This window comes from Cygnus olor, chromosome 3, assembly GCF_009769625.2.
Source record: "Cygnus olor isolate bCygOlo1 chromosome 3, bCygOlo1.pri.v2, whole genome shotgun sequence".
In the NCBI taxonomy this organism is placed as follows: domain Eukaryota; kingdom Metazoa; phylum Chordata; class Aves; order Anseriformes; family Anatidae; genus Cygnus; species Cygnus olor.
In genome coordinates, this window is record NC_049171.1 from 44,288,293 (window position 1) to 44,865,008 (window position 576,716).

At 37.3% G+C, this 576,716-nt stretch overlaps 3 protein-coding genes and 4 long non-coding RNA genes across 17 annotated transcripts in view; 1 reads left to right on the plus strand and 6 right to left on the minus strand.

Annotated features, from left to right (window-relative positions):
* Positions 1-772: 772 nt before the first annotated feature.
* Positions 773-47,061, minus strand: SIM1 (SIM bHLH transcription factor 1). 2 transcript variants are annotated; one of them, XM_040553250.1, is made up of 13 exons: positions 46,748-47,061; positions 45,974-46,207; positions 45,444-45,892; positions 37,069-37,151; positions 35,947-36,036; positions 35,730-35,838; positions 35,530-35,615; positions 34,307-34,506; positions 34,093-34,199; positions 33,081-33,228; positions 13,086-13,251; positions 5,365-5,770; positions 773-2,598 (listed from the first exon to the last, which is right to left on the minus strand). In XM_040553250.1, exons 3-13 carry the CDS (start codon positions 45,616-45,618, stop codon positions 1,868-1,870), a joined length of 2,301 nt encoding a protein of 766 aa, XP_040409184.1. In that variant the 5' UTR covers positions 45,619-45,892; positions 45,974-46,207; positions 46,748-47,061; the 3' UTR covers positions 773-1,867. The 2 variants fall into 2 exon arrangements, with proteins under 2 accessions (XP_040409184.1, XP_040409183.1); XM_040553249.1 differs by having other exon boundaries at positions 45,444-46,207.
* Positions 47,062-68,910: 21,849 nt separating this feature from the next.
* Positions 68,911-350,336, minus strand: ASCC3 (activating signal cointegrator 1 complex subunit 3). 2 transcript variants are annotated; one of them, XM_040551468.1, is made up of 42 exons: positions 349,951-350,336; positions 334,884-335,027; positions 332,951-333,101; positions 326,107-326,690; positions 303,154-303,274; positions 300,295-300,502; positions 299,402-299,543; positions 298,706-298,831; positions 273,918-274,118; positions 273,326-273,466; positions 245,372-245,536; positions 231,432-231,608; positions 227,400-227,471; positions 204,206-204,340; positions 172,234-172,425; positions 171,682-171,906; positions 162,125-162,244; positions 157,925-158,089; positions 156,953-157,039; positions 154,530-154,706; positions 152,243-152,468; positions 147,964-148,118; positions 144,725-144,823; positions 144,081-144,249; positions 141,973-142,193; positions 140,456-140,541; positions 138,759-138,925; positions 138,422-138,567; positions 138,194-138,314; positions 136,011-136,153; positions 125,760-125,897; positions 125,538-125,658; positions 121,976-122,108; positions 119,175-119,300; positions 109,711-109,822; positions 109,292-109,426; positions 91,058-91,282; positions 77,567-77,718; positions 76,921-77,071; positions 71,062-71,268; positions 69,630-69,805; positions 68,911-69,531 (listed from the first exon to the last, which is right to left on the minus strand). In XM_040551468.1, the coding sequence occupies exons 2-42, from the start codon at positions 334,971-334,973 to the stop codon at positions 69,384-69,386; spliced, it is 6,636 nt and encodes a 2,211-aa protein (XP_040407402.1). In that variant the 5' UTR covers positions 334,974-335,027; positions 349,951-350,336; the 3' UTR covers positions 68,911-69,383. The 2 variants fall into 2 exon arrangements, with proteins under 2 accessions (XP_040407402.1, XP_040407401.1); XM_040551467.1 differs by having other exon boundaries at positions 349,819-350,336.
* Positions 350,337-373,276: 22,940 nt separating this feature from the next.
* LOC121068381 lies at positions 373,277-380,617 on the minus strand. The gene is made up of 3 exons (XR_005818843.1): positions 380,521-380,617; positions 375,925-376,020; positions 373,277-374,015 (listed from the first exon to the last, which is right to left on the minus strand). It is a non-coding gene; the product is annotated as an uncharacterized LOC121068381 (long non-coding RNA).
* Positions 380,618-467,159: 86,542 nt separating this feature from the next.
* LOC121068440 lies at positions 467,160-511,420 on the minus strand. Its single transcript, XR_005818876.1, has 3 exons — positions 511,237-511,420; positions 471,450-471,505; positions 467,160-467,258 (listed from the first exon to the last, which is right to left on the minus strand). It is a non-coding gene; the product is annotated as an uncharacterized LOC121068440 (long non-coding RNA).
* On the minus strand, positions 487,995-489,501 carry LOC121068441. Its single transcript, XR_005818877.1, has 2 exons — positions 489,444-489,501; positions 487,995-488,738 (listed from the first exon to the last, which is right to left on the minus strand). It is a non-coding gene; the product is annotated as an uncharacterized LOC121068441 (long non-coding RNA).
* Positions 489,490-510,971, minus strand: LOC121068438. The gene is made up of 4 exons (XR_005818875.1): positions 510,836-510,971; positions 495,255-495,391; positions 495,006-495,093; positions 489,490-489,548 (listed from the first exon to the last, which is right to left on the minus strand). It is a non-coding gene; the product is annotated as an uncharacterized LOC121068438 (long non-coding RNA).
* An 80-nt stretch (positions 511,421-511,500) lies between the features above and the next one.
* Positions 511,501-576,716, plus strand: part of GRIK2 (glutamate ionotropic receptor kainate type subunit 2) — a 411,568-nt gene continuing 346,352 nt past the window's right edge. For 6 of the 9 annotated variants that reach the window (XM_040551173.1, XM_040551174.1, XM_040551179.1 and 3 more), the window contains exons 1-2: positions 511,615-511,751; positions 516,992-517,396. In XM_040551173.1, the coding sequence (XP_040407107.1) occupies positions 517,282-517,396 (115 nt within the window). In that variant the 5' untranslated portion in view covers positions 511,615-511,751; positions 516,992-517,281. Of the gene's footprint in view, positions 511,752-516,991; positions 517,397-544,156; positions 544,601-576,716 lie in introns of those variants that run through there. The other 3 variants (XM_040551178.1, XM_040551172.1, XM_040551176.1) reach the window with 3 other exon arrangements.

Below are 576,716 nucleotides of genomic sequence, written 5' to 3' on the forward strand. Positions count from 1 at the left end.
ACTCAATTCAAGATTCACAATCTGCCTTGGAGTGATCAGAACTATGCACAATATTCCAAGTTCAGAGAGGTAATTTCCTCTACTTTCAAGTACATCCCTACTTACGTGGTTTATAATGTTATTATTTAGCTTTTGCTTCTGATTAGTTTTATTTGAAAATAGATATTTTTAACCCACCCGTAGCATGCTGGTTTATATTTAGTCCCACTGATGACTCAATCCCATATGTTGAAATTCTTAATGTTACAAATGAAGCTAGACTTATTGCTAATTTCATTTTAGTAACCTCCTCAAGTCCCCTTACCTCCCCTTTGGTATAATAAGGAGTGGTGGTCCTGATCCTGTTGCAGTCAACCTTGAGACATCACATAAATGCCATACAAAGAAGGACAGGTATAGTAACTGTGCCTACAAACACCCTATTTTACTTTTTTAGCATATGTTTTTAACTGAATATTTTCCAAACAATTAGTGACTCTTTTTCATGAGATTATTAAAAATTGCAAAAAGTTTCTCTGCCTCTTTTTATGTCTTCTATGAGTCTAGGACAGGCCACAATAATATCAACTTTTTTAATGCAACTGAATTTCTTGGAACCCTGATTTCCCTCCGTATATTTTACGTACATATTACTGATTTTGATATTCCTAATATGTTCTGATATCCACTAAATTTTCTGCTGCAAGAAAGAAAAGAATGCATATTCCTTTTTCAAAATCATACTGATTACTTCACCGTATGTCAGAGTGCTTACAATCTTCTATGTTTTCTTAATTTACTCCAAAATTTTATCAAAATTAGGATGAACCACCATACAGTTTTTGTCTATCCTTGCCAAATTCTTACACTGACGTGGTTACTTTTTTTTTTAATAGAAAAAAAAATCTGATTCTATTGAGTTTCTTCTGTGTTTCAAAGTAATTCTTAATTATGTGGCCACTTATAACCACTGTTCTTTATATTGTAATTATTAGTAAATGGCATACATAGCCATAGGGTTAAACGTTTTTATCTTGGACCACTCCTAATTCACCCTGTTTCTCCCAGTGATTTTCTTCCATTTCATTCCACTTCCCTCCTTGTGCAACCTTTCTAATATATGAGGACAATCTCTCATGTCTCTATCAAGACAACCAAGACCTATGCATTTCTCAAAACAACACCAAGAAAGGCTCTCCTTCTTTCTTTTAAATACAGTAGAAGTAAATATTTGATCACGCTAATAATAAGGATACTGCTTATTTGACTCCTTTCAGATCAAGTGTATGCAATAGCTGTGCATGCGGGTACACATGGAAATAACACATCTGAGGAGTTCTTTCTTCCCTTTCTGATTTTGTATTTGTTAGCCATAGATGCTTTATACCATGGAGTAGCATAACACACTTGGCCTTTAGAGAATAAAAGGATCACCAGAAGTACACATTTTGATGTGTATTTCAAAGGAACACCTTCCAACTTCCTGTGTTAAGAGTGCATAGCAGTTTTGTTGTCTGGGACCTGTGGGTTCCATGCATTTCACAAGGTCTGCCCTTGGCAGTGTTTCCAAACAACCACCTCTAACAGAGTGTGCATAAATTGCTCTGCTAGCCTGCCCAAGTGCTCCCTACCTAGATGTTTTCCATCCTTTTCACCTCACCAACTTTGAGTTTAGCTCCATTCCCTCTAACCCTGCATGCCAGTGCATTTTTATTTTTTAAAAGTAATGTTTGTTAACTTAACATATCCCCCCCAAACCTTAGGTTATTCTCTAGTGCACTGTGGTATATCAAATGCTGGTAACGACGAGGGCATGAAAACATATAATATCTTCCAATTAGGTCTCAAAGGTTATTTTTTAAAGCACAAAAGTTTTTAGAAAAAAGTGTCAGCTTCCATTGGTTATTATAACAGATGTCCCCTTGTGTCCTTGTGCTGGATCTTGCTGCATCCTTAAGTGAGAAGTCACATCAAAGTGTGATCCATTACAGCCTAATGAATAGTTTCTAATGGTTTCAGTGTCATATAGATGCTCCAGGGCATATCCAGTTAATGTGTAAGCATGTTTATCAAAGTACTGCCTGTGGGAGCTGTAATAATTTGGAGATGCTGCTGGGTGGTCCCCTGGGGTTTGATGAGGGGACATGTCTGAATGCAGGTAGTCTTTAGCTAGTACCAAACTAGATTTTGATATTCGGTCAGAACTGGGGCTGCTTATCCTAGACAGTGTTGTGGGGCTGTTGTCATAGTCATTTTCATGTGGGCTCATAATCTTTCCATCTCGTTGCTGGATGTGTTCACAGGGAGGAGTGTTGGCAACTGCTGGGACACGGCAGACATCTCCTGCCAGCTGCTGCTGAGGGTAGTTTGCAAAACAGATAGCGTGCTTCTTCCCTGTGCCATTAATGGAGACCAGTGGATCAGGGGTCGTTTTCCGTAGCTGTAGTCTATTTTCTTCCTCTTTAATCATTTGCTGTGTGGCTCTTATTAGAGTTTCAATTTTGCTGGGCTCATGTGGGCTGTTCTGATACTGCTCAGTGCGATATCGGTCACCGGATTCACTGGCAGAGCCAGGATCAGGCGAGCTAACAACACTGTCCTCATCCCAGTGTCCTCTCCCTAGGAAAGAGAGAAAGGGGACAAGCATTGAGGTCAAAGGAGGCAAGCAATCTTAAAGAACAAGTACTCTGAACCTCATTTTGCAGACAGAAAACCAAGAAATAGGCAAATGACTCAACAAAGTCACCAGAAATGACTATGGTAGAGCCCTAGCTTTTCAGTGACAGCCTCTAGTTTCCAGTATCTTTCTGCACACAGAACAAGTAACACAGCTGAAAATACACAAAAAAGCGATCTAAGCACCTAAACACAGACATCTAGTGCCATGTGAGATGCTCTAGGGTAACCACACATCTGCATAGGCCCAGCAGGTATGGTATAGACTCTACAGGAGCTCTGTATCTTTCAGAGCAGCTAGTGGCCATGCAGGATACCTTAGGGCATGTTGAAGTGCACTTTACACCAATGTTCAGGCCCCCGATCCCTCACTAGATCTTTGCATCAACATCCTTGCATCGAGTCCTAGGACCACAGTGAAAACTCAAATCTCAAGGAACGTAGTGTAGATCATTTAAATGTGTCTTAGTCCTTTCCAGGAGCTAAATCATAGAGAAAGCACTGTGGCATAGTTTCTGGTCCTGTAGTGACTTTACACAAGCTACATGACAATAAACAAGCAGAAGCAGTAAAACAGTTAACCTTCCTAAGAAGCATAAGAACACCACTGTTAGACAGGTTTGCTGGAAAAATGTGATGTCCTTTCCCAATGCAGAGATATTTGTTGTATAAAACTATGACAACGGGAAAATATGACTGTTCTTACCTCTCTTTAAATAATAAGGCCCATAGATATATCAGAGAAGGTGTTCAGCTTGCATGTAGCTGAAAGGACAGAATCAGACCTGTCAATCCTCACTAGGAAGAAACTGAGCGACCCCACACATGAACAGCTAACTAAGGAGACACTATAATAAAAGGCTTGATAAAGGATTTGCTAAGATACGTGCCCACAGGAGGGCATGTGTTGGACTTGCTTAAATTACTCAGCAATGCCTTTGCCTTAGCACATACAAAGTCCACTCTGGGGACGGTGCCCATGGGATTGGTTGATAAGACTGCTCAAAGGAAAACCATTTTCAGATTCACACAAGTAGCTCCCCTGCTACATGGGGTCATCAGCAGCTCCACACCATGTGCTCTGTATGTCTCACTGCATAAACAATATCCACAGTGCACCAGACTTCCCAAGGGTGACCAGAAACGCATGGACTCATAGGCAACATCCAGGGCCTCCCATAGTGGTCAAACAAGCATCATTGTAAGGTGACCAGAAGCCAGAACTACCAGAAGATACACTAAAAGAACAGAAAAGGAAGAAAAGCACTCTCTACCTAAAGAAACTGCTCTGACAGCAAAGTTCACATACAATTGTCAAAAAGGGTTTCATTTGTTAAAGGTTTGAACTGCATAAAGCAAAATGGAAATGGCACATTTTCAAGGGAAACTCAGGTGTTCCTTTTCTGAATTGAGACTAATGTGTCAGGTTTTACCCAAAGCTACATGCAGTCTGAAGGCCCACTGAAACAACATATAAGACTCGATACAATAAGAAAAAAAAATCACAGCACCTGGAATTACAGCAAAGCCAAGGAACAAACAAAAGTCAAAATTCTATTATCCACTTGCATTGATTAACCTTAATAGAATTATAAAATAAATATTTAACACCATTACATTTTTATCTCTGTATGATATTCCTTTAAAAAAAAATAACAAAATCACTAGATAAACACAAATATGAAAGAACAGAACAGACGGAACAGACACAAGGAAGGCGGTGTGTTTTAACAGGAAAAGTGAGGAACAGTATTGATCAACAAAACTAAGGGCTCCCTCTCTTTCATCGTTTGTCCTCCATTTCCTAGAACTTGATATTCTTGATCTCCAAAAGCCTCGTTCTGTAAACCAATAGAACTGTGCTAATTCAATTATCTCTTATGAGTTCTTTAGATATAACCTACATTTGGCAGATTACTGACAGATTATTTTACTAGAAAAACATTACTTTATGTTACATCTACCCTTATAAACTTTAGCTCTGATTTTGGGGTCAGCTACAGTCTTTCAACTCTCAGCCTACCCTTTAAATCTGAGCATCTTTGGATTTATCCAAACACATGATCAGTTTTTACCAATGCATTTTTGATCAGTTTCAGCCTCTGAATCTGTGCTAATGCACTGAGGGTGCAATGGGCTAGACACCAAGCAAGGCTTCAGGCTTGGTGCTGGATGGAGAGACTCAAATCAACTAAGAATTACAGGTGGGGATATATGTCTGAAAACAAGAGCAAATGTTAATTTGAATTGCCAATTTTGAGTAAGAAGCAGCAAATCTTACTGAATCTAGTAATAAGCAGCGTATACACATGAAGACATAAAAATATAGGTTGGGTGTAGTTATCGCTAATTTTGTGCTAAATATGTTCTATCCAACATAGCTTGATTTTAAGGTGCAAAAGTAATGCTCTTCTATCAAGTGTATCATTTCATTCATATTTTTAAGACTATCCTTTAGATCTCACCAATCAGGCATTCCCACCTAAATTTCACAGATTAAAAAATATGCAGCAAATTATATTTTGCTGTATGTAAACCAGCCTGCTAACTTGAATTGGAACTATTCCTCATTTCCATACACATGATCTCTGAGACATGAACATGCATCTTTTCCTTTGTCTCACATAGAGATGTGTGCTTATGGCATGACTTTGAAACTGTTGCTTTATCTGAGACGGTGCCACTTCTGCAAATCCCGTTATCTCTTACCATGAATCCTGTGCACTGAAGTTATGTGGGGCATACTGTTTTCATACGCTTCTCTGCTTTCGGGGGATGACTTAGTCAGGGGCAAGGCTGACCGAGAGCCCCACCAGCCTTCCCTCCCAGCCTGTGGCGTGCCAAGGAAGTATCTGCCAGCTTCACATCTGCCTCCTTCACAGGCCTGAGTATGGAAATGTCTGTCATCACTCAGCCTGGAGTGGTCAAGTGCAAAACCATAGCAGAGAGCACTGCGGTCCGAATACTGTCTGTAGGCACAGGAGACATCATGGTGCTGGGAGCTCGGTCTGTCCATGGGCTCCAGCAGCTGGGGAGAAGCCGTATCAGTTAGGGGGCTTCCACCCCACTGGCTTTCGTGGTCAGATTCAGATCTCTCGGTGTGAAATCCAGAATACTGCAAAACAAGAGAAGAAGTAGGGAAATTACTAGGCCTGGATGAAATCTGCAAGTAACTGCACTGAAAAGACAGATTATGCATGTGACAGGGCGTTTTCCATGAGCATGCCCACACATCTGCACCTTCTGATTAGACTCCTCATCCTTTCCTGTATAACACCCTGTAATGAGCTCACAGATGACAGGACAGACCTCGTGAAAGTCTAAAACATCCCATGTCAACCCTTAATAGCCGTCTCCTTTATGATGTGTGATATTAGGATCACCAACATAAATGGTGCAATTCAATATTTTTTTAATATGTCCAGGTTTTTCTTATTGCTTTGAAAGCCAGTGCTTATGTTCAGCAATGGTGCTGCAAGGCTCCTCCGCAAAATGCTTTTAAAATAACACCACTCCCAGAGCATTCTCTCATGTCAAATTGAAACTGAATGTGTTTGCAAGTTATTTGTTCAATGGTGCCATCTCTTTTCCACGTTTTTCTTCCTTACCTGGGGTATCTTGGAACTTTTTTCACCTATTGTTAGGGAAAAGAAAGCTTCCCATAGATACTGAGACTCCCAACACTACTACAGAGTAAAGTCCCTACTACTACAGAGTAAAGTGATAGTAGATCAGTAGGAAGCTAAAAATCACAGATCTGTTTCAATGTGGGAACATGAAAAATCAAGCAACTATTTGCCAGAAAAGGAAACTGTTAGCCAAATCAGGCAGAGGGCATTTTGGCACCCTCACTTAAGCAGAGCCCTCCCAACACAGAAGTTAGCAGGCAGTTGGAAAAGTAAACAGAATAGGAGCGTGAACATTTGTTTTGACAGAAGTAAGGGTTAAGTACAATTTCACAAATTTCTAAATATTCTTGATGAATGTTTTAAATTTTTGGATACCTTCTGGAAAAAAAAAAGAGAGAAAAAAAGCAGCTTATTAAACCTCCTAGGATTTAGCTATCTTGGTTTTTAATCTTTTTATTTATTGGAACTGTCAAATTTCATGGAACATCTTTAAATCAATTTCACCCATGATTATGGAGTGGGATGAGACCAAAGCTGTACATGCTCACCTCTTCAGTACCGCATACTCATGTCACAAATCAATGTATTACAGCATGAGACTTTGGAATTCTCCCATTCCATCACTCACCTTCCAGATGCCCACTCTGCTTTCTTTTTAATAGGCATTAGGCCTCTCTCCTAAAAACATAAGTTTACCTTCCTTTTCATTAGATTGAGTTGCTATGAAACTCCTCATTATCAGCCAGGATCAAGGTTTTATGCACTTACCACTCAAAAGTACTGACCAGATGTTTGACTTACAGAAACTTAAACCATCTGTGCAACATCAGTAGTGGAACTACTTCGGTTTTGGCATTTAATTGGGTATTTCTTCAGATTCCAGTTCATATTTGTGAATACTGTTTGTTAACAAGATAGGCTATTTAAAGGCAAGAAAGAAAGGGCTGTGGCTTTGAAGAGCTCAATTATATTTTGTTATTAGTTGACAGAAGAATACCCGTAGGCAGAAAGCCTACTGGTAGATACGGAGGAGGCCAGCAAGCTAGTACCACCATATTGATTGCAAAGTTTTAATAATGAAAGAATAAATCTGATTGTGGATGGAGGTAAGATAGTTACATAGCCATGAAAGAGCTCTTTTAAATGCCAGTAACTCAACATAAGTTAACTAGGAACATTATTCAGCCATCATAATGTTTTCTGACCTATTAGGACATTGAACTCTTTTATTACCCTTTCAGATCCAACGTCTTCAGACTGCTTAGTCACAAAGAAATCTTTATAAATACTGAACTGATTTTTTTGAAAAAATATATAGGTAAAATGAAGTTTAAAATTAAAAAAAAATAGAAATGATTAACAACATTTTAACTCTTAAGTTTTAGTTAACAAGTAAATTCACAAAACAAAAAAAACAATTTTTCTACCTTTTTTATTTTTAGAATTATTTTTAGCAAACTTTTTGGATTTGGAATTGATTTTTATAAACTATATTTTTTTTTATTTAAAAACTTAAACAGAAACATAATGTAATATATGCATAAATCTAAGTATAAAAATGTTCAAAGTTGATTTGTTTTCTTATTAACAGCAAAACTAAGAATATGTACTTCTTTCATGAGGACAAAGAAAATTATTTTTGAATAATTTTATTATGAATATTTAATTTTGTTTATAATTTATGATGGTAATAAATGCCAATGATTCTTTCAAACTGAAAATTCTGAAGTTCATTTGGCTCTTATAAGTATTATTCTACCAGTTCTCTGTTTCTAAGGATACATGAGGGTCCAACTTATCTTCCTTTGAGGGGAATTTCCTCATTTAACTGAAAAACTACACTTTTTTTTTTTAATCTTGAACTTAACCACAAAGGATTCAATTGCACAAGCCTTTCCAAGAATGGGAAAACATTTCAAAGTGTACATGCCCAGTGTGTCAGAAATGCACCATGTAATGTCATATAACCATGTAGTCAAGACCAACAATACTTCATGCATATTCTTTGTACTTGATGTAAATGATGATTATTTGAGATCTGACCCGTAGCAGCTGCTAGGCCATGGACAGAATTAAATTAACACAGTGAATTGTTTGTGGCCCACATTGTCTATCAATGTTTGATATAACTGCTTATTCTTAAGGTAGAACATAAGCAGACATAGGCCAAAAATATGTCTAATTCCCTTTAAAATTAATCACATCTCAATTTGGCACCATCAAGCTGCCTCTACTGCTGCAGTCCTACGACTGTCTCTTCTGGGAATCTGATGTTGACAGGTGGAGACTCCAAATACGGACATGCATGACAAGATGACGGGGGGAGAAATGAAAGGATGATCAAAGATACTACTTTGCTGACATGGGAGTGGAAACACTATCTCTCAAGTCAAAATTAGGCTCCCATATGTCAAGTGATGAAAGACCATAGAAAACAGAATTTGATTTAATGAAAATTCTTGCCAATTAAAATTAATGAAAGGGTTTTTTGGTTTTTGTTTTTTTTAATCCCAATCCTACCTCACCAGAAATGTTTTCCTTCCTGCTAATTTTTGCCTTCAGGTAGAATGTATTGTCTTTGTTTTTGACATAGTTTAACCAGCAGACTGTACTTAAACATGATGATGTTCTTCAGACAGGCAACATCTGAAATCACTTCAGGTGGTTTCTGAATCATCTTCTAGCATAAAGAACAAAAATAAATGAATTAAGTGGTCCTCCAGCTGGTCCTGGAGTCTGAACTAGCACCTCAAGATACTAGAAATATCTTCCAAAGTGTTAATTCATTGTACCATTGCGGTGAGAGCACACTGGCAGGATTAGCACTGACACAGAAAGGAGCTATTAGCCATCAATAATGCTCCTTTTACTCCAAGAAAAACTTCAGAAAGAAAATAGGAAAGTATTAATTCCATGTCTAATAAAAGCTTGCTTTGAGGGAGCCAATGGAAGTGTATTAAGCCAGAAGACAATTGTAGTATTTCTTGGGCGATTTTCTTCTGACTGACCTCTCATTCCTACAGGTGTCTGACTGGCCTGACCACTCATCCTGTCATACACAGCAACAGCAGCCTGCTCCACACACGCTGCCAGATGTTCAAACAATAGACGTTATAGTTATCTAATTTTCTGGCAGCCTACTCAGGTTTTTATCATTAGAAACATTAAATATATAGCGAAACCCTCTCAGAGCTCCCTTTTCCATGAAAAACTTTCACTACAACAGCATTAGCAGCTTTCCTCTTGATTTGTGTCTTAACCATGAGAAAAAACATCACAGATGCAGGCAGCATTGTACTAAGAACATATGCATGCTTTTAAATCACTTTTATCTTACTTTTTACTAATGTAATCCTGAAATGTAAAATATGTTCTTTTTGCATTCACTGTTATAGGCAGAACAGATGGTGAAAGGCTTAGATTAAAGTAATACAGCATGTCCATTAAAATAACCCCCACTGCTGGTGACTCTTCACCAGATCAGGAGTTATGTTTACTATAAAAAGAGGGTTTTGCTTTGCTTTTGAATACACTGGAAGTTGCCAAAGCTTTAGGCTACAGGAAGAAATGATAAACAAAAGAAAGGCTGACTAGAATTCAGTCTGACTGATATCTTTACCCCATTCTTTAAAATAGTAGAGGATATGTCCAAACAGAGGTGGATTGCAAAATTAATCCAGGTTATTTGTTTAAAGTAGCTATATGTTCAATTTACCTCCAGTATCAGTAGTGTGGTAGGTTAGTAATTATACACTACTGGAGAAGGCTATTACTCTCCAAAAATTGTGCATGCTGTAACACACACACCAAAGCCTGGATCCAACAGCAACTGGGTACATCCTTAGTTGTATGTATGCATTCATTATATATATCTATATTAAGTATACACATGTATTAAGTATATGTAAATATATATTCTTTATACAAGAATAGGATGAGAAATGAAACAATAAAAGTTTATCCAGATTGACCATAAAAAATTTTCATTAGAGGCAGACAACAGACAATTTTAAATATTTTCTTCAAACAATCATCATTAATGGGAGATTAAACTCCAAAGCAGTTGGTTCAGATGATCACAATTAAAATGTTTTTCCAATCTTGTTGCTATTTCCTGTGTACAGAATAAATGAGGTCCAGGGCTAGATTTTTGGAACACAAAATAAATGAGGTCCAGGGCTAGATTTTGGGAGCCCCTCGCAATGATTATTATTCTAGGGGAAGACTGCAGACATCTTTCGACCAACTCACAATTTCCTTTTTATGTGTATCTCTATCAAGTTCTCTCTCCTACTTTTTCATCTTCTCTTTCAGCTCTCTTCCTCTCTAGAAGAGGAAGTGCTCTTCTTCCTAGAAGAGCACTGCTCAATGTGCTCTGGTAAATTCTAGAGCTCTGTCATGAATTTTGAGTTGCTTTTCTCTCTGCTCACCCTTTCCCTGCTTGGGACAGGTTTCACAGAACCCACAAGCCCACTGTGCTAAGGTTAGTTGGTGTTAATCAGATGCTGATAAGTGCCTCCAATTTAAGGAACTCAATAAAAGAGTCTACAAGCACCATATTGCATTATGTCTGTTTTTGCATTAGGTTTGAGGACAAAAAAAAATAACATTGTGTTAGGTGACCAAAACACCCCCCTTTTGCCACATCTCATGTAGCTATCCTAGGGGCACACAGCTGGCAAGGGAGTGGATTCTCAGTCATCACCCAATAAAGCATATAATTCCCTTTTCTCATCAAGAGTGGAGAAGCAAAGTAAATGCTAAGAGGAAAAAAATATATATATAAAAAAAAAAACTTAAATCTAAAATCTTTCAGGTGACCTTAAATTTGAGAAATACCTTTGCTCACTGCTGTTATTTTACTAATGAATTTCCTGCTTCCTTCCTCCACCAAAAATCAGGGTCCTTTTTATGACAAAACCCATGCTCTCTCTTTCCAGCCATGCCTTTTGAGTCGCACTTTAATTCTCCACAACTGACTGGCAAATTATGTAGGCTGGAGACTGAGGGACACAGGCCATACCACCTGCTGTATGTTCTTTATAACAGCTTTTCTTAGTCTTTCAACAGTTTATTCAGTGGTTGAGAAGGATGAGAGGGATGCAAAGCCAAGCTGCCAGCGTTGCTTGTGGTGATGTGCTACAATGAACGGTATGACCATTTTTCAAGACACTGGCAACTAGCACTGTTGCTTCTTTATGAATGACAAAATCTGTGACTTTACTACCAGGCAGCTGGTAATGAGGATGCAAAATGAAACTGGAGACTAAACAACCTCAGCTTTCAGACGGCAGTCCCTGATAAACCAACAGTCTCAACACTGCACTGCTCAATATTTTTGTTCATATTTCACTGTTCAATATTTTTTTTCTGGTGGCAGAGAGAATGAAAGGGTACTGATGAAAGTTACACTTTCAGAAAGCTAATCGGATTGGGAGGGTGACAGGTCTTCAGTTGGGATTGTCCTGCTAGCAAAGGAGGACTTCTGAAAGGACCATACAAAGGGAAACAAAGAGCAATTTCAATAAATCAAAGACAGTCATCTTAAAAATATAATTTAGAATTAATTGTAGGTACCTTTCCTGACTCTTTAAAGCAGTTTTATTACAATTGGTTGCTGTAGTGTATTCAAGAAGGGCTATTCTTTAATAACCCATAGAAACATGTGTGAACACATGTTAAAATGACAATAGCTGTAACAATCTCTGGTAAATTTAGATTCTAAAAATTAAGCATCTGAGTTCCTGTCTAGGTGCTCAGTTAAATATTTCCTGTATCAAAAGCAGATGACATTCATCTCAAACTCTTATCCTTGGTACTTTTGAGGAAAGCAAGGAAATGATGTAGACACATGGGCTGACATTGTAAACACAAAGATGTCAGTTTAGAACAGAGAAACTGCTATTCTCGGGGTCATTATTGGATCAATATTGACCTGGATGCTTTTAAAATATATAGCTCCCCAATGTTACATCATGAATGCATACATTTAAACCCATTGTGTAGTGGAATAAGGGCTCTGTAAGACCTATGTTATTTTTTAGCAAGCATAATGGTTAGTTCAACAGATTGGATTTATTTGAGCTAAATAGCTGACAATGTAAGTATGCAAATGCTGTGGCACTGTCTGCAAAAATCACTTGCATAGATGCGTTCGGGAAGCTGCAAGTTAGAGACCCACTTGAATCCGGTCCATTCTACAAGCAGGGGCATGTTCCTAAAACATGAGGCCTTAAAATGAAATCTGGGAAATTAAAGTCTGCTGATACCAATGGCCTACCAGAGCTTTCTCCCTTTCAAAGCTTCGTACACAGAAAAGTTGCCTTGTTCCAATTCAGCTAGCCAGCTTGCTGTTTTCCCTCCTCAAAATTCACTCCTTTGGACTAGCATTCAGTGTTGAACTGCTGTCAAACATCTGGCAACTTTCTAGATATGTTGGAATTATCAAAGAGTAAGTAAGATAAACCAAGTTTTCTCAAATGGCAAAACTCACAGTCCTCACAAACCAAGTATTTCAAAAGCAACATTTTCACTTGTCCTTCTGTCCACTCCTCATTAACTCTGAGCCCTGTGCTGTTACTGTTGTTGATGATGATTTATTATGCATGCTGAAACATAACTGTTTCCAGCTTTTTAGAAACAGTTTAAAGAAACATATTCCTGTCTCAACATCTTATAACTTGTCATCCTTTATTCCCTTTGAGTAACATGTTCTTTGGACCATTCTAATTACTTGGGTAAAATAGCAGTCAAAATCAAGATATGCAAAAAGATTTAATTTTGTTTTCCAAAGACAACTACCTGTGGGTATGGTGATGTCCTTGATTTTGACTTTGTGCTCGAGAGGCGAGATTTGCTTGCCTTTCTATTATCCGTTATGGTCGGAGTTGAATTTGCGTATGAGAATGCCGGCTTGGTGGCTGTGACCTGATCCAAGGAGAGCTGTAGTCCTTTATATTCAGTATCCCTATATAAAAGGCAAAAGTGAAAAACAAACTCACTTCATATCTTAATGGGAAACATACCTTCCTTCTTAGTGGGAGGTGGAAATGAAAGATATTTTTAAGAAAAAAAAATCATCCAGGACAAGCCAGTATACCACCCTAATGCATTTAAGTAGTATAGCTTACTAAACAATAGCACTATTTTTAAACTGAAAAAATACAATTTCTTTTTGCAGCCAACTGTTATCATCCTGATCTACTTTTTTTCAGTAATAAACTAGGATGGGAATTTCTACGATGGAATATTTGAGATTTTTATTACACTTCTGCATTGGTCACACAGCTAAGCTGTAAATAGGACACATTTTCCTTGAAACTCTTAACTGTGTTAGAAACTTACCACATGTTTACATGTGTGTGTGTTAGTGTATGTGTGAGGGTGCACATAACAGCCTGCAAATACAGATGGTTAAATACATTGAACATGTTTTTTAATGGGAAACAATTTATAATTTTATATTTTTCATTATTTACATGGTTTCAGGCAATTGGTGCAAATCTGTGAATCTTTATTCCTCTATGCATCCTGTGAGTTATTATTCCTCTGTTTGAAGAGTCTCTTACACTGAAAGAGCTTTCCAGACAGAGAAAACAGCTAAATAAATAAAAATCTTGTAATTTAAATGGCCTGCCACACACTCACAAAATATCAGAGGTTTTCTATAAGGAGTTAAATATAATGGCAGTTCATGAAGTTCTGTATTAGTTTCTTCAAACCTTCTAACGAATACTTAAAAGTAAGGAAAACTGGCACTATTCATGATGTCTTCCTAACCCATAACGAGGGCATATGTCTTGGACTGCACCCCTCTGCACACATCTGCGTGTCTGCTGGTACCCAGGGGAGTAAGAAATGAGCTCTCCAGCTTTCATGTAGTCATACGGAACCTATTCTGACATTGATTCATTTAAACAGAGCAGAGCAAGAGTTTCTCCCTCACCTACCTACCTGGAAGAAAAGAGGAAGGATTCATGGGTTTTCTCTTCCTTTGTGTTAATCAGGAGAGAAGGAAAGAATAATGCTTGTCTTATGCAGTCAAAGAGGCAGCATATTCATTCACACATTACCCATGCTCTGTTTGAACCTAAAGACTCATTCTCATCCTTAATGAATTATATTAATAGTAAATTATTCACTCAACTTAGCAACAATCTCTTGTTTTATAATCACATGTATATTGATGTAAGCCATGACGGTTTAACATTTTTTTTCAGAAAGGAACTGCACCACAAACTGAATGTATCACAGTTTAGTACACTGAAATTTCAGATAAAAATCAGTGGCAGAAGGATAAATTTGGTAAATTACTGAAATAAATGACATAGGATTAATCATTGGACAACCATAGATAAACCTGCAGAATAGACAAATTAATTACTGACAATTCTACACTAACATTGGTTTGCATCTGATAAACAACAAACTTGTTGGTAGAACAGGCTTAGTTTTTTTGGCAATGCAGACGATTTGTATGTATTCATGTGCATATCACACATGAAAGCGAATCACTGGCATTAGAACTGTGCTGACTACACTGTTCCCAGTCCATAGCGGGTAGAGATTTGCTAAGCATAATTACTGTTTTGTAATGCAAATTTACTTCTTAATGAGGTCATTTCTTCAAATTTTGCCTTTAATTGAGGTAGGTCTCTGCTACAATATTTGCATTTCAAATATCCTCCCTGTAGTGAAAACATCTGAATATATGGATTTCCATTGGCCTGTTCAACAGGTAAGGCTTGTCCACATATTTCGAAACCATTAATCTTTCCCATGCTTACCCCCAGAGTTTTAACCCAGACAGCTTGGCTTGACTTGCAAAAGCATCTGTTTCCATAATGGCACCCTTTCAAATTATCTTCATGTTAAACAAAACATCAGAAACAAAGGATGTCAATTAATCTTCATATTTAACCACTACGGTAGCATAAGGCCTTATCAATAGTCCTAAAAACTGTCAATCACACCATGATATACACATTTCCAGTGACATATTGATTATAAGAAAATATGGAGGAAGGGTCCTGCCATCTCACTGTCAGGTGCAGAAGGTGTTACATCCAGAAATGAAAATGAATCAAAACTGAGGAGATAAATTGTTCACAACTTTAAGCAGATGAGGACATTGTTTTGCTTTTATAACCTACCAACTCTTTTGCCTTCCATTCTGCTGGAGAAGCCATAGCTCTGCACCCCTGCCATTACCCACTCATTTCTGGTGCATTCCACTTGGTAATTGCCTGCTGTTTTCTCCTGTCAGTGAAGTAGTCTTGAAAAATTAGAATAAACACCACCTCAGTATTCAGACCTCAGACTGTTACTCCAGCACAACTTGCCTGCTCTTAAATCCTGTATAAGGGCTGAAATCTTAAAGACTACATTGTACAATGGTTCTAAGCCATGAGAATCTAAAAAACAGGTATGTCGGACCTGTCCAAAACCTTACATACTGTTATGTGTTACCTTTCTAAATTCTTGGTATGTCAAGGGTGAGGAGTCACCTTCCCAGAACACCACACATTAGAGTAAGCACCAAAAGCTAGTATTTGCAGCCAATTGCTGAGGACAAGAAGTTCTTGCTGCTGAATGTGAAGTTTCTGGTTAAAAAACACATCTGCACTCTCCTTTCAGACGAAACACCTGGACTTTTTGCATCACCAAGACATGATTCAATACCATCCCTAACCTAGCACAGCTACCCCTCAGAAGACCCAAGATAGATACCAGAACACCACTAACAACAGGCCAAGATAAATACCAGAAGTTAAAAAAAAAAAAAAAAGAAGAAGAAGCTAAGAAAACATGGAGGAAGGGTCCTGTGTTCTCAATGTCAGATGCAGGAGATGTTCCATCAAGAAATGAAAATGTTTGAGTATATCCATATGTACTATAAGGCAAAGGACTAGAGAAACCAGGACTCCTAGTGGTATACAAACTACAGATGGAAATTCTGACAACTTCCTGGAGGCATTTATAAAACTTCTGCCAACCATGGAACTGTAATCTCCAGACTCCTGTTCTTGGACACCTGAATCCTCTATCACACAGTCCTAGCAACACAGTAGTACGGCATTTCATGTTCTACATGTAATTCAAAAAAAGGTGGTGGGTACGAGCCCCTTCCTCCAAGGTCCTCACCTTCAGGATCCCACAGGGATCCATATAATCTACATCTATCTACATGAGACTGCTGAGAGAGAGAGTGATATGGCATGTGTTCAATTGCTAACAGTATGTTGCTGACAATCTACTATTTATCTCATTTTCTGATGCAACTATCATCACTATAAAACATCAGAATAACTACAGGAAATTAGCTCTTAAATGAAGAACAGATGGATCAAACTGAATCCAGACAAGACCAAAGTGATGCTTCTTTGCAAAGGGAAACACATTGAAGACCTCCACCTTTTCATGATAGGAAACAGCCATTCTTTCCACAGTTGGATGGAAATTTGAGGTCCTCTTTGACTCCTTAGCATATGCTTCCAAAAATGTATTATTTCTTCTCTATCTTGTCCCTTCCCCCCAGATGAGAATTGGGCCAGTATGGTCAATGTATCCAGCACCTACAAACTGGATTACCATGCTTCACTGCAAGTGAAAAGAAATCAAAAAGCGTAAAATCCACTTGCTACAATATACTGCTCCCCATTGTCTTCTCAGATGTAACTCCCAGAAGCATTTCTACTCTGTACCTTGTTGCTGGCTCTTCCACTGCCCTACATATAGCTCGATCCTAATTTTGAAAGTACTTGTTGATGTACTAGAGTTAACATCATGAAAAAATATGGGTCAATGTCTGTACCAACTGCACTTCTCTGCATTAAAGTATCTGAAAGTTGAGTACAAAGCATTCTTTACTAAAGGGCCCTAGCTATATCAAGCTACATAGAAAGAAATGGACAAAGGCTGAAGAAGAAAAGCATTTGGCAAAGGAAACCAATCTCTTTGCCCATGACTTGCGTGCCAGCTGGATCTGCAACACTTATGTGAAGAGTTCTCACAAATCAGCTTTATAAGATGCTTTCTGCCTACTATAACTGCCAAAAAGTACAATGTGAAACATGGTGGCAAGTCTGTCTAACAAAATTTTGAGGAAGAGATAATGGCTGATTAACATGTAGACCAAAAAAAGAACAGTGAAAGAGTATCACAATACCACAGATCCCAAATTCCTGACAAACAAAAAAAAAAGCTTGCAAAAATATGGCAATTGGGCCTGTGAATAGAACTCACCACGAAACTGAAAAAGTGAGACAGGTTTTTTTGTGTGTTTGTTTTTTATGTTGGAGGGGAAAAAAATGAGGAAAGAGTGAGTCAGCTTTGCTAGAAATAGTGTTGGGAAGACTAGAATTAGTGACAAAGGTCCAAGACAAATTAATACTGTAGAGAAAAGCTGGGCTTTTCTGTGGTTGTGTTTGTTGGAGCAGTAGTTTGTTGGCTATTTGGGACTACCATAATCAAAATCTAAAAACTAAAGTGAGTTAAGATTAGAGAGTTATGGGTAAAAATAATTTTGAAGATATTAAGAATCTTGCTTAAAGACGGTATTGACTATGGAACAGAAGAGAACTTAAGCCCTGAAAAATGCTTTCAAATAGCAAAAGCAGCTGAACAGGATGTATCCAGAGGAAGGAGTAAAATAATGACATCCATTAGTGAAGAATAAATATCCAGATTGAACCAAGAGAACCTAAGAAGTAGGACAAAGACTCAAGAATAGAGATCTTATATATGTCCACTCATAAGCAGCATAACCTTCAAAACAAGAAAGAAACCTTCAAAACATGAAGAAAAAATACAAAACCTATGGTAAAATCTGCAAAAGCCATAAGGAAAAGTACCTTTTCACCTTAATGCCACAACATGCCAGAAAGGAAGAATAAGTTATACATGCAGTGATTGAGAATACACAAATAACCAATAAAGAGACAGATATATAGTGTATTTTCTTGTATCAAAAGACATTAAGTTTAGACACCCTAAAGATTTACAGAAATTCAGTCTTCATACACAAAGTTATGGCATTAGATTAGAAATGTCTTTCAGTTCATTCTCTCCAGCAGCAAACAAAACACCAATATACAACTGGAATCAGATCTTACTTTATTCTCTGGTATCTCCCAACTGATAGTCTGAACAATACACAGTGATCATGCTGTCACTGGAAATCATAGCAAATAAAGAATAAAAAGGCACTAAGGGACCATAAAGTCCTGCAAACACTGGATAACCTACACCTATGTCATTCCTTAAACATATTAGTGTAATTAATGAGGTACATGTTGAATGTAAAACGTTGGATGACCTTAACGCAGCAGTTCCTACACCATGAGTACAATTATCCACACTTCTGAAGCAAAGTGGAAAGCATTGTTTATGCAAAAGAAACCAACGTGTAATTTTAATTGGTTGTATTATTATTTCTTATGAACAAATTATATATATTCAAAATTTCTTCTACTGCAAAAAGTTATATATAAAAAGGGACATATTAATGCTCACTGCACTTTTTTGTTGTTGTTGTTAGAAATCAAGAACATTACTTTGGTCAGACTTTCTGCCAGTCTAACAGAATATGGAATAGAAAACATGTAATTAAACTAAAGGTGTTAATGTCGTTAATATTCAGTCTATTTCGCTGAGTTGTTGCAATTCAGTGAAAATCAGCCATGAAGGTGGTAAAAGTCTGGCACTTCCTCATGCATGTCTGACCACAATACTGTAATATATCATTCTTCTACTTTTAAACAATGCCTGCAACTTTTAACATTTCCACACTCCAGCTCATGCAATGCTAACAGCGCCATTCAACAGATGAGTGAAAAGAGAACAGATTCTGGCTGTTTGTCATGTTCATGGCTTTCTAAATCAGCAGATGGTACAACAAAACAGACAATTTCCTCATCTGCTGTGTCCTCTGTTCATGTACAATGTGTCTCAGAAATGTTTACAAAGGCCTAAGTCTGCTTGCGAGACTTGTCAGGAGGAGCAAACACAATCCCCTTAGCATCTTCCCAAACCAGTCACAATAAGGGCACTTCAGTTCACTCACACAGGAAGCCAACTTTCAGGACACTAGCCTGAAGTGGAAAAAAAAAAACTCTTGAACTTCACTGCTTATTATGAAGCTATAATGATGTTCATTTGTCTGACCTCAGAGATACACCATGTCTCAGTTTTTCCATCAGTAATTGGGATGATGACGGTTATCCTCCCTAAATTCTTGAGTGAAAAGCCCCATAAAAGTCTGACCTACTGCTCACCAAAGTAATTGGAAAGACCCTCTAGAAATCTCTCGTGGTTGTTTATCACTAGAACACTTAATGGTTAAATCTCTCTTGTGCTTTTTTATCACTAGAACATTTAATGGCTAAGCATTTCATCTAGTTGGAGAAGTATGAGATCTGAACATTGGATCCCTTCACTGAATGCCAGGCGCCTATTTACCCCATAAATAGTATAAGCAACAGTAGCTGTTTACATCTTGTTGAGTCGAAGTTTACAGCTTCTCCAACCATGAGATTCATGTACATGATATCGTGTTTCTGTATTTGCTCTTAAAGACAGAGCAATCCAAACCAGCAAGTTCAATTAAATGATTTGATACATTCAGGAAAACTGAACTGTGAAGTTTCCTATTCAGACCATTTAACATAAACGCCTGAGGATATCTTCTAGAAGAACTACTGTCAAAGACATTTTATATTTTCCCTTATTGGTTTCTTGTTTCAGAGTGCAGTCATTTAACTGTCAGTTGGAGTTAAATAAAACGTCCTGGCCTCTAGATAATCATGGTGTAGCAGATATTTCAGCAGTCTAAAGGTACAGTTTGTCATTCCCAACCACATGTCTAGCCATCTCTGGCTCCAAAAGGAGCCCTTTGTACACTTTGTACGCCTTTACTTACTAGATTTGCTAGATAAAAATATGCACCAAGGCTTATTATTATTTGTGAATAAAATGCCTAAGATATCCTAGGATAATTATATAAAGAGATAATGAACATCTTTAATTACATATAGCACTGACAATGAGCTTTAAATAAAATAAATAAAATATGATGACCTCAGTTTAATTCTGTAACATTCATTTATACTGGGATTGTTTTCTTTCAAATGTGTCTAGGAGCACAACCATCTAAAAGTCATATATGGTGTATATTCAGTGCCTGTCAAGCTAAATGGAGAAATGTATTTGATAGGAGTTTATAAAGGTTTTTATATGTTAGAATCTGCCTGATAACAAGAAATTGAGATTAAAGGGGATAGTCTGCAATGCTTTCTTTTCTGGATGGCCACAAAACAGTTAAGAACAGTGTCTAGTACAACATTTTATCCGAAGGCATGTTTAACCTTGCAGAACTCCATGATTCACATCCGTAAGTGTCAGCCTTCATTAAATTATTATGGTGATTTCTTTGTAAATATTTGTGGTTTTCCCTTACTTTAAATTCACCTGAACATTCAGATAATATTTTTTCTTCCAACTCCTTTTCAGACATTCCATGAAAAACAATGTCACCTCAGTGCATCCACATGTACACGTACACAGGATCCCTTTAGGAATTAATGCCACACAAACATACACATGTAAGACTGCTTCCATTTCATCGAAAGCCAGTCTAACAACAGTGCATCAGACTGCTGTTGTACAAGGTGGACTTTCCCATCTCAATCTTCTTAATACTTGTATATGTTAAAAAAAAAAAAAAAAAAAAAAAAAAAAAAAACTTGGATACCTCTGACACCTTTAAGACACTGATCTACTAGCCAGTTGATCTGGATTAAACTCTCAACTCTCCCACAAATCACTGGTGTCACATAGAACGAATCATATATCACAGGGTTTTTGAAAGCACTTGGCACCTCCCTGAGCTTACTCTCAAGGCAGCCAATGGGACTCTTAATTCCGGTAGGGTCAAATTTAGCCCAGCACTGATCACTTCTGAGAATCCCCACCTTAATCTTCCTGAATTTCAGCTGTAAAAATGAGGATAACAATATTTTCCTATGGGGAAACACTAATTTTGTGGAGCATCTTTGTCTGTCTCACCTAGTAAACTTCAGCTTTCTGTTGGAAGGAACAATCTCCCACTGTCAATGCATATGGTAGCTTATGTTAGTAAGCTAAATCTCAGCTGTGGCCCCTGGCTGCACATCTACCACACACAAGAAAGAAAAAAATATCCAAGACCAATACTTGTGCCACTATTTATGCAAAGCATGTTTTTATTATTTCAGAATCTCCAGATATTCAACACAAATGTTTTAACTATGTCCTATACCATTTATCCTTGATTAAATCTCTTCTAAATAGTTAATCATTAATGATTTCTTTACAGTTGCTGTGCAAACAGTTCATTCATGCCTATGACATATCAAATTTCACAGACGTGTTCTTTAATTGGATTCATTTATTTCTAATCTGCTTAAGCCCTCACTACTGTAATGCTTGACTAAATATACATTAAACTCACTTATTTAAACTGCTAAAATAAATTTGAGATGTATTCCATGAATAAAAATACTTGATTGAATACATGTAATACCATTGTTATTGTGTACCTAACTGAGCAGAAAATATTAGAAATAGCACCCTAGATAGCTGTATGATAGGCTTGGACAAAAGGATTTGAGACAGGTTGCTGATGATTTTTTTTCAGAAATTATTAAAAAAACAGCTTTCCAAATCCTGAAGTTTCCAATAGCACATTAAGGCATGCTATAAGGAATGCCAAAAAGAGCTTCTCTTGACTTTCATGAAGGGTGTTAACTGTTTTCACTCGAAAATCTGGGTACTGTTTTAGAAATAAGAGCTTCATACTAGCTCTAGGCTAGGAAAATGGTTAAAACAAAAAAAGAAACTTTAAAGAAAATTTGACTATTCAGTGTTTTGCAAGTAACAATGACTAAAAAGATGGTACAAAATTACATAAAAATAGTGTAAACTCTGATGACCCATTTGAGAATGTCAGAGTGGGACAGCATGGATGGTGGGCTTGGAATGGCTTTTCTATGAGCAACAGAGACTCAGGCTGAAAAAGAGATGACAAGGGGAACAAAAAAAAAAGATCTGTAAATTATGAGTGACAGAAAAAGTAAGTAGGAAATAGTTGTTCATTTTTTCTTCTCATACAAGATGTGTGGGTTACTAAAGAATAGGAAAGGTAGAAATTTCATAGTGAAAGGAAGCCTTTCTTACCACATTTACCTAAACTACTCCTTGCTAAAAATTCACATGGTTTCAAAAAGCAATCGGATAAATTTGTGGTGAAAAAAAAAAAAAAAATTTACATTGACCCCTAATACCTTCAAAGATATCACTTCTAGGAAGTTCTTTGAACTTCTTAAGGACGGAAGAAAGTGCTGAAGAAGCATTATTGCATGCTTGTCCTATTTTTAAACTCTTTCCAAAGTATTTGCTATGGTCACTATCAGTATGTCTGATCCTGTATAGCTGTTCTTATGTTACACTGGACACCACAGTAGTTTAGAAATTTCATACTTCAGTTCCTTTAAAACAACATGGTGAAGAGTTTTCCTGACAATTTGTTATTACTTTTAACAGTTTGCTGTAAAAGTTAATTTATTGATATTTCAGATTTGATCAGCTCCTGTGTGTTCCCCATAATTAAAGCTTTTGTTGTGAGAAACTTCCTAAGATCCCAACACAAACAACAAAAAAATAGTTAGCTTTTCTGCTATAATTTTATTTTCTTTGAGAGGATGGGTTATACCTCATTTGATGGACTTTCTGATAGGCTTCTGTGATCTGAGAATAGTTTATCTAAGAAAAAAAATGTGCTTGGGAAAAAAAAAAAGGTTTATTATTCATTCTGTTATTTCCTTGTTGGCAAATTCTCTATCTGTGTGCCTCATGACATACTTGTCCATCATTTTAGCCTGCTTTTTCTGATCAGCTAGGCCCGTAGTACAGACGCACAGTGAGTCCAACAGGGTTCATGACCCCCATCTGGTGAGGAGGTCCCATCTATAGTAGATCATTTTCTCTGTCATCAGATTAGTCCTTTCTCATCGTAAGACTTTCCCCTTCTTCTTCAGAAGCAAGATTTTTTTCAACAAACATGTTTAAAACTCACTTGTCTAGTTCCTCAGCTTTGGCCAAGGGACAGCACTTTGTTCCTCCAGGCCATTACCTGCCATTCTCTGCCCACAAAGCAAGCAACCATGATATGCTACTTAATAAATGCTTTTTAACTGCATCTTGTTTTGGTTGACATTTAGGGAGAGAAGGGAAGGAAAGGAAGAAGGGTGAGGACTGGCAAATGTTTTCTAGCATTTGGGGAGAATGGCTTTTTGTTGCTTTCTAATTTATATATAATATATACTTTTTATTTTCTTTTTTGTTTTTGTTTTTTTTTTTTTTTACATATTAATCTGTTTTCTCATCTCATCATTACACTTCCTGTCATCTCCTTCCCATGCATAGCCATACCTCTCCTGCAGCCAAAGCCCCTTCACATTATTTGCTCACTTGTGTTTAGGGCTCTGTTCATATCACACTCACTCTTGGTGAACCTGAACCATCTTTGATAGGCATATCATGTGTAACAGGTGTTTATGTTAGTAAAACAGGAGACAAATGGCCAGAAAAGCCTATATCATGAGGCTGTAAAGTAACTCACAATACTTCATTTTATTTATTTTCCTCCTAATTACTGATTCAGTCTCCTCAGAGTATGAATTATATGTTTTTAAATTTGCTATGTGCTATTACATTTGTTAAGTCACTGTTAGAGCCCAAAGGAGGGCTACAAAGATGCTGAAGAGTCTGTAAGGAAAGATGTATGAGGAGGGGCTGAGGACCCTTGGTTTGTTCAGCCCAGAGCAGGGCAGGCTGAGGGGAGGCCTCGTGGCGGCCTGCAGCTCCCTCACGAGGGGAGTGGAGGGGCAGGCGCGGAGCTCTGCTCTCTGGGGACGGCGACAGGACCCGAGAGAATGGCATGGAGCTGGGACAGGGGAGGGTCAGGCTGGGTGTTAGGAAAAAGTCCTTCACTGAGAGGGTGGTTGGGCACTGGGACAGGCTCCCCAGGGCAATGGGCACAGCCCTGTGCCTGCTGGAACTCAAGAAGTGTTTGGACAGCACTCTCAGACACATGGCCTGTTTTTCTGGGGGTCCTGTATGGAACCAGGGGTTGGACTTGATGATCCTTGTGGGTCCCTTCCAACTCTGTATATTCTATGATTCTATGGAATGGGTCCATTAATGTTGAAATTGCTACCAGATAACCTGCCTGACCACCTAGACGCTCTGGCAAACAGAGTAAGTTAAACTACCATATATCGCACAGATACTGCTGACCCACACCTTCTATCAAATTCAGAAAAGAGAATTTTTGAATGGATCTTAATGCTAACAACTCATCATTAACGTACACAGTTCCAGAAGTACAGGCCTACCTTAAAGTTCAGTTTATGAAACTGAAGAATAAGTCTCTGGTGGATTGAATGGTTACAGGTACTGACATACTAACTAGGTATATCTAAAATTTCTCCACAAACAAATAAAAATTGTTTAATAAGACACAATAACATCTACCTACAACCTCCTTATGAAACATAAACCTGTCATCTGGCTAGCACCTTTGTCCTCTTGGTTCTTGCTTTGACAAGGACAGGCAGGAACCTTAGCCGGCTTTAGCCCACCTGCTGTCACTGTTTCACAGGCACATCTATCAAGGGTTTCTGGATGCCTGAAAGAGTCTCTGACCAGGCCACTCTATGTTGCTATACAGGTATCCACAGCACACATACATATCAACTCCACTGCCAACCTACAACTGTTAGGACCTTGGACCAACAGTACAGGTAATCAGCTGCTGGGCTAACTGTACTTTTGTTTTGGGTTTGTGCGACAGATCCAGTTTATCATAATACATGAAATTTACTGTGCTTGTGGTGACTACTTCTGTAGCACATACACAGCAACTCGAGCATATCACAAACATGCAAACGGTGCTGTGCACCTTCTCTCTGACTGCTGTCTTGAACTCACTAAATATCATCATGGAAGCCCTAATTGCATATAAGCATGTTAAATGACACAGCTGTAGTCACACAGGTGTGCAGTTTACTTTGGGCTGGTGCTACACATCCACTCCCATTGCTGTTTTTCACAGACTCAAAAGCAACAAGGAAGCTGGTTATCCTTCAGAAGATGACACTTTTTCTTTAACTTTCCTACTCACAGCTTAGGATCAACAGAATTATTTTGGGCAACACTGTTCAGCAGTTTGGCTGCAAATAGGAGGAGACTATCAGGCTATTTATCCCCACATCCAGCCTTTATATGAGCAGATACTCTAGTGGACTATGCCTCGTGAAGCAGTTATTACAGATTATTATTTTGTTCTGTGTACAAAAGTCTTTGGAAACAGCAAGAGAAAAACAACGTCCAATGCTTTTGGGTGGATTTCAGTTAACTATGTCCTAAGTCGGAGTTTTCTGTAGCAACAGCCTGGGCTACCAGCTGCCAACATAGTACAGGGACAACTGAGAGCCACAGGCTACTTGTGACCAGGCTGCCTTCAGGGCAGGCTCTGCATATCCACTTCCTCACCAAACGCATAGTTGTAAGAAGTTTGAATATAGGATGGGTTTAAAGATCTTCTCTCTAGGTGATGTCAAAGTAGCAGCGCAATGCTAGGGGTTATAGCCAAACTTGAGTTAAACAGGCATTTGAGTTTCCATAGTTGCACTGAAACTTCAGCAGATAATAGCTGTTATTTCCAGCATTGCTGCCCCTGAGATTTATACACAGTGGTTTGTAGCTGAAAAACTCCGCGGCTGTTCTTTATTAGGCCCCAATTCAACACAGTAACAAACACGGCCTTCCAGCCATCTCCATTTGGCAAACCCTTGGAATATTTTTATTTTTAAGTGTGCGCCTAAGGGTTTTTTTAATTTCAAAACTGAATTCACTAGGATATAATCATGCACTGAAAGTTATGTCTAAGCACTTTTAGAGCCAGGCATGTGCTCGAGTTCTTTAGTAGATCAGGACCTCTGTGATTTAATTGCACTAAGTGGATGATAGCAAAAGACAACAAGAGGAATAAATCGTGTAAGTGTGTTTAAGATCATGGGATTGACTCCAGACTGCAGCCGTCACAAGCCTTCAGAAGGGTCAGACTCTGTACCCTTGTTCGCACAGAGCGATGCCTGCCTCCATAAATAGTGTCATCAAAGTGAGGGGGGCTGCCTCTGAAGTAACCTACTGAGTACGAACATGTGTGCTGGAGCCTGGCCCACACTGTAAAGTACAAAAGAGAGGTGAGGGAAGGAGAATTAGATTTTAAACAGATACTTGCCACTGTTGAATGGACAAAGGAGATTTATTTGTTAACACTTAATTTAGGCCATGTCTAAATGCCATGTTTGTGCACGTATGAGTAAGAACTAGCAAGAACACCCTAAAGTAGAGCGAAGAGCTTACTTCAGAAGCAGCTTAGTCACTTATCGCACCTGTTGCATCTCATGATTACTACAGTGAAACAACATGGGAAACAGTAATACTGAGGTGCAGCACAGAGCAAACATGCTAACAGAAGCAGAGCTAGTAAAACTATAAACTTGCTGAAGGAACACACTGCTACTTTTAAGAGCAGGAGCCAGTTAGGCATGCAGTTAGTTGTGCACCGAGCACCAAGAGGATGGTAGAATCATAGAATCATCTAGGTTGAAAAAGACCTTGAAGATCATCAAGTCCATTAACCTGAACTACCAAATCCCATCACTAAAACATGTCCTGTGATAATATGAAAGGAAACCCTTTGGTAGCAGCTCAGCTGCTTGGCCTGCCTCTTCTGCCCAGCCACTGATACAGTTCATAGACAAAATGTAAATGTCACATGGCAAAACCAGCAGACACCCTTCTCTGAACTGTCACAGAGTAACGAACGTAGCCCTCAATGCCATGGTCTGTGATCTCCCCCTCTCTGCCATGTAGGAGAACCGCTGGGGCTGACCCCCAAAGAGATGTGAGCACCCAGCTGCCGTAGTGGCATTCTCAAGCCTCATTTGTGCCATTCAAAGTGCTGAGGGGTAGAGTAAGGATAAAGTCCAAACAACCTCTCTAACAGGAACAGCTGTGCTCCAGCATATAGCCTGGTGCTTCCGTGCAAAGTGAAATCTGTGGCAGTTTACCTTGAGCCATAAACTGTGGCATTTTAGGAGTAAGAGTCCCTGCGTGGGCCCTGTAACTTTCATCAGTGGAGTTAAGGCAGACAGCTGGAGATAGTAATTGCTTCAGCCATTGCCGCTAAATCTGCTGTTGAACGTGTCTCGCCCCCAGACAATCATTTTACAAGATCCGTAACTCAGTGTTTGGAAGGAGCGAGTTTCCAAGGGCCTGTAGCAGCCAGCACACTGAATGGGAGAAGGATGAAGTGGAAAGCATTTGAAGTCACATTTCTTTCTTGGAATACAGACACTTATTTGCAATCCTGAATTTCATGTCGCCTGAGACTATCAGTGTGCGTGCATTTAAACTAATAACTCGGTTTTTTTTGTTGTTGTTTTATTTTATTTTTCTGTGGATCTGAGCCACAGTCCTTTAATCCTTACACTAGCAAATAAAACTCTCTTCCTATGAGCCGTGACTGTAGACTCTGGCCCACAGTTTTAGTGCCTTGGCCATTACAGTCACCTGGTTTAAATACAAGCATGGAAATTTGGAGTGAATTAAACAAATGGTAGCTAAGAAAGCCCCTACATGAACAAAGAAGAACTGCAGAAGCGTATTGTGGACACCTGGAAAAGCCTGTCTTCTATTTGCAAGAAATATATAAACAGTGTTCCAGGGAGACAAGCCTGTAATAAAAACTAATGGCGAACAAACAGAATACTGCATAGAATAGTTCAAGAGGAATCCTTTTATGTTTTTTTTTTCTTTGAGGCCTGTGCTTCTCCAGCATTTTGACTGATTAAAACAATTCTATTACATACTCACTTTGCTAATCAAATCACATGAATGATGGAGGGCTTTCCAGTCTAAGGAAAAGTACATTGTAGATTGAACAAATGAGGTGGGACTCAGTTTTATGCACTGTTAAGGCAGTGGCAAAATTCCCATTAATAAAGAGAAATATAAGGGAAAAGTCACAGGTCAGATTTGTTTCTGCTGATTACAATTACTTAAGGAAAAAAAATGTGATACGCAGTTAAAGTCAGTATGCCTTATCTCAAGTATTAAAGTTAGATGGCTAAGCTTACTTGTACAAGTAGTTCATCTAATGATATGAGTAAGGATGTGCAGAATTACTTCTGCAAGTAATAACTTTCCCATCTATTTGCTATCCTACACACTCCATCACCCACTTGAGAGATACAAGCCATGTATCTACCTTTGACAGAGGAGAGGACTACAGCATGTCCAAATAAGTCTATCTGAGAGAAATGCTTAAGAAAGGTGGGAATGTAGGTATGGAAATACAATGTATGGATGCTCCTATTGACTAGGAAAAGAAAGAGATGGGATCTGATGTCCCAGAGACAGGACAAAAAGACAATGTTTATGAAAAGCTATAGAAATCTTTCTTTGTAATTGTCCAAAAATAAGGGAAGAGCTTTGCTTCCACCTGAAACAAACCTTCCGCAAATGCCTGCTTAATATGCTGGGGAAGAGCATTTTCAGTCTGACCCATCACACAGAATGTTATCACATTGCTGACACAAGTATTTTAAATCTGGTAGTATGCAAAGCTATAAATAGTAATAATTTAAAGATGAAGTGTGCAGATACAATTAACGGTTAATTTATTCTAAATTGCATTTACCACATCATTAAGTAAAACATTTGCCAATATGGCATTTATTTGTGAAATAATCTTTCAAACACATTGCATGCTTCAATTCGTGCTTTTAATCAGCCAGCCAGACAAAGCAATGTGAAGAAGACAACTGGAACTTGTATATACTTGTATCATCAGAGCACAGATTAGTCACAATTAAATACCTAATCCATGTCGTCTCTATATGTTACTGCTATTGTTATTCTCTTAAATGCTAAAGAACAAGGAAATGTGTATAGAAAAGCTTCCTTAGCTTTCTCTGGGGACAAATTATTATAATATTTGTTCTTGCTCGAAAAGTCAAAGGATTTGCACTTTGCTTTACCCATTTGTTTAAAGGAAGGTTGTTTGCCATCTAAATATAAACTTAACTTCAGCAGTTGCATTCTCTATTAATTGACTCATCCTTGAGTCCCTTTATGTGATAAACATGCACAGCTAATAATCAATAATATGGCTAGTGTGTGTACAGAACAAACAGGAAAAGAAACAAATATTCTGTGTCTGTACTCGCACATACCAAGCGGAATACAAAGAAGAGCAAATATGTGTGCTTTAAAGCTGAAATCCTTAAAGGTCATTTATATTAATTTTTGACACTCTGATTACACAAAAGGTAACATTTCCTCTTGTTGCTCAAATGCCCTTGCCACCGTACCTATTCAGTTCGGTATATATACTTACCAAAAACATTTGTTCTCAATACTAGAATTCACTTTCTCAAAGCCTGGGATTTATGGAAGATGGATATGGTCCTTCTTTTAGTAGGGGGCGGCAGCTCCTTCTGCACAAACCTTTCTCATCCCTTCTGGTTTCCTCACATATATTGCCCAGGGGAGCCGGGCAGCTCCAAAGCAAGGCACTGTCGCTCTGCCTGCGCTCACACGGGTCCTGCAGACCAGGCAGGCCCTTGTGCCACCCAGAATCCGCTCCTTTCCAAAACATTTCCCGGCTCCTCCCAACAGTGGGAAAGGCTCTTTCTGCCGGGAGCAACCGGACCGCTCGTGTGGCATTGCCTGCAGGAAGGAGGGGACCAGGGAGCCACCTCCTCAGCGCTCTCAACAACCTGCACGGTATCGGCCAAAGCTACTTTGTTATTTTGTTATTTTCAGCCAAGTTCGCTGAAAAATACGGACGTTGCCTGTTTTCAAAGGAACCTCCGGCGGGAGGCATCCCACCTTTTGGGCTCCATCCTGCAATCCCAAACTCCGCTCTTCGCTGTTTCCAAACACTATCTCACACCTCCCTCGCTTTCTCGGCTTCCAAACCCGAGGGACGGTATTCAGAGGGTCGTCTCCCCTTTTCGCACGCACGTTTTTATTTTTATTTTTTTCCTGCAAGGGGCAAGGCCGTGCCCCACCGCAAGCCGCAGCGGGCTGGGGGCTGCTCCTCCCCCGGGTGCCATGTGCACGGCTGGCCCTGGCCCACTGGAACAAGCCAATGGCGACCCCCAGGAATGCCAGTAGCCGGAGGATTGATATGGGAATAACGTGCGTTAAACGCGTGCAAACTTTGCTACAGAACCGCTGCTGGGCCTTCCTGAAGGGGAGCCTACCTCACATCTGATGGAAACGCCAGCTCGCCGTAACCTCTCCTTTTCCCCTGTATTTTCACCACCTACCTGCCTCATCTGATTGACTCCGAAAAGCTCATTAAGCCAATTAACCCGAGCATAGGTTTGCTTTCACCATCCCCCGCCCGCCAGCTCTCCCCAGCCCGGGTCGCCCATTTCAGAGCTCTCACTTCCACGCTGCCAGCATCCCCTGGGCACGGCAGGGCCTATTCTTCTCCCTTATTTTCCGCTGGCCTCGGCTAAAAATAACAGCACAAGAGAGGTGGGGAAGCTAGGTGCATCCCCGGGCCGCAGGAGCAAGCGGGACGCGCCCCCCTCTTCTGCAGCGCCCTGCTGGAGGCGCGGCCAGGCTGGATGCGACCCCGAGGAGCTGCACGACCAAAACGTGGTTTCGACGCCACCAGGGTCTCCCTGCAGCCTGGTTGCAGCAGCCGGTGACCCGGTGAGGACCTCTCCGCGCTCACCGGCTGCCTTTTGGCCCCCGCGCCCGAGGAGCACAAACGGAGCCTTCCGTGGCCGCGTAACGAAGTCGCGCCCCGGCGTCGCATCGTCCTCCGAGGGAAGCCTTGGGAGGGCAAAGGCAGCCCTCCTACGCAGGCTGGCTGGACGCAGGGCTAAATACAGCCTTGGCTTTAAGGCCCGTGTACACGCAGGAAAACACAAAGACGCTGCCACCAGCGAAAACACAGGAATTCGGCTTGGGGAGGAGGATTCGCGTTGTTTCCACGGGGACGCAGGGCTCAACCACTCGCAACGCGCCCCACAAACCTCGGCCCCACAAACCCGAGCCGGTCGGCGGCCACCCCGGTGGGAGCCGTCCCACCGTTGGAAAAGGGTCCCCAAGTTTTGGGAAGAGTGGGGCCAGCGGGAGCAGGGAGCTGGCCCTGCGGAGCTGGTGCCCTGCCGGTCACCCCCGCAAGCGGGGGGGGGCAGATGGGGCTGGATCCCATCAAGCAGATCCGCTGGGATATTTCATTGCCATTCGGGTCATCTGAGGCAGAGGGCCGTGATTTATGTTCCCCCTCTCCGCATAAAAGGGGATGGAAGTGACCGCTAATCTCAGGTGCTCTTAGAAAAACAGGTGGCGCAAAACGGCCCTAGCACATTAGGAACCTTTGGGTTCCTGGCTCCCCAGCGTTACGACACGCAGGCTTCTCCCCCCGCAGTTCCCCGCTCACCTAAAACAAGTGCTCGGCCCTAACTGAGAAAACCAGAGGGGCTGGCACAGGGGGCACGGGCATGCAAGTGTTTGGAGCAGCTGCAGGAAAGGTGCCCGTGCCTCTGCTGACCCGCATCCTTGCTGGGAGGATGCCAGGGTGTTACTCCTCCACGCCCCACAACCCTTTTTAAAGCCAATAAAAGGGATTTACTTGAAACGGGAACCAGAGCTTACTCCCTACACCGGAGAGCTGGCAAACCAGAAGCCCCTGAACGGGAGACCAGGGCCACCGCCTCCGTGCGGAGCCGCTTCCCTGGGGGATGCTCGCCCGCAGCTCAGCCACCGACCCATCGGCACCTGTGCAGGCACTCAGCCCGCCCCAGGAGGGACCGTCCCGCTGCCACGGCCCCGATTTTGGGAGAAGGGGCGGCTCGACAGGTCCTGCCCCCGCAGGGGGGCTGCAGCGGCGATGCAGAATCGATGCTGCCGCCAGCACCCAGAGGAGAGGTGTCAATCGCAAGCATAAAGGCTCCAAATCGGTTCCCTCCCTCACCGGGCCTGGGAGTTTCGGTTTAAGTGGTACAGCCAGAGCCCAACCCAGCAACCCCAAAATACAAGGGGATGCGTTGAGATATACGGCATCTCAGCATTCTCTCCGATTTCCTTTTTTTTTTTCCTTTTTTTTTTTTTTTTTAAGTTTAACTGACCCTTCTGGTCACCAACTTTCTTTGTGGCTCACTGTAAGGATCGCTCTCCAAGAACAAAAAAGAAATCTCGGAGCTTTGATAGAGACTCTGGATGAAATTAAGAACTTCAAACCCCAGATTTTTGAAAAGAAAAACAGATGTCCTGTTTGTTGAGTATAAATAACTCCGTACGTGGAAACCTTTTTTTTTTTTTTTTCTTTTTTTTTTACGCTGCATTAAATTGTATTTAATGCTGGGTGCATTTAAACTTTTAAAAAAAAAAGGGGGAGGGGGGCAGCAAAATATGCGGGTGACAAACCTCTAAATCTTTTCCCCTCCCGAAAGAGAAAGGAAGGGGCAGACGGGAAACCCTTCATCTAGATGAAAGCGTTCAATGTGTTTCCTAGCAGACCTGGCCAGCCTGCTCCGGCCGGGGGGGGGGGGGCGGGGGGCTCAGCTTTTGGAGGCTTTGGGGGAGCTCGCAGGCCGGAGGAGAGAGGCAGGTGCCCGCCGCCGGCCCCCGCGCATCTCTGCGCGCCCCGCGGAGCGCACTTACGTGAGAACATAGTTGACGCTGACGATGCAGTGGGGCCGCGACGAGCGGCTGTTGTGCACGATGGTAGCGTAGCTCTGCACCCACACCCAGCCGCCGTGCTTGGCCAGAAAGCGGTAGTATTTGGTGGTCACCTGCCCCTTCACCAGCACTGCGGAGACAAAGCGGGGAGAGCCTCAGAGGGGGGCCCGCCGGGCGAGGAGAGGGGCTGCGGAAGGCTTAGAATCGTTAGGGGAGGCGGTGTGGGTGGGCAACCCCCGTAGACAAGGGTGGTGGAGACCCCCGCGCACCCCCGATCCCGAGGCTGGTCCCTCTGTGATAGGGGCTCCCCTTCTCCAAGGCTGCGCGGGGAGATCGGTGCAGTAGGGCGAAGGCAGCGGAGGGGTGAGCTCCCTCCCCAAAGTACGGCCGTGGAGATTTAATTCTATAAATCTGGCTTTGGGTTTTATCTCTTCTCTTTACATTCCCGGTAAGGCAACTTACCGGAAATTAATATCCTTTTTATTCATCTATCCATGTATTAATGTCATCATGATATCAAAATAGAATAAAGAACAGCTCTTCGAATCGGGCTCACTACTGCAGTCAAAATTAGATACACAGATAAGATTTGTGAGACTTGATGGAAGTGGAACAAAAGTATTTGAATTTCGCTGGCATGTTTTTTTTGGAGCAAGAAAAAAGGGTTTTTTTTCCTAACCGGAATTTGAAGTGAATTGAATGCCTGAAGTTTGTGCAGGGGAGTTCTTGTTCTACAACTGGGAGCTGAGGAGGGGAAAATCTCCTTCCCAGTTCATCGCCGGTCCCCTCCTTCTCTCTCCTGCCTCCAGCCCTGCGCTCAGTCTCTAGCCACTTGTTTCATTAAAACCTGCTGCAGATTTTGCTTATTCTCCCCTGCAGCTAGCTGGCTTTTCACGTTTCAACCTGGAGGTAAATCCTAACACAACCAAAGCCGTTTTGCAGAGGGAGAAGGCGGGGGGTGAGGGGCAGGGTCTTAACGAGAGCATCTCCTTACGCAAGTGATGTGCGCATCGCAGGTGGAAGGTGTCACAGCCGTGGACGTGGTGGTAAAGGGTCTTCTCTATCAAGTCCTGGGGCTCGTAGCCTGTTAGCTCGGCTACCCTGGAGGAGACACAAGCAGCAAACGTCAGTGGGAGAGAGGACAGGAGAGGCCCGGGGGAGAAGAAGGAGGGGCTGGGGGAATAGCTGTGAAGTAGCCTCAGCTCTACCTGGAATCTAAGAAGATGAGCTTCATGTCTAGGCTGGCCCGGAACATGAACATATTGCTGTGAAGCTTGATTTCCGTCACGGCGCTGGGCGGCAGCGAGTGGCCCACGGCGACCAAGCCAACGTTTTGGTAGCAGCCGTCGAAGGGGGACATGTCCAGGCTGTACTGGCGGATCTTCAGGTACCCGCTGCAGTGAATGACCTGCGGGAACACGCGGCCGCTGAGGCGGGGGGGGCTCGGAGCAAACCAGCCCTGCCTGGGGGCTCCTGCCCTTCTCCTCGGGCTGCCCGGGGATTTTTCATCCGAAAGTTCAGCACTGATCTAAGGCCCGTTCGAGTCAACGAGATTTTTTATTATTTTTTATTTTTTTTCCACTGACTTAAGTGGTTTTTGGACCACCTCCTAACTACGCTTTTATTATTCTTCTAAGAAGGAAAGACGCGGAAGTGCCAAGTCAGTTACAACTTTGTAATGAAGAGTGTATGCGTGTGAGAGAAAGGGTTTACATGTGTGCATGTGTCACATGCCTAAGATATGTCTATTATACAGATAGAGCAGGCACGATCCAGAATGCATCTTTGGATGTAGATTTAGGTATGTCTCCTAAATGCATCCTCGCACATTACTGCTGCGTACTTTCAACCTTACTCCTCTGTTACTAGAGTGTTTCTCCCTGGAGTAATCTCCGCGGATGTTCTTGTTCTACAGTACACCGTGGCCCAACATCTCCTGGCGTTTCGGGTACCCACGGCTCTCAGTCTCTGCGCAGATGGGGCAGAAGCAGGGAGAAGGCAGGAGAGCGGGGGCTGTCCCCAGGCAGGAGCCCTGAGCAGAGCCATGGGAAACACCCGAGCAAAGCCCGCGGCTTGGAGAGCTGCCCCTGGAGCTGACGAGCGAAACCCAATAAAGAAATTAATAAAGCCACGGGTTTCGCGTCGTGTCACCTCACAGCCTTCACAGACAGCTCGGGAACCTCGGTGGTTGTGCGAGGACCATTAAAATAAATAAATAAATAAAAATAATAAATAAATAGATAAAAATAAATTTTAAACAAATCAACACGGGGAGCTCGATCACTTGTTTTTGTGCTTGGAGCTCGTTAACCTGGCACTCGGAGGGACATCCTGGGTGTGAATCCCAGGGCAGAGCACCGGGCTGGGGCAGCCCCCGAGGGCAGGGGGCTCGGCCGGGTCAGGGCCGGGCCGTGGCTCCCCGGACACCCACCTTGTAGCCCCCGCAGGTCAGGCCCGCGTTCCTCTTGGCCAGGACGCACTTCATCCTCAGGAAGAAGGACCTCTCGATCTCGTACTCTGGGAGGGGGAAGGCAGAGGTGCGGTGAGCTGCGAGGGATGCGCGGCCCCGTCCTCAGATACGGGGTACAAGGAGGTCTTGGGGGTGTGTGAAGTGGGGTGGGGGCACTTTACCCTGCACGAAGTGAGAGTGGTAGGGCTGGTGGGCCGTCAGCACGGCGGTCATCTCGTCGTGGTCGGCCGGGTGGATGTACTCGTAAATGCTGTTGCCGGTCAGCTCTACCTGTGAGAGAGGAGGAGGAGGAGGAGGAAGGAGGAGGAAGGGTTCATGGACGGCACCGCTCACCCCCCCCTGCACGCTCCTCCCGTGTCAGCCCCCCCCCCAGCCTACCTGTGACAAGCCCAGGTGCACCGAGGCGGTCTCTGAGATGTACATGATCTTGCCATCCGGAGCCACGACGAATATGAAACCGTCCAGCGTCTGCAGGAGAGGGTCGGGAGCGAGAGGAGCAGAGTTGTGTGCGGATCAACAGGTAGACAGATCCGCCGGTGGGTGGAGAGATGGAGAGAGGGATGGAGGGATGAAGACAGAGAGACAGACACCTGAAGTATCTGTCCTCCGGGTTTATTCTAGAAAACGCGCATTCCTGTTCAGGCTGTGATTATTCGAAAGAGTTGGAAAGAGACGGGCAAGCCCCGGACAGGAATCCCTCCAAAGTCCTGGGGCACAGCCCACCTGGCATCTAAGCGGGGCTCCCACCTACCCGGTGGCGAATATGTCCATCCGACAAATCCTGAACGCTGACACCCGTTTCAAATGCCACGGGGGATTTTAGCCCTTGACTATTTCTTACGGAGACTTTAAACGAGCAAGGAGCACCTAAAACCCTCCCCGGCGCTAATAAGGTCTGTACAGGACAAGAGGATTTGTCAGGCACGTTTCGGCAGATGTAAACGAGGCTTCTGGGTGAGCCGGGAGCAGAACAGACCCGATCTATTAGGGACGCGTCAAAGACCACGCAATCCCACCAAAAATGCGCGGTTACGCTAACTGCTAACACTCCTGCATCCCTCAGACAGCAGCGAGTTTCCAAAAGTGTCCTACCTGAGCCGCGCTTGTGCTCATTTCTGTGCTGAGCCCCCTGCCCAGCCCAGCCTCCTCTAACCTGCCTCTGCCTCCGCACCACCCTCAAGCTCCGCACATTGCCGGGATTTTCACCTTGCTGCTAATTTGGGGAAAAAATGTGCAGTTAACCCCTCGCTGTGGACCCTGTGCAGGACAGAGCCGGGCCAAATGATGCAGAGGGACCAAACCACGTCCTCAAAACACCCACGTTCATCACATTCAGTCTCGGCTGTTCGTATTTTTAGAGGCACCCCTTCCTTTTTTTTTTTTTTTTTAATGAAGCACGTGAACAGTTAAAAATTAGTCAAGGTGGCAATTAAAAGCTCAGAAGAGGGAATGATTTCTTTAATCATTAATACCACATTGCTGCCGTTTCCAGACCAGTACCTGCAAAAGATGGGATCCCAGCTCCCGTCCAACATTATCCAGCGGGCTGGTTCGGCTGGAATGGCCCCAGGCTTCCCCAAGTCCTGTTTATTTGAGACACAAAAACGTAACGTGAGGAGATGCAAAACTGGCTCCTGATGGCCTGCTGGAGAAGGACTTTTCTTTATTTTTTACTTGATTTCGCTTTAAAACATACATGCATACAATCTTTAAAAAAAAAAAAAAAAAGTAGGCATGATTGCATTGCACAGAAAAGTGGATGTTTCTGTGGATGTTTCTCAAGACGTAGCTCCCACGAGAGAAAAATACCTATTTTGAGTTAACGGTGAGGTTCGCTCCTAAGACCCAAGCAAAGCAGCGTGCCAGACAAAACGGCTCATTCAGGGCAGCCTTTGGCTGCTGGCAGCCGGCTCCCTGAGCCGCAGGGTGACCGTTTTTCTTCTCCCATCACCGAAGGAGTCCTGGGCAGCCCCGAGAGCCATTTAAAACGCAAGCAGGGTTTGTGCTGGGGGAAGCCTTCGATGCCGAGAGAAGGATGCGGTTAACGTGGCGCGACAGAGCCGGGGATGAGCGGCTCGGTGGCGGCGACCGGGCCGGGCCGGGTCCCGGGGCGCCGTCCGTGGGGGCTTCCTCCAGGCTGGGTGGGGGGCGCTCATTTTGGGAACTGCGCCTTCCCCCAGCTCTGCCCGAGCCCCGTGGTCAAGCGCTTTCCCTTAGAGCGATCCCCACTCAAGCCCACCCTAATTAAGTCGCCTTCCACTAAATGCAGCGGGGCTCCACGGCTGCGCCCAGAGGCACCTGCGGGGCGGCTCAGGTGAGGGGGCTGCGTCCGGCGAAGGGGGCCGTCCTCCCTCTCCCCCAGCAAGCCCCAATGCTCCCATCCCCTTCCCCCTGCCGGGACGAGCGCTCTGCCCCGCAGCATCCCGGCGCTGCCTCTCCCCAGCCCTGCCCGCTGCTCCAGACGCCGGGAGTTTTCCTGAAGTAATGGGGGGTAAAACCCCCATGGAAATTACTCCTCCAGAGTAAAACTACGCAGGGGCGATACCTTTTAACGGCGTTGTCGCTGAAATATTGTTAAACGGGACGGCTAAAACCTTCCACGCTTGCGCCCTGAAGCAAGGGCGAAGAAGCGCCGACCCTGCCGGAGGACCCAGGGGTCCCCTCCCGCAGGGCCAGCCCTCCCTTTCCCCGGCTGTGTCCCCGCAAACGGGCGAGGCGGCGCCAGCAGGCAGCCCTCGGTATCGAGCGGCCTCACCTCGGCGCTGGCTCTGAGCCGCGCTACCGATTTGCCTCCGAGCCGGGGCATCAGCCCTCGGCCGCCCTGCCCGAGCCGCGCGTCCCTCTCCTGCCCGCCTTTCCCCTCTTCTCTCCCTTTCCTCGGCCACCTCCTGCCGGAGGGACAGCCCTCCTCTCCTTGCCTTCCCAGCCCCCAAAAAGCCGGGAGCATCCCTCTGGCCTGGCCCCCGTCCGCGTGTACCCAGCGCCAAGTGCCAGCGGGGAACGGGATCCTTTCCATTAACTCCTCCGCGACAATTAACGGGGACGCGGCGGCTTCGTCCCGAGCCTCCCAGCTTCCCTCCCAAGTCCCCTGGCCGTGCCTTCCTCCCCAGCGGCTCTGCCGGCCGAGGATGCATTGGGAACCCCGGGGCCGCCTCTTCCCACTCGACCCGAAATCAGCGAGGAGCTGGCAAATGCTCCAGAGGAAGAGAAGAAATAAATAAATAAATAAACACGACCGATTGTTTTTTTTTTTTTTTCCCCAAGTGCTGTGGGGTTTCCCTGCTGGGCAGCCGGGACGCCCCTTGCGAGATTCCCCCCACCCAGAGGGAAATCTGGATGCGAGGTTTCCCTATCCGGGGCTAAATCCTCGCCTCTGATTTTAAGTTGCTTATTAATCTAGGTTTACGGCTCTAATTCTTCTTCTTCTAAAAGGGAAAATAACCCGACCTCTGCGGGTTAATGAACAGCTCATCGACATTACAGGTTAACTTCTTTCGGGAACGCGGTTCTTCACGGAGCACTGAGCTCTTCTTTATGCTTCGGGTGGAAAGCTCACGCTGTTCGGCCGCGGCTGTTAATGTTTTATAATTAAACGTTTTCGCCCATCTACCTGAACCGGCTTTTGGAAATCCTAACGCATGAGACGCTTCTTTGTATTTCCCAGATGTTTCAGCACTTTCAAGCCGGAGACTGTTGCTCTTCATTGCCAAGCCCAGCTCTCCCAAATCTACGGGCTCTCCCGATGTCCTTTAAATGCTGTTTTTAAAGATTACGCGAGAAAACCTCTCTATTAATATTCCTCTTTTATTATTTTTTCCCCGTATTCGCTTTAATATCCAATTTCCTTTTACCGAGGGGGCAAACTGTGATATCTCGCACTTGACCTACCGCAGAAAATTCCGCAAATCCTTTGAATGTCTATTTAAAACAAAACAAGGAAATCAGCTCTCCCTTTTGCTTCAGGATTACGCTGGAAACAAGATCTAAAGATTCTCTTGTAATTTGGAGAGCCAACAGAATAATAGGTTTGGAATAGGAACAAGCAGCTTTGTAAGGGAAAGGATAACTAAATCGTTTTTAGGCAAAGGATTTTCCCAGCTAAAGTGGCCGAAGACAAAGCAAAACATAATCTATTTTGGAAGATTTCCAAGATATGCCACATTAACCTTAGCAGATAAAAATTGCTTTCCCCTCCGTCCCCTCCCCCACCGGGGTCTGGTTTATCATATTTACATAAGTAGCCTTAGAAGGGATGTATCTATTATGGATCTAAGGAGCTAGCGAGCTCACATTTCATTTGGAAACAGAGGCGAAGTTTTACTGTTGCTTAATGCCTGATGCATTGTGGAACCATTTCCATTTAAATACCCCCGACCCACGGATTACCTCAATGGACTGGCTGCATGGGCTTTGTAATTTCCTGAAAATGAGATTTCGATTTATAAAACAAGAAACCAATTAGTAACCAAATGAGGCGAAGTAGATCCACTAAAATTGACCTAATCCCACAGGCACCATTTAGGCCGGTTCTTGGCGAATGAGTGATGAGCGACCGTCTAGCGTAAAGCTCAAGGCATCATCCAGCTGTGTTATTGCAAGCAGCAAAAATAAATGGATCGAGCTTTCTTTTCGGAATGAGCTTTATACTCTTGACAAAATATAGATTGGAGGCTCCTACCTAACAGCCTCCTACACTCGAGGATTTTTTATTTTTTTCCCCTAAGAAGATAAACGATTTGGGACACGAGGTGTCCACCGTCAGGAGGGAAAATTAAAAAAAAAAAAAAAAAAAGAAAAGGAAAAAAAAGGAATGGGGGGGGGGATAAAAGCAAAGCAACACAAAACCCCCGAGGTGTTTCAGCCAGGCTCTAGCTCAGCTCGCTGACACCACTCTCTTCCCGGCCGCGCACCCCCTGCCCAGCGCCACCCACGGCGGCTCCCACGGCCGCGGTCGCGGCTCTGTGCTGGGGAGGCAGCGTCCTCCCCTCGCCGCTGGGCTGCTCCGAGCCTCAGAGGCGGCAGCCAATGGAGGCACTGGGTGGTATCGTCCCTACCCAGCGGCGGGACTGTCGCAAGACGCCCCTCTGTCCCGAGCGAGCGGAGAGAGGCTCCTCCGCCGCTGCTGATTTGGCCGAGGCACAGGCGGAGGAAAAGCTGAGGCTGCGGGAGGCCCGGGAGGCTCCGTGGCCTCGGCTCGCCCCGGGGTTACCGGTCCCTCTCCGAGCATCTGCAGCGCAGGACCAGCCTCGACCCCTTCCTTTGTCTGCTGATAGCGGGGGGGGGGAAGAAAAAGGGGAGTCGTGCTGGGGCGGAGGGGCGGCCAGAAGAGAGCAGCAGTCCCCGGAGGCGGGGGGGCCCCCGGGAGAGGCCCGGGGGAGCCTCCGCTGCCCTTCGCCCCGGAGCCCCTTTCCGCGGCTCCCCGCCGGGGCCGAGGCCCGGGTGGCTCCGGGGGGCTCCGCAGAGCGCTCCCGAAGCGGGGCCGACGGCGCTGGGCTCCCCCCGACCCCAAAGGGAGGCAGCGGGGATGGAGGCCAGGAGCCCCCGGCCCCCAGCGCAAAAAGGCAGCGGGGTGCGGTGCGGTGCGGGGGAATTAGGCTGATTGGATTAAGAGTTTAATTAACCAGCCCGCTACCAGCGCGGCGCGGTGCCATCGCCCAGCGCCTAGCCCGGCTGATTTCTCAGCTAATTTAGCAGGCGGTGGTTAATGATAACTTGAAATCTCGGCCAAATGAGGCTTCCGTGAAGGAGTGGGTCGCCGTCGGAGGGTTCAGATGCCGCGGAATAAGCGACGTTTGAAAAAAAAAAAAAAAAAAAAAAAACGCTGCTCATTTCCAACTGCCTGCGGATGCCATTAGCAAGGTTCTGCGAAGATTTATTATCTCGGTAAATCATGTGTGTTCATTTGAAGCGGAGATAAGTTAGCATCCCGCTTTCTTTATAAAAATAATAATAAGAGGGAGGAAAAGCCCTGTTGACTAAACAAACAACCCTATTAAGAAAACGGCAGTGGAAATAATGCCGGGGCAGATTCGCTTGCTCCAGCAAGAAAGAGCAGCGCTTTGGCACACGCAAGGTAATGGAACGGCACTCTGAAATGCAAACAAACGGGGCCGTGCCCAAACTGGGGGAAAAAAAAAAAAAAAAAAAAAAAAAAAAAAGCAAATTTTCGAGCGCCAAATATTTGCTCGGCTTTACGGAAGATGCAAGTTCGTGTATTCTCTATTCCGAAAAAAATAAAAACAAAAAATGGGGAAAAAAAGGTTTCCACTTGCAAACTCCCGCTATTTATACACAGGCTGAAAAAATCCTCCGATTCTACAGCGGCCGTATGTTTCTAAGAAGGGAGAGGATGTTTCTAAAGAAAATATGGTTTTATCCACTCATAAATCTGCTTTTTTTCAACTATCATGGTAGGAGTTTAGTTCTGCACTTCACTTTTTAAGTTCACATCAAAACTGGAATTAAACACGGGAAGGCAGCGGGGAGAGTAAACTGCAGCTTAAATGAGAAAAACTTCTGTAAGAAAATAAACACTGAAACCTAATGCTCAATCATTTCCCTTAGCAGTAGGAAAAACAGCATTAAATCACCTATCCACGTGGGAAACGATTTTTTTTTCCTGCTCGTCTCTTCCCCCTTTAAAATAAAACAAGATTGAGGGTTTCGATATTGAAATGTTAACCATCACGAGTCGGCGAAAGTTTATGTAAACGCAGCCCCTGCTTTTGTCTGGAAAATCAAAACGCCTCTCTTCGCGGAAACGATCTGTGTCCGATAGGACAGAAATGACAAAGGGTCCTTTTCCCTGCCTGTTCGTGTGAGGGGAATGGGACCATGGAAATATTCCTGAATTTAAAGAAATCTATGCACGTGTATTGCGCCACTTTTTTTTTCCCGTTTTTACTTTTGGATCCAGTAAAGAATTAGCCCGCTAGTCAGAGCGACCGCATCTTATCTGAAAGAAAATTATTTTATCCCCCGGCTCCTTTTCCATCAGTTTTTGAGGCTATGTTAATTTGTTAGCTACTTTAGCTGTTTAATGTTAAATTTATTTTTTGTTTGTTTGTTTTTTATGACCGGTAACTCACGACTGAACTTATTACAAAGTACTCTTTAAGAAACAAAACAAAACTACTCTTCCCTTCCCTATGGTCCTCAGCAATCCGTCAGATCTCCAGCCTTCCCAAAGCTAACTGATAATCCTGAACCACTCCGTGTCTCGCCGGCTCCCTCCTCTTTTAAGGAGTTTTAGCACCAAAACGACGGCAGCTACCTGAGCCCCTGCGCGCTTTTCTCCTTCACCTGGCGGCTCGGCGAGGGGGAGCGCAGCCCCTGGCCCCGCACACCTCCTAACTCCGCATCCCCGCACCAAAGCTGCTCGGGGTCCCGGGGTCGTGCCCGGCTTCCCGACAGTGGGGCGGAAAGCTGGCGGCGGCCGTGGCATCGCGAATCTCCGCTTTCCAAGGTGCCCCCGGCATCTGCCGGGGGAGCCTCCGCACCGCTCCTTTCCCCGGTGCCCAGCCCCGCCTGGGCGCCCCGGTGAGGGGCGTCTGTCCTGCTGGACCTGGGGTACACCCGGCCCCCCTGGGAGGGCGGCTGGAAGCTGGCTGTGCCGCCGGGGAGGCACACCGCGCTCCCCAACCTCCTGCTGTCGGCCTCCAGGCCTTCAGCCGGCCCCCGGGGTCTGTCCCAGCGCCTGCAGCGCTTTTCTCCCCGGGGAAAACCGAGCAAGAGACACCCCCCCGCTTCGTCCCGCTTCCAGCCCCGGCCTCCCTCTTTCTGCATGGCTTTTGCTGCGGGCGGGTGGTTTTCCTTGCTGCCTCCACCTCTCCTCCTTTCCCGAGGAAGGTGCTGGGAAACCACCCCACCCCTCCCGGCCCCTGTCCCACCACGGACGGACACACGGACGGACAGGGGCCGGCCGCGCAGCCCGCTCCGCACCTCCGCGGAGCCCCGGCGGGGCGAGCCCTTCGGTGCCCGCTTGCCGCCGTCGTTTTTAACGCGCAGCTTCCCTTTAATCGGGCTCCGGAGGCTTCGTTGCCTCCAAAACCCCGCCGAGCCTCCTCCTCCTCCGTCTCTTGGCTCAAATTAGCATCTGCTGCGGCCGGCAGCGGCCCCGGCCCCGGCCCACTTCGCCACACGGTTCCCCAGGGCATTGAAGCATCCTGCGCTGCCGCCGAGGGACGGGGCTCGGCTATTCTCCTCTTCCCGTGATTACTCCCAGCCTACAAGCAACACCATATGCTTCTTCTGATCAAACAGCCCGCTACATAGGCGCCAGTAATTGACGAGACCTGCTCGAAATCACGCAGAAAGGTAGCCCACTGAGACTGCAGGAGCTGACAAATCAGTGCTAATAATCCTTTTAGGAACAGCGTGGGCAGCCGAGTTTGTAATGGCTTTATTTTTATAAAGTATGCGTTGACAGTATAAAGGACAACTCGGGTTGCTTTTAGGCAGAGGGCTGCCCTGCATAATGACCTTCAGGGAGGCAGATCACATAGAACAGTAACGTGTTTTGATGAAGGTTTTAGTTTTTAATTTTTAAGTTTCCGGGTGTTACTGCTTTCATTTATCCCCTGCTCTGGGTCTAAGTTACTCGGAGATGTGGAACTATGCTTAAATAAATTACTGCGAGATGCACTCTGTTGGAAATGACTGCTACGGACTCTGGCTCTGCGGGTTCACACGTAGCGGTGGGGGTACCTCCCCTCCCCCCAAGCCCCGATTGAATATTAACCTTTAAAAAGTACAACGAAGACCACTAGTTCACCGACTTCGTCGGGATAAAACCCCAGCCAAACAAACAAATCAAACCCAAGGCAGGCCGTGTACCCACTCCGGGTTTGCACAACACAACCGACAGACAGACCGACACACAGACCCGACGGAAAACGCAGAGCCTGTATTTCCGCGTTTCTCATGTACCCACGCCTCTCAACGCCAGATGTGGCGAATTTTGTTACCAGAAGGGAAAAAAACAAAACAAAACAAACCGAACCAAACCTCTCACTGCTTTGTCTCTCCGGCAGACGATATCCCAACCCAAATAAAAGGTTCGCGAAGCATTTCCCCACTCTTTCTTCCTACACCTCACACAAACTGCAGACCAAGAACGGGGAAGAGCTCCATGCCGACCTCTCCTAGCTTGTCTGCGCCGTTTGCTGTCCCCAGGAGCCACCCGGACGCCCCGAGGGGGCGGCTTTGTCCCTCCACCCTGCCCCACAGACTGGGGCTTTTGGGACTCCCGGGGCTCGGTTCGCTGCTGCTGCCCCAGTGCCCAGCGGCGGCAGGCCCGGGCTCGGCCCCTCTGCTTGCACCGTGAGCGGGGTACAGCAGAAGTTTTGTTCTCGGCCACGAGTTTCCGAGGTCCTCGGACTGGTCACGATGCGACCCGGTGCTCTCGGCTTATTTATTTGGGTTGCGTGCGAGCACGGCCGTGTGCGTGTGCCGTACCTGTAAGGCGTACCTTGCTCGGGACTTGAGCTAAGGCTTTAGGACTTTGCATAGACTTATGTAAATATTTACCCATACATTAACTCCCCCCACGGTATAGCTATAAATAGGGGTGAATCGTCCCCTCTTTTGCCACGCGCTGCTGCGCGGGGGATGCCCATCCACAGGCGGGGAAAAGAAACTCCTCTTTGCTTTAGTAGCACACGCGGCAGAGCTCGGTGCCTCGAAGTGTTGACAAAAGCCCCGTTAAGTCCCCGACCAAACCTGTCACACGAACTGAAGCGAAAGTACTCACGACAGAGAAAAGTGACAGCGGAGAGCACCCTGCCTCCGAGCACACGACCCGATGCAGTTTACTTAAAAGCAAGCGACACCTGGATCGGAGTGGAAATAGAGGCGAATTAGGCATTCCCACCTACCTTCTGGAAAAACCACCCTCATTTTTAAATAGCTGGTGGTGAGCCTGATTATGGATGCTTTGTCCAGCTGAGAGGTGATAGCTGAGGGCAAGGGCAGTAATTTAGCCAGTTCATAAAATTCACTGTTTTCTTTCTCCCGCCTAGTCCGGGCAGCATTTTTGGACTTCTCTTTCATCGTGTTTTTTTCCCCCTTCCTTCCTACAATTTAAGCTCCAGAGATTCATCCAAAGATGGAGGGGAAACTTTCAGCTGCAATTCATCTCCCCGAAGCATCAGGCAGGGATCGCGAGCGCGGCCATCGCTCTGAGAAATCGTTCAGTCGCGTAAAAATGAAAACAAGTATCGAAGACCAGAGAAGTGTTCTTAAAAAAGAACAAATAGTCTCTGAAAAACAGAGTCAATCGGAAGGGAAAGGCATTTATCCAATGCAGCTCAGAGATTCCAAGCAACTGCAGGAGAAAAAAAAAAAAGCTAAAAGCTTGCGGCACCACGCAGCAACCAAATGAGGTATTTCTGGCCTTTTCTCCTACTCGTCGCGGACAGCATAGCTCCTCGGAAGAGGGTCATAATAATCCCGTTTCTCCCCGTGATCCGCCGCCGGTCCGAGGCCGAGATGCGCGGCCGGGGGCTGCCGCCGCGAGCGCTGGGCACCGTCCTGGGAGCCTCTGCGGAGCCCACGGCGGTGCTGGGGTGAGCGCACCCTTACCCGGCGCCGCAGCCTCCGGAAAGAACAACCGACAGCCAGCCGCCGGCGGGTGTAGCACCTTCTCCCACCAGAGGGGAGAGAGAAAGAAAGAAAGAAAGAAAAGGAGAAAAAAAAAAAGTCTGTTTTCACGTCTAGCGCGCCTGCCGAGGACCCTTCCCCGCACTCTCCTCCCACACCCAGCCCAGGTGGGCACCTGGCGGCCGCAGCGGGGACACCCGGGGAGCGCCGGCGGGGGCAGCGGCTGCGGGCGGGGCTGGCCGGGCACCACGGGCTCCCGCTGCCAATCTGACGGTATTTCTCCCCCCTTTATTTCTTTTATTATTGTTATTATTAATATTATTTGAAATCTTCACGCTCCGGCCGGGCTCTGCCCGCTGCCAAAAAGCAGACAGGCTCTGCCCGGCCCCGAGCAATTATTCCCATCACCATCATTATTATTATTATTATTATGGGGTGGCTATTATAATCATTTTTCTCTGTCCTTTCCCTCCATCCGTGCGTGGCGGGGAGCGCCCCAAAGCCTGGTCCCGCAACATCCCTGCGGCTCCTGGCCGGGGGGGGCTGCAGCGTGGCTGGGTCGTGCTCCTCTGTCACCTACCTTGAGTCCCCGAGCTCGGCGGCCCGCGGAGAGCTCTCCCGGGGCGAGGAGCCCAACTCTTTAATTGGCTCATTAAGAGCGGGGGGCGGGGGGGGGGCTAGGGGGAGGGGGGGGGGGGGAAGTTTGCGCCTCTCGGGGCTGCTCACACCGGCGGGCGGACGGGCATGGCCACCGGCCCGTCCCCTTTATCAGCGCTCGGGCTGTCCCTCTCCCGGGCTGGGTGGGGGTGGTGTTAATGAAGGAGCCCTAATTTGCGGCCGAGGAACGCCTAACAACTTCTTTACGCCCAAAAGCCTCGCCGCGCAACTTCGGCTCTCCCCCGGCCGCGGGCCGAGCCCGCCCCTTAATGCCACTCACGGGCCCGCCTCGCCGCCCATTGGCCGCCGCCGCCCCGCGCCCGGACGCCCATTGGTGGAGGGCGCGGTGACGTCACTGCGCCGCGGCCACACCCCCCCGCTCACCCGTGCGCGGGGCCGAGCCGGCCGCGCCCGCCCTCTGACCCCGCGGAGGGGGGGGGGCGCGGGGACGCGCGCGAGGCGCGCTCCCGCACGCAGCCCCTCGCTAACCTCCCTGCGTGTTCCTGCCCGCGCAGCGCCTGGCGGCCGTGAGGGGGAGAAAAGATGAATCTTTGGGATAAAAATAGATGGATTTGGGGTTAAAAAGATGGATTTGGGGGGTAAAAAAGCTGGATTTGGGGGGCTCTGGGGTTTATTTTTGTGGGATTTGGTGTTTTGGGGGATTCTCGCCCACCCCGCCCCGCGGTCGTGCCCGAGGAGATAAGCAGCGGCGCCGTCCCCTGCCCCCTTGAGCACGCACGGGATGCGAGTTCAGCCCGGGGGATGCGCTGAGCCGAGTCCGCTGGTGGGGGGTAATGTGAGGACGCGGGGGGTGTTAGAAGTCCTCCTGATAGACGGGGAAAAAATCCCTGAAACGGGGAAAAAAAAAAAAAAAAAAAAAAAAAAAAACACCCCTCAAACCATCTCAAGCATCAGGAGACGGAAGCTCTTCAAAAGTGGACGCGGAACTCTGGGGTTTCTTTCCCGGGGAGCGAGGCTACTCCTAATCTCGCCGGTCCCCTGAAAAAAGCCAGGCGCGGCTCCGGCTGCCCGCTCCGCTGAAGGAGATAGAGCAGGACGATAGCCCTGGGGGGAGAGAGAGGGGCCGGGGAGCCTTCCCTAAAACCAGAGGGGACGCCTGGAAGCCTGGCGTGCTTGCCAAGACGGTCGGTGCAGGAGTCCGGCTAAGACAGTTGCTCAGAATTAAATCGCGCTGGCAGGCAGCCGTCGAAATGTTTCGAGGAAGAAGAGACGTCCTTGGTTTACGAAAGAAAAATAATGTCAACAAAATCGCCTTTGAAACATCCCCCTCCCTGTGCTTTTCGCCCAACTGGCAGGGGCAGCCTGCCTGTCACCTCGCATCGCCCTTCGGTGGAAAACCTTCCCCGCGGTCACCGGGGGGAACAGGGGCACCACGGGGGGAAGTGTTCAGCAGCTCCTCCGTCATTTAGTCAAGGTGAAAAAAATGAAATGAAAGAAAGAAATAGACAAGAAAAATGGGGAAAATAGCACCCCTCCTCCGCCCCCAAGGCATGTTTTAAAGCGCTCGCTGCTCCGGGGGAAGGTGGCACGGACTTTTCTAAAACTTTGCTGAGTGTCACTGCCGTCAGGTGCAAAGCGGGCTTGGGGGGGAGAAAACCCATCTTGCTTCTGGTTTCCATTTGAGGTAGCTGTCTGGCTGAGCGGCTCTGACGTCTCCTGGAGGGTATTCGGACATATGGGCAACAACTGGGCTGAAGCCGCCAGGTAGCTCACGGCGTGTTTGTCAGCACAAAACGTCTTTTCTGACACCCTTGGCTTGGGGGAAAGGCAAAAAAAAAAAAAAAAAAATGGGGGGGGGTAAACGAGCGGCACGCACTTCTGCCCCTCCGCAGGAGCTCGGCGAGGGCAGCGCCGGGTCCCGCAGCCTTGCGAGGAGCGCGCCAAGGTCGGGGTGCCACAGAGGCTCGGCTCCCGAAGCCAGTCAGGCTGAGCACGGCCCGGGTCACCCCCTTACAGCCCCCTTAGCACCGGGGCAGCCCCCGGCAGCTCTCGGGGGGCAGTTTCGGAGCGGCCGGGGACCCGGGCCGATCCGTAGCCACCGGCTTCGTTGTCCTCCGCTGGGCGTTGGTGATACCGGGGGAGCGAACAAGCCGGCAGCGGAACGCGGTTCGTGTTAAAAAAGCCGGCGTTGTGAGATGGGGTGGCTGAGGGGAAAACGAGGCAAGGAAACGAGCCGGGCTTCCAGCTGCACGCCGTGGAGAGCTTGTGCAACCAGGCGCAACGTGCAGCATGCGTGCGTGTGGGGAGAGAGAGGGAGCGCTCCGCAAATCAAAGCGGGAGGAAAAAAAAAAAAAAAAAAAAAAAAAAAGCCCTACTGGGTCATTTCCCTATAGGACAAATCCGATCCAGTCTCCTCTCCAGCATATTTCTGGCGTGGTTTGATGTATTTATTGGTTTGTGAATTTGGACGCAGTTATTACCCCCCCCCAAGGAATAAGGTGGCCACCACTCCTTAGGCAGAGAGGTCTGTAAAGTGCTAGGACACTGCCTATGCAGTGCTCTCTTGCTAGCCTTTTAAAAAGGTAACTATCAGCGGTCTAACCGTGCAGGTCAACCTCACGATTGCTTAAAAAAAAAGCCGGCCTGGTATTAGGTGCGGGCAGATTTCGATACGTCAAAACCTCCCTCCACTTGGTCTGAGCAAGAAGGCAGGACCCGACCTCGTACGGACCCTCACAGTCAAAGAGAGTACACCAAAACTCGGCTGTCTTTAAACGAGACGAGTTTCCTTTTCCTGAGCTGCACAACCCCGGGGGTGCTTGCGTTTCCGTGCCCGCCTCACGGCTGAGACCCTTTATAAGGGACCGGTAACTTCAGCTGCGAGCCCCAAGGTACCCTGGTGAATTGGTGTGTGAGGTGAATTTTCATCCGTGCCCTAATCGAGGCGATATTGACATAAATATACACGGCACATGCACTTTGAGACCGTTCAGAAGCGATTAATGTGTTTTAACTGATCTAGATCTTAACCTCCCAGATTCACGCCGTGCTCTAGGTGCTTTATTCCTCCCCTTTTGCTAATGTTATTAGGATGTTCGGGGGAGTAGGGTGATGAGAAAGCGGATTCTCCAACAAAACGCAGGAAATAGTTAACAGACCCTTGAATACCACTCCTCGGATATAAGTGATTCCGAATGTATCTCTCACAAATAATCACAGAAATACTGCAGAATTAGAGCAAACGACCACCAGCACGGCTGCTGGTCGCTTTCGGTAACTTTTAGACAGTTTTAGGCTTTGTGTCCGCGGACTTTTTAAGCGATGCTTTCGGGGGGCACTTTCCTTGGCCACGCTCTCGTCTCAATTTTCTTGGCTTTGGCGTAAATGTAACAAGATGATTTATATTCATTTTTCCAGCGGTGTCAAAGATCAGTGCCTTTTAGCCCTTATCTTATTGAATACACTCTTGATAATGATAGGAAGCCGAGATATCTTACTGGGACGTAAGGCAGCGAAAGAAAACATGAAGAAACGGGGGAAGAAATCAGCTTTATGGTAAATAACAATTACGCTCGGGCACATCTTTCTTTTTTCTTTTTCTGTTTTCCCAAAGAAGTCCGGGAACACCAGCATCAAGCTGAAACGCCCGTATAAGGGCTGAGGGGTTCGGGACGGGCACGGGAACGAACTTGGAAGAAACGACAAACTTTAAGAAGCCAAAAAAAATTTTTTTTTTTATTTTTGGTGTACAATGCTCACAGACACAAACCTAACCAGACCCGTAACCACAAACAGGTAGAAGCCCAAAACAAATACAGCTCCTACACTAAGCTCCTCCCGGGCCCCGCCGCCTCTCCCTCACAGCTACCCCTCACGGAGCTACCTCCGTGACACCCCCCCTCCATCTCCCCCCTGCGCGCGACGCCAACGGCCACCCGCCAACGGCCGCCTCGCCCCACGCGCCGGGCCCGCCGCCGGCACGAGCGCGGGAAACGGTGCCTCAGCGCCCGCCCCGCCCCCACCCTTCCCCACAGCGCCACCGCCTCCCGCGCGGGGGTGCGGGCGCGGGCACGGCGGGGGGGGGGCGCGGGCACGCGCTGGGGCGCGCGCAGGCGCCGCTGTGTGGCGCTCGGAGCGCCCCCTGCGGCGTGGGGCTTCTTCCCCTTCTTCTCCCCCTAATTATTCTGGTTGCTAATTAGCCGGCAGCGAAGGGAGGAGGCGAGAGCCGCCCGCTGGGGCTGGTGGAAGGGGAGCCCCTGAGGTGGAGCCACCCAGGTGATGGGTGCTAGAGGGAGAGGCTGCGCCTGGGCTCCTCGCCCTACAGCAAGGGCGAGCCTGTGGTGGTGACCCCAAAAGGAGGTCCAAGAGGAAGCCCACTGCCTCAGGTGGCCACGCAGCCGAGGCTCCTCCAGCCCCTCGCTATCGCCGAGAGCTCCCTCGCCGAGGCCTGGCTTTCATTAGCTGAGAAGTTATTTCATTAGTCGGGGAAAGTCTGTCAGCAGAAGCCTGTTCGAATTTCAGCACCCCAAAGAGTAATGCTCAGAAATAGCGGGGCCCGCTCCACGGTCTGTGCTTACCATCAACCCCGTAATTAAGAGGTCACGGGTAGATGCGTATCGCCGCTTGGGTTTCGAGAAGCAGCTCAGCCCGCCTCGAGGACGCGCCGTGCTCTGGCATAGTGCACGCAGTTCCAGATGAAATCTGTAGCCTGGGGAGCCGCCTGCCTCTGCTGTGCTAAAGCTCTCCCTCCAGCCTCCCTTCACCTTGACTTGGTGAGGCCAAGGCAGAGGGACGCAGGGGAGCAGCTCCCGCGGCTGGTACCACGTGCACTCGGTGTTTTACGAGCACCAGGATGTTGACAGTTTTGTGCTGTGACGGAAGTATTCTCCACGTGGATTTTAATAGGCGCTGTATTTGTTTCAGTCTCATACCTGTTTGTGGTTATGACTGTGATTAAATTTATGTCTGCAACCATTATACACCAAGCCCTGTTGCTAAACATTTTCTGAGTTATTTGGACACTCTACAAGCCTGTCGCTACTTATCTGCCTTGCCCACGTGGTGAATAGATGCCCGATGGCCACTGCAGTATGAACTGAGTCTGCTACTGTTTTCTTTAGCAGTGATACAGAGGAGGTGATGCCTCTCAGGAAAACACTGTGGGATCAATTGCGTATATGGGAAAGGGGCACAGGGGAACAGCGCCAGACTTGTAAGCTTAAATTCCGTTTTAACCTATTTCAGACAAAGCTAAATCTGTTGCTGAGGGTGTTTCCCAAGGCTTGGCCCTTGGCTTTTTTTTTTTTTTTTTTTTTTTCCATTTAGGTTTTGCCTCACTCTTGAAATGTTTTGTCTAAACCCTGAATTCTGACTATTCTTCACTGGTGGCAGGACTCTTATTTACATAATGTGACAACTGGGTGTAACCAGCTGAAGCTAGAGCCAGTTAAAGGACAGTTTCCCCACAGTGCCTCTCCTGAGAAGTTGCTACAAGATCACTACTTGCAGCAGGAGGGAGGAAGTTCCAAGGTTTGCTTGCTCCATGTAAGTCCTCTCAGATATAGCTGGTAGATGAGCAGAGAATCACAATTTCTTAGGTCTGGTGATAGCTCGGTGATGCTAATGCCACATTTTTGAAACATGCCAAAACCTTAGGATCTGCTGGAGTCTGGTTTTAATTTTGGCTTTTGCACAACATGCTGTTGGTACATGACTAAAGCCAGCCACTTGTCAGAGCAGCCATCTGGCCATAGATTTTTTTTGATCAGGACATGGCTTGACCTTGGTCCTGCCTTGCCCCCGTGGACTTTTCTGATGACCTGGGCTCTGACTTGACCCCAGCTGCCATCCCTGCACCAGCCCCAGCTCTTCTTGCTCAGGTAGTGTGGGGTGAGCCCTGCCCTTGCAGCTCGCTGTCCCATCTCCACAGCCCCAGCCCTTGTGGTTTCCGGACACTGGGCTGCTTCTGCTCCTTGCAGGGCAGCAATGAACTTCTGCTTTCCCTCCAGTGCAAAGGGTTCTCTATCCTAGCCTTCTCCTATGTGCTCTTTTGCATTTCAAAAGTAGTGCCTGTCCCAGAAACTGTAGCATGCTGGGGAGCTTCCTGGGAGGTACCCCAGACCTCTGCATGAGTGCAGGAGTTTACTAGCAGTTGTGGGATCTTAGAAAATATTGGGGTGGAGAGGGAAGGGTGGCACATGGCACAGAGCTTGCTCTGATTTCCTGGCAGGAGCAAAACTTTCCAGCTGAAGAGACATAAATAACAGCCAGAAGCTGTTGTTGAAGAAATGTAAATAACAGCCAGAAGCTTGACTCCCGTTCTGCAGTTGAGTAATACCAACAAGTATCTTCTACACATACAAGTAACTTAAGGTAGAATAGAGAAAAGGTAGACTATGGGGGCCTGCTGTGAAATGGGGTGGGTGCCCTGGTGCCAAAGGATACAGAGAAGGCAGTAACCGAATGCCTTCTTTGCTAAGGCCAGCCCTCAGGAAGCCCAGACCCTGGAGACAAGAGAGAAAGTCTGGAGAAAGGAAGACTTTCCCTCAGTTGAGGAGGATCAGGTTAGAGATCATCTATACAAACTTGACACCCACAAGTCCGTGGGCCCCGATGGGATGCACCCATGGGCGCAGAGGGAGCTGGCAGATGTTATTGCGAGGCCACTCCCCACCATCTTTGAACAGTCATAAAGAACAGGAGAGGTGCCTGAGGACTGGAAGAAAGCCAGTGTCACTCCATTCTTCTAAAAGGGCAAGAAGGAGGACCCGGGAACCCACAGGCCTGTCAGCCTCACCTCCATCCCTGGAAAGGTGATGGAACGGCTCATCCTGGAGGTCATCTCTAAGCATGTGGCAGAAAAGAAGGTGATGGGCAGTAGTCAGCATGGGTTCACCAAGGGGAAATCTGATAGCCTCCTGTGGTGGAATGACTGTCTGGGTAGATGAGGGGAGAGTGGTGGACGTTGTCTACCTGGACTTCAGCAAGTCTGTTACTGTCTCCCATAATATCCTCATAGGTAAGCTCAGGAGGTGGGTTAGATGAGTGGTCAGTGAGGTGGACTGAGAGATGGCTGGATGGCAGAGCTCAGAGGGCTGTGCTCAGTGGTGCAGTCTAGTTGGAGGCCTGTAGCTAGTGGTGTCCTCCAGGCATCTGTACTGGGTCCAGTCCTGTTCAACTTCATCATCAATGACCTGGCTGAAGAACAGAGCCCACCTTCAGCAAGTTTGCTGATGTCACAAAACCAGGAGGAGTGGCTGATACCCCAGAGGGCTGTGCTGCCATTCAGAGGGACCTGGACAGGCTGGACAGTTGGGAGGAGAGGAACCTCATGAAGTCCAACAAAGGCAAGTGCAGGATCCTGCACCTAGGGAGGAATAACCCCAAGCACCAGTACAGGCTGCGGCCTGACCTGCTGGAGAGCAGCTCTGTGGAGAGGGATCTGGGAGACCTGGCAGACAACAAATTAACCATGAGTTAGCAATGTGCCCTTGTGGACAAGAAGGCCAATGGTATCCTGGGTGCATTCAGAAGAGTGTTGCCAGCAGGTCAAGGGAGGTGATCCTGCCCCTCTGCTCAGCCCTGGTGAGTATTGTGTCCAGTTCTGGGCTCCCCAGTACAAGAGAGACATGGAGCTCCTGGAGAGAGTCCAGTGGAGGGCTACGAAGATGATTAGGGGACTGGAGCATCTCTCTTATGTGGAAAGGCTGAGAGAGCTGGACCTGTTTAGCCTGGAGAGGAGAAGACTGAGAGGAGATTTTATCAATGTATATAAATATGTTAAGGGAGGGTGTCAAGGTGATGAGGCCAGACTCTTTTCAGTGGTGCCCAGCGACAGGACAAGAGGCAGCGGGCACAAACTGAAACACAGGAAGGTACAGCTGAACATGAGGAAAAACTGCTTTACTGTGATGGTGATAGAGCACTGGAACAGATTGCTCAGAGAGGATGTGGAGATATTCCAGAGAGGCTGTGGAGATATGTCCTTCTCTGGAGATATTCAAAACCCGCCTGGATGCCATCCTGTGCAACGTGCTCGAGGTGACCCTGCTTGGCAGGGCGGTTGGACTAGATGATCTCCAGAGGTCCCCCAACCACTCAGTGACTTTGTGATGTTTATGCCACCACACACTCTAAGGAGTGACTAAGGTGAAAATCCAGTTCAGTAAGATGGTGGATTTGCCAAAACTTCCTTTGGGTGTAGTTCAACTGCGGGAGGGTGGGAGAGAAGCAAACCAGAAAGGCTTGGGCTCCCCACACCTGAAGTTTGCTTGCTACTTCTCCACATGAGGGCTATGTAGGAAGCTCAGGCCACGTTGGAGGGCTGGGGCACTCCGCAGGGGCGCAAGAATCTATCTGCCCAGATCAGTTTACAAGACTGGGTCATACAATACAAGCTCTTGGAGGCGAGGGCTGTGTTTATCTCCATACAGTGCTGATCACAATAGAACCCTATTTCTGTTTAGAGCTTCCAGATGCAATGCTAGTCAATGTCTATAATAAACAATAATATTAATAATAAGTATTAACATGCCAAGCTGCAAATCACTGACATAGTTTTCTAATATTGCTGGTTACTTTCCAGTATTGTCCTTCAGCCTCACCACAGTACATTGTATGCAAAAGAATTGAAACCCAATAATCAGCGTGTCAAGAGTTTGAAGGCGTGATCACATTTTTTTTTTCTTGTAAAATCCATCTATTGAAACTGACATCACAACAAGTGAGTTCATTGGTCTAATAAACCCGGTGTCCAGCATACACACACTGTTCTGCATACAAGGACATTAGTAATTAGGCTGGTAATGAGGCTGCTATTGCATGGAATAACTAGTATGAAAATGTTAAAAGTTAAGCATAATGGGAAAATGTAAACAGCAGACTTCAGATATGACATTTATTTTCACTCATGGGAAGACAGCTGTAAGAGAGACTTAAGCTATAATTTGTTTTCTCTGCTTTACTGAATCTCTATAAACAGCCTGCAATTTTGTTCTTCTGACCACAGTAACGTAGCTTTACATTTGAACAGAAATATAGCTTTAAATTTAGATTTTAATTTCATGTCTGATTGCAGACGTAGTAGAAACTTTACCTTAAAATAGCATTTCTTCTCTAGCCAGCTCCTTTTGTGCTACTGAAAGAAATAATAATGAGAAAGTATTCCAGCAGGAGGAGCTGGTTTAGAAGCAAATGGATTCCATGGCAACTCCTGACTCTACATGACACCTAATAACTAGCATTTATGTTGGAAATTGTCTGTGTTATCTTGCACCCCAGATCTAGTCGTCTTATAGGGTTTTCCCCTAATTTTAAAGAAAAAAAAAACTCTCACTTTTTTTTTTTCTCTTTAGATCCAAGAATTAGCATGAAGTGAGATGATTGTCTGCCTCAAATGTATGCTTAGGCAAGCTGTTTTCAACTGAATGTAATTCAGTTTTTTGAATTATTTCAGAGATGAAATATTTGCTGAGAAATATGTTGATCTGTTAAAGGGCAGAGTTGTATAGGATCAGAACACTAGAACCGTGTATTTTTTAACATCATGAGATATCCATATTCAACAGTTGGAAACACTCATAACACAAGAAGATCTTACCAAATCAGCCCAGTATCTTGGTTCCTTTGGTGCTGAGGGCACCAGGGGAATTTTGTAATGGGTAGCTGGAGAATAACCCAGCCCTATGTCTGCAGTCAGCCATTTGGTTGATTTATCATTTGAAGAACGTGGATTTGTATCCTCCTGTGCCGTGATCCAATCTAGTGTGTGTGTGGGGCTTGACAACTGTTGCTGTCAGTGTGGAATATTTGAACTCAGTATTTTATACCTAAATTAAATGATTGCTCTTAAACTGTCACATGGTAAAAAATCTTTGCCTACATTAGTTTCAGTAACACTACTTGAACAACAGAGCTGAACTGGAGACTTTTTTTGTCTTGTTTTCTCTAGACATTTCATGGCCTGGCTGGTTTCTCAGTCAGCTCTTGCCTAACTGGTTGCTTGAGGGCCTCCGATTGCAGAAGAGCATAGTCTAGGCTTGGGAAAAAAAATAAAATCTCCTGGGGTCAAATGAAAGCTGATTCATCCCTCTGCAGTATGAGTGAACAAATAGAGATAGTATGGCTGAAGAAAACTCCTGGTTTTGTGGTTGTCTAGGTGGAGCACAAGAGCAAATGAAGACAGTGATCTAATCTGCACGTGAAGGGTGGCCAAAATGAAAAATACAGAAAACTCTAGGCTTGCCTGGTCTTACTGCCAGGTGTTACTGGTAGCAAGTTACGTGTTGATACCTCTTGAAGACTGCAACCATCATTTAACTTTTCACCCAAGAGGAGTTCTTTTTCTTCGTGCCCGTACAAAGATATCTTTTGGTTATTATCTGTCACTTAAAATATGAAGTAATCTTGAACAAATAGACTTTACTGATGGGGTAAAAAATGTGAAAATGAGACTTGATTTAGCTAATCTCTTCCTGTAGTTCACAATTAGATGCTGGCATGGAGTTCCTTCCACAAACATAGTTGTGGCTAGTGCTTAGGATCAAAAAACTACTGTAAGAAGAGTTACAACAGATCACATAACAAAGGTGATGGAAAAGAAGGTTAGGTTACAAGCAGACTTTGGAACATAGTATGAAAATAAAGGCATAGAAATGGGATAGCCAATGGAACATACAGAAAGCTCTGGGGTAACAGTAGTAGTAAGAAAATAATTTTTTAAACTTGTTTAGGTGTATGTGTTTATTTTTGTCTAAAAGAGAAGAGAGGATGCACCACAGGAAAGAGAGGAGGGCATAAATGAAATAGAAGCAAAGCTAGACAGATTGGGAAATTGAAATGAAGATGAGTTGAAGGCTGAAACGGAAGAGTGAACATAATTATGGGAAAGGAAGGAGAATAAGGAAAACTAGATTTTTTTAAACAGGGAATTGATTTATCCTTATTCCTATATTTTATTACATTACTGCTTTTCATAGCCTGAAGTTTCATGGTTTGAAGAGGAGATGGCATAACAATGTATTGAGAGAAAGGAGCTGCACAAGGTTTCTTAAATGAAGAGATAAACAGCAGATAAAAGAATGAAATAATGATTGTGGACAAAGTTGTTGTTGTTGTTGCTGTTATTATTATTATTATTTAAGTGTAAGAAAAGGAGTAGTAGGACCTAATTTTCAAGGAGACTGTCTTCTCTAGTTATGCATAAACCTCACACTTATGCAGGGATCAGATTACAATGGGTAACCTCTTGTCTCTTCCAAAACATCAAAGTGACATTTCTCTTCTAATTGTTAGTTTTGGTGGGTTCCTGCCTTCATTCAGTAGTGACGGCACCAGTAACTACTGACTTAAATGGCTTGTTATGTTCAAGTAACCTGCTCATTTTGCTATAATATCTATGTATATTTATATATACATATGATACTGCAATGAATCTATTTATTCTTCTTTTCCTGAGAACTGTTGACATAGCTGACCATAGTTTATTAATGTCACATGGTAGACTTCCAAGTGTAAGGATGTGGAACAGTTTTTAATGTGGAGTACTTATTCTTATCATCCAGTTGGCATGACATAAGGTGAGACCTTCCTTAGAGCTCTTTCAGTGCGAGCTAAGGTAAGGTAAATATAGACGAGTAAAATCAAGAAAGGGGCATGTATAATTTATAAAATGAAGACTACATGCTAATTTAGGGAGACAGAAAAGATTTTTAAATAGCACGGGTCTCAACCCCAAGTGCACCCAGAGTGGACTTCAAGACATGAGTTGCAGGAATTCCCCTATGTGGTGGAAAATTAGATATCTCAAATTGAGACCGGATACCTGCATATGAAGAGGGAAACCTAGCACAAAGATGGAACATGGAAACATAGCTTACATTTGGCACCTTGCCTGAGACACCGGGAGAGGTGCTTGTCTATTTAGGATACATTGCTTGGAATCTTCCCCTGAAATGAGAGGCTCACTGTCTTTCAGAACAAGAGCTAGGACTCACTCTTTCTCTTTCAAAAATTAGTTGCGGTCCACTATCCCATCTGCCCCCACACAAAATTCCCCCCTTTAGGTCTTTCTTCCCCTTTCTGACCATGTTTTCCCCTAATGTGCCCTAATCACTACATAAATGGAGGCATGCTTCTGTTGAAGCTGTGCCATCATACAGAAATAATTTGATGTAATGAAAGCAGATGAGATTGTTTAATAAAAACAAGCAGGACTTTTGCCTCACAGCAGCCATATCTGCATGACTCAAAGCTCTCTCTCCTTGGAGATGGGATTCTTATTCTGTTTTTCCCATTAGAGGTATTTTTTTCATCTAATTTCATCCAATTAGCAATTTTTCATGGTCATGAGTTCTTAGTCTATTCCTGTAAAGTCAATGGTTCCTAAGAATTAAATAACTTTAGGATATGACCTACCCATCCAATTCAAGAAAATAAGATTTATCCCCGAATTAGAATTGTTATAAAATCTGCAGCTGTTAATCTTTGAGCCCTAGGTCTGAGTGAAGGCATAGATAATACTGATGCTACTGTCTGTTCACCAAATCCTTTGAAAGTAATAGCAGAAACTAAATTTGATCTGCTAATAATATACATTGAGAATGCATTTTATCCTCCGATTTTTGAAGCAAAGGGTAATGCATCATCAGAAAAGAAACTTCAGCTTATTTTTCATTTAATGTTGGAATTTTGTTCCAGGTTCTGTTTGTCTCCTTAGCAATACAAATATTTCCCAAATTTCCACTGATTTAAATAAATTAATCTATCTGTTTCCCAAGACTTTTAAACAAATATGTAGGCACTACATATTTTTTAAATGAAAAATAGTGTTGTGCATTCTAGACAGTGTTCTTTTGGTGAAATTGTTCATTTTTTGATTTGCTTTATGTTTACAAAGAACAGAATATTCTAGCAATTCATCTGGACCCTTTTTTTCTTTAAAAAACCTATTTCTTAAAGGTGCACTAAGACCACATTCCTTGAGGACCCTGGTCTTGAGAAAATTTTTGACAAGGTTCAGTGTAGTTGGTGAGGTGCATTTAAGTTTGCAATAGAAATTTAGGCTCCTGTTGCCAAAGCAGTGCATCAGAGCAACTCTCTGGGCAACTTCTCTTGCCATTGCTGATGAGTGATTCCCAATTTTTTTTTTTATTTTTTATTTTTGGTGGGACAAAGATTCCAGTATTAGAAGGTCTGGGCCACGGTGTTCTACAGAAAGCCTTTAATATTTTAAGTTTAGAAAAAATAAAAAATAAAAAAATGCACTGCCTAAATGCAAAGTTACTAGAATTTTGTCCCATTCTTCCAACTTCAAAACAATGAAGGAACAAGTACATATTTGACATATAATGTCTATGTTTGCTGTTGCTGTCTTGAGCAAGATAGAATAACTGGCGGTTTAAGTTCCAACAGCCTGAATCAAAGTCTGTTAAGTCAGCATACCAGGCCTGAACAAAACTCCCATACGCTCAGAGAGTACTTCTGGTCTCAGAGGACAGAGTAACCTTGATGCAGAGATTTTGGTTTCAACTACAAAAGGGAAAAGCTGTCATTGCACTGCCATTCTGTGACAATTTTCCAGGGACGTCCAGATTGTATCCAGGTGCCAAAGATGCTTCACAGATACCTGCTTTTCCATCCCCCCAAAAGATAAACAGAAAAGCACATCACACATCAACAAAATAAAAAATCATTACCTCCTGAGTTATATTGCAACTGTACAATCTTGCTTCATTCAGCTTTATAACCCAGTGTCATTTCTCCTGCTCTTAAGCACCTAAGGAGTTTGAATGTCATTGCTGTATGTCTCATTGCTTTATAAATGGACATATTTAATTCCAGGAGAGCGATAGCATTTCTTGGCTCTGTGGGGCTCGGCAAAGTGAATTCATTGATTAGCTCACTCTCTTTTTTCCATTACAACTACTTTCAGTCATCATTTGATTATGTTTTTCTTTTCTATTTTTTTAATAATTCAGCACAGCCTCTTGCCCAAATATATATTTTTAAAGACAACAAATTCATATATTCATTTAGAGTAATGGAATCTGGATAGCTTAGAGCTTAAATTAATTAACTTGACATATGCTTAGAACAGGTAAAAGCAAAGAATTTCATCCAGGCAGGTGGATGATTTTACTCTGAGCTGCCTTCTCCCCAAAGGTACACATTTGTTATCCTTATATGCAAGGATAAGGCTGGGAGATTTTTGTCAGTGTTTGCCTGCAGGACTCAGGTAAAAATGTTTGAGATGCACAAAGGCAGAACTTGTACTCAACCAGATGTGCATCCCATGTATGGATATGGCCTGAGACTAGTTTACCTTGGTTGGTTCTGAGAATTTCATTACGATGAAGAACTGAAAAATCTCCCCATCCCTCTTTTCCCAGATTAGCTCATTCCCTCTTTGAATCAAGTCTCTCAGAACTGAAATCTAAAATTAAACTGGCATTTGCCTTAATCACACAGCTAACTGTGCTTTAGATTTTGCACCTCTCTTGCTTGATACATTCTTGAGTAACATGGCCTCATATTTTGAGCACAGTGGGGCCTTTTGCAGTTATTTGGAGATCTCAGCATGCAGGAACCTAATCACGGACCAGGACTTCCTCTGTGCTACAGACGTGGCACTTAAGGGCTCCCACTTGGTCCAAGTGCAAAATGAGAGACCACAGCTCCCATAGGATGGGACAGGGCAGAGCCATGCAAAGAAGCAGCAGGACACTGGAGCTGGGGTAAACTCTTAGTCAAGCAAACTCTCTTGGTGGAGTTGAATTCTGTTTTATGTTGTGTTTTAGATAGAGCAAAATAGCCAAAAAACTTTGGGGACAAATCTTGGTTTGGCATGGGTGAGTGAAAGGGCCTGTTAATGGAGATGGCAGAATCCTCTCGGTCTTTCTTCCCAGCTGTCTCTTTAGTCATTGCAATCATTTGAGAAAATAAAATAAAGCTTAATTGCGGGATCTTTACAGCTACAAAGATGACAGTTTATTAGAACCTGATATCACTGTGGTACTACAATGAGTAATTAGTCCCTAATTAGTTGGATTTGCTGACAAATACATTATGGGAACTCACCATGTGTTATTGGCACCTGAAACAATTTAATCCTGTTAGCCAGAAGAAAGTATCACTGTCAAGTACATAAGCTTAATTTTCCTACATTAGCACTACATGTAGAAACTGAGTTATTTCCATTCCAAGGTTCAAACTTGCTCTGGTGTGAAGAATGCTGTTATCACATTCTTGTAGATTTAGAGCATGGTTTGATGGTGGTTTTTGACTCCTTTTCTACTGTTCTTCTTCCCTGTAATTAATATCATTAATATCATAGCCCTACAGCTACATGTACATGTCACGTTATCGGGAGCGTGATTTTTCAGAAATGCCCAATTTCACCATTGCTGTCATAACAGTTAGTGGGAATCTTGTTATTGGGACTGATGATGTTCAGCACAGATCACTTTTTCATCCTTCATTCCCGTTTTTCTAACACATCTTGCCAATGTCTTTCTTTATTGAGTTTCCTTATCCCCCCAAGTTCTCATTTCTATTCTAAAACCTAGATTAATGCTCCCTCCACTCTAAGTCACTCCCATGATATTTTTTCATTTCTATCTTTTTCTCTCACTTATGTGGCCTCTGTCACTGTACAGTGGGATCTCGCCAATTCTGCTCTGTATGGATCTCCTGCAAGGAGAGCTACAGGCCTTGTCTTTTGGGTGGACGTTATTATTCGGAGTCTTGGTAGGACAAGTCTAAGCTGAAGGAAAAAAGAAGCAACAAAGCCTAATGCGTAGTCTTAGGAAATATTTTAATTTATTTTTGAGGAGAGATTTGTAATGAATTAATTAGCATTATGTAGTTAGATAGGTAAATGGGTAATCTAGTCTTGAAATAAAGAAAATATGATTCAGCAAGTAAGACTGCAGGAGAGGATCATAGTTTCAAATGGGCAGATCAGAGAGGGTGATTGTGACTTTGTAGGAATAGAGTTGCAGAAGAAAGGCTTACTGACTTAGAGATAGCTATATTCAGATCACATTGATTCAGTATGGAGCTCATTAGAAGATCTGAGTACAAGACATATTGTAAACGTTTAATTGCAGTACGGTGTAATCACTGCATAGGAGCCTTTTCTACAGAACTTGTTTCTTCTGTCTAGATTGAATCCTCTGTAGGATTATTATTATTATTATTATTATTATTATTATTATTATTATTATTATTATTATTTACCCAGGGATTTATTTTGTGCAAACAGTAGAATTTGTTTCCAAAGTTCCCTTCATACGCCTTATACAAGCAGCTTAACCTCTCAGTGCTACTGGTCTGTGCCATTAATAGCAAATTTGGTTAGCTCGTTCCCCAGCTTTTGCAAAGCACTTCAGCAAAATGTGCGTCGAGATTTCTGCTGATGTAAATCTTGGCACGGTCTGCTGAAATACAGTGTGTGCTGAAAATACATGCCATTTTACAAGGTACTTTTTAAAAAGACAGGTGGGAATTAAATATAGATGACTGATAGACTAGCAACAGCCCTACTCACCTTTTTTTGTAGCTCACGTGTCTCTCTGGGCATTGTATGGCATCCAACCCTTTTTCAGAACATACTTCTTCTCATGAAACAGATTTTCCCCTTCTCATAAAATAGCTTGCACTCTGCTATGGAAGAGAGAATTTTGGACAGAATTTTGAACACGTTTGTTCTGACTTACAAATAGTGTGGGCTTCATTAGCTAACTAAGCTTGAATATGTAGATACCCATTGCCTGATACTGGTGTATCTGCATGGGGATAGCAGAAGTGACACAGCACCTGCAGAAGACTTGCAGTCTTCTGGAGAGGCAACTAGAACATCTGCAGTGGTTTTGAAATGCGTTAAATGCAGTTAAGCAACTGAATTGCTCACCTATAGTTAAACAAGTAATAAAGGCCCAATTTGGTTACCTAAATGTAGTTTCCTAGTGCTATTTCAGATGCTTCAGGTTACCTGAGACATCCGCAGAGAGTGACAGAAGCAGCAGCATCACGTTTCACCTCTGTTAGCCCTCCCCAGATGGCTTGCATGCTTCTGGAGCTGAATGTAGAAGCCAGCTGAGATACTGTATATTAAATGGCACTAGCTCTCTGCGTGTGAGCAGCTAAATCTCAGAATCACAGAATCACAGAATTGAAGGGGTTGGAAGGGACCTTGAAAGATCATTGAGTCCAACCCCCCTGCCAAAGCAGGTTCCTTAGAGCAGGTTGCCCAGGTAGGCGTCCAGACGGGCCTTGAGTATCTCCAGAGAAGGAGACTCCACAACCTCCCTGGGCAGCCTGTTCCAGTACTCCGTCACACTCACCGTGAAGAAATTCTTTCTCATGTTGGTGCGGAACTTCCTGTGCTCCATCTTGTGGCCATTACCCCTTGTCCTGTCCCCACAAACCACTGAAAAGAGGTTGGCCAAATTCTTCTGTCTCCCACACCTCAGGTATTTATACACATTGATGAGAGTCCCCTCTCAGTCTTCTTTTCTCCAGGCTGAACAGACCCAGGTCTCTCAGCCTTTCTTCATAGGGAAGATGCTCCAGGCCCCGTATCATCTTTCTGGCTCTCCGCTGGACTCTTTCCAGGAGATCCCTGTCTTTTTTGTACTGGGGAGCCCAGAACTGGACACAGTACTCCAAGCCCAATCAAGCCGAATGGTGTGCAATTTAGCTGGAAAAGGGGATACCTAAAATTAGGTGATGCTGTTTGAGTATCTATGTAGTTAAATGGACCCAAGGCCCCTAAGCCCCCAGCATAACGAATACGCTTAACAGAGTTCCAATGGAATCATTGGATTTTGGCAGGTTATTCAGCTCACTCTAAGCAGAAAACTCTAATCAGTCACCTGAGCATAAGCATCTAGTGTCATTTAGGACAACAGAGGGTGCCCAAGACATCCTCCTTGGACAAGTAGGATGCGTCTACATTAGCATTTTGGGACAGACTAGAAGCATATTTCTGCGCTGAATCCCTTAACAGCTCTGCTCCCACTGTGTCGATGCACACCATAAAGTGTTCTCAAGCATGGGAACAGGATTTATTTCAGCTGCTACTAATCCAGAAGATGCAATCCAGGAGCGTGGACTACACTGGAGCTGCATAGTTAATTTTCCTGAACAGGCAGATTGGGAACGCTGACCTCAGCACTGTTTCATTCCAGAGCTCTGCTTGCACTGATCTTCACTAATTGCTATGTGTACTTACCCCACGTAAGTAAGACTTAAAGGAACTGGAAGCCTTGTGGGTTTGTGATTTCAAAAGGGTTTAGACAGTGCAGGCAGCTGAATCCACCACATATCTCCTCTAACAGGAGCTTTAACACCTGTGGAGACTGTGCCTGTAGAGACACTTAAATGTAGGTATCTTATCCTGAGGAATCAGAATTGCCCAGCTTACATTTCTTTAAATACAGCCTGTTCAGTGAATGTTCAAGGGTTAGACTAGGCTCCAGGATGGAAGCTGATGACAGACTTCCTGAAGTTCCCTTCATGATGGTGGCCTCTAGGACCAAGCTAATAATGAGGAAGAGGAATTTTGGGTCAGCAGTCTAAAACCTTGAATTCATTGGAGTGAAATGAGGGCATCCAGAGATTCAATTTACAACAGAAGATAGACTGCAGTTTTGAAGATGGTTTCAGGTTTCATTCAGGACCTGGACTAGAACTGAAATCTTAAGTAAGGTTCTAAATAACAGGTTGCATTATAAAAGTTCCTTAAGAAGAGATGGGGAATGGTTGTATGTATCCAGACCTAAGGGCTAAGGGCTGCTGTAATGCCATCAGTACACCAGGTGAAAAGGGTGCAGTTGCATAGGAGGATTTAAAGAAGTAGAAACACAGATGCATGTGTGTTTGTTTTCTGTTGCTTTTTTCAGTTTTTGGAAGATGCATGATACCTAAGCGGCAGGCACTAACTGCAGCTGCTCCCTGAATGGAAAAAAAAAAAAAAAAAAAAAGCTTGCAAGCTCGACTGAGAAATTTAACATTAAAACTTTCTGTATGTGCTTATCTATCCATAATGGATACTTCAGAGGTATTTATCTCTATTTTTATTATTGTCTTTGATTTTCATACTTTTGTTAGACAGCTGTTCTCACTTTTCCCCATTAGATCACTGGATCAAACATTCTAACTGCTCCTTCTAAGCAGCTGTTTCAAATACATCATTTTTTTATTATTATTATTTTTTAAATCTTATTCATGGAAATAGCGATTCTTGGTCATAACAAGCCCAGTATGCATTATAGGCTTGGTGAAGAGTGACTGGAAAATTTCCCAGCAGAAAAGGACCTACAGGGTGCTGGAAGACCATGAGCCAGCAGTGTGTCCAGCTGGCCAAGAAGGCCAATGGCATCCTGGCCTACATTAGAAGTGGTGTGGCCAGCAGGGCTGGGGAAGTAATCGTCCCCGTGTACACAGCACTGGTGAGACCGCACCTCAAATATTGTGTTTGTTTTAGGGCCCCTCACTGCTTGAGCATGTGCAGAGGAGTGGCTGAGGGAACTGGGGTTGTTTAGTCTGCAGAAGAGGAGGCTCAGGGGAAACCTCATTGCTCTCTACAGGTACCTGAAAGGAGGTTGCAGCAAGGAGGCTATCGGTCTCTCTTCTCAAGTAACAAGTGATAGGATGCAAGGAAATGGTCTCAAGTTGTACCAGGGGAGGTTTAGGCTGGGCATTTGGGAGAATTTCTTCATGAAGAGGGTGGTCAAACATTGGAAAGGGATGCCCGGGGAAATGGTGGAGTCCCCATGCCTGGCGGTATTTGAGTGATGTGTGGACGTAGCCCTAAGGGATTTGGTTTAGTGATGGGACTCAGTAGGTCAGGTTGATGGTTGGACTTGGTGATCTTGAAGGGTTTTTCCAATCTAGATAATTCTGTGATTCTATAATTAAAATTTTATTTGCTTAAATTTATTCTATATTTCTTCAGACTTTGTCTTCAGGTGTCCAAGACTTTTGTGGAAAAAAAAAAAAAAAGAGCTTGTAATGTTATTCAGAGATTTCACCAAACTATTTCTAAAACTAATTATCATACCAGGAAATTAAATGCCATATTTCCAAACCAAAGTACAAATGGTACAAATGACATTGCAGAGTTTCTTTAATTGATTAATACAGAATACTGAAGCTATTGTCTGCTACTCTGCAGTTACTATTTTGTGACGTACATTTAGAAAGCAGCAAGAGCTAGTATCATCATGTTGGTATGCTGTGTGAGTGGCATAGCTCCTTTTCCTAATTAATTAAAATTGCTGAGGGACAATATATTGCTTCACCCAAGCATTTTCCCAAAGAAAGGACTTAATTTCTGTGACAATTTACTTGCAGATTAGAGAATACAATTCTCTTAAAAATGGGCGTAGGACCAAGTAAATGTGTGAATAACCAAATTTGTGCCTATAAATTTGAAAAAAATCTATGTGCTGAGTGACGCATATATATTATGTGTCCATATTATATTGGAAATAGTCCAAAAAGCAGAGAAAGCCAGAGTATCACCTATCAAGCTGATGATACAGTGACAACTTTTTCTATTAATGGTATTGTCCCATCTTCTTATGCAATAGTCAGCCTGCAATAATGAAAAAAAAAACATTTTTAACATTACCAGGTGATGTGATGAAGATCTGCGAAAACACTCAATTACCAAATTATTTATAAAACGTTTTTCACAATGTGGAAATACCAGGTGTATATGAACCAAATCAATTATTAACTATTGACCCTTTGAAATCAGCCAGCCTTCTATTTCCTGTAATATAGTGTTGCCAGCAGGTCAAGGTCAAGGGAGGTGATCCTTCCCCTCTCAGCACTGGCGAGGCCATCCCAGTGTGCTGTGTGCAATTCTGGGTTCCTCAGTACGAGATACATGGACATAAAGGAAAGAGTCCAACGTAGGGACATGAAGATGATGAAGAGAGTGGAGCACCTCTCCTATGAGGAAAGGCTGAGAGAGCTGGGGCTGCTTACTTTAGAGAGGAGAAGATTCAAGGGGAGCTTATCAAAGTATACCAATATCTGAAGGGAGGGTGCAAAGAGACGGCTCTTTTCAGTGGTGCCCAGTGCCAGGACAAGAGGCAGTGGGCACAAAAGGAAACACAGGAGACTGTCTTAACATCAGGGAACACTTGTGAGGGTGTTGTAAGCAATGGAAGGAACAGGTTGCTCAGAGAGGTTGTGGAATTTCCATCCCTGGAGATATTCAATAGCTGACTAGACATAGTCCTGGGCAAACAGCTCTAGGTGACCCTGCTATTATTTTCTGGGGGGAAGTTTCCAGGCTACACCTCTGCTGTATTCTTTGATCTGGTGAAATACAATGAGAATGATAGCAAAATGACTCTTCAGTGAGGTAATGTTTATCATCTAAATGCAAAGCTGAACAAGTTCAAATACTAATACTGAGTTTAAGATCTATCCCAATGAAGTTGCATGATGCTTTTGCAATATGTTGCTTTCAAGTACTTGCTCAGCTTCTGGAATCCTCTGAAGGTTGACAAAAAGACTAACCTCATGATGTGTAGGTAAGCAGTCTAATTACTGTACTATGCAAAAAGTAAATGCTGCTAGCTTCTCTCTTCAGACTTACGTCTTGTAGACATAAGCATCCGTGGTATCAACAGAGTTGGGACTCTCTTAGGGACTAGCTGCTGTCTGGCAGAACTCTTTCTTGCTCCCATTCTTTGGAGCCTAGCTCTCCCTTATTCACAGAATGTAGTTACCCACTCTAGCACTTAAACCTAGACCATGACACATGATTTTATTTGCATTACTTCTGCAACACCCAAGAAAAACCACTAAAGAAACTGTTACATATGTAATCTATATGTATGATGTATATGTATTATATGTAGAGAGTAAACTGTATGATCTATATAAATAACATAATTTCTATACTGGAACCATTTTTGACTGTTTAGCATGCCTTTATAACCAGACTTACTGCATACATAATTAGTATACATTTTTGAAAATTTTCTCTTAGATTATCACCTTTAAAATGTAGCATTGAGTAACAGGAGGATTTTGTTACTATATATCTCATATGTTTTACACTGAAAAAAAATTGAATGCAAAACATTTTTATGGACATTTTTATTAAACATGAAATATAACACATCCATCAATATTTTCAGCATTTCTTAGATCAACTTTTGTATTTTTCCCTATAAATTAAAAAAAAAAGTTGACTATTTAAACTACATTAATACATAGGCTACAGAGCGCTTTTCAAAATGAAGACTATAGCCCTAAGTTTGCGCAAATTACAGTATCTTTTATTTTGATGTGTCAAAATTGAATTACAGCAACTCTATCAGGAATAAAAGAGATCAATATGACTTCTGAAAGAAGAAAGATGCACCAAGAAAAAGACAAAACTTTACAAAGGATTAAGGCCACTGTGGCTAACTCTGTGTTACCAGAGTCAATACAGTAGTCACTTTCAATTTCCTAGTTGTCTTGAGGTTAGAAGTTGGTTCCACTAAGGCAAATGCATTTTTTGGATGTCCAGAATGACCAGATATGTTAGCAGAAAGACCAGTTCTTCTAAACTGACTTTTCAGACCACCTTAGCTTAAAGTCAGGTGACTCATAGCATCAGATACCTCTGTTGTGGCTTGTGCTGAGGTACCAGCTGGTATAATATTCAGGTAAATATCGTACTGTTGGTCCATGCCAAGGTAGCTGTCACTCATGAGATACAACGTGTAGATACACCTAAAATGTAAAAAGCAGAATCATTAGTTTGGAAATTAGGTCTCAGCCACTTGGAAGAGAGAATCATTAAGAGAACTTCATTTCTAAATTTGTCATACTTTCCAGGAGTCTCTGGAGTATAAAAAGCAACAGAGACAGTATTTCGATTTCTGACGTATCCAGTTCTCTTCAGGGCGATTAGTTCTTTTTTATCAACTTCTCCCAATATCAAAAACCATCCTTCATCTTTAACTTTGGGGAATCGAGGAGCCACTGCTTTACTGTCTTGCTTTCCCTGTTAGGGAAAAGAAACAGTTTAGTAAAAGTGGAAATCATTGTTCCAAAATACCATTCTTCCTTGAATGAAAAACCACAAAAACACACACATGATTTTTTACATAATACTATAATTTAGCCAGATGCAAATTAAAATATTTTTATTTCTTTCCAGATGAAGACTTATTTTCAAAATAAACAAACAGAGAAAAACAGTTCAAAGGGAAAAAAACACAACAGAATACAAGATATCATTCCATTTATTTTGTAAGCTATTTCAACTTGAATGGAAATACTGTTCCCTTTTTGTAATTTCATCTAATGTATCCCAAATGCTATTCTCAGCAGAAGGGTTAATTGTAAACCTTGTGTCTTTAAATAATACTAAACAATATTGTTTACGATTAATAGAAGGACAAAACAAACAAACAAACAAAAAGCACCTGAAATCTTTATTTCAGGTCGATATAGCAAAAAGAAAGATTATTTCAGTTATTCTTTAAGACAGTGACTTTACTGCTGAAAGCTGAAGATAAAATGATGTATACTCAATCAGCATTCACTCTGTGCTCTGTAGATGGAAAGGTTTTACTGAAGATTTATATGGAAGAAAAAAACACCACCAAAGCAATGAAGCTTCTGAAACAGTTTGATCCAGCTGTTTCATACAAAAGAGGGATCAAATTCGTGGAGATGTTTATAAAACAGTGATCACTGCATGAAATGCTTCTGCTCCCTCCTTCTTTCCAGTTGAAATCGAATGGCTTTTGGAGGAGCTCTGACCTTTTTTTCTTCCTACAGCTTTCCTTGAGGCTGAGGATGTGTTCCAAGTAGAAACATATTTATAGGTATGGGTTCTGGTATACAGTTTGGAGGTGCATGAGAATTTCATAGGGACACTTATAAACTGATTTGGGGAAGCAGGGTATGTAAGAATATGAGTGGTAAGAGTTTGGGTAGTGAAGTGAACATATCTACTGTTATTGCTTTATAGTACCCAAGCAAATTAACTTTATGAATTCCTGTTTTGTACAAAAAATAATGACAGATTTTTTTCATTGACTTTAACTGGTTTAGGATTTTACCTTTAGAGTCTATTTACTGTCCTACTGCACCCTGAAAAACCATCTGCTTCACTACTAACACAGAAAAGGTGTTTAAAGTGTTTACAATTTACATAATTCTTAAACCATAAAAATATTGTTATGCTGTGTAAAGCATAAATGGATTATTGGAAACTTGTGCAGCTGGGAAGGAAATAATAAATTTATCTACCTGATACCCCATCTGGGTTCTCTGCAGATTTATCTGGAGCACATATTCTTGATCAGCATGCAATTTGATCCATCTTTTGTCATCTCGTGTGTCTGCTGTCAGCAGAGGAACAGGCACTTCGTTCTGAGACTGAACTGGGTCATCCCAACAGCCCTTAATGCTCAGGCTAACATTTAGAATTGGCAAACGGGACAAGAAATTCCAAGCCTGTAGAAAAAACAGATCCCTGTGGATTACAAGACAATCTATACAATTCAGATGACTTCATAATAATAATTCAATGTGTGGTTGATATTCTTATTCTATATTAATAATAATTTATTAGGTATCGGAATATCATATTTAATAGTACAACTCTTCAAATCACAAGCATAAAATACTTTTTCTTAACCTCTTACTCTAATTTCTTCTAAGCAAATCAAACAAATGTGAAACTCTCAAGCACATTATACATGCCTCACTAAGATTACTGATGTCTGAACACGGGAAAAAATCCTTACCACTCCCGATTAAAGTATTTTTTTCCTATAAGCCACTTAAAAACTAGTATAATTAAGTTTTAAATTAAACTTCCTTAGCATAATCCATAAAGAACAAGTCACTGCAGTGCTAATTAGCAATGGGCAAACCTCAGAGAGTTCAGAGGATCAGTTCAGATAATTAACCAAAAGTTCAACTGCATATCCAAAGTTATCCTGACTTTTTTTTTAAGGTTTTCTTCCATCGATCTTCATGAACACTTCTTACAATCCTCCAGAGGAATCTTAAGTCTGTCATTTCTTGTGAACTGCAACAGGCCCTCAACTTTTATCTTTGCACAGAGAACCGTTGCTAGAGGCATACAATTTGTGTAGCTGAATGTGTGGCAATTCATGAAGCATCCTGAAAATGCAACCCTATGTATTTCTCGTTTGGGTCTCCATCAGACAAGCAAAAGCACATCTGAGAAGCTGTGACAAAAATGGAGGGAAGTAACACAGGCTTTCATTTAGTAAAAATCAGCATATTCACTTGATGAAATCTTTTAGGAAGAAGGAATAGCAAACTTTGCTGTGGAATGGTGGCTCGCTAGAGGTGAAAAAAATAGATGAGGTTGACACTGGAAGGAAAACGAATGAGAACAACCACCACCACCCTCTGCCCTGTCCTCCTTCCCTTCCATCCCCAAAACAAAGGAGGAATCTGCACTTCACTGATGTTTTCAAAAAACGTATGAAAAGCAAGGTAGAGGGCAGGAAGGAGAACAAGGGAAGAATATTGATCTTGGTAAGGTGCCAGCAGATGGCATCTTCTGGGAATGAAGAGAGTAGGCTTAGTCACATGGGCAATACTGGCATGGAACAGAAATGTTTTGTTTGGAAAAAGGCTAAAGTATTCGTACCTACATATTTTATGTATCGTTTAGACTGTCTTGTGTTTTAACAGAATCAGTTTTCATTTGGATTGTGCTTGATGCATCTTTGATTACTTTTTCAGAGCTGGAAGGTCTAGAGCCCTAGTAAAAGTTAATTTTGCTTTTTGGAGACACCATTACCAAGACTCATCCTTACAACAATGGTGTATGTTAATACACAATTAGGGATACAGCAGCCAGGGTGAGTACACCTAAGATTGCACTGCCATACTGTGGTTGTGCAGCTAGATGGATCAGCTTCCTAATCATTTTGGTGACTGAACTTAGATCAGCTTAAGGCTGATTGTGGAAGCCTATCCCGTAATCCTGTGAGCCCTCTAAATAAGCATGAACCTGAAAGAAGTGCTCCTGCCTCCTCCCCTGCTGGCACACGCATTCACTAGCCACTTGGCCACAGGCCATTTTGACTGTCAGTGAGAGGGCTGATGTGATCCCTCCTCCCCTTGTCCTCAGATGCTCCTTCCCACCTCCTCACTTGAACCATCCACAGCATTTGTGCAGCTGTGCAGCGAGCCAGGTCAGGAGAGGTGAAAATGGCACGGGGAGGGCAGAACTGCCCATTTCGGCTGCAGTGCAGACTTAGGTTGGATTAAAATGGCTGCATTACCATAGCCTGGCTGAAATAAATGAGAAAACTGATTTAGGCTAAAACTAATCTCTTTCTCTCTTCCCTCTTGTGTGTGCTGCATGAACAGCTGTGTCCGTTCAATGGAGAAGGTGAGGAGGGCCAGCTGTGAGCGCTCGCAGAGCTGCAGTGTAAAACAGGACACTGACGAATTGCATTCATGTTTGAATGCTTTAGCTTAGAAAAGATGGGAACACTGTAACAGAAAACAGAATATAACAGCCAGAGCGTTAAGGGAAAAGATAGCTTTCTTTCCGTCACAATTCTGAAAAGAAGGGGAAAAAAGGCAGCGCCTTGAAGGTGAAAAAACACCGAAGGCATTCTTAATGAATTAGTAGTTGCCAAGATTTTGCTACATTTAACACATAAGACCATAAAAAAAATCACCCCCAGCAGATCACACCGGATGAGACAACTTGTGTAGTTGCTGGCCTTAACTGGCAAATATTAGTTGCCTTAACTGGCAAATATTCTGTTTAATGTAAATTTTTTTTTTTTAGGATGAATCTTATTATAGGGACTTTGCAGACTTACTGTGTTAGATTCTCCATGCACCGAAGCAGTGCATTTGTTGCTGTTTTCAGAAGAGGCACTCTGATCTATACCAACCTGGTGACCACCCCTTTTGTTATACTTTGGATATCGTTTATCTAGTAAACTTTTATGCATGCTATCTTGCAGGATAAGGCCTGTTACGATTATGTAAGAACAAAGTTTAATTTCAGAAGTGGTTATTCTGTATTAACTCCTTTTGTGGCGTTACCTGTTGCTCTGTTGAAGACTCTGATTTGGTCCTGTTAATACCGTACAAGGCTACATATTTTATGTGTCAAAGGCTGTCATGTTCTCATGTAGCTTTTACAGTGCAAACAAAGCAAAGTAACTCTGAATAACATCTTAATCAGATAAGAAGGCAGTTGTAATACGTCATTCTCCAGGTCTTATGAAGAGAAAGTTAGTGCAGCTTGATCATTGATGCACCATTGACAACAGGCTGTCTTTTTATCATCCATGCAATTTCAATAAAATATAGTGATGCTTTTCTTATTGAGGGAAAAAATCAAGTAGTAGCAGACAAAAATGAAAAATATTACAGAAACACAGATACTTCCAGAGTAAAAGCAGGTAATACCAGAGCAGGGCTAATATTCTTTAAACGTTGGGATTTCTTTTTTGTCTTTCAATAATACAAATATCAGCTTAGTATTTTAAAAGGTGCCTAATTGCCTTAGAAACTGAAAATCATTGTTAAAAAGATACAGTTCAGAATGAATTACTGGAACAAACTTGAAGCTTAAAGCCAAAGATCAGAGTTACAGTCTAAATAGTTTTTGAATAGCTGTTGAATTTAAAGCCCAGATAACATTCAGTTATGTTTACGCTTGCAATATTTGGAAAATTAAGCTCAGGCTCCCACATTTAGGTATTGATGATTCTACTGTTGTTTCTTTTTTTTTTTTCCCTGTATAGGATGACATAAGCACATATTCACTCCTTTTAAATGTATCAATGCACCTAATGGGTGAATTTACATATACTATATATATATATCTTTATCTTTATATAACTTTATCTTTTATATATATATCTTTATTTCAAACCCATAGATTCAAAATATAATCACATTAGAAATTCTTCATGAACGTTTAATAACATCATTAACAATTTTGCCAATAAACTATCTCCACAGGACTTAGCTTAATATTCCAAATCCATGAGCAGCTTCAAGAGCTGCTATTTAAAAATTAATTACCAATCTGCTTAAAAGATATTTTCTTCTTTTGAAATGTGAAATTTCTTTCCTTTTCCTGTCTTCCCCAAGTTTATAAAGCTTAAACTGTTTTTACCATTTTTGTGCTAGTAACGGGTTTAAGATACAGGTTCAATATACTATGAGTGAGAAGTAAAATGTTTATAAGTAAAAGAATGTTTTAGGCATTTTTGTGGTGTAGTTACCACTTTATTTGACATTGTTCAGGTCTGATTCCAGGATGCTAGGTTTAAAGTCTGTAATTTTATATTTTTTCATTATAGAAACTATATCATAACGTACTTTCCTTTATTGAAGGTATTTTCTCTTGATTGGCCCCTGTTTAAGTGCACATTAAAAGACTTTACTTATGAAGGTACTCAACAGGCAGTCTCAATATAAATTTTAGTTCTATGCAAGCTATTATGACAGTTTTTTACTGGAAAAAAAGCCATAAAAATATAAAATGTTGGTATAAAGGTTTCACTTTTGCAATGACCTGAGTAACACAGTCATGGCTTTGCAATACCCAGTATGGCCATTCCCAACTCACAGAAATGAAATTTTCTCCTTATACAATGCTGAGGCATTATGTTTTTTTCCTCTTATATGCATCTATATTTACAAACATAGACATATAGAGGCATAGAGTCATTCACAGTGTGAATGCACACACCACATACACACAAGCTATTTTTGAGGAAACTGCTAAGACATTTCAATACCAGCCAAACATATTTATCTGAGGATTAATCTTCATCTATTGAATCAGACGAGAACACTGCCATGCATACAATTATTTAATTAGCAGCCAAATCCTCTGCCAGTCAGCAGCCGCTCCAGGCATACTGATGGGGCAGTAGATGCAAATCTCACAGTAGTACTGCTTTTTCTCATTACTACTGCAATTAGCACTTAAATTGATGCTTTAAACATACTAATTTCTGGAATAATTCAGGATTTGTATGTTACCTGGGATCGCCTCACTGCAGAGACGACACCAGATTGCTACGCAAATTGAAGCACTTTTGAGCCAAATAACCATCATCATATCAGACAGAGCCAATTTGCATTTGCTTTTAAAGATAACAGAATGGCAATTTATGCAAATAAATTAAGTAAGTTTACTTCTGAGTTCTCCCTGAACTAATTATAACAATGTTCTAATTTTTTATCACATCTAAAAGTTGGACTGAAATCAATGTGTATTATGTTAGAAATCTGTTGTTAAAGGAAGCCTTGTTTTGATGTCAATACATTTTCTTAATTCAGAATTTTGATGGTAATTTAGTTAGAAATGCAGATGTCTGTTATAGACATTTAAATACTTTTCTTCTTGTTTGCATACCAGTAAAAGGTTTAACTGAAGCTGAACAGTCAAACGCAGGACATATTGCTGTCCTTTTAAATATTCAAATAAAATCATGTGAAATATAGGTTTTGAAGTTTTCCTCTTTCATACATTTATTTGAAATCAATAGGATTATGATGTGATGAATACTATGGGATATAGCTGTCCTTTACTGGAAACTGCTTGAAAAAACAACTGAAAATAAGACTTGAGTGCAGCCTCAATATTTTGAGATAGTATTTTTTCTCTTTGCTGTTAAATGTGAAAATTTCATCTGCTTTTTCTGTTTCAAATAGAAAATGAGTGCTGGATCTTTTACCAAGGGTATTCTCAGAATATAAGGTGTCTGGCAGACCACTTCAGAAACCAGCTATGATGACATTTGCAATGCATGCATTCCTAGTGCATAGCCGGCTATGAAAAGGTGGATAACACTGAGCGGATTGTACAACCTAGACAAGCATCTTTAGAGCAAGGAGATGTGTTAATATCAGCCATAAACCAGACAATGTTACTGGTTAACAGAGAGTAAGAGAAAATAATATTGAGAAAACAAGGTTGAGAAGCACCTCTGTAAAGCCAGCAGTGCCTTTGAAATTAGAGCAATGAATGTGTTGCACTTTATACGAAACATCACATGCTATTGAGAGAGTACTTCTTTTCCCAACTACTCTTCCGTTCCAATCATACTGATAGTGACCATGTATAGAAAGTATTACCTGTGAAATATGTGCCGTTTGCAATTCACTGTCCACAATGGAAGCAAAAACATTCTCTTTTCCTTCACAGGCAGCCATTAGTTCAGGAAGACACTCGATAGGTCCTTGGTAACCTCCATGCACACTCTTCCTTTTTTCTTGGCTCCACTTCCTGATACAGACAGAAAAAACATGTCCAGGAAGGGAAAGCAAACATTTATTTTCAGTTGTTTTGGTGGTAAAACTTGACGCTAGTTTCAGTTATTAAATGCTGATCATTTATTTTTTGGCAGCACTAATTATTGCATCTATAGAGCTCAGCACTATCTATGATATTAAGATGGGCACAATGTATTTTTATAATGGATCAAAATAAAGAGGTAATTAATATACAGAGTTAGATTTGTTAGAACTTGGAACCCTTCCAGTGATCTCTTGTTCATTCGTCTGGTATCATGGCTCTCAAAATAATCTGTGTGGGTTAATTAATCAATGAATATTGAAAACAGAAACAAAACCTCCATTTGGGAAAGCGACACTGTGAAAGAATGAGTTTGCTTCTGTTACATTAATGAACATTCTTGGGCAGAACAATGACATTCAAACACTACCAGCAGCCAGGTGGAATGAAATTGCAAACCTGCAAATACATGGAATAGGTACATACCGAAAAAGGTAAAGGTGTTGTACTTCTATATTGGGCAAAGTAAGCAGGGAAGAGTCATGTATCCATCTACCCTGAACCACCATCTGCACCAAATTGGTTATATTCAAAGCAGTCACCAGCCAGCCATGATGTGCTGCAACATCCAGCATTGCCTAATCAAAGGAGACATATATAAAAAGAGAAAAAGCAAGTATAATTGTGTTCCTGGTTCATACAAGTAAGAACGTTCATTTAATGTTTAACATACGTGAATTTCTAGGCCTTCCATGGAGGAATCTAATGCAACTTCTACTGATGGCAGTAGGCACCTTTTGAATTAACCTTGAAAAAAGATGGATTACATCCTGCATCATCTACTGCTGCCCTTAAAAAGGTGAATAATTTACACCATGTTTTGGGGGTGGGAGCAGAGGTGGATCTTTTCCTTAAAAATAACTTCTTTTTTACATGATACTACTGAGAATGAAAAGAATAAATCTCAAAGTTCACTGGAAAGGAAGATGTTACAATTCACTGCTGTACTAGTTCATGTTTTGGCATAAGAGATTTACCAGATTTGTGTAATTATTCAAAAAATCCTTGGTCAATTTAAGAACGACAACATATTTACATTTGTTCCAAAATTAATACCAACATCACTTACCAGTAGCAGTTATTATTACTCCCATTTCAAACCTAAGGACTTCAAAAAGTATCTCATGAATGGGACTAGACGGAAACCTAAAATTTAGTGGAATGGGCATTTTCAGGTTTTGTTCAACACTGACACCTAACTTTAAATCTTGAAGAAAGATTACAAAACAGCTAATAGTTTACCTGGGTTGAGTAAGACCAGTCAGCAACAACACAGATTTCACTCTGCACTGTATACAGCTGACTGTTTAAATAATGAGGGATGTCTGGCTGTCACTTTGGCATCTCTGTTCTGAATCTGAAAGGCTTTCCCCAAGAACATAAAAAACCCAACAACCAACCAACCAAAAAAACCTGTCCAGATACACGTCATGCTTAAAAGTGTTAATGGTCATCCTGCCTTTCATGTCTTGTGAGTTCCTGTTCCATTTACATGTCTATGTTTTAGACAACACAAGTGAAAGCTATACTCTAAGTATCACTACCATAAAGAGCTACCTCTGCAAAATTTGTTATAGAGCATGCATTGTGAGTAGTCCTATTGACATGAAAAAAAAATCCTTCTTTTTTTTTTTTTTTTTTTCCCCTGAGACTGGAGTTGAATTGTATTTGGTTAGTCTGAAGGAGAATTTAAGAATTTGTCCAAAGGAGAAAGAACCAAGCATGAGCTTTTGGCTTCAATGTAATTTTTTTAATAGTGGATGCAGTTATTTGTATATATACTTTTCAACTTGTCTACAGTACATTAAAGCAATTAATATGATTTATGGGACTATTTCAGCTGGTGAAGAAATTTAAGCTATATGTTTGTTCTCTCTCTAATTTTCTTGTTTAATGCCACTGTAATCACAATAAAGTCTGCGTTTTCATATTACAGCACTCCAACTCAGTACAAAGTCACATATTTAAAAGTGGTTTGCCATGTAGAAAATTTGACTAAAACACTGGAAAATGTTTTTTCAAGAAAGCAAGAAAACAGTCTGGCATATTGAACAGTTCCCATGATTCTTTAAATACTATCTTCTTGATATTAGGAGAACTGTAGTTTGATTTTAGGACTAGGCTTAAGATGTTTCCATGGGTTTTTCTTTTCAAGACAACTTATATTGGTTGATACTTTCATAAACAGCACATAGCCTGCATAATTTTAACGTATTTTCCAGCCACCAGTGTAATGACGGGATGCTGTCTATGTAAGTCCTTACATTTAATCAAATGTTTTACAGACAAACAAAAGGCAGCATTTACTTAAGACAAACTAAACAGTGAAATCTTCTTTAAACAAAGGAGGTGTTTACACACGCAGAGCTATTTCAATTAAATTACACTGATTCTGGAGAAATGCTGAGTTTAAAGACACAAGTTAGTTTCAGTCATAGTCAGTCACACAGTTTATTTTAGCAGTTTACAATGCAATTTCAACAGGTTTTATTTCAGATCAGGGTGAAAAGATCACTGACACTTAGAAAAATATTTAAGGTGTTACCCTGAATTACACAAATGTTGTCTCATTTCTCGTGAGTTGTGGATAAAGTGCCTTTCAGCTAATAATAAACTAGATTTAACATGTCTTTTTTTCTTTTTTTTGAGGAACAGTCAAACAAACAAGTAGTTTGAGAAGTACCTCACAGCCCAATAGCAACTGTTTTCTGTCTTTTCACTTGGCTTGCCGAGGTGATTTCCAGGTATGATTATCTTAATCATTAGGAAATAAGATCATGTTTGAAATAACACTTGAAAGGAACAGCTTTATGGCCTACAGATGTATGCATTGGTTCACATCATTTTTAGTCAGATAAAGACAGAATTGTTCTCAGCATTTATCAGAGCGAATCTTGGCTTTTAAACTTAAGAGGATGGGTTATTCTTTACCTGCTTCCACATCTCGAAAGATACTGGAGCCTACACACACAGTACTGTCAGTGCCTCTCAGCCTGGTGCTCAGACAGTGTTTGCCTCCCTCCTATTTTACACTACTTGATTCTTTCTCTTTCCTTTCTGCTATTCTGGCATAACTCTTGAACCATCATGTTCCTCAATCATGAAACTGCTGTATGTCCGTTAATAATAATGCGTGCATAGTTATCCTGCCTTTTCCATGAACAGCAAGAAGAATATGGTAAGCTGTATTTTCAGTCAGCATAAAGCAGTGGTATTTTCATAAAACGCTTCTGAGGACAGATGTACAACATTGTTTTCATTCTTTTCTTTTCTTTTCTTTTCTTTTCTTTTCTTTTCTTTTCTTTTCTTTTCTTTTCTTTTCTTTTCTTTTCTTTTCTTTTCTTTTCTTTTCTTTTCTTTTCTTTCTTCTAAATCTATTCCCCTACTCTCACCCTTTTAGCAGAGGCTTGAAAAGGGGAAAAGGAAGAGAGAAGACGTAAGAGAAAGATAAATCTAAAACAAGCTATACACTGAAATTAACTGGAGGATCCTTTCACATAGAAAATCTCCTAGAAATTGATAGAGGCCTGCAGATAGATATCCCGTAGGGAGTAAGGAAAGCCTGTGTGTGTGAGACTCTGTGTTCCACATTGTTATAATGAATCCACACGGCAAATCCTCTTTTCCTCCTTATTTTCTGCTTCTTCACCCATACAATTTATTCACAGCATCTCTATCTGGATGTGAAATCCAAGACAGTGACATTGTGAAAAAGTCAGAACAATGGTAAAGTTGGCTTGTTTCATCTGCTGCCTTGGAAACCTTGCTTCATTTTCTCCTAAGTGTAAAACACACAGATGCTTGATACTCAAATTGTTATTGAAATTCCTATAAATACTCATAGTAACAAATTGAGCCATTTTCCTCCAAATTAGCACAACTATAAAAAGAAAAAAATGTAAAAGAAAAATTAATAATTACTTAATATTTGTCATCTGACGAACAATATTTATTCTCTCCAGTTGCTGCTTGTTTTTATTGTTGTTGTTTTTCTAGCAATTTGTTGCTTCTTAACTTTAACTCTTATTTTGCAAAGGTAAGTAATTTCTAAATATTTAGCAGCTGATAGGATTGGAACAGATTAAGAATATCATTCTAAACTGAAAATGGCACAAGTTGTTCATCTACCTATTTAGCCTCAGAATTTCTTGCCAACACAAGATAATTTCATCAGAGAGAAACATTTAAAAGAGGAGAGAGAAGAGGACAGTGAGTGCAAAAGTGAAACACGATAAAACTATAAAGATGCTTTTACTTACAGAAAACAAACAACTATATATTTTAGTAAACTAAAAATTAAAAAAAAAGCCTGATGTCCACTGCTTTTTAACCTAAAGTGGAAATGAGGGGGGTAAATAGATGGAGTCAAGGGAAATATTGTTTGTTATAATGAAAAATGCTTACCATCATCTTATTTGGGCTTCTTCCTACACTCAGGAGAATAAAACCAGAGGCATACAGTGAGATGGGTTTTGATGAAAGAATCAGGTTTTAGCTATTAAGCCTTTCCAGTGTCATGCTCTGACAACCATGAAGTAATAACAGCAATTACTAAATGTGTCCTTTAGCATTTTAGCCATCATTACCAAAAATAATTTGACTTGTACAACAAGTCAACAAGGGAAGCAACTTGCTGTAAACTATGGCAGGGGTAGGGCAGAAACAATGCTTGATAAATGAATGACGTAGCTTATTAGGTATGGCAAAAAATTTCATTTTGATGATATTCAGAACTGAATGTCAAAATGTTTGGATCAAAATCTCTTGCTATTTCTTTCTTCATAGTGGAGGAGTGTTAGTACCAAACCCTCCGTATCTATTACCAATTTTCCATCAACTCATTTTTGGGAGCAATGTTCGGTTAAACTACTGAACTATTTAAAATGATCAAATTGTACCTCTCTGGTCTAGAATGAATCTGAATGTTTTTACTGATGCTTGGAATTTGAATGGTGTTATCTTGAGGAAAAGCAAAGATGGAGGCAGGATGTAGGAGGTGAATGTATGGCATGGAAATGATAGTAAAAAGTGCCTTTTCTCTGTTGTTTTTAAGCGCTCTGAGTATGTGTTCAAGATAACAGATACTAAATTGTACTCACTTAGGACATTTGTCTAGCAACAGAAATATCCTGATTACAAATCTTTTATTTCAGAAGCTTTATGCAAACACTTTTTTTTTTCTTTACAAAAACACTGTTTTTGGTATTACTTTCGCATCCTTCATTTGAAAGACAGACATTCTGGATCACTCTTGTATGACCGGGTGGGTGGCAGGGGACCAGAGACTGTACAACCAGTAGAGCTTCTGATCTACTCAAATGACTTAAATAGCTTTTTCCTTTAAGGTAAGTTATTGAAATGTTAAAATAAAACAATGTGCATCTTAACAGAGATCGTATACTCAGTGAACTATTCTTCTTTATTATTCTGTTTGAACTCACCTGTTTTATATAGCTCGGAATATATTAAGCATTCTATTTAAATATTGTAAATATAAATGTAAACATTGAATATATAAATATTGATATTTTTGGCTACATTATGTTAAGGAAAGTGGCAATGAAGCCAAATGAACAATGAGAACAGCTCTGGATAAAGAGGCTAGCTAAGTAGACTAAGGTAACTTGTGGCTGAGAATCACATCTGTGATTACTCAGCTAAAAGTAAACTGCCTACAGTGATGCCATTGGTGGTATTGCTTTGGTGGGTGGGAGCTGAAACTTCAGGAGTACCTAGGGTGAGTTACATGGCTCAAATTTTCCCACTCTTTAAAGATTCATTTTACTTTTTGTATCAGTGCATCATAGACTACAGTCCTTTCTTCGGTGCCTTCATTTGCGAAATTGAAGGTTTCTACACTACTCTGTACAGTGCTGCAGGCAGAACCACATTCACCTTAGACTTGAAACATTACATTACACACATTACATTAGACTTTATGTAAAATAAATCCAACACATCCTCACACAAACAAATACAAATCTTATTCTGCGCTACAAATCTTATTCTGCAGCGATGCTTTGAGGAAGCAAACAGATATATAAAAGAAATAAATTTTGTGAGACTAAAATACTTCAAATTTATTGCACAATTAAGTTAAAAAAGAGAGTTAAGGCTAGTTGGATTTTATGCTTAGTTTTGTACCCAAATTTTTTGTGTATAGTATTCTAATATCAAATAATGAAAATATCTCCACCCTTGCCTACCGTATATGTCAATATAAGTTCTGTTGTCTAGGACTAGGCTTCACGGGTTTAAATCCATACACTTAAATCATTAAATTTAAATCAAGCATTAGAATTGTGCCTAATTAAAACTGTTCAAGATTACAGTTTATATGACAAATATTTCTACATTTTAATAAATTAAAAGATGTTCCCATTTTACCCATTTTCCTGAAAACTGTTAATATGGAATAATATAAATCTGTTTTTTTGCACACGCTTCAAACCTAAGAAGCCTTCCAATATGTGGTATTATGTTATAATCCCCATGTGACTTGAGATCATACTAATACAAGTAACATTTTTCCAGATGTTAAAGCATGCCATGTATTATAAATTTCATGGTTTTATATAAATCAAGATTACGATGCTTCAGTTATATACCCTAGAAACAACAACTGAAGACTTTAAAAGTTTATTTGAAGAAGTCTTACAGAGTATCTTAAGGTCACTACCTTTTGTATGTTACATATTTGCAGAACAGGTCAGAGTTCTAGTCAAAAATTACCTTTTAGAAATGTATTAAATAGGAGGGGTTCTTTCAAATCAATATCAAAATCATTCAGCTGTACAATTTTAGCTTACAGAAAAAAAAAAAAAGAAGTACACTCTATGAGAGAGATAGTGAATAAGATGTAATTAATCCTAATTGGGCACTCTTTTTATACTGCCCTCTGCATTCTTCCTCCATTTTTTTTAAAGCATATTCAGCTATGTCTTCCTCTGCTACCCACTATGAGAGACTGATTCTTCGTTCTCCCATCAACATAAAGGTCTCACTGATGAATGTAAATTACGACCTTCCTAGCTGCTTTGTAAGATTACTATCCCTGTATTCATCCTTTGGCCTCCATAGTAACATTATTAGTACGATCAGAACCACGAAAAGGACGAATCACTTACTGTCTACATTTAGTGGAGTGCAACCCTTCGTCTCTTACTGATTTTTTTTTTTTATAGTATTACGGAAATAAAAGCAGCTATGGAATGTGATACTAGCAATATAAACTTGGTAGGGCATAACCCAACATGTTCAGAACTTGTTGAATCCCAGTGTACAATTTATTCTCAAATTACTAATTAATAAATTGATATTCTATACTAGGCTAGTGAACTGTAAATACAATAAAATGTTTTTGAGAAAAATCTCTTGGCGAGAAATCCCAGTTTCCTGAACCTAAGCAATGTCTTAAAGATGGCATTTGTTCCACAGCTAACACAAATCTACCAAACCTATTAAAAACATACAGTATGTTTCTGTATAAATTTGCCCTCTTTAACATTTAAAATCAGTTTCAAAATAGTAATGTAATATTTTGTCAATAATTAAAATTTTGTGAGTGCATTCACAAGAATCCTTTTCAACAGCAACAGTTATTCCCCGTAACTTTCTCCTGAACTTTTAGCCCCATAAGGTTAGCATTCAGGAAGCTCAGCTGCTGTCTAACAAACTTAATTAATCAAAAAGTCATTTCCGAGCTGTAACTACGAGTAAAAGTGCTTCAAGTGTGCTAGCAAGCCTACAAGTTAATCAAAATGCTAATGCAGTACAAATTAAAGTTGTGATTAACATTTCACAGTAGCTGCTTAAGTGAATTGATCACACAAATGGGTTAAGCATTACTCATTTCCTCCAGCCCCAACTGGGAAAAGGTTTGTCATGACGGGGGGGGTTATGTATAAGCAGCACCAAATCATCATTAAACTGTCACCAAGATGCTTCCATACAGCAGTTTGCAAATTATCCACAGTGAGCAAAATCCCCAACACCACGGCCACAAAGGTAACAACCCCCCCCCCCCCCCTTTCACCTCCCCAGACATACCTGTAGAATAAAAGCAGGCAGCAAGTGTTTCCACCTCAGCATTTCCTATGTCCAGGTACTATCACTACAATGCTATTTATTGCTGTCTATTACCTATAAATGAGCATTACTTACAGCATATACTCTTTAAGTTTTCTGATTATTCTGTTATTTTCACTCTCCTTATGTGGAGAATAATAGCAATCAACCATACAGGCTGCTAATAAAATTGCAGATATGGTACTATCACATACTACAGACACACAAAGAAAATGTGTAGTGGCTTTAGAGACTCTGGCCTCTGCTTGTAGTGTCCTTCACTTGGTTCTGCACTGTGAAGTTGATTTGATTGTCTTCCCTTCCTTCAGTTAAGCTGCCCATTTATTTATACTTACAAAAGCATCTATTAAACAAAGCAATTATGTCTTTGCCTGGGCACTTCTGGACAAATCTTGCATACGCAACAGCAAAATAGGCCATGCCTGTAACTCCCACCTTTCAGCAAGTAATTGGCATGCCTGTAATAACACAGCACAAGAGCTCAAAACATACCTTAAGATCTTTAAGAACTTCTCCATTTCCTCATAAGCAGGAAAACAAATGACCCAAGCTGTATGGGTCCCAAAGCCAGTAGTTCTTGTGGCTGTAATGAACTGAGGAGGTTCGGGGAGGATGGAAAGTCCAGAGCAGAGGGACATTCTCATTTGCATAGTCTGGGAACTGCAGCTCAGGCACCTGTGCTGTTTGCAGCTGTATGCAAGCTGTATGCATGCAATTATGGGCAGAAGGCAACTTCTGCCTGAGGAACAGTAGACAGAGCTCCCACCAGCAGCCATGAACAGCCTGCAGGTTACTAGCTTAAGCATTTAATCTGTAAACTAGCTCTTAAGACAGCTGAATTGCTCAGCATGTTTGTGCGATATTTGAAGCTTCTAAACATGTACAATGAAGATGATTCTCAGAATTGTAGCAAAAGATGCAATTGAAATGATCAGAAACAAATTTAACTATTTTGGAATGGGAAAAAGGGGTGCTATGCATATCATTGTCCAGCCAATATGGAAATGCAGTGCTTAACCTGAAAAAGCTTTATATTTCATTTCAAAATTAGATTCTTCAGAGGGATAACATGATTGGGAAAGGCAGGCCATCAGCAGCAGAGCCACGAGGGCCTCATTTCAGAGCCGTGCACATTTCCCATGCACACTATGCTTTATTGTGCGGTTCAGAGCCTGACTTCCTGCCCATCTTCTCTCAGTGCACAGGTACCCTACTGAGATGCATTTAACACATCCATGGGTAAACACTTCTTAAAGGTTAAGTCTGGGCTCCATGGCAGTTCTACTCCTGGCAATATTAAAATATTTTATCAACGATTATGCTAGAAGTGGAGGCTTGTGGCCAATCCCAATGCAAAGCCAGCAACTGTCACATTTATTTCATAGAAGAAACTGCCCTGAGTAAACTGAGACTGATGGTATTACTACCTCAATTATCCATTTCAATTAACGCAAATATAGGCGACAGCCTTAGAACACCAGAATAAGAACTGATCGCTGAATACACAGTCACAAAATACAAGGCTTCACAAAAGAAGTAAGAAAGAGATTAGATTTAGTCCATTTCACATACTCCTAAATCAGGTAGAGGAAAAAAGATGGGGTATTGTCTTTGCAGTAATAATTATATCTCTATAAAAATATTGGACAAACCATTTCATTAGATTTTTTTTTTTAAATGTTCTGCAAGAAGTGGAGAAATGTTTGAATTTGCTCAACTGCTGGAGTGCTCAGCACCATCCTACTGACACCTTTTTTTTTTCTGAGTGAAAAACAATGCAGATTGTGTGTGAGGCTTGAAGAGAATATGCAGGCAGCTGTAATTATATTAAAGGTAACAGGCAAATAAAAATTATGTCTTACCCCAAGATCACATACGAATTAATGCAAAGTTTTTGAGACATGGAAACCTTCTGTACTTTATCTATGGCAGCCTGTCAGTGATAACAAAAAAACTTGTTACTTTCTCATTCAAGGTTTTCAGTGTAGAGCAGGGACATTCCTCCCATCTGGTCAATGCCCCAGTGGTCGGACGTTCATTACAAAATTGAGTGTGGGAACAGTTCAGCATTCACCTTCCAGAAGGTTATATATCACTACTCCCGATATTTCTCCAGTAAAAGGAACGGTGAATTTCATCCTGGGTAAGTAGATACTAACCTTTATCTTGCTGTAACAAACTACATTTAAACATAACAAATTCTAACTATGGAAAAACTGTAACAGAATACATTTCTTCCATTTTGTATGGCAACAATTACATTCTTCTTTAGAGTCACCCTCCTGACTCCTCAAATCCTGTTAACGCTGTGGCAAAATCTGGCAAGATGCTCTTTTTGCTCCTAGTTGTGACATCACAGCTTATGGCTTCTCTCTTTCATCATGAGTATAGATCAACAGAATTCTAACATAAAAATAAAACAGAAATCTCAGCAAAAGTAATTTAAGAGTGGTTGCATGCATTTCCTATTAGAAGTGAAATCTTACCACAGCACATTAAAGAAAACTGTGAGAGCGCCTGTTTTGTTGCATTCATAGAAAGATTTTAGTAACATGAACATTATGTTCTTAGAAGGGCAGCAGAACTGACTACACAAAAGCAGCTGATCACTCTGTTGGTTTCTTATGGATTTTACAGTAACAAAAAAAGAGTCAAGAATTGCAATATATATATATAAATTTATATTAAACCAACCCTGCTCAAGAGTCCTACCCTAGAGGGAGAAGAAAGATGGAAGGGATTCCTACACAGGCCACTATAAAATCCTAAAAGTTTGTAATTTAAGAAGTTTATTTCTTTAGGCTATGAATAATTCTGTTTGTGTTATTACAGTGATCTTGTTTCAGTGCTTCATGTGTATACTGAGGAGGAGAGGGGTAAATTATAAAAGACAGTACTTTATGAATATTTAGAATTGCAATAATCCTGACATTTGTCTCACAGTTACGCAGAATATGTATGTGTAGGGCACATATGGATGTATGATATGGAGGCTTTGCCAGCAACTCACCAGTACATGTCATGTTCAGTTTAGCAATTAAATTGGAATGGCAGCTCATTCCTTATGTGGAACATGAAATAGTACAAATATAATTTCTAAATCTGGATGAAATCTCCTCATAGAAAAAGTGAAAGTTCTGAACAACTACTGCAGGCCAAATGACTTCACTGCATTTTGAAAATTTTAGCTGATGCATTTTCCTGATGATTTGAGGCAATCCATCAGCTACTTTTAGTTAGCTGATGCTGTTAACATAGTTTTCTGACTGACCACTAACACCATTCAGCCTAAAGTCACCGGTGAAGAAGGAGGGCCAGAGGATGCCGGTGGAGTTACACAACATGTGGGATGTGAAAAGCACCATTGGAGAGAAAGAAGATGTAGGTGAAGACAGCACAGAAGAGTGGAGACGTTTGTTTGCCTGTGGTGGAAAGAGACTTGCTTACCTGCAGTGGCTAGAGATGATAAATCTGCTCTGCAGAGGACCTGGGATAGAGACCCTCTGTATATACTGAGATACAACCATTTGTAAAAGCTCTTTGAAAGATCTTAGTTTCTTGGAAGAGAAACACAGCGCCTATACGGAAAGTCTATCTGTTGCTCACATACCAGCCAGCACAAACGACAGTTTATGTTTGGTTCACTACTGGAATATTAGCTATACAACCTTAATACCTAAAGTACTTTGTATGTAAATAAACAAAACTTCAACACAACTCAAAAAACAACTCCGTCTCTGCTGAATTTTACTTTTGGGGGCACGCGAGCGCGTGTTCACACACAAACACAGAACATCACCCACTGAATATGTTTATCAATGGATCCCTCTATGGTTCAGTTCCTTTTCTCACAACTAACATCTTTTTTTCCACCTCTGTTGACCCCGAGTTCATCAGCAGGTCAGTGCTAAGGAAAAAGGTAACAACCAGTATTGAAAGTGTAACCCTGTCTATTGCTTAGATTCTGGGAACTTTAACCTCCGTTTGGAAAGCGTGACTAATAAGATGGAACAAATATTCTCCCAAGAGATGTAAACCATGCGCCAACTTCAAAATACAAATGTGCTTGCATGTTTTTCTTTTTCTTTGAAAACAGGAACCTTTTTTTTTTTTTTTTTTTTTTTTTTAAGATGACTTAAGGCACTGTATGGAATGATATTCTGCATTTTACTTCAATTGAAAAGAACTGTTAAACGTTTTATGTTTTCTTCTGAGCGATTATGTTTCTGAAATACATATAAGACAATTAAAAATACATTGCTTAGTACTGCAGGATAAATATTGAGAAAGATAACTATCAAAAAGAATCTTTAATTTACTTTTTTCCCCCAAATTAGCCCCCCAAATGCTAATTTCACAAACATTTAAATGAACTTTAATTATTATCTATGAAACAAAGGTGAATTTTCTTACCTAAGTGACATTCTCTGTTAATAACTGTATATTATGAATAATAGCTGTTCATATATTCAAGCTTTCAGCAACATGATTTTATAGATTTGAAATCTTGGGAGTAGAATTGCATTCAAGCACTGCTGCTTGACAAATTTGAGACTGTAGCAGTAAAGTCTTATTCTGTTGATTTGCTTCTTACTTTTCTTTTTCTTAATTTTAATTTTGCCTGGTTCAATATTAGTATTATAAGCTCATAATTTTTGCTAGCATAAGGTTGAGACCCACCCTAATCATTGGACACCAAATTGTCAGTGGTATTTTTTCTGTCTAGAGCATTGATTAATTATCTCTCAGAGACTAATCTGTAAAACTGGTAGGCTTGACACAATGATGGCAGTTACCACACTGCCAACATCCTTCAAATAAGATGAGACTCATTCTTGTAGATGACATATAGATCACTGAAGATATTAAAATCTGAGCAAACAAAAACGTAGACGGAAAGAATTACTGTCCCTCTTTCACAGATATGGAACTGAGGAAGACCAAAAAGAACAGTTTGTTGAAGGTGTCTGATCTTCAAGAACCTGTGAATGAGTCCTTGTCCAGCTCTGCTATAGAGAATACTATTACTTCTCTCTGGCAGAAACAGAGGGTCAATCTGTTCTCTGTATCAGCTGGAGCTCAGCCTTCTTCCCACTCTTCAGATATTGCAGCATTCTATTGCAAAGTTAAATTGTTGTTTTAAAATTCTTTTGAGGCATGCAGCTATGCATGTGATTGCTTGTTACCAGTACTCTCCATGGTCAGTTTAGTTCCTGTGGGTTGAGATTTCTGTACAACTGTAAAAGTCACAAACCTCCAGATTGTCTTTAAAATCTGTGTTTAAAAACGTGATCTTTGACTCTGTGATAATTGGGAAATAGAAGACATGTCTTTTCACAAGCCAGAGAAAAACCCAGTATCTTGTCCCAAATTACATTTCAAAACGCATTTTACTTATGCTTGGCAGTGACTAGAATGCTTTTGGATGCTAGAAAAATAAATGTACCCATGGAAGACAGGTTCTTGGGGGGTCAGCATAAAAATCTGCAGGGAACAAATCCGTGCAGGAATGACTTATACTCAACATTCCACAATTCGGACGCAGAAAGCCATTGCATATGAAATAAGAGGAGAACCCAGTGGCAACAGATGCCTCCAAACAGCGCCAAAGTTTTTTACCTTAAGTTGGTTTACCTTCAGTTTTGTAAAGTGCGCATCTTCATGGGCATCTAGTTCCTCCCTAAACATAGTGATATTACACTGTGCAGTGCCAGTTCTCCACAAGACAATGAAAGAAATCTTTAGATTTTTATGTATTCAAAATATTGCAACATGCTAACAGTGAATATTAAAACAACAGCACTTAAATACTGAAATGAATTACTATACCTGACATATTCTAATCGCTTGGTCCAGCACTGTCTTTGTATCAGTTGCATAATCTGGACAAGGCAACATGGCATGACTGAAGTGGGCTTGCAGCAGGAGGTGTGTTTTTGTGTGTGAACTGTCAAATGAATGAGGATTCACTTCAATTGGAAGATGTTTTGCCAGTTCACTGTTCATCTGGTCTTCATTGTGTCTCACAGGTAGATCGGTGTACTCCTCAGCATTCTTAAAAAAAAAAGAAAAAAAGGATAAAATATACTTAAACATTGTAATTAGCTTCAAAATAATTGTTTTTCTTTTCTGAGACATTAAAAGTATATGCATTTAATTTACTACATCTAGATTTCATTGCTAAAATAGCATTTTAATATTAAGATAGCTTCTTATCAAAATCACGTTTATGGGAAGACAATAGCTAGTGAAATATTAAAAAATATTCACTCAATTACAGGGTTTTAAAAACTTTTCTATGTTGTTTTTACAACTAGAGAGGAAGAAAATAAAAGCAGTGAAATACACACACTCATTGGATGAACTCAGTATCTGAGATGACCTTCTACAGATATCCTACCCCAGTTGGCTCACAAAAACATAGTAAAGTTAGCTATAAAGAAGTCAAGAACTCACAATTTCATTTTTCAGGGTTTTTACTTAAAAACACTTTTTTTTTTTCCAATCAGAGATTGAAAAAAGATCTGTTTTTTATTTTAAATGAATTTTAAAATGTATTTTCATTATTTTGAGAGTCAATGTCCAAGTAACAGATGACCTGTGATCACAGCAAACAGCCAAATTGTTAAGTAGGTGCTGAAAACTATCCTCTGTGCTCCAGAATGGACTAATACCATTCACGTAAAAATGAAAACTGCCTAAGAACTTTCTCACTGTTGTGTAAAGGAAGTGCACACAAACAGGTAATCGATGTAGTTATTACCAGCAGCATCCTTGGGGCTGAGGGCAACAAGTATGACTGTCCAAGAAGCCAGAACAGAGATGCTCAGTCTCCTAAAGAGTGGAAGTCTCTCTCAGAGACTCAGATTGCCTCTGAAAGTAATATTCAACAGAAGCATCCTAAGAACTAGAACTTGGGCTGCAGAGTCTATTCTATGACATAATTCGTGATGTTTTCCTCCACAAAATCCTCTTGTACATGTATGCATACATATTCTTGATTAGAATGAGAATGATCTTTCTAAAATATAAGATTTGCAAGTAAAGTAAGAGTTTTATAATATGTGATATCTTTTCCATTTGTAATTTAAGAGAATATATTTCTTTTATCACAAAATTTTGGGTAGCCTGACGGGCTTCTGAACTATGGGTTTAGCAAAGAGACCATTAAATTAAAGCATTCAAGGTTTTATATTCCTCTTAACTTATAGATTCAATCTCCAATCAAACTTCCTGCAATGCCATAATAATTAAATATTTACCGAGAAACCAGTGCAGAGTAAGGTAAAGAAAAACTGTAAGTTTAGACCACCTAACAGAACTACCTAAATGAATTGCAAAGTACTGTATCCATTCATTAATGCCCTAACACAGAGAGGTTTTTTGGCACTTTCTAAAAAAAGAAAAGCTACATAGCTGTTTTTCACCCTCCTCCCCCCACCAAACTGACAGCACAAACATTTTCTATTTTGTTTAACTGCACAAAGAAACTACACCTAAAGGGTGATATAAATAGAAAAGAAAAGATAGATATTAGACAATTTACTATTTGGAAAGGAAACCAGAATGTCATTAATTTATTTCATATCTCAACTGCAGATTAGAAGTGAAGACTGTCTAAAGACAACTGCTGCTTAATCCGAGATGTCTCTGCTAGATCTCTTGTGAAAACTGTGGTCATTTATTCTCTGAACCTAAGGTCACAATCTTTTTAAGCCCTATAGAAGGTTGCATGTTTGCTTCACTCTTTTTATTTAACTTGCTTCTCCTTCAAAGATATTTTAAAGAATATTTACCAAGGAGATTTTTTACTTAGTTTTACTTTGCAGTTTAAAGTAGCAGAAAGAAGAAGGATCAGCCAAGTCACTGCAGACCAATTGGTACTCCTCAAAATGTGTTTTCACTAATTCTTTCCCAGCACATGTTTTATTTACCTCCAAAACACTCCCCTTATTTTAAACAACTTGCCTACTTAATTTCCTGTTTGTGATCACTGACTGTAAGTAAGTGAGGTTCATTTTCTTATCTGCATCATGTAGGTAATTAAAGGAAATTGAGAATGGGTAGTGAAGCTTTTATACAACTGAGAATGAAGCTGAATGGAGGGCACCGAGGTCAGCAGAGTCCATTATATTTTTATGTGAGAGGCCAGTATGTCTACCCTGTCCTTGTTTGCTTAGTGTAGGCTGGACAGACTACTAACTGCAAATCTGTTTCTCTGATTTGCCCAGCTGTCCTTGAATAAAGACATCTTCCATTGCAAAATGTTAAATGACAGTGATTGACAACTCTGTGATGAACTCTGCTCGTAACCCCCTGCTACTGTTTTCAGGTTGCACAAGAAAAGACAGAATAAAGAAACATCCTTTGTAATCACCTCAAATGGGACCTGCTGTTCACTCAATATTTTTTCATTTTAGTTTTCCTTTTCATTATGAATCTCAATCTGTTCTGCAAAGGCTGTAGGCTCAACTGTTCTGCACAATATAGACTATATATTACTTTAGTACACTGCCTCTGAATACTGTTCTTACTTCCATGGATGAGGAAACAGATCAAATTACGTATCAATCATTAATCATCATTCTAAAGTCAAGAAACTTACTACAAACTTTATAGTTAAACCACAAAGAGCTGCTGTGCATTTTTCACTTTCCCTTTTTCTTCCATTAATCGGGACTACTGAAGCCCATGTGCTAATAGCGTTTGCAAGCCCCTGCACAGTTAAGCATAACTTGTAGGGGGATACTGGGAGATAATCAGGAATTTTAGCTATGGTTCTGCAATCAAGCATTTGGCCATTGCGTCACATCTCTCTCTTTTCTACGGGAATTTCCCAATAATGTCTTCTTTTGGGCATTAGAGACCACCACATTGTTTTGAGGGTGTCAGAGTCATCTCAAACCTACACTTCATCCTGTATGTGATGCAGGGCCACATAGGAAACAGTGACTTGCTTTGCCAGTGAGAAACATCACACACACCTGCATACACTTGATAGTTTCATTTTACAAGGCCCAGGGGCTATTCTGATAATTGAATTCTGCTTCCTGCATAACCTCAGCCACAGAATCCTTAGAGTCCTGGCTGGATCATGCAACACCATGCTCCAAATATGCACCTTTTCATCACCCTTTATTTGAATTGTTCTAAAAGTAAACAACTAATTTTAAAATAAATGTTTTGCATTTTTGGGGGGCTACATTTTTTTTTTTTTTCAGATATTTGATATTTTTATTCCTTCTTCTTGGAGACTGAAGAGTCTATTCTCAAATTTCTCTTCCTCATGTTTGGGCTGTCATCATACCTTAGCTTTCTGTGACAGCTACATTCAGTTCTGAATTGCTCAGTGTCCCATATTCAGCTGATTATCAACACAATTACCAAAAAAATGAAGCAGAATGTTTATTTCCGATCAGCTTCCTAAGTGATCCAGACCTTAATGTGCTAGTGAGCTGGTGAGGCTTGTTTCAATGTTCATTTATAAAAATGTTTCTCTCTCTCGGCTTCAGATCTGAGTCTGCAAGGATATGCAATCAAATCACACCCTGATCCTCAGAATATATTCAAGTAACTATGAGGTATTTGAGGAGTCAGACTGAACTGAAATGCAAATAAGGTATCCAGTATGCTAAGTACTATGCTCCACAGTGCCCACAGGGCTAAAACCATCAGATTTTCTCTCTACTCACAAAATGTATAAGGTTGGCTGAAATTACTGATTTATAGTAAAAGCTGAACTCTAGACTTATATACCACATGTAAACCTTCTGAAATATTTTATACACCAAGTAACTACCTCTTCTCACCTGTCTATAAGATAGAAGAAGGTACTTGTTGAGAATAGACAGAAATGGGATCAAGGTGAGCAACTAAGCTTGAATATTTTAAGTTCAGTTCAGTCATGGGAACAGTAAAACTTATAAAGTTAATGAGTTCTAGACTTTAAAGAGCAGCTGATTAATTTGTAACAATGAGGGTCTAAACCAAACCAAAAATAGTTTCTCACATTCCAGGGCTGAACCAGTAGTCTTTCCTTTAGCGATGCTGTATTGGAAACTACCTTAGAATTGACCGACTTTATGTTCCTTTTCTTTATATTGATACAGTGAAGTCAAGCACACCATATTTTGAACTTTAAAAACCTGCTACATGTTTTGCTCTCTTTCAAGTTTCTGGTGCAAAGAGAGAAGACCAGTGAAAAATATTCTCAGAAAATTTGATAGCAAAATTAACAGTCACTAAGTGAAAGTGTTTAAAATCGGTGCCTGCAGTAAATTACTACTAGAAGTAATAAACAGAACAATAAAAAAAGAGAAAAGATGAGGACCATTTTTAGTTAATATAGTAAACGTATCATCTTTTTCTAATGGCTGTTCTGCACTTTATGCATTAAATTTTAGTTCTCTGCTATCAGAAGTTCAAAGGTAGGCCAATGTGCAATCATTTTTTTTCAAGTAAAAAAATGCAAACTGACCACATGCTTAAAAACTGTTTTTCAGCTCACCCCAAATCTAAAGTAGATTGACAAACAGAATTGGAGAAGTACTGGCTAGAATTATTGCTCTGAAAATTATATCTTTGTTAGTGATTCCACTATAAACTTCAATTTTAAGGAGTTTATAGGGTAGCCCATAAACATACATGCCTTTGTGTCAGTTTTATGGAACATAATTCAAACTTCCAAAGTTTAATTTTTTGTTTGTTTGCTTGTTATTTTACTCTTGTATTTAAAAGGCCTTGGACAATATCCCAGTTAAAGACAGTTACAAACATATATTACTAGTTATAGGTTTTGAGAACAAATATTATGCACATTTGCAAGATTCATATGATAGACAAACAGGAAAAAAAAATCTACCAGTTTAGAGTTGCTACATTACACAGTGATATTTAGACTGGAAGGCCTCTTTTAGACAGCAGACACTTGCACAAAGAAGTACTCTGAAGACAAACTTTGCAGAAGTGACATGCCAGATTTGCAGGGCAGCCTGGCCTGCTCTTTTAAGAAACAGGCAGGCTGACTTTTGTTGAGATCTTCAACAATGGCAAACATGATGCAAAAGGAGAAAACAAAAATTGGCAGGCAAGATTAGAGAAAATATATTTACTACATGATAGCGTAATTCATCACAGAGGCCACTTCTAAACATGCTACTTGCTTTCATATACCATATAACATCTCTCCCTGTCAGCTCCATGTGTATGTGGCAGTGCAATTGAACAGCGTCCAGCACGTCAGAGCCAACTCTGCAGTGCAGTCCCTTTCCCATGGGGGCCTTCCCACCCCTTCCCACCAGTGTCAGCTGCTGGCGGGGAGGAAAGGCAGACAGCAAACCCTTGTGCCAGCCCCTGTGCTGCAGGGCAGGCAGGAGTCAGGGTGGCCGCCCCTGGGCAGCAGCTGGCCCTGGCTGTGGAGAAGGGGCTCTCTCTCTGGCACTGGTGCCTCCCACTGGGGCTCTGCCTGCCTGAACTCCAGCCTGGGTAATAGCAAAATGCTCTTGCCACTTCTCCAGCACTTCGTTGGAGTACCTTCCACTCCCTACTTTTGGAAAAAAGACAGGAGGAAAACAAACAGATATGCATAGGAGAGCTACGGGATAAGAGTACCTTCTCAGTATCTTTTTGGAACAAATACTAACCTTTAACTATTTTACTTGTTTTTCCATTAATGGTTAATACATTCTTACAGAAAGAGATACGTGTCAACAACAAAAAAAGTATAGTATTCAAATTGTAAAGGTAACTCAATTAACTATGTAGGAGCAAAATACTGAGACTGGGGTATTCTGGACTCTGTCTCTAGTTTTAAGACTCACCAGGGAAGGCATTGGAAATTTCCAGCTAAGCATGAGAAATTGAAGAGATAAAGTTGTAAAACCCATCAAAATGCAATTATGTAAAAAAGCTAATCTAAGATTAAAATAATAATAATTTATAATTATGTTTCAGGATTTAAAATGGGCACATTTCAGTATTGGGATCTACAAACTTAGTTTATAAGAACATACAGGTTAAAAGTACTTACAATTCTTATAAAGTTCTCACATTACCGATCAGAGAAATTATATATAATTGTATCCTCAGATTTCTCACTTTAAACAGACAATTGTTTAATGTTTTCTGAAATAGTTGCATCTGACAAACACCACAAATTTTACAATTACAGAGATCATAAAAAGCACAAGCTAGGGCAATGAAACAGTTGAGTGATCACTTAAAAATACCCCGAACGGTTTAGATTTCACAAGTTTACCTCTTACTTAAAACATCCAAACTACAAACTACTGATGACATTCCTGATGACCAGAGGTCAGGAGTTTGAAAGACCTTTGCCACTGTGCACAGAGCAATAAGAGGTCAGCAATATTAGCTACCAGTAGCATGGAGTGACCTGGCAGACTGGGGAACTTCTAAAGTATGAAGTTAAATTACAGAGCTCTGCTTCAGCATGGAGCTGCTAAAAGAAAATGCAAGAGTGCTAATACATGTGCGAGAGAGGACTGTATGAAATAGCAATAATTTGACATGTAAAAAAGATTCTTAGCAAAGATTCTTAGCACTTCTGTAATAACTTGAAAGTCAATTTGTCTTTTTTTTTTGGTGAAATTTTCTAAGCGTATCAGAGAAGTCACGTTTCACTGTACAAGAAAATAAAGTAATAGATAATAAAATCATTGTAGTTGGTTTACCAAGTACTAAAATATATACTTACAGAATCATTTTGCTTCAGAATTATTTACTTTTTAAATTATGTACTTTACTATACCATATTAAAACAAGGAATGAATTCATGATTTTCAGGAAGCCTTAACTTTCACAATCCATATTTCATAAGTTTATGATCACAATCATAATTCAGTGCTACTTTTTTGGCAAATCCTAATAAAAAACATTCTTACAATACGTTCATTATTCCCCCAAATGTGAAGGTACTTTCATAGTATTAAGCCTGTGCATCGTTCATAAAGATGGCTTTATTTCACTCTCAGGTTTTTAAGTCACTAAGCCTGCAATGCTTGCACAATTCGAGAAAAAATAAATGCAAAAAGAAGAGTAAAGGAAGACAAAAATAAGAGCAAACATCTGAAACTGATATGGCATACACATTATTCACCTAGAATAAGCTACTTTGACCATAGCAAATAAATATAAATTGAATGGTACAAATTCCATTTATAAAGTGAATTATAGTGACGTGAGAGAATTATTACATTTTATCACTGGAAATGGTATATTTGAGATTTTCAGCTCTCCAAGATACCTGACTTTTCCTATTACTTTTCATGAGAATGCTATGAACCTGCACATTCTGAATGCATTATAATCACCATGTTTTTTTTATATCTCAATATCTAGATTGGACAGTGACCCACAATTTTCTTCCCTTGTAATCTCAAGTCATATTATGGGAAATATTTAAAAACCACTGGTTTTGGTCATATTGAAATTTCTGCAATAATACAGAAAAGCTTTTCAGTACATGAACTCAGTAACGTGCTAACAGAAAAATGGGAAAATCTCTCTGACTATACATTCAAAAGTGTGATTGTCATGAGAAATCTATTTCAGTTCCATTTGGACGTTTGTCCACATTTTGAAGCTGAGTTTGGCTCAATTAGCTGGCTCAAATGCTGATTGAGATGATGATAGCAATAAAAATTGTAATAGCAAATCTTGGCATGCAACTTTCCCTGGGAAAGCGTTCAGTCGTTTTCCATCTTCAGTTTTGATCCTCCATTGGGATCTTTCAGTGCAGAGCCCAGATCCAGGGAAGAAGTTAACAGACCTCTGCATTAAGTTAACGCAACTCCACATGGAGACAGGAATAAGCACTATTAATTCTCAATGTGAAATAGGGCCCGTACATACTGTATATGTTGATGGCAAGCTGTAAAAGCTCTGCGTGTTGAAAACCGGATTTCAGATCCGCTGACCTGTGGCAGCTCCCCTAGTGGGGAGCCACAAACACACACTGCTGCATTTTTCTACTGGATTAAATTCCGGATCTAGACTACTATGTGACCAGAGACAAAAGGGAATAAAAAGTTCACAAGCATGAATACCTGTCATCATGTGGTGAACTGACTAGTGGTCTCTGTTCAAGAGAGGCTCAGTCCCAGAATAATAGAAAAACAATGTGAACTGGCAGAAATATATGGGAAACTTGGAAGGTGCCTACATGCACAATGTCTTTTTTTGCAAGCCAGTGCTACTGGTCTCACTCTGAGCAGCAAAACTTTTAAATGAAAATAGTTTAACATAGTAAAAAAACACCCAACAACCAACAACTGTGAGAGGAAGTGACAGCTGCTACAAGTAAATTTTAATAAGGGTAGTTCCCTGCTGATAAAAACTGGCACATCTCCACTCATTTCAGTAGAACTATGTAGATTAACATTGCTTGAAAATCTAACCCAATGTTATGAAGAACTCAAGAGCTACAAGGTAATGCAGAGGTAGAAGAAGATAATTACAATGGTCTGGAAGAAGGGCTATCACTGAGTAAACAATTAGTAAAAGGAAAAATAATTGAAATCTATTAAACATTTAAGACAGTCTGCCATTATTTTGTTGTGCTTAACTTGAAAACATTCTACTAATAATGAATGACAGGAGTTTAGACAAACTGAGTAACATGTTAAAAATGGCCTTTAACCACATATGACATTAATGGAACATCCCTTTACCCGAATGGGACATACCATGCATTACTATGGCAGATGTAACTTATTTTGGATGGCCAGTTACAAATTTTCTGGATGATGTTCACTGCACACAGATTTACGAGAACACCGTAAACTCAGTTTTCTTACATATACCATATCTTTTCTACCTGTAAATACAAACATTCATCTAAACTACATTGTCAAAGCTGTATTTACAAAAAATATATGGAAAGACAACTGATGATTAGGAGAGTTGCACCTATTTTGCCTCTCGTGTAAAGTTTTGAGAACTTCTTTCAAAAGACAAAGAAAACAGAGATTTTCAGTACCAGATGTCTGGGAAGATCCCATTTGGATTTGAGCTACTTAAATTTGCAATCATGTATTTATACATCTAACAGAGCTTCTGTTTCCCCTAGAATCTGAAAATTAACTAGCTTTGTAGCATCTTCCTTGATCTGCCACCCGTGCCCTGAGGATTAGAGACTCCACCTGAGCTTGTTTTACAAGCATAACAGAAAAAATTAATCTCTGCTGGCAGCGATCCCACTGGGATACTGATGAATAATGATATCCCTCTCTTGCTGCCCTCTCAGTCCACTAGAAAAGCCACTCTAACCCAGCAACGTGGAAACCGCTGAAACCATTCCAGCTGTGGATTAGCAGGCAGTCAAGCATCCATCTGTTCTGTGTGAATCAAGAGAAAGCAAACATGCATTCTTATAGCTGAAGAAGTATTCAAATTAGCATCTTATATGACTGCATATAGTAAATACTAAGACAATCATATACAGAAGAAAAAAATAATCTATTATCTACACCTGATGTTTATATTCCCTTGCTGCCTTTAGGAAATGATAAAAGTTCAAATTAATCTCATTAGCCTACAGAATACTGTGCAATCAATAATTTAATATGTTTAAGATAAAATTTCTTAATATTGTATGCATCAGTTGTATTTACAAAATATTTTGTAAGTATACATGCATACATGCACTAAAGAGTGTAAGCAAATATGGTAGGATGCCTTCACCTTGACAGAAAAAAGATTTAAGAGACCTGTTGTGAGATGGATTTTAGCCATTTTATCACCCTCTAAGGTGAGAGGAATAGCTTTTAGATATTTTCTTTTTCTGAAAACTAGTAATCTGAATAATCTCTACTGGCTTGTGAAGTTTTTCCACTCGAAGACTAAAAGGAAAGGGAGTAGGAAGTTGGTGTGTGGGCAACCCAATCAAATTGGTGGCATGTGATTTGACTCTTAGATGAGAAATACAACAATGATCTACAACAATTTAAGAAAAGTTGTATTTAAGCATCATCCTAGGTAAAATTACTTGGAAATGTGCATAAAAAGTCTTCACTTTCAAAGTCTTCACTGCTGACAGGATAATAACTATACACCAGATTGGGAAACAGCAATGCATTTATAATATAACTTTTACTCACCCACAAAAGCATTAATTTTTTTTTTTGAAAGAATAACTGCAAAGGTGAAGAAAATCTGCAGCTGTTTGTTCTCTAAAGCAAGCTGACTATGCAGTACCAAATTTACGAATATGTATATTAACTTTTTGAAATGCTAACAAAAGTTTTGACATTTTAATAGCAAAAATACCTCTGCAATTTATTCTAGCATTGCAGGTAGCAAAAGCTACCCAAGTTACTGTGAAATAAAGTGACCGAAATAATACGAGACTGATTTCTTAAATGGTCATATGTAGTAATGTGTAACAGCAAGATTTAAACCAAAATTCAACCTTCTGAAGATAGCCAGGCTGCATAAAAAAAAAAAAAAAAAAGAAAAAAAAAGAATGAGACAAAGAATCTAAATGTAAATAAGGAAAATACAAGTGTCAGATACTTCATTAAGGACTGCTCAGTAACACTCTTATGTTCTTTTTTAAAGGAAAAAAAAACTACAATACTAAAGGCACAATATATACTGGATACCAATCTTGTATGATGTAATTGTTTCAGCCAAACCAATCCTTATCCCAAAGATTTCAGTTCCAGTGAGAGAACCAGCTACAAACTGACATCCTCTTTCTTAACAGTTTTACAAGTCAGTGCAGTAAGTTCTTTGCTGACAGAGAAAAACACTTGTGAGCCTTTAAACAGCAGTCAGTAAGGCTGAGTTAGTGTCACTAAGTGCACTGAATTTTGTGAAAACAAATGCATTAGCAATATAATTGTAAATAATTTAGAGTACAAGAGTGTAATTCTATCAAAAGCAAAGGCAGTAACTACAGACCAGTGAAGAAAAATGAATTACATGCTGCAACAAACTACATGCTGCAACCTAAATTTGTCTATCTTGCTTAAATTATAAATTGGGAAGGACAAAGTAGGCAGAACTCGTACTGACTGGCTAAAGGCACACTGAACTTGTCAGACTGCCTTTTGGAATACCTGGGACATGAGAACTCTGTCATTTACCAAAGCAGCATTGCATATTTTAAAGATGTTCAGCTTCGCCTCAATGAAGAGTTTTAGAACTTTAGCTTTGTTGCAAAAACCACAGACATTGCTTCTACAAACATACTGTATATTTGAAAATAGAGCCATATGACATGACTGCTTAAAACACAACAGTTTTCAGCTGTTTATATGAGTATTTGCAACGTATTGGCTGCATGTACACAACTATGCATAGGTTGAAATCTCACACAATGATGATGGCTACAATTCTAACCGTAAGTAATGGACTCCAATATTCAGTAGAAGACTCCTGTGCTTTAAAAAAAAAAAAAAGTGCAGTTGAATTGCCTGCAGTTTTAAGCAGTTAGCTAAACCTAGCTTGCTATTACCTCAACTTGTACAGTAGCATATATACATCAATGACAAGCATTTATTTGCCACAGATGGCAACCAATGTTCACATTTATGAGCACGAGACCAGCAGAGGACTACTACCATACGCTGGCAGATAAGCGCAACAACTTCCTGGAACATCAAAATAGTAAATAGGAGTGTTTCACTGCTATAATTGCAACTACAGCTCCTGATAAAGGAGTTTATTTCCCCATTTTTCTGACAAAAATAGTTACTAAAGCAAATGTTTGAAACAGGGTTATAGACTGAGCCTATTGGCTTCCACTACTGTATCTATACATACACTTTTACAAGTTTTTCCCTTCGATGCTGCACGTTTTGCTCAGTCAAATAATGACAGGACAAGGGGGAATGGTTTTAAATGAAAAGAGAGGAGATTTAGATTAGAGGTTAGGAGGAAATTCTTCACTCAAAGGGTGGTGAGGTACTGGCTCAGGTTGCCCAGAGAGGTTGTGGATGACCTGGAACCTGGACCTGGACCTTGAACCTGGAAGTGTTCAAGGCCAGGTTGGCTGGGGCCTTGGGCAACCTGGTCTGGTGGGAGGTATCCCTGCCTATGGCAGGGGGGTTGGAACTAAGTGATCTTTAAGGTCCCTGAGCCATTCCATGATAAGAAATTAAAAATACTACATTATTTCTAAAGTAACAGTTTTTGTCTTGTGGCCTACCTGGTGGGAAATGTATGTCAGAAACCTTTAAGTTCAACTTTAAAATAGGTTTTAATTAGACTGAATATTGATTCAGTTTTTCAAACTGGCAAATAATGACAGAAATCGAGTAAGAAGATTAGAGGAGAAAGAAAGGAGATTTGTTAATCAGAAAGTCATGTGTACTGGAGATAGGGCGGTTTTATATTTCCTGTTTTTTTTTTTTTTTTTTTTTTCTTGTTTTGAACATAATTCTTTCTTATTGATGCCATAAAAATGAAAGACTTATGCCATGTACAGTTGGCTGTTGGCAGTGGGCATTTTCATCCTGATTTACCAAATGATTGTGCTTTTCTGGGAAGGCAGGCAGCATATGATGCTTTCAAACTGAAAATCAAACAATCATTTGAAAAGAGAATAATAAGAAATTGTGGTACAATTCTGGTAAAAAATGACCATATTCAAGTACTACAATGACTATGCTCTAAACTGCTCCATCTACTGGGACAATAAAAAAAATCAAGACAAATTTAATGTGCCTAAGTATTATTTTTACTCTTTCTGCTAAGTATGAAATGTTTTGAATGTAGTAGCTATAGATAATGAAATTTAGATGGCATTAAAATTCACTACAGCATTTTGTTTTATTTTTATGAAAGCAAACACAATTTTCAAATTTAAACTATTTTACTTAATACACTGTGATACTTTCTAGATGTTCCTTGTGGGAACTGGAGCACAAGTGTTTTTAAATATTAAAACAGAGCATGTAAGCTGTATAAAAATTATCTGCATGATCCCATAAATGCCTATGTTTGGGATGAAATTTATGAAATGGAACAGTCCTAGATAGGGTTTTACTGTGAAGAAAAGATTTAATGGCTAGAAACAACTGTTTTCTCCAATTATCAGGGTTCACTAAAAGTACATGCAATGGGTGAAGCCCATTCCTATTTGTACTGTAGCCACAGCAGTCATGTTCATATTGTTGAGAATGCACAATATATGTGAAATCGCATATGTAAATTCTTTAAAAGTCAGAATATAACGTAATTGCCATTCATTTGGTATAAAGTTTGTGATGAAGTATTTCTATTCTTGACGATGAAATGCCGTATTTAAAAAGAATAACACAATGAATATAGTCTTACTGTTCTTTTATGCCTTGAGGAAAATCATAATGGCACCTTTATTTTCTTCTAAATTAAACACATATGTAAACTAGACAATGACTGAATTAGGAAGACTGATCTGATTGATTGTTTTTCCAAAAAGGCTTGTGGAACGGAAAAAGTTTTATATAGTATCTTAAAAAAACTCAAACGCACTGTCTCTGCTGTGGCTTGCAAAGTAAGTATTACACAAAGCAGTTCACATTAGTTTGCTCTTGGATAGTATTTTTGTAAGTGATTAATTTGTCATGGCATCTAACTGGGAACCTGTTGTAAAACATGGTTTATCACTGAGTCAAAAACCTTTGTGGCCCCTTCATGGGACACTGAACCAAGAGCTTAAAGACAGAATCCTATTTAAGAAGTAAAATTGTTTTAGACTGCAAGTGTAAATATTCACAAATATGCACGTTTTCCTGATTAGAAAGCAATACTCCAATGTTGACGAACAGAAGATAAAGCTATAGGTTAGGTGAGTTACCTAGAATCTCGCAGTACAAATACTTAACAGATTATGAAAGACAGATAAGGTGTTAATAACTTTACTCTTTTGTTATTTATGTATGTGGGATAGAAAGTGCCTATTTCATGAACTTCTTTCTTCCACCTTCCAAATCTGATATTTCGGCAATTCCAAATTTTCTGCTGAGTTTCACAATACTAACAGAAGCCACTGTAACAAGGCCATGTCAAACGTCAAATAAAAATATAGGAAAGAGGTATGTGGATACCTGACTATGAAGCTTTATAACATGGAAAAGAGGATACTTATGATACACTACAACACAAATACCATGCTGTTCCATCCCTAAGCAACCAGTTAGAGGGAAGATCACCTCTTATAGCTAGTTACATGAAAGATATAACAGTAGGCACAAGAATACAAACCAGTTCTTTTTTGCAGGTAGAATGCAAGAATAGAAAAAAGGAGCAACATGCAGACAAAATAAGCTCTGAAAGATGCTATCCTCTTCTCTGCGTGGTATGAACAATATGGTATTTGCTCAGTACATAGGAATACTAGTCAGATAATCAGATAAGTGTAGTAGAAAATCACCAAATTTATGAAGCTAGTGGATCTAGCCAACATAGGTCTGATCTATTACCAAGACAGACCTCATTTTCTCAAGATACAGCAAAACCACGTTTGATTTTAAAAAGACTTGTAATGACTGCTGCTTTAGTACAGAAAATGACAAAAATTACTCCAAAGTATCTCTCATTGTTTTTCACCTAGATCTTTGTTTTAATCTCTAAATTTTCAGAATAATAGGAGAGAGTCTTTAGGTACCCCAGGGAAATCCAGACTGCCAGTAATAATTCATTAACACTTTCTCTTCAATAATACTTAATTCAGGAAGCACGATAACTCAGCAATGATTAAGCTTATTTAGATTACTACTGCCTGAAGCACAGCTAGGGAAGTTTTAAAGAAAACTCTATGGAAAAGCATCAAGGATTTTCTCAGAAAAATTACAGGCCTACCAACACAAGTCAGTTACAAAAGTAATTGTATCTGAACTTTGACTGCTAGCTGCAAGCCCAAAACAGGTTAAACATCTCACACACAGATTTATTGAGAAAAGAAGGGAAAGCATGTGGGAATTGTAACCCACCTATTTTTATCACTTATTACTATATAGTTCTAAAATGTCTGTGGGGCTGTTCCCATGTGCCATGTTCCTGCTCATGCTACGGACAGATCAACCCCCAAACCATACTGAAAAAAATAATTGTTCGATCTTGCCAAGTGCTGGCAGATGACCAAATGAAAAGATAAAATAAAGACAGAGAAAAGAATGGATACTGAAGAAGATTATGAATTGTGTTGACTACTAGATGGAACAAATCCTGCTATCAAGTGACTTTTTTGAGACACCCATCAGCACTGCAAAGAGAACAACTTGAAACTACTTTTCCATACGAGTTGCAAAGATTCAGTCATAATTCTGGAAAATGATCCAGAATTCTGAACACTCTCATTAGTATTGCAGAATATCAACCTGAAACTCAAAATACCTTAATCACAGTCAGATTTAAAGCCATTAATATGATCACAAATTTCTGAATTCTTGAATACTATCTTAGTTTTTTCTTGGTTTTGTTTTAAATGAACTTTTGCTCCTTTTCAAGATGCACATTGACAATTCAGCAAAAACTTGTAAATATCATATTCCAAACCTATAACATTAGGATTTTCTTTGTTATGATTGTACACTTCTGCCTTCCTTATATACGTCAGACCAGTTGGTAAACGCCTAAAGGTTTACAAGATTATGAACAATGCCAACAACAAAAAAATAGACCCATATATCATATCTACAAAACCCTGCTGCATTTGAAAAAAGTTTCTGGACAGCTGTTTTTAAATAACATACATAGTCCAAAATTCAAACTTTTAAAACTGAATGATCATCAAAATAACCACAGTTATCATCAGGTTTTGCAATGATAAGAGGCCTTTTCCGCTAAAACTACAGCTTTCAGTTCCAGCATCATTAAGAGATTCTTCAAATTACTTTTTAAATATCCTGTTCCCTCAGGATTTTCACTTATACCTAATTAGACTACTTACCCCATGCCATGTAATTCCCTATTGCCAAAACTGCTAAATGCTTCAGTGAGAAGGAGGAGGGCACCAATGGAGCAAGGCAGATGTAATGTCATTGGTTAACAATAGAGGTGTGAAGCAACTGCCGTAATTATAAAACTCATTAATTCACAGTGTTTAGGGGAAAAAATACTTGGCAATAACTCTGCTGAAATGGCAATTCTTTTCAACACTACATCAGATTGAAAAAAAAAAAACAACTTTCAATTTACACCTTTAACAAGAAAGAATTGTAATTCCAGTAGTAATTATGAAAATCAACATCTGCATAAAAGTAAGGAAAAATGTCAGCTATAATGGCATCCAGCATTCATACATGCTTTTCATCTTTCAGATTGACACATTTGGCACATTTTGACCCCTAACTGATTTTACTTTTAGTCTCATTCCTCTTAAGACTGTAAATGGACAACTCATAAGATTATATGTCCAGCAAAAGAATGTAGAAAAAATTAATGAATGTTAAATTTTGCCATCACTGCCTAACACCTTAGGTTTTGTCTACAATAGAAGTATTTGACATTTTCCTTTGTCCTTCATGGATATAAGCTGTTTAGATAGATGAGGAGCACTGGCATAAGATGGACAGTACTAAGATCTGCTTATATCATTCATTTCCCTATGCTATTCTTTTTCTTAGGTAATGTCATGAAACATCATTCCATATCTGCTAATCCTATTCCCAAGCTTCCCTCTACAAATTTGTTTTATTTTTTTTTCTGAAGTTTCTAAGTGGAGAAAATTTTTAAGAGAGACAGCAGCTGGAGTATAGCTCTCTCACCTTCAGTACTGAATATTACATTATTTAACTTGTGTTCATTGTAGGCATTTCTTTGTTTAAGTTCAGTTATTTTACATACTGAATATTTAGGCCTCTTGATTGATTACCATTCTGAATTCAGCTGAATACACTGCATTTTATTTGTTAGAATTTACAATATTTTCTGAAAACAGAACAACAAATACTGCAGGGTCAGTGACAGCAACTCCTCTATTTAGATTGTCTACCACTTTCCATTATAAAAGATTACAGTGGCCTTTATTTCTGAGCTGTAACACTCTAAATGTTTGCAGCAGGCGATTTAAATTTGTCAGGAAGAAGGTCTTTGTACTAGAGAAGTGGCTTTCCTAGTGTCATAAAATGCTGATTAGGTTTTGTAGAAATGCAAACTATTGAATAACTATTTTTATTTTTCTGCTTGTATTTCTTGTCAGAGAAGTTTTGGCAGCATGTCAAAACAATAAATATACAAGTAACATACATAAATGGGACTCCTGATTTTAAGGTCAACACTTGGAAATTTGGATATTAAAGAATTTGGGCCACTTGTATATTATATATAATACAGCAGAGACTTTAATCATAAATGGGCAGAAATAAGTATTCCTGGATAGTATTTTGACACTTCTTCCTTTGAAATATACATACATAGAAGTGGAATTATACAATTTTGAAAGAGAAGATTTTGTAGACATAAAAGTGTAAACACTTAAAAATATGTAAAACTTGATTCTTTCATGATGACATAATGCTATCATGCTGCATTTTTTACCATATCTCTGGATTTGTACCCTAAAATGTTTTGCTTTGCATCCATTGCACTTCCCTACTAAACAGTCACTAGATGAACTGTATAAGCTGGCTTTGTTGCAGGTTAAGACCTCAGGGATTGTGAGGTGCCTGGGAGAAGGCAAGGAAGGCATTTTAGGAAATGGATCTTGCTTATTATGTCCCCCAACTTGTTAAAGCTGCTGTATCTTGCAGATTGTCCCAGTGCAAAGTGATGGCCCTGGTATAGATCTGGGAAGTTGACATGCAATTATTCCAGGATTTCAGTATTCTACCTAACTTAAAAAAATAGAAAATAAATAATCAGATTTGTGTAAATCCATAAGATTATAAAGGGACTTAAGAGAAACAGGCATACAGAATAATTTTGACATACTGATTCAATGAAGCACTTGAAACATCAAAAATGATTCAGTTGTATTTCCCAAAACAATGACAAAGAAAAAAGAAATTACAGAAGAATGGCTTTTTAAAAATATTTTGGGATTTTTTTCATATACTTATGTCTTTAAGAGTCATGAGTTACATATGTTTAAATTAAGAAAATATCACCACTTACTGTCAGAATTAAGAGCAATTCTTCAATATTACTTTCAGGTTTCAACTGGTCTTTGAACATCCCAATAGTTGGATGCTTCAAATAGTAATAGGAAGCAATGCGGCCGTATGTCAGAGGTTCGATGCTGCGATTATCCTGTTAGAAGGGGAATCAAACATACATGTTTCTTACATGGTTCAATATGCATGGCTCCTACAAAACTGTAAAATATTTTAAGACTACATGATAAAAGAGAAGAGCAAAAATAGTTTAACAACATAACTTAGCTGCCAACCTGATTAAACACAGTTTTCAACGTAAGTCTTACAAATAGCTCCAAAGACAAACTCAAGCACCTCAAATCAAGCATGTATCTTATTGCTCTCAACTTTTAGGAGCATGTATCTTACTGAATCTTGTAAGGCACAAATTGGTCTTACCTCCCCAATTTCAATACAGTAGGAACATTCCAAATCAAAGAGGGATTTCTCAACAAGGCTAGAGAGGTACTTATTCATAGTGTCATGGCTCACATCATCCAAGTTATAGTAACTAGAAGAATTGAAAACAGATGTATTACATGAATGCTTTTGATACACTGAAAATTTTAAACAACAACATCTTGTAGGAAAACTTACAAGGCTGCTATAATACACACACACACACACACTTGGAACAACAAATATCCACATTACAGAACTATTCCCTTACATAATCTAACATAGTTTATATAGTTTAAATAGTTTGTGTGAATAATCAAAACAATAGTAAGGAGCATGTGTATATGGAAATACGGTAATTTACCTGGCTATTAATAGAAAGGTTGATACAGACAGAAGTGGACTGGCTGCATTTTGTTAGCTGGAAAATGTTCCTGATTGCATAGGTATGCTGTCCTGATTACATAAGTATGAAAATGAATAAACAATACTAACATAAATAACAGTACTTTAACTTCATGAGAAAGGAAGAAAACCCACCAAGGACAGCAAATGTTCTTATATCCTGGAACTCTGAAAATTAAAAAACTAGGCGTATACTGACATCTCTTGAAAAAGTAACCTTACGCAAATCCAAATCTTAGTATCTGTTCTTATAATTCTGTCACATTTTATTCTCAAAATTAAAATTACTAGAAAGTATGGAATGGGGCATTTGCCAATGAACACTTCACGTGTTCTTTTTTAGGTGAAAGTGTTTGGGTAAACTGTATGTAGTAACATTGGTTCTTAGTTCTCTGTATTAAATAAAAATGTTTACAAAACTGTACCAAAACACTGTGTTATGCTAGCATACAAAAAATACACAGTGACTGAAGATTGCACTCCTTGATTGTAGAACTTAACCTGTATTATAAGATTCTTACACAAACTAACATAATTTCAGGGATACCTTTAATCTGAAAAACTACAGATAAAAATGTATTAAGATCTTCAGTACTATACTCAACAAAGGCACAAATTCAGAAAGTAACATTTAAGTTCAATGAAAAGTAAAGAAAAACTGAGCATGCTTAGAAAGTTTCAAAATTCTGAATTTATGCAGTGCAGGTAAATCATACAATTTCAATGGAGAATTGAAACAAACAAAAAAACAACCACCATGATTTATTGAATTATTAAAAAGCACAGTAAAAAAGGTTGTCCCCGCTCACTTAATTCTGTAAATTATTGTCACACAAATAGACTACTGAGACTGCTGCAATGATGAAAGATGCTCCTTTGTTCATACTGGCTGCTTTACTAAATGTCGTACTGTTTCAACTGTGTACTCAGCATCCCCACTGGAAACAATACCACGTGCTGCAAGGAAGAGAGATTATGTTCTTTCCGCGTTACTTTGTGCAGGTGTACAACAGGCTGCATCACAGTGTGCTGGGATTCATTTCATTTGATTTTACATAGCTACAGCAACACCTGAGTTAGTCTTTTCAACTCTCTTTACTGCCAATGGAGAGACAGATGCACTTAGATAATGCTATTCACCTCAGGTATTTTAGATTTCTGTTTTAAGATGAGGTGAAATACAATTACTGTCTGAAAAAGGGACTTTAGACAATCAGTTCAGTTGTTGGTGCTATATTTGGGGCAGATGAATCCCACTGTCTGATTTAAACTCTATTTCCTTCACTTTAATGATGCTGTTAGCAAATTTCAGAAGATGGAATTGTGTTAAGTACTGCAAGCACCCTTCTATGACTGTTCTATTAACATTATCTGAGATAAGCAATGCTATTTTCTTTATCTAATTTTTGAATGGCAGTAACATAACTGAAAAAAGCTGCATGCTAAGTAGCCATACAGTCATTTCCATTTTTTCCCTTGTTATTAATTGTAAATTATGGGGTCAGTTCTTTGAATGTTCACTTAAAATTGAGTAAATCATTCTATGATTCTATGAATTCTAGGATGATTCTATGAATTCAATTCTAGAATTGAGTAAATCACAGAATCATAAAGTTGGAGTAGAACACTGGTACCATGAAAAAAAAAAAGATTAAAAATCTGTTTGGATAGGAGGAAACAGACAGCTACATTAGATAACAACAAAGTATTTGGCAGTGGAGTGTTCAGCTCCATAGTATTTTATATTGGTTCACATTGAGATGATCTCAAATACTTAAAACATAACTGGTATCCAAAACAAAACAAAGTGAAGAAGTAATTATCTTGACTAAGAAGTTTTATATAGCAGACAGCCACACGTTGCCAGCCTTATGCAAAGAAAACTTACTTGCAGCGAAAGTACTCACTATTTTCAGCAACTTAATTTTCATTAAAGTCATGTAATTTACTGAAGTAACATAGTAATGACAGAAAATGGTTATCTGCAGCTTTTATCTGCCTGACATTTTAGCACCAAACACATTAGATTCTGTTTATTAGTAGAAATTACTTTGTATCATTTTGTTCACCTTCTGAAAATAATCCAAGCAAATTAACTACGTAAATTGTTTATGGATGTAAAAGGATTTTCTATTTTATACATCTAAACCACTAATGATTCGTTAGTGTTTTTAGTATTTAGTATTCTAAATTGAATGTAAGACTATTGAAATGACTCTAATTAAGGCACTTTGTTGTCACAGTATTCAGACTTCCACCATATCATTTCAGCACTACTATTTGCAGTACCACAATACTGATGATGAATGCTGATAAAACAAAGGAAGAGATATGGGCAATACAATGACATTATTTTGTTGAGGTTGTAGACAGGAATTCAGAAAGATTTTATCTTGTACTCTAATTTGGAGTATTTCACACTGAAGACTTAATCATAAAAGGCATTAAAATGCCTTTTAAAATTGTATGAATTTAACATTTGCTGGGTTTTGGTAAATTATTGTCAGAGGTGTAAATATCTAGCTGCCTAGTACAAATAAAACAATGAAAAAAATATCTTAAATTATTTGTATTCTTGAGTGATGTGGTACCAGTGTGTTTTAACTACTATCTGTAATAGGGTAAATATAATTTTGAGCACACTCACTGGAGCTTCTTGGTCACTCAGCACATTTTGCCCTAATAAAAAGCAGAGCCATTCATCTAGAAAGATGATGTTAAAATCATTAGCAAAAACAGAGGTATTATGACATTAGGCAGTATTTTGACTGTGCAGGCATAAAAACAAGTCGAATTTTGCATGTTGGTATGCTCCAAATATAAAAAACTGCATTGTATGTGAGTTCTACAATGAAGCTTTATTACCTAACTATTTAATTACAGATAAAGAATAAAAACAATGCAGTTTCATGCTCACTGCATTGAATCATCTAGTCATTATTTTCCTTTTGCTATAAACAGACAGCCTACCTTTTTATCAGCACACCATTTCATTTATTTCACAGTGAAGCCCAGTTTCACAATAATTGACTTGTCAGAAGCTCTAATTTATGAGGCTGGTCTCTGTAAGCCTTCTCCTATATTGGACTCAACCTGCACACAAGCAGGGTTGAATATTTACAATGCTGTTAACAGGTGCTGAGTTGTTTAATGATTCTAATAGCCAGAAGCGTACTGAGAAAGCCAGCGGGATCACAATTACAGGCTGTTTGAACACAACAATTACTCGTCCCCTGAGAGGTGTGAAAGTCAAAGGCAGTTTTATCCTAACAGCATCTAGCACATGGGCTAGGCAGGCTAACTTCCATTAGTAGTCCATTGGGAAAAAGCAATAACAAACCCCTAGGTATCATAAAAATTTACAAAGTATGTAAAATTTAAACAATCAAAAACTGAAGGAACTTTTTATTGGCTTTAAAATAATATATTTTAAATCCCAAACCTTGTAAAGCTTAGTAAGAGCAACAAACCCTGAAACATAAACTCATTTCTCTAATCTAAGGAAGTGTGGAATTTCATCAGCTGAGAAAGACAGAGAGACGTGCAGGAACATAAAATGTAGATGAAGTTACACAAAACATTTAGGATTTAATGTGAATGTTAGCAATCATTTCCTGTTTAGCTTATGTAAACCTGACCTGAGATCTCTCTGGGAAATTTTTCATCAGCCTTGAAATGGTCCTGCTATAACTGTCAATGCTGTGAAGTCATTTGTTACAGCACCATGTTTTTTATGTTCAGATTATACGGTAGTAATAGTGACACATAATGAAAATCGGTAGCAGAGTCATCCAAAAATATTAAAAGAAGAAACTTGCTAGCTGGAAGGCCTTTTGAAAACGCATGAAAAACAAATCTACAGTGTTCACTTGATTGCAAGAATGCTTTCGGAGATTTTGCTGTCCTGAAACCTGAATTTTATGAACAAGTACGGGACAAGCACAGATAGTCACCTTCATAAATATCTTTTACTGCAGTTATCAATTGTGTTTGCTTTCATAAACTTGCGGTCTTTGGTGGCTGCGACCTTCAAAATGGTACCATGCAAATGATATTGAGTATATGGCGCAACTGATGGACTTTGAAAGGCAGAGCCATGTGACAATGTACCAACTCACTTCTGTTGATAAGGCATCACTGACTGACTCTGCAGTCTGGGACTGGCTGGCTAAAATGCGCTACAGCATGCACAAATACTACAGCCAGTAATCTCTATCTGTATTTCACCTGTACACATTATTTTCTTGCATTCATATATTTGGTTATACCAGGTATGAGGAATACTTTGACAGATACCCTGATATCTTTAATCAGATTTTAGTATCTCCTTGTGATTAACTCTGGCATCAGGAAGCTATTTGCTACCATGTCAGTGCTTCTAAATAAAATATTTCCAGGAAAGTTTACCTTTTAAGAGGTATTTATAAGATGAGAAACCAGAGCTAACATGCACATGTAAAATTGTTTACATATTGATTGAGCATTTTTTTTTCTAGGATACATCCCAACAGATAATTTGCCCAGTAAAATAGTATCCAAGAGAAAGAAGACAATTGCATGAATTCACTTTCTGAATGGGGAGATGCAGGGTCTTGAGCCTTGTGTTCTACCAGAAGACCACACCAGACTGGGCAATAGGAGGTGGCTCAAATACTTATCAGTGTGCGGCTTCCTAGTCTGAAAGAATCAGTAGAACTTTGTTCCTATGAGTAGTTTGGTAAAAGTATACCATGAACTACATTTCTGTAGTTTTCACATCACTGTGACCCTAATTATATAAAGAACAAGCTCTTGTTATGAAGTCCATAATAATGCCTATAGCTGTGTTATTTATGAAGGGAAGTATACATACATGACAGAGTAAGTGTTACTGTGAAAGGCAGAATCCATCCTGAAAAATGTCAGTTGACCAACACCAAATATGGATGCTGGTAACTACTGCAGTGTAATACACCTCCACTTCTGTTCTTAGTAGCTATTGATAATTTTGCATCTTATCTCTTAGTTAATTTAACTTTCTTCACTAATCCCCTTTCTGACATCCAAACTAGCCCTAAAAGTCTTGTGATTTTGTCATTATACTATTATTCTACCTTGACTGGCTGATACTAGCTGTCACTTTGATTCCAGAAGCTATTATGGTACAGTGGTTATCATCATTTTTATTCTGCTGTCTTATTCATACTATTAGACAAGCTCAGCTAATTATACTGAGAAAAGGAAATTTAAAGTAAAATATAAGTGTATGATTAATGATAAGAGTATCAGTCAGAGAAAATTTCATTTAATTATAATTTATGCTATAACATTCTTTCATTTCATTAATAAAAGACTAAGATAAAGTGAAAAAAACTTTAATAATAATTCTCAGAATTAATAAAGCTTTTTTTCATGTCTTCACAACCAATTCACATGGAAAACTAATTTTACAAGTGCAGATGTATACACGAATATTTACAAATACATAAAAAACACATTTTAACTGTGATGTGATGTGTATTCTCAGAACATCTAAAAATTAACATTCCAAATGAAAGCTGATTCTGCTTAGCTTTACATATGTTGTCAATCTCTATTTCTGCTTTACTGCATATGTATCTGGAAAATATCATAACCTGATTTACAGAAAACATTTCCCATAGCAATTTCTCTCTTGTAGAAAGTTGCAGATTGTAATCTTTTATAAGGGTAAAAGAATGAAACAGTCATAGCATTCCGGCCAAGGAAAGGAGATCTCCTAAGTCTTCAGTCTGCTACCTATGACAGGCGAGCCTCTCAAAATAGCCCCTTTCAAAGAAAAGGGCACTTAGCTGATCTGTCTTTAAACATGATCTTGACTAAGTAGGGAAAATAAAGGCTAAAGTTGTATGTGGAGAAAAGAACACATTGTAGCACTTGACTGAAGTAGTACAGAAACTTTGACTTAAATTGCAAATTCAAAAATCTCTACATTTAGGAATAATTGCTTTGGGGAAGGGGAAAAACTGTGGATATTGGGACTGATATAACTTGGTAAACAGTTTTATTTAGACTAATATTATTTATTATAAAATAATAAATTTTATTTATTTCCTTTGCACATCTTGAACAGCATGCACATGGCTATTCAGTATGCCACTAAACGAAAGTGGCACTCAGCAACCCCAGCTCAACTACTACTCTTAACTATAAAGTTAAAACCCATTTCACAGATTGCTGGGTACAAAGCTTCATCAGATAGGAAAATTATAATAGCTTGATGGAAAACAAAACAAAACAAAAACAAACAAACAAACAAAAAACATTACAGTAAGCAAAGATTTTCACCAACACCATTTAAAAAGCCAGTATTACCAGTCTAATGAATTATCTTATGCCCCAGAAAAAATCTTAATGACAGCATGTTTAGAAGAAACCTGACTACTTAAAGCAAACGGATACTTCGATCTTTATCTCACTATTAAGGTAGATTAATATTACTCAAATAGAATAAATTGCAGGATTCAGTAAGGCATTTTATGGTACCGGTTTGGAATAGAATGATCCTAGATTTGTTTATGCAGCTTTAATATACAAGTAGCTAAAACTGGCAATAAATGAGAATATAAATCTTCTGCGTATTATCTAAGCCCATTATTTTGGGGATTTACAGCATCACATGCAATGTCTTTCATGCCAAAGAATCCCAAGGCAATTTACCAAACATGCATATGGGAATTACTTCTTCACCACTAAGGTACCGTCACCTGCTGGGTAGAAAATAGCTGTTGTTTCATAATGGAGAGAATGTCAAGAAAATTGCTTTGGGGCAGAACATGATAAAGAACACTGTATCAAGTGACACTGGGTGGGTACTGTGCAAGTACTCAAAACAAAATTCAGCCATTACGCTCCTGGTCTTGTGAAAAAATAACCCCCTAAACCTTTGAATTATTAAGGGCCATAAATAATTATTGTCTAGTAATATTAAGCATTTCATATGCTCATTTATGGCACACTAAATGCTACTACTGTATTGCAATTTACTCAAAGTTATCTCAACTACCGCTGACTTCTCTTCATAAAACTCTTCAGTGTTCCTTTGACGTATCTCATTCAAACACTGATTCATTTCAAATAGTATGCATATCCATTCAAATAGTATGCTATTAACCATCAAGTTTAGTAATTTTGGATGAAACTTAGTATAAATTATTATCATGTAAAAGAGGAAAAATGTGCACATCCACTGCATTTGCAGTTAGTATCTAGAAATGACCTCTCTGACAGAGTCAATAACGTCCTTCATTTTTCTCTCTGCATGACTGAGTACACAAGGAATGCCGAGTACCTTTGTGTGGATGAGAGACTGGGGAAAGCAGCAGAACTTGTGAACTGTTCCAACCTGTATGTGTGGTGTTCCAATAAACAACTACGATTACATTAGAAACTTCGATTTGCATTCCTGTCCTGACATTATGGACACGACTAGTCAAAAGCTATTCACATTGTCTGCCACTACAATGGCCCTGCTTCTCACTATGAAATACTGTTTTTTTTTTTTTTTATTTAACTTTCTTCTTAGAATCCTCTCAGAATAGAAGAACTTTTGCTTAGAAATTTATACTGTGATAAATTCACATTTAGCTTTCTATGAAACTGTACATTAAAAAGACTGCTGAGAAAAAAGGATCACCAGTAAACATGCCAAACTCACACTCCAGCGTGAACCTTCTTTTTCACTGGGGAGAGCTTGCCCCTTAAATCAGATGACTATAATTCTGTATTCTACATTTACCTACAGGCTATATGTTTTTGTCTTATAAGATATGTCTGTCTACCAGATACCATGCAATCAAAGCTTGCTGAAGACAAATCAACAGTCACTTTAGCAGAGCAATTGAATAGCAAAACATTTTAAAATAACATCACACATTCTTTATACTGAAAACTAATAGTGATTGCAGTGGCACAGTTTTTAACATCAGTTGTAGTTTGGATCATGTGTACATCTCAAACACAGCTTTACCTTCATCTAACCTAGATGAAAACAGAATTTAGCTGTTTGTCACTCTCCGGGCAGAAGCATCTTCCACATACATTTATTCATTTTGTTAGTTATGAAGTGAGAGAATTGAATACTTTTTTTTTTTTTGTTTTTAAATTTACAGTTCTAACACTGTGCATTTTTGATTTCCCAAGAAGATTAGATGGAAATTTTGTTCTGTGGGAGATTCTCAGCACAGGGCTAGATGCAGAATTGAAAACTAATGAAGATTCAAAAAGAATTAAAGGAAATTATTGTTTCGCCTTTTATCACCTGCAGGCTCCAGCAGCAGTTGCCTGTAAGGAACTCAGCTGAAAATTCACCCAAATGTTACGGACATTAAAATGATTGAAGAAATATGACATGCTGCAGTACATCAAGAAATATTTAGTGCTACAAATGCCTAATTCTTTATTTGCCACATTATTTTGGTGGGTGAATGATCACATGACACACAAAATACCATTTGCGCAAAACAGCATTGTGGCAAAAGCAGCCTATGTTGCTGGAACAGCTCAGTATGGTCTGCATACCAGCTGGAGCTAGGCAGGATGATAACAATCATTGAAAATATTGCACACATGGTTTCACCAGGATCCCCTAATGAAAGTAAACTTTATCATAGAGAAACAGCTGATAGCTATTCTCTTATTTATTAGGAAAATTCAAATCTTCATAGATTTTCTATAGAAGACTGGGCATAACATATCAATGTGGTAGCTAAAAAGAAGTAACACATTATGAATGCAATACCTAAAGGAATGTGATAATCTGGAGTTTTATTTTAGGGATGCTGATGTACCCTTCTCAATAATGCGATTTTATAGTTGTTACTAAATTGTAACGTAAGTTATCTGCCAAGAAATCCATTTATATTTAGAGAAAAATTATTAAAAAAATGTGCACACAAGTTTTATTCCATGTGTGGGCCAGTAATGCTCCTACACTGGAGACTGCTAAGTATTGTAGGCTCCAACAGCAGCAGGATCACCTTTGGATCAACTCTACCCTCAAGCTACCTTTAGGTTAAATTGCTTTTGTATTTTATACTCACGTTGGGTTCATTATAAGTCGACGGAAGAAGTAAGTCCAGGTGATATAATCCATTGCATCCTGCTTAGAAGTAATGGTTCCAGCAGCAATTTCAGCATTCAAGTGGTCAGCCAGCACATCTAACAAGCTGAAGAACAGGAAACAAGAGGACTTTGCTGACTTTACAATCACAAAGACAGGTAATATATTTTGTAGAATTGTGTATTAAATGGTTTATTACTTTTAATCTGAAAATATTATATATTTATTTTCCGGTAAAAGAGAAGAGGGGAAGAAGAGGGGATGTAATTGCAAGGTCAGTCATCTTCTTTACATGGTATTGGTATGAAGCTCAAATTATTTTTTGATTGGACCAAGAATGCACACGTTTAAGTCATTTATGGAATGTATTCAGATGGAGCTACTAAGTGGTAACTTCTGAATACTGTATGTTGACCATATGATCATGCTGGTTTAATCCAATAGAGAATCATATGGAAAGACAAACAGGAAATGAAACAGTGGCAATAGCTTAGCTAATACTTGACAAATACTTGAGGGGCTATTAAAATTACATCAAAACTGCTTCCCCCAGATTTTTCCTCATCTTCATCCAATATAGGGAGAAAAAAAAAAAAAAGCTACTTTTACCCACAAAGGTCTAAACTCTGAAACACAGAAGAACAAAAGCAGTGTAAAATGATTTTTACAGACTAAAATACTGTTTAGTTTCACTAATGGAACAAAGACTTCCACTTGGCTACCTAATGACATCATGCCTAGCTGCAGTTCAGTCAGGGAATGGCAAATATCCTTAAAGATTAGCCTAATTTTTCCTGTATCATAATCCTTTTACTTTTCCTATTTTTCCCTTATTGATAAAAGTAAACAATAATTTGGTATGAGTAACTGTTATACTGCTCTATACCACTGGTTGCAGAGTTCTGAAGGCAAAGAAGCAGCTGTTCTACCTAGACTGTCCAACAGAAATTGGATTGATTATTCAATAGCTATTACTGAATTATTATTATTTATTATTCCATAACAAAAATCGCTTTCTCTTTTGCTTCTAATGTGCCATGTTTCAGACCCATGATCGGTGAGAGCACAAGGCCTGTCTGTCATTTGAGTTGTGCACTCAAGTCTAATGCATAGACAATCCTTTTTTAGAAAAATCTGTAATTAAAAAAATCTGAGGTTTAATTTTAAAAATTGGAAGTACTACACAAAGCTGATAAATCTGCTCTTTGGTAGAACAAGATGAGAAAGCATTCTAAAAATAAAATTCCTACAAAAGAACCCAAATTTCTCTTTGAAGCTATGAAGGCTCTTACTTCAAATATCTTTGATGATCATAAAAGACCACAACAACTCTAAATTAATCAGATCACAACCTACAAAGAACTTATCAAGATCACCATTAACATGTGAATCTTCATGTGAAAGTTCATCAAATATTTTTTGTTTATAGTGAAAGATGGAATATATTAAACTGTTGATATAAATAAATAGATACACAAAATGAGTTACTAGAAACATGCAATATTTATAGTATTAAAAATGGGAACAAGTTGTGATTAGTACTGTGATACTGAAGATATAATTTCTTTATCTAGAAACAATGGATTTCCTAGTTCATGTTTCCTTCCTGGCGTGGCGCACCAGGCACGAACCTACGGACAACACTATCAGTCTAGATATATCACCAGCATTTTAATCATGCTGCCCTTTTGACTTACTAGCTATCATTTCAAAGATGTTCAACACCTTAGACTTTTGTACTAAGTGCAATTATATGTTAAAAAAAAAAGAAAAATAAGAAGCGTGGCTTCCTAAGAAAATGAAATAATGCGTTGCCACAGTCTTTGTAAAAAAAAAAAACAAAAAAAAAAAAAACAAAAAACCTGTATTAGTCTGCCTATGCAGCCCTGAAACTAACCTTCAAATACACCAGTCCATTTCAACTACTTTTCACAGGTGGATAGCACTCTCAAGTTCCTGCAAATTTCCTGACCGCTCAGAGGTCCAATTAGTCTTCATGTAGAGCGACACAGTTTCTATAGGAGAACAATGCTGTGAATTCTTCATTACTCAGAAAAGCTTTCATTAATGCTTATGCTTTATTAGATATCTGAGAATTCCTCCATGCATATATAGTAGACTGAGGTAATTGATTTTGCTTCTTGTTGAACAACTATTATAAATATCAAAAACAAGGCACAAGTTACATTATGCTGGACAGAAAACTCTGTATCAACTAAGTTCAGAGAGAGTGCAGAAAGGTGGTGTTTCTATTTCTTCTGACAACAATCTTGCAGTTTTGAAGTGAAAGATGGTTTGAATGGGTATTAGTAATCACTTATACCAGTCAGATTTCTTTTTGAACTAGTGAGATTTTAAAGAATGTGAAATATCCACAATAGTTCAAGTTTTCTAGCTAAAAAGTGCTAGAAACTCTCATTTTTTTTTCCCTATTAGGAATTTGTCATAGAATTTCAGAGAGGGTTGTGAATATCACATACAGTTGCCCTACACACTTGCCTAGAAGAACAGTTTGTGCTCTCATTCCAGTGTCTGATACAATCAAAAGCAGAGAAGCGTTTGTAAAATTATTTGGCAACGGACTGAAGAGCTCAACAGTGCTTCAAGACTCATGGAAGAAAGAATTTTTCTGGATAGACAACTTTTAAAAAAAATGAATTTCCTCTAGGACTTCAATATTTAGGATATACTCCGCACAGGAATTTTGTTTCACTTTTCTGTATCCCTCATTTGTAGTATTGTTGATAGTTTGATTAGCTTTTCAGATTGCTTTTACTTTACCTGGATTCCACTGGGAAAGGTTCATAAAGGAATTTTTTGTAGAAGTCTTTCTTAATATCGTGAACTAGAATTACAGCTTTGCCTTGGTCATCAAACTGTGGTCTGCCTGCACGTCCCATCATCTGAAGTACATCTGCCAAAGAGACAATAATGCATAAAATAAATGCATTAAAAAAAAAAGTATTTATTTCTATGTAATGTGTAATAGTTTTTTTTTTTTTTTTTAATATTTCTTTGGCCTCATATGCCCTATTGATTTTTGACTTTTTTTTTCCTATCTCAGGAAAATTTATGATGAACTTATTTGTGGCGGAGACTATCATCTGCATACTTGAAGACCACCCACTGCAATAGTAACCAAGCCTACACCTAATATAAATATATAAATTCCCCCTTCTCTCCCTCCATTCGGCATGCATCTCTTGTTTGTTATGAAATTAAAGATGATAGTGAGTAAAAGAACTCACGAAGCCTACAGGGGTAACTGTATATCACTTCCTAATCTTCAGGTACTTGACTTCACAATAATAGGTGTTCCTTGCATAAGACTCTCCTATATATATTTTCCTAGCTTTTTAATAATTTAGAGGGGAAAAAAAAGGTAAAGGTAATTATAATTACTAAGAGCTATGATCTTTGCCATTCAAACTTCAAGACAAGTGCTATTTGCTACTAGCACTGGAGTAGAGAAGGTTTCATATATGTTTTCCTTATATCAGATCATGATATACAAATTTAAAAGCAGATAAAGCTCACATCTACTATACCTATACATTATTACTTGCAAATACAAGTTAGTCAGTGATTTCTAGAAACACTGAAAATACAAGTTTGTACAGAACATGCTCAACTTGCTACCTGACAACCAAGATATGTACACTTATCATCTATCTGTTTGTCTTCTCATAATCTGAGAAGCGCATCAGTATAGGTTGTTCTTTGTCTCTCCCATCTGAGATCTGACTCCTTTTTGGTGCCTCCAGCACCTATTTAAGTTTGAAGAAACAAATGATATTAGTTCAAAAGCAAGTTTTAAATATTTATTTTTGAAACTTTTTATTTATTTGTTTATTTTTGTATTCTCTGAGTTCTATCATACCTACAGAGTATGTGGTTTGCAGTACCTGGCATTTTGAAAAATGGTTTCTTTGGCCTCAGAAGCAAAGAAAGCTTTTTGGCCCAATGGTCAGCAGGGTATTATTGTTAAGGAAGGCCAAGACAGAATGTTTAGAATGTGATACAGCAATGGACAATGATAAGAGAAACAGTTCAGTGACAATAAACAGAAGTTTTCAGTAACATACTTGTGTACACACGAGCTACATAAACACCAGTGTTTTTTATCAGTTTATTCATTTTGCTAATTTAGGATTGACGTGAAATGTAAAATGAAATTAGTTTGAAAATGATAGGTGTGTATACAGGGGGGTGATGAAACATTATCTTGCTATTCTAATATGGTGATTTAAATTGTACATAATAACATATAGGAAAGGGATTTACTATGGATATGATTTTTGCCAAATATTCTGCTAAATAATTATCCAAAACCAGTATTTTCTCTACTGACTATATGCTGCTTGGATGCTTTTAATCACTTAACTAAACTCCTGATATGTTAAATGTGATCCAACTGGATGAGTAAACGTCTGGTCACTGAGAGAAAGGCCTGCCCAGAACCTCCGATTTCACTGAAAGAAGCATTTTTACTTATTTCAAAATTACTGAATGCTCCACAATGATTCATTCTGCCCTCAGCTGCTTACTTGGAGCCAAATGCATCCCTGGCACACAAAAGTAACTTCTGCAGGGAAAAAGCAAGTTATACCATGACGGAATAGTGAAGGCAGCATTAAAGACAGTATTGTGAAAATTTGGAAATATTTCCAAAAGAAACACATTAAATTTTCACTTAATTGCTGCTGAAGAATTGTATTACCTATCCACAGAACTTCCAGAAACATGAATATTCTCTAGAAAGTTAAAAATATTCTAAATAAACCATACTACATTTCTTCATAAAATAAGGAATCTGCATTTTCTGTTGCAGTGCAGAGAACGAAACCTAAATCATAGATGGTAGTATTCCCCTCTATTCACACCCCCAGGAAGTCTTATTTAAAATTCAAGAACCAAACAACCCTTAATATCCAAGACACCTGAATTCAAAAAGGCAATAAAGAGTATAAGCTTCTCCTAACGCCTTTGTGAGTACTTGTACTATGGATTTCTAAAATAGCATAGTAAGGCCTCAATGTTTATTGAGTTTCTGATTTCTTTTGAATATATTATTTACCCTATTACTTCTTTCTGACAGTCCCACAGATTCAACATAAAATCTAAAATATCAGCTGGTTTCTTTCCTCATCACTCTTCCCCGTTCACTAATAAAGTCAGTAGTCACTGTTCTTCCAGTTGGGACGAGCAAAATGCTACTTCTCTGCAGTGACTGTTTATACTAGGTTTATACTAGCCGGTCTGTCACAAAATGCAAGTGTGTATGGCAAAGCTCCCGGGTCATACCAGAATCTTTGAACAAGAGAGCTGGTCTGGAAATTGATCCCAAATTTCCAGCAGAGCACTAACCACTAAATTAACCTCCATGATGGGTTACTTGGAGAAATAACCCCTGTATTATTTTCAGTTTGAGCTTTTCTCAATAGTAAGTTTCTCTTACTATAAAAAGACAGTGCGTGGCTTAAAGGATGCAAGATCTCTATTTACATTACAAATTACATTTATTTGTCCTTAGATGTATACATCTCTGGCATACTGCAGGATCATTTAATAATAAACTTCCTCTTGTGAAAATAGAAAGAGAAAACAGACCAGGAAACCTGGAATAAATTTAGCTTGTCCTCATTCTTCAAGCTTAGTACCCATCCAGACAGATATTCTCCCTGCCTAAACTTTGAAAGAAGTTCTTCCATGGTTCACTTTCTTAAGCTCATTGGAAGAACTACAGAGCAGTTTAAGAAAAGTAGAAATTACTGGAGGTAGGAAGCAATAAAAGTCTATGTCAAACCAGAAATTCAAATATTTTATTAAGCTGATTATTTTTGAAATAACACTTATTTGAAGTCTCTCTTATATCACTAAAGATGCTATACTAGTTCGAGTTTTTGTTTACTGTCAAGTGATGACATATACATTTTATGCTCTCATATATGTGTGATACAACTTTTGCACTTCAAACCACTAAAATCTGTTTCTATTTAAAAAAAGGTTTCAAAAAATTGTGTGAAAGATTCCTTTTGTCCAAATTACTAGGAAGATAAATGACTTCATATTGTACCTTTAATTGCCTAACATCTACTTTGAGCAATGTGCATTAAAGGAACTTAGAAAAAAAAAAGATTTACAAAACTGAAACATTTTTAAATCACGTAAAATCTTAAGAGTTCTCCTACAACTTGCATTAAACAAAGAAACCCTTCTCAGCGATCCTAGCTTCTACCTAATTTAGGTATTCTCATTGGTTAGTTACAAAATAATTCAGATCATTTGCATATGTTTGAAATATATTTCAGCATATGAGTATTTCCATAATTTATTTGAGTACCTGTAATGGGATAATCCACGTAACGCCTTGTTTTTCCATCATAGTATTCTGTTCCTTTAACAATTACTAAATGAGCTGGAAAATTTACACCCCAAGCTAATGTGCTTGTGGCAATAAGAACCTAAAACAGAAAGAAAGATTAATGAGGTACACGTAACAAAAAGCCAACTTTTAAAATTCCATGTAAAACACATTACGGCTGGATTCAAAGAACAAATGTACCTGGATTTTGCAGTTCACAAACAATTCTTCCACAGTTTTCCTGTCTCTCTCATGCAGACCCGCATGGTGCATGCCTATTCCAAAAGCAAGTGTCAGCTTCAGGTTTGAGTCTCTAACTGTCACTATAATGTCATTCATCTGTAACAGAGTAAATAGTTACATATTTTAAAACAGATTACTCAGAATTTTTTAAACTTTTAGGGTTGTTATTTCATTTTTTATATCAAGGATAATTTGCTCAACTGTTCACACAGGAAAACAGGGTCTTCATTCTTTGAAAAGTCTGCTTTCACTCTAAAAAATCAAATACTATATTAAGGGTGGGGGGAATACAAAACTACATGACTATATAGACACACTAAGTAGCATAGATAAGGAAATGAAAATGCTGAAAATATCTTGACAGTGCTGGCAAATGCTGTGTATTCTGCTCTGTGTTAGTTTAATGCAATTCCTCGTATCAAAAGGGTTAGACCTGGTATAAAAATATAGCAAATCCCTGCAACCAGTAACAAAACAGTCATGAAAAATAAATTTGACTCACCAATGCCTATGAAAAGATAGACACAGTTCTACAATCTGATAATTCTGCAATTATTAACTATCAATAAAGTTTTTGATTTACATGCTGTAATCCAAATTCTTTTGATTTTTTTTTTTTGAGTTAGATTGTAATTTATAGACTCAAACCCTGTAGTGAAATCCAACATACAGTAAATGTCTCCATTTGAACTTTTTAGAAGGACTAAAAGTTAATTTTTATTACTATTACTATTCAAATCTATGACTATTTGGAATCCTTTTAACTACCCTCTACATTTCTTGCCTAAGTTTTCATGTAGTAAGTTCCATAATAAGCTCATTTATTTCTGCAGACTACCTCTGTGAAAAAGCCCCTCACTAATAATGAACAAAAGCTTTGCAACTTCTTTATCCTGCTTGGTGATTTGCTCCTCAATATTCTTTCTATCGTTGAATTCCTACGGCCATTTGTTATTATATGTGATTTTATTATAATATAGCCAGAAACTTTCAAACCTCATCTCTTATTAGTGGTTTCCTGGTGCCACCAGCAGTGGCATAATGATATTGCATACTTAAGGGCAGCATCGCTCACAGTTAACCTAGGAGGTATAGCCACGTTTAAAGAACAAAAGAGTAGTGCAAAATGAATTACTCATGATAACTGGAGAACTCAGACTGAATATTTAGTCTCATCCCAGACTGAGTACCTCGAAGTACTGGGAAATGGTATTTGTATGACTGCAATGATAACATCATTCCCACTTCGAACTCTGAGGTGTTGCACTTCTGATGCTCAAAATTGTAACTTTCTCCAAACGTTTCCAGGCTTTTATAATTCTCAGACCTTAATGTTTCTACAATTACTTATGTATCTAAACCCAACTAATATATGTCATCACTATTATCAAAAAATCCTCGGTACAAAAAATCCAGGGAGTATAATAGCCTATATTCGGGATTTTAAAAAATCCAATATAGATTTTGTAAATCAATCAATTTTTGTCAGGAAGAACAAATTATAAAGCAGTTTAAAAACTCTATTTGTTGTAGTAATATTGATTAATTGAACCAGGAATGACAGAAGTAACAGAGAACCCGATTTTCAAAAATATTATTCAAGTTTTGGCTTGGTCCAATCAATTTGAACTACCTAATGGAAGCCCCTAAACTTAATTTTCTCTCATAATGCAGCTGCCTGGATGTTCCTGGCACTATCTTATATTATGGGACATGGTAAGTTTGTTGCATAAACTAAGCTGACTTGTATAAAAGGGACGCATACAGCAGGGAAGAGTGAAAGGGACTATAAAACACTGAAAGGAAAGGAAGCAGGAAGAAAAAAGCAATGAACTGAGAAGTGAAAAGGGGATATCTGTTTAGGAAAGGGAAACAAGAAGAGGGGCAGATAAGCAGAAGAGAGAGAAAAGAACTGAATGAAAGGAGGATATGTTAAAGGATAAAGTTTATCTATCTAGATACAATCAGCAAACCTTTGATTTCTCTAGTCAACATGTAGACATGTGACTGTAGTGTAGACAACATGAATTATGACCCATCTTAAAGATTTCTTCTAAGACAAAAAAAAATAACTGGATAAAATGAGAATCAGTGCACTGCTTTCTCTACAATTATGACCATCAACTATAGTAGTAACTATAGTCATAGTATAGCAAGTAGCATATGTATATATATATGGTAAGTATAGTCGTAATAGCAACCACAGTTTACTGTGGTTTTATGAAGTGGTACTAGCACAGTGCTTAGATAGACACTAAGAAATATTAGTTTTATGTATACATTTGACATACAGGGAAGTCAGATGAAAAAGTGGAAAAAAGCACCAGGAAGCATTAGGAGAAAATAAAAAAATATAAATTCATTTACAATTTACTTAATTTCTCCCTTCAAAAATTGACAAAGGATATTAAATTGTTGAATTAGTTTTTCTTCTCCTCAGCAAGTATCATTACCTTATGATAGTCATGTCTTTCATGTGAGAGAACAAGCCAGTTCCAATGACATTTATTTAATTATTCACATGAGCAGAATTTGATATTGGGAAAATAATGAATCTAAACTCCCTTTTCCTCTAGAAAATACACCCATCAAATTAGCTGATTTGGATTGGTCTATAGCAATTAGACTGCTCCTTCAGCACATGCAGTTTTTACAGTGTTAGTTCTTTTCAGTACAGAACCTGGGCTAAACCTTTTTGTCATGTAGTGTCTAGCATATAACATCCTAAATTCTCACTGCTGGGAATTTATTCAAAGATGTTCTTCTTGCTTTTACAATCGGCAGTGGTTATTTTTTTTTTCCCTCTGACTTGTATTACAGCGGTGGCCTGTGGTGCTGTTAGCCATACCTGCAAAGCAGTGTAATTTACCACAGGAAAACTAAAGAACCCTTAGCAGGAGAGCTGGCGCATGTACTACTATCCTGTCACTTTAGCAGCAGGGAATCCTAGGCATTTTTAGCTGACCCCTTACTTTCACATAAATCAATGTAATAAACACAACTATTTTACCCATAGGCACAACCCAAGGCTTAAAATTCTCGTGAAAATTTATTTAAAAATATAACCTCCTTATGTCAATTTAGTTTTAAGAATATTATCACTTTCTATTAAGAAATGCTGACATAATTAATAGTTTGATTAACCAGAAATAGACACACCATTGCGACTAAAAATCAAGACTACAATTTCTACAGTTTTAACTTTATTACTATTTATCTTTTCTGAAAAAAACTGTGCTGTAAACTCGCAAAAGGTCAAAGATATATTTTAAGTACAGAAAGTATTTAAAAAATAACATATGGAAATATACATGGGACTGACATTAAAACAAAACAAAAGAAATTAAAAGAAAAAAAAACTAAAAAAAAAACTATTAACATTTGATTCAGGGAACCTAGTGCAAGGGGGAATTTTCCCTGGACTCTAAGACTTCCAGGACTGGGTCCACACGGAGCAGCTTTTGCTATTTTTCACATATCTCCTGATGAACAAACAAAAATCCCTCCCATGCTTTCCTCTAACATGAGGTTGATTAGGATTACACCTTTTAATTAAAAACCTATAAAAACAAACAAACGTTTACTGTAAATTATCACAAAATATTTACTATAAAAAATAGTCTATTTTGATCTTGTATATTCTAATCGCTGAACAAGCTAGATTTTTCTCAAACTAGTAAGTAGTCATTTTCTTTGTTCCTGCACATATGTAAACTGTTGAACCATTTACTTTAAGCTAATAGAACTTTTTTATATTTTAAATTTATTATACTTAAAAAGCTTTTGTAGAAAGATAGGATTCCATTTAAGTAGATACATTACCCTGTGCCTGAAATACATTCCAGTCAGAGTATAATTCAGCAAGTTGATGACAATGCTGGCTCCAAAAGAAAGGAGGAGACCAGATTGGACAAGAATGAGCTAACAGATTGTGCAGCCCAATTCTGTCCCTTTGAGTGTGATATATTGTTTCAAGATGCTAAAAACCCATACTTTCTCAAAGCATATCTGTTGTGCTGGTTTTCCCATTTTCACAGAATCCTCATTATTAGTACTCTGTACTCTTTTCAAAGCACGTCAGACTCAGACCATATGCCACTGAATAATGCTTATCAATTGTCTAAAATGCCCAATAGAAGAAAGATGTGCCAAACAAAAGAATCGTGAAAGTTATGAAGTCTTTTACAAAAATAATTACATATTTCACATCTGCTACAGATGTTAAGTGAAATAAAAACATCTCCTTGTTAAAACTAAATGTTAATTTTTTATGACACACTTTTGTGTCATAAAAACAACATCTTGTAGAAGGAAGTTGAACTTCTATAATGAGTGTAACACTTAGAAATCATACTTCAGTACCTTCTTGATCTTTAAAGACAAGAAAAAAAGTCATCTAAAAAAATTAAAATTTGACTTGCCTTCATACTCCAGAACTCTCCCACACAAAATAAAATGCTCAGAACACCTCAGATAAGATTATTTAAAAAATACTTTACAAAATTCTTTAAACAATTGAGATATATTATTAAAGCCTATATACTTGACACTAACAATCTCATTTAAAAGCCAGCAAGATACCTAATCATAACACAGACCAGATTCTTCTATTCCACTTTTATAGCACTGCATTACTTCAGAACAATAACATTGAGATAATAGGTTATTTGATTTAAAGGTTAGAGAAGGAAGACTCATCTTTCATCTTTCCAACAATTCTTTTTTTTCCCTCCAGCAATACAAAACACAACTTTATGGTAAAATTTAAGTCACTTTCAGACATAAGTCTATGCATATTTCCACATACTGTAGAAACATACACACAAACACACACACAATTAATGCACATATGATTATACAAACACTCACATCTCTACAATCTTGAGATCAGTATGAGCCTGATTCATTCTTTCATAGTCAATGAACGCCCTTCATCCAAGTGTCCTTGCATTCAATGGGAGCTGGATATTGCCCGGTATGGATGCTATTGAATATTACAGTAGGTATGTTTGTGCTAAAGGATTTTAGTTATTTCTAGAGGTCTCATAAAGAACAGTCTTAACAAGATGCAGATGGTAAAATGATGCACACAGCAGAATGCAGAAATCACTGTGGTTAAAGTTAAAACTGTATACATGGGTACATTTCTGATATTTGCAGTGTAAGAGAAGAAAAAAAATCCAAGTATCTCGCCAGGAAATAAATTTCTTTAAAAACAAACAAACAAGAAAACACTTTGCTTGTTTGCTGGTGAAAACTGCATTCTATCCTCAAACAATAAACAATAAATACTACTTTGTACTTCTGTTTTAGGTAAAATACAAAAAAAAAAAAGTAAAAACATCAGAGAAAAATAAATACATTGAAAACTTGATTCTAATACATTCTGCTGTACAAAGATTGCAACATCTACCACCACCACAAATATAGATGCCATTTCTTAAAGAGAAGAGCTTGCTCCTCTTTAGTCAGCTCCTAATGCAGAGCAGTGTAGATCTTACACAAACTTACCATCACATACTGGTGGCACTGTCTTTTCTAAAAGGATAATCTAAGCTGTTGTTCCTTTTAACAAGTTAAGTAATGGGTCACGAGCTTGAACATGATAATCTTGGCTGGCAGCTCAAAATTAGAATTTAAGCTAGTAATTGAGTACTTACAAACCATCTCATGATTATACAGAAAAGCAGGGTGAACATAAAGTTTTCTTTTTTTTCATTGGCATCTGCTGGCGCACACATATTGTCGTGGTTGAACAATAAAAGAAATGAAGAATTACTCAATTTACAGGGGCAGTCTTTCTCTTTGAGACATACTGCCTATTCACATTTCTGTCATGATGCACCTGTGCCTCACAAGTAATAACTAGGACAATCTTTAAAGAGTGATGTCTTACTGAAGAGCCCTTGCTCTATCACAGACAGTCAACAAATGGCAAGGAAGGCAGCTTCAACTGCTTCTTCACTCCTTGGTGAAAAACAAACTGTGTTGGGACTGAAAACACTAAGAGGGATAGAAAGCTGGTTTTGGAATGCGTATGGACAATCTACTTTACAAAAAAAAAAAAAGGAGAGAAAAAAAGCAACCAACCTCTAAGGCTCTAAGGTAAACATTCTTTCTTCTTCAAGAGAATGCTCACTCCAGTCCTACTTTGGGCAAACTCTGAAGTAGTCCCGGTTAAATCCCACAGAACTGATTGCTGCAGCAGGACTACCACATGTGCTATGCATAGCAATTGGCAAATGTAGGGATGAGTTTTGAAGAATCAACTACAAACCTCAGCAAGTAGAATATTTCAAAACATTTTTGTAGGTTATCTTGCTCAGACTAAACGAGATATGAGGTATGCAGGTGAACATTTCTTCATGAAAATCATGCACACAGCCTGAAACTTATTTGGATAGAATCTATTAAACAGATCAAACTATTTCTGTGCAACAACAGGTCCAGTAGAACAGGGTAAATAATCAGTACTAGAAACAACAAGCTTCCTCAAGTACTGTCCAGTCTTCTCAAGACCGACTTGTCTCAACCTTCTGAACAGCTTTCCACTTCCTGAATACTGTGGGAACATGGGTATGAGCCGGAAACTGTACATCAGATATGAAATTCAGGGACAGTATCCAGGAAGGATCATCTCCAAAACTAAATGGAGTTGCTGGTAATATATATTTTCAGCAGATGAAAGTAGATCAAAACTACTTTTCAACTATAATTCAATTGCAACTCTTACACCACTGATGAGGGAAAGAAAACCTGTGATTCCCCCACGATGCAGGTATGCTGCTGTCTGCTTTGGTGGCAATGGATGAAAGGTTGTTCCTGTATGTTATTTATACATACAGATAGATATTCCAGAAGCTTCATAGAAGTTCATGTCCTTTGAGATACAACTGATTGTAATATTGTCTGAATTTGATACTTGGAGCTGGGTGGCAGAGGTGGTGCTAGATTTGCCTGTGACCTGAGAGGACTGGGAAGAGAACTAATCTGGAGTTTTGTGAATAGGAGCCTTCACATACTGCAAATAAAAGCCTGGTTTGGAGCTACCACTGCAGGGGGAAACTTGACAAACTACAGGATCTACAAAGATGATGAGGGAAGCTAAGATGATAAACACGTACCGAAGATCTAGTATTGGCTTCTCTCCCCCATTCCAACCCCCCAACAAACCCTGAATCCCTCTGTTACCATGGCAGAAAAGTTGCCATGCTGGGTAACAGAAGAATTGCTTTCAGTGGCTGTAGGGATCTGTGTCTACCACACTACCAGTCTTCCAGATGTTATTATGGATGGCACTGCTTATAGCATTTTAAGTAGTCTTTTGAAGTCTACCCACTGGGAAGCTAACATAAACATAGAATAACATTTGGCCATTTACACGATTAAATGAAACTAACCTATGAGTTCTTGAAAGAATCTTACATCAGTTAAAATTAATATTGTACAAATAAAGATGAATGAAAAAAGTGCCAAGGCCACCCGTAAAGCTTGTAAACTTTGCGAACACCCATTCATGAAAAAAAAATCTTATTTCTCAACATATTTCACAATTAACAATTACTAATATTTTGAAAATTAAGTCATTTGTCCCTAAGTCCCCCTTAAGGAACATTGGTCATAAAGAAATGAATGTGAAAAACCGTTAGGCTTCAAAAATGGTTTAAAGACAACAAAAATTTATTTTTATCTAACTGGTCCATTTTTATCTTATATGGACTTGAGAAACACTGTGAGTATGTGAGCAAGTGTTTAGGTTGGGAACTGCCTACTGTAAAGTAGATAATCATAGTTCGAATATGAGAAAACACTTCTTTATTTTGAGGGTGACAGAGCACTGGAACAGGTTGCCCAGAAAGGCTCTTTTTCTAGAGAGATTCAAAATCTGCCTGGATGCCATCCTGTGCAACGTGCTTCAGGTGACCCTGCTTGGCAGGGAGGTTGGATCAGATGATCTCTGGAGGCTCCTTCCAACCTCGACCATTCTGTGAATTTTGCCTATTTCACCTAATCCAAGCTTGACTTTAATATAAACTGAAGTTAGAATATTTAAATAAAAAATACTATGGATAAAGAAGTAAGCAGTACATGCACTAGGTATGTAGCACTACTGTAACTTTGTCCCTTGCTTTAATGTCAAATGAAACTCAGGTTAATCTTGCTCATTTAAAACACAAATCTACAAACTGGTCCCCTGATTACCTAAAGAAGTGTCCACCTGAACTTGTAGGTACTTCAGACACAATTGTGCTATACATAATAGTGGTCAGATATAACAATTGTGGACGTAATCCTCAGTCTTTTATATTTACACAATCAGAAATGAGTAACTTGGTAAGTATCTTTGTTATGCGCCAAACATTCAGATTACTAATTCAAATATAAATCATATGCTAATGTTATCAGATTAATAAATGCAAAGTCTGTCTGTCCTTGTCATCTTGTCTTTCAAAATCTTCAGAGGTATATTCTGAAACAGACAAAAATACCTAGGCTCTCACAGGGTCAATGATCAGAAGACCCAAATTCAAAGATTCTTAACAGAAAACATTTCTCTAGCAAGTCTCTAATTCTTAAATGAAGAAGCTTCAGCTACTGTTCTTTTCAGGACAGTAAGGGCTCATATGACATGTGCAAGCTATTCAGATTAATGCAAGTCATTTAGAGCAAGCTGCATGTTGCATATTCTAATTGTAGATGAGATTACTACAGTAAACTAGTGTAAGTTACTAGAGAACTCTACTAGGCAATTTTTATATGAATTGTTTCTGTTATGCTCAAGAAAACAAGTTAAATGGAGGTTGCACACTTAGGGAAGCAGCATAAGATTAAGATATGTTTCAGTACTAGCAGTTTGTCAGCCAAGACATCCATTTGCTCTTGTAAAATCCGCCCAAGAGGGAGGATACAAATGTTATGCTATATCTCATAGAAAAATCTCACTTTTTTTTTTTTTCCTCAAAGAGCAAACAAAGTCAAGCATTCTTCTCATCTAGAAATCTATAGTTTTTGGCATGTAATTTTTGGTATACATATATACATTTCATGTAACTGTTAAATACAAGGTTTTGACCTTATGTTTATTAGCCATGCATTTTGCTGTATCTTGGCCCCATATTATCACAAATTCCTGTGCAGAAGGTCTACAACCATTAGAGAAAGCTAATTTCCAAAATCTAGGAAATCTGAACAATAATTAGAATTGTTTTGAAGCAATGATGTACTATAATCAGTACCATTAGTCCAGAAGTAAATAAATAGTTCTGTATTCAGAGCAGGTGCAGAAAAAAGTACAATAAATAAAATCTAGTATACATTTTGCCGAATACAGATAAAACAGAATATTGAATGGTTGTTTATTATTTGATTTGTTTTTTCCAATAAATGAAAGAAGGATTGTTTGGAGAAACAATACAAGAAAATGTAATTAAAGATTATATTGCATAAAAAAGAAAAAGAATTTAAATCCTAGCTCCTGCATTACTTAACATCTGAGTGTTTGAATTTGTAATGTTAACATTCTTATAATAAAGATAATGGCAGAAGCTATCTTACATTTTTATAGCATTAATTTATTTCACTGATACCATTCCTAAGTGGTTGGTTCTACAGCATTTGTACATGTGTGTATGTACATATCTATATATACATGTATACATATATATGAATGTAGATGATAGATATATGTATATATGTACATACATATATACAATATATATATTTATATACAGTAGCACAGACAGAGTTATCTTATGAGAAGGATGATTTTGCTCCTAGAACACTGAAATAGATTTGGTTTAAATTTCAGCTCAACAGCTACACGCCACCGACTTCCGGCTGTAAACTATAGAGAACAGTAGTCTTCTTTCCTTCATTCTTTGTCTTATCTTTTTATCAAAGACTTCTACCATGTGATATATGCTATCTGGGATGATGGAAATACCATTAATAACAGATATGCATGAAAAATAAAAGAAATCGCTTTCTAAAGATTAGATCTTGAAAAGATGCTTATATAGTCTTAATGCTATATAAGCTTACTACTCAATATTTAACACTAGTTTTAATACATTTTTGAAATTTAGCATATGAATAGCTGTTTCAAGATCTACCCCCAAATCACTCTTTGTTTTTTAATGTATTGTATTTTCAAATAGACATAAATAAAATAGAAGCAAATTAAAAATAATTCAGGTAAAATTATTCTACCTCTCTTTCATCCATCTTCAGCCATTGTTTGGGATCATCCTCAGTAGCTAGGAAAGCAATCAGATCTAAGGCAGTAAGCCTTGTCTGACGTCTGGATGACACGAAAATAAGAACAGGCTTGGCTGGAGAATGGCTCCGGATAGCTGTTGAGAAAAACGAAACTTTAGGACTGGGACCTTTAGTGACAAAAAAAACAGAATTTCTCTTTGTAATACCTACACAGCTGATACACTTCTCTGCAGCTGATATACAGCTGAAGGTATCCACTCTGTTCTGACAGACAGATACAAGTGAGATCAGCTCATACCATCTCTGAATCAAAAATCATGTAACTGCTTAGCTGAATCTGAGCTAATTTGCCCTGCTATTTCAGTGATCATTGTAATCTAAAGATTTAAAAGAAGAAAATAGAAAAAAAAAAAAACGGAAAAAAAAAGGAAAAAAGAAAACAAAACAAAAAACAGAAGCTTGACAAACTTCCTAGACTTTAAAGCTTGTGTATTTCTCTATCTCAACCTAATAAGTATGTTATGTTTTCTAACCTATTAGGATATGTTTTCTCAGGCTAAGTGCCATTGAGGCCCGAAACTTGCTTTTTCTGCCTGATCCTGTGCACAGACCGCATAAATTCATGTCTGCATGCAAAATATCACTTCAATCTACCAAAAAAAAGGTGTAAATGGCAGAGAGTGACCTTTGAATAGCTGCTGTGAAAGGTGGGCATAATGGTACAAAGGAACTTTGTTTCCGCTGTTTACTTATCAGTTTGATATATTTGAACCAATTATGTTTTTGAACTTCCTACAAAAACATTTTCTTGCTCTGTCCATGTTTGAAAAATTTCAGGTTGCAGAATTTTTTTTTTTAATGATCTCAGGAATAAGAATTGCAATGGAAATGTTAAAACAATCTTGACTACATCAGGTCAAACAAGTGAGGAAAAAGCCCTCAAATCATGTCTACAGTTTTTTTTTTTTTTAACATCAACAAGCACTAGAACTATAAACAGTACTAGAAGTATGAAAAGTTGTATGTACTTTGGATACACTTTCTCAGTCTGTTATACAAAATCAGTTTCTGTTTTCTCATGTAATCCTTATTCTACCAATTAATTTTATGCATTGTTAATTTCTGAGAACCATTTCATATCCACTATCACATATTATTCCCAGATCATGGATACTACCCTGAATGAGCTCCTGCATATACACACACCATACAGTTGTGAAATTATTGAAATAGGATCATTCATGTGTATTTATACCTTACAACTATATATGCCAATACATCTATATATTTTCAAACCCCAGCATCTAATGAATTTCTGTTGCTTCTGGAACAGGTGTGGCATAACAGCCCAGGACAGATTTATTGTTCATTAGTGTTTTTGTACAATGCTCTTGTGGAGGTGTAAATAATCTGAGCTGTCAAGATTGGTCTCTAGTCCACAATCAATACTTTGCTTCTGTCATAAGGATAATTAAAGCAGCTAAAAAGTCACCTCGCAAATGTCACCTCACAATCAACAGCAGTTCACATCACAAAATTTATACCGGAGGTTATTTTTAATTGATATAATAAATATTCCTTATGTAACCCAAACAAAACATGTTCCAATAAAATATTAGAGTTTTTCTTAAATCTATCCTGCATGCCAGTTTTGTTGAGAATAAAAAATTGAAAACAGAAGCATATCTGGATGCACTACAAATTTTGAATTTTACGGCTATTGCTTTGAAACTAGAATTACGTGAGGTTAGTCTGACTTACAACTTCTGTTCACAATTTTTTAATGCTTACATTCAGCGGTACATATGAAAATACCTCAGCAGATTAATAATATGAATGGTTTTATTACTTTCTAAATTTCAAATATTTTTACACAAATGTTTCTTTATGGTGTCAAACACTAAAAGAAAACACATTTTATTTCCCCTTCATTAGCACTAATTTTATTCTTCTGTTCTAAATACACTACATTCCCCTGGTATATGTTGCATTTGCAGCACACTTTATGTTTCAGACAAATAGCTTTGGGTCATTAGCAGAAGCAGATTCTCCCTATACATGCCAAGAGTACATACAGTAACACATGTTGTAAATGTGCTGCAAATGTTCTGTGTAAAGTGCTCAGAGACTATTTCTGTTACATAAAGAAGTAAAAGGTCTGGGAGCTTGCTTACCCTGGAATGCAGGTTTGTTCATGCTAGCCATGCGAGGACAGTAATGTTGGCCAGGGAAGCCCTGAATGTGTACCTCCAGAGGAACTGGACGTACTGAAGGTCGGAAGTTGAACAGACCCATCTAAAAGAAAACATTTTTACAAGTTTAATCTTGAATTACCTTCTAAATTGCTATTTTGCTTTTCTGCAGCACAAATACATATCCATCTTCTGAAACGTTTTTCATACCTGATTAATATTTAGCCAGTCGGCAAGATCCCTGGCATTTGCTAATGCAGTGGATAAGCCAACTACTCTTACAGGCTTCTCTGTGTGAGATGAGATGAAGTTTGTTCGAGACACAATGACTTCCAGTACTGGGCCTCTCTCATCCCCTGGTAAATGTGAAATCCATTGAAAAACAGAGAAAAATAAAAAGTTCAGGTGTAAAAATAGTATTTTCAGGTCATAAGTACAAGCACAGTTTCAGGTCAAAAGTATTTTCAGATCCTAAGTACAAGCACCGTTCTTCAAATTTAGCTACAATTCTGATTACAAAAAAAAAAAGAAAAAAAACCATGCTCACCTAGCAGATGGATTTCGTCTATGATAAGAATGGAAACTTTCTGAACATAGCTTCTGTTCTGCCAGCTTCTGCTGACACCATCCCACTTTTCTGGGGTAGTAACAATCAGGTCAGCTTGGGCAATAGCTCTCATATCAGGAGTCACATCTCCTGTCAACTCCACAACCCTGTAATCAAGATAGGTGTTTTATCAGACTACATAAAACTGTCTTTTCGATGCTTTAGAACACCTTAATGTTCAAACATTAACTCTTAAACTTAAACTCTTAAACGAGAGAAGAAACAAAATTAAACAAAGTTAGTTTACTGTTTCTGGTCAGGATTCTAACAGGATTTTCAAAGCTGTTTTTAGTTAACAAACCTGTCTCTGTTTTTCTAGCAAATACCACGTTAATACCGAATACCATTCCTTTGCAATACTATATAAAAGGAAGAAGGTGAATATGAGTCCAAAACCATCCATGACTCCTTTTTCAAAATGAAGATCATACAGGAATATTAGTATGATATAATGTGAATGATAACATCCTGTTATAGCCAGCATAAAAGTTTTCTAAGGCAACTAAGTTGCTGCTTGCTGTTCCATATAGGTCTTTGGTTTGAACAAGTCTGGATTATAGCATATCTGCATTTGTTGGTAAAGTTCCATTAAGAGTAGAACTGAAATTATCTTGGAGCCATTTCTGGGAAAGATTAGCCAAGTTTTTCTAACTGTTTACCTTATAATCCTTTCAATTTCCACAAACACTGAGATGATCCATCATTTTAGACTGAATACAATGGATTTTTGACATTTTTACGATACACCTAATAAAAATTCATCAAAGTAATGTGTATCTTCTATTCAACATTTAAGTCACAAATATTGGAGTCAGTCTCAAAAAGAAAATATTACCTGAAAATATTTTAAAATGATGAGGTAAATAATTTATCCTCACACACCATTAAAACAACAACAACAACAATAAAATAAAAAAGAGATATTGCCAGTTAACAAGTCACTGCTATGTTAATAGCAGAAATCTCAATGGTAATTTTGTGTACACAGGGTAGTACACCCTTTTATTAAAATCTCTGGTGTGCTCTAAGCTTTAACTTACAAAAAAGCTATGTATAGGTGAGTGGAAGGTGAGTGCATCCTATGGATACAATTTTTAACTCACAAAACTATAACTTTAGAAAGCATCAACATGACTGATACACATTATATGTCAGAAAGTAATGGCTAAACTCCAGCACCTGAGAAGATCAGCACGAAATTCATGAGGCCAAAGAATACAATTATATTCTGTATTTTATATAAGAAAGACAATACACGAATACTGGTATACAGTTCATGCAACTTCTGTGAGATCTTTCATAGCTGAGACTTCTAATAAATGTTTATTTTGAATTGCAGTTTAAATTTCCAAAGACACTGCAGACAGAAATCTGAGCTTCATATTTGTTATACTGGCAAGTAATGAGAAAGAAAATAGGTGGATATCAAAGTGTATCCCTTTTTTACTTTTGATTTTGCTTTTACTACAATGACTACTGATAGCATTTTTTTTTTTTTTTAACTTTTAGAAATTTGAAGGATAATATACAAGCAAAATCTATTTTGAAATACTCAAAAGTATTCTGTAGATTTTATTCATACTTGATGAGCTGTTCTTTTGCTTCTCATTTCTCTGATTAGGTAAGGAGAAACATACTTTTTACCAAGTTTTTCTTCAATCCTAACTTTCCAGTCCTCAATTCTCTCACGAACGAGTGCTTTTAATGGCGCAATATACACTGCCTGAAAAAAAAAAGTTACAAAATCAGATATTAAACAAGATATTTTTATTCAATTGTATTGATATGAAAAAAATATTTTATACAATATTTTATACTTATGAGATTTAACTTTCTCATTATGTGTAAAATGATTAAGGTACGAGTTCCTTAAATGACATACAACAGGATTATATTTTAAACACCTGAAACAACACCTGAAAATATTGCTTTGTTTCTTGAGTCATTAGCAAGCAAATAAATTAAGAAACAAAAACTAATTTCTAGAAATGGAAGTATTTATTACATCATTTAATATGAAAACCCACTAATATACACATAAGGACATATTTGTCGGGACTATAAAATCAGGAAACCTACGTTCTAGAACAGAAAAAAAATCAGAATTTCCAGCAAGTAATATCTTACCTGATTTTTAGATACATTGTTTAATTATTTAAACATTAAAAGTTAAATTATAAAGCTGATTATTCTGAGTAAATTATCATACTATTTCTCTCAAAGAAGCTCACCCTGCAGGGGGGAATACTCTGACATAAATTTATTTACAGATTTATGGTTAAATATTTTGAACTTTTAAGGTCTGTTGTTTGAACATGAAGAAACTAATATATGAAGAATTTACATACATTAATAAAGCCAGACTTTTGGCTTTATTAAAGCAAACAAACAAACAAATATATATATATATATATATACACTCATTTAACAATTGGCGATGTTGTAAGTCTAATACATAAACTTAAGATGTATCTGAGTCTTGCTTACCACAGCCTGGCATAACAAATTACAAGAAGACACTAAAATTTCAGAGATGAATAAGCGATTTACATACATGATTTTTGTTAATTTCAAAGGTTATTCTTTGGTTAAATCTTACAGTCAGATATAAATATCTTTTCCAAAGACTTTAAGGCTAAAATGTGGGTACCTAAGACAAGATGTCTGACTTAAGGTACAGCCATATGTTCACTTTGAAAACAAAATCCCAAAAGTTGAAATGCTCAGCTTTTAGGCACTTTGTTTTAAGAAATAAAACACAGGGACAAGGTGGAAGAGAAAATTGGCTCGTTGCAATTAATTGCAATTTATTTGTTTAAATAAGGGAGAGACCGGGCTAGTTGTATTGACATGGAGGGGAACTAATAGCTGTAAAACAGTACTACTGCTAGTAGAAGATTAAAGTCTAAGCAAAAAGAACTTAGGAAATGCAAGTATGGAAAAGGAAAACCAATGTCTTTATGGCAAGTTTTCAGATTTAACTCTAGTTGCACACTGATTAATATATAAAGTTGAAATAAAAGCATAAGCATTTTATATCCCGACAGGTATTAATTGGAGAAAGCAAAATTCAGTTTGCCATAGACTTCCTAGGCTTTTGGACTGCTGAAAACATACCTACACTAAATGATTCTTGTAAATCTATTTCACAAACCTTTGATGTGGGATACTTGTTAAAAACTCTAAAGATGGCTAATTCAGCAGCAACAGTCTTTCCAGAACCTGTAGGTGCTCCAAGAAGAACATTACAGTCTGTGTGATAAAGTGTATGAAATATCTGGGTCTGGATAGGATTGAAGTGTGTGAACTTGTAGAGGACTTCATATTCTCGATGTCCTAAGGCTGTGACAGGCAAAGGCTGAAGATCTAGAAGCTCTACAAACACAAGATAATCATGAGTGCACAACAACAGATGCCATCCTATAACATAGTCAGTCTATTATGAAGGTAAAGATATTAACCGATACTTCAGTGGAAAACTTAGACTGGAAATGGCTTTACCTAACATCTCATATGACATAGAATCCCCATTGGGACATTGTTAATTTCAATGAGGAATAATGAAAAATTGATTTTATAGCTCTAAGTATTTCTTGAAGTACTGTAGTTAATATTCCGACAGCTGTGAAACCAGCCACTTAAATAAATTAATCTTTTTCTTAAAACTGCTTGCTTTCTTCCAGTTGTATTAAGTTCTAAACTCACTGTATTAGACTACATGTATATGTCCAGCTTCTTATGATAACAGAATGTAGAGTTGGACTACAGCAGTCTGTATATTTCAAGAAAAAAAATCCATCTAGTTAAGTTTTTAAAATTGATGGAGTAATACAAATCAGAGGAATACAACTAAATTTTGCATCTAATCCTTAAAATATGTAATTAAAGATATAATCTCAATAAATAAACAAACAGCCTTTCAGTATATGATTCTCTGTATAACTTGAGGGCATCTGCTATCCAAACAATTAGAGACTGTGGAATCTGGGAGATGATATATATAACCAGATTGGATTTGGAATTCTACCAAATTAAGGAGACTGCAGTGATTCTGCTATGCAGATGCTTGCTTTGAAGTTGGTCAGTGTTTTTTTTTTTCTTTTTTTTTTTTTTTTTAGTGGCTGGAGGTCTCATTGTCTTTTCAGGGTGCTTCACATTAAGGTATGATATGGGAGTCATAAAATCTACCGAGGCAATGATGCCTAATATTCTTCACGTGCTTTTCCCTGATACCTTATGGCTGTTTTATCATTCCCACTAAAACTGATTTCTTGGGTTCTGCCGAGGAGAAAGAAGGTTTTCTGCCTAGCAGGGCCTCTATGTACTTCACTGTTGAGTGGGAACCAGATGGGAATTGAAATCAATTACCATAAATCCTAGAGGCTCCATAACTGGTGATGTGTAAATATCTTTCTGTTTCTTCTGAATAGTAGTCAGTGATCAGTCAATTAGATAAAAAGGTTACACATGCTTTTCCAGACAGCGTAGGTACAGTATAACAATAGCTAAACACTTCACAAACACATGTGAATTTATGCATGCCAAAGGACAACATCGTATGAGAACTGAGTATTTCTGAAGGCACTCACTTCACAGACTGCTAGATGAGCCAAATGTAATTACAGTGGAAAGGTTTTTCAATGACATCAGGCACAATGAATGTATAAAGCAATTTATGTATCCAGAAAAAAAGAATCAAAACACAAACACATGCTTCTGTGCCAAGTGTTAAAAAGGAGGGGGAGGGGAAGGCCATGGCTTGAATGAGTTGAAATTAGATGTTCAGCACTGTAACAATGCTTGCAACGAGGCATTCATTTTAGAAAAAGTAGTAAAATGTTGCATATCTTCAAAATTTTAACTGTTCTTTTCTTTGCTGAATACCACTTATAACACAACCATCCACTCTAAGATTATTTTGAACCAGTCCAGAAGAAATGCAATGCTAAGATAAGACATATTGTAATGCAGCCCAGTTTTATATAATATTTTCAATTTTCCTATGGTTTATAGTGAGCCTGGAGTAGCAAAAAAAGCCGGTATCACATTGAGCTAAAATAAGCTGCTTTTTATTCAGGATTTTAAAATTTTAGAGAGCTTTAAAGTTAATGAAAAATGGTATCAATAATACAAATATATGAGAAAATGAAATACCATATTCTTTTCTCTTACAAAAAATGCGTTAGAGATTTGTTGCATTATCATAAGGAAAATCAATACAAACAAGATGAATTGAAACAAAATGATCACATTTGAAATTACCTGTGTGGGGTGGATGCCTCTCTGGAAGAATCAAGTGTTGAAAATTTATGATGCACACAGCTTCTGCTCCTAACCATCTATCGGACACAGCTCGAATGTAATATTGAGAAGGCAGAGGTTCAAAAATTGGGATTGTGAACACCAGTAGTTGAGGTTCTTTAGTAATGACCTAATGCAAACATTGTGTAGAGAATAATTACTGGACAGACAAACCAGTAACTTGAAAAATCATACAGTTTGCCTCACTTTCATAATCATTACTAACACAAAGCAATAAAGTACGTGTGCAACTCCAAATGCAAGATATTCACATCCATTAAATATTTCACCATTGGCAGTGGATTTTGCTTCCATTAACTTCAAGGTACAAATAAGACTAATTCTTCATCTTTAACAGACAAAACTGTTACAGTCTTTCCATTTTAATCTGGAAAAAAAAAAGTCCCACCAAACGAGGAAGAGAAAAAGGGACATCTGAGATTAGGAAACATCTTTGTGAAAGTCCAGGCTTAAAACAAACATCTGAAACTAAAAGCTGTGCTGCTGCTTTTCAAATCTGATTAGCTCAAAATTCTGTTTGGCCTTAAAACTTTCCATCTCACTAACTTTACTTTTGTCTTGTTATGAGATTCTGAATCCATTACCTGCTTTTTTTGAATGATGAAGTATTCTGAATGATAAATGTGATCATTAGTAGGGTCTTCTACCCAAATCCACCAGGGCTCTCCCACAGTGCCATGTACCTTTAAGAGTAGAAAAGATAGCTTTATTATAGTTGTAATGAGGTTCCCAAGATTTGACAGGTGTATCAGGTATAGTTCCAAATGATCTAGGCTTACAAAGGAACACAGAAATGAGAGATAAGAGCAATATAACACTTCTAATTAATTTGTCTGCTTAAAGACCATATTGCATTAAGAGTTTGCCTAATGTGTATATAATATAAATGGGCACAATATAAAAGCAACTGAAACTAGTTAGTGCCTCAGCTGTCTATAAATAGACCAAACTGCCAGACTTCCCTTCAGGGCTGTAAAAAAGGATGCCTTCTTTTTCCTCCTTGTACTTCTGTCTGTTGATTCTGTGTACAGAAAAATTGACTTTTGCTGTCAGTCAGAAACATTCTCATAGTAAAAATCGGACTGCATTCTAACATTCCTCTCTCTGCCCTCTCTTCTAGAAAAAGATTCAGAACACTGTAGTTTGATCCACTCACTGCTATAGGTTAAGTGAGAAGAACATAGACAGAGCTGGCTCTTCATGAATTCCATGCCATATGTTAATACTTTATTCCATCCTAGATTTTAGCTTACTTTGTTGTGTACCTGTAGTCTTAATGAGTTATTTTGTAGTGCCAGCCACAAATGGTAGCTATTTGGAATACTCAGTCAAGAATTTTTGTTTCTTTGCCAGAATCAATTACTCATGTTCCAGTGTGCCAATTTTACTTAAATATCTATCTAGGAAAAGGAGAAAAGTGCATAGTAAAGTAATATGGAATTCATACTATTAAATGAGCTTATATTACTGATGTTTCTGATGAGGAAGGTATAAAAACAATGTGAAGGTGAAAAAATGTTGGAAGACGTAAGGAAGGCTATGAAGTTCAAAGCTCAGAATTTTTGTTATCAATGGTAAGAGCACCTTTGAAGAGTCCTGTGGAAAAACTGCATGGGGAAATAGGCTCAAAAGTAATGATTCTCAAGAGCTCTGGAGAGTTCTTAAGAACTGACGTGTACCTGTATTTTGGGCAACCATTGCCTAAAACTGCATGTTTGATATATGACTCGGCTAATTAATACTAGTTACATTATTCTGTATTTCTGCCGGACTCCTCCTGGCTGCAGTAATGTTTATTTGCCCTGTCTACATATATTTAGAGTCCCTTGGCTCTGACAGTACGGTAAGAATTTTCCACTGGGATCTGTCTCAACATTTACCGAAATACATCTTCTTGCCTTTTCCTTGTAAAGCTACGTCCAAATTTCATGAGACTGTTCTAGAATTAAGTATCCAGGTAAAGAAACAGTCTTAAAAACATAAAATGTTAGCTAAGTGAGTCATTTCAGTTAAGCATAGTATTTACATTTTTAATATTCTGATTTTACTTGAGTATTGCCATTTTTTTTAAAATTTATTTATTATTTTTGGACAGCTAGTTTTTGTATCATTTACAGCCGTACCTATAGTTTCTGACAATAGTCTTCTGAACAGCTTGCCAGGAAACTGTGTGATGATGCAGAAGCAATTTTGGACTTTCAGTGGTTGAATTGAAAAGGTAGTTATTCATTTTCAATGACCATTAAATTTTAACAGCTTTGTTTTTCTAAAGAGACAGAAGTTTCATTTACTAAAGAAAAAAAAAAGAAAGAAAGAAAAATCACAAGAAAAAAATAAGAAATAGCTACCTGACCAAAACAAACAAACAAACAAAAAAAAAAAACAGGAAAAAAGTATTGAGGAACTTTCCAAGTTTTGATGAGTATCACTTTACAAATACTACAAGAGCTCTATATGTTGAATAGACAAGATACCCACAATATTTCCAAAGCTAGGAAATACTAGGAATGCTATGTCAAAAGGTCATAACAAAGCTTGGGCGAAAACCTGTTTTCTGAACTTCAGAAGTTCAGAGATGACATATAGGAGTAGAATTCTGTGCAGATCCCTTTTTGATTTGTAAAAATCTGGAAGAATCTAAATTTTGTAGAATGAAAATAGACTGAGAAATTACTTTGTATTAATATGAAGATAGTTTAATATGTCTTTAATAGCATTCAGGTAACATGGATAAAAGATTGAATGATAAAAACCTGTTTCAATCCTACCAAAAAATACTTATAATTTACGTTAGGGATCCATTAAAATATTTTTGTAATAAATGCAGGTAGCAAAAAAAAAAATAATTAGACTTTAACGTCCCATTCACACGCTAGCTTTGTGAAGCTTCCAAAACAAAAGTAAAACCCTTCAGGCAGGGAGAATAAATTCCAATATCATCTAAATGTTTATGGAATAAAACTCTAACTTACTTGTGATTACATTAAATTTGCGAGGGGATTTTAAACTTATTTTTTAATAAAACATACTTAGTAGCCACCTTTCAGAATGATAATTTCTTTTATCTTTTAAGAGTAGAAAAAGACAAATATGCTTGTCCATTGATGTATGTTTGCCTTCTTTCTGTAGAATGTTTCAGAAGTACCAGCAACAATACAATGCCCCCATGTGGACATTTGTATTTCATTTAGATTTGTCTTAAATCTATTTCTAATTAACAAATTCTGAATGAAAGGGTATGGGTACATGTGTCCAATTAATACAATACCTTGTGTTTAAATTTTCACTGTAAAACATAGATGAATATAATTCCAAACATATCTCAGCTTTTCTGTTCAGGCAAGTACAATTCAGAAAAGACACTGATGTGAATATACATTTGTGAAGCCATGGAGAGCAACAGAACTTGGCATACATGAACTGTATTTCAAGGCTTTATTTTCTGAGTTTGACATTCATTCACAGTTCAGAAAGCCATCTGTGTCTCCCTTTTCTTTGCTCTCCTTTTTGGGCATATAACTCTGTGGGCAATAACTCACACCCAGTACAAACTCAAATCTATGTGTGATGCTATTAATATACCAGTATTAGCACTTGCTTCAACATGTTATAAACATGGCAACCTTGTTACAATTAATGGAAATAAAAAGATGATCTTTGGCTGCCTTCTTCCAGAAACGTCTTAAAGGTTGTGCCATTTCTGTTATCAAATTTGCTTTTTAGAGAAAAAAAAAAAAAAAATCTTATCCAAACAGCTATGGTCTCCCTGTGACTGAAGCTAAATGAATGTTTCTAGGCCTCCACATTTTTTTTTTTTTTTTACCTGATCATTCCATGTGAAGTCAGGAGTGATGTTCAGCCGGACTCGGAGCACTGTGCGGGTAATTGGCTGAATTGTTGCTTCCATTGCAATGGAGGGGATTTGATGGACACACTGTTTTACCTTTAACCCAATCTTCACATGATGCAGCATATGACCTGCCAAGAAAACATTAGTGTAACAAATTTGCATTTACGGGAAAAATAATACAATTCTGACTTTCAAATAGGCTTTTAGAGAGGAATATTATTGCTTGCTTGTTTTGCTCTTAGGTGTGTAAATGTCTGACTCTCTTGACCTGGCATGTCTGAGTATTTTGTAATACTTAACTTGAATTAGCAATTTAGAGCCTAGAAAAATCAGTGTTAACCCGCCTGTTGGCTATAACTAAGGGGTTAAAATAACTATTAAGAATTCACTTTGGAAACATATTATGTCAAGCTAGTTCCCTTTCCTTTACTGACTTTTTGACCAGGCTCTTACTAAGCCATATAGCTGTTTTTTAAAGCTTGAATACTGACCTTTTACTTAATGAAGGACACACATTTGAGCTTCTACAATTCCTGTGTAGTGATTCGAAGTACACAGGACACTAGTTTCATAAAATTGAATAAAGGTGGTTAATAGCTTAAAATTCATGCAACTAATAATCATCTCACAGCAGCTCTGATCTTTCGGAATACACCAGTGTGTAACCAAGCCAAAGGAAAAACTAAACACTGCACTGTATTTTATTTTCTATCACAGTCATGGTAACTAAGGCAAGAAAGGAATCATATATATGTATATATACATATACATATATATATATATATATATAATTCCTAGTTGTATTTTACAGATGAAATCTTTGTTCCCTTGCTCTTCATTTCTTCATTTTAAATACAAGCCAATGTATGTAGGAAGCAGTGTTATTCTCCCCCCCCCCCCCCCCCCCCCCCAAAAAATGTTGCAACTGCTAGTTTATTTAGGTAAAGAAGACTGATTAATCATATTTTCACTGAAATCGCTTATCTAATTACTTGGAGCACATTTTAAGTTTTAACTATAATGGTCATAAGTACTCACTGTTGGCAGCTATAAGTGGCTACTGATGTCATTATGTGGCTCCTGTGTACACTCTCTGATTGAAAATAAACAACCACCCCAAAACGAAGAAATCCTATTATTTGCATTATGTGCAAAGTGATAAGGAGATATAAACTTTTTCTTGTTATTGCACAAATTTTAGGAGCATAACAACTTGCAATTAGTATTTCTTTTATTATTTGAACCTTGCCTTTCCCTCTTCAGTTTTTCTTATTTAACAAACTGGCAGATTTTGTCTCTCAAAGTATTTATTTATCTATACTATTTTGTACTGAATGGTGATCTTGCTTAAGAAGCAAAACACTAATGCAGGAATTTTAACAGCTTTAATCAGTTTAATTTGTAGTTGGTACAACAAGTGCACCTATTGCAAGTGGATGGACTACTGAAGAACAAAACAATTACATTGGTACATGTTGGTAATGCAGGCAGTATTATAGCATACTTGCACAATGACTAGCTTTTGCAATTAGAGATAAAACATCAGAAATTTTGCTATTTAAAGGTAGGTGCCAATCTTCAAAGATATGAATTAATTGGTTATGTACACAGGTAGATTTCTTCATGCCAAAAATCCCTTTCTGTAACATAGTGTGTGAGGTGGACTTCCGTGTCTATACAGCACAGTACTGAGGTTTTGTATAGGTATCTGCTAGGGTAAAATAAGGCTCCTCTCCCAAATTCTTCTTGTTAAAATCATTATAAATCTCTCTCTCTCTTCTCTTTTTCATTCTTTTTAATAGTTATGAGAAGCTATCAATGGTGTTTAAGAAATACGAAAACCTTATAAACTAAAAGATGACTGTTTGAGAAAATAGGTATACTTAACAAAAGAAGAATAAATTTTGCTTGTTCCACAAAGACTGTCAACTATATTCTGAAAACTGGGACTGTATATTTCAAATGCCACAGTGATTTCTTGGCATTTCAGAAACTTTATGGTTACATTGCAGTAGCGAGTCAACTGTGTCTAATATATGGCACATTGGAATCCAGGACCTGTGCACACAACACGCTCTTTGACGGGGAGAGTTGTCACCCAGTGGATGCATTTGGCTCTCCCTAGGACATGGTCTGAGCTAGCCAGCCACCTCCTGTCTTTTTTATTCTATCTCCAGGGTGACAATAACATTTGAAAAGGAAGAAGCAGTAACACTGAAACTTGGACTACGGTGTCAGAATCACAGAATCACAGAATTGAAGGGGTTGGAAGGGACCTCGAAAAATCATCGGGTCCAACCCCCCTGCAGGTTCCCTAGAGCAGGTTGCCCAGGTAGGAGTCCAGACGGGCCTTGAGTATCTCCAGAGAAGGAGACTCCACAACCTCCCTGGGCAGCCTCTTCCAGTGCTCCGTCACCCTCACTGTGAAGAAATTCTTTCTCATGTTGGTGCGGAACTTCCTGTGCTCCATCTTGTGGCCATTACCTACCCCCACAGACCACTGAAAAGAGGTTGGCCAAATCCCTCTGTCTCCCACACCTCAAGAATTTATACACTGTGTTATACACTATATTTATACCTAAATATATGTCAGAGAACAAGTCAGCACCTGGAAGCTGTACCTTTTTCATTTCAACATGGCTTTGAATTCCAACAAAATGTACAAGGCAAGCAAAGTCTTAGTGAAAGAAAAAGAGGAAGGACAAGAGGAAGTATGTCAAGAAGCAGTACTTGACAAAGATGCACAGGACGACTTGCTTTGGCATTTATAATGCTGAAGAACATGAAATATCCTTATATGTAGTCACCAATGACTTGTTTTTACTATCAAAACCCAATTCTCACCTACTTTGAAGCTAAGTAAATATAAAACAAACCTACACGTTCTATATGTATATTAAAATGTTTCTATCTTGTGAATATTAGATCCACAAGCTGAAAAAAGCAAAGTAGTTTTGTATTTTAATACAAATTTCTTGCTTCTCCAAGGCTAGGTACAAGGAGAAACTAGCATTAAAAGAAGAGAATAAAAGCACTAACACAACTCATGGAAAAATAAGTTAAGCATTAAAAAAAACTACAAAAATACACAAATTAACAATTTGTGAGATACTTCTGAATGAAAAAAACACTGTAATGCTAGCACTTAAAATATTGTATTTTTAATACATTTAAAATTATTATGTATTATAATATACAGTTTAAGTGAGTTTTAATAGTTTTTTTTTTCCCCTCATAGTCCTTTGTTTTAACCTAGTAAATAAAAATATACTCTCTAATTCTGCGAACTTCTACAGTTTTATCTAACTTTTTCAAAATTAATTTTAGGCACATAATAAAGCGACTTAAGTTAGGAGCGTAGTCCTCTTGTCAAATCAGAAATAACATACCTAAGAAGTAGAGACTATGAAATGTGTTTTCATTGTAAAAATTAAATTAAAAAAAAAAAGGCAGTTTGTTTCCAAAAAAAAAACCTGGCATTACAAGTGCAATGAAAGTCCAAGATCTAAACGATTTGCTCCCAAATCAGAACAAATATACTAAGATAGGAAAAAGAAATACATTACAAACATTTTTTTCCTCAATTTCAACCAGCTGGTGGGTATTTTATCCACAGCAGTTTACATGGACATACCAGAAATTGTCATTATATTTATCAGTAGGCTCGTGGATTTTCTCATTTTCAATATGTCAAAACCCTTAAAAAATTAAGGTTTTTCTGCAATGACACCAATGACAATGAATTCTCCACGTTCAATGAAAATTAATGCTGCGTCTGGGAAGCAGGCCATTTAATGAGAGCACACCTGGACATAATCTGCCTTTTTTTTATTGTTAATGCTATTTCATTAAAAAAATCCAACTTGAAAAAAAAATAAACAGATGACTTTCATAGTACTGTTTTACTTAATTAGAGCAAGAAGGGTAACAAAATGTATATATTGACATAAATACATATATAAATATATGTATCTGTGTATATATATATATGTAAAGACATATCAATATCCATGTCCATTCTAAGTGTGTGCTGGGATTGGCAGGACATGGGCCAGTCTCACCCATATTACAAACACAAGCTGTGGAGACTGAATAAGCCTTCTTTATTGGACAGACCATAATACCATGTTAATGTGTTTCATGGCTTCCAGACCAGAGTGGGTTTGGTTTCCTAATGAATGTCTCAGACTTAGTTCTAACTTGACTATTAACTTCTAATAGTTTAAGCAGATCAGCATTGCTGATTTCTCACCTATTTCATCTTTTCTCATGTCCTTCATCTTGTCTACAGTGAGATTCTTCTCTTCCAACTTTGAGAGGACTGATGGTGGTAACACGGAGAACTGTCTCAGAGGGCTAACCCAGCCCCACAGCCGCTTGTCAATGACTTTGCTGAGATTCAGTAGTCGATATGTCATTGCAGGCCAACGTTTCCTAAGGGCAATCTCAAAAAGAGCTCGAACAATACGAGCTGCATTCTGGAGAGCAAAAAAAAAGGCAAAAATGTTGTAATTCACTCAAGTATTCTTTGTAAAATGAAAAGGAACCCATAGACTCATCTTTGACCAACCATAACAATAGATTTTTCTCTTCAAACTTATTTCAAACACTCTTGAAAACTTTATTTTTTTTCCATTACTGTCTAATGGCAGAACTACCTCATGATTGCCTACAGAAATTATGAAAAGAAACATGTGCAATTAATTACAGTTGTAGTGGCAGGTCTGTCATAGGATTTTGAACGAACATTAGGGAGTTCTACTTAGTATCCTCCTCCTTCTCCCCCCATAAAATACACATCTGCAAGCTTGGTTTAACTGGAAATTCAAGATTTAAGATTTTACCTCTGTTATGCTTCCGTAATACCCACCCATTTCACACTGAATTTCACAACATCTCCACAGACGTTTAATAATTTTTTTTCTAAATATATTACAGTCTCCCAAGCCTATTGCATATGTATAACTAAACTGTATAAATCTGCTTTGGAGTTGGAAAATTAATTATTAACATAAGCTTGAATGAGGTCAGTCTTATCTTGAAAACCTAAGTTATGATATTCATTTCATAAGCTTATCAAGCTGTATTATGAAGTTGTGGGTTTTCTTTTGATTTTTTTTTGGCCTACCATTACTGTGCCTGGATTAGCAATCCTGTTCTTGATTCATGTAGTAGAATACAATCTTTCTCTACTGGCTCTTGAATGCCAACAGGAATAAAAAATAGAAAATTATTTGGCCATGATAGGAAGCATATGTTACTAAAGAAGCTTATTTCTTTTACTTAGAAAGGATGAATGATTTTCCAAATAGTCACTATTCAATTAAAAAAAATTGCAAGTTGTAGCACCGGTTCCGCGTGCACAAGTTATGAAGGTTTGAGAAGATCATGTTTGCCTCACTAAAAATGTTATAATTGAGACAGACAAATAAAAGCAATTGTTTTGAAAGCAAAGATTAAAAGAATCGTACTGAAGATGATCTTGCTGTGCAAGTACCACAATTTTTATGATGTGTGTAATGATTTCAGACTCATTTAAGCCCAAATGTGCTAGGAAATGTAAAGACTTCTGAAGAAAATGTTGCTATGAAAATCTTGCTGGCGAACGTATATACTTTTGAGTATTTAACTCTGACCTTTAGCACTGACTAAATGCAATTTTTCAATTAATTCTGTCCAAAATGTTTTTTTTAAGGATAAGAGATAAAGTATTCAATGCAACACATTCCATATACATTTATTTTTAAATTAAAAAAAAAAAAAAAAGACAGGATGACCTAAAAGGTAAAACTTTGTAATCTATTCCATACACTTATTAATGTTGCATATCTGGTATCGTCTATGATATTTTGTCACTTTCAGTGTGTTCTTCAAGATTCATAGTTCTAAAATTTCAAGCAACACCTTTTGCATTCTAAGATGGTCTCTCTAACTCCGTAAGCAAGCAGTTCTGTGTCACAGACTTGCAGTTCTCTTTCTATTCAATGTTATAACTAAACATGCTGTATAGCTATTGACCAGTCATCTGTCAAATTAAACCAACAAACAAATATATGTTGATATACAAACTTATACAGTAAGTTCTAGCAATAAATTTGTAATAGCCTACCTTTCTTGTGTAAAGCAAAGATGTGAATAAGACACAAATTTATGTTTTACAGAAAGAAATATAAAAGCACACAAAACAAACACAGATTGCAACAGTTTTCCAGATTCAGAAGAAAACCCAGTAAGGTAAGAATAACATTTCTCACCAACTATAATTAGAACTACTAAATATAATAAGACTACAGGGGTAATATCAATGAAAGGAACATTCAAATTTAACAACAATAAAAAAGCAGTAATCTCCTAATGTAGAATTTTGCATTATTTTTCCACTTAGAAGTATACCACACTCATGGAAGGCTTTTATTTTCAAATCGATTTGCATAAAAAACAGTCCAGCTTAAGGTCTACTTACATAATTGTAAACATTTGAGAGAATGAAAACAGTGGAAGGCAGCAACAGATACATAAAAAATACTGACTATTTTTACCTGTGCAACATATGCAGAATCTGAAATAAGAGAGAAGCTGTCCATCTCCCCTCTGCTAATATATGTTTGAAGGAGGATATTTATTTTTCCGTAGTTGTTTTCCACACCTCCAGGAGCAGGAAGTTCACAGAAATCATTCAATAAGGTATCCAGTTCTTCTATTTCTTCTTCTCTTACCTAAAACACAATTATACACTATGAAGAGGCTGGAGGAACTTGATAAAAAAACTTTTATACTAAAATCAAATTTTCCTTATAATATTGTTACATTATTTTTAAATTAAGTCTCTAGTTTTAAGGGGGGGGGGGGGGGTGGGGGAAGAAGCAAAACCACATCTTCCAGAATGTAGCTAATAGGTCATAATTGAAACTATCTTAATAGTGACACAATTACATTTTATTATTCATCACCATCTATTAAAGTTGTCATTGACATACAAAAATTTGATATGCCACAAAAATTGAATCTTCTGACCCCACCATCCTTCATCTGATGAGATTTCATTTTTTATTTGACCAGAGTAAAACCTCTGTCCATCTGGATTAGGGCAATTTTGAATTAACATTAAATGCATTCATTATAGTTACATAGTTTGCATGTGGCATAATACATTTTTAACTCAAAACTGTGAAGTACTATGATTCATGATATTAAAGTTTTCACTGTTAATAAGATTAAGTCTTAATATGAGTAAAGAAATATTCATATCTATGGTTTGAATAATGCATAACATTTTACATTCTCCCTCATGACCCTTACATGGCAAAACCAGCATAAATCTACATATTCTTTGATTTACTGATAGTCTGTTAGTGTAAAACTTATTTAAAGAGGGTAAATGTTTGGTCCCTGCAGGGAACCAGCTGAAAGCAATTTTCATTTGGACCTGGCTACCTGACATACAAAAGACTTTAAGACAGTTGGGTTAAAAGCGCAAACTATCCAGCCACCTATAGAAAAGAAAAAGATGAAGGACGTATCCTTCAGTCACAGATGGCTCCAGTGTCAGGGGAATATTATGCTCTACTTACACCAGCAATTTTGGTAAGTTTTTCTGGTCTTGCATAGCACAGTACAGGTAAAGTCCAGATTGACAATTCAGCTACTACTGACCTACCTATCTCAAGATACAGAATTTTAAAAGGTATTATGGAGACATGTTTCTTATTAGCAAAAGTCACAATTCATATCACAAAGAGGGATAAATTCTGAGTTACTCTTGTGCAAATCAGTTTAATGCTCAGAGCTCCACAGCTAGTGAATCACAATAAACTGGAAATGATGTTGCACTGATGCCATACCATACGAATCTGAGAAAGCAAGCTGGAAAAACTGTTTTAGTCAAGAAGCATCACTACTGACTTTACTACAAATATAGAAACATATCACATCATATTTTCCATATGTTTTCCTTTTAAAAATTCAATTATGCTAAATTTAGATCCAGAAAAGTAATATCACAATCATGAAAAAAAACGAACCATCTTTGAAAATGTTGCATGTATCACTGTGAAACCTCACTGCTTATTATCTTCTCTAATACAAGAGATTACAAAATAAAATTTCTCCATTAGATAAAGAGATGGCAATGCTCAGACAATGTGTGTAAATATGTAGATGTTGAGAGATTTACACTGCCAATTCACAGAGCCAGGTGAATGAGAGCCAACTCTGATCTGAAAGTTGTATAATTGTGCTAAAATGGCAATGAGCCCAAGATAATAAACCCTGTGGAGCCTGGCTTGCACCTCTATGAGATGCAAGCATGGGCAAACAAGTTCATGCCAGCTTGCAATGTATTGTATTGTATCCTATCCTATCCAGAGAGGAGGCAGAAAGGGAGGGTGGAAATGAACTGAATGTGATAGTACAGTAATGTTATAGCCTGCACAACAGAATCTGTTAAAACAACTTTCCAGATTTCAATGTTGAAAATAATTTATCAGAATTCATCATTCTGATAATCTAATATTATCCTCTGCATAAAGTATATCAGAGTTAAATTCACTGAGTCCTGCCTCATTTCTGATACAGCAAATTGCTCTAATATTGATTTAGACTTCAAACAGAAAAACTATCTCATCCATGGGTGCACCATTCCAATGGACACTTATCTTCACCTGTTAATAATTGAGAAGCTGAAAAGTTCTTAAAAGCATTTAAAAGGAATTCTCAAAGATCCATAACTAGTTATTAAATGTGCACTACAGTTCATGCTGAACTACATATAAATTTGAATGAGAGCATATATAGTTCTTGGCAATCATTCCTACCTAGAAAATATGTTTTATCTTAAAAAACAAGACTTTACTATTTAACGAAACTTCAGTCTATAGAATAGGCACTTACTATTTATGGAGTGAGTACTACAGAAGTGTCTAGTTCTAAGACATATACTTTGTATGAAATGATATAACTTTACCTTTATCTGTTCAAATTCTTCGGCTTTTGACACTATAGCAAGAATGTCACCTTCTGTTTTATGAGCATCAAACAATTCATTGAAAGTCTATTAAAATAAAATGAATTGATTTAGTACTGACAAAAAAAAAGTATATATAACACAAAAGAAAGAAACATTAACCAAGATTTTTAAAGGCATTTGACTTTAAAAGGTAAATAAGATGGATGAGCACAGTGATACAATTTAAACTGGAACAATTTCCAGAATGTCTTCTTGCTACTGTGAGAAAATTAGTCACATCTAAACTCAGGAATGCAAAATTGAGAGACATGCAATCTATGGCCATTAAAAAAAAAAAAAGAAAAAAAAGGTATAGGATATATTTGAGACATATCTGTGTGACTAATTATACATAGTGACAGTAAACAGTCAAAAATGGTTAATGCTCTGATTTTTCAGCATTTATGCAAGAAAAAATATCCATTTGTTACAAAGAAAAGGTTTTAAGATGAAATGTGTACTTTAAACCAAGCTTACAATACTACACAGTTTTGTACAAATGCATCTTTGTTACCAATTTACAACACAGTATAATTATGGTAGCAAAATTTGTTTAAGGTTGCACATGGCAACCTGATAAGATTTTCATTCAGGAAAAACCTTTTCATTACCAACCTCTACAGTTGAATGTGCTATCATGTACCAATGGTTGCACATACTGTTGGTATCAAAATGTTTCTTACAATTCACCTAAAAGTAGGCAGAGACTATAGAAATTTCATATCAACTCCTATTTTTCAATGTTGCTTTTTAATTAATTTCTGTCTTTTTGTCTCTATTCTCTCTCTCTTCCTCCCTCTCTCTCCATTTTGGTAAACATGATCTGAAAATATATTTAAGAAATCAACTACATATTCTGTGATATCTTACAACTGGTATAGGTTCAAAAATAAGGTAAAAAACCCACAGAAATAGAACGACATATTTTACCTCTATAGTATTGTATTTAATATAGTAGTGGCTGGCAGTTCTGCCTAAATCTGTTGAAGAAAAAAAGCCAGTTCTTTCTTCAAAGCGAATCATGCGGGCTTTGTCCAGTTTTCTGCCAACTTCAATTACCAGTTGTTCTCTGTGCTTTTCTAGACCTGGATCCATCTAGATGCCAAACACACACAAAGTTATTTGTTAAAAGGAAAAAAAAAAAAAAAGTGTAAGTGTTAAATGAATGATTTTATTGAAACAACTCAGTACTAAAAAGCCAGAAATCAAATAAAAGTTAGGTACAATTCTTAAGTCAAGATTTTCTCGAGTTCTCACTAATTACAGCTACATTCATGTTACTGACCAAAACCTGACTGTAGAGGACAAAGAAGGCAGAATAATATTTCTTTTATGATGCTTTGAGGCTATCAATATGTTGTAGACTGATAATATTGCTAATGAAACTGGTGTGATTATGAAATAAATATACAATTAAGCCTTTGAAAGAAATTTTATTGGAAACATATTCTTCGTGAAATTATCCTTACAGTATCATTTCACAAAAGCATGCAATCTTATGGTATCTCTTCTTCATGAAAATATTTTGGCTGATGCTATACCCTGCCTGGGTATCTGACATGAGAGTGGCTTTGATTGTATCACAAACAGAATAAGCTTCACATTGGATTGCTGAAATGATTACTAACAAAAAAGCTCTAATGTCTCCAAAAGCTTTGAGAATGCTGTCCTCAGCACCATTTCTATTCATACCAAAGTTCAGGAACTTAGACATTTTGTTGAAGTAACAACATACATTATCTCAGTAGTACATACAAGATGGGGCAAAACTCCCATCTGAATGGGTCTGTTGTGTAACTGGGTGTTTCCAAATCATGCACCTGGGGTAGCCTGACTGACTGGGATGGGTGAAAATGGATTAATAGTCACGTTAACCTTCTGGTATATATGCACCTGAGATATGGCTCTAATTACACCGGCAATGATAAGTCACCAAATTTGAAAAGACTGAAACTGTTCTAGCACACAGGCAGCATTCTTGTTTCTGGGCTTGTACAGCTCAGATTCCTACAGAGAAGTCATATCAACCCTCTTGGTAAACCTGCACCAGAGATACATGACCAAACTGCAAAAAGGACCAAGCTCAAAGAGTTGCTATACCTTGGTTTGTTCTCATTTTCTCTGGAACAATATTCAGTTTCACCTTTTTGCCGAAGTGGTTCATCTGGTGGCTGGTGAAGCTGCAAACGAATACAGTCATTTCCCCAAAACAGCTGCAAGACTAGTTCCTAATATTCCCTGTCTCTGCCATTTGCTCCGAAGCTGTTTCTCCTTAGTTATGGCTTGCCTTAGTTTCAAGTCAAAAGATAAGATGACAAAAGTCTAGAGTGCTTTTCTCAATAGTAAGTTATGCATTGAGGTCAGATTTCAGAGCAGAGGTGGTCAAAAAAAAAAAAAAAGTGATCAGGATGCCAGATGTTTAACATTTCATAAAACTAAAGAGGAAAAAAAAAATCAAAACACTTCCCTACTCCTGCCCTCCTTTGGCAGCCCAAATTACCCGCCAATCTTTTGCCTTACATACAAAAAACCCTAAAGCTGTAACAGTAGACTAATATTTTTTTCACAAATACAAAGGTTTTAACTTTAAAGGAAAGGTCACCAACTTGAAAAGGCCATGAAACAATATTCCAGTTCAGAGAATCCATGGGTAGTACTCTTCTTGTTGAACTACCCTAATTAGAAATCCCACAGAGTAAAAGATCCAGCCTAGAACAGCTCTAAGCCATACTCTTAGAAACAACCCTCGATGTGTCCACTGCAAGAAACTGAGCAGGTCTGGAGTACTAAAACAGAAACGTAGGGCTTACGGGGACAAAAAGCTCTGCTTAACTGTGGAAACAACAAAAAGCGCAACCAAAAAATACAGGAGAAAACAGAAAAAGGAGTTAGTTTAAAACAGCTCCCACCTGTTGTTTGGAACCCTAAACAAAAGAGCAAAAGCCTGAAATTCATACCAAAGGCTTCCCTGATCTGACACTCACATTTGCTCCACTCTTTCCTCCCACTCTTCGTTTCTTCTTGCCTCTCACCATAAGTTTTGCCCACTTTCTTATCTCAGTAAAAGGCATTATCGGCACTTCTGGCAAACAATATAAAAAGTTGCTAATCAAAGCAACGGGGCTGGAGTAGCCTGTGACTGGGCAAGGGCCAGAATCTGTTTCTTGGGGAATGAATGGTACCACCCTGGAGAGAACATGCAGGGCACATAATGTGTTGGTGCACAGTGGGTGCACACTTGCCCCTCTCTCCCTGTGCAGGACAACACCCCCGGTTGTGTGGACAGGCTGGACCTTTCCTGCCCTGAAGGAATCCTTGGATGTGGTGAGTGCCGCCTGGCTTCCTCACCTTCCTCAGAAGGGGAAAGGAGGACGGGTTTGCATTTTCTTAGTGCCACTGAAGAGCCGAGAAGAGTGTGACGCATGGCAGCTATGCAGATGTATGTGTTCTGAATGGGTACCACTGGCTGTCAGCCAAAACAAAGACAGAAATTGGCATACTGCAAGGTTACTAAGAAACAATAATACACCAATTATGAAAACTGAATACCTGTAACTAGAACAGGAGGAACACAATGACCTACGTGAACAAATCTATGGTTATGCCCACAGCTAGCACTATACCACCCATATACTTTCTGCCTACAAAACATTAATAGCTTTGAAGTTCAAAACTGTTTTTGTAGAAAATGAGGGGACTGGCATTGGGTTTGCTCCTACGTGACTGAATAACACTTCAAATTGATGTAATTTGTTGTTGCCTTAACACAAAAATAGGAATATCTTTTATTAGCACATCAAATCAGAAGGATAGAGAGGAGGTCAGTGGCAGGAAAAGCCAAGTGCTGTCCATCTCCACTTTCTCAGCAGCTGAATAAAAATGCACAAGCAAGGGAAGGGGGAAACAACTCCTATTAATTATTTTTTAAGTTTATAGAAAATATTTCTGCTAATGCTTTATTACTTTTTTCACCAGGTACTATATCACCATGGTTGCATTTCTTTTTAACTAAAATTAGTCAATAACACTGGAGGAAAATACCTGGTTAAAAAAAGGGAAGAATTTATAGGAATGGGATAACAACATTCTTTTCACTAACAAAGCAACTTTTTTCTTTTCATTTATCTATTACTTTGTGACTTTGGATAGTGTTAAATTAACATATAGCAATGTACTATATTGCTTTTTTGTAAAAAACAGATTTGAGATGACCAGAGAAGGCCTAAAGGTGCATACAGAAGCTTGCTTAAACCACAGACTACCTACTTCCACTCTAACTTCTGCTATCAGCCACAAAAACTATCTGAAAAATCTCTTAATATATATCTCCACATGTCACAATGACTGAAACAGCAGTTGCTCACAATATCATGATAAATCACAAAGGTCACAAAACAGATTCAGGACGTGAAATAAACTGCAGTTACTATGTACTTGTGAGTTTCATCTGCACTACACTCAAATTACCTGTGTCCAAACTATGATAACATTAAATGCTTTTAATCAGCTATACAGGAGGAAAAAAAAAAAAAAGGCAACAATATTTAGATAATCTATAAACTATGAAAGTTCCTAAAAATTACAGAGAATCAACTGAACTTGAAAAAAAAGCATGTAACTCTGTTCTGATTTATATTAATGCATAGAACACTTCTAAATAAACAAATAAAAAATGAAAATAAATCAATAACAAATTTTACAATTACTAAATCACAAGAAAAAAACAACAAAAAATATAATTGATAAGATGTCATGGGATGAAATATTCTGGAACAGAATATGACTGAAAAAAAAGCAAGCGACTCAAGAACACTTTATTTTATCATTTATATTTAGCCTACAATACTGAAACAGTGACGGTAGGCCAACTTAACAGAAACTATCTGATAAAAATGAATGTCATCCTCTGAAGCATAGCTTGACCAGCTAAAATATATTTTATGTGAACAGAAGGGACCTCTTAATTTAGTGGTAAAAGTACTCCGCTGCAAAAAATATCTTTCTTTTTCTGAACATTTTAAAAGAATTGCTGATGTCAGGTAAGTAGAAATAGCAAATATTTATCCTCACATCAGGGAAGGATTACAGACCCTGAACAGGTTACAGATTTTTTTAAAATGCATTTTATACCTGATAAGCTTTGTGACTGATGCCATATACTAATGGATTTGCTCTCATCCGTACATAAAGATAAGTGTAACTTATCCACTTTACTGCTTCTTCCACATTAGTTACTGTTCCAAGAGCAATCTGAAAATAGGAAAAGAGACAAAATTAAATGTATATACTACAGCTGAATGTAAATATTTGGCTGAAAACATACTGAATTCAGTGCATTAGCATTAAAGATAGTGTCAGTACACTTCCAACATAAATTATATTAAAATAAGCATAGAACAATATCTTGAACCACTTACACATCTGCATCTTATGAACATCTAATAATGGTAGATAGTAGCCCACATGATCTTTTCTACTGCTTATGATATTTATAATTAAAAGAGAATACTGAGCTAGCTTATTACAGAAAAAAAATCGTAATTCTTGAGTGAATATGATCAGGGTAATTTAAAGAAGAACACCTTAAAAAAAAACTACAGTTAAAAGATTAACTTTCATACAAATGTAAACACACTTTCTGGTCCTAACCCAAATCTTACTGACAGTCTTTAGGATTTTCTTCATCATACCCCTGTATTCGGCCATCTGTTTATACACAGTTGTTAAAAAAGTCTGTTCCTTTTGTATCTGGCAAGTCGAACATACAGATACCTGCTACTTTTTTTTTTTTTTGTTATATCAAAACATAAAAAAATTGAATAGGTAATACACACATAAATATATTTCTGTATTTTTCAAGGCCAAATCAGGTATACGAAACAGTTTTTTATTCCGTAACTTCTTTTGATAATTCTGTAGTTGTTTTATCATCAAATTACTTACTACGCACATTTTTACATGACAACTTTAGCTCTATTTTCTGTTAGTTACATTAACGATAAGCAATTTACTGCTTATTCCAGTTCACCTGATTTTAGCAGGAGAATTTAATATTTATCGTATGCTCCATTAACAAATATTTTTTGGTTGTGGCTGGTTCCATAAAACATGAAAAACCCCTCCTGCTGAAATTTTGTGATCCATTATTATATATATTTTTTACTGTTATTTTTGTTTTGTTGATGTTTGGATTTCATGTAAACACTCCTGACTTGGAAAACTAAAAAACTCCATGCAACTGTAAGTGATTTCATATGCATGTTCAGATCCAAACATCTAGACCTCAATAATAATATCTATATTTTTTAAAATAATGCAACTACTTACTATTCAAAAATAATAATGAAAGCTCAGGTAAAATAACTTAAAACCTTGTTGATTTCAATGACTTGGGAGTCAGTGAAAGCTTGTCTCACACATTTCTGAAGTGTTGTTGTGTTCAACACCATAAGAGGTCAGGGGAAGACCCATTCTGTTGTTTTTCTAATTAGATAGCTACATAATGCACTGAAGTAACTAAAAAAGACATTATTAAACATCTAGCTTTTCATAGACTACTATAGGGAAAAAATCTAATATAGCCCGCACATTATTAGTGAGATTGCTACCCAGGTTAATTTCAGCATTTGATTTCTTTCCATGATTCAAATATCTTTCAGTGCATAACTTGAAATAGCATAACAACATTGTACAATAGTAACAGTTTCTGTCAAACAACTGCTTTCACAAACGAGAAAAGATAAAATACTCATTACAGAAGATGGGGAAGCCTGACAATTCAAAAAAAAATATTTTCCCTCATTTCTTCAAATATCTCATTTTATTATTTACAAATTAACTATTTACACAGTTAAAAGTAAAAACAAGAAAAAATATGATTTAAAAATGCAGTTGGGTTTCAGATATGGCACTGAAATATAATACTGCACTTTTCTTCCTCCCCCAACTTTAAAAAAGTTACTGAATACTATGCTGAGAGGAAAAAAATAATCTACTTATAAATATTTGCTGCCATCTAGCGTTCAAGTAAAGCTTCTGTGGATTATTTGAAAATGTGTACCTTTGTTAAAACTGTGTGACAGGGAAATAATCTTAATGTAAACACACACGAGTAACTTCAATATAAATGATTTACAAAATTAGGAGACCTCTTAAGTTCTAAGATATTTAGTATTTGTAAAATCAATAAATGTATAAGTTGATTCTTTGTTAAAGAAAAGAAAAAAGTTCTTAATTTTTCAGTGTTGCCTAAACCATACAGTAGGTATGAAGTTATTTACAAAACAATCAATGAACAGAAATACTTTCCACTTTGAATTTGTATGGTTGGATTGCACTAGTTATCACAAAACTTTGATTGCAAACGGTTGTCACGGATGAGGTTGCTGGTCTCGTGTAGGTCAGGACAGTTCCCAGGGCCCTGGAGACCCGGGGAACAAAATTTCTGCTCCCCTAAGCCTACACGCCGAGTGCGTCACACTCGGATTAGCTACTTAGTCACCCAACTCCTGAGTACTATTTTTGGAAAGGCTTTGAAAGAATCCTGTGTCTCTTCTGATAACCACAATAGGTGCCCACTCTATTACCTTCAGATTGCATCAAGACAGGTAGGCTTTAACTTGAGGAACACAAAAATAGATTAGGAGGTTTGGTCCAACCTAAACAAGACACCACCTTATCTTCCTGGCTTCATAACGAAATCGTAAATAAATGCAAGGAAGGGCACATCCCCTGGGGAAGGTACTGTCCAGCATTGCAAGTCCTCTCCTGCTTCTAGCTCTTCAGGGAAAGGCGAGTCCCAGAAACAAGCTGGGGTCCAGCTGTGAATGTCAGGGAGGGCTTTATCAGGTGGAAACAATTAGGGAAGGAATGGTGACCTGCACTGTATGAGCTATTGATGATAGTTCCCAGATAAGTTACAGTTTATGGTCTAATTAAACCACATCCCCTGCATCTTATCTTTCTTCCTGTATTTCCAAAAAATACAGCTGTAGGTATTTTCTGTTTGCCAGCTGGTCAACTGACCCAGGACTCTCTCCTCTCAACTAAGCACCCTAACCACTTTTTTTTCCTTCCATTACGCCTAGTGCCATAACACTGGTAGAAAAGGAAGAAGGTATCTCCATGCCTACACTGAGAATCACTGACCCTTTACTCCTCTTCTGATCATTTTTAGAAGAAAAAACAAACAACACAGACACACAAAAAAAGAAAAACACAAACCAAAACCCCAAACAAATCCACAGGAAAGAATTCTCAGTGGATAGAGATGCTGAAGTACATGTTCAAAGTCTTAACTTCGGTGTCAACTCAATGAAGTTGGGTGTACCTCATCTTTTCCCACTACCTCAGAGTAGTTTCCTAGGAATAAATATAACGGTCCTTTGAGGTCAGCATTCTGTCTCTGAGATTGCCCTTCATCATCTGCTGTTAGCTAATAAGAAGCAAACACCATATAAATTTCCCTCGAATTCTTAAACTACTGCATTTCAAGGTCTTCACTTAAAGTGCATTTAATAGCTTTCAATGGGTTTTTAGTCAATGTTTGTATAGTTTTTGAACTACACTACCTTTTACACAACTTCCTGCTGCAAGGAGTTACATGGCCTAATTGCCCCATTGGCATCCTTTTGCATTTTCTGAACCCGTCATCTCAGCAAATATTTCCTGGTTCTTGTCCCAGGAAAAGTCCAATCAAAAAGTACAAAACTCCATCACATCATATCCCATTTGTTTTTGTTCTTGTCTGAACTGTGGAGGTATGGCTTTGTTATTTTTCCACATAAGCTATCTATTCCTTTCTCCAACACTTCTATGAAAATGTCCTGCTTTTACAGAATTAATTTTGAATGGGGAATTTTTTAAAAAATATATGTTTTTCCCCAGCATTACCCAAATTTTCTTTCCTGCACCATATAAGCAGGTACACAATTCAAGGCTCTAGATTCCACTTTGTGATTGTGTGGCTAGGATTACATATTGCATTACACCAGATAGCTGAACCATTGCCTCATTCTTAGCTGCTACCCATTTCTGGCAAGAGACCTGATCTACATAAAAGCAACTTCATATGCTTTGTAAAGAATGGAGCCTTTCCATATTTCCAACTGCTGCCTTCATTTTACTAGTTCTTCTTTCAGCTATTGATCTGCCTATAATAAATTAAGAATTTAAAGAATTCAGCAGTGCTTCTGGCCTTTATTTGGTTTCTCTTTACAATTACAGCATGAGCATTTGGTGCATTTGGATTTCCTGAATAGTTTATAACAAAAACAGACTTCTTCCTAACTGTGTCATATTTTTTATACCAGTGCAGATTTGCTGGTGCTAATAAAAGACTCTATTATGGCAAAGATGCCAGTGGACATCAGCTTACTGTCTACATTTCTGTAACGAATCTGTCAACAACATAAAATTAATCTCCATATAGTGCTATTGTTACTGACAAATGGACAGCGTCTATAAAATATGACCCAAACTAATGTGCTTCCTGTGACTACCTACTGATCAATATGATGGCATATGTTTTAAAACGTATTTACTTTTTCAGAATGTTGCACACTAGGGAATAGTCATCTCCAGCTAAATCAGAATGATTTCCAAAACACCTGTCCTTCTCAGGGGATTGCAATAATTTGGATCAAATCATCATATATATAAGTTTAAGCTGATACTGAATAAAAATAAATGAAGTTACTTTCAAAACAAACAAGCAAACAAAAAAAACCCTAACATAAAAAGTCATTGTATCACTCATATCAAACGACAAAACAAAGTTTCATGCACTTTTTACCCTAATGCTTTTCGGCATTTTCCATTGCTATTTTTACTGACAACCATTTACCACAGTGATCAACAAAATTCCACCTGCATCTTTACCTGCTTTAAACTGCACTGCAGCCACAGGATCTACACTAATTCAAAGCCATGAGTACACTACTGTTTCCAGATAACACTACCATTGCATAAAGTCTGAAAACAAACGGTTGATCTTTAAAGAAGTACAGAATATAGTTTTTTTTTTTTTTTCCTCCTCACAACTGTGGCTTGGACAATAATAAAATAATCATCTATATTATTTTATTCTGGCATCTAACCATAACAGTTTATTTTGGATCAGTTTTATATATTTATGTGTTTACATTTCATACAGGAGTATTTGTTATTCCTGAAACTCAAAATTTAATTTTCTGTCTATACTAGTTAGTCAGTTTTATACACTCTTCTCCAAAATCCCGAAATTCTGTGGTAGAACTGCTGTAGTTGTAAGTACTTTTTATTATATTGCACACTATATATTTTCTATGTATCTTTGGATAAATTTAGATGGATACTCACTATGAAACTATTTTTTCCTTCTTCACTTCTACTATTTTGACAGGACAGGAGGATTGACTTTTTAAGGCTACAGCTTGAATGTAACCAAATTATTTCTGCAGTGTGTACTAGCAATATTTTTCAGAGTACTACTACATTTGATGGATGGACCATTTGGTGGATAAGGAATTGGCTGGATGGTAGCACTGAAAGAGTTGTGCTCAATGGCTCAACATCCAGGTGGAGACCAGTGATGAGTGGTCTGGGTCCCACGGGCAGGAATTGGGACTGTTATTATTTAACATCTGTGTCAGTGACATGGACAGTGGGATTGAATGCAGCCTTAGCAAGTCTGCAGATGACACTAAGCTGTGTGGTGTGGTTGGCATTCTGGAGGGAAGGGATGCCATCAAGAGGGACCTGGACAGGCTTGAGGGGTGGGCATTTGCAAACCTCATGAGGTTCAACAAGGCCAAGTGCAAGGTCCTGCACCTGGGTCAGGGCAATCCCAAGCACAAATACAGGCTGGGTGGAAAATGGTCTGAGAGCAGCCTTGATGACAAGGACCTGGGGGGTGTTGGTTGATGAAAAAACTCAACATGAGCTAGCAATGTGCTCTTGCAGCCCAGAAAGCCAACCACAAACATCCTGAGCTGCATCAAAAGAAGTGTGGTCAGCAGGTCAAGGGAGGTGATTCTCCCCCTCTACTCTGCTCTTGTGACACCCCACCTGGAGTACTGTGTTCAACTCTGGGGTCCCCAACATAGGAAGTACACAGACCTGTTACAGTGGGTCCAGATGGCCATGAGGATGATCAAAGGACACATGAAGAGAGGTTCAGAGAGTTGGGGTTCATTCTGGAGAAGAAGGCTTTGGGGACACTTTATAGTGCCCTTCCAATACTTAAAGAGTGCCCACAAGAAAGATGGGGAGGGATTCTTTGTCAGGGATTGTAGTGACGTACATTACAAGGAGTAATGATTTTAAACTAAAAGAGGGTAGATTAGATAAAAGGAGGAAATTCTTCACTATGAGGGTGGTGAGGCACTGGAACTAGTTCCTCCCAGGATGTGTTCAAGATCAGGTTAGATGGGGCACTGAATAACCTGGTCTGGTGGCAGGTATCCCTGCCCATGGCAAGGGGGTTGGAACTGGATGGGCTTTAAGGTCCTTTCCAGCCCAGACCATTCTATGATTTAATTTTTTATTTCTTCTGCGTAGAAAGTTCAATGAATGTAAATTCACTTGCACTCTAAGAAAAAAAAACACAACAACAACAAAAAACACACACACACAAAAAAAACAACTCCCCTTAAGCTGCCATACAACAGTCCCTTGTGATTTCTGGAATGGCCGGAAAACTTGTGCATTTTGGAACTACAGCTCAAATTAGAGGAGCAACATGCTGCCCGTTAAAACCACCCTCCCTTCTTCCCTCTCCAGAATATCATATGCTGGAAATGAATAGCTAATATCTTATACTGTCTTAATGAAGCATTATCAGCTGAGAGGAAAGAAACAGTACTGAAACTCATGTTTCAAGTCAAATCTTCTTTTCCTCAAATGCAGTCAGATAATATAAACACCATCTTCACCACATCAGAAAGTAGACTTCTTTTATCTCCACTACTCCTAAAAAGGAGGGCTGCTCCAGATCACAGGGTGATTCATTCTTCTTCCAATATTGGCCAAAATTATCTTTTTTCTTCCTTGTAGCTCTAGTTCCCAGCTAGTGAGAGAGCTTTTGTACTTCCTTGGAAGCTTTCTTTTGCTAAACTAAACAGGCAGGATGTTTTAGAGTATATCAATACAGTCTTTTCTGCGTGCACACACACACACACACAGAGCAAACAAACAAACAAAAAACCCTTAGCTTTTCTGCTGGAGCTCTGTGGAAGGAATACAAGAGATTCCTTACATATGTCAGCTAGGCACATTAGCACATCCACATAGCTTCTAGACAATTTGGAACAACACGCAACATGCCTGAAAAAACAGCAGTGTACAGCTATGCCATTTGTTTTTTACTATACGTCAATCATAGAGATCTACACTGACCCACTTCTCAAAAGGTGCTTATTGCAACTTGTTTTTGTAATTCTACACTGACCTGACAGGTGGGAGGACTAGAGTTCCACCATTAAAATAAAAAATAAAATAAAATAAAATAAAATAAAATAAAATAAAATAAAATAAATTCTTTGTTGAGAAGGAAAGAATATTCAGCTCTTTCTTCCTTCATCAGAAAGTATGTAAAGTCCACTGCAAAGCTCTTTTCTCTGCTTATGTTATGTATTTGTCCTCCGTTTAGAACTCCGTTTCACTATGAATACCTTCAAGATGAGCATGCAAGATATGATTCAAACACAAATGGAAATATTTCACCTATATAACAAGGATCTTGCACCATACATGCTGCAGTTAAGAGATTTCCCAGAAAAAAAGGACTTGTCAAAGTGATCGTATTTTTTTCAACTCTGATATCCAGAGGTGCGATACTTTTGACTTTTGAAGTCCAGATACTGCACACCTTACTGAATTGTACAGACTATCAGCAGAAGTTACTCTATTAAGCTAGTATGTTCTCTGAACAAGAAGTTTTGACTAACTTTCAGATAAAGGAAAAAGTATTCTAAATAATAAGAAATACATTTGTTTATAGCTCATCATAGGTAATAGATTAGATTCTATTCTATTTTTCCAAATTTCAGTTTTCATTAAGGTACAAAACAAGCTGTATGTGTGGAACCACACTCATTTTACTTAACTGAAGGAACTGAAGAGTAAGAAGCGTACCTCAAGTTAGGTACTTGAAATACTTCGGAGAGAGAGTATAAAGAATGAAAACAAACAAACAAACAACAAAATGTCCTCTAGGAATGCACCTTGTGTCTCACTCACTAAAGAGGAAGCCTAGATCTGAAGGTATCTTATGACTTAGGACCAAACCTATCCCTCCTAATTTTTAGGGTGCTGAACAGTAAGCAATCCTGGCTTTCACAACCAACTTTAGGATTTAAGCTATTATTACTAATGTGATGAAGAGGGTTGGGAAAATTGCAAATGGCTCCTTTTCCTCACATTTGGATCTCATGTGCTTGGAGAGTTTAATTTCTCTCTCCCTGACTGTACTCAGACCACTTCAGAAACTTGAGTTAAAGAGGAATAGCTGTGAGGAAATATTTGCATCACAGCTAAACCTTATTCTAGTTCTGATGTGTGACAGAACTTGGACATAGGGAGAATACTTGAACAGAGAATTTTCCTATTAACAGGAACTGAATCAATAACTTACAAGAAAACCTTAAAAGATTTTTTTTAAAGGTGAATGATCAAACTTAGTCATTTTTAAAGAAGAATCAAGGGATGAATCTTGACATTCTAAAAGGTCACCGCATCCATTTCTGCTCCCTTCCAGAATTTCCTTTTAAAATTATTATTCATGATTGAATAACTGAAATGCTTTAAAGTGATGAAAAGGCAGAAAAAATACCAAAATATACTAGAATTGTATAGATAAAACAGAACAAGCATCTTAAAATAGCAAGACCATCACTAATAGACCAAACAAATTTTACATCTTTAAGAATCATAATCACTTTTAAGATGTCACTGGACATTTCAGTCTAGCTGAACTCCTTTACTTTTATTGAAGAAACCTTAAGTGTGTTTGTAAAACAACATTCTTTTCTTCATTTAAGCATGCTTAAATTTCTGAAGGCTCCTTTTAAAAAAAGTGCATGTGCTTATATATATACAGATTTTTAACTGGTTATTACACTAGATAGCTTTTGAATGGTTTTAATATAATGGAGGTCAGTACTCTCAGTCTAAGCACAGATCTTTACATCTTCAGATGTGTTTTCTTTGAACCTGAAGTAAACTGAGGACTTGCAATTTATAATAAAGCAGTTGTGATTAACACTGTGAAACTGAGACCAAAGAGGAGAGTGTAAGCCAAGTACATTATTCTCTTCGTATATTGCAGTCAGCCAAATGAAGTGAGTTTATTTATGTAAAGATATGCTTTAATTCTTGAAGATTTCAATTTGCAGTTATGCAGAATACTTACTGCTTAAATTCTAATAAGGCACTTCCGATTAAATGCAAATGCTAGGTGTTTCTACAGCTTTATCTTAATGATATTTGACCCTCCATACTAGTTCTATTATCTATTACCTTTTGTATAAGGCCTGCAATATTTTCATGTCTAACAGTTCATTCCTCTTTAAAATATACACTTAAAGACTCACAGTAATATATGAAAATTCCATTTTAGACATTTTATGTGTGAAAATAATGCATTTTTTTTTTCAAATAATATTATTCCTGTTAGAGTTGCTAGTTGTGCTAAATAATTCAAAAATTACCTCTGCATTTAGGTTGTCTGCAAGACTTTCAAGAAACTGGCTTTCAATTGGATTCTGCTGAGTAAGAAGAGTCAGGTAATGACTGAGTTTATCATGAGTTGTAATAATGATGCCTTCTCCGAATTTGTCAAACTGAGGCCGTCCAGCTCGACCAAATATCTGCATGACATCTAGAATTCCAAGGTCAACAAAGGAGCCTCTTTTTGCAGCATATATTTGTGTTCCCTGGTTGAGGAAAAGTTAATAAAAATTAACATAAATACACATGAATATAATCCTGATGAGCTGAATACTGAAATTAGGCAAATACAGCATGATTTCAGAAGTGTACTTTAACTAATCCTCTCATAATCTTTGATATATTTAAATCTTTACTATACAAACTAGACTCCCACTAGTGAGAATCAGTTTAATGAGATATAAATAACATTTCAAGTCAATCAGACATATCCCCTCCAGCCCCCAAACCCACAACAAAGATCTTGCTATCTATGCTTCTTTACAGTTTTCTTCTAAGACAGATAACCATGTGCAGAGTATATCATCTCTTACCTTAATAACAACGGCATGAGCAGGAAGATTGACACCCCAGGCAAGTGTAGCTGTACAAACTAGGACTTTGATATGTCCATTAGAAAACAAGTTTTCAACCAAACTTCTGTCTTGCCGCAGCATTCCTGCATGATGAATGCTAAATCCATCTGGAAACAGCTCACGTAACTGCTTATTTCTGGATCTCTGTACCTAGAATGGACAAGCATAAAAATTAAATTCACTTCCAATTACAGTCCAAGAATCCCTGTATTTAAAAAAAAAAAAAAAAGGAAGGAAAAAAAGAATATTATTATGAGTCATATGAAAGGAACTATTTCTATTAGTGTCAAGCTTTTTGTCAGAACCAATACCTCACAATTTGCTATAAATTAATTTGAATTCTATTCTTACTTTCCAAAGAATATACACTTCATTGTTCAAAAGAATACTATTTAAAAAATAGAGCTTCATGTAAACCGAGACCCAAATTTAGGGATAACCAGCATGAACACTGAAAACAGACAATTCATGTACTTAAAATAAACTCTTTCAGACTATGCAAGCAGCTAGAACAGGCTTAAGTAGCAGGCCACAAACCATACTTAACATTAAGGAAGGGATACCCTTCCCACCTCCAGCCATTGCATCATCTTGGCACAGTGTAGATTAAGAAGATCACACTAAGATTAAGAAGTTCACACTATGTAACCAAACTTTTCACCTGCCCCTCATTTTTACATTTACATCCTCCCATGCACAGGAGACTGGGATGTCAGTTTGCAAAAATCACAGGTCTTCCAAACTCCCTCCAAGTAAGATCCCCATAAGAATGTCTCCCTTATTTCTGGGTGCTAGCTTTACCATGCTTCCCCTAAACTGAATAGGGACTCAAAGTTAAGAAAAGCTAATATCCCTTCCAAACACTAAAATCTGAAACTTGAATTGCTTTGGAGCGTGTCTTCCAGAAACAACAGGGAAGGAAAAAAGAAACCCAGCCATTTAAACAGGAAACCCAAACCTCTAGAGCTCGTGCCATTTTAGCCCAATGGGAACCATTCTCCTTCTTTTCAGAAACATGGGTTTAGGCTAAAGCTCAAGTATCACAAAAGGTACAGCTCTTTCATTATAACTAAGATGACAGGAGGAAAGGCAGAACAGTCCTGGTGTAAACTGGAATAAAGGACCTTCAAACAAGCTTGTATGAACTTAACTATAAGGTCACAAAGCATGCTTTATGAAATCTCTTTTTACCCTAGACCCTGGCTACTGGTTCCTCAGATTTTCACGTTTCAATGTACTCATTTGCCACAAAAACTACTGATTTCCTCCCATCTCTTTTGAATACCACTGCCTTCCAAAACAGATCACTGCTGGCTACGACACCAGGGGGGTTGTGGTAACAACGACTCTGATCTTTCCCTAAAAGATTTCTTTATTATCATTGTCAACAGAGAAACGGTACTTTTCTATAGACCACAGAAGAGTTAAGGGTATTTTAACTCTGGCACTGTACTTTCAGCCCTGTATATTATAGTGAATTATTTCTAGATCAAATTATGTTTTTTTTTTTTTTTTCCAGACTGTACATTTACTAGTACCTGACACACAGCCACTGAAAGTTGACTTAAGGAATACAGAGTGGGTAAAGAAAAACATGGTTCATATTACTGGCATACTGCCAAACATGAACAATAAATCTCTGCAAACACAGAAATACATAGAGATGGGAATGCAATTATAAAAGAGGACATGAAAAGAAAAATACTGTAGGAAAAACATTTTCTAGGCTTCATAATTATCCAATTTCTCAATATCTGATCTTTTCTGCTTTAGCTGTAATTATTTACTATTCATTTAAAGGAAATCAAATTCAGCTTTTAACTACACAAGAATTTTTGGCAAATTTAATTTGCGCTGCAGCGTGTAAAAATGAATAAAACAGAAGTTGAGAAAGTGGTTGTGCAGTTCATGTACCACTGTTTTATGAGCCAGAGAATGAAAAGAAATACTTCATAAAGAACACAAATGCACCAAGGACTGCACTGATAGTGTATCAGCAACAAATCCCACAGAAGAAAGGCATGTGGAAAATTCACTTCAGTTGCAAAGCTAAGAATAATTGCAGAACAGTAATTTGAATTGATCTTGACTACGTTCAGAACTTGCTGTAAGCATTTAACAATGAAATTAACTTGTATCTTAAATAAAGTAAATCTTCCTATGTGGTATGACAACCATCAGAAATTCCAGTTTTTTAGTAGAGCTTTTATTGGTCTCACACATCTATTTTACAGGTATTAATGTAACTATTTTTCAGAAAGCACAATTATTCAATATCAAAAATTACACTCTAAAAATTATCTGTAGCTGAAAAAAGCCAAATCCTGCACTTAAACCTCCACAATTTAAAAAGTACATAACTCTGTTTGTAACCTGATTGCTTACGTTTTATAATGTGGTTGAAAGACAGGCAAATTTACCAACGGGAAAGTAGAAGAATAAAATCTGATGCTATATAGAGAAGGAAACTACTGTTTGTTTATAGTTAAAGGAGCTACCATGTCACTAATTCAGATAAAGGTACTTGAGAATGTGAACACAGGAAAAGAGGAGGAGGAAAGGGAACATTTTATGCCAGAAAGATTTGCCATTAAGATGTGGCAATGACAGTCTGACTATAACTCAAGTACTTACAAGCTTAAGATTAATCAATCATATAAAAATATGTAGTTACAACTATATACATAGAGTTGCATGTTTAGAAAGTATATTTAAATGCTCCTAAAATCTACCAATTTTTCTAAAATAATATGTTTGGAATATTTAATATTCATAGGTTTTGTCTAAATATTTATTGAATCTGTGACGTGCTAGACTTCCAGGCTGAGGAGTAACCAATATAGAGATGCATTAAATGAAATTTTTCAGACATACAAGACAAACAACCTGTATGTTTCGTTTCATCATCAAAATGTTCATTTGTTGTTTTTTTTAAACATCTAATTTTTAAATGAAAAACTCAAAGCTTATTTTTGACATAGCAAAAAACAAATGACAATCCAATAAAATAATTATCTAAAATCCTGAAAATAATGATGTTTCCATTAACTGTACAGAAATTGACTTGATTTTCTTTCATAAATTTGTGGACATTTTAAATTACAGAGATAGAAGGCAAGTAAGTTCAAGAACAACTAAGTAACCAAATTCTACAAACACTTGAGAACATGTAAGAAAAAAAAAAAAGACAAGATATCTCAGTGATGGCTTGGAAGACTGCTTACACAACATATATCCATTAATGGCAGCATATTTGCAAACAGACCCCCTAAAATTTCGCTTCAATGAATTGCATGACTGTTCTGTTAAATCTAGAAATAATTTCAGAGACAACAAAACAAATAATTACTATATAACAGAAGTGAAACTATTAAAAGTTTCAGTACCCCCATCTTTTTTCTATTACAGACTAAAGCATTTTGCTTAAAATGTATATGAAATGGTATTAAGTGTCTCAGGTGTAGAGAGAAGTCGTTGTTCTGATGTCTGGCACTGGTCGCCTGATTAGAATTGATTTTCTTTCCTCTCCCTTATTGCTCAAGAGGGCTGCAGATTTATGACCTTTGCTTACATGTGCATGTGCATTTAAAATACTATGCATTAAATAAATTCCTAGTTTAGCTTGCTGTCACCTACATTTCTCCTTTCAAAGTTTTGAATTTCACGTACTTTTTGATTAAGATATTAAAAATGCTGCAATTAGACACTTAAGAATATGCTTTTTAATTTTAATTAGAAATGAAGCACACATAAAAGAAAAAAATATTTAAACAACCTTTAGGGATAACTCTTCACGCTTCCTTACCTTCTACTTGCACCCAGTATCACAAAGGTACCATCATTCATAAAGACTGTATGATGCATGCTTTTTGTCTGAATACATCATTAGCCATAAAGAATTAAACTTTCAATAGGCTTATAGATATTTTTTTTCTTATTTTATCTAAAAAACAAGTAAAAAAGAGCAATAAAGCTTGATTACAAGAAGCAGCTACGAATAAGTGAAACTTTAGTTAATGTCTTTTTGTTAATCTCTGATTAATACACTAATCTAGGACAGACTAATATTACCACTACTTGGAAAATCACATTTTATTTTTCTTTCTATATATTACTTATTTATTCTTTATGCTTCTTCATTTTGAAAATACTTATTTGCAACTTTGAATGTTGGTCATTTTTTTCCACTAATAACACAGTTTTTGACTATCATGAATTTTCTTCCAGCAAAAGAAATGGCACAGGCTATTCTAGTATTTTTCTCACAATCACCTTAACTACAGCAAAACTTCATGCTTATGACTGTAAGACTCAATCACTGTAATTTCCCTTCTGTGGAGTTCACAATAGGGCAGCACTTGCAGTTTGCTCAGAATGCACCTTCGTATTTGTTCACTGGTTTGAACGATTCTGAGCAATTTATTCCCATCCTTCATTCTTTGCACCCTACAAAGTACTAGCTTTTAATTTTGAGGCCGTGTTAGCTTCATTTGCTGAGTGCTTGCACTCAGCACAGGTATCACAGACATCTAAAACAAACAAAATAAGATATCTTTTGCTGCAGCTTTCAATGAACGGCAACTTTAATTAGTGTTACTACTGTGAGATGAATGCAGCTCAGTTATTTCCAAAACAACCAATTTGTAACATTCCTAAAGACATCAGAAAAAGCAATTCTCTGGCTGACCTTCTGAATTTTTTAAAGTTGCAACAAAATGAGCTTCCTTTACTTCATTCAAATTAATTGTACTGCTGAATCTTCTCTTCCTGTCTCACTTAAAGAATACTGACTCCATTTCAAAATTTGTGAGATTAAGGTAAAATAAGAGAAGTCTTCATCCATTTAGGAAGTGAAGAGGGAAGCCTATCAGAACATCAGTATATATAAGGATCAAGAGAAAGGAAAAGAAATGCTCACAGGATTGCATGATTTTGCTTTAGGATTGCATTCACCATTTTTGCTTTTCAGAATTCACTATTTGAATATTGCATATTAATTAATCTATACAAGCCAAACCATATTCTATTATTTAAAACTGCTGTTTCAAGGGGGAGTGATCAAAATTTCGATAGTGACAAAAAATCAAAGACAAGGGCTCCTTAAGTATGAAGTCAAAATATAATAGTTTCTTATTACAGGAAAAAAAAAAAAACACATGACTTTAAAGTACACAGTTAGAACAAATATATGAAATACAGAGAAAATACTAAACCATGATGACAAGCAGTAACACTATCCCAGAGTTTATACAAGAAACTGAACTTGAAGAAAAATATATTGGAGTCTAAAGGGAGAAAAAAGGAATGCATCTGAGCTATAATGATTTACCTGAGGACTCTCTTTTATGAGTTAGAACTTTTATTTGTATTATTCAACTTGTACTGTCTGCATAATAACTAAGCTATCAGCATTTGTTTCTAGGGCAAGGATGAAGTGTCATGTTATGCAGCAGAAGCAAGATTAAATTAGTATTTTATTAGAGAAGCAAAGAATTAGCTTTTCAAAGAATTTTTCCCTCAAGGATTTAAAAGTTGACTACATTGCTGTGATGAATATATACTAAACAATTGGTTCTTATCTTGTCTTACTTCCCTATCTCTTAAGAAACAACATAAAAAAATATTTACATTATATTAAACATAATATATAAAATTTTCAAATATGTCTATGCTTTAGAATAGGAAGTCCTGTAATTGATGTTAAGAAAAAAAATAAAATTCATTCTTCCAAAAAATATGAAATCTAGACAAAAAGAGAGGACCTCTACCAGACACAGCTCCCTTCCTAAGAACTTGTTTACCTAAATTTGTAATTGCCTGACCTGTTATTAATGGTCTCTGAACTACATCAAGATTAGGGACAGAAGGAATGCTACTTTAAGAAGACTTAGTTTATAGATTTCAACAGTTAGAGGTGCCTACATTGATGATGTCACGATGCAGGCAAATCGTATAATAAATTGAAACTGGAGGAAGGAGATAATGAGGGCACAGATTTATTACCTATAGCTTAGAGAATATGAAATCAGAGAAGTTTATTTTATTTATTTATTTATTAAAAAATGACAGGACATTTGTTCATTGGCTGATTTATGTTGACAGAAAGATGCAGTTATTTACAGTCTGGCTGTAAAAACCTTCTAAATCACGTATAAATGACTTGTCATGAAGCTTTTCTATGAAGTTATATATGTCACTTTGAAAAAGATACTCATCAGTTTAATACACTGGATTGAGGTAGTGCTTCTTTGTTGATACGCCCTCTCATTACTTCTCTTGCTCTTTCCTGGGAACAGCAGCACTGGCATCACTGCTCACACTGCAGCTGGTTCCTGTGGAGAACTCAGACTACCAAGAGCTCTACTCAGTGGAGAGGACTTGCATGACCTAGCAGATCACTGAATGTAGAGGGATGCAGGCTGGCCAATATGCTATTCTGCTTAATAAGTATGCACGCTCATTCTCTAAACCTTCACTTTTTAAATCTATCTATCTATTAACTTTGTATAGATATCCTGAAGTAATATCTCTGTCCAACACTTACTCTTTTACTGAGTTATAATTAGCGGGTACCTGGCAAGATAGTATTTGAAGAAGGTAATTCTAGCAAACAAATGTGAATCAGTTTGAATTTCTCCTGGAAGAGTCAATAATCTAATTGTCTCCCTCTGGAGATTTAAGTTCACTGTATTAAAGTTAGAATTGTTTAAACCTATGAGTTACTGCTCTGATCAATTTACTGAAATCACCTCAGTAAGTTCTGTAAAGTGCTCTAAAAACACCTCTGAAGGAGAAAGAAAGGAGAGTAGTGTGACTGCTTTGCTTAAACATATTCCTCAGTAGCGTATCCTATCAATATCAATGTAAGGATAACAATTCTTTGAATGACATCATCAGGAACAGAACTCAGGAGTAATTTTCTTTATTATAGTATTACAACTGTTTTTCTTCTGAACCTTCTCTTCTTTGCGTGCATGCAGGTTCCCATCTATTGAGGGTTGTCTCCTGTCAATTTATAATTTATAAATACTTGTTTAGAATAGGAATCTATCTGTCCTTATTCCTCAGTGGAGCACAGACTGTTTTTTTTCAGTTGTTGCACTAAAAGTATTTCTCTCTACACGTACACACATGTGCACATAATTTTCTCCAGAACAGAGCTAACCCTCTTCAGTGAAAGTTTTAAAAATACTTCAGGTCTATATAACATACTGATTTGCTGTTATTTGTAAAACACAGAGAAAGTCCCTGCAGAGTTCAAAGAATTCAGTTTAAATGTATTTAAACCACAATTAGCAGAACTGTACTAAAAAAGAAAGGAGGAAAAGTCCGGACAATTAGGAACAACTGCCAAGAAACCTATTCAAGCTATGACTGTCTTGTTCTAACATAACTGTATTTTTATTCAAGCAAAATAATAGCCTCATTTCTTCAAAGCCATAAATTTTGATTTTAATTTTTTTTATATATATATTTTTTTACAGAGCAGGTGTTTATAGAAATTCTTTGAAGAAAAAACTTGGGAAGCTATTTTTCTTTTTAAATGAAAATGAGTTCTGTAAATATGGATCAAAAAGACTTTTCTGCTTTCAAAAGTGAGGAATGAAGTGTTTTAATAAAGAAAAACATTAATTATTGCTGGAATACTTCTCACGCACTAGTGGTAACTTGGGAATCTGAAATCTGGCAATTCAGTGATTCCTTGATGTACTTTTTATATGATAGACAATACTGTGGTTTTGTCAGAATGATGAAGGTTTAAAATGTACATTGCAGTAGTACAGGTAAGATCATTATTCTTCATGTTTTTATGCTCCAATCAGTGAATATGTTCACAAAATACCTATAGACTATCCTTCACTTTTTGATTCACAAGAAAAGACGCAAGACAGAATTTCTGCTATGTTTTTCTGTTGCCCTGGCCTTATTATCACAGATCATAACCTATATATTGCATAATATTGTGTCTCATCCAATTGGCAGATTAAGGAGTGATGAGTGTTATTAAAGAATGGATTGGTATGTTGTCCAGAAACATCTTGCATTATTCATTGTGATCTTTTTACAGTACCCCTGTGTTTTTCACTGAAAAAAGTTGGTGCATGGAGAATGAGATGAGATTCTATGGGAGGAGGAAGAACAGAAATCAATCAGATTTAAAACACTGAACAAGAGTTAAATGTTACATTTAATCTTTGATTCTTCGGTTCTGTAATCTGTAATACAGAAGATAAAAGCATTTACGGACCTCAGTGTTGAGAGAAGCTAAGAAAACTTAGTATTGCTAAAATATTACATTTCTGAGCAAGCCAGACAAGCCAAGAATGAAAGAATCATAAATGCAAATTTGACCGTGCACAAAAGATGGCTTTGTAACAAGTTACTGGGGATGTAGACATAGTTTCAAATTATCTCACTTAATGCCTAGCTGTTATAAAGAAAAAAAAAAAACAACAAAACAACAACAACACACCTATTTGTATAGATAATACACTAAATCAACTTGAGCCAGAATTTAATAACATGGACCAGTGTAACTTAATATTTCAGATAAAGCCAGACTGAGGTGTCTATCTTACAACTGAAGGAATTAATGATACTCAGGTACAAGGTTTAAGAACTTAAAATGAAAAACAATTCTACGTAAACACAAATGGGAACCAGCACTAGGTTCAGAAAGGAAATGTTCATAATGACCCAGCTTACGCACCATCAATGAGTGAAAATACATGAAGAATAAAATACACAATTTGCTAATTAATTTTCTTATTTTGTACAATGATAAAAATATTTCTATTGTTTATAGAAAATGCAATATAAATTATGTAAAGACATTTTTGCACTACTTCAGTATGATGTAAATCTGGACTCTACAGTGAACAGAAGTGTTAAAATATTTCAGCTTACCAATAACATGAAAATGAACATCAATTAAAATTGAATTAATTTTATAACAGGATTTTCAAATGCATGCAAAATCATATAAAGCTTTGGTTTTCTTTCCCATTAATTTGGAATCATACTGTTCTCTCCCTGGGAATAGATGTATGAAACGTATAAAATGCAGAAAAGTATCTATACTTCTCTGGCCCTTGAGACAAGAAGCTCTACTGTCATATTTGTTAACCACTTGGACTGCAGCAATGAAGGAGTCATCAGTCTTGGTCCATTTTTCTGGCAGCAGAAGGTGTTTTCAGTCTGCTGTTATAAAAACTAGCCAGTAGGGAACACATGGAACAATGAAAAGAAATTGATACAGGGAGAGTTTGATGACATGCAAGGGCAGCATGGCAACAGCAAGGATGAATTTGTACTGGTTTCAGTTCAAATACTGACATCATCTGGAGACCTAGTTAAACCTTTTGTTGCTGTGCTTAACTGTGTAGAAATTTCAATATTTCTGCTTCAACAGAAATCTGATATTGCATGGTTTCTGTAGAAGTATTTGTTATATTTGAGAACACCTCCTTTGCTTCTCCGTTATACTCAAAGCTGCCACTCTGCTGAGCCATGAAAATAAAATCCATCTGTGAACATTAAGCGTATTTCTCATTTCATAATTAAACTATAACAGTCCACAGCAACTTCACAGCTATGCAAAGTGACATATTGAGGATTCTTCAGAAGAAAGGAACTTCTCTTTAAAGTTTTGTAGGTAATTGTAAATGTGCAGTATGAATTAATAATCTACAGGGTTTTCAAACAACTTTAGACCAGCATCAGTATGTGGGACCATGAAAAGCTGAAATTTATCTTAAAACAGGAAAATAATTGTTTCCTTTTAGAGAGAAATTGTAAGTATTAATTGTCTTTTGTTTTGGTATTGTGGCTTGATCTTTTCACTTTTCTAGCTCCTGCCCTACAAGATGGAAAAAAATAAACATAATATCAAGCAGAAATGATAAAAGAAAATGTAGAATAAAAGTAGTTCCTATACTAAAAAAGTCAAATTATACTCTCAATTCATTAATTGACTTGAACTATGTAACCTCAACTTTAACAAGAAAAAACTAGCACATCAGAACATCTGCATCATGATAAAAATATTTTTCCTTGACACATGTGCAATACCCAGACCCATTAAAAAAATGAAAGAAAAATCATGATGTAATTAGCACCCCATGAAAGGTTAGCATACTTTTTTTGTGCATTAAGAATGTATTAAACAACTCTCAGAACCAAAGATGTTTTATTCCTCCTGTCTCTTTGCTATTCTACAAGAGTTCCAAGGATTTGAGATGTAGCTCACTGTCACCAAATGTCAAATTTTACAAGAAAAACTTCTGAAAAATCTTCAAAGAAAATGAAAATTTATGGATGTTTATGATTTTCCATATGTTCATATAGTCTCACCTGATTAATTATGAGTGATAATTATCTTAGTACTAAAAAAAAAAAACTATTTAGAAATTAATAGACCCATAAATTGTGGGACCTGCTTTCCTGTGAATTTTTTATTCCTTGTGCCCATGTCCTGACTCAAATGCACACCCTATCAAATTTCCATAACTTTACCTCTCTCAGAATTATCTCTTTGCCTTACCGTTTCATAAATTTTTCCACTGTATGCTCAGGACAAGAAACATTTCATAGGGATACATATCATCTGTAGGACTTATGATCAATGCTGCAGTCAGCTTATTATCAACACCTTTGACAACTGTGTTGTCTTTTTCATTAATTTTACTTCAAATTGCTAGCAGGCTGCTCTCACAATCTCTGCTACCTCAGAGTACAACTGTGAAGCCTGTGGACTATTAAAAATCGTTCAAAGTCAGATTCAAAGGTAACACTGTGTCTTTACACACCTGAAAGGGCACAGAAGTAGCATCTAATAAGTGGTGTACCAAGAAGGTTTATATTACTACGGTCTTTTGGCCAGCAGACTTGGGAATTTAAAGACAGATTGTCAATTAAACTGAGGCAACTATTAGGCTTTTTACCAGAGTAAACCAGCTGCTCAAAGAAAGGAGCACTCCACAGAGCTTGATTTTACGACGAGATCCTGTTCAAATGAGGGATATTCCAACAGACCTCTGCTAAATTATGAGACCCCTTGGAAGAAAAAGGTTTTAATATTTATTATGCCTTTCTCCTTTACTTTATTAAAAAGAAAAAAAAAAAAGTAAAACCCCAACAACAAAATCTCTCCATATCTAGCCTTTATAGTCCCATTATTTTATGTCAATTACCAATTTTATGTTTCATACTTCATGAAGCCTGCAAGATAATTGCTTTGTAAAGTTTAAAAATCACAGAGATGAGACAATTATTTATAATTAAATTTGGCTTTGAGAGATTGTACTCTACCTCTACCATAATTTAAGCATGTACCTAGCACATACAGCTGACATCTTTGAGCAAAGGAACACCTATCTTCTTTCGTAAATCATTTTTACAATCTATTTACACAGATTTTGAGAAAAAAATATTGTGTCAATGTGAGTGTAACCAACTGCTTTGTAAACTAGATTAGAAATCCTCTGTAAAAACTGAGGAGTTCACTATTATTAAGATACTATAATCTGTACACCATTATTTTAAAGCCGGCTAAAAAGTTTCTTCAGCAAGCTTACACGCACAGAACATAGATTTTAGAGGAAATTTAAGAAAATATCTCATCTATATCAAGTATACCATGGAGAATTAACTACACGGTGGAGGGAAAAGTAAGGAGATTACTACTTTCTCACTTAATGCAGTGCATAGCAGCACAAAACAGGTGACAAGGGAGTTGCTGTAGTGCTTCGGCAGACCCTCTCCAACCTGGATTAATTTCCAGTTTCCATATTCTGTTTACTTGTTGTGCATACATTAGTGCTAATGACTGTTCAAAGTGTTAAATACCATACTGTGAGCTTCATTTTTAAAAATCTTTTAATTATATAAAGTCTTCTTTACGATTAATATTCATATCTGTTCAAATTATTACACCCTTCATGCATTTCATCTCTGAAAAAATATTTCTCATCTCACAACTTTGCCTTCTATTAAAAGCAGCCCAATCTCAAAAGGCTTTGCAAAATGCTTTACCTAGAATTTGAATTCATATCTGTAATGCTGCATTTGCTGGGCTGTTAGGACACTGAGTTTGACTTGATGATCCTTTAGGGTTCCTTCCAATCATATCCTACGATTCTATGACTCTATAAGGAAAGCAAATACTAAACAATATCCACTTTCCTTAAAACTACTATATCTGTGTAATTTACTGCTCTAAGTAAGTAATAACATTTTAGAACTGAATATCTCCATGCTGTTTTAATGGCAAAAATAACTGAAGTTGAAGTAAAAATATATATATACAAATAAAGGTGTGTGGTTTTTTTTTTTCCTTACATGAAGAGTGAAAACTAGTACTATCCATGTAAAACAGCTCTATAACTAACACACTGCAATCGCGTTTAAAACATATTAATAGCTTTCCAATACGGAAGAAGAGAAACTTTCCCAGAAGGCACAGAAGTGAACCAAATGGCATGGTTCAGTGCTAAAGCAAACATCAAATTTGTGGAGTTTTGTAACACACGCATACTACAGGGTTATTACCAGTACATCAGATTTCAGTGGTTTCAAGATGGTATTATTGTAATATGAATTAAAATCAGAATAAAAGGAGAGCAGAATCTTTGACTCATGTAATCCCTATGAACTTTTAATTAGATTAGAGTGACAAACATTTCTACAGCTTTTACTGTTTTGCTTGATTTTCTCATGCACTTTGAAAGCCAATATAAAATATTATATGATATATAAAATGTAATTGATAAAAAATAATATAATATATAATACGGGTAAATAATAATATATACGATATATCACAAAAGCAAACTTGGCGATCATATCACCTTCACAAATTGGTTTACATATCTAAGAATATTTTACTTTGCAAATTCCAGTCTAAATCTCTGAAGCTATTTGGGGATTTCAGACATTTTTTAAATTGTTTTTTGAGCTCCAAATATGGAATGGCTGATTATCTTGCCCCAGAAGTTTTACACAGAATAGAAACACAGAGGCTACGCTTACTTACAGCACCGGTATTATCTCCACTATCCCCAGTGACCATTCACTGGAGGAAAACCTATTGTGCCTCTCTTCTGTGATAGCATCAGACAGCCTTTCTAATCAGATTTATAGAAACAGACTGACAACTTACAATTTTGGCACAGTCTTTCAATCTTGAGAGCAACCTAGAAAAGATTTCCTACTCCGTTTCTTCTTTCAGAAGACATCACTTGAGATAACCGGATAGTTCCATCATATTTGTTTAATCTGTACCCTGCTAAAGCTGAAGATAAAAGGGCCAGCTAATGCTGTGTGATATGGAGAAATGCCCCTAGAAAGTAAAGTAACTGTCATACCATTTGAGACAGGCCAACCTGCCAGCAGCTTGATATAGCAGGGCTTGGTTTGAGATTATGACACCTACGCTGTAGCTGTCTACACGCAGTTTTGTAAAGCTGAAGTAGGAGTCTAAGCACCCTTCACAGCAGACAGGCATCAGGCAGTGGGGGCTTCTACAGCATTTCTGCCCCCTGCTTGCCCAGTGTCTGCCCCAGATTGAGCTCAGCCATCCTCTCCCATCCAGGCTCCACCGCCTTAAACATGCTGAACTCCACCTACTGAAACGGGAGCTCAGACACACCATGCATTTGTAGGTACCGTGTGCCGACTACTAAAACCTCTGTGCTACACCTCACCCTGGAGACCACTCATCTGGCATATTTCTGATTTAGACTAATGACCAAAAACTATCCAGGAAAGAAACAGACAAAATAGACCCTCAAATGACTTTACATTGCAACAAATTTCTGTTGTAACTGACTCAGGTGGCATTGTATCAACACTTCCAGATGGCACATATCAACAATAGCTCTTAAATATCACTTACTATTCTGAGTAAATTGGAACCTACTTGAACTTGCATTATCTGTCTTCACACTAATCCCTGCTTATTCTGATACCAAATACTTCCTCTCACAGAGAAACTGAAGGAACAATTGAAAAGTTAATGGCCCTACACATGAAAATTGATCACATCATCCTGTGGCTTTAAATGCCTGAACATAACAGAACCACAGAACATTACACTAAAAATAGGAATGGAGAGTTTACACTGTTTCTATTGGTGACAGTGGTAACTTATTCAGAAGGCATCATTTATCATAAAGTCAGTTCATCCTCCTTAGAAGCCCCAAATATAAAACATGCATCTTCCCATAATATGTTACATTGCCACAGCCCTTCCCTTGCCATGGACAAGTCCTCTGGAGGGGAAAAAAGGTTTCCACTAACACAAATAATGAGTTGTTCTATTTACTATTAACTCTTATTCCAGCAATCGAACCAATTATTAATTAATGGATCTGGAAAAAATAAATGCTTAAAATTGTTGGATAAAAATTTTTAGCTTGCTAAAACATGCATTGTTTTACCAACAGTGAATGTAGCCCATATATTATTATACATGTACTTTATACATATATATACACCCACTATACAAATATATTATACATTATACTCAACTAAAACTTTTCCATGCTGTATTATATACTATGATCCATTAATAAGTACAAGAAGAGAAGCAAGGAAGAAAGGAAGGAAGGGAAAGAGGGAATAAGAACAAGTTATCTCCAAAATTTCATATGAATGTAAAGAAGCCATCCTTCTGGTCAAGCAGATTTTCACATTTTTTCAGGATTAAGTATGAAGGCAGAGCCCCCAAAGGCTCTTGGAACTTTTAATTTCCCCATGTTCTTACCACTAATATGTAGGCTAATTGCCTGCATAAGCACATCATGAGGGACCAGTTAAATTCTAGCCATCTAACATGGATGATGTAAATTATGATTTAGAGGAGCTATTTCTATCCATTTGCTATATTGACAGACTCCCAGCTTCAGGTGCTGTGAGCTGCATTTCAAGCTACGTGCCTGGAAGTAGAATGCATTTATGTCCCCCTGTCCCACAGTGACTGCTCACTTAACTCTTACTCATGAAACAAACAAACATTAAAAAAAAGTTATTAGGTTTCTTTTTAATTTTCATTCTTCAAAATGCTCTGACATGAAACAATGAACAATAGAATAATAGCCTACAAAATCAGCAGCATGGATATGCATTAACCAGTATGGCCACGAGATGGCTCTCAATACTCAATTTAAAACTATAATCAAGATGAACTACAACAATCCCAATTAGCTTTCTCCCCTTATTATTAGTGACATATTTCATCACGCTTGTTCCTAGAAACGTTTTTCTATTTCCACAATAGACAAAGACTTTGAAGATATTTCAAATTTACTTTCTGCCTTAATGCCACAAATCATTTTATAAGGAAATCAAATGAGGTATTTCCAGACTATGCATAACAGCAACATTTTCCTGTAGTCCCATAATCTCCCCAAAATTTAAGTCCTCCTGATAGTTGACATTCATATATAAATAAGTGAAGTAATTTATTTGCCCCCCCCCCCCCCCCTTTTTTTTTTAGTTAACTTTCAAATATTTACCAGTTCTGTCTCATAAAAACTGCATGAAACTTTATATCACAACATGAATTTCATAGAATGGCTCAGGTTGGAAGAGACCTTAAAGATCCCCTCCAACCACCCTGCCATAGGCAGGGAAACCACCCACCAGAACAGGTTGTCCAAGGGCCCATCCAGCCTGGCCTTGAACACCTCCAGGGATGGGGCAGCCACTGCTTCTCTGGGCAACCTGTTCCAGTGCGCCTCACCACCCTCTGAGTGAAAAATTTCCTCCTAGCCTCTAATTTAAATCCACCTTTTAGTTTAAAACCATTCCCCTGTGTTCTGTCATTATCTGACTGAGCAAAAAGTTTTTCTCCATCTTTTTATAAGCTCCCTTTAAGTACTGAAAAGCTGCAATGAGGTCATCCCGGAGCCTTCTCTTGTTTAGGCTGAACAACCCCGGCTCTCAGAATTTCTCCATAGGAGAGGTGCTCCAGCCCTCTGATCATCTTCATGGCCCCCCTCTGGACCCATTCTAACAGATCAACATCCTTCTTGTGCTGGGGGCAAGGAATTTGTTGGGAATTTGCATGTGGATAGAATCTTATACATCTTGCCTTTTTTCCAATATGCTCTAGCTATATTCTTTATGTTCTTAATTATCATTTTGCTTTTCCTTTTACAGGTTTATTAATAGTTGAGGGTTTTGTCATCAACCTTCCACCTATTTTCCTTAGTCATTTAGTATCATAAATATCTCTGTTTACATGTAATGTTTATCTTCTCCACAAGTGGAAATCTGAAATTTAAAGAAACTGGACTGTGTAGGAGGAAAAAAAAAAAAAAGTATTCTTAATAAATAAGGCTATAAGACTATAATTTTCAAATGAGTAATAATTACTTGATTCTGCTAACAAAAAAAAAAGAAAAATAATGAACATAATTAGTTTTCTGCATAAATACTAATGTATAAGATGGAATTTGTGTCTAATTAGTATTTAAATAGGACTGTGGCAGGGCGCTGTGCAGGGTTATGAGAATGGCAGGCATTTAAAACTCACCCAATAGTTAAATATTTAGGATCAATTCAACTGGAAAACAGTTCATAGAATCATAGAACATGATAAACATAAAACTCTAACAGTGAGTCGTAACTGAGAGAGAGCAAAAGAAACAATTCATAAGATGAAATCTTTCATAAGGGTTCACATTGCTTTTAAATCATGGTACTAACACAATGGTTGAAAATAATCAACTACAATTATTCCTCTCACGTTCACTATCAATGAATGAATTCTTCAGACCTGTATGGTACTGTGAAAGAATAGAAGTCTCTTACAACCATTGTCTTGGATATATTCCTTAGACAAGAGATCTCAGTGGTTACTTCAAGGAATATGCTCCCTCACAGGAACAAGACCTAAGACAGTACTTGAAAATAATTGTTATAGATGTTTTGAAATTATATGCCATGAATCAAGAAAAGAGACATGTTTTTAATGTGATGTTGCAACACAAACATTTTTCTACTGTGCTGTAGCTACTGAATCAAGAACCCAGAAAACCATTCCTGAATGTAAAGGTTATTAAACAAATTATAAGTAATACTGTTAAGCCTATATAAATGATTTAACCTGTGAATCACTGGGACAGATTCACATTTTCTTATTGCTTTCAGTTCCAGAAGCTAGCTGAAAATCCACATCTGCAAATACTCAAAACATTGTGCTGTGTTTTTTCTATGAAACACTGTTTTGTGCTGTGTTATCTTGTGTCCTTACTGCTTAAACCAAAGCCAACAGTCTCTTCCATTAGCTTCAATAGGTTTTTCAATTGGACCCTTCAGCTGCAAACCAGCTAGGACTTCATTCAATTATTCAGCAATACTACAGTTTAAATGAAAACGTGACAGTATGATGCTAAAGGTCTCAAAATCTTTTCTTTTCAGATTTCTGACTACTGTCCTTGATAAACATGTAGCACAATACTTGAAAAAAAGTGATCTCTAGAATCAAAGACTGCACTGGAATTCTGTTTGATTACAAAATGCATGTATACTGAAGCCAGAAGTACCTTCACAGACATAAAATGTGCAGTATCTTTCATCCTTGATGCAACTGCCTTTGAATTGAGAACTGAGTGCTTTTCAAATATTATTACAAAGACACTAGATAAAGGCTTTTGCAAAGATCTTGATTCTCTAAATTCTTGACCCTAAAGGTTTGCCATCCACTACTAGGTTTTTGGCATTTTGTCAGCAGTTCTCAGTATTTTAGAACTTCCAAATTTATAAGCCAACTTATCCATTTATAAGCCAACTCATAACTTCATATGTATTTTTTTTGTCTATCTAAAAAAAAAAAAAGAGAGTAGAATCCCTAGTACAGTAATTACTAAAACAAAAGGTGTAATCTTAAACATAGAAATTATGAGTTCTGCACATGGCAAATTTAATTTTCATCTCATAGTTGTGTTAATACTCAGCATTACCTACAGAGAATGACAGATCCTGTAGTAGTTAGCAGAAATCAACGTGGCTTAATCAAAATCACTTTTCAAGGTCATTATTCAAATAAATAACATATTTTACAAATGCTCTTATAAGTCCTTATTTGGGAAGAAAAATCTTTAGTTCAAAAGCAGAACATATCGGACACCTTGATGCTTTCAATGTTGATGTATAAGATTTATTACGTGGAAGTTCAATTTGCCTGCGAAAACTGTGCAGGAGCCAGTAAATACTGCCTCTGAAAGAACCACAATACTGCAATCTCTTCTAGTCGCAGGCACTTTGTTGGTGTGCAGGGTAGACCATCTCAGGTCCTGCTGAGTTCAAGTGATCAGTAGCTCTACGCAACATTTTCCCCCAGATAACAATTACTTTACAGTTACATAACACATTTGTTTTTCTCATCTGTACATAATTTTGTGACTTTTTGTGACTTAGGAAAGATTAACTAACAATATGCAAGTTTTTACTCCTTTTTACCTACCAAAACTTCATTTTTTTTTTTATAATATAATATATATATATATGTCTATGTAAATATATGTATTGGCTTTCTGCTAAGCTTCATCAAAATCTTCCAGTACACGGGGAAGTCGCTGGCCTATGTTTGCATTTGTCTCAGCATCCACATTTTCACAACTTCTGCCTTCTGTCACTAAAAAGATTCACTAGAAAAACTGTGCGTAATCTTTTGAAATCACATATAAACATTTTCAGTAAAAGTTCAAATATGTTCCATTAGATGTTTCTAAATGGTTGGGGAGACTAGATATCTGAAGGCAGGATACACAGAACATTCATTAACATTTTGATTTCTACTGCAAGTGCCAAAAAACAAATGTGAGAAACTGATTTCTGAGGTACTTGGCAGAATGGTGGTATGGGGTCCCCTAGTTGTACAACCACCATCTTAGACCATCTTAGACACATAACAACTCCATTATATGCAGACACTATTCGATATCAAAGGGGTAGCAAATATATTTTATTTGATTTGAAATAGTCCCATGTCTGATTAACTGTTGATATTAATACAGATAAACCAAGATACCATAATGCTTATAAATCATGTACTTTTTATATGTAAAAAAATAATACATAATTTATAAAAGCAATCAGAGTTCAAGTTCCACTACTTTTGAGTTAAGAACATTAAATATTCAAAATAAAATTATTTACTAATATCTTCTATTATTGATTATCAAAGGAACAAAATATTCTCTCACAAAGACAGGATGATGTTCAAAAATGTTACTCATCTAATTAGAACAGTTTTAAATGTGAACTATACCATGAAATATAAATTCAAAGCCAAAAAACTTTCAAATCTGAAAGTCTTGTGTAAATTTTTTGGAAAAGTTTTCAGGCCATACGCACATCATCTGCAAATATGTCAAAACAGTATCTGTCTTGCTTGTCTATTGTTGTTTTTCTAGTTTTCCTCACAGGTTAGCAATGATTTTACCCAACAAAAGTCTGAAGCTGAATAAAACCACTGCCTGAAATGCATTCCGATTCATCCTACACACTCGCTGTCCAAATGCTCTAGAAATATCAACCACCCTAATGCATAATATTTTCTTAATATCCCATTCTAGAGAACGCAATGGAAGTGTTGATGGTATTCATTTCATTTTTTTTTCCCTATTTGGACTATGGGAGATGCTAGGACATTGCACTTGTGGGTTTTTAGAATTTCTTGAAATATTTATTGCATATATTATATATGATTGCTGCTTGACGAAGAAAGAGGTTCACACAATGGCCATTCAGGAGATCTTAAGCCAAACCTTGTTTCCTAGCCAAACTGGATGACCTAGTAAGTCAGTTTGTATTTGACAGGAAGGAAACATCTTAGGAAAAAACTTACTCATGTTGGTATTTTTCACATCTTCTCCAATTTCTAAAACCGAATTTGTTTAAGATCCTTAAGATATTAAGATTTGTTTAAGTTCTACCAAAAGCCTACTAATTTTCTTGTAATTTCATGTGAATAAAAATTTAAGTCCTAAAATTTTTCAATTTCTGTTTTTTAGCTTTAAAATGAATTCTTTATATATTTATACTGACATTGTCCAAAGAAGGCTTCTTTGGTGGGATGTAGAGGGTGAGCTTTATTTATTTATTTATTAAGTATTCATACTGGTAACCAATGATGGAACACAGGGGAACAGCACAAAGTTGTGCCAGGGAAGGTTCAGACTGGACACAAAAAAATTTCTTTACCATGAGGGTGGTGAAACACTGGAATGGGCTGCCTAGAGAAATGGTTGATGTGTTCAGTGTCCAAGAGTCATTTGGGCAATGCCCTCAATAACATGCTTTAACTTTTTATTAGTTATGAAGGCAATTGGACTAGATACTCTTTGAAGGTCCCTTCCAACTGAACTATTTCACTGTATTTAGTGTTGAAATTCACAAGTCTTCTCATATTGCTATCGTCTTCTAACTGCATTCTTCCAGCAGCTTCTTAAAAGCCATGCACTTTAAAGTCTGCCTACCATTTTTTTAGTAATGTTATTTTCGTTCCATAATACAGAATGAGTTCCTTTTTTGTTACCTACCAGTTTTCATTATACTTCATATACAGTTTGTGTGTATTCTAGCCTTGTCAAAAACATGTTGCTGTCACCCTAGTTCCTACTAACATAACTTCATTCTAGTTCTGCCTTTTGCTAATGAGCCAAAAATTACAAACATGGTGCATGTAAAAAGATGTATCCAAGCACACGTGATGTATCTCAAAAATGGGATGGTAAGAATACTAGTTTTGTTATTATTGTTTTGAGATCTTTTGTAATCATTGACTAGAGTTTTTGGTATAACAATCTGGTAGCAAGAAAAAGAGGTCTCTGAAATAATTAGGTTCTTCAAGAGAAATATAGCAAATTTAGCCAAATTATTATTTTACTATGCTAAAGGTGCTATGCAACAGTATCTGTACGTACTAAAGCACAGCTGTTTTATATAATACAACAATGCTTTCCTCCAGGACAATGATTTCCAACAAGCAGGGATTCTTCTGAATCTTAGCTGACTTCTGAAATTCTATTACAAAGAAGGTTAGGATGAATTCAAAACAAATGGAAGAGAAAACTAAATGTTGCAGTTTACTGGGTCTGGCTGGAATGTTAACTTTCCCTGCAGCAGCCCATACAGTGCTGTGCTCTGCACCTGTAGCTAGAACAGCACTGGTATCACACCAGTGTTGTGTCTGCTGCTGAGCAGTGCTGCCACAGCATCAGGACTCTCTCTAACCCTCCTAAGGGGTGGGCAAAAAAGTGAGAAGGAAACATCACCAGGGCAGCTGACCTAAACCAAACAAATGGATATTCCATACCATATGATGTCACACTCAGCAATAAAAGGTGGAAAAAGGAAGAAGAGGGGAGGGGTGGGCTCTTGTTGCAAAAACGTCTGTCCTCCTGAACACCGGCTACGTGCGTTGAGGCCCTGCTTCAAGGACGTGGTCAAGCATCGCTCATTTGTGGGAAGTTGAGAATAATTTTTTTTTCCTCTGCACTTCCACATAGCCTTTACTTTTTTTTTTCCTCTCTTTTCCCCTTTCCTTTTTTTCCCTTTAGTTAAATTGTTTAATTAATAATAATCTTTCCTTAATATTTTTTTCCCTTTAATTAAATTATCCTTATCTCAACCCGTGAGTTGTTTTTTTCCTTTACTTCTTCCCCTCCTCATCTAAGGAGGGGGAGTGAGAGCGCGGTTGTGGTGTTCAGCTGCCTAGCACGGTAAAACCACCACATGCAGAAATCAAAGCTTCCATATCTTCTGGCCTCCTACATGGAGAAATTTTGATAATATAAATCAGATATAAGATATGCTAAAACCAAAGACTGTATATACACATAATACAACTTAAACCAGAAAAAATAAACTTCTGGAAAAAAATCTGCACAACTTCCTGAAAGTATGCTTAAGTATGCTTTTGACCCATTTTGCTTTCTCCAAAGCACATCTGGCTCTCAGTATGTGGTATTAATAGATTGTGGATCAAATCCAATTCACTCACTCTTAATGGTTGCTTCTAATTGCCCTTTTATTTATTTTTTTAAGATGTGTACTCGTTTTCATCATATTACTTCACAATTCATTTTAACTAGATGTCATTGCAAGCTCCAGTGCAAAAATGCTTCTGTCCAGATCTGATCTAGTCTACATACTGTACAAATAAACTAAAGGAACAGTTAAAAAGCCAAAACAAGTTTACCTAAATTATGTTATTTGGGGGACCTGGAAGAGCAAAGTAGATGATAACTGAAACAGTGAGCATGCAGAGCTAAACAACTCCATCAAACCATAATCAAATTAAATAGCATTTGGAAAGCTTTCTCATTTCAAAAAAAATATACGAAATTAAGGACTGCAGTGAAATTTATTATTTTTTCTCCATTTGTTCTGAAAATACTTTTTCTAAATGAAAAACTGAAGCAAGCATCTAAATGTACCTTGGAACAAAAATACATTTAACACTGTGTTCAACAGAAAGAAAATCTATCAATAGGTAAGTGAACAGAATATTTCATGAAACAGGTGAATTTATTTAACTGCACTTATTCTAATCATGTCTTTATAGAGACAGAGTCTGATGGAAAACATACAGGAATATGCAAAATGGTCAAATAAAGTGTTAAGGAACATGTTTTTTCTAATTACCTCAGGCTGAAAACTTCAATTTCATAACAAAATCGCAGTCTAAAGACAGCCTACATAGGTATTGTTTTACAATATAAATAAATTCATCCTCAGGGAGCAAAAGAAACATGGTCAGTTAAGAGCGATATTCTGAAGGAAAAATATTAAGCAATCCCAGAAGAAAGCACGTAAATCTATTCTTCTTATGTTAACTAAGTTTTGTTCTGAATTTCGTTTCAGGAAAGGCAACTACAAAGTGTGTTTTGTGATGACCTGCATCTTTAATAATGACCAGCCACTTAAAAATAATATATATGTATATATATATAACATATAGCATATATATATATATATGTATGGACCCTCTGTTTACTTCCCATAAAGAAATCTAAATATACTTTCTAACAGAATTGTTAGTATTCATTGTCAGGGAATAACACACAAAAAAACCATGAATACTTACCAACTTTTCAAACATTATTCCTCCTAAAACTAAAACTCCTGTAGCTACAGTATTTCCTGACAAATGGATTCCTAACAATACAGTTTCTTTATATGCTATTTTCTAGTCAGCATAAGATTTCCATGTAATGTTACTTAAATTGCATATGACCAGAACTGTTTGCCAGTATCGTTTGGTACAAAAGAAAGAAAAGGTGCCTGAAAAATATGATTATTGTCTAAACTCACTGTGAACATATTGCACAAGATTACACATTGCAGCCAAGAACAAAATTGGCAAATCTTGGGAAAAGAATAAAAGATCTAAAGGTCATTAGTAAATTAAGCTGTCTTTAACAAAAAAAAAAAAAAAAAATCCTTGCCTGAAACAATCCCTGGGGATTGGGGGTTGAAAGCAGATGAAAACAGCCAAAGCAGAGCCAACCAAGCTCTTCAAGAGAGTAGGAGTATCAAGTAGGGACTGGGGCAGAGAACACCTACTTTAATTTTATCTCGTAATTACTTCTCGCTGGGGTCTTTCCAAGTGATCAGATATTGCCAGTCTTTGTACCTGTTAAATCACTGAAGAAAACATGAAGAAAAGGGAACTTTTTGGTCCCAATAAATCTTACATATTTCTAATATATACCTGAGCTTCATTAGACTATGAAAACAAATATTGGTAAAAATCAAAAGTGGGTAGCTGGCTGTGTTGCTGTGGAAAGAGTCCTGCTTCCCAAACTTGTGAATAAGAAAACAATCATATTGGATTATTACTATTTTTCTTCCTCCTAAACAGACTTGAAGTTTTCTTTTGAATGTTTCTTTACTATACTATTAGCTTATCTACTCAATACTTATATATAATTCATAATTCATATAACAATGATTTCAAGGTGAAATCATATTACTTGGTGAAGTTATCAATTAATAGCTGCTGTGAAAAGACCCAGTAACTTCTTCGTTTTGACCTGGACTACACGTTAAAACATTCTAGCAGCTAACTGAAGGAGATTTTCACAGTTAAAGGATAAAAGAATATGCGTCTTTTCTCTTTGTCAATGCACCAGAATAAGGTTATAACTTCAAGAGAGACAAAAAGATCAGAAATTAACGTATGAGAGATACCTAAGTAATTAAATAATTTTACGCTAAGATCAACATTTATGCCAAAAAAACACATTAAGAAATATAGAAACCTCTGTATGTGCAGAATCAACAAAATAACTTGCTATAGCTACTCATTATAGTGAGCCTGACATCCAGGGACCTCTACTTTCCTAATATTTTTTCCCATATCCCCAAAAGGAAGAAGTTTCAGTGTATTTAATCAAATTTTCATTTATTGTGATTTAATCAAATACATTGAAACAAATCTCAGTATATAAACCAAGTGAACAATTAGAAACATTATTTTAAACAATGCAACTTTGAATTTCAGTTTCTGTATTTACAAGCACAAATAAGGAAGACATTTTAAAAATGTATTTACCTTAAAATTTGTATTGACAATGCAAATACTGCACTACATTGGGGAAGGGCTGTGGAAGATTTAATTTAAGGAAAGCAGCTTAATCAAGAACATAAATATGACAACAGTTTCAAATGATCTTACCAAGCACATTTAGTATTTAATAGAAAATTTTGTCAACAATGAAAGGGGATGCTACAGACAACATATTATCCTACAGTTTATCAGAGCATTGCCATGGAAGATTAATAAGAAAAGGAATTAATTCTTACATTTACACTGATGAAATCCATTACTGATCTTAACCTGAAAAGCTCTGTAATTGCTAAAAAGTTGCATACAAAAGCATGAAACATCTTTTTGTAGTTCCCTGAACAAAAACATCAGCACCTCTGTCAGATATGTTTGCAACCTCAAAGATCATTCTAGAAAAAGATCTGCTATCCCATTTGGCTTCCAGGACTCTATTACAAACACAGCATAGCTTTTGGAAATAGAACAAATATTCATGAGACAGCTTTCCAGCTATAAACAGGATAAAACTAATCATTGTTGCATATCAAATTCATGCTCATGATGGATAAAACAGAATATATGATCAAGTCAATAGATTTGGGGGAAAAAAGTCAATTTTATTTCTCACAGAGTAACAACAGACTTGTGTTACCTCAGTGTTGTAACTGTCAGAGCTTGAGAGACAAGCCAACAAAGCTGAAATCCTTGGATCAGAGAACTAAAAATGAGACTGATTTTCAGAGAGACTGAGCATCCATATTTGATAACAGAATTCAGTCTATACCACATATTTTATACTTTCTGATTCATAATAAAAACACTGGAAAATTTCAGTAGATTTCAGCTCTGGATTAGAATAGAATGAAAGTATTAAACTAAAGGAATTCTTAATAACCTTAGTGCTATGCCCATCTTACTATAAATTCTTGGAAAAAATCAATTCAATTTCAAATGTTTGTTTTCTTGCTCTGACAGACCAGCCAGACATCTTCTACCTAAACTAAGGTAGTATATATAACTGATAAAGTAAGAGAAGAGGGAATTTTCCAATGCCTTAAGTGTTAAACTGAATAAAGATGTCTCCTCAGAAAGCGCAATACAGACTCAGAGAAGGAATCTGGTGGTCAAATGCAAGAGGTTAGACTTGACAATCATTAGGGATCTATCTCTATCTTATCTCTATCCTTTTTTTTTTTTTTTTTTTTTATTTTCTTTTTCCCCAAAGACCATGCTCAAATAACTTACAAAGTCTGATGAACAGAATGACTAGCATCAGTCATGATTACTATACCATCACTATTTGACTTTCTGGCTATGATGCTGCTCTAATAGCTGAGACAGTTCTGTGCATTCTTACTTCTCACTTTTGAATCTTACCATTTGTAAATATTTAAAAGAACAAAGGTCCTTTTTACTGTATACTTCATGTATTTTTAGAATGTCTAATTCTGAAAGCACCACTTAATTTTTAACTCGATTCATCAAAAAATACAAATTGTTACTTTAAACTTATGAAAAAATATACTCTGTAACAGAATAATGTAACATACCAGTATAAAGAGTGTACCTTTCCTTTGAAAAGGAAGAAAACACCTGTACTTTGAAACTAAATAAACAATATTTTGTTCATGCAGCATTTTCCATTCATATATATAAGATTTCAATTTAGATAATGGTTTTCTCAGAAATTTACAGGTAAAGGTTCACATATCAGTTTGTAACAGAAGTGTGGTTCTGAAGCACAAAAGATATCAATACTGTGGGCACTGCCCCCTAACACCAACAGTATTACTCTACAGAGCAAAAGAAAAGATCATTAATATCTAGCTGCAGATTGTTCTGATCATTCAACACACCTACAAAATAATTTTTTTTTTTTTTTACTTTTTTTAAAGTAACATTACTCCAAATTAATTGAAAATAACGTGCTTTAAGAAAGGTTTGCCCACTTTCATTCAAAGAAAACTTTTTCTAACTGCTATAAAATAATAGCAGTTATAATATAAATATATTATATATTTATATATATATAATATATAAATATATTATAAATAATATAAAATAATTATGCCCCGCATTCAGCTGAGACTTGATATTCAAAACAAAATGCAGGGGTAAAGAATATCTTTTCTCTTTAAGCTGGTCTCTCCAAAACCTAAATGTCCATCTAAATCCCACTTAACACAGCTCAGAATTCATTAGAAGAGTAGGAACACTCTATATACAACACATTTTTCTTCAATCTGTCAATTGTTAGGACCATATCATCTCATGAATTTTATCTCTGACCTTTAAGCAGGACTACGGAATAAAATATTCTGTGAAAGAAATATAAAGAGCTTCATATCATTCTCTGAGAGATAATTAGCAAATATTTTCCAAAAGTAAAAAAATAGTAATTATAAAACAAATAGAGAACTTCAGTATATGTTTGACATTTAATATAGCCTAATGTATTTGAATACAGCTCCTCATTTTATTTTTATAGTTTTTTTAAGACATATCAAATATTAGATATGTTATTAATAACACAAAAATAAAATGAGGATTTGCTCTGAAATAATTAAATGTCAAACAAATGATTACACATCAAATATTTGATGAATGTTCTCTTAAAAAATTCATTTCTAATCATTTAAAAACATTTGACTGATAATTAAGAGGATTAGTAGAATTCCTTTCATATTTTAAAGGCCAGCAAAGAATACAATGCTTTTAACTGTTCTATTTTTCAGTTCTTCCTGTGTGTTCAAGTAGTCTCCACTTACACTTAGTGTCTAGACTAGAACATGCACGATTTGGGCATTATTTATTTTTCTAAGTCATACACTGGATTTCAGTATGTTTCTAAACATCTTCATCTACTAGAGTGCACACTGTATACAGAGTACAAAATAAGGTTTATATTACATTATCAAGATTATTCTCTGCCACATATTGCTAAATTTCATGTTGAATGAAACAGCAAGACTGAATGGCCTTCAGTCTAATAATTTTGGGATCTGTGCCAATAAACATCACTTTATACAAGATAGCTCTTGTCAGACAAACATGATATTGTCATCATGAGGCTTAAATTATCCACTGCATCACACAGAAGTGATATAACGCATTTAGACTTCTGTCAGAAATTTCATTTATATGGTATGGCACTAGGTATTTAGTACTATATGAAATGAATTTCACTTATTAAGGAGATTAAAATTAGGCAATGATGATCAAAGAAATTAATTGCATCTATAAACTCTGACTTGATGAATGTCTAATGAGTTTCTTCAGAGATCTGATATGACCCATGAATATTTCATATTTGTACTGTTGATCAAAAATTTTAAATGTGATCATGCTGATTAAAAGTACTGTTAGGAAATAAGAAGCACTGTGAAGGAATGGTAAATGCTTACAAGGATAGGTCAGTTCTAGTGTTATTTGGCTCACCTAAATGTTGAGCTTTAAGATACCTGGGAACAAAAAAACCTACGTTATGCTTTGAGAATGGATTTTAAAAAGATCCCCGAAAAGCTAGGCTCTTAAACGACATGTGTTCTATCAGTCTACTCCCCAATTTATTGTATAAGCTGTATTTGATTTATTGTATAATGCTTAAGAACAGCTATGCCAGGTCAGATCAGAAGTTTGTGTAGTGCAGTTTTCTCTCCCAACAGCAGCCAACAGCAAATGCTTAAGGAAGAGCATGCATCCATGGTCTTCACAGTACATTCTCCTGGACACCAGAAATTTGCCATTAAGAGACTTACTGCGTTGCCTGACCTACTCCTAACAACAATTTGCTATCATTTAAATAAGTAAGAACCTTTAAAGTGAAAATTTTGAAATAACGATGAGAATCAGCATGAGATCCTAGGTTCAGAGCAGTAGGTAGAACAATTCAGACATGAAGAGTGACACACGTCAAGACTATATGAACATTAGAAATAGTTGCTGTAGCTCAAACACAAATTTCAGTTCTATATGAACACTAACTGTTCAATACCCTACATAGAATCATAGAATACCCCAAGTTGGAAGGGACCCACAAGGATCATCGAGGCCAGCTCCTGGCACCACACAGGTCTACCCAAAAATTCATACCATATGACTAAGAGCACAGTCCAAACGCTTCTTAAACTCTGACAGGCTTGGTGCAGTGACTACATCCCTGGGGAGCCTGTTCCAGTGCGCGATCACCCTCTCAGTGAAGAGCCTTTTCCTGATATCCAACCTGAACCTCCCCTGTCGCAGCTAGACAACGTTCCCTCGGGTCCTATCACAGGTCACTAAATAAACATAGGATCGCAGAATCATCTAGGTTGGAAAAGCCCTTCAAGATCACCTAGTCCAGCCATCAACCTGACCTACTAAGTCCCAGCACTAAACCATGCCCCTTACTGTCACGTCCACATGTCTCTTAAATACCCCTAGGGACAGGGACTCCACCACTTCCCTGGGCAGCCCGTTCCAATGCTTGACTGTTCTCTCTGTGAACAAATTCCTCCTAATGTCCAATCTAAACCTCCTGCGGACCTACCTGAGACCATTTCCTTGTGTCCAATCATTTGTCACCTGAAAAAAGAGACTGATGCCCTCCTCACTGCAACCTCCCAATAGCTGGTCTTTCTTGTTCACAAAAACTAAGAATCCATAGCTTCTGGCTATATTATAGTATATGAAACACTACTGTAATCATGCAGAAAGTAGTCAGAAGGAGCAAAGATTCCCATGAATTACAAAAGAATTCACTTGTTTTTAATTACAATTAAGGCCATTTTCATTCAACTCCCAAACCAGAAAACTTCTATAAGTATCTTCTGAAGTTAAGTCAGCTTTGCTTTAGCAAAGATCAACATTTTGAACTACAGTCCTCAAACAATTCCAAATTTGATTTAGAACTAATGCTTGAATTCATAACAAATGTATGTGTACTGGAATGGAGATCTAGGGGGAGGAGAAGAGAGAACAGAAATTTACTATCTCAGTTTGCTCTGTTTCCCCTAAATTTCAGCGTGATGGATAAATACCCTTAAAAGAAAGTTACATCAGATATGCAGCCAACCAGCCTATAAGGCCACCTTAACTAACAGTCTTAATTTGTACTATAAATGCTATCTTAAATCATTGTCCAGGCACAGGTAGCAAAAACTTGTATTCTAAATAGGCTTAGAATTTAACTTTACTGTGTACTGTTTCTCTTATTCCCAAGAATATAAGAACATGTTTCTAATTCATTTAAACCCAGGATGAAAAGAATAGCTGAATACACAGCAGTAGGTTTCACTAAAATACAGAGTGGATTGGGCAAATACTTTTTTACATCGCATAGTATTCACTGCTGACTTAGGAGTATGCAATCCTAACTTCATCAGTAGTAGTTTTGAGTTCCTAACTCAATACTGGTATTTTTGGTGGCTTAAACTAATTTTCCACATATTAGCACTGAAGAATTAAAATTAGGAGTTTCAGATTTTGTTCTAAGAAATATAATGAGAAAAAGTTCAGCACTAATTTTCAGTGTTGCAGTAGAAATATGGGATTTTCCAGGTTCAGGTTTAATGTTATTTTAAAAATGCAGCAGTTACTAACATCCACTAGAAAAAGAGGGGCTTTTTAATATGCTATTTTATGAAATATAAGGACATCGATTTATAATTTAGTATAGTTCCATAAACATTTATTGCAGCTTTCAGAACCATCTTGACAAAGAACATACTTGATTATGATTATGATTTCTTCTCTAATTTATAATTTTCCCTACATTCATAAAATTTGAGTTTACCAACTGTAATGTCCCTGCACCATTCAGAATTAATACATCTGAGTGAATCCCTTTCCATTCTTTTCAGAGGTATAAAATAAGGTAGTGTAATTGTTACATCCAAGAAAGACACAGAATGTAACTCCCTTCTCCCCCCACTCAATTCCTAATTCACAGGGACCAAAAATACTTAGAGTTTATCAACACATTTACCAGTGAGAGAAAATATCTTATCCATACATTAAACTTTCTATAATGAAAAGGTATTTCCTCTGTGTTCTGCAATTTAGTTGAGGAGCGAGGAAGAACATTATTTTTCAAGGAACATTAACAAGACACTGGTAACGCCAATCATTACCTCAAATTATATATCCTCAAATGTAAAAGTCACATATAACAATGAATTAAGAATTCTTTTTGGAAACTTTCTCTCAGCAGAAATACAGGCATATTGCTTGAGTAGATGAAAAGTTACTATATTAGAAAAAAATTTGAAAGGTCAACTAACACAATTCACACAAGGACAGAACAGTTAGAATGCATAAAAATGTACACAGTCTCATCTGGCAAGTACTTGGCTACTGCTCAAAATAAAAATAATTTATGATCCATATACATATTTCTTACACAAAACCTGATTAAGAGGGCTAATCCTTTGTGAGATTCAAATGGCTTTCTCACTTTTGACTCTCAGAACAATTACTTTTTGATTGCTCGCCAGTAGGTGATTTATGAGGAAAGTCTGATGGTTTTGGAAAGGTCGTAAATTTACTGGTGATGTCAGATTAATACTTTAAGACAGGTTTCTGTTGTAAAGAGTGGACAGCAGCAAATGCTTAGGGAAAGAGTGCAAAGTGAAGGACGTGTGCTCTCCCAGAAAGTGGAAATTATTGACTTAGGGACTTCCTGAGCTGGAGATTGCATAAAAGCTATTGTGATCAATGATCACCAAATCATTCTCCTCTAATTTGTCCAATTCTTTCTGATAAATAATCCTACTCTCCAATGCTATGATGGACTTAAGAAATCAAACAATGTCAGTGAACTCTCAGCTAGGAACGTTACTGATTTAACAATTAATATCAATTACAAAACCCCATCTACCTCACTTCAGGCATTCTGTTAGATTCAGTGCAGTGCTGCAGGGTTTCAAGCACATCCCAAGTAGATTTGAGTCTTGGAAAGCTGTTTGGAGTCTACCTACACCATTTAGTTCTATAACTCTTCCAAAGAGAAGGCAAAATATAGAGAAATTGCATCAGGGGACTCTTGGATTGAAAAGATTTCATATCTTTGTTTCAGAAGCAAAGTCCGGAAGATAAAGTATGCTCTGTTAAACTTTATCCATATTGATCTCTAAGTACAAGTTGCATGAAACATAACCTATTATCAGTATGTTTAAAAAACTGTAAGTAACAGCACTGGATTCTCTTCCTTTATCTCTGCCATTACTCCTTCCTTTCTACCTCTATTTAATTCAGCAATCCACACGTCATTTTACAGCAAAATATGTTTTCCCAGAAGCTCAAAAATGCTTTGCCTATTCCCATATTAGACAGTATCATAAAAGCAAAGTCTAGATTTGTAAAGATTACCAACATAAATTATTCCCTTACCTGTTTTTCAGCTTGTCCATAATCTGATCCCTGGGGTGACAAAAAGTGACAAATATGACCGTTGTTTTTTGCTTTTTCTCGAAGACCCATAGCAGTTCGTACTGTGGCATTTCTGGCATGAACAAACACCATCACCTTAAGACAGAAAGAAACAAGGCTGATGAGAAATAATTGAAGTCTGATATAATGAAAACAATTTAATAACAAAATATTCCCTATAAGAACAAATTAAATGAGTAAATGCATGGCACACTGATGAAAGCAAATGTCTTTCTAGAGAAATTAATGGGTGATCCTGAAGGGTGATCCTGAAAATATTACATATATTATATTTAATGTTTTCAGAGAGCTTTTGAAAAGGTTCTCATTTTTAATTCTTTAGTCTTTAGAAGGTAGGTAATATTTGTTGGAAATACTTCTTTTTCAAAAACTAGAGACATTGCCATTGAGGCAAAAAACTGTGTTATTTGACACATCTTAAATGATATAGTGATGGTAGTGAAGTGATAAGTTGGTTGAAGGTATGATCTGACTGTGCAAGACACGTGAAAAAAACTGACTATAAAGAGAAGGATGAAATTAAGTGCCAACAAATGCAATACACACATGGGAATAAAAATGTTAAACTAGCAGACATTATTATGGGCTTTAAACCACGTACTATCACTCATAAAGATGCCTTAGAAACACTGTGGACATTTCCCTCAAAGTATCAACTAAGGATAGAGTAAAAAGATTATCAAAATCTTTGAAATTGATAGAAGGAGAATTAACAACAAAACAGAAAGCATCTTTGAAATGATTTGTACGTATGTCCCAATCACAGAATTGTAGGGGTTGGAAGGGACCTCAAGAGATCTTCGGGTACAACCCCCCTGCCAAAGCAGTATGTCTGTAGTAGGCTTTGAAAACAACTGGATATCATTCACATAACCCTCCAATCATTTATTATCGTCATTATTACCATCATATATAGCCTAAACCAAGAGTTTGCAGTGAGATGTTAATAGCTATACCTTTAGAAATATATATGAAGCAATTTAAACTGGTATAAAATTAAGATTCACTCAAAGGCACATTTAAGATAAACCATAGCTGTAAGTCCCCTGATGGGAAGAAGGTTTTTTCTCTTCATGAAATGAGGAATCAACCATTCATTGTCCAGTCAAGCATAGAAAACATCTGAGCCAACAAATCAGCATTTAGACATACAAGTGAAACAATGTTTGAATAAATAATAAGAATGGCCAAAAAAAATCATTAAGCAGGGACAGGATCCATTAAGCAAGAAAATATGAAATAAATTGTAGGAAGAAGGGTTAAGTCATTCCAAATGGACCAGAAGAGTTCAAAAGGGAGACTGGCTGTAAGACCAACACACACTGCCCAAGAAGTATGTGTGTCTAATCTGCTGCACAATGACTGAATTCCTGTGAACAATCATGAATAATCATCAAAACGATATGACTGAATGTTTTAACCTAAGTAAACAAAGTGTTTTTTCTTCTACCTGTTCACTTATGCCCTATAGGAATGTAATTAATCTGTGCTAGTCGATGATGGAGAATATCCGTCATTAATGACTAAATGCCACTTAATTACAGTGCAATAACAGCTCGGAATGTCTGTTAGCCAAATACTACTGGGAAAGGTACACTAAGGAAAACACTCAATATTTTCCCCCTGAGAATTTTGTGTTGCCTGCTGTTTGCATAAATTGACAACACATACTTGGTCAGACAGCTCCTAGGTTTGCTGAAGTATGACAATATTATAACTCACATCCTTAAAACTCATGTATGGAAAAGTTTGAATGATGGGCTCATAAGCAAATAACAAATGTTGTTTTGCAACTTCATCTATGTTTAATCAATGTAACAATGGAGATACAGTTCTATTTTAAGGTAGTTTCAGTTGCATTTCAAGACAGGTGTATCAAATTCCAGAGAACTGTGCTTTTAATTTTGGTATTTTGGCAGCACCATCCTTTTGTCAACTTGTGGTATGTTACTAAATTATTTTTAAATGAAACACTATTAGCAAATCAGTGAGCTATACTTAAGGCATAATTAAGCAAGTTATTAACCCTGCTCTTAACTTAGAAAGTCATAATTTAATTAGAAATGTAGAACTTATATGTATTTTTATACCAAAGTGTCTATAAATAGAGGTAAATTTATATAAACTATAAATTTATGATTAGAAAAATAAGCAAAATGAATGCAGGTGACAATACAGAGAACAGAAAAAAAGAGAAACAATGCTGCATAACTGTTTGGCTTCCTGGGAGCAATTACTCAATACCTTTTTTTTTTTAAGCTTATTTGATATAACTTTCCATTATCATTTTAGCAACATTGTGACTTATATAATTATTGGCTTTCATCTAAGTAGAAATATTCTCAGATACACGTCATGGTTAGCAACACAATTTTCTCTAACTTAAAAGGAACACATTGGCAAAAAACTTTTTAAAAATTTCTTCAAAAAGAGGCTACAACATAACAGAGTATAGCGCATGTCCCTTATGTCTTCATTAATTAAGGATTAGTTGTCTATTTATCCTTTTGTAAATTCTTTTTGAAGAAAGCCTAAAAAAATACACAAATATTCAGAACAGCAAATTTATTATTGGATACATCATGCCATTATGCTGTCTTCAGTGAATTCTCACTTAAAATACTGTCAACAGGTTTCACTGGAAAAAAAACCTTAATTTTAAAATCAAATTGATTTGGTACCCTACTAATATGTTTCTTTTTAAAATGAAGTCATATTAGCATTTGATTCTTTGCTGAAGAGATTAAAAATTCATTTTGTAAAATAGCTAAATTCTGACAGTTAAGAAACTGAGTAAATACAGTATCAGGTATTGAGGTGAAAGAGAACTGGTCTTTTTTATGCAGGTAATTCTGAAACTTCTGAATTAGGAAGTGTAATAACATTTGACATATTGATTCTTTAAAAACAAAAAATCAAAGAAAAAAGTGACAACAACTCACATCTGAACTAAGAGGTTTTACGATTTAACCACAAAATAGATTTGTCAATTGGTTTTACAAAGTATTTAATCTTCTAGATTCTATTTTATTTCAGTCTTGCATTAATTTTGAAAACACCACCCCTATCTTAAATCTAAAATACCAATTTTGTGAATGGTGTTTATATATCATTAATATTAATTACATTCAAACTTATTAAAGCAATACATTTCTGCATGTTTTGACATAATACTGATAAATATCTTATTGGTTCTCCCGTCCATTTTAAAATTCATAATCAAAGACCAAACGAAGTGCGGTCTGACTGAATTTTTTGGGGTGGGTGGGAGTTGTGTCTAGAAGGAGAAAGCTCAAAGAAAAGTTGCAAGAAGGCATGATTTAAAAGTTTGAAAGAAACTAATAAAACCAGTCAAAAATAGCAAGCAGATCTGCACACAAGTGTGTATTTACATCCAACAAACCTCTTAATTGACCAGGGTATAATTCCTTTATGGCTTGTTTAAACAAGACACAGAGAAATACTGGGATGTAAAATCAAATTAAACAAGCTACTGTACAGAAAGCATTTTAGGTGTAACACTTCAGTGTCTAGAACTATTTTTTAAAATGAGCAAAAAAGCAGTACTGAGAAACGAGATGAGGTAAAACCGTAAGTCACTACAGTTACACAAAGCAGAGCACAGAATACTAGTCACAGAGAATTAGAAAATAGGCTCTTAACTGAAGAATCTTCTTTGCATTTATGTAAATAAATAGCAACAGCAACACTTGAATGAAGCCCATTCCTGAAACTCTAAGTGTAAGGAAAAACCCTCTTAGTTCTGATCATAATCAGGCAGAGTCTTTAGGAACTGTCACTATAATGTCCTCATCCTGTTTAGACAATGATAAAAAAACAGCAAAAAACAATACAGAAATATTATTCCAACGATCCAGTTCCTTTCTCAAGATGAAACAGTGCTAACAGCACTGTGGTGGATAAAGTAGTAATATTCATGTCTAATTTTCTACTAGTCAGAAACAACAGAAAGTCACTTATTCTGAATTTCTGTAGGAAAATAAAATTTAATAGTTGACACTTTGCTATAGAGTATTATGCAAACAGACAAACGTAGGTATACTTCATATCTGAATCTTGGCCACTGAACATTTCTAAAATCACTACATAGCATTACTTTAGCAAAACCTTTCAGTTAACAAACTTTAAAGCACATAATTCAAATAATAATTGGTTTGTTTCAGAACAATCTGGATCCTTTTTGAGTGTGTCTAGTGCCTTGATTTTCTTTGAAATGGCAGAGGATTAATCTAAAAAAGTGACTAAAGATATAATGTAGCACAATGGAAGATTTATCAATGTAAAAATCATACAGAATTTGGTACATGTAGTCATCTACTTGAGATGCCAGACAAGATACATATGAGCTCAGGAAATGCAGATGTTGGTAGTACCCCTCATAGCTGTGCTTTTAAAGACCAAAATCCCTTAATAAGTAAGAACATATCAAGTTAAATTGAAATATCCTCAAAACAATTGAGTTCTTGGAAGAAATAAAGTTATACAGTCCAGGGTAAAACTAAACAGAAAACAAGTAATCAAACAAAAAACTGCAGTGTTGACAATTAAAGCTCACAAGACTATTACCGTTGTAATAGGATCACTGTAACAATATTCAAAATGCAAGAAAACACTTGTGAAAATGTTTATAAGTAGCATTTCTTTCATGCTACTGTGAATGTTAATGGTGCTGGAAAAAGAGTTGGAGCCTTTTCCCTAAAGAAAAAAAAACTAAGAAGTTCCTGTCTTATCACTGCCCAGCATAGTATATGGTAAGAAACAAACCTTGGAACTTTAGGAACTTTGATACTAGGAGGCATTCAGTTTAGCTCCTTCAAAGACTGGAAGACAGATGGGTTGAGATAACGTTTCACGTTTTTTCTCCAAGGTCCTATAAGACCTTCATCTTTTATTTCATCTGTTATATTCTACCTATTCAATACAAGAATAATACTAAAAATTTCTTGCTGATATCCAATACTACAAATAAAAAACAAAACGCAGCCATAAAGAACATCAACAAGCTTTTTTATTCAATTTACCCAGGGAACTGAGAGGTTAGTATTTAAACAGCATATGTTTCTGCCTTCAGTTATCATAGGCTTGGTACAGACTTCATAAGACTTGTGTTATACTTTCTTAAGCTCCTGCCTAGATGCATTTGAATGGGAACTTCCCTCCAAGTGCAATTCCATGCTGGGATTTCCACAGGAACTGAAAAGCTAGCAGCATGTTTCTCTGTCAGGGGACTGGAAGATCTTTCAAGTGCATGATTAGGAATATTAGTAGGATATAGGAGTCATACAGGAAAGAAACCCTGGAGCAGTCAACTCTGACTTAAATGAGGTGGCTGGGCTACAATTCAGCCTCTACATTGCACCTAACTACAGAAATACTTACACAACAGGATGGTGCTAAATAGGGAAGCCAGTCTTAAACAACACAGTCTGCAGTTAACCTCCTTTTGCTGAAACATTATCTGCCACATTTTCGATGCAGAACAGACAATGCTCAATTTTTTTTTTTTTTTTGTACATCGTTTTATCTAGCACACTGATCAAACCCTGCTCTGAAGACAGAATTAACAATTCCGTAATGTGATTTGCTGTAAGGTTAATCATTACAAGAAGTCAGGATTACAGAACATCGAGAAAAAGGCACACAATATTCTTTCCTCATACGCACATTTTGCAACTGAAACCAAGGTTCATTGTATTCACTAATTGATCGTGAGTCTTAAGATGTGAGATCATACTGCTTAATATGATAAAGTAGAGCTCCTATTAATTCTGTTGAAGGCATGAGCACCCAATACTCTTAATCATCAGATCAATACTTCCTATGTCATAATTCTCAAAATTTAGAAGCCTTGATTAATACATGCTTCTGAAGATTTTTATTTCGGCAGCTTCAGCTTGTGTAACATCAAACATATACTGTTAGAAGCAGGGACAGAATCTAAATTTTCAGTGAAGTGTTTCTTTGTCCTATATAACAGACCATCTCCTTTTTTCCTATTATTTTTTATTGTATCCATCACACTATTTTAACCTTCTAGAATGAAGATGTCATTATAAAGAACCATTTCTTTAACTTGTTAAGATTTAACACGTTTTACTAAATAAGGAACAAAAAGAAAGAACTTATACGTAAAAACCCTTGGAATATTCACCAGCCAAAGAACACATCTACTATTCCCTTAACATCTTCTGTATGGTTTCTTCTCACAGAATCACTGTATAACAATGTCTAACATCATCGCAATCATTCATTCAGAAAGATGTAAGAACTTGTTATGCAAACAGTAACTATAAAGCAACTGTTGATATAAATTCTGTACTTAGAAGCCTTTCTGTAGCTGTTATAGAAAGACACCTATTTTTCAGATGTGTAGCATTTGTTCTCTTTATGAAATTTACCTCTTTTTTTTAACTAATAATGTACACTGGAATTTGTTGGCTTTTATGTATGTCATGATCATGTATCAACATCTGACTTAATTTTTAATTTAAAATGATTGCAAAAATTGCTGAAAATAAAAATTACTTTTCAATGAGAGGTAGACAAACTCCAAGGTCTAATTAAAAAGACTGCTTTATTAGGTGATTAGAGGTGCATAATCAGATAACATTTAATTGTAAACTCTGTAACTTCACCAAATGTTTGTAAAGAACCAGTCCTAGCTAAAAATTGACATATAAGACCTCACTGAATGTTTTTTCCCCAAAAAAAGTTTGTGAGCATTTACCAAATATGTTGTGAGACAGCAACATAGCCTTTAATGGGTTAATTTAGCCTGTCCTAACTGTGTCAGAGAATATTATATTTCAGTGGCAAAATCTCCGTGCATTAAATTATGCAAATATGTTAGGAAAAGTAATTTAGAATAGAAAGAAGCGGTTCCACAGCTACAAGCTGTGTAATTAGATCTGTACTCTGCAGTTCAAAGCTAGCTCTGGTGTATACAGCCCTAGTGCTGAAAGCGTCTGCTGCTGCTCTCCTGAAACCAAAGCTTTTAAATGACAAAAATACTACAGAAAGGAAAAGGCAAATGCCTCTAGCTAGGTTACCTCCCCAGAATTTTCTTAAAGCATGAAACAAATCAAGCATTCTTGCTAAAGACTTTGTTTAAAATTCACAACAGGAAGTGTTTGTATTCCCCCAGTGTTGCATATTTCCAGGCTGTAATCTCCCTGAAACATGTTAGCACATTACTGAAGCACTGAAATGCGTGTTATTCATAATACCTGGGAGAACTAGTACTTTTGTGCTATCCTGGACATGTAATTAGACACTTGCAGAACTTGCCATATTTTTATTAGATGAGAATTTTATTAGACGAGAAAGAAAAAAACACACCACATCCATGCATAACGGAAGTGTCTAAAATCAGATGACATTTATCATCAGACACTTGAAATTCAGACACCCTTTCTTCTGTCTTGGACAGTAAAGATGCTCGGGATGACTTTTCCTACTGGAAAATCTCTCTTTCATAGTAACATTCTCTATGCTAACTCCAAAATGATGCATTCACCTTTTTGGAGGAGCACACCGACTCTTTCAGGTATTTTTCCATCTTGCTATTAAAGTACTGGTCACACTAGTACTCTGTGAGTACTACTACATTAGTACTCACACTAGTGCTGGTTCAGCATCTCTGTTTTATTAACATGTCTTCTCGAGACAGAAGGCCTAGGATTTGCCACCACTCTGTATCACAACTTCCAAAGAAACTGAGACAAAGGAATGCAATTACTGCAATTTACTGCGATGCAGATATTAATTATGTAGTTTAGAGACAAGTATAGGAATATATACATTATTTTAGCTTCAAGAAATTATTTTGCTTTACCCATCTAAGTCTTATACCACATTCTTTTATATGTATTCAATTCTCAACTGGGTATTACTTCTAATGAAAATGAATACCTAGGGATATTGATCGACAGATCAATGTATCCATCCATTTTCTCCCTTAAGGTCAGAATGAAGTCTCCTCCAAGGATTTTACAGAACTCAATTCCTAATGAAGTTTCAACTCTTCTTCCCAAGGAGTGCTGACTGTCCCTACTTATGCCAAAAACGTCATCCTTTGCACTTCACTAAACAGAACCATCTCCTGGACTAACTAACTACAGTTCACTAATGTTTAGCCTAATTCTAAAGAATAATAAAATTGTTTATCATTTGTGCTGTGATTTCTACCTGACTGCCAAGATACAGCTCAAAATTCTAACACCTAACTGTTAGAGCATGAGAAGTATACTTCATGCAAAATATAAATGAGAACAACACACATGGCTCACTAATAGCTCTTGATCAAAAACACTCACCGTAAACCCAGAATGGCTTGATTGTCAGTAATAAATGATAGCACGAAGGTGTATAAATGCCATTTCCCTCTCCCCTCACTGACATAACAACAGCTTATGAAGATCACTATCCAGAACTACTAACTAAAAAAACAGGAGTAAAGTATATAAGATAAGCCATACTAAAGCTTAAAAAGTTTAATGTACACATTTTGTTTGAATTTGAACAGATTTTTGTATTTTACATAGTCTTTTCGTATATTAACAATCTACAAGGAAATGGAAAAAGCTCATCAAGCTTACCACTTACCAAGGCAACATGAAAAACTGAATTTATTTTAACTCATTTTGGTACATCATGGATTTAAGAGAAATACTGATCTAATCTGCACATGCATTAAGATTCTCTTTTACACTACAGAAAATGGAAGGATTACTAAACTGCCTAAAAATCATTCCTAAATGAGACATTCCATATACCCCCCTTCCCTTTATATAGAATTTTTTTTCACAAGCTAAAAGCAGACTGCGTTTACTCATCATGCCAAATTAAATAGCGTGCATTAGAACACAGGAATTTTCATTCCCACTTGAGGGTTCAAAACACACACAAAAATTCATCAGAAGCCACCACTAAAAAAAAACACTGTGCATTCAAGGTAAACATTCAGCAAATTCTGCTAAAGAACAATGGCACACAATACCATACAGAATTTTAAAGGAAAAGATTAACTAATAACAATGATAAAAAAAATCTATAATGCCTCATCAACTAATCAGTGCTGTAATGTGATATAATCTACTTTGAACTCTTGATAGATTAAGAGTAATTGCTGTCTCTGCTAAGTTTTGATTTAATTATCCACTCAAATTAATTTTGATCATCCCTGCTTGAACAAAAACTAGAATTTTTGAAACAAACTCTATGGAACCTAATAAAAATACTTCCTACCTAGTATAGCTACTCATCTAATTATCTATCTATTTAGATATACCAGTATTTAGCAGTGTTAACTCCTATATAGCTTAGAGATTTTTACTGTCATAATGTGCAACTGCTCATCTATCTAACCATAACAATTCTACTTTTTAAATTCCCTGCAAGAAAGATGTATGCCTATTACTTAATCTTTGTATTTATTTTAATGTGGAAATTTATTTTTCACGTAAGATGAAATTACATTGGATATTGAATGAATATTATGTCATACACTTCAATCTCATTTTTGTTATTTCTCTTGCAATTTTATGCTAAAAGCTAAGGTAAAGACATTATATTAGAACTACTTTCTTCATTTGCTTACTATCTGCCCTCCTTTTGTATAGCCTCATGCATTTTAAATCTATCATATAAAAAGTTTCTACTATCATACACATTCTGAAATAGTTCAAGATTTTTCTTATTCTTAATTTTCATTTGTTACATTTTCCCTACATAAATCCACGCCAACTATTTCCACCCACCTTCTTGTCCTTCACATGCTTGGAAGTGGTTTTCAGGATTATTTTCACCATCACTTTTCCACAGATTCAAGAATCACCATCCCACAGTTCCCCAGATCCTCCTTCTTTGTTCTTTTTGAAGATAGGCGTGACATTTGCTTTCTTTCAGCTCTCAGGAACCTCCCCCTAATCACCTTGGTCTTTCAGAGATCACCATAAGTTGTCTGCAGTGACACTGGTCAGCTCCTTCAGTATCTGTGTGTGTATGCCATCAGGTTCCATAGACGTATGTAATGGTGAGTGAAAGGGAAGTCTTTGCTCCAATCTTTCCCATATGTTTTAGGGACCTGGCATTCCTGAAGGTGAATCTTACCAGCAAAGACCAAGGTGAAGAGGGCATTCAGCAGCCGTTTCTATATCCTCTGTCACCAGGTCTCCTGCCTCATGTTCAGCAGACAGCCATCATCTTCCCTACTCTTTCTTCTGCTGCTGCAGTACTTATGGAGGTCCTTCCTGCTGCTCTTTACATCCCTTGTCAGATTCACCTCCGAGTGGGATTTGGCTTTCTTAATCCTATTCCTGCATGCTCAGTGTCTTTAAATTCCTCATGGGCCTCCTGTCCCCTCCTGTGTGCTTCCTTTTATAATTTGACTTTTTTTGTTGTTATTTTTAAAGAAGTTCCTTAATCATCCATGCTGGCCTTACACCACCTTTACTAGATTTCCCGCATGTTGGGATGGATCAATCTTGATCTTGGCAGATATGATCCCTGAAAATCAACCAGCTCTCCTGGACCTTTGTCTCCAGAACCATCTCCTATAGGATTCTTCCAGGCAGATCCTTGAAGAGGCCAAAGTCTGCTTCCCTAAAGCCCAGGGTTGTTATTCATCTTTTTGTTTTGTTGCCTCCATCAGAATCCCAAACGCCAACATCTCATGGTCACTGCAGCCAAAGCATCTATTTCTATTTTTTTGTTCTCCTGTACAAGGTCTAACAGAGCATTAGTACTCAACTACTCAATAACCTGTGCTAGAAGTTGTCATCAATACACTCCAGAAACTTCTTGGGTTGCTTTTGCCCTGCTGTATTATCCCTCTAGCAAATATCAGTGTAAAGTTCCACAGAAAGACCATTGACTGTGGACATGAGGCTTTTTCTAATTGTCTGAAGAAGGCCTTAGCTACTTCTTTTTACTGATCAGTAGGTCCTGAGCACGCTCTCCCAACAACGTTTGTCTACACATAAGCTCTGAGCTGGCTCATCATCCCTAGGCAGAGCTCCAGGTTTCCCTGCTGTGCTTTCACGTACAGGCAAACTCCTTGCCATCCTAGCCTGACCTTTTCAAAGAGCCTGTTTCCACCCACTGCAGCGCTCAGTTGTGTGAGCTCTGTGATCTCAATGAGATCTGAGCTCAGCAACTGGATGCAGATCCCTAATTTCTCTTAATTTTGTTCAATATGCTGCATGTAGAATTGAACAGGCAATTCAGAGAGGCATTGAGCTGTGCTGATGTAAAGCATGACATTGTGTTTTCTGCCACATTATGAAAATGGAAGGCTTAGGGGATTGGTGTCACTTCCATTGAAAGCTATGGATGAAACAGTTCTGGACCCATAAGTTTTACATTAAGCCTCTAGCATTAAAATGAGTGAGTATGATAATATAAAATCTTTACACTGAAGAACAACCAGTGTGTATGCATGGAAGGACGCTTCTGCATAAAAAGTATTTGCCCACATGAAACTTCATGATTCCTCCTTTAGAGCTATTCAACAGTAAGACATTTTTCACTAGCGTATGCTGATTGGTTTGTCTGATTTAGTTTATATTAGAAAGTTTTAAAATACTATTAGAATAAATTACCTTAAAAATTGTAAACACTTGTGTTTATGATAGTGTTTTATTATATTTTGAGCTACATTGAACAGCATATAAAATAAATGCATAGTTATGGAATCAATGCTTAACTACAGATTCTGGATATTAGCAGGCATCCTTTTCAGAACAAGACAATGGGATCTTATCTTCAATTTGTAGCTTTAGCCAAATACATTTAAATTGTAGGTAAGTTAATATCTAGTTTGAATTAAGTTTATTTCCATGTATTGCAGGGTAATTTATTTTAACTTTATTAGATTTATAGAGCAATTGATTATTCCCCAAAACAAAGCAAAAGCACAATTAAAAACACTCTGAGGCAATTAAAGGAAGAAGAGGGTGAAAGAAGATAACATTCATTGCCTTAATATACTAAGATTAGAAATGTCTAAAACAGAAAAAGATCTTTCAAAAATATATTATGTGTTATTTCTGCAAAACAGTGTGAAGAATTATCCTTACAAAATGCAGAGCAAAAATGAAAAGAATGAAAATTGATGTAGAAGGCAAATTATTCACTAAGACAAACAAACAATACTTTACTGACTCCTACAGGTAGTAGAAATTATTCCGAATTTTAATTGACAGGATAGAAATAGAAATAGCAATATCTATTCTTGTATAGAAAATTAAGCAAGAAAAGCTAGTCTATTACTATGCAAATATATGTCATTAGGCAGCTAACAATTGCATTCTTACAGATGCCAATGGACTTGAATGACAATTGTTATTCAAAATTATACGCAGCTTTTCACTGCATCTTTTTTTAGCAAAACAAGATCATGCAAGAATTTGTTTTAAGCATTTCCTTTTGTCCTGGCCTGACATTAACTATTCTGACTTCATATAACACAAATTTTTCTTGGTTATCATAAATTCAATTTTTGACAAATCATAGATAAATCATGAAAACTATTCTATAATAAAGAGTTGTAAAGTTTATTTTCTTATGTTTCCAAAACTATATTTACTTAAATATATACTCTCCTTAGGTACATGAATAACCCAGAAGCCTGCAGTACTATGCAAATTATGCTTATGAATGGAACATAAAGGATACTAAAATCTATTCTCATATTTTTTACTTAAGAAAAAAAAAGTAAGAAAATTACAATGTCAATCTTCTGTTTTTTTGTAAGATCCCATAACATAAAATAAACCTAATAAACAAAGAACGAAACAGTCAGACGGTCGGATTTTCTAGCTTAATTCTTACCAGTATTGCTTTAAAAACATACATTGTTATCCAGAAGCTATCCCCCTACTGTTATCAACAAGTTTTCTAAATTCACAGAGAAGTAAATAAACAACTTCAAATGTTTTTAAACTTCAATGTTTTTAATATGAAGCTTAATAAAGTTACGAAGAATTTAAATGATCCAGTACTTTTCAAACAAAAGTAAACTGTGCTAAAACAATTAGAAGCGCCTCATAAATCCATACTTTATATACTTAGACCTTCTCAAGATGTCATCTCCCAAATAAGAAAATTATAAATACCTCATGATTAAATATATGACAGTATATGAATGTAATATATTCTGGAATCATCTCTTCAGTAACCACAAAAGAAGTTAGCAATACCAAAGAACTACATATGTGAGAAATCTCCTATCCTCGAAAGTGAATACAAGTTGAAAGGAATTTCCTGATGCATCTTACCATCTTAATAAAGAATTTTTATTTCTCATCCTCACAGATTCCTCCAAATAACTTATTTTCTATATCCGTATCACCATATAGTTCAAATAAAAACACTAATGAAATCGCTACACGATTCTTTGGTAACATCTACTAAAAAGTCTATGAGTCATCAGTGGACAGTAGTTGTGTTGTTACATTTTGAATAATTTACAAAAATTTTGGTGATAATCAGGAAGCTTGTTAGTTGATACTATCTATTAGATTAAACACAGAGATTTCTTTCATGGCTACAACAGCAAGAATTTTTCAAAAGCTTCAGACCACTGACTATCCTCAACGTTTCTTCTGGAAGAAATCATTTATCCTTGTCATTAAATTCTTACTGAAGACCAACACAAAGATAATGGGCATCCACAGACATAACTTCCCACAAACTTGTAGACCATTAATAGTCTGCAGCTCTGTGTTTGAAAACGAGCTTTTAACATAGAGCTAGTAAAACTCACAGTATTAGGCTGCAAGAGTGATGTAGCTGTCTTTACCACATCTGTAAGTGGATGAACACATCTATTAGATGTATTATATAAATATAAACAAATATATTTATAATATATATTATTATAGTATATAATAATATAAAAATATATAAATATATATTAAAATAAATATAAATAGTATGCAAACTATACACCTGTAACTTAACTTTCAAATCTCCCATAAAAGGCAAGCTCACTCAAATGGCCTATTACAGAGTAATAAAACTTATTATTATTTATTATTTCCTTCAGACTATGAGAAGTTAATTATTTGGAATTAAATTTGATATTTTATTTAATGATTCAGTGTACACTCATTAATATCAGAAGAACAGAAATTCTAAATAGAAGCAACTGCAACCTTAAACAGATGTATTACAAATATAGACATTATTGCGTACCTGTGCAAGACTATAGACATATACCAAACATCCTGTGAACTCATAATTATTGGTAGGAAAATAATTTTGTGCTTTTGGTCTACATAAATTAATTGTGAACACCTGAGCAGACATGCACAGACAAGTTACTATGTAAACTGAGACATATATGCAAAAATTATCGTAAGGCATAGAAATGTAGCACACAAACATTTAGAAGACTATCTAATTGAAGAATAAGGGGTTATCATGTGCATAATTTGTTACAGCATCCATTTCCAGCAATTTTTCATCTATTCATATAGGCAGCTGACAAGGTATTAAATGTTTAAAGCCAAACAGATGTGACCAGAAAATATAATGGAAAATAATATGAACGTCTCATTTAATGATATAGCATGAAACATCTGGTACGTACAATTTTTTGAAGGATATCATCTACATAGTTAGCACACCAATATAATATTCTTAATTAAAGTAAGATATGAAGTTTTATTTATTCAGACATACAATTATGGTAACAGTTATATCCCTAAAACTGCAAAAGGCAGTTATCATGGAAGTGCATAAATAAATGATGAGGACAAGAACATAAAAATAGCACACCATCACCAGATTATTTAGCCTGTGATTTTGTTAAAGAAATTAAACATACTAATGGGCCCTACCTGTGCAAAAACTACATGAGAAGTTCTACAGAAAGGTATCTAAAATATTCAAGGCTTCACTTAATCATCTGACATGGAAATAACATCTGAAGAGATTAACCATAATTAACCCATCTTGTCTGACCACTTTAAACTTACATACATGTGCACATATAAACAATATCTGTACATATATATGCAAATAAGATGTACCTGGAAAATAAAAGCAATCTGTATAGATATAGAGCTACAAAAACTCAAATGGACTTGAATAAACTTTTTAGGCTACTAAACGGAACTCAAAAACCCCCAAAACCTTGGATAGATAATAAATTTTAATAAATTCAGTAATTTTTCAGAATTATTTGTCCAGTGTGCTATACATACTATTTAACCCAGGAAGAAGACTAGGACAAGCTTAATTCTCAAGGTAGTAAGTTCCAGAGAGACCTCTGAAAAAAATGCTGTTTTATTAAATCTTATCTTAGGACACAGCTATAAAAGCAATGTCAACAGATGCAGTAACTAAGCTTATTAAACTTTTATCTTTACATGGCTTCTGCAACCAAATAACAGCTGGAAAACTGATAATAAAGAAATTTAATCCATCATTTTTACAGATGAAATTAATACCTGTCAAATTTACTTCTGACAATTTAATACAATAGTTTTAAAATAACTACTCAGACTTTCTTTTTTGGCTTAAGATAGCTTTTTAAGGCAAACAAGATGACACTTCTCAGTACTGCAAAGTTCAAGTTAATTATTGTAAATAGAGAACAATTACAGACAGTGAATCTTTTATGCGCTATATAGCATGGAAACAGTTTTGACTGTATAAATTCAAGTATAATCTTTTCTGACCTGTGACATCAACAATACTGATTTGAAAGAATATTAAGTATTAATAATCTGTGTAAGATGATAATTAGAAGTTATTCTAATATTAAAAAATTAATATCATCTCCATATTGTTTCTAATGAACTAAATGCAGAACAGTGGTATAGAACATTTTAATTAAGCACATACGTTCTAATTAATAGACCAAGTCTGATCTCTACCAAAACTGCATACTAACCATATATTAATTAAGAATTGAACAAGTATCATGGCAACATTTTGCACATTTAAAAAAAATATCAATCCACATTTAATTTTAAAAGACAAAAGATAAATATGTCTTAGGTATATCAGGTGCAGTTGTAACAATATTGTAAAAATGGTAACTGTAAAATGCTAAATGAGGCAGAAGAAACCAGCTAAAACTAAGAAACTAGTTCAAAGTAGAAGAGCAGAAGCTCAGGCACTGACAAGTAGATACTTGAAAAAACACTTTTCTTCAAAAGACTGTTAAGAAAAGTGAACTGAAATAAGCAGAAAATGGGCAGTGTGAAGATCACCACTTGCAGCATCAACAAGTGATGGTTCTGTCTATGGCTGTTCCTTGTTTTCCTTTTCTTGTCCTTCTGTCTTCCTCCACATTTTCAGTCCCAGTGGTACGACGTCCAGCATGTTAATTCTAACCTCCTAACTCCATTGCATAGAAAATTATCGAAAGCAGTGGAAAATGAGACGCTTGTTTTCTTAAAGAGGATAAAAAGTTACAGTAGATGAGAGAACGCCAAAGGCACTCCAAATTGAAAACTGTAATTGGCAACCAAAAGGGCAAATTAGCAAAGTGCATTAGGTAAGGAACCAATACTAAAACTTAGGTATCTATGTCTGAAGACAGAGTAACAGAGTACTGAAGGTTGGGGGAGTGTGGGTGGGAAAGAGGGACACAGAGAGGAAAGTAAGGTGCAGAGAGTAAATACGAGAGACCTACTGAAACAATAGCAAGGGCAAAGAACACAGGACTTCTTTTGAAGGTTTAAGTAGTATCAAAGAGAATCAGCTATAAGAAGAAAAAAAAAAGTTGCAGAAACGGACAAGATGAGTAGTCTGGGGAACATGGCAAAAGCATGAGAGGTTTACATGTGCAGTTTGAGGAAGCACTTTCTCTGAAATCTCTCAAAGAATTTCTGCAACACCCCTTCTAAAACATAATGTAAAAATTAAAAACAAAATCCAAAGATACCTTCTGTATTTTCAGGTTTTTAGAGGCTCTTCATTTCACAAAAGTAAAAAGAACAGAAAAAAGAACAGCAAGGTTCTGATCAATTCATAACAGCAGAATTAGTTAACAGTTGATGGGGACAATGAGAGAAACATATGATCATCCTTTTCTCTCAGTAACCAAGGCAGTGGGATAAGACAGCAAAAGGTCAGTAACAACAGAAGATATACTGGAAGTGAGCCTATGTAACAACAGAGATGGTCGGAGTCAAGAAGAGTGTTTTCCCTCAGATACTAACTTCAGAAAAATGAACCTTGGGAAGTGCAACAGTTTAATATATTTTGGAGAAACGAATCTAGTGTGGTTAAAATTTACATATCATGTATTTCTGAGGGTTAAAAAAAAAACAACTTAAAAATAATGTTTAAAAAAAATGTCACAACTCCTAAAAACACCATGTTATTCCTCAAATAACAAGTCAAGTAACAAGTCAAGGGTTTTTTCTACCTCATACAATGTGAAGATAAGAACAGTAGGGTATGCATTGTCTGAAACTGGCTAACAATGAAATGTTTCAATTTATTATAAAAATGATATTGATGCGTACGGTATTCAGTTGTTGTCTTTGCTGATCTTGCGAGGTTCTCTGCAGGCTGCCTCAACGAGGTGCTACCCACTCCCCAGAATGCTTTGGCACTAGATGCCTTTCTTACAGGGCTGTAAAATGTTAAGAAGCCTTTTCAGCTCCGTAGCTGAACTACTGCTGCTAATGCCTGTGATTCACTCCTGGAGACTGCCTGACAAGAGACAGCTATAATCATTTTGATGGAATGATAATTTTTGATGACACAGTCTCTGAGAGAACAGTATTCCGGAAGACAAATGCTGGCAAAAATACCCTACCTGTAACTGAGTATAGGGTCACATTCTCTGATAAAGTGTGTAATTTTAACTTTTTTTTTCCCTCGCTTTGTTTAAAGAGTCTTTGGTTTATTAAAAGGTAGAAATAAAACTCCAAAAGTGCAAATCAATCCAAGAGGCTCTAACATACTTGCAGGCAATATAAGAACATAGCAAATTTGAAGTATGACATGAAAACAAATATTCACCAGCTAATACCAAGCACAGAAGGACACTGAGAAAAATCCCTTCTCACTTAACATAGTCTTAAGAGGTAGCATATGACAGAGAAACCTCATAATGAAGACCTACATCGTTAGTAATCCTACAAAAAGAGCGCACTGACTTAAAAAGCACCAGGAAACCTTTGGGACATTTTCTGATCTTAATTCTCCAGTCACCATAAAAAGTTTCTATAACAAAACCCCCAGAAAACTCAGTAGGGCAAGCCATTCATCATTACATCTTTCCTCAAGTTAAGCAAGAGGAGAGTTGTGCTATAAGACAAATGTTACAGCTTCAGTTGCATTTGGTAATTCAAAGTGAAGCCTACAAATGAGATATCTCATTAGTTTGAGCAGATGGATCAAAATTAAAGGCTGAATCACCAACTCTTAATTTCCCAGTAGCCAGAAAGAGCTTGAAGTTTTGCAGAGTATGACTGTTGAAAAATCAACATAAAAAGCTTCTCTCCATCTGTCAAAACACATGTCTGTGGAATGCAACTACCTCCTACCAGCCTTAGTCTTAAAAAATGAAAACACACGTACATCTATTAAAACACATGAACATATAACTTCAGTCAAGCATCACACTATAACCTATAATATGACAGCGGCACATCAGCATGACTTCCATAAGACTAAATTACTCCTTTTTAGCATGGTAGAATTCTTTCAAAATGAGTTAACAGAACAGTAGGTAAACAAAAAACTGTTGGGTTTAATTTATTAACTCATTCCAAATACTCTAGTAAAGAATCTTAAAAAAGACAGCATTGTGAAAGTTTCATGGCCACAGGAGAGTGTACATTAACTCACGGAACTCTAGAAAAGGGAATATATTTTGCTCCGATTCTGGTATTTCTTTCTTGCATAAAGACGAAATATGTAGCTTTTGGTTTTCTGGAGCACTGCTAATGAGATCAGTGCCTGTCATATATTACTGCCTCAAAAGTCAGAAAATTTCAAACATTTCCTGAATTCCATTCAGATACACAACTGCTGTAGAAATTTTTATGAAGTACTTGGGGAGAGGATTTGAGCCTCATAAAATTCAACAAGACCAAGTGCAAGGTCTGACATCTGGGCTGGGGCAATTCCAAGCACAAATACACGCTGGGGAGAGAATGGATTGAGAGCAGCCCTGAGGAGAAGGACCTGGGGATGTTGGTTGACGAGAAGTTCAACATGAGTTCAACATGACAAGAAGTTAAACATGAGTTGAACTTCACTGTCCGCTTGCAGCCCAGAAAACGAACTGTATTCTGGGCTGCATCAAAGGAAGCATGGCCAGTGGGATCAGGGAGATGACTCTTCCCTTTTACTCTGCTCATGTAAGACCCCACCTGGAGTACTGTGTTCAGCTCTGGGGCCCCCATCACAAGAAGGACATGGACCTGTCCAGAGGAGGGCCACGACGATGATCAAAGGGCTGGAGCACCCTTCTTGTGGTGACAGGCTGAGAGAATCGGGGTTGCTCATCTTGGAGAAGACTTTGGGAGGCCATATAGACCATAAAGTAACAGCTGCATAACAGTGTCAGGAATGAATGATGCAGCTGTTGCCCTTTCTGGAAACACTACCATTTTCACAGAATCACAGAATGGCCAAGGTTGGAAGGGACCTCTGAAGATCATCTAGTCCAACCCCCCTGCCAAGCAGGATCACCTAGAGCACATTGCATAAGATGGCATCCAGGCGGGGTTTGAGTATCTCCAGAGAAGGAGATTCCACAGCCTCTCTGGGCAACCTGTTCCTCTGTCACCTTCACAGTAAAGAAGTGTCCCCTCAAATTCAGCCGGAACCTCCCGTGCTTCAGTTTGTGCCCATTGTCTCTCATCCTCTCACTGGACATGACTGAAAAGAGACCGGCTCCATCCTCTTGACACCCTCCCCTCAGATATTCATACACATTGATGAGGTTTCTCCTCAGTCTTCTCTTTTCCAGACTGCAATTTTCTGTGATTCTTGCTCTGACCCTGCACACAGTGGTGGACTGGATTGCCCCTCTGTGAGTTTTCATCTTTCCTCCTCCCCAAATCTTGTGCAAGGACCTCTTTGCCACAGAGTTTTGCTTGCACTCTGGACTTAGTGAGGCCTTATAGCAGCCTTCCAGTACTTAAAGGGGGCCTACAGGAAAGCTGGGGAGGGACTCTTTTTCAGGGAGTGGAGTGATAGGACAAGTAATGGTTTTAAACTAAAACAGGGTAAATTTAGATTAGATATAAGGAAGAAATTATTCACTTGGGGTAGTGAGACACTGGAACAGGTTGCCCAGAGAAGCTGTGGATGCCCCCTCCCTTAAAGTGTTGAAGCCAGGCTGGATGGAGCTTTGGACAACCTGGGCAAGTGGGAGGTGTGCCTGCCCATGTCAGGGGAGTTGGAACTGGATGGGCTTTAAGGTCCCTTCCAACCCAAACCATTCTATGATCCTATGATTTTTCTATTTAGAAACAGCCACAACTGTGTTATAAAGCAAACAAACTGTATACACACACAGCATGAAAATAAACACAAGTTTAAAGAAAAACTTAAAAAAAATTAAAAAAAAATTTAAAAAGCTATGAGCTACAGAGCAGGACGGTATCAGACTACAGTAAACCTGTACACAAGGCAATGGATTTCTAAAACAAAAAAATCAGAAGAAGGTGATAACTCTAGAATATCAAATGCTATTCTCAAAATTATGAAAACACACTAAGGGAAACACACACAAAATTATGAAAACACACATGGGGAAGGTATTTCAGGGCAGATATATCTGCCTTTTTTTTTTTTTAAACATCTGCAGTTTGTATAATGATTAGACAGATCATTTATCAGAGCATACTCATTAAAAGTAAAATCCCTCACTTTTACTACCTGATTAAATATTACAAACTATAATTAATTGTATTATACAATGAGCTGATATGCTTTGTTCTGCATTGTCAAAGACTGCATAGCAGTGTTTTGTATATCATCGTTTCAGGATATGAATGTCTGTTTCATAAGTATGAAGACAAACGTTTTCAATAATTTGAAAAAAGGAAATATAAAAAAATTAAGTTACATAAATGTATATTTAAGAGTTCTGTAACGTATCTCAAATGCTGCTCCTTCTTGATATATACACCTGTGCTTGATACAATTGCTTTAAAATATCATTAAACTCATTACCATAACTTTTTGAAATGCCATACTGATTTATGTATTTTTTACTGAATTCAGCTTGCATATATATTCAGCATTTAGATAAATTCTTACACTGAATGATCATCAAAGAACAATATTCATACTGAATTTCCACTGCTAGCAATCTATGTTATCTTTGTCACTTTAATCAGCATATTTACCACAGGCTAGTGATAGTCAACATATATCGTACCCAGAACAAACATTTTAAAGCAATGAAAGTGCTTAACATTTACGATCAATTGAATCAAATCAACCAAAGCATTCTGAAATCAAACACACTTTTATATAGCAAGGGAAATGACACTTCTGCCTTGTCTGAAAATACACTGCTTATTTGGTTGTTGGCTTGGAACATAATTTTCAGAAACTGAGATTAGCAATTGTCTCAGCTAGTGAAACTGTAACATTATGGAGGCTAATGTTCTTCCTGTGACATCTTTCAGCGGCAGCACATGCCTTAAAACACTTGTGTATTCAACTGTTTGTGCAGGAACTAAAACCATTCTCAAGGAAAGCTATGCGAACTACAAAACATCATCTGCAAGAATTATACAAATTATTGCACTTGAGTCTTTTTTTTTTTAAAGTATTATTATTAGATGTATTTTTAGATATTTTTCCCCCTCAGTGTGAAGAAAAGAGAGGGGAATAAAGGTGCAATAAATATTCTGGAACAGCATGCAACTTCCTGCCTGTATTCCAAGAAATGTTAGTTGTTTAGACATATTGACTTAAAGAATCTGCTACTTGTAGCTTCATCTATAGGAAGTGAAAATACATAAAATCATAACAAAAAGTGAAATACAAGCAACTAAAGCTACCTTAGTTTAAGAAATATGGTAAGATGTGAGCATAATTGACAATGAGGAAATAACAAACTCAAGTTCCCTTCGTACTGCCAACAAATGTTGTTAAAAATCTTCACTCTGGCAAATATCAGCTTTCCATATGCAATCTTCATGACTGCATGAAAAGTTTTTTGAATATATCACCAGTAGCTGATATTAGCAAGAGAAGGTAAGTGGTGTTGAACCAGAGGGAGCAGGAAGAGTTATTTGTTGCTGAAGAATTTTATTTTCTCCAAGTCATACACCAACTGTTTAACTTTTAAAATAACATCATAATCTGAATTTTCTGTGAAACGGAAAATACACAGTTCTTAGCATTACTGTGTGTGAATTTCCTTCCGTTATACATAGATTACTTAGTTTTGTTCCTGCTCTGAACAGGTGCCACACCTGTCACAACTACTGCCTCTCACATTGCTATATTTGCAAAAAAAATAACAAAAAGAAGACATCATGTGAGGGTGATCTAGGAGCACAACAATAACAGAATGATAAACTATTCATGCAAAGGTGTTAAGCCCACCATCTCAGTGGAGGGGAATGTCAGATTTGAAAATTCACTGCAGAAACCGCTACTGTAGAGCAAAATGACTACTTCCTTTAATAACAAAAGCAAGACACAAAACCAAGGACATTTCAAATGAGAGATGCTGAGCCCTTGTGCACCGTGTCTTGAACACTGCATAATTCTCACCTCTCATCTCCAACAGGATCTCTAGCTAGAATTGGCGAGATATGGGAAAGGGTGACAATAATAACTAGATGCTTTTTTTTTTTTTTTTAAATCATTAAATGTACCTAAGTCTAAGGCCTCTAAGTATCAACCTTTGTTATTTTAAACTCGAGACATAAATATTCATTAGTTATTTTAAGGGATATATACTACAAATTTTCACCTTTGGTACAAACGAACATTTCTTAGCCTCTTTAGATTTTCTTGCATGCTGATTCTATAAAGTGTTCTTGAGATTAAAGAAGACCCTTGAAATGACATACCTCAAAAAAAAAATCTTTAAAACAACTTTATAATGATCAAAACCAATTTCTTTGTTTGTTCTGAATGCAAACCAAACAAAAAAAATAAATACCTGGTGTCCAGCCATTATTTGCTTCAGCACATTTTCATAACATACTTCATCCATATGATTTAGCTGCTGCACCTGAAAAGTAAACATCATACCTTATATTAAAATCATTTCTATTTTTCTACATATTTTCTACTACATGTCAAACAAGTAATAGTGATCCATTAAAAAGATTTTTATGCAATTAAATTTATAACATACTGATCCCCATTACTAACAATATTTTATTAATTCACAAATAGATCATGAAAATAAGTAGACAAAACACAAAAAAGGGCAGTGGATATAAGGTTTATTAAGTGACTGTTATTTTTTTTAATGACCAAAGAGAGGAAATCCAGTTCCGTTCTTTAATTTATCTGTTCCATATATAAGGAATCATACCTCTACTGGATAGTGATGAAGTAATCCATTTAATACATCACCTTACCACACATCAAATAATTATTTTCATCTTGTATTATATGAATGTAGCATATACACTGCAGATATACATATCCAAGCAGTTACTGATTCTCAATTTTGTTGTCAGAAAAAAGAACTTTCTTCATAGTTGGGTCACATCTAAGAAACAGTGGGAGTACCATGTACAGGATTTCCAATTATGGATAAATCAAAAGGCTTCAGAAAGGTTCCAAAATATAGTTCAGTTTAAAACCAAAGTATTCTTCAATCTACTCCAAATATACTTCTTTCAATTTTTTTAATGCATCATAACATAAATGGCATGCGTATACTTAAGGTTGTTCCAAATCAGAATAAATAAATGAAGTTCAAAATCAGAACAGATCAGAACTCCATCCTACATATTTGCATTAAGGGGTGGAAAGAAGAAAAATATAGCTGTTGTGTGTTTTTTGACACAAATATTTTATAAGAAAAAAATATGTAAGAACTAGAAAATGGAAATTTAGCACTTCTTAGTGTTATCTAGAATATCTTAAAGTTGTAAAACATAGCTTTAATTGCTTTAATGGAAAGGAGAGAACATTCATATTTGCCATCATACAAGAATAATAGTAAAAATGTGAGAAAGATGGCCATGTGTGCAAGAGACAAATATCCAGTCTAATTGCTCTGAAAATGAGAGGTTAGCACTTCATTTAATTATTTTTCAAATATTTATTTGAAAATTATTAAGAAGTGTAAATAGGCAATGCATAAACACACATATGGACATATATATATATATACACACACATGTACAAACAATTTTACATATTCTTTACATTCATACGTAGAGAGGAAAACTAACATGTATAAAGAAAAATAACAACTCTATATAGCCAGATTATTTATCTTCCATTAAAAAAAACAAACAACTTTAAAAATCAAATTAAACTGAGTAGATGATCCATATATATGACATTAATAGATCTTCAAACGAAGTAGCCAAATTTTACTCTTGGTTCCATATGCTGTCAATTTCAACTATTTCCTGGCTAATGTCTATGCCTAATAAGTACACCAAAAGTTACACAACATGTGCTGTGCATATCTAACCCAGCAAGAGCGAGACAGCATCATTAATAAACCTCAATTAAGAACACAACTAAAATATGCATGAACGCACATCATAAATAGCCATAATGTTATACATATTCTAGAGAAGAATATAGAGCAATCCCATTTATTCCACACATTTTTGGACAATTGCTATATAACACTGAAATGCCATGTCACTAAAATTAATTTTAGCTGAGCTTTCACAGACATCCTAATTCATTTCCTGAAGAAGAGATACTTAGGTACTAGCCTAAGTATCTTTAGCAGAACCACAGGGAGAAATGCTAGTACCTAAAGCAAGCACTCCCCTCCACTGAGCTTTGCAAGACTGATTGGGCCTCTCCAGATCCCTGCACTACCATAGAGAAGCAGTCTAGATGCCAGCAGCAGCTCAGAGAGATTTGGAAGCTTTTGCCTCAGCTTGAGTGAAGCAGGTGCCCTATTATACTACCAGGCTGCTACCAGTCTTTTTAGTAGAATCCAGATCTAAAAAGGATAAATATGCCTAACTTCAGCACCAATTGTTCATAGTGGGATCGGAAACATTTTGGAAATGTATCAAATTCCCATATGCTAAAAGCCTGAGAAAAAACGCTGTGTCCATCTGAAATAGCTAAATGGCTATGGTTTAGAGGATGCTGCTACTGATTGTTGAAGAAGGCTTGCCTGCAGTTTGCATATGAATTGGCAAATCATTCATCTGCTCCAAATTTTTGGAGAGTTTTTTTTGGACAAAAAATGTTAGAAAGCTATGGCAAAGCATCTACTTTGAGGAACTAACAACTTTCTGTCTCCTTGCTCCTCATCAGTGTGGATGCAGACATAGTATTGATTGCATCTGTTGATGTTCTACAAGAATTTTTGATTCTGTGGGTTCTTGCACTGCTTTCCTTTCAGATAGACCAGAAGGATACTGATATCAGTAATCACTTGGCAGGTTCAGTATTAATATTATCCTGAAAAGAATCCTTTGTAAAAGAGGTTTAATACTTCTACTTTTCGTTTGCTACAGCATATATTAACTTCATTGCAAAATGTATTTTACTCTATGAAATCTAGAATGGCATTCTTCTGAGAAGTAAAAAGATAAACTCCTGGCTCGTGGCATTACTAAAACAGTCTTGTCTGCTGTGCATTCACATTTCAGAATAACTACTACCTCCTCCTAATAATATTTATGATTATTTCCTAATAATAATATTTATTATTGTGTTTGTCTTGTTTTCTTTTAAGAAAACTTTTTTTTTTTTTTTAAATCATGTCAAATGTCATAAGAGAATCTGTGTAGTACTCTGATTTTTAAATCAGGGATGCATTCTAAAGTGAATATGATTAAATGGAGTCTTTCCTTTTTTCTTACCAGACTACAGTAGAAATAAACAAAATAGACCAACCTAGTATTAGGAAAAGATTAAAGAAAAGCAACAGCAAATAATAGTGAAGGCACTTAGTATCATTAATGAAGGTTAAAATATGCAAATTGTGGTAAGCAACATACGGTAAACTAGTCTTGCGTGTATACACTTGAAATGGCTCCCTATGGTTGTAAGCTAAAGTTTCTTTCCTGAACTAGTTAAATAACCTAGGAAAAAAAAAAGAAAAAAAGAAAAAAAGAAAAATAACTAAATACTATCATTGATTAAGCTATGCAATTAACTTTTGATCAAAAATGTCTTGATTTCTACTAAATTGAAATCAGAGCAAAATATGATTTCCTAAAAAGCTGAGCTATAAAATATTATACATCTCTAAGTTACTTGTGCTTTAATTATTGGCTACTGAAATGCATAGGAAATCTTTGCAAAAGCAGTTTATGGAAATGTGTTTGTATTAACGCCTGTATTTAAAGAAGGATTATAATTTGAAGTGTCAAGTGGCACTGCACTTCATTAACCTATGATTTTAATAAGAGTAATATACCTACATGGCCTCAATGCTTCCCCAAATGAACAAGAGCACAAAGAATAAAGAAGCTAATTTGGGGACTACTGTAATGTGTTTTCTATCAAACATTCACATGTGATAGGCGATGGCTTAGCACACTAAGGTTTTCATCAAAAACTTACAACGCACTAGTGTTATATTAATGCATATCTCATATCTTGATTTCATAAATGAGTATTTTTCTTATAACATTCCAGTGATTATTCCATAGGCATCCTTACTGGCAAAGTTTCTAGCCAAATGGAAAACTGAAATGAGTAAGGCAGAATAATCAGGTCCTACAGTGATTGCAGTTGAGGGTGATGATTTTTCCCCAATGAATCAAAACTTATTAGTAAACTGGAGGCATCACAAAACTAGATACCATTGTATCCAGCCACAATAAGGCCTATTTACAGGGACTGCAAACTGAGGAAACAGGATTCTTTAAGCATTTCTCACTGTATCTTTACACAGAATATGCTTCATAAAACAGCTGTAGCATAAAACAAACAAACAAACAAAACAGTACCCCCCTACACACACATAGGAGAAGCATGATTAAAACAAATAGCAATCCTTTCTTTGCTTTTCCTGATTCTTTACCTTATTAGTCGTCTTAATTCCTATAAAGGTTTGTCCCAGTGGTACAGGTCGGAAACGGCCATCAAAGTAGAATAGTCCAATGTAGGGATTGACATGTAGAAATGTAGCAACATCAAGATAATTGGGTAATGTAGCTGAAAGACCCAAAATCCTAATCATACTTTGCGTAGACTCAACCTATAAAAAGAAAAACAACCAACCAACCAAACAAAAAAAACAGAAAACCTGTAAATAATCCAAGTGTGTTATAAGAGAAGAAATCAAGCACAGTAAGAGTTTTAAAACATCCCTTATGCAATAATAACATGAAAGAAGCATTTAATATATAAAAAAGGTGAACAATAGATATGAGCTAGTGATTATCCTGTATTGAAGGAACCAGAGCACTCTACAATTCCATTGAATCTTGCTTATTCATCTCTTTTACCCTGCAAAAAGTTAGTATTCATTAACTGACATGGAGGAACAAGAACAGTAACACTGGCTTGTTAAGAAGGAATTGTACAATTTACAGGCAAAACTAGGACAGATAATTTGGCATCATTTCTTAGTTGAATTCATACACTTCTGAAATAAAAAACAACGTAATTTGTGTCATTTCTCAATCTTGGCTATTGCTTAGATATTTCCACAACTCTCTTAGGCAATCTATTCCAGTTCATCACTATCTGCATTTCTGCAGTATGTATCAGTACTTCTGCAGAACTGAAGATACCAAGAACACTAACAGACATTTTTTCTAGCATTTTTTTTCCTGTGTTTGTATTACACACCTTCCCATTTTATAACAGAAATGGTTATTTTATACATATACTCTGTTTCACATAAAAGCTTGCATATTGCATATATTTCCAGATAATTTTCAAAAAGAATGAAAGCAACTAAAACATTTGAATGAGGAAAGAATGCAGGAATTTTCCCATATCTTGCTGGAATATTAAGAGCTGTGTAGGCTGGCTCACAGCTTACTTACTAGTGCAATTATTTAGACATACAGAAATTTTCATCAAAAGACCTTTTTTTTTTTTTTTTTTTTTTACAGAGTACAACTGAAGCCACAAACAAGGTTCTCAACTTGTCACAAATGCATGAATGTCTCATCTTATGAGTAAGGTTCCTATCTTCTACCCAGCAAAGTTCTGTTCAAAACACTATGAAACTTAGATACAGGTTTTGAATGACTAAGATGTGCGAGTTAAAGTGAAAGGAAGTCCCATGTTGCAATTAAAACACAAGAACAAGAAGTTTTCAAAAAAGATTATTAAAAAGTATATGGTCAACATTCTTAAGGCAGATAAAACAAATGATACCATAATACAGACCTAGGGAATAGTAAGTCCCTATCCCTCCAACTCTACAGATAACAAGCAAAGCAAACCACTGCGATGCTGATAATGTACATATCACACAGTAAAAATCTGGAGGTTCAGACAGTTGACGCAACCAACTAAACACCACAGAAAACCTGCTGACTGACCAACACTTCTTCACTTACTCAAAAGAGCAGCTTTGCAGAGGAAAGTTCATGTACAATAAAGTCTTAAATGTAAACTCAAATTCTGAGAGGACGGACACACAAGAGATTTCATTTTCAGAAGTCTTACATCTGCAGCCAGCATTCGAGAAAGCAGATAAGCAAGTTCATTAACAAAGAAGAATTACTAGAACATAATTTGTTAGATATATTTTTATAGCTTGATTTCCTGATGACCTAAGGGTCATCCTCAATCATACAGTTTTGGAGCATGGGGCTTTTGGTTTTTTGGTTTTCTGTATGCTCCATCATGGTCTCCCCACGGGCTACAGGTGTATCTCTATGATCTTGGTTATCACAGGTTTGCTTCTCATACTTTTTTTCCTCACTCCTCACTGCTAGGAGCTGTTTTTTTTTTTTTTTTTTTTTTTTTTTTTAACCCCAAAGTGCCGCCATTTTGGCTGCATGGCCTAGCCATGCCCTGTGGTGGCACCATTGGAGATGGCTGGAACTGGCACAGGGCAGCCCTCGCCTCTTGCCACAGAAAAGCCCTGCAGCGCCAACCCCTGGCAGTGTCTGGACACGGACACCTCATACAAATGTCTAATTTTCTTAATGCCTATGCAGCTTTTTGAACTTGAATCTGTAAATACAGTAACCACTGATATATTTAATTATCTTATACTTTGTTCACTATCACCTGATAATCAAGTACCTCAATCTGAAAGTGTAACTAAAATCCAATCTACAAAACATCATTTGATTTTGCTAAATTTAATATATTTCAAATCTTTGAAGAGCCTGAAAAATGTGCTCAGTTCCATCGGAAGGTAGGAAATTATTTCCAGTATTTAAACAATTAACAAGAACTCTACATAATAACCATGGACTTATGAATTTTTACATCAATTAACTGTTCAGAGTTTTCTTTCAAAACATAACATCTGAAGAACAGTTACAGTTTACTGAGACTTTTCACTTTCAAAAACCTTGTAAATAGAAACTGCTTAACTTTACCGATCTGGCAGCTGGCCCTGTGGTCAGGGAACTGGTGAGAATCATAGTCTCAGGTTGGAAGGGACCTTAAAGATCACCTAACTCCAGCCCCCCGTCATGGGCAGGGATGCCACCCACTAGATCAGGTTGGCCAGGGCCCCATCCAGCCTGGCCTTGAACACCTCCAGGGATGGGGCGTCCACAGCTTCTCTGGGCAACCTGTGCCACTGCCTCACTACCCTTACAGTGAAGAATTTCTTCCTAATGTCAAGTCTAAATCTAACCTCTTTTAGTTTAGGACCATTCCCCCTTGTACTATCATTATTAACCCAAGTAAAGAGTCCTTCTCCATCTTATTATAAGACCCTTTTAAGTATTCAAAGGTCACAATGAGGTCTCCCCGAAGCCTTCTCTTCTCCAGGCTGAAACCTGGAGAACCCAGAATTCTAACTGCACCTGAAAACTGCAGCAATCAACACAAGCAAGAACAATTAAAATTACTAATATGTACAACACACTTATAAACAAAGGATATTTTATATTATACCTGTACATATATTTGTGCTTATGGATATAACACCTGCATATTTTTTTCAATAAGTAAAATTTGGAAATTATTTGGACTATTATTTTTCTATTTATGTTAAGCCACAAAAATCATGTCAGAACAATAAAGAAATCAGGTAATAATGTATTTTGCTCTATTTAAATATGAAAACTAACAACATGTTACTATAAAGACTATTAATAAGCTAATTCAAACTGTAAAGAAAAATATTCAAAATGAAATTTGGTGCTTTTCCCCTCTAAATTACCCAGTAAGATATAAATTTGCAGCAATTTCTCAGCATCCTTGTTAAGGAACTTTGAGCTTTTTATTTCCAATAGTGTATAACGTAAATAAAGTAGGAGCCTGATAAACAATCATTATTTGTTTCACAGTGTTTGGTAAGGTTTCTAAGTTTTTTTTTTGTTTGTTTTGTTTTTTTTCAGGGTTAGGTAAGTTTATGTCTATAATTATTAAAAGAGGTCACTATTAACTACTGTATTAAAGATAACCACTGCCACATATGCCTGAGAAAAAGTGAGATAGCTTATCTAAAACAGGTGAAAGAAGCAGTGGTTAAAGCGTAATAAAACAGTTTTCAACCTGTCTCAGAATTGCCAGCCTGAGTTGTCAGCATTTAAAAATATTAAGTCTATGAAACTCTAAAAGGACATTTTGCTCAAAAAAAAAAATCTTTCCTCATTAATGCCAAACTTCTGTATGAAATTCCCATCCTCAAGTATTTCTTATATAACTCTCAAGTTGAAGCAGCACTATTAGACTCCAAAGAGATTCAGAAAATAATCACAGAGGATTCATTAAAAGCAAGACTATAACTCAGTGCTCCAAAGTGCAATAAAAGTCCTCTAAATCATTCCATCAATTTCTTTAACTTCTTTCAAGGCCATCCAGATAATCCTTTTTTTGCCATCTTCTTCAGAAGCAAAATAAGGTATGCTTATCCTAAAAGCAAAAATGTATCATAACATTTCTCCTAACTATTTTATGCTCATGATATGCAAACTATAGACTAGAACTCTGTGCCTGTATATCCTCATGTAAATACACAGACCGAGTTTTCTTTATTATTTTAATTATACATGGCAATATACAAACAGCAATGACCAAAACCGTGCTAAACTTGGAAGTCAAAAAAACAAAATTACCTGAATCTGCAACTACCACATATTGTTTATTTTTTACACTTTACTATGTGATTATGAGTGTCTCAATTACTTATCTTATTCATCTATCCAAGCACTACAAAGATTTTATTTTTGATAATGGCTTTTAGAGTTCTGTGCGTACATTTTCCAACTACTTTTCAGACTTCTCCTGTAAAAGCAAGTATCAAAATGTTTTGTTTATCTTGTGTGTGCACATACAAAGTGCAAGAGGACACTTTGTAAGTAGAGTACATTCAAACATTAGTATTTTTCACGTGCCAGATCACTTATTTGGTCCTAGAAGCCCCAGTTACAGAGTGTGCTTAATATATAAGATAGTGGTTTCCTGAAACTGCAGTAAAAATTATTGAAAACATATTTTGAATGATGAAGTTTTCTGTTTACATTCCCTATCACTGTCTGGTGGTGTTCAGCTAAGTGAATTTTCTTCACAACTGGCACAAAATTTCAAATGTTTTAGTCATTACACACGCCTTATTATCTCAGAAAAAAAAGTGTGAGCAACAATTAGAATTTACATGGCTTTCTTTGGAACACTGTACCGTCACAGTGTTTACACATCATGTTCTTTGAAAGCTTTACTGTATTTTATTGATTTGATATTACACTTAAAGGAAGAAATAAAATTGCCATAACTACATTTAATTGACATATCTAATTAGTATATCTAATTCAGAAGCATTCATGGTGGCATGTGGAGAATTGACAGCATGTTCACCATACGCATTTGCAAAATGCTATTATCACACCATGAAATTCCATGTATACAGAAAAAATATACAGAAGATAGCTATCTGGTACCCATTTCCACACTCATTTGAGTTTACACTGTAAATGATATAGGATTAGGTATGGGAAGTGCCTGTCTGGACTGTAGATTGATCACAGCAGGTTCATTTTCCTAGTAGATGTGCACATCATCTTATTACATTACAGCTACCACTTGAGAGCATGCAGGGTATGCATAGAGATACTCTTATCTGACTTCTAAAATTTTTCCTGAACTTGTGATCTCAGCAATCTTCCCATTTCCATGTATTAAAATATCACATTCACAGAATTAATTACAATCAAGCTGGAAAGCATATCGCTGATTGTTCAGCTTGAGAACAGAACTAAGTGAAGCAGACAAGTTTACTATTCTCATCTTTGCGCAATTGTACTGTGGTTAGAAATTAATCTGATATTTTCATGACCCAGAATCACTTCAACGCACTCCAAAAGTCAGTCTGTATGCCCTTTAGTGGATGTCTATCCACTAAAGATAAGATGTACAGAAAACTAGACACAAGCATTTCTTAGTGTTAAGTCTAGATGTACAAGAAGATTGATTCATGACTTAAGTTCCTGGGTATCCTGCCTGACTCTTGTAAGAATGAAGTACTGGGTACGGGATACGCATTAGTTAGTAAGATACCCACTAAGACACGTGCAAGTCTCAGCCCCTTGCAAGATCTATGATTTTCACATTATCAAAAAAAAAAAAGTGGGGGAGTGGAAGGGGGAGGAATTCTCACAGGGAATTTTGAACATAATTAAAGCCACTTCAAAATGCCTAACAAGGAAGTTTGTTAGAATGTTTCACTAATATTTACTTTTTTTTTTTTTTTTTTTTACTGATTTTTTGTTCACTGCTTAATGAAAGCATTACTACGTAGTCAATCAGTCCACACAGGTGGTAATTTCCTCATTTTAGGAAAACTAAAAAATGGAAAAAAGCAGTAACATAAAAATGATAAAATTACAAAATTAAAAGTGCATAGTAAAAAAGCAACTACTAATACTGCTTTGAAGATTCTACATAGGATGTTATCTACAACTCCGCATAGAATACATGTTACTAGGCAACCATCTAGTTAAGTAATTTTATAAATGAGTTTTACTCTGCTTCCCGTGAACCCTGAGAATACTGTGATCTCAGTTCTCCACTCAGAACATATTAAAAAATCTAGAGGTACTGAAAAAATGTAACCATGCAGAAAGCACTATTATAAGCCATATTATTTTACCTTGGCTAAATATTAAGTACGCAATACTTTGCCTGAAGAAATTACACTTTGAATATACCTATTAAGAGATTTCTATGCCCTGCACAGTGCCATGTCAGTTTTTCTTGAATGACAAAATGCCTTTTCATATACTGCTTACTGTTTTTTTCCCCAAAGAGAAACAAAAAAGAAATATGAAGTCTTCTACAAATCAGTTTAACTGCTTTATTGTATTATCAAAGAGTGTGACAATCATGATTACCTTTTACTCCATGGATATACCAGGAAAATGGAAAAATGTTCAACTATCAATCATAAAAAGTGTTGTGCAGAATGACTGCCTGACCACTTCTATGCAAAGTAATAGAAAAGCTTCTGAAGATTCATTCAAATATCTGATCACTAACAATTTCCAAGCAAATGGAGATTGTTTGTTTGTTTTTTTAAATATATTGTTTTTTAAAAGTCATTCTTACACAGCTACAAAGCTGCCAGAAAAGATAACAATATACATCTAGAATTATGTAAGGCATTAATTTTATGATAATCTGACGAACTGACAGTTTTTAAAGAACTTATCATTGAAAAACAGCAATTAAAAAGGGATGCACCTAATTGGTTTCTATGCCCAACTTTACTCAATAATTTTATCCATGATATGCAGTAAATAAACAAATAACTGGTGACAAGAATAAGAAGAGGTGATTGGTAGAATTAATATAACGGATACGTGTGTCAGCCGTAAAGGTAAATGTACGTTGTCAGTCCCATTCAAATTAAATTTATCTTAATTTAGCTCATTCTAAAATACACCTCAGTAGTTAAATAAGAAACTATTTTCCAGAAACACTCTTATAGCAACAAGTGAATCCTGCAGCAACTATTAAAGTACCTGTCTGAAGACTTAATGAACCAGCATCTAAATGCAAGCTCCGAAGATGATGTGTCAGCAAATAAAGTACATGTAATTCTTAAAGAACAGAACTGAATAGCAGGAAGGAGATGCTCAACCTCTGTACATGCCACAACCAAAACTATCAGAAGTTCTATACCCAAGTTAGCTGACATGTTCTAAAAGCAGATGCAAACATGAGAAAGTTCAGTGAACAAAGCCCCACAATACTATAAGTGAGGAACAAAACATTACAGTACAAGGTTTTGCTAAGGAGATCCTGAGAAACTTGATGGGCATATAGAAGGAACATCAAGGGGCAAAAGAATAAAGCAGTCACTCAAGATGAAATGTGAATAACCAAACAAATGCCAATGCCATTATTTATCGATGCATTCTAGTCTCCAAAAACACTTGAATGAACTACAGCCAGCTACTGCTAGAGACAAGATATGGAGACAAAAGAACCTTCCCTCCTCTGACCTCATCAGCTGTTCTTAGATCATTAGCTATCAGCCTTCTTTTAAAATAAACAAACAAAAAAAAAACAACCAAAATTTTCTTAATCAAAAATGGGATTCCGAAAACATGAGAAGTCCCAAGCAGATAAAAATCCAGCATTTGGCTTTGCATGGGAAACCTCTGGATTTGTTTGCTTCTGATTGTCAAGAGGCACAAGAGGGGGGAAAAAAAGAGGTAGAAGAGAGAATAAAAAACTAGAGACAATGAAAATGCATCCAGAGCAGGAAAATTGTATGACAGCTCATAGGGAAAATTTCTTAAATAAGGCATCATGAGGAAAGAACATTATTAGGAAGGAAAGCTCAGAAAGGTAATATGAAAATTGCTAGGGGGAAGGAGAAGAAAAAGAATGATAATTAGGGATGGAGAAAGAAGGGAAGTAAGCAGTGTGACAAAGTTGTGACAAACAGGTAGAAAAGTGCTAGATCCAACCATTCACATTCTAATGTGGAATGAAATGTAAAGCTCCGCCTGTCAGCAAAAATTTCTTAGGCTCAGTGGGAACTTCCACTTGATCTTCCAGAGGCCATAAAAGCATCACTATTTCCAAGGAGACTGTGTGTAGTTTGTGGCTATTTAAATGATGAGATAACTGAAAACTAAGTCTAGAAGCAAAACTATGCCCTTTAAGGACACAAAGGTTGGGCAGGATTAGGAGAAGGATTTATGAAACATTTAGATTTTTACACGTTTTTAATACTCACTTAAAACTTATCTGCAGAAAAATATGAATAGGTGATAGCATTTATTTCACATTCTAGTGAAATACAGTTATACATACATATATATATTAAAGGCACTAAGACCTTTGTGTCATCTTGAGGAGCTGACTACAAGAAAAACTAGACAGATCCACCTTAAAATACTGGCCAATTTGCAGTAAAAAACTAAGACAAAACAAAACAATAATAATACACTCCCACCCCCCAATCCCAAAGGAAAATACGTTAATTTAGCAATATTTGGGTCAAGATTAAAATCATAAACGTAATCTAGTCTATCTGTCTCAAATGACTATTGCATTCTAAATTGTGATATTGTTGAAAATAACATTTGCAAACATCTAAGTATAGCTAAGCTGACTATTGTTAAACATAGAAGCAGATTCATGAAGTTGCAGGATTGTGATGTTTGCTTATTGTTATTTTTTCTATACTTTTACTGTGTCATAACATGCATTAAAAAGAAAGTAACAAAGAGAAAGCGTGATTTTCTGTTTGTGTGAGATGTTATCCTGCATATTGTTTTGGATATTCAGCAATTGCATATTTGAATGAGAAAATATTTAAGGAATTTATTTTTTTGCATTTACTATGATGGTGAGAAATATGCTAAAATATTCCTCTGATCAGCCTGAAGTTTTTTTATTTCCAATACTATTGACTCATAAATAAATGAGTTCCATAATTAAATAGCGTCAGTAAAGTTCAATTGAAATTGAATACTTTGTTTAAAGGAAGTGCATATTTCCTTTTAAAAGATATGAGATAAGATGCCATGTCATTGCAGCACGCCTAATCCATACAACTCATTTAGGAAACATCATCAGGAACACAGCTACACACCTACTATTCATCTAGACACTTGGTTGATCTAATACAAAGATATAAATATATTGAAACTGAAATATAAGACAGAAAAATATTTGTGTGTCTAAGACATGAGCTTTGGTTCCCCAAAACCTGTGAAGTCTTTCACTACATATTTTCTTTTATTTAATTTATGCTTCAGAGTTGAGAGAAGGTATCAAAACTCACATATTCAGGTGCGCTTTTTTGTCTCATAAGCAGCAAAGAAGTTATCAACATCTCTGAATAATTATGACAAAAGAACTGAGTGTCATGCAGTTCATTTTTTCTTTCAAACTAATAAGTTTAGTAGATATTACAGAACCGTGGAAATTTTGATTAAAAAGTTTAAGCATTTCATTTTTACATCTGTATTATGCTCCACACTAAAACTTTAAACATCAAAGCTACAAATTGGATTCAAAGAAGTTGTTTGATGTTATACCTGCAATATGTAACAGAGCTCAAAGCAATTTTCCCACCAAAATGTTTTGCAAAGTCAATTTAAATCACTTACAAAAACATTTTTGAAAATCTGAAAAGTGCAAACATGCATGAATATGCTGTTCACTCTGCTGTAAGACTGCCAGAACTTCCGATATATATATAGTCCTTCCAGGTTTTTAAAAAGCTGATTCTAAAAATAATGCCGTAAGTTAAAAAGAACATGCTAAACTCTTACAGTAAGTGGTGTGACTCAGTGTTCATCTGGAAGAAAGTACAGTTATAATTTGAAAATTTTGAGGTGCAAATTAGGACAGACCTGCTAATGCATCAGGATGTTCCTGTTTTAAGAATGTATTTGTAAGGCTATCTTTGTATATGAAAATGTATGTCAAAGCATTATTTTCTGGCACAATGATGCCAGAGGATCACATTAGGCCTGATTCTTAAAAAGACTGAAAAAAAAGCCCACAACAAAACATGGTCTATTTTTCTATTATCCACAATATAAGAAAAACAACCTTTGCACACTCCATATGAAAACAAAAGATATATTTTATCGTCTTGTAAGACAGGATAACAAGCAGTGCAAAATATAACAGTACATGCAATATAGATCCTAACATGCATAGAAATCATAACATTGTCTCATATACAAGCTAGGGGAAGTATGATCCAGATGAAAATATAGGTACACCCCATATTTAGAATATCTATTAGTGATTTATTAAAAAGACTGAAGTAGCATTCAAAGGAATTTATCACAGTTCTGTCCTAGAAGTTATATAAGAGAATGACAGTTCCAGATCAGACCAAAAATCCAACTACCCCAGTACACTGTCTCCCACAGTAGCCAAAAAAGGGATGTTCTACTAACAGTACAGAAACAGGGAAAATGACAATGACACCTGCTAGCATAGCCCCACAGCTATTATAGCCACCAGTCTGATCTAGTGACTAATAATCTATAATGGATTTTTCCTTGAATAACTAGTTTAATCACTTTCTGAATTCCTCCACTACAAATTCTGAAGAAAATAGTCAATAGCTTTGATGCTTTAAACCAGTACACAAATCAGGTAATTGATTTTGGCAATTACTGCAGCGGTGTAATTGACATAAGGATATTTTAGATTGATGTGGTCAATGTATTTATTTATTTCAGAACTTATCTCCTTATTCTTCCCTTCTGTTTGCAAGAGTACTGAATAAGCATGATGTTTCTACAGTTACCAGCAAAAAATACATTCTAGAACTACATTCTGGAGAGGAGCTTAATATTTTATATAAAATCACCAGAAGTCAGAAGGACATCTCCAGAGATGGGCTGAAAATCCCGAGTTTAGTTCCTGTTCCAGTGACAATTATGAATTTATATTGAAATGCACAAAACAGAACTATGAGCAGGGAACAGTACCAAAGAAATGTAATCAACATTTTTACTTTGCAAAATATCATTAAAACTTTATCAGGTGGAATGTTTTTGCACTTAAAACATCTGTACTAGTATTTGCACTGAACTCCGGTGAAATACTTCTGTAATCAGAAAATTTACATTATCTTTTTAGACACCTAATAGGAGTTCCAATAATTTCCTAATTAGTTTTGGTTGTATACAGAAAAAATCACAGTGCTATGCTTGCAGGCTCAGATGCTGCAGTAAAACATTTTTTAGACCAAGTCTCTGATTATTTCCTTGTTTCCATATTAAAATGGTAAAAAAACTTCTATGAAACACCTTCTGCCTGCCTCTTTGTCCCCAGGCTCTCTTAGACGCTTGTAATTCAGAATATTTTTGTTTGGAATTGTTTCCTGCTGCATAGCTTTGAATATTTCTATAAATATTTTTGGAGTTTTGTTTAACTGTTTAGTTTACTTTTATACTGTAAATTTTCCTTCTCAACTACCTACTTTTGAAAATTTTCTTATAAAGATTCATAGTGATCTTCACCATTGACTTTCTTATCAATCTAGAAAAAATAAACTATTCAGAAAAGTGGTGAGATTATTAATTTCAAGATTTGTTTTGTTCTTCTTCCCAACTGTTTCACTTAAGGAAGGGTTACAAATGAGTAGCTTCAATTCCAGATGAATTAAACTCCAACTTGGTAGGTAAAACAAACCTTGAAATCCTAAAAGATTAAAGCACCCCAGAGAGCTATTTTTTAAATGAGTGTTGAACCAAGATACTGCTATATTACAATAAATGCACTAAGGGTAGGATTCAGTACCCAAGACATAATTGCCTCAGATCATTTTATTCCTGAAGACATCTGCACAGACTTGACAGACACAAAAGGAAAGGATATGTGGGAGATTTGTGTCCAAATGAAGCAGAAGCAGGAGGCCAAGATGAATAAGCTAGGGCAGATAAAATGGCTCTAGACATCTATTTCAGACAGCTGAAACCTACCTTACAAGTCTCATAAAACTTCACACTAAAACATGAAATAATATTACTTGCAATCTGACTTGAAGACAATGACCGTCACGGTCACTGCTAAAAACTGAGATGCTTTACTCTAAAGACACCTAAGGAAAACAAGGTAATCAAATCAATTTAAGAAAGAAAATACAATATCAAATGGGTTAAGCTTTCATGCCCTTGGAGTGAAAACTTTACTGAGCCCTACCCTACAAAAAGAAATTCTTTCCCAGTTTAGCTTCTTCTAAAGAATTATCATTTAGGTTGTTCTGTATACAAGAACTTTACGCTTACTGTGGTAGACCACAGCAGACATTAATTTTATGCCGTTCTTATAGGAGGTGAAATGATTCAGAAAGCACACAAGGAACCCTACTGAAGGGCCTTAACGAGCCTGGTGTAGCCTTACCACAAAAAAAAAAGCATCTTGAAAGCTAAGAGGTTTTAAACATTTAACATGCTTGCAAGCATAGCCATAACAATACCAATTGTGTTTATTTTTAACTTGTTACAGATTCTTTGTATTTAAATACTCCTGAATAATGTGTTTTTTTGACAAAAACACAGGAATGCCACTCTATCCTCTCCTCAACAATACATTGGGAATACTGGTGGAAAAGCTTGACATGAGCTGGAAATGTGTGCTTGCAGCCCAGAAAGCCAATCATAAACTGGGCTGTATCCAAAGAAGACCAGCAGGTCAAGGGAGTCAGTTCCGCCCCCTCTACTCTGCTCTTATGAGATTCCACTGCAGCTATTCAGCGTTCAGCTCTGGGGCCCCCAGCACAAGTAGGACATGGACCTGTCAGAACAAGTCCAGAGGAGGGTCATGAAGATGATCAAAGGCCTGGAGCACCTCTCCTATGGAGACAGGTTTGTGAGAGTTGGGGTTGTTCACCCTAGAGAAGAGAAGACCTTAGAGCAACTTTCTAATGCTGAAAGGTGGCTTACAAGAAAGATGGAAGAGGGCATCTTTGTCAGGGAGCTTAATGATAGGAAAAGGGGTAACAGTTTTAAACTAAAAGGGGGTTGATTTATATTACATATAAGGAAAAAATGCTAGGAGGGTGGTGAGGCACTGGCATAAGCTGCCCAGAGAAGCTGTGGATGCCCCATCCCTGGAAGTGTTGAAGGCCAGGTTGGATGGGGCTTTGGGCAACCTACTGTAGTGGGAGGTGTCCCTGCCCATGGCAGGGGGATTGGAACTAGGTGATCTTTAAGGTCCCTTCCAACCCAAACCATTCTATGAACCTAATGATTTACTTATTCCAATTCTATCCCTTTTATTCATCTCTAAATTCCACTTTTGATTAGACATGCATTTACAAGAAAAATGAGAGTCTAATCTTCGTTGCCCAACTGTAAATCCTTCTTTTTTACAAAGTTTTAGAAAAAATTTTAAAAAATTTATCCTTTTCTACTTTTGCCATTTCAAATCTTGGTATTTAGAAAGTAGTGCTAAAGCACTGGGTAAGAAAGAAAGACTGATTAATCTGAAGTACAAATTACTTAGTATTTTTCTAGCAGTGCTGAAATGATTCTAGACACTGCTCTTCGTTCAAAACATTTTTCTTATATGAAATCTGCCAATAAAAATCAGCATTGCTGGTAAGAAAATACTTCCAATTTTGGTTATGTTAAGCACTATCCTGATTATTATTTGTTTAAAAATGTTTCAGTTTAGTGTTACTTGTACAGTAAATAATTAAACATTAAGTAAGGAAACAGCTCAGTAATAAATTATGCATTCTAGGAATCTGACATTTGATGTAACAGAGAAGGTAGAAGAAAGATATTTTTCTTCATATTTAGCACAGAATAGCTATAAATTATAATATAAGCCACCTCAACATTTTTATTTCCTACCACGGGTTTGTGGATATTTTTTTGCTCTTACCTGGCGTAAAGTACGTGCTACTATGCTTTCAAGTACTGGTCCTCTGTCTTCATGCAACAGATGAACTTCATCAAGAATCAAGAGTTTTACCAGTTGAGAGAGGGCTACATCACCAACACTTTTTCTTGTCACTACATCCCATTTCTCTGGAGTAGTCACAAGCATCTGAGAGAGCAGGAAAAAGAAATATTAAGCATATACAAAGAAAAATCCAAACTCAACTTTATAAAAAAATGTATTTTAATATGCAGTTGAGTAAAGGCAATGTAGAACTTACAAAGCTACCTTAAGTTTTACCTGCTTTGTATATTTGAGGCAGACACAGTTTCCTGCATTCTACATGTGCTGGACATCAAAATAGTAGGCTTCAGCGTGGAAAAATATATGGAACTATCGTCAAATAACTTCAAGCTAACGTGTGCCATTTGTATATATTTTCTACATTAGAACAATTAAATATTTGTCCAGAATCAAATCCTTACATAATCATGCAAGACATTTAACGTTCAAGTCCCTCTAAAAACTATTTGTGGTAAAATATTTCTAACTGATTACAGCACAGTAAACATCTAAGACCTCCCAGAAAAACAATGGTTAATTCTGAATAACACTTCAAGGCCCTGGCTAGGAAAAGGAGACAGAAAGCTAACAATGACTTATAAAACTTCTGTGTAAATTGCTTATCCAAATCTGAAAAAAGATCATTTCTTCTGATCTTAACATTCAATTATTGAAAGTACCATCAGAATAATATTAATAGCTTTAAGAAAGCAATAGAATTGTTGCCTTAAATTTTTTGGAACCCAGATTGACAGACAGAATGGCTGAAGTGGGAAAGGACCTCTGGAGGCCATCTTGTCCATCTTGCCCAGATCAAGCAGGGCCATCCAGAGAAGGTTGCCCAGGACCATGTCCAGGTGGCTTTTGAAGATCTCCAAGGAAGAAGACTTCACAACCTCTCTGGGCAACCCGTGCTTGGTCATCCTCAAAGTAAAAAAGGGTTTCCTGATGTTCAGATGGAGCTTTCTGCATTTCAGTTTGTGTTCACTACTCTTGCCCTGGCACCACTGAAAAGAAGCTTGATCCAGCCTCATAGCCTCCTCTCTTTAGGTATTTATATACAATGTGTGGAGATCCCTCCTAAGCCTTCTTTGTGCTACACAGTCCAGCTCTCCCAGCCTTCTTTCATGTGAAAGATACTCATTTTGTTTTCAGAAGACTAGAAATCACTTTGTCCAGTAATGTTTCTTTTAGAATATTATAAAAAAAACACAACATTTTATAAAACATGAATTTATGAATGCTCTTCTCATTGCAAGATATATCCTGATATTTATTAATTCTCCTCAGACAAGTATTTTTGCCTGCAATGCCTCACAATATTGTCCCAGACCAATTATTTTACTTTCAGAATCTTAGTCTTTGCTAATCACCAAGAACCACTTCTGAAGACCATTGTCTTTGTGATGTTATCCAAAAAGATGTTCCTGTCCTGCAATATTTAAAACCAAATGGAAGAAAGACCAAGTCATATCACTGAGAACGTGGGGGGGTGTTTATTTCCTCACAATATTATTGCATGCATTTTGCTAGAAAATACAGATTTTTCAAATGCTTGCAGTCCTATAAAATAGTAGGTGTAAAAGTGTATGACCATAATTTATGAACCGAATTGTAACACTACTACAGATGCAACTGTTATCACTTTAAAATGAGCCATGTCAACCACAAAAAAATAGCAGCTGTACTTCCACAGAACATTAATTAGCAAACAGTGAGGAAATATATTTAGCAATGCATATTAAGACTTTAAGGTGTGAAATACTACAAATGCAAGCTACTTAGTTAATTTGCTAAAGCTAAATTGGCAATGTTGAGATCAGTTGTTTTTTATGCCAGTCATGTTATCAGAATATATATATAAATTGGTATCATTAATTTTTTCTGTTTCTAAGTGATGACTAAATATTCATTATAAAGCTCTCTTACTTTGATCTTATTTTAAAAAAGTAATGTTATGCAAAGTAATGACCTGAATTAAAAGCTATACTTGATATACTGTCTCATTTAGTAAGACTAGAGATCTCCAGAGAATATTTTGCCAGAAAATAAGATTGCTTCTTATATTTATTTTGCAGATAGAAATTACAGTTGAGAAAGAAAATCCACCAAAAACCCAAACAAATCATCTTTGTAGTCTCAAACTCTAAATTGAATTTAAATGTAAGGCGCTAATTAAAAATATCAGCTAAAAGAAAATGTTGACTACCAGCAAACGTTAACAAAGCTACAGATTATTTTTTCAATTAAAATAATAAACAAAGCAGCATTATGATCTATCTTGTAATTACTTTTAAATGCTGTGGTGGCATTTATATTTGTAATTAATTTTCAGAAATAATGTATTTCATCTACAAAGTTATAAACTCAAAAATTAGATTCAGCAAAAGGATTCAACTTTGTGTATGGAGGCAGAGAAAGAAACCAGTAACCAAACCTTAAAATATCTTTTTAATATATTCTTTTTTATACTTTGACTTCAGTTATCAGCACACTGAGAAGTGTGTTCATTTATATTGCTATTTCACCACTTCACCTCTTTCACTATTGAAATAGCTGGAAAATAAACTGTCGCATTTGTTTAATGAACTAGAACTCATGCAAGACATTTCAATCTTTTTTTTTTTTTTTTTTAATTTTATTAGGGTATGGCTGAATAGAAATGGGTTAACTGTCAATATTTTTGCTGTCAAATTTCTCTCTGCACATCTAAGTCTCTTTTTCCAATGATTTTTGGATTAATCAAATTAATATTAACATCAAATTAATTAAATATAAAGTCATTAATAAAGATTCCATACTGACTTTTTCGACTTGAAAAAACATGGAATAGTAAAATTGGCTTATTAAAGAAGAGTCTTCTTAGGTGACAACTGTCACTCATTTAACTTCTGTAACAAAAAAAGACGTGCTTAAAACTAAACTTTCAACCTAAATGATTTCATTTAGGTTCAGGGTGATTTGATGTATCTCTATTACTTTATGTAATGTTCACATAAGAAGTCAAAGCAAAAAGTTAAATTACTTCACTTTGAAAAATGAAGTCAAAGGTGACAATACTAGCTGGTAACTTCAACCTCAATTGACAAACACTTTCAAGTGACTGTGAAAATGCATTTTTCTATAATGGTACAATTTGCTAAATATTTTTGGCAGTTTCTTTTCAGTCCCCTTAGAAGCCAGCCTTCATGATAAAAGGAAGTTATGTTTTCATACCATATTTTCAGAAAATTTTGAAAAATGCATGGGGTTTGATGTATGGGGTTTTTCTTAGTCTGAAAAGGCCTATGGTCTCATAGAGAGGAAATGATCTTCCATTAATTTCTAACAGCTGGTACAGCCTGCAGGTTTACTTTTTCAATAGCTCACTTGCAATCCTTTAAATTCTTCACTTCCTTCTTAACTTCTCCTGAACAAATCTTGCATGTGACTAGTATCTGATTTCTGTGTGAGTAATTTGTGCGCCCTCCCTGAGGCTAGTAAAACTATGTTAATACCCTCAGATTCACACTCCCACAGGTCCAATCCACGTATGAAAATATTTCAGAACAAACTACATAAAATATTTAGCTACAATTTCCCATACTAAAAAAATTCACTGCTTTTAAATTCTTCAAGACTATTTTCAAGAACGGTTTCCCTCTTTTAGCTACTTCAGCCTCCAAGTATATCCACCACTTATCTGACCTTTTGTTCCTTTCATTCGTACAACTATTGAAACTCAGAAAAAAAATACAGATAGCTTCCTAGTTACTATGATAAACACTTAGAAAACACTTACAAAAGATCTAGGTTATTCTTCCTATCTGCCAAATATTTTCAAACCAAAATGTATAAAAACATGTTGGGGGTTGGACCCAATGATCTCCTGAGGTCCCTTCCAACCTCTACAATTCTGTGATTCTGTGAAGAACTAGTTGACTAGGACATCAGGCTGAGCATCAACTGGGATGATAGGAAACAAAGAGTGGTATTCATATTTGTTTTAGACAAAATACCATTCTGATTATTAAAAAAAAAAAAAAAAAAGATGGTTGTGAATCATCAGATTAGTAAATTCAGTTCTGTGCTCTGTTATCTTAAAAGTGGATTCTCAAAAAATAGTTGACCTTACACGTGTTCAAACCCTTCTGGAAGGTAAGTAAAGTAGGCTTGCATGGCAAATTCTAAACAAGTTTTTTTTTTTTTTTTTTTTTCTATTATCTGAACTTATAAAAACCTGTATTTTGGGACTGAAAATGGGTTTACATAAATTCATGTACTATGATGAGTAAACACCCTATAAGAAAAAATTTTGGTAATTTCTCTTTAAAAGGTGCTTTTTTTAAAAAAAAAAGCTTTTATTTGTGATGCACAATAAATATTTCAACTACTATTTGAATACAAGACACTTGAATGAAATGATGAAATGCCTATAAAAGAAAGAAATTTTTAATTTCTTACAGCAGAGATTTAACGGGCATTCCTGAGAATAAAAATGAAACATTCTCATGAACAGCAGGAACACAAGATTGACAACAACAGTTTGTCATAATCAGCCCCATTCAGAAAGCAGATCTTGCTGCCAGTGGGCTGTTCAATAAATTGTTTTTTACAAAATGACTACGAGTAAAGGCTTTTGTAGAACTACTAAATCAGTATCAACCATAAGATTTAAAGTCCAAACACAGACCTGACAATCTTACAGGCACTAGACTTACCCAGTAAAATAATTCCAGAGAACTAACTCGAATGTAATTGATGAATTAAAATCTCTGATTAGAAAAGCAACAAAGATCGTAAAGGGTGTACAAAGTTCTGAAGGACCAAAGTATCTTTTTACAAAACCTCTTACAACTGCACCTGAGCAAATACATTGGTTGCTCCACCTCCCAAACACTTGACTCATCTTCAGATTAGCATTCACTTCTGTGTTTTAATTTTTTCTTTAACTGTGTTCAGAAAGAAGTTATGAGCAGTAATTCTTTTAATAAGTTGTCTCATGGGAATCATGGTAACTTAGTGTTTTAATTTTTTTTTTTTTTTTTTTACTTTTCTCTTTTAATAAGATCATGTGAACCATCAGCAAGAACTGTTAGAGATGGCAAACTGGTGTACATGTAGAAGTTTTCCTAGAAGGTGGGGAATTTTTCAGAGAAACAGCAAACACCTACCATTGGGATTAACTGCTACTTAGCATTTCTTTGTACCTTTTGTACCACTTGCTATTAATTAATCCTCTTACTATTTCAGCATCCTCAGGAAATGAAAAAGAAAACCAAACCTCACTTTAAAAATCACCTGATGCCTGCAGCTATGTACTCCAGAGGCTACCTCCTGTGCAAAGACTGATGGAATTATTTGTTTTGTTGATAGAATGAAGAAGTGTGATTGAAGACACCAAAGCCAAAGCTAAGCAGAGGTAAAGAGATTGAAAACAGCTAAAATACAGCCTGGAAGTAACTTGAAGACATAATCTCCATTAGAAAATGAATGTTATGTATTTAAGGAGTTTGCCTTTAACAGCATAAGGCAATAATTAGGTATGACTACAGGTTATTTCATCACCTGTAGATTAAAAAGGTTTATTTTACTGAAATTATATGCGAGGAAACAAAGCATCATTCCATGTACAAGAAAGCAGAAAACTTACTAAAAGCAGTATTTTCAGGAGTGCCTGGATGATGTTGAAGTACAAACACTTTTATGGCCTATTCCATTTGTAGATACAGTTACAGAAAAAGACTAGCACATGAACCAAATGAAAGGTCTAAGGATCTAAAAGCTTCGGAAAGCACAGAACCATCCTCTTTCTACATTTCTGTCTGTAATAAGTTTGTCTCCAGCACAATGATTCATCATAGATGGAAGGCAACAGAATTCTGGTCTAGCCACTGCTGCTTTTCTGTCAATATTCAAAGACACTCTCTCAAAGATCTACTTCTGTAGATTTCAGTTAATATAGCTTCCTCATCTTTATCATTTTCACCTCTCTACTGGTCTTCTCTCTTCTCCCACTCCTTCACACACATCCTTAATTCCACCTCACCACACTCAAAAGAATATGCATCTGATCCTACAGCATGTTCTCTTCAGTCACAGCCAGGACTCCTCATCTTCTGACAGCTTTTGGCCATGGGGCATGGACATACTACACAGTTTACTCTATTCATGGTGTAACTATTTATCACGGTGTTTTTTATTGGCCCTTGCAGAACGTTCACTGCAAAAGCTTCACTCACATACAAACGGAGATGCAGAAAACTGCATGCAGTTACACACATCCACCCAGACAAGCCTTGCATTGGAATGCATCATATTCTGCAGTTCTCTATAGAAAGCTGCTACGCTGGGGCTATGCTTTGCACAAATTGGAAGTATTTCCCATCAATGATGCTTTCGAGCTTTTCACATTTTAATATTAGATTCCCCAATATCACACCCCATGAGGGTACTCTGGCACTCTCCAAGGCAAAACTCTGTCAAAACACGTTACAAAGGCATCAGCCTGCGAGTCAACTTTTGTAATGCTGTTTTTATCCTACTTTTTATTGCAGTCATAGTCTGCATGATTTAGTCAAGCATTTTACAAAACCTCATGCAAGCAAGAGCTCAGGCAGGGAGTGTAATAAACACATAGAAAGTGAAAGAGAGGGCAGCAATTCAAAATAAGAATTTGCGGGAGGAAAGTAGGAAGTACTAAATAATGAATATAAATATATTGCTTTTCATAAATCAGTGACAACCATCTGATGCTATGTTTTACATAGGTAAAACAGAACTATGTCTCCAGTAAAGCAGATTTCTTACACTACAAAGCTTGGCAGCGCGCTCATTTGGGAGCATTCAGAGTAATGGCAATACAGAATAAAATATATGAGCATCTTTGAAACATTCAGTAGTCAGGCTACACTTACAAAAGATAGTATTTCATGTTAGAAAGACTTACAGAGGTGGCTTAAAGTGATGCGTAACAGCACCAATTAGTAAGCCATCAAAGCTAACATCAATAATCAACAAGGCTAGAAATCAACAAGGGAACAACAAAAAAATTTAAACAGCCACCTAGAATTCATTAGAACAGCAAATTAATTTCTAACTGAAGAAACATAACTTTGTTTAACATATTTTATTTTATAACTTAATCCTAGAAACTTGTAATTACAAATGATTTTGTTCCTTTACAGAGCCCATCAAACCCATCTAATGAAAAGGCAATGATTGACACCTACTTAGCAGAGCAAGATACTTATGACACCTCACATGTACCATTGACCTGATTTTTTCAATATTAGTTCAGTTGTAGTACAGTTAATGTCACAGAGAGCTACAAATAATAGATGGAGGTTCCCAAGATCTAAAATTTTATGCTTTCAGCTCAATGCTGGATGTCCCACTGACTACAAAATCCATGCATAAATTCCAGTACTAAATTTAAACCTCCATATGATTGGACTTTGCCAAAGTCAAAATAAAATGGAATTAAACCCAGTCTAGCCAACGAGACTGCTGAGTCAGAAAAATTCCTTTTTGTTGCTGTGAAAGCAATGAAGTTTTTTACACTGTTAATGGAAGAATATAAAACTTTACACGAGGAATAATTATATTAGTCTTAGGAGAAACTATGAAAAGCAGTAAGTATTAGGATCACTACAGCACTTACTTGAGAAAGAATGTAAGAGCATCTGCCCTCTAGATTTTTTCTAGGAAAAAAAACCACCACCACCACCATCTTTTTAAAGTCAGTACAAATCTTATTTTAACGACCGTAGTTACAAATGAGGAAGAGCAGCTTGCATGCTTTGTGAAATTTAGCTCTTATATCATAAAATATGTAATTAGCCACTCAACCTTCAAGTTTAAATAATGATCTAAACGTTTTAACAGAGTTTGATCCTAAACATTACCCTGTTTTTTCTCCCTCTTTGCTGTTAATCAGCTCACTAATTATAGTTATACTAACCTCTGATATACTACTGTCAGGTCTGATTGATGCCAATAGCTCCCTTAATCAGATCTGACAACTTACAGCAAGTGCCTGTCTCTGGAGACACTGCTTACAGCCTGCTTGTTATTAAGTCTTCTCCGTGTTATTTTGCAATTTCTTCTCCCTCAGCCTCTTTTTCGTAGAGAACAGAGATAGTAAAATATCAACAAAACATACACACAAACACTCTACAGCCATGTTTTTAAATAGCATTGTAGCAATATTTGGGCTAAAATTGATAAGTTTGCTTACTGGATAACTTACAGGGAAAAACTAAGTATAGGAAGACTTTTTGTAAATAGAACGATATTCCCCAGAAATTTAAAAATGTTTTTCCTTTATTTTATTTTATTTTTAAAGCAGGCAAAGATAAAAGACTATCTCAGCTCTCAGTTTTTCTAATGAAATTATACAGGCATACATTTAAAACTTGTCACAACGGTCCTGCAGATCTCATTATAAACTGTAAATATAAGAAGTTGAGAATAACTTTTGTTAGGATAATTAGAACCTTTTGTTTATTTATTACTCAAAAATTAGAAATTAGCCAGAGTAGGGAGCAAAAGTGACCGTGTTCCTTTACGTAGCACAAAAAAAAAAAAAAAGTGAGCAAGTACCCATTCATTCTCTGGAATACAGAGATAACTTCGTATGAGGAACTGTTCTCCAAGAAGCAGTTGTTCTTGATCAGTTCCTTACCCCTCTCTTCTGCTCCTGTAAACCACTACCCTGAGATCTGGATTAACCTAATACAATGTCAAAAAAAAAAAAAAAAAAAAGGACCTGTTTGCAACAGTGGCACAGTGGCATTTGGTTCCAAGTATCCTTTTTAACATAAGCTTTTCTCAACAGTTTTATTTTCCTTCACAGATTTGTATGCTAGAGGAAGGAAGAAGAATTTCCTTTTTTTTTTTTTTTTAAATCCCAAACCATTTTTTTTTTTGAGAATCAATGCAAATCACTGATTCAGAAGCATAGTAAGTGTAAGCTGAAGAAATGTTTCTTGGTTCAGCTGAGATGCAGATGTTAAACAGATATTGCACCAAGAGCCAATTTTGTGACATCTGTTCACACAGACACAATCCAAACAGCAAGTAATTTGCTTTCATGCAAATTTTATTTCATGAAATTTGTTTTCAAGTCTACACTCCAAAAAAAATTACATATGCTAATATTAATGACAACCAGTGCTGAAGGTGATTGCAACAACCTACAGTACAATTGATAGTTTTTTATTCTCCAGTTATACTAACTAAAAACTTGCACACACTTTGGATTTCAGCAGGATCTTTTAAACGCTCAGAGTAAACACCAACATTTCACAGTTGTGATGGAAGGATCTTATCAAATGGAGTTCCACAGAAGTTTATCCAGCTCAATACTATTGCATATTTTTTCATGAGTAATCCTAAAGATTATACTCACTGAACCTTCAATTGACATGATGCCTCATGGAACTGTAAATGCATTGGATTACAAAGTAAGAATTCAAAAATGCTTTACTAAGTTGAAGGAACAGATGCACTTATGAATGAGATTCCATAATCAAATTTCAAGATTCTACACTGAGGATGAGATTCATCTTGCCTATCTTGCCCATTTAACTTATTTTATAAATTCATCATCTAAACTTGTTGTCTGGGTTCCCTCTTGCTGGTTCATTTCATCTATCTCAGTATGAAAGTCTTAGAAGTCTTTTCTCTATAGCGTTCTTCCTACAAGTCTATGCAATCAGTTTATACTATTTGCCTAACTTACAGATGGCTAAAACAAAAATAGATTAATCTGACCCTTTGGAATAATTGTCTGAACAAATACAGGATGTAAAAACTGGGCAAGGGAAAGAGAAAAAGTACACCAGTCTGAAAGTGAATGAAGAATGCTATGCTGGTGCAAAAAATGAAACCTTGAAACAGAAATGCTGTTATTTGGACATGCTAAATAGAATCACAGAATCATAGAATTATAGAATATCCTGAGTTGGAAGGGACCCACAAGGATCACTGAGTCCAACTCCTGGGTCCCCAAAGGACCACTCAAAAAAAAAAAAAAATCAAACCTTGTCTGAGAGCGTTGTCCAAATGCTTCTTGAACTCTGGCAGGCTCAGTGCTGTGACCACTACCCTGGGGATCCTGTCCCAGTGCCCAACCACCCTCTCGATGAAGAACCTTTTCCTGATATCCAGCCTGAACTGCCCATCGCAGCTTCAAGCCGTTCCCTCGGGTCTTAAATAAAAATAAACCTTTCACTCTGCTCAGCAGCAGAATGACTTTGGAGCAAACTTTTTGTTTTGGGCAACTTAATCCAAGAAGTGCAAAACAACTGAGAGTCCAGAAGTGAAAAATGAGAATGACTAAAAGTAAACGAAGCATGACATTTAAGAAAAACTTAAATGAATTGATGCTTAGACTAAATAACCATGACTGAATGCAGATAACTACAACTTTGAGAGTCTTCAAAAAGCAAGCAGCAGTGGCTGGGGAAGACAGACATTCAGAAATGGGAAGCGATAATAAAATTTGCATATGACTTAAGTTTAAAATAGATTTTTGTAAACTGCATTAAAAAAAAAAGTGAATCTCCTGAGGGAGATTCATCAGGAAGTTTAGGAAAGCTCTGTCATCAGGATATTGTAAAAAATTTGTCAATGGTGGAATATATGTATCACATCTATTTTAGCAAAACAAGACAGGTTAGATTAATGCTTGTCCTATTTCGTACGGTTTTAACATCAGCTTAGTGTACATAACTGCACTTAATGATGCATTCATACCAAGGCAATTGTCCTTGAAACTTCAATTAAAAAACATCCTTCAAATTTCACTTATAAACACATATCTAAACAGCACATTCTAATTATACGCTATATGAATAATTTAATATGCTATGAATATATGCTTTACTTATAAAATATACTCCATACTAATATTCAATATGCTTTAATTCTATAGTAGAGTGTGCTTCAGTATAGGTATTGCATGCGAAGGCAACTTAGATTCTTTAGAATATTCTTTAAAATGTTTTTGTAATATAGTATTGAAAAGTCTGTACTTTTAGATGGAGTCATATATTGTAAGATTATCTGCAGTATTTGTAAGTATTAATTTGAAGTCTAAAGTGTTTTTTCTTTTGTTCCACAGTCAAAATAAATGCTAAACAACCCAAAATATGCTGTAACATGCAAAATGACAACTTAGAGGACATAAATTCTAAATTGCTTTGATGTCGTTTTGTAACTTACTTCAAGTCTGTTGCATTTTCAACTGACCAGAAGCTGTAAAATTTGAAAGAGAGCCAAAAGAGGCAAACATTTCCTCAGAAACCTGTCCTCAACTCTACTCAAATAAGCTATCGTTTTGCAGAGGAATATTCACTCAGCAGGCACAGCTGTTATTCTGCAATTTTTACAGCTAAATCAAAGATAATTGGACTTCTGAGTACCTTTAAATTGTACTCTGGGAGAAGGGTCTAACTTAATGCATCATTTGCATTAACTATAAAAGACTGCTTTTTTATCCTGTAAAATTTACAGTGCTTAAAAAAGTATTTGGAAGTGCAAAGCAGTTAGTAATTTTATAGATGTGGATTTCTTTTGCACAGAACCCTTTTAGTTATAAAAGGCCATTAAAACCAACGAAAGTAAATCATTCTTCCAAGTACTTCATAGATAAAATATTAATGATAATAGACACTATTGAAAAATATATTTCTGCAACTAGCTTCCTACAAGTTTTACTGGCATTCTCAATGCCAAAAAAGCCCCAGAGAAAACATCCTACAATAATATTTTATTTGGTGTTTTTAATAAATTAATACAATTATTCACATGAAGATGAGTAATTAGTTCATGCCATGAAGTAATTCAGTTTCAGATTCTTTGCTATTAACTTAAGAACTCCAGTTGAGGTATTATTTATTTTTACTTATTAAGATTCATTGCACTTTAGAATTTAACAATTAGACAATATATTTTAATGATTTTTCAGTCTTAATTTTGCATACAAACACATGAAAAGCATACTGCTTATTAACCTTCCATCACTGGAAAAGAAAGTTTGAAATTTGACAAAATACCATCTTTCATCATTAAACAGGAACAACTACATGGAACAGTTAAGCAGGCAAAATGGTATCTAGAACAGTTCCTCGCTCATATTTTATCGACACATTCAGTAAATATCACATAGGCAATTCCATCAAAATAGACTAATCTTGATGCTCACAGGAAGTGAGAAGGCACCTCTGGAGATCTGCCAGTCCACCTCCTTTCCTTAAAGCAGGGTCACCAAGAGCAAACTGCTCAAGACTGCATCCAGTTGAATTTTGAGTATCTCTGAGATGAAGACTCCACCTCCTCTCTAGACCAACTGTTTCATTGCTGACCACCCTCGCAGGAAAACAAAACCAAAAATTCTTAGGCTTAAACAGGATTTCCTATATCACAGTTTGTGCCCGTTGCCTATTGGCCTTTCACTGGATGCTGCTGTGAAGGTCTGGCTCAGTCTTTTTTACACCCACACATCAGGTATCTATACACGCTGACCACATATCTCTGAGCATTCTCATCTCCAGACTGAATGAGCCCAGCTTGTTCTACCTCTCCTTCAATGTCAAATGTTCCTGTCCTTTAACATCTTTGTGTCCCCTTGATGGACTCCTTCATGTCCCTGTCTGTCTTGTACCAGGGAGCCCTAACCTGACTGTCTTCCACTATGTGTTAAGTGTTCCTCCTCCAGCCCATTTCTCTCAAGGGCTAGGGATTGCTGAAAGTTGGTCCTAATAGTAGAGCCTGAAGCAAAGAAGGCATTAAGTACTTCAACCTTTCACAAGTCCTTTGTCATCAGGTCCCTTACCCCATTTTAGCAGCGGGTCCATGTTTTCCCATCTTCCATTTGCTGCTGATAATATACCTATTGATGCCTTCCTTGTTGCCTTTAACCTACCTATGCTTCTTGCCACATGGTCTTTGACTTACCTAACCCCCTCTCTTCATACTCTAACCACAATGACATTCCTTCCAGGTCTCCTGTCCCTGCATCCACCTCTAATATGCTTCCTTTTTATGTTTGTGTTTTGTCCTGCAAACCTCCTGCCACTTTTGCTCAACTTCCTGCTCATTGGTATGAATAACTTGAGCTTGGAGGCATCAACTAGCAATAACAATGTCACAGAATCGCTAGAGATTCCAGAAGGCTGAAAGCCTTTCAGTTCTCCTTCTTGAGATAAAATATTGAAGTATCTTATTGCATCAATGTCATATCCTCATTAAGTGATTTACAGAGGAGTGTAAACATATTGCATTAACATGCTATTTGATCAGTTTTCAACACCAGATCATTTTGCTGGTCACTATAACAGTTTAAGAATCACAGGTATAATACCCTTACACACACTGCACTTTCTGAAGCACTTTAAGCTAAGACTATGTTCTGCGTAAAACTGTAAAATCTCAAGAATCATACTGCACGACAAACACATTAAGCTATCTGCACTTACTACAATTACAATCCAATTTACTTATCAGTACACAACTGAATGAAAAATCTTTGAAATGTTCTGCTACATCAGGAACTCTTCCCCCCATAACCAAGGTTACCAGGTTACCAAATGAATATAACATTGAAGATGTCTGTTTCAAGGGATGTAGCAGCAAAAACCACTTGGCAACTAAGATGGACTGCCTGAAATGTACTAAAACAAGACTAAATAAGTGGAAGAAATCTTGTGCTTAGCACTACGCCTTTGACATGAAGTAACCTTTGGTTTGGCTGATACTATCTAAAATATTATCTTATATGGCAAATAAACTCTAACCAGTACAAACCCAAACTACAAAGACTCAAGAAACAGGCTTAAAATACTGCTGAATCTCATGTAAGGTAACCACTTAATACTGAGGTTTCTATACTCTAACAGCTGACTAGCTAACACTTGATGGTCTACACAAAGCTGTTCAAATTGTTCAATGCTCTGACTCCACAAGAGTGATATATTTATATATATTTATACACACACACACCATACCTGAGTGACTTATAGGGTACAGGAAATTCAAAGGCAACTTCTCCTAATAGCTTCAGCACTCCACTGAAGAACTGGGAGAGAAACTTAGCACCTGCAGCTGGGCTTGTTTCTCCCTACCATCAGGCACCTGTATTACACTGAAGCCCCTCTACCAACATTAGTAGTACTTGCAATGTAGCTTAAAACACTACAAGTATTTTGCAACCAACATGCAGTTCGCTAGCCTCTGGATAGTCACTCTGTTGTAATTATACAACTAATATCACTCATGTTAAGGTCAAGACAGAAATTGATTCAGTTGGTCCCGGTCATTCAAAAGTCAAGACATGACCTATTTTTAAAAAAGGTTTTCCTATCAATTACAAACCTAGTAACAGAGAGAGGAAGAGGCTGAAGCCTCAAGAAAATGACTGAAGAACAGCATCTCAACATAAATACAATTTGTATATTATTCTACTTAAACAAAATTTTAATTTGTATAGGTACAACACTGCTCTTAGATTATTATATCTGTTACTCAAATGCAGCAGATATTAACACCAGAGGGTTTTTTTTCTTTATTTGATATTTTTTAAAATCTAAATGCAATACTTTTGACACTTTGCTTCATGTTATTCATTTCTGCAATATTCTAGCAGAATGGAGATGAACCATCAATAAACATTTAATTTTCACATATATAAAATATATATAGTAAATAAATTTTAATGTCATAAATCACAGACATTTCCCGTATTGCTTGATTTTAAGTGGTAAATGGACAGAATATTTAATATAAAAAAGATTTTATTGAGAAGAATGATTTCAAGATTTTTTTCTGCAGGCACATATTAAAAAAATAATTTGAGGCAATCATGAAACATTTACAATTAGTTTCATAACAAGAATAAGCAGCAGATTGATTTAACATGTTCATTAGAAAGTTATTCAGTCAGATCTTCCCATTTTCAGTAAGTGACTTGTGTGTCTGAGATTTCCACTAGAAAAAATTAAGAAATTTACTCGATTCACCTGCAGGTGACACTGTTGGTCTTAGCCATACAACCAAAGAGCAACAGCCTTCCTCTCAATATATTCAGTTGCAGCCTGGATCAAAGATGTATCCAAAGCACAATTATTTTTCTTATATTTGTACACTAGTACTTTTAAAGTTCCACTGTAATATCAAACCTCTGCAGAGACAGTGATTAATGCAAGTGCTTCAAGTACAGATATATTTAAAATGAATTTATTCTGATAAAGCTTGAAGTAAATGAAAAAATGTGTGCACTGGAGGAAAAAAAAATATATACTTATAGCAAGGGCTGTTCATCCAAATTGAAAACTTTGTATTTTCATACATACATTGAAGTACAATACCAAAAAGTTATATAAGTTCATTAAAAAATAAAAATAAAAAATCCAACATCCCAAACTGTTTCCAAAGCAGTTTAGAAAAACTGGAAGGAAACGGAGCTAAGTCAGGCATGAATATAATTACTTCCAATAAAAGTGAACACACAACAAAGAATGCAATTACAAATAAAATCCTATATACTTTAACTACAGAACACACTGAACATTTTTTCCTGTTGTTCAAAATTACTGTAATTTTATTTGGCATCACTTCAACTAAATTTTTCTGCTAAAACAAAAATTAACTCCCACTTTCCAACCAAATCTAAACAAGGATTTTAGCCAAGTGAGTCATACCAAAGAATGCCAATTACACCTTTTTATCAGAGTATGTGGCATTTGATTATTAAACATAAAGTAGATTACTCAAAGGCTGTATTAAAATACTACAGATTATGCAGTAATTGCAGGCAAGTAGGCATGTAGTATAATAAACCACTGTACCTGTCCATTTGAAAGAATAAATTATTTCAAATAAAATTTAAATTAATGTCTTGGAGTAGTGATTCTAATTTCCAAAGCATGGAAGCTTGATTTTAGTAAAATCAAGATGGATTCTGTCATAAATCTAGAAATTAATTTAGGTCACAGGCAGCACCTCCAGTTCCTTACAAATGACTACCATTTTTTATCCAAACTGCTACCATTTGATCACATATAAGTACTTTTTCCCCTTTGGCAAAATCTTAGCTGTCATAGGCAGATATATTAATGGGACAACAGTAAATCAGCCAGGCTTCCAACAATACCACTAGTGTATTGGAACACCGATGCCAAAGAAAAAAAGAAAAAAAAAGAATACAATGCTGAAGGGACAGGCTGGTAATATCAGCCTGACAAAACAATGGAATTGTCCCAGAGACAGAAAAAAAAAAGATTGAATGCAGACAATTCAACTAAGCAAAAAGCTTATCAACTGAACCTACTGAAAAGTTACCCCAAAATCTCTGTATAAACAAAACTTAATTTCTTAATCATTTTCATCATAGGTGACAATCAAGAATCCTACGTGTGAAGTCACAGAGCTGCTGCCTTCATTTCTGAGAGCTAAAGAATTCAGGAAAAGAGGTTTGGCTCTGAACATTACATGCCCCCAAATGTCTCTCTGCTGTTTACTATCAGTCTTTTTTTTTTTTCACCTACTTTACTATAAATCCCACAAGAAAGGAAAAGAGAAAACCGTGGAAAAGCCATATACTTCATAAAAGTGGCACTCAAGGAAAAACTCCTTCCTTGTCTTTAAATGGTCAACTAATACAAGGTTAAGAAATTGAAAACTCAAGTGTTCCTGAAGTGAGTTGGATAAGCATAGTGGTACTACAGAAGTGGAACGGTGAGTGCTCACTTTAAGTATGTTCTCCAGTTTCAGATCCTAGTGATTTACCACACCCAATGGCAGGATCACCTAATCCAGATTTTCTCTTAATTTCCCTTATGTTATTCCCTATTCTGGAACTCTGAGGACGGTCATAGAAAAAAAAAAAAAATATATATATATATATATTTTTTTTTTTCTCTGCCTCTGTTTATCCATCAAAAACCTTTTGGGATTCCACTTTATCCCTCCAAAATCCAAGAAGAATACACTCAACCCAGGTAAGGAGCTGGATGTTATTGACCATTAGTTTGCTATAAGCTGGGAGTGTGGATTGCTTACTGGTGAAGCGACTAACAAGATCAGGACCTCAAAAAGCAGTATTTCAAATCTTCAAATCAAACACAACACAGTAGATATTTGTATACAAATCCCTTCTGATTTTAAGTCTTGTATTCAGAACTTGACAGTAATCAAGAAACACATTTAATATTTACAGAAAACCTTTAAAAAGGCAGAAAAAAGATATGTAATAGTCTGTAATTCCAGCAAGCCTTACTGCCTCAAATATATCTTGGATAGTGTTTTTTATTGCACAATTTGCCCTAAAGGTAGCATGGAAAATGAAGCCAGAAGTAAGATTTTATTTTTCAGACTTCAGTCTTCTGAAATGAAGACAACCCATATGAAGATGACAGAGTGAGGTGGAGATCACTTTGGGATATAGAAATCATATTGCATGAAGAGATTTTGATGTTTCTTGAGTCACTGAATCACAGAGCATCTTGTGTTGGAAGGGACACATAGGGATTATCGAGTCCAACTTGTACTCCACACAGGGCAACTTAAGAGTTAACCAACAGATCTAGGATCCAAATCCTAGATCCGAATGCTTCTTAAACAACTGTAGGCTTGTGGCCATGACCAGTCGCCTGGGAAGCTTGTTCCAGTGCTTTACCACCCTCTCTCAGTGAAGAGCTTTTTCCTGTCCAATCTGAACTTCCCTGAAGCACCTTTAAGCCATTCCCTTGTGTCCTGTCACCAGTTTGGTGAGGGAGGAGATCAGCACTTCCCACTCTGCTCCTCCTCACGATAAACTTGTAAAGAGCAATGAGGACACCCCGCATCCTCCTCTTCTCTAAGCTGAACAAACCAAGTATCCTCAGCTGCTACCCTCATATTAGGCACCTTAGTCCCTTCACCATCTTTCTTGCCCTACTTTGGACACATCCTAATAACTTTATATCCTGTTTACATAAGGAGTCCAAACCTGCACACAGTGTTCGAGGTGAGGCCACACCGATGTTGCGTACAGTAGGACATTTCTTTTGACCAGTTAGCTATTCTGTGCCTAATGCACCCGTTTGGCCAGCAGGGCACACTGTTGACTCATACAGAGCTTTCCATCAGCCAAAATCCCCAGATCCCTTTCCACATGGCTGCACTCCAGCCTCTTGCCCCCCAGTCTATAGGTTCATCCAGCATTGCCCCATGCCAGACACAGAATCCAACATCTGTTCTTGTTGAACATGAGTCAGCTATATAAACTTTTGTTCAAAAACATTTGGGTATATTTAACTCATTTGAAAAGTGATTTTTTTCATCTCATTTAAATGCAGATAGACTTATTTTAAAAAGACGTTAATTTGAAAATTCAGAAGAAATGAAATTTTCTTTTAGCACGATAGTACCACTGAGAAATACTCTGAAACTTTGGTCAGAAAGAGAGGCTAGTCCCTTCCTTTTTTTTTTTTTTGTATTAGATTTTGTTGTCCTTTGAAAAGTTATATCTCCCCATCCAAATGCTGATCAAAAGAGGATATTCTGCTCCTGCAGCCATTGGTGTGCATTGAATTCAGGACTAGTTTTCATTCTACTCATATTGGAACAGGGATTATTAACTAGGCTCAACTGTTTTGAAATGAAGAACTTGAAAAGAGGAGGGCTTCTCTATATCTGTGAGCTTTATAATCTCTGGATCACTTCTGTTGGCCACTGCATGACAGTTTATCCTCTTCCACACTAAACCCAACCAAACAAAAAAGTAGATTTTATTGTGTCTAAAGCATCCAAAGTTTCCAGAGCAAAGAACCACTCTGTTCCAAGAAGGAAACAGACTGGTATCTAAAGGCAGCAGTAATACAGCTGCATTCAATAACTGCAAGCAAAAAAACAATAGCATTTAATTGGAGATTAAAGTCCAAGTGCCTGAAGACAGACAAAATATACCAGATGTGAAGGAAAAAAGTTAGTGATGAAGTAAAAAGAAAGCATCTGAGATTGCATATGCTGAATTATATGAAGTATTTTTGGTGGATTATTGTTTTCACAAAATGATATGGTAATATGAATGGGATAACAATTGACAATCTCAGGGAAAAAAAAAAGATTCTCCTAAATTTGATTTCTTTATTAAATGCTCCCTGAAAGGCCACCTGCACAGAACTTATTAATTCCTACCAAAACCTATGAAATAGACTGAGAGAATATTAAGAAAACTAGTCTTTAAAAGAATAAATCTTGTTTATCAAGATTTCTTTTTTATATAAAAATTCTTTTTATTGGAAGAAGCGGACATTTACATTATTAGTTATGTGGATTTATCACATTTATCACAATTCAACCTACTTATATGCTAAATAGGTCAAGCAGTCAAAAAGAAATCCATCATGTCTAACGTGATTTAGTGATAATTCTGTCATCACTTATTTTTTTCCAGTTCCTAAATGCAAAAATTTATCCCTTTTTCCTAATGCAGAGATGTCCTAATTTCTGGTTACATATAAGCATAAAAGCACATGAAATGGGTAACCATAAAAAAAAAAGTAGATCAGTAACTAGTGTAGAGAACCCCTTTATTACACGCATAAGGTTCTACCAGTGGACTTTTTATATACATTAAATGGAAAGCACATATATACACCGATAACACAAAATATAATACAGTAAAAATTAACAAACTTTACCTATTTTTATTTCCATGGGGGAAAAAAAAGCAGCAGGAATCAAGCTCACTATTTGCTTTTACCCAGAACCATCTCTATACCTTATTAATGTGCAGGAAATGAGAAAAAGAGTATAAGAAAAAGCAAGCTGTAGATGAAATAGAAAGCACCAAGCTTATAGCCCTCTTTTGCTTCAAATAGTTTCAGACTTGATTAGTTTTATATTACAGATAAGAACTTAAGAAAAAAGTATTATTCCATTTTATTAGTATCAGATTCCAACAGGGAATAAAGCCTTCATGACTTAATATCACAGTCTATCAGCTGACAGAATCTATCACACTGATCATCCATATTACTGAAAGGTCCTGATGCCATTTGCTGTTCTCAGAACTGCTTGCCCTATTCAGCTTTGATGCTTTTGTGGTCTCTGCTTCACTTCTCACTTCTGCTTTGCCATCACAAGTACAATTAATCAGCTAATCTTTGAGATGTCAAAATACATTCAGTCCTTCAGGCTATTTCCTCTCCTCAAGAAAAGCATTCTGTGCAGTAATCAGACAAATGTATTTGCCAATGCAAATGCAGCATACACAAATTCTCTTTTCATTTGCAACACTGCTGTTTTCAAAAACACTTATCAGTACTGTTGTATTACTCATGCTCTTCAATAACAACTGCCCTTTTGTTCTAAACTAGTCTTATTTTTAGTATAAATAGCTAAAACAAAAAAACACAGCTATATAAAACTTGCAATAAGCTAATAAAATATTTATCTTGGATTTAAAATATCAAAGTTAAAATTTCTACAAACACATTTAATTTAAAAATCAGCTAAAACTAAGTTCAATCAAAAAAATTAAAAAAAAAAACAAAAAACAAACACACACAAAACACCACACCTAAAACTACAACTACATTTGTTCTGGGTTGGCCTTGGCTGTCTGCCAGATGCCCATCCAGACACTCTCTCACTCCCCTTCTTCAACAGGACAGGGAGAGAAAATAAGATAGAAAAGCCTGCAGGCTGAGATGAAGACAGGGAGGTCACTTACCAATTACTGTCACAGGCAAAATGGACTTGACTCGGGGAAAATTAATTTGATTCATTGCCAATTTAAAAGAGAGTAGGATAGAAACACAGACCAAACAAACCTTAAAACACCCTTCCTCTTAAGCCTCCTTCTTCCCAGGCTCAACTTCACCACTTTGTTTCAAGTCTTCTACCTCCTGATGCACCAAGCGGTGCAAGGTGATGGGGAACAGGGGCTGTGGTCAGTACATAACACCTGGTTACTGCTGTTTCTTTTCCCTTGCTCCAGTGTGGGGTCCATCCCACAGAATACAGTCCTACACAAACTACTCCAGTGTGGGTCCTTTCTATGGGTTTCAGTCCCCCAGGAACACACTGCTCCAGCATACCTGTGGACTAAGGGCCAAAGTTCCTGCCAGGATAAACCTGTTCCTGTGTGGGCTCCTCTCTGTGGGTCACAGTTTACTTAACCTAACTTCAGTGTGGATGTCAGCTCCACCTTAGTCTTCTCAGGCTGTAGGGAAATACCTGCTCCACTGTGGTCTCTTCCAAAACTTCCAGTGGCAGCAGGGGAATATTGGCTCAGGCACATACAGAACCTTCTCCCCATCCTTCCTCACTGACTGTAGTGTCTGCAGGGTTGTTTCTCTTACATTTTTCCTCACTCCTTTCTTTCTTTCTTTCTCTCTCTCTCTCTTTCTCACAACTGCTGTGCAGTGTTTTTACCCTTCCTCAAGCCTTCTTTCCCTGAGGGTCTGCCATCCTGGCTGCTGGGCCTGGCCATGCCCTGTGGTGTGGCCGCTGGAGATGACTTGAAATGGCTGTGACTGGCACAGGGCAGCCCCAGCCTCTCCTCATAGAAGAGCCCTGCAGCCCCCTGCCAGCATCTGGACATGGATGCCTCATAACTGTTTAGTTCTTGATGTGTTTTTTTCCTCCTTAATTGGTATCTTGGAAATCATTCATATCTTCAAGCTCTTCAACACATTCAGCACTTGGCAAAAGAAAGTGCTATTACTTCTCAAATCTAAAGCTTTGAAGGATTGTTTCTTAACAAAACGTTAAGATACTTTTTACATAAACTGTGAGAAAGAAACAATCAACTCTGAACGCAACTTTACCTTACACAGGCTAACTAGCAGGGAACACATGACAGCTAGCTGCCTGATAAAGCAGGTCAGGTTTAGCAACTTTCTTTCCGCATCACCTATTTTTTTTTATTTATATATATATATATATATATATATATATATATTTAGCTACACTGCACTGACTGAAGGTCTAATCTTTCACTTTATGCCTCTGCATATTTCATTTATGCAGGACACTACAAATTTAGGTTCTGAATTTGAATTATTTGAATATCTTGAAATTTTTCCAGAGTTGTAAAGTTACAAAAGTTTATGAAGTTTTTGTTTTGTTTTGTTTTTTTAAATGAGTGAATGCCACTCCCAATATCCTACTTCCTAGCTGTATTAAACAGAAATGTTTAAAAACACTAAGTTGGAAACAGAGTAAGATCAGATACACAGTTTGTTTCCAGCACTGGGTAGGGAATTAATTTTTATCAAATCCATGATTTAAAAAAAGGCAGAGGTAGTTGGAGGCATGCAGAAAACTAAAATTTTAGAAATGTCTGTCTCTGTGAAGGTTGGCAGGCTAATGTTGACATGTACTGCCTTGTACTTCCATAAAAGCATACATTTTTATTTTTATTTTTTGAACCTTAAAGTACTTTAGCAATGAGTAAACACTACAGGAAGTATAATAATATATTTTTGAATAAATAACCTTGCTTTCTGCAAGATCATCATCTTGATCAACAAGAACAAAAATGGAAACACCTGCTACTTAAAAAATAAATCTATATTTCAAGAGTTACAAAAGAAAAAGTATTCAATAGGGCAGAAATGGGAGAATTATGACAATAGTTTGATTCATTTTCACATAATATTTATTTTAAAGATAATAAATTTCTTTCTCTTGATCCTCCTGCTCCCTGAATCCCCTTAACTCCAAGAATATGAGAAGGAAGGAACAGAGATATAGAGAGGTTTATAGACTGGGTAAATTAGCCTGCTTTCAAATGTTGACCAGATTTGTTTATCAGCTACTACGTAATTTTAGCAACAGAGAAAGCATGGATAATCTGGCCTTAACATTAAGATGTATCTCTAGTGAGCAAGGCTCACAACAGGCTGACAGCCTCCAAGGCAGGAGACACAGGCCCAGTAAAAGAAGTTTGGCTTATATCTGCATGCCTGAAGCACAAAGTAAAAATATGATAGAAAATTTATTTCAACTCTAAAATGTCAGTCTTGGTTAAATGTACTCATTTGAATTTAGACCCTAACCATAGACAAGGATCATACTGTAACAAATCTTGTACAAAACTGCTGATGTACTAGTGTAAGAGTGATGAACATTTATAGAAGCTGGAGATGCAATAGAATAGTATAATAGCTTTCCTTAAAAAAAAAAAAACAAACCTCTTAAAAGACTATTTTATTATTATTATTATTAAGGTTTATACAAGTAGAAGAAATTTTTGCTAAATTTCCACTGGGTTATGCCAAGGATCTTAATTTTGTTTCTCGTTATGTATGTATAAAACATTAAAGATAAATAATCTTATACATGTTTATTTTTGCGCACAATCTTTTAAAGTTAATAATTATGTAGGTCAGAAGACATTTCTGCAACTCCCTGGCTGCTGCCACAGGTTGCAAAAGTTAAGAGTAATCATATGCTTATGTGCCAGTGAAGGACAATGCCTTCAGACTTGCTGATTGCATTACATGTCTATACTGCTCCAATTCTAGTTGCATTCTCTGAAGTTTCGGAAGATAACTGTTACTACTATATTTGTTGCAAACACAAAGTCAGAGATAGATGATCTGAAAGCTCACAACTTGATTCTGAAGTTGTTATATAATTTTCCAGACTATGTAAAACAAAGACAGAGTAGCTGTACATATACAGACTTCAAAGTCCAAATGGACCAATCACCCAAATAATCCATTGTCTTAAAAACAAAACAAAACAAAAAAACATGCAAAACCGTATTATCTCAAATGCTACCCAGCAAAAGATGCAATTTATTACTCTCTAGTATTTTTCATTTAAACACTAACATACCAAAAACAACTTACCAAACAATAAATCACAGCTAAAGTAGATTTAATGTCATTAGTGGTTTATCTGATATTTAAGCATCAGTTATTCCTAAATAATAGAAAGTCAATATACAAACAGAGAAAAAATTGTACACTTCCCCAGATTTATTTATTTATTTTTTTAATGAAAAGTGAAAACAATGCATCTTTATTTAAACCATGAAAAAAGTTAAGATAGACATTTAAAAAAGTGTAAGATAAACTCTTTAGCAGAACTAGTACAATAGCTAGGGCTATTTATTTTTTGTAGTAAGTTCATTTTCTTCTGTTCCCAGGTTCAGTGAAACATTTATGTAAAAAAATATTTAGTAATGGACTCTGGATCTACTTTTTCTGAAGCATTAGAATGACACATTAAATATTTACATTTAATTTTCATGGAAACATTAAGGGAAATTGGGTCTTCCAGTTTTTATCCAGCTTCCCTCATCTTATAGGTAGATAAATAATAGTTCATTGCCCATGATGTAGGGAGAAGGCTAGAAGGCTGTATGAAGTGTCAACAAAACAATTATCTGGATTTCTTTAAAGGCATTTCATTACTGAAAAAAAAAGGTAATCACCACCACCAAAAAAAAAAAAAAAAAAACAAACCACAACCTTTTCAGAAACGTTGGGTTCTGAAGTATGCTTTGGAATGACAGAATATTCAAAACATAGTATGGAACAATATGGAAGCAAAATAATCTCATGCATAATACTATAAATGCTTTCTGGCTAACTTTTTCAATATTTAAAAATATTTGTAGAGAAACTAGAGGCAGAGTCTACAGACTCCTGTAGGCAGACTCCATTAATTAAAGATGAATTCCTGGGAAGTGAGATAGTTAGCAATTTGTCAGCTAAAGCAATTTTTCCTCATCAGAATAACCATAACAGATGCAAGTAATGACTTACAAAATACACAAATTTAAATACACAAAGTATGAAGGATGAAGCATGATGAATGGAAAGAAAGGAGAAAATTATCAGGACTGTCACTGAAGTTCTACTTCTAACTAACACCTGACAATCACCTCATTCTTCTATCCTTCATTGTGACTGATTCGACTCACTTGAGAATGAAAACGAAGATGGTGAAAATTTAACCGCTCAGAAAAGAGGCAAAAGTCTACAGTCACAGAAGATTTAGATCAGGCATTCAGTCTCCTAAAAAGAGAACCTCCAATGTTTTGAAACAGTGATCCAACATGAAATGACAGCATCTGCTTCTGTTGATGATCCTACTCCTGTTTTTTATCCTCCAAAACTGTATGTACTATCCCTGTGTATTTAAATTATGAGCATGCTTTAAATTATGAGCATGCATCCTCCTGCTAAAGGTTAATTCTTCAGGAAAAATTACTTTACGGTTAAACACAGGCACTTGATTAGTTAGACTAGTAAAGGTTAGGAAGCAGGGTAAAGATTGGCAAAATAACTCTGAAATCATAAAGAAACAGAAGCAGTTTGAGAAATTTATACGTTACAGTAGCGGACAATAGTAAAACAAAACAAAACAAAAACCACATCACCACCACGAAAAGCCTTTTGAAATAAAAATAAATTTAATACAGGGCAAAAAGCAGCAAAAAGAACCTGATTGTAAGAGGTGGTCTAAGTACAATAGTTGATGAAAGAAAGCTTATTAGTTTTCATAGGAAATATTATATGCAAAGAACAATAGGCAATATCCAGCACAAGTCAGTGCCCTTCCTCAGTTACATAAGGCATTGTCTGTGAGAGGCATGATATTTTCAGTGTACTGTGATAAGCCAGTATAAAACAAAGCCCACTGCTGGGCTCCTGAGTCTGGATGAACAACAGCAGCACCTACGCTTGTAACTCTTGGACTTGTGTTCTCTCTCCTCTGCATCTCCTACAACGCTACAATAAGGAAACACTGACTAGATACAACAACAAAAAAAACAATAACGAGCATTTCACAGTCCCAACATTTTGGGTCCTTATATATATTCTTCTTTCTAACCTTTGCAATGTTTGAAAGAGCAAAGAAGCAAAACTATTATCCATAAAAAAGCTAAAACTGAAATTAACCAATGCTTTAATTAGAGTTCCTTTGGAAATCTGTCACAAATAACGTAATAGTTTCCAAATTCTTCCTCTTATTGAGACCATTTATCTTCCATTTCAATTCCTAAAACAAGTCTCGGAACTATACACTACACTTCAGAATAGTATCTATCCTATTTCTACATAAAGAGCGTAGAACTATTAGAAGATAAGTAAATTTCACATAAAAAGATGAATTTCAAAGCAATGGGATCTGTCTGTAGCATGAAAAAAAAATATTTTTACTAGGTAAAAAATAACCTTGCCAGTTCTTCAAGACTTTTGCACACAAATCTAATTTAACCTCTTCCCACAAAGAAAAATAATATTTGTACTATTAACGGGTGGTATTTTGGATTAAAATAGGAGAGCATGATGAAGCAGAGTCTCTTGCTAAACTTAAATTACTATGTAACTATGCTCTAAATTAATACTTTGTTTATATTAATATTTTCCCATTGCTAAAGTAATAAATAAAATCTTCACTTTATAAACCATTTTCCATCCATATTTCTTAATGACACCTGAAATTACTTTTTTTTTTTTTTTTTCTTTTCCTTACTTCTTTATTGGATGTAAGCACAGTTTTACGTAATGCGGTGAGATTTTATGAATTATGATGCAAACTAGGAACTAGCACTTTTCTGTTCTACGTTCATTCCCTTCTTAGATCATTGTAGTTCAGAGCAGGGTTTTCCACGGTCACTTTAGGTTTACTAGTGATTATACATACTCTCTTTCTACTGTTAAAACTCTGATCTACTGCATTGTGTGCCCTAGCCAAAAACTACTGTGGAAAAATGAACCGGAAGTAATTTGAAATGATAATTTGGTCTATGTAAATACTTTAATTTATTAAAAAGCCTTTATTGAAAGCTTTTTCACCTCGTAAATATAAATTTTGGGCAGGTGGTGTTTCAAAGTAATTCTGACATTGCTCTTACTTACAGATATGGGTTTGTTATTTATTGGTTATCCCATTATTTTGTCCTTGTGCATCAATATGCATGCATATTGATATTCTAATGATGAAGACTGTTATTCAGGACTTCAAAGTAGATGACTGCAGTGATCCTCTTGATTATTAATTACAAACAGATATATCTACTTGCTACGCAAAGAGATTTTTCTAGCCTTACCGAAGGAAGGTAACTACAAAAAACATTTTATCTATTTAAGAACGGATAAAAAGTCAGTATTTTGGGGAAGTGATATTTCACAGACACAAATAGCATTTGCCTAAAATTAATATGACAAGAAGTATCGGCTAAAACATAAAAATCTCCATCTAGACAATACTATTTACAAAGCTAAAAATTCAAAATTTATTAATTTCTATGAATGATCAAAGGTTTAGCCTAGTGATACCTTTTCCTTTCATGAACAAATGAGGAAAAGTGAGATTAGCCATTTACAGGAACCTACAATTTTTTAATTTTATTTTTTAAAGAAAGTATGTATCACTTGTATATATTTGCAGTGATATTATTAAGGTGTTATTAAGGTATTTTCAATTTATCATTTCCAACCAGACTTTCAACTTTTCAAATACTGTTATTAAAGAATGCCAAATCTGAATTTAGGAAGGTCATGTTCTTGCAAATGCAACTCTTGTCTTACAATTCTGAAAGGGTAGGCATAATCCACTAATGTTCACAAGCTGGAAATCAGGTATGATGTTATTCAAAGTTTATACAGAAGTGGCTCACTAGGGTCTATTTCAAGGCATAGCTGTGAAACTAAATGGGAGAACCCCCAAAGTTTGATGAGCATATTGCTTAAGATATTTCAAATGTATCAGCGTTTTAATTGCTCTGAATTGCTTCTCAAATGTCACATTTTAGAACACAACCAACATAATTAGATGCAGTAATAATGTTTCAGCTGCTTCACTAACACTTTCATAACGACAGTTAAAGAAAAACACCGGCGTACCTATGAAAAATACAAAAGTACAAAGAACAATATTTTCAAATATTAAGCATACCTGTGTTCGCAGAATTTCACCTTTTGACAGTTGCATATCACCAGTCAACTCTTTCACAGTAATACCTAGTGGTTCAAGACGCTTGCTGAAGTAATTTGTCATTTCAGCTGCCAAAGCCTTCATAGGAGCAACATATACAATCTGTAACCAAAGGGACACTCACTTGATAAACGAGCAAACCCCACAATGTCGTTTGTTTCGTGGCAACTATTACAAATCACAACTTATTGTGAAATATGATGCCAGGCACTTACAGTGAAAAATGTTAATAGTGATATATGAAAAGTAGTTATCTTTGTTGGATGAGCATGCAGCAGCTGAAAGAACAATGGATTTTGTTTACATAGCCTCATCACTTTGAAAATTGGTTCTGCATCAAAGCTAAATACATTTTCATAGCTTTTTCCCTTGCATAATAAGATTTTTAGAACAGAAAAAAGAAAAACTTTAAGAGTAATGAAGTAAATCAAAATTAGCCTTATCTTCAACTTGGAAAAATACAATATTCTTGAAAATTCCCAATTTCATGTTGCATATAATGGGTTTTACTTCACCAGCTAAAAAGCAGTTATTTGGTTCGTTAAATTCTTACCTTAAACTCATCTTTTTTGATAACACCATGCTGAACATGCTGGCGAATTTCATGAAGGACTGTCAACATAGCAATGTTGGTCTTCCCAGCTCCAGTGGGCGCACAAATTAGCATGTTCTCATTTGTGTTGTAGGCAGTCTCAAAAACTATAGATTGGATTCGGTTTAGTCTTTTCATGCCTTTAAAAGCAAGTTGTCCAATCTGTTAAAAACAAACAATACATGTATTTTGCATTTTTCATACGTATGTGTAGAAATTATAAGAAACAGAACACATGGTAACAAGAGTCAAGATTTATTATTCCAAGCCTTTTATTCTGAGGCTACCACTTCCAGCCCTCAAATTTTGTATCTATAAGAAAAACAAAATGTAGCAGCATAATCTCTCTTAAATTGAACTAAAATCTTCAGTCACGTGCTATTTCATCATTTCACTTATTCTTAATAAAAAGTCTGGGACCAAAACTAACATATAGTAAAATAATTAACTATTAATTATTAAACATCAGTAAAGCAGCAACAGTCAGTGTAGTAGAATATATATCTTTAAATCTAAGGTGATAAACTATGACCACTCTAACAGAAGAAGAGTCAGCGATACACAGGAACCTGCTGAAGAAACAGATGGTCTTTAAAATGGCTTATGATTAATTTTGCGCAATAAATTTTATTATATAAATACAGACAAAAAAAACAGTAATGACTTTCTCTGATTCTGAAGAAATATCCATCTTACTATTTTAACTGTTTAAATCAATAGTACAAAAAATAAAAATAAAATCACATCTTCCATAGAGAACTTAAAACTTGTACATACAAAATAAGCTTTAAGAATGTTTTGAAAAATTTAAAGTTTAGTTAATATAGGTGATTATAGTCATTACAGTCTAGTACATGTTTAAATCTTATAAATTGTAAACTCAATTTAAAAATTATTTGCTTTGTTCCTCTTGGTCTCTCTGAAAAGAGATTTTTGCTAAGAAAGAACTGCTGTAGACAGGTACAATTCCTGTATTTCAAGATCCTAAAAACTTTTGCAACAGAATCAAAGATCCTTAAGAGATAAATATTAATTTGCTAATAACTTTGCATTTTTATTTACTTTTCACAGACACTTAGAAGAGAGTGCAGAACACAGAATTATTTCCATTCTTCTACAGATTTCATTACCTGCACAGCTTTTACTAATAATCATTAAACATATAATACTGATATTTTTGAAAATTACCATTTTTATTTTAATTGTAGGAAACCACAAGAGTACAAATTTACTGTAAGGAACAGTCCTGAAAGCACCTTCTGAAGATCTCTTTCTGTTATTACAGGCTTTTTAGCTAATGTACAGACGTTTTCTATGGTAAGTAATATTCTTTCAAATACTATTTTACAGAAGAAAATAAATCATTTGAGCAAGACCCAGTTTCTTACTACCTGAAGTAATGCAAGCTTAGCAATGAGGGCTTTATTGGCTATTTAAATTAACCATTTTATTTAATTGTAAAAAAAAATAAATTAGGTCTACCATTTTGCTTCAACTTCTTAGTAGCCTTGTGAGAAGCTGAGATGCAAATTCCAAATTTACTTTAACACACCATTTTCAGAGTACATGACAAAGCTGTACTTATAGATGTGGAGGAATGACAAATTTGCTGATTGGCCAATTACAGTTTTATTCTAGAGAACTTTAAGTATTAAAAAAAACATTAATTGATATAAAACTCAATGAAAATACTATGCAACAACACTTCCTATTTAATTAAGGTACTTTTAAATTTAGCAGTACCATTGTCTTAGCAAAACTTTCAGGTTGAAAACTCACACAACACTGAAAAAACAAGTTCCATTCAAATCAAGGTTTGCAGTTGTATTTCTAATATTGAGATATCTGTGCATATATAAAATATTTTCAAATATCTATTCTAAACCGTTAAGTGTTTTTTTTTGAAGAAAAAATTGTATACAATGCATGCAATACTTCTATAACTTTTCATCAAGTTTCTTTAATTCTTTAAGTGGATGAACTTCAGGATTACAATAGTCTTCACAACTAGTATTCTTTTACAGTCTAATTTGCTTGCAAGATTGCAGGGGAAATCTTATTTGCTTTGCATTGTTTTATATACATAATGTTTACTTGGTGTATCATCTTCAAATTTTGTTTAATCATTATGAATGAGACTATTTAAAGTGTTAATGGGTGTCTTGGAGACCTGCTGATTACATCAGTGATATCAGAGTTCAATTGACTGTTTTTACAGCCTCTTTGGTGATTTTAAGTTTGTAATTTGCCTGGCTGCTTCATTTTGAGACTTCTTGTCAGGTCTTTGAAAAAAGAGTTGTATATTTTCTTTTCCATTCCATTCCACTTATTTGGTTTTAGAAGCTATTTATTAACACTTCATAGTGTTTATAATAAACGATATATGAAGGGAAACTCAAACACAAGTTTGGCAATTGCATAATTGAATCAACAAAATACTACATAGCGCAATACATGTATTAAAGAAGCAGCTTTTGAATTAAAGCAGAACCATAAACCTGACTTCATTTAGGCAGCTAAGTATTTTCAGAAAAGAACTACAGCATTTTTTCTATAATCACATAATCAAACATGCATAGCTTTACACATACAAGTCACCTTACAACTGTGTGATTCCTTAATACCCTTAAATAAAGTATTTCTTTTTTCCTAAACTGCTGCCTATATACATTGTTCCAGCTTCTATAAACAGGCAATTTAAGACATATTTTGTCACTACATTTGGAAAAAAAATACATATACCATAGACCTGGGACATGTAATTGGTAACAAAATACATCTATCTGTTTGAATAAATAAAAACAATTTCCCATCTATTTTCCTGTTGTAAAATAGTAACACTGTGGATTAAGACAGACTTGGTAAGCAACAGTAAATTTTCTACAGAAAGTCCAGTGGAAGATGTGTAACAAGTTAGAAAAAGCATTCAAACTTTATTTATTTATTTATTTTTAAAAGGAACATTAAGAGCGGAATAATTACTAAGAAAAAACAAAACTCATAAAAGCCTGGTTAATAACTAGAAGTATTTTGTTAATAACAACATTTAAACCAGAATCTAGACTTTAATTCAACATACTAATTAATTTTCAAGAAACTCAAAAGAGAAAAGGCAGACTGACAAATCAATGCACAATAGTCATAACTGCAATATACAGCCAACACAGTCTTCGAAAGGTGACTCTGCATGAACATATGAAGGATTGGAAAAGCTGTAAGAGAAAGGAATTCCAGAGAAAATAGTATCTGAAGATTTCCTTAGATTAACTCTATATTTGGTTGAAAAAATATTACAGATTACCTTTCCCCAAAATCTCAGTTTATTCCAAACAGTAAGTACAGCTAAGTGTATAATCCAAAAATAGAAGTTCAACTCTTAAAAATAAGGAAAATAGTATGAAAAGAAATGCAATAGTGTGCACAGAAATCCACAGTTTGACAAGCCAACAAGATTTGCTTTTTTTTTTTTGCATAAGATTTTTTTTTACATAAGCATGAATCGATGTAACAGATCAGAAAGAAGCAGCTTGTTCCAAGAGATACTCAAGGCTGCTCTGATATGAATGTCAAATATCTTTCCTTATTTTAATAACCAACGCATTGTTTAGAAAATAAGAATACACTTAATGAAGATATTCCAAATTAGTCATTTCATTAAGAAGATCTTTGCATGCTGGTGCTCCATAGGCAATCCAAAAATAAGTAACTATTAAGTGAAAAATTATTTAAGTCATTGAAGTAAAATTCATGAATGAGTCCATATGATTCAGTCAGCAACCAACAACTGCTTGAACAACAGTAGTAACACCCACTGGCTGTCATAAATAACACAGACCATCAGGACTTATAGGCACAGCTTTAGACATGCAATTCATTAGCCAGACCAACTCCATCTTTGTAGTTCCTTCTACAGAATTTAATGAATATGACATGATATGAATATGATATTTAATGAATATAGACCCCCCAGCACAAGAAGGATGTTGATCTGTTAGAACGGGTCTGGGGGGTGGGGCACGAAGTTGATGAGAGAGCACCTCTCCTATGGAGGAAGGCTGAGAGAGCTGGGGCTGTTCAGCCTAATGAAGAGAAGGCTCCGGGGTGACCTTATGGCAGCTTTTCAATACTTAAAGGGGGCTTATAAAATAAATGGAGAGCAACTTTTTGCTCAATCAGATATTGACAGGATGAGGGGGAATGGTTTTAAACTAAAAGAGGGGAGATTTAGGTTAGAGGTTAGGAGGAAATTCTTCACTCAGAGGGTGGTGAGGCGCTGAAACAGGTTGCCCAAAGAGGTTGTGGATGCTCCATCCCTGAAGACCAGGCTAGATGAGGCCCTGGGCAAAATGATCTAGTCGGTGGCATCCCTGCATATGGCAGGGGGGGGTGGAACTATCTTTGAGGTCTCTTCCAACCTGAGCCATTCTGTGGTTCTATGACTATGACAAAAGAAGATGCTCATCTTTTCTTGCTAATCATATCTCTCATGCACTCTCATAGTGCTCTCTCTCATACAGAACAAAAGGCATTCCAATTCCATTAAAAAAGTAGATTATCTGTTAATCCTCAGGATCACTTTAATCTTTGTATCACAATTTTTCACTTAGTGGCCCAGTGTACTTTTAAGCCAACTTCAAGGCACAATGATAGCGTTTAGTAGCAGCTTTACATTCAATCTTGATGTGCACAGACATAAGGTGTCCTACCTAATCTACCTAGAGCATCACACTAGAAGAAAAACAAAAAAACAAACCACAACCTATTTAATTAGCAATTTATCCAGAAAAGGTGTTTTGGTATTATCTTCCTCAGAATTATCATATTTTAATGATTTATCTACAGGACATTCCCCTAGTATTCTTCATTCTAAAAGAGATTTTGTCTTCTCCGCATTCATTTTTTCTTCCAATTTTCACATAATACAAATTTTTTTCATAGTATGAAACAAAGAAATGTTAGACATCTAGTCCTAATTTCCACAGCATAAACCAATCTAAAATAAACTTCCTATAATGATGATTTCTGTTGTACTACCCATTTATCATAAAGATTATCTACTGCACTTATAAACCAAGTTTAAAATTCTAGTATTTTCTCTACTATTTGGTTCACTTTTAATATATCTTAATATCGTATATTTCACATGCAACAAGCCCCATACTGCAGTCGGTCATTTTATTGTTCTTCCAATTAAAAAATAACGTGACTAATCCATGCTGTTTTACAGAAAATATATGAACCTCAGAAAATATAGTTTGGATGTCCCTCATCGTGATATGTAAATAATCTCAAGGTCACACTTCTCCTTTGCTGTATTTTAGAACGTTGTTAGTAAAAACATGCATCTACGCATGCATGCTCATACACACATATATACACACATGCACATATCCATTTTTATAAACATATTCACACTATCATTCCAAATTATGAACATTCAGTAGTCCCCTTACTTTGTAACTATGCATTTATATACTCATAGCACTTCTGTGCTAGTGTAAATACTACTTTGTTAATCAAAGTACACTTGGGGACTTCCATGACTGCCCTCTCCTGAACATACTTTCCATATTTTACTTTGATAGAGGTGGTAGCTCATGAGATTTAGAAACATTAATATATATACCACAAAGGTTACAGAATCACAGAATCATTTAGGTTGGAAGAGACCTCCAAGATCACCGAGTCCAACCTCTGACCTAACACTAACAAGTCCTCCACTAAACCATATCACTAAGCTCTACATCTAAACATCATCTAAAGACCTCCAGGGATGGTGACTCAACCACTTCCCTGGGCAGCCTATTCCAATGCCTCACAACCCTTTCCATGAAGAAGTTCTTCCTAATATCCAACCTAAACCTCCCCTGGCGCAACTTTAGCCCATTCCCCCTCGTCCTGTCACCAGGCACGTGGAAGAAATTATTGTGATATTTGAGAGCACAATTTCCTACCTGCTCTGAAGAGGGAAATACTCCTTCAAAGTATAGATATAGATTTTAAGCAAAAGCTCCCAACATGTAAAAGAAAAACTGCATAATGCTTCTTAATTGTTTGATCAGCTCCCTTTAGCACCAACCCATAATAGTGAGATTTACTTGGACTTAGGGGAGACTTTTTTTTTTTTTTTTTTTTTTTTAGGAACAAGTGGCATAAATAAAGATATGAAAGTTATGTAAATGTACCAACTAAATTTTAGGCTGACTTTGGGCCATCATCAGCTTTACAATTGCTTCAAGTGAGTACAAATTATATCTCACCCAATGTGTAGTAGCTGTGGAGTTATGTGCTATAAAGGAAGCTTGCAGTAAAAAACATCAGACATGCAAAAAAAACAAAAGGCACAAGAGAAAAAAAAAAAAACAGAAGCTCTTTTCAAAGTTTTATATGCTAGAAGTACCTGGACTAGAAAATAAGAGCAAATCTTGCATGATATGGCTATCCAAGTCACTGTTAACAGTGATCACAGATTACAGAATGATTTAGGTTGGAAGGGATCTCTTAAGATGATCCAGTCCAACTCCCTGCTCAAATCAGGGTTATCTAGGAGCAGTTGGCTTAGGACTCTTTCCAGTAGGGTTTTCAATATCTCCAAGGATGCAGACTCCACAGCCTCTCTGGGCAACTTGTTGCAGTGTTTGAGCACCTCACAGTAAAAAAGTATTTTCTTGTGTTCAGATAGAATTTCACGTTTTACTTTGTGCCCACTGCCTCTTTTCCTGTCACTGAGCACCACTGAGGAGAGTCTAGCTCCCGTTTTGTTAATAATTCTCTCACATCGGGTATTTATATAAATTAGTAAGGTTCCCCCTGAACCTCTTCTCCAGCACTCCCAGCCATGCCTCGTGTGAAAGATGCTTCAGTCCCTTAATTAGATTAAGGAACCAGAAGAAATTCGTAGAAGTGACAGATAATGAACCACAAGGGTAAAAAATACTCTGATCTCGTATAAAACACAAACCATGAGACTTTCACAAATTTAGTTTTAATTTGAATTTAGTTATCTTTTAGAAAAAAACACTATGTAGTGTTGATTTTTAAAATTGTCATCACAACCAATGTATAATGAGTTAAGTTTTTAAGTCAAAGTAGCAATGAAAAATTGGGGAAACTTTCATACTTTTAAGTAATACTAGTGTCATTAAATTAAATGAAACACTGAGTAGTCTTCCTGAATTCTAACTGAGTACACAAAAATAAGTATCTAGAGAAAAAAATATATAAATATAAATATGTTCGTTATATACAAAAGGATAACCTCTGCTTAGTTGACTCTGGGATAATACTTGAGAAATCCTGTCTGATATTAGGAAGGAAGGAAATCATAGCACACAAACTATGAAAATTATTACATTTTTAATTTGTAATGCTGTTTTTAAATTTTGATTAAGTATTTCTCCTCCACACTTTCAGAGTTCATGTTTGCCAAGATTCTGAAACTGTTATTTCTCTAACAAATTTGTTCACTTCCCAGAAACATGAAAATTCTGGACAGCTCATACCAGTGCTCTTCAACAATCAAACTTTCATTAAAGAAGAATCAATCTCCTTCCAGAACAGTTCCATTAAAAAATGAATTGCATTGAAATCTAGTAGTTTATTGGACTCCTTCTAGGCACTCCTTGGAACAATAACAACAACAAAACTAAAGAATACAAAAAATACATGTTTATTTAAGAAAAAATAATCGGTTCTACCATCTGCTCTCTTGAAGAAGGAAAAAAGATTTGTGTGAAAGCAAGAGTTTCTGGAAAAATATTTAACTTCGTACGTGACAGCTAAAAGTTAACACGCCATAAATAATCAGGACAAAAATCATTTAAGTCAATAGATGCACTGCCACTAACATTATCTAAACTATTCTCTTGATGAGCATACATACAACTGCAACAGTCACACCTTTTCTATAGTTACCTGAATTAGTCAACCACTGATTTATACTAATGGTTTTTGGTTCAATGTACAGATAAAGCCAAAAACCTTTGCATATATGAATCCAAAGTCAGATTGACAGAAGTGATGTGAAAGCACTGTAGGCTCTCCAAGGTTTTCACAACTCTGAGAGAAGACACTGAAAACGCTTGGGGACTCTCCTTCCCTCACTGGGTGAATTGTTGTGTTCTTCAGGCTAGTAATAATATGACAAAACATTATAGACAGAATGATTATACCCTCTGGTGATTTGATTTGAGGAAATGGATAGCAAAGTGTTTCAGAAATATTTATCCATAAAATCAACTATTTCTACATCACTGTAAAGGTACTTGAATTCAGCATTCAAAATTTGATTTCAGTTACGCTTTCGAGTTACACTCAAAAGCATCTTCCTAACGTCAAAGAGAATTATTCCAGATTACAGTAACAAAACATAGATAGGAACACAGCTTCCTGTTAGAGCTTTCTGATGTCATTTATTAATTATGCACAAAAGTTACCCTGAAATATGCAGCTAACAGGGAAAAAGCAAAAGGAAAATTGGCAACAGTTGCGGCATTTCCTAATAACATCAAAAGTGAAAATTTTATGAGAATAGGAGAACTTGAGTTCAATTTGCTGATATTTAATCAGATTTAAAGGTATCACATAAAGATAGTTTCATTTCTTTGCAATTTAAAAATAACTTGAAAATAACTTTATGCAATACACAAAGCTAAGCACATGGAAGAACAAAATACAACAAGTCACCATGAGGTTTAAAGCTTTTAAAATACTGGTACCCTTAACACCAAGGTTCCACCCGGATTGCTGTGTATTAAGGCATCAGCTACCACTATCTCCCTGACTGTTCTAGATGGAGATGGAGCTATGATGAAACTGATGTATTGAGAAAACAGTAAACTGGTGTATTGAGAAAACAGTCCGATAACTTCTTAAGGTTGTATACAACTAAAGGATGCTATCAGCAGACCCAAGAGTATATCTCTCCCTTTATTTTTGCCCCTGGGAAACCTCAGTGAGTCTCTTTAAAAGGGAAGAGAAAACCTTTGTTTGAGACAAACTGTCTCAACTGTAACAAGAGGGGAAGAAATCAAAGAGTTACGACAAAAAACCTTTTTCTAGTTGTTCAAGAATACAGACACTGCCAAAATAAAAAGCGAAGAGAATGAGGACATCATGAAAGGAATTACATCAATTTTGGCCATTGGTGAGGAAAGCATTACTAACACAATAAACATTTAAGTATTTTTATGCAACCAATATAAAATGGCTTTTGCTACCTTTTCTCAAATAGATTGTAAGATGTGATATGAAAGTACACAAACTACTTTTTGAAAGTTGAATTATTGCATGAATCGCCATTTATTGAACTAATGGGAAGAATTCTGAAACAACTGCATCATATCAAGAGTCACATAATGTATTTCTTCCTTTCCCATTCTTGTTGCAGTTTTGTATAAATGGGTTACTACTAGCATTAAAACAAACAAAAACTAAACCCCATCACATTTCTAAGCAGTAAGTTGGTTATTACCAGTAGAGTAAAGAAGCACTGATGAGGACATAAATACATCTCAAAAAAATAGTGTGGCTACTGCAACTAGCCTAGCCAGGTAACCTGAAAATCTAGTAGGTATGGGCAGTACTGAAAGAAAACAGCAGTTCGTCTTTGTCCAAATCTGGAAAACGGTAACCATAAGGCAAAGACAGACATCAGATGAAAGGGATCAAAATTTAGTCCATCCTATGGACGCTATGAGCAACCGAGGCACGGGTCAGGATAGAGACAAAATCTTTGAAAGGGTTGCATCTGAGCATTTCCATTCAGCAAGTCTCAGAGTTTAGAAGCATGGAAAATTAAGACACTGAAAACTAGGAAGTTGCAAAACCTGAAAAAATGACGAAAAAATATTCCTTGCACTGCAAGCAGCACTAGAGATTTAACAGAACTATTGCATATACTTTGAAAGGAATATATGCTGCAAGTTACAACTGTTCCAGACTTCTTGTTAAATTTATTTTACTGCTATAGTAGCTATTGGTATGCAAAACACTCCTGATGTAGGCAAATTACTGATGCAAAACAAGAGAGAGACATTCTTGCTTAGCTTAAAGATACATTTGATAACAAGTAAGCCAAAAAGACTCCACCTAAGGGGTATGCATGGCAGGGAAGCAGTCTCATGCTTAGAGGTCCAGAAGGACAAAGCTTTAGATGTTTGAGCAAAGGCAAAAATCAGGAACACAGGAAATTAACTCCTACATAGTCTCAGATGACTCAGGAGTATTTCCATCCTATTTCGTATTCAGAGAACAAAAGCTGAGAAGGAGGAATGTGTACAGAAGTTTCCTTCATTACATTATACTCAAAGACAAGTAATTCCTGTGAATGGCTAAAGAACTTCTTCCTTTATACTTTATTTACTGTAAATGAAAAGTTCCTATTCCCATTCTCCAGATTGATTTCCAGCATGCTACAGAGGATTGAAATTCTATTCATTAGTAAAATTATTATTTGTTGTACAAAACACACCAATTTATTCACATGAAAAGAAAAAACTCCACTCTTATCTGATGTGTTCAGTTCCAATATTCTAACTGGAAGAGTAATTGGTAGGATAGTTACAATTTTCCAATTAGACTTCTGAAAAAGTATTTTGTTAGAACTAGTAAGATACAAAACCACAGAAAAATCTGTTAGAAAATCCATTTTTCTCTAAGAGATTAGACATTACTTATTGCTCCCTGCTGTTCTGCAGACAACAGCTACTCTTTTAAAAATTTTAAACTTCCACTGGTAGCAGTTACCATGTGACCTTGAGGTTAATGGAAATTGCAAATCTGATATGCATAGTCCTTCAGATAAGAAGTGGCTCCTCTATCCCAAAACCTTTTAAAAATGTTTAAAAACTATTTGGTGAATTCTAGCAGAATCCCTTGGCTGACAATCTCAGTTCCATTTCCATTGCTGAAAGATGTGGGACATTCATATCCTACATAAGAGATTTCACATTTCAAGGTCAGCACTGAAATTTATGCCAATTAAAGACAAATATTAAAATTAAACTAAAAATTGTTTAAAATATTTTCAGTGAGAGCTAAGCTTTTAAATGTTATAGCATAATCACAATTAGCATAGGTTCTTCCCTCATCTTTGAAAGTTCTCACTTTGAAATTACATTTCTTAAAAAATAATTTTGGTCTTGAGTGTAATTTTAAATAGAATTTAAAATGCTATTCTGTATTTTTCTTTAAATCGAAGACTGATTACTCCCGAGAACCAAAGTGTCTTCTTTCAGGTATGCCATCAAAGTAAAACAGACTACTGCTTTCTTCTTCCACACTCATACTAGGAATTTTCATTGAGAAATGGCTATACCCTAACAGCACACATCAGAAGCACATTATTTATTGCCTAGTCTTAATTACTGAAATAACTAAAAACACTTTGAGATGTTTTCATTAAAAACTTTACAGATCTCTGGATGTGCTTTTTTTTACAAAAAAGTCGCTATATTTAGTTAATGAGACATAAATGTACCACTCTAAAGAATGAAAAATGAACATTTAATAAGTTGCTTTCTCAATTTAATTATTTCACTTATTATTCTAATTTAATGAGGTCAACAAACGTAACAGCTGCAACGTCAGCAGGTAAGTATAATTGGATTTCAAATATTACAGTGATTAAATATAAGTGGAAAAAAAATGCTGTAAACCAGAATGTTGGATTTCTTTGAGCTACATGCAGTTAAATTGCAGTAGAAAATGCGTATCCAAAATGCTTCTTGAATTTTTCATGGTGATTTTTTTTTACTATACAAAATTTAAAACACAAATAAGTCACTGAATTTACAAATCAGTCCAACATCACAACTGGCATCCTAAATCTTGCCTTCTTTTGAAAGTAAGTTTAAACCTACTATCTTTAGGAGAACAGCGTGACAGCATGACATTATTATATATTTCTAAAATACAGATATCTTTCAGTGTTGTTTTCCTATTAAAAATCCTACTTAATTCAATCCTATTTTATGCATACCAGGATATTATAACTGTTCATGTGGAAGCCAGTTCTGGATAATATTTTCAAACTATTTACTTTAGCTTTCCCTTAACATATAAACTATTTCTTCCTAATGATGCTTAAGAAAAAAGACAAAAACTAAAGGACTATTCTGAAGGGTAATTATAGGTGAAACTAGTAATATCTTTCACCCATGAAATAAAAATGGGAGAATGGAAAAAGAAAGAATATTCCTGGAGGAATAAATATTGGTGTCATAATCTTTCTACAACTCAATTTTGTTCTTAATTTTAGATAATTTCACACTACTGCTAACCAAGAAGGGAGTACTCTTTTACCATATAAATGTTAAATGACTTTTTTTCTGAATTGTACTGGAGAAGACTTCAAGCACAATCAGTCCTTTTTTTTTTTTCCTAAAAGAATACAGCAATCTTATTCTCGCAAATCCCAAAGAACCCAGCAGCACTCCCAGAAGTTGTTCTACTTGATCTACTGTATGAAAACAACAGGTAGATGAGGAAAGCTGAACTTGTGTGGTAAAGTCATTACCATGTGGGAACAAGCAAAGTTCAGGCATCAAAAGAAAAGAAATACAATGCTTTAAATATATATATATATTTGGGAAATATGTCTAGCGACTTTTGATTCTTAAAAAAAAAACAAAAGTGTGTAGGTGGGTGTATTACCATCCTCAACAAATCAAATAAGGTGCAATGAATCAAGAAATACACATTGAGATCTCTCGAAATAACCCAGACAAAAACTGGAAACCTGCTCTTCAGTAGCATAACCTCTTCCGTAACCTCTTCCATACTGTCTCCATCCTTTAGTAAGCACAGTGTAGCTGAGACTTTTGGTGCCATATCTGTTTGTTTTTTTACAAAAATAAAGACATGCAACAGTAGTTCAATGAGGACCTTCCACAGACTCCTATTGAACTCTTCTGCACACTTTTTTCTTTTTCTTTTTTATTTTTTTAGTTATTCAAAATTACTTTCATTGGTTGAATCTTTACACAAATTAAAATATTGACAGGTAAAAGTAGACACTTTGATTACTTCTAGCTACAGGCATATACATCTATTCCCACAGTGGCTCACAGCAGTTGTTTTTCAGCAGCCGGTGCCCTTTACTGGTTTGCCTTTGTAAGTGTTCCCATCAGATTTTCAACAATTTCAGGAGGTAGCACTCGGTAACATACACACACTTGGCAGCCGTGCAGAAAATGAAAATGACTTAATGTTTTCTTCAAGTCAGACACAGTCAATTTTACCTCATGTTAATATTAAAAAGTGCATTTGTCTATTCACATTTGTTATTTGCATGTAAGGGACAAGAACAACCAAAAACCCAATTAACTGCAAGAATATGCAAGACTCACTGTGAGAGTTGCATAATAAATAACATTTTTCAGCAAATTTTGCATAGTAATTCATACACAAACATATGAGTTTAAAGGACTAAAAGAAATTAAATTCTTTATATTCACTAATATAAATAATGATCAGTATTATCCTTTGACCCATATTGTCAATGAATTATTCTTGTCTTTGAAATTGTCCTGCCTAAGAAGTTATAACTTGGATTTTACACAGCTGCTTACATTAAAGAAAGTTGCACATTATTAGTACTTAGAACAAGCAGAATATCTGTAAATGAGAATATCTGTTTAAGTTTCAGTTACAACTTCACTAATAAAAGAACATTTGAAAATGCTATTTTATATTCATGAGGATTTTTTCTGCCCGTACTTATGCTAAACAGTTTTTTTTTCCTTTATGTTTTCATTAATGTCAAGCCTTTGAAATTAAAAACATGCTTATACACACATAAAGCATATTTATTAGTTTTTCATAGCATCCTATCTTGTTCAGGTAACACAATTGCCAAACTTCTCCTAAGATGTTAAGAGGCTCTTTGACAAAGGAAACCTTCAGTCAGTCTCATTTCAAAAGAATCAAACATTCACCATGTCAAACCAAAACAAAACCAACCTCCTGTGAGCCTATCAAGACAGGTTTATGACATCGTAGGAAGGGAACACTGTTTAGGAGTAAGAAAAAGGTTGTACTGCAAGTTATTTTTTTAATCAGGGAGACACTGTACAATCTGAAAATGTGGATGCAAATGGATGTCTACAACATCCACATGCTCAGTCTATCAAAGGTGTGTCCAAGATCATAGAACCCAAAGCCCTGAGCATGGCAGCAGCCATGCAGCCAGTCATTCACTGCATCCACTCACCCTCTTCTTCGGTCCCAACCTTCAGCTGGGAAGATAGAGGAGAATACTACCTGCACTCCCAACCCCTTCAACATCTTTCTAAGGGACAAAGTCCCTTGTGTTATTTCCAAGTCTCCTTTTCACAGCCTCATTCGACCTTACAGGAAAAAGTAGGAATTGTTGGTAGTTCTCTGGCTTTACCAGGCGTGGTAGCCTCTTCACGATACCACAAATGCAGATCCCAGCACAAAGCATCCACTTTATGTTCATTCTTCCTCATCCCAAAAGAGGTGAACTTTGGCATTACTTCAACAATGGTGGACTGACACAGATTGTTTTAGTACGTATGGTCTGCTGCTCCATGGAAAGCTGCTTTTTGCTCTTCATAAGATCTGACAAGATGATACGTCAGTTCTTGTCCCTTCCCAATGACTCACAATCTTCCTCTCTTTTCTGCATCCCACGTACATCTCTATAAGGGACACTTTTTTTTTTTTTTGCCTACCTACTCATCTCCTTTTTTATATACAGGTCTTTTTTTCTACTAAAAAATAAAAAACCTAGAACTCTGGGGAGCTGAGGGAGATAGAGGAGGAGGATATATAAAATAGTGCCAGTGTTGACAAGTCTGGTAAAAAGCATCTTTAACTTCAAAAATCACCTATGGATTAATAGGAAATACGTATATACACACACATCATGTGGGTTGTATGTGTTGCATATATACACATAATAAATATATAAATTTTATGTATGGTTGCTTTTGTTTTTATACACGTCTATGATAATCTCAGACTGAGAATGGAACATCACGGATTATGATAAAGATGCCAGTCATGCCACACTTACCTAATGCAGTGATGTTTCAGAACAGTTTCAATTTTCTTATCCTGCATTAACAGACAGGTCCTCTCAAAGATTACAGTAGTATCAAAGGTATCTCTATGCCAAGTCAAAAATCACAGTTTTCGAATGTTAACAGTATACTACAATCCTTACTGACAGGTACTACAGAATTCCAAAATACTTTAAAAATAATTGCAAATTACAAAATACAGTGCTCTAGAGGAACCTCATGAAATGGCTAAGAAATGAACACATCCAATATTTCACTCAGCTCTTACAAGCTAGCGCACACGAGATGTGTATCTCAGAATAAGCAAAAAAAAAGTTGTTACGAGTTTTAGCAAAAAAACAAAGTCAATTTCTTTCTTGATTTCTTATTCTTAGAAAGCCTTTATATCACTATCCCAGTTATTATCCAATTATTATTAAACACTTCCCTTTCTTCTGTTTTACTATCATTACCCTAAAAAAGAAAATTGTTATCCTCAGCCAACATCTTTTGAGATAATTCATTCTTTTCTCCCTCCTTTCAGCATAAGCATTAATAGCATTAAGCTATTATTCTGATGTTTTAGGAAACCTACTTTATATATTGTGATACAGATTTCAGAAATGCAAAAATACCCTCATTTCAGGAGATAAATATAGGGAGAACCATGTTTATTATGGCAGACTCAGATTATCAGACAAAATCTTCCATCTGTAAAATATTTATCAATTACATATTTATATTTGATTATATATCTACTTCTTTTCTAATCTTTCGTTATAATGTTAGTTTTCAACTCCTCTAACTCATGGCTGTTAGCAAGTATTTGTAATTACTCATCCTTCCAGGCTTTGCTCCCAAGAACTGTGCATTGCTGGAACCGTGCACATGCCATGTTAAATCAATAAATTAAGAAAATCACATTTCATTCCAGAATTATTTCAAAATTGTACTACAGCATTCAAAGCCTTCCATCTCTGTACTGTATATGTGTTTCAGATATCATCTCAAGTCTACTTCAGTCTTTTTTCTAAAATATTTAGGTAAGTTTTGTTTTAAAATGTGTTACTTAAAATAAATCAGATTCATAATCTGGAAGGCAATAAAATCAGTGATTCTGTTGACCAAAAAAGAGCATCCTATTAGAAAAAGACCTTTTAAACTAACAGAAAAGTTTTTACTAATCCAGAAAAATCAACTTTAATATTATAAATGATGTCATAGTATTTCTATAATGTGAGAATATTTTTGAAAATATTTTTTTCAAATATTTGTCATGATGGGCAGATGTTTTCTATTGCTGAAAGGAAAAGAACTATTAGCATTCAGGAAATCCTATAGTGATATCTAAAATCTGGAAAGCTACAGTCAAGTGAAGCACATTTTTAAAAACGATTACATTCTATGAGCTGAATTCAAGTATAGTGAGTGTCTTCCAGTCGTGAATTAGTGGCCAGCCACTTGACGCTGTTGAAAAGTCAGAAGTCACAATGCAACCTCTAGAGCCCTGTTCTGCCTTTCTCCAACTTTGGATTACAAACAACTTTTGAGACCAGAATTCCACTTTACAGGTTGTATGTCATGGCAGCAGATCTTTTTTGGTGATGAAGTAATGAACTACTTCTAGTAAGAAACAGGACTTTCCTGATGCAAAAGATGATAATTTTACACAATACAGACCACAGACTGCTGGTTCGGCATGAAGCACGTCTTTTTATGTGCTTTCAGGCACAGAAATCGTACTCTCTCAGACAATATAAAAAGAACAATGCATAAAAGCCTCAGATAACTCGAAGTTAGATATTCATACAATTTGACACAGAAACTGTAAATACTGACATTGGAATTCTAAAGTATGAATTCTAATAAGTATTCTAAAATATTAATTAAATCATATGCTGAATAAAATGAAGCCAGAAGGCCTTAAGATTAATGTAAGTGTATAATCTTAACTGCAATATTCTTGTTAACCTGTTATTGCACATTTAACCTCCCTAGAACCCTCACTCATAAAAGGTGAAGACAGACAACAATTCCTAATATACATTACCAGCTCTTTAAAACACTGTAGCAAGACCTACATTTTTTTTCTTAAGTTGGGACTAATAATTATGGAACTTGTAAGCTTTCTTCAGAGCAATTTTTAAGTATACTTTCATCGGATAAATAGCAAAATGTCAATAAAACTAAAAATATTTGAAAAAAACAGTCCAACCGTCAATTGCTATTTGAAAAATATGGAAATGAAATATACTCCGATATCAGCTTTGGAATAAATGGTCAAACATTCTGGATGTGAAAAATGTAATTTTGAAAAATGTAATTTATGCAAAGAACTTCTGTACTCCTATTCAATAGGCTTGCTTGTATAACTCAAAAAGCAAGAAAACGTTACAGAAAAAGGAAATATTGATTTTGTAATAATTCCTTCACATAATGCAGAGGAAAAAAAAACTTATTTAGACCATTAAGTAGTGTTAGTAAAAGGAAATGGCTATAGCATGAAACAAAGAAATAAATCCTACACTGAATACCCACTTTAGGTAAAACCCCGAAGTCATTTTTCACCAACAGCAATTTGTTAGATACAAGATTATGAAAACAGGTTTAAGAGGAACTCTGCCTGACCTGAGTTTATGACTTTAGAGGTACATTTATTTGGCAAAAATGCTGGTGTGAGAACACCTTTATAGTAAGTACAAAAATGTATTTCAGTAATAGACAAGCTGCATGTCAAGCACCCAAAGCTAATAAATCTACGCTTGCACTTAGTCTATTTTTTTAAGTTCTTGTTATTGAAACAACCCAGCTAACATGCCCTTTTTGTAAGTAATAGTACTGTAATTCCTCAGATTTAACTGGTGTGACCGACTAGCTACTTAAAAGCCGCATGCGCTCATACTATGTTGAGAACACAGCTCTCCGAATACCAGTAAATGCCAAGAATAATAGTTATCTACAAATTGAGTTGGGGGTGGAATTTACTGCCTTGCGGTTAAGCAAGAACACTTCCTTCCCTTGCATGACTCTTCTAGCAGGACATGTGGTGCCCCACTGCCATTGACGACACCGGAGATGCTCCTGAGCAGCAGTGCAGCATCCTCCATGCAAAGCACTAGTTGCTGCTCCCCACTCAACACGGGTAGGAAAGAAAGAAAATGAGATGACACCCATGGAGTTGTGACTGTGGCAGGAGGTGAAGCAGCACAGACTATAGTGTAGAAAAGTAGGGGTATCAAAACTGTTGCTATTGCCAGCAGTTTATGACCGATGATATCTTATACTTTACGGCTGCTAAATTGTGAAAGGTTGGCCACTTGATCTCATATTTGCAGTACATAAAGGAATTAAGTAGGAATGGTAGCTGCAAGAATTTCGATTTTTGCCAGTTTCAATCATGAGTTTCATCTTAGCATCTCTATTCTAGCCATAAGGTTTCAGATAATAGTTTGCCAAACCTAAATATACTGCATTGATACAAATATGTTATTTCTTCATTCTAGAGTGCAGCTGAAGATATATCCTGATTACACTGCCAAACCTATAAATAAGAGCTTCCTATTAAGGCCTGTGCTAGTTCAAGTCATGGTTTCTCCCTTTGGTGTTGGTCCAGTTTCGCCATTCTGCCTTATATTTGTACCAAAAAAAAATTATATATATATAAAAAATAATATATATATATAAAATATATATATTATATAAGTCTACAAATTGGTTAAAATGGATTTGTTAGAATTGTTATTTAGAGGAATACATTTCTGGTCTTCTCAGCCTATGTTTATGCCAACCTAAGTGAGTAACAAAAATGCAAATAATTTAAAATAATACTTAAAACATTTAAAATGTTACTTCAGCTTACATGATCCAGAGGCTTAGCTTTTGGCAAGAAGTTCAAAACATAAATGAAGTTCTTATTATGAACTCAGTTCTAACCTTAAGGACTGTGAGGATTAAATTTAACAGACCATTTTGCAGCGTGCATGTTACATAGTCAAAGACTGCACCCAAACTGCTGACAATGTAACCAAAATCACATAGCTGAAGAGAAATATATATCATACCTAAAATTACTCTCATGCAAATGAAAACATACAGACTAAAAAGAAACGAAGCTCCTATGAGACAAAAATTCTTGCATAAAGATTCAGTTGAAAGTGAAATATTTTTCAAAGATCTAGCTCATTTTAGATGATTCTTAGACTAATTCTTACCTTTTCCTTTTTGAAAGGAAACTTAAAGGTAAATTAAATGTTTTGATAATTTAGCTTAATTACCAGCATTATGTTATGTCTACACCTCGAGGTCTCTCTGATTTTTTTTTTTTTTTTTGTCTCTTAAAAGACAGAGGTGACATACAGAGTAACCAAGTAACAGAATTTTCATGTGCTACGTAATCTGAATATTAAGTTGAATGTTGGGTTTTTTTTCCCCCCCTTTAGTCTCTACACCACCGACTGTCACCTCTGCTACCCACTTGAATTCTTATGCTAGTATCAGCTACACTGTCTAAACATACTAACTCTGTGAAATGCACGCACTCTGCCACACAGTGAAGTTTCTGTCAGTATGTTTCCAGATCCATGCTTGCCAACATATCTAATAGACATCATTAGGTACTAAATTTTATTTTATGTTGCAACTTTTCTTCTCATGTAGTTTCTTACTGGTCATACTTCAGAGTAAGGTTTAGTTCTTTCCAGTCCTTTGAGAAAACAGATGCAGTTCAGGTTTTTAACCTTGAATGAGTGGAGGTACCACTGGAAATTTTCGAATCAAAAAGTAGGATTCTTTATAATATCAAGAGCATATAACCTGGACTGCGTTAGGTATAACCATCTGACGTTGTTGGACCTGTATTGGACTTGGTGATCTTACGGGTCTTTTCCAACCTAAATCATAGGATCATTCAGGTTGGAAAACACCTCTAAGATCATCAAGTCCAACTGTTAAAAACCAGCACTTCCAAGTCTACCACTGAACAATGTCCCTTAAGCACTACATCTACACATCCTCTGAATAACTCCAGGGATGGTGACTCAGCTACTTCCCTGGGCAGTCAATCCTTTCCAGTGAAGAATTTTTTACTAATATCCAACTTAAACCTCCCCAGCACAACTTGAGGCATTTCCTCTTGTCCTATCACTTGTTACTTGGGAGAAGAGAGCGATCCCCACTCTGCTACAACCTCCTTTGAGACAGTTCTACAGAACGGTAAGGTCTCCCCTGAGCCTCCTTTTCTCTAGTCTAAATAACCCCAGTTCCCTCAGCCGCTCCTCATAGGACTTGTGTTCCAGGCCCTTCACCAGCTTCATTGCCCTTCTCTGCACAAGCTCCAGCACCTCGATGTCTTTCTTGTAGTGAGGGGCCCAAAACTGAACACAGTACTCGAGTACAGAGGGCCAATCACTTCCCTAGTCCTGCTCCTGCTGGCTACACTATTTCTGATAGAGGCCAGTATGCTATTGGCCCTCTACACACTTGTGCAAAGGAGTTAACAAGTCAAGAAGAGTCCAGAAGGTGGCACAAGAAATTTTCTTACAGTACAAAATTTGTACTATTCTGTGCTTGAAACAATTGCTAGTATGTCATACAAGTGTTCCTAAAGTTTCATAGGTGGCACACATTTAAATGGAAAGGAGGAAGCTCAGAAAAGAAATTTCCTAATAATTTTTTCACTATAACAGCAGTATAAAATCCTTTTTGCGTGCTGGAGTTCAAGAAGCATATGGACAAGGCTCTCAGAAATATGGTTTGATTTTTTTGGATCCTGTGTGGAGCCAGGAGTTGGACTCAATCTGTGTGGGTCCCTTCCAACTTGGAATATTCTATGGTTCTATGGTCTTCTGTAGTGCAAAACCATTTTTACTGTTGTCACCTTATCATAGCTTATCAAAATGAGGAAAAGAAAGCTGGACCTTACAGAAGAAAGCATACAGCAAATGAAGATTACCATTGGTAACCTTCTACCATTATCGTGTAGAGAAAGTGTCTCCAGAGAGGTTACCAACAGTATATAACAGCTGGCCTCTTCCCACCAGGTTGAAATCACACAGCTTTAGGAGCTCTGCAAGGACTCCCATGCACGCTACGTTGAATCCCAATCTACTCCCTCCTGAGCTCTGCCTCTGTGGAAAATAAGAACCTCAGGGCTTAAGCTTGAAAGTCAATCAGTTCTACTTTTCAAGTAACAGTTTTAAAGTGACCTATTTTCTGGACTTAAAAAGATAATTTTAAAAAAAGAAACACCTTAGAAGCCAAAATTCTTTGTTTCTTTAAATACCTAGACGCAAACATCCTAGTACTCGAGGCAAAAGGAAAGAATCATCTGGAGCATCAGCTTGGATGCAACCAGAACAGTCAAATGGCAAGGCAAGAAACTCACAAAAAATGTAACACAAATGGGACCATTGAAACAGAGGACAGATGAAAACAGAAAGAAAAGCCTCAAAGAGAGAGAAATATTTATCATTTTTGAATACATCAAGATTTCTCCGTAAATCAACAAGTACCTGGACAGCTTTGTGATAAATATACTTGTAACAGATGCAATAGCTGGTTTAGCTGCTTTATGCTTTTTTTCTCCCTCCCCTGGAGAACATTATTATTATGGGCTGCATGTACATTGACATGTTAAACACTTTGATCACAGAATGAATACCTTAATCTGTATGTTTGGACCATCTCAATGGCTTTCATAAAAAATGTAGTAATAATGTCATCTCACAATAGTAACAGCAAAACTCCCAGCTTCCTCATGATGCCTTTAGATACCACTACAAACTATTTACAGTTACATGTACTGTCACCAATCTTTCCTGCCCATCTGTTTTTACTTTACATAATCTTGCAAACATACCAATACAGAGGAATGATAATTATCTTACAAGCTCTTATATATACTACATAGAGAAAGCTAAACAAGTTTATTTTACTGATTTTTGATTAACGCTATTTCACCAAAAAGAATAAACAATATTGACAAAAACTTTTTGCCCTCTAAATTGACTCGAGTTTATCAGCAAAAATTTTAAGCACCAAAATTTTAAGAGATGAAAGATCTAAAATAGACGTATAGAAAAATAACTTTTGCCTTAACCAAGCTATCTTAAACAAGGCACACATTGGAAATTTCAGTTGCTTTACCTAGTTAAGAAAAAGGTGCTGTTCAATAAGATTCAAACTTGAGTCCCACTCAAAGAAACAGGAATGTGAAAAGTAGGGGTTGGGGGGGTGGATTAAATACACAAGTATTCATACATTAAAGATTGTCATTGCTGTAGACACCTTGTTTCCTGTAAATAGGAAGCATATGGAAGAGTAAAGATTTAAAGATTGCTTCTATTTCAAAACGTCACTTTAAAACTGAGAAGTATACCTCTTGATGATACATAGCCTACAGAAGAGATTAAATATTTATGAAATTTGTATAATTGATGCATTCTGCCTTTATTTTAAACACCGTAAATGTAAATATCTGTAAACCATCTCTATCTGAAATTTTTCTATCTGAACGACATTTTTCTGAGAAGTGATTGTCTCCTGAAACATTGGTATTTCTGGCAAAACTACAGATTAATAGGTAATATTTAGCTCTGTGCTTAGGGGAAAGACACTTCATTGCAAAAAGCTGTCATGCTGAAAGTTGTCATATAAAATGTCACATTTTACAGCTACAGTGGCTCAACTTTTCTATCTAGTTAAGCTGTCAGTCACTTCATAAACATGACAGTAGGTACTGTCACCCAAGCACAAAAGAATAGATCCAGATTCTAAAATTAAACTGTCTTCTGTTTTAAAAGAGTTAAATCTTTATGTAAGACAAACTTTAGTAGAAACCCCAAAAAAGTTCTCTGGATAACCATATTAAATTTATATTCTCATATCCTGTTTGTTCACAGGGAAAAAAAGTGTAACATTTTTCCATGTTGTATGTGGCTGAAGAGCTAAGAAACAAAGCCTTCTTCACACGCGCATATGACTTGCTCTTTATGTTCCCCTTGAAATCAATAGCAAATTTACCATTCATCAACAGATTTGACATATACAACGAGAAGCAAGCACGTAGATGTGATAGAGTACTTCAAGTTCTCAACTGTGAATACTAACTGCAGATTTAGTGCTAGTTTCTTCTTCCCTCACTTCAACTTTTTCGCCATTTTAAAATCAATAAACTTTAAAATGTTAATCTTTGTTTCACTTGCATTTTTTTCTCACTGCTCTTCATTTTCTATCATTAAAGCTTTACTAATAATAATTTACCACCTTCTGCTATTCCAGAGCACCATTCCAGGTTTTGCACCCCATACAGTATATGGCACCGTAACTCAATACCTTGCACCAGTATCATGCAGTCCTAAGGACTGCAAAAGAGTGCTGTGCCGTCACCAGCCAATCTTCAGAAGTCAATATACTGAACCCCAGGCTCACTCCTCCATGTGGTCTCCAGAAAAAGAACAGAATGGCCATAATAGCTTTTATAACATTATTGATGATTTGGATGAGGGAACTGAGTACACCATCAGTAAGTATGCAGATGACACCAAGTTAGGGGGTAGCATCCATCTGCCGGAGGGTAGGAAGGACCTGCAGAGGGACCTGGACAGGATGGGTCGATGGTTAGAGGCTAATGGGATGAAGTTCAACATGGCTAAGTGCCGGGTCCTACAGTTTGGTCACAACAACCCCATGCAGCACTACAGGCTTGGGGCAGAGTGGCTCAAAAGCTGTGCAGAGGAAAAGGATCTGGGGGTGCTGATGGATGCTCACCTGAACATGAGCCAGAAGCGTGCCCACACGGCCAAGAAGGCCAACAGCATCCTGGCTTGTATCAGGAATAGTGTAGCCAGCAGGACTAGGGAGGTGATCGTCCCCCTGTACTCTGCTCTGGTGAGGCTGCACCTCAAGTATTGTGTTCAGTTTTGCGCCCTTCACTACAAGACAGACATCAAGGCCCTGGAATGTGTCCAGAGAAGGGCTATGAAACTGGTGATGGGTCTGAAACACAAGTCCTATGAGGAGCAGCTGAGAGAACTGGGGTTGTTTAGTCTGGAGAAGAGGAGGCTCAGGGGAGACATTATTGCTCTCTACAACTACCTGAAAGGAAGGTGTGAGGAGCTGGGGGTCGACCTCCTCTCACAGATAACTAGCGATAGGACAAGAGGAAATGGCCTCAAGTTGCACCAGGAAAGGTTCAGGTTGGAAATTAGGAGACATTTCTTCTCAGAAAATGTGGTCAGGCATTGGAACAGGTTGCCTAGGGAGGTGGTGGAGTCACCGTCCCTGGGGGTGTTTACCAAAAGGCTGGATGTGGTGCTTAGGGATGTGGTTTAGTGGGTGATATGGTTGGACCAGATGATCTTGGAGGTCTTTTCCAACCTTGGTGATTCTATGATTATCTTATTTTATTTATTTATTTATTTTATTTTTTTAAAGAACATTTTAGCGATCCAGCTCACAGCTCAAAACCATAAGTAGCTGAATAGGTAATGCCAAAGGAACTGAGAACTGCAGTTCATAAAGTAGTAATTTAGAGGAGGAATTTCTTTGATCAGTCATCATGAACAGAATTTTATCACTAAAATAACATCCCCCAACAAATTAGAAGTGAAGAAATTAACTGGCTCTGTTTGCACATCACGAATCACATTAGTACATATTATTCATTTAAATTTTTGTAACAGCAAAGTAAAAACTAATTTAATATCTCTAAAATGGTTTACTCACCTCATCTAAGTCTTTAATGTAAACAATTTTCTCTTCGATACCAATAGGCATTGGTTCACTATGGGGGATCTTCACCTCTTCATACATTTTGTTGTTTTCTCTCTGAACTGCCTCTGGTAAGAACACCTAAAATAGTATTACAGGAAAATTATTTGAAAAAATGAAAACAGAAAGTTTCATTACTTTATAGCCCACTTGAAGCAATGGTTCATCACTTTCCTTCATAAAAATGAATCCCAAATAAAAACAATTCTCCCTGATTCATTTTATAGATAGCACAGAACCCCCTAAATGGAAAATAATCAGTTTTACTACTCAGAAAAAGGTTTCCAAAAGACAAAAAAAAAAACAAACAGATAACTCCACTTTATTAAATTTCAAAAGCCATTAAGTCTAGAATTTCATAAAGCATTCATTTTATTAAAGTCAAATTCAATGTTCTCCAAAAGATAGAAGGAGAAAAATGGTATTTTAATGACTTAACTGACCCTAGAAATAAAAACAAATACATTAGTTGAGAGTGAGATTGTTTCTTCTAGGGTCAAAATTAAAACAAAATTTGTGAACATTTAAAACCCTCCGTAAAGAAGCACCGCTTCATGCACAGAACTCCGATTAGTAGGAGAATCTCCAAGGGAACAAAGGGAAATCTGCTGCACATTACTCACTGGAATAGTTGTATTGCTGAAGACGTACCTTTGCACCCCCGATGAATGCTGATGTTTTCATAGCTTCAGCTCGGGAATCGTAAACATGTGGATAATGAATTCTTTCAAAGTCCACCTCTCTCTGTCTACCTAGGACAGGCATACTTCGAGCATTCAAAAGCGCTAGTTCCCTATAAGCAGAAAAATAGCTGCAATAATTCTGCCAATTGTAAGCAGCCATCACAAAAACTGGACATAGTATTAAAGTCAGAGCAAAAGTTGGAGAAATGTAAGGAAAATAGCAGTTTATAAAATGATTAACAAAAGAATTTTACTGTGTTATTCACTGGCATCAGTTAAACTAAGTCCTTATAGCAAACAACATAGATAAAAATCAGTCCAACCAGTGCAAGGCTTTCCTAATGGAATTTTGCCTCTTTTTACGCAATACAGCAACATGCATTCACAGTTAAATACCAGTCCCACTATATTCTTCTCAATATGAAATGCAACACCTTATTTGCTCCTTATTCTCTCCCTCCCTTATTCCTCCCACTACCTTTAGTTGACAACATGGAAAATAGCACCCGTTAATCTGTAGAGGAAAAAAAGAAAGATAGTTCTGCTAGATTTAGTACAGACTTCATAAATCTTAAGCAAGTAGTATGCACACAGGAACTAAGAAAGATAGCCTACTTCTCTAATCTGCATCTCCAGCCCACATAGATGAGACCAAGAAGATTCTCATTAAGCAGATCACTGCTTTCTTTCCCTGAAAATTAGGTTTTCATATTAAAAAAAAATAATCTACACTTGTAATAAAACGTGACCTGAAGTCATAATCATCTAATCTCCAAAGCAAACTAAAAGAAAATAAACATTTATGATATGTTGAAGTAGCAATTACAACACAAGCATTTTTCAACTTTTGGCATTTATTACCTTTGCATTCGCAGCTCTTTGGGATCAAAGCACATTAGTCCTTCGCCAGAACCTTCTCCATCTTCCCCAGCTTGTTTTTCTTTTCTGGCATTTCGTTTTTCTTCACGACGATATTGTTTCATCAACAGCTTTTCTTGTTCAGACTGAATTGTAACTTGACAGCCATAATTGGGTTTAGCATTTTCTCCTATAAACTTCCTGCACTGCTCTGCAACATGAAAACAGGTATGCATCTCCATAAGTACTGGATTCTATCCTTTTTATCCCCCAGTTTTCTCTAATATATGTATTAGGCAGATTATGCAGAAGTTGGCCTCAAGAAACTAAAAGTAACAGCTCTTAAAGGCAGGACATTTAAAGTCATCACACAACAAAAATTCTTTATACCAAAGTAAGAGGGGGAGTACTGCAAACTAGCAGTAAAAGGAGGGGCTATCTTCGGGGGATTTACAATAACTTCATCAACACTGGAAAAGCTTCTTTTCTGTTCTCTTACATGAATACACTAGTAAGTAAAAAGGCTGTGAAAATAGATTAAATAAGTTCTTTTTTTTTTTAAACAGCTTCTTCCCATAACAATTACTGTACATTTACTAGATAACATGACTGTATTGAAAGCATACCAACAGTTTAATTTCCTTAAACAAGTGAGAAAAGTAATCTTATTCTGTACAACCACAGACTCCTTCCTTTTATGTGGATAAGCAGCAGGATTGAAAAACAACAACAACCACCACCACCAGAACTACAGAAGAGTTACAATACACAACAAATCCAGGGCAGCTGGGAACCTGATAAAGTCCAGTCACATTTGCCTTTCCTAGACCATTAGTGCTCTTTACTGCAGATTGAAAACAAAGACACAACTAAATCTTTTATATGCAACGGGGTAGACAGATTTTGTTTGTTTTTAACTTTATCAGTATTTTTAAACCTCTACTTTCAAAATTCAGCAAACAGATAAGCAAAAAGAAGCTTATATGGGTTTAACCATTATATAATTATGTTTCAAACGTATTTTTTCAGTCTAGCCCTGAACCTGAAAATTGGAAACTTCTTTTTCTCAAGTCTTCTGAACAATTTGTGCCACTTAATTTTTAACCTACTGTAACAGTGAAACTCTTACAGCATGCACACTAAATAAAGTGACTATAACTTGTCAATTCTTGAAAAAGTTCTAATAAACTGACAAAATGTCCACAGTAATACTATCACATTTGTAGTTTTAGCTCTCTATCATTGTCAAAGGGAAAAACAAATTTAGGTAGGAAATTGTGGCCATTAATTCAGACCAAACATATTAGGACAAAGAACTGCTACTTGATTTGTCTGATAAACACAACAATCACCTTTATGGCTGTAGAATTAAATTCTATAATAACAGTCAAATAATAAAGCATTCTACAAATGTTCAGTATATGTATAGTTCCTTATCTTGTGCTTATTTTCTCAAAACACAAATAACTCAAAGTTACCAAACAACTAAATTCGTCCAGACACGAATGATTCCCTACCCAAATGCAATTCTGAAAAGCTAAAACCTCAGTCCCCATGAGGAATATCACTTTGATCGACTTAAAAGGAAAAAGCCTTACTAAAATGATTAAACTGAACTTGGGGCAGAGCATCTTCAGTCTTGGAGAAGATATCAAATATCACTGACTTCTATACTACAGTGAAAGAAGAGCTGTCATCAGTAAAAAAGTAAAACAACAAGGAAAAATAAATAAAAAAACAAACAAAGCCAGTAACGCTCTCCTATCGAAAAGCACAATATTGAAAATATTCTTCCTCTATATTCTAGCACAATTTTTTACTGATGGCATGCTGAAGAATAAATTCATAATAGCTTTCAAAATACTGCTTCTACTAAATGAGAAGAAAATGTTGCACATTGAAGAAAAAACAATCGTTTGGTTTCCAGTGCATATATTTTAATTTTTTTCTTTTGGTTATATAAGTAAAAAAAAAAAACAAAAAAAAACTTGTTATACTGATAGTTTCTGCTTTGAAATCAGTAGCAGATAAAACTAATGATTGCTCTGATGACTTTAGATCAACCATCAGCACAGCAGAAGCTGAACTTCCAAACACTTGCGTAAATAACATTTTACAACAGACGTATTAAGTATGGTTTGCTTGCATTTAAAAAATATTGTGAGGATACCTAAGTCCAGCAATATCAGCTCTAACCAACTTTTTCTAACCCCATGAGTTGTAAACACACAATGGGCTATATGGTGTTATGTATATGCAAGATTTATTCCACGTTGCAACCTATTCAAAATCAGATGTATTTTTTGTAAGGGAATAAAGTAGGAACACTTGTTTTTAAGCAGCAATTTGTAAGACAGATTTTAAAACTATTACTCCGTGTATGCAATGTATCTTATTAAAAAAAAAGTATAAAACCTGACCCCCTTTATTCCTCTCACTTAATCCTTCAGTTTAATTTTTTTTTTCCTCCCAGAAGAAGTGGTTGTTACTGTGCTTTTTCTCACCAAGACATACGTTTGATGTTAACACTGAAACAGAAAGTGGCATAGCAGATGAGGAATACCTCAGGATGAAGTTATTTCAATGGTAATCGATTGAAATAAATACAAATAGTAACACATTTATTTAAAAATTACACATGCACATATGCAGTTGAAAAGTAAATATGCAATATGCATTAATTTCCTTTTTGTAACCAAGCCACAATTTATTTATTTACACTAGTATAAGCACCCTCCATCACCACCCACTTTTTTTGGCTTTCTTTTTACATGTGCATAGCCAGTACTGGTTGAAATATAACTGAACAGTTAGAAAACTAAGTTTTATCTGATTTGGAATAACAATTTTGTAGTCACATACCTTGCAGTGTCTGGAACTTGTTATCATTTGTACAAGTCAAAGATTTTTCCACAATCAGAGATCTGTTCTGTAGGAGCTTCTCTATAAGTTCAAAACCTTCAGGGCCTAGTAGTTCAAATAACTACAAAGAAAAGAAAGTCCTAAGTCATTGTCCAAATTAGCACAAAATTACAAATAGGACTACAATATTTCCATCCTTGGTAATAGCATATCTGTTAATAACAAGTTTAAAGAATTTCAAATATGAGTAATTCAGCCCAAGAGGTATCATTGCTAGCATTATCCAGATTCTATGTTATTAAAAGGGAAAAGTACTGAAAGTTTTCAGTAGGAAAGATTTAAACACTGAATTTTTTTCTGTTAAATAAAGCATTTCTTTTTGAGATTCTTGTATAAAATTTAATTCTTCTCAAGACCAAAGTTTAGTTTTTGTTTTTTTTTTTAATAGTTACTTACATAAACTCTGCTACAAATTTATTCCTCCATAATATAACCAGATAAATCAAGAGAACCGGTGCTTTTCTTATAGATGTCAGATAAATAGGAAGTTATTTCCATTCCAGTGAATAAGAGCAATTGCCTACTGCATTTTCTCATTAATATCCTACAAAAAGGTCATAGACGTGGAAGAGAACAGGATTTGAGGAAACAATTAAGAGGAGTACTTCCTGTTCATCTTACCCATAATTATTTTGGCAAAATTCAATGCAGTACAGCAGAGCAGCAAGCTACTCAGAAACCGTTCTTGATTTCTAACATTTTTTCCCCCTCATTTTTTCATTTTCTAAAAAGGCAAATAGGACAATTTCTCCTTAGTGCTCTCTAAGTTTGCTTCTAAAAGTATTCATTCAACTTCAGGTATCAGGTAAGAATAATTGTTATGGTGCGTTTTCATGTAAAGTTCTGTGAATCCGTAAAACTTTGCCACTGCAGGATTCAAATATTTCTGTTCCAACTATGAAAAGGAGAGTTCTCTTACTATACTGTATTTAATTTGCCAGCTCCTTAGTAGGGAGTTTTGCTGCGGTTGTCTCTGCCCACTGGGCAATAGCATTACGATGCTTATATTTGCAAAATCCATGGAACCATAGAATGGTTTTGGTTGGAAGGGGCCATAAAGATCATTGAGTTCCAACCCCCTGCCACGGGCAGGGACCCTTCCCACTAAACCAGGTTGCTCAACGCCTCATCCAGCCTGGCCTTGAACACCTCGAAGGATGGGGCACCCACCGCTTCTCTGGGCAACCCGTGACAGTGCTTTACCATCCTCTGAGTGAAGAACTTCCTCCTACCATCTAATCTAAATCTTTTAGTTTAAAATTGTTCCTCCTTGTCCTATCACTATCTGCTTGTGTAAATTTCAAACTGTGTGAAAGGCATCAGAATAGTGATCCCTTTTTTCAGGCCAATCTGTACTTCATAAAGTAAACTTGCATTTAATAAATACAAAAGTAGTAAAAAGTGTTACTCCTTAACCCCCGGGGTTTCTGAGAAAAACATAAGGTGTGTCAATTAGTTCAGTGATGTCAGTATTTGCAAAGACCATGAAGCATAAACTTTTGCATTTCTTTTATTAAAGACAAACTGACAGCAAATTGGAGAAGCAATCTGTGTAAAAAATGAATGCAATAAATGTGGACAAACAGAAAATCCTACACTCAAATAAGAGTAGCAAACTGCAAAAATACAGGACAGTAAACTGCTGGCTAGACATTAGTTTTGTTGACAAGGATCTCAAGCTATAATGGATTTCTTTTTACCCAGCCTTCTCTAACAATCATCATTAATTCTTGTCTTTTGCATAGCTATTCACTGTCACTTTACTGCCACATTTTAAGCCAATATTATCTAAAGATATAAGATGACTTTGTTGAAGGCAGCACACACAGTGTATAAATATTCAGACTTACAATGTTGCCAAAACAAAGACAAAAGGAAAAAGGCAATTGACACTTTATTCCTAAAACATCCACTGTACACTTTCAGCTCTGCAAACGACTCCAAAGCATCCCTCTTACTAGAAGCAAGCTAGACAAGGTTCAATCAGAAAAGATGGGTTTTGGTTGGGGTATAGATGACAGTTTTAGAACAGGAAAATATCTTTCCATTCCTGTTTTCCCAGTGTACTCTCAATCAAAAAACAACCATATCGAATCTATTTCAACTGATCAGAACAGCAGACTTGTACAAAAAAAAGCAGTAAAGTTACATGACATTCTATGTCTGTGCCAGAGGCAGATACTACCATAAGACAGCATCTCTCACTTAATCCCTAGTCGGCTAGGAGCTTGAGGGAGGAGCACCAAGGTGAAAAGATAACATCCTAGTCTCCAGACAGCCTGCCAGTCAAAGAGAACCAAATGTATGGTATTACACACGACAGGCTCATGCAGTGTGAGTCACTCCATTTTGCCTTCTTGATTCATGGACAGAGCGTAGTATTAATTTGCTACTAGCAGTTTGAGAACTGTGTGCAGAATCCAAGTAAACATGCTGCTGTCTGAAAAAGGAGGCTATGAGAACATTTTAAACAGCTAACACAGAGTGAGCTCATTGTTCAAGACAGAGAAGTGAAACAGTACAGAAGACCAGCAACAATGACCTGTTCTCACCGACAAGTTGTCTCCCAAACCCACTGGAAGGCTGCCAGAGATTACGGGTGGAAAACAACCACTGAGCGCCAAACCAAGACATAAACGTAAGTGCCAGGAAATTGAGAATAAGTTAAACTGCAAGACCAGTCGCCATCTACCACTGATGGCAGAAATGGTGACATCGGCAGAAAAAGATGGCAAAGTGCAGAAAAAAACACCTTGAAGACTTCTCTGTAAGACCTATATTTTATTCATCAACATATTTATCCAGAATCCCATCTTTTCAAAGTGCAGTTCTCTATCTTCTCATTTGCTTAGGTTTCAAGAACATATAACATATAAGGGTCCATTCACAAGGCTTTCTACTATTTCAGAAACACTTTTGATGTTTTCTGGAATCTTTAAACCTAATTCCTAAAGCAATACACTAATTGAAAAACAACCTGAACTTCCATGATGATAGACACCGTTAATGATCTAAACGGCAAACAGACTCTAAAGTAACTTAAGAAAACTGATTTACGAGCTGGAGAGAAAACACCACTCCTTCTTGGGATCCAACTTCAATCAAGAGAACGCAGTCTGGCACCTTCAGACAAAGCACAAAATTTGCCTTCCTTCTTAATAGTCACACTACTCAGATAACTCTGATCGAAGTCTAAAGAGTAAATATGAGCTTTAAAAAAACATACAGTTTATCTTATTCAAAAGAGAAAGAGTTGTCAAAGTTTGTACAAAGTAACCACCTCACTGCTGCTATCAATCTTACACTGGAAAGCACTTACACTTCACAGCAACAGGTTGACTATATAAATCAGAGAGCAGGAAAGAGAAAATTAGGATTGTGTTGATTGAAAACTGGCTTCTATCTTGTAGGAGTAAAGAAGTCCCACAGCACAGAAAGCAACTGATCAAGAAACAAAGTGGCCTTCTTCTGCCAGAACACTTGTTTTTGACAGTAATTTTATCTTTTGACGGTATAAATTGAAATTATTGACATAGATTGGAATGGCTGAAGAGGCTGTTAAAGAACAAGATCCACAACACCTCCAGTACTTACTGAATGCTAACACAGTCCCAAGCACTGCAGTTCAGTCTTAAGTCTGGCCGTTCAGCTGGGGGCATAGTGCTGAAGTGAGCACTTACAATAGTTGCTTTGCAATCTTGATTTACAAAATACAAGCGTAGTACTTTTCACAGGAGGCTGCAGCACTTTCTAACACACAGGTCGGCCTTCCTCATGATGCTATTCAGGGTGACTGCCCTGCAACCGCGCTGAATAAGTCCATAAAGAATCAACCACCACAAATAGCAGCCAAAGAAAAATAAAGCAACAATTTCTGTAAAATGGAAAGCTTAAGAAAGCTGTGAATCCTATCTACTGCTAAGCCTCTCAAAGTGATAAAGCACCTACCCCTGACCAACTGCATTGATCCTCTGGACAAATATCTAGCGTAAGCTGCACAGAAATTCCTAATATTCACTATAGAAAATAAAAACTTCCCCACAGTTTCTTTTAAACCATAAAACCTATATAATTTCCAAGAAAAGCATTGCTACTAACACATTCTCCTTTCCGCATTTCATTAACACATTTATTCACAGCATTCTGTTATCTTTTCTCAATAATGTTACTTAGTAATATTTAATTCCTGATACAATCTATTTTTACAGCAAAAACACTTCTTATTCATTCCATTTGTAGTACTTAAATAAAGGATCATTACTCTTGTTCTCCCGGCCTTCCCACGTTCACTCATCCATGTTCTCAGCATATGGTCCTTTCAACACACAATATAGCAGCAATATTTGTATTTATGACTTTTTTTTTTTTTAACATAATGAACATTACCACATATAAGCTGAATACTGCTTTTTCCTCTGTGGTCTCCAGCACAAAAAAAATCACATTCTGTGCTCCGAAATTAAAAATGAATATTTTCTGCTCAGCTGTAAACTACCAGCTGCTATGTGATCAGCCACCAAAGATAGCAGGAGACAGGTAACTTACTTAGAGGTCTAAAAAGACAAAGTGCTGAAAATGTTAAAAATAATCAAATTAGACTTAACTTTTCATAACTCACTGGTTTCTAGACATCTTAATTAAAAAAAAAATGCTAGAACTTAGTGGAAAGAAAAAGAACACAAGTGATTCCAACCACAAGTTTTTCCTTAATCCCCTTCCCTCTTCCAAAACTGATGTCTGTCTGATACAATAACACTTACCCCACTCCAGTTGTAAAATTAATCCTTTCGTAGCACAAAGGAGAAACTAGAAGCACTCGCTCTGTCACAAGGAGCAGGACAGCAAACAGACATTATTTTCACGACTGACTGCAGCCTGCAGAGCTAGGAGAGACTCAACACGTGCTTGAGCCCTGACATTTTCTCCTCTCTCCTCCTTTCTCAAGTAGGCTTGCTACCTCCCAGCTTTCCAGCTCTTTAATGCTGGGAGATACTCTCAACAAACTACAGAGACTAAGCTTTTACGGTTTTTATTAGCTTGTTTTGAAGGCCAAGAAACACGAATTCACCAAATCGGGATCCTTTCATTGTTCTTTCACACATAACTGTTGCTTCCTTATGCTCTGCCCAGAACATCTTCGTGCTCAGGCATACAGGAGCAAGATAAGTGTTTACAGTGAATTCTAATATTTCAGAAAATAAATGCCATGAAGTCTCTCCCATACAACAGGCTTATTTTATTCTTGCTGATAAAATCATTCATAGTACTGAACTTAAATTTTATCCTGAAGAAAGGAAAAAATAAGTTACAGACCAACTGAAAAAGCTGAATATGCCTCTTGAAATCTGTTGCTTGCCTCTAAAGAGAGATTACTATTGAGAAAAGAATTTTGGACGCAATGTTTTGATTCTAGAGTAAGGGTGGAGAATAAAAGGCAAATTGAGAAATTGTGATCCATACCTAGCAATTTATGTAGCTTAAGAAGCTAATTATTACATTTCATTCCAAAGGAAATGCTTTCAGTTAATCAAACCCAGGAGTCAGCAGGGTCATATCCACTGTAGTAGTCCACAGGATGAAATTTCTAGCATTCAAAGGCCAACTAGAAGCAATTAATCTTAGAAGGGCAGTAAAGCTGGGGACCACGTTGGTGACAGCACAGTGGTAGCTTTTAATGGAGAAAATACCAAAGTAAAAGCAAGTTCTCTGAAACATTTCCAGCTCTTTCCTAGCATCATTCTTACTTTAATATATTCACTTCTACTACTTATCCAAAGTGTTCATTCCACGAAGGGGACAACAGAAATAAAGATGCTGCAGTTTTGAATAGCGGACACATGTTTCTGGCACTTAAGCCTGTAACCTGAGTGCTGTTAATAGTTTACCATGGCTGATGGCAAAAGATTAAACAACGTGCAACAGTGCAAGTTCAAAACAAAAAGTGTGTATGTATCATCTCCGACCATAGTAACTCAGCCTGATAGAAGAAAAAAACACAAACACCTGTAAAACACCTGTGTAAGTTTGTTAGCAAAAACTAGGATGGTTCTGACAGAAGTGACACAAAATGGTATGATTCTGTTGTCAGCGTAGGTGCTGGCAGGCCAGATTATATACATTATTATATATATTATTCTGGCCTGAAATGTCAATATCCAAGAGCCTGAGGGCAGGCAAAGGAATTTAGAGAATGTTCTTAGCTACCTTTTTATTAAGTTATTATGAGATAAACTAGACAGCAGGCAACAGTTGGAGAGGCTGCATGTCAATCGGCAGTTTCTTGAAAAGCAGCCAAACTATTACGTTCCTTGAAGCAGTAACAGATTGTGCCCAAAAGACAGCCCTGAATGTCTTCAATAACAAAGGTCCCACATGACTTCAGCTACTACTCAGTGACCATAAAGACACAAATGAGTGTGATATATGGTCACTCACATTTGTCTGAATGATTTTTAAATTTCATTTTATGTGCATAGCCTTAATATCTGGAAGAAAGTGTGATAAGTAATAAATCTAGGAACCAAAGGACAAGATGTGTCACACTGCATTAGAATGGTGAGACAAGGTCCCCATGCTAATAATTTCTACTCAATATATGCTAGTTATATGGAAAAGGCAAGGAGACAGAGACAGCAGTCCTGCAGACAGACAGCAGTCTATCTGCCAGAGCACGGAACAAGCACGAAGCTGAACTCCAATGAGATGCACAGCATAGGAAATATCTTCCAGTCAGGCTCAGCCATAAAAAGTACAGCCTTGCTGTTGAACTCACAGTTCAAGACTCCAATAAGATTTTACTTGGAATATTACAATAGTTAATATTCACTTTGCAATTTCACAAGGCACAATTTAGAAGGGACCTTAGAATAATCATCTCCTTACCTTGAACTTAAATATGAGGTAAAGAACTGCGAACATTACTCTTACATCAAACTATCTCCCACACAAGAGCATTTTCTTGATTGCTGCATCTTCTGTGAAGTGGGGACAAATCCTAAAAGTCTCAGAAAATATTTTGTTCTTCAAATGCAAACAACAGACTAGGAATGGTCCTTGTGCCCTCCTTGAGCCTCAACACTACATGGTTCTGCGGCACTAAATGAAACTGAACACAATTTGGCCAAGCAGTGCTGCTCCTACCTTTAGAGCCTAACAGCTGGCCAAGGTTACACAGCACCACCTACGCAACTAATTGCTATGCCTGCTCTTTGTGGCTTGTATCCAAATGATTTTACTTCACATTTTTCAGCCTTGCAAAAATCCTCTCAATAGCATGCTCTCAAGTTTCTTCTGTTGAGTAGTACTCAAGTGAGCTATTGAGTAACTGAAATAAATTCTTTACCTCAAAAATAATAGAGAAAACGTAACGTATTTCTTGGAATATAGTCCTATTGCTAAAGCTGTCTGGATAAAGTAAACAAAGAGTTCATTTTGGAATACACAGCCCAGCACATTAATTCCACCTACATAGAAGTTATCTTCCAGTCCTAGCAAGCCTTTCTACCTGGGAGACTTGCAGAGTCTGAGCAAGCTCAGACTGCCTGTGCCTGCCTCAAAGGTGAACTGTGGATGGGCACTTCCAGCCCTCTGAAGATGAGTTGCTGACAGACTGACTACTTGCATACAGAACACATTTCTTCAACTACAAGGTTCTTACACTGCAATACCAGGCATCACTGGGATCGAGTATGACAGAACAACAAGCCTATGGGCAGGCATGCTCACAGGACAACGAGCACCTGGTCCTCAGACAGCCTCGAGCAATTAAGTGCCAGCTTCATGAGGATGAACAAAAAGTTACTACTTGTCATCAGAGAGGTCTTAAATGTCTCTCCATGAAAGGAGTTAGCTTGGAATTTTTGGATTTCACCTTCAGAGGGCAATCAAAATAAAGTAAATACAAAGTTATAAACTACAAAAAAAAAAAAGCAGCAGCAAAATTCTAGGAATTCCCTTAAAAGAAAGGTGAAAGTTTTTGTTACTTAAAAGATAGAACAAGGCTGAGTAAGAAGCTGACAGGAAGCTTTTCATGTAACACGGTCTTTGTGAGAGATGTGCAAAAATATAATGGTTTCATAACAAATTCTCACACAACACTTAACCTTCAGTTACTTTTCTAGTTAGTACATTTGCAGAGCAACAAGAACTGATGGAAATTTGGTCTTGAGCATGGGAAACATTTTTAGTCCAGCAGTACAAGTTCAAAGCATAAATAAAGGTAGAGCCAATTATTTTTTGTAGTAGTGCCTCTCCTCAGCAAGCTGGCTCTCTATTTCTGTATTTCTTTTTCCACAGAACATGATGCAATTTCACTTCAACTATACACCTGTAGAAATGCATGAAAGAAGAATTCCAAAATGAATATTAAAACATGAAAATTAATTTCACAGCCTACAGGTACCAGGCATTAAGAGTATGAGATTTCTTTTAAATCAAACTCAAGTCTAAAGCTAAAACACTGAAACTGATCAGTTACAGGGAAAAAAGAAAGGTAATTATTTTTATCATAAAAAAAGAATAAAAAACCACATTATCAGATTGATAGTATATGTCAATATGGCTAAATAGGCCTAAAACAATCTTCTTACCTACTTAGTTTCCTGATAGTTTTTATTATAGATATCACCTTAGTGTTCTTACATCAAAAAAATATTATAATTTGTCACAGCATAATTCTAACATATTTGATGGAAAGCCTTCTCCAGCTCCTTGTGCGTCTAAAACTGCCGACTACACTTGACAAAAGCAACAAAAGCAAAACCACAAAGCACCTAAGCAAATTTTCGTAACATTTTTAAGCGAAAGTAAATAGAGTGGGGAGATTACTACCACTATCGGTGTTTAACATTGACTAATTAGGAACTTACACAGATGCACTAATTTTGAAAATTTGAAACACGGAACGACACGGGTATTTCCACCAGCTCATTTAGCCTAAAGACTCAGACAATTAGAAATACGTCAAACCCAGCTACAAACAGCAGACTACTAACATGCCTTTTAAAAAGCAAGCCCTGAAGACTAATTTAAGTGTAGAAAAAACTTACTGTTATAGGATTCCTTAAACTAGTATTTATCTTCAGAAGTATTCTGGGATCAGCTGTTTATGAATTTTGAAAAAAAAAAATCCTAAAATTAGCTAATTGCTTCACTTACCACTTCTCTAAGCACAGGGAGCAGGTGCCATCCCTGCAAAAGCTATAGGCCCACTTGGAATTACTGAATGATTATTTGTAAAGATACTACACAGATGCCTGCATCACTACTGCAGTAATACAAATCCAAATTCTCCCAGAGGAAGGAAAAAATGTCTAAAGACAGCATAACTTTAAAAGGAGACAGCAGATGCCTTTTTCATTCTGTATTGAGAACAATTGAATTGGGTAAGAAATAAGAAATCCTGACTTTAACTCACAGAAAGCTGCATTAACAGAAGCGTCTGTATTAGAATCAACCATCCAAAACAATTATTTTTCCAGTGCTCGGGATTTAAGTTACTTACAAAATGGCCACAGTTGGAATGGAAATCTTGTCTACAAAAGAAGAGCCCGCTGATATTGGTAGAGGAAAACCATTCCAAAACCCAACAATTTCCAGGATCCCCAGGGAAGTAGTCCCCAGGGAAGTAGACATGGCACCAAGCCTGTCGGAGTTTAAGAAGCGTTTGGACTGTGCGCTTAGTCACATGGCCTTAATTTTTGGGTAGACCTGTGCGGTGCCAGGAGTTGGACTCAATGATCCTTATGGGTCCCTTCCAACTCAGGATATTCTATGATTTCAGAACAGCTTCACCAAGCACAGAACTGTCCGTCAGCAGTCCAACACTTCTGCTACTCCAATGTGCAGCAACAAGGTACAAGACAACACCAGAAAGCCAAGCACCTTACTCTGTTCCTTAACAGAGGTGAATGACGAAGAGTAACAAGCAATTCTAATCTTGAAATCTAGTTCTCTCTCAATTACGGTAGCGAAGTCCACATTTTAGGATTGTCCATGAAAGCTTGCCAGGCACAGCAAGTTTCCTTGGGGCAGTGCTGTGGAAGGCCGCTGGTGTTGGCTAGCCCCAGCCTCTGCTGCCCAGCACCAGGGCTTGCTATGCACCCAAGTGGGCACGAAGCCAAAGAAGGCAAGTTTTTGCCTGAAACATAGCCTTTTGGATTTTTGGGGGTGCATGCAAGAAAGAAGAAAAAGGTTTCAGCTAAGGAAAGATGAATTTTTAGCCTAGCTTTGCATGGAAACAAGTCCTACAAAATCACTGTGCACCTACACACAAGTGAACTACTAAACAAATTTTGAGCCTCTCTGGTAACTTCCAAGTTTGACAAAGGGACAGATATATTAAGTGGCTGGTAAGGAGATAGATCCAAATCAGTCCCTTTTCACCTTCTGCTCTGACCCCGAAATGGCTGCAGGGTGAGCACAGTGGCATCCACACACCCCAGTAAATCCAGCAGCAAGCACCAGCACCATCTCTTTCCACCAGCAAAGCCCCACTCCCACTGCAGTAGACATGGGGAAATTGAAAGCCTGGAACATCAAGAACCACAGGAAACCCAGATTTGTGAATTTTATGACTTAAGCAGCTGTGGGTTTGGGTTTGTCTCCCCCCCCCCCCCCAACCACCAGCCTAAAATGATTCGGAAGGATGTGATTTTGTGTTTAGTTAATTTAGTCAGCCTTAATCTTTCAGGTGCCATCTGATTGCATCTTGTAGACCTTGTGGATCCTTATGTCTCCATTTGGATTTGAAAAGAACTTCGGGAAGGGAAGGGGACTCTATCAATCACAGACTGTCTTGTTCTAGAAAAAAAAATCTCATCAAGTTTAATGATATATTTAAGCTGATTCAAAAGTTACCATGAATAGATCAAGCCTTATGCCACCTCAAAGATACAAGCTCTCTCTCAGTACAAAACTGAAGTAAAGGAGTTGACAGGAAAGAGGAAAAGTTACTGACAGTAAGGAGATCAACCAGCTCTTAGCACCAGGATGAACCCTAGCATCTCTTGGCTCTCACTGTGGCTCTTTCATCATATCTTAAGTCCTGTCCTCAAAAACCAGCACTCAACTCCATTCAATTTGCTTTCTTACGAAGGAAAACAGCATGTCTCTGTTTTGATAAAAATTCAAAGTTTTCTATCATCCTTGGTGTTTCAACGCTCCTTGGACATCAACGGATCTGTGTACTACAGACTCCAATTTCAAAAAGAAGGCCAAAACTGGAAAAGGAGAAAACTGTATCAAAAATAACTAGATTATTTTCTCTATTTGAAAGATGCACAGATAAGCTTTATGGTCAAGAATAATGAGACCCAAGCTTTGTATTGTCTGAGTACAAAATTCTTAGTAATTTTAATAAAATTACAAAGAGAAGATTTTGAGCTTGAAAAGCCAGAGTCATACCAAGTTAGAAGCTTTGACGGTAAGATAAAGATGAAACACCACAGGGGTGATCCATATATATCTGTACTTTCCCATAATGGGTACTGCTCTCTATGAACTAGGTAACAGGGAATAAGCTTTGTGATATGTTAATTTGTTAGGGCTAGAATGTCCTTTTACTGAACAAAACGAAGAGCCACTCTGATGCTTAAAAGCAAATATGTTTTACAAGACACATTGCTCTGACTCGAAAATATCTTGGATGCAAGAGTACATGCACAGACAAAATTAAAAGATAATGCTATAGCTTCATGATTCATTAAGGAAAATGCAGATTAAGTTACTACAACATAGTATCATATCCAAGGTTTTCATGTGGTGTTGTTTATAAATATCAATGAACATTAAATTAGCTGTTAAGTCAAAATGGATGTTAAAGATCAGCATTTTCAACTGTTGTCTTGAAATTGCCCTGGTCAGGCCTCACCTGGAGTACTGTGTCCAGTTCTGGGCTCCCCAGTACAAAAAAGACAGGGATCTCCTGGAAAGAGTCCAGTGGAGGGCCACAAAGATGATACAGGGCCTGGAGCATCTTCCCTGTGAGGAAAAGCTGAGAGACCCGGGTCTGTTCAGCCTTGATAAAATCCCCTCTCAGTCTTCTTTTCTCAATACTTACAAATACCTTAAGTGTTGGGAGACAGAGGGATTTGGCCAACCTCTTTTCAGTGGTCTGTGGGGTCAGGACAAGGGGCAATGGCCACAAAATGGAGCACAGGAAGTTCCGCACCAACATGCGAAAGAACTTCACAGTGAGGGTGACGGAGCACTGGAACAGGCTGCCCAGGGAGGTCGTGGAGTCTCCTTCTCTGGAGATACTCAAGGCCTGTCTGGACTCCTACCTGGGCAACCTGCTCTAGGGAACCTGCTTGGCAGAGGGGTTGGACCCAATGATCTCTTGAGGTCCCTTCCAACCCCTACAATTCTGTATGATTCTGTGACTCATGACAGAACTACCACTTTTGTTTATTGATTTTAACTAAGAAAATTTCTAAGAAAGACAGCAAGAATTTTGATTATTTTCTATGATGTGAACATATTTCTATTGTAAAATTTTGTGTGATAGTTTTTAAGAAACAAACCTAACAAATTAACTTTTATTAAACATTTACATGAAAGTAATACAGTGACAAAAGAAATTCAGATTGTCCTCAGTAAGTTCCCTGGCAAAAGTCTTTTACCTTCTCCAAAGATGAAGGAGGAGATGAGATCTAAGTAAATTCTGTGGGGACATAATAAAATAAGCGAAAGCAGTAGGAATATGAGCTGTTAAAAAAACTATTCTGTCTATGATTAATTCCTGTTCTTTACAATGTCCCAAATACAAAGGGACTAGGAAAAATTACTAGATATTACTCTTCAATGTTTTCTAACAAACTTCTTAACTGTGATACAAAAGCTTGGGATTCATAACGAGTTGTAAACACTCACACAAGAACCCTAGATAGGATCCTAAAGGAATAGTTAACTTTATGATCACTATTAGATTAGTAAAAATCACTATTAAGGCTGGTTGACGAAGTCTCCAGGTGCAGAAGATGAATCTCTGGGAGTCAGGTAAGTACGGCCATTTCCTTCTGTCACCATAAGTAAACTATCTATAACATCTGAAATACCTTATGCAGCTTTTAAATAACATTTTAACCATCACTTAGATTTGCTCGATATTGGGGAAAAAACAAAAACAAAACAACCACTACTAAATTAAGAGGTGAATGATTCAATAACAATGAAAAACTAGTACCAATATGTAACCAGTCAATTTTCATTAATAAACAGTACTGGGAGTCGAGTTATGCCCCTCCATAAAAATTAGTATTGAATATTTATTGAAATAATAATCTATTCCTGATTCTCAGTCTTTGCTTGAAGTCCTCATAGGTAACTGAATTCCCATGTCCAAACTGAGCAGAAAATTTACAGCATCTGGAAACTGTGCAGTATTTAAAAAGCCAGTGCATTAACACAACGATTTTTAAACACCAAACAGGTCATAATACTAACTGAGAATATAATCAAACCTTACAGGTTGGGATTTGAAGAGTGCCTCACAAGGCGTATACAATTGCTCTGTGCAATAGTTCTGAGAGCTGATGCTCACTTGTTAATAAAGAAAATTACTGAGATATTGCAAAAGCTGTGATAGTGATGGAAAAATTGTTAGAATCTCAAAGCTAACCAAAACTCTTGGTGAGTTATTTCCTCACTAATAAGAACAACCAGTATTTACAAAACATTTGCATTATGCTGCCAGTCTTTTGCTGTCCCCTCCCTCTGAGTGCCTTTTCCTGCAAGCCACAGTCCGTTGATGCGTTACTCCCACACTAAATATGTTTGTACTATTGGTACTTTGCATCAAGTCAGCCTGACAATTATTTTTTCATATTTCGTTTCCTCAGTTTTTCATACTTTATTTCACATGCTACCTTCTATGTGATTCACCTCCTGTGAACCCTTTTCCAATTATTTTTTAGCACCTTCCATACATAGCAATGTTGAAGTCATCTGCTCAAACCGCTTTCCCTACCAACAGGCACTCTATATTAACACATTCTCCACCTAAGATCAAAAATGAAATGTAGTTGTATCACTGAAAATATCTGGCAGTGCTTACAATGAATGTCCTTACAATGGGGTATAAACATACAGGTGTTGACGTCTTTTAAATCTGGTCAGCCAATAAAACATTTTCCAATAGGGGCAGGATATTTAAATGTTTATTTCAGGTACTTCAAATGAGAAGAGTCAGGAGACTCCTTATTCCAAAAACTCCTCCTGCAAATCCCGTCAAGCAGCTAACTGCCACAGTTTTGTTCTTAAATGAACTTAAAATTAACATTAATAACAAAAGTTAATAATGACTTCTACATAACAAAATAATGTACCATGATTTTTATTTGCCATTTCTACAGGTAGTCTCCACAAACCTAATCTCCATAAGCTCAGGATTTCAATAAACTTTGAGGAGTAACACAACATAGTACTAAAGGTGTGTTTATAAATATACACACTATATATGTGTGTTTATATACACACACACACACTCCTGAAAGCTGTTTCACAACATCTTTTGTCTCCTATGATAAGTAACTAAAGTAATAAATACGATAGCTTATAAAAATTATGTATACAACTGCTCCATCTAGAACAAGCTGTTTATTCCAAGCTTTTACAACAAAGAAATCATAATGTAATCTCCTTTCCATCTTGGACAAAAGTGATGTAGTAGCACTACCCTCTTCATTTTTGTTAAATGTTTTATATATTTATTGTTACACCTGCTGCATCAGTTGCACAAGACTACTTTAGTTTGATCCAGTGAGTTTTATAGTGTTAATGGTTAAAATCAGTACAGACTGAACCAGTGAGTCTACACCCAGATATCCAATTCCTCTGTGGGAAAGTCTCATAAAAATGCAAAGGCAAACACAAATGCAATCCTAATTTTCTACTGGTGTTACTTTGCTGGCTGTGCATGTAAAATATCAGCTATATACACAGTTCAGAAATCTACTCTGTAGATTAAGTTAAAATCATAGGTACAGACTAACACAAGTAGTAAAATCAAAACTGTTTCAAAACGGAGGACAAATGTCCAACTTATTTTAATGATGCTAGGATTTTATTCTAGAGGTTTTGTCTTTGCAATTACACATCTTGAATGATTAGCGTTCATCACTTTAAAGCCTAAATCAGTTTTCAAAACACATTCACCTCTCCTGTTTCCTCCACTTTGGGCAGCCAAGTCAGCCACCTCACCACTGACTACAGCTCCTAGTTCGTGTAACATCACCATCCACTAACAAGCTGTGCTGCTTACTTACACCTTAGTGCATTATGCTATGCATTTTGTTTCAAAAAGTGTTTTCCACTACATTTTCTACAGGCTGCTTACTAAAACTATTTTCACCAGCCCCAAGTTCTGCCCAGCCTCCTTTTGACACAGAGCGTACCTGGGAGAACAGCAGCCACGAGCTGAACTCTAGGAGCACCTTCGGCTCTGCCTGGGACAAGTGAGGAGAGCTGACGGGGGAGAGTCCTAAGCCAGAAGAGAAGAGAGGCAGCTTACACAGAAAAGCCAAGCTGTGGCTTTGACAGGGAATGGAGAAGCTTCTGGGAGCAATGAAGCACTCACGACTGCACCGATATCAGTTTGTAACCAAGGGAGCACGTGCAAACCAGCTCCACTTGTGCCTCAAGCCAACCAAAAGCATCAACCAAGGACTGAGTGTGAGCAGACTGTGCTGCATGTGGCTAACGCAGCCTTTTTCTCTAAAGCATCTCTCTTGGAGCCTGCACGGTATGTCAGAAGTGGGATCTCAGAGCCAGCACCTAAGTGTCACACCAGTCTGCAACAAATGAAATGCCAAGGCATTTTTCACAGTCAGTATTATACCACGAGCTGTGAAGAGTTCAGAGCTCTTAACGTGAATTACATATTCATACTGCTCAGGGAGCACTCGCAGTACAGACCTGAGAATTATTAATCTGAATTCAGGTTTAGAAATAAGAGTTGAGTCTTTCTCAGGTCACTTTTTTTTCCCCCCGATACTAACAGCCAGAACATATGGTTTTCATATATAAAATTTAACACTAAAATTCTGACTATCCTTGAAAGCAAGTGTTTCAGAATGAGCAAGAAATCAGCAAATACAGAGAACAGTATCTGCAGCGTGTGCTACTGACAAAAAGCACACTAAATCACTGGTAGGAAATAAAAATCTATACATCGGCTTAGTCTTATTCTGAAGTAACGCGATCATGTGCAAAGCTGTACGTGCACTTCCACTCACTTAAGCAAAGGAGAGAATAAGTGTCTGTAGTCTGCAGGAATTCAAAATTCCTTTTGTAACTAGCTTGCATTATAAACTCTTAAATACACTCTTGTTGAACTGTATTTCAATGTACTTTCAAATTGTTACATTTGTCTTAGCTTGCACATTGAAAAAAATTGACATGTTCATATAAATAATGTTAGGCTTTTAAAGGATATTAGAAATTTGGTCATATAAATTAAGACTGTATTCATTTTCTCTTAAGAGAAAAATGACCATTACAGATTCCTGCTTATTGAAGGAAATGAAATGAATGATTTCCCTGAATAACAAACATCCATAATTTATAGATACTTAATTTTAGGAGACCAGTTTAACACATCTGAAATCAAGGTCACTTTACAGCATAATGGAGAATACTTGAAACACAAGGACTATTTATTTCCTACACACAATAATTCATTAAATTGCTCATAAGGGTAAAATTTAAGTACTTCAATGGCTCATTCCACTTATTTTTACGAGATTCTACTACGAACGAACCTGCTACAAAACAAGAAGTATCTAAACTTAAAAAAGAACATACTGGCATAAGAAAGAATTTGCACTTAATTTCTATGACTTTAATGCAATAAATCCATCAGGAAAAAAAGCCTCCCAACTTGGGAGGGGGAAGGAAGGAAGCTTTGTTCAAATACGAGGGGGCAGCATCAGGTAAAGGAAGTGATAGTAACCCAAGAACCGTGGGGCTTTCTGAAAGTTCATCATGATAGCTGAAGGTGAAATTTAGCCAGCCTCACAAAATGTTCCTTACTTGCTGCACTGCGAGGCAGTTTTTCCAGTAAACACAGTAATGACGATTATCCAGGCAACTTTAAGGGGACTCACCTCCTTTCTCAACCAAATAGTTTATAGAATATGCATATCTGAAATTAATTTAGCAGTCAATATTAAAACAAACAAACAACAAATCAAACACAGGCCTTCTCTGCTTAAAAAATAAATAAATGCATCTTTTCATAGTTTGAGGTGCTCAGGAGGGGGCCAAAAAACAACAAACAGCTGAAACTAAAGGGCTCCTAGAGAAAAAATCTGTTGACTACTGAGCTCTATAGCTTCCACTCTGACCAGAATTAGCTACACTGACCAGTCATGGTTTACCGTGGACAGCATGCCCTGTGATTCGCAAGCTGCAAAGTGCAAGGTTACTGCTTCTTTTGCCAAATCTGTCTATCGTATTTTCATTTAGACGTGAAGAAATTTTAAAAAGACTGATCACAGCAGGCTGAAGTATACACAGTTTTAGAAATACAACTTATTTCCTAGTGTCAACAATAGCATTGGAGAAGTAATACAATTAGATTTTCCCTAAGCACTGCCTTTGAAAAGCAGGAGGGGACAAACACATTTAAATCCAAGTTTGTGTAACTCGAGTAAAGACCCTATAACCTATAGTTGTGAATACCTTTTTATTTCCTTACTTAACAGCAATCATCATTTAGTAATAGTTTTACATACAAATTTCCTACTTATGGGAAATGGTGGATATTTCCTTCTGGTGGTGATGCTATACTAGATTTAACTGGGTAGACTGTAAAGACACCTTAAAAGATTATTACAGAGAAGAAAAAAAAGCCGTATCATCTCCTGCTATGTTTCTTTTATTTATAGGCTCATATTGCCACAGAGAACAACTTTAGCGTCTTTTGCTTTAAAAGTATCTGGGCCTGCTTACCATTCTGAGCTCCACAGACCAGCTGACTTCACTAACTGGGTCCCTTACCATAGCACAGATTTCTCTTTTGAAAGACAAATTTTGACTCCTTATTATTACCTTCCAGGTCTTAATTACCAACCTTGTACTTCGTAAATTTCAATCAAAATCAATGAATTACAATTCATCTCTGGTTATAGAAGAATATTTGATTTTGGATAGAAGAGAAAGGAATACAGATATAAAAGTGATCATATCAAAGCTAGAAACCAAAAAGTTCCCTGTTCTTGCAGCCTGAGTGCAAGACAATCTTTCATAAATCTTCAAAAACTGACACATCAAATTGTAGGTCAGGAAGCACACATCTACAAGTGTAATAACACTGTGAATAAAATATATATATATATGACTGGAAAAAAGTTAAAAGTAGTTTAATGGAAAAAATCAGAGAGCAGGTATATCAAAAACAGTTTAAATGTAGCATGGGCTTACTAGAGATACATCAGCTGGTCTAACAACTAATTAACTTATAAAATGAATAAATACCAGTTGTGTCACATCTGGACTTAATTTAAAGAACTGCAACATTCTACATGGGGACTTATTAAATTCATGGAGACAAGCACTAATACGGAAATGAAAAGTTGGCAAGGAACTGCCTGAAGGGTAAATGAAAGGAAAAGCAACGTTGAAAAGGCATAGTAGCATCGTCTGGAAAAAAAAGAGTTTTTCGGGAGTAATTTTTAAAGTGTTCTTTAAAAAAAAGAACAACTGTAGCACAGAAAATGTTATCATAAAAACAGCCTTTAATAAAGCTAGACAGCAGATAATAAGGGTTCATTTTAAACATCTGTGCAACAAGATTCTGAAACAGTCTGGAGGGGAGAGGTTGGGACAAAGTTTTCCACATTCTTTGATTAATGAGAGTCTTCCTTCACTTAAGGTACTGTATCACTGAAAGGCAAAGTCCCCTCCAGATTCTGTGAAAGTTTGCTTTCCTTCACTCTGCTTCTCTTTCAGAAAGGCTGCTGGCAGACACAGAGGAGCTTCCTACCAGTTGGTTGAATTAACAAATTAGTTAAGTTCCCCTTGCTCTTGATCCCAAGAACATTTACAGTTTAGACCAACAAAGCATATTGGCAGACACTCGTGATGGGATTAGGATGGTGCAACAGAAACAACACACAGGAACTCAAGCAGAAAAAGAAAAAAAAATCATTATACTGCCACTAGTGCAAAGGCAGCTAAAGAAACGTTACAGGAAAAAGTCTCAGAGACAACAGAGCTCTGCACAGAGGAGCATGGGGAAAGCTGTCTAAAACCCTATTGCTACATCAAGCATTCAGAAAAGCAGAAATATTACATTGGAAGATAAAAAAAACACAACACTCCAGATTTAATAAAACAGCAAAATAATCTATTAACTTCCATTCTGAAATGAGCATAAAAATACTGGGTTTTAATAATAAAGCTATAACTTCCTGGCTCTGATGATGACTATATTAATGGATGGTTCTATATGGGGAGAAGGTTCATCCCCATATAGGAAGAGGTCCTGTCCAACTCTTGACTACTTTTGATGATATAAAATCTATATTCCATGCCCTGTACTTTCCTGACTTCAGGTCTATTTTGCTTTGAGGTGAATGCTTTTGAACCTTGAAAGAAAGCACGAGCACCTCCAAACTCCCCATCACCACACTTTGGTCTCTTACTGCAGTTTCACCACCTGAACGCTCTCAGGTGTTTGTGACAAGGCAGAAGCCAACTCTCTTTCTGGAGGAATGATAAAAAATTAGTTATTCTTAGAAATTACACGAACAGGAACATTTATTTCCCCTGTAAGAGTTTGCAATATAACGGGATTGTATTTAACTGATGGAAGGCCTGGGTACAGTAGCTGAAGTACTTGCATATGCTGCCTTTTAATGCAGAGAGCCAGGCATAGGCACAAGAATAAAGCAGACAAAAGAAGCCTAAGCAATAAAATTCGTGTGTCTTACTTTATAGGCAAACAAATGTACCTTATATACAGAGAAGTAAACATATGTACTATTCACATAATAAACAAATGACTATTTGCAATTTTCTTGTGTATTATAGTTCTGCTGTTTCCTGTCATAGCCCAGTGTTCTTCTAGTCATTTGTAGTACATTTAACATTATTTTGTCTGGAAAACCCTGTAATCTAATACACTGAATGACATCAGTGTTCCTTAATTTGATTTGGGCAAAGTTCTTTCCTTATCCTGAGATGAATAAATTGGATAATTTTTCATATTCTATGCAGTATAAACTAGATCTTTATTTTGATTCCACTGAGGCCTTCTTTCTCTAGTTATTTCATCTCCATACAATATTTCTCCCTGTTTTCTTACCATAAAGGAATAATGCACCTGTGCAGTTAAAAAAAAAAAAAGAGACAGATATCTCCAAAATAACATTCAGAGATATTTTGTAGATAAATTATGACAAGAGTCGACAGGAAAAAGAGAGCCTCTGAAAATAAGCACAGCGTAACCACAGGGGCACCAAACTACTCAAACTTCTTCCAAGTTATCCTGGAGGGGTCAGAAGCAAAGTTGCTGCTCTCAGATGCCCCCAGTCTTCATTCTGAAAGTGCCCTATAGTAGAAACTGACAAAAACAATTGAGGAATGCACTCAATACTAACTTTTAATTAAAAAAATAAAATAAAAGTGATGGTTATTAGGCTAAGCTCTATAGTTTGTCATGATCTCTTTCTTCCCATTTTTAAATAATGGTCTTGTTACCGCATCATTACCATTTCGTACTCATCAACAGAATATGACGTACAAGGAGAAAAGCACACTCCAGTATCTGTCATTTAGTTTTACAAGACTGCATCCCCAATGAAAAGCAAGTGTCCTAAATGCTTGGAAAGTGTTACAACTTCCATATCACTCCAAGCATAAGAATCAATTTTCCTCTAATTAATAGTCACCAGTGATGTTTCAGATAAACAAACTGTCCCAAAGGAAGCGTGGAATGTTCTTAAACACAAAAACAAAGAACAAGGTATTTCTTTTACTTCACCAATCACTTTAAATACAAGCTACACACCGCTGGAGAAGGAAGATCATTCCAACTACTCGTGGAGTTCATTAAGTAGATATAAAACTACACATAAATGTGTGTCTATCCACACTACAAAAAACAGTATGTTACCCCTGAAATGATCTTAAAATACTCATACTCTTAATATGATCTGGAATCTTAATAAACTTTGCTTAAGGATCAAATGAAATTGTCTTTGAGGAATTGACTCCTCAAGTCAACTTGTGGCATCCCTGCCCATGGCAGGGGGTTAGAACCAGATTTAAGGTCCCTTCCAAGCCAAGCCATTCTATGATTTTATGCCTCCCCAATATTCTCACCACCAGCACATTCTTTTCTTTTTTAGTGATAAGCAGGCTATGTGGTATCTTCCTAAACAGAAGAACAGACAACAAAACTGTTTTAAAATATGCAAGTGTATTTTACAGATCTGGATTTTAATTTACAAATAGTTAGCCTTTCATATGAATAGCTTTTTTTTTCTTGGCTTATAAAGAAAAGAATTTCATAGAGCTTAGAGACTTTAGCATGTGCGCGGCACCCCAATTAATGTAAGATTTTCAGTATGCACAAACACATACTTGTTATACCATCTCATATGGCAAATGTATGACCTAGTTCTAGAAATGGGTTATCTTCAGGTTTAAGAGCACCATCTGCTCATAATGCTGCCACCAGCAAAATTGGTATAATAAAAACAAAACAAAAAACTCTAAATGAAGGCAAAATCTAAAGCCCAGAAGAAACTTTCAAGTCATGACTGCTCTAACAGACAGCACAACACAAATGTCAGCTAGCTTTTAACAAAAGGTGATGTTTCGATTTAGGCTTATGTCCCCTCACACCCGCCACCTCCAAATCATGCAATGAACAATGAATTAATGAGGTTGTTGCAAAGAAAGGCAACATGCTAACCATGCAGTGTTTGCACTCACAACAAAGAAAAATATCTTCAGGGTTCCAGAGAGATATAGGGTGGGTGGGGGAGCAGAAATAACCAGAACAGGGAAAAAACCTATCTTTTTATTACTAAGTATTCTTAAAAAATCCAACACAAGATACAGATTTCAGCCTATTTTTCCCTCTCTAGAAAGAGAAAGAAAACGAGTTAAATCCCTGCTAAATAATCTTCAAAAAGATACGTGTACATTGACAGAGAGCGCACAATTTTTTTCATATTATCATAATCAAACTCCCATAAAGCCACTAAGATAGAAAATTTGTCAGAAGTGATGAGCAATTGCAGGCATTTTTTGCCACCCTCATTCAAACACAGTGCTCTATTCCCCTCCATTCATCTCTCCTGCACATGGCTTCAAAGCCTCTTTGCTAGTCTTTAATCATCTTCCCCTTTCTACCATTATGTTTATCCTCCAGCTTCAGCCTCTGATCTACACAAGTTTTCTCTGCCCTTCTTGTGATAAACCCTCCCCGTTTACTTATTAAAAAAATAAAAATAAAAAAGTTAGTGACATGACAAAGTTTTAAAGTAGCACCACCTGCACAGTCCTCCAACTTTCCTTCCACTTCCCTTCCCTTCCAGCCATGGGAAGGCTCTGAAACCTGCCCAGTATAGTTACCTTTGGTGTGGCTTTGCAAGTTCTCACACTTTTGAATAGCTACTGTTTAAAAGGAAGTACAGAAAAGGTGAACAAATGGCTAAAAAATAACTTTTCTGTTATGGGGAAAAATTGGACCATTCACATAAAATCCATGCTGTATCTATCTTCTGGCCAGCGGATTGAGATGATGCTGCCGTGTAATTTTTCTTAAGACAAAGAAAGCATAGATAACACTTCAGTAAAGTATGTTGGCATAATCCAATATGAAATAGTTTGGATTTTGTGCAACATCCAAATACATACAGTATGGTTAATACTCCACCGTACCTCATTTTGAAGTTCATCACCACTTTTGGCAGAAGCAAGCATCTCATACAAAGTACAGCAGAGATCTTCTGTTGTTGGTCCTCCAGGGGTTGCCCCCTGAGATTCATTCAGGTACTTTCCAACTTCAGACCATAGAAAAGAATCATCTATTTTTTCCGAAGACTTGAGATCAGATTTCTCATCACAGTAATTCTTCAAGTGATCCAGCTGGTTATTCAGAAATTTATTGTAATCTAAGCTTATAATTCTTTGTGCATCAGCCTCACCATTTACAGGCAGCTCCTCAGAATGATCTAAATCATGCATGTCAAATGAAAACACTATATTTTTACCAAAGAGCACTCTGTTATCACCATTTTGCTCTTCAGCCATCTGTATGAGGGCTGTAAGCTGTTCTTCAGTGAAGTGAGAAGCAATCCGACATGTGGCATTACAAGCTGCAGTAGCAGATGATGATGGAAATGGCCCAAACATCTGCTTGATAGCCTTTGTCTCATCATGACCAACACATTCTTTCTTGTGAAATGTCTTAAAGAGAAAAACAGCTCCACTTTCAATTGCTTCTTGTCCATTTTCAGCTCCAACTGTTAACAAAAACAAAAACAAATGTAACTTTATACACTTCAAACTAATTCTCTTTCATTACCTACAACATAACTGTATTCAACTTCTCGCTGCGTCTCATCAACAAAGATATGAAATGAAGACCATAACAAGTAGCAATTGTTGCAAGGTACTGAATTATAAAAGGTATACAATAATAAAGCATCTGTCTTCATTATCGTTCTACTCACTAGAAATTCGTATTAAGGATTACCCATGCTTTCTTATTTTTACAAGTAAAAGGAAAAACATGCCTGAGGTCTTAAATTCACACCAGTATATTTATGAGTGTTTTAAAGGTAACAAAACTCCACTTTATATCAGTGTTTATATGCTGCCTAATCTGAATATTCATAACAGACTAAACATACAGAACTCAGCTAGGAATTAATGCATTCATTAGTACCAAAAGCAGGAATGCAGGTGTTAGAAAAATTGCCCAAAGAAGTTATAATAAATAAATGCATGGATTTATATTTTTAGGCTACCTACGGAAAATCGTATTGTGCAAATCAACAACTATACAATTAGAGAAAAAAATGAATTTACTTCTTACACATTCTCAGAAGTACTTAATGAGAACATAGGCAAACACACCATATGATGAACCAAAATGTCACTACTAAACAAAATGAAAAAAGTCATCATGCATAAAATAAACAAAGACAGCCAGCATACTTTTCCTTCTCTATTCTCCTTTCCCCACTCCAATACACGAAAAACATGCAACTTCTAGTAAACCTTACAAATTTGTTCTAAAAAGTCAGGCAGGTATTTTATACATATATATTATATATATATATATATATATATATATATAAAAATAAAATTTCTTAGAAGATTTCATGATTTTTTAAAACATCTTAAAAGCTTAATGTATTACAAACTGATAGATTCAGAATGTCTGTATCTCTTCAATTCTTCAGCTACATCAGGATTGATTGGCAGAACTCCACCAGAAAATGGTATGATTCAAGTGGTAACAGTGGCGATAACACCTCCAGGATGGCTAATTCAAAAGAATTATTAAAGCAAACTACTTATTTTAAAAGAAAAAATATTATCTATTAAAAAAAACAACAAAAAAAAATAAACACACAAAATGGCACTTTTGACACAATAAATGTGGCTATTTTCTTTTCAGTATTCAAAACTGTCATGTGCCTGCCTCCGTATACCTCTGCGATCCTGTTATGGTCCTATGCATTTGCTCTGCTATGGCCCTCCTTTCTGTCTGTAAATCTTATGAACTCAATTGGAAGATTATTAACTACTTTGACATTATGACTCAATTCAATGTAAGTTAAGCTCAACCCTAAACAAAAGCAATGGCTTTTTACCCCCACATGGTAACAGGGAAAAAAAAAAAAAAAGAAGAAATGCAGCATGAAGCAGCTGGAACAAGGATGAGTAACTAGAAACCTAACATATAAATTCACTATTTCTTTTGAACTTCTCTGTGGTGAACTTTGAAAAGCTGAGAAGTTCACGGAAGATGTTTCAGGCTGCATTTACATGATAAATATATACCTAGATAATTAGATATGGAAGATAAGCTACATAAACATAAGTACACACACACACACACACACGATATTTCAACAGAAAAAAACGTGGTTCAGCTTACATCTCAGCATTAACTACATGGGAATCAAAGGAAAAAGACTGAAAATTTACAGACCTAAATTTGGCTGCACAAACCACACTCGTATTTCTAATGTGCAAATACATATTGTTATTCAAAATGTTGTTAGTGTTGCAACAGAAGTAGAAAGTATTAAACTAAAAGAGTGCTAATACTGAAAGTCTCTAGAGAAGTCTCTAGAGAATTCTCTTAGGTTTATTAGGTGCTAACTCTTAATTACCAGTGCCTTCTATTTGTGGAAACATCTCCCAGGAAAGTATTCCTCCTCCCCTCCAAATATAATGAGCCAGCAAAGATGGCAAGGAATGCTACTCTCTCCTTTTCTGCTTTTCTGCCAATCACATCATTTCAGTAACTGACGTTTTCCCCATCAAGTAAATCAATATTACAGTATCCGTAGACTAGGCTGAGAATTTATTTCCTTCAAATTAAGCTAAAATAGCATACAATACTTTTCCAATAGTACATTTCTGATGATGATGATGGGAACATTACTGTCCGTTCAGTTTGTGCCTCAGTCACTGTATTTTGTTCTTCTGGCATGTGTCGCCGTAACATTACGTATTTTTATTGAGAAACATCCAAGCTGATGGTTTCTTTCTAATTTGGTCAAACTAAATAATCATGCATTTGTTTTCATTTGTTTTGTCCTTTCCACTCCGTCACACAAAAACTTACTGCTATTTTTTTAAGGTCTTTAAATTTGCTCTACCACACTGTACCTACCATTAAAGTTTGGAAAAAATAATGCTCTTGCAGAAAAATAATATTCTTCCATCAAGCTGGAAATAAAAAAATCATACAGCAAATACCCGTTTCTGTCATTAATACAGAAAACATTAAGTCTGCTGAATTATTTTCATGAATAACACTGACAACTAAGAATGTCAGATACTCATTTTGCTTATAACCTTTTTTCCACCATCAGACATTTTGTCCTACATGCTATACTAGCAAAGGTTTTACCTTTTCTATTGCAAACTTTACGGTCATTATATGTGTCAGCCCTAACTTAGCCAACATTTTACTGTAGTACCTCTTTGATTAAATTATAACCAGTGGATATTTAAAACAACTGTGAAGATCTCCTCCCCTTATTGCAAGTTGCTTGTTATAGATATAAATATTCAGATTAAAGGAAAATGATACCAAACCTCTGCCAAACCTCTCTGCAGCTCTGATTTACACAGTTTGCTGTGCCTGATTAGTACTTGAACCAGATCCTTATTTAAACCTCAGTTTTCATCACCTGAGTCTCACGTTTACATACAATGTGAATCTTGAAATATTTTCCAGATGAGCAGCATTTCCTCAAACACACACGCTGAGTAGTAGATTACATTACTTACAAAAAAAAATACCATAATATCTAAATTGAAGACAAATATGTAAACTAATCATGTAATCATAGATTCATAGAACAATTTGGGTTGAAAGGGATCTTAAAGACCACCCAGTTTCAACCCCCCAGCCATGGGCAGGGACACCTCCCACCAGACCAGATTGCCCAAAGCCCCATCCAGCCTGGACTTGAATACTTCCAGGGATGGGGCATCCACAGCTTCTCTGGGCAACCTGTGCCAGTGCCCCACCACACTCTGAGTGAAGAGTTTCTTTCTAACGTCTAATCTAAATTTACCCTCTTTCAGTTTAAAACCATTACCCTCAGTCCTACCACTACACTCTTTGATGAAGAGTCCCTCCCCAGCTTTCCTGTAGGCCCCCTTTAGGTACTGAAAGGTCAGTATAAGGTCTCCCCGAAGCTCTCCCTTCTCCAGGCTGAACAACCCCAAATCTCTCAGCCTCTCTTCATAGGAGAGGTGCTTCAGCACCTTGATCATCCTTGTGGCTCTCTAGACTCGTTTTAATAGGTCCATGTCCTTCTTGTGCTGGGGGCCCCTGAGCTGAACACAGTGCTCCATGTGGGGTCCCATAAGAGCAGAGCAGAAGGGGAGAATCACCTCTCTCACCCATACTCTCGGCCATACTGCTTTTGATGTGGCCCAGGATACAGTTGGCTTTCTGGGCTACAAGTGCATATTGCCAGCTCAGGCGAGCTTCTCATAAACCACGTTAACCATTTTTACTGGCTAAGTAACAAAAGCCACTACAGGAGAGTTGTATGAGTCACCTGAAGGAAAATGCACTTGAAGTTCAGATTCACCAAAATAAAATATTTTGCATATAGTAACTAATAATGTTTCTATAATAGACTTCAAGGCTTTTATTCATTTTTGTGACAACTTATAATAAAGTTATTTTTGTTGTTGGAAACTGTCCTATTTCTGTCTGTTATCAAAAAAAATGTCACCCCTCAATCTACAAGGATGATGTTAGGTTGAGTACATATGTAGCACAACAATAGGACAAGGGGTAGCGGTTTTAAACTATAATAGGGAAGATTTAGATTAGATATAAGGAAGAAATTCTTCACTCAGAGAGTGGTGAGGCACTGGCACAGGTTGCCCAGAGAAGCTGTGGGTGCCCCAGGACCGGGTTAGATGAGGCCGTGGGCAATCTGATCTAGTGGGTGGCATCCCTGCCCACGGCAGGGGGTTGGAACTGGATTATCTTCAAGATCCCTTCCAACTCAAACCATTCTATGATTCTGTGATTCTATGAAAACTGGAAACCAACTGGGAAAAACTAATTACAGATAGATTCTTTGTTTGAGAGGTAAAAAGGTCAGCAAAATGGAGTGTCAAGAGATAAGAGAAGGAGAACAAAGCATTCTAATCTTGTAATTTGAACTCTGCAGGGGTAATCATTAGGCAGTCCTGCAACTGACCACCACAGGCTGAAACAGAACAATGAGCCAATGTGTTTTTCTGACCATATCAGATTTCAAACCTGCTACCATGGTCAGGAGGAGTGGAGGCTGAGGAGTTAGCTACCTTTACATGCTAGCAAGGGGACATGTGGGACGGATTGGTCAAGCATCCCTGTAACACCATGTCAGTGTCTGTTTCCAGTCTGATGGTGTTGATATCTTCCTAACATGCTAATGTCATCCTAAAAAATAATAATAATCTGAATTGATCAATTCATGGAAGAGAACTCAGCAAAAGAGTGCATCACTTAAAAATGACATCAGTAGTATGCTATTAAAATGGAGTGCTGAGAAAAATCTCATTAGCCTTTCTATATTCCTAAATGTGCTGGTCATACAGACATTTCTAGTCCATATGCACAAAACATTTTTTTTTAAAGAACTACATTAATAGCTATATTAATGCTATAATCACAGGATCCTCCTTACCAACACATCTGTGTCTGAAACCTGCATTTATTATCTCAGCACAGCAATAAAATCTCTTAAGAGCTAGTAAAAGAGCACGAACTGTGTCAACATTCTCTAAAGGAAAAAAAGTTAAAAAGATAACGTTAATTATCAATACAGACTGCACCTTTTCCATGTTAACATTAAACATAAACAGTTGATGCAAACCAAGAAAAACTACATTTAGACTATGGAGCAGACGCACACCAAAGTGTCCCATGCATCCAATGTGACCTGATGTCTGATTTATTTATTTATTTTTGAGAATACTGTAGCTACCTCCCTAAACACATTTCATCCCAGGAAAGCCATCATCACCATAGCCAAAAAAATGGGCAAACATGCATTCAGGAGTTAGGACATAGTGAAGCACAAACATTCTGCACAAACAGGAGACAAAAGACTAAACTGGGAGCTTACTGCTACCCTTGGACTGCAGAAGGAGTCTAGTTGGACACCTAAAGGTAGATATTTCATCATTAATAAGTTACTTCTTTTCTGCCTAAACCTCATTAGTAACACTCCTCAGATTTTTTTCTACCCCAAAGATGGCTCATACCATACCTTGCATGGCTTTCCCCAAAACCTTATGTATCACCAGTGTCAGCTGAAAGACATGCACCAAAAGAGAGGTACCCGTGTTGAAGCAGAGGTGGCCTGTCCTAGAGGTGTCTCTAAAGATAGACAGTCCTAGATAGACAAACAGTCTCTAAAGAAAGACAGGCAGCCACATGCTTAACTACTGGCCTGAAGAGGTTAAATTCTGCTACAAGCACAATTATTACTGTTGTATTAAAAAAAGTATTTAAAAAGAAAAGTGCAAATTTGTAAAACTAACAGATCACCATGCTTATTACATGGAAAAAATGAACCACAAAGCAGATGAAGTTTAGAATATGTGCATCTTTAGATAACTTTAAAACTTGTTTGTCAGAGATTTGAGAGATACATGAAATGTCTCTTCTGATGACTCACTAAAGCAAAAACCTCTCTCGTTGCACCCAATTTTTCAGAATTAAAGCAGATAACACCAAGATTGTTCCTTCCTCCATGTACTGCCATGCCAAAAGCTGTTGCATTTGCTTACATAAGGTGGATCACACAACAATGCTATCAAAAAAAGTGCATAAAAACAGAATCATATTTTAAAATAAAAACAGAAAACCAAATTATGCATATAGTTGTCAGATTTACTGAAGCATCAAAGATATATCAGAGCAAGACTACAGTCAAGCTAGAACTGAATTTGCAACAGTATGCAAGTACAAGTACAAAAACCAAAACTATTGTTAGACAATTAGAGAACCAAAACCTACCTATTTGTTTTGCAGCTTGTAGTATAGTTTTTAAATCACCATTTACAGTTTGGTATTCTTTTTTGTCTAAATTGTCATCAACAAATTTTATTATCTTCTTCCAAGTAAGATCAGACTTCAACAATTGTTCATGTAGTTTTGATCTTTTTGTCTGAAAATGCAAAAAAATTGAATATTTTTTTTATTATTATTACAAATTGGTATATGGAGGTTACTTTAAAAAATTAGATAAACAAACTTTTCCAATTGCATGCAATCAGTATTTTGTAACAATTGCAAAGAGCTTCTCTATTACCTGTTCTTTTATCTCTTTCCTGAGAATATGTAAAGAGGAAGATACACACAGATTACTTTACTGGTTCCAGTGAAAACTCTCCAGAAAGCCAAACTCCTGCAAATTCTATAGAGATCTCACAGAATGGTTGAGGTTGGAAGGGACCTCTGGAGCTCATCTGCCACAAGCCCAAGCAGGGACACTTAGAGCATGTTGCCCGTGACCACATCCAGGCAGCTTCTGAAGATCTCCAAGAAGGGAGACTCCACGACCTCTCTGAGAAATCTGTTACAGTGCTCCATTACTCGCACAGTGAATAAGTGCTTTCTGATGTTTTGAAAGAACTTCTTGTGTTCCAGTTTGTGCCCTGTCTCTTATCCTGGCACTGGGCACCATTGAAAAGAACCTGGCTATGTCCTCTTTACATCCTCCCTTCAGCTAGACATGGCTAAGATCCCCTTGATCCTTCTCTTCTCCAAGCTGAACAGTCCCTGCTCTCTCACCCTGCCCTCATGCTCCAGTCCCTTGACCATCTTGGTGGCCCTGGGTTGTACTCTCTTCACTATGTCCATGCACTGGGGGGCCCAGAACTGCACACAGCACTCCACCTCTCTTGACCTGCTAGTGATACTTTGCCTAATGCAGCCAAGAATACTGTTTGCCTTCTTAGCAGCGACGTTGCATAGGTGGCTCATGCTCAACTTGGTGTTCAACGGGACTCCCAGGTCCTTTTCTGGAAAGCAGAGCTGCTTTCCAGCTGGCCCCCAGCATGTCCTGTTGCCTGCAGCTGTTCCTCCCCATGTGCAGGACTTTGCACTTCTCTGTATTGAACTTCATGAGATTCTTGTCAGCCCACCTCTTCAGCCTGCCGAGGTCCCTCTGGGTGGCTGCACGTCTCTCTGGTGAGCCGCTGTCTCATGTCATCCACAGATTTACCGAGTGTGCACTCTACCCATTATCCAGATCATCAGTGAAGATGTTAAATATAACTGGACCCAGTATTGACCCCTGTGTGTACTCCTCTCATTACTGGCCTCCAACTAGACTTTGTGCCACTGACCACTGCCCTCTGGGCCCAGCCATTCTGCCGGTTTTCAATCCTGTCTGCTCTCCCAGCCCATACTTCAACAGCTTCACTATTGGGATCTTATGGGTGACAGTGTCAAAGGCCTTACTGAAGTCCAGGAAGACAATATCCCCTGATCCCCCTCTCACCCTTCAGGCTGGTGATTTCATTAAAGAAGCTTATCAGGTTGGCCAGGTATGACTTCCCCTCAATGAATCCATGCTGACTACTCCTGATGATTTTCTTCTCATTCATGTGCCTGGAAATGGTTTCCAGGACAAGCTGTTCCATCACCTTCCCAGAGACTGAGGTGAGGCTGACCAGCCTGTAGCTCCCTGGATCCTCTTTCTTGCCCTTCTTGCATATGGGTGTGACATTTACTTTCCTCCAGAAAACTTTCATTTCCAAATCCCTGGATTCCAAGTTCATTTCACATATTCCCACAATGCATACATTACTTTATTGCATTATTTTTTCAAAAATAAAAAAGTACCTAAATTCATCACCACTAACTTTATTCTAAACACCACACAATTCTTACTATATACACTAATAGTTTATAATTATACTTTGAAAAAGAAAGAAATATTTACCGTTAAGTCAGCTAATTCTTCATTGTAATCATCATGTTTAGTGACATTTGAAAAGGAGCGTAGAGCGCCTGTAAGACGAGGCAAGGCCATCTGTTACTCACTCAGTGATCCATAGAACAAGAAATTAAATCCCCGTTCAAGCACCTAGATGGGAACAAAAAGAAATAGCATGGCTTTGTTAATGCTACAAATACAATTTCACATCAGAAACTTGAAAGACCTTTTTAAGCAAACAAAACTTGGCTGGCACCATGACTAAAGAAGTGAAAAACCTCTCTCAAAAACGTTTACAAGCAAGATTCAAGAGAAGGGACATGACAGGCACAGACGCAAGGTGGTTACTCAGCATGTTCTAGTCCCTATTCCCTAAAGTTATCAGCAATGAGGCACAGTGGCAATTATTCCTTTAACACTACCAACGCTAGAGTACCGTAATGAAATCTAGGTAATTGAACTTCAGCTCCAAACAGCAGTAAGTGATTACCACCTATGTGAACGTCTCCCCTGAACCAGCATGCACTGGTGGTTTTCAGGTCATTAACAGCCTCCAGCACTGATGAAGGGACATCCTTTCTGAGGACTGCTTAACAATTTTTTAAACAGAAAAACAAAGAAAAATCAAGGAAAAAAAGGATCATAATACATGTATCACTGAACAAGAGAAAAAGAAAAAAAGTGCCACCAGAAAACTGGGAAGAGAATGCCTCAGGATGTTTTCATCTCACAGCTAAGCACGCACATAGCACTGTACTCTACAGGACTACAGCCCACCTCTGCACATTCTTATTTCTTACGTGAAACGGGCTCACAGCAAAACAGCTGTTCTCCATCTGAACTTGCATTTGTTCCAAGCCTTTTACAGAAACTACTCTCAAAGTTGCTTCATTTTGAAAGGTGCCCATAGCTGAATTGTTTAATGAACTCTAATGCATAGTTACAATTTCTGGTGGTAGCAGAAAGATACAGATTTAGATTATTCTTGAAACAATTAATGATACCATTACAAACCTAATGATCTGTAGCATTCTTAGCATGCCTGAAGACCATCGGCCATCCAGAAATTAAATAACTTTGAAAAAAAAGAATTGCTAAAAAGATTTTTGAATGTTCACATACTGCACTCAACTCCCTGCTTTAATCCAATTATCTTTAACATTTTTCTTCATCTAATGACCCCATTTGTATTTTAGCTATCAACTTTGCAATACAGCACAAAAGCAAATCCAGACGCAATGTTCCAGTTACAGACAGAGAAATGTCACTGACTTGTCATGCACCTTTGCTTTGCGACCTAACATTAAGTTGCTTTTTGTAAAAAGCTGTCACAACAGCTGATACTCTGGAGACAGGTGCTATAATATGAAGCTACAGAATGTGAAAATGTAGCATTAAAAAAAAACACAACAACAACCCTTTGAAGGGGACAGAGAGGGTATGTTTACATTCAAGCCTAGAAGCAGACAGAGCCTAGCAACTTTTTTTTTTTTTTTTTAAAGACATTCAGTGGATGTATGACATGTCACATCATGCCAGGATAGTTCCTAATGAAAACATGGTCATCATTATAACCACAGCAGAGAACTAGTGTCCAAAATTTGAGGGAATCTCGTCCTACCCAACAAAAAAGGGAAATCACTCAAACTGCTCCAACAACAGCATTGCCATTAGCTGCTAAGATGACATATTGCCTATTTATTTTATACCTAAACACAAATACCTTTTTCTGTAGAATTATGGTCCTTTACAATAAGAAAATTAAAATTATATTATTGTACATTATTGAAATTACCCTTTCTGAAATAACATGCACAGTAATTTATGGAAGTCAGAATCCACTTTAAAAAAAAGTTCACATTTCAGACAAATTTTCAAGAGATTTAAAGTTTCTCCAGCAGGTCCATTTGCTAGGAAACCAATTTTTAAAGGAATATTTCTTCCTCATTTATTAAGTATTTAATACTTTCTGAAATAAAATACCTGGTACCTAAGAGGATGAGTAAGGGCATACCTCCCTGAGCACAGACTCAGTCAGACAGTCAAATCCAGCCCAGAAGCCCCATAGTTGAGTCCACATTAATAAATTCTGCTTTATGCTCACCTACAATTTACATTTTCTTAAAAAAAATAAATAATAATAATAATAGGTCAGCTGTTTTCACATAAAGCTTCCTGATACATACACCTGCCTTTAGACTGGATCAGCTACTGCTTGTCTTCCCACAACCACCTTAAGGCTACCAAAATCCTCCTGATTTGACAGAAGTGAACACATTTGCCCACAGCTTGATCTGAAACATCTGTACTACCAAACGATTCTGCTGGGTTTGGAACAAGGACCTAAAAGGTAGCAGCAATTAAATCCTATTTGCCACGGCACGTATATAGAGATGCAAGATGAACTACCATGCCCCTGCCTGTTCCCTACAAAAAAGTCACCTTTTTGTATGTTTGTAGAGGGACAAGTAATACGGGAATTCAACACTGAGACCAATATAACCTTATGTGGTAAAAAAATATTGTGTTTTGCTATCAAATAAGAGCTATTCAGACACATTCTGCCAATATTTTTTTAGGAAAAGGAACAGAAGTTCAAAGATACCTAGTGCTATCTCAGATTTCCTCTCTTTTAAAACAAACAAACTTATCTTTCCACTAAAGTTCTGTTTGTAAGGCAGAAAAAGTAATATCCACCTTTGTAAACCATTGCAAAGATGAAAGGCAATATCTTTTAAACCTTATTTTACTTCTTTTTAAAAGAAATGTAATTTTAACTTTGAAACTTTTTACATGGAAAAATAAAAGATAAAAGCAGATTATACTCAACTAAAACGGAATTCAAGAAACCATTCAAATTTTATTGTTTGAAGATAAACCTAACAGTAAATATGGATCTCAGCAGGTATTTTTTTTCCCATTAAATTTAAAAATCTAAAAACATTGTTATCACTATTACAAATTTAACTAACATTACTGGAGAAGTTTTCCACTTTATATTTTCACCGTTTAAGTTTTCCTCCCACTCCTGGCCTTCCTATTTTTTTCTGTAAGCAAGTAATGGAACCATCTCAGTCTTCTCCACTGAAATGTTAGAGATTACGGTCAAAGAGATTTAAACTTTTGTTTTAATTCCAACACTCTTTAACAAAGCAAGACAGCCTCAAGGTAGGGCTAAGAGAAAGGGACTGCTCAGATGCCATACCTGAATTACCAAGCTGAACAAAAATCTTTGCTTACAAATGATGGAATAACATAGCATTAAAAGAATCACAGGTAAAATCAGCAGTTAGGCTATCCTGAAGCACCAGCTGCTGTAGCCCCCAGTAGCTCATTATGTCTCTTAAAACCTCACAGCAGTCATTTTATTTATACTATTTAAGGAATGTTAAGCCATTTTACCAAGTTTTTGCCTACATTGCCTATAAATTTAAACTTTGCTGTCTCTGTAAACTTTTCTATTTATAAAACCAGAAGTTACTACTGGTTGCTAAACTAATCAAAGAACATTATAAAGAAAAATGGAGGCTTCTTTTTTGAAGAAAAAAGGCACCAGCAATTATTAACAGGTTTCTGTGGACCAAATAGTAGGTGAATGAAATGACATTTTCTCTTTCACTTGTCAGAGTGGAATAATTTCAGATGAAAAGGAAGCTAAAAATACAAATGATAGCTGAAAAAGAAAAGATTTTAAAACAATGAGGATATTTGTATTAGATTCACTTCACTTAAACTTCTTATCCAAGCATGTTTGATATAAACAGTGCAAATACAGCACCTAGCAATAAAGCTGACAGCTACGGAAAATGATTGTTTAATGGGACCTAGGACACCAATTGTAAATGGCAGGACAATGCAAAATACTGCAGTAGTAATATTTTTCAATTTTGTATTTTGCACCTATAGAAACTGTGCTATATCATGTATTAACAATTGTATACTTTCAGACATCTAGTTTTCTGTAAAAGGAACAGATATCATAATGGAATTCTTTTAAGTTGTTTGGATTGAACGTTGCTGATCTCCACTCAAGACCTGGTCAGTCTTTGAAAGGGAAATGTCAAGACTAAGGGTTATGTACTCAGGAAGAAAGCGTGGCTGCTTGATACATGCCATTCATCTCAGTCAATGCTGGAATTGAAACAAATGCTTCAGCACAATGAAGAAGCCGAATAGCGCCTCCATATGCCATCCACCCCTCCCCTTCTCCCATTAGAAGGGCTTTCAGGTATGCACATTACTCCTTTCAGGATATCAAAAGGTGTTCTTTTATAACACTTTACTTCAAAACATTAGTGAAACAGATCTGGAAGGGTGAATTGACCTTATATTATATAAAGGGAGAGAATAGATACATCTACACATCACAAAATCCTTCAATACCCCAAAGAGAAAAACAAGAACCAGAAAGTAATCATACCAGACAATGTTCTTGTGCAAATACATTGCACAAGAAGCCTCTAAATGGAACATCATAATTGCAACAGGTAAGAGTTTTAATATTCCATCTCTTCTAGAAAGATTGGTTAAACACTATCTATAAAAACCCGAGTGAGTACCTTTACGCAACCGGACAAATTAACAGAAAGAATTACCAATAGAATCAACTTCACTGTGCAATTATGTACATTTCCTGTGCATAACAGAAAATTTTGCATGAACATAGACAACTGCTAGGAACCACTGGTTTCTAATACTGGCCCCTAAACATAACTGGAGGTATGTGGTGTTTTTATCCTGGTGGGCAGCTGAACTCTACCATAGCCACTCTCTCATGCCCTGTTCTTGCAGGGGCTCTCTCCATGGGCTGCAGCCTCCTCCAGGCCACATCCACCTGCTCCACAGGGGGCTCCTCCACGGGCTGCAGCATGGAGATCTGCTCCATGTGGGACCCATGGGCTGCAGGGGGACAGCCTGCTCCACCAGGGGCCTCTCCACAGGCTGCAGGGGAACTTCTGCTGCACACCTGGAGCACCTCCTGCTGCACTGACTGACCTTGGTGTCCACAGGGCTGTTTCTCTTACATTTTCTCACTTCTCTCTCCCACCTACTGTCACACAACAATTTTTTGTTCCCCTGCTCCGTGGCTCGGCTCTGGCCAGCAGCAGGTCCCTTTGGAGACAGCTGGAGCTGGCTTTGATCTGACATGGGACAGCTCCTTGGCTCTGCTCACAGAGGCCACCCGTGCAGCCCCACTCCTACCAAAACCTTGCCACATACCCCAAACAAGGTACAAACCGTACACATACTCTCAAAGTTTGCCTACCTGTCTAGATTAATCTCAAATAATAATCAAACTGAACTCTGCTTCTAGGCAGGTCTGAGGCCAAGCTCCTAAGCAATTAGAAACAAGACTGGAAAGCAGAAACAGTCCTCAGCTCCAGTACAGACCAAGTTTGACAAATTCTTTGTTAGAAGATCTACTGTTCTCATCTTGAATCCCCAACAAGCATCCCAGTTATGAAACCATGGAATCTGTACAGGGAAATTCTCATTTGGAATACTGCCCCAAAGAGCTTTATGTGAATCTCTGGACTCGTACATACGTACTTTATTATTATTAGAGTACCTCACACGTCTACTGCAGTTGTGTTTACAACACACTTATAAGATGACACTACAATGCTTACAGAGAAGTACTACGCAGAGCTGCTTCTTTCAGGGCGCTGAGACACGTCTACCAACATTCTTCTGTGCAAAACCAACTAAGTGTGAAAATGTTTTTGAAAATCTGTGCTGGAATCATACTGGAAGATTCAAGCTTCGCTTATGACAGGAACCTGGATGAGATTTAGTCCCTGAGCATAGTCATTTGAGACCCTTTACAATACCCAAGATACTTGCATGGGCCAGTAAATATGATGCATGACTCGGGAAGTGTCTATGCGCTCAGAAACAGGTGCAGGATATGAAATACCATGAGGTTTTTAAATCAGCAACAGGTGTGTGTTTAAGCACCTGAATCACTTACCAGATTTACAGACAATTAAACAAATCCCCCGAATACTGTATTATCTTCCAGTTCTAAATAACTGGAAGTTTATTATCCACTCAGTGCCATTATTATCCTACATAATTAACTCTAATCTACTTCAAAATACTTTTTGAATAGGCCTCAAGGTTGGAATTGAATGATTCTGAATCTGGAGCATCTCCCCCAGACATTTTTGAAGGAAGTACAAAGCTTTCCTTTTAAGAAAAGCACAGGTATTTTACCATTTTAGAAGGATCTCAGTACAATAAAACAAAAGACCAAGTCAAGTACACTATTACTTAAGACCCTGCCTGTACACTAGTATTCAGGACACAACAGAGAGGTGGTATGAGTACGATCGCTCTCTTACTGCACATTATCCTAAGCTGTAAGATTCCAAAAATAACCTTGAGAAAGCTCTGACTTATTTCAGAAACTAAAATCAAAACAGTATTATGGGATGACCTAGAAAATAGTTTTTAAGTGGCATATAACCACCCACTAGTTGCCATCAACTTTAAGAAAGCTATGTTCCTATCAAACAATAAACCGAACATCTAATGCAGGTGTCCTTGAAGCACTGACCTTCTTCCCAGTCCTAGAAACTGAGTGGCCTCACAGCTAACGTGCCACTGCACAAACATAAGAGAACCAGTATTAGTAGCCTTAGCATCCAGAAGTTGCAAACACACTAGAGCACATCTAACCAACCACATTGTTGCACATGTATGTTTGGTATCACACGTGATTTTGATAAACTGACCTGAAAGACAAAAAAAATCTGCATATATGGACAAGTGCACATACATCAGTGGTGAAACTCTTACAGACTTGGAAGATATATTTCTGAGATTCATTTGACAAAAGTCACATTAACCATCGGAGAATGATTAATCATTGGCTAAACCTTTTTTTTTCCTAACGTTGACTGGAAGAGTTGTGTCACCACCAAACTCACAATGAACAAGCTGGTTAAATAACATTCTCTCTGGTGCTTTATGACATCGCTACTTTATACACTGCTAAATTCATCATCCAAAAAAAAAATGTCCAAGAATTGCACTGACTTATAGGTAAAGTGGCAGATATCTTTAGTTACATGAGAAATGGATCACAAAATTCGTGCTTTATTCATGGTGTAAAATGAACTCTTGATTTTCACAGAAAAGTCATTGGAAGTTCATATCGCTTGGAAAGACAGGATGTCAATTTTGAATTAACTGTCTTAACATATATCAAGAGGCCTTGTCAAGGGCTTCTGTAGCAATTAGTTATGGTTAATAAAAATCATTGCACCTAGCAGGCAACTCATCGTAGTAGTACAAACACAGTACAACTGAAACCAAGATTCACATTTGATCTTTAAGAACAACTGTTCTATGAAAGCACCGAAGCGGGACTTCTCATTTACAGAGAATATTAAAACATTTTTGTGTTCAGTGATTTCATCAATAAAACTGGTAATAATACAGGTAATGCTGGCACAATCTAAAAAAAAAAAAAAAAAAGCAAGTACTTCAAAACAAACTGCATAATTATTTTTCAAAACAGAAATATGCAGATTTTTAGACCACTTCAGAAAGAAGCTATAGATTCTACAGTACTGCTAAGTAATGTACAAGAAAACTAATTTCATTGTCGTGTACTAAAAATACAGAACTGACTCTCAAAGGAAACAAGTTCTGGCCAACTTTGGCTATCACTAAATGAATAATTCCCAGAACTATCAGCTACAAATATGTTAATCCTATCTCCAGCACCTTTTGTGTGAGTCAGAATTTTCATCAATGATAGTAATGAAGAATACAGAAATATTTAGAAAATGATCCATTACATGTAAATAAAAATAACCAATTGCGCACACAAACGTATTAATTTAATTAAAATGATGCAAGTAATACTGTGTAATTTGTTTGCTATAGTTAGCAACATTTGGGTTTATTACATTCATTTATTTTTTTATAATGTCTGTAACATTTTTCTAAAAAAAAAAAACAACTTTTACTTTCTCTACCATTCAGCACCCTGATTGAAACTTGTTACAGTTTTTGAGAAGAAAGAGAGGCAGAAAGTTATGACGGAGTTTGAGTAAAACTCTCCTAGACAGCAACATCAGTAAACCTCCCCAGACAGTCAAGAATATTTGAGTAGGGCAACTTTTCTTATTAGCATCTATGTAAATTGTCATCAGGACACAATGATCGTGTACACATTTCATTACAAAGATACAGTAAATGCTTTCCTAATGATACACAGCAATCGAGAGCTGAAAGCTGTGCATTTTGCCCAGTTCACTTCCTTAACAACTGTTCTAATTCTGAATGTGCTCAGAAGACTAAGTAAACGTCACAGACCAGATAAGCATCCCCTGAACATTACTCTCTGAGCTACTGTGTTTTAAATCCTGTTTCAGTATCTCAAATATACATATGTAAATTTTCTCAGGTTTGAGTAGATTTTAGCACTATACTACCCTCAGTCTAATATTCCTCCTAAAGTCTCCATCAGCTTTTGTTACCAGTGTATCCAACTGCCAAAGATTTGCGGTTCCCAGCAATTTCTAATTACCTGAGAAACGTCATGAGTTAAGCATACACAGAATCCCATGCTTGTTAACAAAACTACCTAGGAATGAAACAATAACCAAGATAACTTTCCCCAGTCCAATTTGAAGGTTAAAACCATGGAAGTTTGCCTTTCCTATCAGGAAGGCAGATTCACATTCAAAATGGAGCTTGCTGTTTGACATAATAAGGTCAAATACTGAAGTAAAGGACAGAAGCATACAGATTCTGAAAATCACCATATCAAGACAAGCTTTTCCAGTTGAGGAAGAGCTGAAAGCCTGGCCCAAACCACCCCAGCAATGAAGTCACCTTCAGGGGTGCCTCCCTCTTCAGACTTTCCTCCTCCCGTACAGCAGGAACACACTGCTGCCCTACGAAGAGAGTTTTAGGGAAACCCAAAGTTATACCAGACATACCAGAAGCTGTCCCAAGGACTGATACTGGTTAATTTTTTATTTGGCTTAAATATAAATGACTATTTATTTATAACATAAGAATCCCATATTTAAATAATTTAACGTCTTTAGGATGTAGAAAAAAAATGGCCAAAAATTTAGCCTAAAAATGTACAAAAAATGCAAGAAGCACCCTTTTAAGCATATCTATATAGCCTGAAAGCATGCATACTTCCTTTAAAGGTAGGCTTTTACAATACATAAATAAATGTAAACAACATTCACCTATTGAGTAGATTTATATTGTAATGAAATAGTATCAGAGAGAGTCCATTGTCTTCCTTTGAGCGCACAAATACTAAGCAGGGACTTCAAACAGCACCTCAGCTATTTCATGACCAGCAAATGGTAGCTTCCTATTTGAAAATTTACTATTACACTTTAAAATAAGAACTATGAAAAATAATAAGTGCTACAGTCCTGTAATATTACAGTGCTTGCAAGCTAAAATTGAAACAAACAGCTGTGCTGCCCACTCTTCCTGGGCTGACTGCCTGAAGGGTTTGCAAGTGTTGCAAGAGGCTACTCTGAAAAAGCCACCTGTATGGTTTCCTGTAGTGATAAGACTGAACTATCTCTTCACACATCTTGTGAACGTAAAAAAAATGTATGCTTGTTCCATGAGAACACAGGCAGGAGAAGAAAAATTGATGCACAGTGTTACGGATCTTGGCTGACATACTGAGGAGGAAAATAGCCCCATTTTGTCTCTAGCAATACGGTGAGGCTAAGGCAGGTTTGTTGCCAGTTGTGAAGTTTTTGAAATAGTTACACAGTCAAATTCTGTTAGAAACTATGAAAAATTCCTTAAAATGTTTTAGACAAATTGTACTGTAAGAAATATCCACATGAGTCAAGATTTACCTATTTCATAATTAAAAGCTTTTGAACTTTCATGAATATTTAGCATGCCAGATATACAAACTGCATTCAGATTTAAAGAATTAACTTTTAAAGACTCCTTAAAAACAAAACAATGCCATACTAACAAGAAAATGACATAACCAAGCATTTTATTTATGCTCATACTTTAGAGGCAGCAGCTCTGCGCCCTGTCAATGGGCCAAGCAGTTTTATGCCTGCAATTTTTAGCAGGGCAGTGGTACCTGTGAAGGTAAGTTCTTCACTCTAACTTTTCCATAGCCGTAAAAATTCCAAACATTAGGGCTGGACATCACCACGTTTGTATTCCCCACCATATATTATCTTTTTCAGAGTTACCAACGATATTCTGCCTCCTTCCTGCCCAGTTATTTTCCCTTCCTTACACAATCAGTCCCCTGTCAGAATTTCACAGTAGCATGTGCTGTCTGGCTGGGGTGGAGATAAGCCTTCACAGCAGCCCACACGGTACTGCACTTTGCATTTGGGGCTAAAACAGCGATGACAACACTCCAGTGCTCTGGCTACTGCTGCACAGTGCTTGCGCAGCATCAAGCCTTTTCTCCCCACCCTCCCCAGCAAGTTTGGGAGCAGACACAGATACGACAGCTGAAACAAACTATCCAAAGGGATATTCTGTACCCTATGATCTCATGCTCAGCAATAAAAACTCAGGCAAATGAGGTGCAGAACGGGGGGGGGACATTCGTGGTTATGGCACATGCCTTCCCAAGCAATCATTACATGTGCTGAGGCACTACTTGCCCTAAAGTGTCAGGCAGGTGCTTGACAATAGGAAGCAGTGAATGAATTTCTCTCTTTGCTTTTCTTGGGCACACAGCTTTTGCTTTCCTTATTAAAGTGCCATTACCTTGATCCACCAGTCTTCTTGCTTTCCTTCTATTTTCTCCCCATCCCACAGGAGAGGGGAGTGAGCAAGAGGCTGGGTGGGTGCTTGGCTGCTGGCCAGGGTCAACTCATCATTAATAACCAATTTCTTGAAAGAAATGGAAAAGTGAATTCTTCAGATATTCTCTTTACTTTTTTGTAATCTTTCAAAGAAGAGACAAATTGCTCCCCCCTACAGCAGGGACTAAGAATATTCATATTTCTTTAATGCATTAATCAGAATCCAGTTTCCAAATACAGACTCACAAAACAATTCTGTTCAGCAGTCCTTATTGGTTTCAAAGGAGTGGTAGACATAGTTTGTCCTTAAGTTTTAGGAAATATTTGAGTGCACCACAGTCACTATCGTGCAAATTCATCTACTTACTTTCATAACTTCCTCAGAATCCGATTTACAAGTGGAAAACTGATATTTACTTCACAGATTACCTGTTAAGCTCTTCAGTCATTGACTCATCAGTCCATGATTATCTGTTCTTACTTTATGACCAGCCTACGACTAATATCGAGGCCTGTAACATGAGATTCAGTTTCTTTTTCAGGTCAAACTTTCAATATGACTTTGTGCAAGCAAGAGTAACAAATGGCTCAGAGAAAACGCATGCCAGAGAATAAAAGTTGAGAAAACGGAGGGAGGTGTGCAACACATATCCCTAACCCACGATCCTAAATTCTGTATACAATGAAAGGAGAAAGCCAGCAACTTATCCCTCCCTAGAATACATCACATATAACAATTCTCCATTTGCCTCTTAGAGATGTTCGCCTCTAGCATCAAGAAGATTCAACAAGTCAAAAAAAGTGCACAAGATTCTCTTCACATCTCAGAGAGACGTGCTCATCTAGAGGCTGGCCACCAAACTGTAGTCCATGCTTTAACACAACATACTACACAGAAGACACCAACTGCCCTTTCAGCAACGACAAACTAATAAATGCCCAAGCAGTCCAGAACATTGTTGCCTAAGTCTTCACTTTTTCTCTAGCCTAATGGATTTTCAAAAAATTATGCAAAGTTGTATACAACTTCAAGTGGAGTATTCTATGCCATTTTAATAGAATAACCTCAAGGAACAGAAGGCACAGGAATCTTTCCCACCACTGATTAATTCAATAAGCACTGTTACCACAGAACCAAATATCCCAAGCTCTGCTTCCCTCAATCACGTTTTTGAATGCCTGCACAAAGCGTTGTGCTGGGTTGCCACAGCCAGCAGCCAAGAACCCACACAGCTTCTTGCTCACCCCCTCAGTGGGACAGGGGAGAAAGTACATAGAACAAAAATGAGAAACTCATAATGGCTGAGATATGGACAGTTTAATAGGCAAAGGACAGACACACACACAAAAAAAAAGCAAAAGAAATCACTGTGTCCCCTTACTCACTGGGCAGGCAGAGTGGGAAAAAGAAAGCCTTGATGCTGTGCAAGCACTGCTCAGCAGTAGCCAAAACATTCGTGCATTATCAACACCACTTTAACCATAAATCCAAAGTGTTATGGCTATGATAAAAGTTAACTCCAACCGAGCCAGATCCTTTGTGCAAACAAAGATCAAACTCCTCAGGGAGAGGTGAGTATAAAGAATGCTCTGACAGTAAATCCCTGTATGGATTGTGCTTGCAACAAACATGAAAATTGCTCAAGTCTATAGTGTGATAAGATGTTTTAAAAGCAAGAATGAGTAAATACAGAATGACTGACTATTGTGAGAACATTTACATACATATATATTCTTATATACATGTAAGAATAAGGAGGTACACAATAAAACTGAATATTAGGTTGAAAACAGTTTCAAATGGAATGCCTTTCCTATGCAGAACATAATTAAATCTAGGAATTCATCGTTACAAGATGCCAAAAAGACTGGAAGTTCAAGCATGCTCAAGAAAGGATTAGATGAATTAGTGGAACTCAGATAACTTCGTAGATATTGAACCAGATGACTTGGAGGCAACTCATCAGATATTTAAAGCACTGACTGCTGAAAGGTTGTATGAATGCACAAGTTCTCACTGCATGTTTTTTTTTTTTTTTTTTTTTCCACCAGCACATCTCCTAAGCAACTGCTACTGGCCACTACAGAAGACAGAACTCCATGCTAGACAAATACTTTGTTTGAAAGCAGAGAGCTATGGGGTCAGATGACAACAGAGATTCTAAGGATTGTAATTTCAGATTTAGGAACCTCATGACTCTCAAACTGTTTGTGGGTCCAACCATTATTTCCTTCTCTTCTTAGCTCAGACTTCGTCTATGACATTTCTAACAAATTTCTAAAAATACATTACAAATCTTTTGTTAAATGGATTTTAATTAGGCAAGTACATCCGAACTACAGAGTAGAGTTTGGTTTTAATTTTCTCTACACATCAAAGCATAATTTGATTTAATAAAGACTGTATAGACTAAAAAACACCCAACTCTGACTTCACCAACTGTTACTAAAAACACACTACTAGGAAATCTTCCTTCCATGAGTCAGTATTAAGACTCCATTGTAGCACTGTTATCTTTGTTATGCACACAGTTTCTAGAAAGAAACATATCAGTTTAGAAAGATGCAGTGGAGGATAACAACAATGACCAGCCACTTAGACAACATTAGCTACTAGGAAAGATTCAATGAATGTGAGTTATTTAAGTTACTGGAAAGAGAAACGCTTTGATAGCTTTCAAACATATATGCAACAGCTGCAAAAGGGAAGGAATAAGAAAATAAAAGTGTGCATTCCCTTTCTTAGTTTAAAAACAGGTAACTTACATAACTACCACTTCAGGTTTGGCTTCAAAAAAACCTCCATAAACATAGAACTGCTGAACAAAATACTGCATTTGACAATATAATTCTTACCTTCTCTCTAATTCAGTAGAAAAGCATATAATAGTGCTCTGATATCTTCCAAAAGGCAAGCTAGCTTCTCAAGAAGACTGATCAGGTCTAACATGTAAATTACACAATTCAGAAAGGTCCCACGACAAAGCACTGATGGCCTAGATGGGATTGTGCCAGTGTCCCTACAGAAAGGGGAAAAGAGTTCCTCCATACACTTACACACCTAGATCCAGGACAGTACAAGGCCACTCTACTATGGCCAGAAACAAGTCAGATCCAAAGTGAATTGTTTTTATTATGGTGTCTGCTGAAAAGCAGAGTATGTTTAATTGAACTCAGCAGCTCACTTATACAATGTGATCTTCTGATCAAAGCCAGCTTGCATCCAAACTGACAGGGAGTTACTTTGTTTTTCCTAACAATATGTATCTGTAACCTACCCTGTGGATATGTCTTGGAGCATCTCCTCCGGAAACGGAATTTCTAACATTTTTTTCTACTAAACCTAAAACCTCAAGTCAAGTCTAAGTTTGACTCAGAATGGACTCCAAAAGTAAAGGTAACAAAAAAGTAAAACCAATAAGCATCTTCAGAACTCTGCAGAAAATTACTGGTTCCATTTCAACTGTACTATTTTACAGTCAGTCGTTGAAAAAGCCTGTAGATTGAAAGGGGTCTGTACAGATGTTAAGTACGTGGAAAACAACAAAATTCAACGCTGATAAAAGTTCTCAAATAAATGGTTCTGTGAATTCCATCACAACAGGCTCTCCTGAAGCACCTGAGTGGTAAGCTGTAGGACACTAGTGACAGCCACACGTTTTACAATCAAAGCCATCAGTCTGCCACTACCAACCACGATGAACCCAACAGTACCTGAAAAACACTCCACAACACTCGGTTTTATCTGTTCCCAGTGCTCTGAGTTTATTAATACCAGTACTAAGTACCGAAACTATCCAACACCACCAGCGCCGCTTCCCACTTGACAACACGCCCGTTATTCCCCCTCCAACGGCCGCACCCGGCTTAAAACCGCCGGGGAGCGGAGCAGAGCAGGAGGGGGCCGGTGTTCGCCAGCGGCCTTCCACCACCACGCCGGGGCCGCAGCCACACGACGCCCAACCGCTGCCGGGCCAGGGCACCGCGCCGTGCCCGTCAGCTCCGCGGGGTCGGGAGAAGACCCGGCGCCGGCCCCACCGCCCCGAAGCTGCCTGTCCCCCCCCGAGGCCCGGGGTCGAGACCCGGGGTCGCGGCCCGCCACCGCCCGCCAGCCCCCTCCCGCCGCCGCCGCCGCCCGACCCCCGGCCGCGCACCTGCCTGACGGCCGGCCCGTCCCGCTGCCGCAAAGAGCCGGCGTGGCGCGGCGCTGCCGTAAAGCGAGCGGGCGGGGCGACGAGCTCCCCTGATGGTGTTTGGCCCTGCTCCCATGGCAGCCTGACCCATACCTTGCCGAGGTGTAGGGTGCCGTGGTTGTAGGTTTCCCTCTTCATTGCTCTTTTTACGTCGCTGTGCGCTTGCCTCATTCCCTCTCCCGCGCTCCTGAGAAGCGGGGTGATCCCAAGGCGCCGTGGTGGAAGGGAGCTAAAGAGCAGGCTGTGCAGACAGAGGGAGAAAGAAGAGCGAGGAACATACGTTCTTAGGGCCAAACTAAATTGAGTGGAAAAATGATGCTCACTCTGAAGTGCTTGAATGCCTGTGCAAGTACTAATGGGCTCCAAGAGGCTTCCAACTGGATAATTTTTAGCATTCAGATAATTTATTGAGAATCTTTAAGTATCTTTTCTGTTCGTATGAATCATGCGACACCGATTTATTCTAAGGTCACTGGAGGGCTTTCATTTGTGTATGATGAAGTACTCTTTTCATTAAAAAAAAAAAAAAAGCATATGTCTGTGTTTATTTGTACAGTTGAAGGTATTCAAAAACACACTCCCCCAAAAAAGAGTGACATACTCTGGCCCTTGCTAAAAATCACACAAAGTTTAGAGGAATCATAAATAGCTTGGATTTAGTAGATAGCTGCATGGAACTGGCTGTAGTGTTTCACTAATAAAAACACAGGAGATTCCCAATTTTTACCAGTTCTACTTTGGTCATCATGTTATAAAACATCTTCATAGTGAAACTATGCAGGACTAGCAAAGAAAAAGTATTATAATTAATCCTTTGTAATTAGATGCTGAATACTTAAGTTTGTTGTTTTTTTTTTTTTTTTTTTTTTTTTTTAGTATAATTTTTACAACCATATTCTCAAAGTGAGTGCATATGTAGTATAAATACAGTATTTTACATTTCTAGTGTATGGATCTCTAAGCTAAAGTTATATGTAATTAAAAACAAGAGCATCTTCCAAATACTCATGAATTCTTCTAATATGCTGTTTATATTTTTAAGGAATTGTGTTATACTCTTTCTGAGCCCAGATCTTTCATGGAGACTAAGGCCTTGTCATCTGCATATTGCTTTCCCGAAGGTAACAGGAAGTGCCATCAAAAACTTGTGAGTCAAAGCTGTCGCATACCAAATACTCCAGGTCTACCCTTCTTTCCTGACTTCTTGAAATACATTACATAAAAACAAGTTTCCAGCCTAAAGAAATCAAGTTGTTTATTCTTATCAGAGGGAGAACTGAGGCAAATTTTACCACATGGTAATACTTCCATTTGTAGATGCAAAAAAAGTATAGTTTTGTAATAGAAACAGTGATATAGAGATACTTAATAATGCAGGTTACCATTAAGCTACCTTTAGGATGTACTCTACAAAGCTCAAATTTGCAAAGGAATACCTTGGCTTTGCAAACTCATGTTACCCATGGATCTCATAAATTTACAGGCTTTATCTGTGTTGCACAAAATCTTATTTGTGGGCAAAAGAGAACTCCTTATATATACATCACCAAGAATTTACTTTCAGCCCAATTACTGTTTTAAGAGCCTAGCAGTCCAAGTTATGTACTAGGGAAAAGTCTCTTTTATAATGCAGCTAAAACCTTCCTAGTACCTGCCCTTTTCTTTTGTGTTATGGTCACCTTTCAGATGTTCCTGTGGTTCCTAAGGCTGTTTCTCTCAAGAAGAATGCAGGAGGGGCTTACAAGATGTTGTCAGCATCATGAAGTTACAGAATCACGGAATGGCTGAGGTTGGAAGGGGCCTCTGGTGAGCACCTAGTCCAACCCTCCTGCCAAGCAGGGTCACCTTGAGCACATTGCAGAGGATCACATTCAGGCAGGTTTTGAATATCTCCAGAGATGGAGACTCCACAGTCTCTCTGGACAACCTGTTCCAGTGCTCTGTTACTCTCACAGTAAAGTCCTTCAGGATCATGTTCCCAGTGGGGGGTTCTCTGCCAGAAGGAGTGTGATGTTGATGGTTTCTTCCACCCATCTTGTACTCTGGTTGTGTTTATATGTATTCATAACACAAACTGCTTCCTTCTCACTGGCTCCCAGCTCATCTGAGTGGCACAGCAGCATTCCCAGCCCAGACTGACAGAAATGACTATTGTTTTGTAGTCAACTACTGCCTTAATTTGTCAGACATCTACTGTATGTAGTATTTACTGAGTGTAGGATTAAACAGGTCATATGTTAGTCATTTGACTAAACTGTTAAAGCAAGATAAAGCTCAGACTAAGGCAAGCATGGACAAATTCTGAGACCCTGAAATTTCAGGTCAATACAAGGGCTGAGGTCTTGTACTAATGGGAAATAAATAAATAAATAAATAAAAATAATAGTAAAATCACATTTACTAGCTTACATTTGTTCCACATCTTGGAAAATACTGAAACTTTACATTTTTGTCGCTCTTTGGTTTTGATTTGATTTGGTTTGTTGTTGGTTTTTTTTGACATTCACTTCCCAGCAGACATTAAGAATATGCATGCATAAACCTTGCTACGGGCCTTACTATGACCTAGCTTTCACAGACCTTAAATGTAGAAAAGGTTGTACATACTAAGCTTCCACAACTGTTCCAAATTTAAAATCACTTTTTAAACAAGTATTTTAATTAAGTGGCCTATGCCCTTGGTTGTATTAATACTGAATGTATCAATAAGGTGATGTTTTACAGTAAAGCTCTTATCTGCTAGATTTTTTGTGACCTGGAAATTCCAGACACTGCATGGAATTCATTTTATTAAATGCAGCTGACTTAAAATAGACTTACTGCTCAAGTACTGCAAGAAAAATAATCTGATTTTCTTCAGTACAAACTACTTTTTTTTTTTTTTGAAAGCATATGGTGTATAAAAATGATGAAAAAAAAAAACACATTCATAGAGAGGACTTTAAAAAAATTATATGCTTGCTATACAGAAGTCGGTGTCTCAGCTCATATTCTACATTTGCTTGCAAATCAGTGGAAGCATATAAGGTTCTGTCCATCTCATCCAAAAATCAGATGAATCACACTAAGAGTGCCTGTGCTTCTCAATTATTAGTAAAGGGAACATCAAATGACCAGCACACAGGTAGATGTTTATATATTAATATAATGTCTGAAGTTAGCTAAAGGGAGTTATACAAGAAGAGTACAATTTCATCCTCTTTACAAACTAATTTGGACAGAAATGTAAATTATGAGGTGAAAGTAGGAGGAATTTGCTCTTAGGAAAATAAACATTTTTCTTCTCATTTCTTCTTAAATCATTCTTTCGATGTCCAAACCTTAACTAATTCCTTGTTTATTCCCTTTTGTATTGTGCCTAATCTTTGGCAGCATTTCAACATTCTGTAGTATATAGAAACACAGTTCACAACATCCTCTCCTTTGTTTGTTATGCCTTTTGCAGGACCAATAAAAAGACCTAAAAAACTCTCTCTGTCTTTTGCATCAAATCCTTTCAGCATGGCCATGTGACAAGTTCAAACTTAAATTTTAGAATAAGGTTTCACTGAACTAGGTCTGAAATTACGGTGTGGGAAGCAGGAAACATATCTGATTTTGTTTGCCAAATTTACAGGAGTTAATTCACTGCTGTATTCTGTATTTCTAATTTTATGTGTTTATTAACCAAGCAATTTGGAGCTGAACAAGGGTTTTTGACATGGAAAACAATGGATACTCACAAGACCTGGTTCCTAGTTTAAGGTCACTGTAAACACTGCCAGCTGGTGACACTTGAATTGCTATCTACAAAAGCATTGTAATATAAGGGCTATTCAATTGACTCTTTTGTTTTTAATGACTAAAATAAAACTAATGTCAACATGTGAACCATGAATTTTGCAGCTGTTTGAAGTGTACTTCAGATTCAGGAAAGACAGAGGCTAGTCTTTAGAATGACTTTGTCTTTACTTTAAGACGAGAAAACTTTATTAAGTCACCATGGTCCAAAAATTTCAACAAATTCATCCTCTGCTGAAGTTGTAGGACAAATCTGACAGACGTACTTGACTTGTTGATCTCTGCTGTGATAAGAGTATCACGCATTCAAAACTCAACTGCTGTCTGCAGATGCCACTGTTACCAAAATTGGGAGAATTTTAAATCAATGTTATTATGTGGAGATAATGCAGCTTCCTCAGAGCACATCCAGAATCTCTATTGCCTGTGATTACAAAGTAATCATTGTGCGCGGCCACAACTGCAATGCTAGCAAAAGTTGGTGTGTCAGAGACACTGTCATTCAAATGAGCTACAATTCTTTACCGTCATCTTTTTTCCGTGGCTTTTAATACTTCATTTAAAAGTCGCACAGACATTGTGAATCGTCTGTGGGTTCTTAAAACTTAATACACAGTGCAACATAAGAAAATACTGCTGTAGTAGCTGCTGCTACATAAAAATTCATAATTCAAATTTGTTCTTGGAGACCAGAGCCTTTTTAAATGTAATGCAGGCAACATAAAGGGGATATATCATCTCAGTTATTACTGGTTGTTCTGCATTGCTCTCTGGCTTCAATCTATTGATATTATCTTCCACCAGATATAAATGTATCTTGGCTTAACGCTCATTTGCTCTTCTTTATCATAGTGAATTTTCAGAGCAATCTTCTATTTTGTCCTGAGTGTTTAAGGTTAATTAAGCAGCATGATATTCTTCCTTCTATGCTAGTGAATATAAATGTAGCTATAATAGAAAGTATGTTTCTTATTAGTCTCTATTAACAATTATATGTAAAATTTCTTAAATTTATTTTCAAGTGCAGGAGTATTAACTGCTTCACAGGTAAGGATAAAAAGTATAGAAACATCACACACATTGTCATAATTTAACAGTGTTCTAGAGTGATAATGGACAGGTTTTCTTTCAGTTGTTCAGCCTAAGTTTAATCAGTTCCAGATTTCCAAATAATTCCCACTGCTACAATTATTTTAGTGCTAACAGAGGTAATCATCTCATCATAAGTGACTTTCCTTACACAACAGTTGAATCAGGACCACATTATTATCTCTCTCTCTCCCTCTCTCCCTCCCTTTCTCTCTCTCTCTCTCTGTCTCTCCCTGCCCCTTCTGAAAGCTATGACCTTCCATTTGCTTTTTAAATCAGTCTAATGGAAAATGAGCCTGAACTTAAATAACATCAAAAATATTTTTAAAGATTTACTAGTATTGATTTAGAGAATGAGTTTTAAGTGTCTTCTTTATCCATAGTGTTTCTGTTACCTCAGTCATGTTTCTAGTCTAATCCATGCTAGCATAATTTCAAGATGACTGCACTATGTGTCATGTTTCCTGAATTTTAATTGACATATTTTCCAGCTCTGTATCAAAGGGCAATGAGGAAAGAAAAAAAAATTAATAATAATAATAATACAAATGGAAGCATCATTTTGCTTCATGAGCATGTCATTGTGAACATGAAGAAATAAACACTTTCTTTTGTGAAAATTCCTATATACCACTATTTAAAATTACTCAAGTATAGAGTAAAGATTTGTAAGAAAATGGCAATGTATGTTTGAAACAGCCACCTTGTTGCCTTGGTGAGATATATTCACAGGTTCGAGAACTTCCAAGTTACCTAAGCTTTGATACAACAGTATCTTGGTGGAGGCAAATGATTTTCTGAAGAACATGTCAAGTAAACAGTCACAAAAGTATAGCTGTAAGAACAGTTAAGCACAAGGAGAAGTCTAGAACTGAAACTTATGTTTCGTAAATTGTTAGATTATCTAATTATGCATAACATAAGAACTAAGCATGGTCAGGGATGGAACCTGCTCAGAAATACAAGCAACAAAAAAAGGGTGTTGAACTGAGGCATATGGTATTCTATTTCTTGTTTTTCTTCCTCATTCTTCTGCAAGTGATTTTGAACCATTCATCGAGACTGCATGATAAAACAATTGTACTGTATATATAAATTGAGATTCGTGTTGAAGTGGACTGCGCTGAAATGTTGCATTGTTGTTGTCAATAAGCTGGCTTCACTTCACACCTGTTTAGACTGGTATGGATTGCTAATACCAGAGACAGATTTGGAACCTGCTGGGTGGACTTTACCTGTCTTATGATTTCTTTGATCTTTATCCATATTTGTGTATGCCCTGGTGGCATATACAAAAAAATGGTAGAACTAGTACTTGATCTGAAGTATATTATTACAATGATTCATACTTTTAAAGTTTCCTTTAATAAGTTTGTCAAAGGAGTGTGACTAAAGAAAATAGTTTGCTGGGGAAAAAAAAAAGTATCAATATCTCATCTCTAAAGACTGGATAATGATGAAGAAAGAGAATTGTAAGTGATTGACTCATATTTTTTTGAGAAAAAAAAATAACACTGAAAAAGCAACATTATTACAGCCCCCCCCCACCGCCTAATATCAGTAAAACTTCTTAGTTTCAAGCCAAGAATATGCAGATAGGTTTATTGCAGCAACTGAGATGCAGTCTTTGGCATTGCTTATCCCAGAATTCAAGCATTATGTGTTTCCAATATGAAGCCTTGCTCAAAAATAAGCAGCTTGCATTCTAGTTCTCGTGGTCTGAAGGTGGTACTTGTTTAGACCAGATGATACTCATCTATACTCACCTCAGAATGCAGGCAACATTCTCACAGAAAAAAAAAAAAAAAAAAAAAAAAAAAAAAGGAAAGGTCACTCTTCTGGCCTTACACAGATTGAAAAATCCATTTCTCATTTTAACTGATAATCAATCTTTCGAAGTGAGATTTGAATGATCAAATGGCAAAAAGAACAACACTATTCTCACCAGATCCTGAAACTGGGACATAGTAAGAATTCGCTCATTCAGCTAAAGTTATAAATGTCATCTGAACTCAGTTTTCTGCTTCCTTCTTCCAGGCCCCATGTCCTCACTGCAAGACTGCAAGGATACTGCTGTGATTCCTAGTGAAAGTGGAACATCTTTTTAAATGCCAGGCGATATACTGTTGTCAGTCATGCTGATAGATGTTTGCTGTTCTGGCTCATGTCACTGAGCACAGTTCAGTAAATAAGAGAGGTTAGATTTTGATCATTGGGTTTGTTTTAGAAACGAATATGTGAAAGGGATTGGTAGCTGTGAGAATCTGGCAAGGGCCTGCTGTAGCTTGACAATTCACTGCTTATACAAGCTGCTGACATGCATGCATGTAGATGTGTATCTAGACAAAGAGAGACAAAGAAACTCTTAGAATTTTATATATATATACATTTTAAACTAACTTTGCATTATATCCAGATTATTGTTGCCTGTTTGTTTACATCAGGGGGTTAATCAGAGGCCTTTGAAGCATGTAAATAAAACTAAAATGCTGCTATTGAAAGCTGTGATAGCACAAGACAGGTTAATGCTATCGGGTTTCTTCTCACATATATTGCAGGGGAGGAGAAGGCCATATCTACCAGAAGCAAAGCAGAAGGACCAGGGGCAGGAAGGAGCAGTTTTCTAGCTAGGGCTTTCTAAGTCCGGCTTGTTCACTAACAAGGAAAATAACTTCAGGCAAATAATTTCAAAAGCTGAGTAAAAAAAGAAGAGAGAGAGAGAGACAGAGAGAGAGAGAGAGAGAGAGAGAGAGAGAGAGATTCCAATATGTCCAATCTGACACAGACATCAACATTTGCCCCATTTAGGGAAGGAAATTGTCAATGAAAAGGAAAAACAGGGGGAACCTGGACCTGGGAGACACATAGAAAAGTGCTGCCTGAGAACATTAAAGACATTAGGCCATCCCGCCAGAGAAAAGTAACTTGTGTTTTGTAAATTGCTGGAGCTGGTGTGCTCACTTGTGACTTAGGACTGTTGGCAGAAAGTAATCAATAAATAGAGTTTTGAATAATAAGTCTTTTTGTATTACTGAAACACCAGAGTTTTTCACCTATTTATTCAAGGGAATTGTATTAGCCAAAAGACTTTTAAAAGTACTTCTATTGAAAAAGATGTTGAGATGTTCCTGCTGAGATTATTTCTTTGTACCTTGTAAAGGATTTATAAGAATTGTCCAGGTGTCCTCTAATGCACATAATAAGTATGATTATCTTTTTGATGTGATCATCATGCCCCTTTTCACTTCTGAAGACTATTCAGGGAACCAAGTACTTGTATTAGAGACAGTTGTCACGTGAACTGAACAGAAAAGACCCTTCGACAGAGTGGTCTTATTTAAAATGTTAATAGTTAGTTTGATTGGAGGGGATGAAAATAAATATGTTTCTTTGTCACATAGCTGACATCTTTCTGTTAGGTTACGTGGTAAAAAACTTGTCTGCACACACAAGAGGGAGGACAGAGGGACAGTGGCATATAAGGGTTACCTGGACTGAGGACTCAGAAGAGACCCTGTCCAGTCCCGTCCCAGGACATCCCAAAAGAGTGTCATCCACACAGGCCAGGGTGACACCAGCCATCTGTGTGTGTGTGCGTGCATGTGTGTGTCTACACATGTATATCGTGTGTGTGTGAGTGAGGGGTCTCCACCAGCAACTGGAGTGGGGCTGCTGCCCTGGGGGCTCATGTGTCCAGCTGCCAGCTCTGCATGCATGTGCCTACTGGGAATATGTGCTCAGCCTTGCTGCTGGTTGGACCTGGGGGCATGGATCCACAGCAGCTTCACCTCTGTCAGGCTACTAGATTTGCCCTCCCACTGGCCCCTCGGTTTCTTATTCAATTTCCTTTGAAACAACAGGCATGGGTGTAGTCTCTATACTTCTCACAAGGTTTACCAATGACATAACTTATTCTGTCATCTGATCAAACAGTTTTTATATTTTAATCACAGAACAATGAGCAATTATGGATCACACTGGTGACAAAGGTTCTTCAGAAGCTGTGATGCCAAATTTAACTTTTTAATTCTGTTACACTGGCACAGTGTTATACTTACTTATCTGAGTATTTGAGGTAAAAAGAATTGAAAACATGCTGTATAAATTACAAAGAATTCTCTTCACTGTTTTCTATGCCTAACAAGCTACCCTTCTGTTATCACATCAGACTTACAAACTAACTAAGGGTAAAGCAGGGTAGACCAAGAGTGATGGAGGTCCATTAATTTGTTACATTGGAGTAACATTTCCTTTAAACTGTGTGGTCTGTCTATTAGAAATGTACAATAACAACCTAATTTGGTTATGTTAGGTTCTAACTAGTACTGTGCCATAAATGTTTATCAGCCCAGGATCAGCTAGGTGAATAAAAATAAATAAATAAATAAATAAATAAATACTAGAGGATGCATGTGTTCTTATACCTCCAGGAGATAAACATTTTACGCCTTAATCTCCCCAACACTCAATGTAATTCCTTAACTATAATCTTAATTTTTTTCTACAAATGAAATACTTCACTTTTTTTTTTTTTAATATGAATGCATATATGTCAGTGATAATTCTTCTGAATTCATGATTATAGTTTGCATTGTAATGTAAGAGGTGTTAATGTTGCACATACTGTACTTCCTTAAGTAGAAAGACATTCACTTTCCTCTAAAAGTGTCAAACCATCAGATAATCAGCAACTCATCCCTTGTTTCTACAATAACAGAACAAAATCTATTTGAGTGTTTTGGTATTCTTTTAGCATGAGGTAAGCAGCTAGTGAAAGTGTTCGATTACCCCAGGAGTGCAAGCAATCATCACTGACAACTCTGTGTTGAAAAGAGAGGACAGAGAAGCCACCAGAAGTTTATGAGAATTTAGTAAGAACTAACACATTGAAATTAGGTAAAAGACTTTTGTGTGGAGCTAGCTAAGCACTTCAGGAAGCTACAGATACCTTGAAGGGAGGCTGAAGACTAAAGCCCACATAAACTTCCTAGATATTCTAGTATAATTGAAAAGGCAGGAGATACTAGAGGGGACCACTGCTTGCATGGCTGTTATGAAGGTTCTGGTTTGCAGAACAGTTGTCCTGAGAGATGGTTGGATTTATAAACATGGCAGCATGCTTCTCACAGATAAATAAATAAATAAATAAATAAAAGTGAAAATCTCAACTGGAAATTACCTGGAGCAACTATGAGGTTATTAACACAAAAACAAAAAAGGAAATTTAATAGGAATGCATATGTTGTATAAAACAAACTCAAGATGTTGTGTTCAAGGTCAACAGATGTGGAAGGAATGTGTTTTTTCAATTGCTATATGCTATTCCTTGAAGACAATAAGCAGAACAAGGTGGAGATTCTCATTGATTAGAAGAAATTTAATACTAACTAGTATTCCTAATGGCTGATGAGTTGATTTGCATGATTAGAACATTAAAATCAGTGGTTATTACCCACTTTGCGAAAACAAAATAGTTACAAGAGATAATAGGGTATACTGAAGAAATATCACTGTGCTAACCAGCATAGTCCAGAAGATTGAAGAAAAGTAGGTTATTGTCAGTAATAGTACTATTTTGCAAGATGTATTAGAGGTCTCATACAGCCCTTAGAGAAGCATCCTTTAGTTCTTTTGAATATTATATGTGACTGTTTCCTAATGTGAAAGATAGTGCCCCCAACATGCTGTATCTCTGTTTTGATCCTCATTATAGCAAATAGAGGTGAATTAATCACCTGGGCTGATTATTATGATTATATTCAGACAGGCAACAAAGGACTGTTTTTCTGAAGCTTACAAAAAAACTGTTCTAAAGGTAAGGAATACTGTGAGTGAAATTAAAGGAAATAATCTCTTAATAAGAAATAACTGATGAAAATTTAACAGAGGACCAAAACCTCTTGATCCTACAATCAAGGCAACGCCACTTTGGCTCAGTTGTAAACTGAAAGTTAGAAATACAATACAGTCTACAACACATGAAATAGTGAGTAGATACCAAATACTGCCTCTTAGATTTTTTTTGGGGAAAAAAGAAGATGAAGGAAACAGCTTTGGGAAAAGATCCCTGATGCCATACTAGCAATAACAGATTTTTTTTTTTTGAGGATATGAACAAATATTCAAGCAGCAGGAATATGCTAATTGGTGATTGTCATTGAAAGTGTTTTGAAAGAAGTATGGTAAAGGGCTTGCCACACAGCAGGATGACTTTCCATTAGTAAATAAGGAGGTTAAAACATCTGCTTTGACAAATGATTCTTAACTCATCAGCTCTGGACAGAGTGTGAGAAGAAATGATTGAATGAATGTCTGACCATCAGACGTTAATTCTGAACAAATCTTGGAATATTGGATAAATTCCAGCAGACTGGGCAAGTGGATATCTTGTTACAAGAGTAAGTAAGAGGTTTTATCCTTGAAAGAAAAAGTCATCAAGAGCTGCTTTAATAGTGAATTATTTAAAAACAAAGTAATCTGTATTAATATGGACTTATGGAAAGTAGGTCATGTCAAACAAACTTGATTTCATTCCTGTTACGATTTCAGATTTGATTGCTAAGAGTAACAGCTTGGATTTAATGTATGCTTATTTTTATAAGGCATTGACTGTGTCTCACATCACATCTTGATGACAAAATCAGCACTACATAACATCAATGAAGTCCATTTAGTGGACTAATGAACTGACTAATGAACCATGTACGAATAAACAATTATCGACAGAAAATCATCTCCTGTGAGGGGTGATGTTTTGCAAGGATTGGGAGTGGGCTGAGCACTATGGGACATTTTCATCACTCCTCTGAAAATGAAAACTTGCCAGAATGTTAAATAATGAGAGTTGAGAATTATACCATATGACATACATTTCTTGGTAAGATACATTCAATGGAACACAGTATGTTTAAATGCAACCAAACATGAACGCTATAAATGCATAAGACATGGTTCAGGTTATATGCAGTTAACACAGTACGTACACAAAGTTTCTAATATCTACCCCTTTCTGTGATGTAGATATTATGCTCACCATTCTGCTGTCCCTCTGGATCTTACAGTCTAGGGCAAGGATATATGGAAGTCATCAGCTTTGTAAGTCCCTCACCGGGAGGAGTATGATGAATATTATGGTGGTGAGGTCTTCTGCCTCACTCTAGGATACACTCAGTGCCATTTCTATATGTTTGCTACAAGCAATGGCAGATCTGTATTTGCTGGGCTACAACGCTACAATGTTGTGCTAGAAGTTATGGGGGAAATTTAATGAGAATTCAATATTAGAGTCTATATTCAGTAGGATTTCCATATTTCAGACTAGGTTCTGTTTGACTGAGTCAAAATAATGCTTATTTTAAAATTACATACTTTGTTTCTTCAATGGGATGAGCAAATTTAATGGAGAGGCTTTGTTTCTCAATAGATTGAGATATTGTTTTCTTTTGTGATGGAATTTTTTCTTCTGCAAAAAGCAATCAAGCAAACAAACAAAAATGGTATAAGATTCCTTGAATTCATTTTCTAATATTGCCATAGCAACATTAAAAAACACTCATTAAGTTTAGTTCTGTGAAAACAAAACAAAACAAAATACAAAGTGATATTGTCATCTAGTGACTTGGTTTAAGTTAGTATATCATCATTTAAAGTTATCAAAAGAGATGTGTCTCAAAATCAGTTGTCTGTGATCACATGGATATTTCTGAAACAGAGAAGATCCAAACTATTATTATTATTATTATTATTATTATTATTATTTGACACAGAGGCAACATATCATAAGGATCTGTTTGTGTCTGTGTGCAGTCAAGGTGTTAGGTCTGTCCATTACATACCCAGTTCTTCAAGGTGCAGTAGCCTCATCTGTCACATCTTTTATTCTGTAATACCTTGGTAGATAAGCAATAGTTAAACACTCTCAGGTTTGAGTGGTGGAAAAACAGTGTTTGAAAATGTTCCTTAGGTCTGGAAGTCATTCTCCAGTTTGGTTGCCTGATCTAGGCAACCAAACTTATATCTAGGAATGCTGTGTGAAGAGGCAGTGTGTCAATTATTAGTTTTAGACTGTATACCTGATACATTTGACTTCTAAAAAATGATCTAGTACAAGCATCTTCTGGAGGTCTGGGGAAAAATGCATATTGCTGAGTAGTAACAAACCAAGCTTTCAACAGCAACTCTAGAAATGAAATGACCATTAAGGATTGTACTTGAACATTATCCAACAATGTGAAAACAAATGATAAAACTGGGCAAATTAAAAAATGAGAAACAATATTTTGTTAGAGTATAAAAAAAGAAAGCAAAAAAAAAAAAGAATTAACGTTATGTTCTGTGTCTTCTGAAGACAAAAAATTCTTTGGGTTTTACTATGTGTTCAGATTCTATGCAATTTTTAGAGCTTTCTTTATTTACCCCATACAGGGTCAGCAGAGGGAAGAACACATAAGAATTTCATTTTCATGCAAATTTTCTTAAAGAATAAAGTCTTTAAGGTGAGATATTATCTCTATCAATCTTTAAATGTTTCTGAATATTGGGAGGTTTTAACTGTTTTATTTACCTTATTATATGATAAATTAGATCATTTCATTTTGTATTGTCATTCAGAAATCTTTTCTTTGGTGTATGTATAATCATATGCTCATGTAATCTTATGTATGTTCATCAGTCATTACTTTTTTTTTTTTTTTCCTTACAGGTGTACCTTTGTTTTCTACAGCTCACATCCCTTTCCATTGTTAATTTTCATCAGAGACACTCAGAGACATAGTTCTCTTCACCTGTTTCATTAATTATCGGAATTAAATGGCTATGTACATTTTCATGTTCAATAGCATCATGATCATCATTACAACCACAGATCACCATCATTATACTTACTGATTTAACAGATACAGACGTTTGTTGCTCTTGCTTTGTTTCTACCATACTATGCCATCTCATTTTCCTGCACAGCAACTAGGCTGTCAACATAAACTTTTAAACATGACAGAACTCAGCATAGCAATATCCTTTAAAATGGTTGTTGACATCTAAGTAACAAAACTCCTTACTGTAGTCTGGTGCTTGTCAGTCAGAAGCACTGGAAACATGATTATCTTCCCTGTTGCATGCATTCTTGATGCTGACTCTACACAGCGATTTGTGAAATCCAGCATAACTTTAAAAATCAGCAAGTTCTGATTTTTGCTTTCATTGCTGCAGTATAGCAGTTTAACTCCTCTAATTGGCTTTAACTAAATGAAACCTACTGCCACTTATGAACAGAAGTGCAAATTTAGCACTGTCTATTTTTGCCAGCTTGTGTCAGTGGCTATTTGGCTCAGCTTTTCCATCTTCCCAAATACAAACTCCATTATTTGATTTGCTTCATTATAAATGTAGCAAGTGTTCATGAGGTGATCAGCTAATCAGTGCTGATATCTATACTCATCAGGTCATAAAAATAATTAATGGATACATTTGGCTTCCTATCACTGTTGGTAGAATAGACTGTTTCTTTTCGGTCCCTCATTTAGCCTAGCACTGAAAAGGTAGGAGTTTTCAGAGATCACATAAAATTAAAATAAATATGCCACTTTGTGTTTAGGAACAGGGATATAGATAATTAATTTACTTCTAAGTTTTACAGTATGAATTCCAACTTCTGTAGCAAAAACTTTGTGTTTTAATGATTTTTTTCTTTTCTTTTTATGTCTGGAAAATAAATGGGATCAAGCTCTTTTTTTTTTGGTACTTTTTTGTTGTTTTTGGTAACATTTCTAGTATAAGATGGAGTTATCATTCAGTGTATTACAGTTTGTCCTTCTGACACTCATTTGCTGAACTGCCCACTCATTTCTTGTTCCTCAGCCTCAAGAATGTGTGAAGACCTGGCAGTAATACTGGAGATACTGGCAACATGAAGACAACTGATGGCAGTTCAAGATGTCAGTGCCCTATGTATCCCTGTCACCTTCATCCAAGGGCAAAATCCTTTCCCTCCCACACTTCCCTCTGGAAATCAAGCAGCCCATTTGCAACCATCCAGCTTCAGATTCCTATATATGTATTGTAGCAAAAAAGAATCTTTCCTAATGCTTGAAAAATGTGGGGGCTCTGAACTTACCTTTGTGCTAGGAATATTAAAAACACAATGAATTAAAGTATGGTTTGAAGTTCTAACAACACAGGCAATCTGAGACTGGTCAGAGGAGAAAGTACTTTTATAGATTTTCTAAAGCTACATTTTTTTATCTTTCTGTGTACACAGAGACACAACAGTTTCCCTGGGTTAGTACTGCAACCTAAATGGGACAGGGCTTTAAAGACCATCTGAGCAGATCATAGTTTTAAAATCAAACTATAATATGTCATTTTAGTTTTCTTTCTAGGATCATTTGTGTCAGGCTTTATGGATCATCAGTGTCACAAATAAATTCCCAGCAGATTTTTTTTTTGTATATTCTTCACTCAAGGTTTCATTTGTATACCTTCTTCCATGTTTCCTAGCTACAACGTCTAAGTCTTTGTTTTTAGGGCATTTAAAATGCAGAAGTTTTAAAAAAAAAAAGCTTATGGAAAACTTTCTGCCTTCATCTCATGTCACTCATGTCTGAGCCTGGAAAGCTATAGCAGTGCAGGTCTCTGATGTCGCCAGTGTGTCATTCTTTCATAAATATTGCTGGATTTTTTAAACAAAGGAAGCTTATTTCTGTTGTACTTCAGGGAGGGTGCCCAAATTTTTATTCTGTTGTGTGAGAAGAGTAAGTGAGAAAATCATTTCTAGGGCATATTTCTACAGCTGTTTTTTCCGTCTCTTATTTTAAATTCACAGACAATTTATCTGTAGGCACGATACTCTTCAATGTATTCTGACTTTTTTTTCTCTTCTACCATGAAATGTGTGTGCAAAGAGAATTAGCAAATAGTTGAAGACAGAGCTTATCTGGAGGAATAGGGCTCGGGAAAGATACTCCTAGTCTTTCTAAAGATAGCATTCCTTCCTCAAAAACCCCTAACATCTGTTTATACTTTGGCTGGGTAGTGGGAGCAAAAATGTGATCTTTAATCATAGAATGGTTTGTGTTGGAAAGGACCTTAAAGATCATCTAATTCCAATCTTTAAGCCCAATACAAGTTAGAAAACAGCAACTAAAAGGAGCACAACATGAGAAAGATCAGCTCTTTCAGCAGTCACTACACAAAATGATATCCCAAATTACTCCTTTTAGGAGATAGTTGTATTAACCATTACATAACTGTTGACAACAACTTCTGTTATATCAAAAATAGTCAGTAAATAGTCGTGTTTTTTTTTTTTTTTTTTTTTCCAGACATTCATATATTCGTTATTTGGAAATCAAATATCTTTATTTTTGGAGGTGATAGAAATGGTTCATGTAAATATGTTGTTGCTATCTGCAATTTAGAAGTAAATTCATTTTGAGTGATCTAGTACCTTCTTCCAGTTTTGTGGTTTTTGTTTTTTATATATTAATAAGCAAAATTCTGTACAATGGTTCCTGGACAAGGAATTTACTTTACTCTTTCAATATAAGAAATGTAATTTTTTTACAAATTGAATATTTTGAGAATTGTGAGAATTAAATGAGGTGCATGGAGTCTATATCTGCAATCCTTCTGAAATAGCATCTCATTTATAGTATTTAGGAAGTTTTGTCTTCATGATCATGCCTGCAAGAATTTTAGTGCTTACCTCATTTAGAGAGATTCTCAATATCCTGTAATACAAATTTCAAACAATTAATGGAACCCATTTACTATCTCATCAATATATTCTTCCTGCCATGTATAATACAAAATATTATTATACACACATATATACAGGTATGTTTTCTGACAAACACATTTATACTGTAAAAATTCATGCAAATTTCACTGGAATAAAGAGAAGAAGAATAATAGGACAATAGAAAAGGATAAACATCTTTCAATTAAGTGATATGTTCTACTGATTTAAGTGCAGTTATATCAGTAAATCAAGCTCTGTTTAATTGCATGTAAATAGAGATTCTTTGAATTCACTAGTAATTTAAATTTCCAAGAGGAAATCAGGAGTAACTACAGCTCTTTCAATCTTCAGAAAGGTTACGATTTTCATTGCCCTATCCTTTTCTAAACTACAATTACAAATGTCTTATATATCTTCTATGAACCAAAAGTCATTGTAGACATGGATGTAGACAAAAACCCTAGAAACTATGGCAAGCTAAGCAGACTTTCTGCAAGGAAGATCTGGCATTCTTTAGCTCTTTAGACTGACTTTGCTGATTCTGAAACAATTTCAAGACAATAAATTTAAATGTACATATTAATTCAGCTAATATGTAAATAATAGCTTTGGTTTACTGTTAGGCAGCTTGCTAACCTACTTTAAATATTTTTCAGTCTCTGTTGGACATAGTATTCAATTATATATATATGTATGTATATAACTTAATTTCTCTACCTGTTCCTCTACTGTATTTTTTGTTTTATTTTGGTTTGATTTGTTTTGCATTAAAGAAAAAGTTAAAAATCACTTACAGCTTCTTTAGAAGAAGTCTGGAGCAGTGTGATCACCACCATGTATATATGTATATTTAAATTAGGCTTACTGAAAGATAAAACTGAGAACTTGTTTACCTTTTAATAACAACAACAACAACAACAATAATAATAATAATAATAATAATAATGGTATTGCTATTATTATTATGTGCCACGGCGTACCCATTCCTCCTTTACTGTTCCCATTCCTCCTTTCCTGATGGGAACATTCCCATTCCTCCTTTACTATCCTCCCCCTACAAACATCTCATCTCCCATGAGAAGTCTTCTTCTCATCAAAAGCATGGAAAGTAAAATGAGGTGTCTGAGCACCCGCATTCCAACTGAGAAAGCAGAAGCCTGTCTTGGAGAAAGGGGAAAATAACAGACAAAAACAACTCTTTTTACCTTTTGTTTTCCAGATTGATTACTATTTTCACTTACAAAATATAACAATCTCAGTTTAAACTTTGATTCTTTTCCTCAGATCATTTTTATTATCTTCCTGCCATTCTGTTTTTGTTCGCATGACCCCAGCTCTCCCAGGTCTCCTGGGACTGAAGAGTTATAGTCAATACAATTTAACCAACTGAAAATTACCATTAAGAATGGTTTGAACTAATTTTGTCCTGCTGGTAATATCACAATTGCAAGCACAATACCCTGGAATCTTTCAAGGCTGGAGGTAAGTGTCTCTGTATGTCACTGGAATAGATTCTGCTTTTCCAATTGAAAGAAAAGGAGGATACAAGGCTTTAAAAAGAAAGTACTTCAAGATTTATGCAAATGTAAAACTAAATTGGGGGATGAGACTATTTAACAAGGAAGCAGAATTTTATACTTGGGAAAAAAAGGAAGGTGGATGCAGACTTACAGTGTTAGAAACAGCTTGGTTGTAGATGAAGTAATGAGTGAGTACTAAGGGAAAAATTGGTGCAGTTTTATCCATACCTTTTCAGTGGACATAAACACACAAAAAATATAAGAGTTTCTGAAAATATTTTCCACATTATTTTTTTTTGAAGAGTGAACAATAAAATTGACCATGACTCTGGATGAAAGATTCATCCAGTTATTTTGAGGAATATCTATGATTCTTGCATCTCCTCAGAGTAGCAGTGAACTTCCTCAAAAATCAGTGTTATCGAACAGTGCAGAATGATTATCTCTGTTTCTGACTTGGAGGAGATGAGCTACCAAAGCAAAGAGTGCTGCTCCTCTGGCCTGTAGCATTCCTGATGTCTATCCACAATACTGACAGGTGACAGGCAGCACTGATTGCTTGTTCCTTGATTAGCTTGCTTACAGAAGATTAGATGCTGGCAGTACTTGATGAAGTTGCTAGTGTCTGGTAAAGATTTATTCAGGCCTAGACAGACTCCAGCATGTTTTAGGATGAGCGATCAATTTTCTGTCAAAGGAGATGTTGATCACTTGCCTAGTGGGAGTCTCTGCTCTTTATTTTCGTACTGCCCAGGAAGGTCCTAAGGGGCACTGGTGGCAATTCCTGTGATTCTCAGTTTGAATGAGCTGGATTTTTGGGAAAAAAAAAAAAAAAAAAAGAAAGAAAAAAAAAGAAAAAAAAAGAAGAAAAAAAGAAGAAAAAAAGGTACAGTTTCTCATCTCACACTCAGTTTATTTTTACTGGACACTCATAAAGCTGGTACTATTAATTTTAACCTGTTAATCTCTGGGTGAGATTTAACAGTGGTATTAATATAATTAAAGAACGGTGATAGTATTTCACTGAAATGTTAATCTTTTCAGTCTTCCTGCCTCCTTTTGATGCAGAATTGATCGTTATTGCCAGATGATGACATATTCTGAGTTTATCGGTGCTAATAGGAATAATAGCTTAATGTGAATATAAGTACTGAAGGTACAGACTATTTTCCAGTAATATAAACTCCTTATGATCCTTATCCTTTAATTGTTATCACCCTCTTTATCGATACTATGTGGAAAAATATTGAAATGTGATTTAGTATTAACTTGAAATTTTACATATCACTGGTAACATATCTGGTATTTTGTGCACAGGGGGAGCTTGTATAAACCTCAGGTTTAAAGACACCAACCTGACTCTATACATAAGTGTACAGATAAAAACATGTTGGCTCAGCGTGACACTGATCAGGTTCGAAGTATGATACACATGTGTTTATATTCTCTCAGTCTCTATTTTCAGATGTTAGCTAGGGTACTGATGCTTCCTGCATTGCAGTGTGTCCTAAATATGATTGCAAGTTTTGACAGAAGCAGCTGAGGATGGACAATGTGTCAACATAATGAATTTGACATTACAAGCAGTCAGTTCAGAGTTAAGAAATGGTGTAGATATGTTCTTGACTAGAGAGCTAGCCAAATCAGTGGTAATGACTCATTTCATCATTTTATCCTCTCATCATAAGGATTTTCATGTTTTCTTTATTAGAAACGAACAGTTAGAGCACCAGTTCCATGATTTAGCTGGAACTCTGAATTTTTCTTTCACTGTTGATGAATTCCCCACAATTTTTGTACTCTGTTATCATCGTGATAATGGAAAGGAACACCTCTCTTTTTCTCAGCATATAACTTTCATGGTCTCTATAAGTCACTATAATTACAGAACTTTCCAGTTGCTGTTTTAGATCTAGTGGGTGATGACAGCTGCAGATCTGACAACACATTGATGCATTAGGCTGGACCACACTGGATCAAGGTCTGGCCAAGCTTTTCTCTCTAGATAGAGGAGAACCTCTTCTGGATATCTTCTGTCTGTCATTGAGACCATGGAGAATGTCTGATGGGCTCACAGAGACCTAAAGAATTATTATCTAAATTTGTAGAATTGCCAAAGTTCCTTAGTGTCCTGATTTTCATTGTTCTTTTTCTTTTGTGTAAACCTATTAGATAAGCCATTCCTGTTTTCCTTTCTTTTCCCTCATAAAAAGAGCTATCTATAGCTGTGTAGGGAAATTGAACCTATGCTACATGGCATAAATATCTGGCAAAAAGGCTATCATTGGCATGAGATTCAATTTGTATTTAAAATGTAGGTGTTTACTCTTGCTCAGGTTCCAGTGAATTAATGAAGATGTCATTAACGAAACCCAAAGAGCAATTTGGTGCTGTAAAAGGCAGTTGGCTAACATCTCATCAGCTGAATCACACTCCTATATCTTCTCAATATTTTTTAATTGTAATGGGGGCCTAGACAGCTCACATGACTTCAGAAAACTCACTGGAGTTGTTTAAACCAAGAACTAACTCTTACCCTGTATGTTGAGAACCTATTTTCTTTACTGGTGGTCATCCAAAGAGAAAAACATACTTAACTCATACAATTATTTTATATTGATGTTGTGATCAGCTCTCCTACACTTTTTGGGAGGTAATCCCCTTTAATTTACATGCTCTTCTAAATATATTTAACTTCCTAGAAGGGGATACCAGATTACCTTAGCCCCTGTTTTCAGGTGTTAGATGTGGTACTGGCTTACTGCATTACAGCACATCCTCATATAGGGAATATCAGAGCCTCTACTTCCACATTCCAGCCTCTCTGGAAACTCTGAGCATTCATACATAGACCCTTGATCATACTATTGGTCACTTATAGCAGGACTGGGTGATTATATGTTGGGATCAAGATACAGTGCATAACTTCATCATATATGATTTAAGAAAATATTATTTTCTTCCACATAATTTGTCAATATCATCTTATTATGTGGGTCATCAGCTATGGATAACTAATGTTATTTTTACCCTTTCCACTGACCAGAACCAACTACCTCTACCTACTTTTCAGTCACAGTTTTTCTGGAAGAATAAATGGGAATTGGTACAAGGTCACTTGGGGGGCATTTGGAAATACTTTCTGTTTTTTCCAAGTGCTTGAGCCACTTTTGCTCAACTGAATCTCTAATACCTACGGGTATCTCTATTTATTTTTTTCAGTGATGGAAACAGCTATGTCACTTTGTCCTTGTCTCTCTGCGCTGCAGCTCTGCAGTGAGCTGACACAAAGTAAAGTGTTAAGATTTGTGGGGCTCACTTAACTGCAAGATCTGATTTCACTGTAGACTTGTGCTCCACTGTGTGCCACATGCCTGCAGCTGCTCTACAGCCCAGAGGCAATTCAAATGCAAGCTAAACGTGGAGGCCAGAGATGCTCATAACACTGTATTTCAATCCACAGAGACACCGCAAATGCAAAATTAAGTCTCTGAACAGATGACCACTAGAGATTTACCTGTTTCTTCTTCTAATGTTCAAGAGCAAGTAGCTGATATAAAAAGACTTAAAGCCACTTCCCAAGTTGCTTTTGGAATCAATCAGATAACATTTAGTCATTCAAAATTTATATTGCATTTATCATTTTTATCAATAATTTTATTTTAGATCAGAGGGTCTTATGTCCACATGATTTATGACTGCTTTAATTTTTCCCAAGGACATGTGTTAACAAAAATTATGAATGTAGAGAAACTGACACTGTTCCTCTCAAAACGATAAAAATCATCTGTTCAGCATGTGAGACAAATGCTCTATCCACCTTTTTTATTTATTTATATGCTATTTAAATCTTCCTCATTTCAATCTTGTGATGGTATTCATCTATCTATAATAAAATCTTAGCAGTATTTCACTATAAAGATGTTCTCCATCATGCCTCTCAATGGAACCTCTTTAATTCTTCTCTCTGCAGACATCCATTCCCATTTAGTTTATGACTATAATGTAGAAACTGTGTTTTTCTCCCTCTTCCTTCTTCCAGGTGATATATAATTCTAATTCACTTTGTCTGGTCTTGACTTCAGTATATCTGTCTATGCGAGGAGTAGATGTCACAGCTACTGCTGTCAATATTTCCTTCTTGCAGGTTGAACAGTATGCTTGCTATTCCTGACAAGTCAGTGCCTCTGCGCTGCCAAGACACTGGATTAGGGATTCACCGACTAATTGGACAGTCATGCAAATACCTGATGTTCTTTGTTCCACAGTGGATCCCTGCCTGCAAACCCTTTTTTTTTTTTTTTTGTTTAGCACAAACTAGAGTGGAAATCTGTCAAATTTTAATCATCACATTACTCAGCTAAATAAAGTGGGGCTTACATGAAACCCTGGAACATTACTGTCAGTTTTCTGGGCACTGTGGTTCTGGAAAACTACTTGTTAACAGAGTGAAGATGTTTGAGCAAAGACCAATAAAACACAGAAGACAACAGCAACTGACATGAGTCATGACTAAGAGGTTGCATATTTATAACGTATTCGAGCACTGCATATAGATTGCAAGATATCTGATATTCTCAGCAGGGGCATCTGGCTTGTTGGTTTCTAGGTACTGCTGCAAAAAAATGCTGAGTATTATTAGCTCAACACCTTGCAAGCAAAGGTTGAATTTTACGGGACCTTTCTTTTCTTAAGTGTGGCACATGCAACTGATTAGAAATGACAGCAGTACAATGAAGAAAAGGAAAATTCTGTTTGAATAAAACAAGGTTCTTTCTGAATGCACCCTTCTCTTTCAAGGTACATGAGATAAATCTCATTGCTTGGAACAGAATAAAACAATATGGAATATAAACAGAATTGTATTTGGTTTGGAAATTCTTGGAAAGAGGTGATTTTACCTTTTTTTGTGAGCTCTTAGTAGCTTGGGCCTAACTTCCTGTGCCACTAGAGTTGAATGACATAGAGACACTTTCTTTCATTTCATTGTTCCCAGTGCTAAAACATTTTGTAGATCTTCTTTCTTAATTGTATATTTCCCAGAGTTTCCTAAAAACTGAGGCTAAGTCATTGCAATTATTATAACCATGACACGTTCTCACAATAAGCTGGCAGATTTTATCATAGAATTGATTTGGATTGCCACTTTCAAAATTTACTTATCGACTTCTAAAACTGAAAGTACCAAGCCCTATAAAACTGCTCTGTAGAGAATATTCATTTGGCTCAGCTGATGGTCTGCATGTTGAGGATATCCAGAAGTAGGTTCAAAGTTTATCCATTTCTTCTCAGATGTTGCTAATTTTAATTTAGTTTTGTCTACGTCACAAGGAGATAGATGCTGATCAGCTAAAATAGAAATGCCCTCTAGTTTTGCTACCACCAATGAATTCTGTTTCTGTGTATGCTCTACACAAAACAGCTATATTTTAGCAGTTTAATAACAAGTATTTCATATGTATAAGGGTTGTTTTATGCTTTAGATTAGAACAGTTTCAATAGAGAGGATTTTTTTTTTGTATTGAATGGAATTCACACATTTGAAATAATGTGCAAGATTATAAAAAACTCCCATTACAGTTAAAAAAAGAAAATTTTGAGCCACATATTTTGTACTTGCATATAAAATGTATCCCCACATTTCAGACCTCAAAAGCACTAGGATAGAAACAAATGTACTTGTAGATTTAGATACAGGATTTTCTAATTAATTTTAGATGTATGCAAGCTGAAGAACTTTGCCCTTTGCTCATTTTTTTTTTTTTTTTGAGTTTTATCTCCTTAGAAGAAATTTTGTTGGCCTGCTCTGCTTAATTAACTTTTTCAAGAAAAAAGAGTGAACAATACAGAGGAGAAAAACTTATGCTTTATCTAGGAACCCATTGTGTATTTAGAGGAAATTCTATAGGACAATGCATTGCATAACGAGCCAAGACATATGATTTGTTCTGCATGAAATGTATCTTTACTGGCTTTAACACCACTCCATTCACTGCACACTATCCAAGCAACGTATGATTAAGGTATTAAACCTGCAGAGAAAACAAAACAAAACAAAACATGTTTTTATACCTAAAAGGTTACATCAGAATGCAAATGTAACGCAGGAAATAAATCAAAATTAACTTCATCTTTTCCAGCTCAAGCTATTTGTTTTGTAACTTGAAGACGTTTGCAATGTAGCTCATTTTCAGTATAGGCTGTTTCTGTATAAGTATTCTAAAATCTAGTTGGAGTGGGATGAAAAAATACTCTTGCAAGAATTTTTTGCAAAATGAATGGTTGAGGTTGAAAGAGACTTCTGCAGGTCATCTGGTCCAACCGTCCCTGCTCAAGCAGGGCCATCTAGAGTAGGTTGCCCAAGAGCACGTCAAGAGAGCTTCTGAATAGCTCCAAGGAAAGAGATCACTCAAGCAACCTGTTCCAGGTTCACCACCTTCACAGTGAAGAAATGTTACCTGTTGTTCAGATGGAGCCTCCTGTGTTTGCATTTGTGCCCATTACCTCTGGTGCCACTGGGCACCACTGAAAAGAGCCTGGCTCAATCTTCTTTGCATCCTCGCTTCAGGTAGTTATCCACATTGATAAGATTCTCTCTGAGCCTTCTCTTCTCCAGTCTGAAAAGTCCCAGTTCTTTCAACCTTTCTTCATTTGGAAGATGTTTCAGCACCTTCATTGTTTTCACGGCCCTTTGCTGAACTCTCTACAGTAGCTCCATCTCTCTCAAATATCTATCCAAATATTCTTAGCTCCATACCTACCAAATTTTGACATTTTATTCAGTGTGTCTCTTCCATGTTACAAAAGGTTGCTATGAACTCTTGTATACATTTTTTATAAATCTACATAGCAGTCAAGAAAATATTTTTTTCCTACTCCTATCTTGATAGTTCTGCCATGTTTTTTCCGCCCATTATTCACCTTACATACAAAGTTGGTCTTTGTACTGATATGCTTGAGTACAGAGTTTGCCAGCAGATGGGAATCTGAAACCATCCTTGCACTCTTCTATCAGATATACCAGTCCCGAATCCTAGACTAATATGTGCTCTGTGGGACTACAGCTTTCCCCTTCTGTTTGCGCTTTTGACAGCAGTTAGTATAAATTCTCATTGTCTGCATATTTATCTTGTACAGGATTCCATAATGTTTTAACTGTAGTTGCCCATGTTAAAAAGCATGCATAATATTTAAAAATATACAATATTTATATATCAGGATATTTTTACAAGTGATTTTGACAAATCAAAATAGGTCTTATTTCACTTATTAGCTCTAAAAATGTTAATAAATACCTTTATTTCACAGAGATTTCTGGGAATGAAAGACTAAGGAGAATCCTCCAGGAAGGTAAGTTATTTTTAAGGGATCAAGGCAAAATCAGTAAATATTTTACTAATCTAAAATATATAAAAGTTGAGGTTTTTGTAAGATCTGACAGGCAAATATGCTTATGGTTTTGGTTAGCAGACTGTTCTCTGTTGCTGCTATCATTTCCAAAAGTTCTTGCTGCTAGCAAAAAAATTATGAGGCTGCTGTGTATTCGATACATAAATGATCATAATTTTGTGCAAGAAATGAACATGTGCCACATGAAGAAGCTTGTGCTTCCTAGATATCTTTATCAGAGCATGCACATGTCTTCCTCCCCTTCCCCCTGTTGAATGCAGCTACAGTTTTGACAAGCAAATGTTACACTGCATACAATGAATGCAGTCCACTCCCTGGGTATTATCTGAAATTGCTCTGGCAGGACTGCAGTTTTTCATGCTTGCATGGCATGAAGCCGGTGAAATACCAGCTGCAGACTCCCCTTTTCTTTTCTTTCCCCTCTGCCCCAACAGCACATCCTCTCTGTGGCTTTCCTTTGACTTTGCACAATGCTTAAGGTGTAGAACACATTCAAGACCCACCCACACTGGAATACTTCACATTTCTGACCATGGTTCTGCATTTCTCCAATCCACAGCCAGCAAGGTCTGCACGAGTTCAGGCAGGGAGTAGAACTGTCAGTATACTAGGATGTATCTGGTGTACCTACAGAAACAAACAAACAGGACAACAGAGTCTTTATGAGTGGTAGGCTTTGGCTAGGCTTTGGGTCAGGAAGGAGCGAGACAATTTGCTTGGTCAAGTAGAGAACCCTTTACAGAAGTTCCCTAGGATTTTGGACTGAGCAACACCTTGTATGTCTACAATGTGAAGATCCAGGCACACAGAACTGGGGGAATGTCTCACAGTTGACAATCTGGTGAGGATTTACTTGGGCTCTACAATATAAGAAGGATATAAAAATATTAGAATGTGTCTAAAGGAGGGCAACACAGAAGGTGAAAGGACTAGTGGGCATGACTTAAGAGAAGCGGCTGAGGTCACTTGGTTTGTTCAACTTAGAGAATAATGATGGTGAGCAATGAGGGTGACCTCACTGCTGTCTACAACCTTCTTGTCAGAGGGAGTGGAGACAGAGGTGCTGATCTTTCCTCTCTGGTAGTCAGAAATAGGATGCAAGAGAGTGGACTGAAGGTGCATCTGGGGACTTCAGACTGCACATTACAAAAAAAATTCTTCACTGAGAGGGTGGTCAGGCACTGGAACAGGCTCCACAGGGAAGTGGTCATGGCTCCATGCCTATCAGTGTTCAAGAAGGCTTTGGACAATATTCTTAGATATGTGGTTTAACCCTTAGTTTATCCTGTATGGAGTCAGGAGTTGGACTTGGTGATCCTCATGTGTCCCTTCAAACTCAGGATATTCTATGATTCTATGACTTAAGCAACACTCCTCTAAACCTTCTAGCATCACTGAGCATGCCTTCAAATATTCTGTTAGTCATCCAGCTGCTGATCCAAAGGATGCAAGTCTTCTCTAAGTCTCAGGAGAATCCTCCAGTGATGTATTTTGGATTTGCTAGAACATTTCAGACGACTGTAGTTACTCTTTTAGGAAACTGGATTCTGCTGCCCTTGAGTACTTCTGAGATGCCAGTGACTACATAGACTAGATCCACATTTGCTATGGATAGACGTAAGATAGCATAAGACATAGATGTCTCACACGTCACATCTCACATATTGGCACATACGTTTGATAGATGTCTGAATCTGGAACTGAATATTACTGCAAGAATCCTATTACATTATTTGTAATATAAAATGTATAATTTCATAGTAAATTTATAGTTTTGGATAGATAGCTTTAGACAAAGCCCAGCTGAATCATGCGCCTTTTATATTGCAACGAATTTTGCTCCTTTTCGTCCTGCATTTAGCTTGACCTTGGATTTGTCAAGCTTGTAAGCATCATATGAATTTTATAACTTACCCCCCCACCCCCTTTTTTTTTGTCAGTCAGTGACTCAGTACTCTTCTTCAAAAGTCAGTTTTCTTCTGTGTCAAAATTTATGGATGAGTCACTTACTAGGTAACACTAATAACCTAGGGAAAAAAATCATTTTTTTTCTCCCCCCCCCCACCCCGAGGAAAGAAACTATGTTTACCATGGAACAGAATTTCTTTCTTGTATTGTCCATTAGTAAGTGCATCAAGTTATGGTTACCACCCTGGAAGGAAAGTCTTGATTTTTATCAGTCAGTCCTAGCTAGCTAAAAAGAACTTGAATAATTTATGAGTTCCTCATTTAACTGTTTAAAATAAATACAGTATCAGTAATGTGATTATTTTTTTTTTAATTTTAGAAAGTTTCTACATTAGAAAACTATAATTCTAATTCAGTACCTTAAAGAATTTATGAAGTGTGATTGTTTTGTTTCATATACATTTCTAGCCTTATGAAATCATTGGTTAGATTACATAGTACTAGTGCAATAACAACAAAATCTTAATTTTTAAATCAGTTTTTCTATTTGACAATACCAGTTTACATTTGTTTTCTTTCTGAAAATATAAATTTCTGCAATAAAAAAAAAAAAATCATCATTAATAATAAAAGTTCCCCTTCCAAAAAATATAACAGGAATTTTTGTCTTGATTCTGTTTCCGTTATATATTCCTCACCAAGATTTCCCCTATAATCTTATGGTAGGAAACCTCCAATTTCCACTGATTTAATCTTCCCCTTCCTGTGTTTCTGAGCGAGTAGGAGAATGCATCATTAATTTGTGGAAGTGTATTCCATTTCCAGGGCAAGTTCCCCTCCATTTCACCTTAGAGGTGATTTTTCTTGGATATTTTCAGTGGAATTAACATAGCTTTGGTATGCAAAATACAGAAAACTTTAGGTCTAGCACAGATTAGGGGAAGTGAACAGGTTTCTAACCAGTAACTTAAGAAAATATGTGGGAATAACTCTTTGTTCATTTCTTTGCAGTGTAATGTTTCAGTAATGTAGCAGTTTCTTGTCCCGTGATTACTGCCAGGCATCCTTTCCAACAGGAGAACACTTGAATTTATATAATAGAAGATGGACATCTCCTGCTTTTACAGGTAAGGTTTGGGCAAAAAACAAACACAAAAGTTGGAAAGGACATCTGTGGTTATGAGATCCTCTTCCAAATGCCTAAATGTCCTTTTGGGGGCATCTGGTACTAAAGGTCAAAAAATGTGATTAGGTTCTCAAATCGCCTTTTTCATGATATTCCAGGAGTGGCTTTCAGACTTAGAGTTAGGATTTTTATCTGATCAGTTTGTTGAAGGGGCTTTTTATTCTAAGAACATATTTAAAAACCCACAACAGTATTAATATTACTTATATACTGTGTGAGCAGCTAATGTAACCACCAGACCTGTCATTTTTCATTCTCTGCTTGGATTGCTTTGAGATTTGTAGCCTTTATTGCACCAAGCATTTTTTTCAATGTTTAGCTTCTGAATTTATGTTGAATATTTGTCTCATCGCTACAGCTTAATAAAAATTAGATGTAAAAGAGCCATCTCAGTATAGAAAAAACAGCTTCAGGGTTAGGTAGTTGTTTTTCACAAATGAACTTGGATGTAATACAATTACTTTTAGACAGCTTTCCCTAAATATTATGAAATGATTTGAAATAATTACAAAAGCAGTGATGGCAAACCAGTGGCATTTTAAAGTTATGGAATTGCTTTCTAAATGGATGTTCAATGTAGTGCCTTTGTTTCTACAGGCTACAAGCAGTGAGCTGAAACCAATGACAGTGAGTTACCAATGGCTCTACCTGACAAGTGAAGATTTACTTACTAGTGTTAATAGAACTGGAACCAGCCATATTTATCATTCTATCTCTTCCTCAGCAATCAGCAGAGATATTTTTTTTAAATATTATTATTATTTTCCATCTAGAAGGCAGTATATTCAAAGAGGGAAGATAACTCAGTTATTTACAGCTTTGCCAATGACTTCTGCTTGGTAAGTCACTTAGCCTCTGTGTCTGAGTCTCACTAGCTGTTTAGCAAAGATAATGATATTTTTCTTCTCTTGTAAATGATCCTTCTGGGCATATGACAGAACAAAATACCATTCCCATAAACACAGGTACAAGGCATAAAAATTACAGAAAACAATGGCCGTCAAATGAGAAGAAGCTCTGGGAATAAATCCAAATGGATGGCAGAGGCATAAATGCACATAACCACACAGAAAATGCAAGTAACTATTTCTAGTAGAAGAATGAGTATGGTGTTGGCTTATTAGAACTGGTCTGAACAAAGTATGTAGTTATGGGAAGGGAAAACTCAGAGCTTACAGGAGGTGTAAGAAAAATCAGATGTCTAGGGTAGCAATAGACAGAGATTAGCAGACTGCCCTTCTTCAGATGGAGATTGGAGGGGCCACCTACTGCCTTTACAGGCTGGAATCCCTGCCGAGGGACAGGATGAAAAGTATCATTAGAGACTACTCCTCCCTCAGCAATTAATTGCCTTTACCTCCTTCATAAAGGCAAAGTCGTGCCTTCCAGTGCATCCACAGCACATCACAGCCTTGACCTGGCTCTGCAGGGCACCCAGAAGGCATAGCAGGATGCCTTAAAGAGGTAGGAGTGGGTTGCTTCTTGCAAATTGTTCAGGAGAAGTTGCTGCTTGAGGAAGAGAATGGCAAGGAAGGTGAAGTCCACAGAGCAGGGAAGGACAGGGAACTCTGTAGGCTGACCTAGGCTGCCCCTTCCCAGATTTCTTTCCACTCCTCTATTGAACCCCTGTGACCTAACCTGTTATTGTAAGATTGTGCCTTCTGGCTGAAAAGCCTTGAGACATCTCAAGACATGATGTGAGAATTAGAAATTAATATGTAGAACTAAATGAAAAATATTAATAATAAAAATTAAGAAAAGTGTATAACAGATCAAGGACTATATTGTCCCTCAGGAACAGTCATCTCATACTTTTTTTTCTTTAAATACTGTCATCTCATACTTTCTCTTTAAAAATATTAGTCAGACCTTGGAGTATTATACCTTACTGATTGTTATCTGATGAATAATGAACTGTAATTCACAGAGGTTTACATGTTGAACATCACTGAGGTTCAACAGGAATTTTATTATTGTGTTAGACCAGAGAGCCTCTGAGCTGTTCCCATCTGTGCTCCGAATGAAAGACTTACCAGCCGGGACCTGCACATTTATGGAGGAAGATGAAGCCTGTCCTCAAGGACTATTTGAATTTCACAAGATGAAGTAACACCAGCACACATATAAGAGAAACAGAATATATGTTAACATCACCGCTGAATATCCCTTTTCTCCAGCCTGTCAGAACTTGCCAGCTGAAATGAATTACCCTAATAGATTTTAAGGACAATGATCATTTGTGGTTATTTGGCCTGCCCTATGAGTAACATACCCTACAGAATCTCCTCCCAGTGATTTCTGCATTAAGCTCCTAACTTATGTCTGTGCTATACACTGCAGCAAAAAGAAAAATAAAAAGAGACCTCCTAAACACTCTCTGCCAGTTTAGATATAGGTGGGAGACTTTCCATTAATTCAAGAATCCACAGGGAATGGTAAATAGTGACGCACTAGATGGCACTCTTACTTCTGAATCCTTGCTAAATTAAATCCCAAGCATCTATTTCAAGAGTTTTGAAACTTCAAGAGTTTTGTATTAAGTACTTGGGGGGGGATATTCATGATCCTCAACATCCTTACTACTTGTGTTTTCCAAGCAATATTCAGAATAAATTGATAATCTGGAAGTCCTCTTTTTTTGTTTGTTTGTTTGTTTGTTTGTTTTTTTTATGCCTTTTATGCCTTTATGCCTTTTTTTTTAGCCTTTTATGATCACCCATGAATTAAAAGCATAGAACTGGTCTAGATTACATTTGCTGCATTTGGGCTGGGTAGAAGGCTTAAAAGAAGGGAAAACTGACTACCAAAGGGTGAAGATATTGTCTTTGAATTGAAGCAATTTTGAAGTCTAGCCTCATTCCTAAAGGGATTTAGGTGTGGCTTCAATAATTGATTTTAGTATTCTTCAGGAGTAGCGGGTCTGTGGGCTACAGCAATTGGCTTCTCCATTACTGAGAGGTTTATGGGCCAACATTTTGATCAAGGATTTTGGTTTTGACCAGCACTGTCCCTCTGGGAGGAGACTGAAACATCTAAAAGTGAAGGGATAATTCCTACCTCTAGTGAGTCCTGTGTGGAAATTGAGGCAGGATGACAGCACTGCTGTATCCTCTGGGAGCATGTTTATTCAAATGTCATTCCTGTACAAGAATCTTGTCAGGTTTTCTTCATATTGAAAGAAACCAATTTCTTCTAGGTTTGTCTGTAAAATACTTTAGGATGTTTAAGCTATGGAAAATATTACAATTCCATCTTTCTAAAGACCTGATGATATTAAATAGGTCATTCCAGCATCATTATTGCTGTTTGAAAAAGTGAGCATATTAGGAGATAGGCTTTCTATCCTATCATGCTATTGATGTTTTTGCTTTTTAAACTTGCAGTGTACTGGCATTTTTATTAAGCTTGTTAAATGTACAAGTAAGGGGTTACACTTGTGATTTATTGTTATATAATTTATTGCAATGTTGTTTTAGAGCCCTGCAAGAGCATAAGAAAAGAAGCAGGTAAGTCTGTCTACCTCTATTTTAACTAAGTGAAAGAGCATACACAAGAGCAAATAATGCAATTGGAGTTGATCTTTAACCCAAAAAGGTGATGACAAGGACTCAATATCCACATCGAATTCATTTGCAGGGGGTTGTGTTACTTCAGACTAGCTCTGCTCTGGTTTCATGCATTCATTGCTGGTTGTTGGTTTGAATGCAGTAGGTGTATATCACTCTGGTAACAACTTCTGTTTGAGTTCCATTTGAAAGCAATACAACCTGTCCGCTCCAAGACTGCTCCACAGTGTGAATGTAAGCAGGGATGATCAGAAATTCTCAACAAAAGGCACTAATTTTCTGAACTAAATTGACACTGTAAGATTACTCTGAATATCTTCATTACCACTCCAGTGGTAATCATCCACCAGGTTGTGCTTCTAGGTGATAATGGAAGGGTGGGTAGCCCAGTGTTTTAGACTGACCTGTTTGTGGTTTTTTTTGTTTGTCTGTTGTTTTCTTTTTCAATGGAAAAATCCTTTTCAACAGGAATAATCTGGTGTCCTGAAATGTAGAGGATTTGTTTTCCCTTTCTCAGTAATTTACTCTTAACTCATGAGAAAACTTTTGATGATGAAACCACACGTTGTGATTCCACTGTTTAAAAATAGTTTCCCCTTATGGGGTGGAAACATCATATTCCTTTAATTGTAACAGGCAGTAAGATACCAGATCACACTGCATTTTCTGTTTTGACATACATGCTTTTTAAAATATAAATGGTTGCATATTCCCAATGACCAACATCAGCTTCACATATTTTTGCTGCCAGTTTTTTGCTTAATAAATGTCAGTAGGTGACAACCATGTTTTGTACTGCCTTTTGTGCATTACAGAGATTTATTTGTTCAGATATGTCTAAGCCGACAACATGGTACTACAGGAGCTGTGTTTTAACATTCCTGATGCTACAGGGATTCATGGTGACAGATATAACTCAATACCACATACCCTGGGTTTTCCTATAAACCTGTAAAACTTACACCTGCTTAGTTATAGCATACAAATCATTGTTACCATACTGGATATATCAGTCTTCTCTTTGTAAAAAATAGACTTGATATCGTATCAAGCAGAGTAGCAGTATCTCTAGCATCTCAGAGAAGGAAAACCACTAATATAGGAGAAATAACATATTTCTCCAACCCGAGAAACGGAATACATACGCTTCCTTGATAGATAAGCTGGTGTCAATGGCATGTGACTTGTATTCTCCTTTCCTTAAAGGTAACTGACAGAATCCACTGATACACTGATGAAAAAATTAACACACACACACACATCGCCCCCCCCACCCCAGTTTTGTTGTTGGTAATATAGTGGCTTTTATTTTCTGTTCTCCTTTACTGGAAGAGAATTAAAAGGGCACACTTGGGTGCTAATAGCCCCTAGGCAAAACTGTGTACTTATGATCTTTTTCACTTTAAGAATTGAAACTTTCTGTTAATAAAATAACAGTGAAAAGCTTGCAGGAGACTTAACTGTTTTATGCAAATGTTGTGCCTGTTTCAGTCCTTGTCACATTCAATTCATAGATTCTTGTGGATGATTTTGCCCCAGGGTTGGTGCATCACAGTCTGCCTTCTTCTATTTTCTTTTCATTAAGTTCTTCTCGAAACAAAATTTTGCTTAAAATAAAAAAGAAAAATAGAAAAAACAACTATGAAAACAGGAACTTACCTAATGAAACAAAGACATTGAGCTGGTAACACTTAAGTCATTTCATTGGAATACTGGATCTGAATGAAAACTTTCTTCTTGATTCCATGCCTATCTTCAACATATTAGATATTATTTTAGGTGAAATACTCCAGGGCAGCCATTGTTTTATCCTATTGCAGAATTCCTTGCATAACTAGGCCATAGGGATTTCTCTATTGAATGTTACTAGAATAGTAGGTTTAGAACTCAAGGAAACTCTAGGAATTGTAAATTAGGTTTCACATATATGGGACACCAAAATGAGGACCTGTTCAGAGTTCTGAGCAAGATTTTCTCCTGTGTGTTTTGACACCTTGGGCTCATCAGTAAGTTTTAAATGCAGCATGGTTTCAGACTGATTCCCTGCTTGGATTGGTGTTTCATGACTGATTCAGTGCTATTGGCTCATGCTGGGTTTCTTAACCTTTTTTTTTTTTTTTTTTTTTTTTTTCCCGCCTTTCAGTAAACTATTGTGGAGTAATGACATTCATGTGCCAAAGTGAAATCCCCACAGAAAATTATTCTGACCTTCATATTATCTCCCTCATCCTCTTATAGTGCTTTGATCAGTAGCCAAATAAGTAATGTTGACAAGTTGATCTTTCAGTTATTATCAATGCACATCTGAGTTAACAACCCATTAAGCAATTCACACATCCCAGAGCCCTGAGTGCTAAGTCATGCAGATGTTACAACTGTCCATGTTCTGACCTTGTTTTATCTGCAAGGATTTGAGAGGTGTGCTTGTCCTAATAAAAGCTTATAATATGGAAGAACATAACAATAGTAAGAGGGAAACAAAAGAAGCAGACCTTACCTAATTAAAACATTTGTTATGAACAACTAGTTTCTTCTTTAACTGGATCTCAAACAGTCCCTTGAGCCATCCTACCGTGTGGGAAAAAAAAAAAAAAAAAGATTTTATTTCTTTATGAGGAGTGCTTTAAGCCATGTTTTGAACTCATTTGGGGAAAAGAGAAAAATTATTTGAGGGTTGTAATGAAATGTGGTAATTGAGATGTCATTTGTGCTACGATTTATTAAGGATAAAGAACCAAGCAGAGATCATTACTGTATTATGTCAATGTATAAGACTGCAATTTGCTTGTAAATGTTGTGTGCATGTCTGCTAAAAATAATAATTGTGTCAGATTAAAGGTCGGCCTAGCTCACCTATCCTGTCTCCAGCAGTGGTCAACATCGGCTGTCCACAGCAGAGAATAGGAAAAGTGTATAGGATCCTTCTCTGGAGTTTTCTCACATTCTCCAGCAATTTTTACCAGAAGAAATCATTCGTATATATTTAGTAGCCTCTGGTGGCTTACTCCTGATCTTGTCCAGCCCAGGTATGCCCCCCATGGAAATTTAGCATTTATAGGTTACTATGATATAGATTCTACATACTACATCTAATATGACTTTATGTTGTGTGAAGAACCACTGATCTTATTGGCGACAACATTGAAAACCTTACTGAAATCAAGGTAGACAATATCCACAATATGCCCTGAAGGAAGCTACAGCCTGTGGAGAGCCCACACTGCAGCAGGTTCCTGGCAGGAAGTGCGGCCCATGGAGGATCCATGCTGGAGTATGTTTGTTCTGAAGGACTGCAGCTCATGGAGAGGACCCACACTGGAGTAGGGGAAAAAATGAGGAAGGAGCATCAGAGAGAAACTTAAGCTCTCTTACGTTGATTTTATGTTCACTTTTACTTGCATCACCCCAGGCCTGTTGCTTGTTAACCCTATCCATCACTCCCTGGCAGGGCTACTGGTAACTCCAGCTCTTCTTTACCAGGTCATCCATCTTGTTGGCAGAGATGCTTCTTCTCCACTTAGTGAAGTGGATCCCATCTCTCCCAAGCAGATGTGGATTCTCAGATGGGGTCCCCTGATTGTAGAAACCAAAACCCTATTGTTGACACCAGCTGTGCAACCAGTTGTTTACATACAGTATCAGTCCTCTCCTCCTCACATCTCACCAGCAGGACCGAGAACACCACCTGGACCCACATGCTGCTGACTGTCAATCCCAGAGCTCTACACTCACGTTGGATAATATCCATGTTGCCCCTGGCAGTATCATTGGTACCCATATGAAGAAAAATGGGGGGTAAGAGAGGGCCAGACAAGCTTTGGCAGTCTCTCCACATCCCAGATCCAGGCTCCTGGCAAGCAGTGATCTTCCTTTAGATGACAAGTTGAGTGGGTGCCTCTGTCCCCTGCAGCAGTGCATTGCCCACTACTATCACTCTCTGGTATGGCTGCAGCATCATGAATGCAACAATTCTTTCTGCATCTCTTCTCTCTCAAACAAAACTCCTCTAACAGACAAAACAGTGTCTGAAGTCTTAATGCAGGCCATAATGTGAATCACAGAACCACAGTCATTGAATGGCTTGGGTTGGAAGGGACCAACTAAGGTCCCTTAGATGACCAGCTAAGGTCCCTTAGATGACCAACTAGGGTCATCTAATTCCAACCCTCCTGCCATGGGCAGGGACCCTTCCCACTAGACCAGGTTGCTCAAAGCCCCATCCAGACTGGCCTTGAACATTTCCAGGGATGGGACATCCATAGCTTCTCTGGGCAATCTGTTCCAGTGCCTCACCACCCTCACAGTAAAGAGTTTCTTCCTTATATCTAACCTAAACCTACCCTCTTTTAGTTTAAAGCCATTACCTCTTGTCCTATCACTGCACTTCCCAACAAAGAGTCCCTCTCCAGCTTTTCTGTAGGCCCCCTTTAGGTACTGAATCACTTTAGATCATCTGTTTTACATGGTGTCACCCTGCCAGGCTCATATAATGGTCCCAAGAAATATTTTACTAACTTAGGGCTGAGGATAAAAACAAAAATCCATAACCATGTTGTGCCACTGACAGAAAAAAAATATTATATACCTTTATAAATATCTATATTACTATATATCTTGATAAAGTTTGGTGACACTGACAGTGAAGACAGGCTGCACTGATACATAAATATAATAACTACTTAAGTCAATTTTCTGTTTCTTGGGATTTCAATTTTGTCATGCAGATCTTTCTACATGCTATTCAAACATACTTCTAAAGCATTTTAGCTTTTTTTCCTCATGCTACTTAGTTTGAAAGCTGCCCTAGAAATTAATTTCTCCATGGCCAGAAGCTTTATTGCGATTTCCTTTCTTAGGTATATTTTCTGCTAATTATTATTACTGATTAAACTTAATTTAATCTGGGAGATTTTTTTTCAATTTATTGGGCTAGACCTAGAGTGACCATTTCCCTACATGCAATTTGTAATATTAAAAATACTTTCTATGTTTTCTCCATTTTACATTGCTTTTCTTGTTGGGTGAGTATTTCACCAGTTTGTTCAGATGAGATGTTTCTGGTTTAAGCCCTCAATAGGCACACACTAAGGAAAATTCATATATACACCTTTCTTTGATATATATGCCCAATGAAAAATGTATTTTATTGGAAAATTCCAAAACCCAAATCAATTTAACCAAGAACATGGAAAATTCCACTCCAGAAGGATTTTCAGAAAACTGAGAAATAGAAAAGCAAGGTTTTATGCCTTTTAAATGAATTATTAGTTATTGCCAAACCTTGCAATATGGATGATGCTTTTTTTTTTTTCAATTTCAGTCTTTCTGTGCTTGCTGTAACTATGATGTTCAAAAAAAAATTTATTTTTATTTTAAATTGGATGTTCAAAAAATGTCAGATTCAAACACTGCTAGTAGACTATTTCATGAAAGCACAGCAGAAAGATTGGTTTGAATATTTTACAGGCTTAGGGTTGTGAAATTCTTTGATCAAAGACTCGCAACAATGTCATATCATCAAGTTAAACTTTCTGAAGTGCCATGTGAATCTAAGGAATTTCCATTGTTTTCAAAGAATGTTCTTTGCAGGCTTGCTTTGAAGTAAGGAAAACACAATGAGGCCTCTAAGTAGGTAATAGGGGTAGAAAATACAGCAGTTATAAAATCACATATTATAAAGACACTTTTGCTCACTGTGAGCATGTGAGCACAGTGCTTTACACTGAAAGAGAATTTGTGTATTAAAATAAATGCACAACATTATAGTTTCACAGATATAATCAGGAAATTAATGATCACAAGTGCTTCAAAACAGAAATCAGCATTGCCTTTTCCTTGTGGAGGAACTGCTGGTAATAGCTAGTCCAATGTGAATATTACCTGACCCAAATACAGATGGGACTGGCATAAGACCTGTTATTACAGCAAATAATCATATTTTAAAATCTTTTTGCAGATTTTTAGGTTTGTTTTGAATATCATAGAATCATAGAATCATTAAGGTTGTAAAAGACCTCTAAGATCATCTGGTCCAACCATACCCCTACCACCACTATCACCCACTAGACCATGTCCCTGAGTACCATATCCAACCTCTTTCCTTAAACACCCCCAGGGACGGTGAATCCACCACCTCACTGGGCAACCCGTTCCAATGCCTGACTACTCTTTCTTAGAAGAAATGTCTCCTAATTTCCAACCTAAACCTCTCCTGGCACAACTTGAGGCCATTCCCTCTAGTTCTATCACTGGTTACCTGTGAGAAGAGGCTGACCCTCAGCTCCCCACACTTTCCTTTCAGGTAGCTGTAGAGAGCAATAAGGTCTCTCCTGAGCCTCCTCTTCTCCAGACTAAACAATCCCAGTTCCCTCAGCTGCTCCTCATAGGACTTGTGTTCCAGGCCCTTCACCAGCTTCATAGCCCTTCTCTGGACACATTACAGGGCCTCAATGTCTTTCTTGTAGTGAGGGGCCCAAAACTGAACACAGTACTCGAGGTGCGGCATCACCAGAGCAGAGTACAGGGGGATGATCACCTCACTGGTCCTGCTGGCTCCGCTATTCCTGATACGAACCAGGATGCCGTTGGCCTTCTTGGCCTCCTGGGCATACTGCTAGCTCATGTTCAGGCAAGCATCAGTCAGCACCCCCAGATCCTTTTCCTCTGCACAGCTTTTGAGCCACTCTGCCCCAAGCCTGTAGCGCTGCATGGGGTTGTTGTGGCCGAAGTGCAGGATCCAGCACAACACTATCTGTGTTTCCTTATCCTTAAATCAGTGACCTTACAGAAAGTTTCATGAACTCAAGCTAAGTGAGTGAGGAGTCAGAAGACAGAGATGTGCTGTGGTATTTTTGCCTTCCTATCTGGGCCTGCAACAGTCAAAGAAAGGAGAACGAACTTAGAAGGGACAGGGGTGTTTGAGGAAAAAGTGTGAAAAGGCTGAAGAAGCTTGGTGGGCAACCAGCTCCCTCATATCCTGTTAATTTTTCTCTGAGCATGACTTAAATTGATAGTCCAGTGTTTCATTTCTTATGTGCATGTAGTAGTAGCATGTTGGTAAACCTCTCTATGCCACCACTTCTGTTAATAGTTCACCATGCTTTTGGGGAAGTGGGAAGCCTTGAGAGTATAAATCTCAAATTGCTGGTCTAAACAGAAGTTCAGTTGGCAACCTGGCTTCCACACCAGGATGCTTACAGCTTACACAATGGAGCAACAAAACATTTAAGAAGGAACAAGACTAGAGTTGAATAAAACATTGAATTCTTCTCCTTGTACATATACTATATACATATATACTATATATACATATATACATTATATACATATATACATTATACACATATGCATGTATATTATATAAAAATATTCATATATTTAAAACTATGGAAATAAAATGTTTAAATAATATGATTATTTTCCATTTTGCTTGTTCGTATTTTGTGATCACATAAAAATGCCCCTGTTTACATGTATAAACATTATCAGTGAATATTTTTATTGTGTTATAAGATTTATTTAAAGGGATTTGGGCTTAGAAGGTTTATGATCAAACCTGTACCTAATTATAACTTTACTATTCTGATGAAAACAGTTATTAGAACCTCTTCTAAAACAAGTACAGATTATTCTTTACTTTCATAGTATACACTTCAGGAGAAGTATACCATATTTGAATAACCTTCCACTATTATATAATAAACTATTAAATGGTTTAAACTTCCTATATGATATTTCACTTGCTAAGCACTTTATCATTAAGTGTTTTTCCCTCTTTAAAAATTTGTGTTCTACAGCTAGTAATGAAATACTAATCTCTATCCTCAGTGAACAAGGATATTGTGCCTGGTAGAAGACAAGGGTGTGACCAAAGACATGATGGAAATAAGATCTTTTACATTAATTTTGCTGCATTGGTATGTCCGCCTTGGAATGATACTTCCCTTTATCTGTGTACTTGATTCATGAGATTCTATTAAGATGCAATTCTCCAAAAATGAAATTTTGGAGATACAATTCTCCAAAATTGAATTTCCTTATTAGTCTAGCAAACATCTCTGCTCTTAAGCTTTCTTCTAGGCTGTAAGGGTACAAGAGACATGCAGAAGTCCACAGAAAACATTTTAACTGTATATTTATTTTACCTTTGTGTGAACTATAGTATCTAGAACTAGATGACACACTCAGAAAACAATCCTAAGCAATGCACAGGGACACAGAGGCTGCTCAATCACTCTTTAGTGATTTAATCTATCTGTCTTTCAAGGCTTAGATTCTTACACTTCTATCAGTAGATTTTGATGATCATACTAATGGTTCTGAAACAACTTTCCAAATTATCATGATTATCATAATGGCCTGATGATAAAGTATTTGACTTTTTCTTCCTCTTATGAAATATTTATTTTCCAGCTGAACAGTACTAACAACGTAACACTGAAGATACGAACCATGGGTTCTTTTTGAAGTTATATTTCAATGTTTAATACTGTATGAAACATCCTCTGTGATGGAATCATGCAGAAAATAAGCTTTTTCTTATTAATATGAACTCATTAAAAATGTCTGATTTTTGCAAAGCTGTTTTCCCTTCAACATCTCAAATTTCTCATAACAAGAATCTGTGAACTGCACTTCATATTTACTGTCTGTCATTGATGACTATGCTGCTAATCTGAGGAGAGAGCAAGCTGCTACTCCTGACTATGAATGCTGTAGAATCTGGATCAAGATCTTTATTTAATGTCAAGTGATGTGTCTGTTACAACCAAAGAAGTTCTGATTAGCCAATAGTGTAGCCGCTAATAAATATGTAGCAGGAGAGTCAGTGAAGGGGTATTACGGAAATTCACAAATGGAGTACTTATAATGTTATATAATAGTGAAATATATATATATATATATTTTTTGATTACTCAACAGATTTCTTTCTGTCTGTCCTATCAGTGGCAAGTGTGCCTTCTCCTTCCTCTCAAACTTTTTTCCAATTTATCATGGAAAAGAAGGGATAATATAATGTGGGTAATAGAAGCTGAGAATGGGGGAAGGCACCAGAATCCGATAAAATAAGAGAGAAAATATGAAGATTGGATCAGATTAGAATTTATAGGCAAAACAAGGCATAGAAAGAAGTGAATTTTAAATTTCTTTTGTAATTCTGGATGAGGAACGTGGAAAGTTTAGCATAATATAAAGCTGAAATGTTGAGTAGCAGTACCAGAGTGTAGGGAGACTTTTCAGAGGAAACTACATGAATCATAAAAGGCAGCTGTCATTTTATTGCCAGCAGGTGCCGAAGTGCCTACAATGTATTAGATAATAGAAACCCAGAAATCTTCTAGGGCTATGGAAAATTGTTAAAAACATCTATATTTATATGAAAGGAGTGAATATAAAACACATATGTGAAAACACCAGCAGGAGATAGGCTATAAAAATCACATACGTTGCTGACAACTACAGCAGCAAGTCATCAAGACCCTAGGATACATCTACTTGCAATTTCTCCAGACAACCAGATCTGAAAGAGAGGCAGAGACTAAATCCTGATGACTTGCGGAGTTGGGACAGAATACAGAGACTGATCATGGCCAGCTCCTGAAGTGTGGCATGAGACACATCCAAACCCAGCTCATTCCTAAGAAGTAAGCATGAAATGCGGGAAGAGGCTTGAAAGCTGATGTCCCTTGCCCTCTGTGTCATTGCCAGCAATCCTGGACAGACTACCTGGATACAAGTGTCTTTGGACCTGAATGGTTGGCAGACTACTTACACACATCTTGGTGCTTGTGGGCATGAGATTGTGAATCAATCAGTTGTGATTTAACATAATCTCTACTTCCTCAGAGGTATTGTATTGAGCTACGTTGTTGCTACAGTGTTAAAAAATCATTTCCTACAGATTAATTTGGCAGCCATTATGTTTTTAAGGAGTTCAGAAAAGATATGTATATTACAATAAGCAATTTCACCTTCATTTGTATCATTGTTACACATGAGATGAAATGCCCCGTTTGTCAAAATAATGGGTCATCTCTGAATGTGAAAAGCACATTTATTTTGTACTGAAGTACAAAAGAAAACCAGCATTTCTAGGACTGGGTTCATCCTATCCTGACAGGGTCCTCTGAAAAAGGACCTTCTTCAGATGAGTTGTAACCACCAGAGCACAGAACAGAATCTCCCCAGGTGTCTTCCAATGCCAGGTTGTATAAAATTAAATTTAGATATCTAAGTGTAGGAAAGTAATTAGAACACCAAAACATGTATTTTAGCGCCATGGTGAGTGGAGAACAGGGGAGGAGGAGCTGCTGCACAGTGGAGAGCTGTGCTCGAGTACTGCCAAGGTAAAGGGCTGTTGGCTGCCTTTGCTTCCTGACTTGCCCTTCTCCTGGCCACAAGGCAGATGTGGGGACTGACAGCCAAGCATAAAACCACATAAAAGGCATAAAACCACTATGGGCTATGACTTTTTATGAAATAGTGTCTCTCAACTATAAACCAGCATCTGAAAGAAAATGGCAGCCCTGTGTGCATAGTGAGAAGGGACTTCCTGTTGTGAGGTACTTCTGGGTAAACTGCAAGGAGCAGCTGGTGCTGCTGGCCAGTGGCAGGGCCTGTGGACATGTAGAGGTATGACATTTCATTGAATGGTGGCCACCAAAGGCAGAAAGGGGTGGAGTAAATAGACAACGTGACTGGACGAAGGGCAAGAAAGAGTTGTGATTGCTGGGAGGGGCAGGGCTTCCTCAGAAAGTTGGCAGAAGGGATGTGGTCACTCCTCTGTTGTTTGTGTGCTGGTCCTCCAGAGCTGACCCAGCACTGTTCGCTGAGGCAGGCAGTGGGAAGCTGGCTAACAAGCAGAAGAAATAAAGACTAGATTTTCCATCCCTTTGGCACAAACAGTAACTATATTCTTATACAAATCCTGCCTTCTTAGAGGATAGATTTAGTGAAGCAGGTCACTAGTGTGTTATAAGGAAGAACTGAGGCAGTGACGATTGTTTATTCTTGGAGTCTGTCTTCAACAAGAGCAACAAAGTATGAAGAAAGAAATGGGAAAGAGACTGAGGGCCTTCTGATTGCCAGCCCTATGCATATTTCCGTGATTGGAGTAGGAGATTTCTTTTATGTTCAGGGATGTTAAATCATGTATCACACACTGTTTTAACACAGAACTTGGATTCACATTTTTTGAATTTCATTTTAGAAAGTAAATATTTTGACAGTTATTTCTGTCAGTATCACACATTTGCAAGCTGAATAAACAGATGCATGTCATAGATGCTTAAATGGGTAACTGTCCAAGAGGATTGTAATATGAGTTGAGAGAAAAGGCATTGAAGGTGGCTCAGATGCAAGGCACAGACTGCTTTTTGGTCTCCACACCCATGTACCTTGTACTAACTGTTGACAGTACGTTTAGAAGCTGTCATATGTACGTACACTCCACCAGGAATGCTTTTTTGTTTGTTTGTTTTTTTCTGTTGTTGTTTTTGTGAAACCAGTGATTGGCATGGATTTTCAACACACTTCCTCTCTTGTCAAACTATTCAGAGGCACTAGGGTCTTCTCTGTCCTCTTTGTCTAATTCAGAAGGAGTACATGCATATAAGTATTTTGGAAATAAAAGGGGACAGATGAAGTCCTTCAAACCTTTTTGGCTTCTTTTATGGTATTGGTACAGTTGCAGTAGAAAAGACTTGGCTTTCTGAGGTTACCTTCCAAATCCTGAAGAAAGATGAACGCCAGAGTGAAGAGGGAAGTTCTCGGCCACCAGCAGCAAGCTACAGGCAGCCAAATGCCTGCAGCTGCTCAGCTGCTGTTCCACCTGTCAGCCTTTTTGTGTATGGAGCAAAAGTTGTCAGTTGTCAGCATGAAAAGAAAAAGAACAGGCAGAACTGACAGTATACTGAAATGACTGCTTTTGAACTCTGATGAGCTGTGCTCTAATGACATTTTTTTATTCCTAATGATACACAGAGGTTCCCTATTTGCCTTTTCTTATTCCTTTTGACTGAAAACCAAGGCTTCAGTAAGATAGAAGATCCTCTGATGCTTTGTAGGCGTGAGAACAGATTTCTGATTCATTTTGTATGTTGCTGCATCAATTCAATCTGTGTTTAGCATGCCTGGATACTTTAGTGATACCAGGTTTGTCATTACAGTGTGAACAACCCCAGAAAAAAAAAAAAGGAAAAAAAAAAAAGCACCAACAAACAGTCAAAACACAGAACAGGTTAAGAATAGGATGAAAAAGAAGGGAAAATGTCTCTTTTTCATGCAGATGTTATTATGCAGGCAGTAACAGTTTTGCAATCTTTTGTGATTGACATCTGGCATTTATTATTTTATTTAAAATCCCTGATCCTTATGACAAAAGGATACATATGCTATCGACAGCTGTGTAGTGAAAGGACATGCAGGATAAACTTGTTAGGATACATGAAGAGTTGTATCTGTATGAAGCTCTCCAGATCAAACTATCTCTTATGGAGATATGTGCTGCCAGGGTTAGACATCTTTCAGTAAGTTGTTTCTATCGCGGTGCTCTAAACTTTGTATTTTAACTTTTTTTAAAGCCTTCATTTCTGTGGGAAAATGCTCAGGTAGAAATGCTACAGAAAGTCACAGCTGAAAGTATAAAAAGAACCTTACATTTCTAGGCCAACCATGTAGGGTTTTTTTTGAAGTCAGATTCATGAGTTTCCAGGCTGGTTAATAGCTATCCAGCATAAAACTGGGCAAGGTCAAAGCTGATCTGGTATGTATACAATGTGTGTAAATAGGATACTCAGAAACACAGTAATGCTTGTGCTGGATTCATAGAATCACAGAATAATTAAGGTTGGAAAAGACCTCCAAGATCATCTGGTCCAGCCATCCCCCTACCACTGATATCACCCACTAAAGCATGTCCCTAAGCACTAGGTCCAACCTTTCCTTAAACACCCCCAGAGACACTGACTCCACCACCTCCCTGGGCAACCCGTTCCAATGCCTGACTACTCTTTCTGAGAAGAAATGTCTCCTGATTTCCAACCTAAACCTCCCCTGGTGCTACTTGAGGCCATTCCCTCCAGTCCTAAATTTGAGATTACCCAGTATGTATGTATGTATAGTATATAGTAGTGTGTATACTGTAGGGTTGTGTTAAGGCTCTGGTGTACTGAGAATTTAAGTGCACAGTGTATTACGTGCTTTTGCCTTCTGCCAAGCAGATGTTAGTGATGTGGTAGTATATGTAGGATTCTTTGTCACCTGATCAAAAAACAAGGGCATCAGGAAGGAATGATAAAGAGAGGGAATCTAGAAGTTAACCAAATACTCTTCATATGACAGGATGGAATAACTGAAATGAGAAATATTGTCTCTAATCTGGATAAGTGTCATATTCTGTATTACTAAATTGTGGAAGACAGAATAAACTAAAATGATTAAATAGGTTCCAGTTTTGAAGTCTTCTGTTTCAATGCTGTCTTTCCTATCAAGTAAGAGTGGCATCAAGGGTACATCAGATCTGCATCAAATTGGCCCTTCTGACTCTTACTATACAGAAGCAATTCTGCAAGGGCATTAGCAATGTTAGTAGCCAAGTTCATTTGTTTCCTCAAATATCTTCTGTCAGAAAGGGGAAAATAAACAGAGCAATGTGGTTGTCACCCACTGTGATAACAGTGTATGCTAACAAACAGCATGCTGCCTTTAAACAGTGCTATAGAGTTACTATTAGCCTGCTTAGCTTAAAATGCCAATACACCTTTAAAAGGTAGAGTCAGTGGAGAGAGAAATAATGAAAATACATAATGCAGCTCATAACTATTTTCTGTGGAGGGAGTGTTGACAACAAACAATCTCTCTGGATTAACACCCAGTAATGAAGCATGTGCTATTGGATTTCCTGAAACAATTATGGACATTGATATGTGTGAAATTATTCAAAATGGCTCAGCATCCTATGAATAAATATGATGTGGTAGAGGGTACTGGAAGTTCTGCAAGTGTTATAAACAGCTTAGTGTTGATGTTCAAAACTTTAGAAGAATTTTGGAGAAGGTGCTAGTAACCATTTTCCTATTCCGTCCTATTGCATATTGATTTATCCTTAAATCACAAGCAGTGAATGGAAGACAAATATTTTGTATTTTTTTATACATAGTATTCTCTTTATCCTGTGGAAATAAATTGTACACATAGTGACTGAAATAAAACCAAAGGCAGATGTTTACATGATTTTTTTAGTTATCTTTTTTAGTGTTTTTTCTTTTTTTTTAGTTATTCATTAGCCTCCTCCCTCCCCCGCAAAATAAAAACATTCCCCCGCCCCTGAAGTCTCCATACCATAACTCAGTGCTTGTAAGAAGTTTATTTGAAATTGCAGTCAGTTATTCCTGTAAAAACTGTACTGGGAAGAAGGCTCTTGGTACAGTTAAAGAAAAATGCTGCTATTGCTCAATGTCTCTCTCTAAAGACATGATATTGCCTGGATACATGTTCTTTTATATCAGATGCTTTGTGTGAGTCAGAACAAAAGTCCCTCAGCTCTTCAAAATTGTGGTCATTTGAAGCACCATTGTAAAATCAATTGCCAGTGCTTCACAGCTTCTCCCTGTACCCCTTTAGGGTAGTAGCAATATGTTTGGAGTTCTGACTTTCAGAGCTGGATTCCATTTCTCACTGCCTCCTTGAATTTTGCTTTGGTTTTGTACATCTCTTTTCAACCAGTTTACTTTTTCTGCCCTTTATTTTGTGGGGCTGTCAGTCTCATCTGAAACTTTCAATGAAAAAATTGAACTACTTCTTATATTTGCCCCCAATACCACAGTGCTGTAGATCACTGACATCAGCCAATGTTCCCAGTGCTGACATTTTATCTGGACACAGTCATTCAGTTTTTCTGCTGTCCTCCACACTTGTCAGTGGTCTTGACACAAGACTTGAAAATGTCTTCTGTGTAGGTGTAAGTTCCTGATTCCTTTCAAATATAACATAGTGTATGTTACTCTACAGCTTCTGTCTCTGGAGTTTGAACAAAACCTGATTCTAGGAAAATAAAAGATTATTTTACTATGTTATTCTCTCCTGCAGGTTTCACTTCAGGTTACCTGAGGAAATAGATTCACTCCATAATTCCAGAGTGCTCTGAAAAACATTTTCCTGAGGTTGGGCTGTTCTCTCTCTGGGGTGCCTGCAAGGTGCCTTTTCAAAGTAGATCCCGATCCCAATATAGAACTGCAGCCTTACATCTCCACCTGGAAGAGTGACTTTGAAAAAAGGAAAATTTCAAGACATGAATGATGACACATCTGTCCCTCAGACTAGTTGTCCATCTGCTGACATAAAAGCAGCCCATTAGAACTGCTCTTAAAATTGATTTCAGAGAAGGGCTGCAAAATCATAGTGGCAATTTAATTAATGTTACGGAAATAGTTGAAAAAAAATGTCTGTGAATCTTTTGGCTGCTTCTAAAATGGAAACAGTGTGGCAGCAGAACTAATCTGTTGTAGCTGATAGACAGAATTAGTGCAACAGCTGTACAGGTGAAGATAATTTTAATAACAATGAAAGGAGGAAAAATAGGGATGAGCTTGCTAGGGCTAAGTGGTGCTAAATTTCAGTAGCAAAATTGCACCTTTGTGGGAAACATGTTTTAGAATATGAATTATAAATTATGATATAATCTACAAATGATATCATATACATATAAATTCATACCGTAAACTATAGTATGTAGAAGCACTAGGTAACTTTTTCTAGAGAGAAAATTGATTTGGTCTCCACTTCATTTTGTGGAGTATGATTTTCTGTTGATGTCCAGAAATAGAAAAAGTGCTTTGAAATCATGGAAAGAATCAAAGGTAGATATCTACAATAATGCCAGATTTCCCCCCTAGATTACTTTATCTGTCTGCTTTGTAGAACTAATAGAGAAAACAAAAAAAATCTAGATGCATTTTTTCCTACATGTCACTCTGTAATAATACTTGCTGAAGTCCTAAATCTCTAATCATTATGAAATATGACTTCTTGTGAAGAAAAGATATTAAGCTTCTGCCTTAAAGAGAGAAGGAAAGATGCACCTGTGAAAACTGATCAGGGCATAAAAAGGCAACTTTGTAATTAGCTCTAGACATTAAGTGATTTGGTTCCATTATTAATTTACTTACTTATTCAAACTCCAGCTTTTATTGGCTTTGGTAGAATTCTTTAGCTGAGATTTGTAATTGGAGAGACAGACAATTCCTTAAACTAAATAAGGATTGATTATTATTGGTAGTTAATTTGATTTAGCACCAATTCAATACTGAGAGTCACTGCTCTGATGTATTTCTAGTTTAATTTAATATTTATAGAGAGTAGGGCTGCAAGGGACTTCAAAAGGTCATCTAGTTCATCACCCTGTACCAAGACAGGAACACTGTACCCACGTCATTAGTATTGATAGTAACTTAACTTTGATGTAATATTTTCTCTATTTCCCAGTGTTGTATTAAAACTTGTACAACTTGTATTAAATCATGCTAGTTACAATAAACCACACCAATTCAACCTTTTATATTTCAATCAGTTAGTGTAAAACCTCAGCTTGCCCTCCTGATCTTTGCATGAAGTCCTGGATTCTCCTGCTAATCATATGAGTGTTTTTAGGAAAAAAAAAAAAAAAAAGGTAATTAACTGCTTGCAGTTCTGCCTCTCTTCAAATAAAAGAATCAGGAAAATAAGTCAGATATCCTCTTACCTAATGTGATCCTTTAAAACACGCACATAGATAGCTGCCCTCTTAGAATAGGCTATTAGGTATAGGTATTTTTTTTTTCAAATTGGCCATTTTATTCTCAAGGCCAGTTTTGCTGCATCCTTTAATCTTATTTTCTGCCTATCAAAATTTTGTCTCTCTGTGTGTGCACACAAGCATGCACCTGTGTGTCTGTGTATGTGCATGTGTGTAGTGCGAGGTTAAGTGTCATTGGGACTGGAGCCAATATACAGCATTGTTCTGTATCTCTGCAGATCTGGGAGACACCAGGTAGTCTCTGCAGGTAGTTTAGAGTCAGTATCTTGCAACTGTATTTGTTACAGGCTTATATACTATAACCTTTATATGCTACACTAGAGGTATTTTTGAAGGATAGGCTATAGATAGAATATGGTCTTGAATAATCTTGACATTGGAACTCAGAGCCAAATCTTTTAGGAGAACTTTGAGCTGCACTTTTTCAAAATGAAGAATGGAGGAAGGTTTTGCTGTGTGAGGTTTTCTGTGTGTCTATCTCTTAATTTTACATCAAGAATGCAATTTGTTTCAGAGCACAAGATAAAAAAATAGAGCAAGGATTTATTAACTCATGAAAATCACTGAACGGTTAATTTTTAGCTGCCACAAAGAATTACTACATTCCACTGGACAGCATTTTGTCATGGTAATGGCTGTGACCATAAGTATTTATACTATTCATTTTGTTTTGGGTGCACTTAGTACAGTATTCTCTTTGTGTCAATAACATTTTTCAAGACTGACTTTTCTGGAAAACCTTTATTTTACAAACATTAATTGGGCAACAGTTAAAGTCTGAAGACCCTTGTTTCCTGCTCGTTGAGGCATTGCAGTTGAAAGTCATTGGAGAGAGGAGAGAACAGCATTGATACCTGGCTTTTTCTGGAATGGAATGGAAATACAAAATACTAAAGGACCAAAATTTTCATACTGTGTTCTGTCATGATCTTCATTCAAGATTGGGAATCCAGTGAATCTGGTATTTATAGAGAAGCAGAGTTACAGGTGGATATTTACTTCTTTTTAATAAATTTGAAATGCAAGTGTATATAATCAGATGATTTATTAGGTGTATACTTCATTTTTTATATTAGCAACTAACTAAGGTACCTTGTTAATGAGGTATGTTATTATATAATGTTGATATATAATAATATTTATATTTATATAAATATATAAATATAACAATATAATAAATAAATAAATAAATAAATATAATAATAGTATAATATATAAAATATAAATATAATATATATATATATAATAATTATATAATGTTAATAATCATGTATCAATCTCCATGTATACATCAAAAACATGGCAACAACAACAAAAGAAGCTCAGTCACCCCATTTATTTTTTAAGACTCTATTAAAAAACTCTTCTGTTCTGCCTTTCTTTATTACAGATGTGCAGATAATCAAAAAAACCTTTATTTTTTTCTGCTTTTAATACACGTGGAGATAATTATACTTTGCTGACAATAGTAGGACTTCACTGACACTTGTCTGTGGTAGGTTTGTGACTGAATAGTAGGCTTTAATAAATGGACTTAAGTTACTCATGGAAGTCATTGGATAGATAAGTTTTGGTTACTACAAGGTATTAGCATTATGTCATCAGCATTACAGCTGATGATGCAGACACGCAACTAGCACAAGCTGTAATGGTAAACGTCAAGGTGTCCATTGTGTTTTGCTGTGTGTTCAGTGACCTGAATAAGGTTTCCTGCAAGACAATCTTAATCTGTGTAGGTTATTGCAGCTCAGCTGCATAACACATAAGAATACCTAGTATTCTCATTAATTTCATATATCTGATTTAATCTATAGCATGCTATAAACCTTGTGATGCCACTGCTATAACTCTGTAAATATTACATTGCCACCAAAAGTTTCTGATGTGTGTATTTTAGACTGTTCAAACCCAGGGGACAGTCTGATATGGAGAAAGGGTTTTGGTGGCTGTCTCTGAAGATCTAAGAACTGTTGTTATTTCTGTTGTTTTGGTTATTCATTTAAGGGTATAATTTGATTTCTTTTTTTTTCTGATATTGTTTATAGAAACATACAACTTCTGAAAAAATAAGGAATCGATACAAGTGATTTTAAGAAAATAAAAAAATGAAGGCTGGAAGTCTGTTTGATTCCTTGTTCCATAGCTCCTTGTAGTAGAGATTAAGAGGATTAGAGGTTTATACTTTCAAAGTTATTGGAAACTGTGTACAGATATCTAATTTTCTAAGATCTGCCACGAAGATACAAGTATTATTTATTAGCTGTAGCAGTCAGACTTGGTGAATCTTACTCATTCTAACAAGAAGTGAGAAGACTTACAGAATTTAAAGCAAAAGAGAAAAGACAGCCTTTCTTTTGGTGAGCAATCCTATCACCACTGCATGCAAAAACTAGACTGATATATCTAATTTTCAGACTGACATATCTGAAGTTAGGAGGGATGAACAGGAACCCTTTGTGTATTTTGGGGAGGTTGGATGTGAATCTGTTCATTTCTACAGCGCATATTAGGGTTTCATCAGATCGAGTGCTGAACTTCAGGCTGTCTCCAATATCTTCATGCCTAAATTACAGGAATACTTGAGATCTGAATTTGAAACTAAAACTAAGGCAAAAGCAAATGCAGAACTTTCTTTGAATTGTGCAGTACAAGGCACTTTCCTTAAAAATGAAATATGATGTTTTTTTCTTCTGCTGTAGCTGTAAAAAGAAAGTCCTCAACTTCACTTTTCTCAGTAACTATATCATGGCACATCATAAGTAAAACAAACAAAAAAATGTTCCATATGAGGGAAGAAAAGAGAAAACAGGTAACAAGTATAGTCATATAGCTCATTAAACTTTAGAAAGAAATGTAGCTACTATAATAGTGAGAATCTGCATGAGATAGGATTGAACTTCTTCCGTTGAGCTAAATAAAGAACAATTAAAAGAAATAATGACTAAATCATGTACTTCACTGAGAGTTGCTGAGGATAACGCTGATATCATCTGAATTTTCTGTGGAGTGTTCTAATAAATCTTTATAGTTGAGGAAGTTACTTACTAGTTACTTACTTTAACAGGTAACTTCTATAGTTGAGGAAGTTACTTATTTCTGGTAACAGACTTAGCATAGAATAATGTGATAAGCCTGTCTACATAGGAGAGGTGCTCCAGCCCCTTGATCATCTTTGTGGCCCTCCTCTGGACCTGCTCTAACAGCTCCACATCCTTCTTGTGCTGCGGCCTCCAGACCTGGATGCAGTACTCCAGGTGGGGCCTCAGATGGGCTGAGTAGAGGAGGACAATCACCTCCCTCGGACTGCTGGACACTCCTCTTTTAATGCAGCCCAGGATGCAGTTGGCCTTCTGGGCTGCAAGCACTCACTGTTGACTCATGTCGAGGTTTTCATCCACCAGAGCCCCCAAGTCCTTCTTTGCAGGGCTGGTCTCAATGGTCTCAATGAGTTCTTCTCCTAGTCTGTCTGGGATTGCCCTGACCTAGGTGCAGCAGCTTGCACTTGGACTTGTTGAACCTGATTAGGTTCACATGGGCCCACTTCTCAAGCCTATCCAGGTCCTTTTGGATGGCATCCCATCCTTCTGTCGTATCAACCATACCACTCATCTTGGTGTCATCTGCAAATTGGCTGAGGGTGCACTCAATCCCACCATCTATGTCGATGAAGATATTAAACAGTACCGGTCCAAGGACAGACCCCTGAGGGACACTACTTGTCACCGGCCTCCACTTGGACATAGAGCCATTGACCACCAGATTTGGACAGATTGTGAAGTATTAACTTACCCACTTGGAGCTTTTAATATTCATTTTCTGGAGATTGACTTCTTTGTGTCTGTTTATATAAAAGCAGGTAGAGTCATGCAACAATATTTTTGACATATAGTTAAGGACCTCAGAAGTAATGAAAAAATGTGTTTGTCTTATGAAAAATGTATTTTTCACACACTTTACAAATAAGAAAAACAACACAAACTTTCTTAAATCTGATACACTCCATATTGTACACCCAGTTACTTTTTTTTTTTTTTTTTAATTTATCTTTTCAATGTAATCACTTACATGTTGTTAACTGGCTCTGAATATTCCTGCTGATGATAATGTAAATTCATGAGCTGTAATCAGCTCTAGAGTAATTTTGATCAGATCATTCTCAATGAATTTGTAGAAAGAAAAAACATAATTACAGTAATGAGCATTTTAATTCATGGCCAGATTTGTCTGTTGTGATAACTTTGTGACAACTTCTATGACTGTGGTGGTGTTAGACTGGACATTAATTTATTCCTTAATGATTAGCACTCTGGTCAGTCTTCTGTGAGTGTTCTTGAAGTACAAGTAGTTAGCAGTGTAGGTGTTTCTTTGATTAACATGGTAGCATTTTATTTGTTCTTTGTGTAGATCAAGATATACATGTAGTTTTATTGCTGGATGGGTGTAACCAGTTCACCAACTGCCCTATCCTCAAACCTAGCAATCAAACTTGTAAATTACTTGGGTAGAAGTGCTATATGATATGCATATTGTCCTTACTCAGTGGCTAAGCCTTTGAAGGCTTAGCATCTGGTATAGATCTGTTCTGTAGTGCTTGTTACATAACATCTGTTTATGAACTTGCTATGTATGTGTTTATTAATAGTTACATTGCTTATGCCATATGTTGCTTTGAGGTGGGCAGATTCAAGATGCTTGTCTTGGAGTTGGAGATGACTAGTTGCAAGAAATGGCAAAGCCTTTGTGTATTCCCCTGAGCAAACTCAATGCAGCTGATACAGTAATGCACAAGATTTCCCTGCCATATGAGAAGTGTCCACATGATAGAGAAAGATCAGATCTAGAGCTTGTTAACTTTGGTATACAGTTTGGCTCTGTTACGCTTTACTTGGTGGTGTTTCTTTCTGCTCATATCAATGCTTCAGGCAGGGAACATATTTTACTCTATAAAATGCCTCTCACTCTCTAACACGGTGGAGGATCAAGTCTGCTTTTCCTCATGTCACAAGTACTTGTGGAAGCTGAATAACTTAGATTCAGCAAAACCAAGAATACATCAGAATGTGGAACACATCAGGGACATAAATATATAGAAAATATATATTTCAACAGATGAAGTTATTGTAGGCAATCATAAAAGTACAGCTATTGTTTGCCTGCTTGTTTAACCAGGGAAGTCTGGCAAGTCATCTCGGTGCCTAGCTTGCCAGTAGACTGCTGATTTCTTTTCTCTTTGCTGACTATGGTTTGTGTTCAATTTATCCTACTTTTCCTCTTCATCGTGTGGGAAGTGGTCTTTGAAATGGAAACTTTTCAAATAACGTATTTCAATGCAAATCTTTAGACCAAAGATACAGGTTTTTTTTTTTTTATTATTATTATTTTTTAAGAAAACTTTACATCAGAGTTATCTACTCTTCCTTATGTCTGCCTTTAATCAGTCATCACTATTCTTGAATACTTACATATTTCATCTATTATTCCAAAGTCTAAGCCTGTAGGCTTGTAATACGGTTTTGCCACTGCTAGTAACAGGCCACAGGCTTTGTATGAAGTTTGGAAGGCCTCAGGACTGAGGCTTGTCACGCTTGTTTTATCTAAACATTTCTTGACATTTCTGGAGCTTTGTTTTGCATGGTCTGGTTGTAACAGCAGATTTTCTTTTGGTGATGCCTACTTTGCTTCGCTTATTTTTGTATAATACAGCCATAGATTTGTGTAGGTAACAGTAACAAGCAGTTATGTTTTGTAGAGTGAGATATTCACTACTCTAAAATAATGATATATTATAATAAAGTAGTGCTGGTCTGTTATGATAGCATTGAGAAGTGGAAACACAGGAGGCAACACAGAGGAGTACAGGCATGGTGTGCCAAGAGATGGGGCACAGGCTTGGCACTGGAGACCCCACTGTTAACTCAGAAATACGCATTAAACTTCAAGCTGAGCAGAAATGCTTTCAGGGGAAACAAAAAGAACAAAGAAATAATATGTAACGTGGAAAGCAGTATACATAGTACGATCAGATGTAATGTGGAGTTGAAAACTAATGAATCGCAGAATCACAGAACAGTTGAGACAGTAAGGCAGCTCTGGAGATCATCCAGTCCAATGCCCATGCTCAAACACAGGCATTTAGAGTGGCTTGCCTGGGACTGTGTCCAGTAAGGGTTTGGTGTATCTCCAGGAATGAAGACTTTGCAGCCTCTTGGGGCAACCTGTAACAGTGTTTGACCACCTTACAGTAAAAATTATTTTTCTTAACTTTAAACGTTATTTCTTGTATTTCAATTTGTAGCCACTGACTTTTTTCCTGTCATGGGATACCTGTGAAAAGAGCTTTCCCCCATCAGGTGCACATTTAAACACATTGATGAAATTTTAAGGATGAAAAATTTTGGAAAATTGTAAGGATGGATACAAATGGAAAATAATTAATTTTGGAAAGGATTAATCTTTTTTCAAAATGTTTTAAGAGGTACAGGCATCTCACTGTTTAGTTGATAGTGCCTGATTTGATTCTAGGCTATTACACAAGTAGCACTAGGCTGCAGAGGTCTCACTTGAAGTTGGAGTCCCAGTGTGTTAGCTGCTGTACATATATGCCATCGGTGCATAGCATACGGACGTATTGGGTTTACGTGGCAAGGTTTTGGGAGCAGGGGGCTGCAGAGGTGGGCTCTGTGAGAAGAATTCAGAAGCTGCCCCATGTTAGATAAGGGCCAGTTTCAGCCAGCTACAAAAAGGAACCAACTCTGCAGACCCCAAGGTCAGTGCAGCAGGAGGGCAGGAGGTCCTCCAGGCATGCAGCAGCAGTTCCCCTGCGGCCTGTGGAGAGGCCCCTGGTGGAGCAGGCTGTCCCCCTGCAGCCCATGGGTCCCACAATGGAGCAGATCTCCACGCTGCAGCCTGTGGAGGAGCCCCCGGTGGAGCAGGTGGATGTGGCCTGTAGGAGGCTGCGGCCCATGGAGAGCCCCCGCAGGAGCAGGCCCCAGGCCGGAGCTGCAGCCCATGGAGAGGAGCCCACACAGGAGCAGGGGGTCTGGGGGGAGCTGCCGCCCGTGGGGGACCTGTGCTGGAGCAGTTTGCTCCTGGCGGATGGACCCCGTGGTATGGAGCCATGTGGGAGCAGTTCTTGAAGAGCTGCTGCCTGTGGGAAGCCCCCGCAGGCTCAGTTCGGGAAGGATGGCATCCCGTGGGAGGGACCCCATGTGGAGCAGGGGAAGAGAGTGAAGAGAGCTCCATGAAGGAGCGGTGGAGACAAAGCGTTAGGGACTGACTGAAGACCCCATTCCCCATTCCCCTGCACTGCTTGGGGGAAGGAGGTAGAAGAGAGTGGATAAGGGGAAGGTGTTTTTACTTTTATGATTTTGTTTGTTTGTTTTGTTTCTCACTGCTCTAGCTTGTTAGCAATAAGTAATAAATTACACTAGTCTTCCTTATGCTGAGTCTGTTTTTCCCAAAATGGTAATTGTTGAGTGATCTTCCTGTTCTTATCTCAACCCTTGAACCCTTTCCATCATATTTTCCCCCCCCCCTTTCCCTTTGAGGAGGGGGAGTGAGAGAGCGGTTGTGGTAGAGCTCAGCTGCCCAGCTGAGTAAAACCACCACAACCGAATGATAGATCATGCACTAAGATAGGTTTTGAATAAGACGCAGTCAAGTCTTGTTGAAACAGTGGCATGCTAAGTGACCTATTTCCATGTGGCAATAGCACCGTAACAGATTCCATTACATGCTGTTGCACATTCACTGTAAGTAGAGCCATCTTTCATCTATTTGCTGCTTTGAAATCAAAGCAGGAGAAATAAAAAAAAAAAAAAAAAAACAATGATTTTCCATATTTGTTAAAAATAAATACTACGTCCCTTCGTGAAACTTTTTGACATGAAGTATTTTGTCTTGCAGCAATGGTAAATAACGCTTATGAACTAAATGGCTCTGAGGCACTCCATCACTGTTCTGATGAAGATCTTTGGGGAGGGAAAAAAAGCATCATACGCTGATGAATTTAACGCAAGGACATCCCACATACTTAATCTTGTGTGATATTCTTTAAAAAAAAATAAAAAACTCATACCTAAAAATCAAAATGAATAATGAAAAAATGAAATGAATATCTACAGAAATATGAAAAACATCTTTTATTATTATGTATCATCATGCAGCCTGAGGTCTGAGAAACTCTTGCTGATGGCCAATAAAAACCTGGCCAGTTATGAATTTCTGTATTCTCAGTTGTCGAAGTACATTAAATGTGTGCACTAATTCTGTATATTTCTTTAAAAGCATAAAACAAATCCCTGCCTGTTTCAGTGTGTTACATTAATTTGCTCCATTTAATATTTTGTGTGTCTTGAATGAATTTTCACATGGCAATGTACAGTCTACTATATGCTACATTTAATGTTGTAGAATATGTTGTAGATATTATGTTTCTAATGTTAGTGTTGTTACCTTTTAAAAATAGTGGGTTTTGTTTGTTTGTTTGTTTTCTGAAACTAAAAGAGAAATTCAGGAAGCTTTATGGATCTCACAAATAAACATAGTTATTACTCTATAATACTGATAAGGATTATTGCCTCAAAAACACTTTCAGGCACTGCCAGTAGTTTTAATTCACAACTAGATTTAATTGGTAATCATTAATATATCACCTCTACAAATAATAATAATAATAATAATAAAGAACATTCAAATGATTGTTGAATCTTGAATGAATACTACAAATAGTAAACATGTTCTACTCTTATGATATAATCTGCAACACTTATGGATACCTTGGTTAAAACTTCACAAATATTACACTTTAAAGGCAGTATTAAATAGTTTAGCAGTTTAAAAGAAGGTCGAATAATGTGGATATTCTGAAGTTATAATCAACTGCAAACATATTACAAAAGACTGAGTTTTCATTAAGAGTTTACTGTAGTGGTACATGACAAAATATTGAAGTATTTTACCACATATGTGTAAATGTGCTTAGTTAAAACTAGAAAATGGAAGTATTAAGAATATCAATTTTCTTTTTATATGGAATATATCATTTTTATGTTCACTTTGTTCCCCTTAACAAGGAAAGTGAACTTTGTGTGGTTTTAGTTCTTTCGATTTTTACATACTGATAATGGGCATAGACTGATGTTTATTGAATTCTTTTTCCTCCTTCAAAATTTTATATTTTGTCTAGGGAAGGGCCCATGCATAATGAATTACAGCAAATTACAAGTAAATAAGATATGACAGCAGCCCACCTGCTCAGTTTATGCATAGGTAATGGAAAATTGATAGCCTCAATATGCTTCTCTCATAAACACGAGAGAAGCCTATGACCTGTTCAAGGTCATAGTCCTGTTTTGTGTGTGTGTGTGTGTATGTATGTGTGTGACTGATTTTGTACATGTTTGAAAATTCACATTTTTCCACCCATAAAATTTTCATTCATAGGTAAAACACAGCATTATAAAGATAACTACAGAAGTACTATCCAAGAATTGACACAACACAGTGTTTATAATCTTTGTCAGAAAGATAGCTTCCTGGAATGTTACATCCATTTTTGCTGTCCAGAAAGTAATACAATATCTACTAACTGGTACAAAGTGTTTGACTGTGGAATTACAGTATAGCTAATTGCAGTCTCAGTAATTTACATTTCTGTAAAATGGTACATCCTCAAAATACCACATAAACAATAGCTCAGATAATTAACTTACTCTTTTCAGCCTTTTAGTTATTCTAATTTCTAAGTGAATTCTTTGAAATAGTATGGTTTTAGTAAATGATTTCTCAACTTATTATTAAATATTCATTTACAAGAGTATGGTTTTTTATTATGATTTCCTCAAATTCTTTATAAATGAGAAATATAAAACTAAAGGTTTTACCTTTTAGTGTAATTTCTATAGCAAGTAAAATTGCTGATTTGATAGAGAACAACACAACTATGAATGAAGTTTGCACCTACTTCCTTAACTGGAAATCCAGATATGGACTCCTATCATGCTTAGACCTAGCTAGATTTTAGAGTTACAGATTCTGCGTCTGTTTTAATGTCCCTTTATGCTACTGGAGCAGTGTAATCAGAAACAGCTTCCAAGTATAGGAATAAGGGCAAAGTCTGGCAGTTTCAACGATCTCCTAAACACTTTGTTTATCATTGATAGTGCAGAGTTAACAATTTGATTTATTTTAGGCCTCAGGGTATACCTACTTGTCATCTTTTAATTGCATTGGTCCTATTTACTGTTTGAGTTAATGGACATACTTTTAGAAAGACTCTAGCATAGTAAAAATGAGTGGGAGCCTTGAAATGACAGAATCAAGTTCCAAATGTATTCAATCTCCTGATTTACTATGACACTTTTTGTTATGATATTTCATAGGTTTGTGTCAGTGTTGTATTAAAACTTCTAGTTTATTTGAAGTAAATGTGTTTATATAAATTAAACTCACATATATGAATTTTATTTAATATATGTAAAAATAGCTTTTTATAGATACCACAACTATAGAATTGTGTGTAATGTATCTCATGATTGTTATTTCTGATCTGTTGAAAAATTTTCCTTTCAGTGTGCTAGGATTATGAGATGGAGGTGGACACTAATATTAAATGTGTATAGTATTTGCTTAATTTGCATCCTTTAAGAATAAATCACACCTGAAGTTAACATCTAAGGTTAGCATCTAAGGATTAATAAACCTGATTTAAGTACTGCAGCAGTGAGTATTTCAGCATCTAAATTGGAATCACCTGCTAGAATAATTACTCTAATCAACAGCTGTTTGCAGATCCACTTCCATTGCTCTACACTACTTTCTAATATAGACAGAACCATAGACTCAAGCATTTAGTAATTAAAAATAATTCATCAGCTTTTCGCCTTTTTTAATTATTTTGACTAATTTTAGATATCTATATATATTTTTCTACATGAACATAATTTTCATTTTTACCTTATGGCTTTGTCTTGTTTTTAAGGACAGGCATCAAAAGACAATAGGGGTTTTTAGTGAGAGGATGGGCACTTCTCTCCTTCCAATTTTGTTTTCAGTATTTAAATAGATGATCTGCCAAAAGTAAAGAAAAAGTCTTAGGAAATAACTGGTAAATAGTTTACCCTGCCAGGGAGCAATTGAAACCTGAATATCTTCGCAGACCACAATACTTATAATTTCTCACATCCTGACTGCGCAAAATGAGAGTAAAGTAGGCTAAATCCTAGTTGTTATGCCACACTACTGTTGTGCAATAAGAAGGTTTGAAATGCTCTACTGGTTAGATAAATTTAGTGGGGCTTTTTTTTTTTTTTTTTTTTTTGTTAGTGAGAATTTAGCTGTTCCACTATTAAGGTTGAAATGGGGAAATTAAGGCCTGTCACTTAATCTCATTTTATGCTAATGCTTTCTTGTCTTTCTTCTTCTCATTTATGGAAAGTTTGAGATAATAGCAGAATGACATCTAATTTAGTTTTCTCAGTTTTCACAAATGGAAAACAAAGTTCATTGCTCTTACCACCTGGTAAATCTAATTAAAATTCTTACATGAAAGAAAATACTATTAAGATAAAGTAACTGTTTGATTTTGTTTCTCTGTATTTTCAGTGATGCAGATTAAGAAGAGGTGTAAAGCAGTGTTCTGCCACTTTTGCAACACTGTTTTAAGTCTGTGTGCATTGGTCTGATCCTCTAAGATAGCATAAAACACCCTTAGGTAGTATTAAGTAATTTAAGTGCAAATGCCATTGGATTCCTTGCCTTATCGTAAGTACATCCTCTTAAGGTGCCCCCAGCAATATAGAACATGTGATTCATCGGTGAAAGCTGGCTCTGATTACACGTTTTGTTTGCGTGTGACAGGAAAGTAAAAGCCAATCTTCCCTGTAATGGACCTCTCTTTGAGCTTTATGAAGAGGTGTTCAGTGTCAGGTGATGTTTTGTAAACGTCACCATGTATGTGTACTCCAAAGAGTATAAACAGTGGAAAAAACAAAATTCATTGTTTAGCATAATAGGAAAATGTACAAGTAGGTGTAAAGAAATATATCACATATGAAATTTAATGCCACTGGTTATATGCTTTAAAGATTATTTGAAATTGTAGGTGCTGTGATTTGAACTACATAATACCTGAAATAACTAACCCCTACCTGACTGTAAAATGGAGATAGTAATAAGTTTCAAGAAAGAGAAATGAAATTATTGTTGGTAATTAGAATGTTTAAAACTACCTACCTTTCTTAATTTTTTTCTTTTTCATCAAAATAATTGTAATTTAGGAAGTTTTTTAAAAGATATTTATTGCTGTAGACTGGAGTATTGAAGTTTAAATATTTACTGCTTTTTGGCTTTAGAGTAGGTTCTAAAGGAAGCCACATATATTGGATCTTTAAAACTAGATGAGAGAAGAAGAAAGGGTACATCTGTAATTTTAAACTACCCACTAATGATACCAAAATGCATACATACAATAGAATCTTGCTCTTTTTTAAGTGCAATTTTAAAAGAATTGTTTCCATAGGACATTCTTCCTTGTTCACAGCTAGGAGTAATGCAGAATGACAAATATTAACTAGGTGATGCTGTATTCTTCACATTCATTCCTCTCACTCCCAGCAGTTGTGCTGATCACAGGGTGGCAGGATATTTTTTTGTGACAAAATAATAATAATAAAGATAACAATGTCATCTTTAAATAGCATAGTGAAAGCATAGTGCTGGTCCCGCTAAGCGTATATCAATAATTAGCATATTCAGTGGTATTTTGACCTTGAGGGGATGTTTGGTATTTTCTATAAATAACTTCATAACAGATTTTATCCTTTCGATTAAAGACAATTTACAGTGCCAAAATACCTTAAAAGAAGTACTAATTTGTCTACCACATGGCAAGAAAATGGGCACTTTGGAAAAGCCTCTCAGTTTTGAAGCATTGCATGCCCTTATTTATCTGGCACATTTGTACATACTGTTAGTAATAGAGATGATCAAAGTTCCAACCAATAAAGAATAACTATTTTTTTTCACTATAGACAGGTTCACATAGTCACTGTTAGGAATAAAGGTTATAACTGAAACACCACATGTCTTTCTGCTACACTAGTGGCTAGTCACCTACAGCATCTCTGACAATTTGTGTCAAGTTAATTTAGCAATATGATAATATTGCATTCTGTTTTATTTAGTGGATTCTCTAAAACTAGTTGCTTCATTTTGTATTCATTTATTTCATTTAAAAACATCTTTAATAATGTTAAAAGATCTGTAAAATTTTAAATGGTAATTTCAGAAGACCAGCCACTCTTATTTAATTTTTAATGGCAACTCTGATGGGGTGATCTCGCTACAAGTGTCTATTAGGAATTTAAGATCTAGTTCTTTCTGATGTTTATATACATGCCTTCTACTGAAAATTCCTTGTTCCAGTGGAAGCTAGAGACCTACAAACTTCTGCTATTATCGTCCAAGATCTCAGTTAATATTGTGTATCCATAGGTAGAGTGTGATGAATGCCTGTTGCAATGGAACACCTGTTTGATTTGTGTTAATCTTAGTAGCATTTTCTCTTTCTGCTACCACTTTATGAATTGGCTGAATGTACTGTAGAATTACCTGGCTAAATGACCATGTTACACTCAATCGTGTTACAGACAAGAAGGAAATTACTTTATATATAAAAGTGAGAAGGTATTGTTAGTACACTTGAAATCTTTAGAGTCTAATCTAAGAATCCTAATAATTACAGAAAAAGAAAACAAAGGAAAAAAAAGAAACTTCTATAATGAAAAAATCTGAATAATTTGGTTAAAATTGTCATATACACACTACCTAGTTTCCATTGCCTTTTCTCATGTTTTGTATATTTACTCCTTGCTTGACTAATGAGATGAAGGTGGGCTCTAGGCTTTCCTGTGCAGCCTAAGGGCGTTTACTCAGTTTCTGTGGTGGAGAGGCAGGACCCATTCTCAGCACTGGCCCAGATATATTCACATTCTTATATTTTGGGAAAGCGTAAGTAGAGAAGAGTTTCTATCCATTTATTGCCCCTGGGTGACTTGAGGACTTCAGGCCCCTTGAAGTCTGCAGAGTGCTGCTGGGATAATTTCTACTTGTTCTCATGCTAACCTTCACCAATTTCACAGACATTGGTTTGCTAAATCCAATATCAGTCCAGTTTCTTGCAAAAGGGTACAAACAATTCCTTGTTCTTTCTCTTCTGGCAGACTGTTAGCATTAGTCTGTACACAAAATATTCTGGTTTCTCTTGAGAACTCCTTGTTCCGTAATTGATGTGATGAGGCACTGGGCTGACTTCCCCGTTTTGTTATGCTGATTAAGTGATCTACCAGGACACTTGTTGGGACCTTGTCCCAGCACCTCAGCTGAAAATAATCTCTTCTAGTACAGGTACTATTCAAGTACTTAGTGCTTTTGATTGGATACTTATTGTCATCTTTTGTTGTTGTTGTTGTTTTAAATAGAGATATGTCATTTGAGTGTTCAATTTATTAACATCTGCTATGACAATTGGTAACTGAGGACTGTTTTATAATAACAGGAATTTTAATCCTCAATGTGTTCCCCATGAATTGAAAAAGCTATTCATGGTTCTCGCACTAGTGCAAGAACAAATACATTTATCTGAGGAAAAAAACAAACAAGCAAACACAGAAACAATATTCTTAGTGCTTGGCAGCAATTACAGTCATAATCTGATCTTGGACTTACTAGATATTAAGATGAAAATGATCACAGTAATGCACGTATCTTTACTTATAAAGTAGCCCACATGCACTTATGCTTTTTATCACTGACTTTCATTGTATCAGATCAATTTTCTGAGAACCCTGGTCATGCTTTCTTCATTTGAGCTATCATAAAACTGCTATACTTTCCTGTGTCTGCTCTTGTGCTTTGTGTAATCAGTTTCCACATTTTTATTAAGATTCTGCAAAATCAGAATAACTTTAGATATTCCTCCTATATGGTAGTGTCTCACTGGTGGTAGAAGATATAAAATATCTATATTCTATAATCAAGAAAAAATCCAATGTGAAATACATCCTCAACCATTATAATAAATTTTGATTTGAAAGTGTGATACAAAATTTGTGTAGTCATATTTTAATTTAAGCCCTTTATAGTTTTGGCTTTGTACAAACAAACTTAAGAGAACTAATATGGAGAAGTGGAGAAAATGAAAATCTTTTTTTGTTAAGTTTCACTCTTCATTTCCGTGTATTTAATGCTATTCTGGGTAATAAAGAGCTGAAAATTGAAACTGTATTAAAAAAATAGTAAAAAGGTATTGCTCTGATCATAAACAAATAAAATTACATAGTATATGGTACAGAAACCACAGCTGTCAACACAAAATAATGAAAATCTGCAACAGATATTAAATATTGGCTCCTTAAAGCAGTAAACCATTCATTCACTTGGAAGAGCTAATGTGGTGATTCAATATGAAAAGATTCACATATTGTTTAGGTATCATATTAACACAGATATTTGGGAATCTTAAAATACATTTGCACTTCTCAAGCATTCCTTCCTTCTGTGAGAGATTTTTTCCAATATTCTACCGTTACTTGCATGAACATGTATAATAGAAAAGGCAAAGTCTCCTAAAGTTCAGAGTGATCTGTTAGAAGAACAGATTTAAATGTAGTCAATGAATTAAAAGTCAGTTTAAAGATATGGTTAATGTTATGTAGGATTTCTTACATTCCCGGGTGGGGGGCGGGGCGGTAAGAAAAAGAAAAGATTTATTGAAAATACAGCTGCATACAGTTTTCTACCTTTGCCAGAGTTTTCAAGGGTTTGCCACATTGGAAATTCAAGATCTGTCATGCAGACATGATTGATTACTGTTATTTTCATTTATTTATTTATTTATTTATATTTCTGAATGGTGCTATTGAGTCTTATGGACTATTTAATCCAAAACATAACTCACAAATTTACATTCACTACAATAACAACATTCTTAAACTGGCATTTCCAGAAATCCAATGCGCACATAGGATCAAATTCAATCAGGATGCAGAATGCCTCAAAATGTGTCCCATTTAAATTCCTCTGTTTACACAGAGGCTGAATTTGATCTTCTCTAGCAAACAACTAAATAATTCAGTCCAGTGGCAGTCTTACTTCACATGACTTGTACATCTGTCTTGATTGTGAATATAGCTGTTTTCCCAGGAATGGGGCTTTGCTTTCATGAAATGTGTCTGGAAAAACAATTTTTAATACATTCGCTAAATAATACGTTGTTTGTCATTCAACCCACATGTTTTTCCATCTCTGTAGAACCTCTTTGTTTTAAATTCAGATGACTAAATAATTCAGTCCAATGGAACCAGGACTATTTCACTTTGAAATTACAGCTGCTTGGTGCAGGAGAAGAGTGTCTTGTCCTCTCCTCATGGTGATGAGGAGGATCTCTCTATGGTGGATGGCATTTGAAAAGCAAACAAAAGGGATAGATGGGTACTTTGGGAGTCTTACAGCCCCACTTTTGAAAAATACTATAGAACTTCTTTGTATGGCCACACACTGTAGAATTGTTTAAGCTCCATTACATCATGCCGTGTTGTTCACATCATTGTGAAATGAAGTGATTACAATGTAATTGGAGCAGCTAATAGATTTCAAAACACTTGACAAAAGAGGAAGTGTAATGGAAAATCAAATGGCTATATATGGATAGCAGAAATGATCAGAACAAATTTTGAACAAAATTATTGTTGTTTGCTATCCCTTTCTTAAATGTAGTGCCTCTGTAATAGTAGCTTGGTTTGTATTCATGATGGTTTGGATCTTCTCTGTTTTAATTTCACAGAAACCTTATAAAAAACAATAGTTGGATACCATGGTGATATCAAACATAAGTAGATTATCTGTAGTCACGAATTTGAAAACTTTATTTGCTGTTTCTTTTCATTTAATTGATTGCAAATGTTTCTAATCAAGTGGGATAATAAAGCTCGTATCAATAGAAGTTTTTCATCCCCATTTCAGTCCTAGAATCTTCTCAACTCTCCTCCAGATCATTTGGGTCAAATGCAACTGCTCCTCACATGTTACAGAACCTTATCTCTCTTCTAATCTTAATGTAAGTGGCATACATATGATGGCATTTATTTTGATGGATAGCGTCCTCAGGGATGTAGACAAGGATGAAATGTCAGTGCTAATATTTTTTGAGTCTGCTGGGGATCTCTGAAACTTCCATGCAAAAGAATCTACTGAAATGTTGGTGTTAGTTAGCACAAGTGTCTAGAGTTAGGTAGAGTAAAATCACTCACTGCTAGCCAATAAAACTTGCTGGAGCATGAGAATCTCTTCTTTCCACACTGAATGTTTCTAACTTTAAGCTTAATTCTGTCTCCTCTCTGATTGAACATGTACCTGAGGCCACTGGGAGAGCTTTAATGATCAAAGCGTTAAAAAAAGAGTAAGGTGACCAGTCAATGATTTGACAGCTGGAGAATGTACTTTGTAAATCAGAATTACAGATACTCTGATTTTCTTTTCTAGCCTTTTTAATAATTGCTGAAGCTATGCATAGATGCATGAATGAATATTGCAAGGGAAAACTAACACAATGATGATGAAAAGTCTACTATATGTTTTCAAGCAAGTCCTCCACATAGTAACAAATAGAGCCAAGTCAAAAAATGGATGATGTGTGTTGTTTTTTGTTTTTTTTTTTCTTCTTTTCCCAATTTCAGTAATGCTGGAGCTAAGTAAGCACATCTATGTTTGTTGCCTGCTTTGGTGACACATCATTAAGAAAAACTTTACAGATGTACAAATCATGATGGCAAGAAATGCTTAATGGAATTATGGGTGCTCCTCATATTAACAAGGGATTCAGACTCTTACGAATATTTTCACGGGGTCATTTGCTTACCCTCCTTAACTTCAGGCCTAGAAGGAGTCCCATTTTGGATATCTCATCTGCACCTGTTGCTACTTCATAGGAGTGGAGTGTCGTCACGATGAAATTCCGTGTCTTGTCCATTGTAAGAGCAATCTGCGTAACACAGATGATTTACACAGATTTATTTCTATTGGTGCCATAATATACTTTCAAGATATGCATTTCTACTGTATCACATATATAGCATTTTATTGCATTGTGTGAACATGGATATGTATCATTCTTCCATTAACTTACCACCAAGCTTTCAGGTTTGTCATCTGCCCTATAGCCCTTGTTCACTTTGATTCACCAAGCTACAATCCAAGACTCCATTTGTTTTTTTCTCAAATGCCTTTTTCTGTTTGACTTACTGAGAACATTTTCTCTCAGGAATGCATTCATTCTGAACATCTTTTGTGATTGCTTTGTGTATGCTTTCCTCTTTCTTCTCCAAGCCTGCAGGTTAGGCTACAGATCTTTCTTTGCACATAGAGTTTATTCCATTCCCCACATTCTTGGATTTGGGCACAGAAATATGAAATATCTTCTACTTGTCTAAAAAAAATGTCTTACATTCGACTCAGGGGGGCATTATACATTTATGTTGTTGTATAAAGCTTCATCTTGTAATAAGATAATATATTACTGCTAGGTCAGTTTTATGGATCTTAACGTTAGATGAATTTTTTCTTGTAGCTTTGTACCAGCATATTGGATTTACGTGGCAAGATTCTGGTAGCAGGGGAGCTGCAGGGGTGGCCTCTGTGAGCAGAGCCCAGCAGCAGCCCCATGTCAGACCAGAGCCAGCTCCAGCCGGCTCCAAAGGGACCTGCTGCTGGCCAGAGCTGAGCTAGTGAGAGATGCTGGGTGGGCCTCTGGGAGAGCAGATTTAAAGAAGCGAAACAAAACCTGTTGTGCAGCTCGGAGACAGGAGTGAGAAAATGTGAGAGAACGAACCCTGCAGACCCCAAGGTCAGTGCAGCAGGAGGGCAGGAGGTGCTCCAGGCACACAGCAGCAGTTCCCCTGAGGCCTGTGGAGAGGTCCCTGGTGGAGCAGGCTGTCCCCGTGCAGCCCATGGGTCCCACAATGGAGCAGATCTCCACGCTGCAGCCCGTGGAGCAGGTGGATGTGGCCTGAAGAAGGCTGTGGCCCATGGAATCCCCAGCAGAGGCAGGCTTTGATCTGGAGCTGCAGCCTGGAGCAGGAGGTGGGAGCTGCTGTCTGTGGGGGACCCATGTTGGAGAAGTCCATTCCTGAACGATGGTGGACCCAGTAGTATGGACCCATATTGGAGCTGTTCTTGAAGAGCTGCTGCCTGTGGGAAGCCCATGCAGGATCAATTTAGGAAGGACGGCATTCTGTGGGAGGGACCCCATGTAGAGCTGGGGAAGAGTGTGAGGAGGAAGGGGCGGCACAGTCGAAAGCACTTTGGACTGACCTTAACCCCCATTCCCTGTTCCCCTGTGCCACTCATGGCAGGGATAAGGTAGAAGAAGTGAGATCAAAGTTGAGCCTGGGAAGATGAGGATTAGGGGGAAAGAGTTTTTAGTTTGTTTGAAGTTCTCACTGCTCTAGACTGTTATTAATTTGGCAATAAATTGAATTAATCTTCCCAAGCTAAGTCTATTTTGCCTTTGATGGTAATTGGTGAGTAATCTCCCTGTCTTTATCTCAATTCATGGTTTGTTTTTTCTTTTCATCTTATTTTCTACCCCTGTCCTGCTGAGGAGGGGGAGTGAGAGAGCAGTTTGGTGGGCACCTGGTTGCCAGCCAAGGTCAACCTTACAAAATTAGATTGCAGACATAGATGTCTGAAAATACAAAGAACATAGTATACAATAATATATATTTCTTATGGTCGTGTAGCCACTGACATCTTTAGTTTCTTCCACCCCACTTTGTTTCCCATTTCCTCTCTAATATTCCATTGGACCTCTCTTTTCATGTTATTCACCATGCAATCTATGAAATGATATAAATAATTCTATTTTGGGTTTCATCTGCAATTCATCAGCACAGAGTTTTCAGTGGAATCTTGGAAAGCTCAATATAAAGGACATTTGTAAAAGGAATATCAGCAAGTAGCAAACTGACTGAAGTTAGCAGAATAAAACTCAAGAGCCATGTCAGTATTTAACATTATGTTTCATTGCAACAAATTTGGCAGTGCTATCAGTTTCAGTCTTATCAGTGACTCAAACTAACTGTGATGGATGTGTATTTCCATATTATGTATTTTTCATGCTTCAGGGTGACACCTTGGCTTAATTATTTCAATGCATGTTGCTGACAGAGCAAATTTTGCAAAGCAGCAAGTAGAGAGTTCCCCAGTCTGTATTATGCACCATTTTGAAACTTTTCTTCCAAATGTTTCTCTGTAGGCAAGCTAAGTGGTAGCCAGAATCTTCAAGAACTATTTATTTATTGAAGACTGTAAATATATAGAAGGCAAAAATATAAGTGTTAAAAACATATTTAAAAAAAGAAAATGTAACATACAATATTTGTCAAGGTCAGAAAATAAATAATGTATTTGTGCCTCTGCAATATGTTTTCATGTCTGACTTTCAGAAAATTAATATCCTCTGCCTGTTACTATTCTATAATTAACCAGTATGTAAGAAAGTGCTGTGCAAATAATAGACATTTTTTACAAATTGGAAAAACTGGACCATCAACACTAAAACTTTGGATACGAACAGTAAACATAAAGTAGCTGAATTGCCAAACTAAATGAATTTGTTTCTTTGCTTAATAACTATCTTATGTCAAGGGTGAGTAATTCACATAGATCCTTTGTTGCTTAGTTTCCTATTTAATACATTGCTAACCCATACTTTCCTGCCTCACAACAGTGTTTGTGGATAAATACATTTTAAAAGTATGACTTAGGAAGTTGTCTTGCAAGTGCCTGAGAGTAGTCTTTTCTAATGTGTGGGTAGATGGTGGTGACAATATAGTCAAAGGAGACAGAAGGAAAGGATGGCTGTTATAGGAAAAAAAATACAAAGAGATATACATGTACTGCTCCTTCATCTTTAGTGACAGAATGTGGAAATAGAGTTTCCATGAAATCGGAATCTTAGAGTTTCCTTCTGGAAACTCAAAAGTTTAGGGATGACTCCTAGTTTTTGTGTCAAAGATGGTTTCTTTCAATGACCTCTGGCTTAGCTATTATGTATGTGGTCTCAGTCTCATGAGCACTTACTGGAAATGTTTGGGAGAGATCATGCTGAGTTCCTGGCATGAAGATTTTAAGCACCACATGCAAAACTTTGTTTTGTCCAGGGAAGATACTAATGTGGGATGAAGAGAGAAAAGACACAAGTCTGAAAACAATTTCAGGCAACTGTTTCAGGCAATGAGCTTAAAAACAAATCAACATCCCCTCACTAAAAATGGGCAAAAGAGGACAGACACATCTGCTAACAAAACCTGTCTTTTCTCCCTGTATATGTAATTGGCTGTTACGCAGAGAGGTTATGAACTCTTTACAGAGAATTCATCTGGTGAGAGGCTGAGGACCATTGTGATTTAAACTGGTCACTGGTGTGAAACTGAAGACAGAGGGAGAAAGTCAGTAGGAGGATATTTAAATAAAAAGTATTTTTCTGAAGGTGTCATGACAGTGCTTTCTTCTGTTGAAGACACTTTCAGGCATTTAGGAACAGTTAACAGAATAAGTATTAAGTATTGTGATCTTATTTGTAGATCTTTCTTCGCCCTAGGGAAGGAAGTTTACTGGGAGAATCCCTGGTAAATAACATGAGTAACATGGCTTTGCCCACTAAAACCTAAAGCCTAAAGGTTTTTCCAGGTCAAAATATTTGTCCATCTACAAATATGTGCTGTGAGGAACTAAATATTACATTTATGTGGTAATGAAGATCAATCTGTCTTCCAAATGCCTGCTTCTTTATGGTTACCTCTGACATATTTTGCTTAACTTTGTTAGGTGTCCTGGATTAAAACAGTATCAGAAAAATTTAAAATAATTATAACCAGACAATATTGAGGAATCTTGTTTGCATTGTACAAAGGTGGCTGGAGGAGGGAAGTGTGAGGATGGAGAATTGTTGTCATGGTAAAGAGGGTTAGGAGGAAGGCAGAGCTGGTTCTGGATCTACTGTGAAATGTTGGCATATGATATGTACACTAGATAGGAAATGAGAAGCTTTGTTTCAGCAAATAAGTGGACATACTCATCTGTGAAAGGCAGTATGTGAGAAACTGCTATCCGTATCCAGTAGAACCTAGAGAAAATGATTCAATTTTACAATGAGTAGTCATCCAAATATTCAAAATCTAAAATGTAACTGTTCTCCATGAGCTGTTTGTATGGCCTCCCCGAAGTTCTATTTCTCCACCCGGTCAAGTTAAGAGCCAAATTCTGAGTGGCTTTACCGGGAGCAGAATTAGGCTGATATTGAATTTTTGGAAAAATGTTAACATTGCTGTCAGCAATATTATGAGTTCTACCATCATGCTTTCCCCTGACAGCTGCCTGTTTCAAGGTATAAATGAACTAAGACACAAGGCACACTTGAGGAAATTTTTACATCTGCCTGTCTTGGCAGCCAAGAGAGATGTTGTAAAATACTGGAAGCCTGACAAACCCTGCAGCTTTCAAAAGTTGCAATCACAAATGTTTTCAGTTTAGCCTCATTAAAATAGAAGAATAGTAAAGGGAAGGCCAGAACTGAAATTTCTTTTTGATCCAAAACTCTGCAAGAAGACAGAACAGATACCTCCTCAGAAAACTTATAAAATGCTTGAAGTATATATTTATCTCTATTTACAAAGTGAAACTAAGGGCAAAAAGAGATTAAATGATCTATTTGTTGCTTGGTAAAAGTGTTCTTTCTTTTAAACAATAGTTTAAATGTGTGAAAATTTATTTTCCACTTTACAATCATTTTACAATTGATATTTTACTATTACTCCATAATTTCTAATATTCTGAGCCTTTATTTCTTATATCTGATTCTTATATTTTGTATGCAGACATAATAATTCTGTCCTGTATTGTTTGAATAATACGTAGCAGATGTTTGTTCTGTTTTTGCTGTTGTACAAATCAATATATTTTCTTAAAAGGAAAGGAGAAAAAAAAGGTCATTCTAGATGCTGTAGACAAACTGAGTTTGTGTAGTCTGAAGTACGAATGAAACAAAACAAAACAAAACAAAAAAAACACCAACACCACAAGCCCATTTCCCCTGAATGATCAAAAAAGACAATTAAAAAAAATACTTTAAATGTTTAACTTGCACTAATTTACAACTCACTTCAACAATTTGTTCCAGACTTTCCAAAGGTAATCCATCCTCAACCACAAACAAGAATAAGCTACTGCTAAATTGGGCTGAGCTTTTGTTTTGTTCTCATCAGTGTTACCAACAGCATGTCATTAACATGCAAGGTGCTGTTACAAGTGAATAAAAGCTGTTTCTTAAATTTTGCTTTAAGGCCTAACAATCCAAAGATACCAAGTACTTCCTGTAAAATTACAAACTTCTTCACCTTCTTTGGGATTTGCAGTGAACAGGAATTGAGAGCATTAATTATCTCACAGGATGTACTGAACAGCTCTCAGGTCATGGGATGAAGCTTTTCCAAAATCTCTACTGTTACTGACTGTACTATGGCTGAAATATTCATATACACACTGTAGCATTTTCTTACCAAGATGATTTTCTGTTTCCATGGTAGCAGACAGTTTGGAAAAAATTCAAATGTGTATGTGATTTTTTTTTGTTTTTATTTTTTTGTTTTTCTTAGCAAAAGGACTAATGAGAGCAGTGGGATTAAATTGCAGCATCACTGCTCTGTTTATTATAAAAAGCTGTGTTATTTGGCTATTCCTGTCAAGAAGATTAAAAACAAATGAGGTAGATACCCTATAGAAAGGAAGTAGAGATGAAGAAGTGAAGCACCTTGCCCGGGATCTTTCAATGTCAGTGTCTCATGGGCCATTACTAGTGTTTATTTGTGTTTATCTAGTGTTTACTTCTTATTGTTCTGTTTTATTTTTTGTTTGTTTGTCCATTTTATAATGCCAGTTTTCTTAAAGTGTGATACCTACAAACATAGTACAATGTACATATTATATTTAATGGTGATCTTCTTCACAGTTTTGTTTATCCAGTTCTCTTTCCTTTCCATATTTCATACTGAACATGATTTTGGAAGACAGAAATGCACAACGCAGATCAGTTGCCGCTGGTCCTGTTGCTTAATTTTCAATATGAAAAAGTTACATTAGTATCTAGTTAGAGTAGTATAGAGGCTGAACTGTTAGATATGATACTCTAAGATCAGTTGAAATTAAAGAAAGAAGGTGAAATTCTGAGTTTTTGTAGCTACATCTACCACAGTAGCTAACTATATGGGTTTATGATGTATTTTTGTTAATGGACTTAAACCCTACTCCATTTCAAAATGTGCATGTAGACTGTCTTGTGGAACAGAAATGAGAGTATTCAGACAGAAGATTGTGCATAGGTATTGCCTATGGAATAGGCCATATCTAAATACTGAGGATATGAGCACTCAGGAAGGAAGTAGGCTAATGTAGAGGTAATGTAAGATTATGGAGCCAACTAATGATATAATAAAAAAAGTAAGCTTTCATTCTTGTTTTCACTTCTCTTACATATGTTAATTCTCTTGGCATATTGCTTTTCTGATTGGCATCTCAGAAATGGCTCATAATCAATTTAAAAAGAAAGACAACCACAACAAAAATGTCAATATGTGAAATTCTACAGCTGCAGCCACATGCATTTTTACTTCAGGGAAGTCAAGGAGGGGAATGAGCTGAGGCATCTTAGGAGATGCTAATAAAGAATTGACAAAAACCACTGATGGAGTACTTCAGCACTTCATTGTGCATCTATGATGCTTCAGATGGCTATTATCCATAAGGTTTAAATATAGAACATAATTTTGCAAGAAAAACTGTTTCAGTATGGTAGTATAGTTGTTGAATGAGTATTTTCTGAAATTCTGTGATACCAGTACGGTAGGATTTGCATATTGCTAGAGCTAGTGGCCGCAAAAGTATGTGGCATGGAGTCTCCTAAAGTTAAGAAGGCCAATGTCATCTGTCTGCTTTTCAAAGTCCTATTTCTATCTTTGCCCAAACCAACTCTGATCTGTTGCTGTTTAGGTATATTTCAATTTCATTCTTTTTATCAAGCTTCTTCAGACCAATGAATACAAGCTAGAGGAGGTCCAGGAATAAATACTGAGGGCTCAGACATGAAATAGTCACTGATTCTGTAGTTAATATGGTTATTTTTTTAGACTAAGGTTGAAATTTTTCCCTGTATCTTACAGAACTGGACAGTGCATCATTTCTTACATCCCTCAGAACTACTCTAATGATTCAGTTATTAATGATCCTGGAATAAGTGATGTTCTATTTTTAAAAAGGCCTTTTTATATTGTGCAAAATGGTAAGTTTCAATCTTTCATTCTGTGGAGAAGCTGCTCCTTCTCTTCTCCAACTACCAGTACATCTGCATGTTTAAGATCAGAATACGATACTCATTTTGATGTAGTTACAAAAGATGTAAATAACTTTTATTCACGGAGCATATTGCTTTTAGCACAAGCAAGATGGCACAAGGATATGTGTACTTCCTGCTACCTGAACAAAAGCTAGGAGTCTGAGCAGTTAGTAGAAGATACTGGAACTTAAGCAAATCCTCCATGGATTTGGACATAGAACGACAGTAAGCATGGAGGCTAACTGTGTACTGGAATAAAAATCAATCAGTTTAAAATGTCTGACAGAAAAGTGGGGAGAAAATAACTTTGTATCAAAAAGACAGCTTCATGTTAAGGCAAGTTTTTGCAGTTTAGGCTGCTGGCAAGGATGACAAAACAGCTGCCTCAGTCACTAACAATAACTGTAACATGCTACCGGTAAAGTCAGCTGTGAATCACAAATACTGCTGTGTGGTTGCCCCAGTCTTCTACTGTAACTAAGAGCCAAAGTTAAGGTTTCATTTGAAGTTTGTATGTGTTAATTATTGGCAGATGTTTCTTAAGAAGACTAGATATATGCCAACTGATAGCAAATTTTAGAAACTTTCACTTCTATTGAAAATTCTTTTTAGGGAACGGAAACCATATCAAGTTAGAGTTTCCTTTTCATGGAAAACTTTTGCTAATGGACCATGAAATGTAACAAGACATATAATTTTGGAATATTCATTTTTATTCTAAGTGCAAGGCTTTGGATTTTATACTTTCAGATTTTTGAATGGTAAAATAAGATTTTAATCTATTTATGTGCTTTAAATCTGTCATAAGGCAAAGAGCTGTGGTGATGGAGCACTGGAGACGGAGACTGCTTCTAAAATTTTCTGATGCCTTTTTGCCAAATTTAACACAATAGTTTAATTTGACTGAAACTAAGACTTGAAAATTCATAATGCTCTGAACATAGCTGGGTTCAACCAGTGTTCATGGTATATATTATTTTACATTTATTTTTAATTCAAATGCTTAGTTTCATGCTAAATAAACATCCCATAAAGGTCTAAGGCTTGTTGAAAATCTGTATTAATGGCCCAGAAAACTACTTGATAAACTCTCTTAAAATTCTCATGTTAAAATGATTTGAACTACAATTTTTAAACTATTGAATTAAGCAAGTGCAGTGTCATCTGAAATTATTGACGAAGTGTAAAGTAATTATTATTCTATGTAATGCATTTGCCACCACATTATTTCCCAAATTCCAACGAGCAAAATTTATTACATACTTCTATGCATTTCATGTTGCTGTTGACAGTTTTACCATTTGCCATTATTAGAATATATTTTCTTACATCTTCCAAAATTAACAGTCAGATATTTTATCTTTTGTCCTTCTGTTTCCCTAGTCTTTAATTTGTACTCACTGATATAAAATTCCAGACCTTCATTTGCTATATGCTAATTTTTATTATTTTTAATTTCTGTTCTTTATAATCCTCTGGAAACTTTTATAAGCCAATATAATCATTAATATTTCTTAATTACAGATTTTTGAAATATGTAATATAATAATTTTTAGTTGGAATTCACATTTTTCTATTCATATAATTTGGTGGTCCAACTTCTAACTTACTTTTAGACTTTTGAAAACACTATTTTTTAAACACCAAACATACATAAATCCTTTTTCTATCTTATTCTTTTTGCACATGGCAAATATATTCAAGACAAGAACACTCACAACTGAGTAATTTTAGCTCTGCGATTATAACGAAAGTAATTCTGAATTTCTCTTAAGTGGGTGAGAATGTTCCTAAGATGGGAAATCGACACACGTCATAAATTCTGATGGAATCACTTTTATCAGGATGATGAAACTTAAAGCATGTTTCACTGAGACTAAAGGTTCCTGTGATTTTTTTTTTTTTATTTTTTTTTTTTTTTTTTTTACTTATGAGGTGACCGGAAGAGTTGATTTCAATATTCTCTGAAGTCTAATTATGCATTTGAATATTGATCCACAGTCTTTTCAAGGATCATTTGCTTGTCAGTTATGGGTAACTTAGAAGCAGCTAACACTGTTTTGTTAAGTATTGCTGCTTCAATTCCTATTTTGCTTTCTCTGTCCTTTTTAAATAACTAATATTGTATTCTTCAAGTTAAAAAAAAATCATTTTATGATTATGCTGCAATACCAATTATATTGAATTTGTGTATGTAAACAAACAATTCTGATTCTTCTTATTTGTTACCCAAGCCCCTAGATCAATATTTTTATTGGCTTTTTGTTTTGGATATTTTTTCTAAAACATAACCTGATTTAATTCTAAGCAAGTGCTCATTTCCTTCGGTCTTTATCTTTGTTAATACTTTAACACCTGAATAAGTAATGTCCTACGATGAAAGGCCGAGAACATTTGGGTTGTCTAGTCTGGAGAAAAGGAGGCTGAGGGGCAAACTCATTGCTTTCTACAGCTTCCTGAGGAGGGGAAGTAGAGAGGGAGGTGCCAGTCTCTTCTCCATGGTAGGATGCATGGGAATTGCACAAAGCTGCACCACAGGATATTCAGACTGGACATTAGGGAAACTTTCTTTGCAATGAGGATGGTCACACACTGGGACAGGCTTCCTGGAGAAGTGGTTGATGCTCCATGCCTGTCAGTGTTCAAGAGACATTTGGATAATGCCCTCAATAACATGCTTTAACATTTGTTTACCTCTGAAGTGGTCAGAGTTGGACTAGTTGTGGAGAGAGTTGGACTGCATGACCTTTGAAGGTCCCTTCCAGCTGCACTATTCTATTCTATTCTATTCTATTCTATTCTATTCTATTCTATTCTATTCTATTCTATTCTATTCTATTCTATATAGCCTAGACACTAGACCAGAAATTAGATCAGCTTTATTTGAGAAGAATGGTGGCTACTAAGCACTGTACTTACCATTTTCTAAGAAGCAGAGATGCAGGGAACAGCAGTGTTTCTCAGCCATACATCCAAGGAAGCATCTGGGGAACTCTGGGAAATATTTGTACATCACTTTTTTTTTTTTTTTTTTTTAACATACCGCAGTAGAGCTTGTACTAGAACATTGCTAGCTCCTAAATAGTAGCTATTAAAAAAAAAAAAAAGCCCACAAACTTGTTAGAGGTTATAAATAGTTTATAAATAATGTGAATCATTCTTGAATTGTATTTCTGCTCAACTTTTATTATATATTAAAGAATTAGTGATACAATAAAAAGAGAAATATTAGTATATTGAAGTTTTATGTGATAGCCTCGATGGCAAAACTAACTCCAACAGGTGTTCAGCAAGCTGTGAAACAGTATTATAGGTTTTTCTTGAATGCAGTATATAACAAAATGGCAAAAGCACTCAAACAGTGAGAGAAATTGCAGTTATCCCATGTGGAGCCATTCAGGGCTGCACTGACTTGAGGCAGAACTGAGCTTGCTTATTCCAGTATATCTAAAAAGCTTGATCATTCTGTCATACCTAATCATATCAGCTATGATGAGACCTCAAATGAACAGTACTGCAGCCATTTCTTGTAGTTTCATGTGGTACTATTATGGCATATATACCATTGAAAAGGGTTGTCCAGAGTTGTTTCAGATCTGGGAAACCTCTTCCAGCCTCTCATGACTCCTGCTGCTTCTGTGGTGCCACTCATCAACCACAACATCAGGTAGCACTGGCAATAATAAATAATAAGCTAGGAAATGGGGGTGAGGAAAGAGGTATGGAGGGTCATTTCTTAATTTCTTTCATCCCTCTGAGACATTTACTGTTGCTGGAGTATGACGAAACTACTCTGATATCCGAATCACTTTATTTAGAGAAAAGGAGGACACCTTCATGGCCACATGTATGCATATATATATTTAATATTTGCCTAAGATTACACTTTTAAGCAGTGACTACATGTAGTTGTTTTCTCACATACTCTTGACATATCTTGAGGGGAAAACGAAAAAAGTTTTCTTATTAGCTTGAGACCACCAATTCTGTATCAACTAATAATTTTAGTAATGAAATTGTTAGCAAAAAAAAACCAACATATAAAACACTTTCAAGTCTTTTGACATCTTGAGGACAAGGGAACTTTAGAGTGCATATTAATTGCTCATGGAGTCCCAACTACTGAGTATCCCACTTTGTTTAAGTGGGAAAAAATGTATTTTAATGTAAATAGAATGTATAATCTTCAGTGGAATAGAAATTATGTATTAGATAAACAATATATTATATGGTTGAAGGCCGTTTATAGTGTCTTGTTTTGGCTTAAAATGTTGAATTGGAAGTAATACAATTTTTAAGTAGGAGAACATAGCTTTCTGGTTTGGAATTTTAGAAAAAGGAATAAAAAGGATAAGACAATTTAAAGGATAAGACACTTGAAGATATGTACAGTATATCTGGCATCATTTTTTGTACCTTTGGCTTCTCATCATAAATGATCTTATACCTGTGACTAGATGGTCTGTTTTTATAAGATCAAGTCACTGATCCTACTGTCAGCTAAAGACTTGAATGTCTTCTTTTATCAGTACATGAACTGCCAAAGCTTCTCTTCCTTCATCAATTATCCTGACTTCGTATTTTGCTTGTTATCAATGATGGACATATACTCCATCTGGGGATTTGGATGCTATCTAAAATACAAATTAGTGCTATAGAAGTATTTTCCACACTATATCTACTCCTTTTGCTATAATTTTAATATTATAATCTTTTTTTTTTTCTATTCTAAATCCATTTTCTGATTTAAATATCTCTCTACACTTGCCTCTGACATACCTCTCTTCTTTAGTTAGAAACAATTCTTCAAAGTGAATTCAATAGCAGAAAAAACTATAAAACATTTCCTCATCTTTTATCTTTATTTTTTTTTTGAAATAAATCGTGTTTGCTATTTAATAAATACTAGGATTAAAATTAATTACTTTTTTTTTTTTTTGCTTCTGTTAAAGATGAAAAACTTAACAAAAATGCCCTTCTCTCAGTAGACTTTTGTCACCATTTTGTTCTGAATGAAATCTAATGCATTCTTCAGCCTCAGCTCTGATGATCACCTTCATTGTGATCATTCAGGAATGAATTTTTATTTTTTATTTTTATTTTTGTATTTGAATCATGGTGAAGTACGGTAAATCAAATCATAATGGAGTAGGAACTGGTGCATAAAGCTAAAGCTAAAAATTATTTCACCTTAGCTACAAAAGAAATATTAGCAAATATATAGGAACATTTAAATAATATTTTACTTTCTGAAATCCTATGTATTGCTTACAATTTTTTTTTGAGTTTTCAGAGTTCTGATGAGACAATTACCTAATCCAGCACATCAAACTATGTTCCTGTGCATCAGGACAAATGATAGGTATGTTACAATTACACCTGGTATATAGTAAAAGTGACAAATGCTTGTGATCAAAAAAATATTCTTTATCCAACATATCATCAATGAATTTAAAGTATGTCTCTGTGTGTTAGTCAGCCGTTGCTTTCTAGCCTGCTTCCCACAATTATATGATGAGCTAAATTTTAATTTCAGCATCTATATTATGGTAAGTTTATTAAAAATGCCTGGAAGATTGTGATTTTTTTTCTACCCTCATAACCAATATGAACTTTTTTACTGTCAGTTTAAAAATGTAAAAATAAATCATTTGTTACCTGAATAAACTGGATAGAGAAATTATTCATATGAAAGAAACAAGGAACCCTACAATGTTATTTATGTTGCTGCTTTACTGAGTACTTTTTAAAATGGTCTGTTTTTATTTAAAATGTATTTATTGGGTTATAAAACACCTCTGTACAACTAAAGCTGGGTGCATTAGGTAGTATACTACAAAACGTATTTCTGTATTTTGGTTTGTGAGACAACATCTACATTCATTACAGAAGCAAAGATTGAGCTGAATAAATTTAAAGCCCATTAAGTCACACAGATGCAATACGTATCTACTGATGATAATAAGAAAAAATAGCTAGTGAAGTTCTGTTTATTTTATTTTACTATATTTACATATTTAAAATCCCTTGCTTTATGGAGCACTAATAAGATCATATGTGCAATCTTCCTGGGCCATTGGATTAAATTGTATTTGTGGAATACATGTGATGGCACCTGAAATGAGTTATGATTTTAGAGTTACAGGATGAACTATGAGGCTACAAAGGAGGATCTGAAAAATTTTTGTAGTGTTTCTCTCATCTGAAATCTAATAATGCAAATCCTTTGAGCTTCTCTGTAACACAGTGCTCTGGAGTTAGACACATTCTATTTAGATAAAGGAAACTTACTTGTGCAAACAAATCACACCTAGGACTGAAGACTCTAGGGAAAAGTAGATAGACCAGGCAAAGCTTACTTAAAAGTTTAGCAGGTAAATTCCTGGCAAAAATTGGAAGAAAGATAGAGGGTAAACAATCTAGAGAACAGGAATATTCTTGGGAATGGTTTCAGATCAGCTGAAGTACCTCGCTTTTTTACATACTGATGTGGAAAGGAGAAGGATTGTTAGCCATCTAACAGCTCTGCTATGGACTTTTGCAGTCATCTGAAGACAATTGAACCTGGTTGATGATTTGCATTGGTACAATGTCTCCTGAGTATAGGTCTGCATTTATATAGCTATGCTAATTGCTAATCCACATTTGTAAATAATTTTATAGTATCATCTCCTGTCTCTCTTCCAGTTAAACAATACCAAGTACTAAATGTTCCTTAAACATCTTTACAGCAAATTTTCCAAATAACTCAATTGTAGATTAATAGGACTATATAGAAACTTTTTTTTTTCCAGAATCCTGGATTCTGGAAATGTCTGGGATTGCTCCAACCCAGGTGCAGCACCTTGCACTTGGCCCTGTTGAACCTCATTGCGTTCACATGGGCCCACTTCTCAAGTTTGTCCACATCACGTTGAATGGCATCCCTTCCTTCTATCATATCAACTGCACCACTCAGCTTGGCGTCATCTGCAAAACTTGCTGAGGGTGCACTTGATCCCATTGTCTATGCCATTGATAAAGATATTAAACAGTACCAGTCCAAGGACACACCCCTGAGGGACACCACTCATAATCAGCCTCCACTTGGACATAGAACCGTTGACCACCACTCTCTGGGTGCCGCCTTCAAACCAGTTCCTTATCCACTGAATGATCCACCCTTCAAATCCATATTTCTCCAATTTGGAGATCAGGATGTCACGTCAAAGGCCTTGCAGAAGTCCAGGTAGATGACATTGGTCAGTCTTCCCTTGTCAGTTGATGCAGTCAGTCAATCACAGAAGGCCACCAGACTGGTCAGGCATGATATGCCCTTGGTGAAGCAGTGCTGGCTGTCTCAGATAACCTCCTTGTCTTGCATGTGCCTTGACATCGCTTCCACGAGGATCTTTTCTGTGATCATTGAGGGAAAGAGGTGAGGCTCACCAGTCTGTAGTTCCTGAGGTCTTCCTTTCTACTCTTTTTAAAAATAAGAGTGATTTTTCCCTTTTTCCAGTCACCAGGGACTTTGCCTGACTACCAGAACTTTTTGAATATGATGTAGAGAGACTTGGCAACTACATAATCCAGGTCCTTCAGGACCCTGGGATACATGTCATCAGGCCCCATAGACTTGTACCTGTTCATTTTCACCAGGTGGTCTCGAACCTGCTCTTCACTTACAGTGGACTTTGCTCCCCCAGCCCTTATTTTCAGCTTCTGGGAAACAAGAGACATGGGAAGCCTGACTGGCAGTGAAGGTTGAGGCACAGAAGTTGTTGAGTACCTCAGCCTTCTCTGTGTCTGTCTTTACCAGTTCACCCTTCTCATCCATCAGAGGGGGCACACTCTTCTTGGCCTTTCTTTTCTGAGCAATGTACCTATCGAATCCCTTCCTGTTATTCTTTGCATCCCTTGCCAAGCTCAGTTCCATCTGTGCCTTGATTTTCCTGATTCCATCCCTGCACATCCAGACAGCATCCCTGTACTCTTCCCAGGCCCCATGTCCCTGCTTCCACTGCCTGTGTGTTTCCTTCGCGCACCTCAGTTTGACAAGCAAGTCCTTGCTCAGCTATGTTGGTTCCTGGCCCTTCCTGCTTGCTTTCTTACACAGGGGGATGGAGAGTTCTTGCGCTCTAAGAAAAGTGTCCTTAAAGAGTTGACAGTTCTGATAAGCTCCTTTGTCCCTAAGGACAGTGTTCCAGGAGATCTTGTCCACTAGGTCTTTAAACAGCTGGAAGTTCACTCTTTGAAAGTTCAGGGTCCTGAACTTTTCTCTTTGCCAGGCCCATATTACTTGAGACCACAAACTCAACAAGGGTGTGGTCACTGTGGCCCAGACTTCCTCCGATCTTAACTTCTTTAATGACTTCATCTGTATTAGTAATAATAATAATACTGCACCAGGTCCAGTATTATTGCTTCTCCTCTGGTTGGTTTGTCTAATAGCTGGACCAGGAAGTTATCCTCAATGCACTCCAGTAGTCTCCTGGATTGCTTACAGCCTGCTGTGTAGCTTTTCCAGCAGACGTCTGTGTGGTTGAAGACCTCCATCAGGATGAGAGCCTGTGAGTGCAATGCTTCTTGTAGTTGAAGCAAAGAGCTTAATCAACAGGCTCCCCTTGATCAGGCAGCCTGTAGTAGACCCCAACCACAAGATGACCTTCATTGGTCTGATCCTTAACTTTTACCCACAAACTCTCAACCTGCTTCAGAGGCAGCTCTTTGCAATCAATCCATTCCCCAACATAGATCTGCATAGCATTCTGTATAATAACTGCAAGATCCACGACAAGTACATTATATAGTAATGGAATAAAGTCCACAGAGTTGTTTGCTGTTTCATTTGCTCACATGAAAAGCTGTTGTAATAGTGACTTTGTCCTTTATTTCCATGCTGCATATTCTTGACAATGATATTTTCCTATATATCATTTTACTGGTTAGTATTCAGCCTAGTTGTCAACAGTCTCATTTAAATTATTTAACTTCTTTCACTTGCTTGTGAAATTTTTCAAATTCACTTTGATTCACTTGTTTTGATGCTTTTATGTATATATATATATATCATTATTCACTTTGCATGCAATATATGATGTGGGTATTTGGCAATTCATTTCACAAGGCACTGTCACAAAATTAATGTTTCTAGACTTCTGAACATGCCTATTAAACTGGCAAACCTCAAACCCTTTTTCAATTTGAAAAAGGTTTTCTTCTACAGCAATACTTTATGCTTTGCTTGTCATCCAGTATTTTTATCCAGTAGCCTATTTTAACCCTTACTCTTTACTTCAACCACTAATCTCTGGTTTGGAACCTTGACAAATACTTTTGAAAATATGCGTATATTATATGCACTGAATTTCCCTTATCTCTTACAGCTGCAGTATCTTCAAAGAACTCCAACAGGCTAGATAAGCTTGACAGTTCCCTGTCAGAATTCTTGCTAGTTATCCTTAATCAAACTATGCTTCTCCAGGTGTTCTACCTACTGCAAAGGCCTGTGTGAAATAGTTTAAATGATTTTCTTCATGAGCTACCTACAGTTTGCTCTTAAGCCATTTTTGATTACTTCAAATTTAAGTCTACAGTTTTGGAATTTTGCTTGGCTGTTTTCTTTTTACTGGCATATAGGCTATGCCTTTTTTTTTTTTGTTTTTCCCTCATGCTTTAACATTATTGTGGACAGATGACTACTGTCTGATTTTTATTCAGTCTAATCATATATGTTACTGTGAGCTGTGATTGCAACTTAAAGACAAACTTGAAAAGTAGTTCTGCTGTCCCCTAAGCAGACAAATTGTTGTGTTAACAAATTGCAAAGTAAATTTATTATATTGTCCTAGGAATTTTTGTGACAATTTATATTCATTTTTCTCAGTTTTGGACATCAATTTTTGGCCACTCCTAAATTCATACCAAATGATGTCTTAATTGCTCAATTCTGGAAAAAAAAAATATATATATATATTTTTTTTTTTCAGTGAGAGATTCTCCTTCTCCTTCTCCTTCTCCTTCTCCTTCTCCTTCTCCTTCTCCTTCTCCTTCTCCTTCTCCTTCTCCTTCTCCTTCTCCTTCTCCTTCTCCTTCTCCTTCTCCTTCTCCTTCTCCTTCTCCTTCTCCTTCTCCTTCTCCTTCTCCTTCTCCTTCTCCTTCTCCTTCTCCTTCTCCTTCTCCTTCTCCTTCTCCTTCTCCTTCTCCTTCTCCTTCTCCTTCTCCTTCTCCTTCTCCTTCTCTTCTTTCTCCCTCGTTCTTCCTCTTCCTCTTCCTCCTCTCCTTCCTCTCCTTCCTCTCCTCCTCCTCCTCCTCCTTCTTCTTTTCTTCTTCTTTTCTTCTTCTTCATACATTTATGTACAAAATCAAGACTCCCGTTGTCACAATCTGTAGCTTTTGCCTCTTATTCCTTCATATGCCGTCCTGAGAACTCAAATAACCAAGTGCAAAAATCATCCATATATTTTCTTATTTTCAAATAAAGTCTGTTATGTACAGGTATATGTCTCCATTGGTAGATATATACGTATGTGATAAGAAATATACCAATACATATAACTTTTGGGGAGGTTCTTCCCCTTCCCCTTCCCCTTCCCCTTCCCCTTCCCCTTCCCCTTCCCCTTCCCCTTCCCCTTCCCTTCCCTTCCCCTTCCCCTTCCCCTTCCCCTTCCCCTTCCCCTTCCCCTTCCCCTTCCCCTTCCCCTTCCCTTCCCTTCCCCTTCCCCTTCCCCTTCCCCTTTTCCCCATCCTTTTTCCGTTTCCTCAGATTTAGAGGAGTTACGCTACTGCTAAATTTGAATTCTTGTGAGTCATTCTATGGCATCAATCTGTAAACATTTCTTTTGACTCTGATTGTTTTCCTTATTTAGTCTGAGATTTCTGTACCTTCTTGAGGAGTCAGTAAACCACGTATCAAACCTGTGCTTCTATGTAACAGAGCAGAAATACTGTACAGGCTCTTCAGCAGTACCTGTGAACGTATCACAAATGAACGGCTTGGGAGATTCACTACCTCACCAGAGCAGCCTGGGGTACAACGGGGTGTGCGTGGCATAATATGATTTGCTTGCCCTATTGATGCACTATTCCTCCATTGCTGACTGTGTTGGGGTGAGGTTGTCATTTACCACCTGACTGCTGGATTTTTTTTTTTTCTCACAGGACCATGACACCATGTCAGATTGATCTTCTTTATTCGTAACACACTTCCCTCAGGGTTGTTGGTTACAATTTATTCCTTGTTAGACCGGCATTATTTAATGCTTGGTGCCAATAGAAGTGCAAATACTCCTTCATTCTGTCCTTTCATCCTTCCGTCTTTTCTTCCATCCTTCCTTCGTTCTACACTGTTCTGTTAAAGTTTTCTACTTGCTACAGAATTCAATAGACTAATCACCTTAGCCATTACAGCTGAAGGAAGTGTGTTATGGGTTTGTTTCTCAAACAACCGATATAACTTTTATTAAGCCTACAACTCTGAAGAATTTATTTTTCAGTCACTCCAGAGGGACTGAGTCTCCTGTGCATAAAAGAGACATGTAAACTGTCTCTTCAAAATGGAAGATATCCTTGCCCTCACTCTGCCTCCATCTTCTGAGTTGCTGTGATTTTAGACTAAATCTGCTACAGCTGTTCAATGGCTCTTTTTGCATCTGACATGCTTTATTGTTGCTCTAGATTGAGATAACACTATGTAACTCTGCTATAAGAAGAAGCCTGAAAATCAACAAGTGGGGTGCAATTTCTCTTGCTTAACAGTGACGCCTAAATTGCTATTTGCTTTCAGCAGTGCTTAACTGATGATTTGATAGTGGGAATATTTTTTTTTTATGATTCTCTCTCACCACACTTTAGCTCAAAAATTTGCAGGCAAATAATAATTGCTCTGACTTTGGAAACTGGTTATAAGGAATGATTTATATTTGCAATACTTTGATGGACCTGTTTGAAGTGATTTAATAGAAAATTGCCCTGACAATTGAAGTTGTACTACCTACAACAAAGTTACAGTAGGTAACTTTTTAAGGAAAAAAATATTTTGATGAGGTTGTAAGAGTATGGCTATCATTCATTTGAACTGAATTACAACAAAATATTTTAAATATAATAATTAGGAAAAAATATTGAGGGTTTGAGGAGTACTTCTATAAAATTACGTATTGAATTTTATTGCAATTTTCTCTGTAATTCCTGTTTATGACTGTAACTTTTATTGAGAGGAAAGTGTCCATTTTTTTGTAGCAGAGGTTGGACATGTTATTTGTTTGGTCTTCTCATGCCTCAGGCTGGATGCATCAGCTTAGTATCTTGTGTTATTGCTCTGTATTCTGTTGTGTTTGAGTGAAAAAGTTTGGACTGGCTTGGGGCACCAGCAAGACCTAACAAAGCTGGGTAGGGCTGTCCATATTAGGCCCACAAGGTTTCTCAATATGTAACCAACGGGAGTTCATACATTTCTAGCACTTTGTAGATGCATGTTGTGGCTGAGAAATGGGTCTGAGCACTCAGTGAATCAACTTGCAATGCAATATTGGTGCTGTGTGAGTGTTTTCCATAGTCAAGAAATATACTTTCCAGGTTATGTAGTGCATTCTCAGCCATAGTCTTTGGTGGTTATAACTAAAATGTGGCAATGCAGTCTTAGGGAAGGCGTCTGGACTATCAGATGTTAAAGGTGCTATATAGCATTTCATTCTGAATGTAGGCTGGCAGGCTTCAGAGTCAAACACCCTCTGTTAAAGAGTAGCTGTATCTGAAATCTGTTCAGATTTTCTACAGAGAAATCCTTTATAATAAGTACCCAGTTGATGGTTATTTTTAAATCTTGGAAAGTGAAAGTTGAGTCAATTTAAAAAGTTTTGACAAACAGAAAATCATTTTCTGAAAATAAAGATACTTGTCTTTATTTATACTGTAAAGTTGTGCTTATAGGAAAATTATATTGCAAGGTTGAGGGTTATTTTGGAAGAATTCTCTCCTTAGTGTCAACCTCCATTAACTAGAATGGATGAAGTGGGAGTCCATGGCAGAGAAGTATGTCTGCTTAAAGGCATGGCTTCACATGCCTCACAGCACATGGACACACGATTAGACTCCTCCTTCTTCCAGAAACCTAAGCTGGTAAACATTTTATTCATCATTTTGAAAGCATTTTCTCTGAAAGGCAGAGTGAGAATAGGAAGACCTCCGAAGAGGAGGATTCTTTGGTACATTCACTTTCATAAATAAAATATCTCCCTTTCTTAAGCTCAATCACTTAAATAGAGACAATCTCTCTGGCATGCTAAGAAAGCTTATTCCATGAAATTCATAAAACAGTGATACATACATGGCTTAAAAAGAATTACCCTTACAGTATTGTCTCAAAAAATTTGATCAATAAGAACATAATGATATTGCCGCCTTCTTATCAGTCACATATAGTTTATTTGTGATGTTTTTTACAATATTATCTTTATTATCCTACTTGTAGGACTATTCTCTCCACCCTTACTGTATTTGAACTTGATCAGGGATGAAAATTCTTCCTCCAGCCCTCATCTGCATTTAATTTTCAGTACAGTTATTTTAACTTGGATCTATTTGCTTTTCACTGTGTGGACCAACAGATAGTTATATTTGGAAAAGCAAAGGAGCAGCACAGATGTGGAAACAAGCATAATGCAGAGAGAAGACAAGTTCTACTTGAACTTGTACTGCTGCAGAGAGAAATGTCTGTAGACACGCAGCCTTAGTTAAACATTTTTTGGGGGGATATGTGGATATACTGTACACATATCTAGGATCAGTGCATTTTTTCTTTCATAAAGCAGACACAGACACAGACACAGATTTCTAGGTTGGAAGAGACCTCAAGATCATCGAGTCCAACCTCCGACCTAACACTAAGTACTCCACTAAACCATATCGCTAAGCTCTACATCTAAACGTCTTTTAAAGACCTCCAGGGATGGTGACTCCACCACCTCCCTGGGCAGCCCGTTCCAATGCTTAATAACCCTTTCGGTAAAGAAGTACTTCCTAACATCCAACCTAAAACTCCCCTGTCGCAACTTTCGCCCATTTCCCCTCGTCCTGTCACCAGGCACGTGGGAGAACAGACCAACCCCCACCTCTCTACAGCCTCCTTTAAGGTAACTGTAGAGAGCGATAAGGTCTCCCCTGAGCCTCCTCTTCTCCAGGCTGAACAAGCCCAGCTCCCTCAGCCGCTTCTCGTAAGACTTGTTCTCCAGACCCCTCACCAGCTTGGTTGCCCTTCTCTGGACTTGCTCGAGCACGTCCATGTCCTTCCTGTAGCGAGGAGCCCAAAACTGAACACAGTACTCGAGGTGCGGCCTCACCAGAGCTGAGTACAGGGGCACAATCACTTCCCTAGACCTGCTGGCCACACTGCTTCTTATACAGGCCAGGATGCTGTTGGCCTTCTTGGCCACCTGAGCACACTGCTGGCTCATATTCAGCCGACTATCAACCAATACTCCCAGGTCCTTCTCGGCCAGGCAGCTTTCCAGCCACTCATCTCCCAGCCTGTAGCTCTGCTTGGGGTTGTTGCGCCCCAGGTGCAGGACCCGGCACTTGGCCTTGTTGAACTTCATACAGTTGACCTCAGCCCATCGCTCCAGCCTATCCAGATCCTCCTGCAGAGCCTTCCTGCCCTCGAGCAGATCGACACACGCACTTAGCTTGGTGTCATCTGCAAACTTACTGAGGGTGCACTGGACGCCCTCATCCAGATCATCGATAAAGATATTAAAGAGGACTGGCCCCAGTACCGAGCCCTGGGGGACACCACTAGTGACCAGCCTCCAACCAGATTTGACTCCATTCACCACAACTCTCTGGGCCCGGCTATCCAGCCAGTTTCTAACCCAGCGAAGCATACGCCAGTCCAAGCCCCGAGCAGCCAGTTTCTTGAGGAGAATGTTGTGGGGAACGGTGTCAAAAGCCTTACTGAGGTCAAGGTAAACCGCATCCACAGCCTTTCCCTCATCCACCAAGCGCGTCACTTTGTCATAGAAGGAGATCAGGTTCGTCAAGCAGGACCTGCCTTTCATAAACCCATGCTGACTGGGCCTGATCGCCTGCTTGCTCTGCAAGTGCCGCGTGATGACCCTCAAGATAATCTGCTCCATGAGCTTTCCTGGCACTGAGGTCAAACTGACAGGCCTATAGTTCCCCGGGTCTGCCCTCCGGCCCTTCTTATAGATGGGCGTCACATTGGCTAGCCGCCAGTCAACTGGGACCTCCCCCGATAGCCAGGACTGCCGATAAATGATGGAAAGCGGCTCGGCCAGCTCCTCCGCCAGTTCGCTCAGTACCCTCGGGTGCATCCCATCCGGCCCCATCGACTTGCGCACATCCAAGCTCCGTAGCAGGTCGCCAACCATTTCCTCGTGGATAGTGAGGGCCACATCCTGCTCCCCATCCCCTTCCACCAGCTCAGGGCACTGGGTATCCAGAGAACAACCGGTATTGCCGCTAAAGACTGAGGCAAAGGCGGCATTAAGCACCTCAGCCTTTTCCTCATCCTTAGTAACTAGGTTTCCCCTCGCATCCAGTAAAGGATGGAGATTCTCCTTAGTCCTCCGTTTCACGTTGATATATTTGTAAAAGGATTTTTTGTTGTCTTTAACGGCAGTAGCCAGGTTGAGCTCCAGATGAGCTTTGGCCTTTCTAATTTTCTCCCTGCATAGCCTCGCTACATCCTTGTAGTCCTCCTCAGTGGCCCGCCCTTTTTTCCAAAGATTATAAACCCTCCTTTTTCTGCTAAGCACAAGCCGCAACTCTCTGTTGAGCCAGGCCGGTCTTCTTCCACGCCGGCTCGTCTTTGGGCACGTGGGGACGGACCGCTCCTGTGCTGTTAAGATTTCCTTCTTGAGGAGCGCCCAGCCTTCCTGGACTCCTCTGCCCTTCAGAACCGCCTCCCAAGGGACTCGGCCAACCAGCGTCCTGAGCAGCTCAAAGTCAGCCCTCCGGAAGTCCAATACAGCAGTTTTACTGGTCCCCTTCCTGGCCTCGCCAAGAATAGAGAACTCTACCATTTCGTGGTCACTCTGCCCAAGACAGCTTCTGACCACCACATCTCCCACCAGTCCTTCTCTGTTTGTGAAGAAAAGGTCTAGCGGGGCACCACCCCTGGTAGGTTCACTGACCAGCTGCGTCAGGAAGCTATCTCCCACGCTCTCCAGAAACCTCCTAGACTGCTTTCTCTGTGCCGTGTTGTGTTTCCAGGATATGTCCGGGAAGTTGAAGTCCCCCACGAGGACAAGCGCCGACGATTTTGCAACTTCTGTCAGTTGCCTATAAAACTCCTCATCCGTCTCCTCATCCTGGTTCGGCGGTCTATAACAGACCCCCACCAGGATGCTAGCCTTGCCGGCCTTCCCGCGGATCCTAACCCACAGGGATTCAACCTTATCATTCCCAGCCTGGAGTTCCACAACATCAAAAGATTCTCTAATGTAGAGAGCCACGCCACCACCCCCTCTGTGCTGCCTGTCCCTTTGTCATCAATCACTTACTTGTCATCAATCTTCTGCAAGCTGTAAGTGAAAATGGAAGCTGTCATCTACACCATGGTATTTGCCCGCACCCTGCAGGCAGCAAATTTAAGCTCAGTTCTCTTAAGCACCAGGCGTTTCTATTTTGTTTTTTGATAGCCAAAAGATTTGCTTTATCTGTCATACACTCCAACATACTGGAGTGTGTGAATCTGTTAGATTTTTTTCTTCCTTTCCTTTAAGGAACAAAATAACCATTAAGAGTATTTGTCTCAAAGAATGCCCCTCTTTCATCCCAGCTGTGTGTGGTACCTTCTAGGCATAGAAAGACAACTATAGCTGGATAGCAGTCAGGAAAACTATATTCAGAAAATAAAGATCTGATTTAACATAATATACAAAGCAAAATACAATAGAACTAAAGAAAACAAAAACACCAGTGAAACATATGGCTTGACTCTGTAATCTTGCAGAGAATAAAAATTTTGCCTCAAGAATTATGGGCACAGGCTTTCAATCTTTCTTTGCTTGAGACAAGTGCGTGGTATTAGGCATTGTGTTCTTCAGCATCTGGATATAATGATACACATTAAGGAGAGTGTCATTCTTGATATTCTGCCATAGCTCTAAATTGTTTATTCTGTACCAGTTTGCATTACAAACATGTTTCTTTGCCTAAAGTAACATTAAAAAATACATATTCCTTCTCGTTAAAAAACTCTCCAGTAGTCTGTGTGGTTTACAGTATTATGCTCCAAATTATCAAATGAGTATATAACAATCTTCGTGGGTTATTGAGGAAATAATAAAGATCGTGTCATGTTCACCAGATAAACACAAAATGAGAGATTTTACAAGAGAGTTCTGATTTCTGCTCTGAATTCTAACAGCCTCAAAGCAATCAGGACCTGATAAATCATGACAGCTATTTTTAATCTCTTGTGTAACAGACTACTTTGTTGCTTTTAGAAACTTCTAGTTCATAAATTGCCTTGATGATCTGCACTACTTTTATGGAGCTGTTAAAATCTGTTAAGTATATAACTTTAAGAAGTATAGTAGATTTACTTTTCATTTGTTAATTTATAATAATATATTTCCAGATTTCAAGTCTTCAGTATAAACAAATGAAATATGAACATTAAGAAGAGAAGACTGAGATACAGGTTTGGGACTAATATGAATGTTATACTAAATGTATGGTACAGAGGGAACTGTAGTGGGTTTACGTGGCAAGGCTTTGGTAGCAGGGGGCCATAGGGGTGGCTTCTGTGAGAAGAATCTAGAAGCTGCCCCATGTTTGGTAAGGGCCCCACTGCTGTCCAGAGCCGAGCCAATAAGCGATGTTGTTTTGCACCTCTGTGAGAGCATATTTAAGACAGAGATAAAAAAACGCTGCGCCACACAGCAGCTGGGAGAGTGAGAGGAGTGAGGAATAGCCTTGCAGGCGCCAAGGTCAGTGAGGAAGGAGGAGGAGAGGTGCTCCAGGCGCTGGAGCAGAAGTCCCCTGCGGCCTGTGGTGAGGACCATGGTGAAGCAGGCTGTCCCCCTGCAGCCCATGGAGTACCACGGTGGAGCAGGGTTCCACGCTGCAGCCCGTGGAGGAGACCACGGTGGAGCAGGTGGACCTGCACCGACGGAGACTGCGGCCTGTGGAAGACTCCTGCTGGAGCAGATTCCGGGCCGGACCTGTAGCCCGTGGAGAGGAGACCATGCAGGAGCAGGTGACATGGCAGGAGCTGCTGCCCGTGGGGGATCCAGGTTGGAGCAGTTCGCTCCTGAGGGATGGACCCCATGGTACGGACCCACATTTGGAGCAGTTCTTGAAGAGCTGCTGCCTGTGGGCAGCCCACGCCGGATCAGTTCAGCAAGGACTGCATCCCGTGGGAGGGACCCCACAGCACAGGGGACAAGAGTGACCGAGAAGGAGCAGTGGAGAAGAAGCGCTATAGACTGACCATAACCCCCATTCCCCCGTTCCCCTGCGCCGCTCGGGGGGAGGAGGTGGAAGAGGGTGGATGGGGGGGAAGGTGCTTTTGGTTTCTTTCCTTTGTTTCTCACTTCTCTAGCTTGTTAGTAATTAGCAATAAATCCTACTATCTCCCTATGCTGAGTCTGTTTTGCCCGTCACAATAATTGCTGCGCGATCTCTCTGTCCTTATCTCAACCCTTGAGCCCTTTTCATCGTATTTTCTCCCTGTTCCTCTTTGAGGAGGGGGAGTGAGAGAGCAGTTGTGGTGGAGCTCAGCTGCCCACCTGAGTAAAACTACCACAGGAACATAAATACTGATTGGGATAGGAATGGCAATCCATGTTTTCTAGCAGTCCCTGAATGTACCATATAAGATGCTGCAAAGACAGATGTAGGAAAGCTTCCAGTGGACAAATTCGTACAGCAGGATAGGGTGGCTGTAAGTGAGCAAAACAGTCCATGGCAATATGTCACTTTGTTTACAACAAAAACATTTAAAAAATTTTTTGATTGCTTTTGCACAATACATTGGTGTTTTAAATTGAGTGATTCACACAGACTATTATGAATAAAATTGGTGAAATGCTTCTGAAGTGACTGAAAGGTCTTGTGCTTTCAAAAAAAATGCTTGGATACATAATTCTCATTGAAATTCATGAATATTGTCAATTCAAAATTCTGTTCCATGATGCAGTGTTTATGCTGGAAAATTATAGTGGCAAATACAAGATCATTCAATGGTATTGAGCCTAACTGGCACAGGACAACTTGCATACATGATAAATATTCATTTACTTTTCTAAACACAGTGGCCATGTCTGAAGTACCTATTAGTAACTACTTGTTCTTTGCTAAAACCAAAAACATGTCTAGAAATTGTCTGAAAGGCTGATACTTGGTCCAGGTCAAAATGGTGTTGGGGACCATTTAAAATGTTTTACGGATTAAATGATTTTATTCCATGCCTGGAAATTTTCCATGGTACTGTTTAATTTCCTGGTGTAAGTACAGCCTGTATTATTGCAGATTACAAATCTAGCCAATACAGACAGTGGTTTCATAAAGATATCTTTCAGGATATGGCATTTTCAAAAGTACCTACAATTTGCCTGGCATTTTCAAAGAAAAGTCTGACTGAAATGTATTACATTCTGTTAAATATGAAAAAGAACCTATACTGACAAAGTTTTAAAAGCCTAAAATCATAGTTAAAGATGAGACAAGAACTGGTTAGATGAAATCACTCTACAACTTTATATTATAAAATTTTGTCTAAACTACTCAAATTACATAGAAGTAAACTTTACAAGTTTTGTGCAATAGCACAGATCTTTTTCTTGCTCTTTTTGGTGTTAGCCATATAAATAAATTATGGTATTATTTTCTTAAAGACCGTTCATTATCCAATGTAAATTTTACTTGCTCTCTTGCTACTCCATCTGAGTCTTCCTAGTCATCCTAGTCATCCCAATTTTCTGGAAAAATTATTTCATGTTTGCCTACTAAGTAACTTCCTTTAAATGAAATGTCACCAAGCAACATTAATTGATTAAAAATACAGGTTTCACTGTTTATCGTTCTCTTTTATAGCATATATATGAGTTTCTTTAACAACTAAAACTTAAATGATAATTTTATAGCCTAGACTGAGTGTACAAGTGTAGAATTTAATCCTGCTGAAAAAAATATGGTACATAATGTAGCATTGACCTCATACTTTCTTGAGGTTCATTTGATAAAGAGCCTCAGCAATTTCTTCTCAGTAGTATGTTAACTCCACTAATCAGAAATGTTAACAAATTGAAAACTTCAGATGGGACACAGCTGAAAATAAATTCAATTTCCATGAAAATAATATAGCTACTCTAGTAATAAAATCTATTTTATGTTTAAAGCATGTATTTATAGCTGGGTATAATTTTTTCTTCAAGTTCATCTTGCCATAAAATACATGCCCTCAGAGCTAGTTTTAAACGCATGACACCAGAATTTTAATGGGGGATAATAGGAAGACCAGTGAAATTATTTAGTAATTCACAGGTAAAAAACAAAATGGTCTTTACTTAAAAATTACATTCTGTCAAAAATTAAAAAAAATACAAAGTTTATTTTATAAGGTGCTTTAATACTCAGTTTCTTCTTCTTCCTCCTCTTTTTTTTTTATTTTTATTTTTTAATCATTTTCTTTTGTCCCATCTTACTCTCGAGGAAAAAGAAGAGGATATGTGATGGGAGGCGATGTGGAAAAATCATGGGACAGATATAAGAAAGCTTTTCCATCATGTCACTTCCATAGGACAAAAAGTAGAAAGAAAAGAAAAAAAAGTAGAAAAAAAGTGTATCTTTTAAAGACATTGAAATGCCAGTTTTCCTAAGTTGTTGATACTTCTGTGAAAATATATAGGAGAAATCCACATCAAAAACATCTTAAGATCTTCTCTTAAACATTTAACACAGCTCTGTGAAATGTAATGATCACAAATATGTGCTTCCTACAGGAAAATATTTGGATAGGGAGTTGCAGTTTATTTCCAGAGGGAACTGCAATCTGCTTCCAGAGGAATGAGCACATATTGGATGTTATGCTATTTTATTGAGGCTGATGAAATAGAGAAATTTTTTGAACCCTAAGAATTTGAATTTTTTTTCTGAAACAAACTTAAACTCACTTCTACTAGTTTTTTTCCAGAATGGTTAAATGTATTCCCTATCCATGCTTAATTTTAACATAAGCAAGAGCTTATCTTTTGGAAAGCTGTTTGTGAAGGAGATTTTGCAAAGTCATGAAGGTGATGGATGAGGTAAATGCAGAATCATTACTCGCAAAACACTATTGTACTGTACACTATTGTATTGTACAAGAACTAGCCAAAACTAGCAGATCAGTTTGAAATAAATTTGCTTAAAGTATGTTTTTTTTAAAGTAGCAAGCAGTGAAATGCTGGAATTTGTTGCCCCGGAACGTTGTAAGTAGACAATAACAACAGATAAAAAAATTGATTAGATAAATTTGGGCACTATAAATAGATATAGAAGGGCTAGAAAGTGATGTACCTCCCAAGAGCCTTAATCGAGCAGCAGTGGTTACCAGGGGAATATCCACTTTGACCTGAGGATAGTCAGGCTCGTGTGCCTTTCATGAATAGCATCTCCTATGGTCACTTAGCTATTGACCAGACCACCTGTGTGATGCTGTTAGGGCATTTCTAATGCTCTTATGTCTGTCACTGAACATTTGTTCACTTTCCCCCCCCCCCCCCCCCCCCCCCCAAATCGGAAGGAAAAACAAACACAAGATTGCTTTCTATGCTATTTCCCTTGTCCTCCATTCACTCACACCTATTACACCTTAGTAATATTCGATTAGAATGTGGCTTTGAAATATCAGAAAGATTTCAACTTGATAACTAACTACATCACACTTTTTTTGGCGGGTGGGGGGGGGGGGCAGTGGTGTGGTGTGAGGGGGATGCAATAGTTCAAGCTATTAGACATCACTGGTTTAGTCTGCTCTACTGTTTTATTTCAGGTTCATCTTTTAGGACATAATTGCAGTTCCAACAATAGTGTAGAGACAAGGAGGTACACAATAAACATCGGAACTGAATTGATCAGTGACTGAAATTCCTGCTTTTGTATATATCTATGACTGCAGCTTCTCCACAGAGGAAATTCTCTTTCCACAATGACAGTTAATGTTGGTGAATAGTTAGAAAATGGCTTGGATGATGCATGTGATAATGTTACTTTACAGTAATTTACAATGGCACAATAGTCCCACTAACAAGTGATTCACATGAGCTGGAATCATTTTATTATATTTACAACACAATAGAGCTCTGCTTCTCTTAAAATAACAATGTTCATTACAAATCATTGTGCTAGTTTTTTTGTTTTTGTTTTTTGTTTGTTTTGTTTTTAATGCTTTAAGTTTCTCCTTTATTACGTTTCTCTTTCCATGGTGGCCCTTTCACATCTTGTCTGATGCTATGAAATTATCTGTTGCTGACAGTGGCTGTTAAAAGCAGCTGCAGCCAACCTGGTGCAGCAACGACTGTAGTGCAATTGTGGACAAGGACCATGTTCAGTGATTATTTTTTTTTTCAGGAAGCCCTCATTGATTTTTATCCTATTCTGCAGTTGTGGTTAATAGCTAACTGCATCTGTGCCCGAAACTCAATCTTCTGTAGAATACAATACAATATGTAATGCTGATAAAAAAAGAAATAATTTCTGTAGTTTGTAGACAACTTCAGTAAAACATCATGTTTTTTTTTTTTTCTTTTTCTCTTTTTCCTTAAAGGGGTTGCTGGTGACCATGACATGCACTTTTACATCCTAAAAATTAGAGCCCTGTGAGTTAGCCAATGTTACATTTGGAAAAACATTAATTTCATTACAGAGTAAGGGTGTGTACTTCTCTGTTAATTTAATGAGGAAATCAATCCCCTGCACCTTGAGAGGAACAACCACTAAGACATGCAGGGAGGGCCAAAAGTTGGAAAGCATCTTTGCAGAAAAAGGTCTGGGGGTCCTGGTGGACACCAAGTTGTATATGAGTCAGCAGTGTGCCCTTGCACTAAGGCTAACAGTGTTCTTGGCTGCATTAGGCAAAGTATTGCCAGCAGGTTGAAGGAGGTGATCCTTCCTCTCTACTCAGCATTGGTGAGGCTGCACCTGGGGTGCTGTGTCCAGTTCTGGGGTTCCCAGTACAAGAGATTTATGGCTACTGGAAAGAGTCCAATATAGGGCCACGAAGATGATGAAGGGACTGGAACATCGCTCCTGTGAGGAAAGGCTGAGAGAGCTGGGACTGCTCAGCCTAGAAAACAGAAGGTTCAGAGGGAGATCTTATTAATGTGTAGAAAATATCTGAAGGGAGGGTGCACTGAAGATGGAGCCAGGCTCTTTTCAGTAGTGTCCAGTGCCAGGACAAGAAGCAGTGGGCACAAACAGTAACACAGGAGGTGTCATCTGAGTATCACGAGGCACTTTGTCACTTTGTGGGTAACTGAGCACTGGTGCATGTTGCCCAGAGAGGTTTTGCAGTGTCCCTCCTTGGAGATATTCAAAAGCAACCTGGGCTTGGTCCTGGGCATGTGGCCCTAGGTGTCCCTTCTTGAGCAGGATGTTGTATGAGATAACTTCCAGATGTCCCTTTTATCCTCAAGCATTCTGTGATTCTGTGATTTTGAAGGATATACAATTATATAACAGAATCACAGAATAGTTGAGGCTGGAAGAGACCTCCAGAGATCAACTAGTCCAACCCCTCTGCTCAAGCAGGGTCACCTAGAGCATGTTACACAGGATCACATCCAGGCAGGTTTTGAATGTCTCTAAAGAAGGAGACTCCACAACCTCTCTGCGCAGCCTGTTCCAGTGCTCTGTCACCCAAACCATAAAGAAGTTCTCCCTCATATGACAATGAAACCTTCTGTGGTTCAATTTATTTATTATTTATATATATATCTTGAATGGTATTTTACACTTTTGTGCATTGCTTAAAATCGTGTAGCTCATTGGCTGCAATAAGCAGTTTGTTTAAAAACTAATATACAGTTAATTGCCAAAATAATGTTTAAGATGTACCAGCTGTCTGTTCTGTTTCTGATTATGCCATTGGATTGTTCTTGACCTTGCATAACTGATATTGAGTTAGATGCTTACCTGACCATTAAATTGCATGACCCCTGACCAGTTAGTCAAAATCACTCATATCTCTTGCAGTTTTTTATCTGTTAAGCAGGTTTAATGTCCTACATTACTCCTTAATGTGACTCTACTAGACAGAAAGTCATGTTTTATTATTAGAAGCCTGATTTTAAATCCTCAGTATGTATACACATATACAGCATACATATATGAATGACTACTAATTCTCTCCTATAGAAAAATCTTCCCACAGTTTAAAGGTCTTGAATAAATCTTTATCTAAAATACAGGACTTTGGAAAAAAAGATTGAAACTCTCTAGTCATAAAATGAAATAAATGCTTGATACAGAAATTTCCGTTTGATTTTCTTCAAATATAAAAACTAGTGTGCATGGAATTATGGTCAGTTTTAGAGCACAAAAGGAAAAAAAAATTGGAAAAGACACATTTTTCTTTAAGAGAAATACTTTAACCATTAAGAACTATCAATATTTCTCTCTGAATACAAAATGTTATAAACATCCTGTTCTCTTCTGCTAAATAATTTGACTCCAGTTTAATGCAGAATTTTGGACTAGGTGGTAATTTAACCCATTTTAATGACTACCGTAATGGCAGACATTGGTAATATTCAGCTACTTCAAAGAACATGAATGAATTTTTCCTGTGCTCTTCTGTGAGCCTGTAGCTGTGCCATGATTGCCTTGCATCACCAGAAGAACAAACATTTATGAAAGCTGTTATACTACTGGCACTGGAATACGACAGAGCACAGTGTTGTGCCTCTACCTCCAAACCAGGCTTTAGTCACTGGACTCTGTAATATTTTTTCTCACACTTCCTTTACATACTTTTATGCCTACTCCTTCATGAATAAACTCTCAGTTCATTCTAGAATCCTCATTCCTTGAATTTGTCATGCCATGTATCCATAAATACCAAATCCTTCTCATATACGTCTCTCTCTTATCTCCAGATGACCCAACTCAAAGCCCAGTAACCTAAAATCACCTGCCTGTTAACACCATATCTCTTCTCATCTTGCAACTTGATATTGGCTTTACTGTTGTGTCCTGTTGACCACTGCATTCAGCTACACTAAGGTCTGACTCCTGTAAAAAAACTTGGTGTAGGCTGCAATCATTAGAAAAATTAATTGTGCTAACTCAGCAACAGCCACATTTCATCCCTGACAACTGGTCAGATGAAAACATCTCACTAAGAGACCAGGATGTACATAGGGTAAGCATGCCAATGTGACATATGTAGGACTTTACCAGTGTGCCACTTTTTTGGTTTAAAACAAAATGACAAAAAGGTATGAGACTTACTGTTTTTATTTCTTCTAAAAGGTCAAGAAAATTGATGTGTTTCACCTGGAAAAGACTGGAAAAATTACACTTCCTTTTCTTGGTAGTTTCAGGTATCAGCTATTTATTTCATTTACTGCAAAAAGAATCCCAAACCTTCCATTTATTTTCGCCAAAGAATGTACAAATATGCCAAGTCAGAATTTCTACTTATTTTTCCCATGCCAATAACTTTAATGTGATTCTTTCTGTTTAAGAGCACACATCCTATATTGGAGACCTGCAATTATATTTTTAATTCAAAATTTTAATTTTAATATATTTGTCAAGTGGATCTTCCCAAGTCAATGTAGCATATAAGATGTGACTCTTAGAAATGAAAACTTGAGAAATACATGCTGTACCTAATTATAAAAACAGGGCTTGTACCCTTGTAACCCAAGAACATTCCTTCTTTAGGCATGAAAGTAGGCTTTGATTTATGAGCTCTGGTCTTACATCAGAGTGGATTGATAGCTATATCTGATAGTTAAAGGTTATCATCTGTAGCTTTTCATCCCTTCTCTTCTGCCTGAGGTTACTACCCCTGGAACAGTAAAATTGTGAACGATCAGGTTGTCAACCCTTTAGCTGGAGGAATTCATAGCTTGGAGTATTACAGTCAGTCGTCATTGAATTTGTCAGTTTAATACACCTGACTGCGAAAGGCAGCAGTTCAGAGCCCTTGTTACAATACATGTTGGTTTAAACTGCCACCACTGAGGTAACTGCCAGTTTCCAGCGTAGATAGGAACATTCCTGTCTGTGACAACAGAACCACTAAGATTATCAAAGCACCAAAGACACTTATGAAACTGTAGGAATGTAACTGCTGGGATTCAGCAGCAAGGCTGGACCAAAAGGTAAAGAAAATACTTAAGAGATTTGGGAATTAATGAAATCTTCTGGGGGTGTGACGTACTCACTTGTAGAGTTTTTCATACAAGGCTACATATGAATTGCCAAAGTATTGTGTTAGAATGCTTCACTGTTTTAGATTCATTCACGCACTTTTGCATCTCTTTCCTCAGGATTCGGTAAATCAGTGTCAATCATTTGGATGCTGGTACCTGTCAGGTGCCACAACATCAAAATTATATACGGCAAAATCTTCAATCAGAAAGTCCAGCACTGTGGCATATGCCTTGTATGAGTATCTCACATGCCAGTGTTACAATAGTCTTATTTGTGCTTGATCTGAGCCTGGGGATTAAGAGGTAGGGAGAATTAGCATTGATGTGATCCTAGAAGTACAGCTCTGGGGTGGTTTTATCCTGCTGGGCAGCTGAACTCTACCACAACCACTCTCTCACTACCACTCCTCAAAGGAAAAAGGGGAGAAAATACGATGAAAAGGACTCAAGGGTTGAGATAAGGACAGGGAGATCACTAAACAATTATCGTTACGGGCAAAAGAGATTCAGCGTAGAGAGTTTAATATAATTTATTGCCTATCATTAGTGGACTAGAACAGCGAGAAACTTAAAGCAAACTAAAAACACCTTCCTTCCCATCCTTCCTCTTCTAACTTCTCCCCGAGTGGCACAGAGGAATGGGTGATGGGAGCTGCAGTCAGTCCATAACATTTCGGCTCCTTCGAGGTCACTCTCTGCCCCTGCTCCAACATGGTGTCCCTCCTTTGTGGGCTTCCTACAGGCAGCAGCTCTTCAAGAGCTGCTCCAACATGGGTCCATACCACAGGGTTCATCCATCCGTCAGGAGCAAACTGCTCCAGCACGGGTCCCCCACGGGCGGCAGCTCCCCCCAGACCCCGCTCCTGCGTGGGCTTCTCTCCTGGCCCGGGGCCTGCTCCACCGGGGGCTCCTCCACGGGCTGCAGCGTGGAGATCTGCTCCATGTGGGACCCATGGGCTGCAGGGGGACAGCCTGCTCCACCAGGGGCCTCTCCACAGGCCGCAGGGGAACTGCTGCTCTGTGCCTGGAGGACCTCCTGCCCTCCTGCTGCACTGACCTTGGGGTCTGCAGAGTTGGTTCTCTCACATTTCCTTAAACCTGCTCTCCCAGAGGCCCGTGCAACATCACTCTGGCTCAGCTCTAGCCAGCAGCAGATCCCTTTTGTAGCTGGCTGGAGCTGGCTCTAATTTGTCATGGGCAATTTCTAGGCTCTGCTCACAGAGGCCACCCCTGCTGGGCCCCTGCTGCCAAACCCTTTCCACTTAAGCCCAATATGAGGCTCATCTCAGACACAGTTTTAGTGGTTTATCTTCTGTTATCTCTATGTGAAGTGTTTGTGTAGAATTCTCTTGGAGGTATTTAAATGCAAAGCTATAATATGCCTATATTTCCATGAAAGTGAAAAACCCCACCAAAACCATTCAGTTGATATTAGGTCTACACACTGTAAAAGTGATGGTAATTTAGGGCTGAGGAGTAAGAAGATAGGCAGATAGAACACAGGCACAGGGCTGATTTAACCGAATCAATTTCTTCACCTAAGAAATACAAAATCAAAACAGTTCCACCTATAAGATGAGCTCAGTTCAAAAAAGAGACATAGATAAAGGCTGAATTCAGCCTCAGGTTCTCTATAGTCCCATTTTTCAATTCTGTCAAGTGCTCATGGCACTGATATGCCACAATTTTTTGTTGATGTGCATTAAAGTTCTGGCAGTGATAAATAAGCATGTGTTTTCCTGTTATTCTTGTATGACAGCTATGAGACATGCTAGCAGATATTGCAGGTAGTCTATTCTGGCTTCCTCACAATATGTCAGCATTTGTAGCAACCTTTGCAGAGACTCAGTCTTCTAGATGAGTATTGTGATGGAGCTAGATAATTTTGTAGCAGTGTGGAGCATCTGCACCATTTGACTCCAAACTTTGCTTGAGATCAGATCTTATATAAAAATTAACACTGTTCTAATTCTGTAGAAGAGTACACAATACAGAGTACTTTTACTTGCCTTAAAGGACTTATTTCCATTTTGATCACACAACATTTGTTAAACTTCATTACATATTTAAGGATTTTCTGTTTGCATAAGCATTTAACTCAGTCTTTTCTGATACCTCAGTTTGGATCTTTGATGGATGCCCCAAGTTTGTTTTTAGGGAATGTTTGTTACCTCGTGGAATTTCTCTTCTCCTCTCCTCTCCTCACCTCGCCTCGCCTCACCTCACTTCTCTTTGCCTCTCCTGTCCTATCCTTGCGAACTGACATCACTTCTTTACGTAACTTGGGTTACATGGTAAATACAGCCATTTCTCCATTGAAGTTTGCTATTAGCCTTAAGGTGTGAAAATCTTAAGTTTTTACAAGCTTAAGTATTTGTAGGGTTTCTGTAGAAACAAGATTTTTTGGTTAGCCAAATGACAGAGAATGTGGGATCACACCCTTATCTGATATAAACTAGTGTTTGTTGTTGTTAAGCTTTTTTTTTTTTTTTTTTTTTTAAACAGATTTAATTATTCACAGTTTTAAGGAAGTGAGATTTTGACCAGTGGAATTTAAGGAAATCTGACTCAGAAAATGAACTCACTTTGTCCACTTAGTCAACAAACAAAAGGTAATCGTTCAGAGCTACAAATCATCACATTGATTTCTTTGGGATGTCTTATTTTTCTGCCTCCAGAAACACAAGTGGCTTTTGGACAATTACATCTTGATTCTCAAGTTTATTTGAGATCCATTTTGAAATTAAAGTTGGCCTATTTTGCAAGGGAAGAGTAGAGGGCTAGAATATGTTTGAAGAGGCTTTTCTACAGCAAAAGCTTACCAGCTGCAGCTGCTCTAAAATTCTAGCTGTGCCTATCTATATTTACCATCTCTTCTTGTAGCCAAACATTGTACAGCTCAGTGGTGGTTATTTTAGAGTTGGACAGTCAATGGCTGTTGTGGATTAACCCTGTCTGGCAGCTCAGCACCACACAGCCACTTACTAACTGGAAAAGTAAAACTGCGAGAACACGTGGCTTTTGATAAAGACAGTTTACTAGGTAAAGGAAAAGCTGTGTGTGCACGCAAAGCAAAACAAGGTATTCATTCACTACTTCCCATCATCAGGCAGGTGTTCATCCACCTCCAGGAGAGCAGGGCTCACCATGGGTAACAATCTGTTGGGAAGACAAACACCATCACTCTCAACACTTCCCCCTCCTCCTTCTTTACTCCTGTTTTATTGCTGAGAATGACACCACATAGTTTGAGATATCCCTTTGGTCAGCCTGGGCCAGCTGTCTTGGCCGTGTCCCCTCCCAGCTTCTAGGGCACCCCCAGCCTCCTCACTGGAAGGTAAGCAGCAGGAGCAGGAAAGGCCTTGGCTCTGTGCGAGCACTGCTCTGCAACAACTAAGACATCAGTGTGTCATCACCATTATTTTCATGAAAAATCCAAAGCACAACATCATGCAAGCTTCTATAAAGAAAATTAACTCCATCACAGCCAAAAGCATGACAATAACATTAAGCAGAAGGTAATTGGGGGTAAGAGTGGTGAGGATAGAGTGATTTGGTGAGAAAGAAAGGGGAAGAAGAATAGGATAGAAGGAGAGCTTGTCATATAGCATACTTTCTTACTAATCCAGACAACTCTAACTTGGTTGGGGCATTCTTATGATATTCATGACTTGCTCCTTGCTTCAGAACTACCACTGTGCAGGGCTGTTGGGCTCTCTGTCTCTTCCAATAATTTTCATTTTGCTATAAGCTCCAAGTTTAAAGGTAGATACATGTGATGTCTGGAAGTCAGGGCTTTTCAGATTGCTACATCTACAAATTCCCAGAGGGTGCTTTTAGAAGATTACTCATTTACTTTGTTTTCTTACTCCTTTTGGTCAAATAAATGTATTTCTAGGCTGGCTGCTCTACACAAGGACTCTGTTTTAAAATAGCATAAATTATTGTCAATTTCTGTAGCCATTGACACTTCTGAAATAAAAGGATAGTATGTGTTGTGCATTTTGGACTGTACTTGCTTGACGTGACTTAGCATTTTTTAGGAACTGCTGTCACAAAAGTATGGGTTTGATATTTGTGTAATCCTTTAGTGAAAGAAAAATCATTCTTAGTATGATTTATGAGTGCATGTGTTTCGAAGTGATTACTTTAGGCAGTATATCTGTGTTTTCGCTTAAGTCTGCACTAGAAATGCAAAAGACAACAAGAATGGACAGGAATTTCTATCTTATTTCCTTCAAAGGAAGGAAATACTTCATAATAAAAAATTATAGGTAGCTTTGGGAAAACAGATTTAGAAATCTGATAGAAAATTTCATCATTCATCATAAGAGAGAACTACTTCTGTCTAGTGAAGTATTCTTCCTCCAAATCAGGACAGGCTTACTACATGTCATCTTAATTATGGTCAGGTAATGATGTGAAAATGTACATTCCTGAACTAATATAGAAGAGCTATCATAAGCCAGCAAATGGAAACATACTTACATTAAAAAAAAAAACAACAAAAAACTGATTTGGTTTAGTTAGTTTATAGTGGTGGTGGTCTTGACATAATAGTATAGTGGTAAAGACATACTGAGGACTAGCGGAGTTAAATTAGAAGTGAAATTACCCATAACTCTTGAGACATCACTAGGCAATAAATAGTCCTTCGTGAGGGAGCTTAAGTCCACACACAGTCTTAATTATCATGTCTGAAGGTACTGTAGGAGTATAACCTCTCTAAATGCTTTTTAACCTAAGCTCTTTGGTTAGGTGGCATAAAATCGACCCACAGAAATTTATCATTCCAGTGTGTGGAAATGCCTGGTAATTCCTGGCAAACAAATATCCAAATAGCATCAAGCTGGTGGAGTGAACCCCTACCACTGTGTAAATGAGAATACTCAACTCATCTGCAAATAGATACAACTTATTTTCAGTGAGAGGTACATATTTATTTAGTTTTGTTCCCTCCCTAGACTGGAGATGAGCAATGCAGAAAGATGAATACAGCTTTTGTATAAGCTTATCAAGAGACCAGTCCTTGAGTCTATTATTTAAATTGCATGAAAATGAGTGTGAAAGCACTGGAAAAAGAGAAGCCAGAAACCTTTAGCTGAAAATGAACCAAATTTATAAGCAAGATAAATTAAATGGTACATTTGTATTCCCAAATACAAAATAGTGAAATTGCCCATATTTGGTTAAGGTGCTTACATTTGTATGATCCTGTTTTTTTCAATAGATGTAGGATAGGTTCAAACCTCTAAATGGCTAAAAAAGCTGAGACTGTGATTGCATGAATTGAAAAAGGTGAGGGATACATTGAACCTTTCTCCTCATGATAGAATTGTGTGGATAGTGCTGGTACAACCTGCTTTTTCAGTTTCTTCTGTTGGAAAGCATTAACTGGAACAGTTAGTCCTGAGGAATTTGCTGAATCTGGAATTTCCAGCAGAGGGTTGTGTTGAGTATTTAAGAACTGAATTGTTTTCATCCAAAAAATTCCTAGCCAGCAGGAATATATTGGCAGTGTGATAGATCAAGAGTAGGTCTGAATGGATAGTCACAGTCTTTGTGTCCAGTGGGGAATTCACAGTGTGAAAACAAAACAAAACAAAACAAAACAAAAACACCGCCCTCCTGTGCTGATCATCTCTATCATTGCTTGGTGCAGGTGATTATAACAAGTGATTCAATCATTCTTTTCTGTTTGTTTGTTTTTTAACACTTTAGCTTAGACTAATGACTTTCTCAGTGGCTATTTGACCAATATGATAGGTGAAAAATGTGTATGTCCTGCATCAAGCACTGTTGGCCTGACTAGTACAACTTTTTTGAGGATATTGCTGTCATGGCACTTTCCCATATGGATGCATAAGAAGACCACTAAATGGGTGGCAATACTATGTAAACATTGGTATTTGACCATTCTGTGACTAAATTAAGATTGTTTAAGACAAAGAGGAAATGTTTTATATTTTTATTTTCTTAGGAAAGAAGTTCCCAGACTGCTGTGTAAAAACTATGTGAAGTAGTACTACTACTAGTATGTGAATTCTGCTGAAATGTGGGGTGAGGTTCTTCACACAGTCAGCTGCCAATCCAAGTAACTGAATGCAGCCCGGATGGGCTCCTTGTTGCAGGTGGTTTGCTGGTAACTGCCAGGATTGGCATGAGAGAAGGCACTTGCTAAGGTGGCAAGGGATGGGAATTGGCATTTTACACTGGGAGTACAAGCGACAGGAAGGTGAGGTTGTAAAACTGAAGTACTGCTTTGGCAGGCAGGAGAGAATGAAAGGATGACAACCATTATGCTTGAGCCTGACACAAGACCAAGATGCAAGCTGTTGAGGTACTGTCAATGGTGGCAACCACTTGTTTTAACTGAAGGGAGAAAGCATGTTCTTTCAGAGTGTTTGTGAGTTTTTTTGATAGAGAAATTATCTTTCCACTTCGTAGTGGAAGTTACTACAATGGTTTGTATGTTGCAGCTTGAACTGTATTTTCCGTGATTTGCACAGCCCTAGACTCCTGTAATACATGTCTACTCTTAGTGGAAGAGAAATTAATGAGTAACAATATAAGTTGTTCAAAGGAGCAATGTTTCCAAATTGAAATATGTCAATTTAATCAGAAAAAATGAATATATAATGTATATTTGATCAATCCTGATATAATTGTGTTCTGCAACTACATCAATATATTCTAGTCTGTCATAGAAATAAATAAGAAAAACTAAATAAACTATGAAACAGAAGACTGAAGTCTACTTTGTAAGAGTTTCTCTAGGGAACACCTGGCAACATATAGTACATAGGGTGGCTCATTAGGGAAAATCTCTTCCTCAGATCTGGCAGGTGGAAAGCTGAAGAGCTATGCATTTGCTTACAATAGAGACAATATCGGGAACAATTAATCCAAAAATCAAGTTCCGATAGACTTGACAAAAAAGAAGAAAAAAGACTGATTCTTTTGCTGTGCCTAATGCACATTTGAAACATGCTGCAAAACTTAATTCATTGTTCATGAAGTGCTTTGACATCATAATTTTTAAAAACTTCGAGAAGTATTAGTGGTTGGTTTTGCTCATAAAAATACATTATGGTTTACTACTACACAATCTTTTTCAGTGAAATGAAGTAACAGTAAATTTTTAGTGTTTTTTTTTTTTTTTTTATTATAATTACTCGTTATAATTATTTAGGATGTTCAGTTCCTTAGCAAGAGTTGCTTTATAATTAGTTACCATTTGTACTGCCACAGATGATAAAATACCAGTGTAAGAGTCATATACTGAAGGAGAATGGGCTGAAAGTTGAATGAAACACTTATCATTCAATAGACAAGAATGATCTGCAGAGTAGAAAAAATGCTGATATATTGTCTCAAGCATATTTGCATATTGTTATATTGTCCTTTTGTAAAGTCCTTTGACTTTACAACTCAGTAAGTTAAAGGATCAAAGAATGTATCCTTTCATTGGAATAAAGAATCTTATACTACTCTAAGACACTTTAGCATAAGCTTAGCTATTAACTCAGTAGAAGCTCTGATACTCTTGAATGTAAGCATAATCATGTGCAAATTTCTTTGGAACTAATGGTGTAATAGAGCAGCTCTTACTGGAAATAATGTCAAAGTGTAGCTCTGAATTTATTTGGTTTATTGTAGTCTTGAGATGTTCACAATTTGATTTAAACTCTTAAATCATCCTGTTTGTAAGTGACATTGGATATATTTCACTTTACCTTACTTCTGTGTACAATCTTAAACTTCCTTCTAAATCTTATTTATTGTTGCATTTGAGATGAAGCTACTGAAGAGAACATTAGACCTGGGAACTGTAATGTAAAATCTAATATTCCTCTGGATGCTTATATTTTTGGACTTGGTGCTAAATGACATCGAGATACTTAAAGATCAGTTTGGTCAGGCAGGTTTTTATTTTAAGTGCTTCTGTGAATTTGGTTTTCAGTTTCCAGAGCACAAATGTACATATATGTAGAAGTGCAAAGTTCCTAGCTCTTGCAGTTCTTCCAAAATTTCCCATGAAAACTCCCATGAAAACTATTTCCTACCATTGGTCTTCATCCTGTTCACATTTTTTTATTTCTCTCCTGTCTGCTTCACTCCCCTCATATCTAATCTAAACTAGGATCTACGATTCCTCTGTAATGAAATGAAAATTATGAGCACCCTCAGAGCTCATTTCATATTATCTGCATAAAACATTAAGTTTAAAATGGGACTGTACCAGCAACCAGTTTAGACACACAAAATCAGGGTGGATATATCCCAGCCCTTTGTGAAATATTTCACAATTTAATGGTGTTTATTACAATTCAACATTATGAACAGCTACTTCATGATTTCATATGTAACAGTAAAATAGATTTTCATCAAAATAGACGTTTTGGATATCTCATTTAAAACCATTATACAATGTTCCTTTATTTTGTGAAAACATTAACACTGTCAGTTACTTTGCAGAATGACTGATTTCACATTACAAGTTGAGAATATAGCTGTATCAAGTATCTAATATGTATTTTACTGTAATTAATAATTATAATTAACTTTTATCGGGTGAATGTAAAGAATTCTTGATATTCGTTTTTTTCCCTATCAGTTGTAGATTAAAATAATCAATAGTATCATTGGGTTTGCCACCATCATATCCCATATCTTTGCTTACAACAAACTATTGGAGAGGGCGTATTAAAATCCATGAAGAAATTTCATCTAGAATCGACCATGTGAGTTCACCTATATCTTTGTACTTCAATCATATGATGAAACTGGCCCTTGTTCCCTTGCCCATTACATTAAATCTGCAAGAGTTTCACCTACTCATTTTCCTCGGTACACGCTTCTGTCACATAATTTCTCGTTACCTTTCCTTGGTCAGTTAAAATTTCTCAAACCTCTTGCGCTCATAATGATTCCATTGCCCTAAAGAATTATGGGAAATGCCTGGAAACTACTTAGAGTTTATGGCATATGCAAATGAAGGAAAAACAAGAAAACATGCAAAGTGTGATGGATGGGGAAAAAAAAACCCACATGGAATACTTGTAGTGAGAGGTAACATTGCTTCATTCACGAGAAACTGGGAAACATGATCAGCAAATAACTGTGTTTGAGTTAATGTTTAAAAACTGTTCTAATAGATGGTTACAGGCTCTGCAGGTGAGATAGGCAGAGAAGGAGAGGAAAAGGGATAGCTCTGTATGTTATGGAATGCTTTGACTCCATGGAGCTGGGCGATGATGATGAAAGGGTTGAGTGTCTCTGGTTAAGAGTCAAGGGAAAGGCCAGTAAGGCAGATATTAGGGTAGAAGTCTGTTATTGACCACCCAACTAGGATGAAGAGACATATTAAATACTCTATAAGCAACTATTAGAAGCATCATGATCTTGTTCTCATGAGGGACTTAACTTTCCAAATATCTGCTCTCCAGACAGGATACAATACAGCAGACAGGAAACAGTCTAGGAGGTTCTTGGAGTGTGTGGAGCAAAACTTCCTGACACAGGTGGTGAGTGATCCAGCTAGGGAAGGTACACCATTTCACTTGTTTGCAAACAGAGAAGGACTTGTGGGTGATGTGATGGTTAGAGGCTGTCTTGGGCACAGCAATCATGAAATTATAGAGAATTATATATTATAGAAAATATAGATAATTATATATATTATATATAATTCACCTTTGGTGAAGACCAAAAACTTTGGTGACCACACCTCAAATATTGTGTCCAGTTTTGAGTCCCTCACAAGAAGGGTGTGAAGGATTGCTGGAGTGAGTGCAGAGAAGAGCAATGAAGATGCTGAAAACAAGAATTATGAGGAGCAACTGAAGTAATTGGGGTGGTTTACTCTGAAGAAGAGGAGGCTTAGGGGAAACCATATTGCTTTCTACAATTAACTCAAAGGAGGTTGCAGCAAGGAGGGTTTTGGTCTCTTTTCCCAGATGACAACTGATAGGACATGAAGAAACCATCTCAAGTTGTATCAGGGGAGGTTAAAACTGCGTATTAGGAAGAACTTCTTCACAGAGAGGGCAGTCAAGCACTGGAACAGGCTGCCCAGGGAACTGGTGGAGTCTCTATCCCTGGAGGTATTTAAGAGATATGTTGACATGGCACTAGAGGACATGGTTTAGTGATGGAACTTGGTAGGTCAGATTGATGGTTGGACTTGGTGATTCTGAAGGTTTTTTCCAAACTAGATGATTCTATGATCTCAAATAAACATACAAGTAAGGTTTAATCATATTAACTTTGGCATTAATAGACCAGAGCTCATTCTTCCTGAAGGACATTTTTATTTCTATTAAAGAACCTACCATTTGCATTACTGATAGATTCCACTCCCTGGAAAGAAGTGTCCCACTTATCTATGCTGAAGCCAACTCACTTCTCTACTAACAAAGTGGTTATTTTTGCAATTATATAGCAAACTTCAGAATAGATTTTGCCTTTAGGTATTGGATGGATCTTTTCCATTTTTTTCTTCCTTCTTGAGGATTATAGGAAATTATTTGCACCCATAATTGGTACAAATGTTGTATTTCATTTTGTTTGTTTCTAAATTTTTCATTCAAATTTTGTGTTTTCTCCCTCTTTTTGAAATTATTTTTGTCTGCATGATGACAACATATCTAACTCTGAAGCCATAAAATCTGAAGAGATCTCAAGGATTATTCTGTGCTTCTCTACTTTGGAACAACTTTGACAACGGATTTACCTAAGAAAGCGCCTCAGAAGGATGTGATGTTCCTTTTGAGTTGATACCAATAGTCTGAGTACCAGGCATGCTTCACAGTCATGAGGACTCAGATGTTCAGAGGAAAAAGGGTGTTGTCATGAATGGGCACACTTGCTTTTGCCGACAACAAGCAAACCAACCAACTAACAATGGTAGTGGTATGTAAACTATGATTTTTATTTTTTAGTTTTATCTTTGGGTTTTAGAAAGTATTAAAGTTGTTTTGGTTACTGATAATAAATAAAAACTCATATTATTTGCTTACAATGGTGCAATGCCATACATTAGCTTCAATGGAATAGAGGAAAAGTCTTGCCCAGTAAGATTATAGCTTCCAAGTTCTCGTAAACTTTTTTTTTCCAGTCCTTCATGCTAACCATATGCTAAAGCATCTCTGCACAACTAGCCATCTGTTAAGTCCTAAATCTTCTCTAGTGCTGTGCATGTGTATATATTTTTTCAAGAATATTTAAGTTTTTTGTTTCAGCTAGTATTTTACCCACAAATATAAATGCATTATTCTTACCATGAAAACTCTTGCAGTATGCATACTGCAGATGGATACCTTTTAATACATCAGACACCATTCACAGGCAAATGTCCCATCAGATATGAGATAGAAAACAGAACATTATGTTATCCATTATATAATTCAAAACATAAACTCTTTTATCTTGTGTTACCTAAGATTAATTACTCACGATTAATAAATAGCTTTTCCTGTGTTTAACAGTGTTAGAACTAATTTAGTAAGGTTTACTTCTCTTGCTCATGTAATGCATAGAAAACTTGGAAACAAAACAAACAAAAGAAAAACACATCAAACTAAAAAATAAAAAAAAAGTTCTGAGCATTTGAAAAAGACCACTCTGTAATCTCACTTGTGCTATTTGTAAATATACTGTATTGCCTGTATTGAACTTCTTAAAGGTTTTGCAGTTGGTTGTACTATGAGGAAACTAGTTTATTGTTCTATTCTATTATTCTCTAGTTGGAGAGATGCAAAATTGTTGTTGATTTACAAGACATACATTTTTATGGTAACTCCAAATATAATTATCATTTGTAATTACTAAGAAAAATAATGACAATTATTCAGTTCTGTATAAAATTACCAAGAAGTTATCGGCTTAATCACACTAGTATTTTATTACACTGTATCATAATAACACTATATTGTAAAATAAATTACTTTCTAAAACTATAACTAGTCAGCAAAGCACAGTAAATGTAAGAAACAAGGCTAATTTCAGTCAAGTGAGCTTTTGATGATAAAAAACACTACAGAAAGTGAAAATCTTCAATGATTTTGTTTTGGCAATAATAATGATCATTTGTTTCATTCAATGGACAAGTTAATGTCATAACTGGTAGCATGTTCTCACATAACATAAAGCAGGCATGATTTAAAAAAATAATAGTAAAAATCTAGTGATCAGATCTCGTAGAAACACCACAAATCTTCTAAGAGACCCTGATGTATAAAAGCGTTTAAGTATTTGCTTAATGTTATCCATGTGCTTAAAGGCTTTGCTTTTCTCTACTGGATTGAATCAGTTTTACTAGCATTTTAAAATGGCTTTTGAATCATTCTAATGTTTATAGAGACTTATTTTAGATGCTGGTATAAAGATGGCATTTACCATACTAACCAACTTCAACAATATGTTCCCGTTAATAGCCAAGAGGCAGAATCTGACTGTGGGTGGGAGAAGTCCTTATTGCCCATGTAGTGAACCAAAGCCAGACTGAGTGTCCTAATTCAGGCACATAAACTGGATACTCAGACCTCAGTGCTGTGCTGTGACTTGTTCTTTGTCACCAGGACCTTTGTATTAAACTCTTACCTCTGAATTCTTTCAGCAAATACCAGACACTCCCAATTTGAGGACTAGGCCTGCATATGTGTATGGTGTTCAGGCTCATCAGTCACATGAGATGGCATCTTCCTCATGAGGTGGTGATGATACCTGGAAAAGTCCTGTCTTTGCAGAGGAATAGAAAGGAGTTCTTACTTTTTCTACTTTCAGAAGAAAGTAGGTTTTATTTTACGGAATTTAAGATGACAGCATTCTTACCCCACACCTGTTCCACTGGCTGTTCAACTGCATTCCCCTGTCACATAAAGAAGCTTTTAAAATTTTTCAGTTGCTCTGATAGCTGGTTGGACAGATGTTTAGCGCAAATGTAGTATATGAGTCTCATTTATGAATATCCAGAAACTTCAGCTAATGGATATATCACTTCTGATTTAGTGACACTTCTTACATGGAGCACATTTCATTTCTGCTTGCTACTCTGCTTTGAAGTACCATTTCATAGGAACCTTTTCTATATATACTTCTGATTCTGACAGCGTCTTTTTCTGTACTTACAAAATAAATATGAGTTCTCCCATTGATTACAAACCTCTGACAGTTCACTAGTACAGTCCTGATGGTAATCTGAGTGACAATAATTGCAAGATTTAGATAGTGAGATTATAGGCAAGATTCCCGGGAATGTCTAACTGGATTTTGACTGCTGCGTTCTGTAAAAGCCCCATACATTTCCTTTAGGGGAGAATTCGCGTTACGTTCAGTTCATAGTCTTCTGCTTTGGAAGCCAGAAGATGAGTTTTCCTATTGCATATAGGAGCAATTATTTCAGAATTTATTTATTTATTTATTTTTAAATTTCTTTTTACTGTTAGGCTTGCATGCGTACTGTAGGCATTCTACTCTCCTTTACATTTGTGGGATATTTTAGATCAAGTAGTAGGTAACATGTTTAAATTTCCAAGTCATTCTTATTGTTAGAAGAAGTAACAATCTGACAGTAAAAGATACTACATTTACCTCCACATCTTTCCTCATATTGCTCCAGTTTTCTATCACGTGTGTATACTGTGAGTAACCTGGCTCTTGCAGATGGTTAATGAAATGCAACAATGTAAGATGCTATTCATAGTTTATTCCAATAGCATTTACAGGGGTCAGTATTTTTGCAATTTTTAGTGAAATTGTTTAGCCTCTGCAATGTACAGCATAAGAAAATTTGGCCCCAGTAAAAGTAATTGTGAATGATGTAACTTTCTTAAATGCAGAAAGGTCTAGCAATCTCGGAAGTGGTTGCTAATAAAAGTGAAGAAAGACTAAGATAAAATAAGGACAGGGCATATTTATATAGTAAAATACTTAAACTTCTAAATTCTCCAAGTATCTCTTTCACTAGTGTTTTTTGTTTGTTTGTTTGTTTGTTTTTTCCCTAGCTAAAGACATAGTATGCTTTTCCCTCAGCCTGGAAATTACTACAGTTTGCATACACATCACTGACATTTCACTTAACTTACTGTTTCTGTGGTGTTCAAAGTTGGCCTTTAAGCTGAACCCATTTCAGTCTTGGTGAGAAATTTGTATATTTTACACAAATATCTTGCAGAGAAACTGAATGATATATATTTTTCAGCAAGACTTACACTATGAAAATGCATGATAAAATGACTGCTAAGGACCTGTTGTGCAAGGTTATGTATGGGTGGTGCCTCTGACCTTCTACATTAAACCCAAGCTGAGTGTTTAATGAACAACTATTTTTGGAGTATCTTACCAAAATCAGATAAATGACCCATTTAGTTCCCCACAGTCCAATGACAGCTAACCGTATCTTTCATGGTGTCACATACTAGATCCCTACAGTGAGCATCTGTATACTGAATCTGCTTGATGAAAAGTAAGAATCCCCTTTCAGCTGGTCAAAACATACTTTTCGTATACTCATTGCCAAGGAAGGGAACATAGTTTACATGCCATGTACATGCACACAGTATGAATACACACCCATGACAGCTAAGCCTATTTAGAACAGTGGTTAGAGTATTTGGTCAGATACTCTCAAAGACTGGAAAGTCAGTTCCTCTCTCACCAAGACTGAGAATGTAGTAATGGGTAAGAGCGAGTTTCTTGGTTACCAAACGAGTAAACAAACAACCTTAATAAATTGCTATAAAAGAAAAAAAATGCTTTAACAGCTTTGTAAATGCTAACCTTGATTAATTAACTCATTGCCTGTTAAGCTAATGTCCAATAAAGGCAAGAACAAAGGGACAACAGCCACTTTTAATGGTATGAGATTAAGTTGCTGTATTTTCACATTAGCCAAGATTCTTTTCTTTCAAGTGTTACCCTCAGTTTCTACCAGCTGAAGAAACAAAAAGATAAGCCTGAAGTGTGCTAGATGGCACAGCAGCTGAAAACCAAAGGAACAGGATCACTCTGCTATCTTCAGTGCATTATGCTTCTCTAGTGATAGAAAGGGAACATATGGATCTGTTCTTTGTCAGTTAGCTTCAGGTTTGTAGTTGCTTTATTTCCAGAGTGCAAAGAATTTAGACAAAACTGATGAATCCGTCAACAGATCTGTAAACATTTGCATACTCCCATATGACAGATGGATACCATAATGATATTATTGTGGGAAGAAGAAAAGATCTGCATGGGAATTGCGGGACATAGTCAATGTCTTTTTATGACATGCAAGCAGCAATGCTGTTTATGTACTACTTTGTTGTAGACTCTTGATCTACTCAGTGGTTGTCCCCACTTCCTCCCTGAATACTCTCCAGGGCCCTCGGTCTTCCTCAACTATCTATTTCTTCTTCTCTGATGAACTGTCATTCCTGTTTCTCTTCCGTGATTGTATCTTTAGTCTCCAAAGAAAACTCCGGAGACTGGTTTCCACAGTGATTTTAACCTGGCTGAAAGCTGGTGTAGATTTTTAACTCTCCCCATCATAGCAAATGTTCTTAGAAGATTTTGCTATAGACTTCCCTTAAAAATAAGTGGACAGCCCCACCCCAATAAAAACCTTAGCATGAGAGTACATCACAAAACAAAAGAAACAAACAGAAAACAAAACAAAACAAAAAACACAAACAGCAAAAAACATTTTCAAGCCAAAAGTACCAATAAGGAACACAAACTTTCTAAATGACTGTGTAGCATCTAGACTGTAATAATGCCTTGTATTGCAGGAGCGTAGGTGACACGGGCCAGAAGCTGATGATCATAGTGGCCAGTTGAGATAAATTTGCACTAGTGTATTAAAATGCATATCACAGAAGAAAGTACAATAACCTCCTTATTTCTTAAATATTTCTTAAATGTCAGAAATGTCAATTTAACCTCCTTATTTCTTAAATGTCAGAAATGTCAATTTAAACAGAAGAGGCTAGAAAGATAAACCCACATGTAAAATCAACTACCTCTGATACCTTATTTATTATACAAATGTATAGTAATGTAGGTGTGTATTAAACATAAATGAACAAGGGCTGAAGTCAAGCACAGTAAACATCCTGCAGGCTGCTGCTTAGCAGGCCAGAACAGAATCAATAGCAAAGCTACAGAAAGCCCAGTGACTTATTTTCAAACAGTGACCTAACCAATTGCAACCTAGAAGAGGAAGAATTGGTTTAGAGAAACTGGAAATTGGTTTATCTCAGCTGATAATCTGTTTCCAATGTCTTGGAAGAAATTAGACTTCACCACTTCATGTGTATCTGTGTGAAACTTTTTTTCTTCACAACAGGTGAAAGAAGTAGTGTCTTAATCCAAGGGTTTCCTGAGACACTATGATTTTTAACTTACCTACTGTGATTACAGATTCTCAGGTGGCCTGTTGACTTTTTATTTGGTCCAATACTGCAAATTAAGTGCAGCACTGTGGGATTCCAGACACTGTATTTCTAACCAGTGTAGCTGCTGGCTGATAAGGACCCTCCTTTCCAAGAATCAAGGTGATCTGGATGACCCCGTTACCTGTCAGTCCTTGTCTGTTGGTATAACACACAGGACAGAGGCATCTCTAAAAGTGAAAAAGATTTGATTGGTGAATTTGATTGGATGAACTTCTGAAATATTTTCCAATTTTATATTTCCTATGATTATGTGACTTTATGTTATCAGATAGTATGTCCAAACGGTCTATGGCATGATGCGACGGAAAAAAAACAGTAGTGAGATAATTCTGAAGACTATGGCTAGACCTCTGACATTATGGTTGCCACTGTGTTGGAAAAATAAACTTGTCTCCAAATAAACAGAAAAAGATGAATCCATGTGCGCAAAATTGACAAGATATTGGCATCTTCCTGATTGTATTGTTACTACTGAAACTTAATTTTAGCACAGGCCTACTTGATGCTTTGCTGTTCTGCAGACCTCCAAATGTGAAAATATCTCAGTGCAACCTGGCAATTTTCTTGTATCTTTCCACTGATTTCCACTGGTTTGAATTTCATTGGCCTCTCTTGAAATCGATAAAAGAAAACCTTTATAATTAGTGACTTGTATTATACATCCCAGATGTTTTGCTATTTGCAACTTTGTTGGTCAAAAAAACCCTACCCCAGTTATGATTTCTTTGTTTAAGACCAGCTAACATAATCACCATTCCAAGTCTGAACTAAGGCAAGACATCTGTCACTTCCACATACTTTCTTTATATCAATCAAGTGTTCAAGAGCAGGCAAATGTATCTGTATTATTCTTCTAGTTCAATCTCAGAAAAGTAACTTAATTCTCTATCCCTAAGCCTGCTTCTATTCAGATACACCTGAAACTTCATCTGTGTCACTGCAAATTCTTATTCACTGATGAATTCATCACCTTGGTGGCAATACTAGCTCTTCTCCAGCTATCCTTGAGTAGCCCTTTGTGACCATGATGATTAAGTCTCTTCGATAGATGCTAAGAGATTTTTAGCACAGATACTGTAATACATATTTTAATGATGGATATGTCCAAAGCCAGATGCACAGTAATGATATGTTTTGAAGCCCTATTTTGAGATCATTATCCTTCTGATCTTTGAAGGTCTGATTATAAAGAACTCTTATTTCCATGATAAATAGGTGCTAAATTATTCCCAGCTTCCCAAAGACTCATGGCATCCACTCCATGTAATTCAGGATGAATGAACAAGAGACTTAATAGTTATTACAGATGTTTTGCTCATAGAATTGCAAGCAAGTAGCAGAAAAGTGGGGATAATTTTCCAGAGAGAAGAGCACCAGATAACAAAGATTAAGTAAGAGAACGGAGGTGCTTTCTTTTGGGGGATTTGAGGCTGGAAGGTTTAGAGATATGCTTGAGATGGAGGTAGAACTGTTGACATATGATGTGCTGTGTCTTAGAGCAATCAGTGTTGGAACATGTAAATTCTGGCTAATGTAGGGGCTGAATTTATCTATGCTTAACCTGGCCTTTCTCAGGTTATGCTGGATGGAGTTCAACACCTTGCATACAGGGTGATGGATGGTGCACACTTAGCAAAAAAGAAAAATATATTAGTTTTGGAATAAAAATGTTGTGTATTGCTGCAATACATTAGGGAAATTAATGTATCTCCAACAAAATAAAGACCCTTCACTTCAGAATATCAAATAAATAAATCACATGATGTGGCACCACAAATTTCCATTGCTTATATACACAGAGAAGATCTCCAAGACATATGAATCTCTCCAAAACAACATGCTCATTGGCTTTCTTCGTTATGATTTATTTATTTGATAGCCTACAGGTGATCACAGAATCATAGAATCATTTAGGCTAGAAAAGACCTCTAAGATCATCAAGTCCAATTGTTAACCTAGCACTGCTAAATCTACCACTAAACAGTGTTCCAAAGCACTGCATCTATACATCTTTTAAATACCTCTAGGGATGGAGACTCAACTACTTTCCTGGGCAACTTGTTCCAATGCTTCACTACACTTTTAGAAGCATTTTTATTGTCTTTTACTGCACAAGCCAAATTGAGTTCTAGTTGGGTTTTAGACCTTCTAATTTTCTCCCTGCATAGCCTCATGACATCTTTGTAGTCCTCCTGAGTGGCTTGCTCCTTCTTCCAAAGTTCATAAACTCTTTTATTTTCCTGAGTTCCAACCAAAGATCTCTGTTCAGCCAGGATGGTTTTATTTGGTTTTGGCTCATCTTTCAGCACACGGGGGTGGCCTTCTCCCCCACCTTTAAGATTTCCTTCTTGAAGAGCATTCAGACTTCCTAGACTCCTTCGCCCTGTCAACCAGCATCCTGAAAAGGCCAAAGTCTACCCTCCGGAAATCCAAAGTTGCAGTTCTGCTAACGCCATTCCTTACTTTTCCAAGAATCAAACCCTACTATTTTGTGATTGCTATGCTCAAGACAGTCTCCAGCCTTCACTTGTACTTTGTGGGTACAAATCCTTCTCTGTTTGCAAGCAAAAGGTCCATAGGGGTGCGTTCCCTTGTTGTGTTTCCTCACCACCTGTGTCACCTTCCACACACTCCAGGAACCTCTTAGACTGTTTCCTCTCTGCTGTATTGTATCGAGCAGATATCTGGTGAGGTGAAGTCCTCGATGAGAACAAGGGCTAGTGATTGTGAGACCCCTCCCAGCTGTTTATAGAGTATTTAATATGCCTCCTCATCCTGGTTGGGCAGTCTATAACAAAATCCCACCATGACATCTGCCCTGTTGGCTTTCCCCCTAATTCTTACCCATATACTCTCAACCCTATCTTCGCCATCATTAAGCTCAAGACAATCAACATACAAGGCTACCCCACCACCTTTCCTTCCTATACTATCCCTTCTGAAGAGTTTATAGCCATCTATTGCAGCAGTCCAATTATATTGATATTCGTAAATATATATGTATTCTGTATTAGGTTACTTGGATTTTTTTCACAGCAGGGGACAACATTGAGGTTGCCTCCAATCAAATTGTTGATATGCTTAAGCTTTCCTAAAACAGGGGTGGTATATTTGCTTCCCCTTTCATGCTATTGTAACTGCTTACACAGTATGTGAATTGACAGTTCATTGTCATTTTAAAAAAAATTTCTGCCTTGTATTAAGTATATATGCCAGAAATGTATTTTGCTTTTCATCAAACACTCACAAAGCTTCCTTAATAGCTTTATGTATTAGCTAAATGTGTTAGACTTTATCAAAAGGCTTTAACAGAAGCTTCTTCAATTAGTTGATGTTAATGGAGCACTTTGAAGATAAAAAAAAAGACAGAATAAGTGTCCTGTAGTGTAGTTTTATTAAAAAGTTCTTTTAGTAACCATTTTGAAAATGGTTTCATTTAAAATATTTATTTTATTAATATCTTTAGAAAAATATTGTTTACATTCGGAATATTCAGGATTATATCCTGACCTAATGGTTAAATCAAATTAAGAAACCAATATTTAAAAATGTAACAAGAAAGATTTTAAAAGCTGAAATTTCTTCATTCTTTTACTCCATGAATTCCTTTATGTACTTGATATTCTTCTTTCCTGTCTCAAATTCTTGGCCCTTTGCTTGGCTGAACAATAGCTCTTTGCTGTCAACCAAGCTAATAGCTTCCTTCTGTGTTTATGTGTATATACATACTAACTAAACAAGACTGGCTATTTTTACTTCATGCTTAAAATAGTACCTAATTGTTAATCTTCTATTCAAACTTATTCTCTTCCTAATATCTTGTTTTCTGATTTAAAGGAAGTAGTACAACATAACTTCTTTAGATGCTTTTATCTGGGGATTTCTTTGCTTGGAGAAGAGATATTATCATTTTATTTCTGATCTAAAAGTGTTTGGGCTTGCTGCCAAAATGTCGTCCTCTTAATTATCCTGAATCTTTGATGAGATAATGGATAGAGTATTGCATGTATACACGGAAATGTATATTGAGCCTTACAATCTACTACAATTGTACTAACTATATAGTTTAGCATGGCTTGGTGCTACATTTTTGGTCTTTCTTAAATGACTCCTTAGTTTATCATGCAGATGAGTTAAGGACATAATTTTAGAAATATTTAATAGTTTTCAATGCTGTAACAACCAGAAATATCTGTGTTTGCATAATCACCTTGTGACATTTCTATACATTAGATTATTCCAATTGTTGTCTCTCAAAACTAATCTCTATTAATTTGTGGGTGTGTCACAGGTCATTTATCTCAGCTAAGCAAAATGAAATTTCAGATAAATGAAATCAAAAGGCTTACTGGACTTACCACTCAGTAAATAAGATTAAATGGGCATCTCAGGCTGAGCAACCTCATCCTTAGACCTACAGAGAGAAAGAGGGACAAAGTGTCATCACCTTTTGTCTTCCTCTGCTACCCTGATATCTGAGAAGTTGTACATCTCCAGAGCCAAAGGCTACTGCCTCCTTTGGCTTCCCAGTTCAGGTGCTTGTGGTCCATATAAACCAGATTAGCATGGATATATTATTTAATTTTTTTAAGCAATCCTGCTTTGTTGTGACTAAAAAGGCCTCCGACATGTCAGGTCAGAGACATAACAGTTGCCTCTGGGGCTGGAGCCAGTAATTTTTCAGCCAGTGTAACTGCAGCCGAGAGAAGATTGTGTCTATGTTAATGATATGACTGTAAAGACTTAGCTCTAGGTTACCTTAATGCATAAATGGATTCATGTGTACAGATTAGAGTCCTTGTTAAATCTGTACATTGTTAGGCCTTAGGCTGTGACTAGGACTTGCAGTGTCAACATTTTACAGTGGAACATCCTAATTGAAACTGCAGTGGTCATAGGGAATTAATTTGATACAAGTCTTCTCACAGATTCTTTTTTGCTAATGTCTCAACTTTTTTGAGCACGGATTTACTAGGGAAGGATGGGGGGAACATAAAGCTATGAAGAGGAAGCACCCTCTAATACCTCTGCTGCACTGCGTCCTCCTGTGTTATGTGATGTGGCTGCAGCCATGTGGCTCAGCCCTTCTCATTCAAAGGAGGCATTATTTGCTTTAATTTGTTGTGACAATGGTAGCTTATAGAAGTTGCATTATTTAAAATGTGTTGGTTTTCTGCATAAATACAGATATTATTGCCCATTTAGTGGGCAAAATGGTTTCTTCATCACCTTATCACTGTGTTTGTATGTTGTATGTTTGAATGTTTTGTCATTAATTTACTCTTTAGAAAACCATAACGTTCTCTGTTATGTTGTAAAGGAGAGATGTAAAAGAATTAAATGTTCTGAAGTGATAACACCCACCAAGGTAAAACTGTAATTCTGAAAAATCTCACTTAGCTACTGTATAAAGACAGCCCATCCTTTAGGAATGTCTTTATTGTATCTGTGTTGTGAATCTCCCAAATTGTCCCAGTTTCACGTAGGTTGGTTGCTGCCCCTGACAAGGTCCAGTCAGGATGTTGAATTTCAGTATTTCAGTTCAGTCTCCTCAGAAACCTCAGGAGAGAGTATTCTCAGACAAACTGATGGACAGTATACGGACAGTATTCTGAGACAAGCTGACAGAACTAAATTTTAAGGCAGTGGAGCTCCAGTGGAATTAGAGTTGCTTCTTTCCGTAAAAGCACGGAGAGAAGAGGAGGCTGTGGTTGTATTTTCTAAAATATTTTGTGACAGAACACTTTCAAAGGAAGATAGGAGGCCCAAGTTTGGACATCCTTTTCTTCCGGAGTAGATTCAAACTCACTTCTCCAATGAATGTAGTCTAATTAGCAGGTTTTTGAGTAGAGAAGGCATGAAAAGGAAACCAGAAAGCCTAAACGACAGATTCAGCAGTGGGAAGCAGGGGTTGCTGTGCCGAGCAACACAAAACCACAATCTGATCATCTCTTTTTCTTTCGTGGTAAAAAGGACTTGAGCACCTGTCCTGTGAGAACAGGCTGAGAGAATTGGGCCAGTTTAGCCTGGAAAAGAGAGGGGAGACCTCAGTAATGTATATAAATATCTGAGGAGAGGGTGTCGAGAGGATGGAGCTGGTCTCTCTTCAGTTGTGCCCTGCGACAAGATGAGAGACAATGGGCACAAAGTGAAGAACATGAAGTTCCGGATGAATATGAGGGGGCACTTCTTTACTGTGAAGGTGAGAGAGCACTGGAATAGGTTGCCCAGAGAGGCTGTGGAGTCTCCTTCTCTGGAGATATTCAAACCCTGCCTGTATGCCATCCTTCACAATGTGCTCTAGGTGATCCTGCTCTGCAGGGGGGTTCGACTAGATGATCTTCAGAGGTCCTTTCCAACCCTGCCCATTCTCTGATTCTGTGATCATTCTAACAAAGAGAGAACAAATAAGATCCAGTGGCTATAAAAGAAAGTTAGCTCATTCAGAAAAGAAATGAAATGCAAGGCATGGTGAGAAGAATAACCTCTGGAAAAAATTGTATTTAAGGACACACCATGAGGTCTGTAAATCAAAATCTATGTGTCTCCAAAAGAGAAACAGTTGTCTATGAAAAAGTTAGAAGGTTAGAAAAAAGTTAGAGCCTTAGAAAAACTAAGCAAAACAAAACAAAACCTAATACTGCATGCAGTATGTTATGTGGGATTTTGGAAAATGGTTTTCATAGATGTGAGCACATGAAAAACCAAACTTTCTTTAAAACCTCAAAAGAGCCCAGCCCTGAGTACAGACGGCAGAAGTGAGGACTTAAATACTTAAGAAGCTGATCCAAAATCCTGGTCTATTTTGTGCTATTATGTGCTATTTTTCATCTCTCCTTTTATAGTTCCAAAGCACAACTTCTTAAGAGAGATCAGTATTTTCAATTGTTTTCTTTCTAATGGGCAAATTTTTTATTCATATATTCAATTTCGCACAAGAGTTGATGTTGATCAGGACAGTGCCCAGGAGAATGCACTATACTTTCTGTAAGACAAATCTGGACTGTTTTGCTAGGATGGGTCAGCTCTTCATGGATTCCTGAAAATATGTTGCTTCAGGTGCCTTTCTTGAGCTCTGTTTTCTAGCTTTCTTGAGCACAATAGTAAGTACTAATTAGGTAACTCTCCTGCCTTCAAAGTGGAAGCGTTAATTTACATGACATGATCCAGAGCCATGTCCTTGTTATAGAATTTAATTATCATGATAAAAGTGTAGCTTACCCATATTTTGATTAGTTGACTTGGACTTAGTTACAGCTTTAATTATATATTTGACAAGAAAAATCTGAGTTTTGCTTATGGACTCACATAGGTTACTGTGCCCTCATTTTACAGAATGTATATATAGACTGCTTGCTATCATCCCAATTCTGCAGGCATCATGAAGAATTGAATTTTTGCCATCAAAGCCTCAGCAGTGGTAGATTGGATCCCATATTGTATTTACTTGAGTGGTATCGATCTTTCACTTTCTATTTCATTAGATAGAACTCATTATTCACAGAGGCTCTCAATGTAATGATAAGCCTAATATAGTACTCACCGGCTTGTTATTATTTTGTGAGTGAGAATCTTTATTTTTAAAATACCCCAAAGCAAGCAAGAGAGGGAGAAAAAAAATAACAATCACAATAGCAGATCTTGGTAACATAAAGGCAGAGTTTTTCACTACATAATCATCCATTTGTCATCTGCATTGCCACTGGAGATTCATGTTAATTATGCTCATTCATCTGAACCAGCCAGAGGGGAAGTTTTCTAAACAGCTTAAGGCAGTCTGACTGCAGAAGACACTCCCTGTATTCCTATCTGCACATTGTGTTGCTCACTTAACTTGCTGCTACTTGAGCAGTCAAAAGACTAGCACCTGCAAAATCAAATGGTAAACTAAATATGGTAACAAGACATGTATGCATTAAAAATGTCAAAATCTAGAGGACCTTTAAATGTGCAAGGTCTAAGATAAAAAATAATCTGTAATTTTAATTAAATGCTTGTATAGGAGCAAACATTAAAAGAATCTTAATGTTGTGCTGTCAAATGCCCAAAACGTAGGAAATGTCACATTCCTAAGATATGATCTTCAGTTACATCGTCATGTTATGTTTTCTTTCAAAAAACCTTAATTCAGTTCTTAGTATAAACAATATTTTTATATGGTCAAAACAACAATGCCTTCATTCTAGTTGAAATAGATGAACTGTTTTTCATGAAATTTCATTTATAACCCCCAACACAATGATACGGAAAATGTCACCCTCACACCTAGTAAAGCTGTAACCAAGTGGATGCAAGATCTTGTGAAAAAAAGCACTGGGCAACCTTTAGAATTAGATAAAGGTTAGGCAGCCTTTTGAATACTTAGAAATTTGTGGCAAAAATGAACTTAACTTATGCAACCTTCAGTTATTCTTTTCTTTGTATGTGCTTGTGCTGCATATCTTAGGGAGCAAGAGCTACATAAATTGTAAGGGTTAACATCTGAATTAACAGTAATCATCTTACTGCGACAAACAGAACTTTCTTCCTGCAAGCAGGGGTAAAATCCACATTTTTCTTCGTATAAAATACAATATTCAAAGGAACTGCATCAGGTAAGACAAAGTAATTCAAATAAATTCACTTGAGAATATCCAGCAGAGTAGACAGTAACTTACAACCCCAAAGACAAAATAAATAAATTAAAGTTTAACTATTTTTGGCTTATTGTCCTGGAAAATGTTAACACAGTATTGATTGTAGTTAAAAAAGTAGTAAAAAATATATATTTTCTAAAGATAAATATGTCTTAAGCTATTTTTTTCACACGCCTGACAGGTTGTCTTTGATCTTACTGATAAAACTGTCTTCACATTAGAGCTGATATCTTGTACATCAAGGACATCAACCACAAAAAAGTGCTTTTTTGGGCTCATCAAAGACAGTTTAAAAAAAGAAATGCTGTGGAAATGTTACTAAATCAGACAGCACTCTAGAGGAGGAGCCCCAACTCTGTCTATATGAGACAACAGGCAAACTGGTGTCCTGGAGACAGGGCAGACACCTGCCTACTTTGCCACAGCCTTACAGATGTCTGACTGTCCCAGCTTCACACCCTAGGGCTGGCCTGACCACTCTGCTCTGTCTTTTCAATGCACTGTCTGCATGAGGGCCTCAGACTGCTGACTCCCGTGCCACTAAAATCAGAAGACATCCTCAGGAGCCACAGTCTTAGAGCCAAGCCAATGGGAAAATGTATTAAGTTCACGGATGGTGAACTGTCTAGCAAATGGTGAACCTGGGTAAGGCAGAGAGTGTGCTCTGGGCAAAGGCAAATGTATTTTCAGATATTATAGCTTCTCTGTAGATATTTTGACTGAAAGAGAACATTTCTGCTTTTCAGTTTAGTCCATAATTTTGGAAGTTCTGCATAATTTTTCACTACATAGTGTTTTCTGTCATCTTAGGCCACCTGGCAGAATATATACAGCTTTGTATAGCTCTGTACATTTATGCAGATGGGGAAAGAAGCTAGTCCTGTTATTAGTTTTTCATAACAGCTCTATGAGGTGCCATAGGTACATGGCAAATGATGCCTTGGATGTGAACAATATTCAAAATAATTTAGGATTCTGTAGCTCCTCTTTTCATTAACACAGTGAGTGCTTTGTAACTTTAGATGCCACATCCAAAATATCTAAAATATTTCTGAGAGCTTTTTTAATGACGACCATGGAAGGTAATTTTGCTCTGTGGGTATAATGGTGCAATATAATACAGTATAATGCAACAACTATAAAGATAATCGTTGATGGGGTTGAATTTTCCTGATGGCACGATCAAAGTCTGTGAAATCTGGCCGTGTAAATCATACGCATTTCAACCTTCAATTAAAAATATGTTTAAACTTGATTTTTCTTTAATACAAACCACAGGCAAATGTGTTCTTACTGACCTATTTCTTCAACATAATTGTCCTTGAGAAGCAAGCAACAAGCTATTCGGACGGAATAAGCTCCACAGCACTTCTTCCATTTTGCAGAATATGGAAGTGAATTGGGCGCAGGTGCCCAAGATGCTGGCAGGGGGTAACAGGGGTCCTCTGTGGGGAGAAGCCAGGGCTGCCCCATGCCAGATAGAGCTGGTTCCAGCTGGCTCCAGCAGCCCCACCACAGGGCATGGCTGGGCCCAGCGTATACAGTGGTGGTACCTCAGAAAACCAGCTTGAGGAAGAATCACAGAATCACAGAATGTCCTGAGCTGGAAGGGACCCACAGGGATCATCATATCCAACTCCTGGCTCCACACAGGACCACCTAAAAATCAATTTCTGTGTCTCTGAGCATTGTCCAAATGCTTCTTGAACTCCACCAGGCTCAGTACTGTGACCACTTCAGAAGAGGAGGAGAAGGAGGAAAAGCTCCATGGCAAAACAGATATTCCCTGCAGCCCATGGAGGACCAGTGCTGGAGCAGAGGAAGTAAGGAAGGAACACAGAGAGGAACCACTGAGAGCTGAGCACAAGCCCTGCACTGCCTGTGGCCTCTCTGAATGGACTGAGTGTAACCTGCAGTGATAACAAGATGGAAAAGGGGAGTCTGGAGTGAAGTCAAGTCTATGGGAAGGGGAGAAAAGGTGTATTCGATGCATGTGTAAATGTTTCTTCTTCTTTTTTGTTTGTTTCCTAACACCCGATTCAGTAATTATATTAAATGGCAATGAATTAAGTTTATTTTTCCCATTTCCAGTCTTGTTTTGCCCACGATGGTAATTGGTAAGCAATCTACCTGTCTCTGTCTCAACCCATGAGCTTCCTCATTCCTTTTCTTCCTATATTGTCCCCTGTCCTGGTGAGGCAGAAGGTGGAACAAGTGACAGGGTAGAAGTTTTGCTGCCACCCTGTACCACCAACCCACCAGAAAAAGTCAACATAGACTTGTTATCTGTAGGTTTCTGCCTGGTGTGCTTCACAAGTAAGTGCAGAGAGTTGGAATCAGCATGAAGATCTTTTAATTAAATCATTCTATAATTCTGCAGAATCAGGTGCTTGGTGATCTTTTGCAAAGCAAGCACACCTCTGACTTGAATCACCATTATTTATATATGGCTAACTTGTGAAACTCTTTCTCTGGCTACTTTTGATTGGTTGTTTTAGCTCGCCTAACTTATCTTTATAGAGCCTGCGCATTACAGAGTACCAGTGGAGGGGGAACACCAAATCCCACATTTGAATATATTAACATATTAAAAAACACACCCGTCAGACTCATGGAGAAAAATGTTGAAGTAGTGTGCAGAAAAAAAAGTGTTAGCAAAATACAGATATTGCTGTGAAGAATGTGGGTGAATAAACTCCAAAATATCCTTGTGTGTTGGAAAACACAGAATCAAATACCTGTGTGCCAGATGTTTGTGTAGCTGTGGACTCCATCGGTAGCACACACTTTCACGCCATATGCTACTTTATATCAAATGGTGGTATGATTACACAATAAATTTATGGAAAGACAGGTGTGTTGCCATCTTTCACTGCTCTTCTTTATTCTCTCATCTCTTTGTCATTACTGAAAAATAAATTCTATGGACAACTATCTTTCCACAAACTGTATTTCCCATCTCCCCCCAGTGAGAGGGCCACTAAACAGTTGGGCTCTAAGAAGTTAATGTCCAGTTATTAACCACTAATTATTCTAATAATTCTACCAATCGCTGTTCTACATCTGCATGGTGTTTCATTTTAGGGGACTAGCATTAGTGTTATAACTATACTTTCACGCGTTTTAATTCTGCAGTTTAGAACAAAACTACATTTAACTTTATAATATGTTACATGTAAACAGAAGTTTTGATCTCATATTTGCTTTAAAGAGACAAAGTAGTGACAAAAATTCAGCAGTAGTAAGTGTGCTCTTTTTTTTTTTTTTTAATTTATTTATTTACAAGACAGTGGAAACAATGATATTGCAAAATTTCATCATTTGTGTTAGTTGAATTGCATACCTGTTTTCTTATGACAGTCCTCACAGCCTGGCCATCTTTTCATTACAGAGACAAACTAGTTTAACTAGACAAGCTAGTTAAAAAATAATTAAAAAAAAAAGTTGACAAATTATACAAATTTTGCAGTTATTTTGAGTGCAGACTGTGGTTTCTCTCATTGTCAGGTTTCACTCGTCATTATACCTTCTTTGTGATCTCTTAGTTCTGACTGGAATTGTTTGGATCAAATATAACTGAGAACACCAGGATTTCGCTAATGTCATCAGTGTTTTGGGATTGTCCCTATATACAATTTTGACACATCTGAGATCTCAAAATCACCATTTAGACCTGAAATTTAGCTCTCCTTCCTCCCATATGGTCCTGGAGCGTCCTCATATTCATGGCTGAGGTGAGCATACATTGACTTTCATTCCTGAGGTCCCCTTGTCCTCATTTGGTGTCTTACTGTTCTGTAGCAATGGCAATGTTGAGTCAAAGTGGTTTACTTTGTGCAAAGCAGAAGCTGGCATTTAATACAATTCTTTGTCTTTCATAAAGCCTCCTAATATTCCTGGAATATTGATTTGATTCTTGTTCTTTTACTTCATAAACTGGATAACCTCATTTAAGTCAGTTTACGTATAGTGCAATAAAAACAGTGTAAGTGAGAAAAGAACACAGCTGCTGGGTTATTATTTCAGCTATCCTTTCAAAGAAGGCCAAGGGATAAAGTCTATATACCTTTTAATTTAAGTCTAGTTCACATCACTCTTCAGAACTTTCTTTGGCTAAGAATTGCAGAACACAGGAGCAACATATTCTATCAAATTGCATGTCAGTCACATTTCTTTGTGAAAAAAGGAATTATTATTCTTTATTTATTATTCTTTTTAAAAAGATATTATGTATACCTGGTCTCTTGAGAGTCTTACAGAAACCTGAACACAGTCCAGACCATGAACAAGGGTGACTGGAAAGGTTTAGGACCGTACCGAATAAAATAAGGATGAAATTAGCCACAGGCACAATTCAGGTTTTTATTGTGTTAAATTCAAGTATATTATTTTAGACATGAATAATATTCTGAGTGTGATGGGGAGGACTGCCTCCCTCCCCCTGAAAACCCTGATTACCTTCAATAGGCTTCTACATGCCTTTCCATCATTCTGCCTGTCAGCCTCCTCTAGCGTGTCTGGTTCCCTTCTTTTCCTTTGATTCTGCCCATTAAGAGATTGATTTTAAGGGAAAAAAATAAAAATAATAAAAAAAAAAAGTTCAACCTGTCATCTTAATATCTGTTGACTGATAAAAAGTGGAGACAATATTAGTCTCCCAATGGGAAAAAAAAAACCAACAACAACACAAACAACAACAAAAACAAACAACAACAACAGTGTCTGTAAACTAGTATTTAAATTTTTCTCTATTTTGTAGTGCAAGATCCTCCAGCACTTTATTTATGTCACTATATAGGGGTAAATGGATCCACATGCCAACAACACTCAGATGTCTGTATGTAGATGATACAATTCGAGACATTTCAGATTTTCTTTTCTGAATGTAGAAACAAGACAACAGATTCAATTATAGTGAGAATTACAGTGACCAAGAAAATACTATGAAAATACTCTCTCAATGTAAATGTTCTCAGAAAACAGATCTAAAAATAAAAAAAAAAAAAAAAGAATTGCAGCTTCTCATCTTCAAGTACCTTAAGTACCTTGCTTGTTCACTAAGACCCTCATCCAGTCATACCTCATTGTACCGTACCAGGTACTAGTTTACCATCCTTAGGCTTTTGGCAAATGTTTTAAGATATGCCTCTTGACTCTGTTGGGCAGTGTCTACGGTGTTAGGCTATGTACAGAAATGTTGCTGTTTCACAGAGCTTCTGTTTAGTTTAAATCAACTGCTGTTCTGTCCTTGTTTTGAAATGCCCAGCTTGAGTCTTGTCTCCCATATGGCTTCTGGAAACATTTTCCCAGAAACACAATAAACAGTCTGAGAAATCTGATGTAGAAACTGCTGTTATCTTTGATATGAGTAACTTTATGTCTTCAACACTCTGAATGGCACAAATTTAGATATAGCTTCAAAAAAAATTTTATATGCCTGTGTGGAATTTTAATTTCTTCAATATAGCTCTTAAAAGTCTTAGAAGAATCTTGTCTCCTTGGTTAATTCAACAGTACTTCTTTCCCATGTAACTATATCACTTTTAGTACAAATACTTGTGTGTGTATATTTCAATTTATATTGATGCAGGACTGGCAGCTGGAAGACTATCACTGACTTTAATGGGAATTGATTAGTTCCTGCTGGCACTTATGCAAGTGAAATTCAATTGCTTGAATGTGTGCAGAAAATGATTATAAACATGATGCAAGTGTAGCAGAAAGGCGTTCATTTTTTAATCTGAGTTGATGTTTGTGGAAATAAACATACCACACTCGCTGCATCCTGCAGAAGATATGGGAGGTAGAGGTTACTGTGTAAATCTGTATGGAGAAAATTTTAAAGATAGCCTTTGAGTTTACTAGGAGGAAGCATCACTTGAATATTTGTTCAAATTCATTATCATTTGGTATTGTCATTTGCTATGTATTATTGACTGTTTTGAAGGATAGTGCATTGTCCACTTTTTCCATTGAATCTCATTGTGCTTATTGGAACAGACTCAAAACTTACATCTACACTGGCATGGAATTGCATTGGAGATTGTTGCCTGGCCACAGGAGAGCTATAGCTTTTGGACAGCATGGATACTTTGAGCTCAATTATCTTAATTTGCTCTGCTGGCAAGGGAACTAATAAGAGCTGTTAATTCCTTATTTGATATATTCCATGTTACATTGTGTGCTTTTCTGATAAAGATTGCCCCTCTGCAGCAATTTGAGACACTTCTAGAATGAGTGAAAGAGAATTCAACTTGTCATATTTTTAACCAAATTATATGTTCTTTTCTGCAAGTTAGCACTTCAGTGTAAATAAGAGGATAGGATGGCATGACTCACTAGCCTCAGGATTCATTACTTAAATCCGTTTGTGTACTTTTATAATGTAATGTAATTTCTGAAATGCTTATAGCTTTTTTAGCTTTATGCTTAAAAAAGATGCTTATATAATTCAAATTAAAATGAGAGACCACATAAAAAGAAAGGTTAAAACAGCACTATCAAAAGACTGTATCTTGCAATCCTTCCCATACTCATCATGGTTGTTTTCTCTGAGTAAGATTTAAGAAAAAAGCTTCTTAACTTCCCTCTGAGCCATTACCACTATAAATAACTGAGCATAATCTCTTGGGTCTTGCATCTCTTTCTTTATTTTTCCCAAATATCTTGGCTTCATTTTCCCCAAATATCTTGGCACTATATTTTGTCCCCTATTATTTGTTTTTCATTGCAGAAAACACTGGTAGTCTAAAGCTATATTCTTTACACATACCAATATGCTTGGGGAAGTCTGTAAAGCAAGTGGAACATGTGAGGGATATATCACAGGACCTAACATTTATTCCTCTTTTACTGAGGTTATAGCCCTGACCACAGTCAAATAAAGGGAGCTTTGCTTCTGACTTCATTGAGGCCAAGACTTTCTTCTCCAGGGTGTCTCAAGAGTGCTATAGTAGTCACGAGATTGTGTTACCTTTGTTTGGCAGGTGTACTATCTTTAGATTAGAAAGAACATCTACATCGGCCAAGAATGGGAATTTTGCTATGTATTGCTGCAGTGGGGGATCACACTTGGTGTTCATTCCCATAGGCATTTTGTTTGTTCCTGCTGATATTTTTCTTATTTAAGAAGGTCCCATTTTGGGTGGTAAATACAAAATGAAATGAACACTAAAAAAATGGAAATATTACATGTTTTGGCTTAGTATGTATGGTATACCTTTGAGAGAAAGTGAGTGGTTCTCTATTACTAATCTAAGAAAAGTGGCATTGTGGGTGTGATGTTTTTAAGAATACATAAATTAATTTCTGTTGTGACCTGGTGAGTGGGTCATAGCTTGAACACACGAATTCCTGACTTCCGAATACAGCCAGCTCTACATACTTCTATTGCTGAAATTATTACACATGACAGTTTTGAACTAGATATATACTTTGCTACAAAGAATAACCTGGAGTCAGTTTGCATGCACATTTCTATTGAAGGCTAATGAAAAAGCTGTTAACTAATTTAGTCTAATTGTAGCTTTGTTGTGTTAAAACTAACGATTCAGCTTCTGCCCTGAGTCTTTTAAATTATAATTTCACCCCTACTGAGTAAGAGTATAATTAAAAGCTTTTAGTTTCTCATTGTGCATGCTGCTAAGTGATGTTGTTCAGTTTATCAGGACTCAGTTTTCACTTGATTTAAATAGAAAAAAGGGAAAACAGAACAACATATTTTCACTTGCTTTTTTATGCCACTTGTCTTGAAAATTATTCTGAGTATTAATTTGATTATAAATTAAACCCTATGAAAATCAGAAATACAGAAATATTTTCTTATAACTTTAATGGTGGTTTTTTATGTTTAAAAAAAGAGAAATGAAAATATAAACAATGCATTTTCAAACAACATGACTTGTAAAATTGTACATAGGGTCCTGCATCCCATACATATCCATTGTCTGAAGAGTTGAGAATAGGTCGATATCATTTTGGATTTTTGTTGTTGTTTTGCTTTGTTTTTCTGATTTTTTTTAGTAGTGCCATTTTTGTTGTTGCTTTATTGTGGTATTTATTTATTTATGTGTTTGTTATGGCTGACAGTGGATGAAAATTGGAACTTAATATAGAAGACTTCTTAAACAGCTTGTAAAAAGGAAAACCACATCTTCATATTTAGTACTGTCCAAAAGGCCTTGCAAAATGCTTCTGGTGTCCTTCCAGCCTTGCTCTGTTATCTCCAACTTCATTCTGTTAGGAATGCTAACAGACATCTCAGTAAGTTTAGAAAGTCTGTGAAGGGGAACTAGGAAACTTATTTGTGAGCCTTGCCAGTCAGAAAAGTGTTAATTTTTCCTGTCTTTTGCCTAGCTACAGGTAGGGATTATTTACTGCTAATTTTAAGCTGCTTGCTAACACTTAAATTAAAACTCTGCAGAGACTTTGTTTTTTTTGTGCTTGAATAGTCATTTGACAACTCATGAAGTGTCAGGTGAATACTGGCAATACTGAAGACTAGGTGTTGTCCAAGGGTGATTGCAATTGACAGGGAAATCAAGCAAATTTGCAACCAAAACAGCTGGCCGTGACATGCTGTACTTAAAGTAAATGAGCCTTAGGGTGGCTTATTCTGATGGTATGAGGAGCCAAGTGCAAACTTGCTCTGAGAGTAATGCCACACTTTTCTCTGGAGAGGAATAGGGGAAAATGGAAGTGAGGATAGAGGTAAGAGGAGAAAAGGACGCAGGGTCTCAGAAGCCAGGGGTTTGAAAAATCAATGGCCTGATTTTCAAACTTGAAGAGTACATCTATGCTAATAAAACAAACAGTGTCAGGGAACGGGAATGAACACTGGGATGCTGTTGTCTATAGTGTTGCATTTTTAGCATGGTCCTTGACTTGAACTTGGAGTGGGCTAATTAGCGTTCTTCCAAACAATTCCTAGGCCTGATCTGGAAGTTAACATATGCCAAAATCTACTTGGATGGACCATCCTGTTTTGAATTTGAGAGTTTAATTATATGGATATGGGCTGTTCTGTGCCAGTTGTCCTTAGGTCAGCTAATAGGTTCAGACACCTTGTGTATTATTCATGTAGGAACAGCCTAAGAATCTAAATGGAAGCTGATTCAGGGATTTGAACTGGAATTTTCAACTTGGGCATAACACACAGTAAGTAAGATATTATGCATGCTTATCCAGTGTAGGTATACACATTTCAGGTAATAATGCTAGATTTGCTTGTAGTCAAATGGAGGCATGTTTAAATGGCTTGGATGAGCTATCCAGTTTTAGATAACTTAAATGATTAACTATCAATCTGTTGTTAGTCCCAGGCTACCTCTGGGATGCTCCTAGAATTAGCCATGAGAGTGTTTGATTTTCCTTTTTTTTTTTTTTTTTTTTAACCATCTACTGTAGTCCTGTCACAGTGAGGATAAATGAAATGCTGTGGAGTACCCGAATGATTTGTTATAATCTATCAGTATTCTAGTTATTTGGGATCACACAAACACCTCTTTTACACTGTGGATTACCATCCAGGTCTATCACCCTACATTCTGACATCTCTTCCCTATCTATGTAACAGACTTCCAGAGGTAAGCAATGTCCTGTCTAATTCAGCCATTGAGGGTGGTTGTTTATCAGTAGCCCAGATACTCTTGCCTCTCATCTTCTGTTGTTTCCTGTGTGATTTTGCTGTGTTGTCTTCAGCATTTCTTTCCCCATCCAGCAACAATCTTTTGTCTGCAGCTTCAGCCTGACATTCATATACTCAGATGTGGGCCTGCCTCATCCCTGGTTTCTCTAACTATCCCCCCCCCATCTAGTTTGTCATCTTTCACTGAGCACTTCTCATGACTTTTCTTTGTGCTGACTGATGATGACAGCCTCTTCTCTGTCACTTCCTTTCTTTTCTTCTCTAGGCTCCAGATTGATTTTGGACACAGGCCAGTGACAGAGTTAAAAACAAAAGATGCTTCATAAATTTCTGTGCCTATTTACACTTACATATAATTCAGCTTTCCCACTGGGTCAGTGGAACTGGCACTGATATGTTAGCAGCAAGCAACACAGGTTGTCTTGCTGTCAAGGCAGTTATAAGGGTGAGTTTACAGAGCTTGGAACTGTAAAGAAAACATCTTTTTACTTGACACTTAAGCAAAACTGAGTTGGAGTAGTTGAGACATAACGAACATAGAACCTCCGCAAGATGCCATTTTTAGAGCTACTTTCCAAAATAAAAGTATGCTTTAAATCCATGGCTCTGTTATTGTCTGCATTTAGACTCTGCTCTCTCAAAGGTAATTTTACAAGCTGCAATAAAGCACTTCCCAGCATGTAACATTACTGTTCAAGTGTAGCTGTTACTTTTTATTTTTCAAGTGGAGTTGAATGATTAGTAAAGGACCAGGAATTTAAATTGCCTCATCTCTAGTAAATGTTACCACATGCCTCATATGGCTCTCTCAGAAAGTCTGCATTATCTGGCAAGTGAACTGTATGTATACATATAATTATGTCAACACATTTTCCCCAGTGTGATTCATGGAGATTTAGTGCAATCACTGAAAGTTTTTTTGATGACTATCCTCACTGTGAGTTGCTTAAACATCCGCCCATCTAGTTGTGAGTCAAATTCAGCGGCTATATAAGGATGTGCAGTCCTATGCATGGTAAAAGTTTACTGAAATACTCATTGTATGAGCTGGTCACCTCTCGCTTCTGTCTTATATTGTATGCTTTTTCTGACTGTAGCCATGACTTGTATCTTCAGAAATATTTATTCCTTCATTTCTATCTATTTGTGGTAAGAGTTCTAAAGAGATGGCTATTATATTATACTCGGGTATGCTTTAAACCATATGAATAGCTCAATGCAGCTGACATTTCATCATTAACACTTAAATGTACAGTCAGTATGCTGCAAGTCATGGCTATCTCCATGCTTGTCTTTCTGGAACTGCCCTTGTGGGCAGCACTCTTATCTTAAATCTATGGAGTTTTTTCTGCACTGTCATTACATAAGAAAGTTTTTCTACATAAACCTTTCAAAAGCCAAGCTAGCTTTGCAGATTTAAAAGACACCTTTTTTTCCAGTACTGTAGTTGGGGCTGTTCATAACAACTCTGTATTGAGCAAATTGTTGCTTGATTGAAAATTTATTTCTGCAAGAGCTATGGAAAAGGTAATAGTATCTTCCAAAAATTGTGTATGAGGAGTTGAACTGAGCTCAGTTCTGTAGCATATGCAGGAACCTCTGGGGGTCTTGACAAAGGTTTCATGAGAAGCCTATTGCTTCTCATACACTTGATACAAACATTCTCCCAGCATTCAGGTGTGCATTCATTTGTGAGACTGCCTGTGGCAGCCAATGGAATCAACAAAGAGCTGGGTATAACTTTTTGTAAGTCTTTTGTTCTGTCTTTCCACCTACTTACTCACTTAAACCCATGCCTGCATCCATCTAGCCAAAAATTTTGCTTTACCTGTACTACCAGTAGCTAAAGTACAACAGAGTTCTAATCTAAATGCATTTCAGCTTGTTTCATAATGAAAAGGAACACGCTGTATGTTAACTTAATAATACTGCTCTATCCATTTCAAAGAAAATATTGCACAGATAAACTCTTTCAATCAGAGTTAGGAAGGTCGGGATTTTTTTTCATAAAGTATATTGACAATATGTTGCTGCATGTACCTCAGAATCTCAAAACCTCACAATCTTTTCATCACAAAGTGTTAAAAAAAAAAAAAGTGAAGTGAGGAAACTACAGTTTTAACATGTACTGTTTGGGGTTACAACATCTAATATACATATATATTATATATATATAAATATTATATATATATAAATACATATAATTATATATATAAATACCCTGTACATATTGCTCTCCAAAAGTCCAGCAAATGTCGTCAAATTTCTGTATGCTCATGTGCACACTAATCTTTCACAGGATGTTGAGTTAATGATAATTATCAGATTAAACTGCAATGATCACAAGCAGCTGAGTTTGCTAAAGGTAGAGCTAATCAGCCATGAATTAAAAAAAATAACATTTTCAGATGAGGAAAACTAGTAAAATAGCAAATAGGAATGAGTAAACATGATATAATAACAAAAGCTGAATAAAGATGACACATTCAGGCAAAATATGATTAGTTGTGTCCATTGCCACACTTCTGCATCTAGAAATAATGAATTAAATCTTTACCAGTGGAACTGCAAAATGGTGACTCTGAGATCACTCAGGAGTTGTAGTGAACAAAAGAATTTCAAAATAAACTGCTTGTGAAATTTATTTCCTGTTGGATATAGAAAGAATATCCCACTCATGCCAGCTGAACACCAGAGCAGGCAAAGGATACTCAGAGCCCAGAAAAGGAATCAAGCTTAACAGGAGAGCTACCAGAGGCCCACATGGATGAGCTACAGCTGCCCCATCTAGAAAGGCGGATGCCTTGGGAGCCCAACTCGTGCCTGTATGTAAATGCACTCAACATGGGAAATAAACAAGGGGAACTGGAAGTGTGCGTAGAGTTGAAGGGCTATGATCTCATTGCAGTTACTGAGACAGGGTGGGACAGCTCTCATGACTGGAATGTGGCCATGGATGGCTTTGTGCTTTTTAGAAAAGACAGGCCAGGAAGGTGAGGTGGTGGAGTTGCTCTTTACGTGAGTGAGCAACTGGAACGTATGGAGCTCTGCCTAGGGGCAGACAAAGTGTGGATCGAGAGCCTATGGATGAGGATTAAGGGGCAGGCCAACAGGGGTGATGTTGTGGTGGGTGTTTACTACAGGCCAGTGGATCAGGAAGAGAAAGGGGATGAGGCCTTCTACAGGCAGCTGCAAGTTGCCTCATGTTTGCAGGTCCTGGTTCTTATGGGGGACTTTAACTACCCCAATATTTGCTGGGAAGACAACACAGCTCAGAACAGTCTAGGAGGTTACTGCAGAACACTGAGGATAACTTCTTGACACAGGTGGTAGATGAGCCAACAAGGAGAGGTGTGCTGCTGGACCTAGTACAAACAAACAGAGATGGTCTAGTTGGAAACATTAAGATTGAGGGCAGTCTCAGCTGCAGTGATCACGAGATGGAGTTCAAGATCCTGTGAGGAGGAAGTAGGGCAAGAGTAGGACAGCAACCCTGGATTTCAAGAGAGAGAACTTTGACCTCTTCAGGGACCTAAATGGAGGAATCCCCTGGGCCAGGGCCCTAGAGGTAAAGAGGGTCCAGGAGAGTTGGCTAATATTCAAGCACCACTTCCTCCAAGCTCAGGATCAGTGCATCCTGATGAGAAAGAAGTTGAGCAAGGGGGGCAGGAGACCTGCGTGGGTGGGCAAGGAGCTCTTGAGGAAACGTAAACAGAAGAAGAAAGCATACATGATGTGGAAGAAGGGACAGACCACTTGGGTAGAATATAGGAACATTGTCAGAGAATGCAGGGATGCAAAGAGAAAGGCCAAGGCCCTGTTAGAATTAAATTTAGCGAGAGACATCAAGCATAACAAGAAGGGCTTCTTCAAATACATCAGCAGCAAAAGGAAGACTAAGGAATAAAATAATAAATAATAATTAATTATAAATAATAAATAAATTGAACCACAGAAGGTTTCATTGTCATATGAGGGAGAACTTCTTTATGGTTTGGGTGACAGAGCACTGGAACAGGCGGCCCAGAGTGGTTGTAGAGTCTCCTTCTTTGGAGATATTCAAAACCCACCTGGATGTGATCCTGTGTAACATGCTCTAGCTGACGCTGCTTGAGCAGAGGGGTTGGACTAGTTGATCTCTGGAGGTCTCTTCCAGTCTCAACGATTCTGTGATTCTGTAATAGCAAGGATATCAGGGTACAGTTTAAAATAAACATACAAGATTGATACTGAAATTCTGCATGTAATTATAGCTACATCTGAAGGAGTATAATTTAAGTAAATAGCAAGGATAAGGCTGGAAACAAAGCCTCAGAAAAGAGAAGTCGAACTTTATCACAGATGATAAGCATATGAGGTAATTACTGTACATATACATAGCCTAATAAAAGGAAATTAGTGAGCTCTAAACAAGAATCAAAGCTGGAATGCGAAGGAAAACAATTAGAGTAGAAAACTAGTTATACACTTCTTTTTACAGAGAGGTGATAATCACTGGAAAGAACTCCAAAGTGTTTTGTGTCTTGGTGAATTCAGCTGAAGACAAACTGCTTTTTAGAAAAGATTGCATTAGCTACAACACAAGCATGCTTTTGTCAAGTAGAAATTGCTAAACTAAGGAATCCACTTCACTTGTTTTATTGAAGGGGGGGTTGAGGTAGTTTGTTTCCACATTCTTAATGTCCTAAATGTGCTTATGGAAGGTGGACAGAGAGACCCTTAAGTCAGGGAGTTTGTTTCTTGAGTATGGGATAGGACAGTGCAACAAACTGGCACTTGGCTGTTCTGAAGTGAAAGCTCCAGTCAAAATTTGGCATTAGCTATAAACTGGAGTTTCTTTCTCTTTTTTTGGTAGGGTCTTCCTTTCTTGTGAGGTTACAGATATTGTAACGCATTGGTACATAAGCTAATACTAAAAATACATCTCATACACTGGCCCAGCTAGTGAGGACCTAAGGTATGCAATAACCATGTCTCTCTCCATTTCTGCAATGAAATTATCTGTACCTTTTTAGACTTAATTTTGTAAGGCAATATCTTCTGAATAATAGTTGGTAAAGTGGGTGCTCCTAAGGCATGAGGGTGGTCCGGGAGAAAACAGTAGAATGTTAATATTAAATAATTTACATAATATTAAGTACACATATTGGCCTATACTGTCCGGCAGCATCCCAAAGTCTATAATAGTTTTATGAATGGCTAAGCAATGACTGTGGTATGTATGATTAAATGCATCTTTGAGGGTAGCGTCTGGAGGCTGTTTGCTTGGCCTTTACTTGTCAGTGGTTTATTATCCCAAGTAAAGAAGTTATGATTGAAGCTGAAAATTATTCTTTACTGATTGAACTAACAGAGAGAAAAGCAAGGCAGGCACATACACTGAGGCTGACTATGACTCACCTGAGGGCACATTAGTTGGCATGAGTCTTCACAGAAGCAACATACATGTCACTCTACAATACCAGTGAAACAAGCCCAGAAGCCATAATTTATACTACCATAAATTATGATTTCTGAATTTGGTTCTATGTGCGTTCCTTCTATAAAAACAGAAATATGAAGGCCATGATCTTTCATTTTATTACTAGTGAGCTCATTCAACAAGCAATTTCTATTAATTTCTCAAGGTATAAGAAATACAAGCACACAGCGTTGCACAGGCTTATTTTTAATGTGATACATAGTAGATATGAAAATTAGACAGTCTGGTTTCTTTTTGCAAAATGTGGACATCCCCAAAACAAAATTTGGCCTTCACAGGTAAGGTCTGTAAAGATGCCAGATTTTTCCTGCCACCTGTTTGTGAAATTGGAGACTACTAATTACATCCCTCTAACACTTTGTATTTCAGTTCACCTGAAAGATCAAGGTTCTCTTCATCTCTTCACATAGCTGATAATTAGAAAGATAAATAGAATACCTCTGCTCATCACCCCTCCACCTCTGTTAAATATTCTGTCACTTTTTAGACCTCCATCTCTGAATCAGGATTTCTTAGCATTAAACATGAATGCCAAATGCCTTCATGCAAACTTATCTACAGAAGAACCGGAACAACTACTGCCAAAAGATTAAAGTGAAGGTGAAACCATCATATCAAACTAATTCCAGTAATGTCCCTTGGTAATAGCATCTAGTGACCAAGGACTTAGCCATTCCAAATATCAAATGAAAAATAATTGTTCACCTGTTACTGAAATATTAATCTTGATATTCTTCATATTACAACACTTCTGAAAGCAATATCCAAGAGTAAAATATCCATATACATTTAATCTTTGTTTTATAAGTTGATAAAATATGAAACTAAAGTATAAAGACATTAAAAATTAGCATATTTATTGCAGTTTTTATGAGACATGCTGCTGCAAAACACATAAAATCCTCTAGGATAAATCTACATCTGGTGCTGTCTTGATAACTGTTGAATTTACAATGGTGTAATATTTATACAGGCTCTTTTAAAGAAATGGTTAAAGTGTAGAGGTTTTATTTTTGTATGAGATGTACTCTGTCATTTGCTGCTGGAAGCTACTGGTGCAGTGCATCAGTGTGAAAGTAAAATATGTCTATGCCTGCAAGAGCGTTAATTTTCAGAAATGAAATATCTCATTCCTATCATTCATTTTCTACTTCAGTTTATTTTTTTTACCAGTCGAACAAACTTAAATTGAATATTTTTAATTGGCCCCAAGCACCAAACATTTTGCTGCTCATATACATCAACCCTACCTTAAAATATTCAGTCTTTTTTTTTTCCTTCTTGAGTCTCTTTTACTGTTTTAAACAAAAGGATATTTTTGGACTATGGTAAAATTGTCAAAGTTTTGGGATCTTATTATTACTTTAATTCCCAGTAAAACCTCAAGTTTTGCTAGAAATTGGTACATAGCACCATATCTCAACAGTCTTTCCTCACCTCAGTCGGTCCGAGGATGGTCGGTTTGTGGCTACTAGGACACACTTGCTCACGTGTAGCAGGGCAGTGCATAACAGTGTCTTGTGTCCTGCTGTGGCGATGATCTGATGTCAGGAAGCTGAATAATCCTAATGTAGCTTTTTGAAAACACCAAGTCCTACTGAGAATGTCATTGCAAGGTAATCCAGATGCCTTGCTTTATTATCCTCTCCTGTTTTCTAGTATGGAGATCCTTCTCTCCTGAGACCTCTGGAAAGTGTCCTGCATGTCTTGGTCATAAATGATATAGACCATATGAGCCAGAATTTCTGGCCATATTTTTCTCGTCAATAGTGATAATAACTTAAAATAGTAATTAGGTATGGATCCCATAGTGACACACTAGATTATCAGTTGGTGTTAAGTTGTGGAACTAAGTTGCAGTTTCACTAATGTCAGTGGATTGATAAAAGTTTATTTTGGGACTTGCTCTGCATATGATTTGTTTCGTAGAAAGAAAAAAAAATATACATGATTTCACTGTTTTTCTGACTAGTTGCAAAGGAGTCTCTTCTGTCAATGTAAAAACTAATTTCCTTGACTACCAAAGTATTCTATGGATCAGAGAGCTGAGATTTAAGCTTATATTCAGTGGATTTTTATAAAGAACATCAAATACTTTTCTTAACCTTCTGAAAGACAAGAAGATGGAGAAAATTAATAGAACGGATATTTTTTGTTGATGGCCAGAGGAAGCTGGGTGAGAGCCATATGAAGATTAACTAAAGAGAATGAGAACAGGCTTCTTTAAAGAGTGACCACTTGGCATATGATGGATGTTAAATATTATTGTAACTTTGGCTCTTCTCTTATGTTTGAGACCAGGAAATAAAGGGTAATCACTTACTAGAATATTCACCTTATTTTTGCACTAAAGCTTTAAGCTAAAACATATTCAAGTAAGCCTCTAAAATTTAGAATGCAAATCACTGCTGAACTTTTAAACCTTTGAATTTTGCCAATAACTAATCTCGACAGTGCTATTATAAAGAAGGGAACCATACCAGATTTGTTTACACAGTTCCTCTGTGATCTACTGACTTTGAATGTAATTATCATTTCAGAATTAATATCTTGTCACTGTGTATATGACTCTCACCCTGTTGCTTTCTTTGGTCTAATGAACCCAGTGTACTTCTCAAAAGCTTTTCTTTTACACAGGAAGTCCAAAGGGACCTACTACTTGTTCTTTTGTATTAATTTTAATTCTTTATCAATTGAACTTACAAAATTAATATGCCTATCTATTCATAATGTAATATCTTGAATAACATCCAGTTAGTCAGGTTTTCCACTTTGGCTTCTGTGTAGTTATTAGCAATGAACACTGAATAACAACCCCATACTGACCTATGTATACTGTGCTCTTAAACCAGCTGCCTGTCTTTCAAGCTTATATAGAATCACAGCTGGAGCCCATTTTGAAAAGAGAATGCTTCAAAATTGCACCAAATGTGCATACTGCTTCTGTTTCAAATATATTTATATATATATATATATATTTACTTGAGATGTTCAATCAGCTGTTTTACTCTAACCATACTGAAGACTATGCATTTTTATTTTCACGAACTGATTTTCACCTATAGTGGACTATGCCTGCAGAAGTTCTAACATGGAATAATATTAGAATTTTGATAAGTATTTCAAGGATAAATTCAGGAGCTTTCAGACTTGTCAAGAATGTGGGCCATGTACTAGTTTGTTCCTCTTTTTTTTTTTTTAATTTTGTTTTTAATTTTATTTTAGCTGTATTGTAATTTGGTAAGCTAGCTTCACATCTTGTTATTGAACAATATTTTCCACTTGCTTTTTTTTTTTAATCCTGCCTTGTTGTCTACTTGTTTCATATTCATGTGACATTTAGATTTTTTCATGCCCCCTTAGCATTATTAAAGACTTTGTTGATCTTTTCTATATTCTTACTTCAACAATGTTCATTAAAATGAGTTGAAGATAGATGTAGATCAGCACCTCTTTTTATACTGATATCTCCTGTGGTTTGACAATATATTTTCATCTCTCAATAGCTGTGATTTTAGTTTGTTAATGATTTGGCTTCCAGATACAGTTTTGAAGTCTACCTGAAACTCGCTGAGAAAGTCTTTCATATACATGTTTCTTAGAGATTCCCCAGTTTTTCCAAATCTTATTTACAATTATTTTATAGAAATTGCAACAGTTCTTTAGCCAGCCCTATACACTACAACAATGAAACATTTCTAAACACACAAAAAGACCAACACACATGTTTGCAGATGTTATTCAAGAACTTGTTTTTAGCTAAAAAAAAAAATTAGAAAAGTAGCTCGAAGTATAAAAGTACTGAGATTCATCTGTTTACCGTACATTAAAATGTTGTTAGAGCAGAATTCATCAGTTGTCTGCCTAATTTTCTCCAAGTCCTTACAGTTTCATGGATCATTTACAATTATACAGTACAGATTCTGTGTTGCTTGGGAAATCCTCACAACAACGTATTTTTGACAATTACAGAAAAAAAAAATCATCAGATATTATAGCAGGATGGAGATGGTAGCAAGTCAAACCAATAGTGATTTTGGATTATGAGTAGCATTACTGCAGAGCAGTTAGCCTGTTATCTCCAAAGTTGTAAGATTCATTAATAAATAATAATAAAAAGTATACTGAAATAGAAGAGCAATTGTTTTACCCTGAGCATGATCTTGTCACTTATCCTTTCAACATGAGAATCCATCTTCAAAAACTCTTCTCAGCTCTATAGCACCATTAAAGCAATCCTGAGAAGTAGTGAAAAAAATAACTGATGAGGCCCTTCAGTATTATGGCTTTAAAACACTTAAAAAGAATGAGCATCAGCAAAATGATTACTTCAGCCAAGCAGATTCCCATTGTGTCACATATAGACAGTTTCTGTAGATACAATCAGACTTTGAGTTACCTGTGACCATTTCTGTTGAAGGTTCAGTGAATGCAGTGAAACAGGAGGTCAGATTCCCTGAAACTGTTTTCTTCTTGGACAGAAAATAAAGCCGAAAGATTCATCAAGGTGTTATTGTTTGTTTGAAGGAAAAGTGACTGTAAATGATAAAAAAAAAAAAAAGAAAAAATAACTGTTTTCAGCACAGTTCTTTGTACTATAGCCCTTAGACATTAATATTTTTAGGATTATTTATCTTGTGAAGGAAAGTTTGAAAGTGAAATTTCAGCCAAAGTTTGTGTCTGATTAAATTCATAAAACTATTGTAGCTATAATCTCTGTAATCAATCAAATATCATTAAATTAAAAAAAAAAAAAGAAAAAAAGGCAACTTAGCAACGGACAAAATTCTAAAGAAAGTAGAATCTGGACTTCACTGGAGAGTTAAGGGTGACGCCCACTGTCTTCCCACAGGAGTTGTTGGTAATTCCTTATTAAACACCACTAAAGAGTTTGTCAATAAGCCAGAATGATGTGGTGCTATTCTCATGTAGTAAAGCATTAGCAAACATGAAATAAGAGGTAACCCTGTACTAGTGGAAAGCTGGATGAGTTGACAATAATTTTCTTTCATTCCTGTTACCTGTGAATATACTTTTTGGCTAAAATTGTGACTGTAGTCCTAATAAAAAGTAGTTGCATTGCTGATATTCCTCAAAATGGTTAATGCTTTTTCTGTAGTATAAAATGTTATACAGCTATGTTTCACAGTGTGATAAGCTTAATAATGGAATAGCTCCAAAAGCAGAATGACTCTCTGGTTTAAACCATACCTTTAACATTTTGGTTGTGAGCAGGTTACCCATTTTGCTCACTATATTACGAGTATTAATCTAATGGACCATTTATAAAAGCATACCCTTAAAAAGGAAAGAACTTGGTTTGCAATCTGTGTTTTGGTAGTTCTTGTTACTTACAAATACAGTGCAGCAACCTAAAAATAGATTGTGAGAGTACGAGAGAATGTAATTCTATTGTTCCTTTAGAAGGATCAAGGTTAGTTCTGTAATAGATGTTAGTTCACTTAGGTCTGTCAGCAAGATCTATGCAACCACACAAGATAAATATTTAATCACAGGACTTTAATAAAATAAAATGAAAGTTAAACAAAATGCCCTTATCTGAACAAATTAATGCATTTGCATTGCAAGTAAGAGAATCTTTTGGTCTTTTAACTAAGGGAAGAACTATAGGTTCAAAACTCAAAGACAAATAGAAGTCAACTATTTCAAGGAGTAAAGAAAGTTAAGATTGTCTTTCTAAATTCAGCAGGATTTTTTTCTTTTTCAAGGTTTGTGGAAGAGTGTGGAGCAGTTTTCTGATTTCAAATCAGACATAAACTTGTATAAACTACAAGCTTCTTGTTCTCACTGTGCATTGCAAGATGTTAAAGACTTTTCTTAGCTGTTTCATTTATAACTCAGTCACTCAAATTTTATTAGATGTGATAATCTAGGAGTAATGTCCATTACCAATAGCGCAATGTTTCCTTTTTAATAATTGGTCATAATAACTATGGCATTTATGTTAGTACAATGTTCCCATTTTCTAAGCTTTCAGAAATAATATTTTTTCTAAATTTATTTCCATTACATTTTTCTATTATAACACCATTGTGTGAAAAAAATATTTTTTGTATTGTTCATATTAAAAAATTACCCTTTAAAAATACTATAGATTGCATTGGTATGTCTGTGCTGAGGTAGTACAAGCAAAACCACAAGCAAGTTTTAGATGTACAGTGAGCTTAATTTTGTAATTGTTTTTTAAACAGTTTTGTATGTATTGCATCATTTTAAATATTTTATAGAACTTCTCTCAAATAACAGATACTGGAAAAAAGTTTCATGTCATTACACTGAGTATAATTTAAAAATTCTAGAAAAAAAATCCTTACAAAGAAAACAAGGAATAAAAAAGATGATGCATAAGACAGAAGTAAATTATTCTGATGACATTTATATGAAAAGAAGTATTTTCTATACCCTGTTCCAGGGTACAATTTGTAATGTATTTCCAATGTTACACTGCCCTTTTAAGGATTAAACATGAAGGAAGTAAATATGTCCTATCTTACTGTCCTTCTTTTACATGTTACAGTGTAGAGTTACGTACAGTACTTATACATACATATATATGCACCAATAGGATGGCTGACCTACTTAGGAAGGCTTCAAAATAAGAATGGTCAGAGAGGGAGAGAATAACCAGCAGCCCTGTGAGGGAGTGACAGACAGGATCAATGAGCAAAGGCCATGGACTGATGTAACAGGGAGGGATCACAAAATCAACAAAACAGGGCCCAAGCAGGCTCACCTCCAGCACTTGCATGCAAGCAAGTAATTGCCAACAAGGCACCATAATGGAGAAATCCTCCAAAACTTTTGTAGGAACTCAGCATGCTGAGGTGCCTCTCTGAAGTGTCTGTATGCTAATGCATGTAGTATGGGGAATAAGCATAATGAGTTAGAGATCTGTTTGCTGTTGCAGGGCTATGATCTTGTTGGGACCACAGTGACCTGATGGGATGGCTCCCATGACTGGAGTGTTGCAAGGAAGGAATACAGGGTCTTTTGGAAGGACAATGTATGAAGACAAAGAGGCAGTGTTGGCCTTTATTTGAAAGAGAATCCAGAGTGCATGTAGCTCTGCCTGGGGATGGATGCAGAGCTGACAGAAAGTTTATGAATTAGGGGGACATTTATTAAAAGGAGGACAGGTAAAGGTGACATTATAGTGGATGTCTGCTGCAGGCCACCTGATCAGGAAGAACAATAAAATGAAGCCCTCTACAGACAGATGAGAGCATCCTCACATTCACAGGTTCTCATCCTCCCTGGGGACTTCAGCCACCCCAATGTCTGCTGGTGGAACAACACAACAGAGTCTAAACAATCTAGAAAGTTCCTGGAATGCACTGATGATAACTTCCAAGTGATGGAGCAAACAAAGAGAGGTGCTCTGCTGGACCTCATACTCGAAAAAGAAGGACTTGTTGAGAATGAAGGTCAAAGGCAGTCTTGGCTGCAGCAAGCATGAGATGGTGAAGTTCACGATCCTGAGGGGAAGGAACAGGGCAAAAAGCAAGATCACAACCTTGGACTTGGAGAGCAGACTTTTGCCTTTTCGAGGATCTGCTTGGAAGAGTACCATGGGAGGAAGTCCTGGAGATAAATTAGACCCCCAAAAAGATGGTTAATATTCAATGATCACCTCTTCTAAGCTCAAATGAGCAGAGAGTCAGGCAAAAAAATGTCAGGATGCCAGTGTGGATGGACAAGTACCTCCTGGCCAAATTCAAACACAAAAAGGAAGCATACACAGGGTGGAAGCAAGGATGGGTAACCTGGGAGAAATACAGAGAGATTGATCAGAGAGGAAAGTTAAAGCACAAATAGAATTGAATCTGGCCAAGGATGTCAAAGACTACAAGAAGGGCTTCTTGTCACTTCTACAATGAAATGACCGGCCTGGTAGGTGAAGGGAGAGCAGTGACTATTGTCTTACTAGACTTCAGTAAGCCTTTCAACAGTGGCTCTCCTGTAAGATTCTCACACAGACGTTGATGAAGTATGGGCTTGTTGAGCAGACAGTGAGGTGGACTGAAACCTGGCTGATGGTCAAATGCAGAGGGTGGTGATCAGTGGCATAAAGTCTAGTTGGAGGCCAATCATGAGCAGTGTACTCTGGGGTTCAGTACTGAATCCAATCCTGTTCAACATCTTCATTGCTGATGTGGATGATGGGGCAGAGTGTACTCTCTGCAAGTTTACACATGACACAAAACAGGGATGAGAGGCTGATACACCAGAGGGTTGTGCTGCCATCCAGAGGGAGATGGACAGGCTGGAGAAATGGCAATTCAGGAACCTCATGAATTTTCACAAGGAGAAATACAAAGTCCTGCAAGGAGTGAGGAACAACCCCAGACACCAGTATGTGCTGGGGGACACCCAGTTGGAAAGCATCTTTGCAGAAAAGGACCTGTCAGTCCTGGTGGACACCAAGTTGACCGTGAGCCACTAATGTGCCCTTGCTGCAAAGAAAACTAATGGTATCCTTGGCTGCATTAGGTAGAACATTACCAGCAAGTTGGGGGAGGTAACCTTTCCGTTGTACTCAGCATTGGTGAGGCCAAACCTGGAGTGTCCAGTTCTGGGCTTTCGAGGACAAGACATGGACATACTGGAGAGAGTCAAAAGCAGAGCCATGAAGATGATGAAGGTATTGAAGCATCTCTCCTATGAGGAAGGGCTGAGAGAGCTAGGACTATTTCACTTAGAAAAGAGAAGGCTCAGGGGAGATCTTATCAGTATATATAAATACCTAAAGGGAGATTGTAAAGAAGATGGAGCCAGGCTCTTTTCAGTGGTTCCCAGTGTCAGGACAAGAGGCAATTGGCACAAACTAAAACACAGGAGCCTCCATCTAAATATCTGGAAGCACTTTGTTATTGTGCAGGTAGTGGAGCACTGGCACAGATTGCCCAGAGAGATGGTGGAGTCTTGCTCCTTGGAGATCGTCAAAAGCCATCTGCATTTGGTGCTGAGCAATCTGTTCTGAGAGTCCCTGCTTGAGCAGGAGGGCTGGACCAGATGACCTCCAGAGGTCTCTTCCAACCTCAAACATTTTGTGATTCTGTGATGTGCATATATATATATGTGATATATATACATTTATTTGAGTGTAAAATGTAGAATCAGGAAACCACAACAAACTATCTCTCATTCCTCCATTTAAATTTCCATTTAAAATTAAAAACACGCTGTTAATTAATAATTCAAAAAAGCAGAAAATTTTATTGCAGACAGTCTTTACTTGAAGACTGTTTTGGTAAGTTAAATTACCTCATCCTACACTGTTTAATTAAATGGGTCAGATCTATCTTACTGTAAGAAAGCCTACTCTTTGTGACTGACTGTACAGCAGTCTAGACAAATATTTTGGATGATGTTGTCTAAATTTGGACAGAGAAATCCTATTTCAGAGCTTCGGTTCAAAGTGATTTACAAAAACCTAACCACTGTGAAAGAATGAGACTGTTTTTTCTCTGTTATTGTCCTTGTGAAAATCACTGAACTATGACCAAGTTATAAATCTTTGAAATATTCTTGTGTTTTAATAAGAGATTGAGACACTGACAGCTAAAATATCTGAAGCTTGGCACACTAAGAAGGTTTAAGGCTTTTTAGAGAGGAGATTGGGCTATTAGTGTTGGACCCATCCCACTTTGGATGCCTAAAAATTAAACCTTTAAATTTGTGTTTATAGTTCTGTGTTCCCATCAAATGTGTCTCTACTGGATAACTAGAAAGTATTATTTTTGTTCCACTGACTATACAAAGAGACTAGCTGACCAGCTCAGGTTGTAAATGTAATTTATAAACAGGTGCCACTTTATTTCATGATAAGCATAAAAGGACTGGGTGAAAAGTGAAGGGGAAATGGAAGGCAAAAACTCTGGTTTTGAACTACATTGACATGAATTATAGGCAGACTGTAACAAGAGATTTCCATCTTAAGGGCCTAATGCTGAAGAACTGTAGCTCAGAGTGTCAGATTATAAATGTTCAGTTTTGGAAAAACCTACTTCACTGGTTTAGCTAGCTTTGCTAATGTACAGATTGCAGCATTAGTAAAACTAATTTTTAGCAAATAGGAGTCAGTAGTGCTCTTTCATAATGTAATAGTAAAACATTTTCAATGCTATGATATCAACAGACATGATTTATAATGTGAACAAATTCTTCTTAAAAGTATATTTGCATTCTGATTATCTACAACTGGAGGTACTTCAAATTCTTATTTCGTTGTAGACTAAAATTTTAGGAAAAAAAAAATAAAAAATTTAAATATGCCTTTTCTAAACTTGCAGTTGTCATCAAATAATACATAATATTGCCTATCTGCAAAGGAGAAAGTGTATAACAAGTTGTATAACAAATCAATTGGTGCTACAGTTAATTGACTGGGCAGGTTCCCATATTAGTTACAGACTTGTGGGTGCGTTACATTTCAGATACCATCTAGGTGATTTAATCCAGTTTTATTCTGTTCCTTTGGGTGTAATAAACCAACTGGTTAGAGTGTTTCAAGACATTTTTGCCTGCCATAGAGAAATCTAAACAAAATTAATAATTCCATTCTTTTGTCTGTGAGACCTGGGGAAAAACCTGCTGCTCAAAGTTCTGAACTTTATTTAATCATCTGACTCACAGTGCTATCTACTGTAGAATACAGAGAGTTACATGAAAATGTTCTTATGATCTGTGTAAATGCTCCCACCTCTCCTTGTAAGTGGAAGAGTAGGAGTTACTACATTTGTTCATATGCGTTCTAGGTATTTAAGAATAAATGTGTATAAGAAATTACTGTTGGTAAGAGCTAGTTTTCACTTGATTTTGTTTGTGCTTTGTCTCAATTCCATCTTCAGTAATTTATAGAATTGTCTCTGTCCTTTTTTGTTTTCTTGTTTTCCAGTTTTAAGAGACTTGTTAATAAAACATAAAAGACGGGAGTATCATTACTTCTAGTTCTCCCTTCTTGGAAGTGTGTCAAGACTGAAAGAAGAAACAAAAACAGCAAAGCACTTGACGTCAAATTAAGTCTTGATTCATTGTGCTTGTCTCCTCCTTCTCATTCTTATTAAATTAGTCCTGTTGAGATGAGAATTTTCATTTCATTTAGATATTCTTCCTGAAGGACTTCCAAAAGTGAATGCCGCATTTGGAGATGGATATGTATTTCTTTTATTTTGTATCAAAAGTTAACAAATTTGTTCCTCTTATCTGCTAGGAGAAAAAAATACATGCTGAAATAAGAGGGATCACACTTTTCTTGTTTGTTTATTTGTTTTAAGTAAATCTAGAATATTAGAAAGTTTCTGTTTCTCTTTGGACTGGACATTAGTTTTGATAAGAATGACTGTGAGTCTGACCCTCTGTGTTCTCAAGGCCTTCTTGTTCACCATTTATAGACATAAAACCAGGCCAAATTGGGAGTATGATGCTAACTAGTTACAATGATTGCAGACTGAGTTAAAACTCTTCCATAAAGTTGCTGTGCATGGTACATACTGAGAAAGAGAATCAAGCTCTCCTAAGCTATCCAAGAATAGTCTGTGTGGCTCTTTTCATCTTCAGCAAGACTTCACTACTTCTGGCACTTGTTTCAACATTGTGTCTTCTCTCAGCTTTCAAGCAATTTCAGTACATTTAAAATATTTTATTTCCTTTCAGATACTTATCTTCCATTCTCCTTTCCTCCCAGCGAGGGGCCTGTCAACTTCGGAACAGTTTTTGATTTCTCTTATCCTTCCTGATTTTCAGTTTCTGTTTCAGTTTTAGTTTCAAGTTGTGCTCTTTACAGCACCGGATTCATCATCTCTTCCTTGTCCTGATCTTTCTCGCAGAATAGTATGTCCAAGAGCCATCTTTTCCCTCAATAACTTTAAAATTCCAGGTTCACCAATCTCAAATAATGAAAAATAAGCCCACTCTTTGTCCTTTTCACTTCTAGAAGGTTTTCTTCTGAACAACAGATTTTTACAACATACTGAAATTAAGCTATCAAGTTAATTGTCAGGGCTATATGAAACTGGGATGTTAAGCAGACAGTTTTCATCACTGAAATGTGACTCTCATTTGGGTAGTCTGTGTACGGGTACTAATGTGTTCTCCAGAGAAAGAAGGTCCTTGCACCACCTTAGATGGTTCCTCTAAGTCAGATCTTAATTTGACAAGGCATTTAAATAAATATTTGAATCCTGCTGACTACAGTGCTTAAATTGTTCTCCCAGAAGCTAAGACTTTTGCTCTACTCAGACTGAAGTGAAACTTTTTTTTCTTCTTTTTTCTTCTCAGCAAATGAATGAGATATCAAAGAAAGTAAGGAAGTCAAGGTTCTTATAAATGCTTAGTAAAATGTGAAAAGTATTGGATGAATAAGAGTTTGAATTACTTCATTAAGCTGTTGATTTTTACATGCTATTTGTGGCTCCATTACTTCATTTATGGTTATTAATGCTAAAGTAGGTAATTATTCTGTTTTATAATATAATGCCAGGGTATGTAACTTTCTATATACATAAAACACATACTGTAGAGGAATATGCTCTAAGGAATATTTTCACATACTAGAAATGACTCTCCATATCTGATAAACTGCCTAAGTCTGATTAGTGGAGCAATTTCCTTGCCCCCCTGAAATGAACCAAATGCACTTCATATAGTCTATCTAAAATAATTTCAAGGTAGATTAAAAGCATATGCTTGCTTTAGGTGAAATTCAGTTTCCAAAACCTCAAAGAGTTTAAACACTGCACAGATCTTGTGGTAATACTCTACAAAGTAGTAAATTTTAATTCCTTTATTCTGAGAATTGGAAGTCAATGGAGCATCTTCCAACAGTTGTTCTAGTGAGCAACTAGTACTAAAGGCTAAGCTACTTTGTGGCTGTTGCCTCAACTAACGTGTGATATGTGGTGTCATATATCTGAATCTTGACAATGGATTCTTGTTGATTTCTAAGTACCAGGAAAAGTAATGAGATGAATTCATCAGCCTATATTACAGATTACTTGGTTTAAATGGATGCATATTTGAGGATGGAGGCTACTCTCATATATATATTAAACACAAATATATCAACTGTCAATCCTAATTATGTTATTACTTCAAGATTAGGCATTTGAAACAATATATAACATAAATTCTCCTACTATACTCTTCCCCCTGAAAATTGTTTCTAAAAGTTCACAATGAATAGATCATTCAAATGTTTGAAAAAAAAAAATCTCTTATGTTATCGTAAGTGTGACAACAAACACAAAGTCCTCAGTGCCTGGAGAGTTTGGGTCAAGTATACTAGTAGCTTAACTGTACAAGTATACACAAACTGTTTCAGCTCACTGTTGTATGATCAATATTAATCTTTTAGTATGGTATATTCTAAGTGGGACATGAAAAAGCACGATGATCAAAGCCCCATTTCATTCTTGCATCATTACTGAAGTTTAAGTCTTATTGGAATAATAACTCAGTAGCAAAGTAAAATTGAAGTTTCTTCCCATTATTAGAATGTCCTTTTTCATATTTACAATTCAAAGTTACCTACCTGTTTAACATTACCTCATACTAGAGATATTTCCACTCCTCGCTAATTAAACTAAAGCCTTATTTTTCTTATTGACTGGAGTTTTGTTAAGACCATTTCACAAGGCATCCAGCACTGGGGTATCCAGTTCTTGTGTGGAACATATTGGGACATACTTTTGAGTCTAGATGCAAAATTAGTTCCCAAACATATAATTGGCTCCACAGAAGTTCCATCTTCACATTTTCGCCAAATTTTTTTTTATTGTTGCAGGGCTTTCTTGGTCCAGCTATTAACATTTTTCTTCCATGCATCTAAATTAACGTTATGTTTGTAAAAAGCTAGACATATAGAAATTCATTGAACCTATACAATACTTATACCCACGTACATTTTTTTCCTTGAAGACGGGTGGGGATGGTGGGATGGGTGGAGAGGAGGAGATTCTGTTGGGCTCAAAGAACAAAGCATAAGCGTAAGACATTATTGGTCTTATTGGTATTCATAAACAACAACAAAAAATATTGGTATTCATAAACAAGACTAAAGAGTTTCTAAGAATAAGCCTGAACAAGACATTTGCATAAGCAAAACAGGATGTGAAAGTTGGTGCACAGCAGTTTTTATTGTTATATTGTTGAACTGTAACACAAAACAAAACAAAACTAAACTAAACTAAAATAAAATCTTTAGGATTCTTTGTGTCCTGCTATTTTGTACTTCTGTTGTGTTTCTATTAGTGACTTGGCAGCTTCATTTAAATGTTTGATGAAGACAACATAGCAGAAGCTGCAGAAATGGTGGTGGTTAGATGCAGAATTTAAGATCTGTCTCAGCAAACTGAAATGTTCTAGAAAAATACCAGCTATATTCAACAGAGAGAAGCACGAGATTCTACACTTGGGAGAGAATGAGTAGCTTAGCAAATGCAAGTGAGGAAACTGATAGCCAGGGGAGTAGTGAAACAGGAAAGGACCTAGACATTACTGTCACAAGACATATGAATCTACAATATCACATGGCTCCAAAGAAGTCAAACATCATATTTGGATTTCTGAATAAGCCTGTAACCTAGAAACATAATAATAATAGACTTTCCTTCCACTCAATACTTGATAATTCTGAGATGCTGAGAAATAGAACTAGTCTAGAGATGAGAAGACTGGGGAACACATGAGAATCACAGAATCACAGACTAGATGAGGTTGGAAGGATCGACTTGCTGGCAATGTTCTGCCTAATGCAGCCAAGGATACCATTAGTTTTCTTTGCAGCAAGGGCACATTAGTGGCTCACGGTCAACTTGGTGTCCACCAGGACTGACAGGTCCTTTTCTGCAAAGATGCTTTCCAACTGGGTGTCCCCCAGCACATACTGGTGTCTGGGGTTGTTCCTCACTCCTTGCAGGACTTTGTATTTCTCCTTGTGAAAATTCATGAGGTTCCTGAATTGCCATTTCTCCAGCCTGTCCATCTCCCTCTGGATGGCAGCACAACCCTCTGGTGTATCAGCCTCTCATCCCTGTTTTGTGTCATGTGTAAACTTGCAGAGAGTACACTCTGCCCCATCATCCACATCAGCAATGAAGATGTTGAACAGGATTGGATTCAGTACTGAACCCCAGAGTACACTGCTCATGATTGGCCTCCAACTAGACTTTATGCCACTGATCACCACCCTCTGCATTTGACCATCAGCCAGGTTTCAGTCCACCTCACTGTCTGCTCAACAAGCCCATACTTCATCAACGTCTGTGTGAGAATCTTACAGGAGAGCCACTGTTGAAAGGCTTACTGAAGTCTAGTAAGACAATAGCCACTGCTCTCCCTTCACCTACCAGGCCAGTCATTTCATTAAAGAAGTTTATCAATTTCATAGAATCATAGAATCCTTAAGGCTTGAAAAGGCCTCCAAGATCGTCTGGTCCAACCATCACCTTACTACCCATGTCACCCACTAAACCATGTCCAATTTGGTCAAGAATGACTTCTGCTATGTTGAGTACTCCCAATGATTTTCTTGTCCTTCATGTACCTGGGAATGGTATCCATGATTAGCTGCTCCATCACTTTCATAGCAACGAAGTTGAGCCTGACAAGCCTGTAGTTCTTAGAATCACAGAATCATTAAGGTTGTAAAAGACCTCCAAGATCTTCTGGTCCAATCATTCCCTAACCACCAATATTACCCACTAAACTATGTCCCTAAGTACCACATCCCACCTTTCCTTAAACACCCCCAGAGATGGTGACTCCCTGGGCAACCCGTTCCAATGCCTGACTACTCTTTCTGAAAAAAAATGTCTCCTAATTTCCAACCTGAACCTCCTCTGGCACAACTTGAGCTTATTCCCTCTAGTCTTATCACTGGTTGTCTGAGAGAAGAGGCTGACCCCCAGCTACCCACAACTTCCTTTCAGGTAGTTGTAGAGAGCAATAAGGTCTCCCCTGAGCATCTTCTTCTCCAGACTAAACAACCCCAGTTCCCTCAGCTGCTCTTCATAGGACTTGTGTTCCAGGCCCTTCTCCAGCTTCGTAGCCCTTCTCTGGACCAGGACCTCAATGTCTTTCTTGTAGTGAGAGGCCCAAAACTGAACACAGCACTCGAGGTGCGACATCACCAGAGCAGAGTACAGAGATCACCTCCCTGGTCCTGCTGGCCACACTATTCCTGATACAAGCCAGGATGCCATTGGCCTTCTTGGCCGTCTGAGGACACTGCCGGCTCATGTTCAGGCAAGCATGGACCAACACCCCCAGATCCTTTCCCTCTGCACTGCATCTTCCTTCTCACCATTCGTGAAGATGGGATTGCCATCTGCCCTCCCATGTAATATTTCTTTGAATATTCAGAAGAAGGAATAAATGAAGAAATAAAGTCATCTCTATGTCCACTTCAGGTAAGAGGGCATAGTGATGAGTGACAGTTGACATAAAGCTATCTATGTTAAACAACAGAACCCTTTTTAAATATAAAGGTTGTTAACCCCTGAAAGACTTCATGGGAAGTCTGCATAATATTGCAGTCTATAGAAGATATTGTACGCTGCATTCTGACTGGCACCAAAGTAAGTAAAATAAAATGTCCCAGTAATGCTTCTCTGTTGAAAGGTATTCAGGCTCAGGGAAAGTTTTTATTTTTTTGTGGCTCTTAGTAGTGTTGTATCTTAGGCCTCTTAATGCAATGCACTTCACTGAAACAATAAAGTGAGTTAACCTGTAAGTAAGTCTTAGTTAGACCTTGACCAGGTGTGAGATATTACTTATAGAGCCCGAGATATCATCTGGAAAGGCTAGATATTCTTGTCTAAGAGCTGTTAGTGAAAGTCTTGAGATGACCCTGTCTTGCTCAACAGTGTAAAGGGAGAGAAGAAAACTATCAGAAATATCAGATCTATGAACTGCTATGAACAACATTATGCCCTCTGTGTTACACCAGATCAGTATTTTTTAAAATTAACAGCAACACACAATGGATGCAAACCCATCATCAATTATAAACTCAGTTTTGTATGTGATCCATCAAACTGACATACAAATGTAACCTATGGCTCGTTGTCTCCCTCAAGTGGCTAATACAAGAACAGGGATTTATCGCTTTTAGACAAATAGATATTTTTTTCTTTTGTTACATCCTGTTTTGACTCACTCTCGGGTTTGAAGGTACAAGATTTGATACATGCAGCCGGCCTGACTACCATTATGACTATAACAAGGTCATCAGTAAAAGCCACAAAAATCTGTGAAAAGAGATGAAATCTGGAAGGATTTTCCTTGGCCAAATTAGTACGATGATAATTCTTTCTTTACCGCGAACTGTAGCAGAATTTCCTATCACAGAGCAGTAGGACACAGATTTCCTGAAAGACAAACTGGCATTTTTGAAATCACAAAGAGATAACAAAAATAAAAGAATATCTGGCAGGAAGAACAAAATATTCGGTTGCCTGAGATCTGAAGCCCTGGAAGTTTACTTCAGTGTTTTCTGTGGCAGAGCACAAGTTGTGAACTGCTTATCTTGAACAAGTGTCGATACTCATATTTAGGTCATTAGTTTGAACAGCAAAAGCTTACATGAGAACACATAAGAGAATATATAGGTTAGTTTTGTGTCTTTGTAGATCTGGAATTATCATAGATTTACACTGAAATTATTTTGAAAGATCTTAAAATTTTGCCAGAGTTTACATTGGCATAGCTTACCCAAACTGAAACAAGGAAAGAAAAAATTATTGAATGCACTGAGTACTAGTGATAAATTTCTGTGGAGGAAAAATAAAATAATAATAATAAAAAAGTCTGACATCCTTGGGTAATTTTATTTTGAAAGGCTTAAGGGAATTAGGCTACAAGTTTACATCATTTCATCTTGGTGCAAATGCACCTAATGGGATGGGACTGTGATAAACCCATATTATTTCATTCTATATCTTAAGAAATAATTCTGGGGAAAACAAACAAACCTAGAAACCATTCTTGTGAAGATCTTTACAAATTCATTTACTTTCTTTTTTCTTTCTTTCTTTTTTTTTTTTTTTAATTGGGCGAAGTTCTTAAAACGTTTGAAAAAATGTTTTAAATTGCTGGTGAAGATATGACATTAAAATAATCAACAACAACAAAAAAAGAAGCAAATGAGTAAGCTTGTATGTTTTGTTTGTTTGTTTTTGTATTGTTTTTCTGTTGTTGTTGTTGTTTTTCCTTGTAAGAGCCCAACATCTTGTGTGACACATTCTCCAGTACATCTTATTTTGAATAGTGACAAACTGGGCCTGTGCTTTCCTATATGCTTATTTCAGGTGTTCGGTGCCAATAAAGTTCAAAGCTCCCACAGTGTAACTGGGAGGAAACTGGGAAAAAAATGGGAAGATAACTAGAAACTTTGTCAGTTTTGAAATTATGGGCTTCTGCAGTAATCAAAGCATGAGAAAAGAGAATCCTGTACTGTCTTCCTATTATGTCACAGGTTTTTAGAGTGATCTTAGGCTTATTCATGTCTTCCTGCTCCAAATTTCTTCACTTGAATAATAATGGTATTTATGTGAAGTCCTCAGATATCCGGAGTGACAAAGGTTGGTAACAGCTCTAGTGACATTGGGAATCGCCTGCCTAAGGGAGGACAAGATTCTGTGTAAAATGTTGTAGGCTGAGGAAAGCCTGAGGATCCCATGTCTGGACAGAACTGTAATCCAAGTAACAAGGGAAAAGACTGTGCATGGATGTAACTTAGGTGAAATGATTTCATGAAGGTATTACATGATCTACGTGATAGACATGAAACGCCACACCCCTTTTCTCCCCCTGCCTTCTTTTCTCTCCTCTTAGAAAGACACCGTTGAGTCCCGTATATTTGTATGTCTGCCTCGTTCCGTGTTTATGTCTGAAAACTCTGGAGACTAACAGCGCAAAGGCAGTCAGTGAGAAAAGAGGGCCGGAATCACCGAGCCGCTGCTTGCACAGGTGTTACTCGCTCATCAGACCTCGCACGTTTCCCACCCTCCGCCTGCCCGCAGCGTTACCAGGCCTCGCCTTCCCGCAGGGTCGTGGGCATCCCTCGGTCGCTCGGGCCATCCCCGCGACGCCTGTCCATCCGGCGGAACCCCACCAGGCTCAGTGTTAGCCGGGGTTGCCCCCTTTGGGTTCCTGCGGCCCCACAAGCAACCACCCGGTTCCTCCCGGCGAGGAGCCTCCTGCCCCGTGCCCTTCGCTCCCAGGGTGGCACCAAGCGCTTCGCTTTGCCGCTGCCTTTGGTTTTTCACAAGAGTTATCTCCATTACAGCTTCAGGCGAATGGAGTGACTAATGAATTTTCTGTCGGCCATGGAGGCGCGCTGCAAGTAATTAAGAGCTGTGCTGCGGGGCGATTAAGCTGCAAGTCACAGCGGCCAGAGCCCAATCGCGGCGAGCTCGTCGCGGTCTGTGCCGCCTGCGCCCGGCCCGACAATGGGATCATTGACTATTTATTTACTCCGCACAACAACTCTGCTGTTTACTTAATTATAGGAGTTTCTCAGTCACCAGCCCCCACCCGCCCCAGCCCCATCTCTTTGACTCTCTCCGAGCCCCCCCGGCCCCGATAACCACGGCTGCCTGGTGGATCGCTTGGGCGGATGGAGCAGGGAAAAGCCTGAGCATCCTTTTGGGGGTGCGGGCAGCGCTCCCCCGCGGATGCGGGGACGGGCGTTTGGCGTGAGGGAAAGGCGAGGGGACGGCAATTCTCCTGTCAAATTGCACCGCACGTCTGCCGGGAGATCGGACCTCGGGAAGGCTGAGGGTGGGGGAACCCTGCAGCGCTTCAAGGCACGTCCGAGCCGTGGAGCGCAATGGGGAGGAGAGGGGAATCAGGCAGACGCCTGTGGCGCTGCGGGGGCGAGCGGAGCAGCGGGAGAGAGGAGAGCACTGGTAATCCTGCCAGAGGGCGAGGGGGGGGAGACGGGACTGCATTTCTCACCCCAGCTCATCCTCCCGCTGAGGAGCGTGTCGGGCCGGGAGGGGTGCGCAGGCGGTGGCGGCTCCCCCGGGGGGCGCTGGCTCTGCCCCACTCGCTGCGGGCCCAGGCTGGCTGAGTCCTTCTCCGCCTTCGTACAAGCTTCAACCCCGACCCCTGTCCGCATGGACAGGATGGTGACAAAGTGTCCGAGCTCAGTCCCCGCTAGCCCAAGGAAAGAGGAGGCCGGGGGGGGGGGGGGGGGGGGGGGAAGGAGAGGCAGTCGGGGTTCACCATGAGCAAGCAGCCAAAGGCACCCGGACTTTTTCTGGCACCCCCGTGGGCACGGGTCGGAGCGGGGACGGGGAGAGGTCGCTTGGCGCCGTCCTGTAAGGCCGAAGCCCCCCCGACAAACACACACACACCTCTGTCTGTGTTTGCAAAACGGGCTGGGGGACCCCGATCAGACTTTTCGTGCCTTGGAAAGGCGCCTCCGGGCGAGCTCGGCCCCTCGGGTTGCGGCGGGGGAGGGAGAGCCGGGAGCGTTTTTGCTTCGCCGGCCGCCCGTGGAGCCCTGCCGCCGGCCGGGGGCTCGGCGTTCCGGCGAGAGCGGAGCGGCGGCCGCGGAGGAAGCGGGTTTCTGCTCCTTTAAAGGGCGCTGTGCAGCGCTCCCGGCGGGAGGCGGGTCTCCCTCCCTCCTCTCCTCCCTCTCTCCCTCCCTCCCTCTCTCCCTCCCTCCCTCGCTCCCTCCCTCCCTCCCTCCCTCCTTCCTTCCCTCCCTCCCTCCCTCCCTCCCTCGGCCGCCGCTTGCCGCTGCCGTTAGTGGTGCCCGGACGCCGGCTGCACCGCAGCCCGGGCATTCCCCGGCGTCCTGCCACCGCCCTTCCTTCCCCCGCCTCCGCCTTCCTCTCCCTCCCCGCTTCCCCGCCCGCAGCTCAAGGTAGGATGATGTCCCGGGGTCTCCGGCTGGCCGCCACGGCCGGAGGGGCTGCATGCGAGTGAGGGGCTGCGGGGGGGCGGTGGCGGCGGGGGGGGAAGCACCGTCGCTGCGCTGTGCCGAGCGCTGCCCACGGCGCTGTCCCTCGGCCAGGTGTCTCCAGGCAAAGGGGGGCGCTGAGCTGGAAGACCCGGGCACCGCTGGGCTGGCCGGATCCTGATGCCGGGCTCTGTCTCCTTCCACTCCCTCCTCCCTGCGCTGCTCCGCATCAGCCCCAAGCTGGGGGCAGAGGGGTGGAAAGTGGGGGCGAGGGGTTAGGGCAGCGCAGCCCCCCCGCTGCCCCCAGCCCGGCTCCCGCGGTAGCCCCGGGCTCTGCTCCGCGGCCGGGCTCGGGGTGGCCGAGAAGAGAGCCTGGAGGTGGTGCCCCCCCTCGCTCGGGGGAGGCGAGGTGAGAAACGGGCTGCAACTTCGCTAGAGTTGTGGGTGGACAGGAGTCGCTACTTCCGTGGGGTCTCCTCCTGGCCCTACCCCGGCACCCATCTCTCGGCTGCTCGGCACTCCGGTGGTTCATTTCTGAACAAATTCGGCATTCTTTGGGAAAGCATCCGTCGCTAACCCAGCCAGGGAGCCGACACTCTCTGTGTGAAGCAAGAGACATTCCTGCCTACAGTGTGGCGGCATGACTGCAAGAGCCTTTTCGCACTGGAAAGGAAAGGATACATTATAATGAAACCTCTCTTCACGTTTTCCTTAGAAACTTTTGGTGGAGTAGAGCGTGGAGAACGTTAAACATCCTTCCTCCCTCCCCGAAATCGTTCACAGCTTCCCCAGCCCAAAGAAAACTGAAGGGACGAAAGGCTGATCTGCAGATAATGTCATAAATGTTTCTTCTCGCTGCTTAAACCTGCTAGGAAAGTGCATTGCTGTGATACCCCAAAGTGCCTGAACAAGTTAATCTATGGCATACTCAGTTCGTTAATTAAAATGCACGTCTTTCCGCTAGCTAAAAATTAATTACCATCTTAAAATGTCATTAATCATCAGCGTAGCAGAAACTTGGTTGTAAATTTGGACTGAGCTAATAACAGACAGAGGGGAACCTATGGTTTTTAGAGCGGATGGGAGTGAAGTGCAAGTGGGCCACAATGTGTTTTTCAATGATAATATCAACATTCATCCGAATACCTAGGCAAACCTTTAAAAAGGGAGGACTGTGTTACTGCTTTGTCAGCAAAGCTGCAATACTTGTGTCTGGAGATCTGAAGAGGCTGGTCAGGTGTTGCGGTAAGCTGTGGCTCTCCTCACACCAGATTGCAACACTGGGAGGACTGTGGTGGCATGTGAGTCTTTGCAAGAATTTGCCGGAAAATGCCCGAGAAACAAAGCTTTGGGGATCAAATGTTAAATACATAAGGAATTTATATCAGTTGATATTGGGAGAGGACAAAACTGTAGATTAAGTGATATAAAAAACCCTATCATCTGTTCTTAGACACATAGATATGACCTGAAAATGAAAGCCATTTCCTTTTTAAAGTGATATGGTAAAACTACACATCCCAGTAGGTGGCAGCTAGCTGGAGCTGGATTAACTTTTATTATGATAACAGCACATGAAAATATGTTCTGAAGGAAAAAAAGTGCCTGATGTAATAAGGTAATCAGAATCACATATCTCTCCTTTCCAAATGAAACATTAGGTACATAAGATCACCATTTATACCTGACACATACCTAAAGAATTTAGTAGGCTTTTATTACCCAGAAAAGATTTAAAGGCCTTAGAGGATCTATTCTCCTTTCCCCCCTATAGCTGGAATGCTATTTTTCATACCAGCTTCGCTTGAACATTGTCCTTGTGTATTAAAAATGTATTATCACTATGCCTGCTATAGGTGGCCAAAATGTAAAAGAAATTAAAACATATAGCTAAGGAATTGTAGATTTTCCAGTTGCTGATCACTGAAGTGAAAAGGGCAGTTTCATAAAGACTTTAATCTGAGAAGACCTGCATAACAGCGGTGACAAGCCCCCGAGAGACAAAACCAGCTTCTCCAGCAGAATATTTTATTACGGATCTCCAACCTTTGAACTGTATGTCTTAGAGGGAAGGAAATATGAAAGGAGTTAGGAACATTTTCCTGGTCTCATGTTAAAATTATTCTGGAGGGTGGACCAAAGTATGGTTTTAAAGATTACCCTTCCCTCTCACAAAGAATAAAAGAAGCTAAAGTCCAATTAGGAGAAAAGGAGTCTAGGGTGGTGAAGTCGGAGGCTGTAGTTAATTGTATAGTCTATAAATAGTCTTCAGTCACCGCATATTCAATGACTTCCAAACATCCAATGTCTTGCAAGATTTACTTTTTGATGAGGAACCGATATTCTTGGGGAAGTAAATCTCGATTAACTACGAGCTCGCTAGGATGTGAACGAAGGGAGGGGTAGCGTTGGCACGGGGCATGAGGCGATGGTGATCTCAGAGGAGGAGAGCGGTACTCCTCCCGATCCCACAAACCACCACAAGGCAGCGGGCCAGCTGGCATCGCCGAGGCTACCAGACGTGCCTGTAGAGATGCCGATGGCATATCGTGATTTCCTTTCCGTGTCGCGAAACGACTGGCGAGGGCGTTGGGACGCCTGGCGCGACCTGGCGGCGCGGGGGCTGGCCGGCGGGGCCGACAGCGCTCTCCGTGGTGCTGAAGGAGCCGAGCCGTGCAGAGCCGAGCCGAGCCGGGCCGGGCCGGGCTCTGTCCCTGGTGCCTCTCAGCTGTCGTCGGTGGAGGAAAGGGGAAAACTCGGCCTCAGCCTTATCCGTGCGGCTGGAGGGTCCGGGGGGCAGCTGAGTGGTTAGCAGTGCAAGGGATTGATCATACGTTGGTTTGTCATTCCAGGTGTGATAGCAATGCCTGGGTGAGTTAGGAAGTCTTAGGAGCTCTGCTGGGGTTGATTACAGGTAGCTGCATTTATTTATTTATTTGTTATTTCAAGAGACCTCAGAAAATCAGACTTATTAAAGGGGTCGCTTTGCCCAAAGTTTGTCTTGTCAATTGTGCTAAAGCTCTCGATGAATCATATGCTTTCAGAAATGCTTACCAGTGCTAAGTTAAATTAAAAATTCAATTTTGACAGGAAGTCAAATATGTGCAGTCAGAATTAAAAAAATGCCTCATGTCCTTTATTTCAGTAACACCGCGGGAAAGATGAGGAAGGAAAAGAACATTCACAGTGTTCATGCATGTCAGTTTTATTTCTCCTTGGACTCAGATAAAATATGAACAAGTAGAACAGAAAAAAAAAAGACAGCAAATATAAGAAAGAGCATCTCGATCTGTGCATTTTTATTTATTTATTTATTTATGGGAGATATTCTAAGTGTCAACTGAAGGAGTCGCTAGATATCCTTGCTTTTAACGCTAGGTGTTCTTTTTAAAGTGCTCCAACAGTCAAATCGTCTGATTGAATTCTCTGCTAGACTGCAGAACTAGCCATTCATGATACTTATTTTTGACACTGCAGTTATGCCTCCATCTTAAAGAAAAAAAAAATCGATGATGTTTAATAATCCCTTAACAGAATGTACATTTCTTTTCATCAGCGTTTTACAGAGTTTTAAGTAAATGCATGCAGAGAAAATCATAAGCCATAATGATAAAAAAAAAAAAAAAAGTTACTGTGAATTGCTAACACTTTCAGGGATACAGAGCACCAACATTAAAAGTAATAAATTAAATGCTGCTGTTACTTCTTTACATGTCCAAGATACACAGATGTCATTTAAAAATAAACTGGAACTCACCTTTGCCATGCTCTCCTTCTGATAGATTCCACAGACTATTCTCATTAGCTTGGCATCATTGGTATTTATTTCTGTAAGGTCAGGTTTATTCTGTGTTCATCTATATGTATGTGTGGGGGAAGTCTCTCAGTGATATTTTCTTTGGTAATAAAAGGCAACGACGGAGATAAAGGAGACAAAAGACCTCTGTAGGCAGAATATAGAATAAAATGAATTCATTTCCTTGTGGGGACTCTAGGAATTGTCTTTTAATATTTGTAATAATGCTTAAGTAGGTTCAGCAAAAGCTTCACTTGGATTGCAAAGTCTGACAGTCCTGGTTCAACATATTTTAATGGTAACAAGCACATAACTGATTGTATTTCCGAGAAAAATCTGAAGTAGTCCAGAGAGTGAGTTTATCTTCTTTGGAACACCTGGCCAAAAGACAAAAGTCCATGGCTGCAGTTGCAGATACAAACTCAGTATCCCGTTATCAAACTAGAGACTGCTATTGTTCTCACTGAGGACCACAAAATGACAAACTACATACACCTCTCAGTACAGGGAGGAACAACAATACTTCGATAATACTAGAGTGAAAGGAAAGCTGTGTGTGAAAAAAAAAAAGAGAGTGGCAGAATAGAGTGCAAAATACAAACTGGTAAATCCGCAAGTTCCTGTCTTTTTAAAAAATACTGAAATTTCAAGCAAGTTGAGTGAAACTGAAATACAAGTCCGTGCATTCAACAAGGCTGTTGTAGCGCTGCCTGTTCCTGTTTACCTTGCAGAAGCAGGCTGGTGCTCTGTAATCACTGAGTCCGTGGCAAGTTCCTAAGGACAGACAATATAAAAACTACCACATTTATCCTATTTCATGCATTAAAGTGAGTAAGTAACAGTTAGCGAACGTAAATATCAAGATCTTTTTTTAGCCTAAACGTTGCTCTGACAACCTGCATGACTTTGTTGTCAGCCTTCTCTTTCACAACTCTAAAGCTAAGTGATTTCGACCCAGCCTGTCAGCTATTAAAATGCATGAATTGATTTTTATAAAGCCGATTCCCTTCTCTCCTACAGCCCTCTCCTCTCCCTCCCCATCCCCCGCCACAGATCCTTACAGATATTGCCCAGAACAACCGAAATACTAATAACAATTAAAAACACGTATATAAAACCGGGCTGTTTTTTTTTTCCTCCGAGAACACTAGGCGATCAGATCAGTTGCATAATAGGAATTGGGAAGGCTGTCTGGCAGGCAGCCTTAAGACGAGAAGAGCTATCTCAATTTCTCTCACTTAATCTTGGCTTCGCGTCAGAAGCTGTGCAGCAGTGCAGTAGAATGGGAGCACGGCAAAAGCTTCGCCAGTAAAACGGCTGGTGCTCATAGACTCTCGCTATGTGGCGATACCTCAGCGGTTTCTCGAGCTGGATTACCTATTGATTTTCCTCCTTTCTTGCCTCCCAGGTTTACTCGGCTGGACATTGTGTGTGTTTGGATTTCTCAAGGATTCTCCCCCGACTAACATGGATGTCCCACCGTTCCTTGCAGTTGAAGGTTGCTCCTTGGCGCAGTGAATGAAGAACATGCAGGGATTGCTAATGGGTTTGGGAAGCGTAGACTCTCTCCTCTGTCTGTGACCATGCCGTGATCGTGTCTGAGGGCCATCAGTTTACGTATCCTCATTCTCACCCGACCGGGAAACCTGACGGCTTAGAAGGGGGAAGTAAGGCAGCGCGTGTGTGCATAGAAACATCATGAAGATTATTTCCCCTATTCTAACTAATCCAGTCTTCAGATGCACCATTAGACTCCTTCTTTGCTTACTGTGGATTGGATATTCTCAAGGAACTACACATGTATTAAGATTTGGTAAGATTTCCCGACACTTTTTCATTGTGCGTTTAAGCCTGAATGCGATTTACGTAGGATTGACTCAGAAGGGGGTGCTGGGGGAGAGCTGGGACGTGCTACCGGAGTCAAGCACCGAAGTCCCTGTGCATTTTGCATCCGGAGGGATGAATTGCTGTGTGTTTTTTTCTGTCTCTGCAGCTCATTGTAGCCGTAGTAACGGCACGGTGATGATAATTATAATAACAATGGAGAGAAAAATGACTGGCAAACGCGTTTGCCTAAGGCTCTGCGGAGCTTGCGTGGCTTCCTCGTAATGTACCTTTTTGTTTCCATAGTAGTGGAAAGCACGGCTAACACAGTGCTTGATCAGTTAAAATCTGTCAACTAGTTGTTAAGTTTCGGTCGCGCGTCCCTGCTCCATCCGAGCCGACTCCATATGGGCGCGACGCTGTAATGTGAGACCTGCGGGCTGGCTTCCCGGGCAGCGTTTGCCACTTCGATGGCCTTTAGGTTTAAACAAGAGATGGTTTATGCCTTGCTCCGTGATCGCGAAAGAGCCTTTCCGGCACTCTTCAAAAACACGGCTTTTATATGCGAAGAAAGTTCTAAGAGGTCCAACATGCCCCCATCCTACCCACACTCCAGAAAAAAAAAAAAAAAAAAACAGAGAGGGAGAGGGAGGGAGGGAGAAAAAAAACATCGATCGGAATGAAATTTCAAGATGAGCAGAGCGGTTTCACAGTTTAAAGACTATCCCACCCGGACCATGCAACTAACCTTAACAGCTCTGCGTGTGTCCGCGCATGTGTGCGTGTGCATAAGAAAGCAAGCGAGGGAGGAATTTCGGCCGCTGTGCATCCTCTGCAGAAGTTTTACAGTAAGCAAGGGGAGGACGGAAGGGAAAGTAAACCTCACTTCCGAGGCGGGATGTGCTGGCCGGGGAGCGCCTCCGGGCCGAGCCCCACGGCGGGACCCCCGCGCACGGTCCGCGCCCGCCCAGACACGGACACCGCAGGCGCAGCGGGCAAGGGGGCACCCCGGAAGTTGCACCCTCAGACAAGCGGCATCCTCTGTGCCTGCCGGGAGCGTGGCTGGAGGGGGTGTTACAGTGGCTGATGTAAGGTGTTAGCAGCCGCTACAACCCTTTCCGTGGGGCACTAAAAGCTCTTGTCTTCGCCTGGGAGTAGCGCCTCTGTCTGCCTCTAATTTTGCTTAAATTCCCCCCCGCATACACTTTTATGTGGGGAAGGTTGGTAATGATGAAGAAGTCACCAGGCTGTTACTGATCTCGTGTGCTGAATTCCTAGTAGCACTTATTTTCTGCTTCCATCTGATCTAAAGGTGGTGCTTAAGGCACGTTGCTCCTAGCAACCGTCTTCAGGAATGCTTGTTTCTTTGGACATGGCTAAACGGGTCCGTATATCATTGCGGGGCTTATTTTGCATTCAGTCTGCTCCATAGTCATGGCCGTGAAATTAGCGCCGGGGCTGCTTGCGGTCCGGCACTGTCCAGCTGTCCGTCCTTCCCCGGACCGGGATTCATAGACGGGGCCGAGGTTCGGTATCCAGAACCCTTGAATTACTCTCAAGGGTAGCTATGTAAACAAGCCTCTTCCCGGCAACACCATTAGAAAGAGGTGAGCATTCCTCCTTTAGGTTAGCATCCTCTCTGAACTATTGGTCTAACGTACCTGTAGAGACAGCCCTGGCGAGCAGCATTTTGGCAATGATTCGAATAATCAATAATCCCGAGACTCAAGGCTGGTGCAGCGGGACTCCGGCACCCAGTGACATGGTGGCACAGGAGCGTATTTTTCTAGGCTAACTTCCCTTCCGAACTGCCTCCGGGTCATCTAGTCGGTTAACGGGTTATGCTAACTTCATTGTTTGTAGCAGCGAAGTATGAGCCTGCTTCTGAAGCACGGACTGCTTTTTCTTGTCTGTAAAAAGAATTGTCGCCAACCCAACCGTGAGGCTTGGAAGCAAGGGATGGTTGTTTAGCTTATTTTAGTATGGGAGATCTTAGACGTAAGAGAGCCCGAGGAAGGCTTTCTCCCTGCTCAGCCGGGCCTGTTGCACATCCCTGCTGTGAGGAGTCCGGGTTTAGCTTGGTCCAGGTGCGGAGCGATTCTGACCGCCAGAGCCGCCCAGCCCCTTCCCCAGAGGGTGACATCTCTGTGCGTAGGGCATGGCGGGGAGGAGGGAAGGAAGAGGGAGATTTGTGGAAGAGCTTTGGTTATTTCTGAGAGGGGAATTCCCTGCAGTCCCCTCCGGGCTCCTGTGCTGTCTCTTCCAAGTGTCCTTGCGACTGGGGGACTGGTGTGCCTGTGCCTTCCCGTGGAGTCCTTCCCGAGAAGCGAGGGCTGAGGAGATTCCCTCCAGAAGGCAGCCTGCCAGCCCCCGTTCTTCTTCCTCAGCCAGCAGCGCTATGGCAACGGGGGAGAGCTTGAAGCCTGCCAGAGCTGCAGCCCCCTCATTCCTCCTGTGCAAATTAACCACCGTGGATTCGCATTGTCCTTCCCACGGCTTCTGTCATTGTTGGGACTAGCCAGCACGTCCTTTCTCTCTCTCTCTCTCACATACTCTCAGATACCTTTTAGCAACCACACAGGGAAGTCGAGCCGCCTGGGTCAAAGGCAAGGGGTTATTTTTGCCCGTGCCTTATGGAGCAGGCACGGGGAGAGGCTGGTGCGATGGCATCAGTCACTCCCTGGTGGCATTCGAGTGTGGCAACGTGGTATTTGGGCATCACACCACCACCCTTCCTAAGTGCCACCTCGCCTCATGGAGTTTGCGGCCAGCCCCCCTCCTCCGCCGTTTGTGAGTCGCTTCCCACGGGCAAGCCCAGGGACCGCTGAGAGTGAGGCTTGTACCCACCACACTCGAGGGTTTCAAACAGGAACAAAAAACATTGGTGAATTAAACCTAAGTGTATACGACTGATGTGGATAAAGGCCGGGTCCCAGCCTGGGGAAGGAGAAAAGCAGGTGCCTAGCATTTGTCTCTCCATAGCTAAGCGTGACGGAAACCTTTTCCTTATCATTTGGCACCGTACAAAAGCCCAAATCTGTGCCCGTCGGCGGATCCGCCCCATTATCGGGGATTGCGTCTCGTAGCTTTCCCATTCGCTGCTCCCATGGAAGAGCAGAGCCCGGCGGCAGCTCCCGGGAAGTCCCGGTAACGCGACCGGGCCGGGCCGGGCCGGGCCGGGCCGCCGCTCCGCTCCCCAGCCCCGGCCCCGCCGGGCCCCGCTCGCTTCTGTCTTTGCTCCCCTCGGGGCACCCCAGCACTCGTGAGGCTGAATGAACAAGCCATTAAGAGCTGTTAGCCATCAGCAACTCTTCACCTGTGTTTACACAAGCCAACCTCGTCTTGCCCAAGGCAGTAAGACGCCGGGCTACTTAAAACCCCTATTTTCTTCCCCGTTCCTATGCTTTCTCCTTCCTTTGGACTACTCTAAAATACTCTTTATTTAAATTACCCGCTTCGGGCCTTGTGTCTGCTGCCGAAAACAATGCGGAACAAAACCCTGCCCATCCTACACGGATGGGCAACCTCCCTACATCAAAGGTTTGAATATGGAGCAGTGAGCAGGAGGTGAAAGCGGTTTGGCCCTTGCGTTTCCTAATTCCCCATCAGGTAACTCAAGTGAAAGTGTGCGAAGGACTAAGGATCTCCTCCTCAGGGAGCCCACTGGCCTGCTAAGAGTTTCCCCACGTTTCCGGGCATTTTTTCTCCTTACTTCAGCACATTCAAAAAGAAAAGTAAAGAAAAGCAGAGGCCCGTGTCTGTAGCCTTGCCTAGTCGCTGATTTGGCGTTGTGGGTATTTCCAGTGAATCCTGGCTTCAAGCAGATGAGAAAGGGAGATGGGTGTTGCTGGTTTGAATGGATTATATATATAAAAAGGGGTGGGGGGGGGGCTCAAGGGAAGGAGGGTTCGCCTACCCCCAATTTAAAAACAAAATGAAACCAAGAGGAAAGAGGTAGAATACTTTTCAATGAATGAAGGTAGAGTTCTGAACTCTTCACAAAATAATTTCCTACTGTTGACCTTTTCTTTTCTGAAGAAAAAGAAAAAAGAAAAACAAAAAAGAGAAACAAAGCCAACGCACCAAATCACTACAAAACTTAACACTTTCCCGTTTTGCTACACAAAAGGAAAACAATAAGAATAGTTGCAAAGCAGAACTGTGGATGATCATGTGGATGATCTTTGGGATCGAATAGAAAACGACCTCATTCTCAAATCCAGTGTGGGAACTTAGAGAGGGGAACTCTGCACTTTGGAGACTTCTCTCGTGAAGGTGCGGCAGGGGTGTAATCTGCCATACTACTTAACTGAGCTCCTTTGACTCAAACGGATTGAGTTTATCTCCACAGAACTGTTTTCCCGAGACAGGGCTTGGCAAAACCAGCGAGGAGGCCAGCTCACTGCGTCCACGGCTTGTGCAATTGCCGGTGGCTGTCGAGCCATACATTTCTGAGGTTCAAGTGACCATTTTTGCCATCTAAAACCAGCAAAGACGTGGAAAAGCAGTGAGAGCTAAGCCTCTGCAAAAGGTTATGAGACAAGCTCAAGTGATAAATAGCCGCTGGGTGATCAGCTAGAGATTTACCGGAATGGACATGCATTAGATCTCTTTGATGTGCAGTTTCTTTCCTCTGGATTTTGCACTGACACTCTTTCGTGGAAGGATGCAACCTTTCCGCGTGTATTTAAGAGAGAAACGAGAGACCGTACATAGCTGGTTTTGGTCGTGAAGGCAGCCTGCCTTCCGATCCAGAGTGCGATGAATATCTGCAAAGTAAACACTTGTTGTAGCAGCCCTAGAGGTCCGTGGTTTGGTAATTCCAGTACTTAGAGCCAACGAATATTTTACTGCCAAGGACTAGAAGCTTTCAATACGTGTTAACATCCTCACGGAGACGAGTTCAAAATCAGTCTTATAAACAGCAACAGAAATCTTTGAAAGAAGAGTAAGGTTAAGAGCCTCGGGAAGGCAGCAAGGAGGTGAGAAGCATTGTTATTGACTGCTCCAGATTAAACAGCGCAGAGGAAGATTTCAATTTGATAACGTCACAGCCCTTCCTGTTTTTCTTTGCTGCTTCTGCTGACAATTTGGTAAGGTAATTAAATTGGCTGATTGAAGTCACAGTGGTCATGGGGCGATAAAGACCATTTGGATTTAATGGAATTTAGAAACAACAGTGCGCTGCACACAACTCTTACAGAACGAGAATTTTAATGACTCATTCAGGGTGCTGACTACGTAGAACGTCCTGGACGAGTTTAATTGAAAGGGCAAAGCAGATTAGCTGTATACAGTCTTTATTGCACTAGATAGGGGAATTAGAATGATCCTTTTAAAAGACTCATTATTGCATTATCAAGATTTAATGTAGGTTAAGAAAACTTTCATTCGTGTGGGCTGTCTGGAATCTCCCCAGATCCTTTCAGCCGGTGTTTGGAGCACCAACAGCTTTGTAAAAGAATTTTCACACAATTGTCCGATAGATTGGGTGGTGAGAAGTATAACTCACTATTTTCTGGCTGCTACTTGTCCTCTGAAGTGATGCAAAGTTCAAGTATTACCTGCTATTTAAATGTGGTCGACAAATGAAATGGTTTATGTCAATGGAGATAAGAACCCAGAGAAAAAGAGTTTTACTAGCATTTTCTAACTAAAATGTTATTTTATTTTATTTTATTTTATTTTATTTTATTTTATTTTATTTTATTTTATTTTATTTTATTTATTTTGCTTTGCTTTGTTTTGTTTTGTAGAAGAGAAAATCCCCTTTTGGTTTAGAAAAAAATAATCAAATATTTTGCAGTCATTGCAAATAATTGCAGGTCTTTGTCCCCTACTTAATTTATTTACCTTTTCTCTTTCTTAGTTTTAACCTTCACTCTCTTTAATCTCTTCCAGAGGAGCAATTGCTAGCAGTTCTGTCAATAACGGAAAAGAGAAACTAGAAGGTGCCTTATTTCCATACTCTGCAATCTGCAAGGCAAATTAGTGTTCCCCGAATAAGCTTTTTATAATGTTATGCTGTAATGTTTGTTGGAAGATTAGATTAAACAACATGATAACATAATATCATTATGCAGTCACGTCTGAATTGGAATATAGAGAAACAAAGATCACTATCATATTAATGCTTATAATTTTATGCTTTTTTTCCCTGAGTCTTTTGGGTCCTTTATTCTACAGTAATAATAGTCTAACGTTTATATAGTGCCTTCAATTTAAACAGCCAGAGCTTTCAGTAATGCAAAGAGAACAGAACAAACATGTAATGATCATTATTCCAATTACTGGAGCTCAGCCAGCTCTGGATAAACTAGGTGGTGTTCTAATACTATGTAAAACACTAAACAGAAGCTCTAAAAGTGTATTCTTAAAAGGTAATTAAAAGGTAATTCTTAACGAATTAAAAATACTTTTTTTTTTTTTTTTTGTGTGTGGTAGCAAAAATTAGAATTGACCCACGGGTGTGGTGCTTAAGACTGATCTTTTTGCACCTGCTGCTAAGATATATATAGATAAAATTTTGCAAGTGATTTGGATTAGAATGGATTCAGATTTCCTTGAAACTTATTCTTCTGTAGTCTTTCGAAAAGGCTACTGAAATAGAATAACTCATATATGAGCAGATTTACTAGTTATGCATCTTTCAAATAAAATACACATTCTTAGATCATGTATTTTTAAAGTGTTTCCACTTCTAGGTCTTTCTGACTGGGCTAAAGAAAAACAAGTTCTTGGCTAGTAAAGTGACTGATGTCTATGACAGGGATAGTTTGAAGCATACCTACATTGTAGCCTTTGGATAAAAAAGCTGGTCCTTAAATAATAAAATTTTGTTGTCAACACATCAGAAGATTAATTTATAGATTTGACAGAATTTCATCTTTATCTTTGGGGAAGTAGAGTCATTCATTTTTGCTAAAGGTCTATATTATTATATTTGTACTTACATTCTCAAACTCTTTTAAAACTTTTTCATCAATAAAATGGTTATCTGGATTTAAATGTCAGTTAAATTAGGAATGTTGAAAATGTCTATTGATAATTCAGGATGAAAAAAGCAAAACAAAACAAAAAACAACCCTGTTTGTCAGAGTCACTAATTCTTATAACTCAGTAACACTGACTGAAGAGTCCAGGGAGAGTATAATATACCTCCAGGATCTGTAGTTCATGAGACTTCAAGATTTTTTTAATTTAATGTATGGTTGATTTTTTTTCTCTTTTTTTCTGTTATCTTAATATTTTAATGGATGTCTCTGATATTTCCCAGTCATACAACAACCGATCTGAATTTAAAGGGTGTAGCAAAATCTAGCACCAAATGATCCCTGCTGTATTTTTCAATGGATGAGTGGAAAATGTAATGTTGTTTTATGTAAGAACAAAGTAATTTTGGAAGAAAAATCCCCCCCCCCGCCTTTTTTTAATCTTTTGATTCCTTCACTCTTTTCTTTTTTCCTTATTTTTGTAATAGGTGAAATGCAAAATGATTACTTACCTAGTTAAAAGGGGAATGGTAATGTTATTTTACAATTCCTTTTTGAAAAATCTTGGCTTTCCAAACTTTCTGGAAAAATAAAAATTGAAAGGCCTCTTTTCTACCTAAAACCCAAACTTCTAGTGCAAGCCAAGTTTTAGGCCTCCTCTGCATTATATGGAGAGTGAAGTTGGGAGAAAGATTAGACAAGCTTGGCTCAGAGTGGATCACTCTTGCATGGCAAAACTGGGCACCACAGTACAAAAAAGATGTAAAACTGTTGGAGAGTGTCCAAGGGAGCGTGACGAAGATGGTGAAGGGCCTAGAGGGGAAGACATAAGAGAAACGGTTGAGGTCACTTGGCCTGTTCAGCCTGGAGAAGAGGAGGCTGAGGGGAGACTTCATCGCAGTCTACAGCTTCCTCACAAGAGGAAGTGGAGGGGAAGGCGACGATCTATTCTCCTTAATCACCGGTGATAGGAACCACGGGAATGGTGTCAAGCTGAGGCAGGGGAGGTTAAGGCTAGACATCAGGAAGAGGTTCTTCACTGAGAGGGTTGTCGCACACTGGAACAGGCTCCCCAGGGAAGTAGGCACTGCACCAGCACTGTTGGAGTTTAAGAAGCATTTGGACTGTGCACTTAGTCACATGGTCTAAAATTTTGGGTAGACCTGTGTGGTGCCAGGAGTTGGACTCGATGATCCTTATGGGTCCCTTCCAACTCGGGATATTCTATGATTCTAACGGAGGTTGGATGAACCCTGCTTTTCCTGACATCAGCTATATAGAGGAAGTGAAGGTAGATGGATCAGGGGTTTGTTTTTCTCCCCAGATTCTGAGTTTTATTGCCACACTGAATTCAAATTCTCAGGTAGGAATTTAAGAGGGAAAGATAAATTTGTCAATGACTCAGGCTTGTTCCTGACATAAAAATTCAAAAACAGCAGAACAGAATGCTCACTCATTCTGCTCAAAACTCACCAGCAAATGAGTGGTGCATGTTTTCACAATAGGTAATCACAATCAGTCCTATAAATAAGGACTTTTTTTTTTTTTGTGAAGATATGTATTTATCCGATTGCTTACTCTACAGAAGCTTATTGAGCAAACTTTATCAAGCTTGGTTTAAAAGATACAGAATTACTCCAGGTTTTGAAAAGCATGCCATCTTCACATTTAGCTCTTTATTTCCAGTAAAATATTTTAAATTAAGTGTTATATTTCTCTGAATACAAAAATAAGTATTACTTTCAAGTATGGTTTTATTTATTTATTTATTTTTGTCCTAAGGTAACTGACGCTGAATTTAAAACACTTTCATTAAAATGCACATTTATGTGCATATACACTCTTAGTAGGTAATAAGCTGGGTAAATTTATTAAGGATTCCTTTATAACTGAACATTTGGGCTTTTATACTTCTCCAGGAGCTAAATATATACCAGTTACATCAACCAGCTCATGAACTAAACATGTATCAGCTGTATGGATCAGCTTATATTTACGCTGTTATTTAAAAAATACTGTTAGTACATGACTTACAGAACAGTCCATGATAATAAAAGAAATAATAACAGTAGTAAGCATGATACATTTACATAAAATATCTGAGTCTCATAGTTCACAATGTTCATCTTTCAGCTTTTTTATTGCTTTTTAAACATGTAATCAAATATTTTAAGTACTGCTTCAACAGTTCATATTGTAAAACATTGAAGAAAGTAGTTTTTTTAGTTGGAGACAGAACAAATCTTCTATTCCTACCTATATGTTCAGTGTCAGTACTTGATCTTCAGTCAATACAAGCAACCTAGATTATCAGAGAAATATATTCATTGGTAGTGTTAAGAGGATTTATGTTGTGTGTATTTATTCTTACACTGTATGTGATATGAAATCTGCATGCACTAGGTAAAGTTTCTTACAAGTTAGTCCTTCACAGCTACATTTTATGGGTCAGATATTGAAATAAGATAAATCATAGTACAGTTTAGGTATGATCCTTTTCTAACTTTCCATTCAGGTCAGTGGCTTATGTTAGTACAAAATTAAATAAGAATCAGAGTTGTACGTTGTTGGACACTGTTTAGAGAAAAAATGTTTTAGATCATTCTAATGTTAAAGCTAAGCAATTAAGTTAACGTCCATAGAAACCTGTTTATCCTAGGTATACTCATTGCCTGAAAGAGTTGGTGATAGAGTATTTTTCCTAAGTTGCGTGATTAGATTAGCTACGTTGAATAAATAATATAGTGCTCTTTAAGTCAAACCATTTTTGCCGGTTTACATTAGCAAAAAATCTCACTACAGAATCTGCCTTTCCTTGATTTTTTTTCCAATTATCTTTTAAGATTGCACTACACTGTTTTTACACCTAAATTTGTCATTTATTTGTTTTCATTAACAATATTTAGCAATATACTATAAAAAAATTCAAAGTAATAATTTCAAGAAGTTTTTTTTTTTTTTTTTTTAACCTGGAAAGGGCATGCCAATTACCCATTGACAGAAGGCACTGTGGTCCAGGAGCCCCATAGAAGTTATTTTGCAGAACAAACATTGCAAAACTATTAGGAACTTTGTGGTACGTACAAGTATACATGAATAACAATGAAGCAAATGAAGTTTACACATTCTGTAAAAGGAGTTTATTTTTTGAAGCAAAAACTTCATTGTTATTCAGCACCATTTATCATATGAGGCACTAACAAGGTAAATCTTTGAAAAGAAATTCCATGTTGCCTATTCATTAAGGAATTAGGTAAACAGGTATGTTAGGGAAATTAAAATCAGAGTGCTCTAAATCAGGGGCAATAATTTGCTCTTCAAATGCTGCATCATAGTAGTTTCTAACTTTTTGTTTTTTAACTGAAACATTTATGTCCATCTTGCTATACACATTTTACTCATTTAAGAAACTGAAAGTTGTTCGTAAAATTCATACAGAACTTTTAAGAAATTATCAGCATGCATTCAATTATTACATAAAAAAGTCATTGTTCTTGTTTCATATTTTGTTGCTTAACAAGAAACGATATCAAGACTCAACCCTAGGGAATCTAATTTGTAAAATTATATTTTCTGATTTTTACTGATTATATTATTATAAATTTCTGATATTATAAATTTCTGATTTTTACATTTTTCATGGCCTACTATACTTACCAAATTTTCCTGTACAAATATGGGTAATTTTTTTCATTCAAATTGAAAGAGGAACCTAAAACAATTATCTTTTCCCGTTAATAATTATGCATTTAAAAAAAAAAAAAAAAGTATATATACTTGCTTAGAACTATCTAGTCTTTCTGGTGTTATATAGCATCCATATTCGTGTCTTTCTAGTCTACGTAAGAATGACCATTTGATATTTCACAGAATCACAGAATGGTTGAGGTTGGTAGAGACCTCTGGTGATCATCTAGTCCAACCCCCTTCCAAGCTGGGTCACCCAGAGCACGTTGCACAGGATGGCACCCAGGCAGGTTTTGAATATCTCCAGAGAAGGAGACTCCACAGCCACTCTGGTCAAAGTATTTCAATCTCTGAAGCTGGAAAGTTAAAATATAACTGTGCAAAATGTGCAAAACATAAGACCAGTGACTGGTCATAACTAATAGGATGCAAAAGTGGATTTATTCTTCTTTTTTAAAGAAGATGTATTATGCACTGAGCGAGTATATCTTGCTGATTTTTAAAAACTGTACTTTTGTGTGAGTCCATTTTCAGAGAAGTGTGATTTTTGGCTAATATTTTTTTGGTGCTCATCTTCATACCTTGAGCTATTTTAGACAATGAACTACTTAGACATGTCTCCAGATATCCCTGACTACACTACTCTGTTTGTTTTTTGTTTGTTTGGGGAGTGTGGGGAGGGGAATCCATAGGTCGCATGGAGGTAGTTTGAGAACAGTAATGAAGGTGTGTTAAAGGTCTTAAGTGATGAAAATGCAGAACACAGAAAGGAACTGAGAGTGGTTAGTGGAAAAAAAAAAAAGCACCACTACCAAAAAAACAAAACTCCAAAAACACTGTCTTACCTACAAAGGCTATATATACCATGAAAACAGTAAGATTTTTTAAAATATTTTATTTATGCCCACATTTGATCTTTTTGTAACTGTGAAGCAAACATACACAGAGACAATTCAGGGGAAGTGGTAAGCCTTGTGCATGCTTCATCTGTAAATAGCTGAGGGAAGAAAATGGAAATTTGGGAAAGAAATGTGCAACATTTTTTCAACACTGCTATGAGTTTGAATGTCCTTGAGAAGGAAAGGCTATAAAATATGACTGTTATTAAAGCTTCTCTCTTCAGATCTCAGTAGACTCTATCAGTCACAACATTCAAAATGCCTGCAGTAACTTTGTGACTGTAATACGCCTAAGAAAAATGTGTCTAAAAATGCATTAAATCAGATTTTGTAATATCTTTTTAAACCTACCTATCCAGAGGAAAGTCACATTTAAATATCAAATCAGTGTTAGCTAATCACAATGTCTTCAATTTTACCCATTTGTGACCTTTTGTTTCTAGACATTGGGTATTTCAAATATAACTATGCCGTTGTATCATTCTGTGATCATTAATGTTCATTAAACATTGTATTTGTCAAAACTTAAGGTAAGACTGTACCACATTCTCATATAAACACAGCTTGGGTTGCTTTACTGAGCCTTTTCCACTCGTTTCATGGGAAAGTGCTTCAGTTGGATAGAAATGTTGCATCTAGCTGTTTTCCCATTGATTTCGTTTATTCTCCTGACTGCTTCCTTCTAGATTGCTAGAAGGATTACTTCTATAGAAAGTTGTAGTGCATGCTTTTGGAAGCCTTTTTTTCCCCTGTTACTACAGACCATTCCAAATTCCTGTTTTATTTTGGGGTTGCCCTATGTACTGGTTTCTTATTCATCAAAACCCATCTGATGGTTATAAGGACAGAAAATTAAGCTGCTCCACTCTAGTTAAACATTTACAAAAGTAAACAGCAATGTTTTCACTATAGAATAACATATATTCAATAAGAGATTATTGGATGTTTGATAGTAGGTCCCTTTATTACTTGTTTTTAGCAGCCATCAGGGTGACACAGTATATCTGTGAATTGAACAAAGTAACTAGGCAGCAATAGTCTTACAATTGCAGGCCTATGTGAATGTGTGCACATACTTAAGTTTTCTTGTGATGGTTGCCCAAATGCAGGGGAAAAAAAAAGAAAAAAAAAAAAGCTGAAGAATTTCTCCTTTTCTGGAGTTGTTGTTTAACATAAACTGGGAGAATTGCCTGAGGGTGCATCAGGGGTCTTGGATGGAAGATCTCATAAGGACTATCCATCTGCTTCCTGACAAATAGTGTGAGGATGGGATAGCAAGGAGTTGTGAAGGTGGCAGAAACTCTTCTCACGTAGTGTGATCTTTGTGAATATTTTCAAAATGCTCATGAAAACAAAAAAAAAAAAACAAAAATTCAAGAATGAAGTTGTGAAATTCAGCAAAAAACACAGTCAAGCATATTCATGAATTAAAAAAAAAAAAAAAAGAAAGAAAAAAAAAAGAGGACAGTTCAGAATATGGTATCCTCAGAAGAAAAGAGCTAAATTCTGTGAATGAAACTATGAAATTAAAACATGCTGTCATGCATTTACCCCCCCACCCCCTCACGCCCCCTCAAACCCACCACACCCTCCAGCTGCTAAGGGTTTGGAAATGGTACTAATTAACACATCAACTTGTTTTTACCATGGAGTGATAGCATTAGGGAAATCTTCATTTAGAGAGTGAATCTGCCTCTGCCCCAGAACCACAGTGGCCTACCTTCATTTTGTTTTAAGAGGAGGTGCTTATGCTAATATTGCCAGGTGCAACAAGTAGTACTGTAAATCAGAATATCATATTAAAGTTCATTTCTGTTGAACTGACAGCCTAAAACTACACTACAACTAGCACACTGGCTAGCACACTACAACTAGCACACTACAACTAGCATACTGGCAGTTTTTTTCCCAGCCTTTGCTGCACTAAGCCTTGCAGGGCAACTAGGGAAATCCTGAAGAGATAGAGGGTCTTCATTGCTGCCATATCTGATTAGACACAATTTTCACAAAAGATTACCCACATGGATATCTTCACAAATATGGTTAATAGGTGGAAAGCCAGAATGTATTTTATTCCCATGACTCGTCCTGTTGAACCATAATTTTTTAAAAACAAGAAGCCGAAGGAAGTGACTAAATATTAGCCTATGTTTTAGAGCTTGTTTAATTCTGAAGCTGAAGTCATCCATGAAAGCTCATGTTGTCTACTTTGGCAGAAAATAAAACTACTGAAAACCAGAAAATATTGGCTTTGCTTCCATCCTAAAGATAGCTGAGCTTTTTTGTGCTAAGCAGAATGAGAGAAAAAATGAAAGGCTCTAGTCTGGGTGATAATGAAATATTTTGCAGTTAGGAAAGATGACTGTGCTGATGAACAAAAGGATTTTCTGTCAGGATTGGCAAAGGAAATGAATATACTAAGATTTTCAGATGCACATTAAGAGTTCTAAAACATCTACCTTTCGTACACTATGTTTGCATTGATATTGAGCTGGAACTATAGAGGATTACAGTTCTCTTGCTTTTGAAAAACATCTTTAGTGCATATTTTATAATTAGATTTTTCTTAATTAAATTTTACGTATTCTTTGGAAATTAGTTGCCTTTCAGCAGAATTTGAGACTTTTAGATACTCATTTAGGTTGGCTTATATCACAGGCAAACATTTTTGAACAAAAAGTTTATTTCAGAGCTAAGACTAACATTTAAACTTCTATAAACACTACTAGCTTATTTTTTGTTTGTGTATATTATTTGTTATTATATGACCTTCCTTTCAGTAGGAAACAGAATATTTTATTTTATTTTATTTTATTTTATTTTATTTTATTTTATTTTATTTTATTTTTTTGCTTCTCTTATCAACACTGTGGTCAGTTATGCAAGCAGGGAGCAAGTTAGACAAAACCTTTCAAATGTGATAAGCTTCCATTTTCAAAAGTGCCTTAAATTTAATGTGCTGTAAATGCCTGGGGTAATGGACTTCAGGCATGCTATAACTTCACATAAGTGAACAGTGTTTTACCTTAACAAGGCCTACATGATTCAAGACATAGGTGTTTTATCTTTCTCTGTATAAGATTTAATGTAGGTGTAATCCCGTCTTTCATAATAAGAAATTTTATGAATTTCAAAATGCAAATGACAGTAGGTAAGACTCTTTGAGAGCTAGTTTCAACATTACCTTCTTTCAATATAATACATTATTAGGAAAGGAACAGGTAAAAATATAAATATTTTATACTATGGAGATAATCTTTCTAGAAGTCTAGAAAGTCATGAACAACAGAGGAAGGAGACTAATGAATGGTTATTCACTTTTTATAAAAGAATATGGCAATTTGAATGTTTTCAGGTAGAGTATTTAAAAGAAATGAAAAGAAGCATGGACTATGAATAAGAAAAATATGTAATTCATTGCCAGTGAATGTTCTGGCCCCTAACCTCTCAGTAATTACCAACATTTAAGGAAGAAAGGTCTCCACTGGACACTACTGCTACTTTTGGCTCTGTAAGTCCCTAGATAAGTAATTGTGGAAAGTCGAAGAAACTAGAGTAAGAGTTATTCCATGTTTGCCTTGTTTTTTCCCTTTCCCTTAAATTTTGACTATTGCACTGTGTTGAAAACAGGGTAGTGTGTATCGGAAAAATAGTTTTTTTGATGCTACTTTACAGCTAGTCTTATGTTATGTTTTCTGTAACATGCATAAGCATAGAATATATAAAATGATATCAGTGAGTTACTGTGCTGTTACTGGAGATTAAGACAAAGAAGGTTAAGAAACAAGTAATACATTCTTCATATATGAATAAAATAATTAGATAGAGTAGAGGAAAGAGAGAATTTTAAAACACATGCTAAGTATGATAACATATAAAAAATGGTATATGGCACTCTGCAAAGCAGTATTCAGCCAAAGGTAATTACTCAGCTCTGCAGTGGAAAATGTGGAAATACAGTTCTGGAGCAGGATCACAAAAACACAGCTCATTTGTCTTTTTGCTGAAAGATGTCAATAAAAATATTGGTGAGAGAAGTGGCCAGTGTATCTTTTTTTACTTCCTTTCCTTTCCTTTCCTTTCCTTTCCTTTCCTTTCCTTTCCTTTCCTTTCCTGTCCGACACTTTCCTTTCCTTTCCTTTCCTTTCCTTTCCTTTCCTTTCCTTTCTTACACTTTCCTTTCATACACTTTCCTTTCTTTCCTTTTTTTCCTTCTTCTTTCCTTCCTTTCCTTTCCTTTCCTTTCCGCGCCTTTCCTTTCCTTTTTTTTTCCTTTCCTGTCCTGTCCTGTCCTGTCCTGTCCTGTCCTTTCCGCTTCTTTCCTTCCCTCTCCTTTCCTTTCCTTTCCTTTCCTTTCCTTTCCTTCCCTTCCCTTCCCTTTTTCCCTTTCCCTTCCCTTCCCTTCCCTTCCTTCTTCCCTTCCCTTCCCTTCCCTTCTTTCCTTCCTTCCCTCCCTTACCTTCGCGTCCCTTTTCCCTTCCCTTCCCTTCACTATTCCTTTCCCATTTCCCTTCCCTTGGCCCTTCCCTTCCCTTCCCTTCCCTTCCCTTCCCTTCCCTTCCCTTCCCTTCCCTTCCCTTCCCTTCCCTTCCCTTCCCTTCCCTTCCCTTCCCTTCCCTCCCTTCCCTTCCCTTCCCCCCTTCCCTTCCCTTCCCTTCCCTTCCCTTCCCTTCCCTTCCCTTCCCTTCCCTTCCCTTCCCTTCCCTTCCCTTCCCTTCCCTTCCCTTCTTCCCTTCCCTTCTTCCCTTCCCTTCCCTTCCCTTCCCTTCCCTTCCCTTCCCTTCCCTTCCCTTCCCTTCCCTTCCCTTCCCTTCCCTTCCCTTCCCTTCCCTTCCCTTCCCTTCCCTTCCCTTCCCTTCCCTTCCCTTCCCTTCCCTTCCCTCCCTTCCCTTCCCTTCCCTTCCCTTCCCTTCCCTTCCCTTCCCTTCCCTTCCCTTCCCTTCCCTTCCCTTCCCTTCCCTTCCCTTCCCTTCCCTTCCCTTCCCTTCCCTTCCCTTCCCTTCCCTTCCCTTCCCTTCCCTTCCCTTCCCTTTCCTTTTTTCCAAGTAGAGCATCTCTACAAAAGCATCACAGTCTTTATATAATATAATTCCAGCATTTATGCAGAATAGAATGTTACTTTAAAAGCTTAACGTTATCCTTGGAGGTCTCCAAGTAAAATACTAAACAGTCTGGATAATTTCAGTTATCTGAGGTCTGTGCCAGCAGTGGAGCTAATGGCCTATTGAAATGTACATGATGATATTTCTAGCTACACAAGCTTGTATACAACTTTCAGTTTCTTGTATTGCTTCTTTCAAAAGAAGATTGTGTTCAGCCAGGGTAGAAATGTGATAATGTTTCCTAGAAACTTGGAGGTAATATTATCTTTTATCTTATTCATCAATAAATAAATAAATAAATCCTTCTGGGCATAGATATTAGTGATTTTAGTGATTTAGAAAATGGAAATTACTATTTTAAGACCACAGAAAGCGGAGAGCATAATTTCATATTGTAATCAAACTCTGCTGCTGAGAAACATTCCTGTGTCACAAGAAAGATCTATTGACCATTGTTAGATCAATAGATCACTTTCATCATTACCTCTTAGTAAGAAAGTTTATTATTTAAAATAATCCTGTAGCTCCCCAGTGGGGCAGTTGAAAGTCCAAAGCCCAGAAGGAGAATTGGCTCGCTGCTTCCACAAACTAAAGCAATATCTTTAAGTAACATCGTAGGGAAAGTCATGAAGATTGTGATGCCTTGTTAAGGACGGTGTGTTTATGTACTGCAAACATTAAACACAAAGAAGATACAGAGTTTTCATCCATATGCCAAGATTCTTCATGTGCCAATTTTAGAAATATTTCCTTTGGACAAAATTAAAAGGAGCTCTACAAGTATAGCTGTGTATGAAGTTAATGATACAATTATGAAATAAGTGATTACAGATGAATGTAGAGAAGCCCAGTTTAAGGATTTCTCTACCTGGCTGATTTAGATATTCTTGAAAATAAATCTCCCAAGATCTTGCTTGTTTGGCTGGATACTACTCAAAAAAAAAAAAAAAAAAAGTCATCAGTGCCCAGACAGATACACAATCGAGAAATTGCAGTAGTATTGAAATAAAGCATTGCTTTGAATGGATAAATTTAAGCAAGTACTATATCTGAATGACAGCCAGTGGTTGTCAGGAATCTACAAATGGCTATGGGCAGTTCTTTTTGTTTGTTTGTTTGATGATATTGATAACTGCTGAAAAACCATTTAAAAATATTAAAGCTTACAGAAATAGAAATTTTTAAAATTTCCAAGTCCTGTTTTTATTTATGGATTAGCAGATAGATAGTAGATACATATCCTCCCATCCCCACAAATTAATGTGCATACGTGTGTGCATAATATACCCTTTTAGATCGAGTCAAAAGAACAAATAAATTAAAAAATTGCCTGTGTATAAGGCTAATTTATAAAATAACATCTGTGCAATAACTTTGTAGCTTTTGTTTACTAACCTCAAATTTGGATTTAGAAATCTTGACGCTTTTGGCTTTCAAATTTGAATAAGCTTAGAATCTCTTTTTTTTTCTTGTGTCCATACTAAAGTAATAATATTTTCTTTATTATGTGAAAGCCTGTGAGCTTGGTTTTGAGTCTGATGGACCTTTTTTTTTTTAAAATAACAGAAAACAAAAAACAAAATATTGAAATACTGCTGCTTTCTTTTTGCAATCTGGTTACAATTTATGTATTTTTAGAGTCTACAGAAATAATTTTCAATTTTTATCCTCTTAGAATAGGAATGGTAATTTGTCGCCAGCAGGAAACCTTAAATTGCTTCTGAATATGATTGAAATCTAAACTCATATTCTTTATCCTCTTCTCCCCCCCCCCCCCCCCCCCCTTTTTTTTTTTGATAAACCTAACTATCCAAAAATGTCTTTGCAGTGGTTTTTTTTAGTCTCTAAGGGAATGTTTGAAAGATACTTTGGGTTAAGTAGAACCGTAAATTATTAACATATAAATTGTTGCTGAAGAACTCCCTGTGTGGATATTGTTGCTGTGGAAGAAGAATGTTCTAAAAGGGAGAGGTCAGGTAGAAACAGGCATTCTTTTATTCACATATGAAGCTATTCAAGAACAGTTATTCAAGAGTTCTTGTGCAAGAACTCTACAAATAAGGGCTCAAAGATTTTGATCACTGGTTTCAATAAATACTACAGACTAGTCTGTATACTACATGCATATTAATAGCATTTCAGCAAAGTTAAAATTATGTGGCCATAAACTATCTTAGCTCTATGCCCACCCACTTTTTTCCTCTTTGCTCATTCCAATTGATAATGCAATGAAAGATTGCACTGAAGGAAAGTGGAACAAAGTATTTTCTTTGTCTCCTCAGTTATAATATTATTTTGATGACAATCTGTAGAAGTAGTAAAATGAAGGCTACTGCAAACTTATTATGATTCATGCTACATTTTAGTCTGCTACAGAATCACAGAATGGTTGAGGTTGGAAGGGACCTCTGGAGGTCATTCGGTCCAACCTCCCTGCTGAAGCAGGGACATCCAGAGCAGGTTGCCTAGTATCATGCCCAGACTGAAGATCTCCAAACAGGGAGACCACGATCTCTCTAGGCAACCTGTGCCAGCACTCAGTCACAGAATCACAGAATCATAGAATGGTTTGGGTTGGAAGAGACATCAAAGATCGTCTAGTTCCAAGCCAGAGACACCTTCCACTAGATCAGGTCACTCAAAGCCCCATCCAAACTGGCCTTCAACACTTCCAGGGATGGGGCATCCACAACTTCTCTGGACAACCTGTTCCTGTGCCTCATCACCTTCACAGTAAATAATTTCTTCCTAATATCTAATCTATTCCTAATATCTAATCTAAATCTCTCTGGTTTTAGTTTCAACATTAATCTTTCCTTGTTTTATCAATGATGTTATATTTGGATGAGGAAAACTGTATATATCACAGCAGTAGATTTTACTACCACCTTGGTTTCTTCTCTCAGACTGGTATGTTGAATTCTGACTGTTAGGATATCAGTTTTTTCTCAACTTTTTGTGTTTTATTGGTGAAATAACCTAGAAGGCAGGCAGCCTTCTCACAAGGATTTTATAACTGAATGAAGTGTGTAGCAAACTTCTTTTGCACTCACTAAGGAATTGAAGTGTTGAAGGATTAATTCCTCACTTTACATTAAAGAGTCAGGAAATGTTAATAACAAGGTGGAATATGGATTTGCTTGGTAATCTGTTATTCCTGTTTATGCTTTCCAATTTCTGCAATAATTAAGGATATTTAAATTTTAAAGGAAAAGTAATCAGCCAGTATTTGGTATCTCAGATTATTTTGTAACAAAACAAATCACAAGTGTACTAACCATTTGAATATATATTGAATATATTTGTACATATAATTTATACAAAGTTTAAAACACACTTAGAGGTTGAAAATTATAGCTAAGAAAATATAGAGATGGAGTCTGAAGTGACAGCATTTAGATCTAGTATATACTTGTGCAATGATCTTGATGCAGAATTTGACCAAGAACATTTTAGTCCTCTTATAAAGGAACTTTGTGTTATTCTCCTCTCATACAGTATAATTCTGTGCTAGAGTCCTAAACTTACACTAGATTTTTCCTGTTTAAATTGAGGCTTACTAAATACTCCCGGACTGTTAATCTTTTGTGCAGTTCAAAGGATGTCAATGAGAGTGTTTAAGTCTGATCAAGTAGGAAGAAATATTACACAATGTGATCTTAGAATATACCAAATTGTAACTAAATTTGCACCTGATTTTTAAGGGGGGGGTGAACATGTGTATTCCTATGCATAGGAGTCCACAGGAAGTGGAAGCACTTTGACCACATCCAGTCACTTACCAGCTTTTCTGGTCTTGATGACGGCTGGATAATTTTACAGAATTTTGTAGATCTCCATTGCTCTTAAATCTCTTTCACAAACAGTATAGACTATGGGAAAAAGAAAAACAAGAAGAGGAAGAAGAAAAAAAAAACAAAACAACACAATAATCTGAAATGTTTATTCAATTCAGAATAGTTTATCCAATTTACTAATGCAATAGCAGTTAGAATGGTAGTTTTGAATTATCTATGCCCTGTTCTAAACCTTTAATATAAATGGCCATTGGTATATTTCCATTATTTAGTTGTGCACTCATGTTTGTACATAAACCTTCCTTGGAAATGTATGTTCAGAATGGACACACACTATTCCAGAATAAACACATAGTATTAGTGAAATAATTATAGCATTATGACACACCTGTATAAGGCAAGAAGAGCTTGTAGACCAAATATTCCATTTTTACCCAAGTTTGAGGCTTTCTGAATGTGGAATGATCTTATCCTATAAGACAGGGTTGTCTTAGAAAAAGGTACCCTATGTGTCAAGATGCATTGTGAAGCAAAGGAGTTCTACGAAGAGGTTTAAAACTGGTTAGTTGAAAACTGTTTAAATATCTGAATTTACTTAGAATTTACTTAGCATTACAGCATTCAAGGACTTCAACACCATAATGAATATCAAAATTAAATATTCATAGCAACCAAATTTGCAAAAAAATTGCTTTACATCTTAATTTTACAATTATTAATTACAAACTTAATGCAATTTCCGTCTTCATAAAAGATTATGCAATTTCCATTCCACATTTACCAGAGTATATTTAACTAAAAAAAGAGGTTTGAAAATCCCTCAGTCATTCAAGGCAAATCTTGTGGACTCTATTTCACTTAATGTGTCTGTTTTTTAAAGTAAATGACATTTTGAAACATAAATATCAAATCAAAACAGATGCATCTGTAAACAAAGCATATGGGTATACATATGCTACAGTGTTCTTTAGAATGAACCCCTTATGAACCCTGAAATATACTTGATGGGAAATACAACATGCTTTGCTGGTAAAGTTACTTTTGTTGACTTTTAGATATCGTTGGAAATATAATAGATATTTGAAAATAATGTTTTACTTTTAAAACATAAAATTAGTGAGTGCTGGGAACTTACAATTTATTCAACAGTAGGTTTTTATGAATACTTCCAGTGTTTTATGTAAAGAGTATCGCACAAAAAGAACTTGGTCTTTCTGTTCTTAAGCAGGCTGAAATGTAGGCAGCAAAAGAGGAAATACCTTTAAGCAGTAACTAAATAATACAAGCAGTTTGTTTTCATTTGCAAAATGCGCTACTATGCTGTAATTATTTTTGGCTGTTTCTCTGTTATCTTGATCTTGGAACACCTAAGTGTCAACATCTCAGTATGCATATACAGCAGGCTGCATAACTGATTTAACAATGAATTGAATTAGCCTTTATGTATGAGAGAAATCCCAGGAACAGATAATTTGGCAGGGCTTTTACAATAAACACATTATTTTCCATAAATAAATATATTTTTTCCATTATTTCCTGTTTTCAGAGGAAGTAAATGCTTTCAAATGAGTATAATGTTTCTCTGATAACATTCTGGTGAATATCTACAAGATTCCAATGGTGGAGTTTACATTCTGCATAATGGCTACTTTAAACTGGATATTACTATACAACTGCAACCACTTATTGAGAGTTGAGTAATGAATAGTAGCTCCTGGACTTCTCTGTTTCCTTTTTTGTTTTGTATTCCATTTCCATTAATTTCTTTCTTCATTAATCCCACAGTTTTATCCATCCTTTGTAATTTCAAGCTAGAGAAAACAAATTAAGAAAAAAAACACAGTTAATTGAATTTATTTGCTTTAATGCTGCTAGTCCATATTATCTGCTTTCTTAAATTGAGTTTGGGATTGCCAGATTTAGGGGTATTACACTGCATTTTGGGATGCTGCCAGCATATCCTGAGCAAATATATTTAAGTCAAAACTAAGCTGCTTAAAATATTCACGTTATGCTCTTAGTACGGTTTAGAGAAATCTGAAACCTTTTAAGACCTGCAAACCTGTTTTATGGCAAAAATGTGTTTGAACTGTCAGGCATAAATCTGAAATTGATAGTCCCTGTTAATTGTGTTTAATAGGGAATGGCTTCATTGTTCTATTAACAATGATACATTCAGGGGCTAATTCATTTGAAATTTGAAAGAAAATTTGAAAGAAAGAAAAATAATTTTAAAACAATTTTGGGAGAAGGAGTATTCTGAGGAGATAAAATCATGCATACAGGGAAAATGTACATTTCTTTTGAACAGTCAAATACATTTGTTTTATGCATTGCACTTTGATGCATTGCATGGAACTTTGAGTATGAAATTCAATAACACATTAATTCAAAAGTCAATGTATTTTTAATAGTAATATATATATATAGTAATATATATATATGAGTGTATATATATATATATATATATATATACGAGTATATATTACCTCCTGGGGAGACATATATCCTGTAAGAGAAACAAACCCAGGAATTTTAAAATATTTTGCTTAGGAAGCTTTGAAACATGTTTAAGTCAGCTATTAATTTGTTTTTGTGCCTTTTTTTTTTTAACAGTAAAAGAGTGTCTGCTCACAAACTGGCCTATGATAATCTTGAAGAAGGCTACTTTTTTATTTAGCTCTGTCCTATAGTAACATGAATAACAGTTACTGTTAAGGTCAGTTGAACTTAGTGGAAAATTATCAATGAAAATATAATTGTTTATTAAGGTAGAAGTTAACTAAAAGCTAGATATTGAGTTAAGATTGTGTCCTGGCTTTGGCTGGTATAGAGTTAATTTTCTTCATAATATTTGGTATGGTGCTGTGTTTTGGATTTAGAAGGAGAATTATGTTGATATCACACTGATGTTTTAATTTAGAGTGGTGCTTCCACTAAGTCAAGGACATTTCAGCTTCTGCTGCTGCCCTGCTGCCAGCAAGGGGGCTGGGGGTGCACAAGAAGCTGGGAGGGGACACAGCCAGGACAGTTGACCTAAACTTGGCCAAAGGAATATTCCATATCATATAACACCATGCTCAGCGATAAAAGCTGGGGGGAAGTGGCCAGGAGGGAGTGCCGTTGCTTGGGGACTGGCTGGGCGTTAGTTGGCTAGTGGTGAGCAATTGTGCATCACTTGCTTTCTTGCTTTGTGTATTGTCCTCCACCTTCACACCCCCTTTCTTTCCTATTAGACTTTATCTCAACCCATGAGTTTCACATTTTTTCCTGATTCTCTCCCCCATCTCACTGGGAAGGGTGGGGTGAGTGAGCAAACAGCTTTGTGGTGCTTAGGTGCCTGCTGGGTTACCCTACAACAAAGTATTATCCTTTGCTTGTTGTGGTGGTGTTTTTGATGTGGATAGTCACTTGAGAGAAACAAACTGTAAAATGATATGATATCACCTCAAGTTTAAATACAATTCAAGCTATCAATATTTGATCTTTTATTAATTAGCCAATAAAACAAAAGTATTGGCTAACAAGTATAGGGCCTACCCACAGAAAGATAAATAGCACATTTTTATATTATCACATCAGGTTAATTAAAACTAATAAATTAGATTCACACTTTCATTTTCATCCTAACTCTATTATACTCTAACCTGGATTCTAGTTGTTTCTGTAATTTTATTACTGAAGACTATTCATTCTTAAATTTTGCCTTGGTTTTCTTTCGATAAGCCCTGACATGGGCAACTGACCAGGTGCAAGGTAGTCAGGGACTCTTTAATTATTGGACTGTGAAATTATGAGACAAAATATATAGTTTGTCTCTCATCTACTCATCAAAAGCAATTCCAGGCCATATTTTCTTGCTGTCAAAAGAAGTATATTGCTACAGAACCCAACAATAAACATATTTGTTTTGCAATTTATAGAACTCTGGATTTATGCCTGTGTAAGTGTCTTTCTGTATACCAGTCTGTCTGTCCATTTCATTCAGAAGAAGATATTTGCAAAGCTAAGCCAAGTAGGTGATACAAGCCGAGGGTGGTGGTAGGGTGTGGTGCACATGACTAAACCCCAGACCTTGTTCAATTCCAGTGTTACTCTGTGGATGCACCTTTTAAGCGATAACTGCCTCTGGGTAAATTGTCCAGTCTGGGGAAGGGAGAAGGTGTGACATACAGTTATTGAGTGTAGTGTTGAAGCATGTGTATTCACAGACAGGGACATGTGTACATACATGTTACAGTGTAGCATAACACTTTATTTCTCCATCACCTTAGTATTCTCTGATTTTCTATCTTCAGTGAAATTTTGATTCTGTACATTCAGCACTCTCAGTGCATAGTGCATAGACATACATGCCCACCCAATTCATACACGTATGTGCAAACCTCACCTACTAATCAGCATCTCCTGTCAGCTTCCATCACCTAGCTGTGGGCTGTTTTGATTTCATTCTCTCCTGACCTTCATTTTCAGTGAAATTAATGTATTGCCCTCTTCTGAGAACTCCATAAAACTCTGCTGTGCTGTGACACAACAGTTTCCAATATTTAGGTTCCTGTGTTCAGAACTTGCTATCTATCATTTAACTCAAGTTCTCTCTTCTATTTGTTTACTTTTTGTGTTCATCATCTGTCCAAGCCCATATACTGGATTTCTTTTATACATTTTACTGAAGTGTAAATGTTTTTGTTCTGCTTGTACATTATCTATGTACTGCATTGTATTATTTATGGTCTCTGTGTTTTAGCCTGATGATTATATGCTTTGAAAGCAGCTACAAGGTGAAGCTTTGAGTTCTTTTACTTTAAGGAAAGTATTGAACCCCTGTCTGCCTAACCAGATAAATTACATCTCAGCAAGACTACTATATAAAAGATAGCCATGACCGCAAGGGAAAAATATGCACATAAATCCTGGAGATGGATCAGGTTTATGAATTCCAGTTTTTCCCAGGCTTTGTAACTGAAGACTGGAGGAGGGTATCTGTGCTTCAGGAAGGGGTAGAATTTCAGGACTGTTCCTGTCTGCTACTCATTTTAGATATATCCTTCCTTATCCCATCAGATACCTATTGGGAATTATAAGATTACTAATCCTGATCATCTAGTGGCCTCCTTAAATTACTCAGGGATTTTAGGTACACACTTTACCCTGAGGCTAGGCTCTGATATCCCTATGTGGATCTAACCCTTAGTCCTATTTTACTTTCAAAATGAATGTGCTATTTCAATGGGTCATATTTCTCTCCTCATTATACCAGTGTAATGTCATTGCAGGCATGACGGCAGCACTGCTGTAAATCAGAATAAAACTTGCCCAGCATCTTTAATAGATGTTTCATTTCATTCATATTATGTTCACCTTTTAAACTACTTTTCAGATATAATCTTTAATTTCCTCTCTTGGTAACTGCACAAAAATTCTAAACAGCATGCAAGGCTGATGTAGCATACACTGCTGGTATCTAAAAACTAGATAGGTGATTACTTCTAATGGATGATATGAGTATATAAACATATATATATGTATATATGTATTTAATGCATAAACCTAATCTTTCTCTATTGTTCAGCTACTTTCTGGAAAGAATCTACTGATAGTGTGGGAAGGATCCATTTGTTCACTCTGGCTTTCTGAAATAGATACACTATGCAGTCATGTGGAGCCACTACTTTTATTCATGGAGAAGATGCATTCTTGGAGGATAGAGGATGTAATATGCGTGTAAAGCCTTTTGCTGCTATTGTGTTGTCAATATTCTTCTTTCCATATATCTGTTCAGAGCATCATCCTAAAATATATATATAAATAGAACACAAGGAGCCAGAAAGTCCTCCTTCCTGGTGAATATTTCTGCATCCTCTTTCCTCCTCTTGGAATAAAGCCATTCAATTTCCAACATTCTACTGTAGTTCTTATTTTTCTGCCAGAAAAAGAAAGAACTCTTTCAAGGAGAAAATGAGTTTTACAGCAAATATCAGATAATGAAAGGAAATTAATCTCCCTATAAAATATCTGCTGAATGTAATGGATTTGAAATAAGACAGGGTAGAACTGCCTGATGGTCACTGCTCAGCTGTCACTAATGCTGCTTTCACATGAGGAAATAGGACTTCTACTGGCTTCAGTGAAAGTTCAGTGTCTGAAAGGCTGCTTGCACACCATTCAGAGGCCATTGCTTACTGAACAAATGCAAAACTGAAATGCGAGCTTCCTGAATCAAATAGGGATAACAAAGAAGCATGTGAAAGCCTTTTGGCACAATCTGATTCACAGTTTTATAACATTTGCTTACAAGTTGTGAGTGAAAATATTTCACTTGTATCTGTATTGGTAGTTCATCTTTTCCTTTTCCTCTCCCAATATCGTCCTCAGATTTAATATGTAGTTTCAGTCCATCTTTGTACACAGGCCTGGGCCTCTTAACATTCAACAATCAGTTGGAGCAGCCAGAGAAACACACCACACTTCCAGAAACAAATCAAAACCCAAGTGGCTGAAAGGGACCTGCTGAGGCAATTGGCAGGATTTCCAATACTGACTCTCAGAACCAACTTGTCTGGACATGCTTTGAAACACAAGTTGTGCCAACTGTGATCTACATCTCTTCAAAGTAAACTCCCCTTGAATGGTAACTGTACCTCACAGTTAAAGACTGCCCTAAGCCCTGTTTGTGTTTGAATAGCTCTGTGAAGATTTCTATCAACCTTTTAAAGGTGAGTTTCTTGTTTTCTTATAATTTATTACTATTATTTTATATAAGTTACTGAATCTATGACAATTCTTCTGGTGTAGGCAATGGCAAGAAATTGTGTTGTTTTGTGTTGGGAGAATTTTTTTTTACTGACTTAATAGCTGTGAAATACAAAATAAACATAAATATTTTCAATTAAATTGAAAATACAAGGTCTGAAATACATATGGAAGAAATTCAAACAATCAAAATATATCTATTTGAAATGTTTATAAGAAAAAAAGAAATACTGACCAGTTCTTTGCATGGAGAGATTTTGTGACAGGTTGTCCTAATCAGACAGGTTATCCGAATCAGATTCATGTTAATATTTGATTTTTATTGCGATACCTGAATTTGAGAAACTGCATCCTGAAAAGGAAAGTCCACAGACTGACTGTGTAGGTACTCAGGGTCTTTGTTAGGTACACGGGGAGAGAGGAAGCCACAAGAAACAAACAATCAATCAATCAAACAAAACAAAAACAAACAAACAAACAAACAAACAAAAAAGTGGGGAGTAGCACACTTCCAGGGGTTAGACACTGTTCATATCTGTGAGGAAGTGGCTTCATATCTGAAGGTCTTTTTTTTACCAAACTTTCTTTAAAGAGAAACAAAACCAATACATATTTTAATCACCTTTTTTTTTTTTTTTTTTTTTTTTTTTTTGAAAGACAAGCAGAAAAGAAGCCCACTTTTTATGTATTTACTTAGAGGATAATACATTCATACAAGATGTCGTAGTTCTGAGGTCAATTTTTGCTTCTGTATGAGGGGCATTTAAAACCACATCTACTGCAAACCTAATGCTGATACTGTCTTAGCTTTTGTACTATAATTAATGATTTATTGACTGTAAGAAGTAAAATGACTTTCTAGCTTAGTGGTTAACAGATTTGCTTGGAAGAGTTCTGGACATAAAATAACTTTTTATCCCTTGACTGTAAAAGGGATAATAATCCTTGAGGCAAAAGAACGAGCCCAATGACTCCTCCTAATCTGTTAAGTTTTATACCGCTCTTTCTTTCTCCGCCGGTCTTTTGAATATTGAATGCTCTTATGTAAAACAGAAATGCTTCAATAGAAAGGATTAAAAACATTCCCCGATTCTATTAACTTTGAATTTTCAATAATTTGATGGTTAAGACAATAAGCTTCAGGGCTAAAGCATAGATTTAAATTCTTGCAGGATTCAGACGGGTAAGTGTATTAAGCACTGGAGAAAAAATAGGGAAGCCATCTCTTCCTCTGGCTGTTGTGGTATTTTGTGTGAAGCCAAATCCAATAAGCATGCTGTAACATCACCTATCAGATTAAGCACTGAAGGCAAAATATATGAAGGAATTCCTCATCTACTTGTTCACCACGGTAGGTCTGAGTACTGAATTTACTTAGCATTTATGCTGCTGTTGAGCCTGAAGTGCTTCCAGGCATGCACGAAAGCAGAACTTTGGGCAGGTTGAAAAGTTTGAAATAAGAAGCATTACTGGCTGCACTACTGGCTTTAGGTGTTAAGGAATTAGATATAATTTGATGGCAGCTGAGTGGGGTGAAGACTAGAATTTAGGCTTTTTGACTTGGGATCTGATAATTGCTAGATATGTATAGCAAGAAAAAATAAAAGTCAGGGCCTTGCTTTTATTGAACTGAAGAAAATAACACAAAAGTCACACTGTTAAATTAATGTCAGGTGCTGTTCAGTAAGGTAATTTGTCATTTCTTTGTTTTAATGACATTAGTTCGGCAGGTTTTTCAAGCTAAGAAATTAATTTACACACTGAAGCTGCTGTAAATAGCAGAGTCAACGAGAACCAAGGAGCTCTACATACGCTATGTTCCCGCAAGGTGTATAACGTTAATATTGCTGACAAACATACCTACCAATACATAATGAAATACATGGAAATACTGTCTACTAGACCAATATGGCTCATGCAAATTTAATACACAGCATAAAAAGACCTTGATAAATCCTAAACATTAACTTTTATTTTCTTATTTTGTTGTCAATATTAAGCATCTTCATTTTTTGTGTAAATACCTACAAACAAGTTGTGGAGGCAGAGTAAATCATGCTGAGATCAGTCTGAAGTGCTGGAGGTTACACACTCTTCCCATACCAGAATAGCTAACTGCACTACCTCTCTTCCCTGCAGAAGCTAATCAATAGTGAAACATGGGTGAAAGGTACTTTCAAGACAGATCTGTTGTAAGAGCTGCAAGCTGTTTGCCACTGAACAGGAGTAATGTTATAGATGTAGAACTTGCATGTTGTCCTGGTTTCAGGTAGGACAGAGTTAATTTTCCTCCTAGTAGCTGGCAGGGTGCTATGTTTTGGATTAGAATGAGAAGAGCGCTGATAACATGCTGATGTTTTAATTGTTGTAGAGCAGTGATTACACTAAGCCAAGGACTTTTCAGCTTCTCGCTCTGTCCTGCTAGCGAGCAGGCTAGGGATGCAGCAGGAGCTGGGAGGGGACAGACCCAGGACAGCTGACCCAAACTGGCCAAAGGGGTATTCCATACCATCTGACGTCATGCTGAACAATATATAGGGGTGGTTAGCCGGGGTGGAGGGGGGGCCGGCTGCTCGGGGATAGGCTGGGCATCGGTCAACGGGTGGTGAGCAATTGCATTGTGCATCACTTATTTCGTACACATTATTACTATTAATACTATTATTATTATTATTATTATTATTATTGTTATTGTTATTGTTATTGTTATTATTTTCCCTGTCTTAATAAACTGTCTTTATCTCAACTCACAGACTTCACTTTCCCGTTTCTGTCCCCCATCCCGGAGAGGGAGGGGGGAGGGTGAGCGAATGGCTGTGTGGTGTTTGGCTGCCAGCCGGGCTAAACCACAACACATGTATATGTCAAAATAATAGTGTGTAAATGAACCTTGTTCTTGATTAAGAAATTTACTACTTTAAAATAGACTGTTGATTTGAAAACACAAGTGAAATAATCTTCAGGGAAGTTCCAGATATCAAAGAGTTTTCCTTTCTAAAAAGGAAAGACAAGCTCAGAGATTGTTGGTTATTTTAGTATTTAGGTGTTCTTCTTTTTCCATGGAAAACATTGAAAAGACTTATTGTATATACCATATTTCTTTCATTTTCTGTCTCCTTCAGTCTCTTAACTCCATGGCTCTCAGTCAATGTCTCTGCCTATTCTTTTGAGTTACTGGGAATTCTGGTTACTCACTAACAGGTTTTCAGCTGCTGGGCTGAACAAAATTTACAAAGAATTATAGCAGTAAACCATGAAAAATGTAGCAGCAAAAACCATATGAGACAAAGCCTCAAAACCAAAGTTAGAGGTGACAAATACATATCTTTCATATGAAATCACTCATAAAAACATAAAGCAATCAAGGCATGTTTATTTTCTTCTTATTTTAGGGTCTAAAAAGTCTGCGTAACTTAAAAATTCTGTATTGTTATTTAAGGGATATGTTGCACTGAAGATTGTCAAAATAATAGATCAGTTTCACACAGTCTGAGTAGAAGTTTGAATTTAGATTAGAGGGATGAGTGCTTTACACGGTAGCTTCTCTGAAATTCTATACTGTATGTATAGACAGAAGCCAGGTTACCATATTCCCTATGTATTTGAAATTCTGAAGACTGTTTTGATAAACTGCATACTTCATTCCAGGTATGTAGAAAATATGAAAGCAAAGTGATACTGACATTGTTAAAAAACTTCTGTTTCTGAAAAACATATAAACAAAACCCTGGGGTTATTTCTCCTGGGAAAGGATCTCAGAACTAGTTAAATAATAGATGTATGTGAAACTAGGTGATTTTGTTGAGGTCGCTAGCACAGTAACCAAAAAAATGTAATTTATAGTATGCTGTATCTATTCAACACTCACAAATAATAGATTTTAATTTCTTCACTTACATTCATAAATCAGGAATAAAATTTTTGTCATCCATATTAACTTCCTGTGGGAGGAAAATAAATCATAGAATCATTAAGGTTGGAAAAGACCTCCAAGATCATCTGGTCCAATCATTCCCCTGCCACCAATATCACCCACTAAACCATGCCCCTACCCCATGCCATCCAACCTTTTCTTAAACACCCCCAGGAACCCAGGAATCCCAGGAACTCCACTACCTCTCTGGGCTTCCTGACTACTTCCAATGCCTGACTACTCTTTCTGAGAAGAAATTTCTCGTAACCTGAGACCTGAACCTCCCCTGGTACAAATTGAGGCCATTCCCTCTAGTCCTATCACTAGTTATCCGTGAGAAGAGGCTGACCCCCAGCTCCCCACACCATCCTTTCAGGTAGTTGTAAAGAGCAATAATGTCTTCCCTGAGCCTCCTCTTCTACAGACTAAACAACCCCAGTTCCCTCAGCCACTCCCCATAAGCCGAGCGGCTGTTCCAGACCCTTCACCAGCGCTGTAGCCCTTCTCTGGACATGCTTCATGACTTCAATATCTTTCTTGTAGTGAGAGACCCAAAAATGGACACAGTACTTAAGGTGTGGCCTCACCAGAGCAGAGTACAGTGGATGATAACCTCCTTGGTCCTGCTGTCTACACTATTCCTGATACTAGCCAGGATGCTGTTCGCCTTCTTGGCCAACACTGACAACTTATGTTCAGGCAATCATTGACCAACACCCCCAGATCCTTTTCCTCTGCACAGCTTTTGAGCCACTCTGCCCTAAGCCTGTAACATTGCATGGGTCTGTTGTGGCCAAAGTGCAGGACCCGTAACTTAGCCATGTTGAACCTCATCCCATTGGCCTCTGCCCATTGATCCAGCTTGTCCAGGTCCCTCTGCAGGGCCTTCCTACGCTCTGGCAGATCAACACTTCCCCCCAGCTTGGTGTCATCTGCATGCTTAGTGAGGGTGCACTCAATTCTCTCATCCAAATCATTAATAAAGATAATTAAGAGCATAAAAAAACCTCTATTGAGATTTTTCCTTAAAAATCATAAATACAGTAAAAACACCAAAATGGCATTTGATGTTTATGATGGACAAACAGTACTTACTTTTACAGAACATATACTGTTACACTGAAAAGATTTAAGCATAAACTTTGCTGTAACAAGAAGACATGATGTAATGATCAGAACATTGTTGTTGTTGCTGGCTAGTGATGAGGTTTTCTTATGTGGAAATGAAATGCAGGTCTTTTTATCTTTAATTTAATTGCACATTCTCAGATCAAGAAAAAGATTTAATACTGAAATATTTTATACATCATAAGCAGCCGCTGTTGAAACAAAAAATCAGGTAGTGTCATTGAATATGATCATTAACTTTGAGAGAACTAGCTTCAGGAAAGGGAAACTTTACTGGGTTTTGAGTAACAAATTCCATTGCCAAGTTGTCAAAAATATTTTCTAGCACCCTTGAAAAAATTTACTTCTACTTGTACTGTCTATCAAACAAGAACCCAAATTATTTTCACTGAAATAGCAACTCTTTTAGGTGGCTATCACTGTATTATTTTACCAATATGTATTTTCCTGCATCTATGTTGTGGTCTGAATACCATAAGGAAGAGCCAGTTACTCCCCTGCTTTGTAGACCATAAGCATCTGAGAACTGCTGCTGGACACAGATGTTGCCAAAGATAACATACCTTCAAAAACATTGCAAATTGAACATTCATTTCAACTGAATTATCCTCTTGGGGTAGGCTAGATTGAAAATACTTTGTCTTGGAACATGAACTTCCTCGGGCCCAGATAGTGTGTGTGGACCTGCTAGGGAGATGCTCTGGGTACCAGAGGTGCTGCAGAAGTGTAGTCAACAGAAAGGTGATGTTGAGGTCCAGTGCTATCACCAAATTGTCCAATAGGAACTTAAAGTTTTAAATACAAATATAAACGCAATTAACCATAAACAAATTAAAATACTGTTTTTAGTACTTGACATGTGATCAAAAATAAACATATATTCTCAGGTTTAAAGAAAATGAATAGTTTATTTTTTATTTTTTTAAACTATGACTATTTTGGTTTGACGTCTTTTTTTCTTTCTTTTTTTTTTTTTTTTTTTTTTCTATATTAGGGTATTGCATATCAGAATAAGCATGTATTTTTGTCTTTCTGCTTATACACCTGTCTGTCCACCCTATATTTTAGAAATCAATGTGATTATGAATATCAAACCATAAGGAAATCCACTTAAAAGAAAATGATGAGGTATTGATCTTTGTAAGCTCCTTTACATTGTTACATATTTGAACCTAAAAATGGAAGCACCAGAATGATGTTACTGGCAAAGTAGCATAACTTTCCTTCCTTTCCATAACTCTGTTATGAGAGAGCAGATACACTTTGTTTTTTTTCAGTCCCTGAAATATATAATAGTTTTTCTTAATTTTCATATGGGGGCTGCAAGAACAGGCCTAAATCATGAGAAAATTTCCCACTTTCTTATTATATATAAATAGCAGCATAATAGATGCCATTGTCCTCCACTATTTTGCAAAAAGGCTAGTGAAGGTGATACAAGATCCATCAAAGTACACCAGAGAAAACTATTGTATCAGCAAATGTTTCAGAGCCTGTTCTGCTTACTTTAGTTGAATTTCTACACTTATGAAACTTTATTTAAAAGCTTGTACTTTGTGTAACTGAATGAGTTCTTTGCCTTCTCCCACATCTTTGTTCCCATCCCAATTCCCAGAAGTCCCAATTAATTTCTGTCTTATTCTTCCTTTTTATTTCTAAAAACTGTCTGGAATAGAGATCAGACAGATCTGGAATAGAGAACAGTTGAAAATGTGGCATGATTTTGAGCAAGACATTCTCTTTTCCATAGAAACTTAACTGTTGAATAACAGAAAGTTGTAAGTTGTTCATTGTTTGAATACCTGAAAAAAAAGCAATATTGTGATATATGTATTAACTAATATTTCATAAGGATATGAAAAAATATGAAACAAGTTATTTAAAATTCTTTCACCATTAGTGATTCCTTACTCAGCTCTGGTGAGGCCACACCTCGAGTACTGTGTTGAGTTTTGGGCCCCTCGCTACAAGAAGGACATGGAGGTGCTTGAGAGAGTCCAGAGAAGGGCAATGAAGCTGGCGAGGGGTCTGGAGAACAAGTCTTATGAGGAGCGGCTGGGGGAGCTGGGATTGTTCAGCTTGGAAAAGAGAAGGCTCAGGGGCGACCTTATTGCACTCTACAGGTACATTAAAGGAGGCTGTAGCGAGGTGGGGGTTGGTCTTTTCTCCCATGTGCCTGGTGACAGGACGAGGGGGAATGGGCAAAGTTGCACCAAGGGAGGTTTAGGTTGGATATTGGGAAGAACTTCTTTACTGAAAGGGTTGTTAGGCATTAGAATGGGCTGCCCAGGGAAGTGGTTGAGCCACCATCCCTGGAGGTCTTTAAGAGACGTTTAGATGTTGAACTTAGTGATATGGTTTAGTGGAGGACTTGTTAGTGTTAGGTCAGAGGTTGGATTAGGTGATCTTGGAGGTCTCTTCCAACCTAGATGATTCCGTGATTCTGTGATTCTGTGAGGTAGCAGATACACATTTTAATATTTATTGAAGTTATAAAAATACCTTATTTATTTCTAAATATTTGCACTTACTTTTGTATTTGAAAATAAATGTTTTCCTTTTCAAGTCACTTTTAAGATTTTATAAATACATTAATAATTGTTTCTTTCCTGTTTCATAATACTCATGACAAGCTGATGGGAAATTGTAAGGGTGAGAAAAAAATATTAGGCTGTTCTTATAACATTACTATTAATTAAAATTCACAAAATTAAAATAAGTTTTACCAACTTGTGGGTAAATATGTTGCTCCTCCCACTGTGTGTAGGGGTTTTGTTTCAGCAAGATGGTTGTCAGACCTTCTGCTGTTAACTAGCCAAGTGGCTTCTGGTAGATTTGTGTCCCAGTGTTTCCATGTCCCAGCACCCAGTGCTGGTAACACTCTTTAACGGTACACTGTACCTCTCAGCCTTCCCAGGGACTTGTGGGTGACAGCAGATGTCATACACCCTCTCAGTGCCATGCCTCTTGGCCCAAATCAATTGGTTTTTCCTTCAGAAAGATGGAGAAATTTTTGGCATACTTTGAATTTAAGTCCTCAAAAAGAAGGAATAAAGAAGTGTTCTTCCTTACTTTTTACTGACTTATTTCTGCAGCATAGAATGTGACCAGATTTTCTTACTAGGATTTCATACACGTGAACACTCAAATGTGTAAATTGAGTGAATATGAAAGTGAAGAGACAGTCTCTATAGTGTAATATATTTTCCTGGTTTATATTCATTAAGGATGTAGCAAGTAGGTAAAAGAAGTTTTGAATTAAGTTCTTCTAATTGATATCTCACCTTCAAATTGCTTATACGAACAGTCTTTTCATCACACCACTATTTTACTTGAGTACAGTAACACTCCACCTACCGCCTTAGAATACAATTAATTGCAAGATAATGTGTTAAACTTTCAGTCCATATCTGTTGAAAGACTGACCTGTTTTAGGAAATGAAACAACACAAAATAAAGAAATAACTGCAGGGTTTTTCTGCTCTTCAGAGGCTGTTGGCTGAAAGAATAGGGGCCTAGAGGGACTGTACGCTAAAGAAAAATGCAAAAGAGCAGTATGCTTTATGATAAGAAGGTGCTAGGAAGATAGGTAGGTGCATCAGCTCATCAGTCAGCTGCTTAGGCCACACAGAGAGGGAACAAAGATTTATCCCATTTTATTTTATGTATTTAAGTGGAATATCTAGGATACTTTCAGAGACACCTTCAGTTTTCTATTTATCCTCCAATATTTGCATAACCATAGAAATAAATTCTGAGACAAGAAGTTAGAGTGTTTTTGCAAGAAAAGCAAGACAAGTGTATAATGTGTCCTATCAGCTCATCAAAACGAAACAAATGAGGACCAATGGGATTTTTGACTATTCCTCAAATACTGCTGAGAGGCATATCCTGATGGAGTAAGATAAACTTACATCCCTTGTATGTCTATTTGACAAACCCGTGTTTATCGCCCTTAACTAAGAGCAACCTAGTACTGAAAGAGATGATGATGATGATGATTATATTTATATTTATATATATATATTCTTATGGTCAAAGTAGCTCTTACTTTGATACTTCTGCAATGGTGGGCTGAATAAAGATCTACATATAGCTCCAGAAATGTGACAGACACCTTCTGGTATATCTGTAGCCACTATAGGTCTACTTAATTTTGTTATGCTACTTACTTATCACTGATATAACTCTGGCTAGTAAGAATCTGTACCAGCTGACAAGTTTCATGCAGAAAAAAATGTATAATTGCCTGTACAAATAATCTAGATCGTATCTCTAAATTGTTCTTTTTGTGATATTTGTTATACAAATATAGAAGAACCTTTCAGTTGCCTGGTAAACACAGGAGTGTTCCAGTGACCTGTGCTGATACATATTAATGATGAGATAGAAAACCAGATGAAATAACTGATTTCTAGATCACAGGATATGTGCCTTACACACAACTACACAGGTTAATAAGAAAGTGCTTCTCCTGAGCAGAAGCAGAACTTATGTTTTAAAAAGAAGCAAAATCAGATGTCCCAAAAGTCACCTAGACATAAGAGTTTTAAAAATAATTTGTTCAGAGGGAAAATACTGTCAAAACAAATATTTTAATGAAAAATTCAAATAGATACAAAATATAATGTACAGAAAACTGGGCTGACTGGTACTACCAAATCTTGCCTGAGGCTTTCCAAGCCAGAGGGAAAACCTGCCATACATAAGCTGTTCCTTCAACAGTGAAGAGAAGGAGGTGGCAAAGGAAAACAAAAACAACAAAAAAAGGGAAAATAAAAAAGAACTATGGCAGTTTAGGATTGCTGGGATTTATTTCTTTATTTACCAAAGTTTAATAAATATTTATTTTTAGAAATATGATAACTAAACCACGTTCATCAATTGCACAAAAATTAAAGAAGAAAGCTTAAAATTAATTAAAGATCTGCCTTTAGCCTTCTATGACACTCATATAAAAATGAGTGAATACTATTTAAGATATTACAGTGGTAGCACACAGAAACTCCATTAAAGAACAAGTTTTCATGTTATTAGGTGCAGATAATATTATTGGGCTAGAGAGAAAGAGAATCTGTACCCCAGGGTGTTTAAAATGTATGTTTAGTGGGGCTAGCTCAAAACAGCATTTATATCTTGCAAAACAGAGACCTGGCTCAATGAAAGTAGGTATGTAAGCTACTAGAGTAGTAGCTGTTGGCAAAGGTTTCAGACATTTTGGTGTATTGGATTTCTTGGATTTTAGGGATATGATAGAAATTTTATACAGAGCTTTATGTTATTTGGGGCAGTTATTGCTTGGATCTCCACTCTTGAGAAGCCCCAGGTATGCTTTATATAATCTAAACATGGGATGGAGAGGGTGTTTTCAGATATTAAATGATCACTACAAATATTTTTAATAATCATTATATATTTGGGCTGAGTATAACTATCTTTATGTCTGGAAATAATTACCATTATATTTCCTGCAGTATCTAAGCCTTTCTTCCAGCCCAGCTTTCTATTCTCTCCTACTCCAACCTCAGCACCTTCTTTTCGAGATACACAACAAGGTATTCACCACTTCTTTACTTTTTTATTTAAAAGTGCTGACTATGTTTTGATAGAAAAAGACAAAAGGATTTTTTCCCATCTGGGAGATTCAATATATGTTTTTAATTAATTAATTAATTAATTAATTTTTTTCTCCATGAGCTGCCTTGACTCGATCTTGAATTGGACTATGGTCTGTGAGTGATCTCTATAGCACTTTATGTCACTAGTCATTTGCTGATACTTTTAAACATTCTTCACATGCAGAGCTAGAATTAATTGAGTTAATAATTATCATAGAGATATTTTCAAGATTATTCTCCACACTGGTGAAGATAAGGAGCATAAAATTCATTTGTGAGGCCTCCATCATGAGACCTCCATTACAGTTTCAAGCAAAACTTCTGGGAGATGACTAAGATGATCATCAGAGGAATGATAAAGAGAATAAAGGATGCATATCTAATGCACGTAAAATATTCCATATATGTTAATACAAAGGTGATGACAAACAGGTATGAAAGGCCAACACAGTCCCTACAAGAAAATGAAAAAAGGAAAAACAAAGAGAGAACTTCTCTAGCAATATCTCAATATCTTCCCTGCTTGTAGGTGTTGCAGACATAGAAGCTACTACCTGAACAACAGCAAGCCCTCTTTTCCCTTTGGATGAGAGAAAACAGCTTTTTTGATTCTTACTACATTCACCACATTTCACCTCATTTAGGAACTTCAGACTCAGCCATTTCATTTGAAGTATTATCTTTATTACAGAACAGAGTTACTCAAATAAGAATTTTAAAGAGCAGTTCTCAAGAACCTTGAGAAGATTGTGGGGGTATGTTGTGCTCTTTCATTTGTGTGTGGACTTCCCGGGGACAGATGCATTAGTCTAGGAGATTTGGAAAACTTAGGTAGGTAGAATGTAGAGGTATAAAGAAAGCAGCATACAAAGCCTCATGTGAAATGTATCTCATGTCCTCCATAATTGTTACTGAAAACTTGGGATGAGTTTTGTTGTTTACACAAGCAGTGTTAAAATATGGCAATTACTGACTGACTGGTATTCTTCTCCTGTGTGGGGATATCTTAATCACCCTGGTACAGGAAAAATGTTGAGGATTCTCCTTCAGGAAACTCAGGCCCTGACAAACCTGTTTCTGCTGCATTTGCGGGTAAGTGTCTCACATTATCACGGTGTTCACAGGGTGATCCATGCTGCTTAAAGTCACACTGGCAGCCAGCTTTTCTGTCTTGATTTGGAAACTGTTCTGGAAGGAGATTGTGGATTTGTGTCTTCCTGATTGTGTAAGGCAAGATGTGTTTGGTCAGAGGTGTCAGTAAATTTGTGACTTTTCTAAAAAGACAAAAACATATTTTCATAAAACCTTCATCCAAGACCCCAGGCAGCTTTGAGCTGTTTCTTGACTAGGTTTTCCAGAGTATCCCTATGCTGGGCCAGGAAAGCAACAGAATACTGAGCAAAAAATGCTGAAATGTCTGGGGAGGAACAAAGGAGACTGATACTCTTGGCTCAGTTTAAATCCTGGGCTCTCTTTCAGGTGTTTGGTGTAGTATTTTTTGCTACATATAACTGTGAATGATTGGAAGAGCTAGGTAGGTCTTCCACAGAAGAGAACAAAGTGGGTTTATTAGGTGTTCAGGATGCAAGATGCATTGTGGGTAGGTCAAATTCCAGAAGAGTCTTTGTGAGGTGTATTATACAATTGGTAAAATAAATGTGGCCAAGGGTACTTCAAGGTGGTCACAAATCAGATATATGTGGCTTAAGTGTTCTTGAAGCCTTGCTGTATTGATTCAATGGATTGAGCACTCCAGCCTTGGACCCCCTCACTGAACAGGTTGTGAGAGTAATTTAATACAGAGTTTCAGCTTCTGTACTTTCTAATCATTCTTCAGCCTGCAACCTATGCTGTGTACAACAACCCTTCAAAACCAAAACAAACAAACAACAACAATGAACTAAATGCAGTATGCAGTGCTGTTTGTAACACAGCATACTCATTCTAAAAGCAGTGAGATATCAAGAAAAAAATGTGTTTAACTTATTTGTAGTGAGATGTTGAAATGGAAATTTCTCTTGCTATGAATTAGACATTTCACAAGGGATTTTTTCTTGATTAATTAAGACAACTATAGTACTTTCACATAAATTATTCAGCAATTAAGGGGAAACTGTTACAAGGTGCAGTCATCCTGGCCTATTATTCAAGTGAGTCTTTAAACAATGATACAATGGTAGGTATACGCACTGAGTTTTGGACGGTGTGTTTCCTACTTAACTAGCTGACTGCATTCTGCAAATGCTATATATTTTTAATTTGCATTTATTTATGTATATATGTATATTTCTGCTTCATTAGAAAATCCATTTATTTAAATTAAGTAGGCAGAAGTTTAGTAAACTGACTTCTCAGTCAATTACTTTTCTTGTTACTTTTTAGTCTTACATCCAATACTTTCTGTACATAACTTAATATACACCTACTTTTTAATTTCTGTCTAGCCCTCTTGCTTCTTATTTTTTTTTCCAGACATTACTGTCATTGCTCCCTGATTCTTCAATGTTTGATGCCTGTACCATTCTATTCATTTCACAAATGTTTTTTTAGTCTGAAGAACACAAACCATAGCTTCATTACTTTAATGGAATTCTGCATTTTATAACTTTCTGGCCACAATGATACATGTTGTTGTAATTATTGTTATTTGTTTACATATAGTAACTGCAGCTATCAATCTGCAGGTCAGGTAATATCCATCTCTTTGATAATGTTCTATTTCATTTCTCATCACTTGAAATGCAAGATCTTATGGAATTCTGGATCTATGAAATCCACTGTGCAAAGTAGCTTCCTAGCAACACCAATCTCTGTGATAATGATCTATTTAATTTCTCATTATTTGAAATGCAAGATCTTATTTTAGCTTTTAGAGATGCTCCTGATCCTTCTAAAGTACCAGGAGGAATAACTGATTCCCAGATATGCCAATGAAAATGTTTTTATTTATATTGTGTTCTTATTAAGTCACTCTCTAGAACAGGAAATTAGACATATGAAATATATTTCAGTGGACTTCAGTGAGGATTCACTGTGGTTTTCACAGAATCATGGAATGGTTTGGGTTGGAAGGGATCTTAATGATCATCTAGTTCCAACCCCCCTGCCATGGGCAGGGACACCTCTCACTATACCAGGTTGCTCAAAGCCCCATCCATCCTGGCCTTGGACACCTCCAGGGATGGGACATCCACACTTTTTCTGGGCAACATATGCCAGTGCATCACCATCCTCTGAGTGAAGAATTTCTTGCTTATATCTATCTGAATCTACCCTCTTTTAGTTTAAAACCATTTCTCCTTGTCCTATCACTACAGTCCCCGACAAAGAGTGAGCTTTTCTGTAGGCTTTCTTCCCAGTTTTTCTGTAGGCCCTCTTTAGGTACTGGAAGGCCACTATAAGGTCTACCCAGAGCACTCTCTTCTCCAGGGTGAACAACCCCAACTCTCTTAGCCTCTCTTCATAGGAGAGGTGCTCCGTCCCTCTGATCATCCTCTTGGCATCCTCATTTTCTTCAATTTCATTAAATATCTATTCTCTATACAATTTGACATAAATAAAAATCACCATGCCATATTTGACCATTGGTTAGGTTGGATCTAATTCCACTTCTTTTAATACTGTTTTGTCAGTGTAAGGGAGACTAGCATTAGATTGTCTGTGGCAGATGTATTCATATTCTTTCCTTGCATTAGCGTTCTTATCTCACTCACTGCTTTGTGTATGAAAGGATGATCCTTTTGGCCTCAGGTCACAAGTGTGTTGTGTGTTATACCTTCACAAGGATTCCCTTTGAGGCCAGAATCCTCACAACTTTTAAATTGCTTGTATTAATCTTTTAGTGCACTGTTAAAGTCAGTCTGTCAGATCCATGTTGTAGATGGTAAAATGTGGTTGCTAGAGATTTGAACTTTGTCTCATAAACCAGCTGAAAGAGTTTATCAATTATCTCACATAGTTACAATAAAATGAAATATAATGGATTTCAAACAATAACTACATCATTCTTGGAGATAGATGGCATGTATATACAATGTGCTGATCAGACTGAGTTTTCATTTCATCAAAATCAAAAGAGTTTATGCATTAGCTGAGAGAAACTAGACTGATTCCCTGGAAAGTCACTTTCATTTTTAGAGGTAAAATATACTTTCATTTCACTAGCTACACTGTCTTTTTGGAAATCTTGTCTAGGCAGAATTTGAGAGCTTTGAACACCTCCTGGAGATTTCCATATATATAGAGAAATGTCTTTAAGTGGACCGTGAGATGCCTTGCATTGTAAGGCACATCCATTTCAAGTACCTGTCAGCTGGGTGCAGTAAATTCCATGCCTTCTGGACATATGGGATCTAACTGACCATGTAGATCATGGGTCAAGTATGTCCTTGGTGGGCTCGACATGCTTTGGAAGCTTCCAAACTGCTGCCCACAGGTTGTAACTGTGGTTTACACCTGCACAGTAAATCCAGCTGATTCAAAACATACAGAAGTCTTAGCACATATTAGTGAACTGGGAGCCCTAATTTTTCTGTTGTGGTTTAACCCAGCCGACAGCTAAGCACCACACAGCCGTTTGCTCACCCTCCCCCCTCCCTCTCTGGGATGGGGCAGAGAATCAGGAAAATGAAGCCTGTGGGTTGAGATAGAGACAGTTTATTAGGACAGAAAAAAAAAAAGAAAATAAAATAATAATGATGATAATAGTACTACTACTAATAAAGTGTACAAAACAAGTGATGCACAATGCAACTGCTCACCACCCGTTGACCGATGCCCAGCCTATCCCCGAGCAGCCGGCCCCCCCTCCACCCCGGCTAACCACCCCTATATATTGTTCAGCATGACGTCAGATGGTATGGAATACCCCTTTGGCCAGTTTGGGTCAGCTGTCCTGGGTCTGTCCCCTCCCAGCTCCTGCTGTGCCCCTAGCCTGCCTGCTGGCAGGACAGAGCAAGAAGCTGAAAAGTCCTTGGCTTAGTGTAAGCACTGCTCTACAACAATTAAAACATCAGTGTGTTATCAACACTCTTCTCATCCTAAATCCAAAACATAGCACCCTGCCAGCTACTAGAAGGAAAATTAACTCTATCCTAGCTGAAATCAGGACAAGTGAGATCAAAGAAAATTTATCATTCATACCACCTTGTTTGAGAAGCAGCCCAAACTGAATCAGCTAAATAGGCAGAGCCATTCTCAAATTCACAGTCCAGTCTCAATATTGTTGACAGGAATATAGATTTTAGACGACACTGGATTCTTTTGTGCAACAAATTGACTTGAGGATAACTGAAGATGTGTTAGTGCTTGGGTTTGGAATGACATACTAGATGTCTGGTCCTACAAAGCAGTGAACACTTGAACACTTTTGGTACAAATTCAACAGTACTAAACTTTTATTGCCCAGTTTTCTGTCAGGATGCTGCAGGGGCCAGGGGGCCCCCCATGGGGTCCTACAGGGGAGGGTCTGAAAATCCAGCCTACTCCCTCAGCCCCATCCAGGACCAGGGCAGCCAGAGACACTGGGGCACCCCATACCCCAGGTACTGGACAACTCCCTGGGGATAGGCAGGGCCTAGGCAAGCTGGGCATGTGGGCCTGCAGGTGGGCCTGCCTTGGCTGAACCCATGATCAGGCAGGGCAGGGCTGTGTGGAGCCAGCCATGATTTGGCCTCACTTTTGCTGGAGCTGGTGGCCGCAGGGCTGCTGTGGGGTCCTGGGTATGGGAGTGGGAAGTGGGTTGGCAAAGAGTGACCAGGGACAAGCAGGGCTGTGGGTGCCCTCAGGGGCCTGATATTTTCTGTGAAAGGTTTTTTCAAATCTCTTTTACAGTAAATTGTAATGTGCTGAGCAACTTTATTCTTTGTCCTAATTTAATGTAATCACATATAGAAATAAACAAAATCACAGGAAAAGTATCATATTTAAAGATAAGCAAAACTGCTTATATGTTCATTTGAATGCTTGGAAGCTATTAATATTCTTTTTACTAAACAAAATATTTGAAATTTGGGCATTCATTGGTCACTTGGACATCACAACCATGGGAAATGTAGTATTAAGACTTTTAATATACAGTGCTGATGAGAAAAAAATAAAACTAAATTACAAAACTAGATTTTGATGGGAAATATAGTTTTACATTTTTGTCTTAATGTTGTATATGTAAATTTACCAAGTACTTTAATATAGTAGGTTAAATATAAATTTGAACAGTCTGTTGTTTTTCAGTGGCTAAAGATTACTTAGGTAGCTATGGATTCCTTTTTCTCTTTTCTGATTTGATATTAAAACAAATATATCCATATATCCCTTTTTATTTTATGTACTTCTTAGTCCTAAAAATGTATTCGATTTTTTTTTTTAATTTAATTTTATTTTTTCACTCTGCTTTATATCTCTTTTTCTTTGTAAACTTAATTCTGTTGTGGAAGACACTTAAGCATTTGACAGAGAAACACAATAGTTTTTCTTCTTCTTGCTGCTTTATTTTCAAGTTACCTTGAATCCAAGCATGTAAATCTAACCAGAACTTTGAAACCATCTTTAGGAAACCATGTTTTCTTCTGATTTCTCTTAACATAAAGGAGCTGAAATCTATCCTACTCAAAAACTAACTAACTAATCAACTAACGAACTAATAAATTCTCTTCCAAATTTTAACACCTCCTTTTAAACCTAAACATTGGTGATTGCAAAGAATGAGGATTACAGTTCTAAATATAGGTGTCAATAAAAAGTATTATAGATCAATTTAAATTAAAAAGAAAATGAATGAAAACCCTGTTAAGGAAACATTCTCATGTTTCTACATCCTAGAAGTAAGCAATATGTGCAGTAGACACGATAAATTGTAACATGAGGAAGCGCCAATATGATGGTATACTTCCATTGAATATCCAACAGCAATCACAGTATTTTGTGTGTCACTTAAAGAAATCAATATTTCTTTGTAAATTCTTTCTGTAGTCATTAACAAGTGTTTCATTGCCTTTTGAAATCAAATGAACTGTGAGGATTTCACCAAATTCTTCAGTGATTTTTTCCACAGAAAGATAGTTTTTTGTCTTCTGTATAGATATTAGTGACATTCTTTTATTAATCTTGATAAAATATGTGGGTATCTGTCTGGCAAATTGAACTGCAAATCCAAATACATTTCAATTTCTGATATATACAAAGGAAAAGTAAATCGTAGAGAGTTCTGCTATTAGCCATCAACTAAGCAATTATGAAAATAACTCTTCACGTTATTGTGATTGTTTTATAAGTGTAAAATAGATATCATAAAAGCAGGTATTTGATTTAACAAGAAGATAATGATATTAGTTCCCATGAAGAAAGTTAACTAACTGTTTTTATAATTTTAATTTAATTGGGTGCACATCCTTTGAAAACTGAGATATGATCCTCCACAGCTTTGTACCTTGTGTTGTTATTTTAATGGTTTGAAGTTATACAGAATAATCAGACCCACTGCATTTGTAATACCTTTAGTATGAATGCTCATGCATTTATTCTTAGTCCCTGTGGACTGGCAGAACAAGTTACACAAAACAGTGAAACTCCCTGAATAAACTTGACGTTCATTACAATGCTAGGAAAAAAAAATCCCACTTCACTAATTGCAGCTAGCATCCTGTGTATAGTATGGATTTACTACTTCCCAGAAGATGTCCTATAAGGATATTCATAAATATAAATAATGAATACCAGATTGCATAGGTAATATTTTACTCACATCAGTTTAAAGCCAAAATGTCATTAGCTGAGTGAAAAACTATTTTTACAGTGCTAAAATAGATGGATGAAAGACCTGTGGAGACATAACCTGTAATGGCTACTGATTGATGGATAGGGATAAAGTAATAATAGACAACTAAGGGAAGAAAGAATTGGGATACTTGATTTTATTTCTGGATGTCATTTTTCCTTTTGCTGAAAAGGAAGTGTAACACAGAAAGGGATATAAAGAGTGGGAGGATAAAATGACTCAGGGACCTGCAAAATTGGATGACATTCTTAGTTGGACTGCATGGACCAGCAGTAATTGAGAACTGGAGGTAAGTTCTACAGGAAAAAAAGATTGACCCATAGAGTCTGGAAGGTCCCTACTGAAATAGTAGATTGTTGAAATATATAACAAACACAAGTCTGTGATAACCTTTCACTTACTCATTATCACACATTGTAGACACTTATGGACTTGTTCTTGATAGCACAGATAACCTATCAGAAAATACCATTCTCATATCCCTGACATTTCTGTTCATTAGTGTATCTTCTACTTATTCATACTACTTTTTTGTCCCCCTCCAAACATCCTGGCAAAAACAGTGAATGTGAAATCATCCTGATACGAAGCATTGAATTTGAATGTCAGGACCTTTGTATGTCCTTTGTCTCATATTACTGTTTGTGTTGATATTGCCTTAACCAAAGTGACTTTCACTGTCAAGTGCTGAGTGGATGTGCTGTCAGAAAGTTAGAGACTTGGCAATGAACCTTGATTCCACTCACTACTATTCATCGAAGTTCATTCTCTTCCTCCACGTGCAAAGGTGTCAAATAGCACATGAAGATGCTTTTTGATTTTCCTAGTGATACAGATTATAAAAAGTAAGAGTAATCAATTATTTTAACTTATTACAAAATATTTTTGAGCAAGTATGGATTATACCTCAGATAAAAACCTTATATTCTTTGCACAGAATCCAAATACATTACCCAGCACAACTAACTTGATTGGGCACAAAAGAAATTTGCGGAAAGTTTCCCTCCTTTCCTGTGTTGATTGGCAAATGAGTCACACTGTAGTTGTTACTGCAGCCTAGTGATTTAGGATAATAACAGTGACACATGGTATTTCTCCCTTCCACAGAAGGGATAAACACCAGAAGAAATAACAATACATTCTCCAGTCTATAGGTCAATACTGTCATAGGTGATTATTTGCATCAACCAAGTCATTTATTTATAGCATTGGGGCCTCTCAGCTTAGATGAAGTTTTTGGTGCTAGCCAAAGCAGAGAAAATCTTACAGGTTCTGAACAGTGGCTATGAGGGAAGATCTCTCTTCTGGATGGGTGTAATTGTCACCTGAATTTGTACTTGAACAGCCAGTTCTCACATAACAACATAATAATCTGTTTTACTATTTATCTGTGTTAATCTGGGAGTAATTTATTACTCCATCTTAAGAGAAACCAACTGATTCTCTAATCATTTGCTTGAATAATACAGAATTCCGGTTGCCTGAAAATATTACTTGTTAATGAAAGGGAGAGGACCTAGACTATGCAGTAACCTAGGGAAGTTTATGAAGAACAACTGCTTCTGTAAAGTCGTTATCTACACTATAAAGTGTTTGTATAGTTCTATTCTAGAGTCTGGAGAACCTGTTAATAACACATAAAATAGAAGTGGAGTAGTAGAAGTAAAAACTTGGATTGGATAAAGACGTATTTTCACTGACTCTATGATACAAATTCATACCTTATTGAATGTTCATAAGGAAGATATTAGTTCCAACATGTCTCAACCACCAGAGCAAGACACAACTTGATGGGGATATTAGTATCTCCAGTGATGCAATGGAATTAACTAGTAGGAGGTCTAAATCTGATAAATGTCTCAGTAGACCATGGTTTAAAAATTAATACAGTAAAGACTGACTATTGTATTAAATCAAAGGTATTTATTTATACTTCAGTATTCATTGCCTAATTTTGACAGACAAATTTTTAATTTGTTTGTCACCTCGATTACTGTGTGCAATTCTGGGCACCACAGTACAAAAAGGATGCAAAACTGTTGGAAAGTGTCCAGAGAAGGGCTACAAAGATGGTGAAGGGACTAGAGGGGAAGACATATGAGGAGTGGCTGAGGTCACTTGGCCTGTTCAGCTTGGAAAAGAGGAAGCTGAGGGGAGACCTCATCACAGTCTACAGCTTGCTCACGAGGGGGAGTGGAGGGGAAGGCGCCAATCTATTCTCCTTAGTCACCAGTGATAGGAACCACGGGAATGGTGTCAAGCTGAGGCAGGGGAGGTTAAGGCTAGACATCAGGAAGAGGTTCTTCACTGAGAGGGTTGTCGCACACTGGAACAGGCTCCCCAGGGAAGTAGGCACTGCACCAGCACTGTTGGAGTTTAAGAAGCGTTTGGACTGTGCACTTAGTCACATGGTCTGAATTTTTGGGTAGACCTGTGTGGTGTCAGGAGTTGGACTCGATGATCCTTATGAGTCCCTTCCAACTCAGGATATTCTATGGTTCTATGATTTACCTTTTCTAAACTGAATGCATGAAAGAAAATTCAAGGGTTATTTGTAGGGAGAGCTACAGAAGGCTATCCACATGCACACACTGCATATCGTTAATAGAATGATATTTTATGTCATGCCTTTCTCTTTTGCTTTATGTAACTTAGGTCTTAAACATTCAAGATGCAAGAAAAGTCAGTACATCAGTTCAAAATTCATGAAATTACAAATTAGAAAAAAAGAAAAGATATACTTTAGAGTATGAATGAGGACAGATTTCTATTTTGAGTTTCTTCAAAGAAGCACAATATGTAATTATAATTAGCTGATTGGCAGTCATTCAGCATGGTGATTTTAAAATGTTATACAATTTGTTCTGCAATCCATTTTCAGAGTTACACGACTGCTAATTTTAAAGAATGATACAGTTTGAGATGCTTTATACTTTAGGGACTTGAATAGTTGAAAACCATACTCATTTCCATTTTAACTTGAATGTTAGTCCTTAAGTATGATAGTGAACCAAAAATGTCTGACACACTATGTTAAGAATATGTCTATAAAGGGTCTGGTCTGGACATACTTACTCAGCTAATTTTAGGCAACTTTTACTTGATTTACTGAGAAATAGATTTTCATACTGAGATCCAACATCCGTGGTCTGTTGAACCTTTTTCTGTGTGTATAGAGCATGTGGACATCTACTGCATATTGGACTGACATGTAAAATTAAAGTAAATTTTATATAGTTAAAACAAAAGCTTGGAAACTCTGCTTTAGAGTAAAAGATGGCTATATGTAATGCATGCTTCAAATTGTGTTATTTGTGCAAGTTCATGTTTCATAAAACTGATCACCTGCCTATTTTTTCGATTCTGTTAAAGATCAGGATGTGGTGGTTAATAGATATTTCTCCTGTTTTTTCCTGCTGCTGAGAATTTGCTTCCCGCTATTGATCAGGACTGTTTTAATATTAGATTAACATGGTTTCTTTCTTTGCCTTTCACTAGTTTCAGGGTTTTTGTTTTCAATTCTTTAAGCAGCGACCAAGTAAAAAATCTCATGCCAAATTTTGTAATATTTCAACACTTAGTTTGTCATCTACAGATGAAGTAACTTGGATTGTTTCTGTGGGCTGTTTTCACTGCCCTTACAGCACTTCCAAAATAGCTCAACCTCTCTTTGCTATTATTAGTTCCAAGTGTACACTTTGTTCTAGTGACATTTTTAAAGAACCTCATGTGCCCTAAGGTATGTTAGAAATAATATTTATCAGCTTAGTTCTAGAGAAAAGCACTTAGGTCCTTTGGCTTCAGGAACAGAAATTTGGGGATCAATCACAAGACTGCAAAGAAACCCCTGTGTAATAGCTACCATATTCTACTATTTCACTTCACTTTAAAAGGGCTAAATTAAAATTGTAGATGCCAGTCCTTGGGCCATTAAATGCTGGTGCATTTAAAAGGTACAATTGCTGCACCTTTAGCTCCCCTCCCTAACCTGTCCCCCTCTTCTCTCCCCAAGCTGTTATCTGAAGATCTTTTTCTGTAATTGTTGCAGTGTTTATACAGCACTGAGCTTTCAGTAGCATTTCAGTAGCATTTCAGTAGAAGAAAGGTTGAGGGAACTGGGCTTGTTTAGCTTGGAGAAGAGAAGGCTCCAGGGAGACCTCATTGTGGCCTTCCAGTACTTGAAGGGAGCATATAAACAGGAGGCGGAACACCTGTTTACATGTGTTGATAGTGATAGGACAAGGGGGAATGGTTTTAAACTAAGGCAGGGGAGATTTAGGTTAGAGATTAGGAGAAAGTTTTTTACTCAGAGGGTGGCGAGGCACTGGAACAGTCTGCCCAGACAGGTTGTGGATGCCCCATCCCTGGAGGTATTCAAGGCCAGGCTGGATGCAGCTCTGGGCAGCCTGCTCTAGTGGTTGGCAACCCAGCCCAGAGCAGGGGGGTTGAAACTCTATGATCTTTAAGGTCCTTTTCAACCCAGGCCATTCTATGATTCTATGATTCTTTGATTCTATGATTCTATGATTTAGGTCTCTGATGTAGGTAAGGGTTACTCTAAGATAATATATTACATAGGCTCCCTAACATGACATTTCTGCACTTTACCAATGTTTTTAATTGCACTGAGATTTTCATGGTTTGTTTTCAGAGAAATAAAAACTTCCCCAGCATCATTCTGTTTCCTTGAGCCATTCTACTTCTAGAATTTCTTCATCATATTTGAACATAATTATAGTTGTAGCATCTCACTAACAGCTGAATAGGAGCTAGTACTAATGCACAAAGAAGATTCTAGTGATGCAACGGTCATGCCTGTTTTCTTTTAAAGTGTGCGGATAATAAGGTAAATGAGAAAGTAATGATATCTCATATCCAGGGTTTAGAAGATTCCTGTCTAAAGGGAATGCTTTCTTGAATCCTTGACTGAATGACAGGTAAAGATTATTATTATTTTTTAAAAGTTATACAGTTATTGAATTTCAACCGATCTCTTTTGTGCTATGCAAATAAGTCCTCTGAAATATTGAATTTGGGTCATTGACAATAATGTAAATCAAAAAATATTTCTGCTAGAATAGATGGAGTATCACCAGTATAAAAATTTAAGGGAAGGAAAATAGGTCAAGACATTGGTGAATATGCAGGCAGCTGAAGCTTATTGCTTTCAGTTTAATTTTTCTTTCTTTTTGGTATTGAGAAGTAAGTGCACAATCTTTTGAAAAGAAATGGGTCGTATTCCATTTTTAACTCTTTGTTTCTCAACAAATTACACCACTAAAGTACAAGAATAAAAGAGCTTGTTGTTGCATGGAACGTTATGATTTTTATTCCTGGTTCTTCATGAAGGATGGACACTTGTCAAAATATATTTTAATATGCATATTAGAGAATTGAGAGGAACGTTGAACTAAAGTAAGATATTTGAGTAGTTGGGTAATGCAATAGAAATTTCACAGCATAAACAACAGCAAAGTCATTTCTCCACTGACCAGGGTTTGTCTTCCTTTCATTGTAATTCTTCTCTTGCCCTTCAGTCTTGCACTGAAACCTTTGTATTTTTGTTTGATGATTAGTTCATCTTTGTTCTGTAAATAAACAAAACAAGCCCAGTGTTTTGAAATTCATGTTCAAACGTATTTTGTTTTGGGTGTAGGTGGCAAGGTTTTGGTAGTGGGGGAGCTGCAGAGGTGGCCTGTGGGAGGAGATGGTAGCCAATTCTAGCTGTGTCTGCAACAGACCCACTGCAGGACACAGTGGAGCCAGTTGGCACAGAAGATAGTGCATCTGGGAAAGCATACTTAAACCTGCAGACACCAAGGTGAGAGAAGAAGCAGTGGGAGGAGGTGCTACAGAAACTGTAGCAGATATTCCCCTGCAGCTTTGGAGAGGATGTCAGTGGAGCAGGTATTTCCCTACATGCCAAGTAGGTGGATAAACCCTGAAGGAACTGTGGCCCATGAAGAACCCAAGCTGTTTTATCCTAAGGACTGGAGCTTGTGGAGACAATCCACACTGGAGCAGGGGAAAAGTGTGAGGAGGAAGGAGCAGCAGGGAGGAACTCTTATAGACTGACTGCATCCCCCATTTCCCATCCCAATCCTGAGTTGCTTGGGGGGAATAGGGTGGAGGAGGCAGAGGAGTTGAGAAAGAAGGAGTGAAGTTGAGCTTGGGAAAGAAGTAATGTGGGGGAAATGTTTTAATTTGTCTTTGTTTCTCACCATCCACCTCTAATTTAATTGGCAATAAAGTAAATTTGTTTTTGGCAAGTTGAGTCTGTTTCGTCTGTGATGGCAACTGGTAACTGATTTCTCTTTTTTTTATCCTGACCCATGAGCTTTTTCATATTATTTTCTCCCTCTGTTCTGTTGAGAAGGGAAATTGAGAGAGCAGCTGTGTGGGCATCTGGCAATAAATTCTGTTTGACTCTTCTGTTCTAAATCACTACCAATGTAAGTACAATCTGTGGTTAATAGTTAAAACTGTACATAGAAGGTTTTCTCTGAGGTGCTGAGAAAAAGAGTTTTAGAAATAAAGACTTATCAGGCTTTAATATTTCTAAAGACTGATAACAAGGCATCTAAAAACTGACATGTTTAAGGTGGGAGTGTTGTAACCAAGAGGTCCAATACTATCTTTGAAATACTAAATTATTGTGTTCTACACTATTAGAAAAATGTGGAGAATCCCTCTAAGTGAGCAAGTTCCCTTAAAAGCAAATAAATTCTAAGAAAAAAGTGCATAAGGATCTCATTGGAGCTATAAAGGACTCCAGCAGTTAAAATATAAAATATTAATATGTTGGCTGAAGAGTTAGTTTCATGAATATTTTATTGCTCAACCTTATTTCCTTTTGTGTCTCTTAATTTTTTCTTAACTTAAAATAACATTTAAAACTGTCTTTTAAGGGTCAACCTTTTTTTTTCTCTTCCTGGTTGTTTCTTATTTATCTATTTACTTGGTTACTGCCAAAAGAAGCACTTAGAAGTCTGTGAAGAAGTGAGTGTTCTCTTTTTTTTTTTTTTCCTGTGCACTCCTGACCTTCCTTTCTGTCATCAAGCAAACTTCTCCCCTGACAAGCATCAATCTGAGGCTAGTTGTTACATGTAAAAACAAACCAAAAAAATATTGAAACAAAAACTAAAGAAATTGTATTCTGCTTATTTTTAAGGTTACCTGCTCAAAACCAAAAAAAGATATTTTCAGTTGCTTGCCATTTGAGTTAATATGTGCTATATTGAATGTCTGTCTCTGGAAGACTACTTTCTGAAAAGTTCAGCCAGGAATGGTTTAGTCAATTAAACTAATGAGGCTTGAGAGTATAGGTAATATTACGATTGTTCTTTATATTGACCCCTCTTATTTGCATGTGTCTTGCATACTGATTCTTTTGAACAGGAATCTGAAACTATCATGGGGCATTGCTTTTATCACTTCCATGAAAATCTGTATGACCTTGATTAGAGCATGTAATTTTGGGAAAAAAATCACAGCCCAAATCTACTCAGCAGGAAAATCTTTGTTTTAGTTGCTGTTATTTCCCTAAACACTATCATTTTTGGGCATCATTAAGTTTCTCTGAGGTCATTGATGATTAATATATGCAGCCCTTTTGCAGACTGAATAAATTCAGTCCTCATGCCAAAGGTGCAAACTCTCAGGGAAAGGGTTGGCTTTGATTGTAATACTGTATCCTGTCAGCAACAAAAGCCTATCTCTTATGCCCTCAGTAATGTTCTTTCTCCTGCCCTTTTTCTATAAATTTCAAACAAGATGGAGAAGAAAGATACATATTTTAATACAGGGTAGAGATAATGTGACTGTCATGGTATATCAAAACAATAATAACTATCGTATGGGGAAAGCAGTCCCGTGGGTGACTTTGGTCAGCTTTGCTCTCTATCTTCTTTCTTATTTCTGCTGCTTTCTTTGTTTTCCATGAAGGAATGTACATTTCATCTTCACTGACATTTTTAAATCAGGTGGTGACTTTTAGTTTTCAACTCAGTCCACATGTTTTTTCAGTGCCCTCACGAGTGTTCTTGACTTCTTCATCAAACAGTAGATGTCCCAGTCCCACCTAAAGGTCACAGTCAGTATGGAGTTATATCAGAACAAAACATTAGTACATTTGTAATATTTTTTTTTCTTTGACAGACTACTAAACAGCTGAAAGCAAAAATGGCAATCTATTTGATTGTAAAGGAGATGGGCAAAGGGTTCAAGCTTTTAGTGTAAGTGACTTTTGAACCTGCTGTTCCCTCTATCATATTAAGTAATGTATTATCTTCCTCCTTCAACAAACTTACAATCTCAGTTAATGTATGGGAAACACTGACACAGTTTGCTTGCAACATTAGCTTTACAATGACAGGTTTAAGTTTTGGACATTCAAATCTTTATCTGTCTAAGGAAAAGGACTTGTATTTATAGCTTCAATTCATTACTACATTTTCAGCATATATTCTAAGATATAAATTAAGTCCCAGACAGTATCAATATGGAAACCTTTCAGGAGACCTTCAGACTGAAGACTTTCACAACATTAATGATTACCTTTCTTAAGATCAGTTAATTGGTTTTCCAATTAGATTTAGTCAGAAACCCTAGAGTGAAGTCTGTTATTTCAAAGAAAGTCACGCTGCTTCTAGTCTTGCTTCCAGGCTAATGATGCCTAAATGCATGCACAGAATAATTTAGATTGGAAGGGATTTCTGGAGTTCTTTTGGTCCAACCTCCATCTCAAGTCAGGCCAACCTTGAGCAGGTAGACTGGGGTCTTGTCCAGTTGAGTTTTGAATATCTCCAAGTATTTCACAACCTCTGGAAAACTGGTACCAGGGTTAGTGAAAGTGACTGGGAAGATTCTTTTATGAGAATCAACTCAGAGTTTCACTTGTTGCAACTTATGCCTATTGCTTCTTGTCCTGTCACTTTACACCTCCAAGAATCTGGCTTTGTTTCCTCTGTGCTTTCCCATTGGTTTGTTAAAGACTGCAGTAAGGTCTTTATTCACAGTATCAAACTCACTAAAAAACTGTGGTGTGGATATTAAACCTGTGACCTGTGATTTTAAGACAATATATGTTTTAAAATAGTCTTTACTGGGAATAAATGTATTCCTAAACTAGCAAAAGAATAGGTCTCTCTCTCTCTCTCTCTCTCTCTCTCTTTTTTCTTTTTTTTTTGGCATGTGTGTCTTAATAGGAATCAGCAGTTGTTCTCTTCACATTTTAAACTACTACATCCTTAGATTTCATGCATGTATTTTCTTATTACATGTTTATAAGGACACAAACTAGCTGCAAACAGCCCTCAGTGACTCCTAGAAGCCTTAAAATAGATATGCTCTTCAAGACTATTGATAAAGTGGAAAGTTGGATACAATTGTAAGGGGCTGTCTTGTTCGTAGTATACTGTGCTGGCATAATACACATTTTTCCATATGGTGAGGCAGGACTCTTCCAGTCATTATATGCTCTCATTCAAATTCTGCCTGCTGCAGGAAATTAGCACTGTTCACACTTGTTTAGGCTTAATAAAAATAATTTTTGCTAAAGCACAGGGATAAGGTCACCATCTGCCACATGAAAATGCCAATTTCAAATGAGCAGCAGTCAAAAGAGAGTGTCTTTCATTTTTCAACACTTTCAGAATAAACTTAATAGAAGAAATCTTAATTGATTCTGACACCTATCAGACCACAGGATAACATTAACATATCAGATTTTCAGATCTTCTGCTCTAATTGCAGATGTGTACTTTCAAGGAACATTTTATTATAGTGTCATGAGTATTTCATGGACTACATTACTGTTTTCAGCATTTCTCACATTTGGGAATATCTGACTATATACAGTATGCATTTGGGAACCCTTCCTTAAGTATGAAGGCAATAGATCAAATTCATACCTAAGTCCAATGATTCACCCCTCAGTTTTGATTTTTATTGGTTATTTTAAAATATCTGACCCCGAGAAGTATGTTCTGAAATATTTAAATAAAAAAAAAGTCTTTTACACATTTGTAACCTTTATCATAACCATTTAATTGTAGCAAAATCAAGTATTTATATGCATCATTATGTTATTCTCCTAAAACAGATCTCAAAGAAAACGATGTTTTTTTTGAGTTATAAAGAGCATTTATTCAGACTGCATATATAACACATAATTAATGACTGCAGGATGAATGATTGAAAATGACCTTATCATGACCTGAGTGTTCTTATGTTAATAAAGGAGATTAAAAAATGCAACTCTATCTGAGAAATTTAAGAGCTCTCTTACTTAAATTTGGAAACATCTGCTTTCCAAAACTATATTCAAAGATTTGTAGTCTTTCAAAAGAGGAAAACAAAACCTACATTTGATTATATTTTTAATTCTCCTTAGTCTGCAAATTGTCTAGTCATTATAAGATTGTTTACTCATATATGTATATTCAATGATTAGTACTGTAGTCATTTATTATATATTGATTTATATATGTATATATATAGTTATCTTTTCATGTTTATGAAAACCAAGTAATCCAAGAATGAAGAGTAACAAAAAACTTAATCATTGACTGGTTTCTACTTTTACAACACACAAAAGAATCCCAAAGTTATGGGCTGAGAACAGAGTGAGAATGCTGATTTGGTAGCTGAAGGGATAAAAGTTACTTATCACAGCTACAGAAACAAATAGTGGACAAAAGAAAGTTGGGATAGGTTATTTCCACCCTACTTGACAAATAAAATATATATTTTTGTTTGACATGTATCCTAGCATGAACTAAATGTTGTGTAATTTTCTGCTTCCCTCAGTCACTGTTGTTTTTAGCTCTATTCAGAAATTGAATGCTGACCTCTAACAATTTCCAAAAAATTATCCAGAGAGGTTTATGAGCTGGATGTTTGCTTTGCTCTCACTGCAGTTTTTGGATTGGGTGACTGTAAGCATAAGTTGCCCTTTATCTCAAATGTGAGTAGCTCATTTCTTTATTGATGGCCCTAGTATTGCAGCTGCTGCAGTCAACTTCATTTGCTTCAGATTGATATTCAGCAGATATTCCAGATGACCTCATGGTTTACTTCCTAGGTGCCATTCTGTTAAAAACAAAAAGCATATTGCTTTAGAATCAATTAATAAGAATGCAACTGCTTTGCACTGCCTTATACCTGACTATACCAACGTAAAAGTTACAATGGTGATCAGTTTCCAAGTGAGTGTGCTTCAGCCACTGCTTTTGGTCTGTTCATTACTAAATAGCCACTTGTCATCTGTACACTTGACTCTTAGACAGTGTTTCTTAACCTTGTAACATGTTTTTTTCTCTCTCCCTCCTCTTTGTCTTCTGAGGAGATGCTTTTATATGCGAGATTCTATTTCCATACTGTTCAATTCCTCCATTAAATATAAGGGGGATATAAATCCCAGAAGAGACAATAAGGGAGAAGTGTGCATTGATTTTCTTCTATCATATTTTAAAGACATCTGCAGATTTTTTCATTTATAGGAGAGGCCTTTTAAGCCTGTGACCAAGCTTGCACTTGAAATCATGTTCAGGCAGCTTGAATTAAAGCCTAGATCTTAAGTGAACTTCTTGGTATGACTTGGGTAAAGAAAAACGAGCAAGGATGCATTACTGTTCATATACTACATACACAAATGCATGACTCTGTATTCCCTACCTATCATATAGACGGGTCAGGTATGAAATTAATCATGTGCATACAATCTTCTCTTGTGGTAATGTCATGTAACTGGTGGCAGGTGTGCCAAAGGACAAATGGGATTTTAGGTTTCCCATATTTTGTCTTCTTGTATGGGTATACAACCACCATATGATGTAGTAGATAAACCGAGCTGAGTCAAAAGATACACCATGGGTAGGGACACTCATAGTCCCTGCTCTTAATAAGGAAAAGCACAAAAGTACCATAGAAAGTGTTCCTTTTAATGAACAAGACCTAAATAAAAGCAATTTTATTATGATGTTTCAATGTAATAAAATACTAAAAAAAAAACAAGCCTAGAAGACTTGGAAATTAAAAAGTTGAGGAAACTAACATGTATGTTTATATTATTAGCATTTCTCTCATTTCCTGTTTAGAACAGTTCTGTGACACTTTAGAAGCCGTTAGACTGGCATTGTAGTCACCTATGGAAAGTAGATTCAGTCTTCTTCAGTCACATCAGCAGCTAATATAAGTTACATTTTACAAGCATCTATACTCCAGAGAAGAAAAATTCTTCAGTAGAATGGACTAAATTTTCTACCTGGCTCGTGTTTGTGATATAGTCAGCAGCAACCACTAGTGGGAGGCACACAATGCTGCTGCTCACAGGAGCAACAAAGCACCCTTGTGTAATGTAATGAAATCCTTCCCCAGGTTAGCATGACTCCAGTAACAGACGGCAAACTCGATTTAGTCTCTGCTCCTATTCACAATAGTTGCTCCTATTTCTTCCAGCTGTGCAAAGGGTGGCCATAGCCACATATGAATGACAGTGTTATGTGATAGTGTATTGTTTCATTTCGTTCAGCTGTGGCTGAAGTCATTCCAGTTTACTTCTGGTTCAAGTTCAGCAACACTTCAAAATGGCAACTTCTTCTCCCTTAAATAAACAAAAAAATAAATACGTAGAAATTACAGCTTGAAACAATTTCCATTTGGGGAAGAAATAGGTTTGCTTCAGCTGCCTGTTTGTGCTTGTGCATTGAAGAGGGATCTAGTGTATTTTTTACTCAAGAATATGGGTAGTGCTGTCAAGATTAAACCCTTTTCAGCCTATCTTCCTTAACCTCAACATACACATCCACTGAAGTAAATTAGAGCAGGGTTTCATCCTAAAAATAGAAATAGTAACATTTGTACAGCACTACTTTTGCTTCTGCTAAAAAAAAAAACCAAAAAAAACCACACTCTTTAAATGGTATTGTTCTACACTTAGTGGCTTTTACTTCCATAACAAATACTTTACTTTTATAAATAAATATATTAACTGCTAATCTTGCAATTAAAGACCAAATTAAGGTCTGAAAAGTTCTGTTTCTGCCTTGTACTGTCATCAGAATAAAAAAGAGTGAATGTTAAATTAAGATTTCAGTTGCATCCTCAGTAACACAGCTCTACTGTTTGCAATACATGATATAAGAGTGGTTGTTGAGTGTCATTTTGCATCTTTTCCTTTTGAGGGCTGTGTGGGGCTAGTAGAAGTCTGTTTTCTCTTCTTTCTTTAAAAAAAAAAGAACAAAACAAAAATCAAAATCAAACAAAAACAAAACAACAACAAAAAAGGCACAGCTGTGTCTTTCTCGGTTTCTTAAAAGAGATATAGTATTATTAAAGAATAAGAGACGTTACTGGGCAGTGATCTATTACAGAGACTATCAAGATAACTGGAGAACATATGGTGACCATTCCTATTGTTTTCTGGTCACATGGTCCATTAAAATTAGGTCTTGGTATGAGTTGAGAATCCTGTATCATTCACACAAAAGCCAGAGGAATACATTTTGCCTTTTGTAATGGGAGTCTTTCATGAGACTCTTTGTAAATCAGTTTAGGTTTTTATTTGGTGGGTGTGAGCAATCTATTACCTTAATATTAGTGTGCTTATATATGGATCTTAGATTTGGACATGCTCACATGAAACA

What these genes read in the sequence shown, in the direction of transcription:
- SIM1 (XM_040553250.1), bottom strand. Translation starts at nt 45,618, where the DNA reads ATGAAAGAGAAGTCCAAAAATGCTGCCCGGACTAGGCGGGAGAAAGAA. An exon ending in TGGGATCCCATCTTTTGCAG is followed by an intron (nt 36,037 to 37,068) that starts GTACTGGTCTGG and finishes CCTCTCCTGCAG; the next exon opens with ACGCTGGACGGTTTCATATT. An exon ending in GCGATGCGCACATCACTTGC is followed by an intron (nt 33,229 to 34,092) that starts GTAAGGAGATGC and finishes TTGTCTCCGCAG; the next exon opens with TGCTGGTGAAGGGGCAGGTG.
- ASCC3 (XM_040551468.1), bottom strand. Translation starts at nt 334,973, where the DNA reads ATGGCCTTGCCTCGTCTTACAGGCGCTCTACGCTCCTTTTCAAATGTC. An exon ending in ACAAGCTGCAAAACAAATAG is followed by an intron (nt 326,691 to 332,950) that starts GTAGGTTTTGGT and finishes TTTTGTTAACAG; the next exon opens with TTGGAGCTGAAAATGGACAA. An exon ending in TCAAAAAAGATGAGTTTAAG is followed by an intron (nt 273,467 to 273,917) that starts GTAAGAATTTAA and finishes CTTTGGTTACAG; the next exon opens with ATTGTATATGTTGCTCCTAT.